At 49.2% G+C, this 537717-nt stretch overlaps 7 protein-coding genes, 1 long non-coding RNA gene and 1 pseudogene across 12 annotated transcripts; 3 read left to right on the top strand and 6 right to left on the bottom strand.

Moving 5' to 3' along the window:
- Positions 1–10939: 10939 nt before the first annotated feature.
- UPB1 (beta-ureidopropionase 1) lies at positions 10940–40538 on the bottom strand. The gene is made up of 10 exons (XM_045802476.2): positions 40364–40538; positions 33449–33620; positions 31371–31458; positions 24546–24640; positions 22070–22231; positions 20020–20189; positions 15781–15862; positions 14754–14796; positions 13430–13584; positions 10940–11904 (listed from the first exon to the last, which is right to left on the bottom strand). Exons 1-10 carry the CDS (start codon positions 40465–40467, stop codon positions 11821–11823), a joined length of 1155 nt encoding a protein of 384 aa, XP_045658432.1. The 5' UTR covers positions 40468–40538; the 3' UTR covers positions 10940–11820.
- LOC148107481 (uncharacterized) lies at positions 14792–17689 on the top strand. The gene is made up of 2 exons (XR_015722383.1): positions 14792–15455; positions 16604–17689. It is a non-coding gene; the product is annotated as an uncharacterized LOC148107481 (long non-coding RNA).
- A 41553-nt stretch (positions 40539–82091) lies between the features above and the next one.
- ADORA2A (adenosine A2a receptor) lies at positions 82092–91230 on the bottom strand. The gene is made up of 2 exons (XM_045802475.2): positions 90908–91230; positions 82092–83884 (listed from the first exon to the last, which is right to left on the bottom strand). The coding sequence occupies exons 1-2, from the start codon at positions 91228–91230 to the stop codon at positions 82978–82980; spliced, it is 1230 nt and encodes a 409-aa protein (XP_045658431.2). The 3' UTR covers positions 82092–82977.
- Positions 91231–106467: 15237 nt separating this feature from the next.
- On the bottom strand, positions 106468–228005 carry SPECC1L (sperm antigen with calponin homology and coiled-coil domains 1 like). Of its 3 annotated transcripts, none has more exons than XM_045802473.2 (16): positions 227875–228005; positions 200258–200447; positions 187821–187974; positions 182134–183767; positions 180635–180842; positions 169660–169733; positions 168150–168325; positions 163500–163663; positions 159110–159201; positions 154601–154691; positions 144588–144671; positions 142137–142293; positions 138616–138718; positions 111845–111961; positions 110969–111028; positions 106468–109156 (listed from the first exon to the last, which is right to left on the bottom strand). In XM_045802473.2, exons 2-16 carry the CDS (start codon positions 200408–200410, stop codon positions 109067–109069), a joined length of 3357 nt encoding a protein of 1118 aa, XP_045658429.1. In that variant the 5' UTR covers positions 200411–200447; positions 227875–228005; the 3' UTR covers positions 106468–109066. The 3 variants fall into 3 exon arrangements, with proteins under 3 accessions (XP_045658429.1, XP_087713681.1, XP_087713680.1); XM_087857555.1 differs by lacking the exon at positions 227875–228005 and adding an exon at positions 227647–227665; XM_087857554.1 differs by lacking the exon at positions 227875–228005 and adding an exon at positions 207104–210045.
- Positions 195878–196384, top strand: LOC123795610 (iron-sulfur cluster assembly enzyme ISCU pseudogene; annotated as a pseudogene).
- A 12405-nt stretch (positions 228006–240410) lies between the features above and the next one.
- Positions 240411–360021, bottom strand: BCR (BCR activator of RhoGEF and GTPase). The gene is made up of 23 exons (XM_045802470.2): positions 358247–360021; positions 300260–300441; positions 292460–292564; positions 291944–292129; positions 286672–286779; positions 282755–282815; positions 281438–281490; positions 279751–279891; positions 269963–270084; positions 268775–268943; positions 268076–268195; positions 267078–267153; positions 265651–265755; positions 264921–264995; positions 261621–261718; positions 259687–259818; positions 248372–248431; positions 247587–247696; positions 245894–246033; positions 244913–245047; positions 244107–244212; positions 243447–243609; positions 240411–243098 (listed from the first exon to the last, which is right to left on the bottom strand). Exons 1-23 carry the CDS (start codon positions 359556–359558, stop codon positions 243009–243011), a joined length of 3849 nt encoding a protein of 1282 aa, XP_045658426.2. The 5' UTR covers positions 359559–360021; the 3' UTR covers positions 240411–243008.
- An 8600-nt stretch (positions 360022–368621) lies between these two features.
- On the bottom strand, positions 368622–384814 carry RAB36 (RAB36, member RAS oncogene family). 3 transcript variants are annotated; one of them, XM_045802469.2, is made up of 11 exons: positions 384566–384814; positions 383710–383792; positions 380581–380672; positions 378737–378802; positions 378205–378306; positions 375938–376002; positions 374339–374390; positions 373403–373484; positions 373006–373096; positions 371331–371450; positions 368622–370828 (listed from the first exon to the last, which is right to left on the bottom strand). In XM_045802469.2, exons 1-11 carry the CDS (start codon positions 384633–384635, stop codon positions 370764–370766), a joined length of 888 nt encoding a protein of 295 aa, XP_045658425.1. In that variant the 5' UTR covers positions 384636–384814; the 3' UTR covers positions 368622–370763. The 3 variants fall into 3 exon arrangements, with proteins under 3 accessions (XP_045658425.1, XP_045658423.1, XP_045658424.1); XM_045802467.2 differs by having other exon boundaries at positions 370700–371450; XM_045802468.2 differs by lacking the exon at positions 378737–378802 and having other exon boundaries at positions 370700–371450.
- Positions 384815–389935: 5121 nt separating this feature from the next.
- Positions 389936–462977, top strand: RSPH14 (radial spoke head 14 homolog). Its single transcript, XM_045802466.2, has 6 exons — positions 389936–390178; positions 391213–391312; positions 394256–394374; positions 458702–458930; positions 460783–460919; positions 462713–462977. The coding sequence occupies exons 1-6, from the start codon at positions 389980–389982 to the stop codon at positions 462949–462951; spliced, it is 1023 nt and encodes a 340-aa protein (XP_045658422.1). The 5' UTR covers positions 389936–389979; the 3' UTR covers positions 462952–462977.
- On the bottom strand, positions 401853–452629 carry GNAZ (G protein subunit alpha z). Its single transcript, XM_045802464.2, has 3 exons — positions 452467–452629; positions 429443–430623; positions 401853–403741 (listed from the first exon to the last, which is right to left on the bottom strand). The coding sequence occupies exons 2-3, from the start codon at positions 430163–430165 to the stop codon at positions 403397–403399; spliced, it is 1068 nt and encodes a 355-aa protein (XP_045658420.1). The 5' UTR covers positions 430166–430623; positions 452467–452629; the 3' UTR covers positions 401853–403396.
- Positions 462978–537717: the final 74740 nt, after the last annotated feature.

The raw sequence follows: 537717 nt of genomic DNA on the forward strand, positions 1-537717 counted from the left end.
TCTGGCGGCGTCAGACCTGCCCCAGGACCCACAGGGAGCTGACAGCGCCGGAGCTGGCTTCTTGGGTAAGGTCCCAGACTCTGGCCTCTGCTCTCGTCCTGACTGACTGCTGCTCTGCCGCTCCCCAAGCCCCACATTGTGGGGATATATTAAGAATTGTTACAGAGATCTTGGACCCTTCTCCAAACTGGGGAGCAGCCCTGCAGACATACCTTCAATCAGGGCGTTGGCCAGCTGAGCCTGGGGCACCCTGCTAGAGTATGCCAGGCAGCATAGCAGGGGTTCTAGTTACATGCGTAACCAGTGACACCTGCCCCTCTCTGCACTTCAGCGGGGGTCTTCTGACCCTCCTAGGGAAAGGGGCCCCTATTCTGAATGGGCATATCATGGTTGGGACAGGCATGGGAAAGATTGGTTTGGGGCCCTGAGTGGCCGTTGAATACAATTACGGGAGAAAAATGATGATGAGGGAGGTGTTGACATAGGAGGGCCCAAAGTGGGTGAGGTAGCAAGTACTGGGTAGAGTTGGCTTCCCAGAGCATGCAGGGTGAGGACAGTAGGGGACAGGCTGAGGATTCCTGGGAGGGGCACCACTGGGAGACAAGGGGCCAGGCCAGAATGGGGAGCTGGGTGCAGCCGAACTGGTGCCTTTGGCCCAGGGTCTCTCAAGCTTTGGCCAGGGCTGTAGTCACTTGAGGTTTGACATACTGGATCTCCTACTTCTGAGCGCGCTGATAGGGCTGCTGGCCAGAGGCTGCCTGGGTGTCCTCATGATAGACCAGGTGGTGATGACATAAAGGAAAGAAGAAAGAAGGAGGGAAGGAGGGAGAAAGGGAGGGAGTTTAAGAGAGAGAGAGAACAAGCACCCAGTATGGAAGCCACAGCCTTTTAATAAGCTCGTCTCAGAAGTGACATCCTAGCATTTCTGCAATTCTCTATCTAGTTAGAAGTGCATCAGTAAGTCCAGGGTGCACTGGGGATTACACAGGGCAGGGATACACCATGGGGCAAGGAACACTGGACATCTGGTGGTTACGGTTTTTAAATCTCAGAGTTCTTTAAATCTCAGAACAGAGCTAGGAACACCCCTAGAGACATCTCATCTAGCACATCCCGAGGCATGCCCTTCAGAATACCAGTGGCGAGAATTTCTGTATGATGGGGTTCCCTGGTCAGGTCGGCTTGGCAAACACTGCATGCTACAGCCCCCTCCGAGGGATTTAGGATGTGCAGAAAGCGCTCCTGCAGCAAGGGAACTCCCTTCATTTAGGGTTTCCCCAAATTCCTTAGCCACAGCTGTTCTTGTATAACACTGTTACTCGTGAAATATGCTGACACTTGGGTAACCATTGGTCTAGTCCAAGGTGCAGCGCGCAGCCCAGAGAGGGGAGCAACTGGCCCAAGGTCATCACTCAATGAGCTATAGACCCCAACCCACCATTGCCGCTTTCCCAACCCTCAGCCCAGACAATAGTCAGAAGTAACCCTAATGACCCTGTAGGGGCAAGCTAATGCCAGAAGAGCCAGGAAGTGAACTCTGAGTTCTGGAGGAGAGATGGGCTGCCACAGGCCCCTGGGGTTCTGCCTCCGGGTAGAAAGCCTGGCGTGTGGCCCCAATATTCTGGAAGAGCACATATCCTGCTCTCCTTGCTGACTTGCCTCAAGCTACAGAATCCAAGAACACACATCCCGGACCTGCCCCCACCCTCCAGCGTCAGAATAGAATTGAGAAAACCAGGAAGATATTGAGACATCATCCTGCTGGGCTGCTGGTCCCAGGGGCCAAGTGATGCGACCAGCATGGACTTAAGGGTTCATGGGAAAACTTCAGCGCCAGGAAATGGAGGCTGAGACTCCCACAGGCCCAGTGTAGTGGCCTCGCCAGTGACTTCTCCATCCTCTCCACTCCCCTCCCCCGCCCGTCTCCCTCCTCTGTGTCTCTTCCTAGCTGCCTGCTCCGATGTGCTTCCTGAGGATCTGTCCCCAGCTCCCGGGTTTCCCCCAGCCCCAGGAGATCTGGTGAGCCAGTCTCCCCAAGCTGTTCGAAGCCCCTTGATTTACAAGGTTTTGATGTCCACAGCTCGCAACAGACCCATGAGGTGGCCAAGTTGGCCTCCTTTCTATACCTCTCACCTGCCAAAGTCCTTTCTTTCCTCAAGGCTCTGCTTGACGTCACCACTTTTAAAGGAGTACCGTTTTCTGCATCCCTCAGCCACATCATCCTGTCTACCCGTCTCCACTACCGTAGCCCCCAGCCCTGGACACCTAGTAGATGCTTGATAAAGTATGTGAATGAATGGTCAGTGGCAGATCTTGAATGGTACCTATTTTAGTGGCTTTCTTGTACTTTTCAGAATCAGAGGCCACCATTCAGGGGAAGGTTGCATTTGAACCTATGATGTTATGCAGAATTCAGCAGACACTCTCTCTTACGGGGATGAGTGGGAGGATAAGCCCCCCACTAGTGGCTACATTTCTGCATGTCTCATGGGCAGAGGCACTGGCTATTCATTCTGAACCAACTTTTCAGGAATGTTGGTGTAGCAAGTAACCTTGGAAGACACGAAGTGTCTCCCTTCAGAGCCAAAGACAGGCAGATATATTGCCCATTATAAAAGAATTAGGTTCTTTAAACTCAGGCTTCCTCTCCTGTAACACAACCCATTGCAAGTGCAAGGGTCCCTGGCTCTCTTGGGAACTGGGACTTGGAGAATCTGCAAGAAAATTCGATCCTCTGGCCACTGCTGTTGCTGTAATAAACTGTCCTTCGCTCTTATCCAGGAATGTTGTCTTTTTTTTTTTTTTTTAAGATTTTATTTATTTATGTGACAGAGAGACAGCCAGTGAGAGAGGGAACACAAGCAGGGGGAGTGGGAGAGGAAGAAGCAGGCTCCCAGCAGAGGAGCCCGATGTGGGACTCGATTCCGGAACGCCAGGATCACACCCTGAGCCGAAGGCAGACACTTAACGACTGCGCTACCCAGGCGCCCCCAGGAATGTTGTCTTCTACTAGCATCCATGAAACTGTGACAGGTCAACTTGAAAATAAGGCCCTTCATGGTTCTTCTTCTTTTTTTTTTTTTTAAGATTTTATTTATTTCTTTGTCAGAGAGAGAGCGCACAAGCAGGGGGAGCAGCAGGCAGAGGGAGAGGGAGAAGCAGGCTCAATCCCAGGACCCTCAGATCACGACCTGAGCCGAAGGCAGACAATCAATCAACTGAGCCACCCAGGCTCCCCAGCCCTTCATGGTTCTTGACAGTCCTGGCAAAAAGGGGATGCTCAAAGAGACATGGTTTTCTGGAAGAAGAATGAGGGCTTTGCAGGCCAAGTAATGGGAAATCCATGAGAATCAGCAGCAAATCTTATTACCCAACTTGTATGGTAACCAGATGATAAATAGTTCTTCACTCTGCTGCCTGTTGATGAAGAAGAATTGGGGAGGGGGCCGCAAACTTAGTCCCTGCAAGTAGGTCCAAAGACCTGGATGGTGCACTGGTTGCTGCTAACTCCCCGTGGGCAGGAGGCATCCTGCACTATCTGGTGGTCAGTTTCACGTCTGCCCCATTGTAACAACTAGTAGTAAGTCTCGTCCTGGATGGGCAGATGATTGTGACTCTTTTCAAACAACAATTACAGAGATGCACACCTACTTGGAGCCTGAAGGGTAGGAAATTCAAAACAGCTGTGGGAGGAAAGCAGGTGGATCATTGGAACCTTTGCCAGTTTGCTTGAGCAATGAGGGATTGGAGCATGTGGTGCTAGCCAAGAAGGAATGGCACAGCTTGGCCCTCTGCCAGCTCGGTGCTTCCTACATTCTCTCACATCAACCTTAATTCCACTAGGAGACAGTCGTAAGAGGTCCCAGAGGGTTTTTTTGTAGTGGGTCCAGGGTGCTGAAAAGAGCTTTGGTCCTCTTAGAGAGATTCTCATGAGACAAATTCCTATGGAAAGTCGTAGAAGAAGTACTGACCAGTATTTGGGCTCTTACTACCTCCAATTGGGTTTGCAATGCTGATGAAGGTAGCCGATAATGAGAATGGGCCCAACACTGGAATACTGCGTCCAGAAGCAACTTAAAAAAAAGTTTCTAAGTCTACCCGCTTCACTCCTTCCTGGTCCACACTCTCTCACACAGCGGTTTGGATTTGGGGATTCAGACTTGATGATTCCTGGGCACGTTCCTTCTTTCTTTTTCCTAAGAGCAATTCCAGGTCAGCCTGGTTGCCACATGTTCTGAAGTGACAGCCCAGGGGCGCCTGGGTGACTCAGTCCATTAAGCGTTCAACTCCTGATTTTGGCTCAGGTCATGATCTCAGGGCTGTGAGAGCCAGCCCCACTTTGGGCTCCCCGCTGGGCATAGCCTACTTAAGATTCTCTCTTCCCTCTCGCTCTGCTCCTCCCTCTGCCCACATGCTCACATGCGTTCTGTCTCTCAAATAAATAAATCAGTCTTAAAAAAATAAAGTGACAGCCCAGCTGAAAGGAGGCCCAGGGCTTCAAGCTTGATTTTGGACCAGCCACTTGGATTCTCTTGTTGGACCGACATAGCCACAGGTCATAAGGACAATGGCCACTTGGGTTAGTACATTGCTTGCCGAGACCCCCTACGGCAGCTCCTGTGGGATGAAGTTGGGAAAATAACAGGTTTGTGCATTTTATAAAAATGCCCTTGTCCCGGGAGTGCCTGGGTGGCTCAGTCAGTTAAGCGTCTGACTTTGGCTCGGGTTATGATCCCAGGGTCCTGGGTTCGAGCCCTACATCGGGCACTGTGCTCAGCGGGGAGCCTGCTTCTCCCTCCCCTCCCCCACTTGTGTTCTGTTTCTCTCTGTTTCTGTCTCTCTCTCTGTGTCAAATAAATAAATAAAATCTTCAAAAAAAAATGCCCTTGTTCCTCTTGCCCCTGGCCCTTTCAAAAGCTAAGGGCTTGAGAAACGGGTAACGTGGGGTGGGGAAAAGGTAATGTTTCAGCTATTGGAATTCACACTGACTTTGGAGGAGGAACAGCAACTTTGACACCTAGACAGGAAGGAACTTAGATTCTAGGAGCTCCATAGGGAGGAGCACTAATCATTAATGATCTTTGTCTTTCATAATTGCCTCTGGAGCCTTCATTATGAAAAATGCCCCAGTGTGGTACTCCCAAGCTGTTGTAAGCATGTTAAATATACCTGATTACAGGGGTTTGCCTTTGTCCTAACCAGATGGCTTTGACCACAGTTTGGTCACCATTCCTATTAACCTTACCAGAGGCTGTTGGAAACACCACACAGGGGATGTCCCTGGCTCTGGCATCTCCCAGGAAAAACAACCATAATACCGCCAGATGTCTTCCCAACCCCTATCCCCAAAGAACTCTTTCAGCCATTCTGTGAAGAAGACAAATGTCACCCAACTGGTGGCATGGGCAGAGAGGATAGATTGGCCTGACTACCCTCAGGCAGTCCTTCCGAAAACAAGGGTTAGAGTTAATTATTCAAACTAACTGGGAAACCAAAGGCCTACCAGCTGGTCAGAAGGTCACACTGGAGATGTTATCAACCTGTGCCCTGACTGATATAGGTCTTACTTAGGGGGGGCCCCAACGCTTTGGAAGAACACTTTCTAGGGGCATCATGTGTGTCTTGATGACTGTACTCGTATGGAAGCCAGGCGGTAACTTGCCAGCCTCCCCCAAAATAGTGTCTTGCATCTTCATGCTGGCCATGGGCCAGAATCCGTGGAACTACTGCCAAATCCAATGTCATGAAGATTTCTCTCTGTGTTTAGGAATTACATGGTGTTAGCTCGTACACTTAGGTCTTTGGTCCGTTCAATTGTTGAAGCACATACCACCAACAGATCAGGTCACCCACAGACAATCGTGGAGATCTCGCTAAAATGAAGCAAGCCTTACTTAGTCAGGGGAGCTTCCTGAACCAGTAACTGACTCGTTATTTGTGAGCACTCTGTGGGCAGATGTCCCCATGATGGTAGTCATCTGATAGAAAAGGTGATACAATGTTTGCCCCTGGTTTTAGCTGAAACAATCAGTGTTTCCACCTTGGCCCTGGAGGACATCAGGTCAGTGTTAGATCACTGGCTAAGTTGGTATAGATAGACTTGCCTAGACTTCCTCCCTGTGGGCCAAGGTGGAGATTGGGCAGTATCTAATATACCCTGTCATACCTGGATTAATGACCTAGGCCAAGTGGAAAGGTCAATATTTGAGACAGCCACTTGACTTTCTAAGGTAGACCTTGATGGTTCATGGGATTTGTCCATCCTGTTGAGTTGAGGACCCTGGAAAGTAGGACTGAGGTTAATTTGCAACTTGGGCTTGTTCTGCTCCTTGAAGTTCAATGGATATAATTGATGAAATCCTACAGGAAAAATGGAACTGATTTGGTCCAGCTTCTGTCAGTCAAATTAATCAGAGTATCTGATAGAGTAGTACACTCATGGGGAAATTGTCAGAAGTCAAGATGATGCAGAGATGAGAAATGGACATTGGTTGGAGGTTACTGCTACAGGTCTCTCACTTTTCTCCAATTTCTGCATGATGCACAAGCTAAAACCATGAATGCCTTTGTCCGGGACTGTCTTTTCCAAGGATGTTTTCAGAGCCGACAGCCTTAGAAGAAAGAGCTAAGTCTCCTTCTGGAGCAAAGTGCAGGTGTTCTTGCAACCTTGGTAGACAGAGATAGTGTCTGCCTTTAGAGCAAGGGGCAGGCATGCTTTACTTTCCAATATAAAAAATTCCGACTCTCTAAGCTCTTCTCCCTCTTTCCTTTTCTCTTTTTAATGCAACCCGCTGCGCATGCAGGAGTCGCTTGGCTCTCTTTTGTCTTGTCCTGGGGAAATTGGGGCTCAGGGAACTGCCAGACAGTGCTGGTACTCTGGCTGCTGCTACCGTTGCCCTAAAGTCCTTTGTCTCTGAGGAATGCTTGTGTCTTCTGCCAGCATCCATGAAACTGAGGTCAGCTAATTTGTCAGCTTCCAACCAGGGTAAGAGTTCAGATTCTTTCCAGTTCTTGACAAGATGTTTGTATTTCTTTAACACAATGAATTCTATTCCTTAGAACTTATCCTAAAGGAAACAATAGAAATAAGGCTAACTTAGCCATTAATCCTTTCAATATTCAGTTTACTAGTACAGTTGATCCTTGAACAACACAGGTTTGAACCACACAGGTCCACTTATATGTGGATTTTTGGGGGGGCGTGGATATAGTACGGTACTGTACATGTATCTTCCTGATGATTTTCTTAATATTTTCTTTTCTCCAGCTTACTTTATTGTAAGAATATAGTATATAATACATATAACATACAAAATCTGTATTGGTCGACTGTTTATATTGTTGGTAAGGCTTCTGATAACAGTAGGCTATTTGTAGTTAAGGTTTGGGGAGTCAACGGTTATATGTGGATTTTTAACCATGTAGGGAGTTGCCACCCCTACCTAACCCTTGCATTGTTCAAGGGTCAACTGTACTTTGTTGAGGATTTTTGCATCAATATTCATAAAGGATATTGCTCTGTAGTTTTGTTTTCTTGCAGTGTCTTTGTCTGTCTTTGATATTAACATAACACTGGCCTCAATGAGTTAAGAAGTGCTCCCTTATCTGCACTTTTTTGGAAGAATTTGAGAAGGATTGGTGTTCTTTCTTTCTTTTTATTTATTTTTTAACAGCTTATTTATTTATTTATTTATTTAGTAATCTCTACACCCGAAGTGGGGCTGGAATTTATGACCCTGAGATCAAAAGTTACGTGCTCTTCTGACAGAGCCATCTGGGTGCCCTAGTGTTAGTTCTTTTTTAAACGTTTGATAGACTTCACCAGTGAAGCCGCCAGGTCCAGTGCTTTCCTTCGTTAGGAGGGTTTTGATTATTCATTAAATCTCCTTACTAGTTACGGGTCTATTCGGATTTTCTATTTCTTCATGATTCAGTCTTGGTAGTTTCATGTTTCTATTTGTCCATTTCATCTAGGTTGTCCAATGTGTTGGCAGACGATTGTGTTGGTTTGCAAACGTGGGTGCTCCCTAGGTGAAATTTGAAACTGGGCCCCATACATGGAAGGCAAGGAGAGACTGAAGAAAGACGCAGACCTCTCCAGATTGGTAGATAGCAGTTTTAATATGCAAGGCCACTTACATATGAGGCTCGTCTCGAGTGGCCACAAGACAAGTAGATCTCTGCACATGCCCACCAGAATCTTAAGAGTTTATATAGAAATCTCAGTGGGGTTCAGTCTCATATATTGCCCAAATGGTCTTAATAATACATTACTCTCTCACGCTGTATCCTTGAAGTAGCTCCTAGTGTAGTAACAGTGGGCAGAATACATATTCCAAGGACGGGGGAGGAGCAATGGGGGAGGGAGGGAGCCTCTGATTCCCTGGGTCCAGCTCATGGGTCAACCGACAATCACATGCTCTTGGTGACCTCCTCTAACAAATTGTTCGTAATACTCTTATAATCCCTTTTATTTCTGTAGGATCAGTACTGATGTCCCCACTTTCATTTTGTATTTTAGTAATGAGTCTTCTCTTTTTTTTTTTCAATCAAGCTAAAGGTTTGTCAGTTTTGTTGGTCTTTCTGAAGAACCAACTTTCGGTTTCATTTCTCTTCTCTATTGTTTCTCTAGTCTCTATTTTATTTCTCTGTGCTCTAATCTTTATTATTTCCTCTCTACTGTTACCTTGGGTTTAGTTTGCTCTTTTTCTAGTTCCTTAAGATGTAAAAAAACGGTTGTTGATTTGAAATCCTTCTTCTTTTTTTTAATTTTTATTTTATCTTTTTAAGTAAACTCTCAGCCCAATGTGGAGCTGGATTTCATGACCCCGAGATCAAGAGTCGCCTGTTCTACAGACTGAGACAGCCAGGTGCCTGCTTTCTTTTTTAATGTAAGTGTTTACAGCTATACATTTCCCTCTCACACTGCTTTCATTACATCCTACAAGTTTGGGTATGTTTTGTTTTTGTTTTCATTTGTTCCAAGACATTTTCTAATTTCTTTTGTATTTTTTTTTAATCCAGTGGTTGTTCAAGAATGGTGGTTTAATTTTCACATAGTTTTGAATTTTCCTTTTGCTACTTATTTCTAGTTTCATTCCATTGTGATTGAAAAAAATACTTCATATGATTTCAATCTTTTAAAATTTATCACGACTTGTTTTGTGGCCTAACACGTGGTCTATCCTAGACTGTCTTTGCCTTTTTTCCTGTCGGGCACACTGTGGCTTGGCACCATTCTCCCCTGGTACCCCAGATTCTAGCAATAAAGCCATGGGCTGGCAGGAATGCTGTCTGCAGAGCTGGAGAGCCCCTGGAAAGCCTCAAACCCAGTCACCTCTCATCTTAGAGGTGAGAAAACTGAGGCTCAGGGGTTCAGAAGGCTTCACCCATGGGCCACAGGCCCCGTACACTGAACCACTGCAACTTCCCTTCTGTGATATCGGAAACAATCATGCAGAAACAAAAACTTCCACCCTAGGCTCAGTCAACAAATGTTTGCTGAGCATCTAAACATTCCAGGCATGAGTTAAACCCTCAAATGAGTCCATGTGTGCAGGGCCCTTCTACTCTAAGGCAGACCTGAACATTTTGATTTTAGGCAGTGAGAGGTGTGGATAATCAAATACTTTCTGGTGTATTAGTGCCTATTTCATAAATGCACCAACTTGTTATCTAAGCCGGCTTCTGTATTAGGTTGACGACACGCTCCTTTTAGAAACCACAGGCACAAAGGTTGTGGACCCTGAAGGCAAGACAGCGAAGCTCACTGTATCTGCAGGGTTGAAGTCTATGAGAAGTAAGTACAAAGTAGGCTTTTATGTGTAGTGAAAAGCCTGCAGCTCAGAGAGGTTAAGGGGGTTAACAGAGAGGTATGGCCAGGCAGTTCTGACCAGTTTTTTTACCCCACGTGGCTATCCAGGAGCACCCCCGCCCTGACATGGGATTGGGTCATGCAATTCAGCCGCTGCGCCAGGGAAGGAATGAGCTGGCTTCTCTGACAGGGCACAGTAAGGGTAGAGCCAGAGGACCCCACTCCCACTCCCACACCGTGGCTGACTGTGGGGGTTTCAGACTTCACAGCTGGGACTCTTTTTTAAAAAAATATTTATTTATTTTAGAGAAAGAGAGAGAAAGAGAGAGTAAGCAGGGGGAAGGACAGAGGGAGAGAGAGAATCTCAAGCAGACTCCCTGCTGAGCACGGAGCCCAGTGCGAGGCTGAGATCACGACCTGAGCTGAAACCAAGAGTCGGTCACTTAACCAGCTGAGTCACCCAGGTGCCCTCAGCACAGGTAGGACTTTTGTTGTGTGATGCAAGGAACAGAGACCACATAGGCTTCCTGGTCCATCTAGTCTGTCTCTCACCGCCATCCTGAAAAGACGACGATACGCTCTTTAAAGCAGAAAAGAGGTGATGTGGTCCCACTCTACAGATGTGGAAGCCAAGGTGCAGAGAGGTGAGCAACCTGCTAGGTCAGTCAGGCAGTGGGTGCTCGATCAGAGAAGCAGAATCAGCAGGCGATGCGGATATATTTATATGTATAGGAGATACGGACATGTGTATATATGTATACACACGCACACATACATATATAAAGATACCGAGATTTAGTGAGAAGAATTGCCTTATGATGGGGGCTGCTTAGCCAAGCCTAAAATCCACAGATGGGACAGGCCACCAGGAACGGCAGGCTGGGACTTGGGGGCACAGGCTGGTGGTCGGTTCTCTCTATAAATCTCTATTGCTCCATTATACCATGGACTACCATGGCCTCTTTAACACTGCAAATAGAGTCATGAGTGCCTTTAAATGAAACAAATTAGAGAAGAATTCCAGAAAACCTAGCACCGATGCAGAAAACTCATCCTGAAGATTCTGTTCTGGTACCAGAATCTGTAATCAGCAAGGGTACAACCAGAGAAGCAGAAACAGTAGGATATATATTAAAAGATTTATTGCAAGGCATTGATTTAAGTGATTGTGGGGACTGGAGGGCAGGTGATTGTCTGAAATCTGGAGGGCAGGTGGTCAGGAAAAGCAGACTGGATCTCTCAGGCATGTGGGGTGGGGGAGGGGGGAAGCTGCTGTCCACAGGCAGAATTTCTTGGTTTATCAGGGAAGCCTTACCTCTCCTCCTGAGGGCCTTTTGACTGATTGAATCAGGCCTACCTGGATTATCTAGAATAATCTTGCTTTAATCACATCTATAAAATACCTTCATTGCAACACCCAGATTAGCATCTGAGTGAATGGCTGGAGACGGCAGCCTAGCCATGTTGACACATCCAATGGCCGTCTCCCCTGCCCACAGCCACCTAGTAGCTCAATGACTCGGGAACAGCCTCAGCTTCCCCTACTTGCACATCTGCTCCCACCCTTCCCCTCAGGTTGCTGACAGTCTACACAGAGGAACAGAGGAAGCTCAGAACTGGGGCATCCCATGTCCAATTGCAAATCCACCTGTGCCATTCGTGATTGGGATTTTTCTTAAATGGAGGTAAAATTCACATGACATAGATTTAGCCATTTTAAAGTATACAATTCGGTGTACCCATTTTACATGGGTATATTCACAGTGTTGCATAACCATCACTTCTGTGGAGGCCCCAAACATTTCATCAGCCCGGAGGGAAATCTCATATCCACTGGCAGTCACTCTTCAATCTCCCCTCCCTGCCTGGAGCATTTTTAAACCAATGTGGACAGCAATGTTATCAGGACATCAGCAGGGAGACCTTGGACTTCTAAAGCTTGCTGTACTCGCTGATTCTGCTAGGGACAGAGGTGCCCTCCTTGGCAGGCAGGGTCTAAAACCCAGCTACTCTTTCACGATATTGGGGCTGTAGTTGGGTTTGACGGCTTCAGCAAGCTCCCGAGCATACATCTCATATCTGCCGGTCATCTGAAAGCAAAACACAGGCAGACAGATTCCGGTTTTACAAACGCCCCTCATTTACTCACCACCACCTCTTGCCACTAGAGGGCAGCCGTGGGACAGAAATTTGTCAGGAAGGCCGGCGGATGGACAGGACAATTTCAGACTACAACCCCTGTGTGACCACTGGGCACTGATTCCAGCGCTATAGCAAAGATTACAGATGCTGAGATGACTCACAGACGCTGGCCCCTCTTGCTGGAAGACCTCTGTGACCTGTCCATCCAGAAGGTGTGGCCTGCCCCGAGGTAGAAGGGAAGAGGGCTGTCCTGAGATCTTGCAGAACCCCAGAAGAACAGCCTACGGCCCAGAGAGGGGAGTGACCTGCTCCAGGTCCCCAGGCAGCAGTGGAGTTTGCTGGGATTTGCACCTTGGTCTCCTGGCTCTGGGTCTGGGAGAGAGTGGGCGCAGGGCTGGCAAACCTACCCAGGGTGCTCACACCCAGGCATTCCCTCCCTCCTTCCCCAAACCCGGACAGGAGCTCAGGCCCATCACCATAGTCTTGGGGGGGTGGGGGCTTTTGCATTCAAAAAGTTACCAGTGAGAAAACATGCTGTTTATTGAGTGGAATCCTGCATTAATCTGAGCTCCCCAGGAAGAGGAGAGACAGGCCAGGAGACATTCATGTGGACAATGCCTTATTTGTCTGATGAGGATCTGAGACTCAGGGAACATGCCCAAAGACCCATGCTCAGGTAAACGGGGGAGGTGGTTCCTCCCAGACACACTGGGCAAGGTCACGCAGTCAGGAGGACATTCATTTGCATAAAGTATAAGTGGGTTCTGAGTTGGTAGAAATACTGCTGGACACAAATGCAGCAAACTCCATCTGCATCCAGGATGAGAGGGTGTATTCCAGGGGGTCCAGGCCATGGCTGCCACCACCCTTCCAGGAGGGTGGGCACTTACGCTCCTCCCATGACCCCTGGTGTCACATGTGTTAGGTCTCAAAGGCCACTTAAGACATTCCAGTTTTATGCACGGGTATACTAGGGCTTGGGAGCAGAAAGGGCTTGCTTAGGGTGACTGAGAAAGGCTATGGCAGAGCCAGGCCAAGATGCCATTTCTCTGCATGACCCATTTTCCTCTACTGTCAAGGCCTAGACCGTGGGGCCAGGCCACAGGCAGAGCCAGACACCCACATTTATCTTGTGATAAGTGCAAATGCCTGGAAAGGAAAAAAAGGATTAGAGAAGCCAATCCACTCTATTCTCCGGACAAATGAAATTGAGATTAATTTGTTTGAAGGCGCCCAGAATCTAAATCAGACAAGAGGAGAATTTATTAAGGTCTGCTGCCTGGGCATCATTTGACCCAGTGGCTCCTCCCTCGCACACCAGTTCCTGGAGGAAGAGACCTGGCCCTCCGCTCGGCTTGGAGCCTCCTCTAGCTGTTTCTGGGAGCAAACCCAGCAGCTGTGGTTTCCAGCTCCGAGAGCAGGATGGGGGCCCAAACAGAGGAGCAGGCAACAGCTGGGGGCTCTGGGACCCACCTTGAAGTTCCAGATGTCATTCACCTGCCGGCAGAGGTTCAGGTCGAGCTCAGCAACCAGCAGCCCGTCCCGGTTGCGGGAGAGCCCGGGGGTGCGGCTGCCGTCCGGGGCTGCCACATAGCTCGAGCCATAAAAGTAGCCGAAGTCCCGGTGAGCTTTGAAGGAGCAAAAGAAAGCGCCTGTGAGCTTGTGCAGGCCGAGGGGTAGGCACATGGAGCGACACTCAGGACAAAGTATCTGTGCCACCCTCCCCACCCTCCCCACCTTCCCCAGCATCCCCGTGCCACCTCCCCAAAGGACCTGTCTCCCTCCTCAGGCCTGAGGCCGAGCAAGTTTCTACAAAAGTCACCCTCACAGCCCTCACCTCTGCCCCTGGGATTTCTGTGTGACCTGCTTCCTGTGGTGACCTGACATGGTGAGCTAGAGGCTCTGCCCTCACTTGCCTGCCCAGCTGTGTCTGCCGTACCCTCTTTCCACGCCTCGGCCCCCTCACAAGTCAGGTGGTGCTCACAGCTGCCCCGCAGGCCTGTAAGGAGCAGGGCCTAGCAGGGGCTTGGACACAGCAGGCACCCAGTGGACCTCATTTCCCTGCCGCTACGCCTCTGTCTGCAGGGAGCTAACTGGGATTGGGTCTCTGGATATCTGGGGCCTCAAGTGAGGGGATCTGGAACCCTTTTAGGAAGTGCTTTTCTGGGAAACAGATGTGCTCAGTCCTCTCTGCCTTTCCAGGGGACACCCTAAGCTAGTTCCAAGACCTCCTTGGTGGGCCCTTGCCTTCCACATTCCTAGCCAGAGAGGTGGGACCACTGAGTGGGAGATTCCTAGCAGAGGTGACGTGGTACCCGCCCTCAGATCAGAACACGCTGTGCAATCGAGGAACCCAAGGCAGTCCGTGCTGATGTTCTGGGACATTTACGCAGTTTGGGACGTGGTGTGGTGGCAGGTGAACAAGGACAAAGGAAGAGAGGGAAGGAGATGTGTAGGGTGGGTAAAGCACCCCCTCTTTCAAGGGAGCTCACAAAAGGCTAGTCCATGTCTTCTAGGCCCATCTTCTTACCAGTCCCGGGGGAGGGATGGACTCCAACCCAATGCCATTCGATCCCCAATTGGGGGATGATGTGGTTACATAAGCCTAGGACCCAGCCACAGTCAGGCTCCCAACTGTGGGCCATACAGATGGGAGGAGTGCACCCCTCTAACAACGGGCCACGTGTGCAGACAACGGTGGGGTAGACTCCCCCCCCCCCAGAGGCATCAGAGAGAGAACGGGACAGTGAGGCCCACGCCTCAGCCACAGCCAACCACGGAAAGTCCTGGAACATACCTTTCTTCCCATCTCCAGAGGTAAACTCGTTCGGGAAGCGCTCCTGTGAAACAAAACCCGAGGTAAGGGAAACCTATAGGTGGCACTACGAGCGCGTGGCCCGAGAAGCCAGGCTGAGGAGGGCTCGGAAGCAACCCATAGAGCGAGAGAAGGAATGGCCTGTACTCGCTGGGCAATCAACAAGTACTTATGAAATGTCCCTGCTGAGTCGCCAGCACTGGGCCAACACAGGCGGCCAGCAGGGAATTTGACAGGCAAGGTAAAAACCCCAACTTTGTCTCGGGGTGGGGTTATAATCTGCTGGGAGGGGAAAAACAAGATGTTGAGCAGAGCAGTTCTCAGGCCTCTGGAAGGCAGCTGAGGTTTGTCTGCCTGGGAAATAAAGCCCCAGCTTGGGGTCCCTGAGGGGACGAAGGGGGTGCTCACACAGTTGTATTTTCCCCAAAGCCTAACGGAAACGGCATCTCAAGCCGAGATGGGGTCACTGAGTTTCTTCATGTTGCCAGAAGTTGGACGGACTTACTACAGGAACCTTGATTATCTCAGCCTGAGCAGATGTTCTGATCAGAGTTTGACAACCGATTAATAAGAATGAGGAAGAGGATTATTACGTAATGAACGCATTGTGTTTCATTGTCAAGTTCACTCAGCGCACGGGGTCAATGGGGAAAAATACGGAACAGGAGACTTGGTGGTGACAAGGTGAGAGCCTTTCAAAAACGGTTTCAGTTACAAACCAAAATAGACAAAAACAGAAGAGAGACACAGTAATACCCTTCAAAGGAACAGACCAAGCCAGTCACCCCTCTTCCGGGGCCCTAGGATTTGTGGCACGCACACAGGGACAGGGAGAAGAGGTGTGATGTGTCCCCACCAGGGGCCAGCAGACAGTTGCTTCCCTCGTGGCCTTTGCTGTTCAAAGAGGCCAGGCCCCCCTCCGGGCAGGCAGCTTTCCTAGCAGCTCTGTCCCCTCCCAGCACTCCTAGTGGACCAAGCTCGGGAGCCCAGCCACACTGCGGGGACTTACCTCGCCCACGCGGTTGATGGCGCAGGTGAAGCAGTGATTCGCAATGGCTGCGTTTCTGGCCTCAACTGGCCACAGGGACTCACTGTGAGGGAGAAACGAGAGGAACCAGGTGGCTGACTTCCCAGCCAGACGGGGTGGGTGCTTGGTCCCCAGCTGTAGCCGGGCTGCCAGCCGTCTCAGGTCTGCGGTGAGGATGGCTAGGGAGACCGGTGTGGCTGTGGGTGTCCTTAAAGCCACAAGCAGTCCAGCTTGTCCCATGCTTAAGCCCACGCAGGCTTTTGGGGCAGGCCTGTTGTAGGCTAAAGCAGCCCTGAGCCTCAGTTTTCTTTTCTGAAACGTCCTTAGAGGGATATTGTAAGGACTGACCACACAGGTAAAGCTTCTAGAAGGGGCCGTGTGGCAGGAACTTCGTAACTGCTAATTCTCTCTCCTTCTCACCTCCTGGGTCAGGTGAGGAGCTCACCTTCTGGGCTGAGCAAATCTCAGAAGGGAGCTGGGGGCCTCGGGGCTCACACATGGCCCTCCGAGGGCTCCAACTGCTGCTCTAATCCCTCCCCTGCTCCGTTGCCTTGCAAAGCAGTCTCCAGAGGGAGAGATTTGAGGCCAAGCAAACAGAGTAAACCTGAAAGGAATTCAGGTATCTGGAAAGGGTAGGAGGTTCTGTAGCAGGTGTCACCTCCCTTGAGCCGGGCCCCATCTCCCTGTGCCTTCCCATTTTCCTCTTCTGAATCCCGAGACTCTAAGCAGAGGCTCCCTGGCCTTCTTCCTGGCCCAGAGAGGCTCCACGAGGCCACAGCTGAGCTGCGGGCTTTCCTCATTTCAGCGCCCACGGACGTAGGACACTGTGGGAAACGGTGCCCCAACTGGAGACCCTGTCCTTCTCCGGCCCACCAACTACAACGTGCCATGGAGTCCAGGGGCCTTCTTGTCACTGATTATCTCATCCGAGGAACAACATCATTGAGATTCTGGATTGACAGGCGTAATGCCCACTTAGAAACATTAAGTGACTGGAAGCAAAATGCCCTGGAATCTTTCTTCCTGTCAGTGTGCACCTGGTTTAAACCGGGAGTAGGTGGAGGGAGTGGGTGCTTGACAAGCCTAATTCTCAGGAGGATTCACGAGTCTGGAAAAAAAAAATCACAGGCTTGATTGAGGGGACTCATTTTGCTGCTTTTTTCCCCCCAGCTGCTAAGCCAAGCTGACAAAACTTTTAAGAAAGGATTTTTATAGAAACACACCCGTAAAATGACATTTTCAGGAATTAAATAGACAGTTGCAGGGTGAGTGCCATAAAACATCTCTCTTGCAATTCTCCTGGGAGGGTACGTTGCATAGGACTCAAACCCACAGCTGGCAATAAAACTTAGGCTCTCCAAACAAGCAAGGGAAAGGAAGCTGGAGATTCGTGAGAGCCCAGCGTGTGCGGGAATCACGAAGAGTCCTCTGGGGCCACGGGGACAGCTGCTTTATTCCTAGTGTGGCTACACTAGCCCCTAAAAATAATTACAGTGGGAAGGAGACAAGCGTCGAAGGGATGGAACCACAACTCTCCTATGTACGCACATACGTGGCCAAAATCTTCAATCACATGGGCTGCGTGGCACCGTTGGGATGACTCACTTCATCAAAACACACATCAAGTCTACTGTGTGCTAGATTTGTGGGACCCCAAAATGAGTGAGGACACCCCATGATCCCACACAGCATGTGGGAATCGGGGGGACAGGACATGCCAGAGAAGGGAGGGACGGTTCCAGAAGCCATTGCTTATGTGCAGCTGGTGGGGATTTGCCCGGCCTTGTGCTGAAAAACACTCACCATCAATTCCATAAATAATCATTTATCATTTTAAGAAAATCACCCAGCATCCCGCCATCCTAATAAACCATCTGTTGTCATTTTTCCACACTCCACATCCATCCTTGGCAAAAGATGTTTACAGAGCTCTGACCACAGTCTGGAAACATCTTTCTTTGCTCACAGGCTTTTGTCATGAGGCTGCATTATCTTCACAATGACTTTTGAGGGGCTGTGCACTAACACGGAAGAGATGGGCTGAAATTTACCTAACCCTGACATTTCTCCCGCCTTTAGCTCTTTTATTATTATAAATAAAGCTGCCAGAAATATCTTCATGCATACAGCCTTTTCCTCCTCTTTTGGATACTCTGTCAGGTAAACTTTTAGGAGTATAATTATCGGGCCAAAGGGTGTGAACATTTTGGGAGCTCATGAAACACACCGCTTTCCAAAGGACCTGTTCTCGTTCTAACTGCCGGCCTCACCACACCCTTGAAAGGCACGAGTTGTATGATTGTTGTTTGAGGAAGGAAAATCAATAATTTTTAATAAGCCTAATAGGCTGCTGAAGACGCAAGCAGTTATGTGCATATTACATTGGGGTGCTTCTATTTGCTTAATTGGGGCTAATGAAAGCCTGGCAGAATAAGGTCAGGAAGGCGGCCGTCTGAGTCTGAGTCCACAGCTTTGCCCGCCCTGGCGCAAGAGCCAGCTCAGCAGAGATGCTCAACGTACTGGCTTCAGGTTCCTTGAGGGACCCCTGCAGGTAGATGGCGCTTGCTGAATGTCTCACACATGGCCTGCAGGACGAGGCTGCTCCAGGGGGCTGGACGACCAGTAAGTACCCTACATCACAACTGCCTTTGGACTCCGTCATAGGAACCACACGGCCATGAGGATACAGGGAGAGTCTTCAGGGGATGTCGAAGATGAGATTTTCCCCCTTCTGCCCAGGAGTGTCCCTCCCGGACGCAGACAGAAACTTTGGGTGCACACAGGGGGCAGCTGACCTGAGGTAGCCCACTAGGTTTGCATTCTGGCTCATCGAGGGACCTGCTGTGCAAATCAGAATGCTGTGGGGATGGGGCGCCTGGGTGGCGTGGTCGTTAAGCGTCTGCCTTCAGCCCAGGGCGTGATCCTGGCGTTCTGGGATCGAGCCCCACGTCAGGCTCCTCCGCTGGGAGCCTGCTTCTTCTTCTCCCACTCCCCCTTCTTGTGTTCCCTCTCTCTCTGAATGTCTCTGTCTCTCTGTCAAATAAATAAATAAAATCTTAAAAAAAAAAAAGAATGCTGTGGGGATGTCGCTCTTGAGAAGGGGCACCACGCTTAGAAGAAAAGGTAAAGTAAATGTCACATTCTGACCTTCAGAAGAAATTAGCCTGAAATTTAGTCAAGAGAGAAGAGTGACAGGTGTAGGCTGGCAGGGAATTCAAAGCTGCTCACCGAACTGTCCCAGCAGCTCCCCACAGAGGGACCGGGGACCCTCCCCCCACACCAGTGTCCCACTGCTAGGGCACTGGCAACCAGGACAACGAGGGTGAAAGCCAGCACCTCCTCATCCAGGAATCCTGCCTTGGAGGAAGTGAGTTGGGGAGAAAGATATTTGCACATAAATTCCTAGAGCTCTGGTACTTGTTAATGATGCAAAACTGGAAACCACCCAAATACGCAGCCGTTGGGGAAGAGAGAAGCAGCGGAAGTGCAGTCATGCTGGGTCATCTTAGCTCACCCGCCATTATTAAATGAAGGGCCCCAGGGGTCTCATGCAGGAGCCCAGGGACTGCCAGGGCCCGCCCCCCACTGCCTTCATCAGAAGAGATTTATCTGTTCTGGGATGAGGCTAACATCTAAATGCATGTTAGGTGTTAGAAGAAACACTTTGCTGGTTAAAAACAAATTTCAGAGCCACTTGGCTGATCTTTTAAGGACCCTCTCGGCTTTGATTCTCTCATTGGCTCCTTCCCTCGTCCATGTGCTGCATGTCGCAGACAAGAGGCTTGGGAATCCACAGTCCTCTCCCCGCCCCTCCCCCCCACCTTCAGGGCCATGACAGGGAAGGGGGCTAATGGTAGCCAGGCACCTACTATGCTCTGGACACTTTAGAAGAGGACCTTTTTGGAATCCTGACAATTATGGCGTGAGTAGAGGGGGACTGTTATCATCTCAGTGTTCAGAATAATAGCAAAGGAACACTATTTTACAGCAAAGCAGCTCTTGGGGGGCGGATCTTAACTGATCTTGACTGTTGAGGTTTTGTTTTTTCACAGAAAAGTTGGTGAAATAGACAACATGCAATCCCATGGTTTGTTAGACAACCTGGTGGCCTCGCCTGCCTGCTACAGTTTACCAAACCCACCTCCGAACCCTGCTTGCTAGGCCATGAGCCGAAGATAGCGAGGTCCCAGGAACCCTCCCAGATCCTACTGGCTGAGAGACCTGAGTGCTCCGATGGTGGCTGAGGGGTTGAAGATGATCTCAGCCCCGTTGATGCTGTACATGAGCCAGTTGAGAGGATGGTGGCGCCCGTAGCAGATGTTCACCGCAATCCTCCCAAACTGAGTCTGGAACACGGGGTGTCCGAGGTTTCCCTCCATGTAGTAGGTTGACTGAAAAACAAAGGGCCATGTATGAAAGCCTCCGAGCTGTACAATTTCTCTTTCCTTAGACCTGACAGAAACAAGAAAATATTGCCAGGATGCCAAAAGTAACACTCTTGGCTGTGACTCTAAGTTCCAAAATTTCAGTATACTAAAAAAAAAAAAGAAAAGAAAAACCAAAGAAACCAGACACAACAACTACAAACCAACAATTGGGAAATCACCATGGCTTAAGATTTTTCCCACAATTTCTTTTGTGGCATGTCCAAAAAATCCCCAAAGCAACTTCCCACAGTTTTTTAAGGATAAACTTTGGTTAGGTTTCAGTCATGGTACAGCTAATGGTCAAGGTTTGGTCAGTGTTGTCTTCAGCAACCACATGCTCCTATGAAGAATGTCAGAGCTGAAAAGACTAGAAACTCATCCAGACCAATCCCCGCCTGTTGGGGGAGAACACCACAGCCTCGGTGGCCATGTGACTTGTCCAGCTGATGAAGGCCAATGAGACTAGAGCTCACACCCTGAAAGTGCTCTCTTCCACAGAGCTCTCTGCCCGGGACTAGGGACGTCCTGCCGTGTCTGCCTCTCTGCCTGCGCCCATGGGGTGCTGGCCCTGGGGCATTTTCACAGATGGCACGGTGGAGAGGCTAGAGGGCTCGTTGGTGTCCCAAACAGATATGCTCCCAGAACGTTTTGCCTCTTCCCATTAGTTTCAAAATGTGTTAGGGTCAGGCAGCAACCAGGATGTGTACATGTGGTGGACAAAGTAGATCCTGGTGTGTTCAGACAAGCCCTTCACTATCTGCTGGGAGCTAAAGATTAATCCCAGGGTAAACAGGTGATGAGCACATCTTCCCACCCCCACCTCCAGCTGTCACTGAGAGACACCAGGGGTTTTTTTCTCCCTAGGGAACGTCATCTAGCTCCGTAGATCCTTCCTTGTCCTTCTGACCAGCCTGAGAGTGTGGTTGGAACCCCCACAATCAGGGAGGGCAGCAAAGGACTGGGTCTATCACAGTCTGAACAACTGTATTTATTGCAGATCAAGTTCAGGTTGCATATCTTAGGTATCGGGTGGAGTCCACCCCTGTGCATCCAATCTACCCATGCACTGGCATTAACTAATCAGAATAGCTCTCCTCACTTACCCCTTGACCACGGGCACCAAGCTTTACCTAATACCATGTGCACACACATGCACATTTACCTCCTGCTGTCCAACACACCAACACGGCTAAGGCCTCATGTGACTTATGAACAAGGACTCCCACTTCCCAAACGAGGGCTGGACTGTGACAGGTGAGGAGCTCAGAGCCTGCAAGGGACTGCGGCAATCATTTCACGTTTGTGCACTATTTACTGTGGTTTTAATCTATATACCACTTACCTCAGAGATGAATTTCAGAAAGCCAAGTCAGGTTATATTAAAAAAAGAAATATCCAGGGGCGCCTGGGTGGCTCACCAGTTAAGCATCTGCCTTCAGCTTAAGTCATGATCCCAGGGTTCTGGGATGGAGCCCCACATCCGGCTCCCTGTTCTGCAGGGAGCCTGCTTTTCCCTCTGCCTCTTCCCCTCCCCCTGCTCATGCTCTCTCTCTTGCTCTCTCTTGCTCACTCTTTCTCTCAAATAAATAAATAAAATCTAAAAAAAAAAAAAAAAGAAAGAAATATCTCTCTGTGCTTGGTGTTTGGGACTCCCCTGGGAGTCCCACCCAAATCCCATCTGTCCATGTGATGGCAGGACGCCCTGGGGCCCTACAGCCACACTGTGTTCCAGTGTTGTGCGATGGGACACGATCCAACGCAGGATTCCCTTCATAGAAAGATCCTCAGGCAGGTGCGGACAGAAGGGCCAGTAAGCTGAGTGGGTTTTCTTAGGGCCAGCTCACCTCATTGAAGTCACCCACTCTGGGGATGTGGTTTTTCCTGGTCTTTCCCAGGACTGCCCCAGAATTGGAGATCACCACAGCTGTATTCCACAAAACATCCCCATGCTCTCTGTCTCGTTCCAGGATGGGAGATACCACCACCATGTCATGCTTCTTTGCCAGCTGGAAAGATGAGGAACGTAGCAGAGACATACTGTTAAATCGACTCTTGTAGTTTTTTGTTTTTTGTTTTTTTTTTGAAGAATTAAATGATCCCACTAAAGAATCAGCCTTGGTTCAGAGCTATCTATTTGTATTCGTTCTTTGGAAGACTGAAAGCCAAGAACTGTTGTTCTTGTGCCCTATTGGTGGAAATGTAAAATGGTACAGTGGCTGTGGAAAATAGTACGGCAGTTCTCAAAAAATTAAAAATAGAGCTACCATATGATCTAGAAGTCCCACTTCTGGATATATATCTGAAAGAATATCTTGAAGAGACATTTGCCCCCCAATGATCCTAGCGGTACTCTTCATAAGAGCCAAAAAGTAGAAGCAACCCAAAAATTCACTGATGGATAAATGGATAAATCAAACGTGGTATGTCTGGGGTGTCTGGCTGGCTCAGTTGGTACAGCATGTGACTCTTGATCTCAGGGTTGTGAGTTTGAGCCCCACGTTGGCTGCAGAGGTTACTTAAAAATAAAATCTTTAAAAAAAGGAAAAAGAAAATCTTTTAAAAATATGGTATATTCACACAATGGGATATTATTCAGCCTTAAAAAGGAAGGAAATCCTGTCATCACATGGATGACCTGTGATTAACGTGACACGATGAGCCCTGGAGACTTACGCTACATGAAGTAAGCCAGTCACAAAAAGACAAATACTGAATGAGTCCACTTACGTGAGGTATCTGGAGTAGTCAGATTCATAGAAACAGGAAGTAGGATATTGGCTGCCGGTAGCGGGGGGTAAATGGAGAGTTGTTTCACGGGTATAGAGTTTCAGATTTACGAGATGAAAAAGTTCTGGAGATCTGTTTCATAACAATGTGGACGTACTTAACACCCCTGAATGATACTCTTACAAATGGCTGAGATGGTAATTTTATGTGTTATTTACCACAATAAAAAAAATAAAAGGATATTTACCATACTTCTCATCATACCAACCAAGTCAAACCAAACTCTTTGCTGCCGAATTCCTTTTGTGTCAAATAAGAACATTAAGGACCTGGTGACCTTCAGGATGAGCAGCCCCAGATGGTCATCTGTCCTCACTCTAACTAGCCTGTCACCAACTCTGGCCTTACCGATGGAGAAAGGCACAACGGGCAGAAGGTGATGCTCCAAGCCAGGTAAGGGCACCCACGGGGCCTGGGCCCCTCTCGATGTAGACAGGTGTCCTCTGGCACCAGTTCTCATCCCCACTCCCCCCTCTGGCCCTGGTTCAAGTGTGTCGTCTATAGTCACCACTTAACCAGTCCCCTCTCTTTTATCCACAGCTCAGAATCAACAACCTGGTGGATGACAGATTTTTTTCTGATAGTGTGAGAGCACTGATGTTTGGAATTGCGATCCAGTTTTGATAGAATCACTGTCATTACAGTTCTGCTCCAAAAAATCCCCTAAAAATATGTATAAAATCTGAAACGGGACATGGAGAAGTGAGAAAAGCGCTTTGATAAGAATAAGTCATCATTTGTAACCTCTTTGTTGTTATGGGTTGGTTTTTGTGTGTGTGTGAGAACTGCTTTATTAGGATATAATTCACATGGTGTAAAATTTATCCTTTTAAAGTGTGCTGTTCAGGTCACTGCTGATGGGCAAGGGGAGAAAAAATAAAGTGTGCTGTTGGGTGGTTTTCAGTACATCCACGGAGTTGCGCAACCATCACCACGACCTAATTTTAGAACATTTTCATCACTCCCAAATGGAAACCCCATACCCATTAGCAGTCACTCCCCATCCCTCTCCCCGCCCAGCCCCTAGCAACCACATCTTTCTGCTTCTATTCATTTGCCTACTCTGGACATTTCATATCAGTGGGGTCATACAACATTATAAGGGTTTAACAAAGAAAAATGAAGACTGATCTCTGTACTGATGAGACAGGCCACACAGAGAAGCCTACATAACGTAGGCAAACAGCATGGACAGTAGCAGAGGTCTGGACAAGGAATCGACCCCATCCCGGGTCCCCGAGGGCCACCTCTGCCACTTACTGACTGCAGAACCTACCACAGGAGGTTACCCCTCTTGGGCTGCCCCTCACCCGAAAAAGCCATTAAGAGCCCCCTTGGCTCTGAAATTCTACAACTTTAAGTGAAAGTACACTAAAAAAGGGGCAGCAAATGGTCTTATCTAATCTTATCTGGCAAAACAAGCACCAGATGGGTACATTTTCCATGGGGAAGGGCCACACCCAGAGCTGTGGTCATGCTCTGTGACCTGCAAAGGTTTGGCAGCTGCCCTCAGAGGAGGAGTCAACGTCCTACCTTCTGACAGAACCTGGTGGTGGGTCCATCCTCTGCGGACTCAGCAAATTCTGTCCAGGGAAGCCTCTCTCTCGTACAGAAGGCAAAGGGCATAGCTGTGAAGAGCAGAAAGTGAGGATCACATCCAATGCTCGTGGCCTCTGAGGGGCACTCCTTGGCCCAACAGCTGAGGGTCTCCACAAGGTAACAAGGCTCCCGAGTGTCTCAGCTTGGTTTCCGAGTCCTGTGTCCCTGAATGTGGGTGCCGGGCAGACCCTAACCTTCTAGGCTTCCTAGCAAAACAAGGGGCTGGGCCAGATTTCTTTACTACAGTCTTAAAAACAATTGAATTTAGGGGCGCCTGGGTAGCGCAGTCGTTAAAGCGTCTGCCTTCGGCTCAGGGCGTGATCCTGGCGTTCCGGGATCGAGCCCGACATCAGGCTCCTCCACTGGGAGCCTGCTTCTTCCTCTCCCACTCCCCCTGCTTGTGTTCCCTCTCTCGCTGGCTGTCTCTCTGTCACATAAATAAATAAAATCTTTTAAACAAAAACAAACAAACAATTGAATTTAGGGAACAAACACTTCAGGGACTTGAATAGATATGTGCATAATCATTTCATAGCAGCATTATTCACAACAGCTGAAAGATGGAAGTAACCCAAGTGTCCATTGATGGATGAATGGATAAACCAAATGTGGTTTGTAGCCATACAATGGAATCTTATTCAGTCTTAAAAAGCAGGAACTTCTGACACATGCCATAATATGGGTGAGGCTCAAAGACATTATGCTAAGTGAAACATTGGTCATAAAAGGACAAATGCTATAGGATTCCACTTATATCGGGGTACTTAGGATAGCCAGATTCATAGAGTCAGAAATTAGAATGGTGGTAGCCAGGGGCTGGGTGGGGGAGAACAGAGTTTCAGTTGGGAAGAGGAAAAAATTCTGGAGATGGATGATGGTGATGGTTGCACAACAGTGTGAACGTACAAAAATGACTAAAATGGTAAAGTTGATCTTACGTATATTTTACTCTAGATCCCAAACTGCTGGCCAATCTGTGGGTTGGTGGAAGCACAGCCAAGACTCCCTGGGGAAGGTATCAGAGGGCCACTGAGGATGGCACTGGGGACCCTGGGAACGTCACCATAGAAATGTTCCTCCTCACGGGATAGAGAGGATTCTTCAGGAACAAGAAAAGCCACTCACTTAATGAACTCCCACAAGAAGTCTGGGAACCACTGGATGATGGACTGAATGCTCCCCACGGATAAATGCATTATTCCCATGTTCTCTGGCTAGATGCCATCGGGGGCTAATTAAATAAAAAATTTCATGAAATTCATAAACTGATTTCTGTTTGCTTTTTATTTTTCAAACAGCAGGTACCTACATACGTAGTAACAATTCACAGAACACTACACATACTGGGCTCAAAATGATGCTTGCCTTTGTGGGGGAGGGTGCAGGCTGCAATGGGGGTGAGTACAGGGATTTTGGGCTACGTGTGTTCCATTGCTCCCCAGCCTCAGCCATACTCTTTAGTGTCCGCCCGTCTGATGGTGTGAGCTGGCATAGCACCACGATTAAAAATGCATTTCCCCTATCACCTGTGGGTGGAGCACCTTGCCACATGGTCACTGGCCTTTCTGGGTTCATCCTCCAGGCAGTCTTGTTCCTACTCTTTGCCCATTTCCTAATGGGCTGTTTGCCTTTTTCTTCTTGCTTTGGAGTACTGAATTCTTTGTTTGGACCAATTCCATATACTCTTTAGACCTTCCTCCTTCCAATAACCCAAGTCCATTTCTTTCAGGGAGATTAGCCTAATGGAAGTTTCCAGATGTTTGCTATGGTTCACGTTGCTCTGAACTGACTAGCCTGCAGGGAGGGTATTCAGGAAGCAGTGTGATGTGAATGCCAAGTGCCTTAAGGGGTCACAGCACGGGCGGGGGGCCTATTTGGCGCTACTAATTGTAGTCAACCTTTCCCAAACGTGGGCCATGGGCCCAGTAATACGCAGCTGGTCCCCATATCCTTGTGAAGTAGGGGAGCCTCTCCTCATTTCACAGAGAAGGAAGAGAAAGAAGCATCAGTCTTCCAATTCCTTTCAGTCGTAGGATCACTGGTCCTAAGACAGTACCAGTGTGAAGAGGCTACCAAGGGCACCACCACCATCTTGGCCACCCAGGATCTGCCAGCAACAGCCCCAGGGGCCTTGGCATCAGGCTCAAGACTCCCCAGGCTTGCCTACAGGAAAGAGGGATAAACTATTTTAAGGAAGCCAACAAAAAAAGCCGTTAATGACAAAAAAGATCCTTAATGACCATTTATTCTCAGCTTTCAGCACATTAGGAGAGACTCAAATACCCCAAGAGAATAAAACCTCCCTTTCTGACTTCATTTCAGGTTGCTAAGCTCTCCAGATTTCTCCATTTCCATTTTAATGGCTTCTTTTCCTGTTTACACAACCTCTGTAAACAAATTTTCCGAAGAGGAATGTGGAATGGAGGTTGGGGGGAGGCTGGCTGCAAAGTCCAACTACAGCTTTCAGATTAGAGGAGAGGGTTCCTTATTTATTGAACCAACACTCCCATGAGTCAGGCTCTAAATTTAGACCTGGCCCTGCCCTCAGGAGCTGCCAGCCTAGACGGGGAATGGAATTATAACCTTGTGTGGCTGCACGATTTCACAGAGTGCTCAGTTCTATGCAGGTGAGTTCCCAGGGTCCCCCAAAGAAGGGGGTGTCTGTGCTAGGCCTTGATGGATGAGTGGGAGTTTTCCAGATCCAAGAAAAAGAAGAAGTTGGTTAAACCATCCAGGAAACATTTTGTCTGTCATGTAGCAGGGATTGTTCATTAAAGATAAAACATTTAAAGATAAAACTGAGTCTGGGTGCCTCAGTCAGTCAAGCATCTGGCTCTTGATTTTGGCTCACGTCATGATCTCAGGGTCATGGGATTGCACCCTATGTCGGGCTCCCTGCTCAGCAGGGAGTTTGCTTGAGATCTCTCTCTCCATTTCCCTCCACCCCTCCCCCACTGACTTGCACTCGCTCTCTCTGTCTAAAATAAATAAATAAATCTTTTTTTTTTTTTTAAAGATAAAACAGGGGTTGGGGAATGGATAAACAAACTGTGGTCTATCCATACAGTGGAATATTATGCAGCCATAAAAAGGAAGGGCATTCTGACATGTGCCACAACATGGACAGACCTCGAAAACATTATTCTAAAGTGAAATAAGCCAGTCACAAAAGGACAAATATTGTATGATTCCACTTACATGAGGTCCCTAGAGTAATCAAATTCACAGAGACAGAATGTAGAACAGAGGTTATCAGAGGTGCAGGAGGGAGGGGTATTGTTAAATTAGTACAGAGTTTTTGTTGGAGATGTTGAAAATGTTTTGGGTATAGACCGTGGTGACAGTTACACGACTTTGAATGGTTTAATGTCACTGAATTGTACACTTGCCAATGGTTAAAGTGATGAATATTATGTTATATATATTTTACCACGATTAAATATTTTTAACTTTAAAAAAATAGGAATGATAATTAGAACGGGAAAAATAAACTAACACCACGCAGACAATGACCTCATGGAGTTTATGGTCTAATGGAAGAGGCAGACAAATCAAAAGTGTTGCCCAAATGAGTGGAAGTATAAGTAACCAGGAACGTGGAAAACGAGATGAACTTCTGTGTACAGATGGCAGACTGGATGCACACCTTTGCTCTTTTCTGCGACTGCACCAAATGACAGCAAAGGGATTTTTATGCAAAGGGACAAACCCACGAGGATGAAACACTGAGAGAAGGGCAAGAGCAACAAAACACGGGAGGCTGGAGAGCCGAGGGATGAAGGTAGATATTGTAATAGACCCAGAAAATTCAGGCTCCCAGCAGTCAAGGAAGCCAGGAAACACTCTGCTCTCCACCATATACCCTTGGAAAGTTTAGGAGTCAGGGGCACCACCAGGCTCTGAAGGTAGGGAAGCAGGGAGGAGTGACAAACAAAAATTGGTCAAAAGTCTGCTTAAGAAGCAGGCGGAAGCCCAGATCCCTCCTACAGTGCACAAGGCTAGCATGAGTCCCTCCCACCCCAGCAGAAGGCTAGACACTCATTCTCTGGAGGTGCTTAAGCAGAAGGCCTCTGGCCTTGGGGAAGCCCAGGATAGATGAAGACGAGTAGAGTGTCAAAAATAGAGGGATTCAATAAACATTGGCACACTGGACCCCTATCCTCTTTCTTTTCTTGGCAGGAGGTAAGAAGAGTCTTCTCTGGGGACTATGACCAGCCTGAAGACACTACTATGAAGGATTAGCTAACAAACAGCTAAACCAAGTCGTCCTATCACGAAGCTCAGTGGGAAGGAGCTCTTCCCACAAACAGGGCTTGCAATCAGCTTTTTAACCCCCAATTCTTAAAATATAAGCAGTTGGGGGGAAAAGACCAATTTGGAGTAAGTAGGAAACATGCAAGGAGAAAAAAATGCTACCTAACGTCCTCAGAGACAAGAGAAAGTACTGCGATTATAAAATAAGAACAGGATGTCATAAAACAGGAAATTTCAGACCAAAAGAACTCTTGTAAATTCAAAATATGACAGCAGAAACAAAAGACTGAATAAAAGGCTGAATGGCAAATTAAGATACAATCTACCAGAAAGCTGAGCAAAAAGGCAAAGATGAAAAATAGGAGGAAATACTTCAGAAAATTAGAGATCTAGTTAACGGTTCTAACATCCTAATAGTAAGAGGATCAGGAAGAGAGGAAAGAAAAAAGAGGGCAGAAAATCACTAATGAACAGTAGATCTGAAGGACCGAGATTTCTAGCCTGGAGGAACCCATGAGTTCCTAGAATAATGGATTAAAATAGATACACACATACTTTGTACTGTCTCCCCATTCCCCACAAGAAGCACCCTAAGGGCAGAGGTGTCTGTCTTTTTGGCTTGCTGCTGTATCTCAAGTAACTATGGTGGCACCCAGCATATAGTAGGTGCTTAATAAATATTTGATGACTTAATGAAAAAAAAGTAAAATAGATACACACAATGGCATCTCACCATGAAACTTTAAAGCATTAGAGAAGAGAAAATTCTACAACCTTCTAGAGAAAAATAAACAGATCATATGCAATGGGTAATTAGTCAAAATGGCTTTCGACTAGTCAACAACACCCAAAGCCAGAAGACATTGGAGCACTGTGTTCAAACTGTCAAAGGAAAATTATTTCTAACCTAGAATTTGATACCCAACCAAACTATCAACCTGGTTGCAGGAGGAACATATTTTCAGATATGCAAGGTCTCAAAAAGGTTACCTCCTATGTGTTCTTTCTCAGAAAACTATTCAACCAAAAAGAGGGAAGAAAGCAAGAAAGAGGAAGATGTGGGATAGGAGAAACACAAGAGCAAGATAAAGGAACTCCCCAGCATGATGGTGAAGAGAAATCCCAGGATGACAGCTGTGCAGCCAGCAGAGAGGGCAACTAATTCAGACCAGAGCAGAGTCAGAAGGCTCCGGGGACAATTCCTTTAAGGAGATGGAACCAGGTAGGGGATATGGGGAAATAGGTGATGGGGATTAAGAAGTGCACTTGCTGTGATGGGCATCGGGTGATATACGGAACTGCTGAATCACTCACTATATTGTGCACCTGAGATGAACGTAACATTGCATGTTAACTAACTGGAATTAAAATGAAAACTTAAAATTAAAGAAAAAAAGGAGATGGAACCAACAAACAGCTTCACAAGTCTAAACCTCTCAAAAGGATTTAGGAAGCTGGAAGTAGTTTGGGGTCGAATTTGGGGTAGGTGTGCAGAAAACAAAGCAAATTCTGGGGAAAACAAAGTGATTCAGGAAAAGAAATCTAAATCTACAAAATGTCTTGGCAGAGAATGGATGGAAGATAGGAAGGGTATGTGTGAGTAGAGCGGACAGAGGAGGCAAGGGACTAATGCCGTCTTCTTCCGCAGTGGGAAGTTAGTAGTGCGAACCTGAAAAATCAGGAAGCAGCAACACAAAGGTAGATTTCCAAAGAACCAGCAAAGAGTAGAAAGTGGTTGCCTCCGGGGAGGACAGCTAGTTTTTGGTAACAGAACTTGCAGACCATGCCATTTGACTCCCAACCATGAGCATGTATAACTTTGATAAAAATAAAATAAAGGCATATGGTACCAGGGGTATATTACGGGGATGTAACTTTAGATAGGGAGGTGGGCTCTGAGCTTCTGGGCTCTGAAGGTTGGACAGGGTCTAAAAGGCAAGGAGAGGGGGAGGGGATGGCGAGGGGGATGAGGGCCAGGCAGGCGGAGGGAGCAGCTGCTGCAGTGGCCTGGGTGGAGGGAGAGGGGGCCGTAGGGGAGTGCAGGATCAGGGAGGTCAGGGCAGAGCCCAGCAGAGGTGAGGCCGCAGAGATGGGGGAAGGAACAGACTAAGCAGTACAGAGTTGAGTTTTGTCAAGATCTTTCCTACAAGGTGTGAACAGCCAGTTAGAAGGGGCCAAAGTGGAGAGCTCCGGGAGACCAGCTAGAAGCAATTACAGAAGCCAAGGTGTGAGCTGATGGCTCGTCGGGCCAGGGCAGTGGTGAGAAGGTGGAGAGGAACGACTGAATGGGTTCAGGACAACTTGGGAGGAAGAACTGGCAGGACCAGACAACAGACTGGGGTGCATGGAGGCCAGGATGCCTGGCTTTCTAGTGTTGACAGAAGAACCTTTCTATAGATGAGAGAAGAAGAGATTTTAAAAAAATTGAGTGGTCCTCTTGGTGACACGGAGATCACACACTTTTGTCTGAAGGCAGCAGAGAAAGCAACCCCAGCAGAGACTTACTCCACGCTTCCTGGAAACAGACGACGTTCACTCCGCACACTGCGGCCACCTCTACGATGGCTTCTATGCGTCTGTGAAGAGCGGTGACCTGGCGATTCAGAAAGCAAGGATTAGAACCTATGCTCTTCTGTCGGTTGAGACCATTTGCAGAGCTCATCCCCACGAACGCGGAACAACCCCCCGCCTAGGCAGCTGCAAGAGGATGAGGAGGGTGGGGAGGTTCTGATCTATCCTACTTGCATTAAGTCCAAAATCTGCAGTAAAAGGTGGGAGTGCATGGGGCGCCTGGGTAGCTCAGTCGATGGAGTGTCTGACTCTTGATTTTGGCTCTGGTCATGATTTCAGAGTTGTGGGATCCAGCCCCGTGTCAGGCTCCGCACTCAGTGGGGAGTTTGCTTGAGAGTTTCTCCCTCTGCCCTCTCACCCCCTTGCTCTAAATAAACAAATAAATAAATAAAAGGTGGAGGTGCAGAGGCTCTAGGGTCCCACACACTCAATGCTGCCTTTCAGAGCCTCAGTTTCTTCACCTGGAGAATGGGGAGAACCCCATCTGCCCTGAGGGCTTGTTCAGTGGAGTGCAAAGCTTATCTGCTATTTACTGCCAGAGGGTCCCACACACAGGGCACACCTTGGTCATCCCCTGGAATAACTGCTCCTTTCACCTCAGGACATAGTCCACTTTCTACCACCCTGCACTCAAGGCTCTGGCACGACTTGTCCTGCCACTTCCATTTTCCTGTGTGTATCTTATCATCGAATGAATGGATCCCATTTTCCAGGTGTATCCTCCTTCAGGAATGTACTTCCCCACTCCACCCAACCTTCCCTGGATGTGTTATTTATGTCATGCGTCACCCACAGAGGAGTGAACCTCCTAGCAAAGGGCTGAGCATCAGGGGTGCCACAGCACTCCCCGGCAGGTCCCTATGGTGGCACTGTTCCCATTGTGCTCTTGTGTTCCTCCACTGTCTGTCACTCCCATCACCCCACGAGCTCCTTAGGGGCAGGAGGAAAGTGTCTTCATCTTCTCAGTGTCCTCAGCACCATGCCTGGCTCCCAGGAGATGTCTGGAAGTGTTTGTTAGAGAAAGACCAGACGACAGGCTGAAAACCCAGAGAGCACCAACTCTTCACGATGCGGTCTCTCCCCTGTGACACTGCACAGCAAGGCTCCCTGGATATTTGCTAGGTGCTGACAGGGTGCAGAATGTGCTCCTAGGTGCCGTTGGGGGGGAGAACAGCGTCCCTGCCCTTGACAGTCTGAGATGGTTACGGAAACGTATTCACAATTAATCCAGAGACAAAAAGTGACCTGAGAACCAGAAATCTTTTAATCCAGCAAAAGCAGAAGGACCGAAGTGAAAGATGCTGCAGAACTTGACCTGGAGTCCAACTGACCTTTTCTCGAGAACCCCTAGGAGTTCTGAGGCACGCTGTATCCCCAGGAAACCTCTGCAGAGAAAGCCTTAGAAGTCTGAACAGCTGGAAGAACGCTGTGAAGAAGTGTAGACAACAGATCTCCTGTGTCTGTGACGACATATTTCTTTAGGGACATACAAGATGCTGTCACATTTTTATTAACCATAAGGTCATAAGGAAATGCGTATCATATTGCCGCCACCCCGAGGCACCATCAGCTGACAGACATCTGGGTTTGGTGAGTCCCCACCCTCGGGATCACGGATGGACAGACAGGTCCTGACTGGTGTGTGCTGGCAGGTACCCTTCTGGCGAAAGAATGAGAGGCAGAGTTCCGGAAAAAGCATGAGCCAGACAAAGGGCACCCTCCCAACTGATCAACGGAACTTCAGATATTCACAGGAGAGGACGTGGAAGGGAAGGTGGAAAACACAGCGAGGAGCGAGAGGCAGGCAAAGAGAGGGTAGGAGCCAGAAGAGAAAGACAAGCCAGAGATGCGGGCTACAGGGAAGAGGGGTGGCCAGGGCAGAAGCACCTAGGTGACCACTCATGGCATCTATGGCTCTGCAGTGAGCAGCCACCCAGGGACTGTGGACGTGTGGAAAACACAGAGCCGGCCAGCAGCTCCGTTTATATATTTATAGTCAAAAGAGGCAGCACCTGTTTGGCCACAGGGGCATCTGCAGGCAGGGGGGTTCTGTTCTGAACAAGTCCCACACGCATGGTCCGAGGTGCCCTCAGCTGCTCCTCCGCGGCCTCAAAGGCATATCCCTGCAGCTCGAAGTCCCCTTTGGAGGCAGCTTCAAAAGCCCTGCCGGGCAGCTCAAGCTTCCTAAATGGGCAGGAAAGATGGAAAACGGTTTGCATGAGGTCTGCTGGATTGCAAATTCCCCTCTAACCCCCCTGTAGTCCCCTATCAGGTAGAGAGGAGGCGGGGGCATCTGGCGAGGAGGCACATGTGGCAACCTAGTGCCAGGGCCCACTTGTGGGAAGCTGGAGCGGGGGCCAGGAGGAGGGAGGGCCCTGCCTGGTGGAGAATGGGCACTACACCAAGTGTGGACTTCACCAGGGAGGCGCCATGCAGGCCTGTCAAAGCCGGGGAGCAGGGCGGGGGGCTGCAGGGTGACTGGTCAAGAGCTTGATGTTTCAGAGCTGCTGACCTCAGGGTGGAGATTAAAGTCTCAGCAGTCAGCACAGAAGAGAAGCAATGGATTTCCACAAATGTTTGTGGACTAGAATCAGAGGGCTCTGCTGAGCCTGGGGGATGGGCACGCTGTGATAAGACAGAGTGACTGCTGAGAACGGGGCTTAGGAGATGGCTGGGTGGAAGGGCCGGGTCTGATAGCATGAAGGGCACCCTGTGACCACTCGCCACTAAGGGTTACAGGTCTCCGGTGAGTCCCTCCCCCCCACCCTGTTCTGCTGCTGCTCCTGCCAGGGGCAGTCCCATGCCCGGTGCGGGGGAGGGGGGACCTGGTGGGACCCAGGTGTCCAGACCAAAGGCGCAGGCACTCATTCTGGGTTGTGGTTCATTAATAAAAGCAAATGGATTATTTATAAAACCTTCCACCTAAGTGACCACCGGCCAAACGGCAAACACCTCCTGATGCTGGTTGGATGCCGTGTGCTGAGGCAAACCCTGCAGGTGCACGGGACATGGCCTCTGGCCAGGAAGGCCTTACCATCTAGGGGCGAGATGGTTATGAAATACTCAGAGAACACATCAAAAAATAACCTGACAGCCATTATCTAATAATAATATTTCTCTCCTACTTTAAATCACTTTCTTAAAGACGTTTCTTTCAAAATCACAGCCCTGTCAGCCCAAGCCCCCTGTTGCCGCCCCCTGCCAGGCGGTTTCCATGTGACGGCCCTGACAGCTCCAAGTTGGGTTCCACCCCTGACAATCAGCTTGCTTTTCAACTAGTCAGGGTTCCGTTCACTTTAGCAGGTTAGAAATAGCAGCAGTGCCCACACCGTGCCTCCCCTTGCCGTGATTGCCTCAGACACAGTCCTCCAGCCCTCAAGCAGAAGGCTCCCCCTGCTACAGACCTCAGCCCCAGGACAAGTCACCATGGAGGGCAGGAGAAAAAGGAGAACGGCTCTGTGTGTCCGTTTCCCCTCAGGTCCTTGGGCGGGGGAGCAGGACTGTCCTTTGGCAGACATCTTGGCAGTCTGTCCTCCATCTGGGTCTCATCCCAGGAAGAGACCAGATGGAAGAGATCTTGTCTCACCTTTGCAAGCACACCTGTAGCTGTCACCTGGATGACAGATGTCCCTCAGCCCCTGGCTGTCTTTCCTTTTCCAATGCCCACAGCTGTTGGCTCTCCCTATCTTTCCACCTCCATGAGCCCCGTTATTCTGTGACATGGGGCCTCCCTGCCTTGTCACTGTGTTGAGTCCTGCCTCCATCCCTCCCCCACCCAGCTCCCTGTGGACCCTCATTCTCCTAGGCCTGAGATGGCGCAGGCCAGGCCGCTCCATCCTCACACAGACAGAGCCACCCTCAGGTTCTCTAGTCACCTCCACCTTCCTGTTATCCAAATGGTCCATCACCATGTCCTGCCCCGCTTAGGTTTGGAGAACCCAACAACCCTCGAGCCCCAGTCCATAAACAAGTGCTGTGCCCACCAAAGGCTTGGCACAAGGATGAGGTGGGCCATAGACCGGCTATGGCCTGGCAGGGGGGTGAGGCAGAGACCACTAGATGAACCACAACCTCAGAAGGAAACCCTCCCTAGGTCCCTATAGTCGGCCTTGTGCCCTACTGTCCCTTACCCTGATTCCAAGGCCCCTCATGGCCTCACCTTTAATGTCAAGGAGGAAAGCCCATCACTTCCTGCTCTGGCCCCAACACACCCTCCTGGGCCCCTCCCCTGGTCCCCACCTCCCCCACCAGGGTCAAGGCAGACCTCGCCTGAGGGAGCCCAGCTCCTGCCTCCTCTGCAACCTCTAGCTTCTAGAACTTCATCTTTCCCCTCTAATAGCTCTTTACCATCAGCGTTTTAAATAATTAAACTAGAGCCTTGCTACAAAAGAAACACATGCTTGTGGGAGAAAAAAATCAAACAGTGGAAAGGACATCAAATGAAAACTGAGTTCCCCTCTCCATCCTGCCCCTCAGTTCCAGTCCCGAATCTCAGAGACAACCTCTCTTAATAATGTTGTAGGTATTTCTCCAATATTTTCCTATATGTGTGTAAACCACATTCGTGTCCTGTATATTCTGCTCTTCCACTTGCATACTTAACAATACGCATAGCTTGGACATTTCTCCCTGTCTCCTACAGACCTACCACATCCGCCATTAAAGCTATTTGAGGGGCACCTGGGTGGCTCAGTTGGTTAAGCTCCCGACTTCGGCTCAGGTCAGGATCTCAGGGTCCTGGGATGGAGCCCCACCTCAGGCTCTGTGCTCAGCAGGGAGTCTGCTTCTCCCTCTCCTTCTGCCCTGCCCCATGCTCTCTCTCTCTCAAAAAAAAAAAAAAAAGCTATTTGAATCTCTCCCATTAAAAAAATAAATAACAGAGAGAAAAAAACAAAGGAAATACTCTCTGCAGGTCCCTCTTGTTACCTCACTTGCTCTCCTCACCTTCACTTTATAGGGAGCATTCCCCAAAGCCCTCGCCTCCCACACCTTCCCCAGCCCCCTGTTCTCTGGGGCCCACTCCCCCACTCTGAATTGCCACCAGCCTTCTGGTTGGCTTTAGCAGTGGGAGAGACTCACACTCCTGTCTTCACCCTTCTAGACCTCCCTATGCCATCTGACACTCTGTCTCTATCCTGCTTGGTGTCCTTGATTCTGGCCCTACCTCCCCAATCCCTACTTCCTCACCTCTGGAGTACCATGCAAAGTCTCCACTTCCTCTGATTTTTTTTAACAGCAGGTTCTCCTGAATCCCTCCTTGGGCCTGTCGCACTCTGCACCTACTCTTCCGCCTGGAATGAGGACAATCCGAAGCCCAGCCTCCCCCAGTGAGGACCACCTCTGCACAGTCCCTGTAGTGGGTTGAACTGTGGCCCTCAAAAGATACATCCACAGCCTAATACCCAGAACCTGTGAATGAGACTTTATTTGGAAAAAGGACATTTGCAGATGTAATTAAAGATCTCAAGATACAATCATCCTGGATTATCCGGGCAAGCCCTAAATCCAGTGACCGGTATTCTTATAAGAGATGCCCAGAGGTGGGGCACCTAGGTGGCTCAGTCGTTAAGCGTCTGCCTTCGGCTCAGGGTGTGATCCTAGAGTCCTGGGATCGAGCCCCACATCAGGCTCCCTGCTCTGCTGGGAGCCTGCTTCTTCCTCTTCCACTCCTCCTGCTTGTGTTCCCTCTCTCACTGGCTGTCTCTCTCTCTGTCAAACAAATAAATAAATAAAATCTTGATAAAAAAGAGAGAGAGAGAGATGCCCAGAGGAGACACCAGGGGAAGAGGAGAAGGCCATGTGAAGACAGAGGCAGAGATTGGGGTGATGCTGCCACAAGCTAAGGGAGGCCACAAGCCACCAGAAACAGAGAAGGCATGGAAGGACTCTCCCCCAGAGCCTTTGGAGAAGTGTGGCCCTGCTGACATCTTGGTTTTGTACTTCTGGTCTTCAGGACTGTGAGAATAAATTTCTTTTAAATGTTTAAGCCACCAGTGTGTGGTAATTTGTTCCAGCAGCCTAGGAAAGTGGACAGCATCCCCAATTCAACTGCTCAGACTTCTCCAAAGCTGCTCCTCCTCAGATGAATGAACCAGCCACCTGAGGGTCCAAGCCAGAAAGCAGCATGATCTGCCTCCCCTGCTGCGTTGGCTATGCGCACCGCCTGCTGACCTCCCAAGACCTCTGGACCCGTCCTCCTCTTGGCCGCCAGGCACTCTGCTACTTTGGGCCTCCTCATCTCTCACCTGCTCTTTTCAAGTTCTTTACAGACTCCCACCACCATTAAGACAGGTCCCGCTGCCTCAGCATGGTGTGCAGAGCCCTGGGCCTACCATGGCTACTTTTGCCTCCTTCCCACAGCATTCTACACCTGCAGCCCCTGAATGAGCACGCTCCCTGGTGTCTGGGCCTTCACCTGGAGTACCTGAGCCCTTCCTGTCTCCAAACCAACTTCTCCACCTTCTTCAGAATACTGTCTAAGCACGGCGCCCCTGGGAAGCCTTTCTGAACCTCCCCCACCCTGTTCATGTATACTCTCTCCAGCTCTCCTTGCATCCTTCTCTTACCATGTAGGACAACCATCAAAAGGTGGAAAGCCCCTCCGGGGGGGGACCCATGGCTTACTTATCCTTGTACTCCTAGTGCCCAGGACAAAAAGAAACATGCAATAAATGTTTGTTGAATGAATAAATGCTTCTTGGTTCTGGTTGTCTTAAAATTGAGAGTCCATGCTCTTTGAGGATTTTATCTGCCTGGCCCAGGCAAAAGCCCATTTAGCTCATTCACTTAACAAACATTTACTAAAGATAGTCTTTGTGCTTGGCACAGCAATTAACTGGGAAAGAAGGTGATCTTGCGTGGAACGCAGTCAGGAGTCCTGAGGAAGGGCTGAAGACTCGGGCTCCACCAGGCCCTCACAGAAGTGGCCATGTCAGTCAGGCTGTAAGGAGTGAGCAGGGGGTTAAGAGGGAGAAGACTTTTTAAATGACTAATGATTTTCCATCTTCAGTTCACAATCCTGTGCATGTCCAAATCCCACCCAAAAGCAAGGACTGAGCAAGTACAAAGGATAATACCCCAGAGGTAAAGCCTGAAAGGCCTCAGTGCTGACTGGAAGAGAACTTTTCATGAACAGTTTATTGTAAGCCAAGCCCTTTGATGAGGCCCAGTCATCACCGGCCAATGGGTATTGGCTCTCATTTTACCACCCATTATAATTCCTCCCCACTCTGGCAAGATCCAAATGCCCACACAAGGTCTCTCTTGCAAGGCAGTCCTTATCCCAGTCTCTAGAATGTGTCCCAGCCAATCACCTATAGGAAAAACTTATTTCTCTCTTCCTCTCTCTGACACCACAGACTCTCTCCATCTCTGTTCCCAGAAGAACATACCCACCTCATCCTCAAAAAAACCCAAACAAAACCTATTCCCATCCTGAGACCCTTGCTTTAAGACACTTTCAACACCTTCAACTCTAAGAGGCTTCCTTCTTGACAGGTACAGTGGAAAGTAGTAGCCCAGCATGATTTCACTGGCGGGACCTTGAAGGTCATCCAGTCCCGGGTATCCCTCTTTGGGTATGAAGAGACGTTTTCGACAGAGTTCTGTACCACTCCTACCCCCAAAGGCAGTTGTTCTACCTTCACCGTCCACTAGCTCTGCTCACTAGCAGATGGTAAAGTTCACTTTATGTTCTCTCAGATCTGAAATCTGGCCTCCCTGCAGTAACTCCACTGCAGCCAGTGGTTGGGAACCACTGATCCAATCAATACCCTTGAGTTTCAGGTTGATCAGGTTCCTGCCTCCAGGTCACTGCCACAAGGTCAGGAAGTGCACAGTCTGGGTTGGTGGGGGAGGGGGGAGCCCACCAATGGGCAAGGAAGTGGAAGGAGATTAAGTCAGGAGCTGCATGGGGTCAGAGTTTGGATTTCATTCTAAGAACCATGGGAATCCTTCACAGAGTTTCTTGTTTTTTTTAAAGATTCCATCCATTATTTGAGAGAGAGAGAGCGTGCACACACACAAGTGGGGGGGGGAGCGGGGGGAGGGCTGGGGAGGACCAGAGGGAGAGGGAGAAGCAGGCTCCCCGCTGAGCAGGAAGCCCGACAAAGTGGAGCTGGAGCCCAGGAGCCCAGGAGCCCAGGATCATGACCTGAGCCAAAGGCAGATGCTTAGCTGACTGAGCCACCCAGGTGTTCCTCCTTCACAGAGTTTTAAGCAAAGGAGCTACAAGATATGATTTACATCTCCAGTTGCTTGGAGAAAAGTGGATTGAAGCGAAACAAGAGTGAAAGTGTCTTCCAGCTTTGTATATCCAGCGTCCAGCGGTGCACTAAACTCAGAAAGTCCTAGTGATGCACATGACTGGCTGGGAGTGGAAAAAGTTTGAATGACTGTGGTAACTAACTCCTGTGGCTTGCCAGTGGGAAAGGTTCCTACTCCAACCAGCTTCAGTCAGCCTCTACCTTCAACGATCTCCAGAGGCCCAGTAACTGCAGGAAGTAGGGGCTGGGCCTGGACAGTCAGGTGACTTGCTAGGGGCTCTGGCTGGAGGCACTGACCCAGACAGACACCCAGAACACAGGCCTGGCTCTAGGATCCTGCTGGTCACTAGAAGTAGGTAAAGCGTGCTGGGTGGCCACAGAGAAAGCCACAGAGTGTAAAAATCTGTCCTTCCCCCTCCAGGTTCTTTTCCCTTCCGAATTCTGGGCAACAAGGGGAGAACTGGCTTGTAAAGGTCACTCAGGGATTGTGCAACCCTTGAGGCCCAGAGCCATCACATCTAAATCTCCTAAGGCCTCTGCTCACCAACTCAGATTTTCATTGACCCCTCAGAACCCTTCAGATCCTGAAGCACTCTACTTGGTTCCCCAGACCCACACTCGCTGGCCCCAAGGTCTCCCCACCCCAGCCTCTGGGCCCCAGACCTGGTTTCCTTGCCATAGAGAATGCGTTTCACCTCCCGCAAGTCTGCGGGTGGCAGGTGCTTCTCCAAGCACTGCTCCAGTGACTCCCATTCAGGCCCCGCCATGGCTGGAGTCTGCAAGCGCGGATATGAGGCGCTGATGTCCAAACTAATACTGCCTACCCTTTGCCCCCAGAAAGAGGAGAGGGAGGAGCCGACAACCAGTTCCGCGCACGCGCTCTCCTCTCTACCCGAGCACTTTCGGCCCCTGGAGGGCTCACGTGAGGCACGCCCCCTCCTCGCGCCTCCACGGCGCTCAGCCAGTCAGCGTCCCAGGGCTTCGCGGGTGGGACCGCCCCTTACCCTTCGCACCTCCCTCCGCACGCGCCAGGACACGCCCCTTCCACGAGCGGGACCGCCCCGGGCCCTCGCGCCTTGGCCGCACGCCCGGGGCTGCCGCTGCTTTCTACTTGCGGCCTTTGGAGGCCTCGCACGGGTACCCAGGAGCGTTCTGTTGACCTCTCACTCTCCCTCGCCGTCCGGTTCCTGGCCAGAGGTGTCCGGCTGGACCGAGAACGCGGAGAGGCGGTGGGGGAGCCCTGGGCGCGGCCTCCGGGGGGCAGCGGAGCGGTCTGAGGTAAATGCCTGGCCCGCCCTGTCGGACCCTCGCCGCGCCCGTTCCCGCCGCAGCCGGTGGGCAGGGCCTGTCCCCGCCCCGACCTCCGTCTCCGGTCGGCGGAACCGGGGCTGCCAGCCAGGCCGGCCCGCCGCACGGGACTGCGGAGGAAGGAAGGTACGGGACGAGTTCCAGTGTCCCAAGGGCAGTAACTGCACCACCGTTTTCCAGTGCCCCGTATTTGTGAGAATTTATGGCTCCCCCCGGCGCACTCCCCCCCAGCCCCCCGCGGTCAGGCTGGGAAGCCCTGGCCGCACGCGCCCACCCGGGGCTTCGGGGTCCGAGCCTGGCCAGCGCTGGCATAGCTTGAGCGAAGGGTCAGGTGATCCCATGCGCTTTCGTGGAGTGACTATCGCAAAATGCTGGGTTCCTGGGCAGGGGCTCACCCTCAGCTCTTCAGTGGGTGTGCCCGCATGGGCACTTTCCTGGGAGGGGGGCGGTTTAGACTGTCGCTGAGATGATAGAGGTGAGACCCCTCTCGCAGTTCCCGCCGATCCAGAGAGTGCTACCCGCTCCCGAGCCAAAGAAGATAGACTTTTCAGCCCAACTGAGAATTAGAACAGAGTAGCTTAACTCTGGTGAAGAAACCAGTCGGCCCAAATCCTGATACAGCAACTTGCAAACCTTGTGACTCCAGGAAAGTTATTCAGACACTCTGACCTTCTGTAGTTTTATCTGTAAAATAGGAATACAACTACCTTGCAGGATTGTTTAAGGTAAGATAGGGGTGCTCCGATGGCTTAGTTGGTTGAGCATCCGACCCTTCCTCAGGTCTTGATCTTAGGGTTGTCAGTTCAAGCCCCGCGTCGGGCTCCCCGCTGGGGTAGAGCCTCCTTAAAAAATAAAAAAAAAAAAGTAGGGGCGCCTGGGTAGCGCAGTCGTTAAGCGTCTGCCTTCGGCTCAGGGTGTGATCCCGGTGTTCCGGTGTTCAGGGATCGAGTCCCGCATCAGCTCCTCTGCTGGGAGCCTGCTTCTTCCTCTTCCACTCCCCCGCTGTGTTCCCTCTCTCGCTGGCTGTCTGTCTGTCACATAAATAAATAAAATCTTTAAAAATAAATAAAAAATAAAAAAGTAAGATAAGGTAAGCACAAAAGGATCTACAAGTAGGTGCTGTAGACCAGATGCTTTAGATATTTTGTGTAAGTCAATAACCCACAAGTTTTGGCCATTGTTTTGATAAATGTTAACCGACAGTTTCTAGTATCTGATGGAGCTCCCTTTTCAAGAATGCAAACTTTGGCTGAAGGCTTTTTGTATATAAGGCTCTGAGATAAGGACAATACACAGAGAACAAGACCTAGTGCTTTTTCTTCATGGTTTAAGGTAGGGACAAACTTGTAAATACTTATAGATACAGCAGATTTAAATAGTCTGATGTGAAAAAGGTATGCATCATGCCATGGAATTCAGAGGAAGGGGTGACTTCTGGCCTAGAAAGGGAAATTGTTTAAGGCCTAAGGAAGAGGTGCCATTGCTGACTCAAAGTGCCTCAAAGGAAACTTGACTCCCTCCTCCCTCCCCAGGCCTGTTCTTATCTTCTGTATGGTATTTCCTATTTTAGTTAATGGTCTCACTGCCCACTCATTTTGCCAAGCCTTTGAGAGTCATCCCCAACTCCTCCATGTTCTTTCCTTCCCTCCAAGGAAGCATCAAATTCTGCTAAATTTATCTCCTAAATTTTGTTAAAATCCTTCCCCTTCCCACCTCATGCCTACAATCACGTCGTCTTTTGCTTGAATTGTTGTTAGTCTTCTAACTTATCCCTGTACCTCTGATGTCTATCCTTAGTTGTCTTTCTAAAACTGATATCTTACCATCCTTTGTACCCTCTCATTCAATGTCTCCCTACCTGGAATGACCTTTTATCTTCTGTTTTGTGAGCTCCTACTCGTCCTGCAATATGCAGCTCAAATATCGCCTCCTCCGTAATGTCTTCTCCAATTGCTCCAGGAAAAGTATAGATTTCACTAACCCTTTATGGATACCTCTGTTAGAGCATTTATCAAAAACTATTGTGTAATTATTCCTGAGCCCTGGGCAGGAACTGGGTCTGATCTACTTTTGTATCTACAGGGCTCTGGCACTCAATAAATGACTGTTGAAGGAGTTAATTCTGATGGGATCAAGGACAGATTCATTAAGGTGGTGACATTTGAGCTGGACCTTGAAGCAGAAGTAGAAACTGTTATTACTAGTTAAATTGCTTAATCCATCTTTCCCTATTGTTCAGTGACAGGTCATTCACACTAGGTCATTATAAGCCAGGGTTTCACAAATATGAAGTGCTAACCTGAGAAGGATTAAAAGAACAGTTTTTATTAAAATTTTTATATTTGCCTAATTTATTTTTCAGTCTAAATAGTAAGATTCATCACTAGATCCTTCTATGGTAATCATTTAAAAAGACTTTAAGCTCTGCCCTAGTTTCTTTTTTAAATACTCAGCCAAACCTTAAAGGTTTTAATTGCATGCAAGTGTACTAGAATGAGGGCCTCCTCCTTATTTTGGAGACCAACTCGTTTTGTGGCAACATGGTGTGGTTTATGGATATATAATCACTAGAGTGTATACAGACATGAACAGGAAGAATAGAATGTACCACAACCTTAATATGGTGGTTATTTCTGGAGAAGGAAGTAGGGGAATGGGATAGAGGAATGGGCATCATCTGCTGATATATAATAATTTAATTCTTTTTTTTTTTAAGATTCAAAGCATTAAAGTGCCATTTCTTGTCAAAAAAGATTTGAGCATATGATTTTTAACATTTTAAAAATCTAGGTATTTGTTATTATGCTTTTCTTTATATTTGAAATATTTTATTAAAAATTATTTTATAGCAAAGAGAGCCTTAGACCAGGAGTCAGGGAATCTACAGTTTAGTCTGGGTTCAACCTTTATCTCAGTTTTCCTGTTGTAAGAAAGGTTGGTGAGGGGAAGAGGCTGGGAAGACAGTTTATAGAGATGAACTAAGCCTTTCCTAATTCTAACAAAATAGGATTCTAATAATCTAGTCATGTATAAATTCCTCTGTTAACATGCTTATTTGTGACAAAAGACTTTCATTATAGAAGCTGATTTTATAGAAAGAGCTCATTTGTTAGAAATGTACTAGTGTCTGTTTTTAGGTGTTATTTTTAAATTCACAGTGTGTGTTAATCTTGATTCTTAAGGAAAGTGTTTAAAGTACTGTGGCCTCTGCTCGTCACATTTGAAGAACTAAAATTTTATGATAATCATTACTGAGCAGTCCTTACAAGGGCTATGACACGGAGATCCTACCTGTCCTCTTTTCTCCTTCGAGCAAGAGGGCTGCTTATACCGTCATTTAGCACTTTACAACACACACGAGCTTTTGCCTCTTTTTGTCCCATTTCATCCTCCCAGTAATTCTGTGAACTATGGGGCAGGTGTTCTTGGTGTTTGTCAGATTTTCAAGTTAAACATGACATGTACTGGAAATGAAAATACGGGAGCCCATATTTCACTGATAGTCATGGGGGAAAGATCTGAGGTGACCTGATTTCTAAGCAACTTTCTAAAGGCCCAATTCCTTTCTTAATTTGTCCTTACATGATGTTCCTTAGCTCAGAAATCACAGTTCTTCTTTATTTGCTAGGGTTCATTTTATTAATATTATTATTATTATCCTTATGTAGACTTCAGTGTCCCACATGAAAAACTTTTGCAGTAGCATACCCAAGCTGATTGAAAATGGATTTCGTAGCAGAGAAGAGCCAACCCAGCCAAAATGGTGACTTTGTCTGCCAATGGTGAAGTTTCTTTGTCTGCCTTTTAGTGGCCTGAATGTTTTGTCTTTTGTTTTGCTTTATCCCTTGTTTCGCTTGCTTCTCCTCTCATGACTAGGCATGTTCTTCCCTGCAAGGCCTTCTTTACTCATTAAACTTGCATAATACACCTTAATGTTAGTTGACCAACACTAACATACACTGATCAACTCCATTCTAGTAAGGTCCTCTTCAAACCCTGCAGAAGGAACCTCTGATAGTGTAGTGTCAGGCATAGGAAAGGCCCTAAAAGAGATATTTAGATCAGGAAACCCCACCCGTCGGATAACACTATTCAACAGCCTCATTTTTTTTTCTGGAATGTGGCCTATCTGATGCATTCCTATTGCTACTTATACATTCCTTGTACAGGCTCTCATCATTTCTTAAATTACTTAAACCAACTCATAATCAGTCTTTCTGCTTCCCAACTTCAAATTCCCCCTTGGTCTTGGTTCCCAGGGTGATCTCTTCTTCAATGGCACTCCATTAGTTTAGTCCAGAGTCCAAGAGTGCATGGAATAAGGCCCTCTGATTGAACCTCATTTCATGCTATCACTCTTCCCTGCCCTACACTTTGGGCTCCAGTATTGTCCAACTGCTTCCAGTTGTACAAACATTCCATGCCATTTCACACCTCTGTCTTTGCTCAGCTCCTTCTTCACTTAATTCTTACCCAAACCTTAAATTCAATATCTCTTCAGTAAAGCCTTTCCTGGCTCCTCCAGGCTTACCTAAATTCCCACTTCTGTGTTGCCATAATATTCAATCTGTGAAGTTTCTTGAGGATGGAGGTATGACATGCCTTTGAATCTACAGAGCTTTGCATATAACCGGAGCTCAATAAATGATTGTTGAACCAAATCGAACACCATATCAGTACTTAAAAATGTTTGTTGTCACTTGATGAGTCCTTTTTACATATATTAACTCAGTAGCTGCTTATTTAGCCTGCTTTTTAAAAAGACCACAATTGGCTGTGCCAGATGCATGCTCCTCTCCTTTCAGTAGCACTCTCAGCTGCCTTTGCTGCAACCCTGATCGTATAGGATACAAGTAGTCCAAATCCTTGAGTGACTCTCCACAACAATAGAATTGGGGGAGGGAGTCCATCCTTGGGGACTACTTCATATAGCACAGCTCTGTTTACTGGGAAGTTGTGGTTCGATATTTCATGGTTCGTATCTCTCTAATTAGCCTCCTGGTTCATATTTCCTTGGATTGAGAGTTTGGTGGGATCCTTGGCCATAACATTCTTGAGTTATAGATAATACGCTTCAGACCTCAGTTTTAGAAAGTCCTAGCTATAGGTCACAGATAGCTGTCTACTTGTATTTTGAGAAACAGTACATTGTAACAGAAAGAACATTGAATTGAGTATATAAACAGGTTCTAATCTGGGTTTTGCTATTAGGTAATTGCAGCTTTAGGTAAATTACTTGATACCACTTCCTAATCTCTTAATTTAAAGGTATTGGACTAATTCTCATAAATTCTATGATTTTATTATTGCTAGAGTTTGACAACTAAGTGTTGAAACAACTATTTTCAATGAGACCCCCCCCCCTTTTTTTTTATGTGGATGGCAAGGGCAAGTAGAGCACATGTGCCTAACACCTGCAGAAGAACTCCTTGGACATTAGTGCCTTAAGGCCAGGACTGTTCACACTTGTATTGGATTGCCATTCATATAGTGGGAGCTGCACTGGGCTAGAAATCTAAGGACTTGGGGTTCAACCCTGGTTCTGTACTTTTTGGTTATGTAACCATAGACAAGTCGTGACCTTTCTGAGCCTATAAATGAGGATAATAATACCCATTCCACTTTCTTTGATTTGAAAGAGTCAAATAAGCTAAGCTGAAATATCTTCGAAAATCTATAGTGTTATCTGTATAAGGTAATTATTTTTAATTGAGAAAAAGGTGTTTGGATATACTGTTCCCATGGGACCCTCCCCCCCACATACACACCCATCCTTAATGTACAGAATACTTATCTTTGAGGTATTTTTCCAGTAGTGATGATGCCTTTGCACTGAATCACTTATATGCTTTCCACATATAAATAGCATGCATTTTGATATTGAGTAATTTTTGAGGAAGGCTGCAGTCTGAGGCCATGAAATAAAGCAAAGTTGACTAGCCGAAGCTGAAATCTAGGCATGAACCATCGCTAGTTTGTTAATCATTTAGGCTAGCCAACTAAGCACAGGCTCACGTATCATTAGGAATGCAAAATCCCAAGCTGACTTTTTGGGACCCAAATTTCATGAAATATCAATGTGGTAAATAAAGCTTCTTCTCAAAGAAAAACAAAAACAAAACCACCTTCTTTTCTACCTCCTTCTCCTCCCAAAACAATTAGATAAATTTGCAATGGGCGTAGCAGCAAAACGTGTGGCATTTAGCGATAGTTGTCTATGAGCTCAGTGTGAGCCAACAGTGTGTTGTGGCTGCCAAAAAAGCTGTCACGGCCTTAGGTTGCATACTGAGAGGTGTAGTATCTAGAGCACACCTGAAATTTATCTAGCTCTGGGCTAGATACAAAGGCATATGAATCATCTTGAATACATCCAGAAAAGAAAGAGTCATGTTGGTGAGAACATTTAATGACGACAACAACAACAACAAATGGTCAAATGCCCTGGGAACATTTATCTAGCAAAACAAAGCAAACAATTCAGGAAGAATATTGTCACTTTATTCAGATATCTGAAGGCGGCCACATATAAGAGGTTTATAGTTGTTCTATTTGGCCTTAAGGAGAGGAGCTGGAGTCAATAGGTAGAGACTCAGGGAGGCATATTTCAACCCAACGCAGTTATTTTCAACAGGTGGTATAAAATGAAATAGGCTGGCTCTGCAGGCAATGAGTTCTCAGTCATTCTGGGTGTTGAAGGATGGTCCAGATGACCACTTGGTGGGAGTATTGTAGAAGAAAGTCAGTCATCAGATGGGTGGTTGAACCAGATAGTCCATGATTTGTGTATATTGCTTTAACATGAACCAAAAAACCCCCAAAAAACAAAAAAACAACAACTTAGGCATATTAAATGCAAAGAACCATACACAGACCATAGAATAATACAAGACAGTTTGGTATCTGAAAAAGTGAAAGTCAGCAAGTGCGATTTTACTGAAGAACCAGGTGATGAGAAGATTTTATTATTAATATTAGTAGTGGTATTGTATTTGGTTTGGTTGGTTTTAAAGGAAAGGGACCATTTTTTACTGCTAGTGTGAGTGGACCTAGATTCTAGGACCTAATGACGACTGGAGTTCCGGTTGCAGAATCAGAGGATGAAACAACCAATTTGTGGTTGTAAAAAGTAATTTCAACTTGGAAGTGGTTGGGGCTCAATTAGAGGGGAAAAAACCCTGTATGGGGATTAAGAGACCAAGCAGGTACACAGCTGTAAACAGTCTAAGGGTGAAACAAACATACAGAAAGAATTAGATAGTTGTGAAGTCAAGCCAAACAGATTTGTGTTCTGTACTTTACTTGCCACCTCAGATAACTGGCATCTTGAAATCTTCACTGAAGCAAAGTAGATTTTGTGCTCTGAGAGGCTGTAGTGTGTGCTAATGATCCATCGTGGAGCGCTTGCAGTATTGTAATAAGGTACCAGGTTCTTTGCCCCACCAACAACCTTACCACTGGCAAGTCTGCCCTTAGTCCCAGGATTTGAGTCCTACTTCATGTCTCAACCTTGCTGCTAGCCCTGCCTGAATAAATGCCCCAAGTTGGATAACTAGTCTACTATATTTGAAGCATTAAGACTTCTTGTACTCCAGCTCAGCCATTGGAGCTACATTTTGTTTCCTTAAACCCAGGTCTCTCTGGCTTCACAGTGCATTATCCCCTTTTAAACTTAGCACTGCCAAAGACTTGAATCTAGATTTTGAGTCTTACTCTGGTTGCTGGGCCCTGCTAGTTCTTTTTTATTTTTTTTAAAGATTTATTTATTCATTTGAGAGAGAGAGAGAATAGCAGGGGGAGGGGCAGAGGGAGAAGGAGAGGGAGAGAATCCCAAGTCAACTCCCTGCTGAGCACGGAGCCCAACACGGGGCTCAATCCCACGATCCTGAATCATGACCGGAGCTGAAACCAAGAGTCAGAGCTCAACTGACTGAGCCCCCCAGGCACCCCAGGGCCCTGCTAGTTCTTGCCAGACTCTAACACTGTTTCCTGGACTGCCAGCTGCTTAATCTCATGGCCCCAGAGCCTCACCTCTGGATCTCTGTGGGTGCTGCAGATAAAGGCTTCAATTCTTTATCAGGGCCCCCTTGATCATCATGAGCCTTTCTTACAGTCCCAGGTTTCTCCCCGATTAAGGGAGTTGGTCTGACCATGCCATCTACACTTGGAGAGCCAAACTGATATTGGCCTGTGCCAGAGCAATCCATAGAAGCCCATCTTCCATACTCAGCCTCTGCAGCAACTAGCCAACAAGAGCTTCCTGAACCTGGTATCATGTGTCCTGCTGGAATTCTGAGCTGTGCTTCTGGGCTCCCTACCCCATCTCTGTTAACTTAATAAGTGTGTACTTTTCCTGTCTGGACTCTAAAGAGTTAATTTTAGCAGTCCGTGGCAGGCTGTATAGCTTGTTTTACAGAGATCTTATAGGTGTTTAATATATGTGTTCTCTTCATTGGTTAGTTTTGTAAACATGTGTTGAATGTGCCAGACATTGTGCTAGGCACTGGGGTGAAAAGTGAGTAAGTCGTGGTGCTTGTTTTCATCATCATAATAATGGCTTCTATAGATATTTCTTGAGCACCCGCTATGTACCAGGTACTGTGCTAGGCCTAAATGAGACTTTATAGGGTACGGAAAGTGTGTTATGAAGGGGTAGGAGGAAAAGCTGGGTAGTTTGTATTATATACATAAGGCTCCAGACATAGCACATGGTTAGTGCTTGATAAACAATAGCTGTGTTTATAATATTAGGTGATAACATTACTGAAAGTGCCACACAGGTCCAGAGGTGGGAGAACAAACATCTGAGCCAGAGGATGTGTAGAGGTCACAGGAAGGTTAATCCAAAAAAAAAAAAAAGAAAAAGGAAAAGCAAGACTGCAAGCAGAAAAAGATGACCATTGCAGAGTAGCCAGTCTGTCTGGAACAGCAGAGTAGATAAAGGGTTGCACTGCACCAGTATATGGAAAGATGTCTAGAGAGTTCTAGATATATGTGTGCTACAGAGACTCTAGCCATGAAACCATTAACCATATTCACAGGAGAAAATGATTGCATGAAGTTTTAAAAACCGGAAGGAGAAGACAAGCCTGAAAATTATCCAATTAAAGGAAGGAAGATTGCAGACTGCTTAGTCACCTGAAGAGAGTAGCCCTTACAAAATGAGAGGAGATGATTACATCACTTAAGTGAGCATTGATCAACGTGTTTGGCAGGACAAGTGGAAATGTTTTTCTCTTAAATAATTCAAGCTGCAGGCTTCCAATTCAGTTTAAGATAGTTTAAGTGTCTGCTATATATAAATGTGTATGGCATACCAGTGGTGAATGAGGAGAATTTAAAAGAGGAATAAGTAAAACTTACTGTCTGTATTCAACTGAGTGTGCATGAATAAAACCCCTGATGGTAAATATACAATAGCCTTCAGTTGAACACATTATACAAACACAAGGACATTCTATTTGCTTTTTGATCCAGATTATAACATACCTACACCATATAGTAATATTGTAATCTGAGGGAGTCAGGCCTGTGAGTTAAAGACCTTACTATTTCTAATATTCTATATCTCTATAAGGTAGACTTAATTCAAGTTCTATGACAAATTTTCATGGCTGGTTGTTTATATTTTCCTGAGTTAATAGATTACAGAAAGTGGTGAGGAAACAAATGAAATTAAAATAATATTAAAGCTATGGCTATGTGAGATGCGATTATATAGTATTGATAGCCTTTATTTTTTTTAAGATTTTATTTATTTATTTATTTATTTATTTATTTGAGAGAGAGAGAGAGAGATAGCAAGAGAGAGCAGAGCGGGGAGGAGAGGGGGAAACAGGCTCCCCGCTAAGCAGGGAGCCTGACCAGGGCTCAGTCCCAGGACCCTGGGATCATGACCTGAGCCAAAGGCAGATGCTTAACGGACTGAGCCACCCAGGTGCCCCTAGTATTGATATCCGTTAACTACTAACTTTACCATCCATTGGGAAATAATGTTATTTTAATAGAAGCAGCACAGTATGGTAGCAAAATCATAAGTTTTTAAAGTCCTGGCAGAGCTATGTATTAGTTTTATAACTAATACGAGTTACTTAACTTTTCTGGACCTTCTTTTCTTTAGAATAAGATGATAGGACTTGCATGTATGGCTGCTCCAAAGGTTAAATGAAAAGCAGATCTATAAAATAATTAGCAGTACGGTGCCCCACTCTCAGTAGGGGCAACCCTTCCCCACAGTGATGTTGCCACTCTTCAGAATATTTGGAAAGCCTTTCCCTACATTGCCTACAGAGTCTGTGGCACAACCTCTGGCACATTAGTGCTGATGCTCAAGAAATCTAGTTTGTTTTTTAGGGGGGGAAGGTTGAAGGTAGATTTTATTTTTGAAAAAACAAAACCAAGAAAAGTTAACTCAGAACTAAGTTATGAGTGATCAGGTTTGCGATGTTAATAAGTGTGTCAGTGAAGTTTGGACTGTAGATTGACCTTGAAAGCAACTCCAGAGCAGAGAATTTCCAGAAAAGTGTTGAACAAAATCAGCATTTTGGGAATCGGTCTCAGACAGATAAGTTCTTGTATGTTTAAATGTCGGCTTTATTACATTATAATCATACCTCATTTCTGTGGAAAGGGTGATGCAAAACAGCATTGATAATAGAGACTAGCAGAATGTGAGCAGAAAATAAAACCATAGAAAGTACATAGAGGCCATCCTGCTGGCACAGAGTTAATTAAAATGTTTAAAAATTCTTTCTTTATATACAACTCAAGCCTGGATACTAACAATTTTAAAAGTCACACTTCTCAATCTTACTATATTAAGGCCTATTACATTCTCGCAGAGCACTTACTTTGTCTTCAACTCAGTATACCTTCAAATGAAGATATCTTTCTCTTACTAACATCCTTCTTTCAGCTTCCCAGACTTAAAAACTTCAGTCTGGGGTGCCTGGCTGGCTCAGTCAGTGGAGCATGCACCTCTTTTTTTTTTTTTTTTTTTTTAAGATTTTATTTATTTGACAGAGAGACAGCCAGCGAGAGAGGGAACACAAGCAGGGGGAGTGAGAGGGAGAAGCAGGCTTCCTGCTGAGCAGGGAGCCCGATGTGGGGCTGGATCCCAGGACCCTGAGATCATGACCTGAGCCTAAGGCAGACACTTAACCACTGAGCCACCCAGGCAGCCCTGGGGCATGCAACTCTTGATCTCGGGACTGTGAGTTCGAACCCCATGTTGCGTATAGAGATTACTTAAAAATAAAATCTTTAAAAAACAAAAAACTTCAGTCTGATTCTTTTTTCTTACATTAAACCTGTTACTGTCCTTTCTGCCTTTGAAATGTCTTGCATTCTGCCCCCTTTTCCAGTCTTACTGTACCCACCATCATTACCTTTCTCGCTGGAGCTGGCCTGGATCACTCTATTATCTAGGAAGCTCATTTCTCTGTTTTCTTTTGTCTCCTGATAGAGCTGTTTTAGATTAATTTTCCTAAATAACACTCCCATCTTGTGTATGTATTTGTTACAATGCCTAACACATTGATTTATAAATAATTATTTACGAGGTACTAATTTGAGTACCTGTCTGTGATTGGATTTTGAAATCTTCGAAAACACTAGCTATGTTCTTTATCCATGCCAGTAGTGCTTAGTACAGGGCCTTGCACACGGCTGTGTGGCCCCAAGTAAGTTATATAACTATTCTGTGCTTCAATTTCCTCATCTGTAAAATAGTGTTAATAGTACCTATCTCAAAGCTTTGCTGTGTTAAAAGAGTGTATGCATGTGTATCAAAAGGTAGCTTTTGGGGCGCCTGGGTGGCACAGCGGTTAAGCGTCTGTCTTCGGCTCAGGGCGTGATTCCGGCGTTCTGGGATCGAGCCCCACATCAGGCTCCTCTGCTATGAGCCTGCTTCTTCCTCTCCCACTCCCCCTGCTTGTGTTCCCTCTCTCACTGGCTGTCTCTCTCTGTCGAATAAATAAAATAAAATCTTTAAAAAAAAAAAGGTAGCTTTTATGTTATGATAGCTTTTGTACGTGATAGTTTTGCATTATTATAACACTCAAAAAAGTTACAGCTTTCTTATTCAAGGTAAACTCCTTTTTTCCTGACTCTTCAAGGGCCTCCATTTTCGGATCACCTTATCTCTCCAGGTTGGTCTCATTGTCCCCTAACATAGTCTCCCATCCCCATTAGAGGCCATGCTCCTTTTTGTCCAACCAGTGCTCTGTACTGTTTACTGGCCATTTCCATCCTGGAGCATCCTACCCCTTCCACCAATGCCCTCACAAGCCCTGCCCATCCTTTAAGGTCCTCAGGAAGTCTCTCCTCCTGTGGGAGGTCTTTATCAGCAATTCCACCTTACACTCACCTCTCTCTTCTGAGCTCCTCTGGTATTTGGAGTTTGTATCTCAGTTTAGGTACTTAATACCGTAGTCTCTCTGTTTCTTTTGTCTCTCCAAAAAGAGTATAAGCCTCTAGAGGCTAGGGACCATATTATATTTCTTTCATATTCTCTATTATCCATGGCATTGTTCTGGGCTTGTATTCATTCATTTCATGTGCTTTCTTGATGCATATTTAATGACTCTAGTAGGAAGTGGGATACAATAATAAGAGGTACTTCCATTCTAATGGGGAGCTAGAGATATAAATATTTAGGATTTTGTATGGTCACTGCTATGGGAGACTTCAGAGCAGGTGATTAATGCTCAGATCTGTTAATTAGATAAATCACAGATCTGAGCAGAGGGTGAACTGGGTGAGTGACTGGAAGTCAGGGCCTTCGGTCTGGAGCATTAGCTGTGGCATGACAAAGGCCTGAACCAAGGCACTGGAAATAGGGTGAATTCGGGTGATATTGTGGTAATTCAAAGGGATTTGTGACCATTCAAATACAGAATATGGAGTATAGACGATACACTCAAGATAACTCAGGCTTCTTCCTTGAGCATTGGTTTGATGGTGGAGCCATTTAGGAAACAGGAGCCATGAAGGAAAAAAAGCAAATTTGGAGATTTAGATACCTATGGAAGCTCCACAGAGAGATTTCTGTGACCAGTTGGAAATTCAGGTCTGGAGCCTAAGGATTGGAATTTGGACTAGAGAGAGCAAAATCTGAGAATCTTAGTAAATAGTGGTGGTTGAGTCTATGGGAAAGGAAGAGATCACCTGAACACGGGAGGCAGAAAGATGAGAGGTAGAAGGTGACTGAGACAGCAATGTTCAGAGAAGTTAGATAAGATGCAGAAATGAGCAGGCCACCCAAGGTCAGAGTGCCAGGCAGTAGTTAATGCTTGAGGGGTCAATTCACAAGTGTGTATTGAATTCAGAGTTTGGGAGAGCATTGAAATGGGCTAAGCTGTCCCTAGTAGTTCAATATATAGTGGCCAAAATGAATTGAATAAGGGAGAAGGAAGGGCCAACTATGAGGATAAGCTTTGAATAAGCTTGGAATGACAGGAAGGAGAAAGAACAGCTCATTGTTTGAGGATGAGATCTGCCTTTTTAAAAAATGAAACTCTTTTGAACATATTTGTGAAAAAAGGGGAAGGAGCCAGAAGAGGGAGAAGGCAGTGTCTGTTGCGTGCTAGGCTATCTCCTAACACTTTTATACATTCTTTCATTCCATTCTCATAATCACCTTGAAGTGGGGTGTCCTGTCCACTTGACACATGAGGCTCAGAAAGGCTAACTAACTTGCCCAGGGGGTGAGGATTTGTTGGACTACAAAGACCAAGTACTTGCCCACCCCATGTCGCTGTTTCCAGGCTCATTTCCACCCCTTTAAATTTTGTTGGTCCAGATTTAGAAGGAGATGGGAAAGAATGAGGCCAAGGTCACTGTATAGAGACTTCCAGGGGAGCAGTAAGGATAGTATCTCATGACAAGAGTCAGGACGTGAGGAAGAACCTGAACAGAGTAAGGCCTGGAGATGGACACAGGGAGCTGAGGGGACATACCGAGCCTTAGTTGGTCATCTCCTAAGAAGAGGGAGCAGAGGAGGGTAGTACAAGATTAAAAAATGGATGATTGACAGAAATTGTCACTGAATAGCAGTGTTGAAAATGCTTTGGTAGGGGCATGTGGGTGGCTCAATTGTTGAATGTCCGACTCTTAATTTTGGCTCAGGTCATGCTCCCAGGGTTGTGAGATCGAGCCCTGCATCGGGCTCTGTGCTGGGCAAGGAGCCTACTTAAGGTTCTCTCTCTCCCTCTGCCCCTCCCCACCTCAAAAAAACAAAGTAAAATAAAATGCTTTGGTAAAAGAAGGGAAAGTTGGTTAAAGATTTTTTTTTATCCTATCTGAAAATGCTTTCACTTTCTTGAGATTTAAAAAAAGAAGAAGGCAAAAAGGAGCCAAGTTGAAAAAAAAAAAGATTTCTAAAAAAGGGGTAGGAAGAATTGGAAGATCAGTATATGGTAGAAAAACTGAAAGTATTTTTATGTTTATATAAATTTAAGTTCCTATTTCCTAAAGAATAAGGGATGAAGTATCAAAGAACTCCAGATTCTTAAGATGATGTAGAGAATCCAAGGCCTTCTGATACAACAGAGAGCATTGAACCCTGGAGTGAAGAGACCTGCCTCAGATCCTGGCTCTGTCACTAGGCAATTCCCATCATCCCACTAGGTCTGTTTTCTCAGCTGCAAAATCTAGGGGTTGATCTATGATATCTGAAGTGCCATTGAGCTCGGAATATCTGTGCTGGTGTTTAGATACGGTATAACATAATGGTTAGGAGCATAGACTCTGGAGTCAGGATGCTACATTATCTCAGCATCTCCTACCCAAGTTATATGACCATGGGCAAGTTATTAGCCTCTCTCAGTCTCAGTTTCCTCATCCATCAACTAGGGATACTAACAGTAAATAACTCACTGAATGGTTATGAACATTCAATGAAAAAAATATATGAAAAGTGCCTGACAACAGTAAGGTTCCATTTACCTTCTGTTCCTTGCTCCCTTGGTAAATGGAATTAACCAATTGGAGTTTGCCAGGTTCCCCTTTTGGGAAAGTAATGAAAGGAATCTTCAAAGATCTGAGTGGTCAGGACCTCTGAGTTATGATTCAGCCACAGTCAACTGTCAAATTTTCCCACAGCTCAGTGGAAAGTCACTGAAGACTCCGTGAAAACAGTGCCACCCCTCCTTCAGTGTTTCTCTGCTGGGATGCACCGCCGACTCTGGAGGTCTGACCGTATCAGCGTTTCAGCAGGGAGAGGATCTAAGCAGGCTTGTAGATTTACCAGCCCAAGTACGAAGTGTCTGCAGGTGCTTCTGCTGTGCCAACATGTTGCAAGACTCAAGCCTGTGAGAGTTATTGTCAACCCAACTGTGGGGCACCAAAGAAGAAAAGCTGGGGGCTGTGGATCGTTTTTCCAGGCAGGAACAATGATGTAGTGACCATCAGGTTATTTCAGAATTTGTAATCTCAGGTCTTCATCCCCCACACCTTTCTCTGTGTGTAAACTATGATTATGGACACCACTTTGAGAGAGAGCACATATTAGTGATAGTCACTAAGATTTTTAAGTTTTCTCAAATTACCCCAGCAGAAGCTTCATCATTTAATGTAACCGGCCACAGTTTAAACAAAAGTGGAAACACCCACACATTTACTTATAGCTCCGATATCTTTTGAAATGTTCTTAGATCACTTTTCCAAATTTGAGCTCAAGATCCCTCCTATTGATTGAATGTTTCTCACGCTTCCAGTTTTTAGCCTTGCAGAAGAAACATGCAGTTAGTCCTACACCATGATGTTCAAGTAACTGTTGGTGATCTGGGCCAAAGCTCTTTTTACTTCTTATGTTTGGTCTTTCAAGAGTGACGTGGTATGGTGCAAAGCTGGTCTGGATTTCTCCCTGCATTGAGGCCTACTCAATACAAGAATAGACTTTAAAACCTAGGCCTCTTGTCTAGGGGGGAGCTCCCTTAGAGCTGACCCAGGACTAGATCCTAGATGCCACTCATCAGACACTGGTCATCATAACACAGCTTTTAATAACATTTTAGGGGTCCTTTGAAAATTTCTGCCCTCAACCCCACTATTTCTCTCTGTTCTTTTTCATCTTTAGGTAGCTTACTGGGATCTCTGCCCTTTGCAGAATAATCTACTCCATGGTACTTGAAATGCCATATGACATACAATATTTTTGTAGATAAAGATACCGAGGCCCAGAAAAGATAATTGAGTTGACCAAGTTCTTATAAACGTTCATTAACAGAGGTCAAGCCCAGGATGCTGATTTCTTTGAATCCTGCTCCCTACTGAGCATCTTCTTTTAAAGGAGGAGTTAGGATGAGTGAGGGAATAAGACCCTCAATGAAGAAAGGATAGAACCGAAGGTTAGAACCCAGGCAGAGAGAGGGCTCTGTGAATGCAGAAGGCCCAGGCAAGCAGTGGGTACCTGATTGTGGGCAGGGAGAGGCGGTGCCACAGGGTGAGAAAAAGGCACAGAGAGAGTTGAGCGACCACCACTGCATCCTCGGCCTACTTGAGAATCTCACCCAGCCAAACAGATACAAACGTTCCTCTAGAACTTACTATTTCTACAGCTGTGAAATAACTGCTGCTTATCTTTCCTCCAGGAGATTCCTTGGAATGAAACCAATGGGAGATCAGGGTTTGGGAGAGTCTCATCAGAGCAGATGGGCCAGCAGCAGCCAGAAAGCTTGTTGCCTTTGGCTGAGAACACCATCCTGGATCTGAACGTCTTATGAGTAAACCCCAGCAGGCTCAGCCTTAGGCCAGAGTGAAGTTGGCCTGCTTCTCCTTGAAGAGGAACCTAATGTACTCCCACATCTTCCCTCCCCTCTTGCGGATTTCAAAAATCACATTCTCAGAGAGCTCTTCAACTTAAAACTATGTTGCCCATTAGCAGCCGTGGGAGGATGGCTTCTTCGAGCTTTTGGTTCCTTAGTATATTTGGAAGTACACTGCATGAGTGCTCAGGAGGCCTGGGTTCTGGTTCTTACCCAACCACAATTTTCTTTGGGGCCATGGGCTAATTATTCTTCCCTAGGCCACAGTTTTTCCTAACTATAAGTCTGTTTATAGTAACAATAGCTTCCATTTAGGAAGTGTTCATTACTATGTACCAGATATAATCTCACTGCATTCTGTCAGTAGTGTCCAATGAGATAGGTACTGTTAGTGTCCCATCTTACAGATAAGGAAAATGAGGCTTAGAATTCTCATTCCCTAACCACCCTGTTTAAATCACCAGCCCCCACCCCTGGCCAACACTCCTTTCTCTGGTTTATTTTAGACAGAGCACTTCTTACCACCTGAAATACTACATATTTTACTTTTTTGTTTGCTCTTTCCCCAGACAAGACTTGTAAGCTCCATTAGGGAATGGATTTTGTCTTTATGTTCTTGTTGTTGTTCATTTGATGTGTTTCCAAGGCTTAGAATAGTGCCTGGCATATGGTAGGCACTCAGATGTTAGTTAAATGAATGAATTGTTGGTAGAAGTATAAATTGGTATAGACTGTAGAGAAATCAATTTAGCAATGTTAATATTTAATACACATATTTAATATGTTGACACCGTGACACCGGAACTAGGAATTTATCCTGCAGATGATATATCTTCAGGCATGTGCTTAAAGCCATTAGTGCAAGGATGTTTACTGTAATATTTTTTGCTGTATAAAAGCACTAAAAACAATCAACGTTCATCGATAAAGGAACTCATTAAATAAATTGTGGTAGGTCCCTACGGTGGAATTCTAGGCAGGAGCAGGAAAGGATAAAGTAGATTTGCATGTGCTGATATGCAACGCCCGAGATATTATCAAGTGAGATAAAGGAGAGTTCAGAACAGAATATGACTTCCTTCATTTGTATTAAGAGAAAAAGACATGACAGATTTTCTTATATTCTTGTTTATGCCTGGCCATTTCTAGAAGGAGAAACAAGAAACACATAGTTGCCTCTGGGGGTGGCCAGAGGTTCCAGGTTGGGATGGAGAACATACTCTTATGGTACACTCTTTTTTTTTAAGTTTTCTTTTTTAGCAGTTTTATTGAGATAAAATTCACCTATCATATAATTTACCCGCTTAAATTGTTTAATTCAATGGTTTTGCTATATCACATTATTAATTTTTTAAAATTGTCACGAAATATGTATAATATGAAATTTGCCATTTTAACCATTTTTAAGGATATATTCAGCAGCATTAATTACATTCACAAAGTTGTGCAACTATTACCACTATCTATCTCCAGAACTTTTTTATCCCCAAACAGAAACTCTGTAACAATTATAATAGTCTTTTGTAGAATTTGATTTTTTTTTTTTTCTTTAAGAGAGGGAGACAGGGGAGGGGAGGGCAGAGAGCCTGATGCAGGGCTTAATCGCACAACCCTGAGATCATGACCTGAGCCGAAATCCAGAGTTGGACGCTTAACTGACTGAGCCACCCAGGCGCCCCTGTAGTATTTGACTTTTAAAAATCATTGGCATGTGTTACTTTTTTATTTGAAAAATTAATTTCAAAAAGAAATGAAATCAGGTTTAGAAAATTTATTAACTTGTCTAAGATCCCATAACTCAGATTCCATGACAGCAACCAATGATGTAATTATAAAAGAATAGAAATCCTTACAAAGACTCAGGTTTTAGTCAGTAAGGGGTATTGGATATCATCTCATACCTTCATTTTACAAATGAGGGGACAGACTCACAGAGGTAAGGTAGCCACCCCAAGTCAGGATGTCCATCAGAAGCAGGCCTCCTGATCCAAGAGGCGGTGTTCAGAGTAGGTCACAGAAGAGGCCTCTTGTCCCTTGAGGAAGAATGAGCCTTGAATCCCTCCTGGGCAAAAGGGGATTTAGATTGTTCTTCTATGTCCCATATACCTACACTGCCTGCAAGTAGGGAATGGGGCCATTGCACCCTGATATCATTGTTTCCGTTTATCTGAAACCACATAGCAAAACTTCAGCACCTATCTCCATTTTTAATTCCAAGAAAATGTCTCTGATTGCCCTAGCACATCCAAATCCCTACTTGATTCTTAACTCTTATGAACATTATTATTTAAAGCACATAACTAGCAATCAGAGAGTGATATGAGACATTTTATAGCTATGTCAATTTATGATTCCGTTCTGCCCACTAGTGTAAGCTCCAGGAAGACAGGAATTGGGGGGTTGATTCCTTGTAGCAGGTGCACAATAGATGGTTGATTGGGTTAATTGAGTTGAAAAATAGCTATGGTATGAGATGTAAGTTGTTTGTTTGTTTTTGTTTTTTTGAGATGTAAGTTTTCCAAAGGGTTTCTCTTTGCCTCCCAGCAGAGATGCCTACTGGATCGCAGAACATTGAAATTGATGGAAGTTGTGACTATTCTATCCCCTAGGCCCCGAGTAGGATCCTTCTTTTGTCATACTTATCTTGACATTAATAACACCCTCATTTATGTGATTGCTTACTATTAATCTTTCCCTCCTCTCCTCTACCCCCAGTAGACCGGAAATTTCACAAGAACATAGACCATGTCTGTCTCGGCTCACCATCATATCTCTAACATCAAGCTGGTACTCAGTAATTCAAGAAATACTTGTGGAAAGAGTGGATGAAAGAATAGATCACCTTGTTTACAGACGAGGAAACAGAGGCACAAAGAGGTATGGTTCTTAATGACAAAGCTGGGTAAGAAGTCAGGTCTCCTAGTTCCCAGGCCAGCCAGCATTCTTTTTATTTTCCTTTGTGTTGTCTGAATATTGGAGTTGGAACATCTTGGAGTCTAGTCTAACCCTTTCATTTTACAAATGGGAAACTGAGGCATAGAAAGGGGAAGGACTCACCCAAGTTCACAGAAGGCAGCACTGGCAGAGCCAGGCCTAGAACCCAGGTCTCCTGACTCCCAAGCTAGTGCTCTTTCTTTGTAAAGGCATAGAAAAAACAAAGCTGGATTGGGCTTATTGCCAAGCCCCTGCAGGAGGTCACATAGCCAAGCAGCTCTCAGAGTTCCTTGTCTATTCTTAGCCTGAACTTTTAGTGACTCTGGTCTTCAGCAGCTTCCCCCCCCCTTTTCCTTTGCATTTGATTTTTTGTGTATATGTGCTGTGTGTTTTAAATAAATGGTACTACGTGTAGGAAATGGGCTTCAGCACAGTCCTGCTATGGAGGCCCTGAAAAGAATAAACGTGAGAGAGGGGCCCTGAGAAAACAATTGGCTTCCCTTCTCTGAAGTGACCCCAGTGCCCCAGAGCCACCCTCTGTTACCTCTCAAAACTGCCAACAGAAGGCTAAGCTCCTCACACAATAAGAAGGAAATCACTAGAAAGAATTACAAGGAGAACTGGCTGTTAGTATTGGCTGCTGATGTCTCACTTTGATGAAGACCAAAAATTAGTTCTTCCCAAGCTGTGGTTCCTCTTCTAACTTCTACTTCAGCTTCCCACCTACAAGATGTTTATTTGTCAGCCACCAAAAATGAACTAAAACTCCTTTCTCATACAAAATTCTAGCTTTTCAAAACCTTTCTCCACCTTGCCAAATACTTACTGTGAGAGAATAATTTAAGCAGCTACTGACTTTAGGTTATTTGGAAAGGACTAGAAACCGAGGATAGAAGGTAGCTAACGTTGCAAAAGTATAAACCGCCCAATGAGATAAACAGTTGTACATCAAGTTCAAAGAAGGCAGAAGCTTCTCTGGGCTAAGCTAAGTCAAAACCAGTTCAGGGGAGTAATTTGAACCAGGGCTTGGGTACGGTTGTCTACTCTGTATAACGAATTACCCCACTCCGCATATTAGTTGTCTATTGCTGAGTAACAAATTACCTTAAAACTTAGTGGCTTAAAATGATAACTATTTATTATCTCACAGTTTTCACGGGTTAAGAATCTAGGTACCGCTTAGCTGGGCACCTCTGGCTCAAGGTTTCTCACGAGGTTGCCGTTAAGTTCCAAGGCTGTAGAGGGAGGGTAGAGGAGAAAACAATGTCAAGCCCACTGAAGGGGTCCTTGGCAGGCCTCAGTCTCTCCTAACACGGGCCTCTCCACAGAGCTGCTCTAAGACTTGGTGCCGGCGTCCCCTGGGTGAGAGACGTAAGAGAAACCAAGATGGAAGCTTTGTTCTTTCTGTAACCTAATCTCAGAAGTGACATCCCATCACTGTGGCTGATCGTTTTCATTAGAAGCAAGTCACTAGGTTCAGCCCACATACAAGTGTGTGAATACCAAGAGGCAGAGATCGTTGGAGGTCATCTCAGGAGCTGACTACCACACTTTGCTGGAGGGACAGGATTAAAATAAGGTATGGAAAGCAATCTAGGTAGGGAATAAGAGTGAAAGTACAGAGTTTAGAAAGGTTTCACTGGGATGATTTGTTTGGAGGAAGGCATTTGAGTAGGAGTATAGAAGGTAACTGAAGAAGTGGACTGGGCCCAGACTGAACCGGATTTTTAAATGCCAGGTCATAGAGTTTTATTTTTATCCTCAAGCTCTTGTCTATATTTCCCCCACTCAACCATAAGCTCTATAAGAACAGAAGCTATGTCTATTTTATTCTTATTATATCTCTATGGTTTAGAATAGAAATTGGCATGTAGTAAGGGATCAAGGAAGTCTGTTGAATGAATAACCTATGAAGTTCATGTGTAAGGAGTAATGCGGAATTGCCAGAGTTGTCTTTTTAATTCTGACAGAATCCAACCTCAAAAGAAGCCCACATAAGTACTCTTGGCGCTCCCAACCAAGGTTTAAACTTTGTCTCCTGTTTCTAAGGTATCGTTATTCAAATTACCTAGCACATCGCAAAGAAGAAAGTTAACCTTTACTCACGGGCCTCCATCTTTCCCTTGTACTAAAAGCGCTTTAAACAGTTTATCATCCTGTTGAGCTTCAGAATCTTGGCATACAGGCAAAAGAAAACAAACTTCGTGTCGAAGAGCAGACAAGCTGATTTCCATTCACTCAGCAATTCAAGCATGACCCACAGCTAGACAGGACAAACTCCTAAAACCTGGTCCTGACCACCAGCCGCACTGCGTCCTCCCTTTGCTGGCTGGCCAGAGTGCCCCTAGGAACCACTTTTGTGCATTACCCTTCAGTATGAAGGGCACATTTGTTCTGGGGAAGGGAGTAAAGGAAGCAGAGCTGGTAGGTGCGCGTACTAGTTTGCTAGGGCTGCTGTAATAGATTACCACGGACCGGGGGCTTAAAAAGCAGAAACTTGGGGCGCCTGGGTGGCACAGCGGTTAAGCGTCTGCCTTCGGCTCAGGGTGTGATCCCGGCGTTACGGGATCGAGCCCCACATCAGGCTCCTCCACTATGAGCCTGCTTCTTCCTCTCCCACTCCCCCTGCTTGTGTTTCCTCTCTCGCTGGCTGTCTCTATCTGTCGAATAAATAAATAAAATCTTAAAAAAAAAAGCAGAAACTTATTTCTCACAGTTCTGGAGGCTGGAAGTCCAAGATCAAAGTGTCAGCAGGTTTGGTTTCTCCTATGTCCTCTCTCCTTGGCTTTGCAGATGGCTACCTTCTTGCCGTGTCCTCCCATGGCCGTTTCTCTGTGAGCACACATCCCTGGTGTCTCTTCCTCATGGTATAAGGACACAGTCCTATTAGACTAAGGCTTCACTCTGATGACCTCATTTAATCTTAATCACCTCTTTAAAGGCCCTGTCTCCAAACACAGTTCCACTGGGGGTTTAGGACTTCACTATAAGAATCTGGGGCGGGGGGCACAATTCAGTCCATGACAGTGGGTAAGGTTTATTATACATGTGCTTCCTATCACCTCATCCATGCTCTTCTAAAGGAATACGATAATCTCCCATTTGCAGAGATGGTGATCAATTATTCTTAAAAATTCTTCACATCCACTGTCTCAAGTGACATTACAATAGCCTCCAAGAAACTAGAGGTGGCGGTTACCTCTCCTCTACAGAGAACCACTCCCATGAGGGTTCACAGATTCTCCCAATCACAAAGTCTAGAATCTGGTTTCTGGCTCCTGGGCCAGTCTTCTGCTGGCGTTGGAGTTATCTGCTCTTGACCACTCAGGAGCAGCCCCTGAAGCTTCCCTACCTACGTTCTAACTGCCCACATCTTCTTCCTCCTGCCCTCCTCCATCAAAATTTACCCACCTTTCAAGGTCCTTCCACTTGATTTTCAAAGTGACAACTAGATGGCTGAAAAACAAACAAACAAACAAACAAACAAACAAACAATTGTGAATGATCCACATTGATTTGTCAGGGAGAGATTACTTAGGGGGGATCCTGGCCAAACAGATTAACAATCCATATTTTATAGCTTGCAAAACATTTTCTTCACATACCACATCTAACTTCCATTCTAACCAAAATTCTGTGACGTATATGCTATTATTATCCCTGCTTTTAAGAAAAATAAACAGTCTCGAAGATTAGGTAGCCAACCTAAAATCACACAAGGCAAGTAGCAGTGGTGGAGCTTGAACTAAACGCTATGTGCTCTTCTTACTTTGTCTTGCTCCACTGCCAAACTTCACCAGTTCGTTCAGAATAGTATCTTGTTACACCGATGTTTTCCTGTAAATATTCTGAGATGTGGCTCCTCCCCTTCCCTGTCTAATCTGTGCTAACCTACCACCTATTTACTAAGCTTCCACAGTGGTGGGACTTGAGTCCAGTTCCATTTCTATTTAGCTGGGGGGACCACAGAAACCTTTTTTTCTTTTCACTAGGCTTTTGTTTCTTCATCTGTAGTTAATTTCATTGACCGGGGTCATTTGCTGGTTTGAAGAGTCTAATGAACCGTCTTTATCTTCCAATTATCTCCTTCAACAAATAGGTATTGAATACCTGCTATGTACCAGGCACTGTGCTAGGTACTTTTTTTTTTTTCTTTTTTCGTTTCTTTTTAATACAAATTTGGATCTTTGGGTATGTCCTGCCAACAGAAAAAAAAACAACAGCAGAGAAAACACAAAAGAATGAAAAATAAGAAAGGAAAAAACCCCCTTTGAAAGGTTCTTCTCCTTCCCACCCCTTACACATTTGGGACCACAGCAGGTTTACGGAATGCAATATACTGTCCACAAAGAGCAAGACAGACACCTTCCCTGCCCTCAGAGAGTTTACTGTCTTACCTGCCAGGAATGGATCCTTGAGATCATGGAGTCAAGTCCTTTAACTGAAGAGAAAATGAGCCATGAGGGTGAGTAAGCTACCCAGGGTCACAAAGCAGTAAGTGTCAGAGGGGCATCTGGGAAGCTGGGTCTTTTCATTCCTAGTTTAGGGTGTTTTTCTTCCACACAATACCTTGTATTGAGACCTGGCTCCATGCTGTGCTGCCCCTCATGGTGGTAGCTGACAACAGGACTCAGTCTCAGAAATTACCCCCATGGAGTCTCCATTTCATCTTCCAGAAGCAGAAACTTTTCAGTTTTCACTGATTAAGACACAAGTGTGTAAGAATCAAAGTCTGATGCTCCGGGTGTGAACCAACCGTAAGCAGGACTCCCTTCTCGTTCTTTTCATGCTGCCGGCGCCAGAGTCCGTCTGTCACTAGCAGAGTGCATGTTTTTCTGTCCCGCTCACTACACTTCTATCCTTGCTCTTCTCCAGATTAGGACCTGAAGCAGCTGGCTGTAGACCTAAGCCCTGCCCTTGGTGTTCTGTAGACACATATTCACAGAGCATTCACAGGATTTCTCCAGGTGAGACGCTGAGAGCGAGGATGAGCAGCTAACTTACTGAGGCAGCAGTAAGCACGGGTGTGGGATTAGCCCCCATGCTACCTCCCTGATGGAAGCACCTTCACGCATGTGTTTTGCATGACCTGCCGCAGCTCAGAAAACCTGGCACCAGCAGGTCACCACATGTATGTGGAATGCCTGTTAGCACCGTAGGCCCTCACGAAGTGTTCATTTCACTACTCTTTCACCACACCAATTTTTAAATTATTTTTAAAATTTTATCAAAGGTATACCAGGTGCATAATTTAGAAAGTCAACCAGTTCTATACGGTTAATTACCACGAAGAGCAGTCCTCACCCTCTCTCCACCCACTCCCCTCCCCCCATTTCCCTTTCCCTAGAGGGACCGTTTTCAACTTGTCTAACTAATTCTTTTACCTATCTATAAATAACATGTTTGTATTGCTACTTCCTGATTTTTCAGTTCAGGCGTTATCTGTTGACTTCCCACAATGGGAGGTGAGGATTCAGCTCCCTTTTCTCCACTCCCCCACTTTTACGCATGTGCAGACTTCCCAGGCCCCCTTATTCTCTGTATTTTTGGTAGATCAATCATTAGTGCACTTGTCATTATGACCACGTAATGCCACTCGCAGCTAAGCCACATAGTCAACCATGATTGTTTTTCCTTTACAACATTATTTTTTGTTTGATGATTTTGTTTTTTCTTACACATAGGTTTCTAAGATCTTATCACTAATTAATCTTAAACTCTGCCAGTTACCCAGGTGTCTTCTCAGTTTGTTCTTGGGAAAGTCTCTTGGAGCCTTCTCTCCTGCTCAGAAGTGGGGGAGACTGCACAGCTGCCACCCAGGAACCTCCCTTTACTACCATCTGGGGAAGTCCCTTGCCTCTTTCCTGTGGTGGATCACCTGTTTCTGGAGCCTGTCTTCTCATTTCTTGCTTTCTTCCCTCTTTTTGATGGCATATATTTTCTAGAACTTCCTGAGAGGTTCATGAGAGGGAAATTTTTTGAAATCTTGTGTCTGACTGCCTCAGAACGCTGATAGCCTGGCTCCATTGTCTTCTAGCTTCCAGGGCTGCTATGGAGGCCAAAGCCCTCTTTGCATGTGACCTTGTAGAATTTCTTTGTCCCCCATGTTAAGAAATTTCACAGTGACATACCTATTGTGCTGGCCACTCAGTGGCCCTTTCAATCTGAAAACTCATGACCTTTGATTCTGGAGTGTTTTCTTGAATTAGTTTGTATCCTTTGTTGTGTTTCTAAAACTCCCGTGATTCAGCTATTCAGATGAATTTCTCATCTGTTCTTTCCTAGTTTCTATTCCTGTCTTTTTGCTCTACTTTCTGGGAAATTTCCTCCATCTTTCTTCTAATCCTTTCATTAAGTTTTTCATTTCTGATGTCATAGTTTTTCTTTCTAAGAGTTCCCATTGGAGACTTTGCCCTTGAGAAAGAAAAATCCCTCTTAATGGAGTTTTAGATATAGTGAAATTAGATGCACGTATTTAATCCACTATTTCTGCCCAGTATCTCTAGATATGCTGATTACTTAATAATTCCTGCCTTGTATTTCTATCAAATCCTTTAGGCTTTAATAATGGTTTTCTATTGGTTTACATATTTGACCCTTACAATCTAGACCATGATATCTGGATAGGACTTTAGGATTGTCTCTAATTCATCTTTATCAGTTTACAGAGAGAATACCTGATTCTCAGAGAGATGAGGTGTGCTCTCGGAAAACACTTGTTTCTGCCAGAATTTACCAGAGGTATCTGAGATGGATTATTTGGAAGGCATACAGTACTCGCATAGTTTTTTGGGGTTTTTTTACCACTCTTTTCCAAAAAATGTTATTGTGATATGACTGAAATACAATAGCAAACTGCACGTACTTAATATGTATGATTTGATAAGTTTTGGCCCATCTATACGCTCCTGAAACCATCATCATAGTCAAGATATTGATCACCTCCCAGTGTTCCCCTAAACCCCTTGTCATTTCTCCCTCTTGCCTACCCCCAACCCTTCCCAGGCAACCACAGATCGGCTTTCTGTCACTATAGATTAGTTTACATTTGCTAGATATAAACGTAATCATAGAATGTGATCTTTTGGTGGGGGCTGGGGTGGGGGTCTGGCTTTTTTTTTACATGTAGTTTTTCTGGGTACTTTGGAGGCCATACCTGACTGTCCAGGTAGAAAGTCTTTATCAACTCTACCTCCTTCTACATCCTTTCTCTTCTACACCTTCCCATCTTCCCTCTCCCAGCCGTAGGGGCTGCTGCCTGCAATGTTCTTGTCCTCTCCTTTCCATCCAAGCCTGTTCTCAGGAAAGGACCAATGTATTCCACTCACATTGAGGTGACTGATACGGTTTTATGTGTGTGATTTGGGCAATTGTACAGAAGACAAAACCTACATTTGGTTTATGCCAAACCTCTAATGATGGATTTTCAAGCCTGAGCAAATAAGTTTGGAAGAGATTTGTGGGCAAGGGCATCCCCTAAACCTCTGAAAGCACACCCTGTGTAACGGAGTCCTTGTGCAAGACTGAGTCTGCCTGTAGACAGGCAGGATGAATTGAAATCCCCTCTGATCTCATTCAGAATTTTGGTTTCCTGAAATGTCAGCCTTTAGGAGCTAAGAAAAGAACTAATGTCTTGCTGGCTTTCCTTCCTTTCAGTCTGTTTGGCAGAGTAAACAGTCCTGTGTAGATAAAAGGTCACTCAGAAGGGCAGGGCCTCCTGTGTTTGGTCCTCATGTCCCTGGTCCAGGTGAGAGGCCATCAGGGGTGGCCCTGAGCTACTGGACCAAAGTCCAAGCTGGCAGTGGCCCCAAGGATCATGGGCGGAGGAGCCTGGCAAACCAGCCTGGCTCTGAAGTTGTCATGCCTGTCTCGCTTTTCTTCTTACTGATTTTCACATTTAATCTTTAATTCTTCATTAATTAATTCACATTTAATTCTTAACAACATTGTGAAGCAAGAGAATAGGAAATATTTTTCTATTTTAAAAATGAGAAAAGAGAGAGAGGATAACCTGATCAACTTCAAAGCCTTTTTCAGCACGAGCCCTCTCCATGGGTAACCCCAGGCTACCCATGCTGGGGAACGTGGTGGTGTGAAACAGGGGAGTCGGGACAAGGAGCAGAGTCCCCCAGCGCATACATTCCCAGTCGTTGTTCCTTTCTCCACTCCCTTATGTGACCATCTCCCTGGGGTTTATCATCACTTCCCATGGCCTATTGGAAAAAGCCACTAGCCTAGGAGGGGAGGGCAAGGCAATGGTCCCCAACAGTCTGTGGGAAGGGACCTATCAGACATTTCCTTGTGGGCAGGAAGCTCAGCTCAGCACCAAGCTTCAGGTTAAGGAGGGAGACGGACCCGTAGTCCCTTTGCCTCAGTTTGACATTTGTTGAGTACAGACTCTGTGCCAAGATGGTGCCAGGCACAGTTCCTAACCTCATGGTCCTTACAGGTCCTAAACAGTGGGAGGCCTAACAGTGGTTGGGAGAGGAGGAGTTGTATAGAATCCCTCCTTCAGTAACTTAGGAAAGATGTAGCAAAGGCTAGACCACGAGAAAAGGCACAGGGAAGAAATGTAGAAGACCAACCTGGTTAACTTCAGTGTTTTGTCAAGGTTGGCCAGCCCTGCCTCAAGGGCCCCCAGACTGTCTGCTAGTGTTCCCGTGCCGGAGAACTCAGTGGCACAAAGGCTACAAGCAGGAGGAGGCAGGAGAAGGGAGCAGAGCTTCCAGAGTGCTGCTTCTGGTATGAGGCCCACACCCCCCATCCACCACCATGCTTCGTTTATCTTCAATGGCAAAACTCTCCACGTCAATTTTTTTTTTTTTTTTTTTTTTACAAATTGGACGTCCCAAGATCCTTTTAGCCAGAGGGCAGGCATTTTTGCATCCTGAGAATAATAAAAAGTTAATTTCTCATTTATTTCATACATTTGTGTTTTCTTATCTTTTATTTCACTTGATTCTATTAATGAGCTCATGGGATAGCCAGGCAGAGATTACTGGCATCAACCAGATGAAAATAACTGAGACATAGAGTTTGACTTACTGAGTCACATGGAGAGTTAGTGGTAAAGTCAGATCCAAACACTTCCCCAGTCAGAAGGGGTGGTAGAACCCGAGGCCGGAGCTAGGTAGGGTTGTGTGAGGAACGGAGTGCCCCACGCTGAGAGGTGGGATAAATTCTGTATTCACCATTCTCTAAGATTATCTGTAGACTTACATCATACGAGGAGTCAGAAGGCCAGGTTTCCCATTCTAATTCTGCCAGTCATCTGCCATGTGAACTTAGCATGACTCAACATTTTCGGGTCTTTGGTTTCTCATTTGTAACGTCAAAATTACAAGGACCCAGGAATGTTTAAGAGGAAGCTGCATGTAAATTATATGATTAAGATTTGTTGAGCTACAAGTGAGGGAAAGGACAACAGCCATGAGCACTGGCACGAAAGGTAGAAATTCAAAGCATGGTCTAGAAATAGCTAGAGAAACGTAACTTGGAGTACAGAGTAAGTGCGGATGTATCAAGTTCATTCATTTTGTCTTCCATATGATAGTTCCTTGAAGGGACAGACGGCAGTTTATATATCCATTCCACCTCTAAGAGCTGATTCAACTTTCTAGTATTACACTGACACGATGAACGTCCATGTGCGTGGTTTTATTTACATATGTGTGTGTCTTTATGATATTGTATGTCCTTATTGAAGATTGAGGCCTAGAAATGGAAGAGGCCAGGTCCTAGAGTATTCACATCTTCACCTATTACATATTTCTATCTCCTCATGTCCCCACCAATACTTTTTTTAATAAAACTTAAAATTTCAACTTTATTATGGCGAAAATAATACAAATCCTGAGCAGCCAAAAGAAGAGATGCATAGGGTGAGGTCTGGGAGGGCCCCAGACTTGAAACTTCTGTGTTGGCTCCCATGGAGTCAGGAGGAATCACCCTCCCAGCACATCAGTGGACAATACGCCCCGAGCATTATTAACCAGGGGTCGACCATGCCTTATCAAGTGCTCACTGTCATCCAAGCTTTGGTGTCCAGAGTTTTACTTTTTTTTTTTTAAGATTTTATTTATCTGAGAGAGAGAGAGAGAGCACGAGCAGGGTGAGGGGCAGGGAGAGAAGCAGACTCCCTGCAGAGAAGGAGTCTGTTGTGGGGCTCGATCCACGGACTCTGGGATCATGACCTGAGCCGAAGGCAGACACTTAACTGCTTAACCGACTGAGCCATCCAGGTGCCCCCAGAGTTTTACTTTTATTGGGATTTCATTACATAGGCTTGTTGAATTCAGTCCCCAGTCCTCTCCCCTTCCTGAAGGTCACACTTAAAGCCCCAACCTTCTAATTACATGATTGGACCCCACCAACACTCAATTTGTTGAGTAACTATGAATAGCTGCAAAATATATTTTAATTTGCTTCTCCCTAATTACTAGTGAGATCAAACTTCTTTTCTTTGTAGTTTTTAAAATTTTCTTTTATCGAATACATTTGACATGTAACATTATATAAGTTTAAGGAGTACAGTTAGTTACTTCAATACATTCATATATTGTAATATGACTGCCGATGTGGGGATATTTATCATATCACATAATTATAGTACAATTTTATTATCTATACTCATTATACTGTACCTTAGATCTCTATGGCTTATTTACTACTCATTACAAGTTTGTACCCTTAAACCCCATCAGTCTTATCCCCCCAACTCCTAGCCCCTGGTAACCACCACTTATTCTCTGTTTTTTTACAGGTTTAACTTTTTAAAATTTTAATCTTTTTGAAAAGATTTTATTTATTTATTTATTTATTTATTTATTTATTTAAGAGAGAGAGAGAAAGAGAGAGAGAGAGGGAGAGCACAAGCAGGGGGGAGGAGCAGAGGGAGAGGAAGAAGCAGATTACCCGCTGAGCTGGGAGCCCGATGTATGTCCTGGGATTGTGACCTGAGCTGAAGGCAGACGCTTAACCAGCTGAGCCACCCAGGTGTCCCAGTTTAACTTTTTTAGATTCCACATATAAGTGTTATCATATAGTACTTGTCTTCCTCTGCTTGACATAGCATAAGGTTCTCAAAATCCATCCGTGTCACAAATGGCAGGAATCCTTTCTCGTGGCTGCATCATATTCCACTATGTGTATGTACCACATCTTTTTTATATATTCATCTGTTGATGGGCATTTGGGTTGTTTTTGTATCTTGGCTATTGTGAATAATGCTGTGATAAACTTGGGGGTGAAGGTCTCTCATTGAAATCCTCTTTTCATTTCCCTTGGGTAGATACCCAGTAGTGGAATTGCTGAATCAAAGGGAGATCTATTTTTAATTTTTGAGGAAACCCCATATTGTTTTCCATTGTGGTTAGAACAATTGACATCCCCACAAATGGTGTATAAGGGGATTGAACTTACTTTCACATGCTTATTGGTCATTTAGGTTTCTCCCTCTAAATTACCTGATCATAACTTCACCCATTTATCTAATAGGTTTTTTATTTTCAGAAGAGTTATATATTATAGACACTAATCCTTTAGTGATTAGTGATTATATGCATTGCAGATACCTTCTTCTAATCTGTAGCTTTTCTTTGCCCTATCTTTATGTTGTTTTTGTTGGGGAAAAAAAGGTTTTTAAAATTTTCAGTTAGTCAATTTAGTAACATTTGGTTTTATGGCAATTGCTTTTTTGTGTTAAGAAATCCATCTTTGCAGGGCACCTGGGTGTCCTAGTTGGTTAAACATCCGACTCTTGATTTCAGCTCAGGTCATGATCTCAGGGGCGTGGAATTGAGGCCCATGTTGGGCTCCATGCTCAGCATGAAGTGTGCTTGAGGATTTCTCTCCCTCCCCCTCTCCCTCTGCCCCTCCCCCTGCTCATGCTGTCTTTCTAAAATAAATAAATAAATCTTTAAAAAAGAAATCCATCTTTGCCCAGAGATCATAAAGATATTTTCTGATATTTGCCTTTTTTTTCCCACTTGTATTTTGTTCTCAGTTTTGCTATTCCATATCGAAACTCCATTTTCTTAGAATCATTTAATGCACACTCCTTCCTTTTTCTGTGGCTTGTGATGTGACCTCTACCACATGACACATTTCCACACACAGACAAGTTTGCGTCTAACCTTTATATCCCATTCAGTCTCTTTGCCTGTTCCTGTACCACGCTACTTTAATTACTTGGCTTTATGCTTTCGGTATCTGTTAGGGCAAATTTTCACACTCTTCAATAGGAAGAAAATTATTGTGGGTCTTCTTGGCCCTTCTTTTTTCACACAATCTTTTGGATCCAAATTGTTAAATTTTATGAAAAATTCTATCAGGATTTTTAAGGGAACTGTGCTTGATCTCCAAATTGATTTGGAGATAATTGTGTTTTACAATACTGACTCACCCCATCCATGATCACGGCCCATCTTCATTGATTGGAGTCTTCTTTTGTGTGTATATTTGTCAGATTTATTCCAAGCTACCTTCTAGTTTTTGTTGCTGTTATAAATGATATATTTTTAAATTATTTCTTTTTTTATTTTTTTTTTAAAGATTTTTTATTTATTTACTCGACAGAGATAGAGACAGCCAGCGAGAGAGGGAACACAAGCAGGGGGAGTGGGAGAGGAAGAAGCAGGCTCATAGTGGAGGAGCCTGATGTGGGGCTCGATCCCATAACGCCGGGACCACGCCCTGAGCCGAAGGCAGACGCTTAACCGCTGTGCCACCCAGGCGCCCCTGAATTATTTCTTACAGTAGTTTTTGCTGGTAGATTGCAACACTATTGATTTTTTTTATATTGATCTTATATCCAAGAGCCTTGGCGAAGTCTCCTTAGTTCCATTAATACTCCAAAGAAGTTTTTTGTATATTTCTATATAGATAGCTAATTCATCTGCAAATAATATCACCTTTTTGCTTTTTCCAGTCTTACGTCTTTTCTTTTCATGTTCTATTGTGATCTCTAGGAACTTTAGTACAAAATTGCATAGAATAGTGGGTTTGGTCTTTACTAGAAAGGAAAGTAATCTAATATTCCACCATTGAGTATGGTGTTGTTATATAGTTTTGAAAAATCCCCTCTATTGAGTTAAGAAAATACTTTTATATTTCTGGTTTGCTAAGAGTTTTCACTATGAATAGATGTTGAATTTTTAAATCAAAATCATTTTCTCCATCTTTTGAGAAACTCCTGTAATGGTCTTTAATTTATCAAAATGAATAATATTGATTTGTTATCTACTGTTAAGCCATCCTTGCATTCCTGGGATGAACCCTAATGAGTCATGATTTATATTACTTTTATACATTGCTGGATATGGTTTGCTAATGTTGAGTATTTTATATCTATATTCATGAATAATATTGGCCTTAAATTATCCTTTCTCATGCCTTTCTTATAATATATACAGATGTAAATATACTTTTTTTTTTTGAGGATTAGAGTCATTAGAATTAGAAGGAAATTTAAAGAGCATCCAGTTTGATCTCATCACCTTATAGTGAAAAAAACTGGAACTTAGAGAAAAGAAGTAGCCTTTCTAAAATGATACAGAATTAGAAACAGAGTCAGGACTAAAGTACTTTTTTACAAATTTCAAGTTACTTCCCACTCATGATCTCATTTTATCTCCACAACAGCTCTGCAGGGAGGGTATTGCTTATTGCCGCCATTTATGGATGGGCTAACTGAGGTCCGGAGAGATCCCATCGTGAGTTATGTGACCCAGCAGGGCTGGGACTAAAAGCCAGGCTTCTGACTCTAGACCTGAACCCCCTCTCAAATTTCTTTTGTTTTATGTTCATCCCCACTGACAGATCCACTTACTTGTTATCCTGAAATGAAGGAAACCCTGAGACCTGCATCCAGAATTATTATTTTGCAAGATTCCAGCAATATTTTCACAGACATTTCAAACAGATGGCCCATCTGCAGATAACCCTCAATAGGCAGGGACGAGGGCTTCATGGTCCCTAAGGATCATCTTGGTGGAGGGACACCTTCGAGGCCAGAATAACTCCAAGGTCTCCAAGAATGTCCCCAAATGCAGAAATAGGTCCAAAGCCCCTAAATGGAATCTTTGTTACAGGATCAGACCACAAGGTTCCTAAGGGGGACCCACAGAATGTGGGCTCCCGTTTTCCTTCCACCTCCCTCCCCTACCGTCTGGCCCCCCACCGTCTGGCCACCATCACCCCTCCCCTGTATGTCTCAGCAAAGTTCTTCCTGCACCAGCGCTTTTGTTTTGCTTGTGCTATTTGTGTCTGCTTCTAACAGCTGGCCCCAGCCTGGCAGCCCCTAGCTCTGAGGATTATCCAATTATCCCATTAGCCCAGCATGTCCTTCCTTCCTCCAGAGCTATTAGCTCCCCATCTCCCTCTCCCCCTCTCCCTCCAAGGGCTGGTCCATAGCCTCCCTTGCTCCTTGCCTAGCCAGACCTAAGGCTGGGTCAGTCCCCAGTCATCTAGACTCAGAGAATACCAGAGCTGGAAAGACATTTGCATCCATCCATCTGCTTCATTGTTTTGCAGGGAAGGAAACTTGCCTGCCGTACCCTAAGTCACATGACCCATGATAACAGTGAAGGAGTAAAACCCAGGTCTCTTGACCTCACGGCTACACTGTTCCTCACCACATCTGGTCAGCAAGCCTTATCAAGTGCTCACTATGGTTAGCTCTGGGGTGGAGAAGATACCATTCCCATTCCACTCTCTGGGAACCTATGGTTGAGATTAGAATTTAAGGCCTAGGTAGGGAGACAGAAGATACACTGGTAAAACCCAGCACATTATCCAGGAGCTAAGTCATACCTTAGCAGAAGAAATGTTACCAACTTCTGGAGCATAGGACGGGCACTTACGGCTAAAAGGAAGTCAGAAGAGGGAGAAGAGGCTGTCAACAGAGGGTTCAGAAAGGCCCTGTGGAGGTTGGGCTCTTCAGATGGTGGCTGAGACATGAGAAGTGTTTAAAGTAGGGGATTCAGAGGGACAGCATTCCTGGCAGAGGCCTCCCTGAAAGGGGAAGGGTGGGAATGGGTTAAGAAGATGGTGGTAGCCTTTCAGTTGGGCTCAGTCAGGGCAAGTGGGGAGAGAAGGCTGGAGAGTAAAGCTGTGACCCCAAACGCCATACCAAAGAGGCTTGATCTGTATACATTTAGGGCCCACTAAATACCCTGGAGCAAGGAAGGGAGGTGACGGGAGGTGTACACGGGGCAGATTCATCTGACTTTGTGGGCTGAATCAATTATGACAAAAAGAGACAAATGCAGAGAAGTCAGTGTGGAGTTTATCCAGGTGGGTGAGAGATGATGAGGCCTCGTGACTTGGGGTGTGACTAGGGGTAGAATGGATGGAACAGATTCAGAAGACGTTTAGAAGAGGAATTAGCGGGATGCAATAGATTGGATTTGGGAAGATAAAGCAAGGACACCCCCCCCATTGATAGGATTAGGGAAATTAGAAGTGGCAAATGGGAAGGGGGGGTAGAAAGGAGGAGGTGAGTAAGGACTCTCCTGTCACTAACTGGGTGAGAACGTTTTGTAAGTTGGCAGAGTTTGCTTTATTCTGTGCTGGGTGAAACCTTATCTCCCCCATGTCCAAGTCCCTCTGGCTTCTTTACCGGATGTCCACAGGCTGACCCAATAGCTCATGCTCCCCCCGCCAGACAGCAGTGTGCTCCAGCTGGGGTAACAACACTGTCACCACAGATGGTGCTGGTGGGAGGAATTCAGGCCTTGGGTATATTCATTCCATTGATGCAACCAGGTAATTGCTTCCCGCCCGTGTAAACTTCATTCAGGCGATCACTTTACTTTTTTTTAAATACTTTGTCATTCCCTCCTTCCAATCACCTGTTGTATCCCCCATTCCTGCTTTCAGCTTTTAGGATCCTAAAACTGGTGGTTCTGACCAGGAAAGATTCTGGCCACCATCCTTCCCGGCCTTGTGCCCTTGAGGTTCAGGGGAGGCTCCTCAAGGGCCCGCAAGGGCGTCCAGGCCCCTTCCAGGCCAGCGAATGCCTGAGTGCTCTCGGAATACACTGGAGCCCCAGCCACGGGTCTCCAGCTGTTGCGGGCGGCCTCCACCGAAGCTTCTGTGAGCGGCAGAACTCCAGCCAGTTGTTCTAACCAAGCCTGCTTGTGCCCTTCAGAATAGCACACAAGCAGCTCATTCCCTGTTCGGGTCTGCTCACCTGCTGCCACGGCACTAAGTCCTCTCCTCCCATTTTCAGTTTCCGGTTTCCAGACCCTCCTGGTCTCGATCGCCGCCTTCAGCCATTTGTTAGTTCTGCTTCATGTAGCTCAGAGACTAACATCTCACAGCGGGCACGGTCACATATGGTATCTCAGTTGTCCGTGATCAGCTGTGGTGTTGAGAACGGCACGAGTCTGCTGCCGTGAACTGGGAGTGAGCTCCTTCAGCCTGGGGCCCCTAGAGACTGTGATGTGATGCCCCTTGAGGCCATGGTCCCCTGTTTCTCGGGCATTTCCCACGGGGCTAGCCCGTGCTGAACTTAGCAGTTGAAATGTCCATTGTTTTGACATGAAATGATTGGTCTTCTCCCTGCACATTTGCTTTCTCAAACTCAGTGGAAGACTTGACACTGATCTTTGCTCAGTATTTTCTCTCGGGCCCCCTGATGTAATTTTGCATCCTGATTCTGTCAGCCCAGACATTTACTATATCCCTTCTCTGTTCACCTCTTTGATAAGCCACAGTTCCTCTGGATTCAAGACTTTAATGGGACAGGATGGGGCTGAAGACAGCAGCTGAAATGATCCATAGTCAGTGCTCCTTGCCTAAGGAATCTGCCGATTCCCACCCCTACCTCCCGGGCCCCACAAACACCGGGTGCCTGGCTTAAATTCACACTCACCACATTTCTTTACCTGGCGATGGCTGGGCCATGTCAGTGACCAGAGTGTAGAAACCAGGTAAGCAGCCCTTTTCACCCTTCCATCTTTCTTCCCTTCTGGCTTCCCTTCTACTGTGGTACCAAGAACACTGAAGCTGTGATTGCTTGCCTTCTTGTGTTTTCTGAACGGAGAACGGCTTTGTTCTAGCACGAAGTGTAACCCTGGGCATCTATGTCACACTACCTTCCAAAGCACTTTCACATTTACTGTCATGTGATATCTGAAAGTGGGCATGGCCGCTCAGAGAATGACTTGCCCACAGTCAGAGAGGAAGTCGACAGCAAGGCCAGGGTAGAGCCTGGTGCTCAGTCCCTGGTAGGGTTCGGTGGAGCAGGGTGGTGGTTGGAAGGAGTGCGCAGAGGGATTATTTGGCATCTCTGAACGAGGCAGGAAAGAGAATCAAGCTGCAACAGCAAGAGATAGTCTGGGGATGACTGTGGAACTCCTGACCTGCTCTCTCTAATCCCCCTGAAGGCTCTGCAACCGACGGAACAGTTGTGATGTCGGGCTCTGGGCCTGAATTCTCCTAAGAGAAAACTCGATCATTTTAAAAAGTCCTGTTTAACTTTAACAATTCCAAAAATCTCTGAATCTAAACCAGGCTCTGTCCCCCTCACTCCCCTTTCCAACCCAACTAGAAACTGTGGGTGGATTGAGAAAGAACAGAAAGGAAAGATCAAAACTGTGACAACCTTCTGACAACACTTTAACTTGAAAATTGCCTCTGTGTAGGCAGGTGTAAATCAGGCACACGTTTACTCAGCTGCTGCCTGTTCTCATCTCCCACCTCGAAGATTCGCGCCCCGCCGTTGACCGCTGGCCTTAACAAGGCTAACTCAACTTCCGCCGCCTGATGGTCCCCGTTGGATGAAACTTATTTCTCCTCTGAACCTCCAGCACTTGTGTCCCGCTCGTGGCCCTCACCTCTGGCTGCCCTGACAGGCTGCATCCGGCTTAGTTTCCTTAGTTGGCTGTTGGTTCCCTGTGCACCCCTGCTCACCCACCTCCAGGCTCAGCATTCCTCAGTAGGCGCTTATTAAGTCGTTGAGAGTGGAACAGAGTCAGGAGATGGGGCTCAAGTTCTAGCCTGCTCTGTCCTATCCAAGCCCTTGCTGAGAAGTTAGCTGGTCATTAGGTGCTAGTCCGATGGCTAATTCTGCAAAATCACACAGACACACACACAGACACTTCCCTTGGGCAGGGCAAAGAACTGTGGACGGTTCCATGCAAAGACTTTGCCACTGGCAGGGAAAAATCCCTCTGTCGGGGAACACTGGGTGCGTCTCACCTGTCGCCTGCCCAGCCTCATGCTGATGATACGCTCAGCCTGGCCTCTCTCCGCATCCAGCCCTTCTCTAAGCCCGACTAGCGGGAGGGCAGGGGGGCTTGTGGGAAAGCTCTGCTGAGCTGCCCTTTCTCCTCTGGCCCAGGCAGGGGTCAGGGCAGAGCATCTAGAATGGTGCCTCCTCTCCCTAGGCTGTAGCTTCTATGTGTCCATCCCTGTCCTTCGAGGTTTGTCTGAGTCATCTGACATTCTCCTGCCCCCTCCTAGCTCTGCAGCCTGACAGGGGCTGTTCCAACAGTGACGGTCACTGCTGAGTGACAGCTGCAGTGAGGGCACCTAGGGACAGAGGAGGGGTTGGTGTGGGGAGGGGGCAGAGGTGATAATCTGACACTCTTATAGAGCACCGTCCACTTTTCAGAGCAAATACAGACCAGGGAGGGAGTGGCTTGTCTCACAGTAGACCTCAGTCCCCGCCAACACCTACCTAACCCCTCACCGAGGGGTGTTGCTGGGCTCAGGCAGCACTTGGGCCGAGCACAGGATCTCAGGGGGTTGCCCACTGGAACAGCCATGCCAGGCGTCATTTGGCACAACAGGATGGGAGCTACATTCTGGGCACAGAATGCCATCCTGCCACACCAGCCCCAAGCACAGGGGCAGGTTGCACAGAACCATTCCCTCTCCCCAGGCGCTTGGCTTCTGAGAGCTGCTGGTTCCTGTTTTCCCACCACAGTTGAAAAGAAGACCCTGGTCCCAGCTCTGGGATGCCGAGTCCCAGCCAGGCAGATCCAGGGGGCATCATCACTCATTTCCTCTTACTGTCCAGTCCGTTCCTCATCCCTGCTCTGCTGTGCTTTGTCACTAGATCTTGGCCCGTGTCACACATATGGAACTGAGGCTCTCCCTCACTTCCCAAGTGGTTCTCTGGAGCCCAGAGCATTTTGTGTGAGGTCTCCTGGAGGAAAGGATTTTAATACAAGTGGGGAGAGCCACAAAGGAAGGGTTTCAAGTGGAGGAAGGAAAGGGGAAGCTTCCAGAGGGCCTGTCTCTCATGAGGGCCCGTGATGACGAAACAGAACCCAGGCTGAACCAGGCTTCTGCCCGCAGGCCTCCCTGGGGGCCCTGGCCATTGCTGCCACGGAGAGGGGCTCGGGCCATCACCAGGATAGATTCTGTGGTAGGATCCTTGTGCTCAGGACAGGTCTGAATGAAGCATGCCGTCCACTCTTAGCCCTTTGGGCAGAGCACAGAGAAGGCAGAGGGGCCCTCGGACAGAGCTATAGGGCTCAGAGCAGCCCTGGTACTACCCTTGGCCACCTGTACTCCATAGGGCTGGGCCAGGCTTCACATCGACCTTCTGCTGTTACTATGGGCACCTGCGTCTGTTGAAGTAGGCTTTGCCCGTGTGTATGTCCATGTGTACACACGTGTGTTCTCCTCTGGTCAGGGAGTGACCTATGCATCTGTTTATTTCTATGTATGTGCTCTTATTCTCTAGGCATGACTCACAGTGGCAGCCTGCATGGGGTGTTTATGGAGGTAGGACACTGGGCCCCACGGGGACCTGAGGAGGTTGAATTGTCTGGGCTCTAGAGCCAGGCTATGGGATGTTCCTAAGAGCACTTGGGGATTGGTAGTACCTGGGAGGCTTTCCTGAGTCCCTCGTCCTGTCCCTCCCTAGCCCCAAAGCCTACACCCATGTACTCAGTTCCTAAGAGGCCTCAGTAAGACAGAAGAGACCATGTTCTTCCCCCTCTACCATTGTGCTGCTCTTTCTGGCCTCTTCCCACCAACTGGTCATGAGGACCAACAGCATCCATGCTCTTGGCCTCCTTAGGCACAACCCAGGCACTGCTCTACCCCCAGCCCAGGGTCAGCACAGACCAAAGTGTGTGGGAGAGAGGAGGAAGCTGGCGTGGCCAAGGATGGGCTTGTGCGTTTATTTTAGCGCCTCTCAGCCCTGGCTGTCCGTAAGAACCCCTGGGGACTCCTGCATGGAGCCACCCAGCATCTCTGGGGGACGGGGTTAGGCTTTGGTACTTTTCAAAGTACCTTAAGAATCTCTTCTGCGCAGCTGGTCTAGAGGACCTCCGACTGATGTAACTGTAAAACATAGCCTAAAGCAAATCTGTTGGCTTAGAAATGCATATGCATCTGGAATAGAGGTATAAAGACGTGCAGTGGAACCAAAGGAAATCCTAGGAAAGGGGGCGTTCGTAGGTGTAGGAAGCAGGGTAATAATATGGGAGGGGTCAGGTGCTTCCAATGTAGTTGTAATGTTTCATTGCGGACGCACAGTGTTGGGGACCTGGTATTATTTCATACTTTCTGGTTTGGTTGCAATAGTTCATCATGAGAGCGTGAATTTTATAGTCAGATCTGGGTTTTAAGTTTATTTCTGCCACTTACTAGCTATGTGACCTGGCGCAAGTACTTAACCTCTCTGTTCAAACAAGATTGTTCAGTCATCTGTGAAACGGGGCCCCCAGGGCTGTGTGAGGGTTACCTGTGAAGTTCTAACACCCCTTCCCCCTCCCCGCCTGAGTGTGCCTATGAGACTTGAGACCAGACTGGCCCTCGGCCCGCAGCAGGTTGCTAACCTCCCCCTGGGCCCCAAACTTGTCCAGCATGGAAGGATGACAGCACCAGAGACAGGTTTCAGAGCAGGAAACCTTCTAGTTTCTTTGTTGGGAGCAGGAGGTGGGGTGACTCCAGGGGAAGGGAAAGGCCCTTGAATCCTCGCCTCTCTCTCTTTCCAGATCCCTCTGTGGCCTCTCAGCTAAGGGGTGGAGGAGGGCAGGGGGAGAGTAGGGCAGACCTCTCAGAGGACTTGAGGAAGCAATGAGGGAGGGAGGAGCCACGCCTCACACTGAGGGAATGCCGAGGGCTGAGGGGTCATGGCCTCTGGAGGGAGAGCAGCTGGGAAGAGCCCCTCTTCCCACAGCCCCCCTCTCACAGGAACACAGGTCTGGGGCTGCTCACGGGCATTCAGATTCTGGTGCCTCCAGGGAGCCTTTTCCCTCAGGAGACGGGAGCCCATGAGGCACCCCTGGTCAGGCAGGCTGTCTTTCTGTCTGTCTGTACTTACAAATGCATACACTCTCTCACACATGCAGTACGCACCCATATACACGTGTGCCAGGCCTGGCTATGGAATGGGGAAAGGAACACAGACACCATTCTCATTGGACAAGCTTAAAACACAACATGGCTCATTTTTATTTTATCTCAGAAAAAAACATTCCCTTCAGAAGGAAAGGCAGTTAGATAGGGCCTCTGACTGGGTAGCTCTGAGCTACCCAGGCACACCGCACGGTGGGCCAGTCCTGACCTCCTCCCCGGAGCCCACAGTCTGGCAGCATTCCATTACAAGTTCCCGTCCTTGAGCCCAGCTTTGTGGCCCCAAAAGATGGCCCTGTGACTGATAGTGTAAGAAGTGCATGGCAGCTCATGGTCGCCAGAGAGGGCTGCCCGGGACTCCCTGGGCTGCCTCCCGGAGCCAGGTTAGCAGCAGGACTGACAACAGACCCAGCAACCAGGGAAGGAAGATTAAAAAAAAAAAAAAAGGTATTCTTCACGCTTAACATTTTCTCCCGGAAAAAAAAAAAAAAAAAAGAAAAACGCCACCTCTGGGCACAGCAGCTCCTGAACCCTTGAAGGTCTGGAGAGGGTGGTCTGTGTGTGGGAGGGGGCCTGTTGGAGCCACCCTCCCTGCCCACCCAGCCTCGGGGCTGGCCAGCCTGCGCTGCCACAGCTGTGCTGCCAAGTCAGGGTGGTACTGCTAGATGCTTCCAGAGTGGGCTACCAGGCCCTGCCTGGCCAAGATGCTCTGGTGCTGTGGCCCTGACCTGATGCAGGGCCTCCCAACACGAAATGTCCATTTCCTCGGACTCCAAACTCTTCCTACTGGGCCTCATGCTGCTCCAGCCAGGGCTCCCTCTCTCAGTCCAAAGTGGGAACTGGCCATGAAAAGGGTCTCCAGACACATTCACTCTTTTCCCAACGTGACTGGTTCCATCCACCAAAAAGACAGATTTCCTTCCTGTAGGAAGGGGCAAACTCGGTGGATCATCAGGATACGCCTGCTCCGTCCTGGGCCAGGGGACCCTCAAGGCCAGGGGACTCTGGGCATGCTCCCTCGAGCTCATGGCTGAGGAGCTCCACATCTGGGAGGCCCATGTCCCCAGGGGACTCGTGGGCACTCCCTCCACTCACCAGCCCCAGGGTATAGCCATTGGGCCGCCGCTCAGGATGGGGGGCACTGCCATTGGCCCACACCCCAGGAGGATGGCCATTGAGGCGGAGGCTGATCTGCTCCCCGTCACTGCCATGAGCTGCCAAGGCCCGGGCACTGGTGCCACCTGCCTTGAAGGGCTCCCGCCGCCTCAGGATGTGGCTGCGAATGATCTTGCGGAAGGTCTGGCGGAACTCACGGATGCGGTAGGCGTAGATGAAGGGATTCACGACAGAATTGGTGTGGGAGAGGATGATGGTCAGGTACATGAGCCAGGGTGGGGCATGGCTACACTCCGAGCAGAAGAAGGTAAAGCAGTTGATGATGTGCAGGGGCAGCCAGCAGAGGGCGAAGAGCCCCACGATGATGGCCAGCGACTTGGCGGCGTGGACCTCCTTCTGCAGCGTGGACCGCGCCCGCTCCCCCGGCAGAGGCTGGCTCTCCATCTGCTTCAGCTGTCGCCGAGCCGCCAGGAAGATCCGCACGTAGACACCCAGCATGAGCAGCAGGGGCACCACGACACAGGCAAAGAAGTTGTAGTACACCATGTAGTTCATGGGGACCACATCCTCAAAGAGACAGGCCACCTGGCCCTCCCCGCAGTCCTTTGACTGGTTTCGGCCCTGCTTCGGCTGACCGCAGTTGTTCCAGCCCAGCATGGGCGTCAAGCCAATGGCGAACGACAGCACCCAGCAGACTGCAATGATGCCCTTGGCCCTGGTGCCAGTCACCAAGCCATTGTACCTGGGGAAGGGAGATTGGCATCAGAGGTCTGAAAAACCAAGGTTAGGTGGGGCCAAGAGTCAGAAACCCAGAGAGGCACCCTATCGCCCATCCACTGGCTGGAAGATCTTGGACCAGTTACTTCCTGCCTCCTAGCCTCAGTATCCTCCTCTGTTCAGGGTAGGTCCAAGCCCTGCCTTCTCCCACAGGAGCTCACAGGAGAGCAGGCTCCCTAGAAAGGAAACCACTGCATAGATATTCAGATGATTCCAAAATCATTTTACAAGTATTCCCGGGACTCTGTTAGTTCGGTTTGAGGGAATTTATAAGTGAAAGAACTTATCACCTCCATGTTGGTCTTAGCTGATGCTAGAGTGAGTTTCCCCTTGGAGTGGGAATGGGTCAGGAGTGTAGACTCAATGCCTGGGGGCAGAACATGCCAGATCAGACTTGTCGACGATTCATGTCTCTTGCACTCCATGCTCTTCCGTCCCCACTTAACTTAAGGTCTCCAGAAGCCCCCAAGGAGAGGTGGAGGTCCTGGGCAAAATACCCTCTCTCCCTTCCAAATTCACCCACAGCCCTCTGGAGAGACACGACATCAGTATGTCTTAACATTTATATAGCAGTCTTAACATTCAAGAAGAAAGAACTGCATGAGGTATTGAGGCCCAGAGAGGAAAAATAATCTGCCTGAAATCACTCAGGACTCTAGAGAGCCGGACTCAGTCCCAGACTCAGGGTGTTGACCTGATCCACCAGCCAGGAAGTTGACCCCAGGCCCACAGAAAAGGTGGCATAGACTTTATTAAAAGAAGGGCAGTCTGGGGCACCTGGGAGGCTCAGTCAGTTGGGCACCTGACTCTTGATTTTGGTTCAGGTCATGACCTCAGGGTCGTGAGTTCAAGCCATGTCAGCCTCTGCATTGGGCGGGGAGCCTGCTTAAGATTCTCTCTCTCCTGGGGTGCCTGCGTGGCTCAGTCGTTAAGCATCTGCCTTCGGCTCAGGGCGTGGTCCTGGAGTCCTGGGATCGAGCCCCACATCAGGCTCCTCTGCTGGGAGGCTGCTTCTTCCTCTCCCACTCCCCCCTCGCTGGCTGTCTCTTTCTCTCTGTCAAATAAATAATAATAAAAAAAAAAGATTCTCTCTCCCTCTCCCTCTGCTCCCCTATCCCCCCATGCATGCCTGCACATGCACGCTCTCTCTCACTCTCTCTCAAAAAAAAAAAAAGAATAGGCAATCCAAAAACCATCTCCCTGATTGAAGAAGGTGACCTCAGTGATCTCCGAGGGAATGACCGTCTGTTTAATGGTTTGGATTCTGGTGACACCAGACTGCCCTCCCCTTTCTCTGGTAAACCTTACTCATTCTTCACATTCAGGCTAGATATTTTCCCCAAGAAGTTCCCTACCCAGGAGCAGCTAATCTCTACTCTCTGGGCTCCTGAGGCCAGGGGCGCCTAGGGGGCAGGGTTTTCCCGCACCCATCTCTGCGTCACCAGCATTGAGACAGGGACACGTGGTAGATGCCCGTTACTTAATTCCAGAATGGGAAGCATCCCCAGAAACTATCCAGTCCATGGAGGGCAACCGTGGGCCTACAGCTAAGAAGTGTGTAAGGCAGGCTGGCAGGACACTGACCGTGTGTACAAGAGACAGCTCACACTGCGCAGCCCCTGGCCGCCCTGGCAGGATATGCTGCCAGTGCTGCCAGATCTCAGAAGGGGCCAAGGAGCTGATTCTCTGGGTAAGATCGCCTGTGGTTTACATTTTGTCAGCAAATTCAAATTAAGGGGAAAAAATCTGGTGCCCTCTGACCTCCTATCTAATCCAACCACCTCATTTTATAGATAGGAAAACTGAAGCCTGAGGCGAGGAATGGACTTGCCGTGGATGTTTCAGGAGCCCAGAACACCCTGGGCCAAGGTAAGTGTGTCAACTCTGAATCACGTCAGTTTCGAATCCCAAACAGTAACTGGGCAGGGCCACTCTTGGGAGCCCTGGACCCCATTTAGCAGGGGCTTGGGTGCCTGCACAGGGCTTGGCAGGAAGAGGGTCATGGACTTGACCATTTCCACCAAGCCACAGAGAGCCTACGCTGCCCTGTTTCCTATTCTGGACTTTCACACACAAAGTCTCGGGCTTTCCCCCCGCCCCCCCACTTAATACTTATACAGCATTTTGCTGTGTGCCAGGCACTGTTTTTAGTACTCTACAAATTATAATTTCTGTAATCTCATTGAATAGGAGACTATTTTAATGTTGGTATTTTTCCTGAGAAAAGTGTACCCCTCCCTGAGTTCCAGCACTGGTGCATTCCTGGTTTGGCCATGTTCTGTCACCGTGCATCTCTGAGCCTTAGTTTCCTCATTTGTAAAATGGGACTAAGAATCCAGGGCCTGTGAGCACTGTCCCATGAGGGCAGAATGTAAGATCTGGGTGTGGAGATTACAGAGAGATGGGTTGTGAGTGAAGGTAAGTAAGAACTTCTCAGCTGAGCTGCGCACGCAAGAAAGGGGCTGCTTCAGGCAAAGTGAGCTTCCTGGCATTTGGCGCAACCAAGCAGAAGCAAGGAGTTACAGGGATGGTAGAGAGGACCCTGGAGACCACCTACTTTGGGGATTTCCAAATTGTCCCCCAGCAGCCGACCTTCTGGCTCACGCTCCCAGGCAATCACAGAAGTAGGCCGGTGAGGAAGGGAGGCGGCTTAATATTTACCGAATGAATGAGGTGGTGGGGACGCCAGGGCCCAGCCCACAGGCTTCCAGGACAGTTTGAAAATCGCTGGTCTGTCCAACTGTCTACTTTTACAGACAAGAGGACCCATGAGGGGAAGTCTGGTGCTGCATTTTAAAACGAAAGCCCCTTGTGGGGACAGAAACAAACACGTTAATAGCACTTGCCCGTGCATGCAAAGAGTATCTCTGAGAAGATTCCCAACACTGACTTCCAGGAAGAGAATGGAAGGTAGGGCAGGGGACAAAAGGGACAGTTTTTCACCATATACCTGTTGTTCCTTTTTGATGTTTTAGTATGTGCAGGTAATAATTTATTTAAACACACACACGTGCACATCCGCACACACATCAAACAGATTAATTTGTTATTCAGAAGAAAAGTCCTTAGGTTGAGAGCCCTGGACCCAGGCCCCCGGGGAACTGGAACAGCATTAGGGCCCAAATGGAATAACAGCCAAGCCACAGCCTGGCCCAGGGACATCCCCTGGGCTGCGTGCATGACTGATGGTAGGCACATCTTGGCCTCCTGGGCCGCAGGCAGAGACCGTCTAGTGTCAGTGGTGCCAAAGGCACCCAGCACAACACGCTGCCATCCGGGGGCCCACAGGCGTCACAGGGAGCGGGCACCAGAGCACTGCTCACCACGTTTGGAGGCACCTCTGCGTCCCTGCGTCTTCCAGCTCAAAGGCTGCCCCTTCCTGGGGACTCCCCATTACCCATATCGGGGGCTCACTCTATGATCCAAGAATTCCACCCACAACTCCAGGTGGGGCTTCGTGTGCATTTACCCTCCACTGAGAGAGGGTGGAGCTTGCCTAAACTGTCCGAAGGAGTCAGTGATCTAAGAGGTGAAGAGCCACTGACCCAAGGATGGAACCCAAACTGTTTGCTGGGCACAGACAGGCCTGAGCCAGCCTCACACCCTCCCTGCCCTCCTGTTCTGCCTGTCACCTCTCCCTGGCCCAGAGCCCACATATTCATTCCTTCCTTGGGGCCTTTGTCCAGGCTTCGCCCATTCCTGTTACACCTGTCCCCACACATACCCATCCTATAAGACCCATCTAGCATCACCTCCTACAGGGAGCCCTCTCTCCCAATCCTGCCCTCCTTAGAAGGCAGGTACTTGGTTTCTGTCCCCATGGGGTGATTCATCACATACACCCCGGGTCTTTGTACCAACTGCTTTCCCACATGTGGCCTGTTTCCCAAGGCGAGCGAGCGCTCACCAGAGGCTAATGTGAGAGGCAGGAGAGTCTCTCACCCTAGGCTTTCCGTCCTTTGGGGATACCGAGAGCTCCCATCTCTGCCTCTGGCCAGGCTGCTTCTCACTGGCTTCCTGATTCAACCCTGCCGTAGCCCACCAGGGTCCCTGCACTTGGGAAGGAGCACAGATTTTTCTGAAACTAAATTCTTTTAAGAAAGAAAGAGAGAGGGGCACCTGGGTGGCTCAGCTGGTTAAGCATCTGACTTCGGCTCAGGTCATGATCTTGGGGTCCTGGGATTGTGCCCCGCATCAGGCTCCCTGCTCAGTGGGGAGTCTGCTTCTGCCTCTGCCCCTCCCTTTGCCCGCCCCCATTGTGCTCTCTCTCTCTCTCTCAAATAAATAAAAAGTCTAAAAACAGAAAGAGGGGGGAGAAAGGAAAGAAAGAAGAGGACGGGAGGGGAGGGGAGAGGAAAGGAAAGGAAAGGAAAGGAAGGAAAGGGAAGAGGGAAAGAAGGGAGGGAAGGAAGGAAAGAAAGAAAGAAAGAGAGAGAGAGAGAGATGAAGGGTGAGTGACAAAGGTCTGGGGCTAGATGTGCAGGGCAGCAGTCAGGGGATGGACTCTTCCGAGCGCCAGCGCCAAATGCACCAACTGCGTGGCCCTGCAGAGGAGGGGACATACCCAGCTGGCAGGGGACGGGGGAGGCAGGAGTGGGCAGCCTGAGTCACACAGGGGCTCCAGCACTGCCAGGGGCTCCGGCTACTCGTGTGCCTTCACCTCGTTCCCCCGGCACCTCACGCCCCCCCTCCGTCCCCCTGCCCCCCCACTCAGGGCCCTTGCGGAATGAGAAAGTGGAGGGACCCAAGGGAGCCTGGAACTTCAAGAAGGGCCCTGGAGCCCCCCGAGTCAGCAGACACTTTTCCTTCTCCTGCTCTGGCCTCCCCGTGAGTAACGCAAGGGTCATAACATCCGCCCAGGCCACAGTGCAGGGCTGTGCAGATCAAAGGAGAAACTGCGGAGCTCTCTGCAGCTCTCTGCCTGAGGGGCGGGGGCTGAGCGGCAGCAGCACCCGTCATCCCTAACGACTCCCAGACCCAAGAGCTGCAGGCTGACCCTTCCGAAGCTTTATCAAGCATTGCTCACACAGCCAGGGTCTGGGCGGGACTAGGTCCTGCTCTGGAAGACCGTGGGAACTGGGGATCCGGATGGGGTGGGGCAGGCCCAGGCTCCACTCAGGGACCCAGCTCTGAAACTCCAGCTGCTCAAGAAAGAGCCGCATCTCCATCTGCTGCATCCCACCAACCCTCCCTCCTCCTGGCCCCATCACTCCCATCCGCTCACTGGACACTTACACCACCTTCGTGAGCTCAGGAAGACAGGCCTGTCCCCTTTTGCAGATGAGGAAATGGGCCCAGAGAGCGACAGCTGACTTTTTCTGGTCACACAGCATGTCCCATAGTCCCTATATCAGGAATCATTCTCTTGACTCTCAGAATACAGAGATAAGAAAAAGAAGCTGAGACACTTTCAGTTGAGCCCCAATCTCTCCCTAGAATACTGTCTCCCTTTGAATCAGGGAAGGAAGTGAAAGCGACGTCTCTGCTTCCCCACTGAACGTTCCCAGCTCATGCTCAGCCTGTCCCCTAAAGTCGACACCAATGCTCGGCTCTCTAGTCTGCCTGGGGTCCTGTGTTCTGAGCTGTCCCTCAGTGAGCCTGGACTCTGGTCTCTGCTCTGCACTATAAGGCCAGGCCTCTATTAAGGCTGGCCAGCGTCCCCTCTTCGACGAGAGTCCTAAGCCTTCCTGTGACTGGAGCACCCTACAGGGCCACACGGGCCCAGGCTCTTCCCTTCCTTTGAGCGGCACGAGGAGGGTCCCTGCTTCCCGCTTTGAGCCCATGGGACAGCAGTGGCCAGGTGCAGGTCTGGGAGCCTGGAGCCACCCTGTGACTCTGTTTCCCAAAGACTGGAGTTGCAGTGGGTGACAGGCCACATTTCTTCCCAGGCCTAGTCCCGACTGCGCTGCCAACTCGTTGTGTGGCCCTGAGGGCTTGCCCCCTTCTCTGAGCCTCATTTGTCCATCCAGAAGATGAGAGGAAATGACCTCCAAGGGCCCCCTTGGGTCTGAGACTCTAAATTCCCACTGCTCCTCTTGCCCGCTGGGGTGCGCTCTGCCGGCACGGGGCTGCTGCGGCCTGCTCCACAGGTAGGCGCTTCACCTGTGCGGGAGAATCCGCCACAGGGCCAGGCACCCTGGTCCTCCAAGACCTCCCTCAGGGTCTGCAGCCACCCAGGCTGTGGAACCCCGCTCCTCCGAGGCAGGTTCAAGGAGGTGGGGCAGGAGGTCCCCTCCCCGCTCCCCACTCCAGGGGTGGGAGGTACTTCTTAGCTTCCCTCAGGGCCAGGTAGGTGGTGGACACACACAATGAACTCAGCCTCAGGGAAAGTCTTCATTTACACAATCACTTCACAAAAGATTCACCCGAAAAACCCCCTCCACTAGCTGAGCACACAGGCGCTCCAAGACCGTGAGCACTCCCTGACCTGAGGAGCACAAAATTTGCATATTGGTCCAAGTGACTCACTGTGGCATTCAGCCAAGTCACTTCCCCTCTCTGGGTCATTTTCCTAATGTGCAAACTGCGCGGCGGGCCCAGAGGAGCCGTGGGCGGGCGGGCTTCTAGCGCTGAGGGCCTGTGGTTTCCCGCGGCGCTCCGCCCACCCCAGCACCACGCCATAGGAGCAAATGGCCCAGATGCTCCGCCCGGGCCACACACATCTGCCAACAGCCAAAGCAGCAGCCTCAACCACATAGCCTGGGGAAGACCGGGGAGGGCCAGAGGGCCCTGTGCCCACAGGGATCAGCTGGATTGGCGTGATTGCTGGCCATGGGCCGAGCCCTGGGCAGCCCCGGAGCGAGCCCCGTGGAGCTGTCCCCGGCGCAACACGCAGACATCAAAGACCAGATCCTGACCCCAGGTTCACCCTGACCCTGGCCGGCCACCGACCAGACCTTGGCACCAGTACCCTTTTCATGGATGTGAACCCCGGCAGGCGGCATGCCGAGGAAGAGGGGCAACCCGGCACCCCCAGCGCCCAGCTCACCGGAGTGGGATGCGGATGGCGATGTAGCGGTCAATGGCGATGGCCAGGAGGCTGAAGATGGAGCTCTGCGTGAGGACGAGGAGAAAGCAGGCGAAGAAGAGGCAGTTGTGGCAGGTGGCACAGAACCCTGTGCTGATGGTGATGGCGAAGGGGATAGCGAGGACTCCCACGGCAATGTCAGCTGCCGCCAGGGACACCACAAAGTAGTTGGTGACGTTCTGCAGGTTGCTGTTCAGCCACACAGCCCAGCACACCAGCACATTGCCCAGGATGGCCAGCACGGCGATGGCCAGCTCCACCACGATGTACGCCCAGGAGCCCATGGCGGGTACGGCTACAGACAGGCGGGGTCAGCAAGGGCGCAGGCCAGGCCAGCTCACGGTCCATAGCTGCAGTGCAGCTGGCCCTGCCCAGGCCCCCGAGCCCCTTCTTCACAGGAGCCAAGAGCGTCCCTGCCTATGAGGGGGGCTCCCCAAGGGCTTTTTCACAGCCAACTCTGTGTCTCCAGAAACTGGGCCCTTTTCAGGGGCTCTGGCAGCATCTTGGCTCAGCTCGGCTTCGTAGTCCCCGAGGCACCTGCCAAGGGAGAAGCCTTGTGAGGAGCTGGACCACACGCAGAGAGGGCCAAGCTGAAGATTCCCAGGGGCAGCCATCAGTCCCACTCACCAGTGCCCTCCCTGCAGGCCACGCATCAGCCTGAGAACAACCCGCTGTGCCCCTCCCCCCCCCCCCCCGGACACAGGGCTGGGAATCAGCCTAGGCCCTTGTGTTTTCTAAGGGAGACAGGAATCTTTGAAAGTTAAGTCACTTGTGTTGCCCCCCACGCTCAGCTTCCCAAGCCTTTTTGTGGCAGCCCTGAGCTCACTGCCACCCCCAGGACCCTTCCAGAAAGGCCCCCTCACTCCTCGGCTCTCCCAGGCCCACCTATCTTCTCTCTCCGCCACCCTCAGTCCTCTCCATCCCCCAAGAGCTCTCCCTGGGAACCACCAGTACCTACCTACGTTAAGGAGAGGCCCAGAGACACCTAGAGCTCTGATGTGGAAGGACCTGGGTGGCCCATCTGGTCCTGTCTCCCGCTGCCGGCAGGTGAGCCCCCACGCCCTTGCTGGTGACGCTGCTCAGTGTGGAGGAGCGGGCACAGAGGGAGCCCGCTCCTCGGCAGCCCCTGCCACCTGACTGCATGTCTGGGCGGGGGCGCAGCCTCACCTCCCCCTTCACCTCCCTCCTCCCACGCCCGCTCCCCAACCTGCTCCTCTGCCTGGCTGACACGGGGATAGACTGAGTTTAGTATGGTGCTGGGCAGAAAGCCGGGTGCTCAGCCAGGACTTGCTGGGGAACCGCAGGCAAGGATGGTTTTTTCTTTTCTAGGCCTCAGTTTCCTCATTGATACCATGAGGAGACTGGACCCCAGATAGACTCTGGGGACCACTGCAGCTCTCACTCATGATTCCATCCATGAGAAGGACATAAATAGATCTGAAAGGGCTCCCCTAGAGTCAAGACGTCACAGAAGTGTAAGGATGCACAAGCAGAAGTTGAGGTCTCCGTCTCCCCCAGTCCAAACCCTCGGGGCTCCCTTGAGCTTGTGAAATGGTCTCCATCTCCCCCTACCAGCGTGGGGGCCTCTCCCCACTGCCGCTGACCCGCCTGTCACACTCACAGGTGCTGCCTCGTGGTGTCCCCTCGTGCCAAATCCCCTCCTCGAGTCCTGGGCCTTCATGGGGCCCCACGTGCTGGTGGGCACAGCTGCTGCCCGCATGGGGACAAGAGGCCCAAAGCTGCCTTTCAGCTGCGCACACATGGGTTCAGGTAACCTTGGGAGAAGGTGACTCATGGTCCCTTGTCATGTTCCAAGGGCCGGGCTCCTCCCACCCCATCCAGGAGGTGACAGAGGGCTGCAACAGAGAGGAACACCAAATCTTCTCCTAAATCCAGTGTGCCTCAGGCACCTGGACCTACACCCAGGGGCTTTTCCCTGTGCCCACCGGAGGCTCGAACAGAGCACCCAACACTAGGAAACAGGACAGGAAAGAGGAGGCAAAGTCCCTGAAAAGTGGAGGGGTTCTTGCAGCCTGCGGCAGACCCAACGGGCTTCTCCCAGGCCTAGCAGGGGCTAAGACTGAGGGACCACAAAGGAATCCCAAGGCCCTGCTACGGCGCAGGGTACTTGCCAGCCAGCTGCTCACGAAGCCTGTCCCTGGCAGAGGAGGACTAGACCAAGTCTCCTGGTCCTATCCCTGGCCCCAGAGTGTTCCTGGGCTAGAGCCCAAAGCAGCACTCACCAGGGACCCCCCAACTGCAGAAGCTGTGTGTCCAGGGCCTAGTTTTTATTCAGCAGAAGGAAAGTGACAGGCCCAAGACTGCCTGTCCCCTAGGAGCCTCGCAGGCCTAGCAGTAGAGGCAGCAGGCCACTGTCCAGCGGGGTCTGGCCAGGCCCAGAAAGCCTCAGGGACCCTGCCTCCTGCTACCAGTGAGCTCTCTGCCCTCTAGCCTCTTCACCATCACCCGTCGCCCTTCCTACCCAGACTTCGGCCTCTCCAGAGGAATCTGCATGGAGACACGACACAGACTCTCCCAATCAGACCAGCCCAGGCCAGAAGCCTGACTTGGCCCCAGACCATTGTCCACATTCAGAGGGCCCCTCCTGGGGAAAGAGGAAGTAGGACCACCAGCGGACCACCTGAATATGTATCACACTTCTGTGGATCTGAGGCTGGGCTGCCCTATCTCACTGCCCAGAGCCCTGCTGATGGGGTCACACCACCAGCACCTGTCCTGGATGCCAGGCTGATTCCATGAGCCAGGATGCCTGCATTGGAAGGGCCTTCAAGGGGCATAACCCAGCCCTCTGTTTGGTGAGGCTCTCCTAGCCGCCCCAGGCACCTGCCTGCGTACCCCCAGTCCTCAGGGCCTCCCTACCACCTTCTGCACTATGGGATCCCATGGTGACCAGCACCTGGTACCAACACTCTTCCTGACTACGCTGAAGCCACCTTCCTGCCCAACGCCAGGCCTGCGGTGCCCTCCCAATCTCACTGGACACACGGATCCCCCTGCCCACATCAGTCCTGCAAGGAGCTAACGCCCCTGACCGCTGGGTCCTAAAAGGCTGCCTCTCTGCACATCTGGCTCCCCATCTGCCCTTCCTCCAGCATTCCTACGGGCTCACTCCATCCTGGGGTGAGGCTGGCCTGGCCCCACAGGCAGCCCAGGCATCTGTCAAATCAGAGCGCCAGCCCTAAATCAGAGAACGTCAGTGGAGCCCAAAGCACCAGGGGACAGACAGGGCAGGAAGAAGGCTGAACAGCCTCCTACTGGAGCCATTCTGCGGGAAGGTTGGGAGCTTCCCAGCCATAGGTGGGGAAATCAGCCCCAGCGGTGGGGGCGCCCTAACTTGTGACCTTTGTCAGACTTTCATGGTGTGAATGCTCCCAGGATAGCCCATTTCAAGCTACTGATGTGTCACTGACAAGAAATGTGAATTAGACACACAGCTCAAGGGAGCCTGTGTCACTGGGCTCTGGTCACCAGTGAGCCACCAAGCCCTGCGCTCTCCCTGGATGCCAGGGCTCTACTCCAGGCCCTCTTAGCTTGGGCAGCCTGCTTGGGAGCTCACAATATGAGAGCACGGTGACAGTGGGGTCATTCTCTTGGCCCTAAGAGCCCCGTTTTACAGATGAGGAAGCTAAGTCCCAAAGAGGTTAACAACCTCTCCCAGCCTTACCGAGAGCATGAGAGGGTGGGATAGAGCTGAGGGAAATGCCCATGGAAAACACAGCAGCAGGAAGATTTCCTGGGGCCTCCTTGCCCCTCTCTGGCTTCCCTCCCCTCAGAGGCCTCCTAGAGCAACAGGAAGGTCTGAGGCCCAAGAGGAGGGGGCCAGGGGCGGGGCCAGGATCTGGCAATTTCCTATCCCTCTCTGTTGGCTCTATCTAATTAATTCTTGAGTCATCTGTTGCTAGCCGGGAAAGGAAATTAAATGTTAATAATGTAATATTTCCCTCTGATTATCCCTTGTTGGGGACAGGGCAGAGGGCAGAAGCTGTCCCATAAAAACTAGAGACAGGTGCTAGGGAACGTGCATGATGAGCCTTGAAAGGACAACCCCGTAGGACTCCCAGCAGTCAGATTCAAAGCTGCTGCTGCTGCTCTGGCCTTCCTCCTCACCCCCACCGACCTGGCCACATTAATTAAAACTCCATTTAATCAAAACCCACATATTTCCTGACCCACTTCTGGCTCCTTATAAGTCCCACTAGCAAGGCTTTCTGTACACATGCCCAATGGCAGCTGTAACTCCCAGTCTGCGGGACGGACCTGCCTGCTAGCTTCCAGGTACGACCCTGTACCCCTGCTCCTGGGTGCTGCACGGGGCAACACACCAGGCCCAGTGTAGGGACTCAGACCTGGCATAAGCATGCTCGGTCCAGTCCTGGGCTCCAGAATCCTGCCCTGAGACTCTTGCATTGCTTCCTCATAGCCAATGTTACACTCTGCGTACCTACTCTGTGCCCAGCAGCGTCCCAACCGCTGGATCGCAGGGAGCTCTGTGCCACATGCTGCTGAGCCCAGCCCCAGAAGGGTCCTGAGCCTACAGTGGGGGGACCCTGAAGGAGGAATTGTCCCAGGAGACTGCTGAGAGTCAGCTGCTACCCTAGTGAGCAGGTCACTCCCCATCTCCAGGGCCTCGGTTCCCACTAAAGATGAGCCTGCAAACCACAATTCTGAAGCACAGGAGAACAACTCAAGCTAAGAAAGATATGGAACAGCACCCAAAATACCGAGATTCATTCATTCCGGAAGAGATGAAGGTACTAATCTAATAATGCTTGTCAAAGACATTTAGGATCTTTAAAGAGATGAAAAAAGGAAAAGCATTCACAAGAATGAGAACTTAGGACGCGACTGGCAGAAATGAAACAGGAACAGATGAACATGAACAAGAAATAATATAAAATCCCTGAGAGGAAAACTAAGGGGACGGAGGCAGAGGACACAATCCACACGACGCGCTTCAGGCCCGCACGCAGCTGGAGACACGGGACCGGCGGGCGCATCGGCACCGAGGAATCATCGCAGCAACCTCACGAAGACACGAAGCCCGCGAGGAGATACAGCTGAGACACGGAAGGCGGGCGGAGAAGTACCGGGCCCTGTCTCACGGGAGCTGTCAGTGTGGAGAGGCAACAGGCAAAGAACTAGCTGGACAGGCTGCCCGGCTCCAGCTCGCAACCACAAGCCCGCCGCTGGCTCTGCCGTGACCGGCCTTTGGAGTGGCCCGGGCCTGGGCGCAGGGGCCCTGGGACCTACGAAGCCCGTCTCCAAACCCACTAGCTGGAGTGGGGGGCCAGTGTCTTCCAGGGCTGCCTGGAGGTGAGCAACCATGGAGCACTGGTGCCTCTTCCCTCCCCCCTTCCCTCCCTGCAGGACGACTTCAGCACCCTGGTGCAGGCCGGGCTCAAAGAACCAGGCCTCCCCCCTCCCCCACTGCCTCACTGCCCCTCTGGAGGCTGCTGCTCAGCCCCAGGGGCAGGATGTGGGCAGGAACTGGCGGGGTGGAGAGCCAGCTCCCTGTGCTGAATCTGGCCCCTAGAGCAGCCCCCACATCACTGGCTCCTGGGGCCACAGGGCCTCACCCAGCTCCTTTCTCCCCCCACGGGGGCCCATAGTCCCTCTCCTGTCCCCACACAACCAGGCCAGATACCGGGAGGGTCTGCATCCTCCCAAACTGAGGTATCCATTCAGCCGCTCACTGGCCACCTCGCTGACAGCCCCCCTCCAAGAGGTCACCCCACACACAAGGTGCTGGGTGCCCATTCTGTGGTGGAAGGAGCTCAGGTGGGTTCCCACTCCTGCTCCATCCCACACTCCCTGAGGTCCTGAGCAAGTGTCTTCCCCTCTGTACCAAGGCTCCTGTGAGATGGCACCCTAGCACGTGCTTGGCACCCACACCTCCCTCAAATGAACCCTCTGATGGTGGGATGACAGGCATTATGATGCCTGAAGGTGTCATAGGGGGGCAGAGCGGTCCTAGATGGCCCGAGTGGGCCTGGGTGGGGCCCTGGCAGAAGGCTGGTCTGTGGGGGGGCAGGAGCTCCTTAGAGGGTGGCCCTACTGAGGATGGGAGGGAGGCAGACCAACTTCTGGGGTCCCTGGGACGAAGGTGTGATGATGCAGCCCTGGAAGCTGAAGGGAGAGGCTGAGAGCGTTAGCCAGCAAGGGCAGCAAGGCCTGTGGACTGCACCAGATGCCACGCGGCTCTGCCACTGCCCCTTGTTAAGTCAGTGGTCCCCTGTACCTGGTTCTCGGTTCGCAAAGGCCACTGAGGGGCCAGAGGTGAACACCTCTGTGATGGGAGACAGAGACCACCAGCCCACGCACCAGGAGAGGCACCAGAGTGCTGCTGCCTGCCCTTCCCTGGCGCACGAAGGCAGCCCCTCCTCCAGGGAATAGCTGGGCTGGGGGAGAGGTGGCAGCAGCAGAAGAGGGAGCCACAGAAAGACAGCGCCAGCCCCTGCCCAGCATCTTCCGAGACAGGCCTGTCCTGCGGAAGAGGGTCTGGGCCCGAAGCACTTTGGATGGTTTCCCAGAGGAGGGGCCATTCGGGCTAGACTTGGAGGACAGGGAAATGAGGGGACGGAGGGGAGAGATTCCAGGCAAAGACAACAGCCTATATGAGGCTCAGAGGCCTGTCAGAGAAGGCCTGAGGGGGTTCCTGGAAAGCTGGAGCACCCCGTCTTCCCTGTGTACCTCCCCTCATGCCCTCCTCCGTAGGCTGGAGTGAGAGGCGGCCGCTCTTCCCCTCCATCCAGACTTTCCCAACCCCGGCAGGATCCCGTGGACCCCACACTGCAGGGGCCCTTTCCATGATTCTGTAGGCAGGGGCTGGGGGACCTTTGCCACTAAACTGCCCCTTCATACCACCTAGAGCTCCCAGGCCCTGTCCAGAAGGTGAGTGGTCTCCTGGGGGCCTCCTCTCTGCATCCCACCTCCAAGCTCCTACCCGTTCCCCACTTCCCTTCCCACTCTGGGCCCAGCGCAGACCTCCAGGGTACCGCTCTCAGGCACCACACCCCAACCATTGCCTCCAACCTCCAGACGGTGAAGTCACCCCTCCCTTCTGTGACTGCTAATGCTTCTTGGGCCCAGACCCTTTCCCTAGGGGTTGGGATTTGTTCCTTTTGGTCAGCACCTGACTCCCTGTGTCTCCTCAGCAGCCCCAACACAAACCCCAAAACCCCTTCTCAGCATACTCCATGCCGAGGCCGTCCCTCTCGTCATCTTCCCCTTAGCTTCCCTTGTGCACATCTTTCAGGACCCAGTTTGAGTCGTGGCAGACAAGAAAAACGCCACAAGATGGTTGGGCTGGCAATCCCAGGTCACCGGGGTAAGGGAGCTCAGGAATGAAACAGGTTAAATGTGGCAGGGTGTGATGCCCTGAAGCCAACTCTGGTCCACATGTCCCTCCGCCCACGGTGATGCCCTGTGGTGTCCCCACCCCCCCACGCCACAAGGCCAACAGCCTCCCTTTGGGGTTCCCCAGCTCAAGCACAGACCCCAGTCTGTCCTCTGGTCTGACCTGCCCCTTTCATGACCATCTTTCATTTACTCTCCATCACAACACTGTACATTGAGCATTGCTCGTTGTATCTTGCTTGTTTGACAAATAAGACAGCGAGTGCGCCAAGGAGGCAAGACCAGAGCCCAGGTTTGGGCATTGAAATCTGCTGTCCGTTGGGATGCCCTTGAAGCCAGCCATTGCTCTCTTGCGCCGTGGGCTCCTAGAAGGCAGGACCACGGTGTGGTTGGGGGCCTGCAACTCACAGACCAACGTGAGGGAGGGCAACACGCAAGCCCCCAAAGCCTGGCCAGGACTGACGTGGCAGCCTCTCACCTGCTCTCCTTATCTGGGCTGTCCTCAACTTCTCTGAGGTTATGAACAGGGAAGCTGGCTTAACCCAGAACCTGGTCTATACTGAGGGAATTAGGATGGGGGGCGGTGGCCCCGGACACCAGAACCTGGGAGAGCCAGGGAGACCCTAAAGGGCAAGGACAGAGCCAGGAGGTGTTGACACCACTACCTGTGGACCAGCCTCAGCGAGGAGCTCCTGTCATGGACCTGCTGAGACCTGGGATGGGGAGCTGGCCTACAGGGCAGAGCCTTCCCAGCCCAGCCAAGGCCCCAGGACCCGCCACAGCAGGACTAAGGAGGGAGCCCCTGACCTCCAACATCCTCCGTGGCCCACTGCACTCCAAAGAGCTCCCCATCATGGTCCCCACGGTGGGGACAACCAGGGGCAACCACGGCGCGGCATGGAGGTAATGCAGAGAGTGTCCTCGAGGGTGCAGAGGCTGGCTGGACAAGAGGCCAAAGCGAGGGCAGCCTTAGTTCTGAGCAAGAGGCGAGCACAGGCCCTATGGGTGGAAACGGGCCTGGGTGCTCCCTGAAATGGTGAGGGGCAGCTGGACAAAGGGGCAGCCTAATCGCCCCCCAGGGGCCAACCACAACTCCAGCCCTAGGGAATGGGGGATGGGGGCGACCTGCCCTCCAGCTTCTCCTTCTCCCTCCACAGATCCCTCGGCCTCCGCCTTGGCCTCCACCGTCCTCCCACTGTACAGTCTGGAAAATTAAGGTCCAAAGCGGCATGTGGTGGTGCCCCGAACGCAGAGATCTCTGCTCCGCGGCCCCGCGGCCCCTCCTTGATCCTTTGGGCCGTCCTGCGCCAAATCCCTCGAGGGCCGCCACCATTCCCGCCATTCCTACCTCAGCTCAGGGCAGCCCGGCAGACCGCCAGGTCCACTCCGAGACGTGCACCCACCCTGCCCGACCTCCGGACACCCCTGGGTCCCCTAAGTCCGGGTCCCGCCACCATTGTCCCCGGAACGCTCCCGCCTCGGCCCTGGTTCCATACTCCCCTCCTCGCCGCGCCCCAGGCGTTCGGGATGCCGAGCGTCTGCCCTCGCCGTTCCTCCCCCCGGAACGCGGTCCCCGCCCCGGGCTGCTCCACCTGCGGAAGCCCTCTCTCGCCCCCGGGGGTCCGACCCGCCCTCCCTCGGGCAGCTCCTCTGTGCCCCAGGCCACCCCCCGCCGGGCGCGTCCGGAAGGTTCGCCGAGAGCCCTGGGGCCGGCCCGTGGCGCCTAGACGGACCGACGGACGTTCCCCGCACGTCACCTGCGGGTCCAGACGCCTGCCCCCCAACCTCCGCCGCCGGGGCAGTCGGGCTCTCGGGCCCCCTCCTCTCCCCTCCCCTCCCCGCCTATCCGTGCGCACCTTCCGGTCCAGTTTGGGGCGGCCCGGAGGGTCCGCACACCGTCCCGCGGCCGGGCTTAGGACGTGCACCCTCGCCTGAGCCGCCCCTGCACCCGCCGTTCCGGTCCCCGCCTCGGGGCAGAGCTCGGACCCCAGCCCCGTGAACTCGTTCTCGGGGTGGCGGGAAGAAAGGGACGGGGCGGCGGGGTGCCCTGAAGGGAGGGGTCCCTAGCCAACCCTCCCTGCCAGCCCCTCACCTCCGACGGCCCCACACCGCCCGGCCTCCCGCCGGGGACCCCGGGGGCCCCGCACCGGAGACCCCGGCTGACCTGCAGCTCGCGCGCCGGCTCCCGCTGTCTCCGCGGCGTCTCGGGCTTGGGCTCCGGCCGCGTCGCTCACGGGCGCCCCCTGCAGGCGGCTTCGAAATTCGCACTGTCCCCGCCCCGCCCCGCCGCGCGAGGAAACCGAGGCCCCAAGTGCGGGGCCGGGGATCGGAGGACCCGGCCTGCGAGCCTGGCCGATGCTCGCAGTAGGACGAGGCCACGACCGGCTGCACCGCGCCACATCCCTGACCGCGCGGTCCCCCAGCGTGTTCTTCCTGGCTCGCGTCGGTCTGGCCGCCTCCCGCGCCGCACCCCCTCCCCTTCGACGAGCGTCCCCGCCCGAGTTCTCCTCCCCGCCCGGCCCTTGGCCCGCGCTCCCTTTCCTCCAAGAAGACTCCAGGGCTGCCCCTGCTGCTCCGGTCCTCCCGGAACTCTGCTATATCCCTCATCATCGTAGCTGAGTTGGGTCGGTGCCTGTCTTTGTCATCCCTCCCAGTGTCCCCCTGTGATCTGGGAAGCGCCCAGTGCCAGCTCTTCAAGTCTTTCCATGGCTGCACTGCTCCTGAAGGATAAAGGCCAGCCTCCTTCCCTAGGCATTCAAGGCTTTCAGCCATGAGGCCCTGCCCGGTTTCCGGCTTGGCCCTCCCTTCCTGAGCCTTGGCCCAGGTTGGGGGGAGGAGGGCTGGAGTGCAGGTGGGTACCTCAGCTCAAAGGATGCCTCTAGGAAGCCAACCCCAGTTTCCAGTGGCCCCTCTGACTGTCCCAGCACAGACTCTGGGCCAGGGCCCCTCCTGTTCTTATAACCTCTGGGGCCCATTTGGGACCTGTCCCCCACCTCCACTTCTCTGAGCAAAGTGGAGTCGTCTTCTGCACCACACACTAACCTGGAATCCTAAACTCTTGGGCTGGGAATCCATCCTCCTCTCACCCCCAGGTCCATGTTTTAGAGACTTCAAATTGGGAATGACCTCACAATGGCCCCGGTCCAGCCATACAAGGGGACCCACCTTCTACCCTTGCATCGGGCAGGCCTCATGGCTGAAGGGCTTGAATGCCTACCCCAGTTCTGGGCACAGCAGGATGGACTATATCAGACGGCCAGAAGCCAGGGCACTGGTGGCCAAGGGCTCATGGGAACCCTTGCATTCTTGAACCTCCAGGGGCCCGCGGGGTCATGATGAGAAGCCCAGGGGAGTGGCTTGTGCAGGGCCAGACCGGACCCTAGAGCTAGGCCCCCAGCAGGAGCACGATGTCTCCCACAGGAGGAGAGCGCCAGTAGGAGGTGGGAGCCCAGGCGCAGCTGAGGAACTCGAGTCTGAGGCCATACCCATCACGCCTGGAATCAGCCAGCTTCCCTTGCCTGGCAGCCTCCTCCAACTCTTTCCTAAGCCTGAGCTCCTGTCGCCATTCAGCCACCTCATGTCCCCAGGCTCCTGTTTTCCCTAATATCCAGTGTTAGGATAGGCCATGGGGGTGGAGGAGGGTAGGCTGGGAGGGGTCAGCACCCCAACACAACTCCAGGTTTTGGTGAGGCACACATGAGATTTTTCAAATTGGGAACAGTCCCTGGATCCCTTTCCAGCCTCCAGCCTGGCCCTTCCCCACCTTGGCCCCCCATCCCCCAGTCTAGGCCTTTGTAGCCCCAGCCCTCTTCCCACATACCTCCTGGGAGGGGTAATGGGGGACCAAAGGAAGGAGCTCCCCCACCAGGCAGGGACACTGCCCCTGGGACTGCCCTCTGGGGCTGCACTGGTCCCGTGGCTTTCCCTCAGCCTTGAGGTTCCCATCGCCTCACCTGTAAAATAGAGCTGTTTTGTTTCTGCCCTGCCACCTCCTGAGCCAGAGTCAGACTGTGAGGTACCAGCTGGAGGCGCTGCCTGGCCAGGGGATACGCCCCCACGCCCTCGGCCTCCCACCCTTGTTTCTGTGCCATCTCATGGGACAAGCTACTCCTATAGTGGAAAAAAACCCTCCTGACCACACCTTTTGGGCCCATAGTCATTCAAGTCCTCACTCAACAAACGTGCAAGAACAGCTTGTCTTGAGGGTGACCTGGGGCCTAGAAGGGACTGTGGGGTTTCATGGGGCAGAGACCAACACTCAGCCAACCTCGGTGGTGGCGGGGGAGGGGGGGTGTCACTCTTGCCCCTCTAACCCCCAGCATGGGCCCCCAGTGAATCTCTCCCCTGCTTTTTCCATTCTGGGGCCCAGCACCTTTCCCACCCAGACCTCCCCACGTGTGACCTGGCCATGCACACGCCTGTCTCCACACCAGACGGGCCCCATGCCTGGGGACTGAAGGCTTCGTTTCTACACCTGGTCCTCGTGGCCAGAGCACCAAAGCCCTCAGAGTTCACCCCTGGGGCCCACTTGGCGGCCCCCAATTCCTTGGCATGGGTGCCCCGGGCCTGGGGTAGGTGTGTCCTCAGGCTAGAGGTGGTTAGGCAGGGCGTTGGTTCCACCCCAGAGCCAGCTCCTCGGGAACCCTGGGACCTGCCACGCTGGAAGCACCACCAGGTCCCCAGCCTTACCCTCTGGCAGTCTTTCCCCAGCCAGTTAGAGGCAGAGGGAGCTGCTCCAATGGTCCCGCGTCATCTGTCACATGTCTCTGTCCAGGTCTCCAGTGAAGCCATTGCCTAGACGGCACACACCGGGCCCGTCCAGTTCAGCAATGACAGGAAGCAGTTATGGGGGAGGGCTGCTCACGAACCCTGCTTCCCCTGCCGAGCGAACGTGCTCATGGTTGACCCACATCTCCTGGGCTTCCCACACTACAGGCCCTCCAAACCCATGCTCCTGGCACCACAGTGCTGGCCTTGCTGTCTCACCAGTGCGGTGCCCTCTTCAGCCTGGAGAACACTCCTCAGGTGTCTTGGCCATAGGGGATGCCCCTGTGCAGGCCCGAGGGAGCTCAGGGCCGGGGGGGGGGGGGTGGGCAGCATGGGCCTGCTGATCCTCGGGCATGGGGATGCCCCTGGCAGGCCCCACTTTCTACCTCTGGGCCTTGGTGTCCCTGCCCAGCTCCAGGTCAGGCTTTGAAGGCTACGGGTGCCCGCCCTTCCTTCCGTCCAAGCCCAGGCTCCTCAGAGGGGCCAGCTGGGCTTTCTCTTGCTCCAGATTTCTGGTCTCAGACCGCCCCACCCCCCACCCCCCGCAGCTTTGTTCCTGTCCAGGATGCACCTGGGTGGCCTCTGGACCCTGATTGTTTGCTCTGGGGCCAGCTGGGCCACATCAGGGGGAAAGCAATGCCAGACCCAGTACAAAGCACCTGGTGGGTGCTGGGGCCAGCCTCCCTGCGAACCAACCAGGCCACCCTGAGGTACTCACCAACTTCTCCTTCAAATGGGAGGGGCACTGCACACTTCCTGGGGCTCTGGAATTGAGGAAGTGGGGCACCTCGCAGGGCTCCAGTCTGTGCTTAGACTGAAGCAGGCCCCAAAAGACAGAATCATGCCAAAGGAAGCTCTCAGCAGCCACAAGAGAAGTGCCTTGTCCTCCAGCCCAGGCCCCAGAAAGATGCTCCAGCCCACACTGGCTTCTGGGTGTCAGACAGCAACCCCACTAGGAACTCTGTGCCTCTGAGCTGGGCCAGGCACATCTGTGTAGACGTGGGAACTGAGGTCCTGACAGGAGTGGGACCTCATCTTGGGCTACAAGGTGGACAGGGACCACATGCATGCCAGAGCTTGTCATCCACCACCCTAAGAATGGCTCTAAGCCAGAAGCGCAGGCACTGGCAAGCAGCAGCTCTCAGAACATCAAACCAGCTGCCTTCTCCCCACCGTCCCTGTGCCCCTAACCCCATGCCCTGCCAGGCACTTCCCTAGCCCACTTTGCAGAGAGCAGGCTGTCTAGTAGTAGGGACCAGGAGGGGCCTCTTTGGGGGGTCATCACATTGCAGAGGTGGGAAGAGCCCCAGCCTGTCACAAGTTGGTGCCAGACCTAGGAGTGGGGGGAACCCAGGTATCCCAACTCCCACGCAGTGCAACCTGCTTCCTGCCCAATGGGTCCTGGTGACATGCCTGTCCTGTGCTCTTCCTCAGCCCTCCTCCTAGGACTGTGACCCTCTTCTAAGAACCCTAGACTCACATACACTCAATAACGAAGACATCCTTCAGGGACTCCTGGGGCCTTTCCTTGCTCTGGGTCTGGTTCGGATCGAGTGGCAGAGATGGCAGGCTGTGCCTGGTTACTCTCCACCCCTCTGACCCGCCCCCCAGGCCCCCACCGTGCCTCCTGCACAGATGCACTAGCTGTGGCCAGCTAAGCCCTGACCTGGCAGGCTCAGAGCTCCTGCTTTCCCCACAGCCTGGGCCCTGACCAGAATCCTCTCCTCATCTACCTGGTGCAGAGCACAAGACCCTTCCATCTACCCTGCCTTCCGTTTAAAGGACAACCTAAAACAGAACTCAGGTCAAACCAAGGGTGTGGGAAGTGCAGCCCTGCAAGGATAGGGCCAAAGAGCTGGCGACCGTGTCACCAGGGCATGGCCGCCTAAGGCCTAGGACCCCAGCCCTGTGAGGCTGTGGATGGAGGGGTGCGAGATCCTTTTTGGATCTCTCCTCTTCTTGAGGAACTTGTTTTCTTGCTTCCACACATCAAAGCCACCCCCCTCAAAGAAGTTCTAGAACCTTCCCTAAGTCAAGGTGGTAACAGTTCCCTCCCCAGAGGTGCCGTCCTGGGACAGGAAGAGCAAGCACCAAGTCTAGGAAAGCAGAGTCCCTGGGCTGGCCCCACTGGGAGCCACCAGGCTATGAGCAGGTTAGGAAGTCAGGCTACAAAAGGACTCCCCCTGTGACTAGCCTCGGTCTGCTCCGGAGGCAGCTGGCATGACAGCCAGGCAGGAGGGACGTTTTGGGGAGGGGAGACTCCACACCTGAGGGGCAGCAGCTAAGACAACCTATTCTGTCCCTGCGCCCAGGGGTCCTGGGGGGGTCACTCCTCCTGCCGCTGTGACTGGTGCCCACTGCACACACAGCCCAACATGCTGGTCTCAGTGGCCTCTTGCTGTTCCCAGCAGAACCAGCTCTACATACTCCAGTGAGGGGCAGAAGCTCCATGTGTAAGCGAGCACCCCAGGCCCCACAGCTGGCGAGTGGGGAGAAGCTGGAGACACCCTCAGTCCCAGTGTAGTCTTTCCCCTGCCCAGCCCTGTACCCCAAGGACTTGGGTGCTGCACTCTGGAAGCTGGGCCACGGTGGATGCCCATGGTTGTCAGCACTCACAGGCCACACCTCAACTCAGGCCGTGGGCTCTGGGGCTCCCCAGGTGTAAGCTCAGTTACTGGACAGACACCGGCCGGGAGGGGGGGTCTCGGGCTCAGGAAAGGCCCCCTAGGTCACTTAGTGTGTAATGGGGTGACCCCATGGGCCCTTCTGCACAAGACACGCAGCATGTGCAATGTGACAAGCCCCAGTGTTGTCCTGGGCTGCGCTCTGCGGATTCATAATCATTCCACACAAGATGCACAGGAAAAAAAGGCTGGACTGGTTTGCTTGCTCCGAGTGGTATAATTACCGATTTTTTTCCTCTACAATTTTATATATTCTGAAAATGATCTCCAAGAAGATGCACTGCTAGAAAACAAAACAAAAAAAACAACGCTCAAGGCACCCTTCCCCTTCCCCACAACAGCACGTGTCTGGGCTACTGTTGGGGAATGCCAGGGTTTCCGTTCTTGTAGGGTAACTTGGGCAGGGCTTCTGGGGTCTCAGCACCCCCATCTCAGGCGTCTGGCCTATAGCTCTGCTTTGCAGCCCAGGGTGGGACCCGGCAGACACCAGCAGCCCCCCTCCCTCCCTCAGGTCCTTCCTCCACAACATTTCCTGGCCTGGGAGCCGAAGGGGAGGGGCAGCCAGAGGGGATGGAGCCTGAGCTCAGGTGCGGTCCCTCTTGCCACAGCCAGTCCCAGGGGGCGGCGAGGGTCCTGTCCGCACCATGTCAGAGGAGCAGCTGGAAGTGTCAAGCTAGAAAAGCCCAAGCCTGATGTGTTTCAGCAATTTTAATACATTCAAGAATATTTAATAGAACAAAATAAAAAAGTACTGTCAGTCAGCAGAAGCCCATGGTTGAGAGATACAGAAATGTAACTGGCCCTTTTGCAGTAAAGCTTGTGCTTGAAGGGAGAAGAGGCAAAGTGACTTCCTGAAGGCTTCACGTCACGTGCCACTGGACTAAAAGCACCTCACAGTAGCACTTTTAGATATATATGACCATCTAGAATTATCCCATAAAGCCAAGAGTGTTAGAAGGATCCTATTAGAAAAAGAAAAGTCATGCTTCCAGAATCTTCTTGCCTGCAGACCCATGTGCAAAACTGTAGGCAGCCTGGCCTGGCACCCCTGCACAGCCTCTTCTCAGGGAGGCAGAGACGGGCCCTGAAACAGGCTGGGCCCGCTCCTGGCACTTCCTGCGGCCACTCTCTCCCATCACTGACCCCAGTGGCAGCCTTGTGGGCACAGCCCCAGGCCCCCCAGCATGAGCTGCCAGGGCTGGCTCACTTGGCCAGGAAGGGACAGATGTGTGAACTGCAGACCCAGGAAAATCTCCTTCATAGGACAAAAAAAAAAGCACGCCCCAACAATAAATAAACAAAAACATGGCTGCAGATCAGACACACTGGGTCCGGACAGGAGCACAGACTTCCACAAGGGCAAATGAGAGCAAAAGTGGGACTCAGGAAGACCGAGTGGAGACATTTAAAAACCAGTAATTCTCACCTAACAGTCCCTCATCTGATAGCACAGGGCAACCATCAACAGAGCAACAGAAACCAGAACGGAACCCGGTCGGGGAGGACAGGGACAGGTATCCGCAAGGGTCTTCCGGTGCGCTCTGGGACTGGATTCCACTCACTGAAACTCTCCTTCCTTAGCTGAAAACAGGCATTTCACAAAAAGCCTCCGGTTGGGGCAGCAGCCAGAGCTGCCAGGTTAGGACATCTGGGCAGGGTGGATGGGCACATACCAGCCAGCTGGTGACTGTGGGCCAGCAGGCTGCGTGCGCACACACACACACACACACAGCCCATTTCACAATAACCACATTCTTTCCTAGGCTACAGACATGTCAAACTCCTGGTCTAGAACACCATGCTCGAACGCAGAACCCTCGGGCCCATGTGCCGGCTGGGCAGCCCTCTTCGCATCCTGTGGTTGGGGCAGCAGCCCTGCTTCCACGGCTGGCGACTCTTCCTCATGCCACTTCACAGGTGCCAATCACAGCTGTATTCTAGAAGCAGCAGGTCTCGACACTGTTCAAACCAACAGCTACTGTGTTAGGCGCACGTGAGACAGGGGATCCCTGTTCCCCAGAAGGGCTGAGTCCCAGCCGGAGAGTCAACTCCACAGAACCCCTCATAATAAGGCTTCGGTTCCACCGCACAGGGGGGTGCTGGTGCGGCTGCCTGTCACTTGGAATCTGGAGGGTGGCGTGGCAAGGGACCAACTCCATCACAGGGCTGCAGGGCACCAGCCCTGACGCCATCTGCCGTGGCTGTGGTCTCGGCGGCCTCCAAGACCCTCTATCCGGTGTACCTGTGCAAGGGGACTTAAGGCACTTCCTTAAATTCTTGCCCAGGAGGATTTCATCTGAGTGACTCAGTGACTTTAAATTACCCTGCTGGGCTCCCTCAAGCTGTTCGGCTTTTTCTCCTGCTATTTCTGACTTCATTTCTGACTTTCACCATGCTAACGTCCAGGTTTTGTTTTTTCTACTGTACTACAACAATTTAACTTTGGTACTAATAGAACAGGAGCTATTTTCCCCCAATATTGCTCATTAGAAAAAAAATTTTTTTTTCTTTAACTAGAACTCCTTTTGACCAATTCTTTTGTCCAGAAACCAAAAGTCGGAGCTGGGTTCCCAAGCGCCTTCCAGGCTGAAGGACAGGTTGGCAGCAGCGAGGCCAGGGGGCTGCCTCTGGTCAATAGAGGCCCAGCCGCAAAACCAACACTTCAGCAGCGGTGGGCGCTACCAGCTGGGAACTCGAGTCACGATCACCTGTGAGCTCAAATTGCAAACACCTAAACCACGTGGGCCAGGCCAGCCCTGTCACACGGAAGCAGTGGCTGCCCCAGTGCCATGGTGACACACTCCGTGGCCCTCCACGTCCAGGGCCACAGCTGCTCCCCAGGCACCTGTGCCAGGCACCGAGTCCCCTGCCTGGTTCTCACGGGTGACAGAAGCCACACTGGCGAGTAGTCAAGAAGAGCTGCGGCTGGAGCTTTCACTAACCCCCCGTGAGCTGCCCACAGTTCACCCCCCTTTCCCAAGTTTAGCTGTGCAGGAGCTGGTTTTTACACCCCATGGCACTAATGCAGTTCAGCATTCTCTTCAGAAAAAAACTCTGGCAGCAAACAGCGTGTGTGACATGCGTGGAGCCCACGCCGACCTCTGGCCGGACGGGTTGTGTGCAAGGAGCCGGCTGCGAGCCGTGGGCCACAGAGGCCCGAGTTCTCCTGACTTAGAGGCCCCGGCTGAAGGCTCACACACTGCGGGGCAGCCCAGAGAGTCGCTGAAAGCTTGACGGGGTGCGTAGCTAATGGCATCGTCGTCACTCGGGGACGGGGAGAGTCCTGGTGCGCTCAGGTTTCAAAGTACTTGTAGATAGCGGTCACGTACAGCATCACGCTCTGCCAGTCAGGCCGCTCGGTCCGCACCATCTCACCAATGTCCTGGCAGAGAAGGGAGAAACCTGTTAGAATCCTGTGTCACTTCTGGGCCCGTCCCGAGAGGCTCCCCGACAGCTACACGGGCCCTGGCACGGGGCAGGGCCTCTGACTTTGGGCCAAGCCTGATCACACCTCCAAAGGCCTGGCCAAGATGCTTGCTTCATCGCTGCCAAATGCGCCCAGAAGCACCAGCACGGTCCCTGAGCTGTCTGTCTGTGCCCGAGCCCTGCCCCAGAGCCCCACGCCAGGCCCCCCCACCTGCTCCCGGCCACAGCCCTCTGAGGATCTTCTGGGGCCTCAATCCCTATCTGCCTCTTTTCTTAAACTCCTCCGTGTGGTCACTTCTGAGAGCCTTCTCACCCCAGTCTCTGTCCTACGGGAGTCTCTATGTGCCCAGGGCTCCCAGAACTCAACCTCCCAACGCCCTTCACCATGGCAACCATCTGAAATCATCAAAGACACTGTTTTCTAATTGTATCCTGCAGAATCCCAGTCATCTGTGAGATGCCAGCTGATGAAAGTGAACATAGGAGACCCAGGACTTGGGTATAGGACTGGGAGCCCCCCAAAAGAAAGACCCCCCCACCGTGGCTGAAGAACATCCATGCCTTTGCAGCGGAGCCTTGCCCCAGAGCACTGCTCTGGGAGGTTCCATGGTTGAGGCCACAGCCAGCAGGATGGAATGGGCCACCCACTGGTGACTCGGTACAGAAAAAAGGAAACATGTTCGTTCAATGTAACATCTTGACTAAGGGGTTTTTGGCGGGGTGGGGGTGGTGGCCTACTTTTATATGTTGGAACTTTACATGTGATGTAAAATACCCAGATAACAGAGAACATGTCAATAATGGTAACGTCTCTTTGTCTCTGTACCACTGAATAGAGGCCGCCCTAAACAAGCCAATTTCTATCAAGTCAGAAGATATGCTTCTGGAACTCCACACGAACACGCCTGTGGGGTAAATATGAATGTAAACACTTCCTCAAAGCCATCCAGCTGTTACCAGTCAGGGTGAGGGGTGCCCTCGGGTCAGTGACCTGGCCTCGTGGGGCTCTCACTCTGCGAAGTCCCCGAGCTGCACGCTGGCCACCACGTGTCCCCGCACGACACCAACGTCGCGATGCTGAGTTTATAGAACGTAAGTGTCGCCGGGTGTGGACGGACTGGCTTTGCATCTGGACTCAGTATCTTCTACAGAAAGTCAGACGTGGTGACGAGGTGAGAACTCTGACAGAAGCATGTCTGTTGTGAGCTACCGTGGGCGCCGGGCAGAGGCCTGACGACCCTGAAACACGAGGGTTTTCTACAACTCATGTCTCGCCCGAGTGGCGTTTGCCACGGCCCCTGTGAAGCGCGGGAGCGTCTGCTCAGCCTCTAAGCCTCCTTCTTTGCCTTGCACTCGCCTCCCCTCTCCCTCTAGTTTGACAAAAGGCAGACAGACCTGCAGGAATGTGCCTCTGACAGGGACTTGCTATCAACTTGTTAGCATTTCTTCTTCTGAACCTAGGGATTCAACTAAAAAAGGTGACTCTAAGGAAGTCAAAGTTGCCGGGGCTGTGGTCAGGGGGACTCAGCCCACCTCAGGGCGCCTCGTCAGCACACTTCATGTGAGGCGTGAAGCACCCCTGGGATTGAAGTGAAACCCCTGCCTGCGCCCCTCCGATGGGCTGCTCGCTCAGCTGGCCAGGGCCTGGCTGGGCCCCCATCCCCACCCACTAGCCCCCTGATCATCAGGACACCACACCCCCCAGGATCCCCCTCAATGAAAAGGAAACTGTTCCTAACAAAACGGAGGGGCCCAGCCAGCGACTCACTAGTGTGGATTTGATGCCGACGCTCTCAGCCGCCTGGAAGGCCAGGGTGAAGTTGCTTCGCTGTAAAAGAAACTGTATGACTGGAGTGGACAAGCAAGGACAGGAGGACGGCGACCTGCACTACTCACGACGCTGGGGAAGACAGAGAGCCATCTCCATTTGGTACCAGAACAAACCTACACTGGAGCCCCTGGAGCCCCCACTGACCCTGACTGCCCCTCCACAGGGCCCACCAGCTCCTCTTGTGACCAGCTGCGGAGCAGTCTCCACATGCTCGTTCTTTCCTCACTGTGCCAAAGGGCCACTTTCGACACATCGGTCCTGAGCCGCCCGGACCTGGACCCCAAAAGCTCATCAGAAACACCTGTCAAGTGAGCTTCCTCCCCAGGAAGAATCTTCCAAGCGTTATCTGAGGGCAGGAGGGCACCAGAGGAGGGCTCAGGCCTGGGACCTCTCCCAGTGCCCATCTGGACTGGGGCTGTGCCCAACCCTTTCCCCGAGCAGCTCCCTGAGTGGGACTGCTGGACAACGTGGGGCTGGCAGGAGACTGGCGGCATGGGAAGCACTGCCCAGCCCACTCATGCCTTGAGCGGCTCTCCGTGGTCAGGTCTCGATCCTACACGTCATCATCCAGGAAGGCTGACCACTCTCACCAGGAATGTGGTAACTTGGGGAATGCTGAACCCGCCAAACGTCCCACACAAGGTAGGTCAGGGACTGGCTGGCTCGGCACAAATAACTCAATCCCAGAATAGGGCCAAGCTGGGATAGGGCCGTGGTGAGCTAGCACCATGGCAGGGGCCCTGCTGCTGGAAGGCTCTGCCTCTCCTGTGTGGTAAGGACTCCGGAAGCCCGGCTGTTTCACAGCCAGCCTACCTTATCTTGGCTGTTCAGCTCTTGATACGGAATGTGGGCCGGAAGGTATGTATGCAGGAGAGCACAGAAGGCCAGCCCGTCATTCCAGCTGCTGCTGAAGTTTGTAATGTCAATATTCTGTGGGAAAAGAAAAAAACATGTAAGTAACACACCTCGTGATCTCAGGAGCATGCTGAGGAGGGGGAAGGTGGCCTTAGATGCCACATGGCCTCCAAACCCCAGGCAGGGGAGACCGGTAGGTGTCAGTGACTGGCCTTTTCAGCAGGTGCCCATCCCATCCTGCCCAGTGCCTACAGGTCACTGCCCCCTTGGCCGCACACATCTGAGCCACCTCCCCCTCATGTGAAGAACTGTGGGCACAGGGAGCTGGTCTGGCAGCTCTGCGGCCTTGCAGGGCCCTGGGGAGCAAAAGTGCTATGTTAAGAAGTTATGATTCAGCCTGACCTCCCCTATTAGGGCTCAGGACAGATTTACAGTCCATCAAAACCTCTGTGTTGTGAGGACGTCAACAGCTGCCTTTCTGCATTAGGAGACATTGGGAGCCGATGCACGCTGGGGCTGTGCGCTTTCCCACAGAGCTTCTCCACGGTCCCCTCAACCTTCTTGGAAGAGGTGCCTCTTTCTACAGTCATAGTAAATTATTTGCAACCAAAAAAGTAACATATTCAGAATAGTTGACTATATGATAACACAGTTTGGCTAATATGTAAGCTTTACCCTTATTTGCAAGAATCCTTTGGAAGTTGAAACTCCACAGTGAAATTTTGGAAATTCACACACTTTATGTAAATGCCGCAGACTGTAAAAGAGAGCACTTCCAAACACCTCTTGTCTGTGGCCCCACTGTTTCTTTCATGCAGATTTCAACCGCATCAAGGGTTAGCTCCCTGGGGACTGAGAAGCCTCTAGTTTATTAGCGAAGGCAAACTCCCACTCCTGGACACAGGTTCTCACTCCTCCCAGGGACAAGTGCTCACAGCGATATGAATACTAGGCATATGTGTACAGGGTTTTACAAACTCTGCCATCCCTCACCCTGGGTTTACAAACTGTTAGGTCCTCACACCAAGCAGGGGCCCTGGGGCTCATGGACGAGCGGCAGGTGGGGAGGATAGGACCAGGCTGGGCAAGTGACCCTTCCAAGAAAACAGTCTTAATTCAGACTCACAGCTCTTGGTCAGTCCCCCACAAAAGCAGCGAGTAGTGTGGAAGAGCGTGGGACTGAACTGTTCATCGGCCTTGTCACTGAAATGATTTGTCTGGCCCCTGACTGCAGACACCCAGAATGCTGCCCTCTGGGGGGGCTTCCACTCAAGCATAAGCCTTCAAAAAGGCAGCAGCTCTGTGGGCAATCATTCCGGAGGCCATTTCCCCTCGGTAACCTGATTATAAGGGGTGGCCAGTCTCACCGATCTGGCCTGAAAGCACTGTTCATAAACTGTGGTGAGAAAAATTACCAGATTAAAGCACAAAAGGATGCAAACCCGCCAAGAGTCACAGGGAAGGTCTCAGTAAGCTTTCAGGGCCATCTGACTTGGCCTCTAAGAGTGCTCCCACCAACCCTTCCCCGGCCACCGGGGCCTGGCAGGTCCTCCCTGCCTCTGGGCCGCAGTCCTCACACTTCCTGGCCACAAACACACAGCCCAAACAAGCATTCCTGTCCTAATCCTGACAGGCCCCCGTTCCAGTGGACAACGACAGTTACTGCCGCCTGCAAGGGCGTCGTGCAACCAGCAGTGTCCGACAGCTACAGCTGATTGCTGCCACAACAAACTGGCCTCTTTCATCCCATCTGAATCTCAGGAAGCAGCCAGCCAGGGGAGTCAGTGCCATCTGGGAGGAAACTGGACCCAGGGCAGGGAAGTGACCTGTCCAAGGTGCTGGGCTGGCAGCGGGGAGGACAGGGTGTCATTTTAATTCCATCATCACCCAGGAGCAGTTTTAGATAAGGAGGCTGGGACTCAAGGAGACCCAAGTTCCAGAGCTGACCTGTGTAGTTAGTCAAACTCAGGCCCATCCAAAGCCCATCCATGCTCCTCCTAGGAACCTGACCAGATCCCATGACAGGTGCTCTGATCAAAGAGCCGAGGGCACCTCGTATCATTGCATGACAGCAGGGCAAGCAGCCTCTTACTGATGTGTCCAAGCCCTGTGCGAGGCCGGCAACATGTGGCTGCTGAGGACTCCCAACCCTTGCCCCCAGAGGCCACATTCATTTCTGGAGGAAAACAAATCTCCACTTCCTGCCGCTGCAGCCCCCTCTCCAGCTCCCTGAAAGGCAGGCGTCTGGCAGAGCCGCCTACGTGCCTGGCCTCCCCGCGCCGCCCGGCAAAGGCTCCTGTACCAGAGGAAACGGCTGCGCCCCAGCGCCCCAGCTCCCCAGCTGCGGGAACCCCAGCCTTCCCCAGCTTCCTCAACACAAACCCAAACTCAAGCCTGGAATCTCCAGGCAGAGCAGCGACTTCATTTACAAAACATGCTGAAGAAATTTAAACAATGAGGAAACAATGGCTTCTTGAGTTCCAGGGTAGGGGGAGTTAACTTTGAAGTACCTGAAAACCAAGCTTCCCAATCAAAACAAAATCCAAGCCCAGACTGGCTGGCAGGTGTCTCCGCCTCCGCCAGCTGGAGGCAGCCAGGCTGGACACTGTATCCGCTGAGGACAGCGAGCCCACTCTGCACCGAGTCCAAGCGAGACCTCTGAGTGCTCTGATGTCCTGGCCCTCCACCTCCTCAGCCCTGGGGGAAAATGAGGCCAGGGCTTCAAGGGAAGTGGAGAAGAGCCTAAAATCTGAGAAATCAGGACCCAGGCAAGGCTGCCACCACCCCATGCCACCACAGCAGCGCTGGGCCTGCGCCCTCTGCTCCCCATCTCAACCGCTTGTTTCACTGTTCTTGATGACAGGGCTGAAAAATCAAACTACTGGGAAATAATACAGATTGAACATAGAAAAGTCTATATAAACAACAAAGCCAGTCCTTTGAGGCTGAAAAGAGTGCTAGAAAATTCAGATGGGAAGACGGGAAAGGTCCCCTGGCTTCCTCTCTGGAGCTCTTGATTCCACGGCTATTAATTTCAGTTTAAGAAGCCACCTCATCGGGGCACCTGGGTGGCACAGCGGTTAAGCATCTGCCTTCGGCTCAGGGCGTGATCCCGGCGTTCTGGGATCGAGCCCCACATCAGGCTCCTCCGCTATGAGCCTGCTTCTTCCTCTCCCACTCCCCCTGCTTGTGTTCCCTCTCTCGCTGGCTGTTTCTGTCAAATAAATAAATAAAATCTTTAAAAAAAAAAAAAAAAAAGAAGCCACCTCATCGCAAAGTTCAATGATCCGTAATGGTCTTATGGCATTCACAGATAGGCTTTTTGACATGTTTATTTCACAAAGGTTGTCTAGAAATGGGCTATTTTTTTAAAAAGTGGCATTTTTCGGTACATAAGGAAAAACCCTTGACTGTAAAGCCTAAGTGCACTTCTCTCTGGGCAGAAGGGCCCACTGACATTTTGCAGATCAGCGCAGGGGCTGCGGCAGGGTTGAGGGTCTTCCACCACACAGGTCCTCACCCCTACATGGACGGCTGCTTCAGCAGGCCAGCCAACACCTTTAAAATAAACTATTCTTAAAGCTCAAAAACGATGTTTTGAGGGGAATACGCACATTAATGGAAGGACGTTCTATTGCTCACTATTCACAGGCAATGGCGCCAAGCTCTCTAAGAAGGGAACAATTTTCTTTTAAAAATAGGGACAATGGAATATACTAGTAATTATAATACAAGTTTCTAATTAATGAATTCAGATTTTGCGTTTGGTTTTCAGGTCAACTCAGGACTTTTCTACTCTTCCAGATAAGTCTATGTTTGGATTAGGCGGACAAAAATGAGAGGGTTGGGATATGTGTCAGAACAAAAGTTCAAGAAAGCATTCAACACAGACTAAAATGAGGTGCTCTGTTGCATTTTCTCTTACAGGCACATGTCCTCCAATCCAGGAAATGTCCACTAAGAGATCTGACAGGGCAGATGGCCATGGCCTGCTTCACAAGCCCATCTGCTGTCCTTTTCACTATCATAAAAACTCAGACCTAGGCTCGTAAAATCGCCCAACACCTCACACCCCTCCACAGGACCAGCTGGCCGTTTCCCACTCACTCCTTCCTGAGCTGGGCCAGAAGCCCTCACCTGCTCCTCTAAGATACGATGCCGTCCTCCGCCTGCGGCCTTCAGGTAGCCCCACTTTGGTGTGCCCTTGTATGCATTGAGAGTTGAGGGGTGGGGTAAGAGAGTGAAAAAATTACACAAATCTCCACAGAAAAATACTAAAAAAATGTCATAAAACATCTTAAAAATGTTTTAATTTGTCTGAAGTTTAATTAAGGGCCATAAAATACACCCCCAAATACCACATGTTCTTTAAATAGTTATTAAGGTTCTGATCTATTTAAGGAAATGCCACTTTTATGGGCATAGGGCAAGCAGCCAAACACCATGATTCATCTCTCTGCTCACACCGATTTCCTTCGGCCTGTCTCAACTGCTGACAGTGGTGTCACAGGCCCAAACACAGGCAGAGAGGCAGGGTCCTTCCCGTGACTGAAGATACAGGGAATGCCACCTGCTGGGGGTCACAGTCCAGCCTTCAGGAGGTACAAGTGAGTTACAAACAAAACCCCTACCCAACTGCCTCAGCCCCAGGCCAGAGGGCAAGGTCTGGAAGGAAATCTGAGAGAGGCAGATGGGGGTATCTTTTCCTGTGCGGTATGATAGGGGGGTGTGATGTCTAAAAGACAGTAAAGAAAAACATCAAGAGACAGTATTTACCACTGCTGGTAGTGTTAAACACAGAAGGCCCCAGAAGACCCTGGAAATTAACCAGCAAAAACCTGCTTGGTGCTCAGGGCTGCCACGGGGTAAAATGGTAGGCCCACTGTGGCTGCAGATCTAAGGGTGTTGCCCTGGGGACTTTAGCGCATCCTCCTTTATGAAGTTTTGCCAAGCTCTGCTCCAGGTCAGGGAAGAGGAGCGGAGGGGAGGAGACGCGAGGGCAGGCAGCACATGTCCATGAGGCTTGCTCATCATGAAGTCCAGGTGTTGGGACTACATGGTAAAGCGGGAGTAAGGAAGGAAGCCAGGGCAGACAGCCCAGGGTGAGCCAGGCATCCTGAAGACAGGGCCCTGCATCTTGTGCCCCTTGTCAGGGAGGGGGTTCCAACAAGACCTTCAATCTTCGCTGTGCATCAGAATCACCTGCAAGGCCTTTTCAAGGCAACATGCTCAGCTCTACCCCAGAGAGGCTAACCCAGTTGTCTAGACATTATTTTCTTTAAAAGTCCCCAGATGACCTGAGTCAGGACCACTGATAAAAAGATTGACGGCAGGTGGAAGTGCAGTGGATGGGGACCATTTTAAAGGTCAAATCCGGGAGTTCGTGATGATGCTTGCAGAAGGACACCCGGCCCAGCTTGGAAACCACTCATGATCAGAGTGCTGGGAAATCAAGGGAGAGGATCAAGCACCGGATGGAACTTTCCTGACCAAACTGGACAGCAAGGCAATGAAACAGCTGACAAAGGAGTCTGTCTGTGAAGAGGAATTCCAGTGGAGCAGCAGTGACTGACAGAAATGGAATGGCATCTCTTGGTAACGAGGCTGATGAGTGCCTGCCTAGTGCCACCTCAGAGAGAGCCAGTCCTGCTCTGCTCTACCTGAAGAGACGGACACAACCCCACAACTTAGGTGTTTCTGCCACAAACTGGAACCTCGATCTAACCCCTAGCTCTATCTTCTAGCTTATACCAGGGAGAGCACCACAGGGATGCAGTCAGAGAAACCTAAAATGTAGAAGTTCTGTAAGATACACAATCCAGTTCCTTCAAGAAGACAAACTGAGAGAGGGGAGAAAGAGGGGAAATTTAAGACTAAAACGGACTTAAAAGAAGTATATTATCCAAATGCAAAGTGTGAACCTTATCTGGATCTTAATTCTAGCAAACCAACTATAAAACCATGTTTTAATCGGGAAGTTCAAACTAATTGCGAGATGACATTAAAGGGCTGGGAGTTGTTCTGGAAACCTCCATGTGGGGGTGGAGAGCGCGAGGACCGTGTGCAATGACTTGTGCCTGGGGGACGTGTGCGCGGGGTCGCTTTACCACTCTCGTTACTTAATGGGTATCCGAACATTTCCATGAAAAACAAACCAAGCTACAACTCAACAACCCAACTGAAAGACAAACAACCCAACTGCCCAAATGCAAAACGGGCAAAGGATCTAAATAGACGTTTTTCCAAAGATGACAGACAGACGGCCGACAGCACACAAGGAGATACTAACTCCATCAGTCGGTAGGAAATGCGAATCAAAACCACCAAGAGCTACCACTTCATATCCAATAGGATACATATTATTTTACAAAACGGAGTACCAAGTGCTGGCGAGGACGTACAGAGATGAGAACGGTACACGCTGGTGGGGATGCAAAACTCTGCAGCCGCGGCGGCAGTCCCTTAGTCACACAGAACTGCCGGACAACCCAGCGCTTCCACTCCAGGCCAACACCTCAAAGAAGTGAACACCGGTGTTGAAAGTAATCCCTGCACAGGAATGTTCATGGCAGCGTTACTCACAATAGCCAAAACGTGGAAACAACCAAGCAACAAATGTCCACCAATGACGAAAACAGAGAAACACGATGTGGTACGTCCACACAATGGAATCTTTTTGAGTCCATAAAAAAAAAAAAAAAAAAAAAAAACGAAGTACGGACATACGTTACAACGTGGATAAATCTTAAAACATTCTGCTAGGTGAAAGCCAGACACACAGGCCACATATTGTCTGACTCCATTTATGTGCAGTATCCAAACTGATGAGATTCAGAGACAGAAAGTAGATTAGTGGGTGCCAGGGGCCGGGGGTACGGAGTGACTGCTAATGGGTATGGGGGTTTCCCTTTGGGGTGAAGAAAAGTTCTGGAACCAGACAGTGGTGATAGTTGGATAATACTGCAAAAGGACTTTAATGTCCCTGAACTGTGGACTTAAAAATGGCTGGAATGGTAAAATTTCAGGTCTGTTTTACCACAGTAAAAACAAACAAACAAACAAAACTGGCAGATGTTCTGAAGTAGCTGATACTCAATAAACCCTATGCGCTGAGTAGATCTCATAAGCAGTCAACTTATCCTAGAGTGTTCACGGCACGGTCACATTGCTTAAACGTCAGGACTCAAGAGTGGGTTTTATAGGAATTTTTATGGCCCTACTTAAAAATTTTTTTCTTAAAAACAAGTAGTTAACGTAGGAGGCAGGGTATCAAGCTGCTCCCTTCACCTCCAGGATAAACGGAGCAATTACGGTAACTAAGAAGGAACGTGATGTATCATTTTCTGAGCACCGTGCTCCGAAGTCAAGAGAGGGAAGCCGCCCTGTTCTCTGGGCGAGGCAGCCAGGTTTAACCACAATGATGTCGCCCAAAGCAGCAAGCACACTCTAGGATACAGCTCCAACTCTCCGGAAACCTCACAAAAACAAAATCTAAGGTGTAATAACAGTTTGGGTTTAATGTGCTATAAATTATTTCAGTCCAATGAATCTCTTTTGGGGGAACAATTCAGAATAAGTTAGCAAATGTCACCCTAAGAGGCGGGATTAATGTCCCCGTGTTTCCCATAAACCCCTCCAAAGGGAGACTTTCCACAGGAACCAGGATGCCTGCTTTTTGAAAATTGAGGAAAACTGCCACCGGGAAGGGATGGTAGGCAAGAGCTGCTGGCTAGGTCATAGCTGATTCATGAGCCCTGGGCATGTTGAGTAGTCTTATGAGCAGCTTAGGAATGAGTCCTGCCTTTTCTAGATTTAGTTTAGCTTTGGCAGGGGTTATTACTCACTAAAATGCAATTTGAACTAAAGGAGACACAGTAATCCTCAAGCAACATCTACCGTGGTGCGTGCTCTGGGGAACGGCTTGGCGGAGGAGGGGGACAGTAGCCATGTCTCCTCACCCTCATCCCCAACGGCTTCCCTGAGCATTTGCGTGTTTGGGGGCAAGAAAATTAGGCATTCCAAAACATCCTTGGGATGGCCTCCTTTATCCTTAAGACAAACGTCCCCAATTTTGCACTCAGGCTCTGAAACAGATGGACGCAGGGTAATCTGGGTGGTGTGGGCCTTAAAGGCTGCCCAACGTAGGAAACCATGCTCACACAGAGCCCCGTTCAAATGCCGGCTCTGAGAAAAGGCTCTTTACCTTGCAAGGCGGACTACGCTTCCATTTTAAGTCTTAGGAAATTCTTCTTACTGATGTGAAAGCCACCCTCTGGAAAAGCAGAACGGCATGACAGAGGTATCATGGGTTTTAGAGTCCTGCGAACCTGGGCTTTGAATGTTGGGGCTAGTCCCTACTAGCTCGAAGACTGTGGGGGCAGTTTACCTCGGAGCAGTCTCCATTCTCCCATATGCAAAATGGGAAAGATAACTCAATTATGAGGATTTACTAAGAGTCTGTGAGGTACCTGGAACAGCTCCTTCGGCTGGAGCTCGGCATATCCTGCCCTTCTCCTACCTCCCCCGAGATGGTACTGACCACACACAAGCCTGAGACAGGAGACTGCTGTCCCTACCCCAGGAGAGGCCCTGGAGTACCAGAAGACAGCCATTCTGGTTCCAAGTCCCTCCCCCCTAGTTCATACTCTGGAACTTCTGGATACCTGCTGTCTGGGCCAGAGACGAAGGTCTGATGGCTCTGTGACAGTCACACGGACTTCTGTCACATGTCTTCCCTGTGCCTACTGCAACGAACAGCACTTATATGACTTTGTTTCCCCCTCTCAGCGTGTTCTTGCTAAGCACTGACCCAACACCTAGCACACTCTTCGGGCACTTCACAAAGGTTTGCTGAATAATTGCTGAGTAACGAGCTCATTTAAGAAAACTGTGAGAGAATGTAGAGAAATTTAGGAATAAAGGTCCAGAAGATCTGAAAGCTTCAGAATGGAGGTAGGTCTTAAAAAAAAAAAATGCTTCAGCTTCCAAAAATGAGGGCCGCTAGAAGACAGTACTTATAAAGCATGAAGGATAGACAGAAAGCATACCTAGACTCATCCAAATACCTTAAATTTGAAAAACGTAATTTATACTACCGCACAGAGGCTACAAGACACTATCAATCCTACACAGAGCAAAGATTTAGACCAGTGGAGAGCCCCTAGCAGGGAAGGTGCCCATTTGGACACATCGTTATCTTCCTGGTACTCATGTTTCAGAGGAGAATCACCTGCCCCTGAGAACACCCTCTGATACATACCCAGACAGAACATGAGCCTAGAAAGACTACTGGTCTTCCCTGTCGCGGCATTCCCATTTCTGAAATCACAGGGAATATATCTGGTCCGACCCAGGACACCAAAGCACAAGGCGGCCTGGATATGAAGTGGCTGTGGTCTTTCAGTAGCTTGGGAAGGAAATGATCTCAGGAAAGAGATGCTCAAGAGAGTGCTCACCTTAAGATGAACTTGTCTTATTGCTTAGGGCATGAGATAAAGTGTTCTTTTAAATCTTTTAGGGTATTTGTTTCTACACCTACGAGGTACCATTCTGGCAGAGGAAAAATGGCAAAACATCCAAAAACAGGGATCACACCTGTGCAACCACCCACTCTCTTGTACACCCAAGCTCAGCGGTTTGCTTACCTTCCCATTAAGTGTCATAAATGGGAATGGTGAAACACTTTACTCTGGACCAAACGTAACCAGATACCACCAGTGGGAGAACAGGAACGCTGTCACAAGGGAGGGGAGGGGGCCTGTGTGCCGCTGGGGTCCTGTACGAGGTGCTTGACTCCCGACCCCACGCTCTTCTGGTTTTGTTTTGCATGCGAGTTGGTCACAGGCACTTTCTGTGGTTTCTTGGTAAAAAACACATTAGGATGCAGCCAGATAGAGAGGGTGGAGGGTCACAAGGAGGGATATGATGCAGCGGAAGTATAGAGGCCACTCAAAACTGGATTCTACACAGTACAGTCATGAATGCTTATGATTACAAATCTGAGTCATTAAAAAGGTTAAATTATACCCAGGAAAAAGCATTTTAAAAGGCCTGGAAATATTATTATGTTTCAGAAATAATTTTGAAAGTTCCTTGAGGGCAAAGGTCATGCTCTAGATGCATCATATCCGTCCTTCCTTGTATTTAATGACCATTCTGGTTGTGCACAGGCACTTCACTGAAGAAGATACATGGATGGCAAATCAGCACACGGAAAGATGCTCAACACCATTAGTTCCCAGGCGACTGGAAAATTAAAACCACGACGAGACAGCACCACACGGTTATTAGAATGGCTGGAGGCCGACCACACACAGTCTTGGTGAGGATGTAAAGGAACGGGAACCCCTCTGCACTGCTGGCGCAGCACTCTGGAAGACAGCCTGGCGGCTTTTTAAAAAGTGACACCTATACCTACCCCACGATCCAGCCAATTCACTTTTCAGATGTCTAGGCAAGCACCACCTGCACGTGAACGTTCACAGGAGCTTTACTTAGAAGCAATAACTGGAAACAACCCCATGTCTAGCAACAGCTGAATGGATAAACAAATGGTGATGTTTCCATAAAACGGACTTGCTCTTCAGGAAAAAAAAAAGGAAATGAATTATTGATATACACAATATGAATAAATCTCACAATCATTACGCTAAGTGACAGAAGACAGAACCCTCCCCAAATTACACACGCTATGATCCCATTTAGACAAAATTATAAAAAATGCAAACACCACGCAGTGACAGAGATCACGGCTGCCTGATGGCGGCGGTGGGAAAAGGCAGGACGAAGAGGACACAAAGAGGCTTAAGGAATCTTCCGTGGACGTCGATATATTCGCCATGTGTAGGAATGGTTTCACAGACATATGTATGTCAAAAGTCATCAGCTGTAAACTTCAAGTACGTGCAGTTTATTATATGTCAATTCTACCTCAATGCATCTGCTTTTTTTCAAACAAGGGATCCCAGGGCCACGAACACATTTAGGTGCCACCTAGGTTCTCTCCATTTTTAAGCTTTGTACTTCTTCCCAGTGTTTCAGAGTGCTGTAACGGAATGTAGCTCCGGGTTAAACCGCAGTGGAACTAGACAGGGCCAAATGACTCTGATGGAACCCACGCCCTCGGTGGGCTCTGAGAAGGCGGACAGTCATGTCCCTGAGCTCTCAGGGGGTGATTTGCTACACAGAACTGTACAGGCAAATGCATCTAGCTTTCATAAGGCAGACTTCTTTGCCAGACTGCCCCTACTCCATGCAGGTTCCCTTTCACCTGTGAGGTAATATTTTTTAAAAATATCATTATAAGTTTCTGCCAGGTTAGTGTCATGTTATTAGCTGCTCTACTTAAATAAAAGATAACAGTCTCTCTCTGTGGCAGACTGGATTTTTTTAAAAAGGTCACGGCAATATTTCTGGCCCTCTATCCTCTCCCGAACCTTGCTGTGTCCATCAGATGGACTCTAGCTCCCTCCCCGTTGCAACTGGACAGGCTTTTGTGACTGCCTCGACAAACAGAATGTGGCAGGAGAGATACTGCATGACCCCTAAGATTAGGTCATAAAAGATGAGGGGCTATGGTCTATCTCTCTCTTGGGACATTTGCCCTGGAACACAGCCAACACACCGTGAGGAAGCCCAGGCCACATGGAGAGTCTGCATGTAGGCTTCCGGTCCCGGCCTAGTGGAAATCTCCGCTACCATCAGCCACCAGACATGATGAGGGCAGGAGCCCAGATGAAGCTGAATGGAGTAGAGATGAGCTGTCCCCACCAAGCTCCACCCAAATGCAGATTTATGAGCTAAATAAATGTCATTATTATTTTAAGCCATTAACTTCTGGGGTGGTGTTTGTTATGCAGCAGTAGGTAACCAGGCCAGCCTCCTTCTCTTGGATCTAAGGAGCCCATTTGGAAAGGAAACTAGTTTGTCTTTCCTCCTCCCTCCAGTATCTAATAGTTAATTACCCTTTCCATAATTATATATCATGAGGCAGCAATAGAGCATCTTTACAAATTACCTGCTTCTACAAACAGAGAGGTCACCCTAAATTTCCTGAATGACCCCAGGCTAAACTCATTTGTGAAAAGCCAGAACATCATGTATATAATAAAATTAACCTGTCAAATTTCAACTCCTCTGTAGACTTCATATTGTTATGCTGGCATCACATCCAAAGTGAATGAAACACACACACACACACACACACACACACACACTCTCTCTCTCTCTCTCTCTCTCTTCTCATGATGTAAGGCAGTAAAGGACTGTGTGTGCTATCTGATATTATAAAGATTATTTGACCCGGATAATTTAATGATTCTGCTTTTAGCAAAATAATGAAGCAGCTCCTGAAAATGTTATTTATCTGATTTCTCCTCTATTTCTCAGCATTACTCATAATAAAAATACCCATTTACTGGAAGCTTAGTGAAGAGCCTGGGACCTGCTGGGGAGGCAGGATGGTTGGTGGCAAGAGCCCAGGCTGGGTTTCTGGAGGCCCAGGTGTACGATTTCGAGCAAGCCTGCCATTTCTCTGATTTGCAGTTCCATCACCTGAGAAGTGAAACCCCGTCTGCAGGATTCCTAGGGGTCATCTCAAATCTGATGTTCTCCAACTTCTGAGAGTGGAATTGTGGGTACTGATTCAGATTAAGTACCTCAAAATTTACCTGCAAACAAACTCCCGTGACAATTACCTTACCAAGAGCACGGGCAATCAAACCATGTTCCTACATTCAGCAGGTTTTCTCTATGGGTGGGAATTAAGTGGGGGAGAGAATGACGGGAAGAACTAAGGAGAATGACAGGCCTCTCTCGCTGTTTTCAAACTCCCCAGGTCCCTCTCACCTCTCACACTTCCACAGGCCCGTTCTGAAGATGAGGTCACGACAAGTACACGTGAGACTGCTATCACTGTGTGCAGCCCACCGTTCCTGGGTATCTTCCCACATTCACGGGCAATGACTGGAGCTCCGAAAGATGCTCGCAATGAGAAATGTAAACATCAGCACTTAAGAACCGGTGTCAGCTAGGGGAAATCTTGATTGGGTAGTGCCACCTACCGCACATGAGAGCATGGATCAAACTGATGTACTGTAATGCTATGAAGCAATTACTTGTAAAAAATTACAGCTTGACATTCCTGGAGACAGATGTTAACAGTGCCTGTCAGATTATGGTTAAACAGAACCCCAGAAGTACATTGTGATTCTGGGAGAACTCTGTTTCCCAGCTGCTATGTTTGGCATTGAAAGGAATCCCCTGAAAACAGGAAACCACTCTTTCACTCCACTGTGACCATGAGGCCATCTGCCTAACCTCCACTGTGTGCAGCAGAGAATACAGGCCCATGAGGAGCCCTGAGATGAGAGCTCTCCGTAGACATGTGAACTTCATGCTGGGCCGCCACCAGCTTCCCAGACAAGAGGGCACAGAATGACCAGGCTGTGGCAGCATGAGTGGCTGCATGCAGAGAGTGGGTGAGTATATGGAAGTCCACATAAAGACCGGGTGGGACCACAAACCTACCATTCCCTTTCCCTTTGTTCAAGTATTTTTAACCCCTGGAACACAGTGATATTTACAAACAATATGATCTTTCTGTATGGAAACTTAAGTTTCCAACCAAACTAACAATGTAAAATTTTTTTTAAAAAATTAGACTTTCAACCTAGATTCAATTCAGATCAAAACCCTTATCTATGGCCTGCACCTTTTTTATTTTTTAACTCTGGGAAGTCATTCCTGTGACCTAAGATTCCAGTTATAGAAGAGGAAATGAAACCATCTAAGCTTTGCGTTGACTATCAGGAATTCCGAATGTATTATTTTAACTGCACTCTATCTATTGGCAGAACTCCCAGCTTTCCTGACCTCTCTCATTCCACCCTCCACTGCCTCAGTCCTAACTGGAATCATGAAAAGAAGATGCTAGGAAAGTGGAAGGGGAAGACAGAGAAGGAAGGACTGGGGGGAAGAGGCACTCCATGATGTTTCTGGCATGAGAGACTGAAGACCTCCCCAAAGACCTCTCCGAAAAGGAAGGGGATTATCAATGGAAATACCATTTGGACAGCACTGGACAGACCAGGGGTTGGGGGTCACGCATGCAGGGGACGCTTCTCTAGTCCCTGTCTCAGCATGCAGTGAACAAGAGGAATCACAAGAAACCTGAGCTTTTCAGGTAAGGAAAACTACTTTATACAGAGAATTCACTCACCCCACAAGTTTCAGAATGCTGGAAATGCACAGTAGCCCAAGGGGAGTGTGGCAAATGCCAGGTGCCTGGGCTACCCAAGTAGGCACTAGCAGGTATCGTATGGACACTTCATACATGTATTTAGAGAACTTCCTTTCCCTACTTGTCTACAGACAGTCTAGTATTTCAAAAGAAACTGTGGGGGACTGAACTATTTTTATCTGTCCATTAATTCTTATTCTACTGACTCTTTAGTCCATGGGGACACACAATTCTGGGAGAAGAATGGCTAAGTGCTCCTTTGTTGTTGTTGCTTAGTGAAAGAGGGTCGGGGGAAAAGAAATCCAAAAAGGAAGCATGTGAGGAAACTTCCAGCTGTGGTGGAGCAGAGGGCAATAATTCCTCTCTCTAAAAAACAAATATAAAACTGGTGAAATTGTCAAAAAATAATAATTTCAGGGCTCTGGAAATGAATCAAAGGCAAAAAATTTCAGGTAAGAACAGTGGGAGTCTGTAGCCCTCGGGCCAAAATTGCTCTCATCGGTTTTCCTCTTTTATTTAAAAAAAAAGTGAATAAAGCAATAATTATAGTACTGGGTTTATAACACAAATAAATACAATACATATGACAATAACAGCACAGAGGAAGAGGGAAGAAAAAGACCTACATTAGAGCAAAAGTTGCTATATTTTACCATATTAAGTCAGAAAAACCTTAATCAACTGGGATAAGATGTGTATTGTAATCTCTGGAATAATCATTGAATAATCATTAGAAAAATACCTTTAAAAATAGAGTAATACTTGACTATGTGCTACCTGCAAGAAGTACACCCACTACAGATATATATATATACCACACTAAACATAATCAAGAGAAAGACAGAGTGCTATATTAATATAAAACAAGGATTTCACAGCACAGAATATTCTCACAGATAAAGAAGGTCGTCTCATACTGGCAGAGGTAAATTTCTCAAGAGGACATAACCCTTCATATTTATGTACTAGTAACAGTTTTAGAATACATTGTTAAAACTAGAAGGAGAACTAGATTTGTAGATTTCTTCTACAACTATAATCAAAAGATTGCAATATTCTTTGCTCAAAAATTGACAGAATAGGTAGCTAGAAAATAGAGATACAGAAGATATGATCAACAGTCCATGAATGGTATCTAATTAACATTTACAGAGCCTTTCTCCAACAGCAGCGGGCTAGCATTTTCCTAAACGATACACCACAGTCTATGCCACAAAATGAGTCTCAATAAATTTAAAAGGTTCCGAGTCATAGAAAAGTACATTCTCTGACCATGATCAAATTTAGTTAGAAATCCGTTACAGAAAGATCTCTGAAAAATCTGCAAGTGTTTGGAAACTAAATGAAATACTTCTAAATAATCCATGGATCAAAGAAGAAATCTAAACAGAAAAGTATTTTGAACTGAGTGAAAATGAATCAAAATCAAAATTTGTGGGATGCCGCTAAATGAGTACTTAGGGGAAAAATTTCTAGCAAGAAGTGTCTACAACAGAAAAGAAGAAAAGCTTCAAATGATGACAACTCTACCTTAAGAAACTAAAGAAAAAGAGCAAATAAAACCCAATTAGTAAGCAGAAGAAAGGAAATAATAAAGACCAGAGCAAAAAGTAATGAAATAGAAAAACAGAATAATTAAGAAAATACATTAAAAACTGGTTCATTGAGAAGATAGATTTTATAAACCTCCCACTAGATTAATACGGAAGAAAGAGAGAATACACAAGTTGCGTTATCAGGAGTGAGAGCAGAGACAACATTTCAGGTTCTACAGATACCTCTGAGATGAGAATATTATGAACAGCGTTGTGCCAATAAATTCTACAACTCAGATGAAATGAACTGATGCCTTGAAAGACACAACTAGCCAAACCTCACTCAAGAAGAAACAGGTAATCTGAATAGCCCTATGTCTCTATTAAAGAAACTGGATTTTGTAGTTAAAACTGTTCCTACAAAGACAACCAGACAAGATGACTTCACTGGGGAATTCTACCAAATATTTAAGAAGAAAGTAATACCAACTGTACATAAACTTTTCCAGAGAACTGAAGAAGAAAGAATTCTTACCAACTTATTCTATGGTCCACATTACTAACACCAAATCCTGGTAAACACATTATTAACAAAGAAACTGCGGACCAATATTCCTCATAGACATAGATGCAAAAATTCTAAACAAAATTTTAGCAAGTTGAATTTGCCTTGCTAATGAAAAGGATAATACATCATAACTAAGAAGAGTTTGTCCCAAGAATGCAAGGTTGGTTTACCACTCAAAATAAATTATCTTAAGCAAATAATGGATCAAAGAAGAATTCACAAGGGAAATTAGAAAATAATTAGAGAAAAAGGAAAAGTAAAACCCAACATACCAAAACCTCCAGGACACAGAGAAAGCAGTTTAGGGGAAGTTTATAGCAATAAACTCTTACACATTAAAAAATAAGAAAGATCTCAAATCAACAAACTAACTTTAAAACTTAAGGAACTAAAAAAATAAGAACAAACTAAACCCAAAGCTAGCAGAAGAAAGTAAATAATAAAGATCAGAGCAGAGGTAAACAAAAGAAAATAGACAAACAATTGAAAAAAATCAATGAAATCAAAAGTTGACTCATTAAAAAGTCAGCAAAATTGACAAACCTTTAGTTAGACTGACTCAGGCAAAAAGAGAGAAGAAGCCTCAAATTATTAAAATCAGAAATGAAACTGAGTGAGAATATTACTACCAAGTCTATGGAAAGGAAAAGGATTATAACAGAGTACTATAAACAACTGTCTGCCAACAAATTGGATTATTAGAAGAAATGGGGAAATTCCTAGAAACACAAAACCTATCAAGACTGAATTACAACAAACAGAAAATCTGAATAGATGTTTAACTAGTAAGATAATTCAATCAGTAACCAAAAAAACTCTCACTAAAGAAAAGCCCTTGACCTGATGGCTTCACCGATGAATTCTACCCAACATTTAAAGAACTAACCCCAATTCTTCTCAAATTTCTCCAAAAAGAGGAGGAAACACTTTCTATCTCATTCCATGAGGCCACCATTACCCTGATACCAAAGCCAGACAAAGACACTAACCGCAGAACAATGCTCCAGACCAGTATTTATGAACACTGATGCAAAAATCCTCAACAAAATACTAGCAAACCAAATTCAGCAGCACATTAAAAGGATTATATACCATAACCAAGTAGGACTTATTCCTGGAATGAAAGGATGGTTCACAGCATACAAAATTGATTACTGCGATATACTAACCACATTAACAGAATGAAGGGGAAAAACCGACATGATCATCTCAGTTGATATATAAAAAGCATCTGACAAAATTCAACAACCTTTCATGATAAAAATACTTGAAAAACGGAATAGAAGGAAACTACCTCCACACAATAAAAAGCTATCTATGAAAAACCCACAGCAAACATCACGCTGAATGGTGAAAAACTGAAAGCTCTTTTCTAAGCTGAGGAAGAACAAGCCAAGGATGTCTACTTTGGCCACTTCTACCCAATATAGTTCTAGAAGTTCTAGCCAGGGCAATCAGGGAAGAAAGAGAAATAAAAGGCAAGAAGATGCCATACCATAACATCTATATCTGTCTGTAGATGTTATGATCTTCTATGTAGAAAACCCTAAACATTCCATACACAAAAACCGTTAGATCTAATGAATTAAGCAAAGTAGCAGGATCGAGGTCAACACACAAAAATCAGCTGCATTTCTATACACTAACAATGAACAACCTAAAAAGGAAATGACAAAATAATTCCATTTACAACAGCACCAGAAAGAATAAAACAATTAGGAACCAACTTAATCCAGGAGATGGAAGACTTGTACGATAAAACCCACAAAACACTCCTGAAAGAAAGTAAAGACATCCCATGTTCGCGGGCTGGAAGACAATGCTATTATGATATATTATTACCCAAAGTGATCTACAGATTCAATGCAATTCCTACCGATGTCCCAATGACAATTTTTTTTTGGAGGAATAGCAAAACCCTCCTAAAAGCCATATAGAATCTTGAGGGTCCCTGAAGAGTCAAAACAGTCTTGAAAAGATAAGAACAAAGCTGGAAGACTCACAATTCCTGATTTCAAACTTACTGCATAGCTCCAGCGATGACAACTGTGCAGTACTGGCAGAGGCAGACCTATATACCAATGGAGCAGAATAAAGAACTATAGAAATGATCCCTGAGAGTATAGTCGTAGAGACCAGAGATAAACCATAAGGTTTTAAAAGGTCAAGGAAATAAGTAAGTAAACTGCGTATATAGTCAAATGAATTGACAAGGGTGCCAACACCATTCAATGGGGAGAGATTTTTCAATAAAATGGGGCTCAAGCAGTTATCCTCCTGGCAGCAGCTTCTGTGGAACCTAAGTGGGCCTCCGTACACCTTACTTAGGACCTGACAAACAGCCTCGAGGGCAAAAGCTAAGTCAAATGTTGAGTCCGCTACTCTGGCATTGTATTCCCCTGGGATTTAGGACCCTCAAATATTGACTGCCTTAGTAGCTCTGAATTTGCATTTTAGCATCCCTACTCAGAGATTCTGAAACAAGCTCTGGACCTCTGCTTTCTGTTTGCTCTCTGCCTCATGCCCCGAGCTGGCCAATACTTCAAGGGTTTAAAAAAGCAGAGGTAAGTATGGGGCTCAAGTCAATGTGTTTTCTTTCTGCAATTTTGGCTCCTGCCGCATTGATCCTAGCTGCCTAGGTTAGTCCCCAGTGCCTTCAAATACACACACACACACACACACACACACACACACACTATTATTTTAAACAAAATTCTCAGTAGAGTCTGGCCTGATATTCTACCTAAACAGAAGAAGTTCATATTTAGTTTTAATTACTGATGTATTCTTACAGACTAGTCCATAATCTTCCTGAGAAGAGAAACTGTCTTTTCATTTCCCTATTCCACTTTAACACCCAGAGCGCTATCTGGCGCACACCTTCATATGTATTTGACAAGTTAATTTTTGTATCAGGAAAAACTGCTAGAAAGCAAATAAAGCACAGCACATAAAACATTACTTCCAAATTATTCAAGTCTGTCAGTTCTTCTGCCTCCAATGATCGCCACTAAGACATGTACAATCTTCTCTAGCCCAAGCATTAATGAGCAAATCCCTCAATAAAACTGTGCATTCTTAGTGTTTGAGATTAAATTACCTCAGGCAGTTCTAAAAGCTTTTTTTTTTCATTTACTAAAACAATTTTGTACTAGATTAAGTGATTTCATTATCCTTTGGATTAACTAATCTGGCATTTTATCAGAAAACAAAGATTTTTCATCCAAAGTAAAGCTCTCTTAAATTAACCTTTAGAGGTCCCTTGACTATATTCAGTTAGGTTTTTCCAGAACAAAAAAATAACGGTAAGCCAGAGGCTGCTAAATTCAAATTTCAGAATTGAAGAAAATATACTGAAAGTATAAATTATTTTCTTGGTTATCTTATCAATCTGATATTGTCAGTCCCTACCCGAACAGCCAGAAGAACTGAAAGCAGTTGCCTCTGGGAAGCAGAAATTACAGAGGTTATGAAATAGGACAATGGATTAGCACTTTTTCCTATAAGCACTTAAGAATTATTAATGTTAATTGCATATTTAAATTAAATTTAAAAGTGTAACTGTAGAAAAATAAATAAAAACATAATGGGTACAAAATGAGGCACTAATTTAAAAAACAAGGAAGATTTAATCCTTAAAGCAATAGTGGTGAAGGTTGTTTATGTGATGCCATGGACTCATGAGACAGCCTTGAGGCCATCATTTATCCTGTGGGGCTTTTCAGTCTCACATTTGTAAACCTGACAGTAAATCAGAATGCCAAGCCCCTTTCAACAGTAATAACTCTAGTATTCTATAACTTCAGTAAACAATAAGCAGCAGGACACAATTTAAAAGAGAAAATGTACTTGTTAGATAAAAGGCAAACTCACAAGGGCTTGTTTTGTAATGGATAGTTAATGAAGTTACAGTGATTAGCACAATTATTTTAGGATGACTCTTAAGAGAGTTAAAGGAAGATGATATGGTATTAGGGAATCTATCTCCGTTGATGAGACAGCTCCTACGACATAAAGCATGCATGGTCCAAGCATTAATGCTACATCTGGGGCCCGAGAGAGCAGTATGCGCTGAGTGTCACGTAACAGCTCCTGGTCTCATGAGCTAGTCAAGTGTCACAACCTGCCCTTTCCTGCAGACTACAAGTAGTCAGACACCAAAAAAAATTGGTCCCAAACTGCTGGCTCCAAAGGATGGGTATGCTCATCCATATTTACAGATAGAGAAGGAAAGGGTTCTGGCAGTTCTTATATGGCTCTTGACAAATTAAGAGCTCTATCAGATACATCTTTCCATTTACAAAAAGATTATGCATTTCAGACGGTCCAATTTTAACTCACAGATTTTGAAATAAAGGAACCAGCATCCTATCTACTTTTAAACAGCAAGAATAGAGATCTGTCTTGAAGGAAACAAAAGCGAGCCAAACAAAAAAGCCATACATATACACCATTATCGAGGTGTCCATAGGAAGTAAAGAAAGGGGAAATTAAGTTTGTAGCATAAGACTGTCTAGTATCCAGAAAGGTTTTTCTTTTTGTATGTTAACTATTTTGCTTTGCATATTTCCTCTTGTACTGTAAGCACCCACTAAATGAAAAAAACCTTAAAATTATTAATTGAAGTTTTTAAGATTTTGAATTGATTTGTATGTTTTTGTTTTTTTAACAGTTGGAGTACCTCTTAATAAATGCTTCTTTATACCAGCAGCACTACGGGCAGGGTGTCTGTGTAATGTCTACTCAACACAGCAGAAAGATAAGAGGAAATCTTTTGGTATGCCCATTTCTAAAAGTCTTAATGGGGGAACCATATGGAACCAGCTGCACGACAAATCCCACGTTCACCTAAACCTCAAGGGTTTCCTCGTGGGTACAAACATGGACAGATGCCAACAGGGCGTGACCGTTTCCCACACTGCAAATGCCTAGGCACCACATGGAGTTTGGAAAACTCCACAGACCTCGAGGCCCCCCTGAGGCTTTCCTCAAAGCATCCCCGGATTAGCTTCTCTTCTCCCCCTCGCTCCCCCCAGAATTGTGTGTATTTTTTCTTTAACCAATACAATGTCCCTTAAAATCACAGAGCCAGAGAATCTGGGTGGGAAGGAACCAAGAGACTATTGTTAAATCACTGATTTAATGCTTGAATCATAGCTATCAACTTGATTATTGAACTTTTTCATCAACCTGATACATGGCAAAGTTCTATAACCAAGGGGAGGTAATCTATAATTACCTAAAATTACTCAACTGACATAGCAGTCTAAGAAAATGTAGAGTTTATGTTACCAGACAACACCCAATGCCATCAAAGAAAATAATAATTTAAAAATCTATTAAATACATAAGACATGCTAGAAAATGTGCATGGCTGCCTCAGTTACTCCTCCATTTTACGGAAGAGAAAAGTGAGGCTCAAAGAAGCTAAGTAATTTGCATGAGGTCACACAGTAGGGGAGAGCTGACACTCAAGTCCATGGCCTTAATTACTACTCTATGTGTGATTCTCAGTGTGATCTAGGCATCAGTACCTGTACAAATGCAGATCCCAGGGTCTCACTTTATACCTCTAGAATCACAAATCTTTAGGTATGGTTTTCAGGAATCTGCATTTTCCCCACAATCTTCACAGTTTTTTTTTACACACAGGGTTGAGAACCCCAGTTCTAAAAATGGACCTCTAATGTATTCCATTACATTCAATACATAGCTCAGTCAGCTTTGACATGTGCCGAGCCTTACACCAGACACTAGAATGGCAAAAACGAGCTCACAAGTCTAGAAAGGAAAACAGACATGCAAACTGACAACTTCAGTACCCCTGTGATACACCCTGTGGAGTTTGGGAACACATGGAAAATGAACTAGAGATGCAAAGACCCCCAAAGAATATGCCCTGAAATACAGCAAACACTGTCCTGAAGTCAAGGAAGAACTTGGCTCCGTCGTTTCTGTGAGGAGGGAGTGGAACGTGTAAAGGATAAACTCCTGCAGGGCTGAAGCAGGGGCACAAACTATTTTGCAAGGTTGCTGTTTTCTAAACTGAAGGAGCAGACAGTCCCCAGATGGAAGGAGTGGAGTGAGAGGATGGGGAGGCATTTGGGACCAAGGTGAGACTGGGGAGTTCACCAGAATGAAGAGTCAAAAAGGCTATCAAGGACCAGATTGATCACAAGGGGTCTTGTTCTCCATACTGAGGTTAGCACAGCAAAGAGGAAGTAGCTTCCAGATCACAATTTCAAACCAGTCTGGCAGCAGAGTAGAAGATGGACAGGAGGATGAGGAAAATTACTTATGTCCATGCAAAAACTTATACACAGTGTTCACTGCAGCATAAACGTAATAGCCAAAACAACCAAAATGTCCATCAACAGATGAATGGAAAACATGTGGTATAGCCAAACAATGGAATATTATTTGGTCATAAAAAGGAATAAAGTACTGACAACACAAGCTACAACATGGATGAACCCTGAAAACATGATTCTAAATGAAAGAAGCCAGTCACAAAGGTCCCCATACTGTGTAATTCCATTTATATGAAATGTCCAGGATAGACAAATACATGGCAATAGAAAGTATATTAGTGCTTGCCTAAAGAGCAAGTAAGGACTGACTGCTAATGGTTACAGGATTTTTCTGGATTGATGAGAATATTCTAAAATTGAAGGGGCACCTGGGTGGCTCAGTCGGTTAAGCCTCTGCCTTTGGCTCAGGTCCTGATCCTAGGGTCCTGGGATCCAGCCCCACATGCGGCTCCCTGCTCAGCTGGGAGCCTGCTTCTTTCTCCCTCTGCCCCCTGCTCACGCTCTATTTCTCTCCCAAATAAATAAATAAAATCTTAAAAAAAAAAAACAACTGACTGTGGTTAGTTTTACGAAACTCCGTGAATTTACCAAAAGCCACTAAAATGTATATCTTGGGTAAATTGTATCTTATGTGAATATTTCGATTAAAAAAACCATAATGAAAAAAAATCAAGTGGTTGTGCAATATTGATTCATGCTTGAGATTTCAGTCTTAGATCAAACTTGTAGCCATCAGCATTGATCCTCTTGACATTCATCAAAGCTGAGAGTATCTGTTTTATGCCTGCTTTTAGATCTGCAGTATTGAAATGTTTTATGCTGGAGCTTCCTGTCTGGCTTCTTTCACTTAGCATATTATTTTCAAAGTTCATTCATGTTGTAGCATGCATCAAACCTTCCAATCCATGAACTTGGTATGTCTTGCCATTTATTTAGATTTTCTTTAATTTCTTTCAGCAATGTTTTATAGTTTTCAGTGTACACGCCTTGTCCTCCACTTGGTTAAATTTATTTCTAAGTACTTTATTCTTTTTTTTAAGTACTTTATTCTTTTTGATGCTACTGTAAATAGAAGTATTGTCTTAACTTCATTTGCAGCTTTTATTACTAGTATATAGAAATACAAGTGATGGGGCACCTGGGCTCAGTTAGTTAAGTGTCCAACTCTTGATTTCAGCTCAGATCATGATTTCAGTTCAGGTCATGATCTCAGGGTTGTGAGATCTAGCCCCGCATTGGACTCTGTGCTGGGCATAGAGCCCGCTTAGGATTCTCTCTTTCTCGGAATGCCTAGGTGGCTTAGTTGGTTGAGCATCTGCCTTTGGCTTGGGTCATGGTCCCAGGATCCTGGGATCTAGCCCCGCATCAGGCTCCCTGCTCAGCGGGGAGTCTGCTTCTCCCTCTCCCTCTGCCCCTCCTCCTGCTTGCTCTCTCTCAAGTAAATAAAATCTGAAAAAAATAAATAAATAAAAAAGGATTCTCTCTGTCCCCCCCATGTCACTCTCTCTTTAAAAAAAAAAAAGAAAGAAAGAAATGCAAGTGATTTTAGTACACTGACCTTGCACCCTGCAATTTAGCTGAATGTTTATTAGCTCTAACAGTTTGCATGTTAACTCTTTAAGGTTTTCTAGATATAAATCACGTCATCTGCAAACAGAAATGATTTTACTTATTCCTTTTCAATAACTTTTCTTTCTTTCTCTTGCTCAACTGCTCTAGCTAGAACTTTCAGGAGAATACTGAATAGAAGTGGTAAGGGTGGACATCCCTTCTTGTTCCTGATCTTGAGGGAAAGCTTCCAAAGTCTTTCACCATGAAGTACGCTGTCAACTGCAGGTTTTTCACAGATGCCCTTCAACAGACTGAGAAAGTTCCCTTCTATTCCTAATTTGCTCATTTTTTTTAATCATAAATGGGTTTTTAATTTTGCCAAATATTCTTTCTGTGCCTACCGACAAGATTATCTTGGGGTTCCCCCCCCTTTATTCTATTGAGATGTATATTATACTGATCAATTATCATATATTGAACTAATCTTGTATTTCTGGTCATGGTGTATGATTCTTTTTATTTACTCCTGGATTGTTTGCCAGTATTTTGTCGAGAATTTTTGCATAAGGAATATTGACTCATAGTTTTCTTTTGACATTTTTTTTCTGGCTTGGTTATCAGGGTAATATTGGCCTTACAGAATGAGTCAGAAAGTGGTCTCTCTTTTATTTTTGGAATAGTCTGAGAAAGGCTGGCATTAATTCTTCTAAGCATTTGGTAGAATTCACCAATGAAGCTATCTGGTCCTAGGCTTTTCCTTATTAGAAGTGTTTTGATTATTAATTCAATCTCTTTTGTTGTTATAGATCTATTCAGATTTTCTTTCTTCTTGAGTCTTTTTTTTTTAAAGATTTTATTTATTTATTTGAGGGGGGGAGGAGCAGAGGGAGAAGGAGAAGGACAAGCAGACTCCGCACTGAGCATGGAGCCTGACACAGGGCTTGATCCCAGGACCCTGAGATCATGACCTGAGCTGAAACCAAGAGTCATGAAACCAAGACACTCAACCGACTGAGCCACCCAGGTGCCCCCTTCTAGAGCAATTTTTGATAGTGGATTTCCAAGAATTTGTCCTTTTACATCTACATTATCCAATATGTCAGTATACGGCTAGTCATAGTATTTCCTTTTAAGTATTCCTATTATTTATTATTATTATTACTATTTACTAAGTAAATAAGTATTCCTTATTTCTGTGAGGTCACTAGGAATGTCCCCTCTTTTATTCCTGATTTTCAGTCTGCTCTCTTTTTTCCTTTGTCCATCTAGCTAAAGGTTTGTCAATTTGTAGATCTTTTCAGAGAACCAGCTTTTGGTTTCATTAATCTTTTCTACTGTTTTGCACGCTCTAATCTTTATTTCTTTCCTTCTGATTGCTTTGGTTTAACTTTACTCTTCTTTTTCTACTTTCTTAAAGTGAAAGGTCAGGTTACTGATTTGAGATTTTTCTTTTTAAAGGTAGGTGTTTATGGCTATAAACTTCTCTCAGAGAGCTGCTCTCAACACCTATAAGTTTCAGTACGTTGTGTTTCACTTTCACTCTCCTTATTTTCTAATTCCCCTTGTGATTTATTCTTTGGCCCACTGGTTATTTAGAATTAAACTGTGTTTAATTTCCACTTAGTTGTGAATTTTTCCTTCTGTTATACATTTCTAATTTCATTCCAGAAAAGATACTCAATATAATCTCAATCTTTGTTCAAATTTACTGAGAAATTTTATGACCCAACATATACCCTATCTTGTAATGTTCTATGTGCACCTGAGAAGAATCTTTGATTCTGCTGTGGTTGGGTAGGTCCAGTTATATATATATATATATATATATGTTATGTATATGCGTATATATATATGTATACACACACACAAACACATATATACATACATACATATATACACACCTACATATAGTATCTAGTATCAAGTTCAAGTCTTATATGTCCTTGCTGATTTTCTATTTACTTATATCTCGATCATTTACTTTTATTTTTATTTATTTTTTAAAAATTTTTAAAAGATTTTATTTATTTGACAGAGAGACAGAGAACACAAGCAGGGGGAGTGGGAGAGGAAGAAGCAGGCTCCCAGTGGAGGAGCCTGATGCGGGGCTCTACTTTTATTTTTTTTGCTAAGTAATTTTTTATTGCAGTAAAATACACATAAAATATATAACATAAAATTTATAATTTTAACCATTAATGAAAATATTAATTTAAAGCAAAATAAATATATTTTTACTCTTAGTCCAGATGAGACCTCAATGAAGGCAGTTAACAGGACTTAATGAAGAAAGTGTTAGAACAGCTGAATAAAAGTGCTGCAAAAATCAGCCACTCTGGAAGGTAAAAACCGATGCTGTCCAAGTGACACCCAGCCGAGTTTGGGATAGACTTTGTGCTGAATGTGCTCTTAAAATTCAGCACGGGATTCCCCATCTTAATGTGAGATATGTAGCAAGCTCTGACACTCCAGCACCTGGTGTGGCCACTGCTCATGTGGGACAGAGGAATCACATCATTGATTACCTGGTAGCCTTCTGTTTTCTTCTGACACCACTTCAGCAAGGCATTCCTCTTTGAACCTCCATATTCTCTTGCCAATGCTGACAGAGGGTCCTTCCTTTCTTCCCTAAGTGAGAACAAGGAACCCAAAGTTAAAATATTTTTTATTTGAGCTCCATTATAAACCAGAAATCCCAGCAAGAAGAGAACAGTGTCCGCTGCGTTTTCGAATAGGATAATTGCACACACTAAGACATCTATTGGCAAGATGTATCGTTTCACTCATTTGATTTTACTTCTCAGTTTTTACAGGGCCCTCACAGACCCACCACTGTTGGGGGTTTCTGCTGTCTGAAGGGAGGAACTCTATTATCCACACGGAAACTGGCAAAGATTCAGTACAGTGTGCATTCACAATTAATGGAATGCACTCCAGAACACTCAGAAGGGGGAAAAAATAACTGGCAGCATCTGAAAGCTGTCACGGCTGCCTTTCACCCAATATCTTACCCTTCTGTAATCTTTATGCTTTAGTTTTATTTTACTCATTTTTGTTTCCAACCTTTTATGTCCTCAATCATTTCCTCTTTCTTAAAAACAAATCGCTTACTGTAAATACAAAGGGCAAGATTATGCAAGGTGAAGGATTATAAGGCATGGTTCCTACCTTCAAGGTGCTTACAACTGGGGGAAGCAGATAACACAACGGATGGCAACAAACATCCATAAAATATCTCAAATGTGTTTACGGCTACGTTATACTGCTCTTTATTGACTCTACCTAATTAGAATTTTATCTTGTGCAGAAAAATGGGATTTTTCTGTAAATTTACTCACTTGTTCAAAACCTCCTTATACACCACTTTGCCAGGTAGTGTGCAAGTGCTGGGCAATGAGTAGTGAACAACGCAGGGTCCCTGCTCCATCAAGGAACTTCAGAGTTTACTATAACATAGGTATGCCACAGAAGAAGAAAGAAAAGAAAAGAAAAGAAAAGAAAAGAAAAGAAAAGAAAAGAAAAGAAAAGAAAAGAAAAGAAAAGAAAAAAGAAAAAAGAAAAGAGAAGAGAAAAGGAAAGGAGGAAGGAAGGAAGGAAGGAAGGAAGGAAGGAAGGAAGGAAAAGAAAGAGAGAGAGAGGGAGGGAGGGAGACAGAGGAGAGGAGATGAGAGGAGAGGAAAGGAAACGAAACGAAAGGAAATGAAAGGAAAGGAAGAAAGAAAAAAATCCAACAATGGCTATTTATAACTCATTTCTTAAAAATATAGGTAGGGTAGTTTTGGGCACTGTCAATTTCCTTGGAGGCAGAACAAATATCCTGCTCTAGACGAGGCAATGAATCAAAAAAAGATTTTGGGATCACTCTGGTGTTGACACAAGGGAGGCATACAACCCTACTTATCCTGGACCAAATCTTTCCTTTTAGTAACTACTTTAGGACTCCCTGGAGTGAGAGTGCATCTAAAATAACCTGCTCCCTCACAAGTGGTATACCCTTGAAAGCCTGGTCTAGTTTTTAGTGATTACTTTATAAATAAAGCAGAGATTCTACCCCACACCCCGTAAACTTAGTCCAATAAGTGTCCTAAAGGTTATTATGTTACAAGTGGCTTAGTATTCTTCAGTGTATTGATTCTGTCTGTATTCACCCTTCAAGATATGTTAGGAAGTAAAAGAGTATACATTTTAGAATGGAAGCTTTTACAACTGAGAGGTGCACTGAAGCAGGACCGGTTTGATTTATCTTAGAACCGGAAGTAAAATACAAAACTTTCCAACAAGCTGTGAAATTTGCTGCCTTAAAGAAATATACATTTACGCTTGCATGCCAGCCCACCAGACCCCTGCTCTGGTTTAAAAAGTTCAAAGAAGTGTGTTATGATACTACCGAACACAGGAAAAGAGAATGAAGATAAAGTTAAGATATGTGAATGAACACAAAAAAGCCAAAAAATAAAAAAATAAATAAATTAACCTCCATCATGCTCAAAATAAAACAACTATAATCAACGTGAAAAGTTTATTCTGGTTCACACCAGGTCTGTTTGTTTCTAGAAACAGCTTAAAAAGTATCAAAGAAGAGCAATTCTATGGACTACAATGGGAAGCTGCAAAAAAAGATCCTTCCAGAGCTGGAGGGTCATCTCTCATAACTTGTTCATTGTAAGAGGAGGACACTTCCCAGGAGCGCCTTGTTGAAAATGACAGCTTCTGAGTAGGGAAGCCAGGAAGAGTGGGTGGGGTACCTTTCCCACAGGCACACTGCAGGTAGCCTACTACCCAGGATGGAGACAAGCATGGACAGTGCTCTCCCTGCATCAGCCTGGCCAGAGCGAGAGCTACCCTCACCACTGCACCCCTACTTGGTCTGATGGCACACTGTTTATGGGACCACTATTCTAAGAGGCAGGGCCCCTAACTAGAGGCAGGGCTTTAAATGCAAGGATATAATTTGAGTTTGAGAGGCCAACTATTCCATTTTATCCTCAAACCTATAAGTCAATATAAAGCTAAAGTTCTGTCCCTCCTTCAATTCTTCTCAATACACCTCGACACTTTTCCTCATCCCTATAGACAATGTATGCTTCACATTTCTGACATCTGTTTTTATTCTGTAAATGATAACTACTTCTTAGTCCCAAATGGCTTCTGACATAAGAGGAATATGAATAAAATACAGTACTCCATTTTCAGGTATTGCTTATCAGGTATCAACGTGGCATCATGTTCTCAGCTTCCATCTAAAATAATCAGAGTCCCCTTTGGTATCCCTCCTTCTTTCATTCCTTTTCTAGAAATCTGTTGCCAAGAATCAATCATCTTTTCCTTTGAAAAGCCTCCTGAGTCCAAACCTCCCTTCACCATTTCCACTGCTATCATTCTGATCCGGGCTTGGTATCTTTGTCCCGGAAACATCATAATGTCATTTTAGTTGTGTTCCCCCACTTTTGTCCACAACAGAAGAATCCTCAAATCACCTTCTTACATTGATTTACTTACCCCACTTTATAGCTACCAACCACAGCCAAGTGATTCAATTGGACTATAAAGAGGTTCCATGCCTAGCCACACCCTACTGTCAATCTTTTCTTCCACGGTCCCTGGATGTGGTAGGTCTACACCTTCCTCTGGCCTTCTGTACCCATCCTCTGTGCATGTGCAGTACCATCTACCCACAGCTCCCCCAACCCTCAGTTACTCACCCTTCCGTACACTGGCTCATGTCACTGACCTTGCCGACAATGCCAGTCTACTCTCCCCACCCAGACGCCAACCCTCTCAGAAGCCTTCCCTAACCCTCCACCCGTGCCCAGTATTCCAATTCCACAACGCTTACTTTTGGGAAAAGGAACCGTCTCTTTCACGTTGCCTTGCTTTTTATTATACCATCTTACCCAATTCTGGGCCCAGAAGAGATGAGAAAACACTTAATAAGACACAAAGAAAAACACCAGTGCTCGACTGCCATGCTTTTACAACCTGATCACCAATCTCCAAAGGCCAGGAGAGGCATGCATGAAATGCATCAGCGTTAACTGTTCTCTACCTTATCCGACTTCGGGTAGTGGGGGTGACGGATGCCGTGGGAGAGGAGGACAGGGAAAGCTGTGGAGACGTGGTTCCCATAGCCATAAGAGAGGCTGGCGATGCTCCCTCAGGTGCAGAGATGTCTCGTTTCATCTCTTCACTACTTCGTCGAGACACTGATTGTGAGAAATAGTCATTATGTGTTTCATATAAATGCAGAAAAACATTTATAAAACACTTTTAAGTTGAGTTATTTTTTTCAGCAGGTTCCAGAAAGAGCAAAAATTTCCATTTAGGAGGAAAAACTAACATTTTCTTTAGCTGGTAACTTGAAAGGATTTATTTCTTTCACTAAGAAAACTGTAAAAAAGGTACAGCAGATGAGATATGCACTGAACCCCATATTCCCTGAAGGTGGGAGTGTGTCTTATCCATCCCCACTAACACTCACAGAACCTACCTAGCACACAGTGAGTATTCCAGAAATGTTTGTTTAATCACAAATACAATGAAAACCAAAGGCTAATTAAAGCAATACCTGGCAACTACTCGTTCTTAACTAAAATAAACACAACCCTGCTCAACTTAGCCAAGATACCATTAAAAGGAAAGAAAGGAAAGATACTTCATTACAGGGCCACACTTAATTCTGGGTCAGGCCATGTTTCCTAAAACATAAACCAGTGAGACAAACAGAAAACCAAAAGGTATCAAGTCAACTACTGAGAGACAGAGCAATCAGGAAAGTTCTATTTTGAAAGGCTAGCACAGTAAGACATCACACCTTGTCAGAACTACAGAAACTTCTGAGAAACGCTAAGTGCTTCAGCCGTTGGTAACAAAGCCACAACAAAAGCCACTTTCTAGCAAGGAGGCACTGACTAGGCACAGATGCTCATGGCCCTGGACTGAGTGTGGGGAGAGGGGAGATATGGGCCAAAAGTCCTGGTCTCGGACACACACGCTCTCACATCAGAAGATGCTGGATGTGCAGGTGCCCCGAGCTGGCTGTAATCAATGCTGTACATCAGTAATTCTTCCCCGATGACTGAAATGGCCCCCCCACTTTTATTGACTAAAATGTTCTTGGAGATTTTAGGATAGCCACAAGCAGAACATAATTCTGCATTAGTAAAGTGATGTCTGTAAAGATCCAGAGGAGAGAGATGCTTTCTCCTATTACATTAGAATGATGTATTTATACATATTTCTGACATAATTTTATAATTATTCTTGTTTTTTCTTCCAATGTCAGATCTTCGTATACCTTAAATCAACAGTTTAAGTGATGTGCTACAAAGCTGGCTGAGAACACCTTTCATCATTTTATATAAAATAGAGGAAACTGAGAAAGAATCGGAAGGACTCTGTGAGAAGAAAAGGCTCTGAGATGGTAATTTTGGCTGGACTTCCCGCTACCATAAAGACCTGGCTATGACGTCTAAAAACTGTACTAACTTAAATCCCCGTACAAGTGTAAGGTTAACTGTATGCGGCAGTGTTATAGGAATTCTCCTTACCTGGTCTAATTTCTAGTTCAGTTATAAAGGGTAAATAAGGGCCACAAAGGGAAAAGAATGTGAGCAACTGATAAACTGGAGGGAGCCCTAGGAGACAAGGGAAGCCTGTCAAATTCATCATTGTAGGATGGCTTTATCATACTGGAAAAATCTGGCTTCCGGAGAATTTCTGGTGTGCTCTGAAATAACAGTCACAACATACCTTGCGATGGATATCCTAATCTTTCACAGCTATACTAACTTTGTATCAAGCTATATTTTTGGCACAACATCTAACCCACTCTAGGCCCTTCATAAATATTTATTAAATAAATGGAATGATCGATCTTTGAGAGTTTATTTTTTTTTCAAGATTTTGTTTATTTATTTGAGAGAGAGGGAGAAAGCACAAGCAGGGGGAGCTGCAGAGGGAGAGGGAGAAGCAATCTCTTCATGAGCAGGGAGCCCAACATGGGGCTTGATCCCAGGACCTTGGGATCATGACCTGAGCCAAAGGCAGATGTTTACCAACTAAGCCGCCCAGGTGCCCCTGTTTTATTTTAAAATCACAGTCATGAAATGTGATTTGTATAGAATCTGGAAGATACAACAGGAGAAATTCAGAGTGAAAAATAATCAACTCAAGGGGCACCTGGGTGGCTCAGTCGGTTAAGCGTCTGACTCTTGATTTCAGCTCAGCTCATGATCTCAGGGTACTGAGACTGAGCCCCACTTCAGGCTCCTCGCTCGGTGGGTAGTCTGCTTGAGTTTCTCTCTCTCTGACCCTCTCCACCCCCTGCTCATGCATTCTCTCTCTAAAATAAAAATAAATAAATCTTAAAAAAAAAAGAAAAATAATCAACTCAAGAGCCAAAGAGGCAAGAAAAGTTAAACAAGTCTAAAGAGAAAGCATTTAGTACCAATACTACAACTTCCTTTTCTAAAGGAAATTCCAGATAAAAAGTCATCACCTGAGATGGTCTTGGCACTTTCCATGGCAGGAACTCTGGGCAGAGAGGCGGGTCGGCTGGTTGAAGATGTTCTTAAAAGATGCTCTGCATAAAATGGGAAGGGTCAAAATAAAGACATCAGACACCAAACTTTGAAGTCACAAAGGTAGCAGGAAGGTGAGCTCGCCCCTTCTTCTCCCCCAACCCCCCGCACCCCGCCCCCAGGCTCATCCTTCTTTCTCAGCCCAGGGTACTCTAATAATTCCCCGAGGAGCCCACATCTACAAAAGAGCTTCTGTAGACAAGGAATGCGGGAAAACATTTCACTCAATGTTTGATTTCTAGGGATAAGATTTGACACAGATGAATGCTTCTAAATCACCCACTGCTACTTACCTCTTTGACGCAATTCAACCAAAATTCAAATATCCCCTATGTCGGTCTAGAAGTACACACTAAATCAAAGCCTCGTCCTTATGTTCCTACCAAATAGTGAGGAAGCCATACATGTACACAACCAGAGACAATGAGGATTGGACAATTACAATAAGAATGATGAAGTATCATCAAACCACAGAGTGAGAAGCCATTCACTTTCATTTCAGGCAGCAGGGAGGTCTTCAATGACATTAAGCTGGGCTTTACTAGTAGAGAAGAGAAGTGGGAACAGTATGTTGGCCAGAAACAATGAGAACAAAGGTATAAGGATATTCGAATTACAAAACAGTGTGGCCTCAACACAGGGCATATGGAAATCAGACCAGCAGGAAAAGAGGCTTTGAAGGGAAGATGAAGCTGATCGTGACCAACAAGTGCCTTCCTTACCTGGTATGTGGACTTGAGTCTGAGAGCAACAAGGAAGCACCAGACATTTCTAAGAGTGTGGGAAGGATGCAGACAGGTACTGCCTATACTGTCCAGCTTGCAGCCACGCTCTCTTCCACCCCTCCCTTGCTCTCTACACACGAGCTGCCTTGGCAGTTTCTGGAGTTCCTCAAACATTGGCACAAGCTGCTCCCCCACCTCCTGTTCTCCTCCTCCATTCCCGCTGCAGCCTGGCTACCTTCATCATCCTTCGGGTCCAGCTTCAACATCACTTCCTCAGGACCTGTTCTCCCCCACCCCCCTGCAATGGCAGCCCCAAACAGACCAGCACACTTCCTCCCTCAGGCTACAAGCCTGACAAGGCTGTCATCAGGCCAGGACGACAAGCACCAGGACAGACAGACTAGATGTGTTCTGCCTGGTTGCCATGTGCTAAAGATGTGTGATTAGCATGAGGGAAAACACCACCTCTTAAACTCACTGAAGACTATTGGCTTCACTGTCCAAGAATGGCCCCACAGCAAACATATTTTAACAGATCATTCACCACTTCCTTTTAAGAACTGCCAGTTAAAAAAATAGTTCCTCTCAGAATATCATGATGTCAAAAGTAATGGCATATGACACCTTTCAAGGATAGTGCACCTATTATTGCAAAATCTATTTTCTAAGTGTGTGAACATTTGGTTGTAACTGCACACAACTTTGGGAAGGATGAACTTACTTTCTTAACGAAGACAGGACTTACACAGACTAGAGTCACTACATCTTTCCAAACCTGAACAAACATCACCTCTATGTGAAGAGCCCACAAGCAAGCGCCCATCAGAATTCTGAACCCTGTCCGCAGTTGGCATTCATCCTGACAGGAAGAGCATATTATGCACAAAGTCTGACAGACAAAACAAAGTTAGTAGAACACGGAAATAGTAGGAAACAGAAATCAACATTTTAAATTTAATCAAAATTTCCATTTTACAATTATGCAACTAGTCGTTTCCCTAAAATCTTAATCTCCCAAAGAACACAGCAAATGAAGAAAGTGAAAACAAAGCTTGTACAGACAAATGAATCCAACCAAGGAGCGTGTAGGCTAAGTCAATAAGCCCTTGTCATTCCCTAACAGGGAAAGTGTTACTAAATTACCTTCCTTCTTTCTCTTTCACAGTGCACACTATAGGCACACGACTGAAACAAAGTTCATGAAATCTGCTGATTCCTTGGCTCAACCCCAGTTACGTCTTTCCTTACTGTATGTTTAAGGATCTGTCTCTATTCGGCAGGTGGTCCCTGACCACAAACCAATACTTGCTTTTTGAAAATGTACAAAATTGTACTGAGGGCCTCAATAAGATTATTCTTTTCAAAATTATTTGTGATCAGCTTCAACGGGCACAACACAGTCTGCTGCCATTCCATGAAGTGTTTTCACTGTGAGATTCGAGCTCACTCAGAGGCACTTGTCTCAGTGCGAGCACGTCCATTTACTACTGCTGTCAGCCGCTGGAGTCCGTCTGCATGTCAAACTGTCCGTTTATCGCTCTTCAGCAAATAAGATTAGTGTAGTACAGTCGAATGTGGCAGCACGAGAGATTATATTTTACAGTAATAGTCTATTCTATTGCTATATGGAGTTGGTCTTGTCTTTAATCCATTTGTTAAACAAAAATCATTTGGGTGTCTACTACTCCTAGGTACTGAGCTTGGTGAGAAGGTCAGAGACAGGAAGAAAGGAGGCAAGAAGTTTACTCTTACAGAACTCAGAATCTAGAGCAGAAGCCAGACATTAAAAAAAAAAAAAAATCATTACAAGTGAAGGATGCTAGGAAAGAACAAGTATGTGGAGGCTCTGGGAACACAACAGGGGATGTGACCTGCTCTTGAGGGGAGGTCCGGAAAAGCCTCCTCAGGAAATGACATCTCAGTTCAGATGAGAAGGGTAATTAATAGCTTTTACACAGGCAAAGGAGAGGTTGGAGGGGAGACAGTATTCCCAGCTGAGTGCTCGGCACACACCAGAACAACTCCAGGGCAGCGATGTTCAGAGGACGGGGGAAAAGAGGAGCAGATGAGGTGGCAAAGGCAGGCTGGGAGGGTCAGAACAGGCAAGAGAAAGCATGCAGGCAAAACAGGCCAAATTAGGGAGTTTGGACTGTACCTTGCTGGCAATGGGGAGCCAATGAAGGCACTTAACTGAATGAGCCACCCAGGCACCCCAAGATGTGAGCATTTTTAAATGACAGTGGAAGGGAGTCAAAAGACAGGGTAAAGCCGAAGATGTGGGAGAAGGGGCTAACAGCGTCTGTGACAGCCCAAGGGGATGAGATCCAGGGCTCAGGGGAAGGGAAAAACCTACACAGAGATGTTCTATTCACGTCCAATGACAGGCAGCGATAACAGGAGCATACTAGGTCTGCTACTTAATTCTCTTATTCTAGAAATCACAGAAATAAACAGGTACAGGCAGTTGTCCCTTTCTTGTTTCCCAAAACAAATTTACAGGCAAAACAGTGAGTTTTAAAATAGGAGCCTAAATAGCCAACTTTTGTTCAGAGAGTAGTTCCAAATGGATGATGCTCCTGCCAAAATGAGTATAAAATCTGAAAAAATATGAAACTCAACCACTTAAAGGCACTGAAGAGAATCCAAAAGCAGGCAGAAAATGAAAGGAGTAAACACGTGGAAAGAATGAAAGAGCATGGGGCAAGTTTCCCAGTTTACAGCTATAGGCATGAGTGCAGGCCCCAGGTGAGGCCATACAAGACAGCTCGTAGAAAACCCACAGCTTTACTGCCTTGAAGAAGCAGAAGACAGATCTCAGGACCACCAAAGCTGCTGAAAAGGGAGGAAGTAGGAGAAATAACGGAAAGAATCACAAATTCTGTATATAGACTCTGCCCAAATCTCTCACTGACCTCTGAAAACCACAAGCACAGATTCCAAGGAGCCGAAATTAAGGACAAAATAACTGAACAGGTTTTTCAACTGAAGGAAAAGAGGTTAGATGGAGTTTAAAGACAGAGCACCTTAAATAAATATTTCAATGCATGCTAGGATGTACCAACTGCAAGTTACCTTGGGAAGCATTTAAAAAATAAGATGGACTGAAGGAAGGGTAGAGGGATGGATAAACATGAAAACGCAAACACAGCAAAGTGCTGAAGAATCTAGACAGTGAGATGTGGCTATCCACCACACAATTTCTTTCAACTTTTCTGTATGTTTGAAATTTCCTGTAATAATATGTTGGGGGGAAAAATAGGAGCCTAGATACTCTGGTTTATCAAGACAAATACCAAGAACCACAGAGAAAAGAAGGAAAGGGTTGAGGGTGGGGAAAGGTTAGAAGTAAATAGCTATTCACCAGACTATAAATACAAGAAGGTAGGATTTCTATCTGAATTTCTCCTAGGAATTTCCCCACTAAGGTGGGATCTAGGGCTGAGCTGAAAGCTGACTGAGATCTACCCTCTGGAAAATAAAAATTGCTGTGAAACTTTTAAATAGAAAGCTCTTTTTCAGGGCGCCTGGGTGGCTCAGTCGGTTAAGCATCTGCCTTCGGCTCAGGTCATGATCTCAGGGTCCTGAGGTCAGGCTCCCTGCTCAGGCGGGGAGTCTGCTTCTCCCTCTGCCTCCCCCACCCCACTCGTGCTCTCTCGCTCAAGTAAATAAATTTTTTTTTTTAAAAGAAAGCTCTTTTTCTTTTATTTAACTTAAGAGACTATATAACTTTTAACAAAGATTGGGCTTTCTAGTAAAACTTCCTCTGTATACATTTACTATATGTACCCTTAACATAAATCAATGTCTTCAAAATACTGTGTTTTTAAAACTTTTTATATCTATAACCTCAAGTAACACAATTCAGACAGATGATAAGAGTATTAATTTCTCGGGGGGCGCCTGGGTGGCACGGTGGTTGGGCGTCTGCCTTCGGCTCAGGGCGTGATCCCAGCGTTCTGGGATCGAGCCCCACATCAGGCTCCTCCGCTGTGAGCCTGCTTCTTCCTCTCCCACTCCCCCTGCTTGTGTTCCCTCTCTCGCTGGCTGTCTCTATCTCTGTCGAATAAATAAAAAACAAAATCTTAAAAAAAAAAAGAGTATTAATTCCTTAAGATTTTATTATTTGAGAGAGAGAGAGAGAACGAGTTGGGGGGGTAGAGGAAGAAGGAGAAGTGGACTCCCCAGGGAGTCCAATGCACTGATGCGGGGCTCGATCCCAGGACCCTGAGATCATGACCTGAGCCGAAGGCACACGCTTAACCTGAGCCACCCAGGCACCCCAAGAGTATGAATTTCTTTACAGAACGTAAATACACTTGGATTAATCAACTTTCTCAGATACCAAATGTCTGAGCCATGACACAGATAGGGAACTTATGAGATCACCCTGATATGGGTCAAAAACACAGGCTCCCCAACGATCTGCAACATCCAGCTGAGGTCTTTGCTTAACACTCTGGACCTTGTAAAATCACACTGTGCAAGTGCGGTCAGTAAAGACCTTTTCAACCACCTGTCCATGTACCTAGTTAGCAGATCTATCCTTTCCTGCTTATTAGGCCATAAATGCTAATTCACATCCTAGCTACAAAGAGTCACTGAAGTGGCACAATCATGACCCTAAACCAACAATACCAACAAAAGAGCATTTGATTAGTCCATTTATAGTAAGATTTCTCTGCTCTATTTTCCTGCAACTGACATGTAAGCATGATGCTAAAATAGAATAAAAACCCCATGCCTATTATAATGTATCTAACTGGAAAAACATCAAATTCTCCAATGTAAGTGTGGAACAGGAAGGAGCATCTTTGAAAGTTTCAGTAATGAAGCCACTGAAACTTTCAAAATGAAAATTATAGACTATTCTTTGATTTATGCCACGATAAAAGAAACAATCAAGGAAGAAAAGCATTTCAAGAGAGAGCCTGGAAATCCTACTCTCTTATCACAGTTTAGATAACCATGGTGGCTTTTTATGACCAAGAATCACTTGGTTGTTTTTAGTTTTATAAGTTGTTTCTTTCTCTAATGACTGTTTAAAATAAAAGATCACACTGTCAACAAATTCTCAGATAAAAATTCACCTAAGTATGTTTCCTGCTCTCTCCTGTATTTGCCCTCTTCAGCTAAGCCCCATGAAGGCATTATAACGGACTGAAGCAGAGACGTAGACCATCATTAACACACACGGACCATACCCTCAATAGCCATATCCTTTGAAATATTACCAGATAATAAAATGAGGAAAGCCAGGGAAAGGTTTAATTCAGCAGAGCCCCAGAGACATTTAACACATTTATTCTGTGTCAATAACCTTGGCCCACAGATCTTCAACACCCCCGTTCTGTACCCACAAAAGCCAAGGTAATAGGAAAAATTAAATTCGTTGCCCAATTTCCTGAATTTGTCCTTTCCTAAGAATTACTTGGGGTGCCTGTGAAAATGAAGTTTCCAAGCTCCCTTTCCTAGAGAGTCCATGGCAGTAGACCTGAGGTAAGGCCCAGGATTCCCTATTTCATGAAATGACTCAGGTAAGTCTTATTAATAGGTAAATTCGAGAAACGCTATTGGTGCTGGCTTTCCCCAGTAAACCCTGTCCTGCTGTAAGCTGATGAAGAGTCTGGAAGGTAGTTGCTCAAAGGGGAGAAGGCTCCAAGGGTCAGCTTTAGCATGGCCTCAGGAGTTTTAGAAGGCCCTGAGTCATTTCTCACTGGAGCATGCGGCATCCCCACCTTCTTCCGAGGCCAACAGGGTCCTGGGGACTCAGTTTTCTCTGGTGTCCAAGGATGACCTCAAGGCTCTCCAGATGAGGTCACTCCCACAGGGCTGTCACAGCCCAGTGTTATACATATTCTCAAAGGCTGTGGCATCCTGGCTCCTGGTTCCAACTGTACTTGGATCAAAAGGTTGACTTTATTGACAGAACGGGGGCAGATGCAACAGGCAGCTGAATGGCAATGCTCCTGAACCCTTGGCTTCCATCTCTGCCCTTGGGGCCTGCACCCTTAACGTGCCCAAAATATAATGTGTAGTGATACTTTCTCACAACCACTTGTAGGCAGCTAAGAAAAATCCCGCAGACCCTGGCGGCCTTGTGACAAACTAAAATCTTGCACTCAGACAATAAAGAGCCATCCTTCTCAGCCACTTGTGCTACTAAGAAGTTCACACGCTAACCGTAACAAAATCTAACAGCATTTACTGTGGGCTAAGATCTGTGCTAAGCCCTTTTTACATGCTTTAACTTGCACTTCATTCACTCATCTCACATGTATTATCAAGAGCCCAGTATAACAGAGGCTGAGATACCACAGTGAACCAGACAGACACGAATCCCTGAATTCACGGACCTCTCGGTCTAGGGAGGCAGACAGTAAAAGTTATAGACAAGAACTATGCAGTATGTCTGAAGGGCTAAGTACTTAAAGTTTTTTAAAGGGGTTCGGGGTTCGGGAAAGGGGCGTGTGGAGGAGCGTGCGGTTTAAATTTTAAACATGGCACTCACCAGCTAAGGGGAGCCCAGAGCAAAGCCTCGAAGGAGGGCCCAAGGGAGCCGTGTGGACATGTGGCAGAGCGCTTGGCAGAGGAAGTGCCAGGGCAAGGCTCCACGGTTGGGAGTATGCCGGCGTGGCCCAGGGAGCACAAGGAAACCCGTGTAGCTGGGCAGAGTGACCAAAAGAGGAACATGGTTAGGCCAGAGAGGCAACAAGGCCACGCTGGGAGGGCCTGGAGGCCACTAAGAGAACTCTAGCTTTTATTCTGAGAGAAATGGGGAGCTGGGGGAAGGTTTTGAATAGAATGAAGTGTTTAAATTTATATTTTTCAGGATTAGGCTGGCTGTAGGGTTCAGAATAGATTGTGAGGTTGGGGCGCCTGGGTGGCTCAGTCGTTAAGTGTCTGCCTTGGGCTCAGGGCGTGATCCCGGCGTTCTGGGATCGAGCCCCGCATCAGGCTCCTCCACTGGGAGCCTGCTTCTTCCTCTCTCACTACCCCTGTTTGTGTTCCCTCTCTTGCTGGCTGTCTCTCTGTCAAATAAATTTTTAAAAATCTTAAAAAAAAAAAAAAAAAAAAAAAAAAGAACAGATTGTGAGGGAGGATTAGGAATCTTTTGTCAGAACCCAGGTGAGAGAGGATGGTGGCTTGACCAAGGAGGTGGTGACAGAGGGAAGAGCAATGCTCCAGCTCTGGATGTAGAGCCAATGGAGTTTCCTGAAGAATGAAACAGTTCTGTAACTTTGTATGGTGACAGATGGTAACTAGACTTGTGGTGATCATTTTGCAACATGTACAAAAACATGAATGCCTGAAACTAATATAAGGTTATATGTCATTTATACTTCAATTAAATATTGATTTGATTGGGGCGTCTGGGTGACTCAGTCGGTTAAGCATCAGACTCTTGATCTCAGCTCAAGTCCTGACCTCAGGGTCATGAGTTCAAGCCCTGTGTTGGGCTCCACGCTGGGCATGGAGACTACTTAAAAAAAAAAATTGATTTGATCATGGAAAAAAAAAAACCTAATAGTTCGCAGAAGTGGGGTCTAAGAAAAAGAAGGGAGTTAGGGATGACTCTGAGGTTTCTGGAGGATAAAACTGCCATTAATTGAAATGGAGAAGACAGATTACAGGTAGGACAAGTTTAGAAAATGCAGAAATCTTGTCCTGGATGCACTCCATCTGAGATTATTTGACATCCAAATGGAGCTATCGAGTAGGCAACTGGGTCTATAGCAGAGAAACAGGCTGGAGATACCAGTTTGACAAACAACAGTACAGCCATGAGAAAGAATACAGTAGCAGAGTGAGTACAGACAGAGAAGGGAGGCCCAGGAACTGAGCTGGGAGGTACCCCACCACTTATAGGTCAGGAAGGGGGATCAAGCACAGGAGATGGAGGAGCAGCAGGGAGGGAGGGAGAAGACACAAAAATGAGGGTTATGGAAATCAAAATGAACATCCCAGAAGAGAGACTGCTCATTGACAGCCTACACATACATAATCCTTAGTGGGTCCATCTGGGAGGCAAGGTTAGGAACACAGTCAAAATGTAAAGACAGACTTGAGACCTTCCGCTATTTTTTTCTTTAACAATCTGAGGGGAGAAAAGACCTCAAAGTCATGACTGACGAATGCACTAGAGCCAAGAAGGAGGGGTAGAAGGCCAGCCCTTGTGCAGGGAAGGTAACAGCAGCACCATCTTGTGCTCCATTATCCCTAAGTACATGCACAAGCAGCTCATCTCAATATGAGGTATACCTGCGACTCGCAGGGAAAGGGCCAGTCCCACCGCCAAACCGGACACCTCCTGCACAGGTGCCCCACGGAGCCCACAGAGCGTCCTCTGGGTGTCTGCAGCACTAATTCTCACAAGTCTGCTTATTCTTTAACCCACACCTGCTGAAACCCTGTAGTCACATGCATAAGAGCTAGCTGCCACAACCGAGAGAACGTACAGAGGAACACTTGGAGGCAATTGGCCTACACCAATTGAGAGGAGCATGGGGCTCCTGAAGGGCGTGCATCCCGGCTGGGCACGTCCACACCTACCCTAAATGAAGCCTGCACTTCACAGCACCATGCCCCAGTGCTGCAAACTGTTTTCCAGTGCACTTCAGCACTGTGCGGGAAGAGGCAGTAGAGGGTCAGAGAAGGAGCTCTGACCTCGAGAGTCAGGAGACGTGTGTTCTGGTGCTGGCTCTAACATAAAAGCTGTGTGAAAACAGCCAAGCCCCTTAAAGTGCACGGAGGAACAAGCCTCATCTCAACCTCGTGTTTCAGAGTCTCAGTTTCCTCTTATGGACAATAATACAGAGCATAGAGGTTAAAAGAATCAGCTTTGGAGTCAGGCTGCCCAGGTCTACTGTTCATTGTTAACCTGTGTTAAGTTATTTAACTTTCTGAAACCTCATTTTTAGTATCTATAAAATGTAGGTAACAGTACATACCCCATGAAGAACTATGTAAACAAAATGCCTAGTAATGGTGTGGGCTCTCCATAATGCTGAGAGAGCTGTCTTCTAAGATGCATTTGTTAACAATCTCCCTATCTGTAAAGATGACATATTATTAGTAAGCTTCTGATAAAGATGTATACCAGATCAGCTGAAATAATGTCAAGAACAAAGAAAATCACAATTTAGTTAGCCAAAAAAGTCAGAAGAATAAGAACAGCAAAGTGAAATACTGTGCCATATGAGATATACCTTGAACAGGGATCTCCCCATAGTTTGGTCTCTTATCTGACAGAGCCGTCAGGGGTTTGGATGTAGAGATTGGTCCACTTATGGAATGTCTCTGAAATCATAACATAAACAGCATCAAAGTTAGCATAAATCTAGAGCTGGAACTCAAAAAGTCAACACTGCAGAGAGGAATACTTAGTTATGAATCTCCATCATTCTTTCCATGTTGTTATAGTAAGACTAAAACACACACACACTTAATAGCATATAATGTGATCAATATACTATTTAAAAAATTCATACAGAAATATCCCCTGTGCCCCTTACTCAGTTTTCCCAAATGGTAACACTTACAGCATACTATCACAACCAGTACACGGACATTGTTTTGTTTAAAGAGAATTCTTAACTATTACACACCCGTCAGCGAAATGTGGACATGCTCCTACTACGAGAGCCCCAGTACAGCCTGTCATCTTAATTCAGCAGCACAACAATGGCTCTGCCACTGGCTTCCTCATCTCCGGATACACGCATCCCTCTGAGTGCAGCCACAAGTATGTGCCACAAATACTTCCTCTCAGTTCCTCAGCTTCATCTCCTGCCTTCTCTGTGTAATGCTCAAATACCACCAAACTATTCATTTCCAGACAGACCATGTGTTTACCGGCACTGTCCTTTCTGTCATGCTTATTTTCCCAGCTTTTCCTCCAGCCCTTTTTAATCTAGCGAACCTCTAACTACTCATTTCATATTCCTAGCAGAAGCGTGTGAGGTTCAGCCTCTTCACATCCTTACCAACACCTGAGACTGTCTTTCAGTTTTAGCCATCCTAAAGGGTACATAGCAGGATCTTACTGTGAATTTAATTTTTACTTCCCAGTGACTAATGATGTTGAAAATCTTTTCATGTGTTTACTGGCCATTTGTGTATCTTCTCTAAGGAAGGGGCTTTTAAAAAATCTTTTGTCACTATTTACTGGTTTGTCTTCAATCAAGAAGACAAAGATGTCTTCTTGGAATATAAGTGTTTTGACAGATAAATGTATTGTGATTATATTCTCCTGAGTCTGTAACTTATTTTTCATTTTCTTAATATCTCTCAGAAGTTTCAAATTTTGATGTCCAATTTATCAATTTTCTTTCATGGCTCCTTCTTTTTATGTCCTAAATGAGAAATCTTGGCCTTCCTGAAGATGAGGATGATTTTCTCTAATGTTTTCATCTACAAGTTTTGTAGTTTTAGCTTTCACATGTAGGTCCACAATCAATTTTAATTTTTATAAATGCCATGAGGTAACAGTTGTGGTTATTTTTCTCCCATATAAATTTTAGCTGTTCCAGGATCCTTTGTGGGAAAGGCTACCTCTCTCCCACTGAATTACCCTGGCACCTCTGCTGAAAATCAGCTGACCTATTTCTGGATTGTCTAATCCACTGATATAATGTCTACATTTAAACTTATGTCAGTAGGTGCAGCTGCTGGTACTCGGGCTATCTGTGGGATGGGGAGTTTATCAGCTTAATGAAGATTTCAAATAAACAAACAAACAAACTATGTCAGTACCACACTGTCTTGATTACTCTAAGTGCTGAAATCAGGTAGTATAAGTCCTCCAAATTTGTTTCCTTTTTTTTTAATCTCCCAGATGCTTTGGATATTCAGGGTCCTTTGAATTTCCACATAAATTTAAAATTATATTATCAATTTCTACAAAATAGCATGCAGGACTGTCACTGGGATCGCGCTGAATCTACAGAGCAACGAGAGGGACAGCTGTAAGACAATAACAATATTGAGTCTTCCGGTCCATGAATCTCTCTCTCCGTTTATTACTTCTTTAGTTTCTCTCAGCAATATTTTATACTTTCCATTATACAGATCTTGCACACTTTATTAAATGTATTGCTAAGTATTTCAATTTTCAATTGTTCAACTGGAGTGACTAGATCTAAGAGAGGGCAAGAGGAATCCTCAAGACAGAAGCTAATCTTTTATAACCTTACCTTGTGACATCTCACCCTCTTGCCATACTCTATTCATCGGAAGTGAGTCATGAAGTCCAGCCAACACTCAAGAGGAGCTGATTCCACAAGAGCGTGACTTCTGGGAGGTGAGAGTCACTAAGAAGCACTTCAGAGGCTGAGTACCCCAGTTACTTACGGATCTCCTTGGCTCTTTTGAGGGCAAGGCTAGCAGTGTTTACTCAAGAGCTGCAATGCAGTCCTACTTCAGGGTGTGGCCCTCAGGGGTCTCTAAGGAACGCTCCAAGTACTCCAAAATTTCTCCACAGTGGCCAGTGGGAACTCCAATGATTCCCTGCCCTGTGTGAACTATGGGAAGCGTTTACCTGACAGCTCCCCGGTGACTCTTCTTTCCTGGGAAACTGTTATAACTCAGCCTTGTGGGGATTCACCCTGTGCCAGCGCAAACTGGCATTGAGGCAAAAACTCACAGGGATGCCTTTGCAGAGGCCCTTCCTCTGTGTAGCTCCCTCCTCCCAGGTCCTCTGCCCTGCAAATTCCAGCACTCTCAATCTCCCTGAACACGGATCTGTGTCTCCTCAGACCCAGCTGGTTCCCTCTTCCTGCCTCCATCTGGCTTCATCCCCCCTGCACCACCATCTGGAACCCCCCCAACAGGAAAAGTGTGGGCCCGGCAGGACTTTTATTTAAGGACCACAGTCTCATACTGCCTGCTGTACATGTCTGAATATAATTGCTTCCTATAATTTGTACAGCTTTCGAGTTGCTTGGGGTGGCAGAGTAATCCAGCCTGTCACTCCCTCAGAGCCAGAAGTAGAATTCCCACTCAGGGAGTTTTGAAAAACTAACAATCCCAATCTTAGGCCCTATTCCCTAGAGATTCTCGTTCACTAGGATGAGGCCTGGGAATCTACGTGTTTAAAACCTCTCCACATGGTTTTTATGCACAATTAGATTTGAGAAGCACTGTGCCAACCAAATACTAAAAAGCTACTGAATGTGGCTTGTAATTATTAACTTTTATCAAGTTATAGAGATGAGATTTTTCACCTCCTATCTTTACAAAGATTTACAAAGTCATGCTTTGAATATTAAACTTCAATTAACAAATATTACTTAAAGAAATTTCTCTTTTGAAGTTTGTATTTTGCATCTTGAGGTCAACAGAAAACGTTTGATTAACAGAGAGCATATAAAAAGCATTAAATCTACAGTGGGATTAGAATTCCCTTGCCCCTTCCTTGTAAATTAAGGGCATTAACACCTTCTATACACATGCAAATGCAGAGCCACTAATCTGCAACATTACAAATGCAGAAGGAGTGCACTTTTACTCGAAATTTCATACAGGAAAAAGTTAAAAAGTAAAAACAAAACAAAACACCAACAGATTCACTTGTAAAATACATGGCCAATAGTTAACAAAGTACAAAAGTGTCCATTCAAAAATAAAATGCTCCCAAATCCTATTCTAGTTTTTAGGAAGAGGTATGGCCAAGGCTACCCTGTATCAAAGGGTACTAGGTACTAGGTCTATGGCTGTTTTTCCTTTGGCTACTCTCTCTTATGTAGAAAAACTCCACCACAGCCACTCTTTCCAAAAGTGGCTGACCAACAAAGGCACAGTGAGAAGCCTCAGGAGCACTACGAGCAACAATAATCTCCCTTGCTTCTGGGTCTGCATTTCCACAGTGGCCAGGAAGAGCAACTTCAGAGACCTGTTTATGATGGATCAGCCATGCCCTTGTGCTAGACTGCTAAAAAACGGCCCACAATGAACCTTCTGCAGAACCCCCCAACTCTGAGTCTGGGCTAGCCTTACAACTTGGTTGAAGCTTGAGACACCGCACCATGTAGGGACCTGAGAGGAAGGATCACATGGAGAGAGTGGCCCAGCCATCCTTGCTGAGCCCAGGCCCCAGTGGCTAAGGGCAGCTGTAGGAGCGAGCCCACACAAAGTCAACAAAGAACTGCCTAGTCAATACACAAATGTGAAAAATCATACAACTGCTCTTTTAAACCACTAAGCTTTGAAGAGATTTTTTAGGTAGCAGACGCTGACACACACCAACTACATATGCTACTTAGAGAGATGGTCCCTGAAGCCACAATGCCCAGGTTCAAATCCCAGCCCCACCACTTCTTCATTATATGACCCTCAGCAAGTTGCTTAACCTTTCTGGTTAAACTTTCAGTTTCCACATGTGAAAATAGAGGGCCTCAGTTTCCACAAGTGAAAATTAGTACCTGATAACAGGGTGCTGTGAGGATTAAATGAATTCACATTATAAAGCATTTGGAATGGTGTAGAACACGTAGCAAGCGCTCAATACTTGTTAGCTATCACTATTACTTTCAGAAGAGTAACACAATGGACATTTTCATAATTTATCTCAATTAAGGATATTTACATTATTTTACAACCCTAACTACATTCCTCACGAGGTAGCCGTTTGCCCCCCTAACATAAGCGTAAATGACTGTTAGAAGGACGGACTTTCAGATGCTGAGGCCCCCACAGCTTCTATGGTCACGGACACTTACCTGCATAGGCGAGACAGCTGCGGCAGGAGGGGTTTTCATAGGACTTGGACTCAAAGGCGTGCGAGGAATCGCAGCTGCAGTGGGGTTTGGTACTACAGAAACAAATAAACAAATACTGAATGCATCCCAGTAGAGTGGAAGCCTTCTTAACTGGTCTCCCTGAAGGATCCCCCAGACTACCCAGTGCTCGGGCTCCCCTAGAAGCTGTCCTGAGGCCTAAGCTCCATGGCGTGCTCACAGTCGTGCCTGGCAGGTGCTGCTTCTCCTGCCACCAGTGGATTGTCTGTTCCCCAGAGTAGTTGTGTTGATTCCCAACCTGGTTATGCCGGTCATTTCATTTTTGCCATTTCATTAACTTAGGTAGTTAAAGAGCTCCATGAGCCAATAAAATTCAAGTTCAAAAAACCCAAGAGGAGTATTTCTGTACCAGCATCAGGTGAGAAGCCTGGCCCAATGTGGATGTGCATTCAATGAAGGAACAATGGAAAACAAAAACAAACAAAAAACAAAGGAACACTGGGCTCCCATTCATCTTTTCTCATCTCCTCCTGTGGAATTATCACTTCACTTCACAAGTACTTTCTTTTTCATTTAATGCATGGATGTGTAATTATTCACTCACGTGAGTCTCCCTCTTAGACTGAACTATTCAAAAGTCAGATCCATAATTTACTCACTTCCAGACACTTCGGCTTGAGACAGGTGTTGGTAGAGGGTGCATAAAAAGTGGTTATTGGTTTGAAGCTAAATTAAAATCAAAATGGGACACAAAGATAAAATCAGGCACATCACCCAGTGGGAAAAGATGATTTTTATGCAACCAAGAACTTGTATTTAAATTGCTATTTTTAGATGTATTATTTTATTGAGATAAAATTCACATAATAGGGGCACCTGGCTGGCTCAGTCGGTAGAGCATGCTACTCTTGATCTCAGGGTTGTGAGTTCGAGCCCCGTGTTAGGTATGGAGCCTACTTAAAATTAAAAAAAAAAAATTTTTTTAATTCACATAATAGGGGCACCTAAGGTAGCTCAGTGGTTAAGCGGCTGCCTTGGCTCAGGTCACGATCCCAGGGTCCTGGGATCCAGCCCGCATCTTGCTCCCTGCTTGATAGGCAGCCTGCTTCTTCCTCTCCACCACTTGTGCTCTCTCACTTGTGCTCTCTCGCACGGGTGAACACGCGCTCTCTCTCTCAAATAAATATATAAAATCTTTGAAAAAAACCTCAAGTAATAGAAAGTAATTTTAAAACGTATAGTTTAATGGTATTTAATACATTCACAATATTGTGCAGCCATCATCACCTCTACCTAGTTCCAAAATATCCCGGTATCTATTAAGCAATCACTCCCCATCTTTCTCTTCCCCCGTCCCTGGCAGCCGCTAAACTCCTTTCTGTCTCTATGAACTTACCTATTCTCCATATTTCATATAAATGGAATCTTATAACCCTCAGCCTTTTGTGTCTGGCTGCTTTCACTTAGCATGTTTTCCACATGGTAATATATATTAGTACTTCTTTCATTCCTTCCTATGGCGGAATAATATTCCATCAGTTGGATAGACCACATTCTGTTTATCTATTCATCAGTTGATGGACAGCTGCGTTGTTTCCATGGTCTGGCTACTGTGAATAGTGCTACTATGAACACTGATGTACAACTATTTGAATACTTGTGTTAACTTCTTTTGCGTATATACTTAAGCAGTGTTAACTACAGAGTCATTTAGACATATCTCAATGTAAAATATTGTTTTTTTTTAAAAAGATCAGTATAGAAGCAGATTTATCTTTTTGCATTAGAATCCATTTCATTAAGATTTTTTTTTTTTGTTTAGGGGCGCCTGGGTGGCTCACTCATTAAGCGTCTGCCTTCGGCTCAGGGCGTGATCCCAGAGTCCTGGGATCGAGCCCCACATCAGGCTCCTCCACTGGGAGCCTGCTTCTTCCTCTCCCACTCCCCCTGCTTGTGTTCCCTCTCTCGCTGGCTGTCTCTATCTCAAATAAATAAATAAAATCTTAAAAAAAAAAAAAAGAGTGGGAGAGGAAGTGGGAGTGGGAGAGGGAGAGGAAGAAGCAGGCTCCCAGCGGAGGAGCCTGATGTGGTGCTCGATCCCAGGACTCTGGGATCACGCCCTGAGCCGAAGGCAGATGCTTAATGAGTGAGCCACCCAGGCGCCCCTATTTCATCAAGATTTTGAATAACTGCATGACTTTAATTTAGTATAGACAATTCATTATCATTTCATTTTAGAAGTACAGATTTTTATAAGTCTTTCCTTCATCTTAGCCCATCATATTACCCAGAGGTATACCTGGGTATAACCACTAACAATAGTTCCAAGTCCATCATTCTTGCACTTTTATTGCAAAAATCTATGTACTTAAAAAAACAAAATGAGATCACACTATATAATACTGGTCTGCAACTTACTATAAAGGATTGCAGGCATATTTTAACATCAGTACTTTGAGATTTACCTCATCCTTATTAAAAAATGCATAGTAGTCTACTGTACTAATGGGTCATAATTGACTTAATCCTTTTAATGGGCACTTAAGCAATTTCCAGGTTATCCATTTTTTTCAAACAATCCTACACTGAAAACTTTGTGTGTATATCTGTATCTATAGCTACATATATTTATAAGCTTATGCCAGTATTACGTATAAGAACTTCAGAGTTTATGAATGTGGCATTTTAAATTGGAAGGTACTGTCCTCTAAAATATCTGTACCAACAGTGTGAGTATGTAAGTGACTTTTGCTCTGATTTTAAGTCATAAAACTAATTTGCGTATAGTCATAGAAACTACTATTATTAGAGTGAATTAGAATAAAGTTTATCATGAAGTTTAAAGATTTTAGAAGAAAATATAAGTTTTAAGTCACATTACATTCAGTTATTTTTGTTGTTGTTTTTAAGATTTATTTATTTGAGAGAGAGAGAGAGAGTGGCTGAGTGGGTGGGGGAGCAGAGAGAGAGAGTCTTAAGCCAACTCTGCAATGAGGGCGAAGCCCAACCCAGGGCTTGATCTCACAACTCTGAGATGATGACATGAGCCAAAACCAAGAGCTGGATGCTTAATTGACTGCGTCACCCAGTGTTTTTTTAAGATTTTTAAAAAAGATTTTATTTATTTGAGAGAGAGATCACAGAGGGAGAGGGAGATGCAGACTTGCCGTTGAGTGGAGAGCCTGATGTGGGGCTTGATCCCAGGACCCTGGGATCATGACCAGAGCAGAAGATAGATGCTTAACTGACTGAGCCACCCAGGCTCCCCAAGATTTTATTTTTTTAAGTAATTTCTATACCCAATGTGGGGCTCAGACTCACAACCCCAGGATTAAGAGTCATATGCTCTACAAACTGAGCCAAACGGGCACCCCCATTTAGGTTTGTGGGTTTTTTTTTAACTACATCCCTTTCCCTTTCCCAGATTGAGGGGGTTAGAGATGAAAAGGAGCCAGTCATTTGAAGGTGGGAAGAGTGAGCTTCCAGGTACAGAAGAGCCTGTGTGATATGGAGCCTGGCCTGCTTTGGGACCTGCAGTCCAGTGTGGCAGCAGTATAGAGGGCCGAGGAAGAGTGATTCAACTGAGGTAAGAGGAAGGCAGGGTCAGACCATGTAGGCAATGGGATGTGAATATCACTGTAACTATAATAAAGCAATTAAAGGAGTTAAGCAAGAAAAGATCTTTCTGTCAAAATGAAATAGAGAAACTGATTAGGAGGTCACTGAAATTAGAAGCTGATGGTGGTTTGTACTAGCAGTTGATTGTATACCAGAGATGGAGAGAAGTAGACAGAGCAAAGATGCGCATACTGGAGGCTGGATCCACATGACTTGCTAATGGATTAGATGTGGAAGTGAGAAAGAAGAAGTATTTAAGGAAGAAGGAGGATTCCTGGATTTCTGGCTTAAGTAACTGGGTAGAATGGTGCTGCCACTTACACAGGGGAAAGCCTGAAGCTTAGGGGCAAGAATGCAGTTTTGGACATAGAATGTCTAGGAGATACCGGAGTGTCAATGTCAGGGAGGCCCTTGGATTTATGGACCTACAGGAGTTCAGAGGAAGGGAAAGGGCTGAATTCATACATCTGGAGGTTTTTAGGCATAGAGAAGACACTCAGAGGCCCAGGACTATGTGAAGACACATTTATGCCAGAGGCAAGGCACCAAGTCTGAGACCAAGATCTCTGAAGCTAAAGAAATCCCAAGTCTCCTGCTAAAATTCACCTGAAAGTTAAGACTAACTCATTAATATTACATGAAATTGGATGAGGCTCAGAGAGTAAGACGGTAAAAAGAATATCAAACCAGACCAGAGAACAAATGGTAAGTGAATGATGACTGCCTGCCCTTGGCACAGGATATAAGAAATTACCTTGTGATGCACTGTCGAAGGACTTGATGAGGGTTTTCACCGTAGGGGTTGGCTCAGAGGAAGTTGAAGACCTTCTACTCAGTCCCATCCCTTGCCTTAAGGCTGCCAGGTCTCTCTCAACAGCATTCATATAGTTGTACACCCGACCTCGCTCCTCCTCTTGCCTGAAAATTAAAGCGAAATCTGGCATTTTTATACACATACTAGCAAATACACCTTTTTGCCTCCCTACTGAAAAGCATTAAAAAGTATCAGTTTTAAAAAAGACAATATCATGGGGTGCCTGGGTGGCTCAGTCGTTAGGTATCTGCTTTCGGCTCAGGGCGTGATTCTGGGGTCCTGGGATTGAGCCCCGCATCGGGCTCCCTGCTCCGCTGGGAGCCTGCTTCTTCCTCTCCCACTCCCCCTTCTTGTGTTCCCTCTCTCACTGGCAGTCTCTCTCTCTCTCTGTCAAATGAATTAAAAAAATAAAATAAAAAAACCTAAAAAAAAAAAAAGAATAAGAACTTTCTTTAAAAAAAAATAAAAATAGGGGCGCCTGGGTGGCACAGCGGTTGGGCGTCTGCCTTCGGCTCAGGGCGTGATCCCGGCGTTATGGGATCGAGCCCCACATCAGGCTCTTCCGCTATGAGCCTGCTTCTTCCTCTCCCACTCCCCCTGCTTGTGTTCCCTCTCTCTCTGGCTGTCTCTATCCTGTCGAATAAATAAATAAAATCTTTAAAAAAATAAAAAAATAAAAAAAATAAAAATAAATAAAAATAAAAAAGACAATTATCAGTGGAGCTGAGTAAATTACCTAGTCTAATATTCTCATTTGTTTGGTAAATTCCAGGAAATGATATTAATGTTTTTATATCAGGTTGTACTAAATAAGTTTAAAAGTAACCATCAGAATCCATTTTCATCTGAGTAAGTATAAGGTGAGGACATCAGTAATCAATTAGCAGTAAAATGGAAAGTGGACTGGCCAAAAAGAACCTCACTCAGAACTGGGACCTTGAGGTTCTGTCCTGCTTTGAGGAGTCTGGGAATTCACCAGTACATATGGGTTATCTATACTGGCCCTATCTAATATGCCATGCGCAGACATGGAAATACAAAAGAAATGAAATCAAAGCTCATATTCTTTAAAACAAACCCTCTATAGTCTCCAAATAGAATTTCTACAAAGGAAAAACAAAAACCAAAACAAAACGTGGGCCCTATTTGTAACATGAGTCTCTGAGATGCTCAGTGTGATGGATCATGAGTCATCTAAAAAAAAAACCAATTACATTTTATTTCTGGCTAGCTCCAATTCACTGAGCTGACTAACACAGAAGTTTTCATCTGCAACGAGATTTGAGTTGCAGAGTTTGTACATGTCATATAACCATCAAATAAGTTTATAGGTGGACAAAAACTAAGTCAGTCCTTGGAAAAACTTGGTAGCTTTTTGGCTCTTCCGACAGTTTTTTCCCTCCAGATGTACCACAGTGTCTCATGCTCAGAAGTTTTTTGTGTTTTGTTTTGTTTTTAAGATTTTATTTATTTATTTGAGAGAGAGAGAGTACAAGCCGGGGAGAGAGGCAGAGGGAGAGGGAGCAGCAGACTCCCCGCTGAGCAGGGAGCCTGATGTGGGGCTCGATCCCAGGACCCTGAGATCATGACCCAAGCCAAAGGCAGATGCTTAACCAACTGAGCCACCCAGGCGCCCCATTCTGCTCAGAAGTTGTTTTTTTTTTTAAGATTTTATTTTATTTATTTATTTGACAGAGAGAGACCGCCAGCGAGAGAGGGAACACAAGCAGGAGGAGTGGGAAAGGAAGAAGCAGGCTCTCAGGGGAGAAGCCTGATGTGGGGCTCGATCCCAGAACGCTGGGATCACGCCCTGAGCTGAAGGCAGACGCTTAACGACTGTGCCACCCAGGCACCCCACGAAAGCCCCCATTTTAGCACCAGCAACCTCTGCTCAGAAGTTTTAACAAAGAATCTATAACAGTGATTATCAAACTTTTTGGTCTTGGAACCCCTTTCCACTCTTTTTTTTTTTTTTTTAAGACTTATTTATTTGAGAGAGAGCAAGCAAGAGATAGAGCATGAACAAGGGCAGAGGGAGAGGGAGAAGCAGAGACCCTGCTGAGCAGGGAGACCAAAGCGGGGCTCGATCCCAGGACCCTGGGACCATGACCGGAGCTGAAGGCAGACTTAACTGACTGAGCCACCCAGAATCCCCCCCTTTCCACATTTGTTAATATCACCAATGATCTCATCAGGAAACTGTTTAAATATGGGAAGCTGCCAAGCTTGTGATGGCAGATAGAAGTTTTCTAAAATCCTAACACTGACACGAAAGCCCCCATTTTTTTTTTAAAGATTTTATTTATTTATTCGACAGAGATAGAGACAGCCAGCGAGAAAGGGAACACAAGCAGGGGGAGTGGGAGAGGAAGAAGCAGGCTCATAGCGGAGGAGCCTGATGTGGGGCTCGATCCCATAATGCCGGGATCACGCTCTGAGCTGAAGGCAGACGCTTAACCGCTGTGCCACCCAGGCACCCCACGAAAGCCCCCACTTTAGCACCAGCAACAAATAGTCAGTTGTTCTCCTTGAAGTGACAGTGATAGTCTTTCTTAATTCATTTTCAAGGAATATCCACTAAATACCAAAGTCTGAATATCTATAGTTTGTTTTAGCTTGAGCTGTCTTCTGACTAACAATCACAGAGCACTTCCGTTGAGACAACCTCATACTTGGGTATACAGCAGATACAGAGGAAGTGCTCTATGTATACTTCCCATGCATCACACGGAATGTTAAGCAGAGTATATACTCAAGGACTGAGATTTAGTAAAATTAATACACTGCTTCATCGAGGACGTCTTTAGGACCTGACACAATGATTCCTCAAGAGCAGCATTTCAGTCACTCAGGTTAACTTTAGAATGAAACATTTCTGGGGCACCTGGGTGGTGCAGTCGGTTTAGCATCCAACTCAGGTTGTGATCTCGGGGTCCTGAGATCTAGCTCCCTGTTGGGCTCCCGTGCTCAGCACAGAGTCTACTTGAGATTCTTCCTCCCTCTCCTTTCGCCCCTCTCCATCGAGCGAGCACTGTCTCTCTTTCTCCCAAATAATTAAATAAGTCTTAAAAAAAAAAAAAAAAGAAAGAAACATTTCTGATACACCATTCCTTTAAGAGTACACAGAAAAATGGTAATATGAGTCTTACACCAAGTGGAGAAACAATAATCTTCACTTCATTCCACGTTCTGCTTAAGGAAGCCAAAAAAAAAAAAAAAGGTTTAGTAATACTTTTTTCTGGGCCATACACTAGAGCTAGGCAACAATAAAACAAGATAGCTTTTCAAGGACTTCCTGTTTTGTTTTGTTTTGGTTTTGGTTTATTTTGTTTTAAGTAGGCTCCACGACCAGCATGGAGCCCAACAAGAGGCTTGAACTCACAACCCTGAGATCAAGACCTGAGCTGAGATCAAGATTCGGAGGCCTAACCAACTGAGTTACCCAGGTACCCCATAAATATTTCTCTAAATTTTTTCCTATGTCTACCTAATAATTAGTTAAAGTACTGAATAATCAGATACTTTTTTAATAAAGTAAACTCTATGCCCAACTTGGGGCTCAAACTCATGACCCCAAGATCGAGTCATCTGCTCTACTGACTGAGCCAGCCAGGTACTCCTGGCTAATGAAATTCTTAATAATAACCTCAAACATAAAAACTACTCCCCTCTACTCATTAGATGGAATCTCATTGAGGAACTCAGAGTACATCACAAATGGCATCTCATCTAATACTTTGTATTGGTTTCCAATAATCTCTATGTTAATGGGAAAAAATACTACTATGGAGATTCAGGTGGTTATAAGTAAGTGAAAACTCGAGTGATGGAGAAAAACTCACTTCGCATTCCTTACTTGCATCTCTAATAATATTAGTTATTAAAGTAGGGGCACCTGGGTGGCTCAGTCAGTTAATAAGCATCTGCCTTCGGCTCAGGTCATGATTCCACGGTCCTGGGGTCAAGCCCCTCATTGGGCTCTCAGCTCAGCCAGGAGTCTGCCTCTCCCTCTCACTCTCCCTCTGTGCTTTCCCTCTCCTTCTCTCAAACAAATACGTAAAATCTTAAAAAAAATAAAGTATACTCATCACTGCCCTGGCCACTGTGCAGGCAGATCTCCTTTAAGCCTTACAGCAACACCATAAAGCAAGTAGTACTGACTCCATCTTAAAGACGAGCAAACTGAGGCTTGGGGAAGTTAAGGGCCCTGACCAAGATCACATAGCTAGTAAGAAGCAGAACTGGAGTCAAGCCTGTCTGCCTCCACGGTACACATCCTTAATCAGAGGCATTAATCCAAAGAAAAGTAATAGGGCTGAAGTGTGGAGATACAGGAAAGGAGAGAAGAAGAAGGTACCTTGTGCCAGGGACCATTCTGGCCCCTCCAGAGCTGTTAACTGCGGACACGGACAACAACTCTGAGAGATCATATAGACTGTGCTATTTTACAGGTGTCATAAAATGAGGCCAGAAAAGTTGAGTAACTTCCACTAGGGTCCACACTCATTCTTTCCATAATACCACATCACAAAAGTGGGATTTAAGTGCTCTCTTAAAACATAAGTGCACAACTGGTTTCTCAAAACATACTTGCGTGACTTTATTTCCTCCAATTCTTTTGTGAGTTTCTCATTTTTTTCTTGAGCCTCATGTAATCGGCGCTTCAGATCACCAATCTCCTCTTGGGCTTCAGATTTGATGTCATTCGCAATGACCACGGCAGTCTGGAGATCAGCTTGAAACTGCCGCCATTCCGCGGATTCTTCCTACGTGAAAAAACTACAGTTTTATTTCCAAAAGAGAGCAATAAAAACTTACTTAAGGGGCGCCTGGGTGGCGCAGTCATTAAGCGTCTGCCTTCGGCTCAGGGCGTGATCCCAGAGTTCTGGGATCGAGCCCCACATCAGGCTCCTCCGCTGGGAGCCTGCTTCTTCCTCTCCCCCTCCCCCTGCTTGTGTTCCCTCTCTCGCTGGCTGTCAAATAAATAATAAATAAAATCTTTGAAAAAATAAAAATAAAACCTTACTTAAAAATAATAAAATGTGTTTAGGACTGGACTGTAATGCACTGTCCCAAAGGATGATTAGTTTCTTTTAAGTCTCAGAGAATTGCTATTATCATTTCTAACAGGTAAAAGGTAACACAATTATTAGTAGTGAACTTGTTCTTAATGGGGAAAAGACTTTCTAGCTGTTCTGTCTGCTGAGGCAGCAAGTACCAGAGTGCTCGATCAATATTAATGACAATAATGTCAAGTTTCCCTTCCTTATGCAAGTTTATAAGTCTTATGAAAATAAACACATCGTTCGAAATTTATAGCACTTTACCTCTGTGAAGTAGATAATGGTGTGTGAACCATACTGAAAGATTTTACAGCGAAAAACTATAAATATCTTGACATCAAAAACTAACAGGAAAAAAAAAATCAAAAGTCAAGGAAAAGGAAGAGGAAGCCCAAAGAAAAACACTAAACTCAAACTAGTCAGACAAAATCATACAAAGACAGGAGCTAAGGAACTGTACCGTCCACTGCTTCCCACAGCCATGGAGGATGCGGGTGTGGCTGGGTGGGCAAGCCTCCCCAGGGCATCACCTCCACCATAGCCACAGCTGTCCAGTCCCGGGCCCAGCATCCACCACCCCAAAGCAATTTTCTGACACTATGAATACAGCCTGAATAACTGAGGCATGACTCAAACTATGAGATGAGCTCCCCCAGCTCTGCAGCAGAGTGGCACTCCTGCCAGCAAGCTGATCAAATCCCCAGAAGATAGAAAACCCAGATGAAAACAGCTTGGCTTGGGACACTTTCTAATCAAGAGCGAATAATTCTTCTTTCCAAAATCTAACACTTGCTTTTTCCTAAATCCATCTTTTTAAAATTACCGCTCACAAATTACTAGTAGACTCTTCTCTCCAGAATCTAACACTAATCCCAACTTGAAATCATGGCATTTGCTTTCTGCCCAAAGCCCAGTAGGATCAGTATTTTAACTGTATCTGAAGCTTAAAATGAATGCTAACACGGTCAAGACTACACTGTATTCAACTTCAGAAACCTAGGCATTCTAATGAGATAATAAATGAGGATTTATCCTACCCGAAGTCTCCTGTGGAGTGTCTTGATTTCTCTTTCCATGTCATGTTTTTGGTCCTGGAGTTTTTTAACCGTATCTGAAAAGAGCACAGAAGTTTAAATATTTATTCTTAAAGCTGTGTTCCAAGGAATAATATAAAGGCAGGTATTTAAATATGACATTCAAAAAAAAAGGTCATTCTGCCCAAAGACTTTTATTTTTAATACAAAACTTTGAAAAAAATGTTCAATCTAAGTATTAACCAATATTACTTTCTAAGGAAAATATCAAGTTTAAATCACAATTTCTGGATTGCTTCCTTGCTCAGTGTCTTAATTCTGAAACAAAAAGTTAAGTAAAATCAATTGTTAAAAACACACACATTGTTGGCTCATAACCAATCAAAATAACACTAAGTACTATTAAAGTGTGAACTTTTAAGCAAAAAGGTTATTAAACTAAATTCTCTATGAAAGCATAACTTATTTTACACACTGGAATAAATCCAGAAAAGTGGTGAATTAGCAAAATTTTCACAAACTTAATTACCCTGGGAAGTTGCTACTTACGTTAATTCTGTGAAAAGTCTTTTTATGAAATAAGTGATATATTCATAAAATAAATCAATACTCCTCAAATTATTTCTTACATAATATGAATTTTCCTCAAATAATTCCATTTCCACTGTAAACATTTCACGAGTACCACTAATATGCAAAGTACCATTATAGATAGCGTGGGGATGCAAGCATGAAGGCACAGTCAAGCCCAGTGCCCCGGAACCAGAAATGTACAGAAAGTCACATTCTATTTGGAAGTTCTGCTCAAAAGTCCATGCTTAAGGGGCGCCTGGGTGGTGCAGTCGTTAAGCGTCTGCCTTCGGCTCAGGGTGTGATCCCGGCATTACGGGATCGAGCCCCACATCGGGCTCCTCCGCTGAGAGCCTGCTTCTTCCTCTCCCACTCCCCTGCTTGTGTTCCCTCTCTCGCTGGCTGTCTCCGTCAAATAAATAAATAAAATCTTAAAAAAAAAAAAAAAAGTCCATGCTTAAGAGGAAAAGCCTTAGGAGGTGCCCAATGGTAACTGCCACCCAGTAAATCTATCACAGTTGGTTACTCTTGACAGTTCAGGGACTGAGCACTTTTTCATGGCTTAAGCACCAGAAAAGGCACTGACACCTGGTGACAAATTCTCTGACTTTACCTGCCACTCCCCACTCCAGGAGGGCCCTATCCTTTCTGTGTTCCAACTCTGTGACTGTTGCTGCCAACACTGTTACACTTCTTTACACATCTGTCTCTGCCACTAGACTGAAAACACTTGAAAGTCAGGAGCTATGGGCTGACTTCACAGCTCTAACACCTGGCACATGGTAGGGCTGTAAAACAGAATAAATGTATAAATATGCAGGCTAATGGAGGGAGCAAGAGAAAACAATACTAAAATTAGAACCTAGGATTTTTAAAAATATTCCATTGACAGAACTGAACTCTTTATTATCAGGGACATCATCACTATAGACATTGGTGTTTCTGAGTAAACATTCCCTCCTGTTCTTTACACTTACTTAGTAGTAGGAACCTAGGAATAGTGAACACCCGCGTGAGGTATCACATGTTACCAAAAATTGTCCTTAAGGGGCCCCTGGCTGGCTGTCAGTGGAGCGTGTGACTCTTGATCTTGGGGTTGAGGACTCAAGCCCTATGTTGGGTGTAGAGATCACTCAAAACAAATTCTTTAAAAATTATCCTGGGGCATTTGGCTGGCTCAGTTGGTAGAGCAAGCAACTCCTGATCTCAAGATTGTGGGTTCGAGCCCCATGTTGGGTTTAAGATTTCTTAAAAATAAAATCTTTTCCAAAAAAAATATTCCTGGGCCACCTGGGTGCCTCAGTCGGTTGAGCAACTTCAGCTCAGGTCGTGATCTCAGGGTCATGAGATGGAGCCCCAGTTGCTCCACACTCAGCAGTGAGTCTGCTTCTTTCCCTCTCCCTTTGCCCCTCCCCCAACTCACACCCTCTCTCACCCACCCTCTCAAATAAACAAAGCTTAAAAAAATCTTCCTTAAATTAACAAATTATTAGGTTTTAATCAACACCCTAAAGTAGGAGTGTGCTGTTGTCTTTTCTTAAACTACTCATCTTCCCCTCCCAGTTCCATCAGGAATCTGCTCTGCTGTAAACCTCTGTGACATGATACCTTTAATTCAACACTGACACACTTGTGTTGATATTTTTTTTTTAATTTTTTAAATTTTTCTTTCTTTTTTTTTATTTTAGAGAGAATGCATGAGCAAGGCGGGGAAGGACAGAGGGAGAGAGAATTTTTTTAAATTAAATATAATGTATTATTTGTTTCAGGGGTACAGGTCTGTGATTCATCAATCTTACACAATTCACAGTGCTCACCACAGCACCTACATCCTCCCCAATGTCCATCACCCAGCCACCCCATCCCTCCCACACCCCTCCACTCCAGCAACCCTCAGTTTGTTTCCTGAGATTAAGGGTCTCTTACAATTTGTCTCCCTCTCTGGTTTCGTCTTGTTTCATTTTTTCCTCTCTTCCCCTATGATCCTCTGCCTTGTTTCTCAAATTCCATATCAGTGAGATCATATGATAATTGTCTTTCTCTGATTATTTCACTTAGCATAATACCCTCCAATTCCATCCACATCACTGCAAATGGCAAGATTTCTTTTTTTCTTTTTTTTTTTTTTTTTGGATGGAGAGAGAGAGAATCTTAAGCAGGCTCCATGCTCAGCACAGGGCCCAACACAGGGCTCAGTCTCATGTCCCTGAGATCATGACTTGAGCTGAAACCAAGAATCGGATGCTTAACCAACTGAACCACTGAGGCGCTCCCCAGATATTATATATGTGTAACAATTATTATAAATATATAATGATGATACATTTTCTAAAGCTGAATAAAAAATAAATGAGATACTGGGGCGCCTGGGTGGCTCAGTCGTTAAGCGTCTGCCTTCAGCTCAGGGCGTGATCCCAGGGTCCTGGGATCGAGCCCCACATCAGGCTCCTCCGCTGTGAGCCTGCTTCTTCCTCTCCCAATCCCCCTGCTTGTGTTCCTTCTCTCGCTGGCTGTCTCTCTGTCAAATAAATAAATAAAATCTTAAAAAAAAAAAAAAAAAAAAAGATAAAACATGGGGGGGAAACCTGGCCAATTTTGGTAGCCAGTAGTTAACTTCCTCCCATTGTTCAACACAAAATTGTTCAACAAAGTTGGGGCCTCTGAAATAAAAACGATTCAAAATTTACATTAACTCAAAAATTACCTCATAAGTACCTCCTTTGTACCAGGCTTTTTTCTGGATGCTTAAGATATAAGGGAAAGGGGAGGGGCGCCTGGGTGGCACAGAGGTTAAGCGTCTGCCTTAGGCTCAGGGCGTGATCCCGGCGTTAGGGGATCGAGCCCCACATCAGGCTCTTCCGCTATGAGCCTGCTTCTTCCTCTCCCACTCCCCCTGCTTGTGTTCCCTCTCTCGCTGGCTGTCTCTATCTCTGTCAAATAAATAAATAAATAATCTTTAAAAAAAAAAAAAGATATAAAGGAAAGGGGAAAAAGATATAGTCCCTACCCTCTTAGGGACAGAAAAGAGGATGTTTTCATACAAAAAGGATCAGGCTTTAAAAGTCTGTCTCTGTACGAGCTGCTTTCGACCTCATTTAACCTGGAAACTGAGGGTCAAAAGGGCCATTCAATTTTGTTAAGAGCAAAGTGGACACGGTTGAGTCCAATGCCCTGATCCTTATCTCTGGAGGCAAGGATGACTCAAACCAGCATGGATCCTCGGCTCCCATATGACCTACATACAGATGAATTCAAGGTCTTGGTGATATTATCAGACATAGATAAAAAGGACAGTAGCTGAAATACTTCTACTCTTGAGAACACTAGGAGTTACACCTTTAATTTACACTATAGTTAAATGCAAAAATTTGGGGGTGCCTGGGTGGCTCAGTTTAGCACCTGCTTTTGGCTCAGGTCATGATCCCAAGGTCCTGGGATCGAGACCCACATTGGGCAGCCTGCTTCTCCCTCTCCCTCTGCTGCTCCCCCTGCTTGTGCTCTCTCGTGCACTCGCTCTCTGTCAAATGAATAAATAAAATCTTTAAAAAAATAATAAATAAATAAATAAATAATAAATGCAAAAACTTTTGTAATTAAAATAGGCAAGCAAAAAAAAATGTGAATTTCTCTTCCTCAGCTGAAAACTGCTTTCCTTTTTTTCTGGTCACAAAAGACCTATCTACGTATCTTTAGATAATTCACAAAAGACAAATGACAGCAAATCTAACTACTCCTCACTTTTCACATTTGGTGTGTCTTGATTCTCAGGTGACATTTTAAGCTACCTGGCCACCTTAGATTGGTCATAAAATCCCAGATTTCATTCATTTCTTTGGTTCTTATTCTTTTCTCTTTCCCAAACTCTACATTCATGGCCACATCATCACTACTCTTAAAAGGGCATTCTTCCCCACTCAGCACTATGTATTCATTATTGTCATGTCTTTTTTTTTTTTTTTTTAAAGATTTTATTTATTTATGTGACAGAGAGACAGCCAGCGAGAGAGGGAACACAGCAGGCGAGTGAGAGAGGAAGAAGCAGGCTCCTAGCGGAGGAGCCCGATGTGGGACTCGATCCCGGAACGCCGGGATCACGCCCTGAGCCGAAGGCAGACGCTTTAACGACTGCGCTACCCAGGCGCCCCCATTATTGTCATGTCTTATTAATCCTTGTAAATAGAAAGGAAAGGAAGCTGGCAGCCAGTGGACATATTTAGGCAGAATAACGTGCACTACAAGTGTCTCTAGGGAATCTGACTTAAACTTCATGAATCATAACCGTATTTTCACTTTGTAATGTAAAGTATTAAAAAGGACAACAGGATCTTCCTCCTCAGAACCCAAAGAAGTCTGTACTTATGCTCTTGTTTTGAAGACTAGATTAAACAAAACTGCCGTCTGGCCCAATTAATGGTCACACAAAAGGGCACTGTTAGTCCTCAAGCCTCGGCCGCTAAATGCGCTAAAACTTCCTCCTCCAAGTTTTCTAGTATGAGGGACACTGCCATCTACTGTCTTCAACTCAAAAGCCACATTACATTCTATCAAAGAGCAGGCTATAATATCATATTTATTTATAAATTATAACTCAATTTTACAATGTTAGTTTTATTCTAGAAATCAGGTAAATTGCTACTCTCATTGGTATTAGACCAACTTTGCTCTGAAAAATCCCGGGCACTGCCCTGACCATTTAATAATGGGGTTCATAATCTTTTCACCACTAAGACCGCTCATCCCTGACAAAGAAGGAACAATCAAACAGGCCTTCATTCTGGCCCAGTTGTATGCACATCACACATGCAGATGTTACTAGGCAGCGACCATGAGCACAGGCTCAACCTGTGACTCCTGGGGTATAAAACCAATGAAAGTTCACAAGCAACCTTTCCTGCCCTCCAAATCCAAAAAAACCCTCAAGGTACTGATACCTCAGTGCTGTCAGACCCTTACATCCTATCAAGTGCCTCCAACTAACACCAGGTGCAATTTCTAAAGGAAGGGAAAGGATGAGTGTAAACAATCAGTTAAAATACCACGCCTTAGGGGCACGTTGGGGGACATGGGCAGTATATTCAGCCACCAGGCCACAGCTTTAACCCCAAACCAGAATTCCTGATGCTGAAAGAGGACATAGATGAGTTTCAAATGAACCATTTACTACTTTTATTTTTCTTTATTTTTATTTTATTCGTTTTTATTCCTCTTCCCCCCCCCAAATAGGTAGAACTTTTCCCCTTTGATTCTAAAAGTAATGCATGCTCACAACAAAAAGTCTGGGAAACAGAAAAGGGTTGCAAAAATAAGATTACTCATGGGGTGCCTGGGTGGTTGAGTGTCTGACTCTTGGTTTCGGCTCATGTCATGATCTTAGGTTTTTGGGATCGTGCCCTGTGTCCAGGCTCCACACTCAGTGGGGAGTCTGCTTTTCTCCCTCTGCCCCTCCCCCACCACTCGCACGCTCGCTCTTTCTCTCTCTCTAAAATAAATAAACAAACCTTAAAAAAATAAAATAAGATTATTCATTATTTACATCTGGCATTTATCCTTCCAGACTTGATGTGTGTAAATTTTTTTCTTAAAATGGGATAATAGTTACATTTCTTCAAAAGCCTTTCCACTAAGCAGTAGCTAACGGACATCTATCAACAACTACAGGTCTGCAGCACTATCTGATGGCTGTGTTAGTGTTCCATCGACTGGATATATGATTTACTTTAGCAACCTCCTATTAACAAACAGAATGGTTCTACAGTGTTTGTTATAAACACAGTAAGTATCTTTATACAACTATTCAGATATTACTTGAAGACACATTTCTAGAAGTGGAAGAAGGAAGGAAGGACCATTCGAAACTATCAACATGATCCAAGTTAATCCGTTAGAAGGTTCCAGCTCAAGAATGCAGGTTTTTGAGAAGTCACCATGTTATAAAATTTATTGTATAGGATACACTGAAATCAGTATTTCTTAAGGAACATCATTATGCCTGGCCACCATTTCAGAATAATGGCGTACTTAAAACGTTTATGATTTTAATTACAGAAGTAATACACATGGCTCATACTCTACTGACCATTACCTGCTTTATTCCACCTACGGCACTTTGCTGTACACACAGAGCTGCCTAACTTGTCCTCACTGGTGAAATGGCAGCCAGAGTAGGGATGCACTGTGCAACGCAGGGTATTAACCAGATCTCAACTGTTCAAAGTATAGGTACTTTCCAAGTTTTTGTGGTAAAGCAGCAATTCTGCAACATACGTATCTAAGTTTACATTTGCAAACTTATGTTTCTAAAGAACAGATTTCTGGAAGTGGATTGCTAAAGTACTGTTGTACTTTAAATTTTGATCAATACCCCAAAAAGGCTGCAGTCATCTATACTCCTTCCAGCAGTACATGAGAGGGCCCTTTTCTTCTCTCATAGACTATCAATCTTTTTTACTTTCCACACCTGCTAGGTGAAAATTGGCATCTTGTTTTACTTTGAGTTTCTTTGCTTTTTTAGTGAAACTGAGCATCTTTTTTCACTTTTTCTGCTTACCTATTCATATGTTTTTTTTGGGCTAATGGATTGTCCTAATATTACTGATGTAAATAATCTCCTTAATATTTGATATGTGTTACCAATATTTTTCCCAATGTCCTTTATTTATGGCACTTTTGTTTTGCTGAACTGAAAATTTCAATTATACACAGTCAAATATGAGACTTTCCTTTATGGCTTCCCAGTATTCTTTAACTTTTTTTTATTTTTATTTTTTTAAAGATTTTATTTATTTATTCGACAGAGATAGAGACAGCCAGAGAGAGAGGGAACACAAGCAGGGGGAGTGGGAGAGAAAGAAGCAGGCTCATAGCGGAAGAGCCTGATGTGGGGCTCGATCCCCTAACGCCGGGATCACGCCCTGAGCCGAAGGCAGACGCTTAACCGCTGTCCCACCCAGGTGCCCCCAACATTTTTTTTTTTTAAGTAGGCTCCACACCTAGCGTGGAGCCCAACTCAGGGTTTGAACTCACGACCCTGAGATCAAGACCTGAGCTGAGACTAAGGTTGGATGCTTAACGGACTAAGCCACCCAGGAACCCCTTCCCTGTATTTTTTAAAAAGGCTTTTCCCGGGGCGCCTGGGTGGCTCAGTCGTTAAGCGTCTGCCTTCAGCTCAGGGCGTGATCCCAGGGTCCTGGGATCGAGCCCCGAGTCAGGCTCCCTGCTCAGCAGGAAGCCTGCTTCTCCCTCTCCCACTCCCCCTGCTTGTGTTCCCTCTCTCGCTGTGTCTCTCTCTGTCAAATAAATTTAAAAAATCTAAAAAAAAAAAAAGATTTATTTATTTGAGAGAGAGACAGCACGAGTGGAGGGGCAGAGGAAGAGAGAATTTCAAGTGGACTCTGTGCTGAGCACCAACCCCAAGGTGGGGCTCACTCCCAGGACCCTGAGATCATGACCTGAGCCGAAACCAAGAGTCAGACGTTTAACCAGCTACACCACCCAAGTGCCCCCTTAAAAATAAAATCTTTAAAAAAAAAAAAAAAGAAGAAAAAAAAGAAAGTTCAATTTCTCAGTTAACAACGAGTCCCCTATTCCAAGTGCTGACTTAGTATCAATCCAAAGTGCTAGAATTCGCTAAGAAATAAATTAACTCCTATCAGACTACAGAGATACAGCAACTAGTTTCATGTAATACACGAAACTTGCTTGGATCCTGGTTCCTATAGAAAACTATAAAAGACATTTTGGGGACATCTGAGAAAATGTGAATATGAGCTATTAGATGATACTAAGGAATTATACCAAATTTTACTAGATTTGATTATGAGGAGAATATTTAGGAGTCACATACTGGAATACTATATATCATGAGGTCTACAACTTACTGTCAGCTGGTTCAGTTAAACACACACACCCACACACGGAAGGTGAATACTGCAAAACATCACCAACATCTAGGCAGTGCATGCTAACTATACCATGCTGCCAATATTTCTGGATATTTGCTTTTCATTTCAAAAAATTGAGGGGAGAAGTTACATGGCTAAAAAGAAATTTTATTCAGGATTTTCAGCCATTTCCTAATTAAAATCCACATAATGTTAACAAAATTTTTATTTTGGCAATGATTTTTTCATCCCAGGAATCCTTATCAGCTAACATTTTTCTCCCTTTTACCCCAATTACCACAAGATGTCACTCTTTCTGTATTCAAATCAAAAGTACTGCAAGGGAAAAGGCTGTTATCAGTACTACACGGAAAATGCACTCAACTTCCAAGTTAATCTGAAAAACTTTAGAACCTTTTATATTTAGGAAATAAAGTTAAATAAATCCTCTCAGTTCAGAGACAATGAAATACAGACTAGATATAAATGTTAAACTGAAAGTTTTTTAAAATTTCAGATAAGAAAGTTTTATCTGCAGGACTATCACTACCTCCAAGAAAACAGTCCCACAGTCAGCTACTTCAGTATCCAAATGTCTCAGAATGTTCCAAATAACCCTGGCGTCAATCCAGAGAACCGGGGCCAACTAGCCAGAGCTCAGAACTGCCACAAGACATGTTTAGGACTCCTGCAGATGACCCACTCTCTCCTAGAACTAGTTTAAACATCCCCGGAGCGCCTGGTGGCTCAGTTAAGCGTCTGTCTTCGGCTCAGGCCATGATCCCAGGGTCCTGGGATCAAGCCCCATATTGGGCTCCCTGCTCAGTGGGGAGCCTGCTTCTCCTTCTCCCTCTGCCTGCAGCTCCCCCTGCTGTGTGCTCTTGTGCATTCTCTTTCTCTCTCTGTCAAATAAATAAAATCTTTAAAAACAAAACAAAACAAAAAACCTCCCCAACTCTGCACCCACAGCACATGGGATCTGGCCCAACACTGTGTTTGCCTATTAAACCTCTGTCAAGGAATAACACACTGTCAGAGCCCAATGGAGCAGTATCATGAACCATAAGCTTTAAAAGCTTTAATTAATGTATCCAAAAATGGTTATTCCCATTCTCCCTGTCTCCACCCCCACCTGGATATCATTAAAGTGTACTACAACTTAAATTTTGTTAACATTTGAGAATCTGGATGAAGAATACATAAGAATTTTTAAGATGCGTTATTTGGAAATAATTCCAAATTTACAAAGGTGCAAAAACTGGTACAAAAAGCACCCATACACCAATTTCCTCAGATTTGCCTATGTTAACAGTTTACCCATCCATTTTCATCATTTGCTATCTTGTATCCCTAATTATCTGTCTCTGTCTATCTATCCCTGATGTTTTTCCTGAACCCTTTAGGGATATACATCATGGTCCTTTACCCCTAGCTATTCAGTGTGTGGTTCCTAAGTATAGGGACATTTACTTATACTTACATAAACACAGTATAGTTATCAACTTCATCAGTTTATACATATGTTTACCCAGCATCTACTTATGACCAGGTCTGTCATAACATCCTTTATAGCATTTTCCCTAGAATACCAGACCCAGTCTAGGCAAAGGTATTACATTTAATTGTCATGTCTCCCTAGGCCTCTTTAATCTGGAACTTTTCCAAAGGCTTTTATGACATTGGCATTTTTGAGAAATACAGCATCTCTTGCGTTTTTAGTAAAACAGTCTTTATTTTTTTGTCTATTTAATGTTCTTTATGATTAACTGAAGTTATGCCTCAGCCAGAATACGGCCTAGCTAATGCTGAGTCTGATTCTGTGTGCCTGTCACTCACACGATCACCCAAAGTGTTGCCCAATTTTTGCACTGTATAATTTCTAGTTATTTCTTTTTCCTCACTTGCAACATAATAAATAGTCTGTGGGAAGCCATTTTAAGATCACCCGAATTTCTGCTCCTCAACAAATTGTCAACACAGAAATGCTTTGTACTATTTATGTAACTTTTTATAAGTCTGAAATAATTATAAAATAGTTTCAAAAAACTTAAAGGAACTTAAAATTAGAATTTCAATGCTACCAGATCATCAAATCTCCTTGGTAAGAAGGAAAATCAGACAACAAATAAATACGTGTGCCTCAGACATAAGATTATGAAGGATGAATTTCTTTTGTCTCAGTATACTTGAAATCGCTTAAACAGTAAATGGCTTTTCCTAAGACCTAGAAAAATATAATAACAATCAGCTTTCCCTTTAAATGATTTTCTATAACTAAGCACAGTTTTAGAGCAATGCTTCCACTTAACAGTTCTTCCTTAGGAACAAAACACAGCAGTCCAAAAACTATTGCCTAATGTGTGAAATACGCGTGGCCACATGCGTATTTCTGCTGGGCACTGTCCACTGCACCTGCCTCACCGCAGCAGTCAGAGCGACCAACTTTCATTCTGTTACTGAATGCAAACTATCCCCACTTGTTAAGATGGGTAGGACAAAAAGGAATGAAAAGTTCCCCCATCGCTTACTCTCTAAATCGGAAATAATGAGGTTGTCATGGAGTTTCACGGCTCGGTGTTGTTCTACTTCATCTTCAAGTTCAAAGATGGTTTCTTTCATGTCGCTCCTCTCTGTCTCTTTTTCTTCTAGCTCTGATCTTAGTTTCTCTAATGTCATATTCAATTCTTCTATTTGTTTCTTAGCTTCTTCTTGGAAGGCTCGGTAGTCATCTTCTACCTATGGAGAACCAATGGTGCAGATTAGAAAAGTAAGAGCTGCTCTAAGAAAAATTCTAGAATGGAGATATACACTGTTCCAAAGGAAGCTAAGCGTGAATTGCTAGGTATGAACTAAAACCACCTGTGCGATAACTATCTGAAAGTATGAAAAGGCACTCTACAGTAATATAGAATTTTATGTAATATGCTTAAACATAATTTGTTGCTACATCACTGACAAATTATACTGACATACCACTGAACTTTACTAGATTATTTATAAGGAAATTTTGGAAATTCTTCCTTCTCCAAAGTTTGGACCAAAGGCATGCATGTGATTAATAATTAACATCCTCTCCCACAAAATTTTTAAAAAATTAATTTTAAATAAAATAAAAATTTTTAAAAAGTCTGATGTGTGACAGTTTCATTACCGAAATAAAAATGGAAGCAAATTCTCAAATACTGTCATTGCAAAAGTATCAGCTGAAAGGGCCCCCTGACACATATGCTCCAACAAATAATACATCCCCTAAACTGTATCTCTAAACATCATCACTAAAAAAATTAAGATCTAAATTATTTAAATTTTGGCCAAAGATATACTAATGTATCTTACTTTAAAAATCACTGCACTAAAATAGGAAATAAAATGTAAGATAGAATAATTGGATAACTCATGCAAATAAACACTGCATCAGCAATCACATGGGGCACAGACCGTTGGCCGGAGTGCGAGCAACCCCGGGCTGTAGTTCTGCACAAGTCCTCATTATCGTGGTAGGTGTAAAACAAGGGGGCTGTACCCATGATCTCTAAGGTTCTCGCCAACAAGACCTAGCCCTCTAAGAAACAGGAGCCTCCATAGTCCAAAAATATTTTTTAACTCAAAAAAGAACTCTATTTGAAAAACTACAACCACGGGAAAAGGGATAGACATTGCTGATCCCACAGACAGGTCTCCCGGCTCTCATGTCGCCTGTGCCAAAACACATTAGCGATGAAGAGGTAAAACTGCATGAGATACGATGCCCTGGGCGCACCCAGACTAGAGACAAATTCTACTGTCATTCTAGTGCCTTCCTCTCACAGGCAAGACAACAGCAACAAAACGCGAGCGAAAGTGACATTATTTTAAGAATACTCTTGACTGTATCCCTGTAAAGAAAACCATTCTCAAGCTTTAAAACAAAATCAGCCTTAAAAAAGTGAATGACACATCACACAAGTGACACTGGCTTTCAGTAAGCACGGGCTGTCCTGCAGCTGCACAATGTTGCTCCAAAACATTTTATCTACTTGAACAGTACCTTTGCAATGGTGTCCTGCAATCGATTGGCATCATTTCGGGTGTGAGCTAGGTCTTCCTGCAGGCTACTAGCCAGAGTCTCTGCTTTTTCTTTGTCCAGCCTGACACTCTCCAGGAGATCTTGAATATCAGATTTGTCTCCAGAGTTATGGATGGAATACAGCTCCGCCACTTTCTGCTTTTCATTCTCCAGCTGAGCTTTCAGGCGGTTCATCTCTATCTGATCGCTGGCCACCGTGGATTTGTACTCCTCTAATGTGGCTGCCAAGGCTGCTTTCCCCTTCTGCTCAGACTCAATAATTCGCTCCATATGGTGATTACGTTCTTTCAGCGCCCCTATCATTTCTTGAGCTTCCTTGTTGTCTTGTTCTGCCATCTTCAGAGTATTGCTTAAATGCTGCTGGACACCAAGAAGTTGCTCTCGTTCAAAACGGGCATTCTCTGCTAGATCCATGTAACGTTGCTCCAATTCCATGTAGCGTCCGCTTTTCACATCCTCATCTATGACATAAGAAATGTGGTGCTCATCGAGAAGGGAGCGGAAATATTCAATTTGTCGGCTGAAGTGTTCTAACTTATCACTCTGCTGACATAAAGACTCCATAAGAATAACCTTCTCTTCTCCAAGCCTTTCATTTTCACTATTCAGTTCCTGGGTTATCTGCTGTAAATCAGCTAGCTCTTGCAGAGTTGCCTGAAGTTCCTCACTTGTGCTGTGTTGGTTCTCTTCCATCTGATGTATCCGTTCTGTCAAGCATGCGACGGACACTTCACTCGCGTTGCCACTGCTCCCCTTCCGGGAGCGCTCCATGCTCGGAATGCCTTCTGACTCTGAGGACGATGGTGCATCCAGGGCGTCATCGCTCGACGTGAGGGGCTGGTACACCTCACTGCACTCGCTGTCCAGGTTGTCCATGGAGTTACTGTGCTGATGGTCCATGAGGGTGTTTTCATCCTGACTCAAGAGATCCTCCACAGAGCCAGGGGCAGAGCCTTCCACCGAAGAGGTCAGGGTCCCTCCTCCATCGCTCTGGTTGCCAGGGGTGATTTCTGGGCTCAAGGACTGATAACCAAACAGTTTTTCGGAATTGTCTAACCTCTGCTCTAGGGAAAAGCCCAGCGCGTTCAACCTGTCCTTTAACATTCTGTTTTCGTTTTTTAGCTGGTTGAGTTCTTCCCGGATGGCAGTATTCTGTTCCTGCAACTGCAGTAAAGTGGATTCGACATCAGTTGGCTGGTGAGCAATGATGGCTTCCTTCTCCTCAGATTTTTCATCACCCTCGGAATGACCCTCATTAACGCCCAGCTGAGCACGCATGTCTCGGAGTTCGTTCCTCAAATGTAAGATTTCCACGTCTTTGGTTTTTGCCAGTGTGAGAAGATCTTTCACTTTGGCTTCCAAAGCAGCTTTGTCACTGATCTGATTGTCCGACTTAGACTTGCTCATGCGAACATCACATTCCGTTGCTGTGCGACTGCGGGAACGCTTGGCCAATGCCACGTCATTAGCTCCCTGACCAGCAGAAGGTAGTTTTTTGCTCTGGTTTAGTCGGGTACGCTCACGTAATCTTTCTCTAGTAGAACCAGATTCTTTATTACCTATGGAAGTGCTCCGCTTGGTTGAAGAACTTGTGCCTAAATGTTTAAAATGAAGAATGTAAGGCAAAAATATTGGCAAGAAAAGGCACATAGGTTATGCCTGAGGTCTAATCAGGTGAAATCTAGAGACCGACACTGATTCTGACCTACAGTAATCTTGCCTTAGATTCTGGTTACTTTAAAATTCTGTTTCCTCAAAACCGTATCGTTCATCTTTTAATTATTAATGAAAAAGAAGTTATACACTGAATTGTATACTTCAAAAGGGTGAAATTTACAAAATGTGAATTATATCTCAATAAATCTATTACATAAAGGAGTTCCACATTAATTTGTATCCTAAACCATGGCTTTAAACAAGTGGCCAGGGGCATAATATGAAGCGGACTCTAGGATTAAGCAGTCAGGTAGCAAACTAGCTATAGAAGCAGATGGTAAAGAAAGATCACAGATGAGCAAGAAGGGAGAGGCAGCTTCCGGACAAACCAAAAATCTATGCTACCTACCTACACACAAAAAGTATGATCAAAGTAAGTGCAAAAAGTTTTCACATCATAGAATGCCACATAAATAGTACCAATGACATTAATTACAATAGGGCTAACGTGTACTTAGCACTTACTTTACACACACACAGGTGAACACTTCACATACATTAATTTATACAAGCCTCATTATTATCTTCATGAAGAAACTCACACTCAGAGATGCTAAATAATTTACCAATACCCCACATGTAATAAGTAGATGAGCCAAGATTCAAATGAAGGCAAACAGTCTGGCTCCAGAATCTGAAACTTAAGTAGTATGTTATGCTGCCTCCCTAAATGTTAGAAGACAATAATGCACTAACGCTAACTAATGATGCACATTATCAACTATGCTACATAAATCACTATTACCTGACTGATAAAATTCTAAACCTATGAAAACTGACATGATCGTGTGCTTAATACAGAAAGAATAGGAATATGCTTACCTATAAACACTTAAGAAATAATTAGCTGCTTTTTACTTTGAAAAATAAGATTGAGAGCTAATCAGTAAGTATTTTGTAAGAACCTGCTTTTTATGTGGCAGGCACCAGGCTGCAGGGTAAGAGGGAGTGAAAGGTTAATGTGGTGTAGGAAGACAGTCACTAATTCTTCCAGGGATCAGGTGTAGAGCAGGGGAGGGAATTCTGGCTGGCCACAGGACAGGATGAGGAAGCAGAAGTGAACAGGATACACAGCAAGGAAAAGTAAGGTCACACAATTAATGGGAGCAGCAGGGGAAATTTTTATGGGGCCCTGAACACCAGGGTAAATTTAGTGAGTCCCACAGTAAATGTTCAATACATGTTCTGGAGCAGGCAAGACACACAGGGAACAGCATTTTTATGAAAATGAATCCAGAGGCTGCTAAGTGAAACACCTGAGGAAGAAGAGCAGTCAAGGAGGAAGGTGGGCAGGCAGAGCAGTAAGAGTAAAGGAGGGTCTACATTTGGGGAGTGACATCAGGATCTCTGCAAGAACAGAGCAGGGATGATACATCTATTAACAGATTTACAGGGTGGAAGTAACAAGATGAGGAGAAACAACTGCAAATGGAGGCCAAAAAAGGAAAAGGGTGGTATAACCAGAAGTATTCATTCTCGCCCCCATTTCTGTAGACAGTACCAATCATCCTTCTTTTCCAAACCAAAACCCGTCCTAAGAAGGAAAAGATCTGGGCATGCCTGAAAGACAAAAGGAAAGGAGCCAGGAATGAGGGGAGGGATTGATAATGCCCCCAAAGGAAAGGAGAGGTAAAGGAACAAGAAAGGAAGAGAGAACATGACAAAGAAAAACTCCCCTTCTGGGATTTTTGTGCCCAGTGAGTAGATGGAAGAATCCGAGTTACTGACAAGTGACCTGGTCTTAGAGAAGTCACGGGGAGTAAATAAAGGTAAAGCAGATCAACTGAAGAGTTAAGGATGTTGTCAGGGGCTGAACTGTGTCCTCCAAATTCATATGTTGAAGCCATAACCCCCAGTACCTCAGAATATGACTGTATTTGGGGAAAGAGTAATTAACTTAAAGAGGTACCTATATTAATGTGGGGTTTGTTACGGTGGGCCCTAATCCAATCTGACTGGTATCTTTATAAGAAGAGGAGACCGGGACACAGACACAGACAGAGGGATGACCACATGAGGAGAACTACAAACCAAGGAGAAAGGCCTCAGAAGAAGTCAAACTGGCCAACACCTTGATCTCAGACTTCCAGCCAGTTCTGGTGAGAAACTACATGTCTGTTATTTAAGCCACCCAGTCTGTGCATTTTGTTATGGGTGCCTAAACTAATAGAGATGTACAAAGCCGCCTCCAGAAGAGGCAATGGATCCAGGGAGGAAATAACTGAATCCAGCCTGTGAGGGCAGGTGGCACTGGTCAGTAGGGAACCAGGGTACAAATGTGAGGGAGCTCTCCCAGTAAACTCTAAAAGTTGGAAATAGGAAGAGATATAGATGGCATTAGAGTACTTAATTTCCTTACCACACAAGCTGCAGTGTTAAGTGTGGTGATGAGCTCGGGCTTGAGAGTAAAAGACCTAAGTTGCAGTCCTTGCTCCACCACCAGCTTTGCAGCTGGTACAACGTGGTATGGTACCCAACAAATATTTTCTGAGCAACTGAATGCAAGGCCTTAGGCAAGATACTTAAGCTTTAAGCACAGCTCTCACATCTCTAAAATGAGAATAATAGCCTCAACCTCATAGGGCTATAGTGAGGATAAAATAGAATGGTGCCTGGTATAATAGTGCCTTCCTCACGATCATACCACATGACTATTACAACTAACAGGGGGGCGTGATCTGGGATAGAAGGATGAGAGATAGAAGGATGGGTCCACAGAAGATCAAAGTAGGAGAGAGGACAGTAGGTAAACCTGGGCTAGGAAAAAGTCTAATACATACACAAAGGGCTAATGGCCTAAATAATGAATGATAAAGAAGGTCTACTATAATTTTTGCCAATGTGCTTTCAACAGCTGTATTACAAACACATGATCTTGGAGTGCCTAGCTGTCTCGGTCTGTGGAGCATGTGACTCTTGACGTCGGGGTTGTGAGGTCGAGCCCCACGTTGGGTGTACAGATTACTTAAAAATAAAATATTTAAATACATAATAAAAACTAAAATAAATAAATAAAAACACATGATCTTGTGTTTACTGGAAGTTTTTAAAGTTTTTTTCTATATGTGTAAGAAGTAAAATATGATAGCATTATTCCTTGGACTATAGGATGAGTTCATTTACAGACTCCATCAAATCTAAAGCTAACTGCTGCTAATGAATGAAGAATGGTAGAACAGGAGTGAATGTATCCAGCACTGATCATCAAAGGCCGCTAGCATCTTGGAAAGACAGACACCAGAAATGATGCGCCTACTGGTGGATGGACAACTACTATGTATGGAGTCTTGGAGAAAAAAAGGAACCTGAAACTGTCCCATCAAGGCTCTAGATCCAATGACATTAACAGTAAATGAACAAAGGGACACGGTCAAGGACACGAAGGAGACATAACATCAAAATCCAGATCATGGGAAAATATACGTCAAACCACCTATTTTTCTACAAAAATTAAACTATAAGAAAAAAACAGATTTAAGAAGAAGTAACAAGAATTATATATGGACTTTAAGTGAATCCTGATCCACAGACAGTAAATATACATATGCAGTATTTATGAAAACGTTAGAAATTTGAATAAGTATTTCTTTATATTTATGATTTAAGGAATGACTATTAATTATTTTAAGGGCTGATAATGGTATTGTGATTATATTTTTAGGGGAATTCTTATCTTTCAAAGATAATTACATATTTGTGGATGAAATTATAGGACACTTGGAATTTGCCTCAAAATAATGAGGGAAGGTAGACGTCAAGGAATTAAGACTGGCCATCGGTTGACTAAGGTGATGAGTATAGGTGGCTGAAATACAAATACTTTTGTACCTGTCTAACATTTTCTGTAATGAAGGGAACCCCTTAAATACCACAGCACTCTGCTATTCAAACAAAAGAAGCAATTTAACTCTTACTCTGAATGTCACCCATACCTGTGCTGATCTTGGATTTGTTCTCCACGGTGGTCATGGCAGGGGCCGATGCTGAAGACGCTGTGGAAGAGCAGGTGCTTTTCTTTCCTTTAACACCATTAGTCACAGTCACCCCTCCAGCCATTCCAGCTAAGAGGTCATCACTGCTCTTGGTCTAGAAGCAACAGAATATAAAAGCAAACTGATTAGATGAAGCAAGAGTAAATAATATTTTGAGACTAAACAAAGCTCTTGGCTTTTACATTGAATTCAAGATCTAGAGCTCTACAAAGATTTTCTGACAGTTACCAAGCAGCAGTACTTCATACTGCGCTACAGAAAGAGAACCTCTTTACCGGTTTATAAACAATCACACAATTCTTCTTAAAATATGAAAATCACATATGTAATCGAAGACTTTATGGAAGCCTACTGTGTGCCCACATGTGCCAGTCAGTGAGGGACAGGAAAAAGTGAAGACATCCTCTTTGTTACTCTTTCATCTAGGACATGAATTATGAACAGGGATCATCTGAGCGCTATCACATGGACGCTGAGGAAAGTTCTATAATGCCACAGAAAACACCACCCTGCAATTTCGAGAGGGAAATACCACTAAGAACCTGAATTAATCTTTATCGTTTTAAAGTAAATCAGTGATGGAACCATTATTTTGAAATTTATTTTTCTTACCTGACCTCATTTTTTAGTAGTCTAACTTAAGCCAAAATTGAAAGATTTTTTTCTTAAAGCTTAGGTAATATATAAATAAAATCCAGAGAGTTTAAGATTAGAGTGAGGGTTAGCCTAAATGATCACACTACTTGAGAAAGACCCTTTGTAATACTTACTTATATTTTACAAAGACTGAAAAAAATACAAGCTTTTTAAAAAGCAAACAAGCGTCAACTATACTTCAATTAAAAAAAAAAGAAAAGAAAACAAGCACTCTGGATAATGAGATCAGGTATAAAATTATTACTTAAAAAATAGTGAAGAAACCTGTTTTTACTTCTAGGAATGGAAGACCACAGAGGAGTCAAAAATCTCTGAAAAAAAGAAAAACTACTTTTTTAAAATTAATTAATTCATTTGAGAGAGAGAGAGCACAAGTGGGAGGGGCAGAAGGAGAGGAAGACAGAATCTCAAGCAGACTCCATACTGAGATACCAGGATCCCGACAGTAAGACCTGAGCCTAGGGACGCCTGGGTGGCTCAGTTGGTTAAGCATCTGCCTTCAGCTCAGGTCATGATCCCAGCGTCCTGGGATCCAGTCCCGCATCGGGCTCCTTGCTCGGTGGGGAGTCTGCTTCTCCCTCTGCTGGCTCTGCCTGCCACTCCCCCTGCTGTGCTCTCTCTCTCCCCCTCTCTAACAAATAAATAAATCAAATCTTTAAAAAAAGAAAAAAAGAGCTGAGCCAAAACCAAGAGTAGGATGCTCAACCAACTAAGCCACCCAGGCACCCCAAGAAAAACTAGTTTTTAATAAAAAACAACCAAAAAGTTTTGTCCCATTAAGGTGAAAGCGTAAGTTAGCCAACTGATTTACTACTGTTGTCTATCTGGAGCCACGCAACCATAATAAATTCTGAGGCAATCATAATAAATTCATCTCTACAGATTAAAATGCTTCATAAATTACTAATCTCTAAAGTCTCTTCCTGTTCTAAATGTCAGTAGACTAGATTCTGTTCTCATCATTCAATTATAAAAGTTACAATATAATACCATTAGCTAGGTCAATCTGTCTTACTAGAGGTAGAAAAGGATTAATGTTTTAAATGAATTAAACTAATTAAGCTTTGGTAATTTAGGATTGTCACATTATGAAAAATCTAGTTATACAAAGAGGAAGGAGGATACTGCATTAATCATTAAGGATTATTCATATTCTTTAAGACTAGTTCCTGTTTATGAAACTGGTCATCAACTATGATGCAAAAAATTTGTAAATCAAGTTCTACTTCCTTCCTGTCAATTTGTCCCTCAACAATTAATCAGTATATAAACTCAACATACCCATATATTTTCAAATAACCTTTTATATTCCATTAATAGAAGTTAGAATTATCTTTGAGGTAATTTTTCTTCCTCCATAAGTTAAATGATAGTAGTTTACTGGCACATGAATAAACAGTGGAATAGAAAAGAATCAAAAAAAAAAAAAAAAAAACCAAAAAACCCACAACAACTGCATTATATAGACACCTGATTTATGACCAAAGAAGTAGTATAGAAAAAAATGGGTTTTTCAGTAAATGATACTAGGTCAACCACATATTCACAAAAGAAAAAAAAATGAATGAGCCCTATTTCACACATTATCAAAAATAAATTCCAAGGCTTTCTAACTATGATTCAAAATCCTGAATGATGAAACAAAGGATTATTTTGACTACATAAAAATTAAAATCTTAAAAAATTTTAAAAGTCCTGAGCATGATACAAAAATGAGAAACTGGGAGAGTATATTGCAGTATCTTATAAATAAAGGGCCAATATCCTTAATACACAAAGAACTCTTAGAAATCAATGGGTAAGGGGCGCCTGGGTGGCACAGCGGTTAAGCGTCTGTCTTCGGCTCAGGGCGTGATCCCGGTGTTCTGGGATCGAGCCCCACATCAGGCTCCTCCACTATGAGCCTGCTTCTTCCTCTCCCACTCCCCCTGCTTGTGTTCCCTCTCTCGCTGGCCATCTCTATCTCTGTCAAATAAATAAATAAAATCTTAAAAAAAAAAAAAAGAAATCAATGGGTAAGAGACACATAGAAAAGTGAGCAAAATAAACAATCACCTACAATCAATCCACACACAATACAAAAAGTATAACCAGTCTAACTCACAATAGGAGAAATGCAAATTAAACAACACTGAGATACCACATCTCACCTATCAGACCGGTAAAAATGAAAAGTTATCACATGTTCCTTTGTGAAGGATGTGGGGAAACAGGTGCTCTCTTAAGTTGCTGGTGAGAACGCAGCTGGATGTGGCCTTATAAAAGGCATCTGGCAATGTCTAACAGAACTCCATATGCATTTACTTTGTACTCTGCAATCCACCTCTAGGAATTTCACCTGAAGACATACCTCCAATAATACAAAAATACATATGCTTAAGATTACTAAATGCAGCACTGCCTTTTAAAAAAGATTTTATTTATTTATTTATTTGAGAGAGAGAGAGAGAGAGTGTGCCTGTGCACACAAGCAGGGGAGGGGTGGTGGGAGAGGGAGACGCAGACTCCCCGCTGAGCAGGGAGCTTGACACGGGGCTCAGTCTCAGCACCCTGGGATCATGACCTGAGCCAAAGGCAGACACTTAACCGAGCCACCCAAGCACCCCTGCAGCATTGTCTTTAACTGCAAAATATTGGGAACACCTTGAATGCCCATACATAGAACAGTAGCTCAATAAACTATAGTACATCCATACAGAGACACATTAAACAGAATGAGAGGGCGCCTGGGCGGCTCAGTCAGTTAAATGCCTGCCTTCCGCTCAGGTCATGCATGACCCCAGGATCCTGGGATCAAGCCCCACATTGGGTTCCCTGCACAGCAGGAAGCCTGCTTCTCCTTCTCCTACTCCCCCTGCTTGTGTTCCCTCTCTCGCTGTCTCTCTCTCTCTCTGCCAAATAAATAAATAAAATCTTAAAAAAAAAACAGAACGAGAAAGACTGCTATAAATTGGTGTAAAGAAATTTCTAGACTACATTAAGTGAAAAAAAACAAAGTGTAGAAACAGATCTAATTATGACAACTTCTGTGTAACAAAGGGTAAATAACACAATAAATATACATGTATCTGATCATTTGTGCAAAAAGAAATACAGGAAGGGAAAAACAAAAACCTAACCACACTGTTTACCTCCAACAGATGGCTGGGGACAGAGTAAGGAGGAATGAGGGGGAAGGGAGGGGCACTTCTCCGAACACATCTTCTCCTAATTCTGACATGTGGAATTGAACTTTGGTAGTGTTTCACATGCTCGCAGTTAATTAATTAATTAAACAAGGGTAGGGGAAACCCTAAAATGAAACACAATAGGAACAAATGGACCCAGCTGCATTTCTAATAAATAACAAAGCCACACAGGGTGAAGGGTAGAGAAGAATCCAAGTATCCTCTGAAAATAGTATTTTGACCATAAATCCTCAAACTCTCAAGCTAAAGACCAAAAAAAGTATGCATTTTGAACTCTACCTGGTAGATTAGTTTTTAGCAGTGGTATGGCAATTCTGTAACTACTGCCTACATATTCTAGGACTGAGAAAATAAATAAATATATTAGAATGAAAGCCAGATTTCTCACTGTCAGGAGACTAGATTACAATTACAGAAAGTGAAAAGGGTACTCTAAACATTGTCAACTGGATTTGGAAGTAACAGTGTGAACTCACAGGTTTTAATATACATGGAAGAAACAGACACAGAAATTGATAAAGATATGAGTGTGCACATGTGTGTGCACACGTGTGTGTGTGTGTTTCCTCTCTGCTGAGCAGGCCTAAAACAACAATACACTCAAAAGCAATGAACACACCTAGCTTCCAAAGGCCTTATTTTTTTTTTAATTTAAATTCAATTAATTAATATATAATGTATTATTTGTTTCAGGGGTACAGGTCTGTGATTCATCAGTCTTACATAACGCCCAGTGCTCACCACAACACATTCCCTCCCCAGTGTCCAAAGGCTTTAAGTGCTATCCTCCACTAAAAGGAACAAGGCCTTCTTGAAGAAAAGGCTGACTGTGGGCTAGGGCTGGAGAAATAGAAAACTTCTCATGTCAGAAATTAAGGGGTTGCTCAAAAAAGAATAGGAACACTTTGAAAGGACACCAGAGTCAGCTTGAAGGGTCTCCCACTGACCAAATAGGGAACAATATGAGCACCAAAATAAACGATGCTAACCACTGACAGCCCACTGAATAAGAATCCATTGTTCCACACTAACATAACTGAATATACAGATGGAGCAAAAGTGAAAACTCCTTCTTGTAAGTAGAATGCCAGCTACTAAATGTAGAAAGATGATGGAATTCGAAAACTACCACTTGGCAAAAATCATACTGATAACTGATTCTGGAAAGAACAGTGAAGAATTGCTAAAACTAGGGTGTGAAAGTCTGATGCAAAAGAGAATATTTACGAAGTCTCAAAGTACTTTTGACAAGATACTTATGCGTTACAAAAGGAAACAGAGTAACCTGATAGCAAACCAGACACCACCTTAACCAAATTAAGTTAACATCACCAGGAATGGAACACATTGACACCATGTGCTTCTGGAAATGCTGCACCAACGACATGTGGCTTCTGTGGGACTTCAGCCAAAAACCCATAAACCCAACCTAATCTCAAGAAAAAACTGAGAAACCTAAATCTGGAAGATAGTCTACCAAATAAACTGGCCTACGTTCTTTAGTAATATCAATGTCACAAAAGACAAAGACAGAGGAACTATCCCAAATTTAAGAAGAAAAGAAGAGTGTGACAACTAAAAGTAATTCACTATCCTGGACTGAAAGCTGGACCAGAAAAAAATTTTCTTCTTTTTTGCTAAAATGGACATTAGCACAGTTGGTGAAATTTAATTAAAATCTAGAGATGAAAAACTAGCATTTTATCAATGTTCACTCCCAGATTTGGTAATTGTACTGTGGTTATAAAAGAGAATGGAGTGTCTCGGTAGCACAATCGGTTAAGCATCTGCCTTCCACTCAGATCATGAGCTCAGGGTCTGCTTCTCCTTCTCCCTCTGTGCACTCTCTCACTCTCGCTCTCACTCTCTCTCAAGTAAATAAGTAACAATCTTTTAAAAATTAATTCTAGATAGACTGAGGATCTATATTTAGATGTAAATTTATACATGTATATTTAGATGTATATTTAAATGTAAAATAATAACACTCTTGAAAAAATAGGAAACTATCTTCTTGACCTTGGGACAGGGAAAGATTTTATAAACGCACGTACACACACACACACACACACACACCCCTAACCATCAACAAAAGATTAACAAACTGGACTATATTAAAATTAAGAACTTCCATTTATCAAAAGATACGATTAAAGGAGAAAGAGAAGACACAGAGTGGGAGAACATATGTGCAACAGATATAAACAACAAAGGGCTCACATCTAGAATAGGCAAAGAACTGTAAGTCAGTACAAAAAAAACACACTACACCACCTCATACCCCTTTTGATGGCTACTATAAAAAAAAGTGCTGATGAAGATGTGGAAAAATTAAAACACTTGCTGGGAAGAGAATTCCTTGGTGGGAATGGAAATGGTGAAGCTGCTGTGGAAAACAGTTATGGAGGTTCCTCAAAGAATTAAAAATAGAATTACCATGCGACCCAGAAATTCCGTTTCTGATTATACACCCAAAAAACTGAAAGCAGGGCTTCTAAGAGATATTTATACATACATGTTCACAGCTATTATTTACAACAGCCAAAAGTCCACATGGAAACAACTCAAGTGTCCACTGATGGAAGAATGGATAAGCAAAATGTGGTATTTACATACGGTGGAATATTATTTAGCATTTAAAAAGGAAATTCTGGGGTGCCCGGCTGGCTTAGTCAGTGGAGCATGCGACTCTTGGTCTTAGGGTTGTGAGTTCGAGCCCCACATTGGGTGTAGAGATTACTTTAAAAAAATAAAATCTTAAAAAAAGGGGGGGGGTAATTCTGACACATGCTACAGTGTAGATGAACTCTGAGGACATTATGCTAAGTGAATTATGCCAGTGGCAAAAAGACAAATACCATGTGATTTAACTCATATGAGGTACCTATGTAGTCAGATTCACAGAGACAGAAAGTACAACAGTTGCCAGTGGCTGGGAGGGAGAATGGGGAGTTGTTGTTTAATGGGGACGGAGTTTCAGTTTTGCAAGGTGAAAGTTTTGGAGATGGATGGTGCTGATGGCTGCTCAATGTGAATGTATTTACTGCTACTAAACTGTATACTTAAAAATGGTTAAGATGATAAATGTGATGTGTATTTTACCACACACACAAAAAAAGCTGAAAAAGAAAGATAACACAGTAGCAAAATGGGCAAATGATTTGAACAGGCACTTCACAAAGAGGATATCTGACTAGCCGCTAAACATACAAAGTAAGATATGAAAAGGTGCTTAATTCCACTGATAATAATGCAAATGCAAATTAAAGCCACTTCAGACCATTCCTTGACCACCACAGCCACTCCTTGATCTGGGTTGGTGGCTGCAGAATATGTCACTTTGTGGTGATTCACTAAGCTGAACACAGAAACTGTGTGAACTGTTCTGGATGTATACTTCATCAAAAAAATTAAAAACAGGGGTGCCTGGATGGCTCAGTCAGAAGAGCGTGAAACTCTTGGGGCACCTGGGTGGCTTAGTCGTTAAGCATCTGCCTTCGGCTCAGGGCGTGATCCCAGAGTCCTGGGATCAATCCCCGAGTCGGGCTCCTCCCCTGGGAGCCTGCTTCTTCCTCTCCCACCCCCCTGCTTGTGTTCCGTCTCTCGCTGGCTGTCTTTCTGTCAAATAAATAAATAAAATCTTAAAAAAAAAAGAAGAAGAAGAAGAAGAGCATGAAACTCTTGATCTCAGTTGGGGTCATGAGTTTGAGCCCCATGTTCGGTATAGAGATTACCAAAAATAAATAAACTTGAAAAAAGTTTAAAACAAAACAAAAAAAACACAACTCTGTACTTTCCAACTCTTTTACACGAAGCTACTTGCAGGCTCATATCTTTCCATATTTCAATTTTTGTTACACAATTCTGCAAATACATGTGCACTTCCACACATAAACACCCCCATCAACAACAGTTCAAAAAAATTTCTGAAATTGACGAAGGGAAGAGATTTTAGCCTACTTCTTAATAACAAATGCAAAATGCAAATCATTTGGTAAAAACCTTCTAGATACAGGAATGCCTGGCTGGTTTAGTCAGTGGAGCATCCGACTCATGATCTCAGGGTTGTGAGTTCAAGCCCCACGTTGGGTCTACGTAGAGATTACTTAATAAAAAAATAATAAAATTGCTGCACAGGCACAAGCCCGGAAGATGGTGGCGGCTGGAGCTGGCCATCTGAAGCAGGCAGTGTCGGCCCTGCTGCTGCGGAGCCCACACCTGCCTGTCCGGGAACTATCACAAGAAGGTTGTTGATCATTATGAAAATCCTAGAAACTTGGGGTCCCTTGAAGACATCAAAAAATGTTGGAACTGGATTAGTGGGGGCTCCAGCATGTGGTGATGTAATGAAATTGCAGATGCAAGTGGATGAAAAGTGGAAGATTGTGGACTCCAGGTTTAAAACATTTGGCTGTGGGTCTGCTATTGCCTCCAGCTCGTTAGCCACTGAATGAGTAAAAGGCAAGACGGTAGAGGAAGCCTTGACCATCAAGAACACAGACATCGCCAAGGAGCTCTGCACCACCCCCACCCCCACCCCCACCCCCACCCCCCGTGAAACTGCACTGCTCCATGCTGGCTGAAGATGCAATCAAGGCTGCCCTAGCAGATTACAAACTGAAATATGAATCCAAAAAAGGAGAGGTGGAGAAGAAATGAGCCCTTAGCGAAGCTTCCAGCAGGTCATACCTGCTGTCTGTCTACCTGCTGTGCAATCACATAGATGTTTAGAAGCCCCCCAGACTACAGTAAAAGAGCTCTGAGACATGTATAGCACTTGCTGGTTGTGCGGTGGCTCCCATGCAAGCAAAATACAGTTTACTCATTCCAAGTCCTGTGCTTTCTTTCAGCCCACTCTTGTTGCCTTAACCAATTTGTGTATATTTTGAATTGTGTGCATGGCCTCAAAACTGAAATCAGTTACAAAGTCTCAAGTGTGGTAGTCCACGAAGTGCATAAATAATCTAATTTCACCTGAATCTATCCTGGAGAAGACTACCAGTAGAAGGTCATGGTATGATTATTTGATAGAACCACAATTATTGTACATAAAACAGATTTGCATATATATAAAAGAATATACGATCAAAACTAATAATAAAATTAAAATTAAAAAAAATTTTAGGGGGCGCCTGGGTGGCTCACTCTTTAAGCGTCTGCCTTCGGCTCAGGGCGTGATCCCGGCGTTCTGGGATCGAGCCCCACATCAGACTCCTACGCTGGAAGCCTGCTTCTCCCTCTCCCACTCCCCCTTGCTTGTGTTCCCTCTCTTGCTGGCTGTCTCTATCTCTGTCAAATGAATAAAAAATCTTTAAAAAAAAAATTTTTTTTTAAAGAATGTTTAAAAAAAAAAACTTCTAGATACAAATGATGAAATAATACAACCAACGTATCCATGCTTCTCATGGTAAAATCCAAGTTTCATGGTCTGCATCATCAACTCAAAATTTAAGGTTAGTTTTTAAATTCTGCCTTTCAAGTTTCAGAGATGGATTATTCATTCAATCATACGGTTAACTAATTTTCATACTGAAAAGGTATGATCACAAATAATCATTGACAGTCATCAATTACTCAGATAGATTCTAACTGAAGTAACTGATATTTAATAATTCTCATCTATTAACTTTTAGAAAAAACTATTCTTGGGACAATGAAAAAGTGTATTACTTCTACAAGGATTAACCAGGAACCCCTGAGCAGTGTATGAAACCTGCAAAGTGCAGGCCTATAGGAGACCATCCTTATGCGGCAACTAATCCTCTCTGCTCACTGTGACAAAGAATTAACCATACAAAGGTCCCAAACCAGACGTCACAGCTACTCACAAGAATGGGAACAATTTCCTCAAAACTCACTGAAAAACAGTAGTGCTATATTTTATATTTACAAAAACTCCAATAAGCACTGAGATGCTCTCATGAAAAAGGTCCTTTCTCCTACACCTCAACTAGATCTAGCCTCAAACAATATTTGAAATGAAAGAGGTAAAGAAATGTATATCCCCACACCCGCCACTATAAGAAAAGTGGTGAATACTGAGCAGTGACAGAGACACACATGTGGGTGTCCGCATGAATGGGTGAGTATGTGCACGTGGTGTCTATATGACTAAAAGCCAAAAGCTTCATTCATCTGGTTAGTCATCAACGCTCCATCACGGTTACAGAATTCAAGTTGTGGGAAGTGTCCAAATGCTAGAGAAGCACAGTGAAATATGAAAACTTAGGAAAACAAAATAACACTTAAGTTGGTGGGGTCTCCAAGCCCTTTTGATCTTTTCAATTTTTCTGTTCATTTTCACTATTTTCTTTCCTTCTTTGTCTTCTCACCTCAATTTCGAGTCAGTGCCTTTTTTCTTCTCCCTTCTTATGTAAAAGCAATTGCTTCAGTCTAGATAAAGTGTTCCCAAATAGTTTCACTTCTTCCGAGACCCTCCTCACTACACACATACACACATCATCCCTACTTAAATGAACCAACAAAGGACAGACAAAGCTATGGACAGAACACATGTGCTGGCCCACAGCAGACAAACAGCTGTTTTGCTTTACAACGAAAAATTACTCACTGTTCAAAACCAAACTACCATCAACTCCAGATACAGGCCTCAGAAGATCTGACATGCCTGTTCAGGGCACACGTCATGGTAAACCTTCAAAGATCCTGCCTGCCACTGATGAGGAGGCAACAGAAGAAAAGCAGTAGAACACATCCAATGCCAACAACCTGTTCTTCCAGTCACGTAAATAACAGGTCACCCAGTCATCACACAGGCACTCCGCTCTGAATTCACCCCCAGCAAGTGAGTAACCAGTTAGGTCAGAAAATGCCAGCGATCTTACACAAAAGAGTGGCAACATTGCCATCAAGGAAGTAATTCAGGGTGTTGATTCAGACTAACGGAAGTAGGGCGAAGGTCTTACTCCTGGTACCATTCTCTGGGCCATAGGATGACACCCAGCAGCTAATCAAAACTGTAGCAAGGAGAAAATCTGGGGGCACCTCCAAGCCCGTGGAATAAGTCTGGGTTTAGTTTTGACAACCCTGGAATAGAAAAACCAGCATTTCCAGCTAGATCTTTCAACACACATAAGGAAGTCCCTCCTCAGCTGTTCCTTGAGGCGCTTCTTAAAATAATTAAGCCACAATCTATCAAAGCCCTGACTGGACAAAAGGCTTTTGGATGGATCATGTTTCAAACACTGCTTAGTTTCTCCCTGTGAGACTAGCACTAACCCTCTCCAGGTTTTCTCCACAGAGTCAAAGTTGCTACTCAAAACACAAAATTCCCAGGACAAACAAGCAAAGAACAAATAAGTGGATTCTGCACTAAGAAAGACTAGAAGACTGCGGATCTCTGTGCAATGTATCTAAGATATGACCAGCAGAAAAATGGCCTGGAGTCATCTTGTCCCTTGGGTGGTCCAAATCAACACAGACACTGAGAGCACCCACAGAAAAAGACTATTCTTTTCAGAAATCGGTGGTGAGCCAGTAAAAGTTTCCAGAGATAATCAATAAAAATGCTACCAGGATACCTGGGTGGCTCAGTCAGTTAAAGTCTGCCTTCAGCTCAGGTCATGATCCCAGGGTCCTGGTATTGAGCCCTGAGTCAGACTCCCTGCTCCATGGGGAGCCTGCTTCTCCCTCTCCCTCTGCCCCTCCCTACTGCTCGTATGCTCAATCTCTTTCTCAAATAAATACATAAATAAATCTTTAAAAAAGAATACTACTGCCTGTCATTTACGAAGCCCTTGCTGTGTGCCAGACTCTGAGCTAACCACTTCCATACATTCCTCATTTCATCCTGATCATGGTGCTGTGAAGCATATGCATACAAAGCCAGGGGCTGTCTGCTTCTGAAGCCCACAGCCATCATCCCGTACTAACAAGAACTAAACCAGCCTCGAAAAGAGTGTAAAGAAAACTAGTTATGCTCTAAGTTAATATTGCCCAATTTTAACGGGTTTAATACGGGATCAGTTGTCAGAAAAAGAGTAACAGTTGATGGGGGTGCAAGGGGGTGGAGTGGGAATAAAAATCCCCCACCTGGGGGTTTCAGGAATGTTCTCACTGGTCATCCTTTAAGACCTACCACACATGCTCTTTTCGTAAAACCTTCCCAGGCTAACAACAATGTTTTCCTGAAATGCTTACACTGCCCTCCTGCTCCCCCAGGGAATCTGACTTTTTTGCATGTGTATTAGTTACGCACGTATGTGACAGCCTCCACCCGTTACACCACAAGCTCCCTGAAGAAGGACTCTAACTTCAGCTCACACCGGCACAAGAGCCTTGCACAAGGCAAGTGCTCAATGATGCATTTCATAAACAAGTCTACTATTTGGTTCCATTTGTAAAGCCAGACCAAACACGCCAAGTCTACCACACTGTGAACTCTTCAAAGGCTATGTGTTCCCAGCACCAGCAGAGGGCAAACCCTAAACAATGTTTATTTAATAAATCAAACATTATATTAAGATTCACTCCTAAAATCCATCACATATTCAAACATTGCCACGTTCATACCTTTGACAATGATGCTGTTGTTCCAGGTTTTACGAGTTTGCCTCCTATAGATGCTGAAGAGCTGTTCTCAGGTTTAGTTTTTTCTACTGTCTGCGTTTTGCTTATCCCAGACACCTTAGGCACTGAGCCAACACTCCTGCTTGCTTTCTTCATTCTGGGTTGCCTCTTCCTGATGCATTTACAAACAAATCTGTGGAAAGAAATGACATCATACTGAGAACACAACTGGAAGAAAGCTCTTCAGAAATCTCTTTCTGAAAAATTTTACCATGCAATAAATAAAAATATTTGGAAGCTAGATATTGATACAGAAAATAAAAAGTTGAAAAGCTCTTAGACTTGTTAATCAAAATGCACCCCACGTTTAAGGCTTCCTCCTTGAATATGACTAACTTCAAACTATTTTGTGCATTCTAGTTCACTCATTAAAAGGAGTATCTTAGGGAATCTGAGTGGCTTAGTCAGTTGAGGGTCTGACTCCTGATTTTGGCTCAGGTCATGATCTCGGTCCTGAGACTGAGCCCACATCCAGCTCAACACTGAGCCTAGAGCCTGCTTAAGATTCTCACTCTCCCTCTCCCTCTACCCCTCCTCCCCACCACTCACAGGAGCACATGCACTTGCTCTCTAAGGAAAAAAATAGGAATATTCTAGAAATCTAATGGAACTGGCTAAATACAACACAGCACACATTATCTTTAGCATTTAATAAAGAAATAACCATCCTGGCATTTGAGAATTGGCCACTCTGCAGGTATTTAAGGGTGATCATATTTTCCAAATTACCCAGCATAGTCCTAATTTCAAATATCTGCTGTGATAACCTCACATAAGCCAGGAGAACATCCCAGAAACTCCAACATTTAGGATCTAAATATATTTCCCAACATATCTCTTTTATCAAGAGGCAATATCAAAATTCCTTATCAGAACATAAACTTCAGGGGCACCTGGGTGGCCCAGTTAGCTGGGTGCCTGCCTTCGGCTCAGGTCATGACCCCAGAGTCCCTGGATGGAGCACAGCATCGGGCTCCCTGCTCAGCAGGGAGTCTGCTTCTCACTCTCCCTCTGCCCCTCACCCTGTTCCTGCTCTCTGTCATGCACTCTCTCTCTCTCAAATAGATAAATAAAATTTTTTAAAAAAGAACACAAACCTCAATTTTTTGGTTCAGAAAACAAGGCCATCTCTATGCCTGTAAGGAATGTGCAAGTCTACCACCTAAACAGCTCATGCTTGATTTCATAGCTTAGACGACTTGAAATACCACTGGCAGCACACAAAACTGCACCCAGATAAACCCTTAAATATATCTTTATTGACTAAGCTAGAAAAGCAATCCCTACAGTAAGTAATATCAGGGTTGGAAAGATGTCACAGACCGGGCTGGCTTTCACAAAAATGAAAGCCTATTTGAATGTAAGCAGTTTTGTGTATGGTGACTCTGAGAAACCACAATGAGCATAAAAAGAGACTGTTCTATTCTGTGAAGATTTCTAAACACTAATAAAAATAAACTTACAGAATAACCTTTTGGAAAAGAAAAGGCTCATCCCAATAGCCTTAATGAGTACTTTACCTACACTGAGCTCAAACGCTCCAGATTTATCTTGCCTTGACATTATACAAACTGCACCAACAGGTTTGGTGGCAGGAACAGTGAGACAGGGTGAAGGGGGCTCTGCTCCACCCCTCAACATGATAAAAAGAACGCTGTTATTAACAGCAACCAAAGCACAGTGAAACCTCAGCACCAAGTCTACGCTTTTCTCACCTACAGAATGAAGGAATGACACTGGGTCCATCGCTAACTCAAAGTACTGTGGAAAAATCTAGTTCCTAAGAACATTTCCTTCAACTTTTCACTTTCCCTTTTTATTTACCTGCTCTTTTCTAAGTCTCATATCTTGTAGATGGCTCCCTGAAGTTTCTTTCTTCTCTTCTCCAAATTCCACTCCCGCACTCCTTTCTACACCACTCATTCCCTCTACCATTCTCTGCCTACTCATCCAACTCCTGCCAGAGTAACTCTTCCTAAACAGGCACCATCCAATAGAATTCGCTGCAACGATAAAAATGTTTTATGTATATCTGTGCTGTCCAATACCACTTTTGGCTACTGAGCACTTAAAATGGGGCTGGTGTGACTGAGGAACTGCATTTTTAATTTTATTTAATTTTAACGAATTTAAACTTAAAGGTACATGGTAGCTACCATACGGGACAATATAACAGATTGTCCCTTTCCTGCTGCTACCATTTAAAACATAATGAATTACCACTTTTCACCCACTAGGATGGCTACAATCAAAAAGATAGGGGGGTGCCTGGCTGGCTCGGTTGGTGTTCAACTCTTGATCTTCGGATTGTAAATCCAAGCCCCACATTGAGTGTAGAGATTACTTAAAAAAAAAAAAAATTCTAAAAAAAAAAAAATAGATAGTAACAAATGTTGTAAAGCATGTGCAGTAATTAAAAACCTCACACACAGCTGGAAAGAATATAAAATAGTGCAGCCGCTTTGGAAAACAGTCCAACAGGTCCTCAAATGCTTAAACATAGTTACCATGTGATCCAGCAAGTCTACTCCTGGATTTATACCCAAGAGAAATAAAAAACATTTGTCCACAAATTTATATACAAATGTCCACAGACACATTATTCGTAATAGCCACAAACTGGAAACAACACAAACAACCTCAAAAAATTCTCCCAAATTAAACTATAACAGAATTCTTTGTGGATCCAGAATTCTTACTGGATACATATTACTATCACATAGTTCTGTTTACATGCCTTCTGCATACAAAATAATTGTTTCAATTCCAAATGTCTATCAACTGATAAATGGATAAAAAATGTGGTATATTCACCCAATGGAATATTATTTGGGCATGAAAAAGAAATGAACTACCAATACATAGTACAACCCTGAAAACGTTAAACCAGATAAAAGACACCAAACACAAAGAATCATGTATTCTATGATTCCATTTATACAAATTGTCCAGAATAGGCAAATTCATAGGGACAAAAGTAAATTAGAGGTTATCAGAGGTTAGGGTAGCAGAAATATATACTGACTGCTAATGGATACAGGGTTTCTTTTTTGGGATGAAACATTCAGAATTAGATTGTGATAATGGTTGTAAACCCTGTGAATATACTGAAAACCACTGAATTTTACACTTAAAAATGAGTGAATTGTGCGGCACATGAATTATACCTCAATAAAGTGGTTACAAAAACAAAAACAAAAAACACCTGGGGAGCCTAGCTGGCTCAGCTGGAAGAGCATGAGACTCTTCCTGTAGGGGTTTTGAGTTCGAGCCCCAAGTTGGATGTACAGATTACTTAAAAATAAAATCTTAGGGGCGGCTGGGTGGCTCATTCGTTAGGCATCTGCCTTTGGCTCAGGGCGTGATCCCAGAGTCCTGGGATCGAGCCCCACATCAGGCTCCTCCGCTGGGAGCCTGCTTCTTCCTCTCCCACTCCCCCTGCTTGTGTTCCCTCTCTCGCTAGCTGTCTCTCTCTCTATCAAATAGATAAATAAAATCTTTTAAAAAATAAAAATAATAAATAAAAATAAAATCTTAAAAAAAAACAAACCCAAATGAACACCAAACAAGGACTTCCAGAAAGCAGATCCAAACATTATAAAATACTCAATAAGATAAACAGAAGGACTACAGTTGTGCAAAGATCAGAGAGAAGGCAAGGAGCACAGCCAGAAGCTTTAAAAATGCTGAGATACACACTGGTCCAAGACACTGGCAGCTTGAGATCTAAGATCTTAGACCACCCATTCTCACCCATATTGGACCCAAAGCTCCCTTTCTCTAATAAATATGTAAATACACCTTTACTACTGAAGTGAAATCCAAAGCTAACCTATTTATTATATACACACAGGTACTTTCTAAAAATATCTACATAATGTGGCAACTAAAACATAAAAAAAGTAATTTGTAATAAAATAAATGTGAATTTCAATATGTGAATTTCCAAGCAAGACTATATGTGAAATAAAACAGTAAGAAATCCAAGTTAAATCACTGTGAATTTGACTACAAATACTCTTGACTTGGGCACTTGGTAGTACTGCAACTCAGACACCATGCCATCTACCATGCATGCTATCAACAATGTGATTTTCTAAAAGGATGAATCATTCTTGGTGTGATGGTTAATTTTATATGCCAACTTGACTGAGCCATGGAGTCACAGACATTTGGTTAAACTATTCTGGGTGTGAGGATGTTTCTTCTTTTTTCTTTTCTTTCTTTCCTTTTTTTTTTTTGAATAAGATTTGTTTTGTTTGGGTTTTTTTGTGAGGATGTTTCTGAATGAGATTAACATTTGAATTCAGAGATTCCTGACTCTTTGAGTTGGGATGTTGGTCTTTTCCCATCTTTAGACTCCACCTGAAAAATTGGCTCTTCTTGGGTCTCAATCCCACCAACTTTCAAACTTGAATTTACACCATGAGCTCTCCTGGTTCTCAGGCCTTCAGACTCGGACTGGAACTTACAATGTTGGCTCTCCTGGGGCTTGAGCTTGCTGACTGCAGATCCTGGTACTTCTCAGCCAACTCCTTTAATAAATTTCTTTGTGTGTGTGTGTGTGTGTGTGTGTGTGTCTGTGTGTGTGTGTGTCTGTGTGTGTAGATCCTACTGGTCTGTTTCTCTGGAAGAACCCTGACTAATACACTTGGTAAAGCTGAAAATAAAACAATTTCTCCTCAGTGTCTACAGTAACTGCATTCCTGGAAAATTTCATCTATACCAAAACTACACTTAAAAAATGCCTTCTTTGTGTAAAATGGAATTAGATTCTAGGCTCAGTCATAAACAGTTTTTTTCTATGTAAATTATTCAGCAAGATATTCCAAAGTTGCGGCAGGGCACAGGAAAAGTTTTGATCTTGCAGAACCGACACTTCATTGAGTCTAGAATTCCATGGCCTCTACTTAGAAATTTCAATAGCAACCACCAACCACTGAGACAACGAAAAAAGCTTCCATGATTTTCTAAAATGACTCCTATCTAAGGGCAAAGATCCTCAAAAACAGATTCTAATTCACCAGCAGATCTTGGCCCCTACCTGGTTAAGGAGGAATCGCTAAACCTGCCTAGAGAGCCTCTAGAGTCCCCTGAGCATGGGAGAGATTACAGAGTACAGGGAAAGGACCAGCACAGTTCACAGCACTTCAAGGGCCTAAAAGTTGAACAAAGGAATAACATTTTTTTAAAAATTACAAAAAAAAAAAAAAAAAAAAAGGGACGGCTGGGTGGCTCAGTTGGTTGGACATCTGCCTTCAGCTGAGGTCGATACCAGGATCCTGGGATCGAGTCCTGCATCAGGCTCCTTGCTCAGCGAGGAGCCTGCTTCTGCCTCTGCCTGCCGCTCCCCCTGCTTGTGCTCTCTCTGACAAATAAATAAATAAAGTGTAAAAAGAAAAAGAGGGGCGCCTGGGTGGCTCAGTCGTTAAGCGTCTGCCTTCCGCTCAGGGCGTGATCTCGGCGTTCTGGGATCGAGCACCGCATCAGGCTCCTCTGCTGGAAGCCTGCTTCTTCCTCTCCCACTCCCCTTGCTTGTGTTCCCTCTCTCACTGGCTGTCTCTCTCTCTCTGTGTCAAATAAATAAATAAAATCTTTAAAAAAAAAAAAGAAAGAAAAAAAGGAAGGAAGGAAGGAAGGAAGGAAGGAAGGAAGGAAGGAAGGAAGGAAGGAAGGGGAAAGTTAGCTGAAAAAAGAGGTGTGGTATAAGTTACTACTATCCCTTCCCCAGTCCTGCTCAGGGCTGTCATCAGCACCTGTCACTACCTCTAGTCCAGAGAAGTCAAGGTTTGGGAGGAATAAAACATAGCTCTCCTCACAATAACAGTATGGATCCTGCCTCTATAAATACTCAGAATAATCTCAAACTACAATAAATCCGTGAAGTATGTCAGATGTATTTCTCAAATAATATTTCTTAAAAACATCAAAACTGATGCACTGCTCCCCAAACAGGGAAAGGCACTGAAGGCCTTGAGCTCCTCCCATGGAGCAGGCATCCCATCCCAGCTGTGCCATACCTGATACAGTTCACTGAATCTTCACAGGAGCCCATACAGACATTGACAGAGGCTCAGAGAGTATATATAACTCACTTTCCCCGGATTACCATTCTTTAGTGACAGTCGTCCGAATCCAAACCCCATACGCTGCCCACTGCTCCATACGGTCCACAGTGCAACCATACACAAGAACTTTATCAGGAATGTGCAGTTTTCATCTCAACAAATATTTCACAAGGTATGAACAAAATGTAACAACACCAAAACTGTACTGCTCAATCTGCCCCTTCTAGATTTATCTACTTGTCCTTTGGATCAGTGCTGACATTCTTGACCAAATTTTTTTCATTTGAAGGTACCATCATGCTATTTAATATAAAATCTATCTTTTTTACAGCACAAAATTTATCGCCAGTTCTAAATCAGTAGGTATTAAGTTACAGCTGTGAAAATAAAATTCTTAGCTATAATCATATTAATTTATAGATACCTGCTACTTTTTCATTTAAAATAATTATTTGTTGGGCATGGGTGGGCAGAGACACAGCTGCCCTCATTTTACAGAAATAACCCTGCATTAAGAAGGCTGCAGTCTGGGTGGCCGGAACTCTCACCAGGATGTCCCTGTGCTTGGGCTTCCCAGGACAGGATTTACAGCTCCAGGAGCCCTGCCTAAAGCTAATTACACATCCACAGCCACACAGGAAGCTTGAGTTTCCTTTACATCTACAAGGAGATCACATAATTAAAACCTACTGAGGAAAACAAATAAAGGGCCATCTCTTACCTGCCAGATATGGTAGATAAAATACTACTTAAAAGTCAAACCACGGGGCGCCTGGCTGGCTCAGTTGGTAGAGCATTCAACTCTTGGTCTCAGGGTCGTGAGTTCAAGCCCCATGTTGGGTGTAGACAATACTCGAAAAAAAAAAAAAAATCAAACCACAGACTCTTAAAAATGGTAAATATTTTGGAGCCCATTTATAGGAAATCCTGTATGCAACATCACTGACAAAAAAAATCTTCTAGCCACTAACATCTACTGTTGGAGGAGACTGACTACTAAGAAGTTCTAAAGCAAGTCATTACTTACTCAACATTCACTGAATACTTACTTTGTGCCATGGGAAATGCCAGTTCTCTACGACACTCGTCAGACAAGGCATAAATAATACATGGACACATAAAGATAATTAGGACAAAAATACCTACTTCCAAGGAGTTCACAGTTTAGTGGAAGAAACAAGATACATAAACAAACAGTGAAGAGGACCCCACCCTTCATAAATTCTACTGATAATATAAGGTAAACAGATATACAAGGCACAATGGCAGTAGAAAGAACTAGTCCTCCATTCTGCCTCTGGGGAACTGGCTGAGAGGTACACCTCACAGAGTTGTGAGAAAGCATGGGCTCACTTGAAGGACTCTAAGAACTTGGGTCTGGCTAGAATACAGAAATGTCAAAATGAGGACTAGTGGGGAAGGGCCCAGTAGGCCAGTCAAGCCCTGGCCTCTGTCCGAAACAGGATGGCAAACTACAGACAGACTAAAGTCAGTGCAGCCCTAACTCGGATTTACAAATCCTAAAGACAGACCTGGGGCTGGTGTGGAGGATGGGCTGAAGGGGCGTAACATACTGGCGAGGCTCAGGCATGAGAAAGCCTGATTGGCATCTCCTTCCCTGTAACTCCCTTCCTCTGACTTGACTCCAAGCTCTCCATTCAAAAGTACCACTCTTGGGGCGCCTGGGCGACTCAGTTGGTTAAGCATCAGACTCTTGATTTCAGCTCAGGTCATGATCTCAGGGTTGTGAGATCGAGCCCAGGTTTGGGCTCCATGCTCACTGTAGAGTCTGCCTGTCCCTCTCCCTCTGCTCCTGCCCCCAGCACTCTCATAAATAAATAAAATCCTTTTTAAAAAAGTACCACTCTCATCCCACAGCTCTCCCAGGATCTGAAGATCACCACAGCACTACTCTATGCCCGCCCTTCTTCCACATCAGCCCCACGAATCTTCAGCCGTACCTCCAGATTCCACACCATCTGTGTTCATTGGCAACGTGGTGCACAGGCCCTTGGAACTGGGCACAGATGCTATACAGATCTGGTCTGGAAAGCAGAGCTCAGTATGACTATTACTTCTCTTGATCTAGACACTGAAGCTCCTCTTAACTTAATCTAAAGAAAGAAAAGCTGCTTTTCTAGGAGCTAACAGAAGCACAAACTGAGTTCATGGTTACCTAATACTTACATGTCTTTTTCACGCAAATGGCCATTAAGCTGCTTTTTCTCTTTTTTTCCCCTAACATTTTATTACGGAAATTTTCAAACACACGGAAATGTTGAAGAAACTGTAAACACCTCACTGTTCTTTTTTTTTTTTTTTTAAGATTTTATTCATTTATTTGATAAAGAGACAGCCAGAGAGGGAACACAAGCAGGGGGAGTGGGAGGAGAAGCAGGCTTCCCGCAGAGCAGGGAGCCCGATGTGGGGGTCCTGGGATCATGGTCCTGGGATCATGACCTGAGCCCAAAGCAAAGCTTAACCAATTGAGCCACCCAGGCACCCCCAGTCACACCAGGATCTTGACACTGTCACTACTTTTTCCTTTGAACGCCTCCTATTCACCTCCAAGTAGAACCTCTTTCCTTTTGTTATATAAATTGTATTGCTGTTTAAAACTATTTAAATTTAATTGTTATTTAATTGATATTTTTAAACCTACTGTGCTTCTTTAAAACAACAGTATCCCAGAGACTGCCCTACCTGGCACAAACAAATCTGTATCCCTGGACAAGTTATTCGACCTCTCTGAAATCTCAGTTTCCTCACAGGTAAAATGGGCGGCTAATGCTACCTCCCTCATAAGGATGTTGAGAGGATTAAATGAAGTAATGAACCTAAACTGCTTAGCAAGGTGACAGCTCACAGTAAAGATGGGATAAATGTGAGCTATCATAACGTAGAGAAGAACACACTGCATGCCCCAAGTATGACTAATGTCTTATTAAAATAAAGCAGCAATTCAAAAGGCACTTTGTAAGAGAAACCCTTTATAAAGAATGACTAAAGACTGTTTATACTCACTACTTACATTAAATTATATACTATTGCACACAGATGTCAACAAACAACACTTGCTTCTGGTTCTTTCCCACTGAAAATTATATATCAGGAAATACTGAAAATACATGGTAGGAAGTTCACTGGAATGATAATCAGGAGACCTGGATTATGGTCGCAAGCCTGACAAGTCTGCATGACCTTGGTAACTCATGCTAACTATGTGAGCCTTGTTTATAAGGTAAGGAGGATGGATTAGGATCCCAGAAATTCAAAAATCCTATTTCATAATTTATACCACTCAGAACCAGGAATCAAAACTACCTTTAAAAAAGAAACTGCTGATTAGGTATGATTTTTTTACGCCTATCAATAGCCCACTAAAAATCCAAAAAGGGTTTCAACCCAAACGACCTAGATACATTTCTCTCTTATTTCACAAACTCCATATTTGAAATGTAGGGATTATATTAAAATGTAAAATAAGAACGGACTTAAAACACTGAGGAGAAGGAATCACACAGTCAAGGGAAAATTGAAATTTAGGAAACTAGCCACACTGGAGTCAGTAACTACAGGTTACTAAATGAATCAAAACCAAAAACCAATCTGATAAAAGCATGTGGGCTACAAAACCAAACAGAACACCGAAGAAATTCAGTAAGAAATGTTTTAATTAGATAAATCCTAATGCAACAGACTGATCCGATAGTGAATTCCTCAACACATACACGTTTCTAACCCTTCTTTTGTAAATTATGACAATCAGAAAAGTGCATTTACATATATACATTTTACAGACTTGGAGCAAGGCTCCACTGAAAAAGTCAAGGCTTACTCAGAGGAAAAGCGTGAGCCCTGTCATGCCAAAACCCTGCACTTGTGCAAGTGGGCATGTATGCAAGATGCACAAAACAGGGAGAGGAAGGAGAGAAGCCGAGGTGAAATGCCTTTTGACATACAATGCTCTGCCTAGTCTGGATCCACATACAAAAGTCCATTACTGCCCAAAATACTTCAATGATTACTAAGCAGCTAACAATTATAATGCTTACTGACAATTTTCAAATGCTTATTTTTATTGTAATACAATACTTTCTCATTTTTAACACTGATTTTTTAAAGTTTATTTATTTATTTAAGTAATCTCTATATCCAACGTGGGGCTTGAACTCACAACCTCGAGATCAAGAGTCACATGGTCTTCTGACTGAGACATCCAGGTGCCCTGACACTGGTTTTATTTCATGCCTAAAATCAGGGTGTGATTATCAGCTAACGTGCACATTTAATATGGTAGTTTGTCTTGTTACGGTATTGTTTCCAGAAATCAATGATCCACATTATGACTTATTGAGGGGGGAAAGTGGCATTCAGCCACCTCTTCTCCACTTCCACCTCCAGCCGTGAGAAGGAAGGAACTTCGCCCCAGGGTCTTCTCCCTACCCTAGGGGTGTACCACTCTTAAACACCCCCACGGTCGCAGAAGAAGGAAAAAACAGCTACCTCTCTGATTTCTCCCCACTTTCCCTCCCAGCTTTTTCCTTTCCATCTGGCCACGCTCTGTGAAGGGAGTATCAACAGGAGAAAGGCCACACTGACCAGCCATGCCCAAGTGGATACTGAAGTTAGCAATAAGGAGCTGAAGGTGAGCAGGGCTAACAGCCCCAAAAGGAAGGTCAGGGGCCAAGTAAGACTGCAATAGAATGCGATTAAAAAAAACTGAGCAGGAGATGAAGGATAAAGACCTTTTCAAAACTTTGGCTTTGTTAAGGGGAGACAGTCATGAGGAGGTAGAGACACTTGTGGTGGTGTTTAAATTATGAGCAAGCTGCCTGGAGACCATCGGCCTGCCAGGGAGAAAGGCCAGTGCTGCACCAGCACACCTGATTCTCATCATCACCCTATGTGGCTGGAAAGGAGGAAGAAATTGGGGTTTAGTGATGTAAACAGCTTGCCCAGAGTCTGCGCTCTTTCCACTAAATCACAGCTACTGACTGACAGGATGCTAAGAAAAGGAGTTAATTATCAGCAACAAAAATTCAAAAGCACAACTCTATGCCCATTTGGTTTTGGCCAGAGAGAAGCCCACCAGTATTAATTTATGATTTCTATTACTCTACAAGATTTAACCCAAGGAAATCTTTAGAAACTAGAGGCTCCCTGGATTTTTCAAACTTAGAACCATAAGTCGTCTTCTTACTACTTTCCAAATAATAACAAAGTATTTTTTAGGTTTTTTTAAGTTTTATTTAAATTCCAGTTAGTTAACATACAGTGTAATATTGGCTTCAGGTGTACAATATAGTGATTCAACACTTCCATACATGACCCAATGCTCATCATAAGCGCACTCCTTAATCCCCATCACCTATTGAACCCACCCTCCCCACCTCCCTTCTGGTAACCATCAGTTTGTTCTCTATAGTTAAGCCTCTGTTCTTAGTTTGCCTTTCTCTCTCTTTTCAAAAAAAACCTAATCTTATACCAAGACCTCTTCAGATCCATTTCTGGAGATCTCTCTTTTTAACATAAGCTGCTGAAAGGCCGTTAAACTGACAATACTTAACATTCCAGACAAGTGACAAGGCTGGAAAAGGACAGCCTAAAAGAATTTCTGGCCACAGTACACAAATGATTTTTCCAGATTTAGTCCAAAACAAATTGGTTCCCAAAGTTCAAACTCCCAGAATGCAAGAAATTTTGAGTCTTTTCTGGCCATTCCCTCCTCAGCCAAGTTTTGTGAATATTTACAAAAAAGAAAACGTTTATTCAGGACCCCTTCAAACCACAGCTTTATGCTCGGAGTTTTGGCAGGCAGTTACATAACTGCACAATGCTATATTCATAAAATAAACCGTCGGCCATATTTTTAATTAAAAACACCAATTTGATATATTTTTATATTTATAACGAACTCTGATCCAAAATACAAAATGAAATATTTTCTTTGCATTTCATTAATCGTTCAAATGTAACAGTGTAAAAAATCCTTTAAAAATAAGCTTAAGGGGGGGCCCCGCCTGAGAGGCTCAGTCAGTTAAGCATCTGCCTCCGGCTGAGGACCCTGATGCCAGGGTCCTGGAATTGAGCCCCTGTGTTGGCCTCCCTGCTCAGTGTGGAGTCAGCTTGTCCCTCTCCCTCTGCACCCCCCCCCCACTCGTGTTCTAATTCTCAAATAAATAAATAAAATCTTTAAAAAAAAAAAAAGAAAAAGAAAAAGAAAAAGCTCAAAGGTCCACCTGGCTGGCTCAGTCGGAACATGCAACTCTTTATCTCAGAGTTGTGAGTTCAAGCCTCACTTTGGGTATAGAGCTTACTTAAAAATAAATAAGTAAATAAATTTTTGATTTAAATAAATAAAAAATAAGAAGCTTAAAATTTTAGATTTGAACCACTTCACTAGAAAAGCCAAAAGGAAAGAGACAAAGTGTCAGTGAGGACATGAACACCTGGAACTCTCACACACTGCTGCTAGAAGTATAAAACAGTACTGTTGTTTTGGAAAACATTTTGGCAGTTTCTCATAAATTTAAACACATACCATATTACCCAGTAATTCAGCCCCAGGTATTTATCCAAAAGAAATTAAAACATATATGCACACAAAGACATACACAAATGTTCATAGCAGCTTTTTAAAAATATATACAATACCCCCAAACCAGAAACAACCCAAATTCCCATCAACAAGGGAATGGATAAACAAACTGTAGTACAGCTATATAATGAAATAAAATCCAGCAAGAAAAAGGAAGCATCCACTGATAACATCGAACAGCATGGATGAATCTCAAAAGCAATATGATAAATGAAAGAAGCCTGAGGGGTGCCTGGGTGGCTCAGTCTGTTAAGCATTTGACTCTTGACTTCAGCTCAAGTTGAGATCTTAGGATCATGAGATCAAGACCCGAGCTGGGCTCCCTGCTCAGCAGGGAGTCTGCGAGAGATTCTGTCTCTTCCTCTCCCTTGCTTTCTTTCAAGTAATAAATAAATCTTAAAAAAGAAAAAAGAAAGAAGCCTGATACATTCCATTTACATGTTCTACAAAATGCAAACTTTTCTACAGTGGCCGAGACAGCGGATCGGTGGTTGCCTGGGGGTGGAAGAAGGGAAATTAATTGAACAACATATAAGGGAACTTTTGGGGGTTATGGAATCTGGACTCTGTATCTGGACTGAGGTGCTGTTTATATGGCCATATACATTTTCAAACCCCATCACACTGTACAATTAAAAGGAACCATTTTGTTGTATATAAATTATACTGAAAAACTCATTTTAAAAAAAGCAGTAAAAAGGTTCCTAAATGTTCAACTAAAAAAACCAAAAATTTAGATTAGAGAATTGTTTTGTCAATAGCATAAAGGAAGTCTTTCTAAACTAAACAAGTTAAAATAGATTAGACTGGGTGCCTGGGTGGCTCAGTTGGTTAAGCAGTCAACTCTTGATTTCAGCTCAGGTCATCATCTCAGGGTTGTGAGACTGAGCCCTGCATGCAGCTCCATGCTGCTCTATGCTGGGTATGGAGACTACTTAAGATTCTCTCTCTATCCCTCTGCCCCTTCCCCACACCCTCTTCTTAAAAAAAAAGATTCGAATTTGAATTTGGTTTAATAATAACGAAATCTTTTTCAATAAGCATTTCACTGGTTAGGAAAAATGAAAATTAATAAAAAATACTGAAGAGTCCTTTTTCCTTTTGTCTACTGAGTAAAAGGTTGTAGTCTCAACAGTGAAATTTTGCCCCCTTGGGGACATTGGCACTGATTGTAGACATTTCTGGTTATCATGATGGGGGTAGAGGCGCTACTGACATCGACTGTGTACAGGTCAGGGATGGTCTAAATATCCTACAATGCACGTAACAGCCCCTTTGAACCAAGAACTATATGACCCAAAATATCAATAGTGCCAAGACTTAGAAACTTTGGTGTACAGGGATTGGTTTTAAGCCTGGGAAGAAGGGAAGAGCTCCATCTTTCTGTACCTTACCGTACACAGGGCCATATCTGCACAGACATTCTGTTGAGCTGAAAAACCCAACTCAACAGAATTGGCTGACAGGCAGGTAATGTCTCTGCCACAGGCCTATTACTCCCCTGGGTTTCCGTCCACATTTCCTGGGAAAGGACAGACAGCTCAAAGAAGGGCTCTCTCTGATCTCCCTGAATGAAATGTGAGAAGGAGCCACAGGGCCTCACTGCTTACCTGTACCTTCTTCTGCAATCCCCTTGCTGCCTGGCAGAAACTGACAACATGATGGCCAACCTCCACCATTCTCCCATCCCTCTGAAACCTCGCTGGCAAAAAGGAAAGAAGGGAAACTATATGCCAAGCGCTATGCTGGAAATTTCACACACATCGTTTCATTCAATCCTCCTTCATCTAAGGAGATGGGTACGATTATCAAGTCCACCGTAAAAAGGGTAACCCGAGCCTTCAAAGCTGGCAAATATGACAGCAGGGATCTGAGTAGGTCTCACTCCAAAGCCCACCCCACTCCACCACACCTGGGTAACTCCCTGGGCTGTCTTTCTTTATCTCAAGGGGTGGTCTGTAGAGTGAGACTAGAGGGCCTCTGGTGTGCTCTATGTTCAGAGACATTTAACTATGGTGGGACATGTCTTGGCAACCAACAGTAGGTATGGCTTATAGCATTCCCTCCTCTCCAGCCCTGCCAGCCCTATTACAGCCTCTTCCTGTGTCAGGGAAAACATACAGCCTGACAACTACCACAGCCTCCTGCCGTTCTCCCTGCCTGCAATGCTCCTGTACCACAACTGTTTCTCTACACTGAAGCACAAAACCCACCCTGCCACTCCCCCACTAGGTAATGCCCCACTGCCTGTCTTAGACCAAACACCCCAGTGACCAATACACATCCCTCCAGACCCCAGCTCCCACCCACCTTCCCCACCTGGTTCCCCATTTTACACACAAATGTAGCAACACTCTTTCAAATACCCACACTTCTACTCCCACCACTCGCTATTCCTAAAAGCCCCTTACCATCTTCTTGCCCGAGAAATAACAGCTCACATGTCATGTCAAGATTCAGCTCAAATGACATCTGTTGTCATTTGACTTCCTGCTGTGGTGGTACCTCCACCACAGCACTCACCTCACACTGTTTTATCTAGGCAACATCTGGTACACAATTAGACTATTAAAAAAAAACTGCTGTTTATCTCAAATTCAAATGTAGTCGAGCATCTGTATTTTCTCTGGCAACCTCAGGCCTGGCACAGAGTCCCTCCAAATAGAGAGAAAAGGAAAGGCAGCAATAGGCAAGGGAGCAAAAGAACACAAGAAATAATATACAAAGTGAACCATGACAAGAAAGACAGTTAGAAGGCTTATGTTATACTCAACATGAATATTAAAAGTCCAAATCCCCTTGTTTAACACCAGTTCTCCACAAAACAGCCTGGCCGACAATTCCAAAACCACTCTCTGGGACTCTTCTCCAAACAGCCTAAGTTTAGAGCAGCAGGTCTGTTTCTCTTTCACGAAACCACACTGGTCACCTCTGCCTTACTCACGCAGCTCCCACCAACTGGTGTGTTCTTTCCCCAGTTCCAATGTCCATTCACTGAAAACGCCTCCTCCTTCAAAGCCAATCTCAAAGGCCAAGCACAGCTCAAGTCCCCTCGAGGTCTAGCTCAGAGAACTTAAGGCACCAATACCAACACTCACACATGGTCTCCCTCTCTTCGTGAGCACCCCCCCCCCAGCACTTATCAACACAACCTCAGCTGGCAGTTGTATACAGACTGCTCCCCAAGGCCCCACTGAGGATGCAAATGCCCATTTCTGAGGCAAGGCAGGGTAAGTACCTTAAAGATATCATTTAATAACTGTACAGAGGATGGAACCAAACACCCGATAAACAGACAAAAATCAAAGCTATGAGGTCAACAGCCTGAATCACTGCTGAAAATGACATGTGTGTCATAAGAAAATCTTAGTAAACTCTTTCTAGACAGGCCAGTTAACCACCTATTACACAGTTCACTGCTGTTATAAGACATCCTGTAACAGTGTAGAACTTCTGCTCACCGATTACTGGTAGGATAAGGATATAAGAGGGAAAAAGAGAAAAACAGCAGGAAAGCACTTCCTTCTGAGTTCACAATGTCACGGTCCACACTTCCTTGTTCAAACGCTGAGATACACCATATACCTCAATTACACTGATTTGGTTGTTGCCAATTTAGGATCATATTATTTCCCTTCACTGCATGAATAATGTATTGCAAGTTCAAGCAATAAAGCTCAGTCACATGTCAGAATTTCAATATAACATAACCAATTAAATATTAAGAAAACAGAGGGGCGCCTGGGTGGCTCAGTCAGTTAAGCATCTGCCTTTGGCTCAAGTCATGATCCCAGGGTCCTGGGATCAAGCCCCGTGTTGGGCTCCCTGCTCAGCAGGGAATCTGCTTCTCCCCCTCCCTCTTTGCCCCCCCATCTCGTGTGTGCTCTCTCTCTCTCAAATCTTAAAAAGGAAAAGAGAACATATAAAATATGTCTCTGTTTCATTCCAATTCTTTACAAAGTAAAATTTTGCAACACTACTACATGATGTGAGCAAACTCTGAATTTCAGTAAAAGGTCACTAGTAGCAGATATTAAGAATAATAGATCCCCATACAAACATCACAGCATTCTTACCCCCAACTTAGAAAATGGGAGTCTTCAAATTCTAACATAGGGCTCTGGAAACAAGTCAAAGAAGAGGGACTTTCAACTCAGTAGATTGTTTAAAAAATATGGCTGTTTTCAAATTTGAAAAGATACAGAAAGCAGGAATAGGACTAGTGAGTAAACGTTATCAAGAGGCAGATTCTGGGACAGCTAATAACCAGAGATGCCCCCACACCAAATGAACAGCCTTAAAAGTAGTTGGGTCCTCCTTCCTGCTCTTAAAAAGCCCTGCAGTGGGGGCTGGGAGGGCTGATTTATCATGAGACATCAGCGGAAATGGGAAGTTCCTACACTAACATCGGTTAGCTAGATATCAGATATTCACAATGGTTCATCTCTAAAGGGTCCAGACACCAGTGGGATAACTTCAGTTATTTTAAAAAGCATTGTATGGTACTTCAGGAAGAATTCTCCTGACTTTCTCATTTGCTTGTCTCCTGAAGCAACCTTTTTCAGTTCAGCTACCCTCACCATCTGAAAGCTGCCAAGCTTCTGACACAGCATGGCACAGAGACTTAGTCCCTGAACAAATACCTAAAGTCTGGACTTCTTTTTTTTTTTTTTTTAAGATTTTATTTATTTATTTGACAGAGAGAGACAGCAAGCGAGAGAGGGAACACAAGCAGGGGGAGTGGGAGAGGAAGAAGCAGGCTCATAGCGGAGGAGCCTGATGTGGGGCTCGATCCCATAACGCCGGGATCACGCCCTGAGCCGAAGGCAGACGCTTAACCGCTGTGCCACCCAGGTGCCCCTAAAGTCTGGACTTCTGACAAAATTTTTTTTTTAATTTTGTAAACAGAAGACAAACCGGTAACTGCTATGCAAAAATTCATCAGCTGTCTGAGAGGTAACAGGTCTTTTCCTTCTTGACTTCACTAATCTCTGAAACCACTTTTAAAGATGTGCGGTGACTGAGAATTCTAACGATCCTTTCGCAGAAGTCACTCACGTCAACACAGAACCTGCCACTCTTACACCCTCTCGGCCCGTTTGTAGTGTACAACTCCTTTGGCCAGGCAAACGCAGCATCTATATAGCTTTTTCTGTACAAAATTTTGCACAATCACATGCAACTGTGAACAAAATAGGGTGAGAACCTTGGGTGCTTATCTCCAAGGATATAAACCTTGGGTGAGAAAGTAAATACTGAATTAGGCTTTCATCAGAGAATCTCATACTTACATAATAAACCTCTCCTTAGCCTATCACCCCAGTATACAGTCTTCAATATTCATTTCCAGCTAAAAAAAAAAAAAAAAAAAAAAAAATCCCTCTAGGAATAGTATTAGAAAAAATTATAAATTCCAAATTCATACTTTACTGTCACTTTATTTAAAATAATACGGGGGGGGGGGGGTGGCGCCAGAGTGGCTCAGCCCGTTAAGCATCTACCAGGGTCCTGGGATCGAGCCCCGTGTTGGGTCCCTGCTCAGTGGGGAGTCTACTTCTTCCTCTGCCTCTCCCCCTGGCTTGTGCTCTCTCTCTCGCTCGCTCACTCTCTCTCTCAAATAAATAAATAAAATCTTTAAAATAAAAGAGAAGGAGGGGTGCCTGGCTGGCTTAGTCAGTGGAACATGTGACTCTTGATCTTGGGGTTGTGGATTGAAGCCCCATGTTGGGTGCAGAGATTATTTAAAAATAGAATCTTTTTTTTTAAGATTTAAATTTTTTTTTATTTGAAAGAGAGCACGTGTACACACGCAAGTTTGGGGAGATGGAGAGGGAAAGAAGCTGAGCAAGGAGCCTGATGGAGAACCTGATTTCACAGCCCTGAGATCATGACCTGAGCCCAAATCACGAGTGGGACGCTTAACCATCTGAGTCACCCAGGCACCCCCAAAATAAAATCTTTTAAAACAAATAAAATAAAGTAAAATAAAATAATACAGAGGTAATAAGGATATATTCCAAATGTGAGAAAAATGAGCCAAACAGAATTATCATTAAATTTTATCAAGAGACCATCTCACATTTAAAACTTGCCTCCGAGTGGCTTAAGGAAAAAGAGGCAAGAAAGAGAAGAGAGGAGGCCCAGCTAAGAGCTCAGGCAATAAAGGATGTAGAAAGAGGATGCAAAGAAGGGGAGCAAAAGGAGAGAGGACTTTGGTAAAACAGGTCAAGCATCAAGTTTAATCCCCTTACCCATCATCCCTTTACACCCCACAGCCTTTGTTACTAGGTAGTAACCTGAAAGGGGCAGCTCCTTCGATTCTTGGGCAGTTTATGCAGCCAAATGTCAGTGCAATTGGATCTGCCATTTACCAGAACACCTGCCAAAGCAACACAAAATAAATTCCTTCAACTATTTCAATTACAAGAGAAGCAATGCCCACCGAAGTCTTCCATTCTCCAGGCTAAACAGCACTGTAGTTCCTTCAGCCTTATGACAAATGCATTCTAGTTGAAAGGCAGCATATTATAGTGAAAAGAACATAAGACTTTTAGTCAGAAACCATGGCTCAAATCCAAGCTTGGCCACTGGTTAACTCTGAATTCTTAACCTCATTTCCTCATTTATAAAATTAAGGAAAATAATAGTTGTGCTAACTATCTCAAGATGTGTTGTGAAAGGACCGTATTTAATGAAAGGTACACATGAAATATACACTTTCCCAGCTCTGCTGCTATAGATGCTCATTAGATTCCACAGCACTATTAACACAGACTTCACAGAACTTATATATTCGCTTTAGAAATAAAATTTTGGGGGCGCCTGGGTGGCACAGCGGTTAAGCATCTGCCTTCGGCTCAGGGCGTGATCCCGGCATTCTGGGATCGAGCCCCACGTCAGGCTCCTCCGCTATGAGCCTGCTTCTTCCTCTCCCACTCCCCCTGCTTGTGTTCCCTCTCTCGCTGGCTGTCTCTATTTCTGTCGAATAAATAAATAAAATCTTTAAAAAAAAAAAAAAAAAGAAATAAAATTTTGAAACCCAACCCAACTAAGCACATGTGTGATGGCAGAGGGAGTCGGAGCAAAAGTCAGGAAAGGAAGTGATTAAAAATTCCAGTGCAGGGGCGCCTGGGTGGCTCAGTCGTTAAGCGTCTGCCTTTGGCTCAGGGCGTGATCCCAGAGTTCTGGGATCGAGCCCCACATCAGGCTCCTCCGCTGGGAGCCTGCCTCTTCCTCTCCCACTCCCCCTGCTTGTGTTCCCTCTCTCGCTGGCTGTCTCTGTCAAATAAATAAATAAAATCTTAAAAAAAAAAAAAAAAGAATCCCAGTGCAGCTAGACAGCATCCTGTCTGACATTTATACTCTACACTAGCCCTTCAGAAATACAACTTTAACATAAATGTCCAGGTCGCTTTTTTTTTTTTAATTTAAAAACAAGGAACGTTAGTAACTGAAATGCCAAAAAGCTTTCTTGCAAAACATTTTATTCATTACAATTCAGTAGAGCTTATGATTCTTTTGTTTGTTTTAAGATTTTATTTATTTATTTGACAGAGAGAGAGACAGCGAGAGAGGGAACACAAGCAGGAGGAGTGGGAGAGGAAGAAGCAGGCTTCCCATTGAGCAGGGAGCTGGCTAGATCCCAGGACCCTGGGATCAGGACCTGAGCTGAAGGCAGCCACTTAACCAACTGAGCCACCCAGGCGCCCCAGAGCTTGTGATTCTTGATCTTGGGGTTGTGAGTTTGAGCCTCACATTGGACACAGAGTTTACTTAAGAAAACTAAATAAAGGGGCGCCTGGGTGGCTCAGTCACTGTGTGTCTGCCTTCGGCTCAGGGCATCTGCTCACGGCGTGATTCCTGTGTTCTGGAATCTCCCCTGAGAGCCTGCTTCTTCCTCTCCCACTCCCCCTGCTTGTGTTCCCTCTCTCACTGGCTGTCTCTATCTCTGTCAAATAAATAAATAAAATCTTTAAACAAATAAATAAATAAATAAAACTAAATAAATAAATATCTGCTGAATTGAATGAGTAAATGGTGTATTTTTACTACGAAATACTACTATGAAGCCATTAATCACAATGAGTCAGAGTAATGCCAGCTGATTTAATGGAATTTCCAGAAGTACTAAGTGAAGAAAACAAGAAGTGTCAAAAAAAAAAAAAATCCCATTTTTTAAAAGAATACTCTGGAAACCTTACATCGACGAGGAGGTGGGGAATCTGAAACCCTCATACACTGCTAGCGGGAAGGTAAAATGATGCAGCTTTGGAAAACAGCTTGGTGGTTCCTCAGAGTTTAGCACAGCTACCATATGACCCGGTGATTCCACTCTGAGGTACACGCCCAAGAGAACTGAAAATATTCATCCACAAAGAAACCCGTACATGAATGTTCACAGTAGCATTGTTCGTAATCACCAAAAGTGGAAAACCAAATGTCCATCAACAAAGTATAAACTATTATGTGGCCATAAAAGGAATGAAGTACTAATAAATGCTACAACATGGACAATACTTAAAAAAATCACGCTAAACGAAAGAAGGCAGACAAATGTGCACAAATTCTATGACTCCATTTCTACGAAATACCCAGAACAGGCAAATCTAGAGAGATAGAAAGTAGATTGGGGATTCCAGGGGCTGGAGGGAGTGGAGAATTGGGAGTGACTATTAATCAGAACAAGGCTTCTTTCTGAGGTGATGAAAATGCTCTGGAATTAGACAGTGGTGATCAACGCACAACTCTATGGATATACTTAAAACCACTGAAGTATACACTTCAAAAAGGATGAACTTTATGGGATATGAATTATATCTCAATAATCCTATTATTTTTTAAAAACATACATGTTTGCAAATGAATACATGAATAATAAAGAATGATGAAGAAGAGTATGGGAGGGAGGAGGGGGCCAAGGCTTAAGGCAAGGAGGAGATAAAAAAACAAAGACTAAAAAAAATGCAAGGCTGGAGGCCCTGCATGGGGGGACTGGGCAAGGCTGAATAAGCCAGCAATGAGGTGAGCATGGAGAATAAAAAGGAGGGAGCTAGGGCAGGTAAATGGTAACAGGGGAGACAGAGGAGACCTGGATACCTGTAAGGATTCAATGGAGTCTGCAGAAAACTCGGACTGCCAGAGAGGGAGGACAAGAAAGAACATGGGAGAGAACATTTAAGGCTGGCTCAAACCCACTAAAGCTTAAAAAAGAAAAGTGTGCAAGAAGAAAATCCAATAGGTTCTGCTCAAGAATCGTTGAGCCTGGTAAGATAAAACCAAACTACAAGGAGAAGCTTCCAAGGAAAGAGGGAGTGGGACTCAGGACACTGGCTGTCTCCTACGTAGGAAAAAGGGGCATCTCTTGGGAGAAAGTGTCCAACTGTGACTGTTCCTGGGGAAAAAAAAAAAGCAGCTCCAACGGACTGCCTCGGGAATTCTCAGTAGAAGAGGTGCGACTGGAAAATGGCTGACTTGGGCTTTTTCCCAAGAATATGAGAAGGGAGAGGAAGAAACGGACTTTTTTAACCTTTTTTATTTAACAGTTTTAATTTAAAAACTGCCAGGTTTTCTGAATGCCTCTTTCTTAAGCTTAACCAGGGTCTTTTTTTTTTTTTTAAGATTTTATTTATTTATTTGAGAAAGAGAGAGAGAGCGCGCAAGAGCACAAGCAGGGGGAGTGGGAGAAGCACAGGGAGAAGCGGGCTCCGCGCCGAGCAGAGGGTGGGACTCAATACTTGTTCCAAAGACCCTGGGATCATGACCTAAGCCCAACACAGACGCTTAACCAACTTGAGTCGCCCAGGTGCCCTTAACCAGGGTCTTTTTATTTTTCTTTGTAAAACCTCAGTTCTTTTGAAAAGAAGTATAATATGGGGCCTTCTTGTAAGAGACAAGGTATCTTTCCCCGTTATCATTTTTTCTTAACATTTTATTTTTGGGGCACCTGGGTGACTGAGTGGGTTAAGCATCCAACTCTTGGTTTTGCTCAGGTCATGACGTCACAGGTCGTGGGATCAAGCCCCGACTGGAGAATACACGTTCAGTGGGTAGTCTGCTTGAGCATTCTCTCCCTCTGCCCCTCCTCCCGCTCACATGCATACACGTGCACACAAGAGCTCACTCTTGAAAATAAGTCTTTAGGGGCGCCTGGGTGGCGCAGTCGTTAAGCGTCTGCCTTTGGCTCAGGGCGTGATCCCGGTGTTCTGGGATCGAGCCCTGCATCAGGCTCCTCCGCTGGGAGCCTGCTTCTTCCTCTCCCACTCCCCCTGCTTGTGTTCCCTCTCCCGCTGGCTGTCTCTCTCTGTCAAATAAATAAATAAAATCTTTAAAAAAAAAAAAAGAAAAGAAGTCTTAAAAAAAAAGATTTTATTTTTAAATAATCTCTACACCTAACATGGGGCTCAAACTCACAACCCCGAGATCAAGAGTCAAACGCTCTCCCCACTGAGCCAGCCAGGTGCCCCTCACTTTATCCCTTCTGTTTTCCCTAGGCTATATGCACAACAGACAAACTCACAATTTAATATTTTTATTTCTTAAACCTTTACTGTCCAAACACATCAAATCAAAGCAAAAACGAAAAACCCAAGGTGGAAGGTATCCAAGGAGAATGGGGGAAGCAATATAGAGCAAATGCATATTCCTTCTAGAGCTACGAATAAAGATAATGCCCACCTGGTTTCTGGGTTATCAAACACATGAGAGTCCCCTCCTTCAAGAAATGATTTGAGTTAGACACTAAGATACAACTAAACAGACTTTGCAAATTGGTGTGTACAACTGGGAGATGTCTCACAGCTGGAGAGGTCAAGCGCACCTGGAGTGAAACTCCTAAGGGCAAGGACTTAGGTGATCTCTACTTCCTTGGTAGTGCTGACATGCCTAGCACATAACGAACGCACCCAGCAGATACAACCACCTCTGGTCAAGCCACACACTCTGCTATGCAGTGTGACGTCACTGGCTAGTGGAGGGAACAGACAAAACACAGGGCACCAAATCCTTACCAGACAGGGAGCTGGACAAGTATGCAGGAGATAGGTCAAGGGATGCCTTCAAGGCAAGGTAATATCTAAGCTGAGTATGAAGGTGATAACGGGATGAAGTGAGAGAAGAACATTCCAGCAGAGGGAGACATGGAGACTGGAGAGAGTTAAGGGACCAAGAGTGGTTCAGCAAAACTCAGTGAAGCACCAAAAAGGGTGCGTGGGAGGATGAGAATGGAGGCCAGAGTCCAGTGATGAAGCATCCTGGATACCAAGATAAGGATTAGTAAATCTGATTATGAAAATAGTGGGAGCCGTTGACGGACTTAAAATTGGTGGTGGGGATGTGGGGTGACTATGAACAGATGTATTTTAGAAAGACGGAGGCAGGAGCAAACCTCTGGATTTAACCAGAAAAGAACTACAATGACAATGTGGGAAAAACACTGTTAACAGATCTGCACTCTTTTCTAGTGGACAAATTTTCTTTTTGGAGTTACCCAATTGTTTTCTGAAAATAGAGAACTTAGAGGTGGCTGAGAGCAGTCAGTCCTCTAAGTACAGAAATTAGTATTACAAAGAATTAGACTGCATTATTCATTTTAACTCAAGACACTTTTAAAATGTGTTTGATACATTTAGATATCCTACAGTTTCATGAGTACCAAAAAAGAGTTACGATAACTTTAAATCTTATCTGTTATTAACAGCAGACCAGAATGAATTTTAAAGACTTCACAGACACAAAGATCATCTGCTACATTCACTTTGGAACAAACCATTGACACTTCTTCCCCTCAACACATCTGAAATACAGTCTGTAAGCCTAATTTCTCAATGGTCATGTTGTTTCACAGCAAAAGACTGAGGCCACAATACTAAAAGATTTTTGAGCTGAGAGAGAAACCCCATGGGGGTTCCTTACCTCAGCAGCTAGTCTATTCACCACTAACAATTCCAACCACCAGGAGGAATTTCCCTGCCTAGGCTTATTTTGTTGGCACAAGCACACACGAAAAAATATCCTGACATTTTATATCCAGAAGGAAAAAATAATCAGAATAGTAACATCTTTAATACCAAGCAAATTTAACCAATTTTCCCAGTTGCCTGTGGATTTGGACAGATGGCCAAAAGTAAACTCATATTTACTGTAAAAAATAATCTGTATTTTAATCTTCTTAGCACCAAAAGCCCAGCGAACTTTTTCCTAAACTCCCTAACAACAATAGCAAAACAAAAGATTTTAGGCTATCTTTATTTCTAAAAATATTTTATTGTGATAAGATAACCAACCTTGTATTTGCCATTTACAATCACCATATACCACCATTTACCATCATCATTTCATAAAAGATGCTTAATTTCAACACCAAGAAAATGACACATATATATGTATATATACACACACACATATTTTAGAAAGGGCAGTCCTTTCATTGAATAAATTTTGTTTAATAAAAAACTCCCTCACATTGTCCTTGTTTTTCTCTATACTCTAAGGCCCATTCAACACTCCCTTTCAGAGGTCTCATCAAGAGTCTCCAAAATTTGTTTTCACCAGTTTTATGATGGCCTCACTCGCTGTCTTTGGGGAGGGACCACAAACAATGCCATGGAACTGATGAGAAGACCCAGTTCTACTAAGAGTGGAAGAGGACTCAGTAGACAAGGGTCCATTAAGTGTTAAAAGTGGCAAGTGGAGCTCGTTTCCATCTCTTTCCTCCTCCCCCACCCCCCACACTTTACAGATAGGGAAAGGAAGGTCCAGAAAGGAAAACCAATTTGCCCAAAGCCATAAAACCAAGAGAGTATCTCTAGCCTGCTGATACCCTGGCACCAGTCCTCTACTGAACTGGACAGTTTGCATAATACTAAGTACAAGTTAGCCATGTCATTTAAATATGTATATGGTATGGGGCACCTGGGTGGCTCAGCCAGTTGGGCATCCCACTCTTGATTTCTGCTGGGGTCGTGATCTCAGGGTCCTGGGATGGAGGCCCAACTCCATGCTCAGCGCAGAGTCGGCTTGACATCTTCTCCCTCTGCCCCTCCCCCGACTCGTGGGCGCGCACACACAGCCATGCACGCTCTTTCAAAAAAATAAATCTTTAGGGGCGTCTGGGTGGCTCAGTCGTTAAGCGTCTGCCTTTGGCTCAGGGCATAATCCCAGAGTCCTGCGATCGAGCCCCACATCAGGCTCCTCCGCTGGGAGCCTGCTTCTTCCTCTCCCACTCCCCCTGCTTGTGTTCACTCTCTCGCTGGCTGTCTCTCTCTCTCGAATAAATAAATAAAATCTTTAAAAATAAATAAATAAATAAATCTTTAAAAAATAAAAATGAAAAAAATAAATATGTATATGGTTATATGGCAAGTCTTATGTATTATGAAAACCCAACCCTGGTAGTAATTTTGAACCGAAGCAATACTATCAGCTGAGTCATGTGAAATTAAGGATGTACTGTGTCAAACTGGTTATAAAGAGAACCTGTGCTTCACAGAAATCCCATCTCGAGACAACACAATGTAGATACACACCCTAAAAATTCAAGTTTAAAGCATTTCTATGCCACAATATTCACTCTCTTAATGAAAATGAATGTCAAGAAAACCCTACATACCTAGAGTATACACAGGCTATTAAGAAACATTTTCCAGCTACCTAAAGTTGCTGAGTCTTTAAAGACTCTCCTTGGTGTAGAAAAAATCAAAGGGGGAAAGGAGACATTTTTAAAGAGGAAAAAATTACTGGATCAGTTAGCTATTTCTTTACCAAAAAAGATTTTCCCCAAATCAATACTCGACTTCTCCTTACAGATATACCTGTCAGTATTGGTTTGACTATTTCATAACCTACATGTGTTATGCTGATGTCTGCTGATGTCTACAAAGCTCTGATTTCATCTCAAGATACATCCTCCTGGCTGACAGCAAACGCTGTTGGGCTCTGCAACATTTTTTAGTTTCCTGAATCTGTTGTAAACTTAGAAAACATTATCAATGGCTTGAGATGCTCTTTTTACAACACATTTTTCCCTGTAATCAATATAGGGCAGCGAATTTACGGGAATTTTTCCTGGACCCTCCCGTACTTGCCGGCAAATTACCAAGGGCATCAACAAATCAAAGCTCTCTATATTTGAATGATCACAGGAATTCCTACTTGGTCTTGTAAATAGGCTGAAACTGCGTGGAACTGATTTATTTTCTAGCCATCTCCAGGAGAGGTGCCAAACAATGAACTGTGATGTCTTATATATAACCACTTAAGCCACACAATTACCAGATTGAGGGAAATGCAAAATTCCCTCAACAAAACACCAGATTATCCATATCCAACCCGATGCAATTAACCAGGTCTCAGGAACAAAACGACATTCCACTCGCTTAAGGATGACCTCCCTTCTGCGCTGGGCGAGGGTGGGGGCGCGTGCCCCGGCGGAAGCAGAGCCCGCAGGAGACCCGGGGTCCGCCGCCCGCGGCCCTGCTACCCCAGCCGCGTCCTCGGGGCCCCGGACAGCGGTGTCTCCGCCTGGAGAAGGGAACCAAGGGATCAGGGCTATGGGGCGCCGGCCCCAGCCTCTTCTGGGGCGCGGGGAGAGCAAAGCGCGAGGGTCTCGCTCAGCCCCTTGGCTCAGAGGGACCAGCAGACGGGGGGGGCGGGGGGCGCAAAACCACCTGGGCCGCAACACCGGCCAGGAGCAGCCGGCGGACGCGGGGGTCGGCCCGGGAGGCCGGGAGGGGGACGGCGCAGGCGCGGGACGGGCCGGGGGCCCCGGCGGGGGACGGCGCAGGCGCGGGCCCGCTGGGGTCTGCGGGGCCGCCTGGGCCTGGCCGCGCGGGCGGCGCTGAGGAGATGGACAGGCCCGCCAGCGCACACTGAGGGGACCCGGTCCTGGCTCTTACCGCGCGGCGCCGCCTCGCTCGCTCGCTGGCTCCGGGTTGGGGCCGGGCGGCGAGCTCGCCCGGTGGCGCGGCCCGAATCCGTTGAGTCCGGCCTCAGGGCAGCAGCCAACCCGCAGCGCCGTTCGCCCGGCCCGCCCTGCCTCCTTCGCGGCCCCCGCCCTCGGCCCGCCCCTGTCCCGCCCCTGTCCCGCCCCACAGAGCCGCCACCGATGGCGCAGGCGCCGCAAGGCCCCGCCTACATCCTGCCGCCGCGCAGGCGCCTACGGCCCCGCCCACTCCGCTCGCGTCCCTCCCGTCTCTGGCTAGCGCAGGCGCCCTGTCACCCGGCCCGCCACAAAAAACGGCTCCAGCAGCGTGTACCGACGCGTCGGTGTTTGCGCTGGAGCAGCTGATGGCGGATGCTCCTGAATGCTGTGTACGACGGGGCGGGGTGATGCGTGTAAAGCTCCCTCGTCCCAAAACCTTACCTCAGCCAAAGGTCCCACCTTTCGTGCGGCACGGATTTACAGTGTGCCAAGGACGGTGCTAGGCGACGAACTAGACAGTGGTGATAAAAACACACAAGCCCTGCCCTCCTGGCGCTCCCCGTGCGGCTGGGAACACAGACGCTAAACGAGTGAGCCACCAAAAACATGAGGCTAAATATCCTTTATCAAGTAAAGGAAGTTCTGGTAGGTCACGGTTGTCATACAGGTTTTTTTCCTTATATAGTTCGAACTGCATTAATAATTTTTTATTACATTTTAATTTCCCAGAATAAAAGAAAAAATCGGACTTGATAAAATTTTAATATTGTTGGACTATTCGCTAATACTTTATTTAGCATTTTTACATATATGTCCGTAAGTGATTTTGGCCTTTCCTTTTACTTTCTTGTACTGTCGATGTCTGGTTTGGTATTAAATTTATAATCAAGTCACAATGAGTTGAGACTTCTGTTTTCTTGTTTATTTGGAAAATTACATATAAGAGGATTTTTCTTTTCAATGTTTGCTGAAGTTGCCTATAAAATTATCCAGGCCTGGTTTTTTTCTTTGATTTTGTGTATTTTGAGACTTTTGAGGGGATAGGATGCAGATTTTTTTTTCAAAGATTTTATTTATTTATTCAACAGAGATAGAGACAGCCAGTGAGAAAGGGAACACAAGCAGGGGAGTGGGAGAGGAAGAAGCAGGCTCATAGCGGAGGAGCCTGATGTGGGGCTCGATCCCATAACGCGGGGATTCACGCCCTGAGCCGAAGGCAGACGCTTAACCACTGTGCCACCCAGGCGCCCCAGGGATGCAGATTTTAAACTAAGCATTCCATTTCCATTTCTTGAATGGTTCTAGATTTAGACAGTTTTGTTTTTTGTTTTTTGTGTTTTGTGGTTTTTTTGAGTAGGCTCTATGCCCACTGTGGGGCTTGAACTCATTACCCTGAGATTGGGAGTCGCATGCTCTACCGGCTGAGCCAGCCAGATACCCTGAGACAGAATTTCTACTTCTCCCTGTATCATCTTTGCTAAACAATATTTTTGCAGGAAAGTGGCTGTATATTGATGTTTTCAAAATTGTTGGTATGAAGTTGTTCATATTCCCTTATAATTTTTTGTTTTATTTCAGAAGGCATCCATTCCTATAGTCCTCTTCCCAAATGCAACTAACTGTATTCAGTTTCTTGATATCCTTCTAGAGACACGTTATGAATATAAACAAATATGCAAAATAAACAGATCCGTTCTTTTGCTTCTTTTTTTTTTTTTTTTTTTTTTTAAGATTTTGTTTATTTATTTGACAGAGCGAGAGAGCACAAGCCAGGGGGAGCTGAAGGCAAACGCTTAACCGACTGAGCCACCCAGGCGCTGGGTTATCCCCTGCTTTTTGAAAGTTTGTGTTACGCCACTTCACATTTACGAAAGACATACATTGTTACCTGCTTTTGCTAACCTAAAGAAATGCAAAGAGGATTTTCGCTTTTATGAAAAAAGGTGAAAAGCAACAATAGTGTTGTGTGTTTTGCAGAGGAGGTGGACACTCTGAGCAGCAAGAGTGGCACCGCCAGACTCCCACCACGGGAAGTACTCTCAGCATCCCAGCATCAAGCTGCCATAGGCTTGAACTGTGTGAGCATTTCTGCTTTATCTCCGTTTATTTTGTACATCTGTTAGCAAGACGTGTCCTAAGGTATAAGAAAAGCCTCAGAGGTTATTCTTGGGGCCTGGGAGCACGCAGAAATGTTTTCCATATAAATAAATGGTATTCGCGTCTTTGCTTTGTGCCATTTCAGTGTATGAAAGATTTCATAGTAACATTCTACTTTTAGATCGCAGGGGAAACCCATATTCTTTCTGCCTTCTTTCAACGTTAGGTCAATGGGATTCATCTGTCTTGTTGCATCCATCTGTGGCATACAAAATTAATAATATTTTGGTTACGGTACAATGTCCTGTTGTATGAATTTACCATACCATACTTTACCCATTTTCCTACTGATGGGCCTTTGAGTTGTCTCCAGTTGTGAGCTGTTAGTGGAAGGAAAATTGCATGATGCAAAAAAGATTCCTAGATTCTCCAATGGAAAGCTATGCGTACTTGGAACATGCCCTTCTAGGTTATCTGGTTCTGATTTTGTGGGGCCCTGAGCATTTTATTGTCTTTGAGCTCTTTTACAACTCTGTAAATTGTGGAAAACTGATAGCAGTGCAAATGGTTCTTATCTAAGGACAGCCCTCCCCCACAGTGGAAAAGTCAGTTTTGCCTCCATTTGCAAATTTATTTCAATATTTCTGCTCTATAAATGTGTCTGACCTTTGGATTCTCCTTTGAACTGATAGTAACATCTTACTGGTTCCCTCGTTTAATTAACGAGTTAAGTAAACTCTTTGCTACAGGTTTATTTTGTATTTGCATAAGGGTCATGATTTTACTTTTTTTTAAAGATTTATTTACTTGAGAGCGGGAGAGAGAGAATGAGAGAGAGAGAGCGCTCAGGCAGGCACAGAGGGAGAGGAAGAAGCAGACTCCCTGCTGAGCAGGGAGCCCGAAGTGGGGCTGGATCCCAGGACCCTGGGATCGTGACCTGAGCCGAAGGCAGATGCTTAACCGAATGAACCACCCAGGTGCCCCAATTTTACTTTTTAAAAATCTTATCCTCAAACACTAGAAACAAAGTTCCTATAAACATTCCTGCACACAGCAAAGCACTTTTAATGAGCCAAAACTACTGACCTAAATGTTCTCACATTGAAATTGCAAAGCAAAAGAGCCATTTTTGACCAAGCAAGAGGCTGCTGACATTTCCTGAGCAGCCCCCAGGCCTGTGGAACTAGACCCTGTGCCTGGCGCAGGGGCTGGGGCAGAGATGGCTTTGACCAGGTCCCTAGCCTCTAAGAGCCCTCTCTAGCAGAGGCAGCAGTGTGAACTGGCTAAAGCAGGTGAGCTGTTGCTAAGGTGTCCTGGAGGAATCAGCAGCCTTGTTAGAGGACGTGGTATTTCAGCAGCGTTTCCATGAAGAGAGGGCACATCCGGGACAGTGGACGGCAGGAAAAAGAGCAAGGAACCTAAGGCAAACAGGGCATCCTCTAGAGCAAAGACTGAAGGAGCAGGGCAGCAGGGAGCATGGCTGTACCTACAGGGGTGGGGGTGGGGGTGGGGGTGGGGGCAGAGCAGGGAGAGTCTTCCCCACCAGGCCTTGGAACTTGGGTTTGGTAGTACAGACAGGGACTAGTCACTGCACCTTCGGGACCGGGAAGTGACATGCTGCAAGATTGCCTTTGGAGGGCTGGCCTCGTGTCATGCACAGGATAGGGAGGGTGACCCTCACAGTCAGGGGACCTGTTCGTGGTTCTGGGGGTTAGGGAGTGTGGGAGGTCTGAGCTAGTGACAGGGTCAGAGGGGAGGAGACAGATCTGAGGGTGGGGCACACAGAACCATCTGGACTTCATGCTGGTCTTTGGCTGGGCCTCAGTGCTGGCATCTGGGTGGTCCCATCAGCCTCATCCATATACTCCATTCTTTGTCCTTGCTCATCCTCCTTGGCTCCCCAGAACCAGAGGGCCAGAAAGAGTAGGCACTTGGAGCAGCTGCTGGCCTGAATCAAGAGAGGACCTGGGGAAGCAAGTGGCTGACTGCCTATGCAGGAGGTCATCTATCCGTGTGTGAGCTCTTGCCAGGGCCCAACCTCTAGCTGGCCATGGCCACCAAGTGGCAGGGTTTGGGACACTGTGATGATCGACTCGTGGGCTGAGGGTGCCCCTCTGGTCAGGCCCTGCTGACCCTGCCATGCTAGCATCTCATCACCATGAAGATGGGCTGAGCTGCACAGCCTGGAACCCCTTTGAGCTCAGTGTTGCTGGTTTCCCGCTAACCCGCTCAGCTCACCCCGATGCCTACCCCAATCACTGACTGCCCCACTCAAGCCCAGCTGCTTCATCAGCACCACAGCTGGAGGAGTCAAATGTCAGGGGCCGTAGGCCAAGTTTTGATCGGACAGTTCCAACAGTTAGCAACAGTTAGCAAACCATCAGCTTCAAGTGCCAGGATGTAGAGCTTAGGATTCTTGACATGCCTCCCTCGGAGCCAGGGAAGCTCTGGGTCCCAGGAAATACACAGCTGTCAGCTGAGCAATGATGTGTCTGCAAGCAGAGATGGGCTGTTGGCCTTCCATGGCCATGCTGCTCGCTCCAGGAGGGACCCATGTGCCAGCAAGCGCGGCCTGAAACCGCAGAAGCTCCTTGGGATGCCCAGCTGGCCTACAGGCGACCCAGAAGAGATACAGGAAGGGAACCTACTCTGGACAAGGCATCCACCTCCCTTATGGCCTACAGCGATCAGATGTAACCAGACCCTCTTCCGACATGGTCAGGGAAACTGAGGCCAGTGAGAAGGGAACGGAGCTGCTGCTTCTCATGTGTCAGCAGCTCTGTGGGTCCCCAGACTTGAGCTCAAACCCTGGCTCAGACAGCCACTAGCTATGTGACCTCAAGCCTATTCCCCAACCTCTCTGTGCCTCCAGCTCGTCTGTGAACAAGGGCAATACTCCCATACCATTTGGGGTGCTGGGGGACTAAGTAACAGGGTTCAACCCTATTCTGTGCTCCCCATACACCACACTTCTCTTCAAAGTCTTTGGTACACAGAAACCACATGGCTAATAAGCAGTAATGATGCACTTAGTGTCTGCCCATGGAGGCTGTAAACATCCCAAGGGCAGGGCCTGGCATATGGTAAGGGCTCGGGACATGGTTCCTCTTATCATCTCTCAGTGTCCAAGTCCCCATCCACAGAAAGCAATAACCCTGTCCGGCTTCCTGATTCAACCCCACCCAGCACTAGAGACCTCTGGAAAACAAATACGCATCTTGTTGGGGACATGGGGACAGCAGGGATAAGCTGGAGAGCCAGCAACACGAAGTGCCTGAGGTTTGAATAATGTTCACTGGCCTGTGTCTGGCACTTCCCAGTGTCAGTGTCTAACCCAGCCCTTATTTCCCAGGTAAGTGAGGTTCAGCGAGAGAAATTAGCCGTCCAAGAGGTACGACAAGTCTTGGCTTCTAGATCCTGGGTTTGCACCCCCAGCTGGTGTTACCACACCCCTAGCAAAGGAGCCTCTTGGGAATTCTGTGCACAACTCAAGACTGCAAACATGCCTGCATCTCTGAGAACCATGTTCAGGACTTGTAGCTCTTTTGGAATAATTCTCCCTTTGAGGGTAGATTTCACTGTGGGGAAATTTTAACCAAATGGGTAAAAAGAGAGGGGCATAGGGGCGCCTGGGTGGCTCGGTCAGTCAATCGTTGTCTCTTGGTTTCAGGTCAGGTCATGATTTCAGGGGCACGGGATCAAGCCCTGAGTGGGGCTCTGCGCTCAACATGGAGTCTGCTAGAGACCCTCTCCCTCTCCTTCCCCTCTTGCCCCCCCCACTCATGCATGCACATGTGTGCTCTTTCTCTCTCTGCCTCAAATAAATAAATTTTAAAAATCTTTTTTTTAAGACTTTATTTATTTGAGAGCGAGAGCGCGTGCACAAGCAGGGGAGGGGCAGAGGGAGAAGCAGACTCCCTGCTGAGCAGGGAGCCCAATGCAGGCCTCGATCCTAGGACCCCAGGACCATGACCCGAGCCAAAGGCAGACACTTCACTAACTGAACCACCTAGGTGCCCCATAAGTAAAAAAAAGAGGACATAACAGTACACTATTGTCCTGTTTTAAACTCAAAGCACACTGCTTTTGCAGGAAAACCAGAAGGTAATTCAGAGAAGTTCTAGGAAGATCTGGAGGAAAGAAAGACAGGCCCATTGAGAAAGCATAAAAACGGCCCTGGGGGATTAATTTCCAAACTGGTCAGTAGGCCACACCTGTCACAGAAGCCAGGGGAGGAAGGGACCAGCAGGAGGAACAGGTAGCCATGTCAGAGGTGGTCAGGGCAGTGAACAGCCTTTGGCTTCCAGCCAGAGCCAGGCTGACCTGGACACAAAGGAAGTGGGCACTGAGGGGCAAGATTGCAAGGGCGGGTGGCCCTTCCCAGGAGCTTGATGATAAAGGAGAAGGAAAGGGTGGGTGTAACTAGGGGGACGGAGGGGTCGAGAAAGGGCTGTTTCTTATTTCTCTCCTACTTTCTGGGAGCTAGAAGCTAGCTGAGTGTGTTTACGGGGCAGCGGTATTGGGATTTATGGGGTGTCCCCATGGGGTGGAGGCCGGTGGTACAGGTGGTAAAGGAATTCGGCCAAGACAGAACAAAAGAGATAGAAGTTTATTGAATACACTGCAAGGGAGCAGCAGGCAGGATGGCAAAGTAGAGACTGTGCTATGAGGTGGGGGGGGGGCTGCAGTTATAGGGTGGAGTGAGGAGGCATGGGAACGAATGGAATTTTCCCTTTTTTGGTCCCCGGGCCTGGCTGTAAGTAGCCCATTGGTCCGTCGGGGTCTGTGGCCCTTTTGAGGTGGGTCGCTCCATGAGCCTGTTTGTATTTAGCCTGGGGGTCACCGTGGGACTGTTTGCCTTGTACTCAGTTTCCCATTGCTCAAGCCTGTTGCCCAAAAGCAGCCTTTATAGGATTCTGGCTGAGGAGGGGCACATTTGCAGAGGTGGGACACAGGGGGTCTACAGGTCGAGCTGCCTGAGGGGACAGGCCCGGAAGGCGCTCTTGACTTCTTTGGGGTCTTTTGTGGGCAGGACTGGTGGTGGGAGAGGGGCCGGAGGACAGGAGCCAAAGCCCCCAGGCTGGGTTGTGTATGGTGTTTGGAGATGACCCCTGGGTCTGTCTCCAAGGCCCCCGCCCCAGGCTTTCGGCCTCTGGCCCCAGGACACAGGAGGGTAGTCCATGTCTGCCCTGAGCGGGAACACACTGGGAGGTGGGAGAACAGGAGAGGAAGCTGGAAAGCCAGAATCTGGCCACGGTGTTGGTCTGACTAGCAGGGTGACTGTATTGGTTTCCTAAGGCTGCCATAACAGATCACTAATGGGGAGGGGTGGAGAGCTCAAAACAACCAAAATGGGCTCTCTCATAGTTCTAGAGAAGTCCCAAATCCGGGTGTTAGCAGGGGCAGTTCTTTCCGGATTCTTGGAGGGAGAATCTGGTCCCTGCCTCTCTCCTGGCTTCTGGCTGCCAACAGTGCTCAGCTCACAGATGCATCATGCCAATCTTGGCCTTCATCTTCATATGGTGTTCCCCCTGCCTGTCTCAGTGTCTTCTCTTCTGTCTCTTATAAGGACACTTGTCATTGGTTTTAGGGCACACCCTAATCTGCGAGGATCTCATCTTGAGATCCTTACCTCAATGATATCTGCAATGACCCTTATACCAAATAATATATTACGAGGTTGCAGGTGGACATATCTTGAGGGGGAGCACAATTCACCCATTACAGGGACGTTGGAAGAGCCACTTCCTCTTTCAAAAGGCTGGTATTGTCTGAACACGGGAATGCTCTCGTTAGGAGAATCAGACAGAATGATGGCCATGAGCCAGCTCTAGGGACCACACGGTCCAGCTGAGACAGGCATGTGGCTTTAGTCCTAAGCACCTTGAGAGCAGAGGTCACACACTACCGAGGCCAAAAGCCACAGCACACGCCTCCTGGCAGTGCGCACCAGTCTGTCCGGCATCCAGCCTTGTCCGCCCGTTAGGTTTTATACTCCACCAGGGCTTAGGAAATTCTCAGTGTCCTGAGGCCTCCCCGCCTCTACCACATTTTGGCGTCAGCCTTGACCAACCTCTCAGGTGCTATAATTTCTCACCCACCCACCTGGCCCAGGAGGCACAGGACTTGACCCTGAGTTAGGAACTCAGGACTCTGGGGGAGGGGGTCCCGAGGCTCAGGAGCTGAGGGGGTGGGGAAGGGTTGCTTGGGGGCTTTGGGCCCATAAAGATCACCATTGTCTGGGGACCCTCACAGCGAGACCAGCAAGCATGTGGGCCTGAGCTTGGGATGACTCCATAAATGCCATATGCGGGCGGTGGCTATGGTTAGGTCACCCACTGGAGCCATGGAGTGACTCTGAATTAGAAGAGATTGGCATCGACTGTAAGGGGAAGAGGAGGCCACAAAATGTGTTTGTCTGTGAGGTTCACTGATGAGGCCTAGATGAGGGTGGTGACAATCCCTCCCCTCTGGGTGGTCACCCTGGACCCGCTGGAGCAGCATGGGTGGACTTGGATTCCAAGCTTGGTTCCACATTCGGGAGTTCAAAGGGCCAAAGGCCAGAGGCCATTGTATTAGTCAGCTTAGGCTGCATAACAAAACACCACGGGAGGGAGGGGCTTCTCCTGAGGCCTCTCTTCCTGGCTTGTAGAGGACCACCTTCTTACTGTGTCCTCACAGGGCCTTTCCTCTGCGTGCCCGTGTGTGGGGAGAGAGAGATCCATCGCTGGTGTGTCTTCCTCTTATAAGGACACCAGTGCTATCAGATGAGGAGCTCCATCTAACCTTAATCACCTCCCTAAAGGCTTCCATCTCTGAATATAGTCGCATTAGGGGTTCGGGCTTCAACATATGAATTGCAGGGGAACACAATTCGGTTTGTAACAGCCATGACATAGTGGAAAACTCCAAGTCAGCCATGAAGAGGGAGTGGAGGGTGTGGGTAACACCAGCTGGGCAGAAGAGGGATTTGCCTCATGTTGGCACGGCCCAGCAGGAGGTAGATTTGACACGAGGGGACGTGTGGGGGGGGGGCTGAAACTCAGAGGCCCGAGACCCGCGTGCCTGCCAGGGCGGTGAGGGCTCCCAAAGTCATCACTCTTTTTTTTTTTTTATTATTAAAATATTTTATTTATTTATTTGACAGAGATAGAGATAGCCAGCGAGAGAGGGGGAACACAGGCAGGGGGAGTGGGAGAGGAAGAAGCAGGCTCATAGCGGAAGAGCCTGATGTGGGGCTCGATCCCATAACACCGGGATCACGGCCTGAGCCGAAGGCAGACGCCCAACCGCTGTGCCACCCAGGCGCCCCACCAAAGTCATCGCTCTTGGACCAGGAGCCCTGGGAGTTGTTTCCTGGCCCTCACCAGGTGAAAGGGCCCCAGCTGGGAAGTGCAGCCCAGGAGTGTTTACCTACTGGAGAACACAAACAAAGGTCATAGATACCTTAGCTTGTTCCAAATAACTTCTGCTCACCACTCCCCAACATTGTCAATACTGTGTTCAGAAAAATAGAAGGCACTGCAGCTCCTCCCCTGTTTTTCTCTCCTTCTGACCCATTTCCCCCTGGAGTTGGGAGCAGGGGCTCACTGGGGCACAGGGCAGCCACAGATCAGAGCTGAGACAGCAAATCCTGAGGGGGGGTCCGTCAACACTAGCCTATCATGTAATTTAAATTGTGGCTATACTTAAATGAGCATGTGCAGCACCTGCTTCCCTCTGGGTGGGTCTGGATTGCCCCTGCTGGTCCCGGGGGGCCATGCCCCAGCTTTGGGAGGTCCACGTGTCCATGGGCACTCAAGCCCTTCGCCCCCAGGGAGTTCCTGGGTCTGGGGTGGCCACCATCCTGGCACCTCCACTTCTGTGGCTACTCAGTCGGCAGCTACTTGGGAACTGAACTTGTTTAGGCCCCATTCCCAAAGACCCCTCTTTGTCCAGAATCCCATTTGAACTTAACCCCAGCTGCCAGGCTTGGGTTTCAACAAAATGACTGAAAACCCTAAGGAAGAGTTTCTGGTCAGGCGCTGACCAGTTCCCCGCACAGGAGGGGAACGGAAAGGAGCTGGTTTGCGGACTGAGCCCTCACTGTTCTAGCTGAACGGGTCCAAGAGGCCCCAAGAAGGCCTTTCTCAGGATGCACAGCCGTGTGCTGTCCGGGCAGCTGCCTGGCCCGGGCGCTCAGTGCAACTCGTTCGGGAGTGCACAGACAAGCAGCTGGTTTCCTTTGCAATCTGGACCCGTCTGAGGGGCGCAATAGGGTTCTGTCTTCCCGGAAACCATTTACATGCGTGCCTGTTTGTCATGGTCCTGGCTGCCTTTTTGGGGCTGAAATATTCGTGTGACACAGGGCTCTGCCTGGCAGCTGCCCCGCTGCTCTCCTCCAACTCGTTACACCAGCTGAGTTCCAACACCCCCTCCCCTAGTCCCTCCTCATCCAGGCGTGACCCTCAGCCCTGCTGCTGCTGGCTGACCCATGGCAGCTGCTCCGAGGCCATTTGGACCTCTTCAAGAGCTGGGTCTGTTTGTCCGCCCCTCACTTTTTGTTTATCTTTCCAGAGCTATTTGTGACAGCCCATTGTTAGTCCATGGAAAGGCTTCTTTTTAAGGCAATTGAGGCATTTTGGGGGGGCAGGTATACACATTTTTCTGAGATTTCTATACACAGTTTTGCCCCTTTTATTTGCCCAGGGTGTGTGCATGCAAGACACCCGGAGGCCTCAGCCCATGTGGCCCACATGAGCACTGCTGTGTCTAAGCCAAAGCTGGTGGTCAAGGTCTAGCCCTGTCCAGTCCTGCAGAATGGGAGAGAGCTTGGGGGGGTCCAACAGAACACACACATCCTGGCCTCGCTCCTCAACCAGCTCTGGGACACTGGGGTGGGGGTGGGGGACTTTGTGTGCCTCCGTTTCCCCATCTAGCAAGTAAAGGGATTGGACTAAGAGGCTTCTGAAGGCCCTTTGAGGTGAAAGATCTCAGATTTGGGATCACTGGCCTGGACTCGGCTGGACATGGTGCCTGCTCTTGGCAATTTGGGTGCAGTCAACTTTTGCCCCCAAAATCAAATCCTAGTAAGAGATTCAGTAGGGCCTTAAAATTTTTTTCATTATTATTATTATTATTATATTTTTTATGGTTTCAAATAGGACCAGGACTGTAGGGACAGGGAGCTAACTGTAGCCTTTTAGGGGCCAAATACTCTGGAGGAGAAGGGCCAGTGGCAGCCTGTTCCTCAGTGGCAGATGTTCGAGCGGACAGATGGCATGGTGTACGTGAAGCTTTTCCAACGCAGGCAAGACCCAAGATCAACCCTTCCACCTGTGGGAGGGGGCGCTGTGGGGGATACACTGTGGGGAGGATGCTGTGGCGGGTGTTGTGAGAGGGGGTGTTTGGGGAGGGGATGCTGAGGGGCACTGGGGGGGTGCTGTGGGATGGATGCCTTGGGAGCTGGTGCTGGTAGATAATGCTGTGGGGGGTACACTGGAGGCAGATGCTATGGGAGGGCACACAAGGCGGGGCTGTGGGAGGGGTGTTGTGGGCAAGGGCTCCGAGGCTTTTGGAGATTCTGAGGGTAGAGCTTCATCCCTAGGGTATCCTATTGTACCCTTGGCGTGACCTCCTCCAGGTCACCACAGGCCAGTGAAGGGCTACACTGGGCTCAGGGCTGCCGCCATCTGGCCCTGTCTCTCCCCAGGACAGTTCCACACTCCACTCGGTGAAATGGCCTCAGTGACGCTCCACAGGCAGTAGTGTGGGAGGCCAGCCGGAGGGAGAATCAGTCCAAGCGGATGACCGCATACCCCACTGCCCCCACCCCTGGGGGCTGACCAGGGAGCCACAAGGAGACCCCCAGGGGGCCGAGGAAGACACCCACTGGCCATCTGCCATCTACCAGGTGAGCCACAGGCCCAGTTCCTCCCAAGCTGCACCCAGGTCCCACACTTGTCTCCACCCTGGGCACAACTCCCCTCTAAGCCAGACAGGCTCTTCTTGAGGGCAAGGCCGGTGGCAGCTAAGAGTGACCCGTGTACCACCAACCCTCGGGGCCAGTGGAAACCATGGAGACCAACGGGCTGGTGCAGGGCCTGGCTGTGTGTGGCTGGAGCCCTCCTGGCCCTGGGCTTGACCTGGCCGGTCCCTCCACCGCCCTAAGCCAGAGGGCTCTGGGATTATGCTCTGAGAGACTGTTGCTGCCACACGTCCAGCCTCTACCTGCCGTGCCTGCCTGGGGCATGTAGGCCTCACGTGGCCTGGCTTCTTCACACCAGTGTGCACTGCCCTCCTAGGAGGCCTCTGGGGCACCCGGGCCCTCTTCGTCCGCTGCTGCTGCGTCCAGCTCTGCTGCCCACCCCAGCCCTCTCCCAGAGGCTCCCATCATGGTTTTTCTTCCGAATGGAGCAATCACACTGATCCAAGTAGTCTCAGGTAACTTTAATGAAAGTGTCCTTTTCCCCACGGTGGTACATGGAGGGCTGAGCCCAAAGCAGAAATGCAGCTGCTGAGACCAGCCAAGCCAAGCCCCCCAGCTGAGGCTCCAGACTTGGGGGGGGGGGCAGGAAAGCATCACTTCTCATGGCAGAGTCCAGCAGCCGAGCCTCGGGGAAGGTCATGTCTGGGCTCTAGGCCTCAACGCGCCCTATGCTGGCTTTACCAACCCACAGGCCCACGTGTAAGATGGGACGACAGAGGCGGCCGGGGACCCAAAGCGACCACCGCCACTGTGACCCCGCGAAAGAGCGCTTTTACGGCTACACAAGAAAGAGTGGTCATTCCGTCATTAAAGAGCACACATTCTATATAAATAAAAAGTAAAAAGGGAGGAGATGGGGGAGGGAACGAAAATTGGCACAGACACTGATATATTGCTTCCAGTTTCAATGCGACAGATGCAAATCATGACGCCAGGAGAACAGAAACGAGGGCTGGGTTGAGATTTTCTAAGCCGGGTGCATTCCCCTTGCAGGGCTGGAGGGTGGTTAAGATGGATGGGGATGGGGAGCAGGCCAGAGGCGGCCCGGAGCTGGAGGCCTGAAAAACCCCATGAATCCAGAAGTGTGCAGAGGGCACAGGACCCTGCTCCCTGCCCTAACCCCCCAGGAGAGCAGCCCTACGCTAAAATGGTGGGTCTGCTCTCCTCCCAAGAAAAAAGTATAAAGAAATAAATATAGTATGCGGACGTAAGACCTTCAAGAGACTGTTTTCTGCTGTCTCCCCGCCCCCCTGCTTCAGCAGGTCCACAAGCAGAGGGGAGGCTGGGGGGCACAGGCCCTGCCCCCCCCCCCACCAGGTGCTGCAAGTTCAAGCAGGAGCTGCCTTGTCAGGTGAGCCCTCCCACCCCCACCCCTGCCACCTGGGACATGGGAAGGATCATGGGACATTGTCACCAGGTACTGGTGTAATCACGTGATAAGCAAACGTCTTTTCCTGAGTCACACCATCACCTCCCTCCTCTGGTTCACTACATCCTCTCTTCTCACATGGCTTCTCATGGTTTGTTTTCTCCTTGCCCTAACCCCTCTGTTTAAAAAAAAAAAGGGGGGGATGCAATTGTTTATAGATTTGTTTCTTCCAAATACTTAGCGGCCTCCCTCGTTCCCTTTTCTCTAAGCTGGGTGGTCAGGAGGGTTACCAGGAATGTCCTGGCTTCTGTACTGGTATTTGGAGAGCGGGAAAGGTGGGCAGCGGCGGCGGGAGAGGGGGGTCTGTCCTTCCTCCTGCTCCGGGACAGGAGCCCTGCACCCTGAGCCTGGCCAGTAAAACAGCTCCCCTCTGTTTCTCACCCTCCCTTGTTCCCGGTGCTCAGGAGACTTTAGAACCGGCCCGGGATGTGGAGGAAGACAAAATGCCGCCGGGACACGGATTGTCCATGGAGTACATTCTAATATCGTATTAGGTATCTGAGTCTGTTAGGAAAAAAATTAGAAAGTATGTAGAAAACTTAAAAATATTCAAGTATCAAAAGGCTATTCGGATCAAAGTTTAAAACAAGCTGTCAGCAAGCTGTCGCTGCCAAGAGTCAACTTTTACAAAAGTTTACTGAGTTTGTTCAGCAGAGAGCGAGAGAATTAAGTGATCTGTGTGGGGCGACGATCAGGAGAAGGGAGGGTGTGGCCAGAGGGGGCGACGGGCTGGAGGAAGCCAGAGAGACTGAGGCCTTTTTAAGCCGAAGAGGAGAGCCTGTGCCCAGTAGGCAGTGGACAGGGTCACTATCCCTGGAGAAGAAGCCATAAAGTGCGCAGCCCGGGCCTCCCTCCCCCTGGTGTCGGTCCTGGACAGACAGACAGACAGACAGACAGGCGTTACATGGCTCCATGGGGAGCTGCCTTCTGAGGGGCACGTGAACAGCAAAAACAAAGCAACAGGACAAAATAGGAAGACCCATTTCTGGACAGAGTTCCTTCTAGAAAGAAAGAGAAGGAAAGAGGTGAAAGGGGTCAAACGCTACACAGTGTTGACTTAGCTTTTCAAACCCTGTTACACAAACAGAGTCGAATTTCTAAGTCAGGGAAACTGAAAAGCCCCCATCCACACAGGGGACAGGACTGTGGCCCCCACAGTATGAAGCAGCATCGGTGTTTATTCAAGACACGATAGTGAGGGAATCTGGTCATGTTCCCTTCTCCCCGGAGAGGGTGCATCTTGACGAGTGATCCAGTAGAAATCTTTTAAACTCTGATAAGTTAAGTTCGCAGAAACCACTCCCTTCGCCTGGTCCCACGGCCAGGCCTGCGCGCCGAGGCATGCTGGCTTGGGGCGCTCTCTGGTGGCAGCATGGAAAACTGCAGTCTGAGGCCCGGCGGGAGCTCACAGACCCAAGGGCCCCGAGGCCCAGAACTGCCCAGGCCACTTAGCCTTTTGCCTTGGGTAGTTGTCTCTAGGCAGATGGTCCAGCCCTTGGGGACGAGGCGGCCCAATTACTCCTCAAGAAGATTCGGTTCCCGCTCTGTGGATAGCCCATTTTGCCAGGAAGTTTCCAGGCCGTCCTGCTGGCCTCTTAGAGATGGAACTGGGCCTTTAGACTTCAGTGGAGAATAGGGTGCTCTGTCTCTTGCTGTCTGGGGCAGGGATGGCCTCCAACTGCAGGAAGTACAGCAGCACCTGGACCTACCAGAGCACAGCAGGGAGGAGGAAAGAGGAAAGTGGCTCAGAGGGGTGCTCACAGCTGCAGAGTGTGCTGGTGACAACGAGCCCATCCTGGCAAGAGATCTGGGTGTCCCTGAAGGAGCAGCAGGCCAGCCCTGAGAAGCCCCAGGAAGGAACAGTAGGAAGAGCAGTGGCCTGGGTCCTCCCATCCCCTCCCAGCCACGTGGCCTCAGGCGAGTCCCGCTCTCTGCGTCTCGGGCCCCTCCCCTGTACAACTCGGTGGGAACGACTGGCAGGACCCTGCGTGGGCCAGGCAGAGGCCACCTCTGTGAAGTCAGGCGGCGTGCGCTGGAGCCTGTCTCCTCATACCTGGGACATGACTTCCAGGGACCAGCTGTCGGTCATGGATATGGGCTGGCTGGGGTTGGCAGGGACCTTGCTCTCCTTCTCTGATGGCCGGAGCAGCGTGGGGCCGAAGACTGTGGCAAGGTTGTGCAGGGACATCTTGTTCACTGTCTCCTTTTCCGCCACCCTACAGAGGGCCAAAGCAGAGGGTGCTACTGTGACATGGCCTACAGGGTGGGGGTGAGACAGAGGGGCCAGACCACCCTGCAGTGCTCAGGGAACTTGACAGTGGGAGCTACCCCTTTCTGCCTTGGGCTGGCTCCACAACACAGACACCTCACCCCTGGTTGTGCCGAAAGCAGACCCCACCCCGCTTCTTCTGGGTTGGAGGGGCCTAGGACGAAGAGCACCTGAGGCTGGCAGCTGGCTGGGCCAGCTCTGGGCCATGACCTGCTGGGGAAAGAAAGCCCAGCCACTGGCTGTAGCTGAAGCAGCTCACTCTTCCCTCAAGACTGTGGAGCCGAGGCGGGAGGGTGGCAAGGTCTCTAGTACCCAGAGCAGGTGAGTAACCACAGACAGGAGTGGGGAGAGAGGGCACTAGGAGCCATGGAGCATGACAAGAGCCAGTGGGCCACAAGAGAACCTGCCTTGTGGCCTGGGGGTCCTGGAAGAGTTGCGGGTTACCTTTTCAGGTGGTCCAGAAGGAAGAGGAAGGTCAGCAGGTTGGCCTCTGGGAGTGACAGCAGCAAGTTAAGCATGCAGCTCTCCTTTGCAACAGGGTCTGACAGAGCTGTGGGGGGTTGGGAGGGGTGTTATTCTCAGGGTCACAGCCAAGCTGGAGGCCCCTCCGGGGGCCCATGTCAGAGGGCACAGGACAGTCCAGGCCCATCATCGTCCTGACCCACACAGCACTCGACCCCGATGACGACCTCATGATGGGTGCCTTTTCTGTATCTCAAAGGGCTGAATAGCACCCCAGGGACCAGTGTTAGGAGATGCAGAGCATAGCTGCCTCCTGGTCGGCTTGGCCATTCCCACCTCCTGCTTGGAAGAGCCCAAGGCACGAGAAGCTGAGCACGGAATGAAGAGGGAGGGGCAGGAGTTTTTGGGGCCCGGGCAGCTCCCTCATCACCCTGTATCCCTTGTACCCCAGCATCCCCACTTGGGGACACCACCCTCCAAGTTGACTCAGGGTCAGGCGGGGCTTGAAGCCTCACTTGATGGGACTAGGACCCGGGGTTAGAGGAACAGGGTGGGCACTCCAGTGAGGAGGAAGGAGCCTCAAGGACCCCACACCCCAGTGTGTCCACAGTGGTACCGGCTGCTTCACCCTCTTGATATACTCAGGAGGGATGGGGACCCTGGGAGGCCCTGTGAGGATGGGCAGAGGCCTTCTAGGACCAGCTAGGTTCTCGGTCCCCCTGCCACCTGCAAAGTTTGGACTGAAACACGGACGGTGGTAGACGGGGGGGGGGGCCTCCAATGCTCACCGATGCCCTCGGCGAAGTTGGGGTAGAACTCGTCGGTGAAGAGGGGCTCCGGCAGCTCGCGGAAGTACAGCTTCAGCGTTCCGGCGATGGCGTTTACATCCATCTCGCTCATCATCACCGACACATCCTTGTTATCTGCAAGGAGTGCGGAGATGGGAGCATAGCCTACTCATGGATCCCAAACAGGGCTCCACTCGCCCTGCCTCAGCCCAGCACAGCCTACAGCAGGCCGATGGCTTCTGGGTTTCCTCCTTTCAACAGCCCGTCTTCTTCCAAGCATGCCAGTGGTTCTGATGGGGGGGCGTCCTCCCCACCCCTCTCTTGCTGGGCAAGGGGTGGCCTGGTAGCAGAGCCACCACAAGGGGCTGAGAAGCCGGCGGAAGCCAGACACTGTGCCTGGGCACAGGCTGGGCAGCTCTGCTCCATAGCGACCTGGCTGCAGGCACCTTCTGATAACATTAAGATACTGGGATTATTTGTTCCATTCTGGAGTTTCAAACCAGTGCCTTCCCTCCGGCCTCAGGTGGCCACTGGCCCTCGGCGTCATAGGCCAGGGAGGGAAGAGGATGCAGGCACGAAGTCCTGGTTCTGCCACCTTCCACTCTGAGAAGCCTCTGGGGTCTCAGTGTCCTCATCTGGGGACTGAGGGAGTTCCACCAACTTCTAATAGTCAGACCACACTGACTCCTAGGCTTTGGTCAGCACCTCTTTTCCACCCAGTGGAAGCAGACCAAACCCCAGTGCAAGGTGGGGCGGCCCCACAGAAGCCCCTGGTCCAACTCTAGGGGAGCCACACATGCATGGTTCAGACAGGAGAACGGGCTTCCGCAGAACCTCCTGCCACCGCTCCCTCTTCTTTTCATTTGAAAAATTAAACAAGTGAAGGAAAGGTACGGAGCCTAATCTAGCAGCATGAGCTGTGGGAAGCACACGGTCACCACGCCCACACCCCCAACCCGTGCTGCCCAGGCTGACACTCACTGACGTCAAAGGCCGCCTTCAGCGCCTGGATGTCCGTGGCCACTCCAGACACACGGTAGATGCCCACTTCCTCCATGCCCCGGCGCTCAATCTCCTCCACGCACTGGCGCACGATGTAGGGGACCTTGGATCTCTCCCTCCTGCGGAGGGGGGACAGTGCCTTCAGTGCCTGGCAGCCCTGGCTAAGGCCGCAGTGGGGCTGGACCCACCACCTGTCTGCACACTGGACACCTGGAGGTGGGGGTGATGAAGGCCCCCAGGGTCGGGCTCACATGGACCTGTCCGCACGCTTTCCTGTGCTGTGAGAGTTCATGATTACCATTGCTTGCTTACGTCTTATTAGGGACTTTTTCTTCCTTTTAAAAGATTTTATTTATTTGAGAGAGAGAGAGAGTGCATGAACAGGGGGAGGAGACAGAGGGAGAAGGACAAGCAAACTCCCTGTTGAGGGGGGAGCCCACCGTGGGGCTCGATCCCAGGACCCTGAGAACATGACCTGAGCCAAAGTCAGACGCCTAACTGACTGAGCCACCCAGGTGCCCCCATCGTTAGGGCCTTTCTAAGGTAGCTGGATGCTCTGTGAATTATACAGGATTTAGGAGAAGGTCAGGAGGCTTTTTCTAAGTGGAATCAGCCATAGGAAGTCAGTTAAAAGATCCCAGGCACTGGGCTAACAGGTGGCCGCACAGAGTCCTGGACCCAGTCTTGGCCCTGCCACCACTTGCTGTGTGAGAGGTGAATCCTGACCCCTCCAGGCCTCAGCAAGAGGTGAGCCCTGCACACAGCAGCACTCCACCAACATCTGCTGGATGAATGACTCCACAGGGCTGTCTAACATCAACACTTGGAATCCTGTGATTCTAAACACTTCCTGCTCACGTCTTAACAATGCACCATTCCAGGACCTCCACACAGGACCCTGGAGTAGGAATACTTCAAAAAGAGGAGACATGCTGTTAGGAAGGTTTGCTTTAGCCTCGTTGAGCAACGGGATTCAGGAGCCCAGCAAAGCACTCTCCCAAGCCACCCCCATCAGCAGCACTTATTTGGGGTAACCACTGACACAGTCCTCTCTGCTCAGGCCCAGACCCATCCAGAGAGCTGTGGGGACAGCTAGGGTGCAGCTGGGGGCAGGGAGTGGTGTTCGGACACAATTAGGTGTCCAGGAAACATCTGATGCGGGCCCCAGCCTGGACGACCAGCGAAGTTAGGGGCCCAGCCAGATTCCTAATGGGGAAAGTGAATGGATTCTGGGAGGAAGAGGCCTGTGTCCCTGAGAACTGCTCTCAAACCAACATACAGACTTCTCCTGGCAACTGACCTGACCAAGGGGCTGGGGTGGCCATCATTCCACAGGAACCCCGAGAGGGACAGATTCTGAGCAAGGGAAGAAAACCCTGACCTTGTACAGTTCCTGTAGTGTGGGAGCCCGCCCGCCAACCCCCCCCCCCCCCGCCCCGCATGGGAAGGGGCTGAGGACATTCCTAAGCTGACAGGGGCAAGTTTCGCAGTAAACATGGGAGGTAACCAAGCACACAGAGTGCTCCAGGGGCCTGGGAGGTGGCCTTGTACAGAGGACCACGTACAAAGAGGGGAGACCCTCACCTGTTCTTTCCTTCAGAAACACCTGGGGGGGGGGTGCCCACTCTGCCCGGGGATGAGAGACGCATGAGTCCTAGTCCCTCTCACTCACTTGGTGACCACAGCAATCTTGACTCCGAAGACGCCCGTCTGTTTTCGGGAAGGCATTCTCTTCAAGCTGAACTCCCTGCTGGTGAACTTGATGGAGAGTTTCACTTCAATCTGCAGGGGGAGGCAGGGGCACGGCCCTCTCACCCTTCTGGGACTCACAGTCCCAGTTCCCAGAGGCCTGGGGGCTTGGCAAATCACTCCCCCTCCCCGAGCAAGTGGGCTAAGATCCCAGTGCAGGGCAGGTCCCTGGCCCAACTCAGCAAGAACTAGGAACGGTCAGGGTGATTTAAGGATTAGTTCTTGCAGGACACTGCCCCCAACCCTAATCCCCACGGCTTCTCTTTCTTAATAGTTAACAAAACGAGAGGAAAAGTACAGAAAATAACATAACAAAAAGCCATGAATTATCTATCAAATGTTTAACATTTTGTCACATATGCCCGGACTTTTTCTGGTATGTAACGGTTTTGTTTCTTCTTATTATTTTTAAAGGTCTAAACCTTCTGGGACCCTGAAAACTAATCAGGGTCTCAGTTTCCACAGGCAGACCCCAGGGTCGAGGTCCTGCCTGTCTTGCTCAAGGAGGGACGCTCAGCGCCTGGCTGGTGACTGCACTCCAGCCACCAAATGGATTCTTTCCTGCCTGTCGTGAGTCTGCTTTGCAGCGCCTCTCTCTCCTCCAGCCACATCCCACCTCAACACTAGCTCAGGCTCAGCCTCCTTCTGACTGTTCTGGGAGAAATCGGGGCCACCCTAATCTTATGGGAAAGGTAGGCGCCAACATACCCCATTCATGGCGATGACAGTCCGCTGCCAGTCTCTGTCCTGCAGGGCCTGGGGGTCCAGCTGAAAGCAAGCAGTTATGATTATCAGGTGCCCAGGGGTCTGCATAGAGACCCTGCCAGGCAGCAGTCCAAGCCTGTGACTGCTCCACACCTAAGTCAGAATTAGAGCTGGACCTCTGCTGGCACCTCTATCTAGAGGCCAAGAGGGGTCCTGAAAGAGAACTTGCTAGAAAACCCCTGGAAACTGAGAGATCTCCTGCTCCCAGACCTGTGCTTCATGGGTTCCAGGCTCATGGCTGGGGGCCCCATTCCTCCCTCTGTCCCTTCCCACTGGGAGTTCAAGTCCATGCTGGCAGCCATCTTGCTCCCTCTCACCAACCATCGCTGGCGCTATGTGCAGCTCAGGGAGGCTGGGCAGTCGGCTTAAATATTTTGGGAAACCCAATTTCAATAGGAACTTTCAGAGGGCATGCCAATGAAGAGTTTGGGACAGTCGTCCCCCTGAGTGTGCTACATGGTTTGGTTGTAGGAGCCCATGAAGGAGGGGTCTCCAGTCCAGGCCAGTCCTGTGGCTCAGAAGGACCCAGAGCCCATCTCCAAATCACACAGCCAGTGACAGGGGCTGGAAGGGGCCTTCTGCAGCCCCTCTGACTTCTACCCCACAGAGCACTGTCTGAGCGCTGGCCCGCGGGACCATGCTGCTTAATCTCACCCAAGTCTATGCTGCTATGAGCCCCAGACCTCCGTGGTCAGGCCAAGGGCCCCCCATCTATGAGGGCTCCATCTCCCCTGTTTTGGGGAGCACACATTCCATACAAGTAGCTGGGCTGGACGAATGAGCACCTGGGAAGATCTTGTTTAAAAACACAGCTCCCCAGGTTCTACTCCCAGAGTTGCACCAGCAGCTGGGGGGGGGGGGATTCACCTAACTAGAAACCTCCCCAAGGGATCTGATCTAAAGCCAGGTTAGGGAGCCACTGTTTGACACCATGTAACCTGTTACTCCTCACGCAGGACCTTGTGACTTCATCACTTGCTTTGGGCGACGGTTCATGTCTGTGACTAGACAAACTACCTGAGAGCGGGGTCCACGCCTCACAATTTCTGCACATGCACACACACGCACACGCACAGGACAGTGCCAAGCACAGCACCAGGTCCAGAGGGGTGCTCAGGACAGGTATCCCATATCTGTCCCCTGCAAGAGACTCAATAGGTGAGAGCCACGTGGGCCTCGTGCAGGAGAGGAGAGAAGGTCCAGCGGCAGTTACCTCTCAGGTGTGTACAACCTGAGCCTCTCTCCCTGAGCATGGAGGCTCAGCACACAGACTCCTGGCGGGGGGTGGGGGGCATCGCCTCCCCTTCTAGGGCCTACTGGTTACCATCCCCAAGGATTTGAAATGTACAGACAGAATGACAGAAGAACAAAGGGTGGCACAGCGTCTCCCTCCTGAGGCTGCAGGGTCACAGGTTCTCATTCCTCATCTGTCCCAGGAGGTTCTTAGGGGCCATAGCCCTGGGCGACAGGGACCCCACCCTGAGGGGCAAGGCCTATGAGCAGGGACCAGGCAGTTACAAACCACTCAGAAAAGGAAACCTCCCAACTGGTGCTTCCCCGTGAGAGCGAATCCCAAGCATCCAGCGGGGGGAACAGCCTCCTCCAGGGGAGGCAGGAGGGGGATGATGCCGGGGCTCCACGCCCTCAACCAGACCAGGTGTGGTGCAAAGTGGTTAAGGGGGGTGCACTGCCAGCCTATCACCCCCAAATCCTGTGCCCTGGCTGTCCAGGAAGGAAGGGGACAGACACTGTTCCTCTTGCTCCTAGGGAAAGGGAGAGCTTCCCACCGCCACCGCTTCAGCAGGAGACCCCCCCACTTTCCCTCCCAGGAATGGTAATCACTGGGCCCTCCTCTCAATGCAGCCAACAAGCAGAGCGACGGAGCAGCACATCCAGGGGGCTGGGACCCTGCCCCGACGTGGCCCACCCGGGAAACCATGGCACACCCATCTGCCCACCTTGCCCTTGCACACGAGGTTTCGGATGTGGGTCCACAGGGCGGTGCCCCGAGCACACAAGTGCTTTTCGGCAAAGGCCAGTCGGCTCCGGCCCACTCGGCTGGGGTGGAAGTACCGTAGGAGGCCCTGCACAGCGGCGGGGGCAGATGGCGTCTCTCGCATCCTTGGCCCTGCTGCTCTGAGAGGCCGCTGTGGCCAGATAGGAGCGTGTTTGGACAGGAGCACAGAAGAACAGGAGTGTGACAAGCTCCTGGCCTCCACTGCCTTTTGACCACGCTTCTCGGGAAGCCCCACCCCTGCAGCCTGGCTCGCCAAGGTCAAAGTTTCCGATCACTCCTTGATTCTCCTTTTTTGTGTGTTGGGAAAATACAGCCCCGTCCCCCACCAGCAGACTATTGGTTACGGGAATTTCAACGAGTCAGTTTTCTTTAAAGCCCAGAAAAGCCAAGCTTCCTTCTCAAGTGGCTGGTTTCCTGTGGGCGCATTTGGAAACACTGAGTAACACGTGTCTGCCTGGCCAGCTTGCCTCATGGCTGGACGTGCTCTAGGGATACCCCCACCCCGAGCCTGTACCACCCCAGCCAGTGACACCAATAATAGCATGCACTGTCTTGAGCGGATTCAGAGCAGACATCCCATGGCCCCCCAGAGCACAGCCAGCCCAGTGGAGGGGGTTCAGTGCCATCATCCACTGTCAACACCAATGTCCGGCCCTGCCGCCACCTGACCCCAGAGGCTTTGGCATGACCTGGCCTCCAGAGTGCAGAGCTGGGCCATGGTGCTGCCAGGCGGTTCCTCACCCAGCCCCCAGGACTCGGGGCAGCTCTAGTGGGAAAGACCGGCGCCCCGCTGGCTTGGCTCCAAAGAACAGAGTGTGCCGAGCAGAGCGGAAGTAGCATGAAGAATAACACGATGATGAGACCCGAAGCTCAGTGCAGTCCAGCCCCGAACGACATTCAAGGCTGGCACGCGCTCTTGTGCGGCTATTTAAAGGACCAGAGAAATAAACAAGCCAGGACTGGGATTTGGAAAAATAGATGACTGAGCGGAGAGGACCAGGAAATGGTGCTCCAGACGCCCATGGGGGCCTCTCGGGGTCTCAAGGTCTCGGCAAGGAATGTGCCTGCTGCTGGGGGATGGGGGATGAGGACGGGACAGGGCGGGGGGGGGGGTGTCTGCTCACCCCCAGTGTTCTCTGGAGGAAGGGCTGGTTTCCAGCTTGTCTCCCTGGGGTTGGGCGAGGTGGGGGAACAATGGTGGGTGGTGGGCCTGGTGGATGGTGGCCCCCATAGGCCTGGGTGGCTTTGCTGAGGACCAGGCGCATCTTTAGCCTGAGAGGCAGGACTAAACTGTCCAAAGGAGGCAAGACCGTTCCCTCTGTGCCCACCAACACCGCCCAGGATGGCCCAGCAGGGCTTCACATGTGTGCACTCTAACCTCCACCCTGGAATGGGTCTTCTGAGAGACGCCTGGAGAAATCGCCCCAGGAGGGTAATCTGATGTCCTGCTTCTGCTCCTATTGCTATAATCTGTTCTCCTGAGCTCTAACGTCCACATCTGTAATTCTTTGCTGCCCTTCTCTGATCCCCACCAGCTCCAGCACCACTTAAATGGATAAAGGAACACCGCGCAGGACATCTAAGATCAAAAAGACAGATGATAACAAGTGCTGGTGAGGCTGCGGAGAAACAGGAGCCCTCAGACACTGCCGCTGGGGATATAAAATACAGCAGCCACTCTCAAAAAGTAGGGCAGCTCCTCATAGAGCTAAACTTGGCTGCCGGACACAGCAATTCCACCCCCAGGTCTCCACATGGGAAGAATGAAAACATCCATTCACACAAAGACTTGTGTGGACACGTTCCTAGCAGCGCTAACCGTAACAGCCCCGAGCTGGAAACCCAAGTGTCCATCAACTGGTGAGTGGATAAACAGAACGTGGTGAATGAATATATACGATGGAATATGATTCAGCCATGACCGACGCTTGCCGTGATGTGGGGGACCCTCACAAACGTGCTGTTAGAAGCCTGTCACAAAAGGCCACATAATATAGAATGATCCCATTTATATGAAATATGCAGAATGGGAAAATCTGTAAACAAAAAAGCAGATCAGCCTGGGTCTGGGGGTAAGAACAGTGGGCGATTATAAATGGGAATGATGAAACTGTTTTGGGGAATGGAAATATTCTAAAATTGGATTGTTGGTGAGAGTTATACAACTGTGTAAATTTACTACAAATGCCTGAATTGTATACTTCAGATGGAGGCACTGTATGGCATACCAGTTGAAGAAACAAAGATATAGGGTCCCAACTGGACCACACAGAGCAAGGAGGGCCCAGGCCACACGGCCACACTTTCTTCACGGTGACAGAGGTACACTTCTTCCGGGCAAATCCCGGGGAATCTGTACAAGAAGGATTTGCTCATGTATTTTTATATGTTCGTAACTTTCACAGCCTAAAATCGTCCTAATATGTTTATGAAACACAATCATCACTCATTTTATGTTACTCGTACAAGAGACCCTTCGGACCTCTCCAAGATAGTTTCAGAGATGACATGGGTTTCTCCCCTTGCTCGTCTACCCGCAACATGGGCTGCGTCTCATTCATCTCTGAGCGCCCCCGACCTCCCCCCACCCCGCCCAGGCACCCCGGAAGGCTTTTCTCCCCCCAACAGGACGCCCTGGCGCAGTGAGTGGCTGTGTGGATGGAACACGCATGGCCCTGAGATAATCCCCATGATGAAAGGACGGATCTCTCGGTACCTTTGTAACAGTACCTGCTGTCCCCAACTGCCTGACTGAAAACCACATCTTCCCCGAGCCCTGTCTCCTTCCGGTCTGACCACAGCCCTTATTCTTATTTTGGTTGATGTCTGCCTCCCGTACCAGCCCCAAGGACAGGGCTTTTGTCTCTTTCGTTCGCTGTGGTACCACCGTGCCCAGACGTGTATACATAGGACACACAACGTAAGCATCTTTAATACACATGCATTACAACGCCTACTGGCACAGAGCGAGCATTTGGTCACTGGGGATTACTGAGAGCCAGACACCTGCCCTCTTGCAGGTGAGGGTGCTGAGGCTCTGGGGGGTGGCTGCGAGAAGTTCCCGAAGGAGGCTTCCCCACCACGCCGCACGGCCGAGGGGCTGACTATCCCTCTGGTGGTGGGGGATTTCACAAAGGGGACTAATTGCTGAGTCTGGGCTCCCGTGTCCATCCCTGCACCCTGTGGACATGCTAACTCTTTAAAAATTGGTGGTAAAATATATACAACATAAAGTTAACCATTTTTAAGTGCACAGTTCGGTAGCATTAAGTACATCCCCAATGTTGTGCAATCACCACCACCAACTACCCCCAAAACTTCTTCATCCCAAACACGTCCCCGTGAAACAGTAACTCCCATTCCCAGCCCCCTCCCAGCCCCTGTGAACCTCTGTGCTACACTCAGTCCCTAGTTCACTGGTCCCAGGTACCCCCCTGTAACTGGAATCCTATGTCACTCATCCTTTTGTGTCTGGCTTATCTCAGTACAATGTCACAGTTCATCCACGTAGCGTGTATCTGAATGTCATTCCTCTGGTACAGCTGCATAATATTTCTCCATGTGGATATACCACACTTGGTTTATGGACCCACCAGCTGATGGACACTTAAGCTTCCTTCCAGTGCTATTGGGCACTTCGGTGGGCTTTTGGGACACAAGTACCACAGAACTGGTCATTGAATGAGCAGACTGCCCGCAAGTGGGTAGACATCACAGTGAGGTCTTGGTGAGGGCTGGAGCATGGGTGTCAGGGCACCCCTAGGAGGGGGGCACAATTGGACCTATCAGTCTGTATCCAACCAGGTTTCCACGCATAAGGCAAGCAATCCAGGCCGGCAGAGTCTGGGAAACCATGTATGGCCACCCCAAGCACCAGCTTCGAATAAAGAAGGGTCAAACCAGAAACCTGAAGCCCCAATCTCATCCGAAACCCACAAAAAATGTTAGAAAGAAAAAACAAACTCTGATGATCCCACTGGAATGACTTGTGAGCCCAGCTAGACATGCAAAGTATCAGAAGAAATGGAAGAAGACAAAATTCTAGGATTTGATATAAAGTTAATCACTGAGAAGAAACAGGGTGGAGGGGGTTTAGCAACACAGAAAATTCACAAATGGAGAAGACAGCAGGGAAAGATGGAAGGACGGACTTCCTAATAACCGCGAAGCTCCAATTTCCCTGGGCTTTGGTGAATCTGGTGATCATCCCTGGATGCTGGTCCCAGCCCCCGGCCTAGGATGTGCCGGAGCGCTCGGGCAGTGGTTGCAGGCCCCCTTCCCACCCCCGCAGCCCCACTCGGGCTACTTTGGCCAGCCCTCCACCTCCGCCACAACAGGTGCATCCCCATCAGCCCCTGCTCCGCTCAGAGCACAGGACGTTTGACACCTCCGCCTGCGAAAATCCTTCCCCTGTGACCCAGTGACCCCAACTCTGTGAAGATTTCTCTGTCCCGACTCCCCCAAAATAACTGTGTCATGGCCTGCTCTGGCTCTTGGCCCATCCGCAGCATCCTTCCTTCCTGGGACCCTCTGCTCTGTGAAACACGGGCAGATGTCTTCTTGTTCTCGGGGTCCTGGCGCCCGGCATGCAGGAAGCCCTTGATCACCAGGGTGGCACTGTGGGCTCCTGGTGTCTGGTGATGGGCAGGGATGGCTTTGCTTGCTCAGACTCAGAGATGAGACTCAGGGACGACTCTCAGTGGGGCCCTGGGCACCTGTCTGCACACGAGGGCTCAGGTTTGTGAGTCTGACTCTTTCTTGGACAGCTGGCGCCCCCAGGGCTGCATCCCTCTTATACGCTATGTCCTTCTGCCCTTCTGTCTGGTATGGCCTGACACTCTGAACAAACCAACTCACCCATCCTGGGTTTGGGAGGGGGAGCCCTCCATCCTCATCTCATGGAGATTCCACCATTTAGGAGGGGAAGTAGGGATCTGGCCAGTCATCTGAAGAGCAAGGGCCGAGACCTGAGACTTAGACCATGGTTCCTGCACCATCAGCTCATCAGCCCCAGGAAGTTGGGACCTAGCTCCCCAGATGACTCTGATACCTTCTGCCCAGACAGGTGTGTGAGCAGCTTTGCTGGGGACTTGATTTCCACCCCTGGCCCCTTGGAGGGGCCTGCCTGGCTTCTCCCTCCTGGCCAGCTGTGGACTTCTCCCTGGCCCCCCTCAGACACTCCTGGGGCGCTGCACCTTCCCCACCTCACAGGAAGGGTTTTACACTCAACTTATGAGTTAATGTACATATGGGGGGAAGCACTTGGGCCGGGGGAAGGCCATTCTATTCCCACCCACCCCCCGACCCCAGCAACAGGACAGGCAGGGCTCTACAGAGGCCTGATATTATTGGGAAAAGCCCCCACTCAGGAAGGCTGTACCCCCAGAGTCATGGACGCCCTCCCCTACGTGTGCCCCACACAGAAAACAGTGTCTGGGAGCATTGGGGGAGGCAGAAAGCGGCCTAGCTGGGGTCACAGGGGGCCATAACCTCCTCCTCTGACTTCCTGCCTTCTTGCTCCTGGGGATGCCAGCTCATAAACAAGCTCCACCGGGAATGGGGGTCTCCAGGGGCAGCCCAGCCACTGCTTACTCTGTGAGTCATAAACGGACCTTGTGTCATGCTGGGATTCCTTCCTGGCTAATGATGGCTCAGGAGCCAGGCTTCCCACTCACTCGGCTCTTCCACGGAAGCAGACACGGATGAGGGGGTGGAGCCAGAGCCCGCCTTCTCCACCAACAGTGACGACACCTGAGTAATAACAGCAGCAGTGGCCACTGAAGACCCCCACGCCCGGCTCCATGGCCCCTGGCCCCAGTTTACACGTGAGGGAAGATGTTTATCTGGGCAGTGATGACTTGCCCCAGCTCACAGGAGGCGCACTCAAAGGGTCTCCCTTTGGCCACACCAGTCAGGCTCCTCTGAGCTGTTTTCCAACTAGATCTTGTTCTTGGGAATGTCCCCAAGAGCCCAATTTTAGCAAGAACCACCCCGATATCTTTGATAGATGATTACCTTCAACATCTGACCCGACTCCTTGCCCCTCACCACTCCTTGTTGATGCATGATTGCCCTGGCCTGCTTTCCACAAGAAACCCGTTAGGTTGGTTTAGCCAGAATCCCCCCCTATCCCTAATGTTTCCCTTTAGTAACTTTCAACCGATGATCCCCCACACCAGCTCCTTGGCTATAAATTCCCTCTCTCCGTGTCATATTCAGAGTTGGGCTCCATCTTTCTCCCCTGCTGCAAAACCCCACTGCAGTGGTCCCTATACTTGTATCCTGCTAATATAGTCAACCTTGATGTTCTAACAAGGTCATGTACAACTTTTTTTTTTTAAACAGAGTCCATGTCCTCCATGCCTATCCTATCTTGTCCTACTAGAAGGATCAGGAAAGCAGAGTGTTTGCTGAGAAGCACCCCTCAGAGTGTGTGCACAGGGAAACGCAGACCGGGTCAGAGGGCAGAAAGGGGAAGAGAACAGCCAGAGCTTGGAGTGATGCCCCAAGCCGGCCCCCACAACCCCAATGCTCTCTTCTTCCCCAGGACAGGGCAGGGTGCTCACCTGGCACCCCCATGTGTCCGAGAGCACCGGCTGTGCTCTAAAAGGAATATTTTGTTTATATCCAGTAGTATCATAGCAAAGGGTTTTCACAGAGGGCTCAATACAATAAAGGAAGAGGATGAGTACCCTTTCTTTTCTCTTTGCCACTGAGACACCCGATTATCCAGGGGCAGTGCTCAGAGGCCCTGGTTCAAATCTTACCACCCGGGACTCTAGCACTGGAGAATATGACGATTCGCGTCAAAGGTCAATGGAATTGGAGCCTCCCTTAGTCTTGTGTGATGGACTGAAAAAAGGAGCTGGACATCAGTCCATGTGCACCCTTAGCTTGCCTTGGGGCTCTCTGCAAGGCGGGGGTCAGGGTGTGGGTGTGCGGGAGGAAAGCCGGGGCTGGGGGCAGACACAAACATGGAGAGGGAAGGGAGGGGGAGCAGGCGGGACACATTAGTTGTTGAGCAGCAGACCAGAGCCCAAAAACTCAAAGGGCCTGAGCTGTGACTGTTGCCCAGTAGGTGCCAAAACATGTCGGTCCTCCAAGATGTCCAGCACCAGCATGCTCACAGACAGCAAAATCTGGAAAACACCTTAGCGTCCCTTAAGAGCAGAAGAGCCCCTCGATGTGGTTGACTCAATCCATGGGGCTCTCTGTCAAGCCAAGGAGGTGAAGGGGATGGATGTGGAAATACAGGGTGGGATCTCAAGGCCACTGGGGAGTCAGCGCACATGAGCCGCAGAGTGGTGAGTGTCCGCACTGGGCATGCGAGCCACCCTCACAGCCACACCTATCACCCCAACTTTGTAGTGGGCACACGCATCTGTCAAGGTGGGACCCATGCCCAGCTCATGGGGGTGACTCTGGCTGGGGAAAGGACCTGGCTGTCAAAGATCCCTGGATAGGACCCCAAAAGTGGAAGAGCTGAAAAGCACTGGCTGGCATTTCTGCTTCCTCCACCCGGAAGCCCTTTGCTACCAAGACCCCTACAACTAACTGGCTCAGTGGTAAATCAGGCTGACGGGGAGCAAGGAGGAACCATCCCCTTCTCCCTCAGCATCTAAGCCACAGGTAGGACCCACGTCCAGGACATCTGCCGAGTGGCCCTGGACCAGTGGCTGGCCCTCAAAGACCATGCCCATTGACAGAGGATTTCAACCACCTCCACTTCGACCTCAGTCCGCACTTCCTCACTATGTTCTTCTTTCCAGCTTATCTCTTAACTCAGGGAAAAGACCCTGCGGGCAAAGCATCCCGTGAGAGAACCGAAGCTCCCCCTCAAGCAGTAAGGACTGTCCTGACTGCAGACCCCACGTGATGACCCCAAGACACTGCTCCACACGACCTTCACTGCCCACCTGCAGACCCCCATCTACCCCTGTCCCACACTTTCCTTCCGTAAACCTGCAAGTATTTTTGGCACTGGAGTAAATCCTTTTCTTGTCTCACCACCTCTCATCTCTCTGCCTCTGGATTTTATCAGCGGCGAGTAGCCGAACCTGGTCTGGTTGGAACCCCCTGTGCCCCAGTTACACCATCTGAGAGAGGGGTCAAGATTCCTGCTTTCCCTATGCCAGGCAAGGCTGCCCCACTGATCCCCAATGTGCATCCCAAACTTTAGTGGGCTCGCTGGAGTGTTGCCCCAGGCTGGTGCTACCCCTGACCTCAGTAGAGTCCAGCCCCAGGTCCTGTCTGTGGGGGCACCTAAGGCCCTGGGCCTGCTCTCCTGGGAAGGTATGGGGTATGGGGTGGTGTCTGCTGGCAGGTAGGTGGGGGGGGGGCAGGTATAAGGCAGTCAGAGGAGCATTTCTGCTTTTAGACCTGGTCTCAAGGTACAGGGTGGGAGGGGGTCCCTGGAGGCCCTGAACCACTGAATTCCCTAATAGGCTTCCAGGGTGGGAAAACAGACACATGAAAACCTGGGGAACCAGAACCTGAGAACCTGACTTTGAAACAGAGAGGGGGGCCTAGAGCCCCCGCTAACTGAGGACTTGCCCCTCTGAAGGATGAGCATGTGCCCTGCCCCAACCCTCCGCAAGAAGAGGAAATTACTCGGGGTGAGTCACCCTCCCTCTCCTTCATCCCTGCTGCTTAGTATTTCAGCACCAAAGGATTTTACTTCCTGCCCTCAGGGAAGGGAGGTGGGGCTTTGTGGAGAGCCCCCTTCTCCAACGGACTGGAAGGCCCAGCCCCCTCCTGCTGGAGGCTTTCCCCGAGGATCTGAGGGTTGGAGAGGAGCAGGAGCAGTCAGTGCCCACCCCAGGGGCAGGGCAGGGAGGAACCCGCCTGGCTGGGTCTGGTAAGAGGCCCATGAGGAACATGGGTATCAGGGCTCCCCCCACCACCCCCGTGGGGCGCAGAACTGCACAGGTGAGGCCACAGGAAACACAGTGCCATGGAGGAACTGAGGCCCCTGCTGTGAGAACAAGCTGAACTGAACTTCCTTTGAGGACAAGATGGGGATAACAGACACTCGGAGAGAGAGAGAGGGGCAGGAAAGGACCTGTGAAGGTCCCTTGCAAGTCCAGGGGCACCTGCCCCCAACCCCTGGAGCCAGGCCATCTCCATGTCCCAGAAGGTCAACTGGGGAAAGAACTGGGAGCATCCAGAGAAGGGTGTGTCAGACATGGGAGGGGGTGGCGCAGAGGGACTCTGCAGGGGGAGAGGAGAGTGGAGGCCTCACCTGGACCTGGCCCTTCCCCATGATCCTGTCTGTGCTCTCGCCATCCTCCTTGGTGATTTTCGTTTTGTTGTAACACTTTTCATAGCACAGTATCCTCAAGGTCTGGGAGCCTTCCAGCTCGATCTCGAATTCCTGAAGTCCCAAGAAAGAAGGAAAGTTCCTCATGAGCAGACAGGTCCAACGGCTTCCTTGCTGCCCCAGAAGGACCCATGCCTCAAGACCCTCTCCACTTCAGTCCTGCGATGAAGACCCTCAGAGGTCAGTTCCCTGTCAGCAGCCCTTTGTGGCCCAGTCTGGATGCTTCTGGAAGCTCTGAATGCCTCTAACATCTAATTCGAACTCCCTAAGCCATATGTCAAAGGGCAGTCCCCATGCCACATGCATCAGAAGCTCAAGGGTACTGGTTATAAATGCAGATATTCTATGGACTTTGGGTGATAATGATGTGTCAGTGTAGGGTCACCGATTAGTGGGGGGAGGCTGTGCATGTTTGGGGACAGCAGGTATATGGGAAATCTCTGTCTCTTTCTGCTCTGGACCTAAACCTGTGGACCTAAATCTGCTCTAAAAATATCAGTCTATTTGAAAAGAAAAGCTCCTGTGGGCTTTCGAGTTGTCTGCTGTGGGATGTGTGGTGTTAACCTTCTCCTCCATCACCCCAGGATATCTTCGGTAAATTCTGCATTTCACACCAGTGCTGTTGCAGGCACAGGTTTGTGGTGGGGAAATGGAAAGAGGGTGACGGAAAAGAGAAAAGGAGAGATTTCTGAGCCTGCATGGGGGTGGGGAGGGCGCATGTACCAGGAACATGTAACACCCCTGGACCATTCAGTGGCACACCCAGGCTGGCCACCAGGTGACCTACTGGTCTGGAACCCTCCGTGCCTTGGTTCCTTGAGCCTCCACCGCTGGCTCAACCTGAACCCTTTGTGCTGAGTCTAGCACCCCTCCCTCACTGCCCCTGTCAGTCCCAGCCCTCTTGCTCCCTGCAAAGCCTTTGGGGGCTCCATGTGGCTGTGCTGCTCCCTCGCCACAGCAGCCACCACCCTTTGTGCAGGGACACCCAGAGCTATCATGCCGGGGCAATCTTATAGGCTCGCCGTCCTACAAGGCATTGAGTCTGATGATCAGAGCAGTGGACACCAAGAAAGGAGAGCTGGGGGTGGCCCCATGAGCCACGTGAACTGAGGTGGACCAGGCAGCCAGGTGGGACTCAGCTGCTTCTTCTGCAGGGGGGTGAGTGGTGTGATCCCACCCATATCTTTAAGCATGAGGCCTTTGAGAGCCACAGCTGCTCCAGAAACTGGGAAATGGCATTCTCACGGATCTGGGGACTTCATCAATATTGGCCACTCTGTAATCATTCCTGTACTCCCAAGGCTCAAGGCAAGACAGCAAGCAAGTGAACACAACAGCTCTCCAAGGTGAAGGCCAAAATAGCACCAACTCTACAAACCCAACACCCGGGACAGGCAAACAGGGTGCCTACCCCCACCCCTGCTGGCAAAAAGAGCCTCAGGCTTCCAGAAACCAAGAGGGTCACAGGGCTCATTCCAACTTCCGAGGAAAAGCTATGGAAACTTACCAAGTAAACAGTAAGCATAACAAAGGCAGCACAAAAAGCCCTTTTAAGTTCGTTTTCCAAATGCTTCTCCAGCAAAATAGGCTGTTTCTTTGTGACCGGGGAGGGGGGGTTGGATTCTCAGGAACACAGAGATAAAATCTCTTGGACTAGTCCCCCCTCTCTCCTCCCAGGAGATTCCTGGCAAGCTGGTGGAATGCTGGCGGTGGCGCCTGTGGGGGGTGGGGGTGGGGGGGTGGAGCCATCAGGGAGCCTTGGGGCGGGGGCGGGGAGGCGTTCAGACTCTCCTCAAGGACAAGATCCTGGCAGGCCAGCGCCAGCACGCAAGCCGCCCCTGGAATCAGTACCTCACCTCGTTCCAGTTGGGCTCCGCTGTGTCTCTGTAAACGCGTGTCTTGGCTTTATTCACAAAATAACCAAAGGAGTCCACCTCCAGGGTACAGTACAGATCTGTGGAAGGGTGACACAGGGAAGCTGACCACACTTCTTCGTATTACCCACATTTTCTATGACAGCAGGGGTTATTTTTGTCGGGGGCCAACGGCAGGTTGCCCCAAGACGGGCCACTGTGACATGGAGATTATTCTGAGCTGAAGGCAATCAAGACTATGAGCTGAAGAGAAACTTCTATGCTTCCCTTAACTATACAGAAGAATCTAGATTGGGGGGGGGGGCTTTCTCAAAATAAGGGTTATGAGCAGAGATAGAGGTTATCTGAGTGACCCATCAGTACAGCCGGGCAAACAGCTGTTCCTTTTTTTTTTTTTAATATTGTATTTTATTTGTGAGAGAGTGAGCGAGCGAGCGCTCAAACAGGGGGAGCGGCAGGCAAAGGGAGAAGCAGGGACCCCGCTGAGCAAGGAGCCCGATGCGGGACTTGATCCCGGGATCCTGGCAAATGTTCAGCCAACTGAGCCACCGGGGCACCCCCAAACATTTGTTCTTATTGCCCTGTGATGTGCATTCCCCTCCTCTGAAGTCCCAGACCCCTGCCCCCTTCTCCTCAGTTCGGAATGACACATATGCCTCATTTTGCCTGACTGATCTGTGATTTCCATGTCCGTGTGGATTCCCCGTGGGCACGCTATTACACTGAATTTTCTCCTATTAGTTGGTCTCACGTCAATTTGATTCTTAGTCCAGCTGAAAGAACCCTTAAAGGGGACAGGAATTCTTGTTCCCCGACATTTTCAAAATCAGAAAAAAAATAAAAGATTTTATTTATTTATTTGAGAGAGAGAGAGAGTGAGAGGAAGAGAGCATGAGTGGGGGGAGAAGGAGAGGGAGAAGCAGACTCCCTGCTGCAGGGAGCCCGACATGGGGCTCGATCCTACGACTCCAGAATCATGACCTGAACTGAAGGCAGACGCCCAACCAACTGAGCCACCCAGGGTTCTTTTTAAAATAAAACAACACCCCAGCAGCCAGCACGAGCCGCGGCACCTCACGCAATGTTCCACCCATGGTGCAACTGAATCAGCACCTCTTAGAACATGTGTTCACCTGGTCCCTTGACAAAGCCCTAAAGCCTCTATGTGAGCAGAGAGCCCTATGGCTGGTGACCTGGGCAGAGGTGAATGTGCCATCACCACCAGGGGGGAGGACGCACACAGAGGGGTGGGGCCAGGGGAAGTGCCTACCACCTGCACAGTTTGAGTTTACCAACTAAATTGGTAGCAAAGGGTGCTGCAGGCCAGGGCAGGGCACTGAAAACAGCTCTGTGCTAGGAGAATTGTGGGGTGCAGCAGGAGCAGAGGTAAGGTCCAGGGAGGAGGCCACTGCCAAGGTCTGGATGAAGGGTGGGGCAGGTGGCCAGAGGTGACAAGGAAACTCCACTGATGGAGAATGTCATTTTACTGATATGGCCAGTAAACCAGACGGTGGTTTCTGGCCTGGCCACGGGTGGAGGGTGGCACTTCTCACTGGGGCAGGACATAAAAGAAGAGGAACAAGTTTGGGGTCCCAAGTGATGTGTTCAGTTTGGGGATGTGGAGTTTAGATCATGGGACACTGAGGACACAGATGGAAAGGTAACAGAGGGGGCCCAGGAGAACAAAGTGGGGATGGAGAGGCAGGTGCCAGGCATCATCTGCACTGCTGATGGAAAGGTCCCTGGGCGTAGGAAGGAGGGAGTATACGCAGTGAAGGCCCAGATGGAACCCTTGAAAAACCAGCATTTATGTGAGGGGGCATGGGGCAGGTGCACCCAGGGGAATCATTACGTCTGTGTGACGACTTTATGGGGGTATAATCGGCATACTGTATAATCCACCTGTTATAAGGTCGAGGATTTTTAATAAATTTAAACACTTGTCCAAACAGCACTACTACTGCCCTCCCCCCAAAAAGTCCCCTTGGGCTCAACTGCAGTCAAATCTCTTCCCACCCTGAGCCCCAGGAAACCCTCACCAGGCGTTCTGTCTGCAAACTGTACCTTTTCTATAAGTTTCAGACACATGGGATGATATGACATGGAGTCTTTTGAATCGGGTGTCTTTTGTTAGGAATGATTCTTTTTAGGTTCATCCCTGTGGCTGCCCGTAGCGGTACTCTGCGCCTCCCTGCTGCCGAGCCGCACTCCGTCAAGTGGATGACCATGGCGTGTTTTATGCGAACACGCCCTCATCTCTCTAAATACTTAAAAGCAGGGTTGCGGGATCACACGGTAGGGGGGTGTTTGACTTTTTAAGAAACCGTAAAACTGTCTTCCAGCATGGCTGAACCATTTCACGTCCCCACCAGCGGCGTGCCTGAGGGTTCCAATTTCTCCACATCCCCACCGACATTTGTCACTGTGCACCTTTTTGCTTATTGCCATCCTGGCGGGTATCAAGTGGGATCTCATTGCGGTTTTAATTTACATTTCCCTACAACCATGAGCATCTTTTCACATGTTAATTAGCTACCTGTATTTCTTTGGTGAAATGTATTCAAATCTTTTGCTCATTTTTAAAAACTGGGCTGTCTCCTTTGCACTGAGTTTCTGAAAGTTCTCTATATTCTCTGATTACAAGTCCCATATCATGTGTATACACACACACATATATACACACACACGCACATATATATGGTTTATAAATACTGTCTCCTAGGCTGTGGCTTGTCGGTGAGTTCTCGTTCAGCTTTGCGGCATCGGTGGGAAAGGTCAGCACAGTGCCCGTCCTGCGTCCTCCTACAAGGGGCCTGAGGGCTCGCGTGGAGGTGGCATGCTGAGGGGTGCAGCATGTGCTGCCCTGGACTGAAACGCAAGCAGCCCCCACTGCTCTGACAGCTTAAGCACCTGCAAGGTGCTCCCTGCCTCGGAGGGGTGGGAGGAAAAGGGTATCCATTTAGCTGTCAGCAGCCAAATCTACGCTGCTGTCGGGGTCAAGGTGCTGCTGCCCACAGCTTGGAACCCAGGCTGTATTTTCCTGTCTGTAGCAGACCCCAGTGCCTGTAATTATAAGACCTGCCTGCAGGGAGCAGCTCAGCAGCTCGCACATCTGGTCTAGAGACCAGAGACAGGCAACAGTCCGCTCCAGGTGTCACCCCGCACAGGACCTCACAGGGTTAAGAGTCCAAGGCATCCGATGATAATCTGAGTCACGACCCTGGTTCCTCACAGCCTCCAGCTTGGTGCCCTGACACCTTCCTCCCCAAACCAAGCACTTACTTGAACTCTGCTTAAAGCCAGTGGCGGAGTGGACGATGACGTTCAGGAATCCGTACAGCCCTGGAGATTCATCATCTGTGCAAGAGAGCGAAGGGGTGAACACCTGTTCTCCTGAGAGAGGTCGGCAAGTGACAGGCTCTGCTTCAAAATCAACCCTCCAGGGGAGCACCACGTAGCTGCCATCTGCTCGGCACAGGGCCAGGTGATGTCGCAAGCCAGAAAAACAATCCACTGCATCCTCTGTCTCAGAGACCTTAGGTTCTGAGGTGGTTTACAACATGGCAGGCCGGTGACTGAGGTGAAACGTGGTAAGGTTCCCAGGACAGGAAAGGGGAGGGTGGCATGTGACACAGATGTCGTGCGTGTGCATGCATGTGCACAAGCATACACCTGTGAGTGGGGATGAGTAGACACAAGTGTGTGCGCGAGTGAACGCAAAATGCAGCATGACCAAAGGTGTGGGCGGGAAGCAGAGAGTTGGGAGGCCAGGGGAGTGGGACCAGACCCGGAGCACAGAGAGGGTCTGAGATGTGTTGTGTGACCAGGAACAAAGTCATGGGTCTCCTCAGCCATCCAGCAGCTGGGGAAAGACCACCCCTGACCTGTCCCATCCACTCCTGGGAGAGGCCGACAGGCCCTAAGCAGCACACACATTCCTTCAAGAAACCCATGGTCCCAAAGACAGTGCTGACAGCAGAAAGGGACGGCAGCCCTTGGGAGGACAGCCCACCTTCTTTGTTGATGGTCAGTGGAATGCTGTGCACGGTCTGAAGTTTGACACACGAATTGGTCAGCATCTGCAGCTCCACGGATGTCAGGGAGAAGCTTTTGAAACCTGAGAGGGCAGAACCCAGGTGCATCAATCAGCCAGTCAGACCCCCAGGACACCCAGAGGGTGTTCTCTGACTTCCCTGCAAGGGACCTTCACCACACCCTGGTGATGAGCCGCGGTGGCCAGGAGGGGGCGATCTGCTCCCAAGAGAGGAGCTGGTAAATGGCCAAGTAAGGCGTGGCCTTGGCCAAGGCTGGGCTCAGCGGGGAGGTGGAATTAGCATAAGGCTTGCAAACACTAGAGCTGGCCTGCCACCTAAGCACAGCCACAAGCCAACTGTGAGAGGGTGACCGGGTGTATCTTCCCACACAGATACCCAGCATAGCCCTGCCCCGCGTTCTGCCACCGAGGGCCCCTGTCTCTCCACCAGGTGAGGAAAAGGGGCTTATTTCTGTTGCAGCACCGAGCAGGGAGCAGACACTGCCATGCTGCAAATGGTCGGGATCCCCTGGTTATAAAAGGAAACCCAGCAGTCAGAGCTGCCAGGAGTGCCTCATCCCCCAGGATGCAGGGCACTGTGGGGGGAAATGGCTCAGCACAGGCAAGGATGATAAGCCCAGAGGGATGGGAACTCAGGACAGGGCAGAGGCGTGTGGAGCTCCCAGTCCAGGTCTCTCTGCAGGTACTCTCAGAACAGTGCCACACGCAGCGCACCTGGGAACGTCTTACCAAGGACAGCTGCAACCCCAGGACTTGTGGCAGGGTCTGCCTTCCCACCCCTGCCAGATGGTCAGACAGGCCCAGCGGCAGCTCTGAGCTCAGGAGAAGGAGAGAACTGCCAAGAGACCGAAGCACCCAGGGAAGGGACCATCCCAGCGAGGAGTGAGCACCCTATCCTAAGAGTGATCAATCGCTGGCCCCTTGGACAGGGAGTGGGGCCAGCACAGTGTGGCTGCCTAGGCGGGTCCAGCCAAGGGCCCTTTTGGCATCAGCACCTGAGGGGGACGAGGGAGGCCTGGGGGCAGGGCAGGCAAGGGCGCAGGGGGCCACAGGGGCAGGTAGGCAACAGAGTAGGGAGGTTCAGGAGGCAGACGGGGAATTTAGGGAAGGCACTGAGGGAGAGGGAGAGTTCACAGGGAAGGTCAGAGAGCTGGTGGGGGGTGAGGTACAGGGGATGTGGGGGAGGCATAGGCAAGTGGGCACAGAGGGCAGGGCCCTAGCAGGAGTTCCTGTCCAATTTATTTTCAGAATCAGAGCTCCACAGAGCATCTCACTTGGGTAAGAGCGCCACTGTCCAGCCCCTTGGGAAGGAAGAAAAGGCCTGAAACCATCGGAGGGGATGAATATCCTGCGGTTCCAAGCCTCTCCTTGCAGATGCCACTTACACTTCTTCTGCTGCTCTCGGATGTTCTCCCTCCACTCAGCGCGCTCATAGTCAGAGGAGATCAGGAATGTGTAACTCTGGTGCGAGAGAAGGAGAATACACCCTGGTTACCTCCACTCCCACTCAGGTGCCGCTCCCCGTCCCTGTCCACATGGAGTCCGGCACTGCACCCCTCCAAGGCACACGTATGTGGGTGCCAGAGGCTGGCTGGGGCCTGGTGGCTGAGTGTGCTCGCAGCTTGGCTCGTGCTTCTGGCACGCTCCACCCTTCCTGCCAGCTGGGCTTCAGGCCACAGCTCCTGTGCCCCGTGCAGCTCTGCCTCTGGCACCAGCCCCCTGCCTAGACTGCCTGGGCCAGGGCATGGCATGTTGTAACTTAGGGCCACAGAGAAGGTGACCAGGTGGGATCTGCAGAGGTGAGGGCCGATGCCACCCACCACCTGTGGCCAACACACAAGCCCCGAGCTGTGACCTAGAGACGAGGCGCCTGCAGAGCCCACCAGCTGCCTCCCTAGGCTGTGCGCGGACAACCACATGTGATGCCCACAGAGGGAGTGGCCCGGGCTCCAGATGGCACTAGGAGCCAGACTCGGGAGAGAAGCTCCCCTCAGGCCCACCACGTCCCCGGACAGAATCCCTGTACTGAGGGCCGGGTCTGCACAAACCTGCGAACCCCCTGCCCTATTCAGACTGCCTGGAGACCCCACTACCCACCAGCTGTGGGGGCTGAGCCAGCTGCCAGTCAATCTGGAGGCTTCGGCCCAAAGCACCAGTCAGAGGGACACACGGGCCTGGGTGAGCCACACTGAACAAGGCTCTCCTGGTGGGAGAACGCCCTCCAGGGAAAAAGGGCTGCTGCTGTACAGGCCCCATGGGAGCTAGGGTCTCGGCCACAGCACAGCGAGGTTCAGGCTCAGTGGGAGCTGGGGGCCAGGAGGGTCTGCCAGGGCTAGCAGCGGGAGGCCCCGGCTGGCTGAGTGAGATCGTAGTGGGCACTCACCTTGCCGTTGCGGTTGTGCACCCTGAAGGCCATGCTGGGGGACATGAGCAGGAGCAGCGACTCCTGCTCTGACAGCTTCTTCTTTAGCCTCTCGATGGCTTTGCTGCCCTTGTTTGCCCTCTGTGGGGGGAAGCCACATAGTCACGTTTCCATCCCGGGGGCCCAGTGCTACCCGTTCCCACCTGTCCCATCCCCACTGCTCCCAGAGCCTTCCTTGGCCTACAGGGTTTGTGGTGCGGTAGGCCCGCGGGGTGGGGGGAGGGGGGGGAAGACCCCTGTCCTGCTGAGCTCACCTCAGCCAGGCAGCCCCGAACCGAAGCCCAACCTTCCGGGGACCCGCCTTTTCTATGGCCACTGCATGGGGCCTGCTCTGGCCGGGGCTAACCCTACATGCGAATGTCTCATCCTCACCGTTCCTCCAGTCTTATAATCTCTCCGGAAACAACCAGGGGCCTGCCTGGGGCAGTCCAGAACACCTGGAGGGGCTGATTCCCCTACCTGGGACTCTCTCCCCACCGGTGCAGCCGGGCACCTCTTCCATCCCACATGCTGGACGGCTCCAAGCCTGACAGTGGGCTCGCAGGGGTCCCAGGTCCCCAAGGCCGGTGAAGTGGGTCAGATACTCAGATACCCGTGTGCAAAGGGTTGCTGCCACTCCAGCTGCAGAGCCTAGCCTTGCTCCTTCCCAACTGGTCTCACCTTCTCTCTCTGGATATCATTCTTGATCTGGGATATCTTGATCTTCATGGCATCCAGCTCCTCGTCCAGCACCAGGGGGATGTTGGGAGCTGCCTCTGACTCATCTACCGTCTGGAAGCTGAGATCCGTGAGTGGGATGTACCACTTGCAGTCATACTGCTGGGTTTTGCTGGGTGAGGAAATAGCGCATTAATACACGGACTACTTTCCTTTGCTAACGTCACTGTTCTCAAGAGCCAGAAAAGCCTAAGTTTGAGGCTTGCGTAGTTTATGAGACCTGAAAACCTAGCTTGTGGTCCATGCAATAGACTGGCATAACGCCATCAGCCAACACTGGTGACCCAGCCCTGGTGACCCCTAGCAACAGGCACTCTGCATGCGTGAGTTAGGCCTGATCCACCTTATCCTGGGTTGATGGTGGCAGCTCACAGGCTCCCTGATGTGGGAGCACATCAGGGGCATCCAATGACAGGACAGGACTGCAGATGCCCCCAGAGCCATAGAGTTTGAGGGGTTACAGATCTACCAGGGGTAATCCCCTGCCGTGACAGAAGGGGAAACTGAGGCTATCTTCTGAGATGACTGATTTAAATCTGCTCAGTACGGTAATGGCAGAATGGGGGAAAGAACCCAGTTCTGATCTTTCTCAATATGACCTTCTCTCCATTCCAGCTGGTGCAACCTGGGTGGTCTGATCCCCAGGAGAAGGGATGTGTTGGGGGGTGGTTTGTAGCCTAGGCTGGGAATAATTTAGAAGCTCTCACCAGGTCTGGGGACACAAAGCACAGGAATGGTCTAGTGATGCCCCCCCCGTCCACCCACCCCGCTCCCACCTGCCAGCTTGCACCAGATCCCGCAGCTCCCTGACCTGTCACTTACTCTTTCTGGGTTATGACGTGACAGTCCCCCAGTAGTACTTCAACAGGTAAGTTCCCCTTCCACTGTAGGAGATAACAGGCCGGTCACTGATCCTGACCTAGACTGTCCCCAGGTTGTTAATGGTGACCTTTCACCCTGAGCCTGCCATCATGGCCAGTTGGAAACAATGTCACCTAAAGAAAGTGGCCTGGCCACATAGTTACTGAACTCTTCAGGTTCACTGCACATAGAAAAAGCCAGGTTTCTTTCATTTATGAAACCAGTCCTGCCCCCGCCCCCCAGTGGGATGGGCGCTGTGTGGTCACTCACCCTCCACTCTGCTTCTTGAGCTTGGTGCAGAGGAGCAGGTCGGTGAACAGGAAGACGTGGCGCAGCTTGCGGGCCCCCTCCACCAGCTCCACCATGAAGCTGTCCTTCAGCAGCTGCCGGTGCTGTGCGGTGGAGTGGGGGCTCGAGTTAGGGCAGTGGGCCAGCGGGGGGAAAGGGGGGGCTTCAGAGCCTCAGCCTCCCACTGTCAGACCCACTCTCCAGCGCTCCCCCTGTCTCAGCAAACATACGCACTACGCTTTCCTCTTTGTTCAGCAAAGTTTCTTGGGTGCTTGGCCTGCGGAGGAGGGTGAGTGCACAGAGCTTGAAGGCTGGGGAAGAGGGACATTACAGCTATGTCAATCGTCTGCAGGAAAAATGATGGCAGGAAACCCCTGCGAGCAGGGCAGTCCCTGCCTCTGTGGGGCAGCCACTGGAGACCCAGAATGGGCAAGAGGTCAGCCATGTAAGGACGTTCTCCCAGAAGGACCACCATAGGACAGGCCCACAGCAAGAAGAGCATGGATGGGGCAGTCTGGTGAGTTGGGAGGAGGTGAGCCCAGAGTGCTGTGAGCAGCGGGCAGACGGTAGTCATGGGAGAGGCTGGGCTTAGTTCTGAGGGCAGCAGGAGGCCAAGCAGCAGGCCCACAGTTGGGACCTCATGCTCTGGGCTTCCTAGGGTCAGTGCCCCCTGAAGGGCAGAAGCCCACACAAGGACACCTGGATACCTGCAGCTGAGTCTGTGGTGACCTGCCCAGGACCCACTGGACCTAGACTAGCAGGGGGACAGGAGGCACTAGCCTGCCAGCAAGCTACATGCCTCCGCACCTGGGTGCTTCACCTGAAAGACAAGAACACTCCCACTGGCTTACACAGCTCCAGGACTTGCCAAATGGCACACCAACGTAAGTCAGTAATTCACCCGAAAAAGAGTACCCAGCAGCCCATGAGAGTCAACGCTGTGCCATGCCAAGGACACAAAGACAGGAGGAGAGGCTGACACGGTGAGCCTTCCCCTTCCCCATGCACATTCCAGGGATGCTGTGCGAGCACGTGCCCTCATCATCAGATGTGATCCCCACAACACCCCGTGGGCAGGTCCTTGAGCCGATTTCACAGATGAGAAATGGAAGCCTTGGAGAGATTGGCCACCTATCCTAAGCAGCACAGTGAGTGAGCAAGCAGATACTCAGTGGTCTCTGTCCTTGGGAACTCAAAAACCCATGGGAGGGAGACCAGATGGTTAGCGGGAACCCAGGCACCCTGGCTTCTGGGAAGGCCCCCCAGAGAAGGTGACTCTCCACTCCTCACTGTGATGGCTAGGGAAAGGTCAGGTACATACATTGGAGTGGGCAAAGACCCACAGCATCTCCCCAGCCGGAGGTATCTCCACCGCCGCCCCCCCCCACCCCGCAATGCGCTTGGCAGGCCCTCACACCTGGCTCCCCGGCCGCCTCTCGGGGAGCCTGTGCCTCCCTAAACTCTCCCAGACCCTCCGCAAAAGCTAGCCAGCAGAGCCACCCAGAAGCAAGCGTAGCCTGGGCTGGGCCCCAACACTCCCAGGTGCAAGGGCCACATGTCACTGTCACATTCAGCTCGGCTCGCAATGGCCAGCTGGCCCCTGGCCTCAGACAGCGACTGATTTAAATGGGAGAACATTAAGTAGAAGGGCTGGAAGACCGCCTGCGTGCCAAGGCCATGACTCACCATCACTCATCCTCTCCCTGCCTGCCAGGGGCAGACAGCCCACCTGGCACTGGTGCCCACAGGGAGCAAGAAAGTGTGTACACCTGGAGAAATGTCCACACAGAGCTGGAGACCCTGGGGCAAAACCTAGGGCAAACCTGACGGCTGGATCCTCATCAGGGAGCAGGTCTGTGAAGGCTCCTGGGACCCTGAAGTCCCAGAGGAATGAATGGACAGATGCCTCCACAGTAGGGACATGGCAGACGGTCTTCCAGTTTAGGGGGCAGAGACCAAGGGACTCTCTGTGATGGCACACAGATCCTCTCTCCATATAAAGGGGGACTAACATAATAAAAAATTAAAAAATAAATAAAATAAAATAAAAAAATAAAGGGGGCTGAGCTTCTGGCCACCACCAGCAGAGGGCCCCCTACATCCAGCTCAGAAGTGGACTCACCCCCTCTGCCAGCAGGTCAGAAATGCTGAGTCCCAGCAGCAACCACCCTCCTCCATTCCTCAACTGAGCCCCCTGGGGGCTCAGACTGCAGCATTGGGAGGCTCTGATAGGCAGACTCTTTTGATCCTGTGACAGTCGCCAGGCCCCTCCCCGTGAACTCTTGCCTACGCAAACCCTCACCTTTCTAAGAGAAGCCCCAAAGCCAAGGGTGCCTTACACGTCCTAGCAGCCCAAAGCATCCCAGTCCGAGCCCTGCTCCATGCCACGCTCTGTCTCCGAGGGCCGTCCAGAGCATGTAGTCGTACACAGCCCCTGCCAGACCCTTGGAGTGCACGGCTGGTGGACAGCAGTGGCTATCTTCAGAGTAAGGCTCTTTCACTGCGAGTTTCCCTGTCATGTCACAGTTACCCTCCCCCCGGACGAGGCACTGGGCCTTGCTTCTGAACCCCAGGCCACTCTGAGGTCTTCCAGCATGCACGAACAGAAAATATCCAGCAAATGGGCAGGAGGGGTCTCCCAGCCCCAGGAAAACAGGGCCCCAACTATGACACTGGCAAATCCACAAAGGGAGCCTGGACCCCAGCAGAGGGGCCAGAGTCAAGGGAGCGGCAGGATAGCAGGCGAGGGAGTGGGAGGGAGGGGGAGCTGGGAATCACACTGTCTCTGTCCATATTTCCTCAGGCCCAGGGATAGTCCTGAGGCACAGACTCGTAAGGCTGGTGGTCCTGCCCTGATGCACAGCCGAGGGCCCTGACCCCTGGCTAGATGCCTCCTGTGCTCGGAGCCCAGCTCAAAGCCCCACGCTGAGGAGGAATCCTGCTGCTGAAACAGGCCTGTGAAGAAACGACAACAAATCCCTATCCGCACAGACACCACTTCAGGAAAGAGAAAGGCCAGGGTAGATGATCGGGGAGGACAGAAATGAAGGGAGGGATGGAAAAGCTGCACACCCAACGGCGAGTTGGTGAGGGGCTGCTCTGCCCCTTGACTGAGGCATCCGAGGGGCTGTTGGACCCTGTGGCCATCACCTGGGCCTCCTCTCAGATCCCCAGTTTCTGCAGAGATGCCCTGCCAGCCCACATGGAACCAGTGTAGAGCCAGGAGGCCCATGCCTGCCCCGGAGACATCCCGCTCGGAAATGCTCACGAGCCCTGTCCCCAGCACCAACGTCCGGTCCAGTCCACCTGTCAGGTCCTCCAGGGGACACAGGCAGGGCCACAGCTTGGCTGCAATAGGTCATAGCCCCTTGGCACTGTGGGCTGTGGTCTAAAGATGGCGTGAGGTTGGGTGGCTGCAAAGGACTGTCCCTTTGCCTCAGCATCTCACACAGAGCACACACACCCCCCCCCCCCCCCGGTAGAGCTGCAGGAGAGACCTGGAACCCACCGCACCCCGGGATAGGGTAGCACCACACTTCTCGAGGCCTATGGGACAGTGATTCAGAAAAGCCAGCCCCTTGGGCCCACAGGAGTGTGTCTGTGCGAAAGAGAATCCACATGTCTGTGTGTGTGGCCCCATGAGGCAGGCACGTCTGTGTGTGTGTGTGTTCCTGTCAGTGTGGGTCCTGATCTGTGTGTGTTCCCGTGTGCCCTATGTGTATGTATCTCTGCGTCTGTGTCTTCATGTGTGGGTCATGTTCCTGTGGTTCTGTGTGTCACCCGTTTCCATGTTGCTGTGTGTCCATGGGTATGTGTCCCCATGTCCCTCTGTATGTATGTCTGTATGTGTGTGTGTCCCCTTGTGCGCATGTCTTCGTGTGTGTTGTGGGGTGGAGTGGGGATGGTGGTGGGAAGGCACTCCCTCTAGGGAGTCCCCCTACCCCACATCCCAGGTGGGGAACACCTGCTTAGAAGGGACACTACCTGCCTCCTTGAAAAACTGATAACCTCACCCTGCCTGGGAGTGAGGTGTCTGGAGCCACTGTGCCCCCCACTGCCTGCGGCCCTCCTTCCTCTCTTCTCTCTGCAGTGATAATGCTGGTTCAACCACTTCATTTCTCTGAGCCTCAGTTGCCTTAAAGATAAGATGGGATGCAAACACCTGCCTGGTACCATTTTTAGAGGAGTAAATGCGCCCACAGGAGGCTATCGGCTACCATAAGCCAAGTCCTCTGTGGGTATAGGCCCTGTGTTGAGAGTTGCCCTGTCATTGGGTCTCTCCCACTTCATGATGACTGGGGGGGTACCATCACCCCCAGTTTTACAGACAAGGAAACTGAAGCCAGTGAGGTTACATTATGTGCCCACAGTCTTCTGAAGAGGGGCGTCTCCTTCCCCAGGGTCTTCCCTAGGCTGGGCAGCCTCCTCCAGCTGTCATTCTGGCAACACTGCACCCCATCCCCAGACAGAACCCATCCAGGGAAGATGCATCTGGAAGTGCACTGTTATGGACTGATGTTTGTGTCCACCCCAAAATTCATGTTGAAGCCCTAACCCCCAGTGTGACAGTGTCCAGAACGGGGCCTTTGCAGGTGATCAGGTTTAGGTAAGCCTGCAAAGAAGAGAAAGACAGAGCTGTCTCCATGTGCATGCTGTGAGGAAAAGCCAGTGGGGCCTGGCCAGGGAAGACCAAGAAGGGTTGCCAACGAGGGCCCAGGTGGGGGCGGAGAGGAGAAGGAGGAAGATGGCTAAAGCAAGGGCCGATGAGGCCATCAGTTGCCAGCTGAGGGTGCCTGGCTTGGCTCCAAGCATGCGCCAGATTCAGAGTGTCTGCCCCTGCAGGGGGCCGGCAGCCTGAGTACCCGTGCCCCCAGAGTGAGGTCTATAACTGGGGGTCGCTGGCTACATGCAAACAGCCCAGCTGACACCGCCCATCAGAGCAGCCCTGGCTGCGGGGTGACTCGTTGGGATCCAGAGTTTCAGCAGGTGGAACCAGTGTCCCCAGAACAACACACGCGCAGCCGAGCATGTGCTCAGGGTCTCACCCGGCCCTCCTGCCCTCACACCTATTCTAGGGCTCTCGGCACTGGGCTACCTGGCCTCCCTGCAGAGCACACCTCCACTCCCTGGTCCCCAAGAAAGCCTCCTGTTTCCCGGGCCCTGGAGAGATGCATCACTGCAAGACAACCAGCTGAGGGGATGAAGTCAGCTCATGACGTGGCTGGAAGGGATGGGAGCGTGCTGGGGGGAGGGCAGGCTGAGCCGGGAAGCACACTGCTGGTGCACAGCAGGAATGCCCACCAAGCACCTGCGGGCTGCTGGGCCCTGGGCGGAGGGTGCTTCATGAAACATTGTGCACTTGGCAGAACGCTCCCAGGCAGCAGGTTCCAGCACCACCACATCTTGGGGAAGGAAAGGCTCAGAGTTAGGTAATATGCCCAAGCTCCTGGAAGAATCAGAACCTGGGCCCAGACAGGTCAAGAATCCAAGCTCCATCTGCAAGTATGTATGAAGGATTGAGGAAAGGACTAGACGTGGAGCATCGGCCTTGCCCTTAAGGGGCCCCCATGTTGTAGCCAGCCTTTGCAACTGTGGACACACGGGGTCTGGGCTCAGTCCCGTCCCACAGCTGAGCAAGCTGGTGCTTGCAGATGAGTGGCACTGCTGAGGTCACACGCAGTGTCTAGTGGCGCTGAGAACCCCAACCCTTCTGCTGTCTTCACCCCCACCCCCTTTCCACAGCACCCCTTATAAACTGCCACAGGGTCTGGCATTTTCAATTCTTTAATGCTCAAGCCAGAGGCCTCCCTTCTCCTCTGACTGAGCCTCATCACCCCTCAGCCTCAGCCTGCACCGGCGACATTTCTCCAGTGGCTCTGCTCCTGTTCGGCCTGCCCACCTGCCTTCTTCTGCTAGGGGCACCTGGGAACCTGGGTGGAGAATGGCTCCAAGACAAAGCTGTCTCTTGGGAAACAAGACACCACACAAGATCATCCCATTTGCCTCCCAGCCTGAGCTGGGGATGCCAGGCAGCGGTGCTAAGAACAGACAGGCAGCCACATGGGGAAATCAGCTGGCAGCGTGAAGTTAATTCAGCTAAATGAAGGAGCACCCACCCACCAGCCCACAGGACCCAGGCCTGGGAAGAAAATGTGCCAGCAGGACCTCTTGGTCCTGACCAGCTCCCAGGAGGTTGAGAAGGGTGTCCTCCTGGGAAGTGCCTGCCTCTCACGGCCCCTGTGGAGCCAGGGCCAGGATACAAGCTGGTTTTGAGAGCATCTGCCAGCCACAGTTCAGTGTCAGGGAGGTACCTGTAATGCTGCCCAAAGTCCCTCTTCCTCAAAGAACACAGCCCTGGAGCTGTGGGGACTGGCTGAAAAGGGTGATGAGATTATAGGAGCCATAGTGGGGGGCGGGGGTGGGGGCTGTTGGCCCAGCTCAGGGCTCACACGGTGCCTCTCCACACTGCTCAGACTGACTCAGGCTGAGCAAGTAGAGACAGGCCACCACTCAGGGGGCCAGCAGTGACTGTGGGGCTATCTCCAAACACCCTTGCCACTGGAGGTACCTTTCCTCTCCCTAGAAAACTGCTAGGAGAGCTAGAAACAGAGACATGCCACCCCCTTTCCATGCTCCCAGCAGGAGGAGTAGGGGATGGGGCTCCGCTCAGTGCCTAAAGCTCTGGTAGCATGCCGAACCAAAGGGGCACATCTCCTTATGACCACCTACGTCCAGGCAGCTCTCTATACAGGGACCAGGGAAGGGTGGACAGTCCTGTTGGTTCAAAGGGGTGTGAGGGGAGTGCGGCAGGGGCTATCATAAATCACAACACACCTGCGGTGCACACAGGTGTCAAGGCATACGCGGCCTCAATCCTGGCTCAGCTACTTAGTGGCTGTGTGACTGTGGGCAAGTCACCTGACCTTCCTGAGCCAGTGTCCTTGCCTGGAAAATACCTCTAACCTCACAGAGTCACCAAGAGCAATGTCATACACCAAATTTAGAGATAAGAACACAGGGGGAAAAGGTACTGTACCCACCCCTCCTGGGACATGCAGATTCTCTCCTGACTGGTGATCTAGAGGGTGCTTTCCCACCACCTCCAACATGAATGGTGCCCATGTGGGCAAATCATCACCGCTGCTCTTATACAGCCCCTCAAAGGTCATGAGACCCTGTCTCACAATGAACCTGTGGTGGGGCCGCAGATCCTGAGTCACTATACTCAGATTATGGACACTTAGCAAAGAAGTAAGGGCTTCCCAAATCAAAACCACTGTCAAGTGGTGGGCAGGACTTAACCAGGTTGGGGGACCGCCCTTCTAGCATCCTTTCTACCACACTGGGGATTGTAAACTGGGTTGGGCAGGCCTGAGGATACACTGAGGAGGACGCTCAGGCTGCAATCAGCTCTGATTCTGAGCACCTGATTGATTAGTGATGTCTGCTCCTGGAATGGTGGGGGCAGAGAGCATGAGCATGGACACCTGTCTGTCATACTGGGTTGGCCACCACCCCCCTTAACCATGCATGGGATGGAGAGAAGGCACGTGCGGGTCAGACTCACCACCTCTCAGAAGGCATTAGCTTTCTCTCTCCTCTTACAGTTGCAGTACCCGAGTGATCCCTTTCACTGAGGCCAACAGGGCCAGATGCTGGTGGGGGAGAGACTGGGTGCAGATAAAAGCCCTTTTCTTCACGAAATGGCAGGCCCCCCTACACTTCCTGTTTGGTCGCCCCCTGAGATCCTGACTGTGGGTCAGCATGGAAGGAAGCCTATGATAACAGATGCGGGACAAGGGCTGGGCTGCCAACTCCCAGGTAACATCTGATTTTCCTCACTTCCCTAGGGTAGCCGCCTCCACCAATGTGAGGAGTGAGAAGATATTTCTCTCCAGGGATCCTGAATGGCAGGATGGGGGTGCTGAGGGCAGGCTGAGCACTGTATGAAAAGGGAAAGGACTCATATATTTGCTTCCCAGGAGGACAGAACTCTCATAAGAGAAGAGTCGGCAAAGGAGAAAGAGCAGGTGTCCTAGGAGGGAAGGGTGAGTTGGGCACAAACCCACTCAGTACAAGGACTCTAGGCAGAAGCAAATCCCACATCCAGTTAGGGAGGCCAAACAGAGTCCATAACGGGGCCCCTGAACGGGGCAGGGCGCTGCTGTTGCTCCAGGAAGATCTGAACCCTACCACCCCTAGGTTCCAGACATCGAACAACTGGGTGTAGAGGCCCTGGGAGGTGCTGGGGACCCACTGCTGCCTTCCATGAGCTCAGAGACTGCTTCTGTTTGCCCGCCGACAGGACTCTTGCCAAAAATTGTGTGCTTTGGGTGCCCAGGCCCGCAGCAAGGTAGGCTCTCGCTCCCACTCTGTTGTAAAAAGGGGGAACAAGTCCAGAGAGGAGGAGCAAGCATGGTTCAAGTTGTGCAGTGGGTGAGTTCACGCGGACACTGGCACTGGATTCTGTTTGCCTGGCTCCAGGGTCTGGACCAGCAGGAGAAATCTGACCAAGCCCCTCGCTCATCGTCAAGCCTGATGAGACTCTGGGCACATGGGAGCCTTCTGCTCAGCACTCAGGTACCACTTCCCAAAGTGGAGGAGGGAGGACAGATCTGAGGGGCCTGCCTGCGAGCCCAGGTGGAGGAAGAAAAGAAACGCTGATTGTGAGAAGGTGAGTCCTCAGTGCTCAACACCTGGCACATGAACCGGAGAAAGAGAAAGAGGTGGCTTTCAGGGGCAGCTACGGTCAGGCCCACTGCTGGCCGTGTCCTGCCTGGGCCATACAGCTCCTGTCCCTGCACAAGAGCCCAGCGGCAGCAGGTCAGCCTCCCTTGCCTTGGTGCTGCTCACACTGGTGTTGGACGCTGGCCTCCCTGATTTACACAGCTCTGCTCTCTCATTAAGTGCTGCCCGCCAGGGCGGCCCCTCCCAGCAGGGTCAGAGGCAGCAGAGGCCACGGGGGGCTGGGTCCTGCGTTCTTAGGCCTTCTGTTCTCTACTCTCTTATCAATGATTTGCAGGGAGATAAAGGCCAGGGGTGGCTGTCAGTGAGGGGGGGAGGACGAATGAGAATCCTGGCTGAAGACAAGCAAGCCCACACACTGCTTGTATCTCCCTTTCTTCTTCCTGTCTAAATCCTTAAATCTGGTTGTACACGTTTCCCACACTATCCGAAAGTTTGCTTTTACCAAAGACTTACGTTAGTACTTGTTTTCAGTAACCAAAATAGATCTGAAGAAGATTTTCGCTTTTACAAATGGTGACGGCTTCATTTTACACCATTTCAGCTTACAAATGATTTCATAGAATGTTCTGCCTTCGGATAGGGGGGAAACCTGGAACTGGTTTTTTTTTTTACGTGTTTTTTTTTTTTTTTTTTTAAGATTTTATTACCTGGAACTGTTTTTTAATGAAAGAACACTCAGGAGGAACTAGGTTGTTCCAGGCACACAAATGACATCCTCCTTCTCACCGGTCTCCTCAGCTGGGGACCCCGAGCCGACAAGGGTGTAGGGAAAAGAAGGGGTGCCCTGGACAACTGCCGCACCAGAAAAAGAGGTGGCCAAGTGAGGTGAACGGCCCTGCAACTCCACCCTGACACCCTGCACTGGGGATTGGGTTATAGGGTCAAAGATCCTAAAAGGTACCACATTTCCTGTGTTAGGCTGAATGGCAGGGCACAGTCTGCTGTTGACCAGAAAGGGGCTCCAACTTCCCCCTGCCTGGTGGGGCAGCTGGCACACCCAGACCATCCCCAGGCTCGCTCACCTCTCCCTTCTTCACGGTCATGGACTGCCGGCGGGGCGTGATCTCCTCGTTGATGCTGGACAGGAAGTTCTGTGAGATACGGAGGGCATCCTGCAGCAGAGGGTGGTCGGGGTGGCTGGAGGGTGTGTGCTTCAGCAAGTCCTGTGCCAGGTGAGAGGACTCAAGTCAGAGACAGCCCAGCCCGGGCGCCCACCACGGTGTGCCAACTGCAGATACACACCAGGCAAACTCAGGACCGCCAGCTCGCCAAGTGTCACCGTCCCCTCTCAGACAGGTCAGGGCTAGGCGGGCAGCACTTGCGCGAGCACCATCCCACAAGTAGGTCCTAAACCTAGACAATGCTACGAGTCCATGCTGTGTGCACGCTGCCAACAGGGGCTCCCACTCTCAGGGTCTAGGGCAGGGTTTGTCCACCTCAGCCCCAGTGACATTCTGGGCTAGATCATTCCTTGTGGTGGGGGCTGTCCTGTGCACCGTAGCCCTGGCCTCTACCCACTAGATACTGGCACCCCTCCTCCTTTGCAGCTGTGACAAGAAACAAAGTCTCTGACATTGCTGCATGTCCTGTAGGGGGCAGAATCGGTCTTGTCCAGGACCACTGGGCTGTGCAAGCTCAGGAGAAAGCACCTGCCTTCCCTGCTCCTACTGCTTCCAAGAAGAGACTAAACCTATTCAGAACACAGATGGAAACGTTGACTCCTTCTCCACTAGGAATGCATGTAATTGTGCTCAAGGTCAACAGCTCCTTGGTTCAGAAAAATGATCTCCTCTTCGCTTTCAAGTCTTCCCTGCAGAGAAGCCTGGGGGAGAGCTCTGGTGCCCGTGGTCCCAGAACGCCCATGCCACCCCTGGCCGGCTCTGGCTTCTCCCTGTCAGGAGCTTAGAGGGGACAGAATAAAGGTCTCCGAGACTCTGCCCGATGGGTCACCAGCCAGAGCCTTCTAAACCATGCCTCTCATCTCCCTCTTCATCAGAGGAAATGTGCACTCGACAGAATATGTCACAGCTTAAATACTACAGGGCAGAGCTGTTTGGGCGGAAGTGGGACAATCTCCACCACATCATATTAACGGGAAAGAAGGCAAAGTGTGGGATGATACATATAGCACGACGCCTTCTGCGTAATTAAAAAAGATGCTCACGTGTGTCGGCATGTGCATAAAGGGATCCTTGTGGTGGTCGTGGAGAGGAAGCAGGAAAGGAAATGGAAACCTCACACACTTCAGTGACTTGGTTGTAAATTTTTTAAAAAATGCATGTACAACTTGCTCTAAATATAAGTGAATAGGGTCACCTGGGCCGTAGCGTAGGACTAGGGGCCAGTTTCGTTTTCCCCACTGCCTTCAGGAGCAGCCCCACTGAGACGAGCCCTCCCCACGCTCCCTCTCTCCAGGCTGGGAGGCAGTGGTCATCCTCGCGGCCGTGGAAGTCACCTGCTCTCTATGCCCCCACCCCGCCTGCCTTGGAGGCCCTTCTTACATGGGACAGGACGGTCCCTCCCAGCACCTCCCCCTCCACCCAGGAAACCTTGAGAACCTGCTTGGTCCCCCCTCACCCCCGTGAACCTCTCATTTCTGCATCTTCAATAAAGGTGTGTGGCAGGAACAGGGGCAAGGGGTGGGCAACACTGACGAACATCAGAAGCCAAGAATGCCAGGATGAGAAGGGCCCAGGTAGGGTGACTCACATGCAGGACCAGTGTGCTGCGTGTCACCCGGTCCACAGGCTTGTAGAGCAGGGCTGCAGAGAGACGGGCAGGGTCAGAGGTGGCCACGCACGGAGAAAGCAGGCCCAGACCACCTGCCTGCCTGTCCTCACAGCAAGTACTCGGGCAGGGGGAGGAGCCCCACCGCCACGTCCCCTGGGAACTACTCCATACCCAGTGCCAAGGGCAAACTCCGAGCACCTAGAAGGCCGGGCACATGGCTTTGAGCTTTTGGTCCATGACACTAAATGCTGGGTGCAGAACTAATGGTCAGAACCCAAGCTGAAGCCCTTCCCCCTGGAGCTGGGCAGCCCACCAGCATCCTGGTGCAGATGGCTGGCAAGAGTCCCAACCTTGGCAGGAGACCTGCTCTCTGGCCCGGAGGGTCTCCCAGGAGCAGACCAGCATGTCACTCATAATGCCCATCCCTGAGCAGTTTGGAGGCCTGACTCTGAGGACAGCAGGAATTCATGTGCCCACATAGGTCTTGGCTTTCTAAGTGTTTTCAGATACCTGGCCTCCAGCAGCACAGGGGCCCTGGCCAGCCTTGGCAGCCCCCACTTCTCCATGAGGATGGCGAGCCCGGCCCACCACGGGCACAGACGCCTAGATGTGTCCTGACATACATCAGGTGGACTTCCTCACGTGACTCCCACAACTACTCTAGACACGCGTCGTTCTTCCCATCTTACAGATGAGAAACCACGACTCAAAGCACGGTGCAGCTCTGCTAGCAGGGCCAGGTCTGCCGTTCTCTGTAAGCGTAACTCTTCACGCTATCCTAACGACCGTAACCGAGAAGTGACCTATCAGTCCTGATCCTGCTTCCGCCCACAGCAAGGGGCTGGACACACAGGCCTGGGAGCCTGACAACTCTGGCTTGCCCGCTGCCTGGCCACGTAGGAAGGACCTGTGTTCCAGCTCAGTTACTTCTGTTCTAAATCTGTTGTGTCACGTGAAAAAAGGGAAAATAAAATCCTCCTTACAGGGCCATTGGGGACATGATGACATTTTAAATGCCCGGCAGTGCCTGGTTTGTGGATGTTTGCATATCCCTACCATCCTTCCTGGTTGCTACTGTTGGCGGCAGGCTGGTCCTGTCCATGTCCTTCCCCACCCCACCACACCCAGTGCTGCTTTTTCCCTGTCCCCGCTCTCGCTATTAGAAGAATGGAACAGCAAAGGCTCCAGAGGGTGACCCAACTGGGTGCCGTGTTTGCTTTCCCAGCAAATGCCCCATCGGCTCACAGCAGCCGCCCCCACAGGGAGCACAAAGAGGCCTTGGCACAGAGAACTCACTTTCCAAAGAGTTCTTGGTTGTCTGGTCCTTGGCATCCTTGTTGCTTCTGGCTCTCAGGTTCTGCAAAGAGAAAAGCATGTTTTCACATGGGACAACGGAGGCAGCGTTGATGTAGCAGAAAGTTCCGTGGCCAGACACCTTCTGCAGAAAACTCACCCTTCTCTCGCTGCACAAAACCTTAGATGAGGCAAGTCTTAGGGGGCATCCTGGACCAAAGCATGGAATACAGGGTGGGCGGAACGCAAGGCCTGCCCTGGGTGCTGTGGTTCACCTGGGACTGTTGACATTCAGGGCCAGAAATTCTCTTACAGTGGGTGCCCGTCCTGTACACCGTACGAGACCGAGTGGCACTCCTGGCCTTACCTATGGGTGCAGCAGCATGCCCTCCTCCTGTTGTGACAATCAAAAATCCGAAGGCACTACTAGCTGTCTGTTGGAGACAAAATCACCCCGAGTCAAGAGCCTCTGACATACAGAATGCTGTAAAAACAAGGCAAACCACAGTGTCCTTCCTAAATGCAAAGAACCGCTTTCTCAGAGAAGTTAAACAGTGTGCGAGGGGGCTGGTGGGTTGAAAGACAGTCATCTCTGGAAACGGCCAGGGCGGGCCCCCCACCACTGAGACCTATGCCGGATTCCACCTCCATCCCACCGTCTCCTGACTTTGCAAATGCACAGGCATACCCCAGAGATACTGTGGATTTGCTTCTGGACCACCGCGATGAGGCGAATATCGCAATAAAGCGTGACCAGTGAATTTTTTTTGGTTTCCTAGTGCCAATAAAAATTATGTTTACAGTATACTATAGTGTATCAAGTGTTCAACAGCACTATGTCTGAAAACAACGTGCCTACCTTAATTAAAAAATACTTTATTGCTAAAGAATGCTAACTATCATCTGAGCTTTCAGCAAGTCAATAATCACCACAGACCATCACCAGAAATATAACGACAATGGAAAGGTCTGAAATGTTGCAAGAATTACCAAAATGTGACATAGTGAGCAACTGCTTTTGGAAAAATAGCACCGACAGACTTGCTCAACACACGGTTGCCGCAAACCTTCAGTTTGTAAAAAATGCAGTATTTGCAAAGTGCAATAAAGCAAGGTAGGCCTACACTTCTAACGAACAGGCACTATGGTCCCCAGGAAGAGAGGAGAGCTTTTTGGTGGGCAGGTCATGTTTTCACACAACCACATCAAAGCCATCATCGACTGGACCCAAGGTACCAAAAGAAACCAGGATAGAAGATCCCTGTGTACCTGAAATCATCTCCAGGAAGAACCTATGGTTAATCCCATTACCAGGCTGCTGAACAACAACACAAAACAGCACTGGGACGGGAAGGGGCTCAGAGATGGCGTGCCCAACCTCGTGTGCTGCAGTAAACCTCTCACGACTACAAATGACGGTATTTAGAGCTCACTGGAGCCTAACTCCACCATGCCCTTTGGTACCTCTCTTGAGAGTTTAACGCTCCTCACAGTGATTATTCCTCCGTACGTCTGCTTCAGCAGTTCCCAAGGGGCGTGCGGAGTGTGAGGGGGCGTGAGCGCAACACGAGCCTCTGCAAAAACCAGGTTCCATGCTCCTGTGAGCCTGGGAGGCGGCCCTCACCCCACACGCCCCTTGGCAGTGCCCCGTACACAAGCGTGCAGCGGTAGGTCCACAAGTACTGCCTCAAGGAGACTTACGAATTTGGCTTAATCCCACAGTTCTCAAACAACGTGGCCCCAGAGGTCCTTTTCCCAGAACTCTCAGTATCTATCGTGTGGGAGCTGGTGTTCCATGGAACCCAGCTTGGGCATCTCTAGTCTATCTGGACGCTGCCCTGGCTCATTTTCAGGACTGGGAGCAGATGAAGGGCCACTGCTCCACTGTTCCCTGTCCTGGAGGTGACCATCCAGTCCCCACGCCTGAGCTCTGACCCCCGGAGTGCAGCCTCTCACAGCCTGCTGCTTCTGTTTCCTTTGGTTTTGTTCTGCTCTGTCTAGGTGGCTGCAGTCTCTCCAGGTCTCCTTTAAAAACACAGGTGGAGTGAGATGCTGGGTGGCTCAGTCGGTTAAGCGTCTGCCTTAATCAAAGGGCTCGGGCCATGATCCCAGGGTCCTGGGACTGAGACCCACATTGGGCTCCTTGCTCAGCAGGGAGCCTGTTTCTCCCTCTGCCTGCCACTCTCTCTGCTTGTGTGCTCTCTCTCTCACAAAAAATAAGTAAGATCTTGGGGCGCCTGGGTGGCTCAGTCGTTAAGCGTCTGCCTTCGGCTCAGGGCATGATCCCAGAGTCCTGGGATCGAGCCCTACATCGGGCTCCTCCGTTGGGAGCCCGCTTCTTCCTCTCCCACTCCCCCTGCCTGTGTTCTCCCTCTCGCTGGCTGTCTCTCTCTCTGTTAATAAATAAATAAAATCTTAAGGAAAAAAAAAGTAAGATCTTTAAAAAATAAATAAATAAAAATAAAATAAAATAAAATAAAATAAAATAAAATAAAATAACACAGGTGGAGAACCACAGTGGACGCTGCCTCCAAGGTATAAGCTTCATAGAGGGCCAGCTGAAAGCGGTCTCCCTCCCAGCATCCCTGCCTCAGCTCAGATGCCCACAGGACCACATGACCCCTGGGTGGTGTCCCACCATTGCTTCCTACCTCCTCTATAGAAACCTGTCTGGGTGGACTTGAACTTGGCCCCCTTTAACTGAAGCCTGCTGTTAAAGGATTTGTCAAGGTCACTCTGGATTCTGCACCAACATCCCAGCTAGTGGGGCGGGGGGGTTGCTAAGTGAAAGAGCTGAAGAAAGATATGGCCTAAATGCTCTAGGCAAACCAGAGCAGACAGGGAGAGACGTCTGGAGCCAGCCTAGAACCCTGCATGCATGTAGCCTGTTACCAGCAGCACTAGGCAGGGAGTGCCTGCCCCCACAGGCTCTGGAGGAGCAGCATGGCACCCATTACCACCATGAGAGACAATGAGCACCCACGACACCCCACCTCCCATGACAAATTACAAAATGGCACAAAGCCCCCAGAACAAAGCCAGGTATGACAATCGGGTTATGACTGTCTCTCAGCAAGAGAGACCCCACTCACTCCCTATTTCTAGTTTCCAATTATCTTTTTTATGCTAATTTCTCTCATGGAATCTTTCCACCCAGAATCCTTATTTGGTGGAACGCAGGCAAGTCAGAGCTCTGAGGAGCTGGAGGCATCACAAGTAATGACAGGCCCGGAAAGAGGAAAACGTCACCCAATTGCACAGGGCAGAAACAGGATGTGGAAGGCTGGGGAAAACCTCCACGGGGTGCCTGGAGAGGCGGGTGCTGTAGGCTCTGGTCCAGGGCTGGTCACTGGCCCTGACAGCCTGCTTGTCCTCTCTGTATCTGAGGTGCTCTTCAGAGGCCCCTCATGCTAGCACTCTGGGGCTCGAGGTTTCAGTCCGTGTGGAGGAGCTCCAGCCTGGTGCTTTCTTCAGGTCCACGTGCTAGCTGCTCAGTGTCCCCGGCAGGCTAGAGGAGGAACAGAGCACAAGACCCCTCCCCGGCTTCTCTCTAGCGACCACGTACCTCCTCGGCCCAGGACTCTCAGGTCCAGACCTCCGCTAACCAGACAGAACTATGGACACTCCTTTATACTGCACACAGATGGTGCAAGACAGCATCAGTCTGGGGCACTCGGCAGAGCCCCAGACTTGGGCCCCGGCCTTGGGGAGGCAAGGCACTTGTGGCGCTGCCCCTCCTGTGTCCCCTGCACAGGACTGACAAGGCCAACCCAGAAGCATCTGGAAACAGGGTGGAGATTTACAACCAGAACCCGGTTTGGTGCGCCTTGCTCTCCCGGGTCATGATGTACCAACGACCGGCCCACGTCCCACCTGGGGGAGGTGGAGGGGTGCACCTGTATGAACAGTGTCACGAGTACCTCAGAGATTTCTGCAAACTGAGTGTTGGCCTGACAGCACTTCTCAGCCGTTTCCATGGCAACTCCGTAGTTGTCTACAAAGGCCCGGTACACACCCAGCTGGCTGGCCTGCAGGGAGGAAGGAAAAGAGTGTGGGACAGGTGCAGGACAGGTGCCGTTGCTCCCCATCTTTCTGAGAAACAGGCTTCTGTGCACAGCTCTGGAGAAACCCCAGGTGCAGCGGACAGCACAGAGCTGCAGTCACCTCAGCTCTTCCTCACTGTCACCTCCCACCTGCTTCCCCTCCCCACGCACTGAGCATGCTTCCCTCTTCCAAGTGACAAGTTGAGAAGTGACTCACAGCCCCAGGCAGGTAACGACTCCCTTCCACAACTGCTGATTCCTCCCACCCTATTCATACACACAGTGCCACCAGCAGTGGCTAAAATTCAAGGCTGTCCATGAATGCAGACAAGAATATACACAGGTGGGATGGAGTGGCACCTTCTCATTCTGACTGCAGGAGACTATGGTGGACAGGGAGATCGGCCCCTGGCCTAGGGCGGCCACAGTGCCTCGCTCTTGTCTGATCCCTTCAGACACATAAGGTCATGCAATCCAGCTGCCCTTGGACAAGACGGGGTCCCACTATCTAGACATGAGCCCAGCCCAAACTTGACAAGGGGGTCTAGGTATCACACTCCACACTTGGTGTGTGGGATATGTGCTGGCTGCCAGCTTCAAGGCCAGAGGCATCTTGTCTTTTGTCAAACCAAAGGTATTAATAGAGGGTCTCTTCACATAACCTCCTGGTCAGACACCCAACTGAGTGACAGCTTCCATGGGTATGGGTGTGTGTGTGTGTGTGTGTGTGTGTGTGTGTGTGTGAGCACACAGCCGCCACCATCTCTGGGCCCCAGGTCACCTTCAGAGGTAGCCAAGGGGAAACCAGCCCTCATCCTGTACCAGCAGAGCCAGGTCTGGGGAGGATAATAGAGGACCCCAGTGACCCGCTAGCCAGGATTTTCCACTGCAGCAGACCAGGGGCTGGAAGCCTAAAGCTTTAGCTGATCCTGGTGTTTGTTCTGTGCTGAATCTGAATTTTATTTCTACATGCATTTGCATGTATATTGAATTTTATGTTTCTTCAGATGATAATCCCAGATGCTGGGTAAGCCAGGCGCCCTTGGCAACAGTCTGGTCTCTGGCTCTGCTCCCTGTGGAGGCTGCATGGGGGCCACGCCTGGCCCCTACTGCACCGATCACCCCGACAAGTCACTGTATCTCCAAATGCCAACTGGGACAATGGTCAGACCTAGAGCACTTCCTTTCCTCCCTCCTCTGCTGCTCACTGAACGCCTAGTCCCATAGGAAGACCACTTTAGGCACTGTCACCACAGCCGCAAGTCACTCAGACACAGTGGGGCCAGCAGCAGCAGAGTACACAATAAAGTCAACGAACACGTAATAGAGCAGATGTCTGAGAACAGAGCAGGGGCGAAAGCGGTGGTGCTGCTTCAGATAATGCGGCCAGGAGCCCTGAGGGGACATTACTGTTGACATGCGTCACCTCGAAATTCCTATGTTGAAACCCTAACTCCCAGCACCTTAGAATGCGACTCTATTTAGAGATAGGGCATAAGAGGTGATGAAGTTAAAATGAAGTTGTTAGGGCAGGTCCTAATCCAGTATGACTGGTGCTCTTGTAAGAGATAAGGGACACAGACCCACAGAGGGACCCACGTGAAGACACAGGGAGACTGCAGCCACCTGCGAGCCAAGGAGAGAGGCCTCAGGAGAGACCAACCCTGCTGGCACCTTGACCTTGGACTTGCAGCCGCCAGAACTGTCAGGAATTAGATTTCTGTTGTTCAAGCCGCCCAGACTAGCAGCCCTCGCAAACTGATATGAGGTCCAAGAGAGGAGAACCCCTTCCATTACTTCTTCTCCCTTTTCCCCAAGGAACTCGCATCTTCCACGTGGCTTCTGAGAAGTGCCAAGCAATCTAATCTCACATTTTTTGCTAATCCAAAACAGAGCCAGACCACTAATGGGATCGGTGATCACAAGCCTCCTGGTAAGAGGCACTGAGGACACAGCACCACTGTTATGGTTTATTTTGTTTCCGCCAGAAATGCAGAGCCTGAATCTATTGCCGAGGAAACATCAGACAAGCCCAAACTGGCCAGTACCCTCCAAAAAACTGTCAAGGCCGTGGAAGACAAGCGAAGGCCAAGGAACTGGTATAGACTGAAGAAAACTAAAGAGATGTGAAAACCGCGTCCATCTGGTGACCTCGGATTGGATCCGGAATCAGAGAATGAAGGCGGCTTACAAGGAACATGCTGGGGGCGCCTGGGTGGTGCAGTCTGTTAAGCGTCTGACTCTTGATTTTGGCTCAGGCCGCGATCTCAGGGTCGTGAGATCAAGGCCCGCATCGGGCTCTGAGCTCAGTGTGGAGTCTGCTTGAGATTCTCTCTCAGTTCTCTCTCTGCCCCTCCCACGTGTGCTCTCTCAAATAAATAAATCTAAAAAAAAAAAAAAAAAAGAACACGATGGCTAACGTGGGACAAGTTTGCATATGGACTGTGTATTCAGTAACAGTGCCTCACCACTGTGAAAGGCCCTAAATTTGATCATTGTACTATGCGGTTATGCAAGAGCTCGTCTTTGCTTTTTAGCAAATACACAATGAGGTATTTGGGGTAAAAGGGCAGATATATCTGCAAGCTATTTTTAAAATATTCAGCGTCTCTGTAGGTGCACACGTGTGCACACACGTATATATAAATGAGAGAGGAAAAGATAAAACAAATTTGGCAAAGTGTTACAACTGGTGGCTCTGGCACATGGGAGTTCTTGAACTATTGTTGCACCTCTCTGGAAGTCTGAAATGATTAGAAAAACCAAAGAGTAGCCTGACAAAATTAGAGCCAGGAACAGACCCCGAGCAGCGGCACTTAACCTGCACGTTCCCACAGGAAGGGGAGGCAAGGCTTCCCAAGCTACCAGATGCAGCTCACGAATCCTGGGGGAAGGGGAGGTGCCACGGCTGGGGCCAGGCATCATGGGCTCCTTTGGTCCTAAGACCTTCCCAGCTGGGGGGCCTGCTGGGGTGACACTGGGCTGACCTCGCTGTGCTGGTCAGAAAGGGACGGGGGAGCCCCAGCAGCCAGCTGGGCGGCACACATGAACACTCTCCACGTGGTCCCCGGGGCACGGCTTCCCACTATGGCCCCGCCTCCCTCACTAGTCCCCTGCGGCGTCTGACCCACAAAGGTAGCTCAAGGACACCGGGGAAACCAGAGGAAATTTCCCAAATTCTGGTGTTCATCAGACTATGGAAATTCGAAAGAGAAGTTTCTGAGAGATGTTGGCATGTTATTTGGGGAAAAGTGCTGGGTGCAGTATCTTCTCAACAACACAGCTCTCCAATTCTCCGGAGGGCTGCAGGCTGAGCCAAATCTATTAGGTTTAAACTTGCTGACACTTCACACAGGGAGAAATGGGGGACGGGCAGTTCAGAGATGGGGGGGCTGCACAAACACAGCCTCCTACTTTCTGGTCATAGAGGAAGGGTCTCACGCGGCAGGAATCTGAATTTAAAAAAGTGAAAAGTTCCACGTGTTTCTTGCATCTTCGCTCCGGCCTACAGTCCAAGGTGTCTGCAGCCCAGGGCAGTGGAGAGAGGGGACTGCCAACAGGAAGGCCACACCTTGGAGAGGAACGCTCAAGCCCAGGCACCAGCCAAGGCAAGGACTGGGTCTGGGCCAGCTGGGAGTCTGGGAAGCCCAGGGGGCCGTGCTCTGTGTACCTGGAAGGGGCCTGTGACCTTGGGCCACCTCTACCAGTGGAGGTCTAGTTTCCCTTGGGAAGGGGAAGACTCCAGGGCAAAAGCATGTGCCCAGGGGGCCTGGACCACCTGGACTCAGGACTCGGGTTAGGGATCCTCAGAGGTAAAACCTCCATCACAGCGGCCTGCCTGGCACTTGCCTTCAGTGACACTCCCAGGACAGCTGCCGGGCTCTCCCGCCCAGCCGCCCCCTCCCACAGTCTGCACCTGGAGAGACTGACTGGCTCCGCACTTCAGACCCGCAAAGGAGGCAGGGGCTCCTTTCCACACACGTTGGAACCTCACACGTTAGAAGACACACGTCGACCAGAAAACTCTCATCTGAGTTTTCTCCTTCCTCCTGCAGGTGCCTTAACTGTTTCCTCCTTTTGGACAAGTTTTACCTGATCCATGTCTCGGTTAAAGAGGCACTGTGAGCCAACCCCTGCCCCAGATGTCGCCTGGCCAGTGCCCAGGGGTCTACCAAACTCCTTCATCTGATTGCTTGGTTTTATTGGTCCCGCTGACTTTTTAAAAGCTGTTATCTTTGCCTCCTCTTGGGTCCTGTGGTCAGCAAAGGGCCACAGAGGCCCCTGACCTGCCTTCATGGTGGGCCCCTTCTGTCCTGAGAGGGTGCTTCCGCCTCTGGGACCTGAACCAGGACCCACAGCCACCTCTGCCGAAAAGATTCCTGGTCAGTATGGGCTCAACCAGCCCTTTCAGAAATTCTTACTCTGTCATCCAGTCAGCATCACCTGCGTCCTTCAGTTTTATGGCACCTGAAGGCAGCAGGAAAAGCACTCCTTTTGGAAATAAGCCAGTATTACAGTCCCAGCAAGTGACCCATAGTTCCTCAATCTTCTTACCCGCCCCCCCCCCCCCCAGTGGTGAGGACAGGACCTGCCCTATATGGCTGCCTCAGCTCAGGTGCGATGGGCCCCTGTACTTGGGAGCCAGACCACCTCTCATTGCGAGGCTGTGCCTGGGTCCACGCTCTGCAGTCATAAACCACCTGCCCACAAGAACCAGTCTTGATTCTTATCTATAAGGCATGAGGTGTCACTTGTCAAAGTCAGCATTAAATATGACTCCAGGTTCTGAAAATAGCTGCTGGCAGGAGCTAAAGGCCACATAATGGCTCGTCCCCTCTCCCCCGGACCCTCCTTCAGGCTCTAGGGGTACTTTTCCCACTACTCTGATTTTTACTATGTCTCTCCTCCTCACGCCACTTAAAAAAAAAATCACCAGGGGCGCCTGGCTGTCTCAGTCAGTACAGCATGTGACCCTTGATCTTGGGGTCATGAGTTCAAGCCCCACGCTGGGTGTGGAGCCTACTTAAAATAAGGGCTCTGTGTCCCAGAGCCCCTGGCAACACACACCAGCAGGTCAAGGGAGAAGCTTGACCCCTGCAGAGACGCAAAATCCTGGGAGGCTGCCAGGCACCTGTTCGGAGCCACTCACCAGCTTCTGGAAGAGATCACCCACTCGCTGCTGGTGGCTCCACTGCTGCACGCGGGGGAAGAGCCCGTCATAGAACTCCTTGTGGATCTCGTAGAGCTCAGGCACTTTGAAGAAGATGGTCTCGATCTGCTGGCTTGTCAGCACTGGCTGAGAGGTGGTGGCAGCAGCCTTCAAAGGCTTCATGGGCTGGAAGAGGGCACAGGTGAGGTAGCACAGGTGACGGGTGAGAGTGGCACAGATGAGAGGGCTCGCCATTTTTCAGGTGCATGGTACGACCACAGAAAATCACGGTTATGTGACATACATGCTTTTCTTTTTAAATTCCATTAAAAATAAAAATTTAAAGCCAGCTTGGTTTGGCACCTGTCTTACGCTAGTGTCCACCACCCCATGGGGAGGTCCAGCTTCTACAGAGGTAAAGTGACCCTCCAGGGAGGGTGGGCTGCCTTCTGACTGCTGCCCTGGGACCTGGGAGCAGAGTGCCCCTGCCCGGCTCAGCCCCTAGCCCCTCCTCACCAGCAGCAGTGCCTCCAGGTGGCTCAGGTAAGTCTCCTCGCTGGCCAGGATTCCAGACAGGACCCATTTCCTCATCTCCAAGCCCTTTTCCAAGTCCAGCTCACTCTGCAGGAGAAACAGACAAAGGTCAGACCCGGGGGATGACGCCTGAGGTGGGCCCTCTCAGAGAGGAAGGCCTGCTTATTATCAACCTGAGGCCAAGCCCCTGGGGAAGGCTCCATGTGGAAATCAAGGGAGGCACAGGAGCCTCGCCAAGTCAACCACTTGCTCATGGCCACTGTAAATTCTGGAGGGTCATCCACCAAAGTCGAGGGCCACCCTTGGTCTGACAATGGGAAATGGGCAGCGTGAAGCTGGGCAGTCAGGGCAAGCCCCCGCCCTCTGGTACTTTGTTACAGCTGCCCAGGAAACTAACACAAATGCTGATGCCAAAGGCGGTGAAATCTGCTGTGTGACTTGCTGGCCACTCCCCCCACCTGCCACCTGACCACCAGTGAGGGAATCGGTATCAGAGATTGGCCATGCCCACGGCCCGCCCATGTGCCAACGGGCCCCACTGTAGTCCATGGAAAGTGATGTAACACCCCTGCCCATTCTGCCACCTGGTTTCCCACCTGTGGGTGAACATGAGCAGCCACACTGTGACAGCCCTTGGGGGTAGAACCAGAGGGCTGTCCCTGCGGTCCACTTTCCCAAACCACTCAGGGGAGATCACTGACCTGGGGCAGGCTCCTGGCCCTCAGCACTGCTGACATCTAGGGCTAGAGGATTCTCGTTTGGATGCCTGGGGGGCCTTGTAGGGTGTTGAGCAGCATTTCTGGTCTCCACCCAACAGATGCCAGGAGCAACACCCCGTCCTACCCCTGGCTGGGACAGTCACATGTCTGAAGATGTTGCTACATGTCCTCTGGGGCCAAACTGCCCCTACGGGAGAACCACTGGGTTCCAGGAAGGACCTAAAGCCAGCTCAGGCCTCACGGTGTCTCCACAGAGCCTAGAATCAGGACACCCCAACATGGCCCCTCTATGTGCCCCCGACCCTGCTGCCCTTTCCACTTCCCTGGACTGGCAGAAGGGAGGTACTTTGTGGTAGAGATGGCTGGCTCAGCAGGAAGCAGCCATGGCCAGGAGTTGGGGGACAGGGCAACGGAGCCAGGCCTGCCCGGCGAGCACCACGGTCTTAGGCAACTGCCCTCCTGCCCTGAGCATCAGCTGCCTGGGTGTAAACTGGGGAAGGAAGGCCCGATCCTCGTGTCCCATCTGCTTCTGCTTTCTGGGTCCCTGGGGCTTGTACCACATCCTCACTGCCCACTGGGACCATCCAGAAAGTCTTCCCAAACCACCACTTCGCTCTGGAAATCTCTTAGTGAGCATGAGCTAGGTGCGTGCATATGCGTGTACACGTGTGCATGCCCACATGTGTATGTGTACTTGTGAACGTGCAGGGGAAAGCTACCATGATCATGGCTGAGCATCGCTCCAGGGAAAGAACACTCAGGTTCCACCCCACACGGAACACCCTCCCCCCAGAGCACACCATGCAATGGCTCCACAGGCAGAAAGCTCCAGGACATGCTGATCTTGAAACTCCCTGCGCTGGTACAGCGCCTGGAACACACAGGTGCTCCGTGAAGACAGAATGAACAAACCAGCCAATGAATGGATCTAGAACTCCTGGCCCTACTTTTGGCTGTATCTCTGCGAAGTTCTGAGTGCTCCTTCTGGAACCGCTGTCTGTTTGACAAGCCAGTGCCAGGATAAACACCTGTCAGCTTAGCCTGCTCCAGGGCCTGGAGTGCCACCATGGTCAGCAAGTCTGCGGCACACGGTGCACAGACATGCAGGGTATGAAACCCTGACACCTCCTCTCATCTCAGCCCACTGAGGTCATACCATGAGTGGTGGCAGTGTGTTGGAGAAGCAGCTCTCAGCTGCCCCTGAATGTGCTTCCCACCATGTCCAGGTGCCATTTGTGCCCCAAGCAAAGGAAGATGTAAAGGTGAAGGGCACAGCAGGCTCCTGGAGCAGCGGCCACCCACCCAGCCCTGCTGTGTCCTGAGGAACAATCCCGCCACTGTGAGCGCCAGGCGGGGGGGGGGGGGGGCGATGATGCGGTGGAGCCCCACCTAGCACGAGATGCCGGTGCTCATGTGGGAGGCAGTGCGTCTCATTCCCACCCACACAACCTGGAAAGCTGCGAGGAAAAAGAGCGCAGGCAGGATGGCGCCAACTCCAGCTCTCCCTGTTCTGAAGGGCGTGGCCAGCTCAGGGGACCATCTGGCCGGGGAATGTGCTGGGCTGGGGAGAAGACACGGGGGCGGACACCTCTCTGTGGACCAGGAATCGTCTCCTGAGCCCCAGAATGGGGCTGGGTGCTGGGGGCAGACATGGACGGCTCAGAAGCCAGCCAACTGCATCTTAAAGGAGAGGGCGGGAAAGAAACGCAGAAGATGAGGGAACAAAGGGCAGGGCCGGGGCCAGGGTTATTTATAACTCTGCTTTGCACACGTGCCAGTTCTGGAAAGGGCATGTGAATCCAGTCAGGACCATGATGGCAGGGAGATCTTGGTAAAGAGGAAGCCAGAGGAGAAGGGCAACTGGAAAAGGGAGGCAGCCAGCTGGAAGGCAGGCCTCCTGCTTCTGCTGGGGAGAGGGCGGGGGGCAGCGAAGGGAACAGACACAGACCTGAGGCCGAAAGAGCAGATAAAAACAAACTGGGCATGACAAGTGGGAAGAGGCTGACAGAGGGACCCAGGTGAACAGAACTGCCACCAGGCCCGCAAGGGCAGGAGCTAGAACGGAGCGGCAGGAATATGGATGGCAGGGCAGAAATTTGGGGAACACTCTTTACCCTCAGCCCCAACCAGGGGGAGCCAGGGTGATCAGGGTATAGAACCCCGACTGTGAAGGGGTGGGCTGCTCTCAGCTGGGAGCTGGCAGCCAGTCTGCTGGACAAAGGACGCTGTCTTCCTCTCTGGGCAGGGGCCATGCCTTCAATGGCAATAGGGCTGGCCATTGTCCTGGAGCCCAGCCAGCAGAGGGCCAGGGGCTGGCTTCTGCATAAGGACCCGAGCTTGGGGGCTCCTGGAGACCCAGAGTCCTCTGAAGAGAGAGTGCCAACATGCAGGGCAGGCAGTACGATTCTTAGTGCCTGCCCCATTGATAAACCACCCAGCGAGGGCTCTTAGGAGGAAGAGTACGGGTGGGGGTCGCACCAACCACCTGTTGTCCCCAACTCTGCAGGGAGGACAAGCACGAGCAAACATTATCCCTATATAAGTCATGCCCAAGCAAAGCTGGGCAATGTGGCCAAGATGAGCCATAGGGGTGCAGGTACCATTCATCCTGCTGCACCTGATACAGAGCCTCACCCGGACACCTACACAATCAAAGCGTCCCTAACCACTGAATCACACAGGTGAATGAATCTGTGGTTGCTCAGATGAAAGTTCAAGTCAGAGTTACAACTTCTGTTCCATGAGTGCAACTGCTGACCAGATATACTCCATGTGGTGATGGCCAATAGCAAAATTATAAAGCAGGTCTGTGTGTCTTCAAACACTTCTGAACTAGCATTTACTTCCCTTAAAAAAAAATGCAAAATTGACTTCTGAGTAGGAGTGACTGAACATGTGCATTTACTTTTGCTTCCTCCTAAAAAACAAACAAAAAAGGGTCCACGGGCACCCCTGCCAAGGCAGCATGTGGGCAAGGCCACTTCTGCAAAGCAACAGAACCCAAGTGTGCATCTGCTTTCTCGGCCCCTATACGCCCACGAGAGGCCCCTGGCTGGTGGGCCCGTCCAGCTCCACCACTCGCTGAAGGGCCCCTGAATATGAGAAGTGTGGGCTGAGGTCGTATCAACCTCTTCTTGCTGAGGTTCAGTGCTTCTGGGCCTACCCCTTGCTGGTACCCTGGGGACAGGGCTTGGCAGGTCACTGTGGGGAGCAAAGTTACACAGTGTTTTCCCGGAGCCCAGTGGGCAGGGGCTGCTCGACAATGTCAGCTCCCCTCTCTGTGCCTCAATGCTCCCCCTTATAAACAAATAGGAAGGATGATGTTGGGATTCTCGAGGACCCCAGGAAGGACTGACCGTGCTCACCTGGCAGATCACGGGCCCTGCCTCCCCTGGCCCCATGATCGCAGCTGGGGGTGATGACAGACCCTCACCCCTCTCCCTGACACTGCTGAAGGAAGGTTACTTGCTAGCCCACAGCTCTGCCCATAGCTTCCAGGAGTGTCCATGACACTGCCTTCCTTCCCTCAGGTCAGTAATGCCAGCTTTGCCCTCCCAGGTGAGAGAGGCACTGGTCATCAAAATGGTCTGCATAGAAACTGCTTTTCTTCCTAGCAACCCCAAGGGGCTTGCTAACACATATCCCCACCTGGCCATGAAGAGATAGAGGATGTGTGCCTGATGGCTCTTACATGGGGGGCAGCCTGCCCTCTCCTGCAACTTCTGTCCCCATCTGGGATCACACAGTCATCACTCAAGGGGGAAACGGCTTGGTCAAGACAGGCAGACACTTCAGAAAGTCCAGGGCTGGAGAATGTCATAGGTAACCCTGGTCGCCACGACCCACCCAGTATAGCCTGGGTCCTTTTCCACAGCACCCCAGGCAAGGGGGTTCCTGGCCTCTGCTGACTCCCTACCTTCCCTCGGGGGCAGGTGTTCATGCAGCATACCTGTAACCCAGGAGTTCACCAAAAACAGTCCCTAGAAGGGTCCTCCTGATTGCTCCACAGCCCTAAGAGCTCAAGCCCGGTAGAGGGACATGAGCATCCCCTGGGAGGGTAGAGAAAGATGGGCGCGGATTCCCTGAACCCAGCTGGTTGGGATCGGGCACCTCAGGCCTCCACCAGCATGCTGCCTGTGGGTGCTAGAAAGTGACAGCTATCTTCTTTGAACCAAAAATAAAAAATGAAAGAAGACAGTCTCACTGTCCGGGCACTGCACGGGCAGGGAAACCAGGAAGTCAAAGCTGTGTCCGTGTCCAGGGCAATGGAGGGCGCCCACCCCAGGGCTCCAAGTACCTAACCAGAGGGCTTCCAGAACGAGGCTACACAGCCCTTTCCCAATCAAATTCCCATCTTAACCACCTCACACCCTTTAGGATAACCACTACCAAAAAAACAGAAAGCAAGTTCTGGCAAGGACGTAGAGAAACCATGACTCTTGTGTGGTGTTGGTGGGACTATAAACCGGGGCAGCCATTGTGGAAAACAGTATGCAGGTTCCTCAAAAAATGAAAAACAGAGCTACCAGAGGATCCAGCAATCCCACTTCCGGGTATTCACACAAAAGAACTGAAAGCAGGGTCTCGAAGAGACACTTGTACACCTGTGTTCACAGCCATGTTATTCTTAACAGCCAGAATGTGGAGGCAATCCACGTATCTACCAACAGACGAATGGATTACCAAAACGTGGTCTGTATGTACAATGGAATATTATTCAGCCTTAAAAAGAGAATTGTTCTGTAATGGGTTACAATATGGATGACTCTTGAGCACATTACACTCGGTGAAATGAGCCTGTCGCAAAAAGACGCAGATTAATAGGGGCGCCTGGGTGGCACAGCGGTTAAGCGTCTGCCTTCGGCTCAGGGCGTGATCCCGGCGTTCTGGGATCGAGCCCCACATCAGGCTTCTCTGCTATGAGCCTGCTTCTTCCTCCCCCACTCCCCCTGCTTGTGTTCCCTCTCTCGCTGGCTGTCTCTATCTCTGTCGAATAAATAAATAAAATCTTAAAAAAAAAAAAAAAGACACAGATTAATAGAGACAGAAAGTAGAATGGTGGGGGGCGCCTGGGTGGCGCAGTCGTTAAGCGTCTGCCTTGGGCTCAGGGCGTGATCCCGGAGTTCTGGGATTGAGCCCCACATCAGGCTCCTCCTATGAGCCTGCTTCTTCCTTTCCCACTCCCCCTGCTTGTGTTCCCTCTCTCGCTGGCTGTCTCTCTCTGTCAAAATAAATAAATAAAATCTTAAAAAAAAAAAAGAAAAAAAGAAAGTAGAATGGTGGGTGCCAGGGACCGGGGGCGGGGGAGTGGGAGCTGTTAATAGGCGCAGACTTTCAGATTCACAAGATAAAGAGAGGGACGGACAGCGCTGATGGCCGCACAACAAGGATGAATGCCTTTCATACCACTGAACTGTACACTTCAAAATAGTTAAGATGGCAAATTTTACGTTATGAGTATTTGAGTGCCATAAAAAAGAAAAGAAAGGAAAAATTCCCATCTTATCCAGACACTCCCTGACACCTACTCTGGGCCAGGTGGCGTGCTTGGGACTGGAGACCCCATCTCTGGCAAGCAAGGATGTGTGAGACATGTCTATGGGCTCCCATGGGGGGCCCAAGAAGGGAGCAGGCCCTGGGATCTGCTCCACAGCAGATAAGCCCCTGAACTGTGGCTAAAAGGTGAGGGCAGAACTCCAAGTCAGTGTAGATGAGGTCTGAGAGCAGGAGCCTGGTGGGGGTGGGCAGCCAAGCTGCACGGGGTCTGGGGCACAGGGTGGGCGGATCAGCCTCCTGGAGCAGCCCTGTCCCAAGTTCAGGACTCAGCCTACTTATTCAGGACCGGAAAGATCCCCATGTGTACCATATCATGCTTGCGAAGCAGAAGCAAGGGAGTGCACCGAGAAAGGGTAGTTAAGAGTGTCATCTGAGGACTCAGGAAGGCTTCAAATCTGGTAGCTGTGTGGCTCTGAGCAAGCAACTTCACCTCTCTGAGCCTCAGTTTCCTCATCTGTAAAACAGCAAAACCAGATGTTGGATAAAAAGCAATACGAGGGGGGTGCCTGGGTGGCTCAGTCGGTTAAGCGTCTGCCTTGGGCTCAGGTCATGATCTCAGGGTCCCAGGACTGGGCTCCCTGCGCAGTGGGGAGTCCGCTTCTCTCTCTCCCTCTGCCCCTCCCACCATTTGTGCCCTTTGTCTCTCTCTAGCTGTCAAGTAAGTAAAATCTTAAAAAAAAAAAAAAAAAAGGCTGCACGAGTATGTGTGTATGTGTTACACACGGGCTTCCCCTCCCATCCTCACATTTCAGAATGAGAAGTCTGCCCAGTGCCAGGGTCTTTAGAAATCACAAAAGCATAAATAAGAAGCAGTCCCACAGCAAAGGCACCAGCCCAGCAGAGAAGCAACCGCAGCAAAAAGATACGCTTCTGACACTCCTACCAATGAATCGCTTCTGACACTCCTATCAACAAGGGAGAAAAGCAGATTTCTCTTGTTTTTAAACCTGGAGGGACCATCACCAGAAAAAAGCAAAAGAGGGAAGGTATTTGTCATGCTCCAAAGTGGAGGTGACAGCAGGATTGTTAATGACAATGAGACCTCAAGGGAAAGACCCTGGTCAAATGCATGGAGTCATCAGCAGCACCCCTTTCGGTAAAAAGGAGCAAGTGCATTGAGTGCAGTGCAGGGACAGAAGCCCAGACACTGCCCCCCTCCTCCGGCCCTCAGCACCACTGCTGGGACCACCACCATGTCATGCTGGTAGGACGGCGGGGGCATGCTCAGCCTCAGCACGTGCTGCCTGCCTCCTCCACGCTCAGCTGACAGTTCCATCAGCTCCCTGCCCAAAGCACCAAGGAGGCTGTCTCCAGACCAGCAGGTGTGCCAGATGGGTAATGAAGGTGTGTTTAGTGACTTCAACCATTGGTTGCTGCTGGTATCACCTACTTGCTACTTACCCCTCAGAGAGTGGATGTGCTTCAGGGCGCCTTCAGGAAGTGGACAGCAGGCCAGAGCCAAGCCCAAGCCCTATTTCACACCTGGCCCTACCACCCTGGGACTCACCGCTTTGGTGGAATCCAGGGCTCCCGAGGCCGGTGTGTCCCGGCTACCCCTGCCCTTGCTGCCAAGGTGGGGCGAGGAGGAGGGCGAGTCATCGATGTAGGGCAGCCCGTCCTGGTGCCGGCGCTGTTCTTCAGCCCGGTCTGCAGCACAGCCGTACCCAGGTGGTGTTCCAAACGACGCATCTGTGTGTGTAGAGAAGCAGCTGTGTTAGAGACAGGGAGAGAGGGATGCAGGGCCACCTGCCTGGGACAGTCCACACCCCTCCCGTCCCAGCAGGCACTTGGATGATGATGGCTGTCACCCAAAGGTGTTGAACAAGGACCTCAGGTAGGCTGACCTCACCTTTACAACCAGCTGAGCAAAGACCACAGGACGAGGTAGGGGCCAAAAGAGTGGCACACTCCCCTGACGGGATGAGACTGGGCTTTCAAGGACACTGGGGCACATCCTAGGAGTGGGCCTGAGCCACTACAGAAAGATGGACCCCAAATGCTAGCATCTTGCTATCAGGGATGGTCCTTGTGCACCTGCCCATGGGGATGATGCTGATCCAAGCGCAAGCCCAGGGCACCGTGAGCAGTGCCCCAGGCCTGCCAGACCCAATCCAGGGAAAGGGCACTGTAGTCCCTTCCCCTCACTCCACCCTGGTCCCTCGGCTGACTCTCAGCCCACTTCCCATCTGGTCTGGCAAAATCCCAGACCACCTTTATCCTAATCTGAGTATCCCTGTTAGGACAGAATGGCCTACCACAGCCGCTCCCTGCTGTTCAGGGCTATCTAGTTACAGAGAACACCTCCATCCTAAAGGCACCTGAAGACTGTTGCCCCTTCCTCCCCAACTAAATCACAAAGCCCATATCCCTTCGCCTGCCTTTCTTTTCCTTTTCTTTTCTCTTCTTTCATTCAGATTTTTATTTATGTATTTGAGACAGAGAGTGAGAGAGCATGAGCAGCAGAGGGAGAGGGAGAACAGACTCCCCACTGAGCAGGGAGCCCGACGCAGGGCTCGATCCCAGGACCCTGGGATCACGACCCGAGCCTAAGGCAGACGCTTAACCAACTGAGCCGTCCGGGCGTCCCTCACCTGCCTTTCTGTAGCTCTGTTTTCAGAACTGTTCTAATTCAGTGGATCCTCACAAGACATTAACCCACAAGGGCTCAGCCCTCTCCAAGCCTCGCGTGAGGGTCACTTCTTAACTCCTTCCAAAGGGCGCCTTCACAGCTCATGGGATTTCCGAGAGGTCATCTTGATTGGGTTACGTCACCTTCACCATGACTCACCAGCAACCAGCTCTGTCCAAACGTCACCACCACAAATGGCCTCTGCAGTGTTCATTTACGAGTTCCCAACAACTTCTGCCACCAAGCATACCCAGTCTAGGGCTCAAGCTCCAGGTATTGGTGGCACCCCTACCACCTAGGCCGGGCAGGCACAGTCTTCCAGAGTCGACCCAGCAATTCTAGAAGGGGACTGTTTCCAGTTCTTTCCATTCAGCAGCCAAGAGGTGCCGTGGCTGGAGTGACCAGGTGCTCACACACCTGGCTCTGAGGGCTGCCAGTGCCCGGTGCAACTCATCCCCCAAATCCCAGCTTCCTCACACCTCTACCTCTCCCACCTCCTCCACGTCTGGGGGCCTGCAGGTCACATGTCCTCTCACAGGTGTCCTTAGCCCTGGCAACATGTTAGTGCCACCTGGGGAGCTTCAAAAATAAGAGAGACCCACGCAATCAGACACTCAGGGAGGTCTGGGTCCTGGTGGCTGCAAAGGCTTCCTGGGGGTTCTAGCAGGAAGCAGGGCTGACACTACTGCACTAGGGGAGCTGGCATCCAGCAACGTGCTGTCCTGCTGACCCACACACTGTGTTCCTACTGTCTGCAGACAGGCGCGGACTGCAAAGGCCAGGCCGAGCTCTGTTGCTGTGTGTGTTCAGAGGAGGGCCCCAGTAGAGGTTAACATGTCTCCTAACAAGCTGTACTGCGGTCCCCTGGTCTCCCTAATCCATGGGCTACCTCGGGGGCTCCTGATACCATCACCATGCGGGTTATCAATGCTCAGCCCTGCTGGGGTTTGTACTGTCCAGAGGCCAAGGCCAAGTTCTGTTTCCTTCTCCTAAACATCTGCTCAGGCATTCAACTAGCTCTTGCCCAGCATCCCTAAGGACAGACAGGGAGGCTTTCAATGTATTAAAAAGAACAAACCCTGTTCATACAGAACCCTAGCCCCATCCCCCACCCCCAAAACAGGTCTGACCAGCTTCCACTTCCTTTTGGGGGAATCACAGTTGTTTTTTTTTTTTTTAACCAAAATGAACACAGAGGACTTCCTGTCCACTCAACATCCATGATATGAACCTTGTATCATAGCAGCCCCTACTGAAAACTTGCCCTTCATGGGAGCTGCTTCCAAAGGCAGTCCGGGCCCTGAACAGAAGACTGGCTGCCAGACCACTTCTTCACAGGGAGCCTGAACGATCCCCCTGGGCCACGGGGGTCTTTACTCTTATTTCTACAACCCAGGGCCTGTCTTCCGAGGGGGCAGGTGTCAATTTCCACGGGCTGTGGTCTCAGTTTCCCAGAAGTGAGGCTCTGGTCCTGTCCAGGTTGCTCCCAACCTGTCGGAATTAGTGCAGGTCACTTACGCTGTCGTGTCTCCATTCTCCTGACTTTATAATCAGGCATGTGCACTAGACTAAGTGGATGGAGGCCGGCTCTGTTCCAAAGCATTATATCGCTGTGCAGGTCAGCCAGCCATGCCCTGCCTACCGCCTGACCTCACCTCCTTCAACAGCTTCCTTCCTCTGCTCCCCACTCCTCCTCTGCACCCAGCTTTTACATTAGCTCAGAATTTTCACTGTCCACACAGCTTCTCTACGAAACTTTGAACTATTCTTTTTTTTTTTTTTAAATAACAATGTTTTAAGAAGCCAACATATTCATCACCTGGAAGAGCACCTTAATCTGAGCTCCACCACCTGACGTCCTGGCCTGTGACTACACTGAGCTCACGTCCCAGGGCAAATTAATACCAAGTGATGCCCCAAGTAAGAACTTTAGGGTCAGACTCGGGGGCCCAGGGCTCACTCCAAATACTTCAAGAGTTCACATTCGCGAAACAAAGTGCTAGCTTAGCAACATCCCTATTAAAACTCCATGCAAAACCAAGTGCCTGGCAAAGGTTTGCCGGCCACGGTTGTGTGAGACCATTGTCTCTGATGTGGACACCTCACCTCCACCAGGTGAGACTGAGGAACCAGGTTCCACAGACTCAACAGGGTAATTATGAGGATCAGAGCAACTCAAAACCCAGCTGCTTCCCACTCGGACACATCTCCCCAAACTGTTGTCCAAGGAATAACGCTTTTAAGTCTGGGTTCTGGATGGCTGGTCACTGCTGGGCTACATTCCACCAGAGGCTTCAGCCCATTGTCCCAGCTAATCCAGAACCCCCAGCCTACTCCAATGCAAATGTGACAGGGTGAGGAGGAAAGCCCTCCTTTCCTCGTCCCCCATCCAAGCGGCACACAGGCACCCGTCTTCCTCTCACATGGCAGTCTTTCACTCCTAGGGTCCCCACACCTCCTGGAGCATAAAGTATATTCCTGGGGGGTTTTGGGAGCTGCCATTTCCCAAGAACCAGAGCAAAGTGGGAGAGGGGCCTTGCTCTCCCCTCTTCTACCAGGACTACCCAGTGGAAAAACCTCTCTGGGTCTCATTACCTCGAAGAACTGGGCACTTGGTGGCCAAGTTAAGCCTGGTGCTTCCTGCAAAGTTCTACCCAAAGCTGAAACCAAATAGTTTTCGGAGGGGGTGGGCCTGCGATCCCACAGCTACAAGAGGCTCAGGGAAATGAGGGCTGATCTACGGAGCAGCTAATCTGCTGGGGTGTGGGGGGGGGAGCGAGGCCCATTCAGAGCTGGCAGACAGCGGCTGGCTTAGCGTGGAAAAGGGACGTGCACAGTGAAATCGAAAACCTCCTCCTCCCCAGGCAAGGCGGTTTAGCAGCCACAATCCCAGCACTCTGCAAATCTAAAATCAAGTCTCTGATGCAAGGAAAAAAGGCAGCCACACCCACCCCTGCCAAGTGGGAGGAGCCCCAGGCAGCCCAGATACATCTCCTTCTCACACCTCAAGGACAACATCGGTTTAAAAAAAAAAAAAAATTCCTCGGGTGCCTGGGTGGCTCAGTTGGTTGGGCATCTGCCTTCAGATCGGGTCATGGTCCCAGGGTCCTGGGATCGAGTCCCGCATCGGGCTCCCAGCTCGGTGGGGAGCCTGCTTCTCCCTCTCTCTCTCTCTGCCTCTCCCGCAGCTCATGCTCACTCACTTGCACTCTCTCTCTCCCTTTCTCAATAAATAAAATCTTAAAAAAAAAATCCCTTAAAAAATTCAATGTAGAATTACTGTATGATCAAGTAATTCCATGTCTGAGTACACACTTAAAAGAACTGAAAGCGGGGACTCAAACAGATATTTGCAAACGCACGTTCCCAGCAACATCATTCACAATAGCCAAACTGTGGAAGCAACTCAAGTATCCATTGACAGATGAACGGATAAGCAAAATGTGGTATGGATATGCAATGGAATATTAGTTATCCTTAAAAAGCAAGGCAGTTCTGACACATGCCACGACACAGATGAGCCTTGAGGACATTATGCTAAGGGAAATAAGCCCGTCACAAAATGACAAATTTACTGTGAGTCCACTTACAGGAGGGACCTGGAATAGTCGACTCATGGAGACAGTAGAATGGTGGCTGCCAGGGGCTGGGGGGGGAGGGAATGGAGAGCTGTTGTTTTGTGGGTACAGAGTCTCAGTCTGGGAAAGTGAAAAAGTTCTGGAGAGGGACAGCGCTAACAGCTGCACAACAGTGTGAATGTGCTTAAAGCCACTGAACAGGATGCTTACGAGTGATTAAAATGTTCCATTTTATGTTATGTACTAAGTACAAACCACACGCACACATCCCTAAGGTCCCTCCCAGACGGGGGCAATGCTTAGGTAGCTGAGCTGCGAGGGCCCGGGGGAGCTTCCCTTCATCCCCTTCGTCGCCAACAGCACCCTGCCGCCCCAACGAAAATATGCATAGAATCAAAACTTCCAAGCAGTGTGCCCCCCCGAGCCGATAACAGCGGGCTGGGTGGTGGGTACCCAGGCTTCATTATATTCTCCGTGTGTGTGTTTAATAACCAAGGATAAGAAAGGAAGGCCCTACTCATCCTCTCTAAGTGCAGCCTTCAGAGGAGCCCGGCTGTCTGTCACACTGCCAGACCAGTCGAACTGGCACAGCCACTGCTCCCAGCAGCTATCCCTCTACTCTCAGAGTTTACACATCACCGTTTCCAGGCCACTTCCCTGTCCACCCACATCTTCCTGACCCAGACTGGGTGAGATTCCTGCCAGCCCAGAAGAATTTGGTAATCACAGGTTACACCCAGGGCTGGCAGGACCCCTCAGGAGAACAGCACCACACGTGCCCACAGCCCTGCAGTGGCGGTCCTCCCTGCCCTCACAGGGCCACAGCGTATCTGCCTTCAAAGTACCAAATGCCTTTAGCCCAGCCTCAGTCCTATCAGCCACTCACGGGCCTCTAGCCGCTCCCCACAGCCTGTCTCTCCCTAAGCCCAGCCTTGGTTCAGACAGCTCCAGTAACTTCGACACTCCTTCCCCATCTTTGTGTCTGTGAGCCAAGAAGCACGCATCCCATGACAAGGCCTCTGCAAGGCCCTGCTGGGGTCTCTGCTGCAAGAGCTCCCAGGAAATGGGTGTAGAACCAAGCTCAGACCGCCAGCCGCAGGTCTCCTGGCTGCAGCCAAGCAGAGGAGGCCCTGCTGGACCCAATGTACCTGGATGGTCCTCCGATCTTGCTTCTGTGGTCTTGCTGCTGCCAGAGGTGCGGGGCTCAGAACCCAGCTCCTGTCCCACCCTCTGACCAATGCACCCCAAGATGAGCGCCTGGAGCAAATCCTCAGGAGGAACAAAGGTTATGTTCCCAGCTCCCCCCTCCCAGAATAGACACAGAAACAGCTGGAAAGGGCCAGGGGAGGGATTCTGATAAACACATACAAAGGACCAGGGTTGAGAGAAAAGAAGAAGGGACCCCGGGAACTTGGGTGGGGGTGGGAGGAACTCAATCACATATTAAGACCGAGGCAGGGTGGTCTCCTATCCCTGTCTACACTGTCAGCAAAGGGCTGGGTCGTATTTATTTACCGGGTTAAAAGAGGCTCAAACACCATCTTCTTTCCGGTGGCTCGCCAGCTGCAGTGGGCAGGTTTCTGCAAAAGCAGGCACTGAGCCCCTCACCTCATCCTATCTGCAGAAGTCCTGCTTTCCCTGCTCCCGCCCCCCCTCTCTGGGCCCTGCACCTCTCCTGGGTCAGCACAGTGCTAATGGTGCCACAGGGCTGGTGACTTCCAGATGGCAGCTCACGTCCTTAGGGGTGTCCGGCCAGCTAGGCATCGTGCCACCGGGAGAGGCTCAGAAAACCCTGGCTGGGACAGAAAGAGCCAGGTCTCCCTGCAGGGCACACAGGTTCCACAGGTCCAGGCTGGCTCTGGACGCCACGCTCATGCTGGGCCTCGAGCTCTCCTCCCACCACCCTGGGCACTGGGAGCAGATTCTATCTGCAGGATTAGCTGCAGGTCCTGGGTTCCGCTGGCTTCTTATGTGGTAGAACCCCGGGCGCAGTCAGAGAATATCTGTAGTACTTCAGGGAAGTGAGTTTCCCGAACAGTAGAAAAGTCTCAAATGTGCCAGAGCAAGCCGGTATTTTTGCAAAATACCTGCTACCCTTTTGCTGGGCACTTCCTCCGGGCAAGGCACAGCGCTGATCTCCTTGAATTCACCTTGACCCCTTAATGGACAGGAACTTCCAGATGCTCATTTTTCAGACAAGAAAAGGAGTCTCCAAGAGAGGAACGGGTGGAGCCTGACTAGTACGCCTGGGTCCAGCTGTGTGACCTGCCTAGCTGGTCACTTTCTGAGGACATTTCTAAAAGGCCAAGCCTGATGACCATATGATGTAGTGATTCCTCTCCGAGACATATAACCCAGAGGAGTGAGAACAGATGTTCAACGCAAAACTGGAACCGGGAAAATTCAAGCTATGTTCAAGCAGCATTATTCACAATAGCCAAAAGGTAAAACAACCCAAATGTCCATCAGCTGATGAATGGATAAATAAATTGTGGCTTTTCTATACAGTGGGATATCATTGAGTCTCCAAAAGGAATGAAGTACTGATACAGGCTATCACGTGCACAAACCTCGAAGCCACGCTGCTGAGTGAAGAAGGCAATCATAACGACCACAGATGGTCGATTCCATTCATAGGAACTGTCCAGAACAGACAACTCCATAGAGACAGAAAGTAGACACTTCATGAGGATGGGGTTTCCTTCTGGGGTGATGAAGGTGTTTAGGAACTAAACAGAGGTTGCACAACACTGAATACACTAAATGAGGAGCTGTTCACTTTGAAATGTTTTATGTTATGTCACTTCACCTCAAAAAAAAAAGATCTGTTTTCCTCTGTTAAAACAGGGGACCCAGACCATTATCCAGCTGTTTCCTGAAGACCAAGAACATCATTCTGGAAAGACGTCAGTACTGCCTGGCACCATAACCCCGGGCCACCCGCAGGCAGAGAGAGGCTGCTCTACTTTCTAAGATATCTGGTTAGTTTGGGTGGTTTTTCTGCTTTCTCCTGTACCCTCAGCTGGCAGCTATCCCTTCTTGCATGTACACCAAGGGGGGTCGAAATTCTTTACAAACAAGATGTCCCCCATCTAGCTGGCCACTGCACCCTGGCAAGAGGCCTGCTGTCAGAGCCTCTGGGTTCTGTGGGAGAAGGAGGGGCACAGAGAGCACCCTAGGGTCCTGCCACCCCAACAATGACATCACCAGGCTGGCGTGGAAGTGGGAGGTCATGGTCCAGTCCAGCTTGTGGCACAAAGAAGGGCCCGGGGCTAATCAAGTCTCCCCGACAGGCCACAAAATGCTAGTTGGGAAGGGCCAACCAAACCCCGGGTGGAAGAGTCATAAGAGCTATTGTATTAGTTGGCCCGTCTCCTCCAAGAGAGCTCAGCCTTGTTCAGAGCTCTAGAGCTGCCTGGAGCTGAGGCTCAGGCCATGAGCTGAGCAGGCTCAGGCCCTTCCCAATGAGCATTCTCTCCAACTGGCTGGAGACTGAATCACCACAAGGTCAACGCTGCGGGTGACTTTCAGCAATAGACTGAATACCCCCAGTGTGCACGGACAAGGACTCCCCAGTCAGCATGAGAGGGCTGTTAAAAAGATTTTCTTCTGTCTTCAAGGACCCACCTGTGCCTAAAGCTCCTCGATCCTCAGGATGGAAAGATCACTTCTGTTCTGGGGCTGGGGCTGGAACCAGATGGCGCCAGGGCGGGGCAGGCAGAGGCTGCAACACCAGCCGCGAAGCTGCGGCCCTCAGCCACTGATGATGGGATTATTACTCCTTAGCACCACCTTGTTTCTCCAACAAGGTTCAAAAAGATTTCTCGGAGGCGGTTTGGTCTCAGACAATCAAGCTCATGTATTCAGTGAGTACTCAACATTCAGCCAAGACGTATGACACTAATATTTCATGCTGGGCCCTGTGCTGGGTATAGGACGGCAGGCACCACAGACCCAATCCCGCCCCCGCGAGCCAGCAGAATCCCTGGAGTCACATGACATGTGCACCATGGCAAAGCCACCCACGGGGGGCAGTCAGACCCTCAGGCAGGGCAGCAGAGACCATCTCCCCAAGGAAGTGACCTCTCCAAGACCTTATGAGGTAAGAGAGGCAGACACTGGCTCTCCCCTCCCCCAGAACATGACGGCGGGAAGGACACTACAGTGGGTTGAATGGTGGCCCCCAAAAGATACGTCCACATCCTAATACCTGGAATGCACGAAAGCAGCTTATTTTGGTAAAAGAGTCCTTACAGATGTAATTAAGTTCAGGACTCTGAGATAAGATCACCCAGGATTATCCAAGGGACCCTAAATCTAAGAACCCTTATGAGAGATAGAAGAGGAGAAGGCTGTGTGAAGCTGGAGGCAGAGATTAAAATGACAGGGTCACAAGCCAAGGAATGCACGGGGCCACCAGGAACTGGAAATGGAAATGGCAATGAAGGATTCTCCCCTAGAGCCTCCAGAGAGTATAGCCCTGCTATACACCTTGATTTAGACTTCTGCCTCCAGAACTGTGGAAGAACACGTATTTGTTGCTTTAAGCCGCTGAGTCTATGGCCATTTGTTACGCAGCCCCAGGAGACTAATACAGGTGCAGCCCGTGGCCGGAAAGTGATGCCATGGGGTCAGAGAAGAGGTGGCCAGCTACGGGAGAGAGCCTGAAGGGCTTCACAGAGGTAAGGTCTGTGTGGGATGGAAGAAACCACTCGGCCTTCAGCCAGCAGAGGGGCTGCAGAGGTGCCCCACGCAGGGGGCTGGGTCAACCCAGCTGTGGGGCTTCTGGGAGCTCATGAACAAGGAAAGGCTGGGAAAGGTGTTAAGCTGGGAATGAGGCGAGAAGTGGCAGGAAGGCGTAATTCTGGGAAGAGCCTTGGGCTTTGGGCCAAGGACCCAAGGCATGATTTAGGAGGTATCAAGGGTCACAGAGGCCTGGACCAAGAGGGGGCCCCTGGGAACATGGGCAGGTGATAGTCTGGCAGTACATCTGGGTGTGGCACTGTAGGTGGGACGCGGCTGGAGGGACCCAGCTGGAGGCTTCTGTGATGGTTCCTCCAGGTGAATGGGTTGAGGGCCTGGTTTCAGTGGGAATGGTCACCACGACATCAAATGCCACGAACAGGCCCAGACTGAGCTGATTCACATGGAGAGAGCAAAGGGGACTGAGTTTCTAGCACCCAAGGCCAAGACTTGGCTGTAGGCAACTGGCCAGAGGAGTCATGGAGGGTGGGAGGGGACAAGGCAGGAGAGGTGAGCAGAGCTCTTCAAGAGCTCATGGCACCAAGGCAGAATCGTGGTCTGGGAGCAATGTGGGAAGTGAGGCATGTGGTCACTGCATGACTGTGAGCACACCACCCCCCCCCCATTCTATTCCCACTTCGAGGAGGAAACGTGGAGAGCAAGAGAGAAAAGACGGTGAGAAAAAAGGGCTTCCCCGCTCCAGTGGTCAGCATATGGAGCCCAGACCAGGGCTGGGCCACAGGCAGGCGCCCACCAGAGGTGAGCTTAGGAGGGCAGGAGGAACACCCACTTTCCCCACCTCCACCTCAGCACTGCCCCTTCTGAAGGAAGCCTGGGGGGACTTAGGAAAGGAGGTACACGTACACCCACGTTCATAGCAGCATCATTCCCAATGGTGGAGAGGCAGAAGCAACCCAAGTGTCCGCTGGCAGACGGCTGGATAACAAACAGCGGCGTACGTGGACAACGGCGTATTACTCAGCCTTGAAAAAAGGAAGTCCTGCAACATGCTACCACACCGGTGAACCCTGAAGAGATTATGCCAAGTGAAGTAAGACAGTCACGAAAAGACAAACACCTCATGATTCCACCGATACGAATGTATCAGTTGGCTAGGGCTGCCTCAACGAAACACCATAGACTGAGTCTATGAAAACAACAGAAATTTATTTTCTCACAGTTCTGGAAGCTGGAAGTCAACAACCAAGGTGCCAGCATGGCTGGGTTCTGGTAAAAGTTCTCTTCCTGGCTTGCAGACAGATGCATTCTTGCTGTCTGCTCATACGGCCTTGTCTTGGTGGGTGCAAAGAAAGAGGGTGCTGCCTCTCTCTCGGTCTCTTCTTACAAGGGCACTAATCCCATCAGGAGGGCTGCCCTCACGATCTGTCTCCCAAAGGCCCCACCTACAAATATCATGCTGCAAGTTAGGGAATCAACATATGAATTTGGGGGGGAACACAAATATTCAGTCCATGACATAGGTGGTACCTAGAATAGGCACATTCATAGAGACAGAAAATAGATTGAGAGCTGTCAGCAGATGGGAGGGAAGGGCAGGGGGTACTCACTGCTTAGGGTGTAGAGTTTCTGTTTGGGATGAAGAAAAAGTTCTGGAGATAAGTGGTAGTGATGGCTGCACGACAATGTGAACATAGCTAAGAGTACTGAATTATACTCTTAAAAATAGTTAAAATGGTAAATTTTATGTTAATCCCCCCCCAAAACAAACCCTAAAAACTAAAGATCAGCCAGGTTTAAAAAGAAGAAAGTAGTACAGGGTTATGGGCTGAACTATGTCTCGCCCAAATTTACATATTGAAGTCCTAACCCCCAATACATCTAAATATGACCTTATTTGGAGACCTGGTCTTTGCCAAGTTCGCCCCAATCCAATACAATTGTGTCTTTATAGAAAAGGGAAATTTATTTTTTTTCAAGATTTTATTTATTTATTTATTTAGAGAGAGCACAAGCAGGGGGAGGGCAGAGGGAGAGAAAGAATCTCGAGCAGACTCTGCTAATAAGCACAGAGCCCAGTGTAGGGCTCAATCTCACAACCCCAAGATCATGACCTGAGCCAAAACCAAGAGTCAGACGCTTAACGAACTGAGCCACCCAGGTGCCCTAGAAAAGGGAAATTTAGAGACAGACCAGCAGATAGAATGTCACATGAACATGAAAACCACAAACTACACCTACAAACTAAAAAAACAAGCAACAACAACAACAAAACCCCCCAAAACAAAATAAAAACCAGAAGCCTGGGACAGATTCTCCCTTACGGCCCGCAGAAGGAACCGACCTTGCCAACAACACCTCAACCTCAGACTTCCAGCCTCTATAACCGTGAGACAATCAATGTGTCTTGTGTGAGCCACCCAGGGTCTGGTTCTTTGTCACGCAGCCCTAGGAAACTAACACATACAGTAATTGTGGAGATCAGGTACCAGCTCTGAGAAGCCGCTTCCCACCCAGTGTCTCCATGGTCAGTGATTCACCCACTCATGGAAATGAGACTTGCCCAGCCAGCCAGCTGCAGTCACCCGCGGGCTGTCCACGCTCAGCAGCGCACCCACAGCACCTCCACATTCTAGACTCAGCAGAGAGAGAGAAAAGAGCAGCCACTGTGCCTCACGCAGTCAGAGGGCAACAGGCCAGCCCTGAGCCTCACACCCTGCACATTCACACCCTCCTGGGCTCTTAACCAGTGCCGCTGTCCTTCAGAAGCTAAGCTAGTGCAGATTGGCCCCAGACTGTGCTACTCAAGAACAGACCAGAACGACCAGGGTATCTTGCAACTGTGCAAGTCAGAAATAATAGAAACCAAGCATTCTGGATCCCCCCCCACACAATAGTCTGCCAACTGCCCCTCCCTCAAGGGCAGAACAGGAAGGTAGGAGACCTGAGCGAAACCCCAGCACCTTCTTCCTTCCTGACCTCAGGACCTGACAGGTGGGGCTCACTTCGTTCCCTTCATCCTGCTCTGACAGGGGGCTTTGTGTGCACGTAAGGAAACTGAAGTACTACAACGGCAAGCTCACAGCACCCACAGGCCAGATACCAACACTGGGGACAGACTGACGACATGCCTGTGAGCCCGTTATGGGCTGAAGGTCTGTGCCCCCCCCCCCCGAATTCACATGTTGAAGCCTTAACCTCCAATGTGATGGTATTTGGAGGTGGGGCCTTTGGGAGGTAATTAGGTTCAGATGAAAATCTAACCTCATGAGAGGTTATGAGCCATGAGAGTGGGGCCCCCATGATGGGATTAGTGTCCTTCTAAGAAGAGGAAGAGACACCAGAGCTCTTTCTCTCTCTCTGATATGTGAGGACCAGCAAGAAAGCGGAGTCTTCAAGTCAGGAAGAAGGTCTCCACCAGGAACCGAATTGGCCCGCACACAAATCTGGGACTTCCCAGCCTCCAGAACTATGACAAATCAATGTCTGTTGTTTAAGCCCCCTGGTCCGTGGGGTTTTGTTACTGCAGCCCTGCTCCGTCCTCAGTGGATTTCCAAGGCCCAGGTCCTTTCCACTGGGAGTCACAGACTCCCCATCAGACAAGGGAACCGCCTGCTCACTCCCATTCCTGCCCTGGAGAGGCATAGCTCTGGATCAGCCCTGGGGGGTAGTCTGCAAATCTCCGCTCTGCTCTAGTCCTAGCTCACCCCAATCTACGGCACTCCTGAGAGGTTCACTGGCTTCTAGATGCAAAGAGGGGAAGGCACCTGGGACGCTGGCCTGAGTCAGGGGCTTTGAGACCTCTGTGGGGGCAACACGTAGTCACGGCAACAGGCACTGTCAAGTCCTCACACCTCTGCAAGGGAGCTGATACCTTGTCTTACAGACGAAAGCTGAACGTTTAGAAGTGGAAGCAATATTCCCTGAACCCCACAGCTAATGAGGTGAGTTGAAAGGCAGGGATCCAGCCAGGCAGGTGTGCCCTGCCAAGGCCACCTCCTGGAGGTTCAGAGGGTTTAGCCCCACCCTGAGCTCAATCCCTGACTTCAGGCATCCTGGGGATGAACCGGAGGTGAGCTGGGGTGGCAGGGGTGGGGGGGCATGTTTTATATTCTGCACTGGAACTTGAGATGTACCCAATGCAAAAGCAAGGAACAGACCAGGAGGCAATAGGGTCTCAAAGTCTAGGACTGAATGGATTTTCCCTTGGAAAACCTTCTGTGCACTTGAATCAAGTGGCCAGGAACAACTCTACCATCCTTAACTTACATATTTGGAAAAGGAAATATAATCCTCTGTCCCCAGACTCCCCCGCCCCGCAACCTCCAGGGCCTTCTTCCATCACGCCTGGGGGTGGGGGGGCAACAAACAAACTGGGATTACCGCGGCCACTCGGAGGCTCGTTTCATCTCTTGATGTTCCCACCAGTGAAATGGGGTAATGACACTCCACCCTCACACCCTGAGGGAGTAACGAGCAGGCCACCTTTCTCCTGCCAGAGAGAGGAGGCATCCAGAAGCATAAGCATCATTTATCATAATTATCAGCAGCCTCAGGTATTCATGTGGTCCAACCTGTGGCAGTTACTGGAGCTCCTTTCCAGAAAACGGCATGATTGCCTCTTGCCTGACTTCTCCTAGGGTACTCAGCATTACCTTCTACTTCCTTGTGAGGCTGAAGGCTCCACTTTGGGAAAGGTCGTGGGGTGGGGGCGGGGGCAGGGGGTGGTGGTTGGAGAGCGGAAGCTCACGTGCTTGGGGCTACTGGGAAATTCTTCTCTGGGCCACAAACCATGTGTCAGCAGAACCCGTGGCACCCACCAGGTCTCAGGCTGCCGTGGGTCAGACAGTGACCCTGGCAGGGTGATCCCATCTATCTGGCCCGCTGCAAAGCTCACCAGGGCTCCAAATGGCAGCCCCACTCTGCCCTTCTCAGCAGCCCATAGCTGGTCTACCACAGAGGCTGTGGCCCTCCTCCATCCCGCAGGTCTCTTCTGCAGCCGGATCAGTGGGAGCAGAACTTTCTCCACTCCCCTGGGGCCCAGAGTCTACAGGCCACAGGGTCTCTGTGGAGCACAAGGCCTTGAGAACAGCTGAGGAATGAGCCAGCAAGGATCTCTGTCCAGATGAAAGAGGAGACAGAGGACCAGCTTCGGCTCTTGACCTGAAACTTGAAACTGTCATGTGGGAATTACCACCTACGGTGATAATCCCAGTTGTCATCGCAGGGTAACAGCCTGGTCTAGGCTCCATGCTCACTCCCGTCAGTCAGGCTTGGGAACCAGGCCCAGCTCCCCTCTTGCTTCCCCGTGGCGGAGACAGGATTCACACACCCAAGACACCCTCCACGCAGAGCTGCCAGTTGCCCTCTCAGGCCTCTCTCTCTGTCACCGGCCAGCCGAGCCAGCAGACCCGGCAGGTCCCGATGAGGGTCAGCAGCATGCTTGGTTCTGAAAGCACCTTTTAGGAAAAGCAAGCCCTCCCGAGAGGGACTCAAGTCACAGATGGGGCAGAGCGGACCACTGCACCACAGAAGGCCCTGGGCCCATCAGGTGTACACGTTCCAGGAGGAGGCCCTTTCCTCAGGCATCATGGGATCCCAGGGGAACAAGGCATCTGGAAAGGCTCCCAGAGGTACCCGACACCAGCCGTGAGCCTGGCGCTTCTCCCAGAAACACCGCACGTGGTAGAATAACAGCTTGGTTCAACTGGGTCACTCTGCCCAGCAATCGCACTGTCAGGCTGGCACCTCACTCAGATACTGCAGAAGGCACAGAATTTGAGCTCAGACCTCCCAGACAGACCTGAAGAGAATGAGGCTGATTCCTGCTCTTCACGACCTGGACTCTGGCCCACTGCCTGAGGTGGCTGTTCTGGCAGCTCTTCACCTCCAGAGTGGGCACGGCCACCCCCCTGCCGCGCCCCATAGAGGTGAGCAGTGGAGACCCAGTCAGATCACACATTCACAACAGCATCTGGCACACAGCAGGCATCTGATATGTGTGTGTCCCCTCTCAGCCCTTCTGAAAGGACCTCCAACAGCTTATGCCGAGGGCTCTCTGCTATGCCACACAGATCTTCCCGGTATGAGGTGTGTTCTGCCTTCTTAAAGCCAATCTCAGCTGTACAGGTGTATGTTGCCCTGCCTTGCCTTCACCCAGCCTGAGCCATGCTCTGCTCTTGGCCGGAGGGTGGGGAATGCCGCTAAAAGAGCCAGGGACAATCAGAAGGTTGGGCTGGTCTGTTTGGACAGCGGGACACCGACCACCTCATAGGCACCAGCTTTCTCCCAGCCTTCCGAAGAGGCTCCAGGAGTCAGCACCCAGCAGCAGCGCAGACAAACATCCCCTAGCTCCCGAACCCACTCAGCCAGGGTGTACCCTGTTACTGCAAGGTGGAGATTAGGGGGAGGAGGCAGCCACAGGGTGCTCAGAGCCCACAGGACAGCAGGAGCCCAAGGAACCTGTCTGGAGAGACCCGCTTTTCTCTAGGGGATGTCAGAACCCGGACCTGGACAGTAGTGCCCAGAATGGCGACATGCGGAAGGTCTCAGAGCTGGGGTAACAAGGCAAGACACCCTGATAAACACACGCACATGTCATATTTCAAGTTTGCAGAAAGACCCACAACGCAACGGTGACCTAACACAACCCTTCCTTTCGGCAGCCCCCCCTGGAATGCCTTCGAAGACGTGGGCCTGGACATTTATGTCCTCTCTACCCTGTGCGGAGGGTTCCCTTAATAGGAGAAACACGTACCTAGTCTATACCCACTAATCAAACGCAGAAGGCAAGCTGGTGGCAGAGCTGCTTTCAGGGAATTCAGAGCCGAAGACCCATGAAGTGAAACAGGAACTGAGCTTCTGTCCTCAAGCCCGCTCTGGTCTCCAGCCTTTCCGCGGCTGAGAGGTGCACCAGGTGCAACATGCTGCGGAGCCAGGAAGGCCCCTGCTGACCTTCGCCAGCCCGCCTCCCCACCCTCAACGCTCCATTCTGGGCCTCGGCTCACACCCTCTCCATCCAGATGGTCTCCCTGGGCCTGTGAATTCTACTGGTTCTTCAAGACCTGCTGCTCCAACAAACCCTTCCCAAATGTGACTGAACCTGACAGTCACCTCCCCCGCCCCCGTCAGGGGGACGCTCTCCTGGGTTCTTTTCCCAGTCACTGTGTGTAAGAGCCTACCTGGCTTCTCACCTACTTTACTATCCAAATCTAGTCCCTCCTCGATGACTCAGAAGCTCCTTAGGACAGCCTGAGTCCCAAGGCCCCTGAACACCCAGGGACCATTTGAAAAGGCACTGTCCCCCATTTGACTCATTTCAGCTCCCGGTTCCCCCCGCCTCCCAGGACCCAGATCAGAATAAATAGACAACCACCATACACATAGCCACCAACATGCGGGGTGCCGGGAAACATGAAATTAAAGGCGACCCCCCTCCTTTTTAAGCTGGTAAGATACCTAGTAAAATTTCCATTCACTATCTCCAAGAGTCCAGCTGTGCATGGGTCTCTATAAAAATGCTCACTTAGACAATCCCACAGCTGACATTCATCCGGACGACTCGGCCCTGAGTTTCAGAACATCTAAAGGGTGTGTGGGTTGAGCTCATTTCTGAGTCACAAAAACCGAAAGTGATTTTTTGGGTCACTGACAACCAGGAAAGCCTCCAATGTCTGCCCACTGACCCCACGTGCCCATGGCCAACGACTGATTTTCCACGGGCCCCTGGCTGGCCCAGAACCTACAGCAGGCAGGGCCGCTCTGCTCTGCTGAGGACCAGGAGGAAAAAGGCTGACAGAGAGGGGACCAGGGCACCAAGGGCCCAGGTGCCCATGACGTGCACACACAGAGCCAGCACTTCACGGGCATCATTGAACTTGAGCCTCATGTTTTGGGAAAGGGGAGGAGAAAAAGCAGCAATGGTGTCTTCCGTTTCCAAACAAGAACAGCCTGTCACCACCGGGAGGAGAACTGCTACCGGCTGCCTCTGCCAGGAGAAGGGCCAGTGGGAGCAGCGTGGAGATGCTGCCAGAGCCCAGAGCCTACACAGGCTGCTGGGAAGCACATTTCAAGAACTGAGCATCCAAGTGGGGAGACACTGACTCAGGCAGGCGCGCGGGCCCTCTGGAGGCTCTAACGCAGATACTGTGCTCTGGTTGGGGCCCTGCCTGCAGACTTCAAGGAGTCCCAGAAGATGAAAGCAGGAGCACAGGAGCCCCAGAGGGGATATTTTCCACCAGATCCCAAAAGTCTGGAAAGATTCTTCTCTCCGAGGCTCTGGACCCAAGTCCAGGCTGGTGTCATCTGAGCTGATTTCTGTCCCTCAACATTTTCCTCCGCTGTGTCTCTGTGTGAAGCATGTGTGTGCACATCTGCGTATGTGTGGCATGAGTGTGTGCACGCAGCATGTATGTGTAGGCGTGTGCACAGGCAGGAGGCGTGTGCATCCACTGAAGGGAGCCTAACCCAGCTCTCAGGCTGGCAGCTCCTGCCTGTCTTGGCCAAGCTGCCACAGGACAGCGGCTCCTCAGCCAGACCCCACAGCACGGGCCTCGTTAATAAGCCCTCCGTCCATCCGGTGACACGGCAGCACATACGGTCCCTCTCATTGGCCATCTCACCTGGAGGATGGGGCAGGACAGGGCCACGACTGCGCACAGGTGCACCACATGGGCTTGCTGCTGACCAGCTACAGGGACACAGAGCTGGTGAGTGGCGGAGCTGGGCTGGAACCTCAAACCCGATTAGGCCCCATCTGCCCCCAGGCTCCTGCCTCTCCAGGTAACAAGGGCTGCCGCCCACCCCCTCCTTGCCAGGCTGGTTGCACTTGAGCTGCTGACCTGACACAGAACTCATGTGCTGGGCAGCATAGATCTTGACTCAAACCCAGCCCTAGCACTGCCCAGCTGGGTGACCTTGGCAAGTTACTGCATCTCTTGGTGACCAAGGCTTCTCATCAATAAAAAGAGGATTCAGCTGGCCGGCAAACCCTGAGGGGAAGGTGCTAGGCACGGTGCTTGGCACAGTGCAGCTGCCAGGATGGTGCCTGCCCAGGGGCACTGGGGGTCCTGGGTTCTATCACCCAAGCTGGGCCTGAGGCTTTGAAATCAGCAGGCCCTGTCCTCGGCCAAACACTGGGTCTCAAAGAGGCTTTCAACTGCTGGGGAGCCGAAAAGGCAACATAAAATAAGGAAACAGAGCTAAGGTCAGAGTTACTAAGTTGACAGCACGTCCTGGGACAAGGTGGTTCAGCAACTAAAGGATGGTGGCCTTCAGACAGGCCAAGGGTACCCTGGGGAGCAGGCAGGCATGGCAGGGCCGCAGAGGGAAGCAGGAAGGGCCGAGAAAGAAGACAGGAAGACCCTCAAAGACTTACTAACTCGCCTGGGACTTCCTTCCCCCACTTGCAGCTCTAGCCAGGGGTCAGATTATCCCTCCGAAAATGGGGCATAAATGTGGAGCAGGCGTGGGTGGGGACATAACTTACAAGCCCCATGTGCTCCATGAGCCCAGCCAGATGGTGCAGGTGGCCCAAGTATCCAGGGAAGAACGCAACGTGCATTCCTGCTGGATTCCACTCCCGCCGCGCGAAGGGCGTGGGGAGAACACGGCCAGCACAGCCTCCACATGAGGCAGCCTGAGTCCACGGCACCCCTCAACACCACAGCTTCACCCAGCATGTGCTGTTGGTTCCTATATGGAAGTGGAGCAGGGAAATCATCTCAGAAACGGAACCTCTCCTTCCCCATTCCCGGGCACCTACAGCATGCCAGGCTGTTACGGAACTTACTGCTAATCCCAACACAGCCCTGTAAGTTCCTAGGGTCACTCCCATTTGACAAATGGGAAAACAATAGCTCGCCTGATGCCATCTGTCCTGTCAGATGGTTCTGGATGCTGTGCTCCCCACTCCACCTGTGGCCCTTGCTACAGAGAAGCCGGAACCCACACCATGACAGAGTCCACTCCATGAAGGAATGCTATGTGTCCATGACAACTGCACAGGGTGGGTGCTCTAGGGAATGACAGCTGGCTGGTGGGAAGGCAGGTCTTGGCATGCGGGACAGGCGGGAGCGGGGACACAATTTCTGGGATCCTCTGGCCAGGAATTCCTGATCTTGCCAAAGATCTCCATGCATTCATAGCCGGAAGCCTTTCTCTTTCTAGAAATGTGGGCAGCTATACCTACCCTGTAAGAACCTCTGAGTGGGGCCACAGAAATCAACAGGAGGGCCTGAAGCAGAGCAGGGACTAAGCAAACCAGGGTATGATACTGCTGAGTAAACTGCAAGAAGCAAAGAGAGGCTTCTGAGGCATCACAAGTTGGCAGCTGCTAGGGCTGGTGGGGGACAACGCCAGGAGGTCCGGGCCTGAATCCACAGCACAAGTGTCAGTGGGACCGGGCTTGGCGGCACGTTACTGGGGAAGGCAGAGGTGACCAGCACAGGTGGCACCCCTCTAAATGATGTCTATGGATAGGGGCCAATCCCAGAGAACACCACCACACGCAGAAAGAAGCAAATTCAAAGGCAGAAGCTTGAACTTCCAGTTCCAGGCGAGGCGGAGCAAGTGCACTCCATGTTTTTCCACTCTGCACAACTACAAATTCTGGACCAAACATAGGAAATAGCTACCACGGGACTCTGAAAGGCAGCTAAGAGCAGAAGCACCGGGTAGGCATCCAGGACTAGACGGACGCCCCAGAAGGGCCTTCTCGGGCTTTCTGTTTGTTTTAACCTTTATTTCTTTTAGAGCAGTTTTGGGTTCATAGCAAAACTGAAAGGAAGCTACAGATTTTCCACATGCCTCCTGACCTAGTCACGCCCAGCTTTGCCCTTTATGAACATTCCCCACCAGAGGGGTGCATCGGTCGCCAATGATGAAGCTGCACTGAGAGGCCATCATCACCCAGGGCCTGTAGTTTGTGTTGGCTTTGCTCTCGTGTTGTAGACTGCATGGGTTCGGACAAAGCCCTGTGGTATCACACAGAAGAGTTGGGAGTTTTTCACACCCATCTATCCCAGCTTGGGTCCTAGAGCAGCCCAAAAGTGTCAACAGGCACAGACAGAAAGAAAAAAAAACCCCAAACAACAGAAAAGCCTGTTTTCTCTACACAAAGGACCCCGAAAGGAGGGATACAGTGAATTAAACTCTTTTAATCTCACCTACTGTCCTCCAGGCAAACACCAGCATAAGCGAGGCACTCCTTCCCCTTCCCACAGACACAGCAGCAGCAGCCCCGTGGGGTGGAGTCCTGTGCCCTCTCCACTCTATACTAGGAGAGTGTCATCAAAGAAACAGAGTCCCTGTTGCCACAAGTACAGTGGCAGTAGACCTTCGGGCGTCAGCATGGGGCGGGTGGAACCCAGCTTTCTAGTCGGGACCTGGGGAAGCAGAGTGCAGGACAGATCAGGGAGAGGAAGGAGCTGCAGAAAGGATCCTTCAAGTCTGCGTGTGAAGCCCTTGGCTGACCCCCAAGCTGCCTGTGTGTGAAACCACCTTCATTCAGCTCTGCACGTATTTGGGGACTGAACTACAAAGGGTGAGAACTGATACTACTGCCCAGCTTACAGACTGACCCCCCGCTGGTACACAGCATGGTGGGCGGTAGAACCAGAGGCCACAGAAAGTGGGCTAGGATGTGCGGTCTTGAACCTAACGGGGTTGACTGGCTGTTTAAATAACTCCATCAACATCTCCAGAATATTTAAACAATCCAGAGTCTCATAACGTAACATTCAAAGTGTCCAGGATACAATTCAAAATTACTCAACAAAGAACCTAGAAACCTAAGTTGTTAAAGGAAAAGGCAACCAACAAACATCAACCCCCAGATGACCCAAATGTTGGAATAATCAGAGTAACATTTTAAAGCAGCTATTAGAATCACCTCCAAAAAGTAAGGGCAAAGACTCTTGAAGCAAACGGAAAGAACAGAAGTCCTCAGCAATGAAACAGAAGCTTTAACAAAAGAACCAAACAGAAATTTTAGAACCAAAAAATAACACCTATAAGAAATTTCTTAGAGAGGAACTCAGTTTCAGAATGGAGATGAGAGCAGAGTCAGTGAACTTAAACACAGATCAATAGAAATTATCCATCTAAACAACAGGAAGAAAACAGAGTAAAAAAAAAATTGGAGCAGAAACTCAAGGATCTGTGCGACATCAAAACATCTTATGTTCATGTCACAAGAGTCCCAAAAGAGAGACTGGAGCAGAAAAAATATTTGAAGAAATCATAGCTGACTAATTCCCAAATTAGGTGAAGGCCATAAATGTACAAATTCAAGAAATACAGTGAACCCCAAACAGGATAAACAACGAAAACCACTACGAGACACATCAAAATCAAAGTGCTAAAAACTAAAGATAAAAAATCTTGAAAGAAGCCAGAAAAAAACCAACATTACATATTACATATTCCCTATATTACATATAGGGAAACGAAGATGGAAATGATTGTAGATGTCTCACCTGCCATTATAGAGGTCAGAGGAGGGTGTTGTTATAATAATAATAATAATAATAATAATAATAATAAAGTGTTGGATAAAAAGAACCGTCAGGGGCACCTGAGTGGCTCAGTTGGTTAAGTGTCTGCCTTCAGCTCAGGTCATGATCCCAGAGTCCTGAGATGGAGCCCCATGTCGGGCTCCCTGCTCAGTGGGGAGTCTGCTTCTCCCTCTGCCCCTTTTCCTGCTCGTGCGCTCGCTCTCAAATAAAAAAAAAATTTTAAAAAGGAAAATGAATTTTTAAAAACCCTGCCAACTCAGAATGCTATACCCAGTGGAAATATCCTTCAAGAATGAAGGTAAAATAGAAACCACCTCAGATGAAAGAAAACTAAGACTTAAGCCTATAGGACACATTTTGAATTTGTGCCCTCCAGAACTGTAAAATAATAAATCTGCATTGTGGAGCACCTGGTGGCTCAGTCGGTTAAGCATCTGCCTTCAGCTCAGGTCACAATCCCAGGGTCCTAGGATCAAGCCCCACATCAGGTTCCACTTAGACCAACACACACAATTCAAGGGGAGGGCTCCTGGTTGTGACGTCAGGAGACTGGTGAAGTCTGCTCTCACCAAAGCCAACTCTACAAACTCACCCTACTACCTTCCCACTGGCTTCTGTTGGGGTTCCAAGTATGCCTCCAAAAGGTGCCTTGGACAGGGGTGCCTGGGTGGTTCAGTCGTTAAGCGTCTGCCTTCAGCTCAGGGCATGATCCCAGGGTCCTGGGATCGAGCCCCACATCGGGCTCCATGCTCTGCTGGAAGCCTGCTTCTTCCTCTCCCACTCCCCCTGCTTGTGTTCCCTCTCTCGCTGGCTCTCTCTCTCTCTGTCAAATAAATAAATAAAATCTTAAAAAAAAAAAAAAAAAAAGTGCCTCAGAAAAACCCAGGTGGATGTTCCTCAATCCACCAGGACAGTAAATAGCACCTGCCCTGGAGAAAAAGAAAGCCCCAATCCATTCACTCACTCTCTCCTGGAAACCTCCTACAATTTCTCAGTCTGATTTTCTCTCACTGGAACCTGAGGGAATGACCCACCCTGAACCCCATGCTCCCAACCATTTGCGTGACAAGGCTGACAAAAGTTGTGGATAAAGGAGCCCTGAGGCTGATGGTAACCTGAGACAGACAGAGTCTCTGAGACAGACAGAGTCTCAACACATAGACATGAGGACCTCATAAGGTGGTCCAGCCTTCTAGAAGATTTCTTTGGTGCAAGAACCACTCCAGAAACCAAGTCTCCAGTAACTCAGGGCCTTGGAAGTCTTTCCGAAGGGGCTTGGTGCTGTTGTGATCTGAGCAGCAAAGGGTTTGCTCTGAGGCAGGGCAGTGGGGGTGGGCGGGTGGTGGTGACCTGCTGAATCAGAAAGGTCAAAAGGTTGTCTTCCAGGACCATTGAGGCCAATGCCCCGTCACCAAGCAGCTGAAAACCCAGGCATTGAAAATACACTTAAAAATGGTTTATCCTTTCCAAAGTTCTCCTCAGACGGGAATTTCTCACACTTCCCTGACAGCTTACCCCAGTGTTTAACCATGCTTACAGTCAAGATGTTCTTCCTTCTGTCCCACAGGGCAGCTCAGATGCCGACTAATTCCCTGTTCTCTCTCTGAGGGCTGGACCACAGGACGGCATGCACCTGACGGCTCCCTCCCTGCTTTTGGGCTGAGTGATACCATGCAGGAGACACACCCCTTGAACCTCTCCTGGCAAGGGGATAATGGAAGTAACCTGGCAGGGCTGTTTTGAGATTTTGTCCTCCAAGAACCCAAATTCCAGGACCCTGCTCCTCTGGCCCCCCTCAGGTGGTATTGAGGAGACTAACCATATTAAATCTAATGAAAAAGACAAAACTGCTAGAGAGAAAAAGACTCTCTCTTATGTAGGAATGCTATTCTGGGGCCTTCCACCTCTGTGTTCTATCTTAAACCAGGGGTCAGCAAGCTTTTCCTGAAAACAGCCAGCTAGTAAATATTTTCAGCTTTGCAAGCCATGTGGTATCTATCACTACTACTCAACCTTGCCATTACAGCGTGAAAGCAGCCGTACATCATGCATGGACAAATGAGTGTACCGTGTTCCAATAAAACTTTATCCATAAAAGCAAATAGTGGCCAGACTGAGCTATTCCTTGGCCTAAATGACAAGGAGAGCCCCAACCACCTTCCTCTCCTTAGTTTCAGAACTTGGCTGTTTCCTGCCATCTCTGTGGACCTAGAAATTTGTTATGATGATTAGGGACTTTTCTCCTCATCTTTGCCCAGGCATTTAAATGCTGACAAGAACCCACTAGCACAGGCAACACGCCATGAGACAAAAGCATGTCTTCCCTAGCTCGCTTCACGTGCAGCACCTGACAATAACGTGCACACACACGTGCACAAACATTCACTCACTCTCAGTACCAACGAGTATAAAAGAAGGACTTTGCGCCCTGTACGAAGAATATTTCTAAAGGGAAAGATCACATCAGTCATGGCAGAAAATAGGAGCCAGGATCTTGATTCACACATAATGGAGATTCTACTGGAAAACAGCATAGGACATTTGAAGGAAATGAATCATTTGGGAGCCCAAGGAGGAGGTCTGCATAGTTTCTAAGGCGACACCACACCCCGCCCTGCCCCAACCAAGGAGGGGCCCCCACTTCAGCAGGCCTCCAGGTCCCAGGGAAGGAGAGCAGGATGTGGGCAAGGGAGCATGCCAGGCTGGGTGGGGAGCTTATTTGTGTAGGTTTCTACCCGTCTATTTCCAAAAGGATCTGAAGCAGCCTTAAGAAATTAAACAGTGTGAAAATAAGACCACTGGGAAGAAAACAAAAAGGCCCAAAGAATGTTTTAGGTCTCTGGGATGTGTTAACTACATCAAATGAGCTGAATTTGGCCCCTAAACTTCCAGATAGCAAAGGCCAGAAAAGGGGACAAGTCTTAGAAAAGTGCTGCCAATGGATGGAAAAGCTAGGATACAGGAAGACACAAAAGTATCTGGAATTCCTTACTGTAGACTCCCAGAACTGCCATTCTACCTAACCCCCAAGCTGCTAGCCATACTGCAAATAGACAACGGTGTCAGTGGGATACAAACAAGAGGTTAAGGGTGAGGAACAAGCCCTGGGTCATCTCAGCCTCCTCCAGATCCACAGGGATTTCCTCCAAAACAAAGTCCTGAACAGCTGCCAGCACAGACTGGGCAGGAGGGAGCTCAGGCCATGCCTTCCAGGTCTCAGGTATGAGAGCCTGGAGCACGGGCCCTACAGTTTGGTCTCTGGCTGGCAGCCCTGGCTTTGTCAGAGCCCACGCCCTCCACCTGACCAGGCCAGCCTGCCATGGGCAGGGTCTGAGAAGCAGGGTGGGGTCCACCAAGTGAGTGAGCCCAGAGGTGCATGGAGAGGAAGTCCCAAAATAATCACAATGCATGCTACTCTGGGCTCGAATGACGTCTTTGGTCCAGACGGGTCCAGGGTCAGGGTCAGGTGTCCTCCTCTGTATTTAAATGGGAGAGGGGAATCCAGGCACAGAAAAAGCACGACACCAAACTGTTTTTTTCATTAAGCAGGACACACATGTTTCAAAGGGGAGCTGATCTCAGCATGGCTCCAGGCAGGCTTGGCCCTCTCCTGCTTTGGCACTCCCTTCCTGGGGCAGCCCAGCCAACTGCCCCTGATGCCCAGACTGCCTCCAAGGTCTCTGAGGCTGCCCCCATACCTTGTGGCCAAGAGGGTCAGAGAAATGGATGAGAACGCTTGGCTCCAGCCCCCAGCAGCTCTGGGCTCGTCAAAGGCTGCTCTGTCCAGGTTTGGGAGGGAGTCTCTCCTCTTCTGGGCAGACTGATGGCATCACGGTGGATGGGAAGGTGGGAAGTGGGCTCTCCTCCTATCCTCTGCCCTCCCATGGGAGAACGAGGCTCATTCTCTCACTCATTCACAAGGCAGCTCAGAGTGAGGAGATATCTGGTCTTCCTGGAGGTGGGAAATGAGCCTTAGAAGAAAAATGTCCACCCTGTGCCCTGCCCAGGCTGCCAGGGAGGGAGGGGGTAGCAGCTACTTCCACCAGGACCATGGTGCCATGTGCAGGTCACCCCAACATCCCATTGCACAGTCTACAAAGAGCTTTGAGAAAATGCAACCAAGTCAAAAGTATAAATGCCAGTCTGAAAAACCACCGAGGCAGCCACAGGACAAAGGGCCCTGGGGACCAGCAGGAGTAACTGCTGTGTGGCAGCCATGGTCGATGCCGGGGGACCCGCGCCCACACCCGTCTTCCTGTTGTGGAGTCAGGCCAGCATTTGCCGTTTCAGCACCAGCTTCCTTTAGACTGTGTGGACAGGAGAGATAAACTGGCCCTCCAGGCTGGCGGCCGAGATAAGGGCGAGAGTGCTCCTGTCACTGCCCTTAAGCGGCAGTGGGTCCCAGGCACCAGGGCCTCTGCCTGCGGGAAAGGCAGGAAGAGGCAGGGCCTGGTTCAGGGCTCACTGGGGAAGAGGGAATGAGGAGGAGGTGAGCACAGTGCCCGGCGGCAGGGAAGAAGGGGATCAGAGCTGCTGGTCACCGCTGTGTGGGCAGCTAGGCGAAAACGCCTATAATTGGGGCCTACGAACAAACCTGAAATCTCCAGGCTAATGACACAGCCCCACTGTGCCCTGGAAGGATGGAGAACTTGCCAGGCCCCTTGCCAACTGGAGTCCGGGGGTGTGAAGACCCTGTTCACCTAGGCTCTCCTTGAGCCAAGTGAGGCCCAGCTAGTCAGGAAGCTGATGGTCTGGAGCGGGGTGGGAAGGGAGCTAGTACTATACCTGTATTGAGGGCCTGTCTGTGACGCATCACCGTATATGGAACGTTGCAAGGCTCTCACTTCATCTTCTCAGAGGTACACAAGAAGGTCAGCATCCTCATCTGAGAAGCAAGGCTCAGAGACACTAAAAAATGGGGGACAGCCCAACGCCCAGCCTGGAACCACTGCTCCTCTCCCCATGTGTGGGCAGCACAGGTGCACGTATGCACACACACATGCTTACTCGTGTCCACACGCAGAGGTGTATGCACACATACACACACATGCTCACACTCACACCAACTCCCTTGGTTGAGCCAAGTTTTCCAATGGCCTGGGAAGGAAAGCACTCCTCAGGATGCCACAGGCCTCCCAGGCAGCTCGCGGCCTCAGGCTCAGAGATCCCCAGGTTCTCAGCACTCCAGGCCTGGAAGCAAATGCCGCCTCAAAGACAGCTGAGCCACGGAGCCAAAATCACCCACGTAGAGTGGGTGTCCAGGGTTGGCAGACACCAAAGCCACGCCCCCACCACCCAGTGTTGTCTGCACCCCACTTCTCCAAGGGTGTTACACCCCCAGCACAGCCCACCTGAACCTGACACACAGCGCTCACTTCACCATAGACAAACACTCAAGGTAACCCTCCTCCTTTTCAGAAGCACATTGGGCACAGGGAGGGAGGGACCCCATGGTTCCCACTTGAGGGATGGAAGTGTTTCAAGGACTCAGAAGGGTGGGGACAGCAGAGCCCCTGTGTGCTCTGCTGGACTTGGAGCCCACAAGCGAGCCTGTGCCCAGTCTCAAAGAGTGGGTGGCAGGTGAGCTCACCCCTCTGTGCAGTGGCCACACACACACACAGACACACACACAGACACAGACACACACAGACACACACACACACAGAGCAGCGGCCAGCCCAGGGGGCTGAGTCCTCCCAGGGAGAGGAGATATCCCAGGATAGCTCTTTGCTGCAAAAGACCAGGCAGTGCACACACAAGTACCAAACGAGCCTGGACAGCACATGAAGGAGGCATGGATGAAGGGCCACTTGGAGAGGTCAGAAGAGGGAGACAAGTCAAGGGCGATAGAAGGATACAGGGTGGGACAAAGGGAGCCCATGAGGAAGGTGGCATGGGAGCCGGGCCCTGCAGGACACATGGATCTGGGCAGGTGGAGACACGTGGAGGGGCATTCCAGGTGAAGAATGCCGTGCAGAAAGCACAAGGGAGGAAGAACTTGGAACTAGCGGGGAGCAGGGAGCTGTTCTGCTGCTGAGCAGAACCTAAGAAGGGTGGGAAGGCACAGTGCGGGTGGGCCCGCAGGCCCGATTTCCTGGAAAGCGTGGCCTGGGACCCCAAGCCCAGGGCGGACTGGGCCCTGTGAACACACATCTGGTGCATCCACTGGCTGACCCGAGGAGCGGGGCCAGGGGCCATGCCCAAGGGCAGGGCAAAGTCACAATCAAGGTAAGGGACGCATAGTCAAGGCAACAGGGGATGGTTTTAATAGGCACAGTGAGAGGCTGGGGTAGGAGGCTTCCTGCTAACACACCATCTAACGTCAGGGACAGACCTGGAAAGATGAGAGCACCCTCAACTTTTCGCTGACTCACTGCAATTTCCAACCCTGAGAAGCCCCAGCCGCTGGAAGACACCTCCCCCGCAGGGGCCATCTGTCAGTTTATGCTCTTCGCTTCTTCACTTTCTCCCCTCCCCCTGGATTATTTTGAAAAGATTAGGTTTCCTGTTTTCACTGCCTGGCTGGCCCAGCCTTCTGTCCACCCAGCCATTGTCACGGCCATTAGGGTAGTAGCAAGGCAGGAACGGGCTGGCATGTTGCAGGCCCTCCTGGCTCCCTAATGTGGGATTAGCCACTTCCTCACCCTGCACCAGCTGGCCGCTCTGTAAACACCACTTCGTCCCCGCAAAGGGTGGGCAAGGCTGCGACCTCTCCCACGGGCAAGGAGCCTCTTAATGAAACAAGTAAATAGGCAATTCATCCTAGCTGTTGACAGCCACTCACCCTCGGAGCTGGCTCATTCCAGGACAGAAAAATCAGCCCTTTATGGGGGGCCTCCCCCATCTCTTCTCCTTCCTCCTCCCCCAGCAGTGGGACCTGGACCCTGGCCCCACTGCCCGGAGCTGGGAGTGAAGGGTCTTCAGGAGGAGGACCAAAGTCCTTCACACCAGGTCAGTCACTTTTGGCCTGAGGGGCAAGTGAAAGCCCGCACGCCCGTCAGGCTGGTTTCTAGCCACCACTGCCCCCACTGAAGCCAGCCCCAGGCTAGGCTGCCAGGCTGTCACTAGTCACCTGGGCCCACCCAGGACCAGGCCTCACCCTCCTCCCCGTTACCCCTGAGACCAAGGCCTGAAGCAGCACTTTCCCAGCTCTCAGACCCACAGCAGCAGAGACGGAGGCTGAGCTGGGACAAGGTCGGGGAGAAGTAAGCATCAACCAGCTTCATCTGCCTTAGATACTGGAGGTCCCACAAATTCTGGCTAATCAGAGTTCTGCAGCTGTTAAAGAAAAGGCTGAACTCAGGGAGGGGAACTCAGTTTCTTAGCGATTCATGCTCGCTGGGCACGAGGCCCTGTCCTGGTCACCTCATGGAATCCTTACATGGCCTGGGGGGATGTGAGGGGGATGAGAGGACAGGAGCTCTGGGGCCGACAAGCAGCAGGAGCAGACATGGATGCTCACCCAGCTCCCAGTGCTTCTGACCCGCCTGGGGAGCCGAAGATCAGGTCAGGCACAAAGCCCAGGCAGAGGGGGCCAAAGGGATCAGCCAACAGTGTTCTAAAGGCTTGGGAGTTCAGGAGGAATAGCAGAATGAGAGTAGGAACGCAGAGAGGAGGCAGGTCCCCATGCACTAGGAAAGGAATTACTCTCATCAGAGGAGGGTTATTCCACAGCCCACGTTTCCCCTGGAACAAGGTCCATTTATTCGCTCGGGGCAGGTTCAAACCCCTTCCTTGATATCCTGGCCACAGTCATGCAAGACCCAAATTTTTTTCACGAGGCAGGATTCAATAACCTGGGCCACAGCTCTCCCTCCAGCAGGTTGTATGGGTGTTGAGGCCTCTCCTGTCCCAGCAACTGGCCCGGCTCATGGCCGGGCAGGCAGCTGTAACTTAAGCCCAGCAGCCACTGGCACAGACCAGAGCCCCAGCCTGCACGGGAACGCCCTTTCTCCAGTGCTGCCATCCCATGCATAGACAGAGCATAAGTTCCCCGGGTATTTATTTACATTTTTATTCTGAAGCACTTTCAAACTCACAAAATCCTTCAAGGAGATTACAAAGAACCATTGGTTAAGGGGAACAGCAATAACCTGCAAAAAGGAACGTGGGGGGACAGAAAAATACACCTGTGACCCCAACTCAAAACAACCAGATTATCAGTGTCCTTGGACAAGAGGATTCCCATGATGTCCTCTCTTCCTATATCGGGATGGTCAGCTGGTGCTGGCTGGGCCGCACTTGCCTTATGGAGATGGGTGACCAACACCTCCAATGGCATGGGTCCATTTGTGCTGCCATCAAGACCCATCCACCCTCTGTCCAGGTGAGAGGAAGAGAGACCATGGAGCTAAAACATGTCCCACAGTGCCAGTCACTATCTCCAGAAGTCTTCTTCCCGAAGTGCAGGATGCAGAGGTCTCACACTGGCCAAGCTTGCAAGTCTAGGAGACCTAACAGTCACCCTCACCTCACCGCCAACCCCATCATCCTCTGTCTAGGCACCCAATGACTATCATGTGCAGAATTTCCATTTTAAACCTATTACAAGACATGGTAGTAGCCAGAATTGAAAGGAAGAAACCCCGTACAACTTCATCTCCTTGATGATTTGTTAGACAGCAAGAGATGACAAACACAAATCCTGACACACACGTCACAATCAGTATGAACAAGTCCCATGCTGCTACACAATTTTCATCCTTACCATTTGATGATGACATCATAGTCGACCAAGTTATTGTAACCCCTTTTCTATTGCAGGACGTTTATTTTGTTTCCAATTTTCCACTGTTACGAACACAATGAATACCTTCATATAATAATACCAAAAAGGAAAAAAGAGGGGGGGAAAAGTCGTATTTCCTTAGGAAAATACCCTAGGGTGGGATGACTGGGTCTGAGCTTATAAACATGTTAATGACTTTTCAACAATGTAGACACTAGAATTCAAAGAGAAAGATGCCCTTGAAGCATAATGGAAAAGGGGCTAGGAGTAACCTCAGGCTTTGCTTTCTGCAGAAAGCCTCATGCAGATCAGAAGTGGGGCTGTGGGGGCGGGGGGTGTGCCTGGGTGGCTCAGTTAAGCGTCCACCTTCGACTCAGGTCATGATCCCACGGTCCTCAGATTGAGCCCTGAGTTGGGCTCCCTGCTCAGTGGAGAATCTGCTTCTCCCTCTTCCTCCGCCCCCCCCCCCCCCCCGGTCTCATGCTTTCTCTTGCGCTCTCTCTCTCAAATAAATAAAATCTTAAAAAAAAAAAAGAAAGAAAGAAAGAAAAGAAAAAGAAAGTGGGGCTGTTGACATTTATCAAGGCCCCCAGTCCCAACCAAAGAGGAAAGAGCTTGGAACACCTACCCATAAAATGCACCCACAGCTTCCTCCCAAATACTCAAGGGAAACAGAAGGTTATGTGTAAGATGTTTCTCAGTTAGACTTTGTAATTACCAGCTCTGCCAGATTTCCTGAACATGGCAAAATCCATGGGAATCTGGTTATTCTATTTTTTTAAAGATTTATTTATTTATTTGAAAGAGAGCAGGAGCGGGTGGAGGGGGAGAGGGAAAGAGAGAATCTTAAGTAGACTCCCTGCTCAGTGTGGAGCCCAGTGTAGGGTTCAATTGCAGGACCCTGAGATCATGACCTGAGCCAAAATCAAGAGTCGGCCACTTAAGTGACTGAGCCACCTAGGCGCTCCGGGAATCTGGTTATTCTAGAAAATGACCCAGGTTTACAGGAATGGTGTAATTCCTGGAGTCTCAGTCACCATCTGACTCCTTCCTTGACTGACTGATCCCATAACCCTCTTACATGTCCCAGTCTCCTGAAGGCAGGCTCCAATCCTAATTCCTGCACTGTGGACCGGGGTGCAGAACCATAGTCCCACCCCAGGGCTGGGCCCAACACCGCCTGGAGGAAGGCCCCAAATGTCAAATGGAAGCAAAATGTCCAATCAAGCAGATCCCTGTCCCACTCCACTCTGATTTTGTCACTGACTTGCTCAGGGGCAGCTGGAATCATACAGAAACACTCCCCCATCTCCCCTCACCTCGTCAGAGCCTCACCACTTCCCAGGAGCGGCTGACTCAAATTCCCTTGGCAGAGAAGGTGGCTGGAAATGGAATTAGGACTTGCAGCCAGGAACGCCCCTTTCCAAGAACTCCAGCCCTTTTTATCAGCAACCTGCTACATTCCAGAGGGCTGAGGGCGCTCCTGGCAGTCACTGCAAGAGAACCATTCCCTTCTCCCATCTCCCACTAACGGTGTCTGAGTAGGGCCCTGGGTGCTCATGCAGGAGGGACTGTTTGCAAAGGGTCAGGAGTAAAAGTGTGTATACCCATGCTCACAGCAGCAGCATTCACAATAGCTAAAAGGGAGACATAAATCACATGTCCATAGATAGAAGGGACAAACGAAACGTGGCCTATCTATATAAAGGATTATTCTTTAGTGTTAAAAAGGAAGGAAATTCTGACACACGCTACAACATGGATGAACCTCCCATTATGCTCAGTGAAATAAGCCAGCCACCGAAGGACAAATACTGCATGATTTCACATATGGGAGGTCCCTAGAGTCCTCAGGCTCATAGAGACGAAAGGACAATGATGGCTGCCAGGGGCTAGGCGAAGAAGGATGGAGAGTTTAATGAGGACGGAGTTTCAGCTGGGGAAGATGAAAAAGTTCTGGAGATGGAAAATGGTGATGGTTATACAACAGTGTGAATGGTGCTTAATGCCGCTGAACTTCATGCTTGAAAATTTTGTCACAATTTAAAAAGAAAAAGAGTAAAAGTGAATTTCTGTGACTGGCAGAAAGCCCCGCCTATAACCCTTTGCAAATGCAAGGCTGGACAGCACACACTCACACACACAGGCTCACAGCTGCAAAACCCCCTCACCTCACCCCACATCACTGCCAAAAAGAGCAGGTCGTTCTAGGGACCAACTCTGTTTCTCTACTCTGGGAGGGAAGTTGAGCCAGGCTCCCTGGCCAGCCAACACCACTTGGAAAAGACCCAGGACACAGATCTCCAGGAAGAGTCTCCCCACAGATCTCCAGCTGCTGCCCAGGAGAGCACACACAGAATGAAAGAGTCAGCCACAAGCTAGGGTCCTGGGAGCCACGTGGAGGCGGGGGTGCGGTAGAGCCTGGAGAGGAGGCTGAGCTGGGCCAGGCTCGGCTACTGTGGCTCTTTCCTCGTCTGTTCCCTGTACTGAGGTCTAAAATGCCATTTCAAAAGAAGGGCTCTGTTCCTAAAACAAAACCAAACCATTTGAAAAATCATTGCTTGGAAATGCACACTCTGGGCTTTTCCAACTCAGAGGAAAAAAGGCAGCATCTCATCTTCCACTTTGGTCCCTTAAAAACAACAAGGACAACAACAACAACAACAACAACCAAGCCCAAACCTCCAGCCAGCTGATGAAGCAGCCAACATCCTCTCCTGCTATCTGTCATACAGCAACAGTGATCACAACAATACAGTGAGAATAACCAGTGTCATTAAGCCCTTACGGCGCGCCAGGGGCTGGGCTAAGTGCTTTTCCTGCACGCATCACCTCACCGAATCTTCATGGCAAGTCCCTGAGCAGAAGACTACTCTGATTCCTATTTTACAGATGAAGAAACGTAACCATCCCTCATCAATTCTCAGACATGCATTTTCCAGAAGCTTCAAAGTGGGATCATACAATCATCTCTGCCTCTAACAATGACTGGAAGTGCTGCCTTCCTTCTCAGCGGCCCATCAGCTAACGGTGCACCCCACCAAGGCAGTGTCCGAGTGAATGAAATGCCCCACCCTTCCAGCAATGGACACAGACGGCCATTCCTCACACTGCCAAGTCTTTTGCAGACAAGACCCTGATTTATGACCAAGTAACTCATGCCTCGGTCCGGATAACACTCGGAACTGGGCGTGCGGTTTGCACCTGCCACGTCTCTTGGCCAGAGAGCAGGTGCATCTGTTTTCCTCTTCAAATGAGGAAACACACCAAAGTGCGAAGCTGTAAACACCCTGTCCATCAGGGTCAGAGTGTGCGGCCCACGGAGGTTATCACGTGTGGTGGGAGGTGCAGAGCAATGCTCACAGTTGGGTGCACTCCGTGGACGCAAGTCTCCACTTGCCTTCCAGCTCCAGAAGCTCCCTGTGTTCCCAGAACGAGAACTGGGCCCCTGCGGATAGCCCCGCCCCCACCGAGCTCCACCGAGCTCCACAGGGCCTATTTCAGGCCCTTGCAGCCCTGTGGGTTTTGTGTACCAATGCAGCAACAACTCTGCGAAGTTCCAGTGTAAGGCCCTGGGGTCCTGGGCAATGGGTGTCCCTGCAGACTCCAAATATCACAGAGGTTCCCAGGGACATGTGTCAGAAGTTCCAGGTCCAAGGACTACGGGTGGTGAAGGGATCCGACTGTGGTCACAGCCCGCCCCGCACAGAACCAGCGCATCTGCCCATACTAACCCAAGCCAGTCCTCAGTCCATAGCTTGGATTCCAGGCTATGGGTGCCCATCATGGCCATATGCCATGGCAACTGTTCTCCCGCCCCCACCCCCCTTCCTGGGGCCTGGCCAACCTGGCAGCAAACATGACAAAAGGGAACTCAGCAGCTGGACTCACAGAGAGGGGAGAGGCATACCCGAAAGCTGCAGGCCCTTCTTGGAGGCTGAAGGTTCCGACCTCCGATCCACACATCACCTCTGGGATCTGAGCCCTTCGGGGAGGCTGAAGGCAAGACAGGTGGAACCCTGGGTTATAGAAAGGGGAGCTAGAAGCCTAGATAGGGGTTTGTTCCCTGGTACCCTGATGGGAGCAGCCCCAAACCCGGAGAGAAAGGCCACACTGGGGGAGGAGCCAGGAACACAGGGAGGGGAGCAGCTCCTCACCTCCCCCCACCCCCCAGGATACAACATGACCTGGAGAATGAGCCTTCCAAAGAAACCATTAAAAAAAGGACAATGTCCACCAAAAGGCACATGCTATATAACCTCATTTGCACGAAATGTCCAGAAAAGGCAAATCCACAGAGACAGCAAGCAGATTGGACTAAGGAGGGAAGGATGCGGAGAGGCGCCTGCGTACGAGGTTTCTTTTGGGGGGGATGAAAACATTCTGGGACCAGACAGAGATGGTGGTGCGTCACTCAACCCCGTGAACGTGCTAAAAACCAGTGAATGCTACACTTGAAACGGGTAAACTATATGGTATGTAAGCTCTATCTCGAAAATGCTGTTCGAATAGAACAGAAAGGAAAAGGCCTGTGTTGACCTGCCCAGGTGACAAAATACTCCTCATTAATAAAAAGGAATGCACGATCAATACACGCAACTTGGATAAATCTCAACTGCACTAAGTGAAGGAAGCCAGACCCAAACGGCTACACTCTGTAGGGTTCCATTTATATGACATTGGGGCACAGGCAAAGCTGCAGGGAAGGAAAGCACACTGATGGTTGCCGGGGGCTGCGGGTGGAAGAGATGCCTCCAAGGGACATGGGTGATGAACGTTCCAGGGTAACGGCCCTCTCTGGGGTGACAGCACTTTGTGGGATGACAGCACTTTCTGGAGCAATGGATTTGCGTATCCTAACTGTAGTGGTGGTTACACAACTCTGTCATCATTCACAGAAGAGCACACCAAAAAGAACGACATTCACCATCTATAAGCCGCATTTCAGTGCACACACGCACACGAACCACAACTGGCATCACAGCACTTTTTGAACCTTTGGTATTTAAAAAAAAGAACCAATAATTTACAAGGTATGTATTTTATTTCTTACCCTCGACTCAAAATTTCGTTTTCCTAACGTGGACAAAAATTCCTGTAATTAGAAATCTGTTAAAAGAGGAAAGGGAATTGACTGAAAGACAATTAGCTGAAGAGAAAAATTCCTAACTCTGGTGATGGATGGTAACTTACTGCCATAATCATTTCGCAATGTATACATACATCAAATCATTAGGCTACCCACCTCAAACTAATACAATGGTACATGCCAATTCCATCTCAGTAACAATACATACATAAATAAACCAAATAGCTAAAAGGGAGGCAAATAAGTGCAAAAATCTGATGCTAAAAAAAGACCCACCAAATTTGCAGACCCAGGTTCACGGCAGCATTATTTGTAATAGCCCATGGTGAAGGCGATGCAAGTGTTCCCCATAGACGAACGCATAAATCAATGTTGTACATCCCTACGATGGAATACTATTCAGCCTTCAAAAGGAAGGAAATTCCGACACATGCCACGATGTGAATGCACCCTGAAAACATTTTGCTAAGTGCAATAAGGCAGTCACGGCGGGACAAGTGCTGCATGACTCCGCTAACATGCAGGACCTCAGTGGTCAGGTTCATAGAGACAGGAAGTAGAACACGGTGGAGGCCAGGCGCTGGGAGGAGGAGTGGGGACTTAGTGTTTAACAGGGACAGAGCTTCGGCTTGGGAAGATGAAAACAGGTGTAGAAGTGGAGGGTGGTGGTGGCTATGTAACAATGTGAACGACTTAATGCCACTGTCCTGGACATTTGAACATGGTTAAGGTGACACCTGAAACTAATGGAACTTTGGGTGTCTACTACACTTCAATACAAAAAAGGTTAAGATGGTAAGTTTTATGTTATTGGTCGTTTACCACCAATTAAGCAAACAGACAAACAAATTGCAAGGACTCTTTTCTACGTTGTACGTTGTAAGTAAGCATGCTCACTCTGGGCCTGGCGAGGCCCTAACGTTGCAGCCCTGGCCACGGCCTTCAATCAGCCACAGGCACAGGCCTGGGAGGAAGGGTGCTGAAGGAGCAAGTGCTGCTTCTCTCTGCTTTTCCAGCCAGGGGGTTCCAGCCTGAGGTTCTTACAACTGCCAAGAGGGCCTCATGGAGGTTTCTGGACAGCGGCCCCACACCGTCCTTGTGAGGAGCCAACTGAAGCATAGAATTCCACAAACACTGAAGCTCGAGCATGTCTGTTTTGCACACAGACACAAAATACCACACTGCCTGGACTGGTGCTCCTCAACAGGAGACTGAGAGCCAAGAAGCCACGACAAAGGAAAGTGCAGGCAGGTGCACCTGCCTCGGCCAGAGCAGGGCTGCCGGCTGCCCATCTTGGGGAGGAGTTCTGTCCACAAAGTACCCAGAAGCTCACAGCAGCCTGAGCACAGAGACTGGAAACCGAACAAGGCCTGTGGCTGCCAGGATGGCTCTTACACCTCATACTCACCCCTTCTCCAGGTAAGGCCACCAGGCGCTCTCTCTGGCCTGAGGCAGCACACTGCACTGCCCTACCTCATGGCCAGTCGGTCCCTTGTCCCAGTGCCATGCTCCAGCTGTCCTAAGCCTCACGGAACCCTGTGGCAAGCCGTGCTGTCCCACTCCTCCCTGCCTCTGTGCACAGGTCTGCCTCTGCCTGGAATGCCTTCCCTGTCCCCCACCTCCACAATAGCCTAACACACTCCTTTCCATTCGGGTCCATTCAAGACCCAACTAATGGGCCACCCTCTCCGAGATGCCTTCCTTGAGCTAATCCAGCAGAATTAGTCTCTTCTTGGTGCCCAGTTGGTACTGACCTCCATCACATCACCCATCTATGGGTTTCTTGGAGTCAAGGACTATGTCAAGACCTAAGCACAGGGCTTGGACCCCAGCAGGTGCTACATAAACTTCAGATGAACCCATGGACAGAGGGATGGTTGGATGATGGATAGACAGGTGACGGGTGGATGGACAGATGATGGATAGATGGATGTTTGGATGGGCAGATGATAAATGGATGATGGATGGTGAATGTCTGTGTCCTCCTAAAATCCATATGTTGAAACCTAATCCCCAATGTGATGGTATCATGGGGTGGGGCCTTCGGAAGGTGATGAGGGCTGAATGTTCCAATGAACACTAATGAAGGGGATTAGTACCCTTATAAGAAAGACCCCAGGGAGCTCCCTCATCCCTTACACCATGTGAGGACACAGCGAGAAAGCAGCCATCTATGAGCCAGGACGAGGGCCCTCACAAGACACCAAATCTGGGGATGCCGAGATCTTCGATTTTCAGCCTCCAGAATTGTGAAAACCAGATCTCTGTTGTTTATAAACCACCCAGTCTATGGCACTCTGGTCTAGAAGCCCAAATGGACAAAGGCAGATGGCTGGATGGATCGATGATGGATTGATGCAGGGACGATGGATGGAGTGGCTCAGGCACAGCTACTGCTTTCTCTGGAACATCTGCTACTAGGAAACAGATGAGCAAGGGTCTACTCACACATATTTGGGGCTTGAGGAAAATTCAGGGTTCCAACACCCTGCTCTCTCAAGGTAGAGGGTTTTGTTTACAGCTTTGATCAATAAATGACTGTTTTTTGAAAACTTTCTGTCATGGAAATTTTCAAACACATACAAAAATGGAGAGCATGGGACCATGAAGGTCATGCCCCGCTGCCCAGCTTCAGCCTTGTTTCAGGGGATGAACACCCAACGCTGGGAAGCACCCGAACATTGTTAACCAGGCAACCATCTCCCATCCCAGCTCTGCCCCCTCTGGCAACTTCCTGGAGGAAAGACCCTTGCGCGGCTAACAGAGCGACCCCACCTGCCCCCCAGTTTCCATGAGGAATGTTAACGAGGGCTCCTGAACACATGAGACACCGACACAGGGCTCTGTCATCTTATTTCACAACTACCAGGAATGAGGAGGCAGCTCACTGTAGGACAGGGTCAGCAAACTCCAGCCCATGGGCCAAACCCAGCTCGTCACTGCCTGTTTTTCTGTGACTTTGGGATCTGAGAATGATTTTCATATTTTTAAAGGATGACACTTGAAATGGTTCTCTAAGTACCTACATAATAGCTTCAATTTCTCCTCAGCCACAAAGCCTAAATTAGTTACTACCTGACTCTTTAAGAAAAAGTCTGCCAACCCCAATACTGCAGAACAAAGAGCAAAGGCTCAAAGCCAGGCTCTGCCTGGGCAGAATCTTCTTACCCGCCTAAGCTCCTGCTGTCTGAGCATCAATATGGCAGGCGCCACCTAGCTCCCTGCAGGGTGGAGTAAGGCTCAGATCCTGGAAGGCACATGCGATCCCATTACGAAGAGCAAAACCAAACCCAAATGCAAAGTTCCAGTAACGCAAGGGGTCCTCTCTCTCCTGCAAGACTGCGGAAGAGGGAACACTAGCACACTTTGGGGGTCCCCAGCAGTCAAAGTGCAGAGAGAGCTGAGCCTGCCAAATGCAAAGTTCTTCAGAAAAGTACAGACATCCATTGAGGCATCCACGCCCCACTGGAGTGCAGACAGTCAACAGAGTCTCCTTCCTGTCCTTGAGCCCTCTAGACTGACCGACCCAACCCCAGAGCTGGCTAGCTCCGACACAACAGTCCCTGCTCCACTGGCAATGAGAATGCTCAGCATGGTAGCCACACACTCGAGCCCTGCTCATCTCAGTGTGGCTTTAGCACAAGCGTTCCTGACTATGCAGGGCTGTGCTCCGGCTGGCAAGACACCAGCTGGCATGACCAGGCCTCCCCCTGCCAACAACCTGCCTGGATACCAACACCCCCACCCAGGCAGACACCCTCCACACTGCCCTCACCCCCTCCCACCTCGATCTGGCCTTGCTCTGCATTTCAGCACGTTGCCCAGGTGATACCTGCACAGCCTCCGAGCACCTGCTCCCAGCCCAAGGGCTGGCCAATGGGTGACGAGAAAAAATGATACATCAACCAGCAAAAAAGCATCATGGTTCCCACTGAAACTTGCACGCAGAGCCAAATCCACCCCCTGGCTCGCCACAGGCTCCCTGGACCCCAGTCACTGCAGGCAGCCAGACCCAATGGGGTCTTACAGAACGACTGCTTTGGGACCCCTGCCAAAAAGGTTTCCCAAGTCATGTGCTGAGAAACTCAGAGCAACATAACTTAATTTTATTTGGAACCACAGAACTAAAGGGATCTTAGAGATGCTGTGTGGCTTCCTCACTTACAGGTAGGAATTCAGAGGCCAACGGAATTTAAAGTGATTTACCAAGTAGCAGAGCAGCAGCCAATGGCACCACCAAAACGAGCAACACAGAGCAGAAGGAGTGAGTGTGAGCCTCAGCGCTGTAGTCCAGGAGCCAGGATGGCTGGCTGGCTGGCTGGCTCTCAGGGGTACTAAAGCCATAGGTGGACGCCCATCGCAGCGTGCTGAGACAACTCACCAGTATCAGAGCAACGTCTATCCCCTTTCCTCCCCAAGCCCGTAATACCATGCCGCCCTCCCTCCAGACATGGCCTTGCTGCTGCCGACACAGCTTCTGCCGGCCAAGTGTGGCCATGTAAGCTTCTCTCCCTTCCATAAAATCCCTTTTCTACCACAGCTTTCAGCTTCTTTGGAGCTTCCATTAAAGGTAGGCAGGAACTCCATGGGCCAGAATTAACTGGACAATGCTATCTAACAGGCCTAATCCAGGGCCAGGATACATGGAAGAGAAGCTGAAATGCTTTTCCAGTTCAGTTACAAGCAGCCCAGGGCAGCAATAAACTAGCAAGTTTCATGATAAACAAGGGGACAGGGAGTTCTTTCCCTACCAAGAACCACGCAGCCGACAAAGAACTAAGTGTCACACAGCCTGTGGCCTCGGGAAGCTTCCCAAATGAGAGACTGGACGGGTGTGGCCCCTGCTCAGGGCCTCTCCTGACTCAGGGCCCGTGGGACCTGTTATTTCTGGGGAACATCAAGGAACTGGGAGTTTTGATGGGACCCAGCTGAGGACAGATGCCTCCTAAAGCAAACTTTAACCTCAGATCCGCTTCTCTAGACAAAAACCCCAGATCACAATTTTCGATTTTGGGGAGGCAAGTCTCTACCAAGCCTCCCCCTGCCCCACGCTCTCCCTTTCCCCCCTCCCCCCCTTCCCATCCCCTTGCCTCAGGGGAAGGCTGCCCTTTTATCTCCCATGGAACCACTTCAGTAAAGTCCTGCAGAAGGAACAGGGCAAGAAAGAGGTCCAGGGGCACCTGGATGGCTCAGTTGTTTAGCGTCTGCCTTCAGTTCAGGTCATGACTCCAGGGTCCTGGGATCGAGCCCTGCATTAGGCTCCCTGCTCAGCAGGAAGCCTGCTTTTCCCTCTGCCTCTCCCCCTGCTGGTGTTGCCTCTCTTGCCATGTCTCTCTCTGTCAAATAAATAAAATCTTAAAAAAAAAAGAGAGAAAGAAAGAGAGAGGGAGGGAGGAAGAAAGGGGTCCAAAGAGAGCAAAAGATTAACTATAAAACCAAGGGTAAACTGAAACAGTTCTGGAAGGTAACTGGGCAGAAGACATCAAGGGTCTTCAAACCATCCACACCTCTGACTTGGTAAATCCCCTGACAGAGCAGAGGCCCACCCTCAAGGAAGGAGGCAGAAATGCAAACGGAAACCCACGTAAGATGTTCACCCACTGTAATGAATGCCATCCATGATGATACAACATGGGTGAGCCTCTATGCTCAAAGAAATAAGCAGTGATACTGTATGAGTCCACTTACAGGAGGTCCTGCCACTCACAGAGATGGGAAGTAGGATGGGGGCTGCGAGGGGCTGGGGGTTACTGCTTCATGGGACAGAGTTTCAGGTTTGCAGGATGAAAGGAGTTCTGGAGATGGATGGTGCTGGTGGCTGCACAATAATGTGAACATACTTAATGCCACTGACCTGGACACTAAAAAATGCTTAAAATGGTAAATTTTATGTTACATATATTTTACCACAATTTTAAAAAGTTAATGCAATATGCCAAAAACCATTGAACTGTACACTTAATTTTTTTAAGATACTTATTTATTTATGTAATCTCTACCCCCAACGTGGGGCTTGAACTCATGACCTCAAGATCAAGAGTTGCATACTCTTCTGACTGAGCCAGCCAGGCACCCCAAACAGTACACTTTAAATGGGTGAACTGTATGGCATGTGAACTATATCTCAATAAACCTTCTCTTTAAAAAAAAAAAAAAAAAAGATGCTCACTGGGGCCCCTGGCTGACCCAGTCAGTGGAACATACAGCTCTTGATCTCAGGGTCGTGGGTTCAAGCCCCACGCTGGGTGTGGAAAGTACTTAAAAAAATTTTTTTAAAGATGCTCACTGAAATATTGCAGTTACCAGCTACATTCAGTAAATCATACTTTTTTGTTTTGTTTTGTTGAGAGAGAGTGCGTGTGAGGACCGGTGGGAGTGGGGGCAGAGAGAGAAAGAGAGGATCTTAAGCAGGCTCCCCGCCCACGAAACCAGGCTCAATCTCACAACCCTGAGATCATGACCTGAGCCAAAACCAAGAGTCAGATGCTTAACCGACTGAGCCACCCAGGCGCCTCTCGGTAAATATTTAAATGTCCAACAATATTAATTAAAATTAGACCACTTAAACTGTAACTCTATCACAAAGTAACAATATGGTCCCTAAAAATGTTTATAAAATATTTAGTGAAACAAGGAAAGGCTCTGTGAACTGACAAAGGGAAGGCACCCAAGTAATGCAGCAGGATCTCAGCCACATGAAATTGTAGATACGATTTTATAATAAAGTCAGGAAGAGAAGAAAATCTCCACAAACACTGAGCAGAAACTTGTCTCCTTGAACAGGTCAGCCTTCCAGCTATGACCTGAAAGAACTCCGTTCCTCTCCACCTGTCAGCCATTCAAAACACAGAGCTGGCACTCACGGATTCCCAGAGGATGGTTCTCAACTCTGCCTCTGGATGGAATCATCCACAGAGCTTTTCCAGAAACCCAAGCTGGTTTAGAGAAGAACTCAAACAGCCATATGTGAAGTGCTTATGAAGGGGGGTGGCCTCCGGGAGCTGAGAACAGCTGACAGCCAGCAAGAAAATGGGACCTCAGTCCTGCAACCACCAGGACCTGGATTTTTGCCAGCAACCTGAAACGGAAGAGACACGGAGTGCCCAGATGGGAATGACGGGAGCCTGGGCCCTGGGCAACACTCTGATTGCAACCTTGGGAGACCCTGAGAGAGGACTCAGCTAAGCCATGCCCTGACTGCTGACCCATAGACACTGAGAGTTTTCAAAATAAAACTAAGAAGAACCTCCGGGGGGTGACCCACCATGGAGATGTGTGTGTGACTGTTTTAACTATAGCAGAGGCAGTCTATGTGGGCAGCTAGGGTGGAGACCTACTTCTTTCATTCTCTGCCAGGCCAAACACCCCCATTTCCCGTAAGCGCTCTGCTGACAGCCTTCAGGCTTAGCGGCAGCTAGCAGCGTACAGCTACGGCGTTCCAAGGTCTGCACGCTTCCACGAATACCGGGCAAAACTTGGACCCCTAAACCTCATGTGCTATCCTGCTGACTCGTAAAAGGGCCCAATCAAATGAAAACCCCCAGACCCTTTCCAAGTAAACCACAGCCCAGACCAGCCTTTCAAAAACCCCTCTGAACCTTCAAAACAAAACAGCTCTGAAAGGGAACAGCCAAGGACAGTGCACGAGCCTGACCTACTGCTCCTGCCTGGTCTGTGTACCCCGGAGCCTGCAAGTCAGGCCAGCCAGGGTGTCTGAGCGCACACCGCGATGCCTGCAGGTCCCGCCGCGGCCTTTGATGTCCAAGGTCGTATTTACGCTCCTGTCTAGTCATGCCCAACACAGAATTCAAGAAACATAAAGTGACCGTCCTCTCCTCAGGAAGGGCTCCGATTCATTCACGTGCTTGAGGGAGCTCAGTGCTTTGGGGCCAGGGAGAAAGGAGAAAGAAATGAGAAGGAAACATCCATGTTCTGTTCTCTCAGATGTACCCTTCCACACTCCCGGGCCACATCCCTGCTTGTCGCTCCCCAGTAGCCAACTGTGCCAATTGTGCACCTGCCGAATTAGGAAGCAGGCCCCTTGCTGGCATTCTGGGGGCCCAGCTGTCCAGCCCAACGCAGCAGACATTTCCTGAGCGGTTGGAACAAAGCACCCCCCCAGACAGCCAGCAGGCCGGGCCGCAGCCCATTAACCTTCCCGGACTTCCTTGCCAGAGTTTCTGGAACCTAAGACTGCAGACTAAGCAGGGATAAATAAGCAACCACAGAGCTCATGGGGCCGGAGAAGCCGGGAGATGACAAAGAATGTTTGGGACCAAGTCTCTGACGCTTCCTCACCACCCCTTTCTGGAGCTGAGGGCATTCTTTTCCAGAGGCACACGGGTCTACTTCTGGAGACTCACACCCCTTTCTAGAGCACCGCCCCCCCCCTTCCTCAAACAGCCCTTCTGGAGCCTTGCCTGCTCTTCCACAGAGAAGAATCCTGCTGCAGCAACTCAGACCATCTGGCCACTGAAGAAATACCACAGGAGAGGAAACCAGACTTATGTTAATAATCACAACCCAGATTTCTTAGGGCCAAATGCTAACAGTGGCTCACCAGCTGCTCTGGGGGGCGAGGGTGGGCCCATCTGACGGCTCCACGACAAGACACTGTTCCACAAGGGCCTCCCTACTGGGCACTCACGCACATGCGGGTCTCAGATCCCAGACCGTGACCATGACTCACCGGGGCCCCTAAGCCACAGGCATCACATCTGGCATCTGACACTCCATCAGCACAGGGCTCATCGCTGCATTCCTCTCCAACCACGCTGGGCCACCAGCCACAGAGACATGACCCATGTGGCCACTGCTCCATTCCCCTCTGTGCCAGCCACCTGGCAGACCTCCCTGTCCCCTTTCAGACCTGCTAAAGGGCCTCAAAGCCCGCTCCCCCAAACCAGCTTTCTGGCCTCACAGCCACCTTCATCTCTCTCCCCTCCAGATCTTCGCATCCCTCACTCGCCTCCCTACCCTACTGGGTCCCTGGGTGAGCCAGGCCAATGTCTTTGAAGCACAGCCACATGCACACGAGTCACTCCTGGTCACCGTTCAGCAGTAACTTGATCACTCCTCTGCTGGGACCACTAACCTCCCCACTGACTCCACACACACACCTTCATCACCTCCTTGGAGCTCCACTCGGACCTGGGGACCAAACAAGCCCATGGGTACACACTCAGGGAGCTCTCAGAAACTCCGATCCTAAACCCCTGACCCCTTTGCCTTTCTGCAACATAAACTCCCCCACCACACTTCCCCTCTCGTCTGACTCCTCTCTCTCTCGTGGGGCCCCCAAATATGCAAAGCCCAGGCCTGCTCCAGCCCTCCTCTCTCTCCACACACCTGCCCTGCTGCCAGCCTTCCTGGTCTTGCCTTGCCTGGCCCTTCCTCCTAAAGGTCTGCAGCCTGCTGCCCCCACACCCCGCTCTGAGGCCTCCAGCACAGCTCTCCCAATCCCCAGACTCCACCAGGCTCGCCTCCTTCCTCTTCTGTCACCCCTCCCACTGTCTGCTTGCTCTTGTCCTCTCCATCCCCAGCCCCACTCACTCCCAAGACAACAACTCCAGGGGCCCCAACTCCCACCAGATCATCTTGCACACTCCTGCCAAAGGCCTTTCCTAAGGCAAAGCTCCAAGGCATCCTTTCCCCTCTCAACAACCTTCCACCTGCTCCATCACCCTTCTAGAAAGCACGACATCCTAAGCCTGGCTTTCCAGTCCTGCACAGCATGACCCCAACCCTCCTATATCCACCCTCACCTCCCCTGTTGCCCACATTTTACACTAATTCTCCAACCAAACGGGCTCTGCTATTTCCTAGCAGGGTGACTCCGAGCTCTTGCCATTCTACTCTCCATCTACAACAGTCCCCCCAGCCCTCTTCCCCAAGGACATGGGACAAAGGACACGGGACAGACTCGAGGCCTCCCCACCAAGCGCTCCACAGCACCATTCGCTCCACAGAACCCTGAGACCTTTCTCACATCACAGTATTTCAAGTGCCTGCTTGTCCCCACTCCTACCCTGGTCCGCAGGCTCCTCGCACGCCAGTTAAGGGTTGAGTCTGACCATCTTCATATTTCCTAGGATGAGGGAGGGACAAACCCTCCTGAAGAACAGTGTTTTCCCATCACCTTTGCCCCTTAAAAAACTGAATACTTACCATTATTGAACTCTGCAAGTAGTGGTCAAGACAGTATATTTTTCCACATTTTCCCACAATTAAAAAAATAACACCACTGAATATGAGGGAGAGAGAAGGGATCGGTGAGACAGGCCCAGCCGGAATCTGGTGCTGCTGAACGTGGCTGAATAGCAGGGGGGTTCAGCGTCCTCTTCCTTCATTCATGGGGGTTTGAAAATGGCAATATTTTCTAAATTAAGAAAGCAACTATAATAATAATACCTTTTTAAAAAGTACCTATAAAATGCATTTCCAGTAACAATCCCATGCCTCCAAATAACAATGTGGACACATTCACACATGTTCCTACAGGAAAATGGAAAGCTTTCAGAAAGTAACATTCATATATGAATCACATTTTCTGGTCTAGGGTCTAAGATTTGGGCAAAAACAAATACCATTTTCGCACACGCCGGCTTGCACACACCCCCAGAGAGTGAACGTGCCGTGCTGAGCGTCCATCTAAGATAATCCACAAGTCAGGCCCCTGGGACTTCCAGCCAACTGGGGGATGGCCGAGCCCACCGTGGAGACCCCTGTGCCTTGAAGAGGACAGGAGAGGTGGGGGTCTGCATCGCTGGTCCAGCCTGTGCATCCCCAGCCTCACATCACGGCCGCTCCGATCACTCTATCTATTCAAGTATGGAAGATGTCCAAACAAGCAGATAGCCTTGAGTATTTCACCTAAAACCTCAGATAACTCAGCAATGGGGGTCCGCGCTGCTCGTTCATGGGGGCCCCTAGGACAGAAAAATGCAAAACTCTGCAAATGCAGCATGCTGCCCAAAGCACCGGCTGCTCTTCCCCCTTGAGCGGAGGCCTCGGTCAGCTCGGCCTCTGGGGGGCCTGCTGTCTGTCCAGCCACCACCTAGGCCCGCCACCGAAAGACTTAAGGAAGACACTGCAAACATAGTGCTAAGTAAAACAAGCCAGACACAAAGAAGACAAGTGCTCTGTGAGTCCACATATATGAGGTCTCTAGAGCAGAAAGTAGAATGGCGGGTGCCAGGGGCTGGGGGAGGGGGGGATGGGAAGTTGTTCTTACATGGGGACAGAGTTTCAGTCTGGGATGATGAAAAAGTTCTGGAGATGGATGGTGGTGATTGCTGCCCAACAGTGTGAAAGTGCTCAACGCCAATGAACTGGACACTTAATGGTGTAAATGATACATACACTATATGTTTTAGTATTTCAGCACAATCAAAGCCGGGGGGGCACCGAGGGCAAGGCCACAGCCCTTGAGGTCTGTGGATGGAAAAGGCCGCCTCTGAACAAGCAGGTTCCTGACAAACTTGTGAGGTGGAGCCTCAGGCTGGAGGCTGAATCAAGTCCCAGTGAGGTCACCAAACTCTCAGCCACCGCTTGGCTTCTGGCATCCCATTCCCCTGGGGCCCTTCCCCAAGGAAAAGGAGGCTCCACTGGTCCCTCCAGAACCTCCACACACAGGCCTCTGAGGCCTCGAGGTCTGACCAGGACCCCCATGAGCCAGCAGAGTGTGCCCAGGCAGTAGCCAGGGCCCGGCCACCCGTGGACTGAAACACACTCTGGAACATTACTCGGCTGCCAAAAGGAATGCAGTGTTGACGCATGCTACAATGGGGGTGAGCCCTGATACCCTGTTCTAAGTGAAAGAAGCCAGGCCCAAAAGGCCACATGTTATGCAATTCCATTCACGTGAAACGTCCAGAAAGAGCAAATCTAGGGACGCCTGGGTGGCTCAGTTGGTTAAGTGTCCAACTCATGGTTTCGGCTCAGGTCATGATCTCAGGGTCGTGAGATCGATCCCCAAGTCTGGCTCTGTGCTCAGTGAGGAGTCTGCTTGAGATTCTCTCTCTTCCTCTCGGTAGGTAGATAGATAGATAGATAGATAGATAGATAGATAGATAGATAGATAAATAAAATATTTTTTTTTAAAAAGCCAATCTACAGAAAGTAGAGTGGTGGATGCCAGGGGCTGTGGGAGAGAGGGGGTCATGGCAGCTAAAGGGAGCAGTTTCCTTTTGAGGTGATGAAAATTTTTTCTAAAATTAGATAGTGGTGATGCTTGCATAACTCTGTGAATATACTAAAAAACACTAATTTGTACACTTCAAATGAGTGAATTTTGTGGTGTGAATGCTACCTCAGCCATTTTTTTTAAAGATTTACTTATTTATTTGAGAGAGAGAGAGAGAGTGTGTGTGTGTGTGTGTGTGTGTGTGTGTTATGTGAGCGTGCATGAGTGTGGGGAGGGACAGAGGCAGAGGGAGAGAATCTCAAGCAGACTCCATGCTGAATGAAGAGCCCCACGCAGGGCTTGATCTCACGACCCTGAGACCATGACTGGAGCCAAAATCACGAGTTGGATGCTTAACCAACTGAGCCACCCAGGCGCCCCTCTACCTCAGCCATTTAAAAACCACCACCCCCAGGCAGGAATATAGCTCCTCATTTACAGAGTGTAGTGAGAGAAACCAATCACGTGCCCACCATCATCCCAGGCACCGGATGGGACGGAAACTGCATTTGCCCCCAGGTGTCCAAGCAAAAGACTTTCTGGAGCTCTCAAAAAGAGTATGTGCCCCAGCTGTGCTGCAGGTCCAGCTGCCCCAGCCTCTCAGGGAGGGCGTGGCATGTGGCTGGGGGACAGCAGATGGCAGTGGTCATCGTGGGCCACACTGAGTCCCCTGACGCTCTGGGGAAACATCACCCAGCTCTTCCCCACACCCCACCGCTCACAATGGGGGCCAGCTGCCCCAGTGGCTGCCCCACACACCTCAGGGGCACTCCGCTACGGCTGTGCCCAGTTCTCCAGTATCCTCCCCAATTGTACACAAGGCAACGCCCTCTAGTCTGTAAAGCCTTAGGCAATCTGCAGTCAGAGCCTGTATATGCCATAGCATTAGTAATTTTCAGAGCTTCCCATCTTCCTCCTTTTTTTCCTATTAAAATAAGAAAGTCTGTGGTTTTTATTTCCTCCTTTGAGGACTTATAATCACTAAAAGTGAGAACAAAGTGGTTCTAAGCCTTCCCTCCACAAACTTGAGGGGGAGGGGGCTCAGTGAGAAAAATCGAGAGGTCTCTCTCTTCCTCCAGCCTCTAGCTTTGAGGCCCCCAAAAGTCACAAGGACACGCAATGGGGAACACTGCAAGAGGACCTCATTCTACCCACCACAGGGGTGGATACAGCCCAGGATGGAGGGCTCAGCCACATCGGTGCGTAGCCCCAGGTTCTCTCGGCTGGTGGAACTCACATTTGGGGCCACGAGGCAGAAAAACAGATGCTGCACATTTAAGATGCAAGAACTCCACTCAACCCCAGAGGACACACTGTGAGAGGAAAGAGAGGGGGCCCATGGCCATGGCAGACCCCTGGATCCCCCTGGAGCTCATACTGGGCACTCTTGCTGAGCCAAGAGGGTAAAATGGCCCGCACCTCCTGAATTATGCATTTCTCCTTTAAAATGTCTTGTTAAGTGGTGTAAAATCAACCGGCATTAGATGCCCGAAGGGGTGACTCCATGAGACCAGACAGGGGGCCAGACCCCCAGGGACCACCCACTCTGTGCACTCATGTCCCCTCAAAGCCTCCCAAGGACGGAGTCATGGTCTTCGGTCCGCAGAATCAACACCCTGCCCAGGACCACACCCCGGATCTACCTTTACCGTCTGCATTCCTTCCCCGAACTAGGTTGACATATGTTGCCTCTCCATTGCCTGTAGAATATCCACCTTGTTGCTTGCAAGGCTGCGCGCATAATATCCTTCCTGCTCCACCAGCATTCCAACTGACCCCAGCAGCATACGTTAAAGGGAACATGTCAGGCCTTTAAACTGAAGTGGATCTTCAAAGGCTCTTCTTAAACCCATAGAGGCACTTGAGTGAAGGATCCCCTCCGGCTGCTCCATCCCTGGCTTGGCAGTGGCTGGAGCAGCAAGTCTTTCTCCCTCTCCTTCCAGTGTCCCCTTGAGTCTCCTGGCCAGCCAGAGACGGTTCCTTCCTAGTGCTCCCTGGGCCACGTGCTGACCCTCAGTGCATGTGGCCAGCCATCTCTGTCACATCCTCCCAGCCAGGCCTTGTCCCTCTGTACTTCCTGGAACCTGCTCATAGCAGAGCATGGTCAGCACCAACCCCCACCTTCAGCTCTTGACCATTGGGTGGAAAAGGCAGACAGATGAGCAGTGTCCTCCAACATATTTGTCCTCTGGGTCCCCTTGCCACATAATTTGCTGGAGGAATCTTTAGCAAAGTGGCCCAGAAAGACATAGGGAGAGTGAGGGAATTTTCTGAGAGCTGTGCAAAATAAAGGAAAGAAACAAATTCTTGGGTGGCTGATACCTTCATGGAGCTGCCCAAAGGCTGGGACCACAGGATGCCTATCACAGCACTTAAGTTTATGTGGCTGTCTCCCCAGCAGACCGAAAATGACCTGCTGGGAAGCCTGTCTCCTGACACTCAGCACCATTCCTGTCTGAAACGTGTTGGCTGAACATCCCCTCCGCCTACTGGGGGAGGGAGAGGAGGTCACTCTGTGCCCACACTGCTGTGATTGGCATCACTCCATGGTCTGAGGAGAGAGGCCAGCACCAGCCCCTCCACCAACTGCCTGACCCTGGGCAGGTGTGCTTGTCTCACACCCCCTCGGACCCAGTCCACTGAGGGCATATAATTAAGTTAATAATCTTGTTCTAGCCATGTCACAAGAATGTTTCGAGGGCACATGAAACAGCCTCCACCAAAGCTGTGGTTACTACACAAGTGGGGCCTCACGGTCTTCCCGCACCAGACCTCGGCAGGCGCATCTTGGAACCTGCCAGTCGTGTCTCCCTCGGGCACCAGCCGCCATCCCTATCCACAGTCATTTTGCAAGGTTGCCATAGCAAGTGCTAGAAGCTAAGATAGCTAATTAGCAGGCCCCCATGTGAGGACTCGGGAAGCTCTCTAAGGTTGAGCAGGGGAAGGCCAAGGCTCAGCAAAGAAGGAAAAATAATCTCCAGATAATTTCCAAAGCTAATAAGTTTCCTTCCTGGGGCACCTGTATCACTGGGCCCCCGAAAATCCGGTGTTGCTTATCTGACGGGAGGAAAGAGGATTAAAAAGAATAGGGAAGGGTCTGAGGAAACAGATACCCCAGAAATGGGATGTCATTCTGTCTCTGACCCACAAACATCCACAACAGCCAAGACACAGACAGATCCACGTGGGCTCAGGACACCACTCCTCAAACATGGTTAAGAACCCAGACTGAGGCACATCCTAGACACCGAAGTAGGGAGGACCTTGTCTTAAGGCTCTCACACCCCTGGAGAAGGAAGCCAGCCAGACACAGGATTAACAGGAAATGGATGCAAACATACAGTGAAAAGAACTGTATATGCAAATATACAAAGGTTTTATTTTTGTGGGTTAGTTTTTATTTTACTTTTTTTTTAATTAAAAAAAATTTTTTTTTTGGTGCGTGTGTGTTAGTTTTTAAAGGCAAGGCCCTTGGGGCGCCTGGGAGGCTCAGTCGTTGAGTGTCTGCCTTCAGCCCAGGGCGTGATCCCGGGGTCCTGGGATCGAGCCCCACATTGGGCTCCTCTGCTGGGAGCCTGCTTCTCCCTCTTACAGTCCCCCTGCTTGTGTTCCCTCTCTCACTGGCTGTCTTTCTCTCTGTCAAATAAATGAGTAAAATCTTAAAAAAAAAAAAAAAAGGCAAAGCCTTGGAGATTAGCCTCTCCACAAATCCATAGTTGAATAAAGGCAAGAGAATTTCCATGGAGACCATGCCTGGCACACAGTAGACACTCAATAAATACTTCTGACTGACTGAATGGGGAGAGGTGGTTGCCTTGCTAACAGAAAGGTAGGTAAAGAAGAAAGATATGGGAAGCGTTGTGTTCCTACCCTAGAATTTTAAAGGAAAAAAAATATCAAAGAATCGCTAATTAGCAATGACGGGGTCCAGCCACTAACTTCTTAGGCAAGAAGCGAGGTATGGTAACCCGTGAAGCAGGAGGACACAGCCCTCCTGATGCCAGGCTGTGTTTTCTTGGCTCCATGAAGCTGCCGTAGCCCCAAAAACGCATCACTCAAATTCTTCCCAAAACATGGCTGGTGAGGCCAGCACAAGCACCACCTCTCTCTGTCATGGCAGCCTCTCCTCTGCTGCCCAGTTAGGGACTCACTGAGTGTTGTGGGCTGAACTGTAACCTCCCCAAATTCATATGCTGAAGCCCTAACCGCCAGTACCTCAAAACATGACTGTACTTGGAGATGGGGGTCTTTAAAGAGGTGATTAAGCTAAAATGAGGTCATTAGGGTAGGCCCTAATTCAATATGCCTTGTGTCCTTATTAACTGAGGACGTGTTGGACACACAGAGAGACACCAGGGGTGCAGGGGTACAGAGGGACAATCGCGGAAAGAGGCAGTGAGGACGGGAGGCAAGCAGGAAGGCATGTACACGTCGAGCCAAGGAGAGAGGCCTCTAAGGAAACCTTGCCAACACCTTGATCTTGGACTACTAGCCTCTAGAAATAAAGAGAAAATAAATTCCTGTTATTTAAGCCACCCAGTCTGTTGTGTTTTGTCATTGCAGCCCCAGCAAACTAATACCCTGGGCCACTTCAAAACGTGGGTGTGAAAGCCAAAGAACTATCACCATGACTAATAAGCGTTTTCCTAAACATACCTATTAAGGACCAGAAATGGGAATTAAGGATGAGAATACTGCTCCCGGCAACTTCAAAACCCTACTTGAGTGAAATAAGCCAGACACAGAAGGACAGCTATTATGTGACTCCACTGACATGAGGGACCTAGGATAAGCCGACTCACAGGGACAGAGAGGAGAGTGGTGGTTGCCAGGGGCTGAGGTGGAGGGAAGATGAGTTAGTGCTGAGTGGGGGACAGAGTTTCAGTTTTGGAAGATGAAAAGTTCTGAACATGGATGGTGGTGATGGTTGCATAACAACGTGAGTGTCCTTAATGACCCTGAATTACAAACTTACCAGTGGCTAAAATGACACATTTGGTCGTGTATACTGTACCACAATAAAAAACACAAACCTATCACGTTACATAAATAACATCTTAACTTAATTTACTCCATTGTTTTCAAAGCAAAAAAAAACCCCAAAACAAAACCCTACATGACTATATTCTAGTCAGGGTGAGGGACCCTAGTGGGATTCATAATTAATTAAACCCACCACCACTACCTCCTGAACCTTGATCTAAAAGACAGCTGTGGAGGCGCCTGGGTGGCTCAGTCAGTTAAGCATCAGACTCTTGGTTTTAGCTCGGGTCATGATCTCAGGGTCGTGGGATCAAGCCCTGTGTCAGGATCTGTGCTCAGCGGGGAGTCTGCTTGAGGTTCTCTCTCTGCCTCTCCCTGTGCCCCCCTCCCCACTCGTGCACCTGCACTCTCCCCAAAACAAATAAATAAATCTAAAAAAAAAAAAAAGGCAACCACAGTCAAAACTCAGGCCTATTGTTTGACAACCTGAGTGCACTTGAAAATGCCTATCCGTTCATCGTGAATGAGGAAGCCCCTCGAACCACAGCGGTGAGCGGCAGCCTGGGCCTCAAGCATGGCCATGTCTTCTCCCGACTGGGCCAAGAATATGGTTCACCTGGACGCTTTGTCCTAGTGAGGGCCGCAGTCACACACAGGGCCACAGGGCCACAGGACTCGCAGCCAAGGAGGGGAGGTGGATACCGAAGCCAGAAGCAACAAATGAGGCAAAAAGGAGGAACAGGGAAGGCACACTGCCCTGGACCCACAATAATCAACAGCACTCCCAGCTAGCGCCTTCCTTAGTGAAAGGTTCCAGAATATTTCTTTTTTTTTTAAAGATTTTATTTATTTATTTGACAGAGAGAGAGAGACAGCCAGCGAGAGAGGGAACACAAGCAGGGGGATTGGGAGAGGAAGAAGCAGGCTCCCAGCGGAGGAGCCTGACGCGGGGCTCGATCCCAGGACTCTGGGATCACGCCCTGAGCCGAAGGCAGATGCGTAACGACTGAGCCACCCAGGCGCCCTGGTTCCAGAATATTTCATTCTGTTCCTGAAACAAGGAAGCCATCCATTCCGGAGTCAGAAAATCCTTGTAAAATTTGAACTAGACTCCATTTCCACCCTGTTGATGGCTTAATGGTCTCAGACTCCACATGGTTGGTTCTGTCTACCCTGCCCCTGTTCTTGGAGAGGAGACTGTACTCAGTTCAAAGGTGACCACAGGGTCTGATTTAAAGAGATGATGATCAAGCCAATGCAAGGCCTGAGTGACCTTTTCCTGGCCTGGAATTACTCAGTCTAACTGGTGGCTGGTCCATTCAATCACCCAAGGGAAAAACAAAGCGCTGATCATTCTGGTGACAACACACTGCCGGAATCCAAAGAGCAAACTAAACCTCTTTAATAGAGATGTGAAAACATAGGGCAGCAACTCCATGAGGGCCCATAAAGAAACAACATCTGGGGTCAGGGCTCATGACTGACTGATACTTGGAAAGGGGCCGAGGGACACCCAGGACTGAGCGTTCAGATCAAGAATTCCTCAGACCTGTGGGGCACCCGGCTGGCTCAGTCCGTGGAGCGTGCGACTCTTGATCTCAGGGCTTTAAGTTCAAGCCCCACCTTGGGTGCAGAGATCACTTTAAAACAAAAACAAACAAAACAAAAACCTTAAAAAAAAAAAAAAAAAAAAAAAGGAAATCCTCAGACCTAAAAGAGTAAAGGATCTTGGGTTGTCTGGTCTCTATCCTAAAAGGGTTCGCCCAAGCTCTTGGAAAGGGAAGTACAAGGACAGGGATGGAGTTAGAGACAGGTACAGCAGGTAAGATGCTTCCCAATGACTGCCATACCTTCCCAGCTTCTCAATTCCCCAACCCAAGTCCACAGCTATGAAAAGGAGGAAGGGATCTTCCAGTACACGCTAGGTATACAGCTCTGAGCCAGGCTCCCTGGGAGACCCAGAAATAAACCAGGGATCCCTGCCTTCAAAACATACACAGCCTGTGCTACCACGTGGATAAACCTTGGGGAGACAATGCTAAGTGAAATAAGCCAGACACAGAGCGACAGATCCTGTGTGATTCTGTTTATATGTGGTACTATGAGTAGTCAAATCATAGAAAAAGAAAGCACAGTGGTGGTTTTCAGGAGCTCCAGGAGAGGAAATGGGGAGCTGTTGTTTGGTGGGAACAGTTTCAGTAGGGGAAGAAGAAAAGAGTTCTGGAGATCGATGGTGGTGATGGGTGCACAATGCCCCTGAACTGGACACTTAAAAATGGCTCAAATGAGTTAAGATGGTAAATTCTGTTACATATATTTTATTACAGTAAGAAAAAAAAAAAAAAAAAGGCAGTTCAGAGTCATGGGGCTGACACGGATGCCCCCTGAGCCTTTGCTCCCACTGTTCCTCAGGGCAGCCAGCTTCCCCCGCCCTCTGCCACTAGACATGTGCTGACAGGCGAGGCCTCTCTCCAGCGCTGCTGCCTCCGGAAGCTCCCTGATCTCACTCCCTCTGCACACATAAATGGTGTGTGTGTTCCTGTCTTCCATGAACATGTAAGCTCCCAGATGGCAAGGACTATACTCTACTTCTCTGTAGCCCATAAGGTAGAAACGGAAGGGCTTGCACACAGCAGGGCTCACAACTGATGGGCCCTGAGTGCATGCAAGGAAGGACCCCTGGACCAACCCAGTCAAGATTTTCAGGTCCAGGGCAGGGCAATTCAAAGAATACCCGAAGGTGGCCATACTCGGGAAGGAATAGATCTGCATTTCCACAGGGACCCAGAACCCCTGGAATCCCAGCTCTGCTACTTCCTGGTTTTGTCCTTACCTAGGGTTGGGCAAACTCACCATGGGGTGATGGAAGAGCCTGTGGGGGCCCTGCATGAAGGCACACTGTCACCATGCCTGGCATACAGTGGTCATTTCAGCTTCTTACCTCCAACACCAGGGGCCCTCGACTCAAAAATACGAGAGCACACTCATCCAAAGGGATTCTGAAGCCATGAGAGCCAGGCCTCCGCGTCTGCTGCTGCTGCTGCTGCTGTGAAAAATCAGGGCGCTTCCACTCCCTCCCACACTGATTTTCCTCACTGTCCCTCTGCAGGGCACAGCTCTGGCCAGCAGGCCCCAAAGAACAGCAGGAAACAGTCCAGAAAGAGACAGATGGCTTTGCCAGCACAGGCTCCCTCCTTCCCCTCCAGCCACAATGCTCAGAAGAGTGCTGAGTACAGAGCTGAAGGCACCCAGAGCTAAAAACCAGTTTTAAAACCTAACAGGACAGAGAATGTGGGGCCTTGAGGACATTCAGAAAAAGATCCAGAAAATCCTAAGAGTGGGGTCCAATATGTAAAATTAACCCCTCGACCATTTCCTGAGAGCCTGCCCTGGGTTACACACAGAGCCAGGGTCCTGCACCTGCAGCAGCTGTATGAGAGGCTGGACGGAGCTGCTGATGAGAAGGGAAGAGGGACCAAAGGGCGACCTATTGAAAGACATTCGGTCTGACCAGCTCCCCACTTTCTGCAAACTCAGAATTCACCATCAGCAAGAGAATACCATTTCAGATTCTAGGTCTCCATGAAAACCTCTCATTTTCTTTATTTTAATAATGTTCTCCCGCATCCCAGCACAGCGGGCCAGTTCAAGCTGGCTCACTCAGTCGACAGCTGGCCAGACAAGGCTGGTGCCCAGTGACCACAGGGCAATCCTCCAGACCCCAGGGGAGCTGATGTGCCTGCAAAGCAGGCTTCTAAATACTACAGCCTTCCACCCCCTCAGCGAGGGACCTAAGGGATGCAGCTGGGTCAGGCCACAGGTCTGAGTGTCAAGCCACAGCCACCCCCAGCTGCAAAAGGAAGATCGGCCACTAGATGTATCTAAAACAAACAGGACAGAGCACTGATCACAAAAAGGCCACTTGACAGAGCCAAAAATAGCCTTACTTGTTTCAAGAGGATTCTGACGATGGAAGCACATACAAGTCCACCAGCAGAAAAAGAAAAATCAGTGAAGCGGCAAACCGGAGCAGCCCGACATGGACCAGGGCTCCAAGACATTCATTCCCCACAACCCCACATCCCCCACAACCCCACATCCCCCAGCCCACCCGAGCCCCCACACCCACCCACCCTCTTCTTCCTCCAATCTTACAAACTGTGCCTGGATCTCAAAACCCATCACCCCAGAAGTTATATACACAATCCCACAGGTTTAATCTTCGGGCCAAGGGTCAGCCCATGGATTAGGAGGCCAAAATGAGCACCAGTGGACACTCATCCCTGGGAAGACAAGGAGGCAAGAGTGCATGGAAGGATCAGAAAATGGAGCTGGGGTAAGACGCACACGGGAGCCTGTGGGTGAGTAATGATGGGTGATGTCTCCCATCAAAGCCAGGCAAATCAGAACAGGTGTGGCTCTGCTTCAGCCCTGGATAAAACCTTCACCCCCGTTGATTTTCAGCGGCCCACTGAGTCAGAACTGCCTGTCACCTCACTTCCTCCTGATTCCTATTTTCCCCGCTCTGACTTGTCAGCAAGCGAACCTGACACTTCTATGGCTTGGGAACAGCTAGCACACCTTGGGTTTCCCATTAGTGTCTTGTAACTCTTCCAGGACAGGAACAGCTGGGGTGGCAGGGAATTCCCGAGACACAGATCAATCTCCAGTGAAAGTACCTGATCTAGAAGGCCGGTATGCCCCCTCTTAATACCACACCCCCACTGCCTAGAGCGGAGTGATCAAAGGGCAAGGAGATCACCGTCTAGGGCACCCTGATCTCAACCCACATAGACTCACAAGAAGCACACCACTCTAGAACCAAAGGAACAGCCACCTACTATCCCCACACATTGCCCCTCCCAACCCAATCCCAGTCCAAACACTGCGAATCTGCATTCAGGAGGAAATGGGGGATGGCGTTTGTTCAGGTGCAGGGATCAGCACGAATCCTTCCCATCCACAACAGCATGTGGATAGTCCAAAAAAGTATCTACCTATCACTCCCCGGCCAACGACCCCTTTTCTTTTCAATGGTTTCCAGCCAGGGTGCAGGTGTACCCACCCAAGGTGGTGGAGGTACCCACCTGCATCTCCATGGAAGGTGCCATCCTGAGGCAACCTGCTGGACAAGCTGTCTCCATCGCTGGGCCAGATCTGCCCCGTCTTTCGGACGCCCACGATGGTGGCCTCCGACACGATGACCTGGCCCTGCCGGTGCCGCTTCTGGCACTGCGGCGTCGGGGGGCTGCTGCTGTCAAAGGACTGCTGTGAGTTCTGCGAGGGTGAGCGGCTCTTGTCTCGAAACATGCGGTAGGTGGTGGGGCTGGGGGACACGCGGCTGGACTGGCCCGAGGAGAAGTCCTCCTCGCTGGAGGTGAGGTTCTCATTGGAGCTGCAGTCCGGGGTGTAGCCGCCTCCGCTGTCCTCAAAGCTCCGAGGGGAGTAGGACCTGCGGGGCCAGGTAAGGCGCTTCTCCTGCTCTGAAGTGCTCTGGCTGCGCAGGAGCGGGCCCTTGCCCTCCCCTTCCATCATCATGCCCCCGACATAGATGCTCTGGTAGGGCTGGTACTCCAGGGGCGGCCAAGGGGGCCTGCTGCCGCCATTGGCGTTGATCAGGTTGTCCTTCAGGAATCGGGGGTTCAGCTCCGCGTCCTCGTAGTCGCCGTCGAGGCCGCAGATGCTCTCCGAGGAGCGGCCCCGGTAAGAGGGCCTGGGCGCGTCCCCCAGGCCCTGTCCGCTGCTGTGCTGGGACTTCTTACGCTCCATCTGCATCGCCTGGCTACCCAGGGAGCTGATCCGGTCCGACACCTCTTTGTCGTTGACCTTCACCAGGCCGCGCTCGTGGTGAAACTCGACGTTCACGTAGAAGGGCTTCTCGGTGTCCGCCGCCCCGGGCTGGCCGTGGCCCTTGCGGATCCTCTCAAAGTTGGACCTGAGCGCCGCCACGCTGGTGGGGGGGCCCCGGTCTTCACGGTCCGCGGCCGCGGAGGCCCCTGGCCTGCGGGCGGCCGCGGGCCTGGCCTTGCTTGGGGAGCCCTCTCCGTCCGGCCGGGCCTCGGACTCCTCGGCGGGCGGCGGGTCGGCGCCGTCGGCGGGCGCGGGCGGCGGGCGCTGCGCGGACGCGCGGGGCTCGGCGGCGCCGTCGGGGGGCTGCGCGGCGCGTCGGAAGCCCCAGCGTTGCCGGTCGTAGCTCTTCTTCTCCTTGGCCAGCAGCGTCTGCAGGTAGATCATGCGGAAGCGCTCTTGGTTCACCTCCTGCTCCAGGCGCCGAATGGAGGCCTTGCAGCGCTCCAGTTCCTGCTCGATGTCGCCCACCGAGCGCAGTTCCATGCGCGGCGGCTCGGAGTCTGGGAACTGCGCCTTCCACGCCTCGGCGAAGCCCACCGGGTCCACCATGGCGCGGCCGGCCTCACCTGCGCCTCCCGGCTGTGCGCGGGGTCCGCCTCAGCGGCGGAGCGGCGACCTCTCCAGGCCCGGCCCGGGGCGCCGGGCGGCCCCCATGGCCCCGCGCGGCTGTGGTGGCGGCGGCAGCGGTAGCGGGCGAACAATGCCCGCCCCCTCCCGGGCGGCAGGTGAGGCGTAGGGCTCGGCTCCCCCGGGCGGCGCTGGGCGCGGGGGAGGGCGCGCGCGAGGGGGGCGGGCGCGCGCGAAGGCGGGGGAAGGGCGCGGGGCTGCGCGCGGCGCTATTGTGTGCGGGGTTTCTCCGCGCTGCGCGGCGCGGGCGCTGCCCTCCGCTGGGCCCGGCGCCGCTAGCCCATGGCCGCCGCCCGCGCGCTCCTCGGCTCTCGCTCCCGCGCCGCCCCTCGTCCCGGCCGCCGCCGCCTCCCAGGCGCTGCGCTTGGCCCTGCCCGCTCTCGCCGCACTCCCGCCCGGCCCGCACTCGGCGCCGCAGGAAGGGGAGGGCCGGGGGGCGGTGGCCGCGGCGCGACTGACGGAGCCGGGCGGGCCTCTTAAAGGGGCCGTGCAGAGGGCTCGGGGCGGGGGGGGAAGGGGGAGAGATGTGGGGGAGGGGCCGCAGGGAGGCAGCGCCCCCACCCGGCCGCTGCCCTCCCTCAGACTCCGCGCCTCGGGAACCTCAGTTCCTGGCGGTGGTGAACCCGTACGTCCGACGCGGAGGCCCTGGCGAGTTCTGCACTCCTGGAACAGGAACACCTGGATCCTCACTTCTCCACGGCCCGACAGCCACTCTCCAGAGTCAGGACTGAGAGCTCTAGGGGCCACCCACCGGGCCCCTCCGCACACGGGAGCCCGGAGGGGCGAGTCATCCAGGGCGGCAGGGAGGGCCAGGGTGGGCCACCAAAGCCAGTAGCGCCTGTGTGCCAACGGCCCCCCGGCGCTGTGGTCTTGGAGTGGGTGATGCAACAGCTGCCACAGGGCATTGTCGCGAAGATAATTCACAGGAATTTCTCCCCCAGGTTACTCAACACCCACATCGCCCTCCCTGTGGTCCTGAGCTGTCCGCTGGCCTCTCCTGAGCTTTAGAGGCTGGCCTAGTTTTTCCCGGATTGCCTGACTCAGAATTTAGGTGTTTAGTCTCCCCCTAAGGGGGTCGCCAGTCTCCACCGTAAACCTCAGGACTGGGTGGAAGACCGGACAGCCCAGGGCCGTCAGTGAAACAACCGGACAGCCCAGGGCCGTCAGTGAAACAAAATCATCCGTCCTAACCCCAGGGAAGCCCAGAGAGCTTAGACACACGGCAGAGAGCACACTTCAGGGAGTCTGATGGGCGCCAAATGAAAATACCCAAAACCGCCTGCTGGGTCAGGGAACAGGAAGCAGGATTTGTCAACCAAAGACCTGGGCCTGAGTCCTGATCACGTCTGCCTCTCTGCTTCAGTTTCCTTTGGCATTGAAATGAGAGCAAGGGTACCTGTCTCCAAGCGCTGTTGTCCCTGCATGGATGTGAGGGGTTATCTTGACCCCCTCCCCGGGTCCAGTGCCACCCGGAACAGATGCCCAGGGCTATCAGCCAGTCCAGCCTGGCTCCAGTTCAGGTCTTCCCCACTCCAGATTTTGTGACTTGGACAGTTCCCTTCCCTTCTCTGAGCGTCAGTTTTACCCTCGTGTGTAAAATTTGAGCACCGCCTGTAAAGCACCCAGTTGGGGCAGATGCAAACACATTGTGACAAACGGCATGTGGTGTTCCTCCCTTGACTGCTTGTTAAGGTTGGTACTCTGGGAGGTGCCCTGGGAGGGCCACAGGAGAACTCTTGGGCCCCCGAGTCCAGACACTTTCAGGAACAGCTCACTGCCGCCCTCTTCAGACCTCTCCACCCTCCTGCTCGATCCCCTCCTGAGACCCGGTTGCCTCTTCCCCAGCTCCTTTATGTTGCAGACACCCCCTTCAAAGGCATGCAAGGAGCACCCCACCCCCACCCCGTGAAGCCTGTTTGGCAGGCAAAGAGACAGAATGAGTTGATGCCCTGACTTTAGGGCTGGACAGGTGAGGCTGGAATCCCAGCAGTTTGCACGTCCTCAGTGACCTTTTCTTTAAAATGTGTGTAAGTCTTGACCTCACGGGGTGTGGCACATAGCGGCTTGCAATCAATATTAGCTGCCTTCCTCAGATGATCTGCGCAGGTCACCCAGTGGGTCGGGCCAGGCAGGCTTCCAGAATCCTATTGTCTGGTTGTCTCCAGAGAGAATTCCAAAAGCACACACTGCTTTTTTCCCTTGCTGATGGAACCCCTCCACTTCCAGGGCAGGAAATTATGGGCTCATCCGGGACACTATCTTTAATCACCTGGGAAAGAAAAGGATACTTTGGGAGGGGGGCTTCATCTGTCAGAGAGGTGACACTTTCTCTGGTTTGCCAGCCCCAGTTTAGCTCCACCTCAAATATTGTACATAAATTAATTCAGAACTTAATTCAGAAACCAGAAGATAGTGGCCATCTCCCATGTGAGATAGCTTCTTCGGGCCCCAAAGACACTCCTCTCATCCTCCGTGCTTTCCTAAAAACACTCCCACCCTGGGTCTCTGGTCTTTTGCCGCAGAGCTTCCTTACCATCCATCCCTCCCCCAGGGAGGAAGGAATGAGGAGGAACATGGGGCCCAGATACATAACAGTCTGAATCCCCCATCAGCTGTCTGTCCCCAGCTAGATCTAAATGCCCAAGGATGGAGATGTCTGTCTCGTTCCCCACTGACTCCCCAGTGCTCAGCACATAGTAGATGTCAGCCGGCGCCGGCCAAAAGAAGAATCTGACACGTGTGTGGCTCAGAGGAGCTCACAACGCAGAGAGAAAGATGGACATGAGTGGGGGAGGAGAGGATAAGGCAGGCAGAGCCAGGCCATGGCAGGGGTGTGTGTGCCGTGCAGGGATCCAGGAGGGGGCAGAGGTCTGGGGAAGGCCTGCCAAGAGAGGTGACATCTGAGCTGGTCCTAAGGATGAGGAACAGAAAGGCAAAGACAGGGAGACGTCAAAGTTCTAGGTGTGTTTCAGGCACAGTTGGGGTAGGAGACGAGGCTGGTGTGGGTGGCAGGAGGTGACATCAGAGGCGAGGCAGCGCCTTGTAAGAAGGCTTGTAAGAAGTTTAGCTTTTACTCTAAATGCAAGGCCTCTGGAAGGTTCTGAGCTTGCACGGTCTGGTAGAACTCTCCGCCATGATGGACATGTTCTGCACTCTGCACTGAACAATACAGCAGCCACTGGCTTCCTCGTGCAACTCCTGGGCACTGAAAATGTGGCCGCTGCAACTGAAGAGCTGGAAAAATCCAGTTTGATTTAAAATTTGGTTTGGGGGCGCCTGGCTGACTCAGTCAGTGGAGCATGCGACTTTTGGTCTTGGGTGTGTGGGCTCGAGCCCCATGTTGGGTGTAGAGATTACTTAAAAATAAAGTCTTTTAAAAATAAATAAATAAATAAATAAGCAAATAAATAAATAAATTCTAGTTTGCTTTAACTTTAATGAATTTAAATTCAAATAGCCATGGTATCTGCCATAAGCAGTGGGGTGACTTGCTCAGCTTTGTTTTGTGGACAGGTGAGAGGTAGGGCGTGGGAGCAGGGTAAGTGGACAGGGGCTGTGCCACTGGTCCAGATGAGGGGCACTGGTGACCCAGAACCAGACTAGGGTGGAAGCAGGGCAATAGAGAGAGGGGGTCGAGTTCCAGGTTTGTTCTGGACTCATAGATAGATCTGATGTGGAGGGAGGAAGGACCAGCTATGACGTGGACAGTGGGTCGGTGAGTGTGATGGAGACACTGGGCTGCTCAGGTGAGGAGGCTTCAGGTGCCTGTAGCCCACCCACAGAGAGGAGTCGGGTAGAGAGAGAGTGGGTTTGGGCGTACCAAGGAGCCGCCAAGAGCGGAGACAGAAATGGGAGCGTTATTGGTGAATAGCTAGTGTTTATGGCCATAGGGCTGGAGATTCTCCCTGGCTCCCCAGGGGGACTGGAAGAGGAAGGGTTAGGGGCTGGACTAGCAGGGAAGTAGAGGCAGAGAGACTGAGAGGCACTGGTCAAAGAAATGACAGAGACCCAAGAGTCCCAAGCAATGCAGACTGAATGAGGAGGGCAGGGCCCCTATGAATGACAGCCGAGTCAGGTGCAAGGACACCGGGTCTGGCATCATGAGGCCACCAGAGCCAAGGTGGGCCCCAGAGCCTGGCCAGACAAGCTGGAAGTCCCACAGAGCCTTCTAAGGGGTTCAGCAGGTGGAGAGCACTTCACCAGGGGCTCCACAAGCCCCAAGGAACAAGTGACATCCATTTTGTTCGTCATTAGACTTTCCTGAATTCTTCATAATGAAAATGCTTATCTTTTGTAATTAAAAAAATGTTATTTTTTTACATTTTTACAACTTTATGGAGGTGTAATAGATGTGCAGTAAACTGCACATCTTTGAAGTGGGCAATTTGATGAGTTTTGACATCTGTAACATACCTGTGAAACCATAACCACAATCAGGTAACAGACATTTCCATCACTCCCGAGAGATGGCTTTTTTTTTTTCATCGAAGAACTAAAATGGGACAGAGAAATAAGATTATTGGTGATGTCTCCCGTCAATTTCTTTCATTTTCTGGGGTGTGGTTATGTAAGTCTGCAGTTTGTTTAGAAATCAAACATACATAAAACAGTTACCATGTTAAAAAAAAAATCAAACACACACACTCTCAGGCACCCTCAGCCATCTGCGAACCCTGAGAGAGATGCTGGCAAACCCCTCCCCAAGGCTGCTCCTTCCCTTTGCTGGAAGAAGAGGCTGGGACCCAACAGCTGCCTCTGCTGGACAGAATGCACAACTTCCAGTCTGTTCAAACCGGCAGTGGAAACAACCCAATGTCCATCAACAAATGAATGGTGACTCAGAAAGCCGTACATCCATACAATGGAATATTATTTGGCCACAAAAAAGAACACAGTACTGATACTACAACATGGATGAACCTTGAAAAACTTCTGCTAAGTGAAAGAAACCAGTCATAAAAGGCCACATACTGTATGATTCCATTTATATGAAACGTCCAGAATGGACTTATCTATAGAAATAGAAAGTAGGTTGGTGGTTGCCGGGGATAAGAGGGTGGGAGGAATGGGGAATGACTGTTAAAGGTCGTTGAATTTCTTTTTAGAAATGTCCTAGAACTAGATAGTGGTTCTAGGTTTTGCACAACTTTGTGAATATACTAAAAACTGTTCCATTATATGCTCGAAATAGGTGAATTGTATGGTATGTAAATTATATCTTATTAAAGCTGTTCTATTAAATAGCAAAAATCGTAGAGGATAAATTGCGCCAGCCCTTGGGTCCCCAGCCTGGGGGGAAGGAGCCCCCAGTCCTGCTCACTGAGGGGTGAGCATTTTTCTAGCATCTCTTTGAATGCTCACATGAGCCCGGGGATTCACCCCCACTCCACAGATGAAGACATGTTTGCATGTCACCCAGCCTTTCAGCTACGGGCAGGCTTGAGACCATCTTCCAGCTTCATAGCCTATGTTCTTTGTGTCATTCTGAAGTCAGAAGACGCTGCTAGTCTGAAACCAGGAAATTTCCATTTGTTCATTGTAAAATGGACTGGCCAGCCCTTCCCTTGGGGACTTCCTGAGCAGGTCTACCAGCTACGGTTAGACAGGATGTGCACTGCACAAGGGCACACATCAAAGGGATCATGGTTCCCAACTTAGACCTGGTAGATATGAATATTGGTAGTGATAGAAATTGTAAAAAGGTGTCTTTTCTCACAAAATCCGTTCATAACAGCAGTTTTCTAACATATGAATATCAAATGCCATGAGCAAGAAGTGCTATTTTTAAATTGAGGTGAAATTCACATAACAAAATTAACCATTTTAAAGTGAACAGTTCGGGGGTGCCTGGGTGGCACAGCGGTTAAGCGTCTGCCTTCGGCTCAGGGCGTGATCCCGGCGTTGTGGGATCGAGCCCCACATCAGGCTCCTCCGCTGGGAGCCTGCTTCTCCCTCTCCCACTCCCCCTGCTTGTGTTCCCTCTCTCGCTGGCTGTCTCTCTCTCTGTCAAATAAATAAAATCTTAAAAAAAAATAAAGTGAACAGTTCAGAGAGATTTAGTCTACTCACAGTGTTGTGCAACCATACAGCTTGTATCTAGTTCAAAAATATTTTCATAACTGGATGCCTGGGTGGCTCAGTTGGTTAAGCATCTGACTCTTGATTTCAGCTCAGGTCTTGATCTCAAGGTTGTGGGATCAAGCCCCATGTCAGTCTTTGCCATGGACCCTGGTTGGGATTCTCTCTCTCCCTCTCCCTCTGCCCCTCACCAATATATATATATTTTTTCATCACTACAAAACCCAAAAGGAAACGCCACACCCATTAAGCAGTGGCTCCCCATTTCTCCCTCCTTCCAGCCCCTGACAACCACTAATTTCCTTTCTGTCCATACAGATTTACCTATTCTGGACATTTCATATTAATGGATTCAAATAATATGTGGCCTTTTGTGTTTGGCTTCTTTGATCTAGCATAGGGTTTTCAAGGTTCAACCACATTGTAGCATATGTCAGTACTTCGTTCCTTTTTAAGACTGAATGATATTCCATTGTATGGATAGGCCACATTCTGTTTACCCATTCATCTGTTGGTGGACATTTGGCTCGTATGAATAATGCTGCTCTGAACATGTGTGTACATGTATTTGCTTGAGTCCTTGTTTTCAATTCTTTGGCGAATATTCTTAGGAACGGCAATTCTAAGTTTAACTCTTTAAGGAAGTGCATGGGTACCTTTTTCTAATTAACGCAAAGGCACTGTGTAGGTGGGGGCAGTGGCATGGCTCATGGGAGTTGCACGGTCTTCCATCCACCCAGCCCTTGCCAGCTACCCAGCCTGGGGCTAGGGGCTCCACTGATGTGACTTGCTTCCCCCCTCATAGCTATCATCCTGGCAGGAGGCAGAGAAAAAAGCTGAGAGAGGGAGTGACCCCTTAGTCACACAGCAGTAAGGGGGAGAGGTGCAGACTTGAGCCCAGCCTGCCCAAGTCCCAAATTGGTATTCCTGACCACTGTGGGATTATCAGATATGGCATTATAAAGTCAGCATGGCTTTTTGCCTGAAGATGTACCTAAGACCAACTTGAATATCTGGGCCTTTTCTTGCTCTTTCCTTCCCCTGTCTGTACCCTCATCCCTACCCACTTTGGGGCCTGGAGGCCAGAGGGCTCCCTTCAAGCAGGATGTGGCCATGTGACCCCCATCTGTCATCTGTCATCATCTGTCAGCCCCAGGGAGCTACAGGCAAGATCAGAAAACTAGGGCGATCAATACAGCTTTCTTCAGTCTGCTTGCTTGTGCCGTGCTGGACAGTGCCGTGCTGGGCACCTTCTCCAGGGGGCCAGCTCCAGGCCCGGAGTGGGGAGCAGGGATTTCCATGGGACGGCCTCTGCCAAGGGTTCTGAATGAGTGAGTATGTGGGCCTTTCCTTCCAGGCCCCCCTCAGCTCTAACTCCACCTGCCTTCTGCAGAATCAATTATTGATGAGGCCCCTACAGCCAGGGAATCCCTGCAGGGGGGGCCTGGCTGCCATTTCCAGCCTTCACAGAGAGGGAAGGGGCAGGGGCAAGATGAGCTTGTTCCTGAAGGATAGGCATGTGAGATGGTCCAGGCTGTGGCTTCCAGTGGTCAGAGGCCCAGAGCACCCTCAGGCCAGGGGGTACCACCCACGTATGGGGCACAAGAGAGCCCTGGGGCTGCTTTGCTTCCCAGAACACCCACCATGTGTCCCTGAAGACAGGGTGGGGAGCAAGCAGAGCAAAGGGCCTGTAGACAGCAGGCTGGGGGGCAGGCTCAGACAGGTGGCTGGTGGTCCTGAATGCTAGGTAGGCGTCTGGATGTGGGGGTGGAGGCTGGGAAGGATCTGGGCTGCCTGGAAAGAGGCAGAGGCGGTATGACAGCCACATTTCCCGTCTGCCGATCAACTTCCCTCAGGGGAAGGCCTGACATATGGGAGATGACATGGGGAGGCCACAGCAGATGGTAGAGGAGCCCAGGAGCTGCTGGGAGGGGGTCTCATCTCGGGGCAGCACCGAAGTCATGGGCTTCTTGGATGACAGTGGACCCAGGCCCCCCCAGTCTTCAGGAGCCCCTTCTCCCTCAGAAGAGGAGGGCCCTCCCTGAGCTGTGTGCTGCTTCTTCTGAAGGCTCCCCCTCACCCCTTGCCTTCTCTCGGTCACCACTCTGGGCCTCTGTGGTCACCATGTCCCCCCCGCAGGCTTGGAACTCCTTGTGAACCAGACCTTCCCGGGTACACTAATTCTCATCTGTGTGAATGTAAGTGACCCTCTGTCCGTTTCTCTGCTCCAGTTACCCAGATCTCGGGTAGCCTTGGGTCTCGCTGCTCAAGACACCCTGGGTCTCTCTGGTTCATCTGGGGGCGGCTCCCATCTCAACCTCCTGCTGAAATCAGAGTCGAATAGATCCTTGGCCTCTCCTACAATCTAGGGGCCCAAAGAGAGGCTAGGGGCAGGGGGAGGCAAGTTGGTGCCCAGGGCACAAGAGGAAGGAGGCTAGGAGCAAGTGCCCCGCTCTGGCTCTGGGTCACTGGGGAGTCTTCATCACAGGTCACATGACTGCAGAGCTGGGGACCACTAAAACTGTGGGGGCTCAGGGAGGAAGGGGTGACAGAGGAGGGGATTGATAAACTCATTTCCTGGCTCTGCTGAGGACCCTGAGGAGGGCTGGGTGTGGTTGGGGCCACGTGAATAAACCTCTTTTTGGGGTCACAACCCTGAGTGACAAGGCACTGGGATCACCTGACTGGGGGATAGACACATAAGGGACAGTGTCCCATGGACGAGGCTGCTTGGCAGGGACATATGGCTGAGGGACAAGCCTCTTCTGAACCATTTGCATCTGGTCCTGGGTGTCTGCCCCAGAAGTGACAGCTAAATTTTGAGGTGTTTGAAGAGAATGTCTTTGTTGACTCATGGATTCTGACAGAAGAGACTCCGTATCAGCTGGTGGGAAAAAGCTAAGCATGCACGGTGGGCAACATGGGGCGACTTTAATAAAGGGCTATTTACAGAGAGTGGGTGCACAGAGACACTGGTTCTAGCAGAGGAGCTATTACCAAGACATCATTATCACCCCCCCAAACCAGGGCCTGAGGGGTGAGGGCAGGGAGCCGTTGGGAGAGTGCCAGCCCACCCACCGTGGCCGGGCTCCTCTATCCCATGACACTTTCTGCTGTGTGCCACAAACGTGGTCCTAACGCAGCCTGCCCCCCCCCGCCCCCCGCCAAGATTGTGTCTAGTAGACCAAGCTGGGCCACCAGTCCTCAGAAAGCCAGCAAGTTCTCTTCGGGAAACTATAACTACAAGGATGGTCGCTGCAGTACCTTTGGTAAAAGCTAGAAGCTGGACACAAACCTCACGTCCCACTCAGGGGGCAGGGCACTTGGACTCTGGTCCATCACCTGAAGGAAACCTGGCAGTTGCTAAAGGAACATGTCGGCTCTGTGTGGACAGAGGGCTCCTGCAGGTCAACCAGAAGACAGGCTGCCGGGCAGCATGAGTGGTGAGAGGTCATTCTGGTCTAGCAGCAAACGAGAAAACACACATGGCTGTGCTGCAGAGGAATAGTCTGGAAGGACTCCTACAGCTGTTAACAACACTTACTTCTAAGCACAGGAGGGGGGCTTTCACTCTGTATACAAAACCTTGTAGTTTCTTGTTTTGGTTTACAATAAGCACGCGCATAATTCCTGTAAGAGTGATTTATATGAAGTGTTTTATATCTGTAAAAAATTAGAGCTCAAATGTGGTGAAGGGAGACTGAACAGAAAAAGAGGCCGGTGTTCCTCCCCAACCAGCATCCGGCAGTTGCTGTCAGCCAACCAGCATGCACTGGGCGCGCAGTGTGCCAGGCACTGTGTGGGGCACTGACCGAACAGCTGTTTGCAACATGCTCACCATCTGAGAGGAGCAGGTAGGATATGCCCAGATGTGCCCACCTGCTCGTGGAACGGGGTGGGCGGGGAGGAGTAGGGGTGTGGGGCAGGTGGGGGTAGTTCATAGCCCCCGCAGAGGAGCAACACGAGGGCACAGAGAGAGCGGGCACTCTGGGTGGGAGCCGGGCAGGGGATGCCCGGCCTGTTCTGCCTGTTCTGGGTGTGCACGATGGGGTGGTATAGAGGAGGAGCTTGCTTGCTAGTCTCTGGAGGGCCTCTGATGTCCTCCAAGGAGCCATGGATGCCACCACAAAGGTCCTGAGAGGCACGCACCTAGCATTTTCTTGTTCTCCAGGCCCTTCCTGTGCAGGCCAGAGGGAGAGAGGGGCGGCGGGGGCAAGCACAGGCATCAGCCCAGCAGCGTCTGGGGTGACTACTGCTGGTAACCGCAGGGCAGTGCCGTGCACAAGGGATGGAGCAGTAATTCACCCCCGGGACAGCTGGGCAACCTTCTTCCCATAGCACAGCTTGGAAAATTCATTGTCCAGCCAGGCCAGAGGGCATGAATGGCCTGTTCTGCCCGTCTTCAGCCACTGACCAACAGGATAGAATCCCAGGGATCAAGGAGGAGGCAAAGATGACCCTCGGCCAGAAGGGGCCTGAGAGACACTCTTGTCTGGAGGAGGAGCAAGGCTGCTCAGGAGCCCACAAGTCTGTGGCAGAGGGACAGTGGACAGTGAGCTGCGAGTCCTGTTGATTACAGAAGAGTCCCAAGCAGGGATGACAGGTGGGTTTTCCCTCACATGCTGGCTTTGACAAGTCCCGCTTGCCTGGACCACTGAGAAGAGAAGGGTCCTGAGGCTGACCCAGGAAAGCTGGCAGAGTGCCTACGTGATCAGCTAACATGTGCCGAGGGCGAGAGAGGAGGGCCATGGGGCACCAGCGTCTTGTGTCTGCAGTTCTGAGGCCTCTCAAGGCCAGGGGGGATGTCTGGTGACTCTGTAGGTGGCTTCTGGATGATCACCACAGTGCACCCACCTGTGGGACAGTGGGGGGTTCCGGCAGCCAGAGCGGGCCTTTCCTGGCTCCCACTTGCTAAAGAGAAGGGGCTGAGCTCTGGGGCTCAGCATGGTGGGTGGGCAGACACGGATGGCTTCATGTCACCCCTCCATGGTCATAGAAGGCACTGGCCATGCGTGTGCAGGGAGTAGAGGCTTCCGGTGCAGGCCCCAGCTAGCAGCAACCTAGGCTGGAGGATGTCGTGCTCTCCTGGGTCTCGGGGGGACTCCCCTCCATGCCTGTAAGGATGGGAGTAGGCACGTGGCATCAACTAAGCACCTACAGCTGACACAGGGCAGCCTCCCTCCCCTGCCACTGGCACCCTCTGGTGTCTCTGCTGGTCAGAGCTGAGCTTGGCCTTCCAGGCTTCTCAGTCAAGGCCTTGGTGACCTGGCACAGGCCAAGAGGCCTAGGATATATTCCAGATGGTGGAACAGCGTGGGGAAAGACACAGACTAGGACAGGCAAAGCCAGGACACATCCCCACAGCTGGGGATGTCCAGCCAGGCTCACGAGGAAGCTGCCGGGAGGGCAAAGAGAGCCAGGGAGCGAGTCGAAGCTGGCAGGCAGGGTCAGGGAGGCTGAGGGCCTGACATCAGAGTAATGACAAAAAGGGTACCCCAGAGAGGCCAGCACAGGAGGACAAGTTAAGGGAGTGGCCTCTTGGGACGGGAGGCTGGTGGACGCGGGTTTTCGGCTGCAGGCCTGCTCCCCAGCCCCGGCCCTGCTGTCTGTACGCACGGATGAGGTCTCCATCGCCGACTTGGAGCCGGGCACTGCTCCTCCTCTCCAGGTCCTGTAGAACTGACTGCTCGAATGCCAGGGCAGCGACGCGGCTGAAGAACGCCTTCACATTCTCCCCTGTGGGCCCAAGACACAGCCCTGACCCTGTCGCCTCGGGCCTTACCCGCAGACGAATTTGGGAGCCAGCGGGTGTGGGAGCCTGGGAAGCCCACCTATGGGGCTGACTGGGGTGGCACAGTGTAAGGGATGGGGTTAGCTGGCCTGGCTTCCCACCTCTGGGGGCTCTGGGGACCCCCCGTCCTGGCAGCTCCCTCAAATCTCTGAGCCTTGGTTTCCCAGCATCTACTCTTCCAATCAATCACCACTGAGCATCTCCTGTGGGCCTGGCACCAGGATGTGTGGAGATCAGAAGGGTGTCTGCTTTCCTGTCACTTCTGAGCACCTGTCCAGTGGGCAGCTGTGAGGATTAATGTGCCGTCAACTCCCACACAGACCCTTTGTGCATCCTCCTTCAGGTGGAGAAGGCCAGCCAACTGGGCACAGGGCTAGGTTCCAGCCGCCGACATGTGCACTGCCCTTGTGCAGCTCACAACCCATACAACTGCACAAGGGAATCCTGCTTGGCCCATAGGGAATTCTCAGTGACTCTTCTGTTACTCTAAGGGGGGGGGCATAGGGCACGGTGGATGTTGTCAGGAAGAAGCAGAGGGAACTGGGTATGGGCACTGCCATGCTTTTATCTGTGTTGGAGTCGAGGTTGTGTTCCCCCCTGTGGTGCCTACCCTTGGTACTCCCATCCTTGCCTCCCCTAGTCCCTGGCCAGATGTTTACTGTGGCCCCTTACTCGAGGCAAGGACCACAAGGCATAATTCCAGAGTCTCCAGAGCCGCTGGGGCCTTCTATGAGCCAAGCACTGATGGTATTTCGTGTCACACCCCCCAACAACCTGTGTTTTTTAAGTATGTCCTTTGCTTCTCTTTATTTTCTAATTTTCCCTCAGTGAATACACAAGGCTTTTGTATTTTAAAACATTTTCACAGTAAAAATGAAATGAGATGGACAGCATCATCCCATTTCCCAGATGAGGATACTGAGGCTGAGACGTCAGGCATCTTGCCAGGGAGTAGCCCACGGGTGAGGGCAGCTCAGGGGCTGGGGGCTCAGTGTGGCCAGGGGCCCCATGTGGATGGAGGACAGACTGGTGGGATATGGATGAGGGCCAGGGGCCACAGCAATGGTGCAGTGTCTTCCATGGTAACACCCAGGGAAGGGATGGGAGCCCCCACTTACTGGACCCTTCTATGTGCCAGCCAAGAGGTGCCTCTTACCCACCTACCTTGGGATGGGGGGGCAGGATGGTACAGTGCTTACAGGTGAGGCTGTGTTCCAACCCCAGCCCTGCTGCTTCCTCCCTGTGACCCTGGAAGTGGCCTCACAGGGATAAAATGGATCTGCCTCAAGGAGGGAGGGAGATGCTTTAGAGAACGCACCCACAAATCTGTTTACCATGGGGGAGGGCTCCCGGTCTCCCTCTGGAGCTGAGGAGACTCCTCGCAGGCAGTGGAAGGCCCTGCATGGTCACCAGCTCAGCTGGCTATGATTCAAGCATGCCATAGAGCCACCAAAGGAAACTTCCCGCACCCACTGGGGCAATAGCCCCGCACCCACTCACCTGTCTTAGCTGACACCGACCAGTACTCGGCCTGCATCTCGTTGGCCAGACGCACAGCCTCCACTTCTGCCTGTGCACACGCAGCCCCTGACTGGGAGAAGCAGCCCTCCTGACCCAGCTTTCTGGGCGCTCCTGCGCTTCCCCCGTGCCTCCTCCCTCCCCATCTCACCCTGGGATGGGCATCCTCAGTGCACGGGCGGGGTACACCTTCCCCAGGGGTGAGATCCCAGTGGTCTCTCTCTGACAAGACAAGTATAGGTGCCCCTAACTTTCAGCTCTTGGGTCTTCCAGTCCCTATCTAAGCACATCAGCACCACCCTTCATTCTCCAAGCTTGGGCTGAAAGTGGCTGCATTTTCCCGAGGGCCATCCCAAGCCTCTAGCTCTGGTATGCTCACCAGAAGGTCTTTCTTGGTTCCCACGAGGAACACGAAGCAGGAGCCAGGCTCATTCTCCCTTAGTGCATCCTCCAGCCACTGTCTGGAATGCACAGAGGGGAGACAGGCTGAGAGATAGCATCCATTCACCTAGAGAGGTCCGAGGAAGACCAGGGGATGGGGTACAGACCCAGGTCTGCCCCAGGGCTGGGAGCACTGAGCCTCGAGTTGCAGGGAGGGTACCTAGACCCCAGCTGGCTGAGTGGGCCGCTGGTCCTGCCACCAGCTGGGCCCTGGCTGGACTGCAGGTGGGTGGGGACACAAAAGCACTGGTCAGGGCGGGTAAGGACCCTGCCCTGGCTCTGCCCTCACCCTGTGTCACCTTGGGGGAGTCCTGCCCTATCATCAACTTGAACAATCACCGCCCCCCCACTGGACTTGGGAGATGCGGGATGTGAATGCCCTAAACCAAAGAGAGGTGAAGAGGACTTTGGTCCATTAACTGGATGATTCCCAGCAGAAGCAGATAACCTCCCAGAATTGGTCATGTTACCAGCTCTCTTGATCAGGTCTCTGCCCAAGATAGCAAGTGCTGTCCCTTCAGACAGGACTGGATACACATAATTTGTAGGACCCAGGGCAAAGTGAAAATGTGAGGTCCCTCATGCAGTAATGATTAAAACTTTCAAGATGGTGACAGCAGAGCTTTAAAGCAAATGCAGGCCCTCCTGAGTGCCAGCCCCTGTATGACGGGGCTGGCTGTGTACCCTGAGCCGGTCCCACCTTCAGCAGATGGGTGCAAATCTTAAGGGATAATATGGCAATTGGACAGTAAGTGGCCTGTGGCAGTCAGTTCTGACGAGCAAGTTTGGTCCCTTGCACCTCCCACAGGGGGCCCAGCTCATGGGCGATCCCTAATCCAAGGGGACCACAGGGGCCACAGAGTCCCAGACTTGCCTGGTGTGCTCCAGAGTCTGCACATCAGTGAGGTCAAAGGCTGTGATGATCACTGGACACAAAAAGGGAGAAGCCGAGAGTCAGCAGCAGGTGAGACAAACATGCTGTACAAGGAGGGGCTCCCCTCAGGCATCTCCCTGCTCCCCAAGAGAACCAGAGAGGAGCCTGGCTCCCACAGAACTGCTGCGGTGGCCCCCCAGGCAATCAGTCCTGGTCCCCACTATGGAGGCTGGGAAGGAGACACCCCATGGCTGCCGCTTGGGACCTACCCACCCACCACCCTCTCCGACCCATACCCAGAGGCCCAGACCCAGGGGATATCCAGGGAAGCAAGATGAGCTCACGGGCTTCTGTCTTCAAATCTCCCCTCTGCCACTTACAGCCAAGGGAGCTCAGGTGAGGGCCTTAACTGCTGAGAGCCTGTGCCCCCGTCTGTGAAAGGTGAGAACGATACCTCAGGCTCTCAGGGGTGCTGTGAGGTTTCAGCAAGAACAGCTATTTTTACAAGCTCTGGTCTAGGGCCTGACACAGGAATTTCGACCAATGGCAGCCATGGCTATGAGGACAATTAGCAACGACCAGCTTTAGGGCAATACTTTCTGAGGAGCAGGAAGGTTCTCATCACTGGCCCTGCCCAGGTTCTGTGGTATCCACGGTGTCCAGGGCCCCATGGAGTTCTGAGGGGAGTCCTATGTGGAGGATATTCCCGAAAGGCCTGCTCTCTACTGGGCCTGGGGGTGTGAGCAGGGCCATGCAGAACCTTCCCCTGCAGCTTGGCTGAAGGCTGCAGGAGGCCCCCTGAAGCAGAGGGGAATGAAGCAAAGGAGGATACTGAGAATGGCAATGGTGGCGGGCTGGGCTGCAGTTCCCAGTGTTGTGCCAGGTGCCTAACACCTCATTCTCACCCCCCTGAGAAGATGGGCCAGAGCTGGAACTCCAACCCAAACCAAGGTGCTCATGGTTTATTTCCTGGTTTTGCTTTTTATCAAATCTCAGATGTCAATGTTATGATTTCTTTTTATCAGTATCGAGTAGACATAACTGGGCCTCATCTTGAGCCTGGTTTTGGATACTGTGAACGGTTCTCGTGTCTGCCATTGAAACCCCTGGGAAGCTGGGGTTGGAGTGGGGAGCTTGTGCTGCCGCCTGCTGACCGGGAGGCCTGCCCAGTGCCTGGACCACTCCCACTGCGCCCCCACTGGCAGGTACAGTCCTCCTGTGGCCCTTCCACTCTTCCCCTCCAGCCTCACCTCCTCGCACCTCCTCCAGGAGTCGACTCTGCTCTATTTTCCTGGGGTTTCTGGACATGCACCTCCCCCTCTGCGCACCCTTCAGAGCCGAAACTGTGGCTGAGACTCCCAGGGAGCAGCCACCAGCACAGGGCCCCTGAAGGGTGTGACCACTGAGGCCAACCCCAGGCCCGGCTGGCTGGAAGGCAGTCTCCTCATCCCCGAGGACTGGCCAGACGTTTTCTCAGTGGTTCTTGGAGGGCAGAGCTGGTGCTTGTGCAGAGGACCTGGCTTCCTGTTAGGAGCCCAGTGGGAGCCTCCTGTTGTACGTGGCTGAGGGCCCCGCCATTGCTATCACCCGGATGCTCACCCTGGGCACCCCGGTAGTAGGCAGATGCAATGCACTTGAACTTCTCCTGCCCTGCTGTGTCCCAGCTGTGTGGTGGCAGAGACAGAAAGGGAAAAAGAGAGGTGGCAGATTAAGCAATTGCAGTGGTCTGAGCCAGAAGGCTGGGGCTGTGGGCAGGCAGGCCTGAGGGCCTGTGCCAACTACCGGCCACTGGTCCCTGCCCCGCAATTCCTCATGATTCCTTCCTAAGGTGCCCCATGGGGGAATTCCCTGGCTGGAGTCACCATGCCTGTGGGGGAGGGGCATGCCCTAGTTCCACTGCCTAGATGAATGGAGTTGCAGCTCAGTCCCTTTGGACAGTGCCATTAAAAAAGAGGATATGCTCCCTGATGTGCTCGCTCTGAAGATGGTGGAAGTCCGCCTGTAGACGAGGCCCCGTGAAAGGGACTGGCGCTCCAGGCTGGGAGCCGGAGGCTCTGCCACTTGCTCGCGTGTGGCTGGGCCCTGGCTCCACGTTCTGACTGCAGCAGAAGGGACACTCAGTCCCTGGGTGGGGGGTGGGAGTGTCTAACAGGGACGTGGTTTGTATCTCGTGGGTGATTCTGATCAGTTAGCTCTGGCTCTCTGGAGAAGTGGAGCCCTGGCTCTAAGGAAAAGAATGCAACAATCAATTAATGATGTCTGCCATCGGCAAAGTATAGGACAGGGGGACACACATACTGAGATCTACTTGCTCTGGTTTAGAACCGGGTGGTCAATGTGAAGGGCTGAGTCTGAAAATCCATTCCTTTTTAAAATTAACAGATCAAAATTTAACTTTTTTCTGTAAATGGAAAAGTTGACAAGCTGTGAATAACATCTCAACGGTTTGAAATTTTTTAAAGTGATTCAGCATGATGCAGAACTTTTTGGCTCTATTCTGTCATTCAATCATTCATATTGTCTTTCGCTTCTGAAGATGACGCTGGGTGGGAAGCTGGGAGGGTGGAGGTGGGGCCAGCTGGGTAGCCAGCAGTGGCCTCAATGTAGGGACAATGAGAAGGCAAGCCAGGACAGCATCTCTGTTCTAGTTAGATAAGGCCGATGGCCTGTTCTCTGCCTGGCTCCACCTAGGCTGTCCCATCAGCTCTGTGCTCCTCAGCTCTCCTGGCTCCAGAGCCCCTTGGTCCTACAGCCCTGAATTTTCACAGCCTCTTCTGCTCTGGTCTGGCCCTGTACTCTCCCTCAGGCAAGATTTGGCAGTGCCATCTGGCTCTAAGACTACACTAGGGCTGTCCTCAGAGAAGTGGGCATTATCATGATGGAGTTAGGAGCTGAGGTCCACGAGAGGGTGAGTCCATCCTGATGACCACGGATCCCAAGGCTAAGCCCAAGCAGAGCTTAGAGGATTGAGGAATGAAACGAGAGGAGCAGGTGTGACCCCAGGGAGAAAGAAAGGAGAAGGGGACCAGGACAGAGGCAGCAAGCAAGAGGGGTGTAGGGGCAGCTGGGCAGAGAGCCTAGGAAAGGGAGGGGGCCACACAGGAGAGCCTGGAAGGGTGACAAGTCACACAAGAGAGGGTAGGGCTGGTGACACAGATAGACCTGCAGTATCCTCCAGGTGCCAGAGAAGAGGGATGGCAATGTCCAGAGCTCTGGTGGGAAAGTATGAGCCTGGGGGAGAGACTCTGGGCTGTTCTGAGGGAAATTAGAGGGGAGGGGCTGAAGCCAGTGGGCCATCAAGAGGCAGAGACATGAGGTCTGGCAGGGTAGCAGACAGAGGGAGAGAGACAGGGAGAGTGAGTGAGGGCAGAGGGGTGAGGATGAGTGGGGTGCATCAAGCCTGAGGAAGGTGGCCTCCACCAGACCCTGGCATGCAGGGATCACTTTGGGCTCCACTTTCCAGATGAGACAGATGCTCAGAGGTCTGAAATGACTTGCCAGAGACCACCTGCTGGCCTGGTGAGAGGGGTCACCGAGGGCCAGGCAGGCTGGGGCGGACCCGGAGCCAGAAAGCGAGGGGTGGGCATCAGGGGAGGATGAGGGTGGGTGGGCACATCGGGCCGTGGGGACTTTCCCAGGTCTGATGACCAACGTGAGATGCTCATGGGGACTGGGGGAGTACAGGGCTTTGGGGAACTGGAAAAGCCCAGTCTCATTCAACCATTCCTGTTTGTCCAGACAGGTCCTCACTGAATACTACAGGGCACAGTCCAGAAGGGGCTCACCAAGGCTTTCCCCGTGGGTCTCCCTCTGCAAAGCCCACCCGTGAGCCACATGGGAAACGGTGTGACACAATGGTGACTTACATCTGCAGGCTGTAGGGAATCCCACCGATCTCAAAGCGCTCAATTTCAAAGTCCACCCCGATGGTGGCCTTGTAGTCACGGTCAAAGACATTCTTGCAAAACCTGTGGGAATCGAGGAAATCATCAGAGAGGCTGTGTGTGCAAGCTTTGCTCACGACAGTCAACGTCTGCAGGCAACAAAAAGTCCACCCACAGGGAATATAAGGACATGATGGTCCCCGAAGATAGATAACAGACAGACGGAGCTGCCGACAAGAACTGTGTTGGGGAAGAAGGGCTGTAGCAGCCCAGAAGGCAATGCTGCAGGTCAGAACCAGTGAGGTGTGAGCCCATGGTCCTGGGGGATGGTGACATGAATGTCAGGGTCCTAGGACGCTGCACCCCTCCGCCCGACCTGCTACTCCCCAATGCCTTGTACCCCTCTGAGGTGTGGTTCCCAGCAGCCACACAGTTTTGACCAGGACAATGTGAACTGGGCCTCCCAGGTGAAGGTGTGACAACCAGTGCTGGGAGGTGTGGCCAGCAGGCGCACCTGTGGATGAGGCTGGTCTTGCCCACGTAGAGATCGCCAACGACAACCACCTTGGAAAGTCGCAGCCTGGGAGGGATACGGTTGTGTTGCTTGCAAGCATGGTCACGGAGCATCTTCACACACACAGCCCCTTCCTTCCCTGAGCTCCCCACTCATAAGCCATGGATCAATCCTTGACGGGGGACAGGGTACCTGCTGAGACACTCTGGGATGTCTGTCCCCATCCCTGGCACTCAGAGGGGAGGGCAGGAGGGCCTGCATTTCTTCTGGGGACTCTGCTGTCTCTGGAGCTATATACTCTTGACCCCACTGGGCCCAAGCCCTGTTGTGAGGATTAGAACTGGGCATGATGGGAGGCTGTCTTGGGCTGACGGAGTAGAGGGAGGAGACTCAGGTGGGGCTACGTCCAAGCTGGGGGCGCACGCAGTAAGGAACCTGGAGCTGAGGGTGCAGACACAGCGTCAACGTGCAGGGGATACAGGCACGGGGTCAGAGCCACTGCCCCCTCCTACCCACGCCTGGGGCTGCACGGGCTCCTGCTTTTTGCAAGCAGGTACTCCCTGACCGGGACACCACTGTCACCAACTGCCTTGGAGGTGTCTGCAAGGGACACACAGGCCCCAAGAGGTGAGCCGTGGACAGGACTCAGGCCAGCACTCAGCTCTGGGCTATGGCTTGAGGTAAACTGGCTGTGAGGTTCTTGGGTTCTCCAGGGGACCTTGCTCACTGAGAGCAGCCATGACCCCACCCTGAGTGTATCCTGCACTTCCTGCAGAGCATGCCTGGGACTGGGTGGAAGTTTCTGCAGCTCATGCTAAAGGAGCTCAATGGGCAAACATCTGACCAGGTACTTCCTTTGCCTGCAGACAGCACGGAGGCACCCCTGTCACCTGGTGACCTGGTACACCTCCCCTGGCCATGTCTGGGGACACAGAGGCTGTGTATCCTCTGTTCCCAGGTGGCCTTTGGTCCCGGAGCAGGATGGACCTGACTCCATTTCCCAGATGAAGGAGTAAAGGTACTGCCAAGGTATTATGGGAGCACCTACTGTGCCTCAGTTTCTCACCTCCCAGAGCAGTTGTGAAGGGTCAGAGAGGTAATCCGTGAAGCACTTTGCACGGAACCGGCCCTCCCTAACTGGTGGCCGTTGCTCTCATTCCATGGCCATTCTGACCTGAGTCTGGCCTCACTCTGACCACCTGGGGAACGTTGGAGCCAGGCTTCCACTGCAAGCTCATCACACCTGTGTGACACCTGGGAGCTCCTCAGGAGGAGAGGCAAAGAGGCCCCGGTACCTGTGCGTTAAGAGGAGTAACTGCTTGCAAGCTCCCTGTGCCGGCAGGGCTAGGTGGCGCCAGGTGCCGGGTGCTGCCGAGGTGGGAACAGGACAGACACAGCCCTTGCCCTCACAGGTTAGGTCTAGTGGGGAATCCAGAGAGGCAAACTCGTAATTCTGTGAGATAAGTGCTTGGGACTCAGGTGGGGCACCCGGGCCAGCCCAGGCTGGGTAGCGGGGGTAGTGCAGGACTCCCCTGACACTATACTGTGAGCTGAAGGATAGGAAAGACATTCCAGACACGGGAAGCAGACATATGCCGAGACCTCGGGCTGATAAGTCATGTGCGTGACTTACTGAGAAAAGGGAAAGTCATTCTCTACAGCAGACGTTCTCTATGACAGCAAAGCCAGATAAAAGTCCTGATCAGCTCCAGGCCCGTACTGGGCTGTACGGGTGTCGTCTGTGTGAAGCGTTTCATTTGTTCGTTCGTACATTCATCCATGCATTCACTCCATCCCACTGCCTCCCCCAACATCCTGTGCCCCTGGGTCGTGGGGTCACTCACCCCACAGTCCCTGTGTTCCTGCGCTGGCAGGTGGTGCTGACCTGCCCATGGAAGTGTTCCTTGAGCTGCAGGCAGGCTTCAGGGGTATACCACTGGAAAAAGACAGACAGAAGGGCACTTCATCCTGCGAAGCGGCAGCTTCAACACCAAGCATGGGAGCGAGGTGGTCACTTGCCTCCCAGCATTCCCTCCCTCCTGAGCCTTGAAGCTCCAGCCTCGTTAGCTTTCCCTGACCCCTTTGTCACATCCGTCCTCTAACCCCTCAGTGGCCCTAGACTCCAAGGTCTTGAGTCCTGAGCAGCAGCAGCGGCCGGGCTAGACCAAAGGGCCCAGGTGGAAACTCAGAGAGGGGTCTCACCTGGGGCAGCTGCGTCCTTGCTGTGGGTGTGTGGCAGGTCTCTGTCCTCTCTGGACCTCTTCAGGTGAGAAGAGGGGTGGGCTGTAAGGGACTTTTTAACTCCAAGATCCTTCCATGCCTTCTGTGGATCTTTGATGCCATTTTTGCTTTAAACGTATGTATCTATGTATATGGAAAATGTCCTGGAGCGCTCTTTGGGTCTTCCATAGTTCTTAGAAGGCAGATCTGGGCTATGGTTGAAGAGCATGACCTCAGGGTCAGGAAGACCTGTGTCTCCACTTAGCTGCTGTGTGATCCCAGGCAGCTGTCTAGTATCTCTGCACTTTAATTTCCCCATCTATAAGACCTCGTAAGCCTGGGGGCATAAAATGAAATGATGCTTGTAAAGCCATCAGTGCAGACCCAGCCTGGCATATACTAAGTGCTCAACAAATGTTCACAGCTATTAAGATGTCACAACACATGTTGAACACACATTTGTTTTATAATTGGAAAAGATGACCTTGAAGAAACTGAAGGTGACTGCTAGGTTTTGCTCTCAGATTGGTGGAGGCTGAGGGTGGAGCATGGTAAGGATGTGGGGAGAAGGGCATCGTTAGAAGCTGTTGGTGTGCTCTGCCGTGATATGGCAGGGGTCCCCCAGGCCACCCGCTCTGTCCTTCGGGGCACTGCTTGGACCCAAAGCTCCCCTGTGACAAGGGCTCCACCCCCTCCCCTAGCCGTAGTGTTTCTTCTGAGTTCCCAGGCACTGAGATGGGCTCTGCCCTGGCCCATCCGCCCCTTCAGCTCCAGGCATGTTGGAGGCAGCAGGGACAGTGGAAGGAGCTTTACAAAAGGGCAAGTCACAACACCTCAGTGAGCCCGTTTCCTCATCTGTAAAGTGCGGACACTCATAACAGCAGCTCTTCATGTGGTCGTTGGAGGATCAAATGGGTGACATAGGTGAACAGCTTAGCCTCACAGCCCACGCTCGTGTGGAACAGTGTCAGCTGCCTCGTGAGAAAGCTGGCTGCTTTTTCCTGTCGACTTTCATGTCAGCCTCAAACTGGGGGTCAGCCTGGTCATGGTGGTCATTAAAGGAATCCCACCATTTTGGATGCACTGAAGAAATGTAGTAAGGAAGACTGGGCAGGGGGTGTGAGCTGATTTTAGAAACAGGGAAACTGAGGCACAGGGTAATGGGAGGGGCTTGCCCCACCTGACCATGAATTTTTCAGGTCTGAAGTGTGTGGCCCTGATACAGGATCAACTGCCGCAGACAGGAGCGGGGAGAATCTCACCCTCTATGAAAATATGACGGATGCCCCAGGCTGCCTCTCAGGGTAGGGGAAAGTTGGAGCCCTAGAGTCAGATTCAGGTCAAGCCCTGGCTCTGCCATGCCCAGCTGTGTGATGCCAGGCAGCCCCCCCCACCTCTCTGAGCCTTGCCGATCTGTTCTGTAAATGGAATCCTCTGTCCCGCGAGACCTGAACTGTTTTGTGCCGATGACACTTCCCTTCCTTTTGGCCCACTAAACTTCAGTGTCCGTCATCCCTGGTGACCACGGTCAAGCTCTCTAGGGAAGCAATTGCCTGGGTCTCTGTTGAGATGGAAAATTCTGGGGGAACTGTCCACAGGTCCGAGGCACCACAGCTTTCTCTGTGGGTGTGCAGAGGCAGAAAAGGTAAGAAGGTATGACGGCAGGCCCAAATTACCCAAAGTCTGCAGTCACCTCCTTCCTCCTTACCAGCCTGGGCATAGAATTCAAAAGACAGAGTGGTCACTCCATGGAGAGGATTTTTCCCTCCATGCCTGTCCCAAGTCACATGGAGGCAACCACTGAGAGCAGGATCTTCTGTGTCTTTCCAGAGATATTTTTGGCATGTATAAACAAGCACATACATTGGTTTTCTCCCCTCTCCTTCTTGCACCCGTGGAAGTAGGCTAGACACACTGCTCCATTCCTCACATTTTTACTTAATTGACTTTGGCCCTCACTGCATATCCACTCCTGAAGGGAAGCCTCATTCTTCCTCCTGTCAGGAAGTAGCATTTTGCTGTTGAAGCAGCGTCCCCTGGAGGACATTTATATTGTGTCTGACCGGCTTCACAAACCGCTCCAATGCCTGGCCTTGAAAGGCTGGATCAGAAGGCAGGGGCATTGCAATGGTGGGAAATATTGTCCCACTGCACCCTCTAGGGGTGGGACGGATTTGCATCGCCTGATGCAATACAGGATTTTAATACACATGGAAGAGAGTGGTGTTTTCAACAGGAACCAAAGGCAGAACGGTAAGGAGAGAGGACCCTGGATTTGGTGTCAGGAAACTAGAGTGCTATTTTGATAATAATAATGATAACAACGAGCACAACAGTGACCAGGACTCAGGTAAGGGAGCTCCCGTTCACCATAGGCCAGGCACCCAATGTGAGGAATTATCCTTGTGTATCAGCAGCTCTGAGAGGCTGAGTAACTTGCCCACAGTCACATAGTTTCATGACAGTCAGAATTCACACCCAGGACTGCCTGATTGCAGTCTGTGCCTTTAATCTCCATGCCACATTGTCTCCTGCTGTCACCCTTAACTTGCTGGTCCACCTGGGACAAGTCAGTGCCAAGTCTCCCTGTTTCTGAAGAAGTCTAGTAAGTTCCCGGGGTCTGTTAGAGAGGGACTGACCTCCCCAAGTCTCCTGCTTTGTTTCCAGTGGTGAATGCAGGTGGGGAAATGTGGGCATGGACAAGGTGTTGGGAGAGCAGTGTACACAGAAAGGGCTGGCTAATGATTCTCTACCTTAGGGAATCTGGTGATGACACGATCCCGGCTCACGGGCGGTCCCAAAGGCGTCAGGGAGGACCTCATCCTTCTACAGTGTCCTGTGGACCCAACCAGGGGAAAGAGAGTTAGGGCGCTGTGCAAATCCTGGGGGACTCATCCTCAAGTTTATGCTTAACCTCTCAGTAGCTTTAAACATTAATCCACACCTCTTTCTCTGTCAGGGAAACTGGCCAGAGGTCATCTCTTTCCATCTGCAGGCAGTCTGGCTGGGGTGGGGGTGGAGGGACCAGGCTTTCCCCGCCCTGCCTGGGAGTCAGGAAGACCTGGGTCTCCTCCTGCTAGATGTCTAACCAGGAGTGGTCGCTCTCTGAACTTATCACTGGGGTGTGAGTGAGGCATGGCGCAAAAGCCAAGCTGTGTGTCGTCCCAGCCCAGGTGGTGGAGCAGAATTGGGGTGGTCCTCTGCTCCTGGTCTCTGAGGGATGAAGGCTCTGGGTGGGTCAGGGGCCTCAGGTTTCAGCCCACCGGCGTTTCCCGGTATCCCTTCACCGTGCCCAGCGCCAGGCCTTTAGCATCTATTCAGTACCCCTGCGTCTCCTGTCCTCCTCCTCTCCCCACTAGGGTGGCCTTGGCCAAGTCCTTAACCAGGCCTATGGTCCTCCCAGATCGGACCCGGCTCTCCTTCAGGACCAACACGGGCCTGGCCCAGGGCAGGCGCTCAGGAAACGAAGAGGCCCCGGGGCTGCAGGCCGCGGCGTTCCGGTTAGGGCTATGGGAGGTGGGCGGGCACGCGGCGCCCTCCGAACCAGAGCCTCCGGACGTGCCTGCACCGGAGCGGACTAGGGTGGGATCGAGGGGACGGCGGACTCACCCGCGGAGGTTGCAAAGGCTCCAGAAGCTGCGCGGCCTGGTCTGGCCCGGCCCGTGGCCGCGATCACCATAGCAACCAGCGCCACGCGGGACCCGCCGGCGTCTGACGAATCCCGACCGGCAGGGACGGGGTCTGGGCGGGGCTCACAGCGGAATGAGTCCCACACGCGGTTCGTCAAGGGCGGTTACCGTAGCAACCGGAGCCTCTTGGGGGAGCATTGAAGCTTCCAAGACACTGCGCTAGCGCTGGCGATCACCATGGTAACGAGGGCGGGATCCGGCAGGCGGGCGGTGGGCAGGGACGGGGCGGCCCGGGGCGGCCCGGAGGTGGGGCCGGTGCCCCAGGGGCGGGGCCGGGACCCCGGGGGCGGGGGGCAGGGAGCCCAGGAGGCGGGGCCAGGGGCGGGGCGGGGTGGAAAGACTGGAGCACCCAGCTTCTATGGGATGGGTGGTAGCTTAAACAAACGGGTAGGGATTATGTGAGGTGTTTAAATATTTATTTTCATAATATTAAATACGATTTTTTCTGGTTACCTAAATATTTCGTGTTTTTCTTTATATATTGGTATGGAGGGATCTCCAAGATCCCTTGACTCCTTTTTCTCACAACCCGTATCTGATTTATCAGTAAATTCAGTAGATTCTATCCTGAGATTTTGTCCAGTATCCTCTTATCGCCCCCTCTTCCACTGGTTTTGCCCTTGTCCAAGCCATCATCTTCTCTCCCTCCAACCCTTTCCTCTATCCTACTCCCATTTCTGCAGCCCCAGGGATCCTCCTGTTAAAACAGGTCAGATCGTGGCAATCTTTGGCTCCAAACCGTCCAATGTCTCCTCATCTCTCTCAGATTAATAAAATCTTTACAACGGTCCAAGAGGCTTCATGTAATTTGCTCTGGCCTTGTTTCCTCTCATCTTCTACCGCTTACTCCCCATTCCCCCATCCCACACAGGCTCGCCTGGCCTCCTTGCCCTTCCTGCAACCCACCAGGTACTGGAGTGTTTGCACTAGCTGTTCCCTAAGCCTGGAATGCTTTTTCCCCAGATATTCACATTGCTCCCCTCCTTCCCCTTCAAGTTTGCTCAAATAACACCTCTAGATGAGGCCTCCCCAAAGCAACCTATTTACAATTGTAGCATCCTCCCAACCCCTTATTCTGCTCTGTTTCTCCCAGGCACCTACTATTTTCTAACATATTATGTAACTTATTGTTTATGTTGATTGTCTATCTCCCCCCACTGGCTGCTGGGAGAGCAGGGGTGTTTGTGTTTATTTCATCCATGTATTGCATGGGCTAAACAGTGCCTGGGTATAGTAGACATTTAGTGAATGTTAAGTGAGTGAATGAATATTCAATTTTAAAAAAGGAGGTAGAGAACACTGTTTGAAGTATGCTGCCAGAATAAAAAGTAAATGGATCATATTTACTTGTGTTAGTTTAGCTTGACTCTGAAAAGATACCAGCCGTTGCTACAGGTAAGGACAACGTGTTGGCTGGGGACTGAGGTGGGAGGGAGACATTTTACTTTCATACTTTCTAGATTTTCCTCTATGTGCCTATATTGCCTGTTCAATAAATAACTCAAATAAGAATAAATGATTTGGAACACAGATTATAAATAACATCCCCCTATCTCTGGCCTTGCCAGGTCAGCCTTCATATATTTTGGTGTGCTTCGCTCCTTCGAGTCTTTCCTGCAGACACCTCCTCCTCTTGGCAATCACGGCATAAGAACTTCTGCTGTAGCATTGGCCTTTGATTGGAGTCCAGCCCCCTGCAGTGGCCTACCATTCGTTGATCTTAATCTGCATAGTTCTGAATCTAATGGTGCCTGAATATCATATACCTGGCTTCTAGAGCTCATTTTATAAAATTAATTTCTGTAATTAATGGCTGTTTAAAAGCTGGCCTGAGTCATTAAGCTCCTATAAGCTAGTTTGAAGAGTGAGGCAGGTGGGCTAGATGGCCTCCAGAGGCACTTGTAAGGCTGTGTAATCACAAAATGAAAGAGTAGTTAGTTTTGGAGAGGAAGATGGGGTATGGGATAGGGGAAGAGGACGCAGGCATTGATAATGTTCTGGTGGTGAATTCACACGTAGTTATTATATTTTTATGTTTCATAATTAACATATATACTAATATAATGCTATGTATATCTTTAAAAAGATAACAAAAAGAGATTGAAAAATAATAAAACTGAAAGATAATTAAAAGAAGGAAAAAAAGAAAGAAAGAAGGAAAGAAAGAAAGAAAGAAAGAAAGAAAGAAAGAAAGAAAGAAAGAAAGATTGTAACCAGATTCTGAGAGGCCCGGGGTTCCCAGCTTTGAGAATCTACTTGATTCAGCTCCCTGATTTCACAGACAAGGCACCTAAAGCTCACAAAATCAAAAGAATTTGCCTAGTTGAGTTAAAACTAGAATAGAACCCAGATTTCCTGACTCCTAGTCCTGCTCTCCACACCACCTTCCTAAAAAAAGCTAGGAGGCTCTGGGCTAGAGATCCTTTATGACTAGGTCCTTTGAGGAACCACGGAGGGGGTGGATCTCCGCATCAGATTATGGGTTCCTGGGCACACACATCTGAGTTAGTTATCTTCATTTCAAAGCTAATTGTGCTGGAGGCTAATGCTTGGTGCCTTTGTTAGTTAAATTTCAGTGCTAAGAGCTCAGGCTTAGGGGGTGGACTTATGTGAGTTGCTCTACCTCTTCCTGTGCCTCAGTTTACTCAGCTATAAAATGGACACGACTATCAACTTCAAGGGTTTGCTGTGAGGATCACACAAGGTGGTGAAAGTGCTTTGTAGATTATAAATCTTGATTCAAGTCCATTAACCATTCATTTATTCTACATTGGCTAAAAGCCTTTTAGTATATTCCTGGAACTGGAAAGGCAAGTAAACAGGACTGACATGACCTCCACCCTCAGGGAAGTTGGAATCTGCTGGGGAAAACAGAAATAAATAGAGAATTAGGGGAGGAAGTGTGCCAGTGGGATAATTAATCTATGGGATCATTTACTAATTTGGCATTGGGGAGAGGATAGGATTCGTGGAAGAAGCGTACACCAAGCCGTGTCTTGAAGGACAAGACAGTGGTTAGTATTACAAGCAGCTCAGGCTGCAGGAAATAGTTGACCATCTGGGAAATTAAAAGAATCCAGCATGGCTGAAGGAGGCCATGACCCAGGGACTTGAGTGGAAGGCTAGGAGTTTGGACTCTGTCCTGAGACCAGTGGGAAGCCATGGGAGGGTTTTATGCGGGTGATGGCTGGGTCTGGCTTGCTTTCAAGAACAATTGCTCCAGCCAGCAGTGTGTTTGCTCCACTGCAGGGGCTGATCTATGTCATTAGCAGGTAATCAGATTGCAGATCAAGGAGCATGGGCCAGGGCTAGACAGTCCAGGGATCAGGCCTGTGTAATTTGGGGGAAGCTACTGAACCTCTCTGAAGTTTCTGTCTGTAAACTGCATGTTATCACTTCCCGAGTTTACTCTGAGGATTAAAGGCATGCAGTGTTCAATTCAGAGAAAGAGTACAGTCACTTCGCTTCCCTTTTGTACCATGAACAAAGTGAGCCGCCTTTGTTCTTCACAGTAACCCTGTAAAGCATCATTGTCCCCACTTTACAGCTGGTCTCGGCCCCGGGGCCGTTTGCGCCTGCGCGGCGGGCGCTGCTGACGCCGAGGGGTAGCCTGGCAACCCGGTCTCCCGGCAACTGGCGTGCGCTTCCGGGACCTTTGGCTGAGGCAGGTGAGCCAGCGGCCGCCAGAGGGAACAGGGGGTCCCCAGATCCACCCAGCCCGGTTCACACTGGGCTCAGGTCCTCTCTTACCTCCCTAACCCATGCTCCTTAGAAGAGGGCAGGCCCCTGTCCCCAGCACCCACTGTTCCTTGCCCGGGGAGCCGAGAAATGGCCACGTCCCTCCCAGCTAGGCCCCCACTCCTCTCGCCCCCGTCACGTAGTGCCCAGAATCAGAGTCTGGCTCACCTCCCTTACTGAAGCTGATCTTTCCTACAGGGCGGGGACTGTCCCTGGGGCTAATCGCAGTAATCACTACCACCATAACAGTAGCCGCAGAGGACATATCCAGAGCCTGGTGTGCCAGACTCATGAGCAGCAGTTCCTCTGGCAAGGAGGGAAGGAGGTGCTATTATGAACCTCCCTTTTGCAGCTGTAGAAAGACACAGATAGAAGTAACTTGTCAAGGGCCACCCATGGCCTGGGTCTGGATCCTGTTTTTAACTACATTCGACCCTTGCACAACATAAGGGTAGGAGTGCCAATACTACCCTTCCCCCACAGTCGAAAATCCACTTAAAACTTTTGACTCCCTCCTTAACTATTAGTAAGCCTACTGTTGACCAGAGGCCTTACCGATAACATCAACAGTCGATTAACATATATGTTATTGTTATATTTATTATATACTATAGTTTCACAATAAAGGAAGCTAGAGGAAAGAAAATGTTATTAAGGAAAGTATAAGGGAGAGAATACATTCAGTGTTTATGTAAAAAAATATTGATGCAAAAAGTGTATTACGTAAAAAAAGTACTGTATTATAAAAAATCCATGTGTAAGTGGACCCGTGCATTTCACACCCGTGTTGTTCACGGGTCAGCTATCCTGAGCCACACTGCCTGTAGTTGCTCCAAGTATAAATGTGTGTAATAAAAATAAATCACACTTTAACCTTAATTCCTCTTTTTGTGGATGTGTCTGAAGCATCTGAATATGGGTCCCTGATGGGTGAATGAACTAGACCTGGATTTGAACATTGGCTCCTGGCCTTACCAGTTCCATGACCTGAAGCCAACTCCTACCCTTAGACCTCAACTACTTCCTTTGTAAAATTGGGATAACACAAGTGCCCTCCTTCTGGGGTAGTTGAGTTCGATAGTAGGCGTTGCTGGTGTAAGATAGGGACTACTCGTGGTGACCATATTCCTCTTTGCTCGTTTGGTTTGTTTTGTCTTTTTGGTGCCTTTGACCCTGAGAGTCTGGGGTAGGCCCAGCATGTAAAGTATTCAGTAGGCCCAGCATGTAAAGTATTGATGGTTTCCTCTGTCGTTAAGCACGGGAGAACTCTGGAGTTTGCAATTTGGGCTGCTATTTACCTTTATCATGACCTTCATTGCGCTCAGCCTCAGTTTGCTCATCCACAAAACGGAAGTAAAGATACCCACCTGACTGCCCTTATGGTTTGAGGATCAAATGAGAAGTAGCTTCTAATTCCTGGTGGTAATAATGACAACTTTTTGGGTTCTCTTAATCAGTGGTTTCTGCCCTTATGGTTTGAGGATCAAATGAGAAGTAGCTTCTAATTCCTGGTGGTAATAATGACAACTTTTTGGGTTCTCTTAATCAGTGGTTTCTTTGTTTTGAGAGAGAGTTGCCCTCTGCAGTCGTGGAACGATGGCCCATGCCCGGAGCTCCATGTACCTGCCCCCCGACATCAACCCTGCCCAGGCCGCCATTGCCTATGGCTGTCGGGCCCTGCCCAAGCTGAACGAGGAGCTGCAGTCGGAGGACCTGCTGACGAGGCAGAAAGCCCTCATGGCTCTGTGCGACCTCATGCACGACCCTGAGCATGTCTACGTGGCCATTGACATAGGTGAGTGTCACAGCCCAGGTGACCATGACTGGGATCTGGATGGATAGACACAGTGGCTTGAAGTGGGAGGGGCTGAGGTGACATGGCCCCTTCACCGTGTCCCTCCCTTGGTCAGACACCACCAGTGTCCCACCCAGAGCCACAAATCAGCCCCTTCTGCTATACCAGGTGGCCACAAATCCATCTAACAGCCCTGTCTATCTATGTCATCCATGAGGCCGTCACAAAAGATAAACACATGCCTTATTAAAACCACACACGTATCCGGGAGCTATGTCCCTGGTGTCCCACTCTTCTGATGATCAAAATAAGGCTTGAGGTGATTTTCATACATGGTCACACGTTTCCCAGATCAGGCACCTGATGGATGAACTGCTGCTTCTCCCTCCAGCCCTAGCCGAAGGGCAGGTTAATTCCAGATTTGGCTGTGGTTCCTAGAAACAGGGCCTAGGACACCGGGTGGAGCTTCAGTAGTAAGAGTTGCTGTTTAATAAGCCTGACTGTGGGCCAGCACCACCCCAGTGCTCTGCCTATGTTATCTTAATTCTCATAGCACCTGCCCTGGGAGGGAAGATAAGAAAACTGACAGATAAGAAAACCGGACGTTCAGAGGAGGGGTGCAAGCGTAGGGTTGCCAGATAAATAAAGCAGGATTTTTGTTTGCCCAATGTGGCATCCCTAGGTGTAACCTATTCAAGGACACATGACTACTTTGGGACAGGGGTGAGAATTTGACTCCTCAGTATCTCCAAATGCAAAGGCCACTTTCTTAATCCTTCAGTGGACCGAGAGACCAGCCACTGGTTGGAAGTGTGCAGGGGGTTAGATAACACAGCCCCCTGTGTGAGCCTTTCTATCTCACAGAGACCATTCGGTGAATCAGAACTCCTTTGCATTTGGCATGAGTCCCCCAGGCCCCAAAGCAGCAGAACTTCTGGTAGTCTCTTGTTGTCCGACATTGGCTCACCTGTCGGCTTCTAGGTAAGTTGATTTCTTGAGACTAGTAAATGCTCAAAGGTGTTTGTGCCTTGCAGGCTGCCTGGAGAGCCTGAAAGCCTTGCTGAAGGATAACAATGACATGGTGCGGATAAAGACCACGGAGGTGCTCTACATCATGGCCACCCATAACGGCAGGTGGGCAGCTGTCTCTGGAAACCAGTGTCATGCTCTGAGCCACACCCCCTCCCCTGGGTGGCAGGCCCTTGGATGACCTTGAATACTCTCAATTTTTGTCTATCAGTTTGTGTGTGTGTCAAAGGGAGGGTGGGGGTGCTTTCCCACATCCCTTCAGTTCTTGCTCTTGACCTGGGATCACTGGTTTTACTTGGTATTGAAAACAGAACCGAGAATCACAAAGCCCTGCCCAGGGACTGCTGCCCAGTGTGCATGTGCCCAGAAAGAAGGAATCGAGGGGCAGGGTGCTCACTGTCTTCCAGCTTGTTTGATGTAAACAACAGATGCCCCTTACAGAAGCTTGAGATCCTTTCAGGGATGTCAGGGCATCTCATGAAATGAACGTAAGGTTGCTCAGTCCCGCCTCTCCTCAAGCTCTCTGTGCCTCAGTGTCCTAGTCTCCACCTGCTTGTGGGGGCAGGGAGTTAAATGGGTTGGCACACGTGAAGCGCTCAACCCCAAAACATCTGCCTAACGTTGGCCTGGGTGGCCACCGGGTGTTCCTCTCTCTGGGGACTGATGCCTCCTTCTCCCTGCAGATAGTCTCTGTGAACTCACACTCCCGCTTGCTCAGGGCCATCTCCAGATGGTGGTCTTGGTCCCTCAGTCCCCCTGAACTCCCTGCTCCCTGACTCCTCTCTGGGTTCTAATTTCAGGTCCCCAGAAGGGGACGTGGTTAGCCCGAACGACATGCAGCCCTGGCCCATTGGGTCGCTATGAATGAATGGGGTGCGTATGGGGAGGTGGTGCTGCAGTGAGAGCCCCAATTCACGTGCTTTGCACCAAGAAGGGCAGAAGGGTATGGGGGACAGAGGAGTGAGGGGGGCAGGAGCCCTGGTGTTCCTTGGTGGAGTCTCGCTGTGCTTATCTGAGCCACACCCAGGCCAAGTGCTTTAATACTTAGGAGCATAGAGGACTGTAGGGACTCTCATTCTTCCTGCTCCTTTTTTCTCTCTCTGGACCTGATGTGGACATTAAGTGGTAACCCCCAACAAGGGCTGATAGACACTGTGGGGAGAGGTGCTTGGAGCTTGGGCAAGTACAAGGAAATTTGTCGGTTTGTTTAGTGGCAGTAGGAGGTTGTGGGGGGGTGGATTCGTGGATATGGCCACGGTAGCAGGGGCTGATGGGGGACGCGCAGTGAAGCAAATATCACTGACCAAGGACCTGCTACGGCCTGGCCCGCACACTCCTTCAGTGTCTGCCATCCCTCGCTCTGCCACCTCCAGGTGTGGGGAAGGGAACCAAGATACCAGGGCCCAGGATTCCCAAATCCTGGCTCTTTCCACCACATCACAGTAGACGAAGACTGCAAAGTGCTAAAAGTAACAGAGGCTGATTTCTGAAGTTTGCCCGAGTTCGGTGGTGATCTTATAACTTAAAGCCAGTAGCTTGTGGAGCCTGTCAAGCTCTAAGTAACTGCTCGTGTGGAAACTTTTGTACCTCTTGTACCCACACAGGTAGCAACAGGAAGAGGGGATGAGGGTAGCAGGCTGCAGCTTGACATCTTGTTACCTTGAGAAGTCAGTGGGTATGACAGCCCACAAACGGGAGAGGCTTCCAGGAGGCCTAGCTCCCCTGGCCTACCTGTTGTTCACCTGCTGGCGAGGGGGGCAGATGCCCTCAGGGCAAACATGGCAGCCTTACAAAGCAGGAGTGACCGGGTGTGGGCAACCAGGGACTGACTGAAGAGGCCCGGACACCTCATGATGGGCAGTCAGGGACGTCCTCTGCAACCTGGGTGCCCTGCTAGGATTTTCTTGTCCCGGAACAACTCCGAACTCATCGTAGGTTAAATCCTGGCCAACACAGCACGAGCACAATTGGTTGGGCACTTCCTGTGTGTCAGGCCCTGGGCAAGGGCATCACACTGAGTTCTCACTGACCCCAGCCCTGAGAGATGTGCCCTCCGGAGCCCTCACACCAGATGTGCTCGGGCCCAGCAGTTAATCAAAAGAAAGAGTTACAAAGCCAGCAATTGCAGAAGTTGCACATTCCCTTTAAACTGTTCCTTTTAACCCCAGACACGAATAACGAGGCGCTCACCAATCCCTCTGTGCCACCCAGGCCTCTTCTTGGGTGTGGGCCCACTGGTTGGTGTTTCCCATCATCTTTTTTGCTTAAAGCACACCTATAACATCATCTAATTTGCAGCTTTGGTTTCTTTCAAATAGAGCGAGAACTCAAAGACATTAATGGAGTAATCTGCATGTAAAAACCTTCTAGAAGCTTTTACAGTCATCTCACTTTTTTTTTTTGAGATTCACTTTTGAGTCTTCCCAAAGCAATCAACTTTGTTTTCATAAGGAAATTAAAAAAAAACAACACACCTCTTCTCACATCTAATTGGCTTCCCTAATAGTTAATTAACTTATATAATTATAACAAGCAGCATAACGGGCATGCATAGGTTTGGAGGCAAGCATCTGGCTGTTGGCAGGCTCCCCATTCAGCTGGGGAAGAGGCAGGGGCTTTGAGGGGCAGGGATTGCAGAGCCTGGAGCGTCAGTGGGTGTGTGCCCCGGTGGGTGGATCCCTGAAGTTCAGGGTCAGTCAGTCGTGAATTCTGTTGCCTCATCCTCATTGTACAGATAATAGGATTGACGCTCACAAGAGTGAAAGGAAGCATCCAGGGCTACAAAGAGCAGTCAGAGTCCTAGCTGAGGAAGGGCCAGAGCTGTGTGATTCCAACGTGTGGTTCCTCGCACCGCCACACAAGCCACACTGCTTCCATGGCCTCTAGAGATGCTGTAATTGATTGCCCACCTCTGGCCTTTTGCTTCTCCCCAGGAGCCGGAGGAATGTGGTCTGTGCCAGTGGCGGGTGGGCACCTTCCTCCTTGCTCTTACGGTATCCTCTCTGGGCATGGTCTTAATTGTGCCTAAATCTGAATTCTTTTCCTCAGAGAGGGCTTTTTAGAGCATGATGTCATCCTTGCCTTGTCCTACCTGCTGAACGACCCTCAGCCAGCCTGTCGAAAGAACCTGCACCTGGCCTTGAAGCATCTGGCCCAGCTCCCCTCAGGTAGGCTCTTTGTGGGCATCAGGTGGCCCCTCGGTCTCCACCGCAGGTCACTCACGTGTCATGCTGCAGGTCGCCGTCTATAGCACATTTTTAAAAAAAAGTTACGCTTTTACTAAGGTACAGCATACATATCAAAAAGGTACAAATCATATATAAACGTTTTATCAAATTGTACTAAGTAAACATGCCGTGGAACCACTACCCAGACTGAGAACTTTCTAGAGTATCGTCACCACTCTAAAAACTTCCCACGTGCCCCAGACCAGTTACTACTCCTTACCCTAAGGGAAACGGTATCTTCTATTTATGAGACTGTAGATTGTTTTATGCCTTTTCTTAAATTCTACATAAGTGGAAACGTACAGTCTGTAATATCTTGTTTCTACCTTTGTTTTTGCTCAACGTTTTGTCTCTGAGATCCATGTATGGTTTTTGCTGATTTGCACTGGAGTATGGTATTCACATTACATGAGCATGCGACAGTCTCTTTATCCACTTTGTTGCCAACGGACGTTTGAATTGTTTCTCGTGTGTGGCTCCCAAGAATAGAGTGTCTATAAACGTTCTTGGTCTTTTGATGGATGTACAGATGCATTTCTTTTGAGACATACCTGGGAGGGGATTGCTGGGGATAGGACAAGTTTGTGTTCAGCCGTAGAAGGTACCGCCAATGGTTTTCTAAAATAGTCATACCAATTTACACTCCCAGCAGCAGTGCCGTCGAGTTCCACACGCTCCCCATCCTCACGGACACTTGATCTTTCCTGGCTCTTTATTTTAGCTATTTTGGTGGGTGGGTGTGTGGTAGTGTCTCATTTTGGTTTTAATTTGTGTTTCCCTGATGATTCTAGCCCTGTAAATGTCCTCATTTGTGAAGTGTGCCATCGCACGTTTAAAGAGTAAAGGAAGCCTGCCCCCCCCAGACTTGAGGTCGCCCTCAGTTGAGTGCCCCTGCTGGTTAGATGCAGAGTCCAGGGTGACGGCCACCCACCCCCCGCAGCTAGAGGCTTGAGGTTTGTGTCAGATTCACGGCCGCCCTGTCACGTGGTGCAATGAACATTTTAAACAGGGGGCTCATTCCAAGAGGCGTGATACAAGGCCTTAAAGGGGGTGCCTCAAGTTAAAGGTGTGCAAAAAGGCGTCGCAGCCCAGGAGTGAGACAGCCCTGGGTTCCCTCTGCCCTTTCCCCTGGTTCTTTGCATGCCCCCGGATAGGTTACTTTCTCAAGTGAGAAGGTGCTCGCCAAGCGTGTAGCGCATCGCCCTGCGTGAAATGCTCCATAAACCCTCAACTCTGTGTGTGAGCACTCCCTGAGTTGAGGGCCCAGAGAGAAATGACTAATGGGATCAGGTGCAGAGAGGCAGGCCTAACAGACCAGGGCCCTTGGGGGCCTGGGATTGCTGCCATCCGGGAAGCGCACCTTTTTCCAGCTGGGCCGGGCCGGGCGCTGGGGAGCATGCTAGGCCAGACAACAGACCCCCGGTGGTCTTTTAAAAGGACGCGCTTATCCCTGGCCCTATCCCACGCCAACAGAATCTGTCTCTGGGAGCAGGCGCACATATCTTTCTCAAACGCACCTTGGCCGATTCTCCCTTGAGGCCATGATTGGGGGCCGCTGGGACAGTGGGGTGTCTGTGAAGCACCGATGCTCAGGCCTGAGCTAAATGAATGCCCTGTGCTTACCACACAGGAATGCTTCTTCTTGGGGTGTGGAGCTCCCAGCCAGCTCTCTTATATTATTGCGACCTGTTTAAGCATTCAGAGAAATTCAGAGACGATAGTCAACATCAAGTACCCTCACAGCTTTGCTAAGTCTTAACATTCTACCGCATTTCCCATTTGCTTGAGATTTTTGTTTAAAAAAAAAGTAATAACTGTCCAAGTACCCTGTGAACCTCCCCACCCGGCACCCTTTCTCCTGCCTTCCCTGGAGCCCCCAGTAATTTCTGACTGTATCCCTAACGCACGTCTTTATATGTTACCATGGATGCAGTTATCCAGAGACCTTGCCTGGCATGTTTTAGAACTCTGTGCCAATGGATTTTGCTGCATGTATCCCCTTGCCACTTAACCTAATGTTATAATTTTGAGATTTATCCATGTTGTGTCATGGGCTCCATTTGACTATTTTAACCGTGGCATACCTTTCTGGTGTTTGAATGTAATGCTGACATTCAATATACACTTACCCGTGCTTGGCTCATGGGGCGGGCTGGTTGTTTCTGATCCTGAACATTCCCGCTCAGATTTTCCTGGAGTCCCTCCAAGGCCTCTGCTGGAGGAGAGCATCCTTGTGGAGGCGGGAGAATGCACGGCCTTCAGTTTGGCCAGAGGCTTCAATTGCTTCCCGGCCTGCCCTCCTCCAGCCAGGAGAGAGCCCGTCGCACATCCTCGCCAGCACCCTGATGGTGTGCGGTGTTGTTGCACTCTTGTGTGGCTTTGCCGTCCCCTGTGGCTGGGAGAAGAGGCATCTTTTCTCTGCCTGGCGCAGCCCGCATCTCCTCTCCTGCCCAGTGTCTCCCTGGAGCCAGAGCACACTGCTGAGTTGTTTTTCCATTTCTTATTGATCTGAGGGAGTGTTTCATTCATCCTGGATTCCAACCCTTCGTTGGCTACACGCATTGCAAATACCATTTCCTGGGTTATTGCACGGCTCTTCACTGTTTATTTGTTTATCCATTAGCCCAGCAGTTTTTCATTTGAATGTAGTCAGTTTCATCTGTTTTTCCCCTCGGTGTGTGTGTGTGTGTGTGTGTGTGTGTGTGTGTGTGTGTGTTTTGTGCTGCTTAAGAGCTCATGAAGATATTCTGCCCTATTTTGTTCTAACAGTGTAAGAGTTCTGTAGAGTTACAGAAGCTCTACGGTAATCTGTGTTCTGGCGGGGAGGGCCCCGCTTCTCTCTCCTTCCTGCAAAATTGTTCTGGAATGCACAAGCACTGGGGTAGGGGGCTGTGGTTCTGACAAGCCTCTCTGGGGGCCCCAGGAGCGAGCCACCCCCTCTAACACGGGTTTTCTTGGGTGCTGCTTGTTGTGACGTGCCTGGAAGGGAGGCCTGGGACACTCTGTGAGGGATGTGCAGCAGTGGTGGGGGGGTAGCTGGAGGGAGAGAGGGAGACATAGGGTATGGCAGACGCCCCAAGAAGTCTGCCTGGGGGAACTCTGAGCACTGTGGCTTCTGGGGTGGCCAGTGTGGCCGTGTCCCAGGTGGTGTCCTCGCTGGGCCTCGGGGTGGGGTGGGTGCATCTCCTTCAGTGGCTGCACTTTTAACCAGCGCGTGACCTTGAGCCGTAGCGTAGCCTGTCGGAGCCTCGGCTTTGTCACGGAGCGTGGGAGTCTGTGTGCCTGGCAGTCTGACTCAGCTGGCTCTCCTACTGGCGGTCATTCGCATGGGTTTTCTATCCACTGCCGCACTAGAAGGCACCCTCTGCACCTGGCCGAGTGCCTGGCACTCAACAAATACCCGTATTAGCAGGCTTTATGCCACATTTTAAAGGATCATTTGTTAGTTATTTGCGGCAATTCACTCCCCCCCTCCTTCATTAATTCAACACCTGTGTTGCACCCTTGATCTCTTCCAGCCACGGTGCCTCAATTGCTTCGTCCGCAATACGAGGTATCTGCAGGGAAACAGGTCTTCCCTCTGAGTCCTTGGGCCTGGTGGGATCGGGACAGCTGTGTGGCTTCCCAGAGTAACCAGCAGGGGGTGCCACAGGACCGATGACTGCCTGACGGGTCCTGGCTCTCCTCTCAGGCCCCCGGGTGCGGCACGTCAGGCGAAGAGAAACCAGGATTGTAGAGGCAAAGGCTGCGCAGAAGCCTCCAGTCCAGGTTTCCTGTCAGCGGGGCCCTGAGTGACCGCTGGGAATTCTGGGGGAATCTCTGTCTGCTCCCTCGTTTCTGCTAACCCCACACAGAAACAGGTCTTATTTTGTGGCCAGGCGTGACAGGAGAGAACTCTGACGCCAAAAATGAGGATTCTTCTGTAAATGGATTTTAGGGGGCATCTGAATAGCACTGGGGCCCTGGAAGCGTCTCCCTACTAGCCCCACTGGCCATGGCCCAGGCCCCTTGGGCCCTCCGAGGGTGGCCTGGAACCAGCGTGACTGGGTGCACCTGTGAGTCTGGACTGAGCTCTGAGCTGCTGGCCCAGCTGTGGCAGCAGCACGGTGCAGGGACTGCTCTGTCTCTGACATACCAACAAACCAGGTGCAGCCTGGCTGGGGTGGGGCTCTGGGGGGTCAAAACAGGTGCCCCTCCCTGCCCAGAGGCGAGCTCCAGCCAGGGAGCGGGGAGGGAGGCAGAGAGGCTGTGCTCAGTCCTCTTCTGTGGAGGGACAGGGCTTACTCGGCTTGATGTCAGATGCAATTCTGATCTTGGGAATTTTGAGGTGTGGGGGCACATCAGAGCTGAAGGGGTGGGAGTAGCAGAAGCCTAGGGAGAGGGGCTCCTGGGGAAGCAAAATGGTTTTCTCCCTCTTCTGCAGTGTGCCTCAGCCAGGCAGTTTTGGGCAGGCAAGCTGCTGTACCCCTTTCCCTCCTCGGGGGCTGCCTGGGGAGGTGGCCTGGAGCAGCCCTGGCTCCTCCTGGCTCTGACAGCACAGAGTGCAGGGATGGGGCTGGCTGCCTCAGAGGGGTGGGAATTTCCTTTCTCACCTGCCTTCAGGACTGGGTGCCGCAGGCCCCAGGCATGTCCTCAGCCTGACAGTCTGTGGTGGGCAGTTGCCTCCTTCTCAGACAAAGGACGATTGCCACCAACGGTGACACTGCCCACCTGGTTCCCAGCCTGGTGCACCCACTTGAAGCCTCCTCTCCTCTCATCCTCCCCATCCACTGGTCTTCTCCAGCCGGGAGAGCCTTTCCCTGCGTGGCCCAGTCAAGGCAGGTCACCATCTCAGCAGCTACCCTCACCTCTCTTGGAGCGGGCAGTCTTTCTCAGCCCTCTCTACAAGGTTCTCATAATATTCCCAGGCAGTTTGGGAGAGCTCGTTACACAAAGCGGGTCAAGTCCTTCTGGCGCATGTGCTGGGCAGAAGCAGCTGGTCCCTGGCCTCGGACCTACCTCAGCACTGAAGCCCCTCACCCGGCTCATCTCTTAGTGAGGTGAGTGCCCAGGAAGCCGTCCAGCCTTGGTGGGGCCCCCTTGTCCTCATGGGGACTGCGGCCCTCCCCAGCACTTGCCCCTGAGGCAGCAGACCTGCACCCCATCTCCATTTGTCCTAGATGGCCAGGGCCTTGCGTGGGCTCCAGGGAGGGTGGACAGATGGAGCACTGGCCCTGGGGACCCAGGCCTGGTCGGGTCACTTGTTACACTGTGTGGTGCCAGGAAGTCATCCCCCCCTGCGGGTCTCTGTTTTCCCCTCTATAAAACAGAACCAGTGATCTTGGCTTCCCAGGTGTCGGGGAGGATGGAATCAGATGAGGGTGTACCAGGTTCAGCCCAGGGCCATGTAGTGAGCAGTCACCGAGGGGAGCTGGGACCCATGGCTCCATCTCAGGTGGCCACGAGAGCTATAGGGGCGGATGGCAATACCCTAGAGCCCACATGGTGGTGTGCCCTATGAGAGGGAGTCTTTGGCCACATCGTGGGACCTGGGCTGTGGTTAGTCACCTGCAGAGGGCGAGGCTGGACCAGCTCCCCCTGGACAGGGTAGAGTCTCTCCCCTTAGGATCGCCCTCCTGCCAACTCTGGCTTCCTCTCACCAGTACCTCTGCTGCTGGTCCCACAGCTCATTTCCCTCTGGCTAATGCCACCATTGATGAACCCTTCCTGGACCTTTAGCTTAGCAGGTGCCTTCTCCATGCTGGGTACTGCTCGGGCACAGTGGAGGAAGAAGGTGGGTCAGACTGGGCCAGATCCCCTTCCCACCTCGCCCTGGCATGGGTGCTTTATGCAGTGGGGTGTGGGAGGGAGGGGAGTGGGTTGGGCCTCGAGAGATAGGCTGTCTTGGACTGTGAGCATGGGGAAAGGCTTGTCAGCATAATGAGCAGAGCAAAAGGGGGATGTAGCAGGCCCACAAGAGGAAGAGCCGGCACAGACGGAGGGTGACTAGACTTAACATGGGGATCATTTCATAACGTATAGGAAAGTACTGAATCACTAGGAGGAATACCTGAACCTAACAGGATGGAATGTCAATTATACTCAATAAAAATAGGCAACATAAGAAATGAAAAATAAAATGCATTGAATGCATGGTCTCTGAAATGTCACGGAAGGGAGTATAGGGAACATACTCGTCAGAGGTGTCAGTGATATGAGGCAGGGAGGGGCAGTTCGTGTAGCAGATCACAGGGGAGGTTTAAGAGGAAAAAAGGTGCAGACGGATCACGGTGGAGAGGGGGGCCCTGGGAGAGTTGGCCGACTGGGCTCCGGGAACCAGGAGCGCTGGCCCAGGGAAGCCACCTCCCATCGTTGAGTACATCAGGAGGGAAGGCAGAATCCTCCTATTTTCCTTCTAGCTGTGTATTTTTAGGTGAAGGATGCGCACGGTGAAATTACTGCTCTTTTCACAGTTGGCATTGAAAGCGTAAAATAAGTCTCAAAGATTTTAAGTCACATGCTATTTCTTCTTATACAAAAGTCCCCTTGGGTTTTTGCTGTTTGGTGGTGTGGGAAGGCGTGAAGGGAATCCCCATGAGGGCTCGGGGTGGGGGAGGGAGAGAGCCCGATCTGTATGTGTGTCTCTGTAATGTGTATCCGCGTGCGCGCATGTGTGTGTCTCCAACTGCTGGTCCTCACTCCGAGCTCTGTGTAGGTCCTGGATTTGAGGAGGAGGTGCAGAGTGGCTCTGTGCTCCCTGTGGGATCCTGTCTGGGTGCAAAGTGATCAGGAGGGGAGTCAGGCAAGAATCCTGGGCTTGGGGAAACACTTGCCTCTCTGCTCCACCAGTCCCCGGCCTTGAGCACCTTTCCTCATCTGTAAAACGGGTCCCAGCTGACAATCTGCTGTGGTAGAGGCGTTAAAGTCCTCTGTAAGGTGCCTGGTGCAGCATGCACTCACTCGCTGGACTCCTCATTAGTGCCTTCCACCACAGGGAGATGCCTCTAACCACACAAGCCAAGAGGCAGCAGACAGTGGGACGGTGGGGGACCCCTCCTCCCCACACCCGGCAGGACCCCACCCTCCCTGTTAGGCATTGTGGGAACCCTCCAGGCCGTCCACCTCTTGCACTTTGGGAGAGGTGTCTTTAGGCCGTGAGGGGTCTGGGTGATGGTGTAGCCTGGACCAGTGCTGGGCGGGGGTCTCGGAGCCAATCACCCCCAAACCTCAGCCCCTCCAGAAACATGGGCCTGGCAGGGCTCCTCTCTCTTGCAGTTTCTTTCCTTGCTCGAGGTCGTTTATTCTTGATGTTCATTGCAAAGTGATTGTGCCTGAATGTGTGGATTAGGGGAGAGAAGAAGCCAGCTGGGCATGGATGATGTCTCTGGGTACCCTCCCGTGGGTCAGCCGCACATACTCACAGCACGGCAGGACAAGGCTCAGCTCATTCAGGTTATTTTATTTTCTTAAAGTAGACAATCTTTAACTTTCATACAATCACCAGCTCCTCTTTCCCTCTGTACATCTCTTCAAGTCCTTGGCTGTGATTCCACACACTGACCTTGGACATACAGGTACCGAACGGAGGCTGAGAGAAAAGGAGATTTGGCAAGGGCTTTGGCGGCGCCTTCCCTCTTGACGGCGGGGATTCATATTTACACGTGGCCCTGGGCCAAGGTCCTTCCGTGGTGGCGGGTGCCACAGGCCCTGGGACAGGCAGGGCCAGAGTGCGAGGTCCCAGCAGGGCCTCCCTCAGGCTACAATGCCGGCTGAGCCTTCACAGGAGTTGTAGTGGCTCTCAGCCCATCTCAGGTGTGGAACACGCCGGGGCTAGGGCCCCATCTCTCGCTTCCCCTTCCTCCACTTGCAAAGCCACGAATAATTTACTCTTTAAATACCAAGACATTTAGCTATTGTTCATTCGCTCCTAGGTGAAGAACCTTCTTTAAATACATCACATTTATTTTCTGAAATAAAAACAAAGCAGAAACCGCACCGGTAACAGGAGGACGCTGCAGGGGCTTATGTACAACGTGGCCCCGCGACGCTGCCGTAGGGCGGCCGTCCACCCCAGTGTTGCTCGGGAGCAGAGGGACAGACTGATCCAGATAACAACTTTTACACTCAGCAAGCCAGACACAAAAAGGACCACCTGAAAAAAAAATATGTTTTGAAAATCTGCATTTTAAAAAAGAATACTCAACTGCATTTGAAATTTTCCATTTTTCTGCGAAACACCACGAGATTTGGCCAAAAAAAAGGATGTCAGAGAAGAAAAACCAGGGTTTGATTTATAAAACATCAGACTAGTAGAAGAAAAGCTGGAACCCAGCTGGCCTAGTTTGAAACAAATCGTGCCACTCATGTTATTGTGTGGATTTTTGCTGCATATTTTGAAGCTGTTTAAAAAGAGCTGTGAGTGGCTAGAGGTCTGGTTAGTGCTGTCATCTGGCCTCACACCCAGGTTCCAGAACAAACGTGGTACAGAGTAGGCCAGCAGTAGGTGTGGCCAGCAGGGAAGGTGCACGGACCCTGCTCTGGTCCTCTCTCCTGGTCAGCAGCAGGGTCCCCGGTCCAAAGCCTGGGCAGAGCTGGCTTCCTCCAGATGACCCAGCTGCCTCTCCTCATAGTCCCATGGGGACCCCCATGCAGAGTGGGGCCGACTCGGGAAGGCAAGGTGAAGGGGCAGGAAGGGCTTGTAGTGAACTTGGTGACAGCTGCTTAAGTCTTCAAGAGGCTCCGACGCTTTGGGGAACTTGGCCATCTCCAGACTGTGTATGTGCGCGTGTGTGTGTCTACCTACCTAGCAATCTATCCATATATATTTATGTTTGCGGAAACGTGGGGGCCAAGGAGGTGGAGGGGCGGGGGGGGACATTCATCAGGCCCCCCGTTTTCTGCCCCTGGGCTGGGTCTCCCTAGCACGAGTGGGGGTGTGACACCCCAGGGGTTTCGCCACAGGCAAACTGGCCAGCCTGGCTCCTCAGCAAAGGCCTATGTACTTGAGATTGTTCTGTATGATGACGTCTGTCACCGCATCAAAAACAAACTGGATGTTACTGGTGTCGGTGGCACAGGTGAAGTGGGAGTAGATCTCCTTGGTCTCCTTGTTGCGGTTCAGGTCCTCGAACTGCCGCTGGATGTAGACAGCGGCCTCCTCATAGGTGTTCTGGCCCTTGTACTCGGGGAAGCAGATGGTGAGCGGGATGCGCCGGATCTTCTCCGCCAGCAGGTCCTTCTTGTTCAGGAAGAGGATGAGTGAGGTGTTGATGAACCAGTTGTTGTTACAGATGGAGTCGAAAAGGCGCAGGCTCTCTGCCATTCGACTCTGCGGGCAGGAAAATGCTGGTGTTAATCAGGGGATGCCGCGTGGACGGGCTCTAGGCCCACAGCCCTTCTGGGAGTTAGCTCCCCATCCCGCCCCGGGCAGGGTCTCCCAGCCCTGCACTGGCCCCGGAAATATCACCCTTCTATCGGGAAGGCCTTCCTCTGCTAGGCCAAGTCTGTCTTCACCTGCCTCCCGCCCACTCTGGAGCCCCTGAAGTGGCTGGCCCTGCCCTCGGCACCCCGGCACTTATTCGTAAGGGGCTGTCCTGCTTCCTTGGACTCTCCTCTGTGGCTTGGGGCTGCTGCACAGCCTCCTTGGCCGCAGGGACCCAGCCAACTCCGTACTCACAGCCGAGGGCCTGGTCTCCTGCTGTCCTGTGCTAGCTCAGGGCCCCCGAGCTGCCCTCACATCTCCCTCAGTGTGAGTGTGGCCAGCGTCCTGCCCAGCCAGCAGCTCTGGCTCACCCTCCAGGCCTTGGTCTGTCACATGGTACCGTCAGTCCTCAGCCAGATCTGTGAGCGGAGAGCCTACGCTAAAACCAAAGACTCCGGTCTAGAGAGTTGGGGAAGGCTCAGGCCCCTCTGCCCCTGCCAGGACATTGGGCTCATGCGAGGACAGCGTTCCAGGAGGCTCAGTGACCCCAGTGGCACTGGCCCTTACTTACCCCTTCTTTCTGAGGACTTTCAATGGGTTGTAGTGACTGAGTTTTTAAGGAACATAATGCGTCCTTCTGACTCCCAGACCCGCCGTTTCCACACAGAACTGCCAATTCCAGCTTCTAAAGGACTGCTGGTGAGTTACTATGGCGAAAGCTGCTCCCCGTTTTAAAACAAAATGAACGAGCCAAATGTCCGAACAAAGCCCAGAACTAGTTTAGTTTAGATCTGAGGCGTCGGATTTCAGGACTTTCTGACCAGATTATATCACCAGTGATGTAGTAATGACGAAGGAAGCCACAGCTGGTGCTGATAGTGTGGCCATGGCATGCCAGCTTGTTCAAACCTTGCACCTTCCTATTCCCATTTTACAGATGAAGAAACTGAGGCTTGGGGAGGCAGGAAATGTGCTCCATGTTCCACGGCCAGGGGCTCAGGCTCACTGCAGCATGAATGGGCAGCACTGTTGGCCTAAGCGAGGTCACCCCAGATGGGGGTGTCCACGCCCCAGTGAAACCCTGCTCCTCCAGAGATCCTGGACTGTCCGAGGTACACATCCTAACAGCATCAGTGCTAAGAAGGAACCAGGTTGAGTGGGGAGAGAATGCTCAGAGGTACTTGTCATTACTCTCCCACCTCAGAAAAGCTGCCCTGAGATTCCATATACCACCCTGCAGATCATGTTTTCCAAAACCAATCTTGCGCCTTGTTTAGAATGAGCTCAGGAATACCAGAAACTCTGGAAAGTGAGTGGTTTCAGGTCTTGGGAAAAGGAGGGGGTGACCTTTCTGTGGAAACAAGATGCAGGATCCCAAGCCCCAGTAGTGCCTGGAGGAGCCACACAATGTTCCCAAATGTGAGATAAGTGGTGGTCTAGGAATGTCACATTCTACTGGGGAGTAATTAGCTCTAATGGATTCCTGGAAGCCACATTGTAAAGCTTAACAGAGCTATCAATTCTCTTAGGAATGATGTCATAATCAGGGGCTGTGCTTCTAACCCCAAATTTCACATCAGATAAATAACAGATGTGGTCCTTAGCACGCACGCGTTAATTCATTGAGCAAACACTTGCTGAGCATGCCCTAAGGGCCAGTGACAGGTCCCAGCTCTCACGCCAGGTGATAGAACCAAGACAGAGACCCGGAGCTCAGAGGGGGATGGGTTGGCCACCAGCAGGTCAGACCTAGCAGGCCACTGCCCATGGCTGGGCCCTGTGTATGGAGCTGGGGCTCATGGAGCGGGAGCCAGGCAGAAGAGCCAGGACATGGCCAGGGTCCTAGAATGGTATCTGCTGGGTCACCTGGGGTGAAAGCCAGGGTAACTCTCAAACCCGGTCCAAGCCCAGCAGCTCTGCGCAGGCTGTGGAGTCCAGGAAGCAGAGGGGCAGGAGGGCATCCCCAACATGCCGAAACAGTGCACGTGTGCTGGCCAGCGCTCACACTGAGGCCTCCACTGGTCAGTCCCTTGAGGGCAGGCCCTGTGTGGCACTGGAGCAGTCACTGGCCACATGTCCCCTCCCACCCCACGGCCAGCTCAGCTGTTCTTCCTGCTCAGCACACACCCCAGGTTCCTGACTTCAGCCCCAACTGACCAGTCCTTCCTGTCCCATGTGAACCTCCGCCCCACAGACAGCTCTTGGCAGGCTTTTTGGACCCCAGACATCTCTCTGAGCCTCACGTTCCTTACTTGGAAATCTGGGAACTCAGGCACTTTCCTTACAGGGCAGCCATGCCCTTGGCAGTGCCTTGCAAATACTCAAGAGGATCGCTACTGCCCAGGAGCACAGAATAGGAGTCTCCCTCATCGTGGGGCCCTTGCCTGCTCCTGGGCTCCTCTTGCTTTCCTGGTTTTGGGGGGCTCAGGTTTCCTGCTTCTCTCTTCCTTGGGAGAAACCATGGGTAACCACACTGGCCATTATTTGCAGACCTGGGAGATGATGGGCATCAAAGAATAACCACAAAACCTCTATCTGTGTAGACGCCCTGCCTGCGTGGGCCCTGCCAGGCAGAATTCAGCACAGCCTGTGGGACTCACTGACTGGGTACCAGCTTGTAGACACACAAGCTTCAGAGCTCGAGAAGCACCGGACTAGATGCTGGGTGGTCATGGCCCACATGGGATGCCACCATGCCAGGCCCCTCTGCTGAGGAGGGGCCAAACCCAGGAGGTGATGCGTGGGCAGGGTGGGGCCCTGGTGCTGCAGGGGGGACTCGACGCCCATGGTGCTACTGTCACTGTGGCATGTGCGCGTCTGCATCCCAAGCACTCCCAAGTGGGCAGAGCAGTGTCCTGACACCTCAGAGCACAGATCATTGAAAAAGAAACGTGCTATTTTGGGCAGTCAACTCTGGAAACTGCCTGGGTGTGAGTGTGGGAGGAATGAGTGCCATGGGTGCACCTCCCCGTCCAGCCTGCAGGGCTTCCCTCCTCCTCTCTCCATGTTCTGCTCACCCTCTGTGGCCCTGCTGAAGGCCCCTTCTTCCCGGAAGCTCCCCTGACTTCTCCTATCCCCATACCCCTGTTCACCTTCCTGCAGCACATGTCTGGCTATGCACCCTGCACCAGGATAAAGTCCCAGCCCCTCAGTCTGGCCTTTAGGGCCTCCCCTGCACCCCCCACCCTGCTGGCCCTTGGTGGGTATGCACAGCCTGGACACCAGCTATGGCCCCATTCTTCTCCTCCCTGGCCTGGGTGGGGTTCCCCCCTGCCACCCAGTTCCCTTGTGACTCTGTCCACTTGGTGTCACAGGTCAGAGCTGGTGCTGAGGGCCCCAAAGGTGGTAAGCCAGAGTTGGGCACCATCCTTGTGCAGTCCAACTGGCTGCTGGGCCGCTAGGGCAAATGAAGCCTGGGGCAGCTTTGGAATCATTGACAACACATCACCACGTTGTCCTGCGAAAGCTCCATTAGCCCAATACAAACATCCTCTTGGACCCAGAAACCAGGAAGCCTGCAAGGCATGTCTGTGTTACAAGCAGGGCTGCTACCCATTTCACACACAGGGAGATGGAGGCTTGAATAGGCCAACTCCCAGGGCTTGGCTAAGAGCCCTGTGTCTCCACCAACCACATGTTCTCTTCCACCAAGAAGCCCTCCTTGCCTTTACCGCTCTAGCTGCCAAGGGAGCGGTGGTCATGGGTGCTTCACCCAGGAGGAAGCACACCCACCAGTAGCCCCTAACAGTGCCAGCCTGGGGCTCTGATGCCCAGCAAGCTCTCTGCAGGGCCTGCTCACCAGCAAGGTGGCCCTTCCTAGGAGTCTGGGGTTTGTCTGCACATTCATTTATATAAATAACGTGGAACAGACAATTCCCATCAGAAGCTTGGGCGGTGGTGGGAATCTTATTGCCCAATGGTGAGAAATCAGTGATTTGTAACAAAGCATGTCAGACAGCGGGTCGCAGCTGGGCGGCTGGATGTAGTCCCTGGGGTGGTAAAGAAGTCATTTCTTGGCCATTTGCGGGGGTGGGGTGGAAACTCCTACTAAGACAGGTCCAAATATACTCAATGCCACTGAATAGACTTCCCCCAGGGGGCCTGTGGATGTCACCAGGCTGGACCTAATGACCTGATCCTTTCCTTTCTTTTTTTTTTTTTTAAGGTTTTATTTATTTGAGAGAGAGAGAGAACAGCCTGGGGGAGGGGCAGAGGGAGGAGAAACAGACTTCCTGCTTAGCAGGGATCCTGACATGGGGCTTGATCCCAGGACCCCAGGATCACGACCTGAGCCAAAGGCAGACGCTCAACTGACTGAGCCACCCAGGCACCCCTAATGACCTGTTCCTAAGGAGCTTGCTGGCCAGTGAGTCCGGAATCTGCTCAGTGCTGAACTTGGCAGCAGAGGCCCTCACCTGGCACACGGGTACCACACGTTAGTACCCACGGTGGCCTGGACTGGACCAGCTTTATTTTGAGGCCCACGGCCAGGGTGAGCTGGGGTGCGAAGGGAAGCCTGCATATGGTGAGGGGAATGGTGCCCCTCAGTTCTGATTCTCTACAAAGGCTCTCCTGGTGTTGCAAAAGGGCTGTCCCTGTGCCTGGTTACAAGCAGAGGGTCTGCGGCCAGAGGCCTGGCGTTCGCTGTCACCATCAGTTTCTGATGTGTCTTGGACAAGTCATTTCTCCTCTCTGGGCCTCAGTTTCCTCATCTGTAAAATGGGATGGTCACGGCATTCAAAGCCAGGTCCACTGTGAGGAGAAATGGTGCTGGTGTGAGAACCTGGGTCTGTTGGGCCTGGTCCTGTGGCTGCTGCTGCCCAGTGGGCACTCTCCCATGCCATTCATCGCCCCTTGCCCTGGCACAGGGGTGTCCGTCATCTCCCCTCGCCTCTCAGTGGAAGGCCACCCTCCCTGCACCCCCAGCACAAAACCGCTCTGGGACGCCACGGCCCCACTGCGGGAGCAGCTCCGGGGGCTGGAGGGAGAGAGGCCTGACTGCAGAGCTGGGCTCAGCCAGCCAGCACCTGACAAGTTCCTGGGGCCGGCAGCACCTCTGCGCTGACCACAGGTTCCGGGGCCACCTGGTTCCTCAGGGTGCCTCCTGGGACTGCTCAGCCTGGAGATGTGATGGCCACCCGGCCCGGCCCTCACCAGTGTCAGGCTTTCCTCCTCGCAGGAGGTTCCCTTAGCTTTTTAGTGGTGCACAGGACAGCCCCAAGTGCCAGGTGGAGCACCTCCAGTTACCACTGTTTCCCCGCTTTGATAGGTCAAGCCCAAGAGCTATGGCACAGCAGGGGTGCCTTTGGTTTCCTTGCGTGCTGGCTGGGTGGGAGAGGGCGGGTTCCCAGTGACCCAGCCTTGAACCCAAGCACGGACACTCAAAAGACAGCCCCTGCACTTTGCAAATGAGCAGAATGGGTCCCGCAGCAGGCAAAGGGGTCTGTCCAAACGTTTTCTGCGTGGCCTCTTGTAGCACGTCTGACTCCTGCTGATTTGAGAGTTCACTGGCCTGCCTGAAGGAGAAGGGCCAGTAGGTGTCCACCGGGCTGTGCTTCTTGGGCCCGTCTCTAAGTGAATTCTAGCGCCCTCCACGACTGGAGGGGGCACTGCTCAGTTCTCCTAAGGCACTGTAGTTTCTAGAGAGAGGTAGGGGAAGCTGGCTAATGACTCCCAGGCTGCCAGCCTGCTTTGGGTCTTTCGAACCTGTCCCTCTTGGGGGCTCATTTCGGTCTCCAGCCCTCCTTGTGAGCCACTCTACCTCTCCCCCAAAGCCTGCACCAGCTTCTCGAGTGTCACGCAGCTTGCTTCCACAACCTGAGTGTGGGGTCCGGTGTGCAGCAGACCTACAACTTAACGGGCCTTTGAGGCAGACTAGGGGTGGTGGCCTGTTTTTGGAGCTGGGGACCCTTCAGCATCTCTTTACCGTAGCCTCACTAACCCGCACAGTAAAGTACACGTCACTTTCCAGCAGTACCGAATTGTGCGCAGGTGGGCGAAAGACCTCCACCCATTGCACCCCTCCTGATGGACGCCTGTAGCTCAGGGTGCCCAGAGGGCAGGGTCCTTTCTGTTCTCTCCTCACAGGCCACCCCAGGTGTTCTGTTAGGACCCAGGTCCTGTTTGTGGTGACTCACTGACCACCCCTGGACTGAGAACCAAGCTATGGGGAAGGGGCACGGGCACGCTCTGAAACCCTCTCCATCCCCAGATTTCTTGACTTAGCTTCTGGGGCAAAGTCTGGATCCCCTCAGAGGGGCACACTGGCCCTTCATGATCTGGGTGTTCTCATCCTTCTCCCCAGCCCCCATCTCCATGTGACTGCCTGTTCCTGGCCCTCACCTGCTCCGAGGTGCCTTGCACAGACTGCCTCTAGCCTGTGTCACTCTGGGCAAGATGCTTGCTTCCCGGTGCCCTGGTCCCTTATCTGTGAGGAGAAGGCAGGGATACCAGCCTCACAAAGGGGGGTGGCTTTTAATAGAGAAAACACACACAAAGACTCACACTCACTGTTTTCGTCATTTCGCCCTGGGTCCCCTACCTACCTCTCGGGCCTTGAGTCCCCATCTGGCTGTAGGGTGGGTGGAGCCACAGGCATGCTGCGTGGCACCTGTCCAGGTGTGCCTGGTACAATGCAGGTGCTCAGCCAACCTTGCTGCCCTGTTACCATCACACAGGTTTCCCACTGTCCTGTTCTAGGAAGGGGCAGGCTGTGTGGACACTGCTCCTTGCTCCCCTTGGGGCCTCCAGGAGGCCTGGGCACACTCCAGGTTGCCTTGGTTTCCATACCAGCTCCCAGCTCTGTAGTCCTTCTAGGACACTGGTCCAGTCCATCCTATTCCCAACACCCTCTTCTCTTGTGAGGACACATTCTAGGGGTGATGGGACCAGTACCTGCCTACCCTCCAAGCTCACACTGGTTTTGGGCAGCCATATGCAAATGTCAACTCATGCTGAACACGCCATCAACCAGACCCTTGGAACACAGGGAAGGCTGACTGGGGGCCTGCCCTGTACCGATGGGTAAATTTCACTGAGTGGGGGACATGCCAGGAGGCGGCAGCATGTGACATGTTGCATGGCTGGGGAAGGCTCTGTACTGACCCATCCTGTCTCCCTGTCTGCTCCCTCTCCACCAGCTTCCTACATCCCAGGGTCTAGTGCAGGGCTCACTGTGGTCACAGCAAAGGGCAAGGCCAGCTGGCCCAACCAGGAGTCCACAGGGGTCTCCAGTCTTAGACCTCATATAAAATGCAGGTGACATCAAGGTTTCAACTCTTCTCAGCACCAGCTTGAATCCTGGGGTCCAGGTGACTTGGAACTCCAGCCTGCCAGCACTTCAACACCCCTTCCTTGCTGAGCCCCTGCATGCCTCACTCCTTCCTTATCTCCCTGGTAGACCCTCTCCAGGGGCCCTTCGGTGTGAGATGCTGTTCGAAGCATAAGGGAGATGGAGAGGTGAGCCAACAGCCCTGTTCTCAGTGAGCCAGTCCTGGGTAGGATGAAATGAACGAGGTGTGCTGGCTGTGGAGTGGCTGAGGGTCACTTGATCTGCCAGCCACCAGCTCTTAGCTGTCCTGAGCCTCAGTTTCCCCACCTGTAAAATGAAGTCTGTTAATGTGCCTCCTCACAGGGCGGCTGAGGACTAAAGTGTGACATTCAGGGAAAGCTCAGTCCCCATGCCCAGGTACCGTAGCTGCAAGTGGCCATCATGGGTATGACTGAGATAAAAGGGGAGGCTTCCTGGAGAAGGGGCATCTCTACTGGGCCTTATGGGGGTGCGTAGGGCAGGGAAAGGCACTGGAGTAAGATCAGCAAAGGCATGGAGCTGCAGTGTGGGCAAGCTGGTAGGGGCAGTGGAGGGGATGAGGTGGGGGGCCAGGGCCTTGGCACTGGCTCAGCTGGGGCTCCAGAGCCTGGGGAGGCTCTGTCCTGTCCTGGGGCTCAGTTCCCTCTTCTCTAGGACGAGGTCTCAGTTTTGTTATAACCTGGAAAGCTCAAGTCTGGCCACCGTGGAAAAGCCTGGAGTGTTTGTTCATGGGAACTGTGAATTCAGCTTTTCACATTGGAAGTAGGGCTGGGAGGCTGGGCTATGCACATGAATGAGTTCCATTCACCATGGATGGAGCCAGCCCCATGGCTGCCCACCCCATAGCTGAGCCACTGGGCCTGGCCCCGGGGCAACAGAGTGCCAGCTTCCAAGGGCGCTGAGGGCGGGACCAGGGCACGGAGGTAGCCTGGCAGCACCATGGCTGGATGGGCCAAAGGGGAGGTTTTGTTTGGGGCCGGAGATCAAAACTGGCACCCTTCACAATGTAACAGCCAAGCCTCTGGCCCCTCTGGGCTCCCTCTGTGGTGGAAGCTTGGGGGCACCAAGGTTGGGGGCTGCCTGTCAGTTGGCAGGGTGTGGTCTGGGGAGTGGGGGAGTGCTGACCCAATGAATGGCATGTCCCAGTGGGCAGTGTGGTGCCCACCCTCAGTGCAGTGCCAACTGCCCCTCCCCCCTGCATCACTAGCAGAGGCAGGTGAGGCCCAGGATCCTGTGCTGTGGCCCTGGTGGGTGGGAGCAGCCTCCAAGACTTCCCTGGCCCATCCTGAGCCCTTCTAAGGCAAAGTTGGCTTTGGTGTCCCCAGACTTCTCCAGCGGGAAGAAGGTGAGTGGGCCCCACCCTCAGACCTATGCCCTGAGTTCTGGCAGGAAGGAGCGTGGGGTGGGCGGGACTTGTATTAGATGCATTTGCAGCGGTGAACCGGTATGAAGACAGACAGGGTCATGCCTTTAAGTAAAATCACTCCAACGATGGTGTCGGTCACTCAGGGAAACAGCTTATTCTTTGTCTCCAAAGAAGTGGGGGACGGGGGGCAGGCCTTTGGGGGTGAGAAAGGAGTATGTGTGTGTTTCTCTTCATGCAAAGCTGCAGAGAAGTCTAGGACAGCCAGGGGGTGCTCAGGTGGCTCTGCTGGGTGGCCGTGGGAAGCAGGTGGAGGCTGATTGTGGGGTGCCCAAGCCCAAGGCTCTGGGAGCAAGAGGCCAGGCCAGGCCCAGACTGCAGGCTGCCAGTGGCTCAAAGCCCTTTGCTTCCCCAGCCAGTCCACTGAGGATCTTCATCCTTCCAGGATTCAATTCTCTTTTGGGCTCCAGCTTGTCCAAGGGGAGCTCCAAGGTACAAGACCCTGGCCTGTATCTACCCCCCGGTGGAGGAGTGCAGGCAGGAGGGCTCCCCTGGGCACAGGGTGGTGGTGGCAAGAAGCAGAGCAGGAGTCCCAGACTGGGCTGGAGGCCTGCTCGCACTGCCTCAGGGGCTATCCCTAAGGGAAGCCGTGGAGGAGGGAGAGGTACTGTGAGGGGCAGCAGACAGGGTGGGATCCGGGGGCAAGAAGGATGCTAGGACGAGCAGAGCCTCATCTGGGCACAGGCCTTGTGCTGTTGTCACAAAGACGCTGTTGGGTCCACGTTAGGATACTGCTCTCCTTTCAGAGCAGCTATGGCCAACAGTGGGGAACTGTGGTCAAGCAGCCTTCTTGGGCTCCAGGACACCCACCCTTCGCCATTCACCTCTGCTGAGAAGCATCTCCTGCCAGCCTGCTGCCTGTCCCCAGGCCCCACACACCCCATGCAGACGGCAGGCAGTGCCTGAGACTTCCTGGGGTCTCCCTTGGCTGCTAGGCTGAGCTCGCCTCGCCTTGCCTGGCCGGAGCCTGGAGATTTGTGACTGTGCCCCTGACCCGTGGACAGATGGCTGTGCCGGACAGACTGAGCTGGAGGGGGAGGCCACTGCACACACTCTCCTGAACACGAGGAGCTTGGGACGCATTTGGGAGGCGACGGTAGAAGGGATGGGCAGACAGACAAAAACCACACAGGGAGGCAGCACGGCTGCTCCTCGGCAGAGGCCCAGTTCAGGAGCAGGCGGAGGAGGCCTGAGTCATGTCGGCTCACACCTGCAGGGATGGGGACAGGACGCTCGGAGCTCCCCAGGCAGCCCCAGCTTGAGGCTGTCGCCTGCTGGAATTCGTGTTTCTCCACCCCCTTCCCCGGCCCCACGGTAGGTGTCCCCTCATTGGAAGTGTCTCCTGGAGGGCAGGGCTGTGTGCTCAGCTCACCCAGGCCTGGATGGAAATCACCATAATCCCGTGCGGACAAGAGGGCCGATGCGGTTATGGCCCAGCTGCCCACAGGGAGACAGCGGGCAAGGAGGTCTCTGAGTTGCCCTCTGTGCTCACCAGGCTGAGAAGCACGCAGCCCCTCGGGTCATTCCAAATGCTGAGCTGCTGAGAGTCTGTCATAGCAGCTGCCACCCAGGGTGGCTGCTCCCCTCCCTCTGTTTAGCTGAGTACTCAGATGCTCAGCAGACTCACTGCTATTTCCATGACAACTGAGGAGAAAGCCTCCACCCTCAGAGCCTCACGCAGCAACACAGACCGATGGCAGGAGAAGGCTGCTGATCTTGAGTTGGGCCAGGCGTCCCTTCACGGGGGCACACAGGCCCAGCCCTGGCTGGCTGGCCTGAGAAATCCTGAGGGGGGTAGGGGAGGGTCTCTGGGAGTTGAGGGGACCCCATTCTTCCTGAGGGACAGGGTAGTAGGCAGGAAGAGGGGAGGTCCTTCCACTGACCTGCTCCTGGCTGAAGCAGCCCTGGGTGGAGGGGGCCTCCCGATGGGAGAGGCGGTTAGATGCCAGCAGTGTTAGCCTGTGGCTGTGTTGGCCTCCACAGCTAGCTTCCTCCTTTGTGTGGAGCCTACCATGATGCCTGGATGTCCAGCTCTGTTTGTCTCAGAAAAGAGGCTGTAAGGGGATCTTCCCGATATTCCCATTTTACAGATGTAGATACTGGGGCTCAGAGGGTTTGCCTGGCCTGCCTAGGCCCGGCTGCCAGGCCTACCATCCCCACCCAAGGAAAGCCCCAGACAACCACAACCACCCAGACCTGGTCACCCCCCCCCCCACACTGCTACTGGCCTCAGGAAAGGGGGACATGTCTGGGGACAGAGCTGGATAACTGGGGTCACTTCCAGACCAATCTGGTTAGCATTCCCCACTTCTTCCTCCCGCAAACCTAAACGCTGTCTTGCCGGACTGGAGAACTGGATTAATGAGGCTGATGAATCCATGAGCCCCTGACTGTTCCTGGAGCCAATCTGCAGGGACAGCACGGAGAGGAGAGCCACCAGGGCAATGTGGGTGAGCCAGGAAGCACTGTCGCTCACCCTCCCCTGCTCCCGCGCATTCAGGGCCTCTGGGGCGAGCAGCATTCTCCCTCAGGACAGCCCCTGCTTCCCACTGCTGCCCAGGCCCGGTCAGCTGCCCACCCCCTAAACCTAGGCCCTCAAGGCCATGGAGCTGCGCTGGCCCTGTAGCTGTGCGTAAGCCCCCAGGATGCCCAGGCCGAGACAGACAGACACAGCCCTGTCCACACACAGGGACAGCAGCTCAGGCCCCTCCCTCCCCTCCATCTGTCACAACCACCGGGGCCTTCCTCTCCTTAGCACCCCTCACCCTCCCACTCCATGCTTTCCTATCCCACTCTGTTCTCATGGCCCCAGGCCTCCCCAGTGTAGGCCCTGGCTGCCCTTGCTCTCTGACCTTTGGTCAGATGTCCACTCACATCAGCATCTACCTCTCTTTCCATCTGACCCCCTTTTTTTCTCTGGCTTATTTCAGCTTTAGGGTTCCCTGGGTGGCATGTGTGGAACAGTCTGGAAGGGTCATTGGCTGATCCCTTAGCTGGGCAGGAAGCAACCCTATAGGGTGGGGGCCTGGGTGAGGAGCTCTCAGACTCCATCTGTTCCAACAGGGCTGCCCACCCGCTGTGCGGCCAGGCCCATGGAGGGCTGCCTTGGTTCTCCTTGAACTTTACTGGGCAGCCTCGGGTCCTGCTAGCCAGGAGACAGCAGTTATTTTCGGCTATCAGGCAATGAGTCACAATAGAAATGTGGTCAATAGGCAATAATGTGAGGAAGCTGGAGGCCCAGCATCCCACTCACTGAGCACCACTCGGAGCAGTACTGAGATGCAGGCCCAACCTCCCGGCCGCTGCTTTGGCTGCCCTTCTAGTCCCTTTCCTCTGGACCCCAGTCGGTCACTTGGCTACACCTTAAGCTCCTACTGAGTATAGTGCGCACTCCGGCCTCGAGGGACAAGGAAGAGCAGGGAGAACGGAGCCCCCCAGGCGAAGGACACATATGCCACTAACGGTCCGGCGCCCACACTGTGCAAGCTGGAGGGCAGGCAGCACGGAGGGAGGAGCCACATCTGGGCTGGGCGCTGACATATGAGCTGACTTCTGCCACCAAAGGAAGAGGCACCCCAGGCTGTGGGCACTACCCTAGCTGAGGCTGGGGGGCCGGGGCGGCTATGGCGTGGAGAGGGCCCCGTGTCAGGCTGTGGGCTCTGCCTGCATCCCGTCCCATTGATGGTACCTCCAGACACGCCTGGCATCTGTCTACCCCTCTCTTTCCCAGCGCTCCCCCTTTATCTCTTGCCAGACCATCTCCCAGCTTTCTGCTCTGTGGCTCTCCCTGTGACCCTACCACAACAAAGCCTAACCCTTCTAGTTGCTTCCATCACAGAGGATGACACTGTGCTTTCCACCATCTCCCTGACTCATCCTTCCCATCCCTGCCTGAGGGCCTCTGCCACCGCTGTGCTGTTCCTTCCCCAGGGTTCCCACAGAGAACCTGACCTTGACCTTCCCTGACCCCCACCTGAAGCACCCCCTGCTCACGACCGTCACCGTCTGTTCCTTTGTGACACAGCTTCCAGCACCACTGGGCCCCGTTCTTGTTACTGCTGCTCCCCTGCCATGAGCACAGTGCCCCGTCTGTCAGGGGCACTGGTCTCTGCAGCACCCAGCCAGGGTGGTCTGCCGAACGCAGGGTGATGGCAGCAGGGCCAGATGGTGCACGCTGTCAGCGTCCATTCGGTGTGGCAGCCGTGTGTGCGGGGCTAGGGTGGGGTGGGAGGAGCCACGGCCACGAGGGCCCCTGCCCCGCCCTCCCGCACAGGTGCACTACCCTGGGCCTGGCCCACAGATGGCCTGCGGGCCTCACGCTGCTCCCAGCCTCCTCCCCAGCCCAGAATGCCGATGGCAGGGGCCATCGAGGATGGCAGGGCCGGGCCTCCCTCCCCCAAGACAGGCCTTGCGCTGCCCTGGTCTTTCACTGACAGTTGGCCCATGTTCTTTCTCACGTCAGCTCCGTCGCTCAGTGGATCAATCTGGCAAAATGAGCTGAAAAGGTGTTTGATACGTAGGAGCTCTTCCGGCTTTAAAACGATCAGGAACTACCTGATCCTGTGTCTTGGTGGATGCAGTCTCGGGTTTTATTTTCCTGTTTCCGTCCCCCGTTGTCAGCCCCCCGTGCTTTTGTGTAGTGGCCCCAGGCCCCAACTCCACGGGTGTGTTCCTCTCCATGCCATGGGGGGTGGGCCTGCCTGGCTCCTGCTCCCGCCACCCCCAGCCTCTGCTGCCACCTGAAGACGAACAGCCCTGAGGCCACAGGACTCCCTGGCTAGAGAGGAGATTACATTGTGGCACAGAAAGATTAGCAACTCAGGGCGGCACACCTCATGCCCTTGGACAGTCCCAGGTTTTCATGGGGCCCTTGACCTTCCCACTACTTCCTCCTCTCCTTTTCTTTCCCAGGTCCCTCCTGCCCCAGGGTCCTGCTTGCTGCACACCCAGGGAGGGAAGGGGACAGGAGGGTCAGGAGTGGCCCATTTTAAAGTGCTCAGCCCTGCAGGCCTCGCCAGGAACAGATGGGGCTTCTCTGGGGTGGGGGTGTGTTCCAACCAGTGCAGGAGTCAGAGTCACTGCTTGCCTGTCCCCTTGCCCCCCAATCCAGGGACAATTGCAACGCTCGTAGTAACAGCACCGGCCAGGCCTGCCACTTCAAACAGCAAAGGCTGTTTAAACAAGATAACAGGCTGTTGGTAAAGCTGAAACTCGGGTCCTAATAGCCTAAACCCCTCCAAACCTGCCAGAAACGGGAGAGCTACTTCCTGCCTCACCCAGCAGTTCAGCTTTGGACCACCTGCCTCTGATGCCTCCCACTCACCTTGGCACCCACCCTCTGTGGGCCATTCTGTTTGCTAGTCCCTGGCTTCCCCATGTGTACATGGAGGGGGACTAGGGGGACCCGAAGTAACAGCAAGGGTGGCAGCATCTCAACCCCCCTTCCCCCTCCATGGCAGGGGAGAGCCAAGTATCCTCCTCAGAAGGTGACAGAAGGATGAGCTGGGCTGCCTGGGGAACTTGTTCTTAGAACCTGAGTTCCCTTGTCTGTGTGGTGGACGCCACAGTCTGCGAGGGTGGGGGTCTTAGAGGTTTGCATGCAGGGCCCCACGGCTGCATCTGGGGGTCTATGTCCTCTGCTCTGCCCTTGTCTTCCCACCTGGATGTCAACCCCTGGAGAGGAAGGGCTGAGGCCTGTGTACTACCGACTCTCCCACGGTACCTGGCACAGGGCTGAGAACCAGCGCGCCTCCTTCCATTTCTTCTGTGGCCAACCACAGCCCACACAGCCATCCGAGCTCTGAGCCCATGCTGTGCCCCAGCCCTGTGCACTGCCTGGACTCCTCAGGAGCGGCGCAAGGGACCAGGGGCCTGGACCTGGGCAGCCCAGGCCACACAACACCCGTGAGGCCCCAGCCGACTGAGCTGTCCCCCTGGGAGTCTGAGTGGGCCAACCAGGACACCAGCACCCCAAATACACCCACCGCTTGGTTTTGCTTTCTGCTCTCACTGAACCTCAGGATCAGTGACGTATAGGATCTTATACAGACGGAAAGGACCATCCCACTCCCACAAGTATCAGCACAGCCCGGGGGAGATAGAGCCCTGGGATTAGGGAGGGGAGCATCTTGTCACTTGAGGAGGTAGCTTAGGTATGAGAAACGACTCCTAGTTTGGGGCAGCAAATTCTCAGGACAACGTGGGAAAGCATCTGCTCTGAAAGGGCCTGGAGCTCCCGTGTTCTGCTCCCCCACTTCATGCCCAGGCCCAGAGAGGGCAGGGGCCTCAGGGGCTCCCCAGCAGGCCACTGGCAGTGTTGCATGGAGTCTAGGCTGTGCCACCCCCCCCCCCCCCCGCTGCCTCAGGGAGGGAGGAATGCTTCTTTCAGAGCCCAGATCCATTTTTGCTTCGGCTGAAATGAGAACTGTTTCCTATTTGTTTTTGTGTTAAATCTTGCCAGCTTGATCCAAGTCCCCCTGCTGTCAGTCACTGACGGGAAATTAGCAAACAGCAGGACGCAGGTGCGTGCGGACTGGAAGCTGGCAACACAGATCATAGGCCTGGCCCGGCCGGGGCTTGCAGACCATCACTGTCACCAAGGGAGGAAGCTGCAGTGCAAAATCTCTGGGTATTTTCAGCTCCAGGGAACCTCCTGGAACCCACTAGCCTAACCCCCTTGCCTGACCCTGTTCAGCAAGGAGCGTGCTCCTGTACTCCTGGGCATAGCCCCGGGCCACACCTCCAGGAGCAAAGGCTGCTGAAGCACTTGGCAGCCAGTTCCTGCAGGGACATGGGAAGCTGGGGACAGGGTGGGGGCAGGGGTGCGGCAGAGATATCTTAATGGGGAACCTCTGCCTGTGGGGTATTACTGCCCTGACCTTGGCTTCTCCATCTGCAGGGGGTGAAGGGGGCTAGATCTTCTGGGGTGTCAGCTCCGGTGAGAATCTGATCAGAGGCAGAGCCTCTCCCAAGGAAGGGCTGCCCACGTGTGTGCTGGTACAGCCACACAATGGGGACGTGATTTAGAGGATTCTGCAGGCCGTGGGACCCTCCATGGATCCCAGGCACTGCCATGACAGGGGCCTCCAGCCTGGGAATGGCTGTTGCTGGCCCAGTGCCCGTCACTGCATTTGCCCAAGGCGGTGGCTGCTGGCTTTACCCTGCCCAAGATGCTGTTACTGTCATTGACACACCCCATACCTTGCTAGGTTCCCAGCAGCAGACAGAGCTCTCCTGGTGCTCGCTCTGGCCAGCTCTGTCCAAGCCTCTCAGCCTGTTCATAAGGCAAGGAGGTGAGACAAAGTGGGAAGGGCCCCATTTCTGGCCTCAAGCCCTCGTCTTCACTGGGGAGACAGCCTTGGTCTTTAGGACGTGTAGCTCAGGAGTTACCCCCAAACCCCTTGACCACCTCTTCCTGTCCCCACCTGCTTCACTGGGGCTGTGCCAGCACATCGTTCCAGACAGGCAGTGTTGGGGGAGAGCATGGGGTGGCTCAGGGGCTGCCCAGGCCAGGCCACAGGAGGGCAGGGCAGTCTGGGGTGTGGCGCTACAGAGCCCCAGCAACTATGCCTGCAGACAAAGTGCTGGGTGGGAGCAGGGACAAGATTTGGGGGAAGGGTGTGCCAGAGGCCGGCTCATCACTGGCATGGCCACAGCCTCACTGCCCGCAGGCTGGACTCACACACTGCAACTGCCCTGGGGGTCATCAGGCCTCCAACCTCCACAGGTTCCCTGCTGACCAGAAGAGACCTCCTGCCCTCCTCGCACTGCTGTAGCTGCGGGACTGGGATGCCCCCGGGGGAAGCATGTCCTGGCACAGGTCTGGCAGTGCCCCAGGGCCTTTGCTCTGAGAGCCCTCTGCCAGGTCTCCTGGTCAGCTGGACTACAAAAAGCCAGAGTGTCTGAGGGTCAAAGCAGACCGTGACAGGCCTGTCCAGCACTGTCCTCACCCCTGTGATGTCATGTCATATCCTGCGGGGCCCTTGCAGCCTGGCCCTGGGAGGCATGTGTACGACTGAGGGGGGAGGTGGGCAGGATGGCTATCAACAGGCTCCCCGGGGAGCAGACCACCCTGGGGAATCGGTCTCAGCTCAGGCCACGTAGAGCCCCAGGCTGCTCTGCGGTGGGCTGACCTTGGCCTTGGGGGACCTCAGCTGTGTGCAGGCTCAGCCCACGTGCTAGTGCAGGGGGAGCTCATGGCTGTCCTTGTGAGAGGAAAATGAAATGGCAAGAGGGTACCGTGTTCCTCACAGGCCTGTGCCAAGTCACATTCCACCTTCCCTGTCACCCACACCAGGCAGGGTCACAGGTGAGGCCATGGGGGCTGGGAGAGGCTCACTGTCCTGCTGAGCTGCCCCGGGTCTAAGCTCCAACACCTGTACTTGCTTCCATCAGAGCACGAGCCCCACAGTTCCAGGCTCTGCGGGCACCAGGCACGACAACAGGTAAAGGCAGGGAGCATCCAAACTATGTCTTGTCCTTGAGCTGCGGGACTGTTCCACTTTACAGATGAGGAAGTCAAGACTGGATCCGATCATCCAAGCGGAGGCTGTGCAGGACCGGGGGCCACGTGTGGCCAGGTACTTCTCCCACTCATCTCTTGGGGTCCCGTCCTTGGGCAGACAAGACTAAAAGAGGAGCCACAGGGGGTATGCCTGGGAGCCCGACGGATACTGAATAAAGAGCCACAGAGTAGAAGTCTCCCCTTAGTGCCTTTCTTGCTGGCCCAGGGGTGGGAAGCCATCCAAGAACTAAAGTTTGCCTCAGTCAGCCCCAGACCTTTGGCTGACTGTGGTTTTATTAATGAAATTAGAGAAAGTGCACGAGCCCGGGAGATGCCAGCTGGGGGTGAGGAAGGCAGGATGAGGGTGAGCCGCAGCCTGGGCTCCCAGGCCAGCCAGAGCTTGCCCTCTGGGTCTGAGGACATGTGTCCCGTCGGGAGCCAGGCACAGGGAGTAGGGGTGCCTTTCGCTCCATCCTCAGTGTCCCCCTCAGATACCCACGGCCCCGTCTTTCCCCCCAGCCGACTGTTCCTCTAATCTCCCCAGAACCTCTAGACCATCAGAGCCAGTGGGGCCTCGGGGGCCCTACAGATGGACAAAGAGGGGTCCCACCCGCAACCTGTTAGCACAGGAGCATTTCTGGTGTTGTTCAGGGCAGTTGTGGGACTCCCCTGGATGGCAGACCTCCAATGTCCCCATCTATGCCAGTTACTGAGGGTCCCCAAGTCAGCTTGGCCCCCACTGCTCTTAGTTTCCTCCCTCCAGTCTGTTCTTGGTAAGTGGACAAGTTGTTTTTCAGTTCTCGGATTCTAGAAATCTCTTAAAACAATAATAATCTGTGTCTTAAAACCCAGAGCTGTTCTGATGTGTGCGTAAGGACCAGAACACATGTGCTGGGGAAATTAATTATCCCACTGGCTGGGTGGCCGAGTGGGATGCAGGCTGGCAAGTTCTGCCGTGAAGCTCCTGGTAAGCACAGGATGGAGAAGTTCTGCGTCGGTGGAAGGGGCATCCTCTAGAGCAATCAGGTGGCAGAGGGGGAAGTGCACAGATGGTACGAGACGCAGCTGCCCCAGCAAACCCCGGTTCCACCATCCCAGGGTGTGCGGGCACTGATGTCCACCCCAGACTGCTGAGGATGGGATACAGCACCCGGAACCTTGCCCCTTCTCTAGGGCAGCCAGGGTGCTAGCTCTCCACCCCCCCCCCCCCCCGCCGCCGAGCCTACAGCCAGGCTGGATTCTGCAAGGTCCATGTTGAGTACAGATCAATACTCCCACCTTCATCCTAATGCACACGGGTCCCTGATGCCTGGGCCCCCCTTCTCTCCGGCAAGCTGGTCTCTGGGGCAGAGCATGCCCTCCTGGCTTCTCTAAACTCAGCTGCTTCACAGGGGTGCCTTGAAGCCGGCCACAGTGAGCACAGGGCCAATGGAAATGGGTGCTAGCAGAGCCACCCCAGCCCTTCAGGGGCTGCGTGATGCCAATCTCATCTGACCTCACGGGAGGAAGGGACAGAATCATTTCTGTGCCTAGACGGGGAGCGTGCTACACACAGGAGGTGTGTAAGAAATGCTTCCTGATGAGTATCCCAAGGGCTTGTCCTCTCGGATAGAGAAGAACACAGGATGGGCTTGAGCTTGAGCAGATGGGCTCATGTGAGTCTGCTAACGTGCTGACAGAGGGAAAGCAAAGCTACCCAGCTCCGAGTCTGCTTCTCTGCACAGAAAGGCTTCTCGTAAATCTGCCTGGGGAGAGTGGGAGGGGGTTAGAGCGTGTCTCTGGCAAATTACTGTTCTCAGATGGGATGAATGTGAACAGAAATAACACCTGTGGTCACAGGGCCAGGCAGGGACTGCTGAGTCTGAGAAAGAGGGACACTGCCCAGCTCTCCAGAAAGATGTAGACGGCGAACGCTGTAGTTCACCTCTCAGTGAGCCTGCCCTGGCGCAGGTCCTCCCGGCCAGGGTTCGGGGTCACTGGCTGCAGCAGGTTGCTGAATGTTTAACAACCGGCCCAGAAAGGGCTCATTGTAGCATCTGCCAATTTCTGTGGTGATTCCTGGATGATTTTAAGCCCCCAACATGATGTCAAACAGCTCGCAAAGTTCCTAAAAATGGACAAACTGGCACTTGTGAGCTGGTACCGGCCAGCTCTAGCTCTCTGGCGGGCTGGCATGCGGAGAGGGAGGCTCTGCCGCCGCTAACCTGGCTTCAGATGCCCCCTTCGGCGGGTGGGGGGCCGGCTCTGCCAGCACAGGGCAGAGAGCGCCTGCTTGCTCCCCTCCCTCAAGGCTCGTCAGCACTAGGGCAAGAGGCTGAGCCCAGCTTGTCTCTGAGGGAGGCCCACACGAGAGCCCAAGCTGCTTGACTTCCTGTTTGGGGAGGGCCACCAGGCTCAGAGATCCAAGGAACACCGTGGATGTCCCTGTGCAGATTCTGCCAAAGTCCGTGGCAAAGTCTGTCAAGGTGGAAGAGGCGAGCGATAGGGATGGCGTCCCAGCTGTGCTTAGTGACACCCTGTGCCTGGGGGGGATCTAGTGACATAGTAGGAGGTGACCGCCCGGAAGGGTGGCTGAGATGCTCAGAGCAGCACTGGGTCCACAAGGATGAGGAGGCAGGGATAAACGAAAAGGCAGTGTTAGCATCTCGAAGCTCCACTGTGCAGTGTGGAGCAGGGACGGCGGGGCTGGTCATACTGAGCGGCAGGTGGGCCCAAGCCCAGGCCCAGCCTTGTCCTTCTGTTTGGCAGACATCTGACAGAGCTCTTACTTAGGGCAAGAAGTCAAGCACAGAGGTAGACAGGAAATGGGAGCCCTTGGAAGCTTCCAGTGCAACAGGGAAGGCGGAACGGAGGAAACTGCTACTGACAATGGCCTCACTGGCTGCACGTCTCCCTGGGAACAGAGGGAAGGAGCTGAAAAATCACTTGGCAAGTGCTAGGGGCCACATCTAGGCATCAGGCTGTGCTGTGGGGGAGTGATGGCTGATGGCTGCTGCCTTCTCTACCCTCCCTCCACTCTGCCCTTGCCCATCACAGGCTGGATCCGACACCCCGTGGGGACTCACATGAAGCCCAGGGCCCTGGGGGAGTGAATACCCATCGCCACTGGCCATTCACTGAATGGGGGCCATGGGCTCACAGCCAGGGTCTGCTGAAGTGAGAACCGGGTGGCCCTCACTCTGTTAGGGCTAGGATAAGGGCTGGGCCACAGAGCAAGGGACCCTGGATGGGCCCAGGGCCTGAGGAGCCCATAGGGAGGCGCGGGGGGGGGGGGGCACTGTTCACAAGTACCGACAGCAGTCCAGTTGTGCATGCATGTGTGCCCGTCCCCCTTGCAACCAACCGCAGAGAGAAAGAGTTGGTCTAAGCTGTAAAGGGGATGCCGCCGGGCAGAGTGTATGGCGAGCTGAGCCCCGTGCCCGCCTGTACCTGCCGCAGGAGGCACCGTCTTGGCCTGGCCCTCTTAGTGCCTTTGCCTCTACAGAGCAGCTCAGATCTGTGCCTGGGACTGTCCACTCCAAGGAACCCAGGCCCCTCTGCCAGCCAGGCCCTGCTTCCTGGCTCTGGTCTAGGAGGTCTCTGATGTCCCAGGGTCATCCATGATTTGCGGAGGCTGAAACAAATTAGATGTGGCCCTCATCACATCGTGAGATCAGAAGGACAGTTTCAGGGAGACCTGTGCTGGGGGTGGGGGTGCGAGGTGGGGAAGGCCGGTGGCCTCCATGCAGGTCGATGGCACGCCTTCCTGGCACGGTCCCAAGTCCCCATGGCACAATTCCTGGATCTATGTCCTCGACTGGGTCAGGGCAGGAGGCAGAGTGGGATGTACTCTGCTCAGGCTGCCTGTGGTCCTGTCACTGATGGGGTGGGCGGAGTGCCAACCCTGAGAGCCACTCAGGTCTCCTGAGCCCAAGGGAGAAAGCAGTCCACGCCCCAAGGCTCTCCCTGGAGCACCCCTGTACCTACAGGATGTGGGGATTCCAGAGTCCCCTGGAGTCCCTGAGGGAGCAGTGCCAACTCCCCATCTCCTAAGAGCCAGACTCAGCCCTGGGACACATGATACATGATCTCTAGACCCCAGTCTCCCCATTTGCAAAGGTGGCTGGTCAGGACACTAAAGGACATGTGAGAGCCCTTCCAAATCTAAGCTGGGGTATCACCCACATCTGGCTGTTGCCCGTTCTAATTACCTCCTTTGGCCCAGCTCTGTGATCACCAGCTCTACTAACCATCGGTGAAAGCCTGTCTTACTGCAATCCAATGCATCACCTTCAACATGCCATTTCATGACACCACGTGATTTTTAAAGCACTAAAACAAGTTCCCTTTAGGGCTGAATGACAAAGCAGTGCTAGGGAGTGGGTACTCAGTTTGTAGGACAGCCTTGAGTGGCCCCCTCCTCTGGGGCACACTGCACATGCGCTCCCCACCTTAGGGCCCAGAACTTTCGGGGGCTCCCCAGAAGGGCTGAGTGTCCCAGCAGCTGCGCACCCAGAAGGCAGGGCCCTAACCTCTGGCTCTTCCCCAGCCTGCATGCTTCCCGCCCAGTCCGGTCCACTAAGCACCACTGTGTGCCAGCCCTGTGCCCACAGCACATGCCATAGAGACTGGGTGGATGACGGGGCTTTGCGCCTGGCCTCATGCTGTGGTGGGGCTGGGACCTGTCTGGAGTTCAGCTCCCCTGGGAGCTGAGGGTCCCAGGATGAGGGGGGCCATTGACCAGGGCTGGGCAGAGGTGACAACGACAGTCTGCAGTCTGGTTACGTAGCACCTGCCACCTGCAGAACTTGACCCCCCAAAGGGCATGTCCTTGTGTCCTACCCATTACCCCAGGGACCCTCCTCAACACATGTCAGCCAGGTATCTGTTGGATAAGCAGTGGGGACCAGGCCTCCCCCACTGAGCCTTGCTGTGGCCCAGACCACACCTCGCTGTGGCCACAGTTGATCCTGCATGAAAGCAAAGCAGGGGACACCCCTGGGAACTGCTCCCTGCCAGGTTCTGAAGGAGGGGGCAGGTGTCCCCAGACAGCATGAGGTTTGTAGAAATGACACCACAACCGTGCTAGGTATGTGCCCCCCCGCCCCGGCAATGGCTCCCTGTGCCGTCGGGAAACTTGGGTTCACCTCAGCATCTGGCCTCTGGTCCAGGCTTTGCCTCTGCAGAGCGGGTACACAGCAGGTGCACAACAGGTGCACAACAGGCCCTCTACAGGGCCGGAAACACCAACAGCTCCACTGGAAAATGGGCAACTAGTAAGCTCCAGAGTCCACTAGCAGATCTGCAGGGGCAGAGGTTGGGGGGCAAGTGCCCATCCCCCATGCCTTCCCAAGGTTCCCAGCAGGGTGTTGGGGCCCCACCTGGTGGGACACTAAAGGGGAGGGGCCCGAGCCCCTGCCATGGCAGCCGAGTGAGGCGCCTGAGGCGGGGCCTTGGGCACACAGCCTGTCGGGGCTGTCACAGCGGGATGGGTGGCTAGCCAGCACGCCTCTGTGCCCGAGTGGGGCTGTGGTTGAGTCTCTGAGTTTAAAGCCCTATCTTTCTTTACTCTTGGAAGAGGCCACGGGACAGGCCCAGAAGGAAGGCAGAGCTGCCAGGAAGTGTTGTTCTCACAAAAGGCGGGCCAGAGGCAGGGAGCCCCGGCTTGGCCCCAGGCAGTAGGTGTGGCTCAGGGAGGGACCATGACTTGTCTTAAGCCTGGGCACCCCCACCTGTCCCCCCACCCGTGACTGGGACAATAGGCACAGCTGCCGCCACCCCACAGGATCAGTCAGGTGACACATCCCTGGGCTGTGGTCTGGCCTCCTGTGCTCTCCGAGGGGGCCCTGTGTGGGGATGGTAGAGGCCCACCAGACTCTGGAGCCCCCAGGCGCCTGCCAGGGCTGTATAGGGGGACAGGGCCCCAGGCAGGGGGCCCGTTAAATCCTTCCAGGATCAGGGCGGGGAATCTTATGAAGGCTGGGCGTGGCTCCTTGCCTCTACTCGTTGCCATGGTCTACGGACACCCTGGAATCTGCCTCCCCCTGCCCAGGTGCTGCCCTGAGCTCGCTGCAGCCCTCTGCAGCCCTCCGCAGCCCTCCACGCCCAGGAGCCTAGAGATCCTGACGTTACCCTTGGCAACGTGCTGACGCAGATGCCAGCAGGCGGGGGGTGGAGGGAGGTAGTGGTGGTGGCTGTGGCTCGTTTGCCAGGCATGGGGGCGGGGGGCTCTGCCAGCCCGCTGTCAGAGAGAAGACAAGGCCTCAAGAGCCGAGCTGGAGAGAAGAGCTCTGAGGAGCCATGTCCAGAGCCTGGCACTGGGCCCCCAGGTTCCCTTGGCTTCTACAAAAATCAAGCATGGCTGGTTCTTGGCTGCCTTGCCTTTGCTGGGGCCCAGGGACAGTTGAGGGCCCTTGAAAATAAGGCACAGGGGGGCAGCCCTGTCCCGTCCCCAATGGATGCATTAGCCTTGGGCGGGGCGGAGGAGGGCAGGGGTGCAGAAGAGACAGGCTAGCGGTGGTGACGGGAGCTGCCTGCAGGCACCGGCAGAGGCAGGCTCTGCTCTCCGCCTGGCCCGGCTCTCCCCTGGGCGGCCAGCCCACCACGGCGGCCAGCCGGCTGGAGGAACCACGGGGGCTATTGTCTTTCCTCGGCAGCCTGTTTGTTTTCCATCCTGAGATATTGCTGGTAGAGCATGAAAGGTCACAACTATTTGGAATCCAGTGAATTTCCAGCCTCGCTTGAGTTTCTCATGAAGAATTTCCTTTTCTGGGGAACAACCACCTCCCCAGGCCTGCTGAGACCAGGGTGGCAGCCACGGTGGGGTGCAGGCCTGGCTGCCAGCCCCTCCCTTTAGAAAATGTCCTGAGCAGCTCCAGAGCCTGGCTGCCTCCAGGGGGCAAATACAGGACTTCCAGAAACCACCCCTACCCCCCTAGCCAGGCCAGGGGTTGCCATCCCTGCCCAGGGCTGCCAGCTGCGTGCCCCCCAGGGACAGGGCCGGGAGTAGGCTAGAGATGTGAGGGCCTGCCTGGGGCTGCCTGTCCAGCAGTATGTCCACCCAGCCCAAGTGGGCAGCTATTCACTAGCACACAAGTGGGGACCCATCTGTAATGACAGGCTGCAATAGAGGGGTATGCTGGCGCTGGGTCAGGGAAGGCCTTTCAAGGAGGAGACACCTGAGGGGAGACCTGAAGGATGGGGACAGGCAAAGACAGGGGGTCATGCACTTAAGGCTGGAGACAGCAGAGTGTGTGAGTGAAACAAGCCCATGAAGGCCAGAGCAGAGAAGAGGCAGTGAGGAGGTGGGGGATGGGCGAGGCGGAGCCGGTGGGACCGTGGGCAGGAGAAAGCCTGGCCTTGGGCCCATCTTTGAGGACACTTGGGCCACCTCCGAGTTGACAGGCTCAGAGAGCAGAGATGATAGCCAAATCCCTCCATGAGACACGGGACCAACTCAGGACCCAGGCATCCTGCCTCCCAAGTCCTGCTATACCTGTGAGCACAGGCTTGGCTGACAGAGCCTGCCAAAAGACGGTCTGGGAGCCCGGCCCGGCACTGAAGAACTTGCCATGCTTGACCTGGAGATGACAGACGAAGCAGCCCCAAGATCTAGGCCCCGGGAAGGCCTCAGAGCACAGGCTATCACCAGCCTCAGGACACAGCAGAGACAGAAGCCCGGAGAGCTGACCAAGGGAGCGCTTTGTGGCTGGCGGACCTGTTCTGGGACTGTCCTGGGGCCTCACCTGGGCACCTGACCCTGGCCCTGCATCATGGCCTGGTCAGCCCCAAGCCCTCTGCTCACAGCAATGCCTCATCAAAGAGCCTGACCTTGCCCATCGGCTGGGATGTTCCCTCTGCCTAGAACCACACATGGCACTGGAGTGGGTACAGGCAGAAGAAGAGGAGCTAGAACCCCTAGAAACCGCACAGTGTGGGGAGCCAAGCAGACCCTGCCCCATGGATGCGGTGTCCTCAGCCCAGGCCCCTTACACCATCACTGCCTGGCACAGCTCTGGAGAGACACCTGGATGCACACAGGGCAGATGAGGGGAGCCCTGCTTGCTGTCTCCATGACCACCCTCCTCCAAGAGGCTGGACTTCCTTGAAAACCTAATGAAAGCCACAGGCCCCCTGAGGGCCTGTCAGGGCACTGAGGTCAGAGTGGGACCTGTCCATGCTAGAGTGGCCACCAAGAGAGCTAACAGCAGGTGCTAGAGTGCCCACAATAGCCACCACGCTCCACACCATGCTCCCAGGACAGCACCTCACTGGAGCCCCCACGGCTCCCCTTTGACTGCAGCCTCTCTTACCTGGCCCATACCCTCAAGCCCACCCACTTCCCAGGAGCCAGTGGTGGCGGAAACAAGCAGAGCAAAAGCCCGGCACACTCACCGTCTGGTTGTCCTCGTAGAGTTTCAGGTCGTAGCCACTAAGCTCCACACAGAAGATGATGGCTGTGACACCCTCGAAACAGTGGATCCATTTTTTGCGCTCCGACCTCTGCCCGCCCACATCCACCATCTTGAACGTGAGCTCCTTGAAGGTGAACTTGTTCTCCACTATGCCCGTGGTCATGTCCCGGGAGCGCAGAATGTCCTCGACAGTGGGGATGTAGTCGGGCGCGGCAATGCGCTCCAGGTCATTCAGGTAATAGGCCGCGTTGTCCTCCAGGTGGTACTCACTGGAGCGGCCGAAGCAGGCCTGCGCCCCGGGGTCGGCCCACAGCCGCCGCATGACGCCCAGCAGCTCGGGGGTGATCTCGCCCTTGCTCTCGGCAGGGCCCGTCAGCGCAAAGAGCTGGACAGCGTCGTAGGCGCGGTCCGGGTTGTGGAAGTCGATCTTGAGGGCGGCCAGGGCGCGGATGATGCGGGTCAGCGAGTCAATGGCGTTGTAGATGATGAGGGGCTTGTACTCCTTGCAGGCCTCCAGGTTGAAGCCCCCGCTGTGGATGATCTTCATCTGCTTCACGATGGTGCTCTTGCCCGAGTTGCTGGTGCCCAGCAGGAGCAGCTTGATCTCGCGGCGCTGCCGCTGGCTCTCTGAGCGCAGATGGCGGTCAATTCTCCGGGACCGCCGCGCTGCCTCTTTCTCCTCTGAGCTTTGCCGACATCCCATGGTCCGGCAGCGGCGGGCCCAGATGCAGAGCACGAGACGGGGCGCTTCTTCCTGTGGCCACGAGCAGGGGACGCTCAGACGCAGGCCAGGGGTGCCCGGCAGACGGAGCCCCGCTGCCCTCGAAGTGCTCAGCGCGGGTGGGGGGGTGAGGCCATGCCACGCTGCAGCCCCTGCCCCAACACCTCTTCTCCAGCTGGCATGGTGATCGCCTGTCACGAGGAGGTGGCTGAGCCCTCCCTCTAGTGACACTCCACCTGCCCAGGCCACTGTGGGGCCCGATATGCCGCCGTCATTCCCTGTCCTCCCGACGGTGGGAAGCTGTACTCTAGCGTCTGCCTAGGCTGCTGCCGTCTGGCTGCCGGTTGCCGTGGTGGTGCTGCTAAGTGCGGCTGGAAGGCCAACCCCCGGTGCCGTGGGCGCTCCGTGCAGCCCCCCTGCCTTGGGCGTCTGCCCTTCACCTGCCAACACAGAGAAGAGGATGAGCCCCCTCCCACTGTAGGCCGGGTAGGAAAGGGATGCCTCAGATCCCATCGGGAAGCAGCCTGGGGAACAGTGAATCAAAGCCCCTCCCTTCCTCAGAACTCTGCTGAATTGTGCCCAAATCCACGGCAAAACAAACGTGCCTGGGAGCTCCGCCCCGCACCCCTCCTGCAAGCCAGTGTGCTTGAAGCCTGGTGCTTGAGGAAAGCGTGCCCAGAGCCATACTAGGACTTTAGCCTTAGGGTTTTTGGAGTGAGGGAGTGAGTCCGGGGCCCTGCCGCCCCTCCCTGCCCACTGGACCCAGCCAACCTCACCCTCCCAGAGCCTGAGTCTCTGGGTCTGGTGGTCATTAGGATTCAATACGGTGGTCTTGTTGTGATGTCCTCTTCCCACCTCCCTCACTATCTCCTGTACCTGCCGGGGCTTTACCCACCTGTGCCACAGCATCAACGGGGCTTGGCTCCTCCTTAGTTTATGGTGGGGTCCCATGCCAGGGTAAATGGGTGATCCCCCCTCACCAACTCTCATGGGAGCTGGGTCACTCCTGCTCTCTCTCAGGGCAGGACATTCACCAGGAGGAGGCTGGCCAGGCCTGGCATTAAGCAGACAGATAGGGAGCAGAGCTAGGCAGAGAGAGGCCCCAGGCTGGGAGCACCACGGGATGGACAGCAGCCTGGCTCCTGGTGGGTGAGGCGGGGGAGGGGGCGGGAAATGGGCTGGGTGGGCTGGGGGATGCAGGGCAGGAACCAGGTGTGGGAGGCAAGCCAGGCCAGAGTATATCTGAGGGCACTGGGAGTTGCTGAGTCCAACACAAGGCAAGGGAGCTGTCCACACGCTCCATGGTCCCAGGCCGTGTCTTTCATGTCCCTACTCCCACCCTGATGGTTGGTAAGGAACAGCTACGCTCACACCCTGGGCAGGGCGTCAGCACCTCAGTGCCCAGCTCTCAGCCAGCCACCCGCTGACCCAGGATGCCTACAAGCTCTTCCCATGCCTCCCCCAATGACCTATGAGCAGCTGAGCCAGGACCCTCCCCACCAGGGCAGACCCAGAGCTCAGGCTCTGCCCCCACCTGGCAGCCTGCCCTACACAACTCTTGCCTCCTTCCTCCAACCTCTGTCCTGGCCTGGGTGTCCCCGGCAGCCTCCTCATTCTGCCACGGCCAGCGTTCACTCCTCTAATGCCCCCACCCCCCTCGTGGCAGGCCCTGGATGGGAAGGACCCAAGGCCAACAGACCCCGAGAGCCAAGGGCCTCATCTTGTCTCCCCACCCGTCCATGTTCCCAGCTGGCCTCTGTGCCTGCTAGGCCCAGGAATTCTGCTCTGAAGCAGGCCCTGAGGCCTGTTCTCTCCCTGGACCCACCTGCCTCCACAGCCAGGGGCCCTGCAAGCACCTCTCATGCCACCTCTCCCCCTTTGGTCAAAACTTCATGTGCCCCCAGTGCTTCCAGGATGATGAGTCTCATCCCAGCTGTGTGGCCTGGGCACTGGACTCCACGTCACAGAGCCTGTCCCTCACTGGTCACAAGCATCTGTTCGAGGCAGAGTGTTCAGTGCAGGGCCTGGAACCCAGCCAGGGGCAGCCAGTACCCCACTGTCCTCATCACCTGTGAGTGTCCCTTAGAACCAAGCACAGCCCGTGTGCTAAGTCCCCATCCCCTGGGGGCCTGGGAGCCATGCAGTACCCTGCACACCATGGGCACTCAATGAGCACTGGTGGCAGAGAGGAAGGGAAAGACTCAGGCGTGAGGAGGCTGAGGAACTTCGCCGTTTCCCCATAGTCCCATTGGATTGCGGGTGGGGGACACGCAGGCCGTGTACCCACTGTGCGAGCAGAGGTCAGGGAAGGAATTCAAGCAGCAGTGAGTTCTGGGCTGTGGGATTATAAGGGTTTTTCTTCTTCTTCTTTGCATTTTACCGTATTTCCTGTATCTTCTTGAATGGACTTTTGTTATAAGAGAGGTTTGTAAACGAGTGTCAGGGCACTAACAACACCCTGTCTCTCATGCCCCCCCAGGCTTGCCTCTTTCCACCCTGGACTGTGAGAGTGTGGAACAGGGACCCCGTGGCTGCTTCCTTGGCCCTGCTGATGACCCGGCGGCCCTTCAGGTGTAGAAAGGAGTCCAAAGTCCCCAGCAGCCACCCAGGGCACCTGGGGCCCTCCCTGCCAGTGCCCTCCCTCCTGAAGGAGCAACCAGGCACCAAGTCTCCATGTCTCGAGCACCCTGCAGTGACCCCACTCTTGGGACATGGTCTAGCCCAGCCAGGTGACACGGCTTGGGGTCGTGCAGGCCAGTCCCCTGCCTCCATGCAGAGCTGCACCCAAACGGACCAAGCATCGGCCGCGTCCTCCCAGTGCCACACATGATGGCCCTGCGGCCAGATTCTTCCCAAACCCAAATCCCTCCCAAACCCAATCCCTCCCCTTGCAGCTTGGGCCTGGGGAGCCTGCCAGCCTCAGCACATGCTGTCCTCTGGAGGCTAGCTCGGTCACCCGGGGCTGCTGCTCGTCGGTGGCCCCTCGCTTCGCTCCTGTACCAGAATTCCACCTGTTCTTCACAGGCCAGCTCACACACGGCTGCCACCTGCCAGTGGGGTGCCCTGTCCCCACCTGTGGCTTGCGCCTCTCTCCACTGTGTCCTTCCTTTCTCTGGTCCCTCCTGCCAGGCTGGGGTTTTCTTAGAAAAATAGTGATGCCCTTACCAAACATCAAAAAAAAAAAAAATTCACTTAAAATGGGTCAAAGACGTAAAACTATAGCACTCTTAGGAGAAAGCATAGGTCAAGAGCTACGTGACACTGGATTTGACAATGATCTCTTGGAAATGACACCAAAGGCTACAGGCAACAAAAGAGACTGCATAAAAATTACAAAATTTTGTGCATAAAAAGGCACTATCAACAGGTAAAAAGGCAACCTACAGGTTGGAAGCAAATACCTGTAAATCACATGTTGGATAAGGGGTTAATATCTGGAATACACGGAGCAGTAAACCTCAGCAGCAAAACAAACCACCTGACTGGAAATTGGGGGAAGGACTTGAACGCACATTTCTCCGAAGAAGATAAACACATGGCCAATAAGTGCATGGCAAGCTGCTCAGCATCACTGACGGGGCGATGCAGACCGAAACCACGGTACGGTACCTCCTCGCTCCTAGAAGCACGAGCGCGACACTTTAAAACAACAACAACAACAACAAGAAAAGAACAAACAGAAATTGGCTCCTTTGTGCACTGTTGGTAGAAATATAAAATAATACAGCTGCTATGGAAAACTGTAGGGTGGTTCTTCCTCAAAAAATTAAAAATAGAATGACCAGAAATTCCACTTCGGGTATCCGCCCAAAAGAATGGAAATCAGGGTCTTGGAGAGATTTCTGTGCCCCTGTGTTCCTAACAGCAGCATCCACAATAGCTAAGAGGTGGAAGCAACCCCAGCGTCGGCTGGCGATGAGTGGACAGGTAAAAGGCACACGCAAAGGAATATCATTCGGCCGTAAAAAGGAAGGACACCTGCTACAACCGGGACGAACCTTGAGGACTTCCCACTCAGTGAAAGACGCCAGTCACAGAAGGACAAACACTACGTGACTCTATGTATATGAGGTCCTCAGGGTCGTCAAATTTCATAGAAACAGATGCACAGCATTAGTAATGTGTTTAAAACCACTGAACTATAAACTTAAAAATGGTTAAAATAGTAAGTTTTATATTATGTCTATTTTAACACCAAAAAAAGGTCTTGTGGGTAAGCTACCTCAAAAATAAAAACAGTGAGGAGGCCACGTGGTACAAGAGACAGAGGCAGGCCCCCTGCCTGGTCCTGGCTTTCCCCACTGGTGGAGGGGCACTCGGGGCCCACATCATCCATTCTGTGGACTGGAATCCTGACTGATGGCCCCCAGCTGGTACCCAGATTCGCCCACCAACCTTCAGTCCAAAGCCGCCCAGTCCAAGGAGGTGTGACTTGTGTTTGGCCATGTGGTCCTCGACCAGTGCGGCTGCAAGGCAATGTGGGAGTAAAGGGGAAGGAAACACAGCCAGGAGGCGATCGTGCGCATCGGGCCAAGTCTAGGAGCTTCTGCCATCCGTATGGGGCAGCCACCAACAGTCATATCCGAGGTGGGCCCCTCTCTTAGAGGCACCCTCTTCTTTCAGATCACCAGAACCAAACAAGCAGAAGGCCCACTCAGAATTCTCCCTGCAGCTCTGCAGGGCTCAGCCACGTCCCAGGGCGTATCAGTGCTCAGTGCCTTGGAACTGGTGGTGGGGACTGGGCTGTGCACCGATACAGGAAGGGAGGCCTGAGAACAAGAGTATTTGCCAAGGTCCAAATGGGACCTCAGCACAGTCCCATTCTGAGGCTCAGCTTCTTTGCCTTTATGTGAGGTTCCTGCCAGTCCTACCTCCTACCTCCTAGGACTCCCCCAGTCAGCCCAGAGACAAAGGGCCAAGGGCTGGACGACCACATTGTTCCCTCGTTCAGTAACTGCTCACCGGTCCCCAGGGCCTGATACCCACAGTCCCCCCACCACAGCGCTGCCGGGTCTGGCTGGAAATTACTGAGGAATGGGTGAGGGAAAGAGTGTATCAGGCAGAGGAAGGGCATGTGCAAAGGCCCTGTGGGTGAGGGGAGAGACGAACCATGGTGTGAATGGGGAGGTGAAGGAAGGTCAGAGTGGCTGGACAGAGAGGAGAGTCCCAGGTGAGAGGAGGAGGCAGGGTCGATCAGAGGCGCCAATTGTGAGGGTGCGTAGTTGTGACCCTGTGGTTGAGTGTGTGTGTGTCTGGGGTTGCACACATGCAGAAGTGTATGTGTTGCTTACAGGACGGCATAGGTGTGTATGCACCGGTCTAGGTATGCACCCGTGTGCAGGTCCACGGACCTGTACGGGAACGTGCAAGAGCGTGCACAAGCCTGTGTGCAGCTGCATGTGGGGGCAGAGGAGGTATGCGCCACAGTGTGGAGCCGGGCTGAGGTGCGTGAGAGTCAGGGGTTCCTTACCACCTAGCGGAGCTGGGGCTTTGAGCCTGGCACCTGGGCTGGGGGGGGGCAGGCCCTGCTAGATGAAGCAAAGACCCATGGCTGAGTTTACACAGGTGGAGGGAGATGAGAATCAGAGCAAAGGCAGCAAATGAACTGTGATGGAGAAGGTGCCAAGCTGCCCACGAGTAGGGTCAGGGGTGCTCCGGTGAAGGGTGCAGGTCTATGAAGTGGCAGGGCCTGCTTCCTGACAGGTGACAGAGCAGGTGGTGAGGGGAGTGGAACTGCTGGTTCAAAGGCCCTGAGGTGAGAATGTGCTTGGCCCGTCTGAGGGACAGGAAGGAAGGTGGGTAGATGGCGTCGAACGTGAGGGGCTGGCAGTAGGACGCCCCTGTAAGAGCTCCGGCTTTTGCTCTGAGTGAGCTGGAAGCCAGCCAGGGTTTGAGCGAGGAGTGCCCTATGTATGAATAGAACGGGGCGGGCTCCTGCATGCAGCTATCCGGGCGACAGCAGCAGCGTGGGCAAGGGCTAGGGGTGGGGGACACACATGCTGTATGATGGACAGTGCCTGGTGACAGAGCGGCGGTAGGGTTCAGGGCACCCCAGGGTCTGACCAGCAGACTAGGAGTGGGGCCATTCTTGGAGAGGGGACGCTGGGAGGAAGTGGCAGGTGTGCCACGGCTCTTGATAAGCTCCGTCATGGCCCCTCATGGGTTTCCCTCACTCACCTACCCACTTGCCTGTGTACCTCAAGGCTGCAGGATGCGATCCCCAAACCCAGAGCCTATTCAGGGACCCCTTGACTAAAAGCTGCTCCACTGCCTGCAGCCTCAAGGCCAGAGACTTGAGCACACACTCCTCCTATTCCCTTTAAGACCTTCCCTGCCCTGCCCCCACACCCCCGACCCTGGTCCCTGCTCACCGCCTGACAGGCCCAGCCCGTCCTCATGTCTCACTGCCCCCTTCCCCCAGACATGACCCTCTCAAGTCTCCATTCATGTCACAGATGCCAGGTAACAGCCCTGAGCCAGGGGGTGGGGAGTACGGGGCTGCCACCCCTCTGGGGCCTTTCGACTCTCTGGTGCTCTGTACCCTGGATGCCCTCCATGCCAGGCCATGTCTCTCCCCAGGCATGCCCCAAACGGCCTGGCACAGAGCTTCGGCCATGTACACTCGTGTCCACTACTGTCCCCGCTCATGGCTGAGTCAAGGACCAGGGCGGAGCAGGGCAGAGCCAGGCTGTGTGACACCAGCCCCTTCTGGGCCCTCCCCCCAGAGAAAGAGAGCCCGGAGCCAAGGTCACCAAGGTGTTGCTGCCCAAGCCGGGCTAAGCCAGAGGGTCTCCAGGGAGAGCAGACGGCTTATCAGCTTACAGGGCTGGAGAAGGCCCGGCCTTGGCGGGCGGGGCTTGCTTGTCACCAGGCACCCACTTCCTTAGAGGGAGGTGGAGACAAGAAGCCAAGCCCCTCACTCTGTGGACTCCTCCCTACCCAAGGAAAGCCTTCTCCACGCTGAGTCCCCGACCATCAGAAAGGGGTGAGGCAGGGAGGGGAGTCTGGCTCCACTGAGGAGGCAGGCCCACAGCTAGATTGAACGGAGAGAGAGGCACGGTCATGTCTGGCGCCCAAGCAGAGGCCACTCAGATGGCCAGCTGTGGGGTGGGGGTCGGGGGAGCAGGGGTAGAACCCCAGAGGCAGAGGGCAGCCCGGGTTTCAGGGTCAGCAGGCAGGGTGAGACCACATACCCAGGGCGCCAGCGGGCCCCGAGTCTCCCGCACACACGCCCCAGCCTGATGCGCCCTGGAGTGCTCAGCCCCCGTCAGTGTGAGGGTCATCAGTCCGAGGTCCTGGCCTCTCCGCTCCCCACAGCTGCCTGGCCATCGCCCCCCACCCCGGAGGCCAAGCATCAGCCTGCCTGGGCAGGGCTGTGACTCAGCACTACTGGCCCCTGGCCCCACATCCCGCCCCAGCTTGCTCAGACACCTTCCGCTCTGGCAGCGGCCGCTCTCCCACCTGCCAGCTCCACCTTGGCACCCAGCAGCTGCTCTGTGGTGACCTGGAGCGGAAGGAGGTTGGAGGCCCAGCCCGGGTGTCCGTGACCTCAGGCCCTGCCTCACATAAGGGACTCTGGGCAGAGCAGGGAAGGTCCTGCCCCAAGTCCCAGTAGGCCCATGTCTCGGGGTCTGCAGGCACGGGCAGGAGGAGAGGCATGTTGGGGTCCACACACCTCTGCTGCTGGCCTTGGGTTGGCCTCGGCTGGCAGGTCAGAAGGGGTTCCCATGGCCTCCTGGGGCCAAACCCACCCATGTCATTTCCATCTTCTTTTAGAGAGTGGGCCCCCCCCCCACCCCGCCCTCCGGAACCGCTGTCCCTGCGTCAGCTCCCACTGTGGCTCTATTTTAGAAACATAAGGTCCGGAAAAGCCTCTGCCTGCACGGTCACTGATTATCGGTTTTCCTCCCCTCTTAGTAAGGAAGCGTTTCCCACTGCCCTTTCATGCCTGGCGTCCTGGAATCTGGTGTTCTATTTTCCAGTCGACATTTGTGCTCCCTCTTTCCTGCCTGAGTGTCGTGCGTCAGGTTCCTTGTCTGCACCTCTCTTTAGGTCTTCCCAGAGCCCAACCTGGACCTACAGGGGTCTTCTTGGTGGCTCCTGTGTGATCTTGGATAAGCCGATGTCCTTCCCCGACCGGTTCTTCTGCTGGTTCAGACTTCCCTTCCTTTTCAGCTCCTCGCCTCTTCCCAGTCTGAACACAGCAAGGCCCCAGCTAGTCCATCTGCCTTTCCAGCACCGCTGGACCCACCCGCCAGCACCCTACAGTGTCACTGGCCCCGTCCATACACGTCACCCTAATGGTCTGGTTGGCAGCGCCCCACAGAATCTTCCTGGCGCCGTTTCTTTGTGTCCTTGGACCACCAGGGACAGCTGCGGGCCGGGCCTGGGGAGGGTCTGTCCCAGGGAAGCTGGGTGTAGTGGAGTCAGGGCCAGAGCTTGGCTTCACTTTCCAAGTCCACACTGTGCTTCCTCGGGCTGTTGGGGCCACCAGGAGGAGAAGGTGCCCCACAGCCAAGGTGGGGGACACAGTCGGCACCTCTGTCACGCATGGGTCAGCCCGCCCGGGTGCCTGCCTGTCCTCACACACACGTGTCCTGTTGAGCTGGCCTCACCACGTAGCCGGGAGATGGGCATGACCATCTGAGGGAGGAGCTAGGGTCTGAGGAGCAGGGGAACTGAGCCTGCAGAGCTCAGCTTGCACGGGACCCTCTGACTCCTGTCCCCGCAGCAGCCTGCCCACCCGCTGTGACTTCCTCAACATTTCCGTTTAAATTGACTTGCACTTTATTATTTTTTTAATGTTTTTTTATTACATTATGTTAGTCACCATACAGTACAAAATGGATGTACTTTAAAAAGAACTTCATATTCCTACTTAAACGGAAAACTGGAGTCACCATAGGCAGAAGTAACCTAAGCTATGAGCTGGTGTCGCTGCTGCTCTTGGGGACGCACCTGCGGAAGGGCCGGAGGAGGGCTCGCTGTTTGTTAACCGGGATTAGCGCACTGGACGGTGTGAGAGTCACACTGGCACCAAACGGAGATTTTCTCCTTGAAGGAAAGGGATTGAGAGAGAAATGAAAAAGGATTACCCTCCTCACGGGGAGGCTGGGTGTTGCTTACAGCTGTGGCCTCAGGCCACCTTGTATGATCTGAGGATAAGGAAACCCGAGCCCAGGGTCCTCTAGCTGGGACCCTTGGGGCGGAGGCAGTGGGGCTGGAGTGTTAGCCCTGCATCCCTGTCCTGACTCAGAGGCTGTCTGTCATCTCAGAAAAAGGCACCATCCCAACCTGTCGCCTCCTCTTCTGCTCAGTTGCATTTGTCTGTTCATCAGGGCACCCTCTGTCGATTCTCCTGTCACTAAATGACCTAGAACGAGGCTCAGTGGGCATCTGCACCCAGGCCTGAGGCTCTCTACCCTCAGATCCAAATGGTCAATCAATCAACCACTGGGCCCCAAAGGAGCATCACTGTGCCCTCTGGAAATCAAGCCTGGGGTGTGGAGGCTCTGCTCTGGACTTGGGGATGGGGTGGGGGAGGGGTGGAATAAGCCGAGTCTGCATTGGGGAGCTCGGGTTCTGGATGGGGAGGCTGTGAGCATGTAAGTCTGTGAGGCCATTTCTGAGAAAAGGACAGCACTGTGGAGGAGAGGGTGCAGAGGCATGTGGCAGGAAGGTCCAGGGAGGTGACACTGGATAAGACACAATTATAAGAAGCTGCTGTCATGCGAGGGTGGGAGGGGGTCAGAGCAGGAGGCAGGCAGGGTGGGGACATCTGAGGGGACACTGCCCCAAGTGCTTGGTTGGGCAGCAGAAGACCCTGCCCAGCGTAGGCCCAGCCAAGCCACATCCTTCCCATGACTCCCTGGCGAGTGGCTGCCATGGCGGGGACCAACCCCCCAGGGGCCCGAAGACCCTATTTCTCCCACGGAAGTGCCTTTGGTGGGGAGTGCATCAACCCACACCCAGGTTCTATGGGCAGTCTGCTGCCGCCCCCTATGTGGGATGCTGGACGTGTGAGTTCACCCGAAAGGCTGGCAAAGCAAGGCCAGGGAGTGAGGCTGAATGCACCATGTCTCCCTCACACGTTAGAGCTCGTGGGCCTGACCGACATCACGTATGGCAGAATCTGGGTCGGCCCATTCCAAATGCTTGGGTGGTTTCTGACACAACAACACATACTTCTGGACTAAAAAGCCGTATCTTCTTGAGGAGATAAAAGCCCCTGCTTGCCTTGATGCCAGTAACACCGGATGGGGGCAGGGACAGCCACCCTCTTAGGAGCTGCCCTTTGGGGAAAGCCGGCTTCCACATCCCACCTCTTTCTTCCTGTGACCCCTGCCACAAGCCAGGTCCTTGCCTCCCTGGCTGTGTCTCCTGTTCCCCACGCCACAGTGTCCTGCCCCAGCCCACCCCACTGAAAACATCCCCCTGCGAGGCGAGGCAAGAGCCTCCCTCCCTGTGACGACTCCCTGACCTCTGCAGCCCCCGGCAGCCCCCTCAGAGCCTGAAGGACTCAGTGGTGACTCGCCCCCTGGCCCTGTGTGATCTGCAGCTAAGTGTCGTGTGCCACTAGCTCAACACTGGACTGGACTGGACTTCACCCGGGGAGAGTCCGGCAGGGATGCCCAGCACTGGCCCTTCCTCACTTGGCCTCTGGGTCGCTGGCTGCCCAGCAGGTGCCTGCCCTGAGCACACCCACCATGCCCTCGGGTTGGTCTGGCCTCCTGCTCGAGGCCCACCTTACCCACCCTCTCCCTCTCCATTGCCAGCTCTGTAAAGATGTGCAGAACAGATGGATGGGTAGATGGACGAACACCAAAAATTACTGGTTCACAGCTCTAAAGCTTCCCAGAGCTCCCTTCTGAGTGTGTTACCTCACATGACCTTGCCTGGGGGCCTGCGTGGAGGGACTACTGCTGTCCACTCTGGGCCCCTAGGATCCCTCTGCCTGTGCCCACCCTCCCCCAAATGCCCCAGGGCATCTTACACCCCACCCCAAGCTGAAGGCAAGATCCTCCTGCGCCCTCCTGCCTCCCCCTCCTGCCACCCCGGGGCAATTCAGCCTGCCCCTTCCTGCCTCAGCCAGCTTGGGCCCCACCCCAAACCCTATCCCAATAGTTTCTCATCCTGCCAAAAATAAGACAGGAGCTGGGGGAGGGTGTGGGGGGAGACAGTGTATCTCTGCACCCTGACCCTCCTGCCCTGTGTACTGGCATCTCCTGGGCCCCCTCAGGCTGAGAAACCCCACGCGTCCCTGTAAATTGCTCCTGGCCTCTCCCCTGGAGTCGTCCTGAGGAAGGGGCTTCCAGGTTGGCTTTTCCAGGAGGGAGCTCTCCAGTGTGGTCAAGCATCCCCTTCCCCAGCCCTTATCTATCACAGACCCATGCTTTACAACCTTTCCAAGTAGAGGGACCTACCCCTCCCTGTTCTAATGTTAAAACAACAACAACAAACCAACCTTGTTGATTCTACCATTATTACAGGTATATTTTTAAGATCTGTTAATGACCAAAAGTTGCCACCAAAGTTGGGACTGCTGGCTGGCTGGCATACTGAAACATGCCTTAAAGCAGGGAGTCATAAGAAATGATAATATGAACTTTCAACATTTTAACTTAAAACAGATAATCATACACTCCTTCACCAGTCTTGGGGGCGGGCCATCTTTTCTCAGAGCACAGGCTCACTTACTGGAGCTGCTGTCACTGTTCCTTCCCAACCATAGCACACTGCGTGTGACATCCAGTTGACTTTCTCCATGCAGCGTGCGGTGGCAAAGTAACCGGGACCCGAATCCTAGCTTGTCATGGCTCTGTCCCCAGGCTTACCATTGTCTTGCCCACACCAAACCCAACCACAGATTTACTGAGGCTTTCCAAAGCATCCACTGAGTTTCCGCAGAAGTCCTCCTTACATTCATATTTCATCAGTTTATACGGTAGTCAAGGGCGCAGTCACAGTGACAAGCAGGGCTGGCACACACAGGTTTGGGCCAGACACCACTGACTCCAAGGCGTGGGAGCCAAAGTGCAGGGCACACTCCCCTGTGAGAACAGAGCACGCCCATTCATCCAGTGAGTGTTGGTGACAGGGGTGAGAGGGTTTCTGAGCACCAAGCTTTCTATAAGGTTTGTAAATGACTCTGCATTTCATTTATCACAATGGTTTCTTTGAAAAAATGGGAGCATGTGCACACGCGAGACACTTCAGAGCTGGGGAAACACGGTTCTCTGCAGCCACCCCACAGCCACCAGGGCCCCGGCCACTGGGTTAGCTTATCCATGTCCCCCCAGCCGGCCCGACTCGCCTGGCACCGGCAGACCCACAGCAGGGCTCTCCTTAAAAGCAGCCCCTCTTTCTTGGCCCTTCCTAGCTCCCTGCTTATTTCAGAGCCAGAGTCCGGGGGGATGGGTGAAGGACCGAGGTTGGGTGCGCAGTGTCCCCAGCTGCAGAGAGGCCCTGACAAGTGGCTCTGCCCCAGCTGGGCAGCCTCTTGGCCTCAGGGTACTGCTGAAGATGAGCAGGGAGGCCCCTCCCTGCGGCCCCATACTGTCCTGTGGCTCTGGACGCCCGCAGCCGCGGGTCCAGCCTTCTGGCCCACAGCGTGAAGGCTGACCCGACGAGATGTGATAGCATGGCCTGAGGAGCACTGACTCAGGAGGAAATCAGGCCAGAGGTTTCTCTGAGCCAGGAGTAAATAAATAAATAAAAACGGAAAGGTTCCACAGACAAGGGGCACGGAGGCCCAGACGCGCAGGGAAGACATGTGGCCTTTACTTAAAGCCGACTGGAAGGGGTTGCTGCCTGGGGTGGAGCCTGGCTCCCTGTTTCTGTAGCGAAGCTAACTGCTGACTTTTAGTCAGGCCCAGAAGTACCTGGGTGGAGACTCTGATTTAACCTCACTGGGTCTCTTGCCCTGCAATTTCTGGCCTCTGAGTGTGGTGGCCCAAGATCCCATCCCCTACCCTGGCCAGACCCTCTTTGCTGATGACTCTCAGGGCCAGGCAAGTGCTCGGCTCCTTCCTGAGCCCTTGCTTCCTCCCTGCAGCGCCTTTCTTGTCTTTCCCACCCGGAAGGTGAGCACCACCTCCCCTCTGTTCCCTTTTTCACCTTGCCCTTCCCCACCCTCCTGAACTCTGCGTGCCGTGAATCTGAGGCCCCTGCCCTCCTGTCTGTGCCGGGCCACCCTTAGGAGTCTCCAAGCTGGCAGCAGCGTCTGACCTGTTGATGGGGTTCTCGAGAAGCAGAGCCTGAGATGGGGATTCTTGGGCACGTGACTGGTAGAGGGAGCAAGTTCAGGAGAGAGGGAGGCAGGACGGGGTTGGGGAGGGAACCGGGCAGAGATGTGGTTTCAGATGCCTTTTTGCTGTGGCCTGATCCACGGGCGCTGTGGAGCCTGAATGAAATCAAGGCTGTCCCACCTCGAGGGATAGGACAGGGCCTCCCAGGGCCCAAGGCAGTTCTCCAGCAAGCAGTGCAGCTGGGAGCAGGTAACACTGACATGGTGGGGGACAGTGTGCCAGCAGGAAAGAGGATCTGGAGGCACCTGCGGCGTCTACTGCATGTTCGCCTTCCCTCTGCCCACCCCCCTTCCTTTCTGACAGAACCCAGGGCCTCAGGTCAGGGCTGGGTCTAGCTGGCCTCAGGGGAGCCCTGTGTCTGCAGTCCAGCGACCAGCCCCCAGCCTCTCAATGGGACGGCTACAGTGACCTCTCAGGCAACCTTCTTCTCTCCCAGCCCCCGTACTCTGCTCCCCCAGCAGCCAGGGGATCCTTGTCAAATTATAAGGCAGAGCACCTTTCCTATGCTCAGAACCTTCCCCCGGCCGGCCACCTCAGTTCTGAGCCAGAGTCTGGGGCCCCAGGGGGCTGTGCCCCTCCCCTCCTCTGCTGTGCTCCCTCCACTCTCCACCCCTGCTGCATTGCCTCCTGCGGTCTCTCAAGTGTCATCCCACTCTCAACTCAGGGCCTCTGCACAGCCTGTTCCCTCCACCCGGAATACTCTTTGTCCAGCAAGCCAATCCATCCTTTCCCCAAATGGCTCAGAGGTCCCCTCCTCGAGAGGCCACCCTGCCCATCCTATTTATGACTCGCCAAATGTCTCACAACACTGTGTTTTCTAACATGGTGGGTGCGTAACTCCCTTATCACGTTTACTGCCCCCCACCGTGCTTACAGAACACCAGCTTCACAGGGCAGGGGCTGTTGGTGTGTCACCAATGTGTCCCACAGGCCCAGAAGTACCTGACAGGAAGCAGGTGCTGCTAAACCCGCCTCAGCCCTTTGTACTGAATGAGGGAGGGGCCAGCTCCTCACAGGGAGGGGACAGCCCGCTTCGGGGAAAACTTCTGGGAAGTCTTCTAGAAAGGCCCTTGGCCTTCCCCCAGATGGACACCGTAGATGTGTGGCCTTGGCCAACTCTGATATTGCTCTGCCTCTGAGCCCTCGGCCCAGGATGTCCCTTCATCTGATAAGTCCATCGGCACCGGGCTTCTGTTGCTGCCGCTGAAAGCGTGCCCCCATCCCAACTCTAGCCCAGCCTCAAGGCCCTGACGTTCCCTCACAAGCCCTGGGCCTCACCCTCGGCCTCCCCCACCCAGCCCCAGCCTCGCTGTGCCAGTGACAAGATAGAGCCCGGGGCTGCAGCTCACCCTCTGCCCTAGTCCTCGGCAGCCACAGCGGCCATACCCTCCGCACTCCCTCCACACCGGTCCTGCAGTCCTCGCCTGCCCCAGGAGAGCCCCAGAACAGCCGGCAAGACAGGACTAACGCACCCAAGGACCCAGGCCACACAGGCGCTGAGCCCTGTTGAGGAGCTCAAGGAGCTGGGGCAGGGATGATGGGTGCAGTGCGGCTCTGGGGCTTCCCAGAGGAGGCGGGTAGTGTTGGGACACCAGACAGCGCTGTCTGTGCTTCCGCGCCCTCCTCCCTGCCGTGAGGTGGGGCAGGGCTGGGGATGTGCATGCGTACGTGCGTGCTGTTATCACAGAGGAAATCGATGCCTGGCACTGGCCCAGTGTTGAAGGGAAATGAATAGATTTTGGCCGAGGACAAAGACAGTTTGATTAATCAAAAATTGGATAATGGAAGCAACACTCTAATTATTTTTCTTCCCAGCATTTTATCGTGAAATATGTTTGCACAGCATATCAGAGGTAACGGAGTGGGTGAGGGAGGGTGACCACGCTGGAGGAAAGCCCAGCTTGGAGACAGGGCCACTGCACCTCACGTGCTGATGGGGGCAGGCTGGCGGACTGGCCGGCTGGGGTCCTGCTGGTTACTCCACGGTGCCACAGGAAGCGAGAGGGGACACGCGGTGCAGGCCAGAGGCCGCACACAGCTGGGGGAGCTTGGGTCACAGAAGATGGGGTGGGTAGGGAGGCTTGCTGCCATGGAGGCCAGGGAGGTGTGGAGGTGGGGCACCGCTACTCAGGTCATCAGGACCTGATGGAGCCAGGGTGAAGGGTATGGGTGTCAAGTTCTCCAACCCTTGGTCAAGAAGGGTCTTCAGAAGTCCCTCTGGGCAGTTTGGAGCAATTTCCCATGTTCGCCCTCGCAAAGCCTGGTGAGCCGCCCCATGGCCGAGGTGAGACAGGCCACTGGGCCCCACGGGGTGGTCCCATAGTCCTCCCTTGTCACTCTCTCCCTCTCACTGCCACAACACCATTTCTGTGGCCACCTGGGGTCCTAATTCCAGGCAGCCTTCTGGGAGTGCAGCACGAGGCTCATTCAATTGCTCATTCATTGACTCGGGGAGCAGAAAGAAGCTGCCATGGGAAGAGGGGCACAGCGACCTGAGCTGCCGGTTAGACTCAGAATGCTGGCTGAGGGAGCACTGAAGAGGAGGCCAGTCCTCACCTAATCGGTGGGCCAGAGTCGGTGTCTGGAAGGGGCACATAAGAAGAGACGAAGATTGAGCTGCAGCTTCTAGGCGAGAGTGAGGGCGTGGCGGATGGGGTCGGCCAGTCCCCAGCGAACATATCTAAGCCCACCCCCGGTAACCATGGTAGGCGGCACTCATCAACCCTGACCACTTTCCCTCTGAGCCATAACGACAGCCTCGGGATCCTTCTCAACGCCGTGTGCTTTGGGCAGCCGCTCACTGGTATAAGAAATGAGAACTACCTGTACCCCTGACCAAGGCCAATTTAAAAGTGAGGACACCGAGGCCCAGTGAGGGCAGAGAATTTACCAGCATCAGCATTATGAGCAGAGCCGGGACTAGAACCCAGGCCTCCCGATTTCCCATCCAGTACTTTTCCCTCTGCACCCAGCTGCTCTGCTGGGCTAATCTTGGGGGCACAGGGGTTATCTGGAAAGGCCACTCAGCCACCACATGGTCATTGCAGACACCATGTTCCTTTCCTACCGCCAGGATCTCATCTTGCTCTCTTAGTACAGTTTTCCATGGACAGGCCTCGTGTCATGACCATGTGAAACCCTCATGTCTGACCAAGGCCCACCCATCGCTGCAGGGCCAGGTGTCAGCCTGAGGCCTCCGGCTTCCAGTGGCAGGGACCTGTGCCTGCGATGGCAGTGTGAGAAGCTAGGCAGCCACCTGCCTTGGCTTGGGAGTGAGCCACCCCTGGGCCTCCCTGGCGCCCAGCCAGCGGTGTCCACCTGTAGGTGGTTTGTGTTTGTCCGCCAAACCTAAAGCCCAAAGACACACCTTTGGGAACCCAAAAGCACAGCCTCTCGGGAGCAGAGGGTTGAGCTAGAGCAGTGGTTCTGCAGTGTGAGGGCTACAGCCACTAGGAAGCCCAGCCCTCTGCATGAAAGTGGCTCAGAAGGTCGTGTTATTCATTGCCCCCTCCAACAGTGATTTGCGGAGACCCTACTGTGGCCAGGCCAGGCTCTGGGGACTGGACTGACGGTCGCAAACGGCAGACAAAGGTCTTGACCTTACAGAGCTTACATTCAGATCCAGGAGAGATGGTAAACAAACACAAATAACTAGAACAGGTGGTAAGTTACACCGAGATGAGCGCTAAGGGGAAAACTAGAGGCAATCGCCCACTTGGGACGGCCACACCGTCTCCCCACGTCTCTGTCTCCTCAACTGTGAAGACCAAACTGAGGTAAAATTCAGCCCCTCCTTGGAGGAAGCGGTAGTGGAGGGATAAAGTGAGCCTCTGCCCCCAGAAGGCACCTGGCTGCTATAATCCAGAGCAGATCCTGCCGCCGCCCCAGTGAGTGCCTGTGTCTGGCTCTGGGGGAAGTGTGCACACCCGAGCCTCCTGTCCTCTGCTCCAACATGGCAACATTTACCTCCATGACTCACAGGGGCACAGGGCCTTGCTGAGGGTGTCAGGGCTCAGGTCCCGGAACCCTGTCCGCAACAGCCTCGATCCCAGGAGTTGGGAGGGCTGTTCAGTGGGGGCAGGGTCTCTTTCTGAAAGCTTTGTTCTGACCACTGCCCGCACAGCCTGGAGAGGCACAGCCAGTTTCTGGGTAGAGGCTGCTGGAAGGAACGCGGGGCTTGACACTGTAAGGCCTCTCCCTGCACCGTGGTTTTTAAGTCTCGCTTCTTAGCACTTTTTGATGGATTCTCCAGGGATGTCTCTAAGAGAGAGTTATACCTTAATTTAGAAGCAAATAACTCAAAACTCTGTGATGTAGCAGGTTCCTTTGGAAAAGAGATGAACTCAAGGAAGCCGTTGTTGTGTGAAGCCACCTGCCACGCTCACCTGGGGCATGCCAATGACTGCCCAGCCCTCGGCCCTCAAGTTGTGCCTCCTGCCCAAGGCCACTGGGGGTCAAGGGACAGAGGGGGAGGAAGTGACACAGGGGGCCAGGGTGAGGCTCACAGGCTGGCTCTGACTGACCCCAGTGGCCCCAAGTGCCAAACACAGCCCACCTGCCCAAGGAATGGAAGTGAAGGGGAGCCTTGGTGGCGGGCCCATGGCACTGCCCTCCCAGCGCCACAAGCAGGCTTCATGGGCAGTCCAACAGGGCCCCAGGCCTGGTTTAACGCTCTGCTGTCTTGAAAGGTTTAAAAACTTAACAAGGGCCCCACAAATTATGTAGCTGGACCTACCCATTTGCTTAGTCTGTGCACCCATGCGTACCTCGATGTTTGCCTCTGGAGACCCGGCCTCTCGGGAACACCCTCTTCTGCAGTGCCACCCCCACCCCCGGTCCCCCGCCATGTTAGCATCGTGATTGTGGTCCCACCTCACTTGCTCATCCATCCTTCTCAATCTCTCCTTTCTGGAAGCTCCTCCTCAGCTCTGGAAGCTCTGAGGGTTGAGGGTCCCGAGGCCTGACCCAGCCCCTCTGGACCCACCTACCCCTGATCCCCAAGTGACCTTGGCCAGTCCCTGGCTTCCCACACACCTGGTGCCAAGGACTCCAGGTTTCTACCTCCAGCCTCACTCTCCCCTCTGACCGCCACATAAGGGCCATGTCTACCAGGGTCTAAGCAACTCCCGCCTCTCATGAAGGAGTCCGCGTCTTCCTTCTCTGCCAATGCCACCACTGTCCCTCCAGAGCTGTCCTTGCCTCTTCTCCATCAGCAGGTCCTCTTTAAAATAAATCCCCAACCAACCACTCCTCATGACCCCTACTGTTCCCACTGCCCTGGGTCAGCAGCCTCCTCCCCCCAGTTGCTGTAATGGTCCCTCACGGCCCTCTGGTCTTGCCCCCATGCCCATCAGCCACACGGGTCTTTTAATAGTGGAATTAGTTCGAGTCTCCCCTCTGCTCCAAATCTTCCCAGGGCTTCGTGCCTCACCAGGGCCTGCAGAGTCCTACCTTACCCACTCCGTAAACCACCCTACCCTTTGGGGCTCTGGCTATCTGGCATTCTGGTGAGGACCCCAGCAGCTTCAGTGCCTTTGCACCTGCCACCCTCCCCCAGGTGCTCTTCCTCATCGCTCACAACTCACCCATCGCTCTCCGTGGCACTGTGCCGATGGCCCCTCCACACAGAGCGGCCCCTCACCCTCCCTCTCTGCACTCTCTTCTTTAGTTCTCTTCACAGCACCTACCTTACCTGGCAGTCAGTCACACAGGTGTTGTGCCAGCCCCCCTGGGTCTGCTGGGAGCACCGTGAAGGCAGACACTGCGTCTGTCCTGCTCCTTGCTGCACCCCTGTGCCTGACACAGCACCTAGCACCGCAGGTTCCGGTAAATATTAGTCAAAGGAATGAATGAACGTGCGAACCATTTCTGTCTCCTCGGGCTCTGTGCGGACGGCTGACATCCCCTGTGTGTTCCAGGAGCCATCAGACAGTCCCTGTGGTTAGTACCTGTCAGTTCACTCCTGTGAAGCGTCTCTCCTGCCAGTGTGGACATGTGTAAAGGGGCCAAACGCATAGGGAGGACCCATGCAGGGATGGGGCAGGGAACTCTTGGCTCTGTTTTATGAATGAAGACAAAGACACTCAGTCAGGACGGAGCTGGGCTGGGGGTGACCCGGGTCTTTGGAGGCCTCGACTGGAGCCCCCCCACCCCCACCCCCACCCCGCCGCCTGGGAGAGTCTGGGCCTTCCCATGTCATTCCCTGGTCTGCCTAAGCTGTGTCAGGCCACACGCTGGGGCTGACCCCCAGCATCTGCCCTGATGCCTCTATCCATTTCCTTTTGCCGTCTTCCCTGCCAACCACAGTGCCGGCTGGCCTGCTCCTGGAGGCTGTTACCCCAAGTTTCCTTCCTGGGGTTGTGGGAGAGCAGTGTGCTAATCTACCTCTTCCAGAGCTCCTGCAAGCCCAGCCATGGTCAGCAGCAGCGAGAACGCCCTAGAGCCACACGGCATTTTAGGTCTTCTGAGGGCTAGCAAAGGGCAGGCTGCCTCATCCTCACGTCCAGGGAAGGAAGGCATGCACACACTGTCATCACATGTGTGTACACATGAGAAAAACCACACAGCTAGGCTGAGGCTGCTGAGGCCACACCCTGAGTGTCAGGCCAGCCTTCCTACCATGCGGTTCTCCATCCCACTAGCCTCCTACAGGGGCTCTGGGCAGCCTTGCCAAGCCTACCTGGTAACCCAGAAGTTCCTGGAATCACCCTAGAAGCTCCTGAGATCTGGACCAAGGAGTTCCTGAGACTCAGGAAACAGAAGAGCTGAGAAGTTGGGGGCAGAGGGAGGGATTCACTCCGTGTCCCAAATCTAGAGTCCCACAGCAGGCCCCCAGAATGTGGCCTGGTGAAAGGCACAAGAGTGAGGCAGCTCCATCCCTCTGGGCATAGTCTGTGCCCCCACGTGGGCAGACAGGCCCTGGTCTCACTGCAGCAACATGGGCCTTGGCCAAAAGCAGCAAGTGCGTGTTTGGCGGTTGGGGGGGGGGGTGAAGAGTGAAAACATCCCTGGGAGTGAGCAAGCAAGCAGATCTAGGGCAGAAAGTGACACCGGCCTTCCGAGGGGGAGGGACTACGTCTTATTCACCTCCTGTCACAAAAAAATCAACGTCTGTTAGAGGAACACAGAAGAGTTTTAAATCAAATGCCAGGGTCTTGTCCTTGGAGCACGAGGAATGCTGAAGGCACACCACTTCATCTGAGCACCCATGAGATCAGCCCCTAAATGGAGGCTCCCAAACCTCCTTGATTACTGTTCACAAACGTCCGCACCCCAAAGGGGCAGAGTCACCAGCTAAGTATCATTCTCCATCCCGGCTAGGAAGGGGGCCAGGCTGTTGGTTACCCAGTACCCTGGCCTTGCCCATGAGACAAGGTGCTTGGAAGGGGAGTCCTAGGCCACAAGGAGCCCCCTGGAATCTTTCAAGCTCTTCCCCAGACCCACCCCAGCTCCTAGGTCACAGAGCTGCTCCCTTCTACAGATGAAGAACCTGTGGTCTCCCTCGAATAGTCACAGCTAACAAGCAATGGGGAGCTCTGTGTCCCCGGCTCCTTCAGCCCATGCGTCCCCCACCCACCCTTCCCGCCACACCACCCATGCTTTCCCAAGCACATCCTATGCTCCTGCCAGACCCAACTGCCTGAGTGCCCTCTCTGCACTTCGGTCCATTTTCTCCTCTCTGCCCGCAATGCCCACCCCAGTTGTGCTCACATCCTTCAAGCTCTAGTTCAAATGTCACTTTGCCCACAAGCCCATCTCACCCGGCCCAAGTCATCTCTGAGGTCCCTCCAGAGGCCCTGGCACCCACACTCAGGGTTGGGTTATCTGAGCAGAGACGTTTCTCCCCTGTGGGGTGGTGAGTCAGTCCCAGGAGGGCAGGCCCAGTCCACTCCCACCTCAGCGCCAGGCTCTGGGGGAGCAAATGCTCAGTAAATATTTGTTTAATTGAATTTGGCCAAGGAGCCTCCTCCAGACAGAACCCAAGGCAGCAGGACTCAGTCCCCAGGGCAGGGAAATCACTTGGGCAGAAGGGAGCCCATCAGGGGCTGGGCTGCCTCACCAAAACAGGCAGACCTCGCCTACCAGGCGGGTCCTTCCATCCTGAGACAGTGACTCCAGGGAACCCTGGTCTCGGCACTGCCTTCCCATCCTCTTCTCTCTTGTGACAGAGAACCCCAATTCTCCGGCCTAGGTGGATTCCTGCCATCATCACCCAGACAGGCTCAGCACTGCCCTGCAGGCAAAGCCCACTTGGATCTCCCGCAGGATACGGAGCCCCAGCCCCTGGGGCCCCGAGGCCCTTACACCCCTCCCCCCCAATACCCCCCCCTAACACCCCCACCGCCTTTTAAGGGAAAAAAATATTGAGCCAGGAACATATCACAATCGCAGCAGTCGATACTCATCTCTTGCTCTAAATGCCTCCAAGGAACCTGTTCTCTGCAAGACCGATGACGGAAAACTGCGAGCCACTCGGCCCCGGGGCCCAGGCCTCCGGGGCCCTCTCCTCCGTTTCAGCCAAGGCCACGCGTCGGCGCTCCAGCCGCCCGGGGTCGCCTCCTACCCGCTCCCCTGGGAGGGAGACCCCGCCTCAGCGCCTCTCCGGCAGGTCGTCTGGCCCCGGCGCCGCACCGGCGGCTGTTCGGGGGCCCCCGACGCTGCAACCCCGGCAGCCCCTGCCCACCTCCCGGGCCCGCAGCCGCCCCCTCCCGCCGGCTCCTCGGCCGAGTGGCGCCCCTTCCCAGCACCTGCCGGGCCCGCGGTCGCCCCCTGCCCACCTCGCGGGCATCTCCGCCCCGGTCGCCCCCACCTCGGCCGGGCATCCCTTTCGCTGCTCGCCGGCGCCCCCCGCCCGGGCGGATCCCTAGCACAAAGGCCCGGGCGGGGCCCCGGGTGGGGGTGGGGTGGACGCCCCAGCCGCTCCCCCAGCCCCCCGAGGTTGTGCCGCGCGCCCCGGCCGCGGGTCCGCTCACTCACCTCCGGGCCGCCGCACGGTGCATCGGCCGAGCTGCTCCGGGTGGGGCGGGGCCGGGCGGCGAGCGCGGGCCGCGGCGCCCTTGTTCCGCACTACGCGGGCGGCGGCACCCGCGAGGGGACGTGACCGGACCGCGGGCGGCGCACACCCTCCGGCCGGCTTGGCTCCCTCCGCCCGCTCTCCCGCGCCGCCCGCTGCCCGCCCGCGGGTCCGCCCGCCCCGCGCCGCTCTGCCGCCGGCAGGGGGCGGAGCCGCGAGCGCAGCGCGTTGCCAGGCCAACCACGGGCGGGGGTGCCGCGCGCCCGCCGGTGACCACGCGCTGGGCGCCACCGCCCCGCCACGGGCGCCGGCTCTCTTCTCATTGGGCAGAAGCGGCTGACGGATGCATGTGCGGTCCAATGGCAACGGGTAGGGGTGGGGCCGCAGCTCCGCGCTCGCCGCAGTCCCGCTCGCGCTGCCCGCACCGGCGTCTCTGGGACCCGGCTGCGCTGAAGCCGCGGAGCCGACCCACCGGGACCGCTTTTCGCAGAGCCAGAGACTGAGCCCAAGCGTGGCGGATGACCCAGCCCCCCCCCCCCCCCCCGCTCGTGTCCCTCGGTTTGAATTCGAACCCATCTCGGCGCTTTCTGAGCTCCGCGACCTTGGGCAACCAACTGACCTCTCTGAGCCTGTTTTGCAAAGTGGGGCTAGTGGCACCTGCTTCCTTGAATTGTTCGACAATCCGCCAGAACGTGTGAAAGTCTGTGCAAACCTCAAAGGTATTACACCGGTGAGGTTGGTGCAGCGATGGGAGGGGCATTAGTCATCTTTGCTGCACGCTCCCCCAGTGTGTAGGGGCTCTTCAGGGTCCCTGGCAATCCTGGCCACAGAACGGTGCCTTGAAAAGGAGAAGAGGGAGAAGGGCCCAGGATCTGTACCCCAGATCAGAGAGGCGGGAGGCAGCCAGCTCAGGTAAGGGCAGGATACCCCATCGCCGCCTTGGAGAAGCTGGTAGAAGGTAGAAGGTATCCGCAAAATGCACCTGAGCCGGTCAGCCAAATCTGCTTTCAATTTCAGGGGGAGCCCACCTGTGGGCCTCAGAGCCAGGAGAGCTCCTCACTCCTGTGCTTAAAAGACTTCAGCCAGACAGCCAAGACATTAATGCCTCTGTCTTTCCCATCCTTGTAACTCTTCGTGTATTCTAGAGCATCCCTGGTAAAAATGCAGCCTTTCCCAGTTAACACCTTCCTTGCCACTTTATACGCTCATGGGCACATTATAAGGATCACTCCACGCTGGGCAGAAGTACTGGAATTGGCCACTGACAGAGGCGGATTGGGTGGTCATCCCAGTCCAGGTTTGTGGTCAGAAGGCAGGGGTTGGGGTCTGGTTCTGCAAGACTGGACACTGTGGCATTGCAACATTGTTCCATACCCTCTCTGGGAACGTTTCCTCTGCTGCGAGACGGAGACTGTTGCACTACATTCCCTGTGATGTGACGTGCCCAACTCTGAAAAAGTTAGCTAAGCTGTCAGGGACAGGACAGATGCTGATGATGGGTATCCTGAGGCGAACCTAGACCTGGCACGGCGCTCGCTGGAGGTGGCCAGTGAGAACCAAAGGGAGGTGGCCAACAATGGAGGGGCTCCTCTGGGTGCATGCCTTCAAACCCGCAGGCTGGGTCAGGCTGGGCCTCTGCCCACAGGACCACTCAAAAGGCCAATGGCTGTGATACCAGGAAGATGATGGGCACAGGCTCTGCCCTGGTGTGGATCAGAGGTGAGAGGGTGTGGGAGGGAAGCACAGACCCGGCTCTGTTGCTAGTACACCCTTGGGGGGGATTATTTCACCTGGATCAGCTTCAGTTTCCTTCTCCGTCAAGGGGGACACTAATAGACTGTCCTTGGAGGGTGACTCTGAGGGGAAATGCGCCTGGGTACATGTTTAGAGATGGGCAAGGGCAGTTTCTGTTGTAGGATCGGGGTCACAATGGAGCTGTTTGCGGGGGCAAACCTAGATGTCAGTGTAGGGTGACCCTCTACCGCAGTCCAGGGTGAGATCAGTGGCTAGCCCATGAAGCAGCCCCACGGGGCTGGCTGCTGCCTCCCTCACTTCACCCTGGTGGCCACCAATGATGTAATTCTTCATACAACAATCATTTACTGCTGACCTCCTCTGCACGGGCACAGTTCTGGGATTTAGACAGGCCTGCCCCTGCCTGGTAGACCTTCCTGTCTGTGGGGCAATAATCCACCATTACAGTTGTGTGAGGCCTCACGGAGGAGACCCACCAGGGCCCTGGGGACATGTGACAGGGGGAGAACTGGGCATTGGGAGACAGCAGGATGGAGGTGGCCTGTGACCTGGGGCAGGAGAGAAGAGTGTTCCAAGGTGGGGAACGTGTTGGGCATGAAGGAGCACTGAGGCCTGCAGGAACCCATGGAAGACGGGTGTGGCTGGAGCCGGGAAGCAGGTGTGGGTGCCAGAAAACAAGGCTGGAGTGGGGACACTAGCACCGGGCTAGTGGTCCTTCTGTGAGACTGGGGATGTCAACCTAAGAACCACTGGAGAGTTTTAGGATTTGCTTTTTAAATTTGGGAAGGAGGATAACAAGTTTTTGTTTCATATTCGTTTGTAGTTCGTGTGGTCCCGTTAATGTATATTGTCCTAATACGCAGAATCAAAGAACAAAAATGTCAACTAGCCGTCAGAAAATAAGAAAGCAGAGATTATCCATGAAGCCGAGCTCAGCGCAGGGCTGCAGGATCATTGAGCCACAGAGTGTCAGGAGAGGGCCATGTGGTGGCTGCAGCCAAGACAGAAGGACAGAGTGGGGGGCAGAGTGGGGAGGGGGGCCAAGGAGGAGGCCCACATGATAGGAGATGCTGGAGGAAGGACGGTGCTTGCCAAGCAGATGGAGGACCAGTGGGAGAGGTGTCCGGGAAACCAGCGAGTGAAGGGTCCTGGCTCCTCGGGAAGAGAGTGTCTCAAGAGGTAAGACAGGGTCAGCCACATTATGTGCTATTGAGAGGCCACTCAAGCTAAGGACAGAGATGTGTCTCCGTGAGCAAAGGCAGGCACAGGTAGGGGTGTAGGCGTGCCAGCAGTTCAGGGCATGGGGGCTGCACAAGGCTAACACTGGATGGGTGGGTCCCAATGAGGTGTGGATGCCCCCGGCTGGGGCTGGCGCTCTGTCCTCAGTCCTCACTAGCCAGGAAAACAGGACCGGGAGACAACAGCTGGGGCCCTGTGATGGAAAGAGGAAGGCCCTGGTGATTGAGCCTCGTACGTCACCAATCCAGCAGGGACGGATGGCTGAGGAGTGGCCTCTCTAGGTGGTATCCAGCCATCCTCCAGGAAATGACCAGACCTCAACCACAGGGCATTCCGTGTTAAGGGCATCATGTCCCTTCAGTTCCAGAGGGATTGGTGGAGATTTCTGGCTCATCAGCCACTGAATCCATCCTGGCACACCAGCCATGCCAGACCTGGGGCCCTCCCCAAGTACCCCCATGCCTCGTGCCTTTGCCCTTCTGCCCCATGAGGCCCAGCTCCCTTGGGCTTCCCTTCCTACATGTTCAGAGTTCCTAGGACCCTGGGATTCCTCATCTACTTGAGTATGAACCTGTATTGTCATGACAGGTCCTGGCTGACTGCCATTGGTCCCCCCACTACCCAGGATGGGGGTGGTGGCTTCTTGCTAGTCTCTGGATGCTAGCCTTATCACCATCCTGTCTGGCTCTTCTCCAGCCTTGACCTGCTCTCCCAAGCCCCGCTGGCTGATTTGCAGGCTGTGGCAGGGCTGAGTGGGTTTCTCCAGTTTGTTTCCTTGGGGTCTGTGCAACCCCCCAACCCCAACTTGAGCAAGCCATTACATATCTGGGTTAGTTATAAATAGCCAGGCCTGCAACTCTCCTTTTAGCTGAAAAGCAAAGTGAACGAGCAGAGAGGCACACCCGGCACGCGTTTTATTTTTAATCTTCTCCCTCTGTCTCAGAATGAACCCGGGTCCTGGTTCTCAGCATTTCTAGGAGTAGAGGCCCAAGACAAATGCCTGAGACACAAAACCCAAGTAGCCCAGGGCCCTGGCTTTGCCCCCATCTGCTGTGTGACCTCAGGCATTTGAATTGCCTCTCTGGGCTTTGGTTTCCTCACCTAGGGAGGGAGCAGTGGAGGTGATCACCTCCAGCAGTTTGACTTCAACTCTCATCCTCTGCCCTTCCCCCACCCCCAGCCTGTGCCCAGCAGCACCTTTGGGAGGAGGGGTTCCCTGGGAAGCCCAGACCCAGGTGCACGTGAGGCCGCGCTCAAGCTCCAATCTGCTGACGCACAAGGCCTTTGCTCATCCCCAGGCCTTTGCTCAGGTGTCCCCCAGCTAGGAAGCTTCTCCCTCTACGCAAAATCTTTCCAGTCAGCAAAATCCTTGGAAAGTCCAACTGTCACCTCCCCACGGTGAGCTGGGGAGGGGCTGTCTGGGTCAGGCTGTGGCTGAGTTGGACCCATAGCTGGGGCAGGTAGGGAGCCTGTGGGCAGGTGCCTGAGTGGGCAGTGTAGCTAGAGCAGAAGGCCAGGTGTGTGGTCAGGCCGTGCGTGGCCGGATGGGGAAGCTGAAGGGGAGAGAGGGGCTGTGTTCCTACAGGGCAGGGACTGCAGCTTTTGTCTTTGTATCCCATCCTCGCCTCTCACCCCCACCCCACAGGCCTTTGCTTGTAGCTGGGTCTCAGTGTTGGTGGAATTCCTTATGATGCTAGGTCCAGACATTCTGGGCCTGTATGATAGTCCCTTCCAGAGAGCATGCTCCCATCCACTCACTCCCCATTGGCATCGCAGAACTCCCTGCCAGCAAGGCTGGTTTCCATAATGAGGAAACCAGGCTCAGAGAGGTTAGGTAACTTGTCTAAGACCACACAGCTGGATACATTTAGGAATCCAAGCTAGGCATTTTTTGAAATCTATGAGTATTAAATTTTAGAAAGTAGAGTACTCTTAAAGCAACGGGCAACTGCTCTTGCTGTGTCGCAAGGGCCCTGACAAAAAATGGGGCAGAGCTAGTGGCTCCTCCATGACATCCCAGTGAGAAGCTGGCCAGGGCATAGGAAGCCACTGGACATGCATCTGTGCCTCTCCACCTCCCTCACCCTGGGGCACCTGCCATTTGATGTCCTCAGGAAGTGCAAGAGGAAGGCTGGGGTGATATCTTCAAAGAGGAAATCCCTGGTGCTAATTGGCACTTAGAGACCTTTAGGCTAATTAACCTGTTTATTCGTCTCTCTAGAGTAAATTAGAGGGTTTAGCTGGGGAGGCAGAAGAGAGAGGTGTTGCTGGTGGCCACCTCCATGGGGGCTATATATATGGCTTCTTGGTGGGTGGCGTGGGCCACTGGGGAGGCCAGGAAGAGGGCTGGGAGGAGGGCTGGGAAGAGGGGGGCTGACCTCCCCAGCATTGCCCTGCTCACTCCCCAGTGATGGCTGCTTCCAGAGCAGTTCTGAACACAGGGGAGCTGGGCTCCTCAGGAGTGCTGCCTGGGCTGGTTCTGGGTCCCCCTCCAGACATCCCTCAGGAGGGAGGAGGGGCTGGAAGGAGGGAAGTGGAACCCATTCTTGGGGAGGCTCACCTCCTCACCTTTCCCCAGCCCCGGTGCCCCAGCCGCGCTGCCATGTGGAGCCCCCCCGCCCCGCGGGTTTTTTAGACCCCCTTGGCCAGAGTCTATGGATTTCCTGTCACCTTTGGTTGGAGGCACAGATCTTTTTTGTGTATAAGATGCTGCCCTGTTCACTTCTGCCTCAGACTTGATTCCAAGCTTTTTCCTTTCCCCAAGGGCTGGCCAGACTGGTCTGGGGTTTCTAGGTCTTAGAGATGTTGTGGGTGGGAAGGAGGAGGTTGGCTGGTCCCCCCACCTTCCTTCTGCTGCAGGGTGGGGAAGTGAGGGAAGTTCCTCCTGTGCTTGGGCCCTGCAGGGTGGCCTTGTGCTCTCCAAGGGGTGGCTGCTGCTTCTCAGGCTCCTGAGCACCTGTTGAAGGCTGATGCCCCCCCACAGGTGACCAAAGGCCGGCAGCTTTGGGGGTCCTCCAGGCTGTGTGGTTCCCACCCTAGCTTGTCATCCACAGCCTCCTGCTAGCTGCTCAGGGGTCTGGCAGCCAGGGGCATTTGCAAAACTCCCCTCCCCCACCACCTCTGCGGGACTCCCCTCGTCCCACTTGCCGCCTAGAATGGGTAGGACTGACTGGCCCACCCTCTGTGCCCTTTCCTGTCCCGCAGGAGCCCAGGGCATTGTCAAGAGTGGCCTCATCCCCTTGCTGGTGTCGAAGCTGCAGAGGGAGGAGGAGGAGGAGATCCAAGGGCTGCTCCTGGACACGCTGGCGGCCTGCCTGATGGTGGATGCCACAGAGGCACTGAGTAGCGGCATGGTGCCCTTCCTGAAGCAGAAGCTCCTCAGTGCCAATGGTGACATTCGCAGCAAAGCTGCCCGCACGCTCATTGCGGTCAGGTGAGCCTGGCCTGTGTGGACAGAGCCGGGAGGGCAGGCGCCGCCAGCCCGGAGGCTTCCACTGAGGCTCAGAGAAGGCACCCAAGCCGCCCCCCGCCCCGCAGCAAGCCAGCCTGCCCCAGAGCTCCAGGCAGTCCACCTCAGTGCCTGCTTTTCCCCACTCCGGCCTGCTCGTGCCCAGGGGGAGGAGGACCCCGTCCTCGGGGCAGGTGGGGCACTGTCCTATTGGCCTGAGAGCTCAGCACTCACAGTCCTGTATCCCAGGAAGCCCCCAGTCCTGGGCAAAACGAGAAGGCTGGTGCCCCCTCCCTGCGAGGAAGGAAGCACAGAAGTGTGGTGGCGCTAGCAGTCACCAAGGGCTCCGTAGGGGCCGGGCATTATCTACAAACAGCACTCCTCCCAGCAAGCTGATTACCTTTATAGGTAAGGAAACGAAGGGCAAATGTGTCCAGTCGCTGGTGCCCCAGGGTCACATGGGATCACAGTCTAAAGCGTGGCCTGGAACCTGAGGAAGCACAACGCCTAAGAGCAGGGATCGGGGAGGGAGGTGGTGCGTGATACCAGACAGAGACGTTTCCCAAGGACGGGTGGTCCCTCATCCCCCCAAGTCCATGCCTCAGATATGGCCATCTGCCTACATCCTGGCACCTCTTGCCTCCCCTACCCCTGGCTGTCCCTCCAGTTGGATTCTCTCTAGAGACCTGGGCCAGCATTTCTGCGAGTGTGGCCCCCGATCCAGACCCCGGGGAGCTTGTGAACATGGAGATTCCCAGGCCCTACCCCAGACCGAACACCATCTGGTATTTGCTCAGAGGTCCCCTTCCAGTGAAGCTTCTGAGGACCCCACCCACTCTGGAAAATGTCAGCCTCCACCAGGCCTGTCTGTGCCTTTCACCATGCCCTCCTATTTTGTGTGTCTCCCCCCAAGGGGAGTTCCTGAGGACAGGGCTTCGCTCTGCTTGCTGCTTGAGAGCAGGGCTTTGAAACAGAAGGAAATTTGGTCCCCTGGGAGACAGGCAGCACTGTCTGGAGACATTTCTGGTTGTTCTGACTTGAGGGAGAAGGGCGCTCCTGGCATCGAGCCGGGGGAAGCCGGGGATGCTGGTCAGCATCTCACAATGCATGGGACAGCCACCACCACAAAGAGTCGTCCAGCCCCATAGTGAGTCGTGCCGAGCTGGAGCAACCCTGCTCTTGCCTCAGCGTCTGGACCAGGGCCCGTCAAAGTGCTCGGTCAGCCCTGGCTGTGGGAATGAACGAACACACGGAATCCCGGAGGGCAGGGCCCAAGACTCTGCATCTTTCATCAAGTTCCCAGTGGGAGCTCGTGGGGAGTCCATCACATTCATTTTCACAGCTTCATACAGTGCCAGGATTAGAAGTGACTTACAGCGTCCTCTCCCCTGCGGGTTGCTCTGCACGGGTGTCTCCCTGGCAGCTCTCCACTGCCGCGGCTTAGCCCATCTCTGGCAGCTCTGGCTCCTTCATGGAGTCCAAATATGTGTCCCCGTGGTTCGCACCCCTGGGTCCTGCTACTCCCCATTTTGGGGTCAGGGGATCATGTCTGGTTTCTTCTTCATGTGATACCTTAGGGCAAGTCTACATCACCCTCTGGCTCTTCTGTGGGGTTGCCTTCAGTGGTCCCAGGCTGTGCTCCCAGGTTGTCCCAGTTTGGGGGTGAGACCCAAACCTCACACCAGCGCTCCCTTGCACCCTGGTACCTCCTGGCCAGGCCTGGACCACAGGGATGGTCCCAACACAAGTCCTTCTGGTGTCCTATGAGGTGGTCCTAGGCCCCGCCCCCCTCCTCTTTGCCAAGTGAAGCCACACAGCTGTCCCCTCTCTGGCCCAGCATCCCTCTGGAGGGCAAGAAGCAGGTGTGGCAGCATGACGTCATCCCCATCCTGGTGCACCTGCTGAAGGACAAGGTGGAGGAGGTGCAGGCCAATGCTGCGGGGGTCCTCATGTATGCTGCGGTCACCACCCAAGGTGAGGCGGCCTGCTGGCTCTAGTTTACTGCAGGTGGTAGTTTACTGAGCAATGGGGGGGGGGTCACTGCAGCCTCCAGCATGCTGGCTGCCCCTGCGAGTTTTCCAGAACTCTCGTTTTGTGCTCAGCATCCCAGTACTGCCCCCTCCCTGCCCTACCAAAATACTTTCCCTGGCCTGTTCAAGTCCTTTCAAGTTTGGGCCAAGGCTCCACCCTCCCTCTTCTTGCTGACCACAGTGGGTCACCTACCTGTGGCCTTCCCTGGTCGCTCCCATTAGGACCTCTGTCCCCTCCTGCCAGGCTATTCCCTGGGCCTGGAGTTCCTGCCTCCACCCGGGCCCCTTGTAAGCCTTGGTTCTAGGATGAATTACACAGTTTGCCCTCCTTGATTTGGTTATCCTAAGGCCTAAACAAACACTGGAGCCCTTGCTTCCATGGTGTTTTTTGATCAAAATGACTTTTTTTCAGTGGGTGGGGGTGGGGAGCAAATAAGAGTATGAGATTACCTCTCCTACCTGGGGAGGCCCCTCCAGTCAGGCTTCCATGCTAAGTCATCTGGTCCTGGCCACAGGAGCTACTGGGGTTGGTTTCCCCACCTGGAGGCCTGGGTGGGCCATCCCACGTGACCTTGGAAAGCTCTGTCTTTCCCCATGCCTACAATTGCCCGCCCCGGCCCCGTGCCCTGTGCTTTCTTGGTGTTCCACGGAGGACTGACTGGGTCTCTGATTCTCAGCATGCTGCAAAGCGCCCCCAGAACTGGGGCTCTCAGCCATTCCCCACTTGACACTAATGGTGGGATTTGAGACATACCGGAGGAAGAAAGGAAGGCCTTCCCAGAGCCACAGTCCCCTTTTCGACTGTGCAGTGAAGATGCCATGGCAGGGGCTCCCCTGTGTGTATATGCTTGGGCGGGGCGTCCTCAGTGCAGTGTCTTGCTTGGGCTTCCTGTGGGCTTCCTTGCTTGGAGGACCAGAGGGCTCACCATGGGCCCAGGCAACAATTGGAACTTGGGGATGTGAGGCTGCTTTTTGCAGAGCTGGCACTCCAGCCAAGGGTCCTCAACCCCCTGCCATTTGCCAGGCCCTGTGCTGGGTAGTGGGGACCTGGACACCAGGTCTCAGACTCCGGTAAACAGTTTGGTGGGAGTGGCGGAGGGTTGGTGACCTAAAGGAGAAGCATGGCATGCAGTGGGCACAGGATAGGGGCCAAGCCTCCTCTGGGATGGGTGTGGGTATTGACCCAAGGACAGTGGGAGTCAGCAGGGCTGAGGGTGGCTGCAGAGGTTCCAGCACAGAGAAGAGTGCATCGAGCAGGGCAGGAAGCTGGGGGCAGGGGGCAACTGCCTGGCCTTTTAGCAGCAGGCCAGGACAGCAGGAAGGTGGTGAAGGTTAAGGAGGGGCGTCTCCTTTACAGATTAACGTCTGTAGTGTCCCCCACTAAACTGTAAGTGCCAGGAGGGAAAGAACTCTGTGAGTTTTTATGCCTGGCACAGAGTAGGTGCTCAAGAAATACTTGCCACATAAATGAACAATTGGATTTTGATTTTGGTGTTGCCTTGAGAGAGCTGGATTGCAGGACTGGCATCAGGGTGGGTGGGGAGAAGCCAGTTGAGGGGCTGGAGGAGCAGGAATACGGAGGCCAAGGCTGGAAGCAGAGCAAGGTGCCAGGGCCTGGACGGGAGTGAGGGAAGGCGCCTCCCCTGAGGCTGGCAGGCCAGAGGCCAGGGTTGGGCTGGGCTGAGGAGGTGGAAGAGGACAGCCGCCTGAGGAACGCCTGGTGTTGGTGGCCCACAGGGAAGTATGCTGCCCTGGACGCAGAAGCCATCCACCCGCTCCTGAACCTGCTAGGCTCATCCTTGAGCAGCGCACGCTTGAACGCCACCAAGGCCCTCACCATGCTGGCTGAGGCCCCTGAGGGCCGCAAGTTTCTGCAGTCTCATGTGCCCATCTTCCGCACCCTCGAGGAGGACCCCAGTGAGGCGGTGCGGCGGGCAGCCCAGATCGCCATCAAAGTCATTGAGTGGAAACCCTGAGCCGCTTGCTGGGCCAGACCTGCTTGCCTGAATAAATGGGATGAATCTCTTTATCTTGGGTCTGAATGGCACTTTATGTTCCTGGAGTGTGATCACATCTCCCCTCTCTCCTGCAAAGGGGAAACACCCGGCCCAGAAGGACTGGGTTGTGGTGGCCAGGCAAGGAGGCATGGGCTAAGTCCAAGGCCCAGGGATGGAAGGGTCACAATCCAGCTCTCTGCTGGGGCCAAGGTGGAGAGCAGGGCTGGGCCCTCTAGGTACAAGGAGGGGCCAGAAGTCATATGGGGGGAAGGAACACAGCTGGATCCGGCACCACCCAAGCTTTAGACACGTGAGTGACCAGGCCCTTGGGTGTGGCTGGGCACTGCCCTGCTTAGCCAGTTCTGTCCCCCTCTCACAGGAGGGAAGGTCAAAGTGCTAGCCCATGTGGGCTCTTTCAGGAGGAGTATGTTATATGAGGCCCCTTAGGGATGTGTGCCCAGGACAGGGATCTTCCCGCCAGAATCAAGAAGTCACAAGAGTAAGCTCCCAGATGGCCTGAGGCCAACCACACCCTAGCTCCAGGGCAGCCCTCTGGCCAGACTTACACCTGGGCCTCCACCTGCTTCTCTTGTCCCCCAAATGCAACTAGCAAAGGAGGCTGGAGAGCTTGAAGGTGTTGGAGAAGCCAGACTGCAGAAGGTAGGAGGCTTGGGGACCCTTTAACCACCCCCAGCCTTCCCTGCCTGGTCTGGCAGGATGATGGTTCTTCAACCAGTTCTGACTTGTGTTGGAGAAGCTGCAGGAGGGGAGCTCAGCTTCAAGGGAGCTTTTTGAGGCTCCCTGCCTCAAACAAGGTTTTTCTCATTATAGCACCAACCAGCAGCCATATTTCCTATGGGACAGAACCTCCCAGGCTTATGGGATGCCCAGTCCTTCCAGAATAAACATCAGCAGAACCAGAATCCCCAAGTGAGCACTTTCTTATAGTTCTTTCAGTGACTGTGGGCTTCAGTTTACTAGAAGAAACAGAGAAGTCTGCATCCCTAATTAGAGGATTAGCCCTAGGGGACTGGCTGCTGAGCCCAGCTGGGATTTCAGGTAAATCTCATTCTCAAAACAGGCCCCCAAGGAGGAAATCTTTTCTCCTTCAGTAAAACAGGTGCGTGAAGACTTCTACTTCCTCATGTCCCCATCTCACCTCAACCCACAGCACCCTGGTTCCACCTCTACTGCCTCACCAAAGGGCTCTGGCCAAGGTCACTGGCCAAGGTTACTGACCATCTTGCTGCCAAGACCCTGTGCTCTGTGCGCTTGACCCATGCTGTGGCGCAGGTATGGATGGTCTCTTCCCATAGCAGCTGTCTTGGGCCTCCTCCCAAGGCTCTAGCTGTGCTCTCTTTGGTCTCCGTTGTAAAACCCTCTTGCTCTACATGACCAGTAGTGTTCGTATTTCTCACAGCTCTGTCTAGGCCCTCTCTCCTCCTGTTCTCCAACACAATTTCACCTGCCTGGCTATGGGCCCCCTCTACCAGGTTGCCTTCTTAGCTAGGCCTGCCCACTGCTTTGTCTCCTCCAAATCTGGGTCTGTAGCCCCAGCCTCTCTCCTGAGTTATGGACCATTCTACCCAACTTAACATCTACCCTTAAATGTCTCCAGGGAATAATTAATACCAATCCTTCACAAACTCTGCCAAAAAATAGAAGGGGATGGGACACTTTCCAACTCATTCTGAGGCTAATTTTACCCAAAATTAGCTAATACCCGAGCCAGACAAAGACATCATAAGAAAACTATGACCAATATCCTTTATGAATAGAGACAAAAAATCTCAACCAAGTATCATCAAACCAAATCCAGCCACATAAAAAAAAGCATTATACACCATGACCAACTGGAATTTATCCCAGGAATGCAATGTTGGTTTAACATCTGAAAATGAATCAATGTAACATATATATACAATAAAGGATGGAAATCACATGATCATCTTAATAGATGCAGAAAAAGCATTTGATGAAATCCAATACCCATTTCTTAAAAAAAAAAAAATCCAAAAATTCCAAACTGGGAATAGAGGGGAACATCTGCAAAAAGTCATAGCTAACATCATTCTCAATGATGCATTCCCCTGAAGATCAGGAACAAGACAAGAATGTCTGCTCTCACTACTTCTATTCAACATTGCACTGAAGGTTCTAGCCAAAGTAATTAGGCAAGAAAATGAAATAAAAGGCATCCAGATTGGAAAGAAAAAAGTAAACTCTGTTTGCAGACAATGTGACCTTACATTGGAAAATCCCAAGGTATATACTTAAAAACTACTAGAACTAGTCAACAAGTTTAGCAAAGTTGACAAAGAAAACTCCATTTATAATAGCATTGAAAAGAATAAAATACCTAGGAATAAATTTAACAAAAGAAGTGCAAAATTTGAGCACTGAAAACCAAACATTGTTGAAAGAAAGAAGATCTAAATAAATGAAAAGACATACCATGTTCATGAATCAGAAGATGTACAATTGTCAAGATGGCAGTAAGTATATTTATGCAACTCAAACTCGACATGTCCCAAGTGGTGCTCAACTTTTCTCCCACATCTGCTCCTTTTCCAGTGTGCCCTATCTTTAGAATTGGTGCACCCTTTGCCCACAGGCTTAACCTAGAGAGTCACCCTGACCTCTCCCTCCACAAGTCTAATCAGTCAAGTTTTGTTACTTCTAATTTCTGGCTTCTCTTGAGGTCATTCCCTTCTCTTTTCCTCTCTGCCACTAACTTGTGTGGATTGCTCTAAACAGTCTCTTGGTGGGTGTTCCTGCCTCCCTTTCATCATTCCAGCAGCAGCCAGCAAATCTGATCCTGTCACTTCCCCGCTGAAGCTCCCAGGGACTTAGGATCCCAAAGTATATAAGGCAAGTCAGGCTCCTGCCCACCTTGCCCTCCCCATGTCCCACTGTTCTCCTATGCATAAGCCATGTCTTGGCATCCTCAAACATGCTTTGCACTCTTGCCTCATGTCTTTCTGCATGTTATCCCTTCTGTTGTCCAGTTAACTGACCTCCTTCTTTGGTCATAGGAAGCCTTCGCTGACTCAGACTAGGTGGGCCTCCTTGCTGTATACACAACATGTGGTGGACCAGTGTGTGGCCTTGGTGTCAGGCAGGGCTGTTCCAGGCCCTATGCCCATTCCCAGTGTATTCAGTTTCCTTGCTGAGTCTGTCTCCTTCCCTGTAAAATGTGGTTAATTCTAGTACTTCCATAAAGGGTGGTTCTGTGGCTTGAATATGATCATGCACTTACCCAGGCAGCAAAACAGCAGGCTGCACTACATGCTGTCCATCATGGCTAGTGTTTCACTGTCTGCAGCCTATGCTGTCTTAGCAGCTATTTCCTTGCAGTGGCTGGCACATAGTAGGACTCAAAAATGACAGCTGAAGGAATAAACTAGGGAGGAGAGACTGCATGTGAGTGTGCCTTCAGTGTGTGATTTTTGTGATGCTGGATGGGCCTCTGCCAAATCACTTCAAGGCACCTGGAACTTTTTCTAAAGACACAAATAATTTATTTTTGAAAAGAAGGAAGAGGAAGGAGCAGGTTAGGGAGTCCTTGCAGAAACACAGCCCAGGAGTGACCTATACTTGACAGCTAAGGGAGTCTATCTCTTGGTCCCAATGCCCAATAGCATGCCAATTGCAGGTAGACTGGGAGGGACTGGGAAGAGCTCAGCAGGGAGGAAGGTTCCTCTCCACCTGCCCTTCGAGGGTATAGTGTGACTGTAGCCAGACAGTGCTGAATTGTTGGGAGGACTGTTCCACTGAGCAGAGACTGCCTCAGCTCTACCACTGGTCCAGGCAGGAGCCAAAGTCCCACCCATGGGCAGGCTTGCCTCCAGCTGGCCTGTGAGGTCTTTGGCAGTGGGCACAGCACCTGTGGGTTGGAACCCCATGTGGGGATAGGGCTTACACTACATGGGATCTTTGCCAGCAGGGCATACCTTTAAAAAGGAGGAGAGAACAAAGCAAATGGAGGTTGGGTATAGGAAGGAAATGGTTACAGTGAAGTAAACACAAGCAAAAATCCCAAATATATCTAGAAATAAAAAGCCAAAATTAAATTTAAAGTGAAAGTCAGTGTTTATGCAGTAGAGCCATTTGGAGAAAATGACTCATTTTGTAAAGGAACAGATGTTCTCATTTGCATAGTCTCTGGAGTCGCAAATGGACTTCACCCTGTCCCCTCAGCACGCATGCCCTGCAGCTGGTGGCACTTGATTTGTGACACTGAGGGAGTGTTTACATTAGTGTAATCCTTGGTCCCATATTCATGGGTCTCTTGGTAGGAAAGACTTTCTCCCCTGGATGATGAGGGAGTCTGAAAGAGGTTGTGGTTTGCCTGCTCTTCCCAGACGCCCCTGGGCCCCAGCTGCCTTAGTAGTAGATGTACAACAGGACTATGGTCGATATCAAGAGGAACCCGCTGGCACTGGCAATTTCTCTCCAGAAGGGTATCTCTGACATGTCAGCATACTTTGTCCCTTCCCACATGTCACTGCGCTCTGTCCCTTTGACATGTCACTGCGCTCTGTCCCTTTAGATGTGTCATGGCACTCTGTCTCTTCCAACATGCGCTCTATCCTTTCAGATATGGCAGCACACCCCATACTCTCCTTGGCTACCTCTTCTGGGGCCAGTTTGGGGCCCGGCTGTGGCTCCAGTCCACAGAACATGCCCCAGGCCTTCCAGAGGCAGCTTTGGGGCTCCTCGAATACATCTGGAACAGAGGGAACAGGGAAACATCAGAAGACACAAGAAGGAGGACTTTCTATGGTGTCGCATCTCAGTGGTCAGTCCCACAGAAAGACCAAAAGACTCTCCAATATGAAGATCAGTCCTCAGCCCCTGCTATGGAACACCTACCACCATCCTCAGAGACATGGGAGAGTGGGATAAGGGGCTCAGGGAATGCAGTGGGGGGCAGGTAGGAACTACCTGGGTCATGCTTGCCTTCCGCTGGCAGAGCCTTGAACCGGGCCCTGATCCTGGAGTGACCACCCTTCTCTGTCTTAGGCCCGTGGCCGGACACAGCCAGATGGGTCTAGAGAAAGTGACTGCTCCTCTGAATCTGCCTCCCCAGTCACTACTCTCCAGAGAATGCCCCTGATCTCTGGAATCAGACACTTCTCTCCTTGGGAAGCTCTCAGGGAATGTCTTCCTCAAGCAGGTATCAGTCTCACAGCCTGGCCCAAAATAAGGCACTCTGGGCACAGGTATGGGAAATCACTGATGTTTTCCAGGAGGCAAAGAAGGGCAGTCTAGGAATTATAGAAAAGTTTCCATTCAGATTAGCGAAAATGCCTTCTGGGGCTTAAACATTGCTCTGAGTCTGTCTGTACAGCTCCTGCAGGCCGCTCCTTGGGCCTGCTCAGGCGCAGGTCAGCACCACGGCTAGCTCCAGCACGTCAAAGTAGTCCTGTGGCCGCCTGTAAACAGTTCCCTCCTTGATGGCCAGGCGAGCACATCTCTGTCCGACAGCGGGCACCAAGCAGTGTTTGCTGTGACCTGTTCTCTGTCTCATTCTATTGGGCAGCCTCCGTGCCAGCTGTGTCCCGAGACTGAGGCAGCACCAGGGATGATGGAACCCATCAACTGGGGACAGAGGAGCCTCTGTTAACAAGGGGAGGGTGGCTGCAGCCAGAGGACCCCAAAGCCAGGGACACAGATCTCTGCTGCCAGTGCTGAGAAGTCCTGACTGTCACACTCTGAACACCCATGTTATACTGTCATGCAGCTGCCAAACCCAAAGAGGCTGCTGTATGTAAAAGGCAACTGAGCATTTGATGACAGCCCACAGGCTGTATGATGGGGAGTGGGATGGCCTTTGGCCAAGAGCACACATTTTGCAGTCAGACTTCCCTGTATTCAAGTCCCAGCTCCACCACCGCCTGGTTATCTGTGGAGGCTAGGGCAAGTTAGTTAACTGTTCAGTGCCTCAGTTTCCCCATCTCTAAATGGGGATAATAATTGTACCTATCACAATGGGGCAGTAAATATTAGCCACTGTCATTATCATCATCATCATCATCCCCCCACGACTGTGGAGGGAGAAAAGGAACTGGGAGGTGCACCAAGAACAAGCACCTGGCACACTGTGGGCCCCCCAATGGGTTTGTTTCCCCCACTCAGAGAAGAGAAATTTCAGGGAGCCCTGCATCTGCCAGGTGTGTGGTGCAGCGATGCTCAGGAGAGGCCACGCCCCTGCTCTGCACCCGCCCAAGGCCTCCTCTGCAGATGTCAGGAGGGAACCCAGGGCCTCTTTGGGCTCTAAACTTCCCTAGCAAGGGTCGAGGGGGGCCCCAGATTGTTGCCTCCTCCCCTGAACTCACAGCCTCCCCAGGCATTCTCTGCCTGAGACTCAGGACTAATCTCATTAGGCCTTTATCCCTGTTTGCGTCAGGGCTGCAAGAAGCTCAGGTCACCCCCCCTCCCCGGCCCCTCGTGGCCCCAACACTCCTTTTCTGACCCCATCGGCCAAAACCCTTCCTCTGGGCCTTCTGGAGCCCCTCCCTGGAATATTCTTCCTCTGCTTGCTGGGACTGAAATCTAACTGTCCTCAGACTTCTTTCCCTGGAGCTCCCCCTCCCTCTCCTACCCTGGATTGCTCCTGTGGAGGTTACAGTATCATCTCTGTGTGGCTAAACCAGTGGCCAGTCCTAAGACCTCATCTTTCTTTGCCCATCAGTGTCTGTCTTCCCTCTGCGGGCTCCTTCTCATCTCCTGGAGTGCCTTTTGCTTTGTGCCAGTGCCCAGCCCCAAGCCAGACCCCTTGTCTCCTCCCTCAACCCTGCCCCTCTAAGGGTGGCTCACTGCATCTGGTGCTTGTCCCCAGCCCAGAAGGCTCCACACAGATGTCCAGAGACATTTCAACCTCAACAAAACCCCCAGAAGGGGCCTCTGCCTGGAAGGGCATTTCTGGGAGGGGAGACCGTGGGGCAGGGGTGCCAGGGTGGCAGTGCAGGCCACACCCACCTAGAACACTCTAAATAGGACCCCCTGCAGGGTTTGGCTCTTCCTTCTCACCTGGCTGTGCTTGGGGCGTGGGTTTCTTCACTTGTATTTCTTCATCCAGATCTACCCTTACCTCTTGGCTGTCTCGTAAACTCCAACAAAGCCGGTGGAGCTGGGGGGAGAGTGGGGGCACGTCACCACCCAGGGCCCTGTCACACAGACCGGACCCAGGCGTGGCCAGCATCTGGGCACCAGGGTCTCCAAGAACTGAGACAAGACCTGGTGGTTCAACTTCAATAAGAGACGAAAGGAACGTGGAGTGGGGAAAAGTGTGGCACTTGGGAACCCTGGATTTCAGTTTTGGCTCTGGTACCATGTGCTTATGTGGCTTTGGCACAGGGTGACACAACCTGCCTGGGCCTCAGTGTCCTTCAGCTGTATAGTAAGGGGTGGGAGGCAGTGTGCTCAGGGCTCCTTCCAGTCCTGAGTGTCTAGGAACCGTGCCCTTCGGGGTGGGAGTGGCTGCCCATCCCCCCTGCTCTGCTTCTTCTGGTGGAGGAGGAGGCCTTCTGACCAGATGAGTGGACAGGGCAGACCAGGAAGCTGCTTTCCTTCCAGAATCCCCTCCTAGTTGTCAGAGTTGAGCACTAACTCAGTCCAGAAGAGTCTTTACCTGGTTTACCTGGCCCCCCACTGAGCTGAATTGCTCAAACTCAACAAGGCATTTGCAGATGCAGTAGGGAGCTCCCTTCCCTTCTGCTCTGTGATTTTGTTCCCATTCTGAAAACACACATGGAAACTTTGGGAAGTCACAAAGTCCAGCCAATTGCCGTTGCTTGTTTCTTAAGGGTCAACAAGTGAACATTTCCACCAAACCTATCCTGGAATAGATTTTGATCCATTATACTAGCCTCATTATATTTGAATCCCAGCACCTCCACCCCCAACATATGGCAAGGATGTGAATGGGCTGGGCTGGCCCCTCCCCAGCCAGCCCACTTCAAGACCTGCTGGAGCCTCACCTCCTACACTAAAATGTCAGAACTAAAATTCTGTTGTGCTAATGATAGAGACTGGATATAGCCTTTAATTGCTTCCTGATGATGCCATATGTATTCATTTGCCTTCCCAACGACACTATCAGTCCCTGTGGAAGAGGTTGCTGGGTGCACTGGAAGATCCTGACTTCATGTGCTGTCCCTGCTGTCCTGCCTCCTCTGGTAGGTGGTGGGCAGAGGGCCTGGCCCACTGACAGTGATCCAGAAGCTCCAATTTTCTTTTTCATCTCTCCCTCCCCTACTGGCAGCTGCAGAGCACCTGGCATACTGGGAGACAGGTGGGAAACACTCAAGAAGTACTTGGCTGCCTGAGAAGTGGGCACAACCAAAAAGTTGAGAGGAAGAGAACAGCAGAAAAAAATGCAGACAATCTAAACAATTAAGACCCCAAGCAATAGGAAATCAAGTTCACCACCCACCACCAGTTTCTCAAGGTGCTGGGAGCAGGGAAGTCTCCCTGCTGTCACTGATGCAGTGGGCGTGCACATTCCAGACAATCCCGGTTGATCTCCCCGTGTGTTCCATCCCCTTTCCAAATGGGCTCTGTGCACAGGAGAGGAATGAATCAAACAGAAACTACGGAGCAGGAAGTGTCCCCAGAGGGAAAGCCCAAGGTTGAGGGGGGACCTGGAGGCAGTCTTCCAAGTTTATGGCTTTTACTCAGACCCCAGGAAAAGCTGCAAGACAGGCATGTAGGTCTCACAGACCCATCTCCCTTCTGAGCTCCCCCCTAAACTTCGGACACTATGGGGCTTTCTGGATTGGCCAAGTCCCTGTAGTGCAAAGCCTGCTGGCTATGCTGATGGAAGTGGTGTAGTGGAGCCAGGTTGGGGCCCAGCCCTGCCACTTACCTAGTTTTGGTACCTTGGACAAGTGACTTAATTTCTCTGAGCCCAGACTTCCTATATTCCAACTGGGATGACTAATCCCTGCCTCCTGGGAGGTGGGAATGGCAGCACAGGAGAAGGCTGAGAGGCACCCAGCCCTGGGCCGGCCACAGGCGGCTGCCAGTATTCCTGTCCTCTCTCCCTTCCTGCTGGTTTAATTCCCTGAGGGTAGGTGGCAGCTGGGACTGCCCTGATTACATTAATTTATACTGCCGTTAGGGAACTTAACACTTCTAAGGAAAATTTGCATTTTAAAAGCCACACGTCTCATTCTAAGTGAATACCTAAATGGTGAATTGTTGAAAAGCTTTTCAGTTTACTTTTGTTTTTAAGACAGGGCCCTTTCTCTGTTATTTGCCTATTTCTAACCCATCTCCCACTCCCAGCCCCCAGCCCTCCCACTTTCAAAAAGAATGCAGGAATTCAATCACTCCCTCCAAAACTAGCGGAGCCAAGTGACTGCTCCCTGGGATGCTGGGACTGAAGGTTGACCCCAGAACGCCCTCAGGGCAGCACTTACATGTTTATCCAGAATCGGGCCTGTGAATAAGGAGATCCCCAGAATGGTGAAAAGACTGGCTATGAAGAGAATTACAGCAAAGTAGAGGTAGTGCATGCCACAGATGATCAGAGGGCACTTGCTGTTTGCCTCACGGCTCCAGGGTCAGTAGGCAAATTCGGACGACATTCGATAGAAGCCAATCAGAAGTCCTCCAGTCAGCTCCCAGAAGGCACCCTGCCAAAGGAGGATCCCCAAGGGAGTGACCTGGAGGGAGATGGGTGGTGAGACAAACCTTCAGCCTCACCTCACCACTAGCTGAGTTCTGAAGTTAAACTCATTAAAACAAAGGCTTTAAATACCATGTGGAAGGAAGCAGAATGTAAGCACCAGTGGGAAGGCCATACAAAGACCCGAGACACCTGCCTTCTCTCTTAGGTCAATCAGAGAACTTGAGAAACATTAGAAACACTTTTATGTAAGATAATGAATAGGTATCTCAAACATCATTTGTCCAAAAGGCTTCCCCATGGCTTCCTCATGGCTGTGGGTGACACCTCTATTTCCCTGGTTGCTCAGGTTGAAAGTCCAGGAGTCATTCCTGCCCCCTCCTTTCCACCCTGCCTTTCCACCAAACCATCAGCAAATCCTGTTGGCTCTGCCTCCAAAGTGTGTCAGCATCCCACTACCCTATGGCTACCATCCTAATCTTGAACCGCCATCTTCTCTCACAGAGGTGGCCTTCCTACCTGGCCTCCTGCTTGCCCACAGTCCCCACAGAAGCCAGAGTGAGCGCTTCAAAGCATGCATTAGAGGATGCCATGCCCGTGCTTAAACTCTCCAATAGTTTCTCATGGCCCTCCATCAGAGTCAAATCTCAATCCTACCCCCCAGTTGACCTCACCTGGGTCTGCCACTCTCCCCTTGGTTATTCCACTTCAGCCACTGTGTGCAATCTTCCTCCTGCATGTTGAATCTGCCCATTTTGCTCTTGGCTCAGGCCTTTGTGCTTGCCCTTCTCTCTGCTTGGGTCTCTGCCTAGATCTTGGTATTTCTGACTCATCCTTCAGGGTTCAGATTCAAGGTCATTTTCTTAGAAGTCTTCTCCTACCTCCTTGGCTAAGGTCCTTGTACACCCCTTGCCCCCAGAGCCTGCCTCGATACCCTCCACAACCCTTTTTAACCTTTTAAACAATATTGCATCACTATCAGAAATCTTTATCTGCTTATTGGGTATATCAACTGTCTCCTCCAAACAGACTGTCCACTCTTTAAGAGTAAGGACTTCACCTTGGCTCTGGAGCTGTATCTGGAGACTGACTTAGATGGGGATGGATGTCAGAGGAGACAGAAGATACGGTATATGGGCAAGCATCTTGGAGAAAGACCTGAAACCAAAAGCCAGGTGGACAATCCACAGGAACCATTTATTGAAGGAGATATGCAGAATGGGAAGATCTAGAAACAGATGGGCAGCAGAAGCCAGGTGAGCATGCCATCTGAAGAAGAGTGGGAGAGAAGACCTAGAGAAACTCTCTAGGTCAAAGAGGGTACCTACAATGTCTTTGTAACCTTGGACCAGGGTAGCAGGGAATCACTGACCAGACTCCCAGTTCTCCTTGGCAGTAGGCTCCAATACCTCAATGTTGGTGTCACTGATGGGAGGCAGATTCTCATGACAGCCAGCCTCTCTTGCCCTTGCCCTTCCCAGCAGAGCAAAGAGAAGCAGCTTTGGCATCTGCAGAGCCCAGCCACCCTCCCCCCACATTCTTGGTGCTAAACTGGGTCTTGGTGAACTGAGCAGAGCAGGGAGCATTAGCAGGTTGGTCTAGAGGACTGGATACCTGAGATGCGCCTATAGGAAGCACCAGCCAGGTGGAAGAGGAAAAAGATATTCTTGGCAAAGTGAACCATCTATGCAAGTGAGGGAGGCCAGAGAAGGCACAGGGCAGTTAGGCAATCAGCACTGCAAATGGTTAGGAATGGCTGGGGCCCAGGAGCTGTTCATGGAGAGGGCAAGGGCCAAGAGTTAGGCAGGGTGCAAATCACACAGCACCTCATACCCTGTGCTCAGAAACTTGTACAAGGCCCAGTTACTCAGTGCTGTTAGGGGAAAGCAGTTAAGATATGATTCAAATAACAAATGAAAATATTCTGGCAAATTATGCTTTCAAAGTCTTGGGGGTGCCTTGGGTGGCTCAGTTGGTTAAGTGTCTGACTCTTTTTTCTTTTTTAAAGATTTTATTTATTTATTTGACAGAGAGAGAGGCAGTGAGGGAGGGAACACAAGCGGGGGCGGGGGTGGGAGAGGGAGAAGCAGGCTTCTCGCTGAGCAGGGAGCCCGATGCGGGGCTCGATCCCAGAATACTGGGATCATGACCTGAGCTGAAGGCAGATGCTTAACGACTGAGCCACCCAGGTGCCCTGAATGTCTGACTCTTGAATTTGGCTCAGGTCATGATCTCAGGGTTGTGAAATTGAACTCCGTGTAGGGCTGTGCACTGGGTATAGAGCCTGCTTAAGATTTTCTCTCACTGCGCCCCCTCCCCAGACCCTTCCCTCTCTCTAAAGAAAGAAGTCTTATGGATAAAATGATTGAATCATTAGTTGGAATCTTTAGTTTGTGCTTTAAAAAATATGTGTTTATTTATTTTAGAGACAGAGAGAAGAAAGCATGAGTTGGGGGGAGGGGCAGAGGGAGAGAGAGAATCTCAAGCAGATTCCCTGCTGATCAGGGAACCCAACACGGCGCTCCATCCCAGGAACCCAAGATCATGACCCAAGCCAAAGGCAGACGCTTAACCGACTGAGCCACCCAGGCACCCTGGGATCTTTAGTTTTAAGTGTGCTTGGAAGAGATGATCTTCACTGCAGGAAAGGCAAAAGGAGTTCATGACTGTACATCTCCCTGTGAGTATGAAATCTCTGAGTATGATACATTCATGTACAGAGGCAATAGAATAATACTTTCTTACTACCCAGATACGCATGAGGGAGGAGCGTGCACACTGTATCATCTACGGCATAACTGAGTGGATTACACTGCAAGGGGAGGAAAACAAATTAGAGCTTGCTGTTTCCCTGCATGCATGAAGGAGCTCAGACCAAACCTGCCCAGGAGGAAATAATCTCTTGGATAGCAAACGGTACAATGGTGTGAACTCCTGAAGCACAAGAGACCTTTCTAGGGCAGCTCTTGCAAAGACAACTATGATGTGAAGGCAAGCCCTCACACTGTGTCATGCGGTGGCCATGTCAACACCTACTTACCTGTTCCGTGACTCTCTTGCAAAATACAGCAAGCAGGAAGATGGCAGCAATGGGTGGGGTCAGGTAACTCATAACTGCATGCATGTATTCAAACAGTCGCTCAAAGTATTCTGTTTGTACAACAGGGACCCAGATGATGGTGACAGCAAGTAATATTATAACAAAAAACCTGTAAATTATAAACCAAGAGTCAATAGCAATTTGATGAGCTTTTTCCTCCCTGCCAATAAAATATCTCCAAGACATGCTATTCGCTGAATTATTCCTTAGGTTAAATTCAGATGCCCATTCATAAGTGTGGGACAGAGGAGACAGCCACATAAGGCTGCAGATAAAAATCCTTTGACTTCTGAACAAATAAAAAAACTGTCCATTTGCGTGTTACTGGATCATGGATAGATTTTCACATGTGGAGGGTGGGTTTGGGCAGTCATGCTTAAAATTACATGGAAAAATATTAATTTCTTGAGGGTAACACATTTTAAGAAATTTTAGACAGATTAGTACAGCACATGATTTTGAAGATTTCAACAAGTTCAGAAACGTATTTAAATTTTGCTGAAACTTTTACGAAACTGAGTAGAGGCTCCAAATGTTCATCGCTTTTTCTAAGTAAAAGATTTAAAAATATGTGTTCATGTATAAAATTACACTAGATCAAATGTCATCCCAAAGACGAATAAATCTTAGTTCTGTGTCAACAAGGGCTTAAAAATTATTATTTAAAGTGAGTGACTCTAAGCTATAAAGGACTAATTCCTTGATAGTCAAAGAAGATGCAGAATGTAAATTCCCACCCAAGTAATGATGGGATAGTTTGCCTGGGACTAACCCTCCCACAGATAACAACGATAAATTGTGGGCCAAATATAAAACAACAACACCGAAGGGAGCCAAAAGCAGGCAGAAGATTTAATCCTTGAAAAGAACACAGTCATACTGGGTGCTACTTACATTACCCAGCTTTTCTTCTGAGGGCCCTCCCTAGTCTGGAGGTGTGGGTGTAGGTGTGGGTGGCTAGAAGTTAAACAGAGAGCCCCACTCTTACTAGGCTGAGGTGTCAGAAGATGGAGGTTGGGGATTCAGAGTGGTTGAAAATGTTAGGTGGAAAATTCTAAAAAGGAGGGAGCCACAGAGCAAGGAGATCCAATCTGTATATAAACTTCCCTTATGCCCTTGGCTGATCCCTAAACTATGCATGTGTGGGAAAATCTCCAAATAATCTACCAACAAGCAACAGTTGGAAGGTAGAAAAAGTTGAGCAAAGACTTCAGTGGCTGCCTACAGTGGGAGAGACAAATTGGGAGTTTGAATCTCATTGAGTTAGAGGGCCTATATAACTACCTTAAGCTTTTCACTGAAACCCCTAAAGGGCCAGGCCTTAAAAGTAGAGACTAAATCCCAAGACTAAGAATTTGCCATAAGACTAAGTGAAACAGAAACTGACCAACCCTAATAAAGTATAAAACCAGGCCTCCACAAGTTTAAGGCGATCAGCTAATAATTTACCTGCATGCTTATACACTTCAGAAGACCATGATCAGAGTCTCTACAATGTATTATTCACAATACTTAGTATACAATAAAATTTACTAGGCACAGGAAGAAAAAAGAAAATGTGACCCTTAGTCAAGAAAAAAGCAATCATGGGATAGGCTGGTGATGGGTAGTAAGGAGGGCACGTATTGCATGGTGCACTGGGTGTTATACGCAACTAATGAATCATCGAACTTTACATTGGAAACTGGGGATGTACTGTATGGTGACTAACATAATATAATAAAAAAAAATTAAAAAAAAAGCAATCAATAGAAATGGACCCCAAGATGTATCAGACATTAAAATAAGCAGACAAGGACTTCGAAGCAGCTATTATAGCTACATTAAAGGACTTAAGGAAATGAAGGTTATGAATGAATAGATGAAAAACATGACAGAAAACTGGAAACTATAAAAACTTTAAAAAGGAACCAAAATAAAAATTTTAGAACTGAAATTCCAGTTCAATATATGACATGAAAAATTCACTGGTTGGCCTTAACAAATTGGAAATGGTGCAAGAAAGGGCCAATAAAACCAAACGCAGGCTGACAGAAATCTAAACTGAAGAACACAGAAAAAAATTTTTAAAAAGATTTAAAATAGACTTCTCTTTTATTTTATTTTAAAAATTTTTGTTTATTTATTTGAGAGAGAGAGAGAGAATGTGCATGAGTGGGGGGAGGGGCAGAGGGAGAGAATCTCAAGCAAACTCCACTCTGAGCGTGGAGCCTGACATGGGGTTCCATTCCATGACCCTGAGATCTTGACCTGAGCTGAAACCAGGAGTTGGATGCTTAATCAACTGAGCCACTCAGGTGCCCCCAAATTTTAAAAATTTAAAATAAATACATCTCAGTGATCTGTGAGACAATATAGAAAGGACCAATATGTGTCACAAAGAGGGGAGATGGAGTGGAAAAATATACAAAGAAACAATGATCAAAAATTTCCCCAATTTGGTGAAAAACATTAATTTACAGATTCAGAAGCTTAGCAAAACCAAATTACGATAAACATAAACACATGCACACACACACACTTAAACACATCATAAAAGAGCTGCTAAAAACCAAAAATGAGAAGAAAATCTTGAAAGCCATAGGAAAGCTCTACCTTATGTACAGAGAACAGCACTAGGAGTTATGGCTGACTTCTTATCAGAAATAAGAAGACAGAAGAGAGATTGAAAGAGCATCCTTAAAGTGGTAGAAAAAAATACCATCAACCTAGAATTCTATACCCACCAAAAATATCCTTCAAAAAATAAAGACAAAATAAAAATATTTTCCAATAACCAAAAACTGAGAGAATCTGTCACCAGCAGACCTGCATTATAAGACATGCTGAAGAAAATTCTTCAGAGTGAAGGGAAACGACACACATTGGAAACTCAAACCTAAAAGTTGGAATGATGAGCACCAAAAAGATAAAATATATGGGTAATAAAAATGCTACACATATATGTATTCATATTATGGGGTTTATATGCACAAAGGTATAAAATATATGACAGCCATAACACAAAAGATGGAAGGGGGAAATATACTGTTCTGAGGTATTTATGTTTTACATAAAATGATACAGTATTAACTCTAAGTAGACAAAGATAGGTTAATAATGTCTATTATAATGCCTAAAGCAACCAAAAGAAATTAAAATGAAATATTAAAAACTATTTCCAATCATATTGATGATATTAAATGCAGATGGACTTAACTCTCAAATTAACAGGCAGAGATTGTCAGATTAGATTAAAAAAAATCAAAATTCAACTATATGTGCTCTATGAGAGACTCCCTTTAAATATAGTTAAAGGTTAAAAGTAAAAGATATTACAAACACTAAGCATAAGAAAGCCAGGGTGGGCTATCTTAATAACAAAGTAAGCCTCAAGACAAGGAATATTATTAGAGACAAAAAGGGATATTTCATGGATAAAGATGATATGGTCTATATATACAATATATAGCCATCAAAAAAATGAAATCAACCATTTGCAATGAAGTGGATAGAACTAGGGGGTATTATGCTAAGTGAAATAAGTCAATCAGAGAAAGATAATTATCATGTGATCTCACCGATATGTGGAATTTAAGAAACAAAAGAAGAGGATCACAGGGGAAGAGAGGAAAAAATAAAACAAGATGAAATCAGAGAGGGAGACAAACCATAAGAGACTTAATCTTAGGAAACAAACTGAGGGTTGCTGGAGGGAAGGGAGGTGGGGGGATGGGGTAACCGGATGATGGACATTAAGGAGGTCATGGGATGTAATGGGCACTGGGTGTTATATATAAGACTGATGAATCATTGACCTCTACCTCTGAAACCAATACTATATTATATGTTAATTAGTTGAATTTAAATTAAAAAATAATTTTAAAAAGGGACATTTCATAACGATGAAAGCATTAATTCCTCAGGAAACTGTAACAAGCATTAGGTGTAAGCACCTAATGCCAGAACCTCAATATGTAGCAATCAAAAATACTGAAACAATTGCAGCAAGCGAGAAATAGACAACTACACAATCATAACTGAAGAGTTTAATATCCTTTTCTCATTATAGAGTATACTGAGTGTATATATGTATATATATAACATATACACACCACATATACAAAGCTATATATATATATATACATATATATATACACACAATATATAACAGAAAGACTAGACACAAATTAAGATATGTCAACAAATTTCAAAAGATTAAAATGTCATATAGTGTATATTCTTGGATCACTGTGGAAGTAACTTAGAAATCAATAACAATAAGATAGGAAAGTGCCAAATACTTGAAAACCCAACAGCACAATTCTAAATAACCCACAAACAGAGAAAAACTCACAAGGATATTAGAAAATATTTTGAACTGTATGAAAATGAAAACACAACATATCAAAATTTGTGGGATGCAGCTAAGGCAGGACTTTGAGGGAAATTTATAACTTTAAATGGTAATCACAAAAAATAAGGCTTTAAGGCAATGATCTGAATTTCCACTTTAAGAAGCTGGAAAAAAGAAGAGCAGAGTAAATTCGGAGTAAATTTAAAAAAAGAGAGAGAAGAGAAGAGAAAAAAACAGAAATTGATGGGGGAAAAACAGACAAAATCCAAAAGAATCAACAATTCTAAAAGTTGGTCCTTTGGAAAGATTATTGAAACTGATAGCCCCCTAGGCAAGTTTGATCAAAAGAAAGAAAGGACCCCCTGCACACAAATTACCAATACCAAGAATGAGAGATGGTTCATTATTACAGATCTACAGATATTGAAAGGATAATGAAATTGTGGGAGGTGCGCAGAGCCATCACAGTGAAGATGCTTCTGAACATCTTGTTCACCAGTGTACCAGGGGATGCAGAAACCACGCACCAAGATCAGGACTGCAATACACTAATTGGGTGATTTAGCTTGACAAGTCTGATTACCAGGTACGCAGTCTGGCAAGATTGCTTCTCCCAAGAGCCCGCCAAAAGATGCACAGTTGATGGCACAAATCTTGAAGGGTACTGGGCTTACAGAATATGAGTCAAAAGCTATAAATCAGATTTTGGAGTTTGTATTCTGATATGTGACCACAAATTCTGGTGAGGCAAAAATTTATTTAAGCCATGTTAAGAAAGGTACAGTTGATGCAAATGATGTGTGATTGGCAATCCAGTGTCATGCTGACCAGTTTTATTTCTTATAAAAGCTCTATTGTTTGGGGCATCTGGGTGGTTCCATAGATTAAGTGGCTGACTCTTGATTTTGGCTCAGGTCATGATCTCAGGGTCATGGGATTGAGCCCTGCATCTGGCTCCCTGTTTGGCAGGGAGTCTGCTTGAGATTCTTTCCCTCTGCCCCTCTCCCACTCACATGTGTTCTCTTTTAAACAAACAAACAAACAAACAAACAAACAAACAAACAAACAAACAAACATATTTTTAAAAAAAGCTTTATTGTTATCTTTCACAATCCTATATACAACAGAAATAGATTTTGTGTGTGCTGTGAGGTAAGAGTCAACATTTTTTTTTCCCATGAATAGCCCAAATCACCCAGGACCATTTATTGAAAATCCTTCTCCCCATCACTTTCCCTACTACATTACAGTGAAATCTTTGCCATAAATCAGGTGACTGTATACCTGTGGGCCTTCTGTATTCTGTACTTTGTCCCATTGATTTGTCTATATTTGTACCAAAACCACACTATCTCATTAGTATCACTTCACAGTAGATATTGGTACCCCTTAACAAATTCTCCAGCTTTGTGCATCTTGAAGAATTGTTTTGGCTTTTCTTTTCTTTTCTTTCCTTTTTTTTTTTTTGACTTTGTCTATTTTTTGCTCTTTGCATTTCTCTCTTAATTTTAGAACTGGTTTGTCATTTTTACACACACACAAAGAGCTACTGCAATTCTGACAGGGATTACTCTGAATACATAGAATGACACGGAGACGACGGACATATTGTCAATATGAATCTCCCAACTCCTCAATATGGCGTATTCCTTTATATACTTAGGTCTCATTAATTTCTCTCAACAATGTTTTGTAATTTTCAGCAATTTTCTCACTTTTGTGAGATTTATTCCTAGGTATCTGATATAGTTCAATGACATTATAAATGATAATATGTAAAATATGATTAATTCTTGTATTTTTACCTTGTATCAGTCCTGTTAAATTCACTTTTAAATTTTAAGTGTGTCTATAAAGTCTTTTATGATAATTTTACTTCTATCCTCATGCCATTTGTTACCTTTTCATACCTTTTTGTGCAGAATAGCACCTCCAGCACAATGTTGATGTTATAGTGGACATATGTGTTTTGTTCCCAATCTCAGGGGAAAATGTAAACATTAAGTATGACACATGCTATAATTATTTATATATATATCTATATAGAGATATATACATATATAAAAGCCAGTGTAAAGAAATTCTTTTAGGGGCGCCTGAGTGGTGCAGTCATTAAGCGTCTGCCTTCAGCTCAGGGAGTGATCCCGGCGTTATGAGATCAAGCCCCACATCAGGCTCCTCTGCTATGAGCCTGCTTCTTCCTCTCCCACTCCCCCTGCTTGTGTTCCCTCTCTTGCTGGCTGTCTCTGTCAAATAAATAAATAAAATCTTTAAAAAAAAAGAAATTCTTTTAAATTTTCTAAGGTTTAAAAAATAAATAGGTATTAAACATTCTAAATTCTAAATTCATCTATTGTGATGACTAATTGATTTTCTCCTGTTTTCAGTTAATGTGGTTAAGTACATTGACTGATTTTTGAATTAAAAAAAATCTATTCTTGTATTCCTGGAATAAGCCCCAGAAGGTCAAAGTGTATTTTTTTTTCTATGTTGCCAGACCTGCTAATATTTTGTTTAAATTTTCTGCATCTATGTTTCCTATTGTCATGGTATGTATTTTACCATGTTTTCTTTAAGCTTCCCTCAATCTTATTTTAAAGATGTCTCTCTTCAATGAAGTTTCAGGATACAAAATCAACATACAGTAGTGTACAAAATCAGTAGTGTTTCTATGCACTAACAACGAGTTACCTGAAAAAGAAATAAAGAAAATAATCCCATTTACAATAGCATCAAAAACAATGAAATACTTAGGAATAAATTTAAGGAAGGAGGTGAAAGATTTCTACACTGAAAACTGTAAGACACTGAAGAAAGAAATTGAAAAAGACACGAATAAACTGAAGGATATCTTGTGTTCATGGACTAGACAAATCAATATTGCGAAAATGTCTATACTACCCAAAGCCATTTATGGATTCAATGCACTCCTTATCAAGATTCCAATGGCATTTTTTACAGACTTAGAAAAAATAACTTTTTAAAAAGATTTTATTTATTTGACAGAGATAGAGACAGCCAGCGAGAGAGGGAACACAAGCAGGGGGAGTGGGAGAGGAAGAAGCAGGCTCCCAGCAGAGGAGCCTGATGTGGGGCTTCATCTCATAAGGCCAGGATCACGCCCTGAGCCGAAGGCAGACGCTCAATCGCTGTGCCACCCAGGCGCCCCAGAAAAAATAATTTAACATTTGTTTGGAATGACAAAAGACCGAGCAGCCAAAGCAACCCTGAGAAAGAAGAACAAAGCTGGAGGTATCACACGTCTTGATTTCAAACTATATCGCAAAGCTATAGTAATCAAAACAGTATGGCACCAGCATAAAAACAGATACATAAACCAAAAGAACAGAACTGAAAGCCCAGAAATAAACCTATGCATATTTGGTCAACTAATACCAGACAAGGGAGCCAAGAATACTCTGTGAAGAAAAGACAGTCTCTTCAATAAAAGGTCCTGAGAAAATAGAATATTCACATGCAAAGGAATGAACTAGCCTCCTATCTTACATCACTCACAAAATTTAACTCAAAATAGATTAAAGACTTAAATATGAGACCTCAAACTATAAAACTGTTAGAAGAAAACATAGGGAATAAGCTCTTTGATGTGGGTCTTGGCAATGGGTTTTTGGATATGACTCCAAAATCTCAAGCAACAAAAGCAGAAATAAACAAGTGGGACTACATCGAACTAAAAAGCTTCTGTGCAACAAAAGAAACTACAAAATGAAAAGGCAACCACAGAATGGGAGAAAATATTTGCAAACCATGTATCTGATAAGGGGTTAATATCCAAAATATATAAGGAACTCATATGCAACTTAAGAGCAAAACAAAACAAAACAAAATACCAAATAATCCAATTGAAAACTGGGCAAAGATCTGAATAGACATTTTTCCAAAGAAGTTATTCAAATGGCCCATAGATACATGAAATAGTGCTCAACATCATTAAGCATCAGGGAAATGCAAATCAAAACCACAGTGGGCTATCATCTCATACCTGAGAGCTATTACCAAAAAGGCAAGAGATAACACATATTGAGTACTGAGGATGTAGAAGAACGGGATGTACTGTTGGTGGGAACGTAAATTGTTGCAGTCATTATGCAAAACAGTATGACGGTTCCTCAAAAAATTAAAAATAGAATTACCATATAATACAGCAATACTACCTTTGGGTATATAAGCAAAGGAAACGAAATCACTGTTATGAAAGGATATTTGTACCCCCAGGTTCACTGTGGCATTATTTACAATAGCCGAAGCCATGGAAACAATCTGAGTGTCCACTGACGGATGGCTCGATCAATAAACTGTGATATGCATATACAGTGGACTCTTATTCACCCGCAAAAAAGAAAGAAATCCTGCCATTTGTGACAACATGGATGGACTGTGCGGGCATTATGCTAAGTGAAATCGATTAGACAGCGGAAGACAAATACTGTATGATCTCACTTACGTGTGGAATCTAAAAAAAAAACCAAACTCCTAGAAACAGCAGATTGGAGGTTGCCAGAGGTGCAGAGGGTACGGATGAAATGGGGAAAGGAGGTTAAAATGTACAAGCTTCCAATTTTAAGAAAAATAACTTCCGGAAATGTAATGTACAGCATGGTGACTATAGTTAGCAACACTGTACTATATATTTGAAAGTTGCTAAGACAGTGATTTTAAAAATTCTCATCACCAGAAAAAAATTTGTAACTATGTGTGGTGATGCACATTATCTAAAGGTATTGTGGTGATCATTTCATAATATATATATTATATTATATGTATATATATAATATATATATACCAAAGTATTATGTTATATACCTTAAACTTAATAAATATTATGTCAATTATATCTCAATAAAACTGGAGAAAAGGGGTTTCTCCTAAGCAAGATATAGTTGTTTATTTTTTTTAATAGTCTGATAATCTCAACACTTTAACTCAGGTGTTTAGTCTGCTTACTTTTCATGAAATTACTGATATACTCAGGTTTATATGTGCCGTCCTATTATTTGTTTTTTATTTGATCTATCTTTTATGTTCTTTTATCCTTTTTATCCTTTTGATTTCTTGGGGGTCAATCAAATATTTTATGAGTTATTCCATATTTTCCTTTAAACAAGTTGTCAGTTAAACATTCTTGAACTATTCTTTCATTGCTCAGTCTAGAAATTAGATTACATGTACCCTTGAGATATCATGTCTGCTACAAGTTTTATCTTTTACCACAACCCAAATAATTCTAGAACCTAAGAATATTTAAATTCCATTTAGTTTCTCCTCATTTTCTCTCCTATTCTTGTTACTATATTTTGCTTCCATATGTTATAAATCCCATAGACATTTTTTTCTTGTTGACGTTTTTAACAGCTAATATGCATTTATTTTTCCCACATATTTACTCTTTCTGGTGCTCTTCATTCTTCTCTGAAGTTCAATTCTTTTATCTGGATTATTTTCCTTCAGCTGGAAGACTCTGGTATTTCTTATACTGAAAATCTAATGTAATAAATTCTCACAACTTGTGTTTATATGAAAATATATTACTTCACCTTCATTTTGGAGGATATTTTTGGTGGGTATTGGATTCTATGTTGGCAGCGTTTTTTTCCCTCAAGCACTTGAAGATGTGATTCCATTGTCTTCTGGCTTTTATAGTTTCTGTTGGAAATTCTGCTATCAGTGTCTTTGGTGCTCTCTTGAAGGTAATGTGATTTATTTTCCTCTGGAGGCTCTACAGATTTTCTCTCTATCTTCAATTGTCAGCAGTTTCACTATAATGTAGTCCAGTATGGTTTCCTTTGTATTTATTCTACTTACAATTTGTGGAATTTCTTGAATCTCTGAGTAACTATCCATCACTTTTGGAAAATTCTTGGCCATTATCTTTTCAAAAGTGCTTCTACCAAAACTGTTCCTCTCTTTCTGTGATTCCAATGACATATATATTATTCTTCTGATTGCATTCCGCATGTATCTTCTCTCTGTGTGTGTGTTTAGGTTTTGATATTGTCACTTGATCCAGTGCCAATCCATTAATCATGTCATCTGGTATATCCAATCAGTTGTTAACCCATCCATTGAGTTCTTAATTTCAGATTATTTACTTTTCAATTCTAGAAAAACCTTTTCATTTTTATAAATTGTAATTATCTGACAAAATTCTCAAGTTTTTCATCTGTTTTGTACACTTTCCCCTCTATTTTCTTGTATATGTTAGTAATATACAAGAATCTTCTTACATATATTAATATGTTGATCTTCTTACATATATTAATAATATAAACATAGTGGTAAGGGAGGGCATTCTTGCCTCTTCCTTTCTAGCTCCTTCATTAGGCGTGATGTTGACTTTTAGGGTGATCTAGACATGTTTTATCATGTTGAAAGTTACCTATTTAACAAATCCTTTTTCATCATCTGGGAATAAATACATATGCTTTTACTCTTTTGATCTATTAATATGGTGAGTTATATTACTACATTTCCTAATATTGAACAATCTTATATTTCTGGAAGAAAGTCCTGGTTGGTAATGAGATATCATTCTTTTAACATTCTTCTAATATATTGTTGGATCGGTGTCTAATATCTTATTTACAATTTTTGAATTGGTATATAAAGGTGAGATTAGTCTTTAGTTGTAGTTTTTGGTGCTTATCTTTGTTAGGTCTGGCTGCGTAAATTTCTTGAGTTTCATAAAATGAACTTAAGTCTTCGCTTTTTTCCACCAGTTGCAACAATTTAAATAAAACCGGTATCTGTTTCTTAAAACTTCTCAGAAAAGTGAGTTTAAGCTATGGAGTGCTAATCACATGTAAAAACAAACTCAAATGCAGGGGTTAGACAGATTAAATAAATGAACAATATGCACCTTGGTGTGAGATAAAAGAAGTATTTCAGACATAATGTGGGCCAAGTTAAATGTGTGTGTGCCAGGTGTGGTCTGTGGGCAGCCCGTGTAAAACACTATGGAATAAAGACACGGCCCTGGCACGGGCATGTTCTCCTACTTATACTACGTGATCTCAGGTAGACCAGTTTCCTTCTCTGAGCCACTTCCCCCACATTGGTACAATGAGAATAAGAACAGTGAAACTTACCTCTAAAGGTTGTCAGGAGGACGAGATGAGACAATGAGATAATTATGTAAATTTCCCTGCAAGGACTATTTTGGGGGGTACGTTAAACTATGCTAGCATTTTTGAAATCATTGTGATTATTACTTATTTTTTTTCCCAAATGGAAACACGTTTCTTTGTGATTATAAAAACAATACATCTTCATTGCAGAACTGCAGGGAAAAAAAGTATAACCATACTGTATTTAAACAAGATAATTCTATATACAGTATGATAGCCTGAATGTTTCACATAATCCCTTCTGGTAGGCATTGTTTTCATCGACGGCAGTAACCAGTGCGGTTAGAGGAGTCTTTCACCTTCCTGTTACCATGAGCTCCTTTTCAGTGGCATAGGCCGAATCTGGTTATAGATGTCCATTGTGAAGAGGGCGCTGGCACAGTTGAAAATAGAAGTCAGGGAAGACATGAGAGAGGCCCATAGTGCGGACAGCATCAAGCCTCATATGTCTGGAAGAGAAGGGACATTTCCTGGACCTCCAGCTCTCTGGCCATGCCAGGAGAAGCCTTAGGCCTCCTAAGGCACTTTTCTACATACTACAAAACATTCAAATTTTATTTGGAGTGGCACTCTAATATAGTTTAAAGCATTACATTCGTCCTTGCTTTGTGCTGAGACTTAGTAGTTTCCTGCTGTGTCTTTACGTAATATGGAGAGCTGATATCTCGAGTGGTTACTTTGTGCCGTACTATTTCCTTGGGCATTAGCCTGTAGGGTCCTCCCTACAGCCGCGTGAGATGGACACGACTGCTGCCCCACTTGTACAGACAAGAAGTCAGAGGCTCAGAGGAGGTTTGGAACGGTGGCAAGGGGTGTGACTCCTTGTGCCTCAGTGTCCTCATCTGTCAAGTGGTCATAAAGGTACCCTACCACACAGGGCTGTTATTAAGATCAAGATAAATTAAGCAGACGGGGTAACATAATGCCTAAGAGAGAGCAAGCACTCATGAAGTGTGAATTATAAACCTAACAATCTAGTATTTTCACCTGAAAGGCTGCCATACTGCAGGGCCTTTGCCCCACAGACAGATTTCTATATATTGATGGGAGAGCCTGCGGGAAACTGGGGCCTGAGCTGGAGGCCTACTGTAGCAAGGCCCCCACTGTATTCAGTGGGCGACTTGGCCGGGCAAAGGCTGGTGTCTTTGCATCTACTTCCTTTCAAGTGCCCTGCAGCCTACCCTCGTTCCAAGCCCTGGGTGCTCTAGGACAGGCTTAGCTGCAGAACGTAGACGACTTCCCTTCCGAACTGTGGGGATAGTCAGTACTTCCCTCGCTCAGACTCCCATCTCTATTGGATTTTATGGAAATGTCTTAACTTTGATCTTTAGCGCTCCTATTGATCTTCAGAGCTAATACGGGATTTAAAAAATGATCCTATTTGGCCTTTTCTCTGGGATTTGGGGAAACAGCTGAGATGAATGCATGGGCTAACTGTTGATCTGTAGCGAAAGCCATCTCCCTGGTGGTGAACTGCCCATCTCTCTAGCCTCCAACTAGACGTAAGGTCTTCGAGAGCAGGACTAGGTCTTGCTCACCTCTGCATTCTCATGGCTTAGGACGATGTCCAGCACAGAGTGGAGCCCTCCTGTGGAATGAATGAGGGAAGGCACGAGCTAAGCCAGAGAAGTGAACAACACAAATCGTGGGCACAGGGTGTATCTCTGAGAGGGTGTGTACCTTGTGTGAGTGTGTAAGAAATGAAGAGGGAGGAGGCCCGGCTCCTTCCCGCAGGGCAAGCAAGACTCCCTTTACATCACTAATATCCCCCTACTTCACAGCCAACATTTCTACCCAGAAAGATGGGCTACCTGGTAGATAAGCCACCCTCAACTCCTTTGCTCCTAACCATCCACGTAAAGACCGAGGGCACAGGCCCCAACGGGGACACAGATTGTGGGGGGGTCCATCTCTTACCTTCGGGCAGCAGCTCTACCACCAGCACCGGGTAGGTGATGGAGCTGCACCCAGTCCTGATGCCACAGTACTTCTCACATACAGAAGGTACAACACATGCCACTTTATCTGTCAGAGAGATCACAGTCATACCATGTGCCGGCCTACGAGCTCTACAATCTGAGTGGAGGGAAAGGGAAGCAAATGAGGTAATCCTATGTGGATGTCAGATTCTTGATCTACTGGTGACTGCACTCCTCAGGAGCTTGGGTCTGGGAACTAGGTGCCTAGGGGCCAGATGAATCAATGCTTCTACCAATTCACTGCTTGACCCCAAGCATGTCAATGGGACCTAGAACGAGCCTTTCAGGGACGGCCGCTAGGTGTCAGGAAAGCAGACGGTTTATTTGTCCACCTATTAATGAGTGAGCACCCCATAACTTTACTTGCTTAGCCCTCAGAGGGGCGTTATTTCAGAGTATTTGGGGAGAAATTCTGGACAAAAGGGATGAAAAGGGAGTGAACGTGCTATGTCCTTTAGGAGCTTAAATTAGGGATATAAATTTACCATCTGAGAAAAAAACCCCAAAATGCCAAATCAACTTAGATGACAAAGCAGCAGGATATTGCCCTGGTTTACGGGTAGAGCAAGCTGCTTGATTGAGGACAGCTCTCCGGCTTAAGCACTGGTGACCAAACATCTTGAGGAAGACTAAAAACTCAGGGGCCCTGCATCCATTTACATATGCCCACTCTCTTTGCCTCCTGCTTTGGGTACCAGAACCTCTGTGACACTCGGGGTAGTATAAGAAGGGCCCAGGAGCCAGGCCTGGCCATTCTGGAAAGTCCTTCTCCTTGGCCACAATGACTGGTCCCTATCACTCAAGTGAGTTCACTAAGGCTCATCTGGGGTTTGTGCTGGAACAATTAGGGGAAGGAAACACTTGGTGGGAGTTGTTGAGCTGGTGGGATAGAGGTCTGGTACTGCTGGCAACCACCCTGCCACCAGATGGCCTGAGGGTAACACTAGCCCTGAAGGAAGAGGAGCTAAAAAGGTACACATCACGTTCAAGCAAGAGCCCCAAATAATACAGTGGCCTATACGGAAAACCAGATTTTGAGAATCATACCTTGGCAGTTCGCAATGTCTGGCCCCCAGCTCTGGCCAGGGGAGAGACCAAGAATCTAGGGCCAAGAGCATTTGGGCTATTGGAAAAGCATACTCTTCCAGGAACACGGACAGATGCCAAGCTTCCATGGTAAATGGCTGTCTGGCTTTATACACCTGGCTTGTGCAAATGGATATGTGAGTCTGGCCATTTCTGAGGGCTAGAGACAAGTGGTTCCAGGTTCTTCTCACCCTAAGGGCTCCCCACCAGTGCATTCCATCAACTCTGTTCACCCCTTGATCAGAAGGGTGGGAGGCAGTCTGGGTTCTTGAAGCCCACTCCAGCTAGAGAGAGAGGCCATTCCCCACTCCCCCCCCCCCAACACCTTCCTCCCTAGAGTCCAAGATACATGTGATTCTGTTGGGTCTTCCTCCTCAGTGAGTACAGTGATCTGTGCTCTGGAGTGGGGTGGGGTGGGGAGGCACGTCTGCAAAGTCCAGGGCACTCTGGGGGTCCTAGAGAGCACAGCAGCATATTTCCTAATCTACGAGGAGGCACCACTTATGAGACCCAAAAATGCCACCTGGCAGACAAGACCAAATCTGGGAATGTTGAAACAAAGCCTTTCTCTCTGTTAAAGCTGGAAGGGAATTAGGATGAAAAAAAAAAAAAAAGAGGTACGTTTTAGGGCAGCCTGAAGGATGAATTAATCTTAGAGATATCTCCTACACATGTTACTTAGCAATAAATAGTTTTTTACATTCTGTTTGGCCTTGTCAAAGCTAAGCAGCAGAAGACTCCCATGGAACCCACCTGCTTTGTCCCCATGGCTGCACCTATCAGAAAAAGTGCTCCATGTAGGTTTCATGAATAAACAAACCTGGTACCCTGAGAGACAGTACAGCTAGTAAAACTAGGTTGAAATGGAAATAAGATACATCCACAGAGTTATGATAAGTCATTAAGGGAAAGAGATGTTTTGATAGCATTTAATGGAAAGAACATGGGCCTGACTCAGACCCACTTTGGGGGTTTATACGGAGCTCCCCCTATGACATTCCTCATCTGTTCACTGAGGCTACAAAAACCTACCTCAAGGTCTGAGTGAGCAATGACAGCATTTGTCAAGGCCCCAGCACAGTGCCTGGCATACAGGCATGTGTGCCATGATGATGCACACAATTCAAGGGGAGCAGGTAAGCTTTCCTGCAGACTGTGCTTCCAAGCCCCGGCAGAGACTGGGCTCTGGCTGCACGGAGCACTGGTTGGCTCTTCCCTATCTGAACTTCTTTCATGGAATTTCTCTCTTGCCACCTACATCCATGGTCTCTGCCAGACTTCTGTTCGGCTGCACTCCTAATCTGAACCCTTTCGCTCCCTAGAAAGCAATCTGGGGCATCTCAATCCCCACACTGTGGGAGGCCTGATGACTCCCAAATACTCTCTAGGTCTCTTAAGAAAAGCGAAGTTGATCAGTGTGGACACATCAGAATTAAGGATTTACCTGGGAGCAAGACACGGCTGATCATTCCCGGCATCACTATGCTGAACACGGGCAGCAGCTTCAGGCACCCACAAAGGACGCAGCCAGCTTTCACGTGAGACATGTTCTTCCCTGCCAGGCATCGCTGGACAAAAATGTGCCAAGGAAACACAGATGGGTGAGGGAGGGGGTGATGGCCACCTCAGCACAGCAGACTGGACAATTGTGACCTGCCACAGCAGCAGGATGTGCCCTCCGGTGGGTTTTTGCTGAGCTGCTTACCCCAATCATCCAGGCATCTCCAGGGCATCCAGGGCCAGAGGAAGCACATGTGACCAATGAACATGTTTTGCTCAGTGCACAGTTGCCTGAGGGGACAGGAATGGTGTGCGTGACCTTGGCCTCATTGTTAGCATTGCACACCAATTACGGAGGCACAGTGCTTACAAGCTGTCCCCTGGCAAGGACGAGACTCTCTCCTAGAGGCCACAGACTGCCCCTGCCAGGCAGAAGGAAGAGGGAGCTTGAGACATCAGTCAAAGCAAAGGTGGGTCCCCCACACCAGAAGAGTTTTCGGAACTGGGACCGACTTCATTCATCTAAATTGAAATGAACTAGTATAAACCTTTCAAATGCAAAATCTCCTAGGAGATGTTTCACGACCCATTTCATGGTCCTCCTGCCATAAGAAGGAGTGTGCACTCAGGCCGAACAGAACGGTCCAGCTGGCAGGTGGAGAAGCATTTAAGAAAGAGCATAAAGACATGCTCCAGTGCATCACAACAATGTAGTATTATGGATGTACTAAAAGTATGTTTCTGAAGAACATTTAGATAATGGGAAAAATGCTCACAGTGTGATGGTAATTAGGAGGCATACAGGATACAACAGCAGCATATACACTGTGACTCTACAGCGAGAAAAAAGTGCACAGGAATACACCGACATGGTAATAGTGATTCATGCTGGCATGGTGAAATTAACAGGCAGGACAGTCATTTTCCTCTTTAGGTTTTCTTTATTTTCCAAATGCATCATTTTAATACCAGGAGGAAGAACCCCAAAGTGGTCCTCCTCAAGCAATAGGTACTGCTTCTCGGGATGTCCACCGGCATCCTGTTGCTAATGTCTCAGTGTACATGGGCTTCTGCGGAGCAGGTGGGGGTGGGCAGCCAGGCTGCACTTCCTGGTCTTTGCTTAGTCCTGTGCACATAAGAGATGGTCTCTCAAGGGAGGGGATGAAGGAGTGGGTCAAGGGCAGAAATTTGACTCTCATTGGGAGGGAAGGGTGATTATAAAGGCAATGTAGAAAGCCCTAAGCACTTTTGTATATTGTCATATATTACAAAGTGGGGCAAGGAGAGGATTATTGTTTAAAAATGATAGTGGGCTAAAATTAATAATTTTCCTTCTGTCAGTTTGTTTGCCCCAATTAACAATTTTTCTTAAGTCATTTTCTTTACTAACTATGTTATATATTCCACTTGTTTTTTTTTTTTTTTTTTTTTTAAGATTTACCCACTGTCAGATGTGGAAGGCCAGGGGAAACTTTTAAAGTTGTAGAAGAAAATTGTGGAAGGAACCGAGATGCCCTTCAACAGATGACTGGATTAAGAAGATGTGGTCCATATATACAATGGAATATTACTCAGCCATCAAAAAGAACGATTACCCAACATTTGCAGCAACATGGACGGGACTGGAGGAGATTATGCTAAGTGAAATAAGTCAAGCAGAGAAAGACAATTATCGTATGGTTTCACTCATTTATGGAGCATAAGAAATAGGAAGATCGGTAGGAGAAGGAAGGGAAGAATGAAGGGGGGCTAAACAGAAGGGGGAATGAACCATGAGAGACTATGGACTCTGGGAAACAGACTGAGGGCTTCAGAGGGGAGGCGGGTGGGGGATTGGGATAGGCTGGTGATGGGTAGTAAGGAGGGCACGTATTGCATGGTGCACTGGGTGTTATATGCAAGTAATGAATCATGGAACTTTACATCAAAAACTAGGGATGTACTGTATGGTGACTAACATAATAGAATAAAAAATTATTATAAAAATAATAAAAAATAAAGCTGTTAAAAAAAGAGATTTATTTAGTTGAGGTGGGGGAGAGGCAGAGGGGGAGGGAGAGAGAGAATCTCAAGCAGACTGTGCCGCGCTGAGTGTGGAGTTCAACACGGGGCTCCATCTCATGACACTGAGATCCTGACCTGAGCCGAAATCAAGAGTTGGATGCTGAACCAACTGAGCCACCGAGGCGCCCAACTACTTCTGTGTTTTGAATAATGACCCTTAAAATTTTCACATAGACACAACTTCAAGTCTAAAGTAAATCAACACCATCACCCTTCTGAACAATTTAGAGTCCATGGACAGATTTAACTCCAAATAGTGGTACAGTATTTTAGTTTTGTCCTGTTTTTCACTTCTTGTGTTTGTAATTCTTTTTCAGCCCATTTGTTCACGTACCTATTAATATCTTTGCTAACTATTCCTTCTTGCTCATGAGTATTTCCTCTTTCTTTATGTACATTTTCAGTCCTTCTTTAGGGAAGGTTATGTCTTGATTTTGCCCTTGGTCATGAATAATACCTTAGCTGGGCATGTACTCTAGAGGTGACATTTTCCTCAATGACTGAAAATTTTACTCCTCTACCTTTGGGTTACATTGTTGAAGCTGAGAAGTTTGTTGTTGGTATAACTGTCTTCTTTTCATCAGTAATCTTTCCTCCAATGTCTTCTCCTTGTCTTTGCTGTTCTGAACTTTCATTATGGTTTCATTCCATTTCTTTGTGTGGATTTGTAAATTATTTCTGCTTGATTCACTGTGATTCTGGAAGCTGATATTTCCTGCTCTTTCAGCAATTGTAAAAATTCTCAGCCACTCTCTCTAAAAATATTGCTTCTCTCTCCTTTTCCTCTGGAACTCCAAAGAGATATATTTTAATCCTGATTCTCTCTTCCACATCACTTTGTTTCTCTTTCACACATTCCAGTTTCCTGCTTTCAATTTCTTCAGTTCTTGCTTTCAGATGACTATTTTTTCCCCTTCAGCTGTGTTTAACCTGTTATTTTTTTAAAGTTTATTTATTTATTTATTTATTTATTTATTTATTTATTTATTTATTTAAGTAATCTTTACACACACAATGTGGGGTTCAAACTTACGATGCAGATCAAGAGTCGTGTATTCCTCCCACTGAGCCAGCCAGGCGTCCCTTTAATCTGCTATTTTAATAGTTACTAAGTTTCGCCTCTCAATAAGCATATTTTTCATTTTTAGAAGTTTGAGTTTTCGTATCTGACTGTTTTTGATAGAATGATGTTAAGGTTGTCAATTCTATTTTTATTTCTTAAAAGATTTTATTTATTTTTCAGAGACATAGACAGAAAGAGAGAGAGAGAACAGCAGGCAGAGGGAGAAGGAGGCTCCCTGCTGAGCAAGGAGCCCAATGTGGGACTTGATCCGACCTGAGCCGAAGGCAGACACTTAACCAACTGAGCCACCCAGGCATCCCTTTTATTTCTTTAAACATTTTTTTTTTTTGGTATTTGGTATCTAATACCTCGATTTTCTGAAATTTAGGGGTACTAATTCTGCTGTTTCTTGCTCAAGGTGGTTTGATTCTTCTATATTTTCTAATTCTGGTTTAGGGGCTCATGTTGAATAGGCATTTATTTATGGGAATCCTGCAAGACCTCTGTTGAGGGTGCATCCCTCCAGGGAAAATCTGCCATTACTCCTGCCAGGTTGGTATGTAACAAATTTTGGATGAGTTTATGTTCATTTCTTCCCATGGGGTTTCCCTGACCATACAGGGAATTAAGTTAAAGTTTTCAATTCAAACCCCAAATGTATAGGAAGGCCAGCCTGCCCTTGTGAATCCTCAGGGGAGACTTCTTTCCTCTTCCTAGGACTCAAGTTGGGGCATTTTGTTTCTCCTTGCTGGTGGGCAGATATTTTCCTGGTCTATCTTTTCACTGAAGTTACAGACTTCACTCTTTACTACTCATGAACTCAAGGCCTTTCGCCTGTTCTCACCTGGCCAGTTAAATCTAAGCCTTGGAAATCCCGGCTTGGTAAATGCTGTCAGGGCACCATCAGTGTTCCTTCAGTTTAACTCTCTTGAGTTCAGTTCTCTTTGTTTTTTCAGTCTCCAGAGATTTTCTTCCTTTTTTTTATGAGCTTTGCTATGACTATAAAAAGATGTTTGTTACATTTTACCCAGTATAACTAGAAAATTTTGTTCTGGGAGGTAGTTCAGGAAATCTAGTTTACCCACTGTCAGATGTGGAAGGCCAGGGGAAACTTTTAAAGTTGTAGAAGAAAATCGTGGAAGGAGCTGAGATGCCCTTCAACAGATGACTGGATTAAGAAGATGTGGTCCATATATACAATGGAATATTACTCAGCCATCAGAAAGAACGATTACCCAACATTTGCAGCAACATGGACGGGACTGGAGGAGATTATGCTAAGTGAAATAAGCCAAGCAGAGAAAGACAATTATCGTATGGTTTCACTCATTTATGGAGCATAAGAAATAGGAAGATCAGTAGGAGAAGGAAGGGAAGAATGAAGGGGGGCTAAACAGAAGGGGGAATGAACCATGAGAGACTATGGACTCTGGGAAACAAACTGAGTGCTTCAGAGGGGAGGGGTTGGGGGACTGGGATAGGCCGGTGATGGGTATTAAGGAAGGCACATATTACATGGAGCACTGGGTGTTATACGCAAGTAATGAATCATGGAACATTACATCAAAAACTAAGGATATACTGTATGGTGACTAACATAATAAAAAATTATTAAAAAAAAAGAAAGTCCTGGGGCGCCTGGGTGGCGCAGTCGTTAAGCGTCTGCCTTCAGCTCAGGGCGTGATCCCTGCGTTGTGGGATCGAGCCTCACATCAGGCTCCTCCGCTGTGAGCCTGCTTCTTCCTCTCCCACTCCCTGTTTGTGTTCCCTTTCTCGCTGGCTGTCTCTATCTCTGTCAAATAAATAAATAAAATATTAAAAAAAAAAGAAAAAAAAAGAAAAAAAAAGAAAGTCCAACATTAATGACAGTATTTCTGAGTGACAGAATTATGGGTGATTTTTTTCCCTACAATTTTCTTTTTTCCCAAATTTTCAACAATGAAAAACTTTTATATAATAAAAAGTAGAGGCTGTTAAGAATTAAAAAAAAGTTATATTAAACATATAATAAATGGATGGGGAAGAAAACAAATTAAAAAAACCCAGAGCTACATTATAGAGAATGTCCATGTATTGTGCTCTGGATCTCATCTTGTTTCTTGTCCATCCACTCACTACATTTTAAAGACCTATCAGTGTTGCTATGTATCATCTAGTCCTTTGCTCCTACAACTACATAGAATTCCACAGTATTACTGCCCCCTTGCCATTTTATCTACCTGCTTTGGAGTAACCGGCACAATCAACACTGTGAACTTGCATGAGGATATTTTAGGTAGCTTCTGAGGAACACCACTGCTAGCTCAGAGTACAGTATACTTACTTTTTATCAAATACTGCTGGATTACCTTCCAGAATAGATTGCACCAATCTATACTTCCACCAGGAGTACATGAGGGTCCTTAAACATCCACAATCTCTCCAACACTTGGCATTATCAATCTTTCTAATTTTTGCCAGTATCCTTGTGTGTGTGTTTTTTAAGATTTTATTTATTTGACAGAGAGAGACAGCCAGCGAGAGAGGGAACACAAGCGGGGGGAGTGGGAGAGGAAGAAGCAGGCTCCTAGCGCAGAAGCCTGATGTGGGGCTTGATCCCAGAACGCTGGGATCACACCCTGAGCCGAAGGCAGATGCTTAACGACTGCTCCACCTAGGCGCCCCCTTTTGTGTTTTTTTTTTTTTTAAAGATTTTTTATTTATTTACTCGACAGAGATAGAGACAGCCAGCGAGAGAGGGAACACAAGCAGGGGGAGTGGGAGAGGAAGAAGCAGGCTCATAGAGGAGGAGCCTGATGTGGGGCTCGATCCCATAACGCCCGGATCATGCCCTGAGCCGAAGGCAGACGCTTAACCGCTGTGCCACCCAGGCGCTCCCCCTTGTGGTTTTAAGATGCACTTCCCTGGGTTATATGCTTGTTTTATGCTTGTTTGAATTTCCTTTTTTATAAATTGCCTGTCATTATCTTTTGTCCACATATCTCGTGGAGCTCCTTCTTCTTGTGGATTTGCTATTAGTCTCTTGTTCATAATAAACATTTCTAATAATCTCTAATCTGTCATCTGTCAACTTTGTCTATGGGACTTTGTTAAAAAGTACTTATATGTAATGTGATTAAATCAATATGATTTGTACTCCCCCTGCTCTGTCTCAAAAATATTCTGTTATCCTCCCTTAAATGCCTAGCTTTACTTTCCACATTTAAGTCTTTAACCCACCCAAAGTCCACCTTTGTACTAAGTGTTAGGTGGGAGTGAAGTGTTGTTACTCCAAATAGTCAGTTGGTTTTCTAACAACATCAAAGAGTATGTATCTCCCCCATTGATTTCTGAAGCCTCCTTGGATACATATTAAATTCCTATAAGTACAAGAATCTGCCTGACCTCTGCAATCTGTTCCACTAGTCTGTGTGTCTATTCTTGGATGTTTCAAACTGTTTTTATTGCAGCTACTTTGTACATGTTTAAAATCTGGTTTGGCCAGTTCTCCCCTTTTGTTCTTCAGTTTCAAACTTGGGCTAGCAATTTGTGGCATTTTCTTCTTCCGTAAAATGTTTAAATCTTTTTTTTTAAGTCATTATATAACACATGAAAGCACACTGCAGCACATTAAGAGCATATACTGTAACAACCATCCAAATTCAGATGGAACATTGCAGGTAATGCAGAAGCCTTTCTGTGGTTCTTTTTTTTTAATTGAGGTGAAATTCATGTAATATATAATTAATCATTTTAAACGATTCAGTAGCCTTCAGTGCATTCCCTATCTTATACAATCACCACTTCTCTCTAGTTTCAAAAATTTTTCATCACCTCGGAAGAACACCCATATCCATTAAGCTGTCCCCCTCCATTTCTCCTCTTCCAGCCCCTGGCAAGCACTAATTGAATTTCTGTCTCTATGGATTTGCCTACTCTGAACATTTTGTATAAAAGGAATCATACATTAGATGATCATTTGTGTCTGGCTTCTCCCACTTAGGATAATGTTTTCGAGATCCAGCCAAGTTATAACACGTGTCAGTACTTCATTCCTTTTTATGGCTGAATAATATTCCAATGCATGGGTACACATTCTGTTCATTCATTCATTCATTCATGAATGAACATCTGGGTTGTTTCCACCTTGTGGTAATTATAAACAATGCTGCCACATGTGACTTTTTTTTTTCATCTCAACCCCTTCCCTTGCTCCAGAAATGACTGCTTTCATGACTTTATTTCTTCCTTGCTTTTCTTTATAGTTTTTTGCCACTTACTGTGTATTCCTAAATGATATAAGTTAGCACTCCATGCGGTAAACTTTATAAACATGTAATCATGGAGTGCCTAGGCGTCTGGGTCTAGCTTCTTTTATTTGGCATCAAGCTTGAAGATCATCCATATTATTGTGTGTAGCTGTACTTCCTTTTTATTTCTTTATTGCCTTTGCACCAAATGTATATTTCCCAATATATTTAATTATCTACCATTGATAGTGAGCCATACAATTTTTAGAATAAGTTTGAGTCCTTAAAAAATCCAACTGAAATACTGATTGGTTGCATTTAATTTATGGACGCAGTTGGGGAGAACTGACATATTTTTCATGTCTAAAAAGACTGTGCTTTTTAGACAATGATAGTGAAGAAGAAAAAAAATGAAAATAGTTGATGTGTTATAGATGGGGCTGTGAAATTCCTTTTAAACAGAACTTATTAAGTTCTTTAGGCAATAAATAAAGACTGGAAAGGACCCCTGATCACTGAGTGCAGACAGGCCAACTGTTGCCTGTGGCTGTAGAGACTGGGAAAGCCTGGAATGCACTGAAGACCACCAGAGTCCAATGCAGTCACTTCAGCTGCACCATGTCTAGTTACCTAATCAGTGCACCAGTAGTATAAGGAGAGGGTAGAGACACCAAAGACGATTCCAGGCCATGGGAGGTCTCCAGTGACGGGATCTTGGAAGATATGGAAAAAATCCAGGCGAGGAATAAAACATTCCGGTTTGGCAGTCCAATATCCTTCATGGATTAGGTTTGGCTTACTGTCTGGGTATTTATGAAATAGCTCCTGGTATCCTCCCACTTCCTGAAAGGCTTAAAACACCATAAAATTTATCAATACCTTAAATTATACAGTAACACATGTTTGAAGACCCAAGATTACAAAGTGAGACCCAGTTTCATTGACTGTACCTAGTATAAAAAGCACAATGGACTGAAAAATAGTCAAGACTATATGTGCCTAAGAAAAGACATCACCTCTTCGAAAGATAAATGAGTATAGTGGACAATCATGGTTGTGCACCCACACCCTACCTCCTGCTTCTGGTAGCAGAAGCCCTCTGCCCAGTTGCATTCCATCCTGTGTGGCTTAGGTGGGCCTCATCAAACTGTCCACCATTCCAATCTGGCACGTGCCCCAGGCCTGGCCAATGCTCTCTGCCCCATGGGCAACAACTGATGTGTCAGGAATGGGTATGAGACCCAAACTGGGCTACCTGGAATCTGTCCCAGCAGTCTTCTGCTTAAGGAACCAAAAATGCCTGCTTCTGTTATTTGAGGTTCTAAGCTAGTTTAACAGTTTGAAGCTCTCTTGTCTACCTGGTTCATTTAGAACCCTGGATCTAGCCATCACTGAAGGTAGTATGCCCCTTGGAATTCTTACTTACATGAGCCAGGAAGGTACTTATTTGCTTATACTAGTTCTGAACTAAAGTTCTATCACAAGCTCTCTTAAGAATCTTGATGAAAACAAATTAATATTCACTTTCCTGCAATGCTAACAAAATATTTATAAAACATCATACTTGAACATTTCTTCATGGTCTATGGCATTTATCTCTCAATATCCTAAGTGTTATACAATCTTAACATTAAAGAAAAAATATTTTTAAAAAGATTTACTTGTTTTAGAGGGAGAGAGAGAGCATGAGTGGGGGAGTCAGAAGGAGAGAGAGAATCCTCAAGGAGACTTCCTGTTGAGTGCTGGAGCCTGCTGCAGGGCTCGATCCCAGAACCCTGAGATCATGACCTCAGCTGAAATCAAGAGTCAGCCGCTCAACCAACTTAGCCACCCAGGTGCCCCTAAAGAAAAATATTTTTAAAAAGGCACGAAAACACCCATAATTCCACTTACTTAACTAAAAAAATGCTTTTATTTTGGCATATTAAACCATGTTCCTTTGATACAGACTTGAGTTTTGAAATGCATTCAGAATTATTTGGAGTCAAAACTAGTCAGTGAAAGAATATTGACTGACTATAAAATCACTAAGACATCTCATGGCACTTCTACAAATGAATTCCATGTGGATTAAAAAGAGATGAAAAAAGTTATTAGGGAAAAAACAGAATATCTTTATGAACTTGAGTTAGGGAGTATATTCTTAGACAAGATACAAAAAAAGAAAAGGAAGGTTGATAAATTTGACCTCAAACTTTAAAATTTATATGACTGAAATCAGGTTAAAAAATTGTCAGACTAAAAGAAGAGATTTGTGTCATGTATAAAGAACTCCTATACACTGACAGCCAAGGGAAACTACTCAGAAGAAATACGGTAGAGAATAAGAATGGGTAATTCACAAAAGAGGAACTACAAATGGCCACTAAGTATATGAAGTGATGTTCAACCTCACCAGGATCTGGGAACTTCTAATTAAAACAAGAATGATATACTTTTTCCTCTTCACCTATTTGGCAATTTTAAAAATGTCCTAAAACATCAATTATTGGCTAAAAGTTTAGGGAACACATATTCTCACATATATTGCTGAGAATATAAGTTAATACAGCCACTTTGGAGAGGAATTTGGGGTATGTCTCAATAAGCTGGGTTTATTCCAGGAATGCAAGATTGAGTTAATATTCAAAACAATTCACTGGGTTAACAGAATAAAGGAGAAAAATAATATAATCTCAGTAGAAGTGGAAAAAACACTTGCTACAATTCAAAACCTGTTCATGATAAACAATCGTCACAAACTAGGAATAGAAGAGAACTTGTTAGGTTGGCCAAGAGTACCCACAAAAAATTGACAGCAAATAATTTACTTAATAGTAAAATATTCAAAGCTTTCCCTCTAAATTGGGAATGAGTTAAGGATGCCTGTTGTATCCACTTCTATTCAACACTGTCCTAATGGCCCTGGCCAGTGTGATAAGGCAAGAAAAAGAAATAAGCACTAAGTCTGGAAAGCAAGGAAACAAAAAGATAACTTCTTGACCTGGATGCTGGTTACCAGAGTGTGTTCACTTTTTGATATTTCATCTAGCTACATATTTTGACTTGTGCACTTTTCAATAAAGTTTATTACAAATACAAAACCAAAAAGATGTAGATTTTTATTCATAGACATAGAAATCTGCCCCAGATATAGTATCAGTGGTAGAAAAACAGGCCGCAAAATTTGTTTTGATTCTATCTATGTATCCATCTCATAGATAAAAAAATGATTATATATATAAAGAATATCTCTGGAAGGATATACACAAAACTATAATACTGGTTGTCTCTAGGGAGTAGAACTGAGAAACTGAGGGCAATGAGTATTTCACTGTGTACCCTTTTTGTTTTGTTTACCTGTGTGTGTATTACCTAAAAATTAAAAATAAAGAATTGCAATTGTATATACAGGGGGTCTCATGGTGACTAGTTTGAACAAAACTCATTTGGATGTATAAATTCTTGCATATTTTTAAATGAAAACAATTATTCCATTATTTTAAAATAGTTTACTTACCAAAAGAACTAACATGAATGCCCCAATTTTAAAAATCCCATTACATTTCTCAGAAAATGACAGTCTGTTGGGCTGCTATAAGAAAATACCATAGATTGGGTGACTTATAAACTACAAATATTTACTTCCCACAGTTCTGGAGGCTAGGAAGTCTGAGATCAAATGCTGGCCGACTGGGTGTCTAGTGAGGACCTCCTTCTTGGCTCACAGATGGCCATCTTCTCAATGTGTCCTCAAATGGTGGAAAAAGTGAGGAGGTCTCTTTTATAAGAGTACTAATGAGTGTTCTGCCCTCAAGACCTAATCACTTCCCAAAGGTCCCACCTCCCATCACAACTGGGAGTTAGGATTTCAACATATGAATTTTTGGTGGGGAGACATTCAGTTTATAACAGTAAAGAATATAAAATTATTTACAGATATAATTGCTAACATTAAATGGAATATTCCACCTGCTCTTAAAGTTTATATTGGATGTCATTTTCAACTATTGGGGTGAACTTGGCAAGGTTTAAAAAATGTTGATATTTAATATTAGTACACAATTAAACACAATGGCTTAGTGTGTTTTATAGTTTAGAGAGTTTTGTCACTCAAATTAGTCGTTGCTTCCCAGCTCATTAAAAAATTCCTTGGCTCATGCCTGACATGTATTTTGTGTTCCAGCAATAAAGCACTGAATACCCTTAATGGCACACTAATGCTCACTAAATGGTAAGACTGAGGATTACGTGACTCTGATTCTATAATTTCTCATTCAATGGGGCTCAGTAATATGCTCTATGGAGCCATAGTCCTTCAACTGTATTCACATTACCATTTCAGTAATTTTTCAATACCCGAGCCAAGGGTTTTTCCTTCTAGATTTATGTAAGACCAATCTCTGACCCATGGAGCAGTGTATAACACCAACCTCACTAAGGTCATTATCTTAGTTAGTGGAAGGAAACCTCCATTTTAAGGTAAGTGTACCTGCCATTACAGATACTGTAATATATCAGTCCACATATTGGGCTTTGGTGTTTAGAGACCCAGCTATGAGTTCTGCTCTTGACCCAGCTATGAGTTCTGCTCTTGATGTGTCTCATGAGCAAGTTACTTAACAGAATAACTCAGTTTCCTCATCTGTAAAATGGGGATAATGATAGCAGTTATGCATCATGGTGGCTGTGGTGATTAAATGAGGCAATGTGGATAAATGGCTACCTAGTAGTACTGATACTTGAGTCATACTAGCTATCACTTTCATTCTTACTACTTAATAAGCACCTATCGTGTGCCTCAGACTGTACATTATGCACAGAATACATTGGTTTTGGTTCTTAAGAAGTTTTGGAGCTGGGAGGTCTGAATTCTTATGTGACATAATCAATGAACAATCAAGGTATGTATCACAAAAATATTAAGTGGTGTGTGGTAGTGATGTGAGTCCACAGAAGAAAAGACAGGTAGATGGAATAATCATAGAATCACACCTTTGGGGGGGTGGATCTTCTGTTGACCTTGATGGGTGGATTTAACTGCATGGATGAAACAAGGAGAGGGGCTTCTAACTAGACAGGAAGAACATGGACAGAGGCATAGAGGTGGGGATGAGAGTGGCAGGCCATTTGACACTGTTCCAAAGCACTGGAGTTTGTTATTGCCACTCCTATTTCTTGACTTTTCTGTTTTCTGAAGTGAGTGGAAGTTCCCCCCACTGCCCGCCCCCAACTTTTTGGGTGATCTGAGACAATGCTCTTGGGTTCTGAGGGCTTCAGTCTCCTCATCTGTGAGATGAAGGTGCTGAAGTGGCTGTTGGGGACAATCAGATTCAAAGATTCCACTCATGGTGCCCAGTCTTCCAAGACTGACTTACCAAAGCCCATTAACAAGATTGATCCCAGAACCATAACGACAGCGTGTAAGGTATCAGTATAAACCACAGCTGCAAAACCACCTGAAGAGGTAGGAGAAAGAGAAACAAAAGCCACATTTGAGACTCTGCTGCAAGTCACTTCTGTGTCCCTATACAACATGCTTGCTTCCTCCCAGATTGCTCCATTCACATCTTTTGTACTTTTAAGTCAGTAGGTCTTACAATACAAGGTTTAGTCTTTGTACATCTTGTTTTCTCTCTTTAATACCCTCATGATCTTTTGTTGGATTCTTATCTTGCCCTTGTTATGTCCCAATTTCCCTTTACCACCCCCCCTTTTTTGGGTGAATGAAAAGCTGGTAGGCTTCCTAAACAAAAAAGTACATCTTTAATCACAAAATCTCAGTTTGGAAGCAAGGGTTAGCAGCATCCCTGGCTTCTACCTGCTAGATGCCAGTAGAACCCCCCAGTTATGAAAACTAAAAATGTCTCCAGACATTACCAACTGTCCCCTGGGAAGAAACCCCCAACCTCCACTCCCTTGTGCATTGACAGCCATTGACTGAGTACATTTCATTCCCCACCCTGTTTCTCCCCACCCAGACAGTGATGAACTTCCAGGGACACTTGCCAGCACCCAAGATTTGCACTGTGGCTGGAAAAAATTAGTGGTGAGAGCCCCCACTCTCAAAACTGAGGCAGAGACTCTGGGACAGAACCACCTGCATAAAAGATCCCATCTGATGGCCTGACCAGGTTACCAGGTGACCAGGACAGGATGCCTGTAGCTGCTGCCTCTCCCTCATTCCTTTTCTGCTTCTACTCCATTTCCTGGCAGCCTGCAGTGTCAGGCCGTGGCCCACCCCAATCATGATCACTGTCATCCTTGCCAGTGCCCTTGCAAAACCCCGACCAGCCTGACCTGATTTCTAGAGGTAGGATGACACTTAGGCACCCTGCCACAATTATTTTCACTGTTCCACCCCCTTGGGCCTAACAATGTGATCTACAGACTTAGCGAAAATGCAAAAGCTGGAGACTCTCTGCCTCAATGTCTACTAGCACTCCATTATAAGAAGGAGAGGTTTTGTGTCCATGTAAATATGTGTGTGGTTACAGTAACCTCACCTGTGATGGTATAAATGCCACTAATTGTCAGCAAGACTCTGGTGGCCAGGTAGATATCTAACCCCAAAACCAGTCTCATGAACATGGCACCAGTACAGATCTCCACCTGAAATGAGTACAAAGGCAACAGGCTGCATTTTCATTTCCAGCTCATTCAACAGCAATATCATAAAGACTCTAGGAGCCATCTGCAGGAAGTGGTCTAGGTTAGCACATCCGTTCCATCACTAATGGACATGGGCTGAGGTCTACCCAAGTTCTGTTGCGCAGAAAGCTTTGGGCCCCTGAGTTCAGCAAGGTCAGCACCTTTAGGGCTTGGGTTAATCCAATTAATTCAGTTCAGACAAAACTTAGCCTTTTCCTCCCTGGAGCCTTGGAGCAAGGAGTGCGCTCAGAGAGTCATTCCTACAGTTCTGCCATTGGGAAAAGGCAAAGGGACAGCTCATCCATTAGGGGTTGGCAAGCTTTTTCTCTAAAAGACCAGGTGGTAAATACTGCAGGCTTTGCAGGCCACATACTGTCTCTGTTTTTCACAACCATTTAAAACTGTAAAAAACCATTCTTCGCTCAAGGACTTCACAATGGAGAACACTAGGCTGCCTGGCCTGCAGGCCAGATTTGTTGATTCCTGGCTTAGCTGGCACTGATTTTATAGCATGTACACATCATTTAACTGGCTCATCTCTTACTTTGTTATTGTGGTCTCCAAAGTAGGGATACAATGGGCAGAGATCCTCCCAACATTCATCTATCCAGTTATTCACCAAATGTTTACTGAGCGCCGACGGAGTAGATACTCAACAGGGTTCAGAAGACACAAGAGTTACTAAGACTCAGCTGCTGTCCTCAGGGACTTTACATTTAGTGACAGAGACTAAATAGGCAATTTCTATGCAGTGCGGTAAGTGATACTTACCCGGTCACTAAAACAAACAAAACAAAACAAAACAACACCAAAAAACCCAAAACATGTATCAAGTACCTTAAGTGCTAATCATTTTCTCAGCACAGTGGGTAATGTAGTGAACAAGCCAGGCAAGGCCCTGGGCCTCAAGAAGCTTGCACTGAAGTGAAGGAGAGAGATAATAAGCAAGGAAATGGATAAATTACTCTCACATGGTAACAAGTTTTACAAAGAAAATAAAAACCCAGTAATGGAGTAGAGACTGACTGGGCACACCCATGGAAGGGCTCTCCAAGGAGGTGATATTTGAAAAATCTGGGGGAAGAACATTCCAGACACAGTGTAGGGCAAGCGGCGAGGGTTTCAAGTGGCAATAAGCTTGCTGGGTTTGAGAAACCATAAGGCACGCAGTGTGGCCAGAGCCTGGTGAGAACAAGGGAGGAGACTGGGAGATAAGACTGAGAGGCAGGGACAAGAACAGGACATCCTTACAGAACATAACAAGGGGCTTAGATTTTCTTGTAAGGGTGGGGGAAAACTCCTGGATTATTTTAAGCAGGGAAGGACATCACCTAATGACATGACACAGGTAAGCCTGAGGTTCTCTAGAAATACAAAGGAGGGACCTAAAACTTAGGCTTGGGACACAAATAAGATGCCTCTGCCTTTTTTTTTTTTTGCAAGTATTATTAAGCTATTTTTCCTCTCCTCTCGCTTAGACAGCAGAAGCCATAAGTAACTTTGGGGGCCCCAGAGTGAACTTCTGAGACCAATCTAGCACTGTCCTGCCTACTGAATTTTTCTTTACTTTTGTTTCTTTTCTTTTCTTTTTTTTTTTTTTAAAGATTTTATTTATTTATTTGACAGAGATAGAGACAGCCAGCGAGAGAGGGAACACAAGCAGGGGGAGTGGGAGAGGAAGAAGCAGGCTCATAGCGGAAGAGCCTGATGTGGGGCTCGATCCCATAACACCGGGATCACGGCCTGAGCCGAAGGCAGACGCTTAACCGCTGTGCCACCCAGGCGCCCCATACTTTTGTTTTGTTTCTTGGGCTGGCTTTTACACAACTCACCAAGATCTTATTGAAGAGTTAGAGGAATAAGTACAGAACAGCAAGGAGGAGCTGGATCCGAAAGCCACCAGACCTCTTCCTCAAATATTCTGGCATCGTCATCACCTGTACAAGCAACAAGAGAGGTCACCACCAGACGGAGTACCAGAAGAGGCGAACCCACAAGGATGCGCCTTGCTCACAATATGCCGGCTGTCACCGAGACACAGCTGATGGTAGGAGTGGCCCAGCAATATAAGGTACAGCAGGGTCACCCACTCTGGCTTCACATTCCATGGCACTTGTTAGGATGGGGGAAATAAGAAAGGAGAAGCAATAGTATTGTCTTCAAGAAGCCTCCAACCGAGCTTTCTGTGTAATCTCCTGAACGCAGAAGGAAACCCGGCTAACTGAACAGGTCAAATGATGACAAATCACTTTCCTGAAATAATCTGCAGAGCAGAATCAAATGCCTTATCACATACTGCATATATAACAAGTGCTCAGGAGAGACAGAACTTGACTCAACAGCTCTTGGACCTAGTCCTCTGTGCCCATGCTCTCATGCACGTGCTGGCTGTCCCCAACAATCCCGTTCATTTTGACTTCCATTGTTTCAGGCTGTGGGTACCCCATGGTGGGGAGTGTGTCTCTTTGTTCATTAGATTCCTGGACCAAGGCACAGTGCTTGGCTTGTTGTATTGAATAAATAATAGTTAAATGTATACCGTCCCACCTTCTGTCCTGAGTGTCATCATGTCCACCTGCTCACATGTCTATTTTAAGTTCTACCTCAAATTCCATCTGCTTTATGAAAACTTACCTGCGGGCTTCACAGGGACCACGTGTCCTCTTCTAAACACCTATGACTTTAATATTTTCACCTTGTGTTTGGTTCTTAATCATATACTGCCATATATGGATCTTTCTCAGTGGCATTCTAAGCTGTTTTACACTTGCTGCTTGAATTCATTTGCTAGGGCTGCAGTCCCAGAGTGTGACAGACCAAGGCACTTAAACAGTAAAAATGTTACTGTCTCACAGTTCTGGAGGCTGGAGGTTCAAGGTGTCAGCAGGCCTGGTTCCTTCTGGGGCCCATGAGGGAAGGGTCTATTTCAGGCCTCTGTCCTTGGCTTGTTGATGGCTGTCATCTCCTTGTGTCCTCCTACTCTCTTTCCTCTGTATATGCCTCTGTCCAAATTTTCTCTGCTTATAAGGTCCTACTGGATTAGGGCCCACTCTAATGACCTCATTTTAACTTAATTACTTCTTTAAAGACCTTATCCTAAAATACAGTCACAATCTGAGGTAATTTTCCTGGGCTTAAGGCTTCACCATTGCAGATGTTAGGCTGCATGGCAAGTAAGCCTTTCACATTTTTAATGCCTCTCTACAAATATTTAAAAAATTTAACTTTTTTAAAACTTATTTTATTTAAATTCAATTAGGTAACTTTTACTGTATCTTTAGCTTCAGATGTAGGGTTCAGTAATTCATCAGTTGCATATAACACCCAGTGTTCATGACATCACGTGCCCTCCTTAATGCCCATCGCCAAATTATCCCCATCCTTCCCCCCTCCCCTCCAGCAACCCTCAGTTTGTTTCCTATCATTAAGAGTCTCTCATGTTTTGTCTCCCTCTCTGATTTTATCTTAATTTTTTCATCCCTTCCCCTACGATCCTCTGCTTTGTTCCTTAAATTCCACATATAAATGAAACCACATGATGATCGTCTTTCTCTGATTGCCTTATTTCACTCAGCATAATACCCTCCAGTTCCATTCACATTGTTATAAATGGTAAGATTTCATCCTTTTTGATGGCTGAGTAATATTCCATTTATACCACATCTTCTTTATCCATTCATCTGTCGATGGACATCCGGGCTCTTTGCACAGTCTGGCTATTGAGGACATTGCTGTTATAAACATAAGGGTGCAGGTGCCCCTTCAGATCATGTTTGTAACCTTTGGGTGAATATCTCATAGTGTAATTGCTGGGTCATAGTGTAGCTCTGCTCAGTGAAATTCTCCCTTTTTAAGCATAAAGTTTGAGGAGTTTGGGAAAAAGTACACAGTTATGTAATTACCACCATAGTTGAAATATTAAGCATTCTTAACACCCCCCAACGGAGCCCCCTAGGATTTGCAATCAAGGCCTCCACCCCACCCTTGGTCCTAGACAACCAGTATGTGCTGTCCCCACAGATTTGCTTTTTCTAGAATTTTAAATAAACGAAATCATATACTATGTACTTTTTGATGTCCTGCTTCTTTCACCGGCCCAATGTTCTTGAGACTCAGTCACATCGTTGCAGGATGCCTTTTTAGTGCTGCTTGGTATACCACGTTGTGTGCTGTTTGTCCACTCTCCTGCTGCAATTTAGATTATTTATAGATTTGGCTAGTCAGAACATGACCGCTATGAAGCCTCACGTACAAATTTGTGTGCGGACATGTGTTCTCATTTCTCTGGGGTACGTAAAGATCTGTATCCAGGGACATACTGGCTGGGTGGTCAGGTTTAATTTGTGAGGAAACTGCCCAACTGTCCTCCCAGATGTGGCCGTGCCATTCTGCATTCCCTCGAGAAATGTATGAGTCCCAGTTGCCCCATACTCTCTCCAGCTCTTGCCAGCGTCAGTCTTTCTCCTCTTAGCCATTCTGGTACAGTGGTATCTTACCTTGTGTAGTGTTCTCCTAATGATCAGTTGTAGGGAGCATCTTTTCATGTGATTATTTGCCATTTGTCTATTTTCTTTGGTGAAACAGCTATTCAAAACCTCTTTTTACTGATTTTTAAGAGTTATTTTTTAAACAACATACACATTGTGGATAGAAGTCTTTTATTGTAAATATGTTCTAGAAATATTTCCCCCCAATGTCTAGGTTGACTTTTCATTTTCTTAAAAATATCTTTCAAAGAGTTAAAGTTTAAAATTTTATTTTGAAGGCCTACACTTCAATTTCTTCCTCTGTGGTTTATGCTTTTTGTGTCCTAGTTGAGAAATCTTTCCCTACTTAGTCGCCCTCTTTTTTTTTTTTTTGCACTAAGTTTTTAAAAATTAAGGTGAAATTGACATATAACATTATATTAGTTTTAGGTGTACAAATAACAATTTGATATTTATATACATTTCATCTACATTTTTGAAGAGTACTTTTGCTGGATATGGAATTCTTGGTTGACATATTTTTCTTTCAGCATTTGAATATGTTATTCAAATGTTTCCTGACTTCCATTATACCTGATATCTGCTATATCTTCCATCTATATCTCATCCATTAACTGTACCACATCTCCCTTGCATGTAATGTGTTCTTTTTCTTATACTTCTTTCAAAATTTCTTATCTTTGCTTTTAGCAGTTTGACTATGATGTAAACCTAAGTGTAGCTTTTTGTGTGTTTATTGTGTTCGCTAAGCTTTTTACATCAGCAAATTAACATTTTCCACCAAACTTGGGATATTTTCAGTTAATATTTCTTCGAAAAATTTTTTCCTGCCTCTTTCTCTCTTCTTTCTGGGGTACCAAGTACACGCATGTTGGACTGTTTGATATTGTATCATAGGTCTTTGAGGTCTTCTTCCTTTTTCTTCAATTTTTTTTCTCTTCTGTTCTTTCTCCTGGGTAATTCCTATTATCCTCAAGCACACTGATTCTCTTGTTTGCCACCTCGTTTGTGCTGTTGAGCTCCTCTTGTGAATTTTTCATTTCAGCTACTGTGATTTTCAATTCTAGAATTTCCATTTGGTTCTTTTCTATAGTTTTAGTTTCTCTGTTGAGAGGCCCTATTTGCTTATTCATTGGTGTCACACTTTACTTTTTTGAATGTATTTATAATTGTGGGTTTGAAATCTTTTGTTTGTTAAATCAACATCTGGGACTGGTCAGAGTCAGTTTCCATTTATTGCTTTTTTTTTTTCTCTTGGAGTCTGGGCCACATTTATAATTCCATTTCTTTATATGTCTAATAATTCTTGGTTGCAGACTGGCCATCATGATACATCATGATCACAGGATACTGCATTCTAGAATCTGTTTTGTTCTGAGGATTACTGTTTCTTATTTTTGTAGGCAATTAACCTGCCTGGACTCAAACAGCAACATCTTTCATGCCACCTCACCTCCCACCCCCACCCTGCGGTGTATAGCAGCTGATGTCTCTGCTTGTTTTTTTAGCTTTTAGCTGCTGCTAATTTAGCCTGGTCTAGAGGTTTTCCCTGCACTTGAGTAGTCTGGCAGTCAGTCAGGGTTTCGTGCAGAATTTCTATGCAGATGTGGTGGTTAATCCTCTCTTTGGTACCTTTGTTTTTGGAGCCCCCACATAAGTTTCCTGTTGTTTTGTCAGTCCTCTGATATGAGTAAGACTTCTGCTATCCATTGCCTACATTGTGTGGGCTGGGGAATGTACGCAGTCCTAGGCACTACAAAGTCACAGATCTCACAGGTGCAGCTCTGTCTCTGCAGGGTAGATCTGCCTCTAGTTTCTGTCTTTTTTTGGTTCCCTGGGTTCTTATGCATGCATGTGTACATTGGTGGTCAGCCAGGAATTTGAGCTTTTTCCATCTCACTTTAAAATCTTTCTCTATCTCAAGGACATAAAAACATTCTATATTTCCTTATGAAGTTTAAAATCTTTTTTTTTTTAAAGATTTTATTTGTTTATTTGACAGAGATAGAGACAGCCAGCGAGAGAGGGAACACAAGCAGGGGGAGTGGGAGAGGAAGAAGCAGGCTCATAGCGGAAGAGCCTGATGTGGGGCTCGATCCCATAACACCGGGATCACGCCCTGAGCCGAAGGCAGACGCTTAACCGCTGTGCCACCCAGGCGCCCAGAAGTTTAAAATCTTTTACCTTTCCTATTTAAATCTTTAATCAATCTAAAACTATTTTTGTGTAGAACAGGCATCCAATTTGATTTTTTTCATATGACAATCAATCGACCCTCCCATCCTCAGTGATCTGCAGTACCACTCAGGTCATAAATCAAATGTCCATATGTATGAGTGTTCCTGGGTTATTTTCCTCTTCCACTTGTTAATGTTTTTATCTTTGTATCAATATCATACTATCTCAATTACTATAGCTTTATAGTAAGTCTTGATATTTGGTAAGGTGAATCCTTCTTAGTTTTCTTTGATAGGAGTATCTTTGCTATTCTTATGCTTTTGCTTTTTTACATACATTTTATTTCTTTTTTCCAGCTTATGGAAATATAATGACATATAACACTGTGTAAGTTTAAGGGGTACAACACAATTTGATATACATATACTCATGAAATCCAACACCTCATGTCATTACCTTTTTTTTTATACTGAGAACTTTCAAGATTTACTCTCTTAGCAACTTTTAAGTATATAATACAGTATTGTAAATGATAGTCACCATGCTAATTTTAAAATCCATTTAGCCACGATATGCCTTTTGATTGAAGAATTTAATTCATTTATAGTTAACGTAATTATTGACACACAAGGGCTTACTAATGCCATCTTATTGTTTTCTGGTAGTTTTGTAATTCCCTTGTTATTTTCTTTCTCTCTTGCTGTCTTCCTTTGTGAACTGATGATTTTCCTGAGCAGTATGCTTTCATTTCCTCCTATTTATCTTTTGTATATCTACTGTAACTTTTTGCTTTTTGGTTACCATAGGGTTTACATAAAACTTCTCATAGATATAGCAGTCTATTTTAAGGTAATAACTTTGATCACATATGAAAACAGTACCGTTTTACTTCCTACCCCAACATTTTATGTTTTTGATGTCACAATTTACTTCTTTTTATATTATGTATCTATTAACAAATAATTGTAGCTATAGTTATTTTTAATACTTTTGTCTTTTAACCTTTAAACTGGAGTTAAGTAATTAACATACCACCATTTTACAATATTAGACTACTCTGAATTTGTATCAGGCTATTGCTTATTTTCATATGTTTTCATGTTACTAATTAGCAACCTTCCATTTCAGCTTGAAGAACTCCTTTCAGCATTTTTTGTAAGACAGCTTTAGTGGTGATGAACTCCGTCAGCTATTGTTTGGGAAAGTCTTTATCTCTTCTTTATTTCTGAAGGACAACTTTATCACATAAGGTCTACTTGGTTGGTAGCTTTTTTTTTCTTTTATCACTTTGAATATATCATCCCACTCTCTCCTGGCCTGCAAGGCTTCTGCTAAGAAATCTGCTAATAGCATTATGGGGGTTCCCTTGTATGTGAGGATTTTTTTCCTGTTGTTTTTAATTTTTTCTCTTTGATTTTAGACAATTTTAATTTTTTAAATGTGTCTTGGGGAATATAGTTTTGGGTTGAAATTGGGGGGACCTATGATCTTCATGATCTTGGATATCCAAATCTCTCCCCCGATTTTGGAAGTTCTCAGCCTTTATTTCTTTAAATAAGCTTTCGGTCCCTTTCTCCCTCTCTTCTCCAGTGGACTTCTGGACTTCTACAGAGGCCCTCTTATCTATGGGTGATTGTCTAAATTGGTGTTCTTTGAGGGAAGACAGTAGAAAGCTCTTATTCCACCATCTTGATGATGTCAGCCCACATGTCTTCGCAGACGTGCAGCCTAGATGGTCTCTGCCTCTCTCATCTGGGCACTGACATGTCTTTATCCCCTTATCTCCTACATACATTTTAGAATCATGTTAAGTTCCTAAAAAAAACTGTTTGGATTTTGTTTGGAATTTCATTCCATGTACAGACCAATTTGGAAAGAACTAACATTTTTAGGATATTGTCTTTCAGTCATGAACATGTTTGTTCTCTTCATTTATTTGGATCTTATTTTTAGATAAAGTTTTAAAACGTTTTCTATAAAAGCCCTAAAAAGTGGACCCTTAAATAAGGCCTGGAGTGAAACAGCAGGCAGTTACTGGTATCTGTATACCTGAGGCAGAATGATGTTATTTCAGGCATTTCTCAGGATTTAGGGAAGTCAGTACAAGGATCAAAAGACTGAGAAATTTAACTTGTCTTCCAGGATGTTTTTATGTACACGTGCAGTATTCATAAGAAAAAATATTATAGAGAACAGATTAACTGATAATGGACACTCACCCCAGCTTTAATGTAAATAGGAGAAAATACCCAGCTTTAATGTAAATAGGAGAAAATACCCAACCGAGAACACAGAGTAGGAACGAAGCTTGAAACCAAGAAGAATTACATCAGGGTCTCATCTAGGCCAAGCTCTTAAATGAGATTCAATCTCAGTGACTACCTGTTTTGAGACTAACAAACGTATCTGTATTGGGGAAACTTACAAACAACAGCTGGAAGGCACAACTTCCAGTGTAACAAACTACTTACAGGCACTTGATCTTTGCCTAGGAAAGAGTGTATTCTTAATTTTGGGGGTTTCATTGAGCCAGTTTTCAGGGGATTTATTTTTAATTTTAATTTTTATTGTTTGCCTACTTCCAGATTGGAGTAAAGGTGGTTTATATATAAAAGATAGTTTAAAAAAAAAGCAGAAATCATTCAGAGAAATGGGGGAGAAGCGCTGCCAAAATTTCATACAAGTTACTGAAATTAAGTAATAAATTTGGCTCTGGCTTTCTTACAAAGAAGGGGTAAGGTAAGCTGAATATATAAAGCAGATGCTAGTAAATTCTGAGAGGTAAACTGTGGTAAAAATCAGGGCTTCTTGGTAGGTTTGAAACTGACTCTGCTAGAAGTATCCTTTATTTTTGTAGAAAGACGAGATTCAGAAAGTAGGGAGCTTTCTGATTTATCCAGAAAGGTCAGATGATTTATATAGAGATAAATTAATAAGCCCAAGACTTATAAATTCACTTATATTGAACTTATATAGTGAACAAATTCTTTTTTTTTAAAGATTTTATTTATTTATTTGACAGAGATACAGACAGCCAGCGAGAGAGGGAACACAAGCAGGGGGAGTGGGAGAGGAAGAAGCAGACTCATAGCGGAGGAGCCTGATGTGGCGCTCGATCCCACAACGCTGGGATCACGCCCTGAGCTGAAGGCAGACGCTTAACCGCTGTGCCACCCAGGCGCCCCTGTAGTGAACAAATTCTATATTCTATAACAAATATATCCCAGAGATTAAATAAATAATCCATTTCATAAGTTTTATAGTTGAAACCTGGTAGTTTTGTCATAATTAGTTGACTTTCTTGAAGAGCTCAGTTGAGCCCATTCTCAATACATACTCTGAATATATACATACATATATATACACATGTATATACATACACACATACATGTACATATATCTGTGTGTCTATATGTACACACATATACACATATATATCTGTATATATATCTAAGCACAAATGTATATGTACACATATACTTAAATGTTAATAAGATCTTTTCTCTTTTCCCTACCTGATTAGTCTCTTAATAGTTCTTTCTTCACTGTGTTGCTATGACCCTTGGAATGTAAATATTCTTTGTCTCTTCATTAACTTTATTAACTAAGAAGAACAAAAACTGACACAATCTTTTTGAGAAATCAAAGACTTGGTTCCTTTCTTCCATGTCTTCTCCAGAAGTCTTCAATATTTGCCAGAAGTCTAAAGCAAATTTTTCTGTGAGTTTTACTTGGACAACGGTAAAGAGGGAGGTTAGCGGCTATACAAGGTATTACTCACGTTCCACTCAAAGGCCCCAATAGCAATCCCTGAACTTGCTCCTTTTCCAGCCAGGCCCATAAAGTGGCCACTGCCAATATTTGAGGCAAAAAGAGAAGCACCTATCTGAAAATCAAAAGGCAATCACCTATCAGAACTCTCAGTCCAGGGGCGCCTGGGTGGCTCAGTCGTTAAGCGTCTGCCTTCAGCTCAGGGCGTGATCCCGGCGTTCTGGGATCGAGCCCCACATCAGGCTCCTCTGCTGTGAGCCTGCTTCTTCCTCTCCCACTCCCCCTGCTTGTGTTCCCTCTCTCACTAGCTGTCTCTATCTCTGTCAAATAAATAAATAAAATCTTTAAAAAAAAAAAAAGAACTCTCAGTCCAACTCCAAGAAATCATTTTCACAAATGTAAACTCAAACTGAATTTTCCATTTTCTCAAAACGGATTATTCCCCAGGCAGAATTCCCATTTGTGTTTCTTCTACCCAAACCCTAACCGTAAATTAGAAGCCCAGTGAGGAGGGAGAAAGTGAAAGAGAAGGATGGCCATTCTTATGGAGCCACCCTTCACCTGCCCCGGCGGCTTCCTTACAGTTCCCTACTGCAGAAATATTAGCAGAGTGTGATTTCATCACTGTTTCAAATAATTTAAAAATGTCAACAGTTTAACTGATTAGCTGTAAGAGACTAGTTAAAATCCTAAGGTACATGAATATGATGAAATACAGTGTAGCATTCAGAAAGAATAAAGTTTGGAGCTTTTCACAAAACAATAAGGTAAGCAGTATGTATAATATAATCTCATTAAAATTTTATGTGTGCATCTTACGCTTGTGCCAAATATGCATGGGAGTGATTCTGGCAGTATACATATACATATATCACAAAATATTTCTGGAATTATGGTTATAGAGATGGAATGAGGAGAAAATTTCAAGTTCTATACTTAGACCGCGACTTTTGGGTTTTTTACAATCAACATCTGTTACTTTCAAAAGTAAAAATCCTAGAGGTATTTAAATGAGCAAAATCCCTCCTAAACCAATAACAGCTTTTTAGTTGAGTAGAGAGAGCCACTCCATTCAAAACCAAAATCCAACTATTATGTTGTTGACATGAGGTAGATTTAGAACCAAATTATCAAGAGAGGCTGCAAGCAACAAAACCTTTTAGGTAAAAACAGACACCCCAGCATTGACAATATTGACATAAGAAAAAGTAGCATTCAAGCCCAAAAGCATTAAACAAAGGGGGTTTTAAAAAATAAGTATAAAAAGTAAAATGCACTAGTAAGACATAGTTGAGAACATGCAGACACCAAATACCTTAACAGTGACAATTATAAGGCAAAAAAAAAAAAAAAGTCTTAGAAGTGGCACATACTAAGTACTCCAGCAATACTAGTTATTTTTATTATTAAGAATGTTCACTCCAGGTGCACCTGGGTGGTTCAGTTGGTTAAGCATCTGCCTTTGGCTCAGGTCATGATCCCAGGGTCCTGGAATCGAGCCCCACATCAGGCTCCCTGCTCAGCAGGGTGCCTGCTTTTCCCTCTCCCCGCTGCTTGTGCTCTCTCTTGCTACCTCTCTCTCTCTCTCAAATAAATAAATAAAATCTAAAAAAAAAAAAAAAGAATGTTCACTACATTTACCATAACAGTGAAAAGTTATATACAATCTAAGTTGCCCAACAATATGGTGCATAAATGGTGGAATGTCCATATGTTACAACACTATGCAACGGCATATAAATATAAAATAAATCCACCTATCTATGTTTTATAGATGTCCAAAGATATTAGCACATTATTAAATTAAATGTAGGTTTAAAAGGCACCATTCATTAATTCACTAACTACTAATAAAAATGTCCATCGCCAACTATGTCCAGGCACTGTTCTAGATATTAGGCATACATTGGTGAGCAAAATAGACAAAAATCTCTGCTCTCATGAAGCTAACATTCGGTTGGGAAAAAGAATAAACAAAATAAATTAGAGGATTATTTTAAAGCTATTTATTTATTTATTTATTTGAGAGAGAGTATGTGTGTGCTCCCGAGGCGGTGGGGGGGTGGTGAAGCAGAGGGGGAGGAAGAGGGAGGAGGGAGGGAGAGAGAGGAGGGAAAAGAATCTCAAGTAGACTCCCCACTGAGTGCAGAGCCCAGAGCAGGGCTCAATCCCAGGACTCTGAGATCATGACCTAAGCTGAAGCCAAGAATTCGACATTTAACTGACCGAACCACCCCAGTGCTCCAAGGATTATTTTATAGCATGATAGACAGTGATAAATTAACTACAGAGTTAAAAAAAAGGTGGGGAAGTGGATAGAAAGTACTGGGAAATTGGGTGGTCAGGGTAGATTGTCTGAGAGAAGAGCTGAGGAAGACCAGAAGAGGTGGGGGAGCAAGCCATGGGGATTCTGGGGAGAGCGCTCTGGTTGGATAGAGCAGCAGGCGCAAAGGCCCTGAGGCAGAAGCACGGCTGGGTTGTTAAAGGACATTGCATAGAGCCGGGGACAGGCATTCAGAGAGGCAAGGTCAGAAAGGTAATGAGGTGCAGATCATCTGTGCCCTAACATACGCCACTGTAAGCAGTGGGGCTTTCATTCTGGGTGACATGGGAACCCCAAGAGGGTTTTAAGTAGAAAAGTGACATGGTTTGGCTTGTTTTAATAGGTTCCCTTTTGCTGCTCTGCTGAGATTGGCTATAGAAGAGCCAAGGTAGAAAGATGGAACTCAATTATAATTAATCCAGGTGAGAGACAACAGCAGCAACTCTGCAGGCAGAGTTGATGGGAAGTGGTCAGATTTGAAAGAGATCTTTTAGATCGAGTCACAGGATTTCTTGATGGATGGGATGTTGGGTAGAAGAGAGACTAAACTGTCTAACATGACTCCATATTTGTCAACTGGAGCAACCAGAAGGATGGACTTGCTATTCAGGAGACAGGGAAGATGGTGGGAGGAGCCGATTTGTGGAGGAAGGTCCGAAGCTCCTTTTGGGGCTTGCTCCTTTTGGGATACCTGGTAGACCTCTCAAGCACAGGTGTTGAATAGTGCAGGCATCACAAGCGAGTCTGGAGTTCACTGGAAAGACCTGGGATTTGTTAGCATGTAACTGGCATTCAATGCCATGAGCTACATGAGTTGCCAGGTGTGTGAGTGTAACCGAGGAGAAGTGGTCAGGTGTGAGCCCTGGGGACCTCCAGCTTTAAGAAGCAAGGAAGATGGAGGACAGCCAGCCAGGGAGACTGACCATGAGCAGCTGAAGAGGCAGCTGGAAAAGAGGAGAGAAAGGCAACAAAATAGGGAGGGAGGGAGGACAGAGAGTCTCAGAGTTTCAACACTGCCAAGCCAGCTGAGATGAGGACTGGGAACTGGGTACAAGAATAAGTCATGTACAACTAAAAAAAAAAAAAAAAAAAAAGGAAAGAAAGAGAAGAGAAGAGTAAGTCATGTGGTGGGCCTTGACAAGAGAATTTATACCCATCAGGTATCTGCTAATTGAAGAATATAAAACAAAAAAGAAAGCCAGAGTGGCAAAAATCATTCTTCTAATTCAATTTCCTTTAATAATGCCAAATTTTTCCTTTAATAATGCCATATTTTGCTCATTAAGCAATAATCCTAATAATGAAAAGAGAGGGCATAGCAAAGAAATTAATAAACCATAACATACACGAACATTGGGAGGCCAAAGCATGTTAGCGTCTCCTGAAAACGATTACAAGTGTCAGTTACACAAGATAATGTGGGAAGCAGACTGCCCGTTTCTCTGGGTACAGAAAACATGACTTCAGGTCTAAGAAAGGCTCAGGCAAAAGACTGGGGTCCGCATAGCCCAGGAAAAGACTGTGTTGCTAGAATCCTCCGCAGAAAAATAAACTAAGGGAGGAGGCCCGTTGTAAATATTTCTTTGCTGCATTCGATCTCTTTCTAAACCAGGTATGTATACATATATACACATATACATATGTATATATGTACACATATGTATGTATATACAAAAAGAAAATTCAAGTATAATTCAGAGTTAACACCAGGAAACCGCTTTTCCCCAAATCTCCCAGCTAAGAGGCAAAGCCATTTCTGCTAGGTTGTTGGATCCATCAGAGTTAGTAAGTGTACTTTCCTCATCCCTTTGAATAAAGGCACCTTCTCCTCCTCAGACAAGACTTCTCTCTTTGAAGCGTTACCCCAGTGTGAAAAACCAGGTCTTTGCTATAAGACTGGTTAACATTTGAGGGCAAAGACTATTAGTGAGTAAGGGCCTGCTTCTTACACAATGCTCTAAGTCTACCTTACACTCCTGTGCAGGAAACACAAGCACAGTTTTACATAATAAGCTATAAAGCAGCCCTGGCTCAGGCTTGGCTTGGGTCCTCTGACCCTGGGCCCTGTTAGTTACCCACATCCTCCTCCTCCCTAGGGCACTCCTGCCCACTCCGTCATGGGCACAGGGTCATGGACTGGCAGCTGCCTCTGCCGCTGTGGGAGTTTTGAAGCACTCCTCTTGGATGGAATCACTCTGAATAATGAATAAATTATTTAATACATAAAAGACAAAAAATGTGTCTACTCCACCTCCCTCCATCTGGCATCATGCTGTTCCATACCTCCAAGCTTCGGCATATGCTATTCCCTCTGCCTGGAATACCCTCACACTCTACCTGCCAGACACCCCCTCCACCTCCAAATCCTGCTCAAACAAGCCTACCTCTGTAAGGCCTTTCCTGTCCTGTACCACCTGCACCCAGCAAGCCTGAGTTTCACCTTCCATCCATACCTGCCCTGCGCACTTCCCACCAGACTCACTGTACTGCACTGTAACGTGCTGTGATTTGCTGGATACACATCTAATTCCTGTTCTAGACTGTTTGCTTCCAGAGGGCCAGACTGTCTATTTCTGACCTGTATCCTGGAACCTAGAACAACGCTTTGCATGTACGAGGCACCTAATAAGTGGTTAGTGAATTAAACTGAGTTGAATGGAAACATGTTGGTGAGAAACTTCTTCAGAGTTACACAAACTCTACTGGAATGACTTTCCCGATTTAGCAACTTCAAATTATTTTGGGCATAAGACATCTACATTAAAGTAATAGACAAACTAACGTGCGGCCCGCCACGTGGATTGCCACATGTGAGGGTTACTCACCGGCCACCATGCTAGATTGCGGCCAGCCAGGAAGAAGTCTTCTACTGTCCCTCGACTGCTTGACAGGATAGCCTTAAAAACAAACAAACAAAGGGATATAAGAAACAAACTGCTGCAAAGACACAGATCTCTCAAACAATTACCTTCCCTTATGGGTAAATTTCTTCAGCAGAGATCCCCCAAATCCATTCTCCCTTTTTTTCTTTTTAGGAATAGAAGCCTCCACCCACTGAGTCACAATGAAAGTTCATGGCTGCCTAGCTGGAGGCTACTATACAGTCTCTTTCAGGTCTGATTGCATGGACATTTCCATTTCTCTACACTCTCGGGAAAATAGCATTGCCCCGATGTAGTCAAAGGAGAAGCCTGTGGATTTCCTGGATTGCGCAGAACCAGCACAACCTAAGGATGACAGCTAGGTGACAGAAATGTGTTTCTGGGGGAAGAGTGAACTTAGAAGCTGCATCTGAGGTATTTGTGTTATAACGGGGTCCCCTCACATCATAAAGCCTTACGCCAAAGACACAACTCTCCAAATCAGACGCATTAAGTTAGTCTCACTTCATCTACACTAAATATTTATCAAGGGCTTGCTATGTGCAGAGTTGAACTTTTCTAAGGAAAGTATCAGCAGTAAAACTTTTAAAAGGAATTTATAAAATCTTCTCAGATGAATAAAAGTGTCTTCTCTTTATGGAAAAAGAGGACCAGAGAGTAAGAAGAGGAGATCCTGGGAAGAAGGTAGCTTAAGCCCCTGTCCCTGCCTCTTCCTTCCTCCGTGCTCTCTTCCTGGAATAATAATACAACCACGGGGGTGCCTGGGTGGCTCAGTCAGCTAAGCCGCTGCCTTTGGCTCAGGTCGCGAACCCAGGGTCCTGGGATGGAGCCCCGCATTGGGCTCCCTGTTCAGCGGAGAGCCTGCTTCTCCCTCTCCCTCCGCCTGCCGCTCTGCCTACTTGAGCTCTCTCTCTCTCTGTCAAATAAATAAATAAAAATCTTAAAAATATATATAACACAACCACAGCAGCCAGGTTGGTGGGGAAGAAGAAGCCAACACTTTCTCAAAGATCTCTGAGTTGACACTGATAAAAGAGAAAACAAACCGAAAGAAGTATAACTTTTTCCCCCTTTACCATCTTGTAAGAGCCAAGGCACCAGTAGCAAAGACTAAGATTTCCCAGTTCCCTGGGGGGCTCGGCAGACAGGAATTGATGAATGCTTCCAGAAAGGAGTCCCATCTGTGCGATCGTGGGCAATCAGTTCAGTGAGAAAAGGATGGTTTAGTAAATGGAAGAAAATAAAGCTAGACTCATCCATCACATCATATATAAAAATAAATTTTGGATGTTCTAGAGATTTAAATACAAAAAAACTATAAAATATTAGAGAAGATTTAGGATAATACTTGTATGACCTTGGAATGGGAGAAAACTTTCCTACGCAAGGTGGGAAACCTACAAAGATACAAAGGAAAAGAGAGACAGTTGACTTCCTCAAAGTTAACAAAAACTCAAATGATAGAAAGTCACCATTAACAGTTTAGACCAGTGGTTCTCAATCAGAGGTGATTTTTGTCCCATCCATCAGGGCAGGGGATGGTTGGCAATGTCTGGAGACATTTTTGGTTGTGAATGAGTAGGGGTCAAGGATACTTCCAAGCATCCTATAACACATAGGACAGACGGCCACAATGAATTACCTGGTTCCAAATAACAGTAGTAGACACTGGTCTGGACAAATGATAGCTTGGGGAAAACATATGAGCAAGTCAAATGACAGAGAAATTGATAAAAGCAAAGTCAAACAACCCAAACATAAAATGGCACATAAATTGGCTACGCACAGGAGAAGAAAATCCACGCACAATAACCTCATAAAAAGATGCTCAACCTCATTGGGAGTCTAGGAAGTGCAAATCAAACTACAACAGACCGCTATTCACCCATCAGGCTGGCAACACACACACACGTACACACAGGCAGTAACAAGCAGATCCCGGGGAAAAGAGCATGATCATATCCTGCTTGGGAGAAAAGTAAAGTAAATCTCACCAAGCTTTGGGGGTTGGCATTTAGTAATAACTACTAAAATTTCAAGTAAACGGATACTTCTGACCCAGCAGGTCTAATTTCAGCAATCCATGTCACACAGATTAAAAGCACCAATACATCAAAAACAACACCCGCCAACAATCTAAAGGTCAGTAGGGAAGAGTTGAAGAGTACACATGTTTGTAGGCCTACTAGGCAGCTAATAAAAACATAAGCTGAATCTCTATCTATTGACCTAGAGGACTGTGTCCATATGTAGTAAGTGGGGAAAAAAGTGAGCTGCAGTGTAATGTGTACAATATGATCACATCTTCTGTAAAGACAAAAACTCTACGCATGTATCCACATGCTTGCATAAGCACTGAGAAAGGGGAGGAAGGATACACGACCCATGGTGACCTCAGAGGGATGGGAATGGATGGGGGAAGAATGGTAACATTCCTTATTTATGCATCTTTTTACTTCTTACAATGAACATGTAATACTTTCCTAATTAAAAACAATATATGATTTTCCAAAAAGAACAAATGGAAAGATACTAATATAATGAGGGAAAAAGACTGAAGCATTCTGGATAACTGTGCATGTTTTATGGCTCCCAGAAGAATAGAAGGAACAGCAGGTTTCTTTTGGAAATGACCAGATGGCTTACTAGTCGTCTGCCCTTGGTCAGACTTAGGCCCCAACCAGGCCTGGAAGACAGCTGGGTGGGGGCTTCCTAATTCAATAAGAGCACTGGGGAAAGGATCCCAAAACAAGTACTCATGACTCAGAGCCCCTGTGTCCAGAGGCCACTTAGAAGGATGTTTCTCATAATTGAGGCCAATTTAAAAAAAATCTTTTGTTTGAATGATCCGGATAAATACCCCGGATTTCTTCTTTATGTTTGGAATAAAGGGTCTATATTTTCTCTTCTGGTATAAAATTCTCTTAATAGGATGGAGACCATGTCTTCATTACTCTATCTGCTTACTAGCAGCATAATGACTTACTGTAAGCCCTCAAAAAGAGGTCCACTGCTTGCACTTAGAAAGGCCAGACTCTGCACAGTAAGATCCTGTTCATGATCTGGTGAAATGTCTCAAAGTAAAGGTCACACGGGCATGAAAAGCTTCAGCTGGGTGGGGGCACCCAGAATGAGCACTTTCCTGCTGGTTAGTGAGTGGTGACAGTCACCAGACACTTCTGCTTGGTGAAGCAGGCCAGGCAGAAGCTTCTGACCATTAACAGCTTACCCAAGGATGACACCATGACTCTAGCCAAAGCTTTCATATCCATCTGATCTTTCACTGGAACACAGGCAGGCTCCTCCTAGGCAGGGCCTGTCTCTGGGTACTATGGTTAAAAGACATGACTGACTGCTTACGCGCTAAGCTTTAGTGGGCAGATGGTAAAGAAGACAATGGTCTCGGGGCACCTCGGTGGCGCAGTCATTAAGCGTCTGCCTTTGGCTCAGGGCGTGATCCTGGTGTTCTGGGATCCAGCCCCACATTAGGCTCCTCTGCTGGAAGCCTGCTTCTTCCTCTCCCACTTCCCCTGCTTGTGTACCCTCTCTAGCTGGCTGTCTCTCTGTCAAATAAATAAATAAAATCTTAAAAAAAAAAAAAAGAAGACAATGGCCTCTGCCTTCTTAAGAGAACCCTGTAGGAAGAACAAACAAACAACAAACAAAAAATAACTTTTCATTCAAATTCAGAGGGAATGCTTAGAGCCCTAAGTTACATGTGACCTTTGAGATTTTGCTAGCAAGGCAAAGGGGTTAGGCTCAGGAGTCAGATCAGGCAGCTCTAGGTTTGAATCTGAACCCAATCATTCCCTGGTAGTTACCGAATCTCTTTGAACTCCAGAGTCTTCAAGTGTGAAACTGGAGGGAATGACAGCATATTATTCACAGCACGGTTGTGAGGATGTGATGAACTTAAAAGCACTCAGGACAGACCTGGCACTTACGGGCCTAATCAGCATTAGCGGTCATTATTATCACCATCATCATGATGATCGTTAACAACGACTGCTTGCCAAAAACCGCTTAGGCTCCAAGCAGCGGGCACAGGGCGATTTGGGCCTGCCTGTTTATTTGGGGGGGGTGGTGGTGAGGAAACGTGGGGTTAGTCAAGGGTGGCTCCGTTACTAAGGATCTGCATTTATTTACTCTTGGCTGGAAGGGTGGGGAGTAGCTGGGCTGAGGGAGCATGGAGAGGTCTCCGCGGAGGGCTGTGCATAGGCCGGGACAGGGATGCCAGGGTACTGGGGTGGGGCGGGATGCCAGGTGGGGTCCAGGTGACTGACACGGAACCGGTCAAAACCAGCCTGGTATCCAGGGCCCCGCCCTCCCCTCCGGGCCCCGACGTACCCCCAGCCCCATGCCCAGGACCAAGAGGAAGTACAAAACCATCACCAGGATGTCTAGGGCGCTATTGACACCGGAGCTCATAGTGCTTCATCTTGAGAGGCCGTCACCCCACGAAAAGCCCATGGCGTTGCTTCTGCCGGGTAAGCAGTCCCGGCTGTCAGAGAAGGCGGCAACGGCTTTGCCTTTGGCTTGGCTTTGGCTGTTGCTCCGCCGCCGCAGGGCATCCCGGGAAGAGCCGCAGGGCAGCCTGGGAGTTCCCGGCATGCCCCGAGAGCCAGCACCGCCCAGATCCCCCCCCCCCCCCGCCCCCGGGCTACGGATGCTTCCTTCCTTCGGGGTTGGTCTATTTAGTGAGAAAACGAAAAGCCCTTCGTCGCTGCTGTTCCAGGCACAACACCCCCGCTGTGTGGACTGCACTCCCTTTATGGGGGAGACTGTGAGTTGGGCTGGGGTGAGGCCAAGTGTGAGGCTACAGAGGCAGGATCAGTTCACAGTGATCTTTCTGAGCCACCTTGGAGCCTGGGGTAAAGTGAGAAGCCATTGATCCTGCCTGTCTTTATTTACGATTTTCATATTTGGTTCATTGTGGATTGGTGTTAATTTGGATTTAGTAAAACAAGTACATTGGAATTCAATTTCTCCTGAGTCGTGAGGTTTTCAGTGCTCCCTTAAATTTTGCACCAAGGAAAATGCATCTCTCTCCTCACCCTAGTCAGAGTCCTGCTTGGACCAACTGATTACACAGGGGCCCCTGTTTTTTGCAATTTGATTTTTCGCTGGTGCTGTGAGCATTTTTAAATCTGGGCCAAGCATTACTCTCCTTGATGTCTCTTCGAAAGGTGTTTTTCTACTCAACTGTCTTTTTAGAAATTTTGGTTAATAGTAATAACACGAAAAAATGCTTATAACAACACTAGCTAACATAATAGTTCTTGCTAGGTACCAGAACTCCTATACACTTTGCACATGTTAACCCATTTGATTCTCGAAATAAGCAAATTGAATTTCTGACTACAAGGAGGGGGAGGCTTGTACCAACTGGTAGCCAGTCAGAGGTCTATGATCACAGCCTCCTGAGGAGAACTGTGTAGTTCTAGTTTAAGTTCAGTGCTATCCAAAAGAAATGTACTATGACTCACAGATGTTATTTTATTCCAGCTTTATTGAGGTACGATTGACAAAAATTGTACATATTTAAGATGTAAGTGATATTTAAGATATAGGTGATTTTGTAAATGTATATATTTGAAATAATTACCATGATCTAATTAACATATTAATCACCATTACCACTTTGTGTGTGTATGTTAAGAACACTTGAGATCTACTCTGTTAGCAAATTTCAAGTATGCAGTACATTATAATGAACTATAGTCACCATGTTGTATGCTAGGTCTCTAGAATTTATTCATCTTATAACTGAAAGTTTGTACCCTTTGATCAATATCTCTCCTTCCCCGCCCAGGCCTGCCGTAGCTTCCGGTAATCACCATTCTGTTGTACTTTCTGTTACCATGAGTTTGACTTTTTTTTTTTTTTAATTTCACATATAAGTGAGATCAGGTAATGTCTTTCTGTGCCTGGTTTATTTCACTTAGCATAATGTCCTTCAGGTTTATCCATGTTGTTGTAAATGGCAGGGTTTCCTTCTGTTGTAAGGCTGAATAATATTCTATTGTGTACATATATACCACATTTTCTTTATCCATGCATCTGTCCATGGACACTGAGCTTGCTTCCAAATCTTGGCTACTGTAAAATGCTGCACTGAATATGGGAGTGCAGATTTCTCTTTGAGATAGTGACTTTATTTCCTTTGGATATATACCGAGAAGTGGAATTCCTGGATCATGTAATCGTTCTATTTTTAATGTTTTGAAAAACCTCTATGCTGCTTTCCACAAGGGCTGTGCCAATTTACACTCTCACCAGTAGCGTTTTCCCTTTTCTCTACATCCTAGCCAATACTTGTTATCTCTTTTTTGATAATAGCCATCCTACCAAATTTGAACTAATATCTCATTGTGGTTTTGATTTATATTTCCTTTTTTAAAGACATTTATTTTTAATTTTTTTCACTTTTATTCTATATTTTTTCATTAATTTTCTTATATTTTCCAATTCCTTTTTATCTTTATTATTTTTTAATTTTTATTTTTACATATATACTTCTGTATTTTTATTTACATTAATTTAATTTAATTTTTTTATTTTGGGATCTATATATTTTTAAGCTTCTAACATTTTATTTATTTATTTTTTTATTATTGTTATTTTTTATTACGTTCAGTTAGCCACCATATCATTAGTTTTTGATGTAGTGTTCAATGATTCATTGGTTGTGTGTAACAGCCAGTGCTCATTGCAACATGTGCCCTCCTTAACACCCATCACCTGGCTACTCCATCCTCCCACCCATTCCCCTCTGAAACCCTCAGTTTGTTTCCCAGAGTCCATAGTCTCTCATGGTTTGTCTCCCTCACTGATCTCCCCCCCTTCAGTTTTCCCTCCCGTTCCCTGTGGTCTTCTGTGCTATTCCTTATGTTCCACATAAGAATGAAACAATATGACAATTGTCTTTCTCTGATTGACTTGTTTCACTTGGCATGATCCCCTCCAGTTCCATCCATGTTGATGCGAATGGTGGGTATTCATCCTTTCTGATGACTGAGTAATGTTCTTCTTTTTCCATTCATCTGTTAAAGGTCATCTCAGCTCCTTCCACAGTTTGGGTACTGTGGACATTGCTGCTATGAACATTGGAGTGCATGTGCCCCTTCTTTTCACTACATCTGTATTTTTGGGGTAGATACCTAGTAGTGCAATTGCTGGGTGGTAGGGTAGCTCTATTTTTAACTTTTTGAGGAACCTCCATACTGTTTTCCAAAGTGGCTGAACCTGCTTGCATTCCCACCAACAGTATAAGAGTGTTTCCCCTTTTCCACATCCTCGCCAACATTTGTTGTTTCCTGCCTTGTTAATTTTTGCCATTCTAACTGATGTAAGGTGGTATTTCATTGTGCTTTTGATTTGAATTTTCCTGATGGCTAGTGGTGTTGAACATTATTTCATGTGTCTGTTAGTCATTTGTATGTCTTCTTTGGAGAAGTGTCTGTTTATGTCTTCTGCCCATTTTGTGACTGGATTTTTTGTTTCTTGGGTGTTGAGTTTGAGAAGTTATTTATAGATTTTGAATACCAGCCCTTTATCTATAATGTCATTTGCAAATATCTTCTCCCATTCTGTGGGTTACGTCTTAGTTTTGTTGACTGTTTCCTTTGCTGTGCAGAAGCTTTTTATCTTGATGAAGTCCCAAAAGTTCATTTTTACCTATGATTCCTTGCCGTTGGAGATGTGTCATGAAAGAAGTTGCTGTGGCTGATGTCGAAGATGTTACTGCTTATGTTCTCCTCTAGGATTTTGATGGATTCCTGTCTCAAATTGAAGTCTTTCATCCATTTTGAGTTTATCTTGGTCCAGTTTCATTCTTCTGTATGCAGCTGTCCAATTTTCCCAGCACCATTTATTGAAGAGAATGTCTTTTTTCCATTGGATATTTTTTCCTGATTTGTCAAAGGTTAGTTGACCATAGAGTTGAGGGTCCATTTCTGAGCTTTCTGTTCTGTTCCATTGATCTATGTGTCTGTTTTTGTGCCAATACCATGCTGTCTTGATGATCACAGCTTTGTAATGTAACATGAACTCAGGCAACGTGATGCCCTCAGCTTTGTACGGAACCAGAAAAGACCCCAAATTGGCAAGGGAATGTTGAAAAAGATTTATATTTCCTTGATGATTAGTGATGTTGAGGATCTTTTCATGTGCCTGTTGGCCATTTGTAGGTCTTCTATGGAAAAATCTCTATTCAGGGCTTTTTCTCAATATTTAATTATTTGTTTTTGTGATAATGAGTTGGGTGAATTCCTTTTATATTTTGGATATTAATCCCTTATCAGATATAGGCATACCTTTGGAGGTATTGAGGGTCTAGTCCCAGACCACTGCAATAAAGCAAAAATTGCAATGAAGCAAATCAAATGAATTGTTTGGTTTTCCAGTGCATATGAATGTTATGTTTGCGACATACCATAGTCTATTGTACAATGCTATGTACAATAGCATTATATCTAAAAAATGCAAATAACCTAATCAAAAAATACTTTATTGCTAAATAATGCTAACCATCATCTGAGTTTTCAGATTCAAAAACATAATTGCTAATCACACATCACCATAACAAATATAATAATAATGAAAAATTTGAAGTATTGCAAGAATTACCAAAATGTGACAGAGAGACATGAAGTGAGCAAATACTGTTGGAAAAATGGTATTGATAGACTTGTTTCAACTCAGGATTGCCACAAACCTTCAATCTGCAAAAAATGCAGTGTCTATAACGTGCAATAAAGTAGAGTGCAATAAAATGAAGTCTGCCTGTAAAGATTGGCAAATATTTTCTGGCATTCTGTAGGTTGCTTTTTCATCTTGTTTCCTTTGCTGTGTATCCCAGATATAATTTAAAGTTTTCCAGTTACCACATTAAAAAAATAAAGGAAACCGGTGAAATTAACTTAAGTATATATTTTACTTAACCCATTATGTCTAAAATGTTACCATTTCAATATGTAATCAATGTCAAAATTGTTGAGATATTATACATTCTTTTTTCCACATTAAGTCTTCAACATCTGGTATATATTTTACACTTATAGCACATCTCAGTTCACATGTTAACTTTTCACCAGAAGTACTTGATCTGTATTTAGATTTAATAAAATTTACAGTTGAAAAAGTAGATTCACATACCAAGTTGTTCTAAACCCACTTAAAAGTTTTGCAGTAACTGAATTAAGTACCAAAATTTCATTTTTAATGACAAAACTGGTTCATCTTTTTAGAAGAATTTATTTGACTTGGAAGCAAGAGCGTTATCATTTTCAAAATTATATCTGTCCAAGTTAAGTAAATCACTCTGTTGTCAACTCAGTATTATTAACATTGAATTCAAAGAGGCTTACATAGTTTGAAAAATATTTCTTTTTTTTATAATAATTTTTTATTATGTTATGTTAGTCACCCTACAGTACATCCCTAGTTTTTGATGTAAAGTTCCATGATTCATTACTTGCGTATAACACCCAGTGCTCCATGCAATACGTGCCCTCCTTAATACCCATCACCAGCCTATCCCAATCCCCCACCCCTCTCCCCTCTGAAGCCCTCGGTTTGTTTCCCAGAGTCCATAGTCTCTCATGGTTCATTCCCCCTTCTGTTTAACCCCCCCTTCCTTCTTCCCTTCCTTCTCCTACCGATCTTCCTACTTCTTATGTTCCATAAATGAGTGAAACCATATGATAATGTCTTTCTCTGCTTGACTTATTTCGCTTAGCATTATCTCCTCAGTCCCGTCCATGTTGCTGTAAATGTTGGGAAATCGTTCTTTTTGATGGCTGAGTAATATTCCATTGTATATATGGACCACATCTCCTTAATCCAGTCATCAGACATGTGAAAAATATTTCTAAACTGATGAATAGCACAAAGCATTCTTCAAATTTTTTTTGTAGTTTTTGCTGCCAATTACATAACATCACCAATTTACAATTAAAATCTTTGACATATTGACTCTTGTTAGGAGAATGTGTAAGATCATCATTATTATTATTTTTAAAGATTTAGTTATTTATTTTAGGGGGGCCAGAGAGAAAGGGAGAGAGAGAGAATCTCAAGCAGACTCCCTGCTGAACATGGAGGCTGCTACGGGGTCAGTCTCACAACCCCAAGATTATGACCTGAGCCAAAACTAAGAGTCGGATGCTCAACTGACTGAGCCACTCAGGTGCCCCAAGATCACTATTATTGATTTGTATCATGAAGTTCCAATTTCAACATAAATTCTAATACTTGGCTAGCTAGGTTACAAATAAGCTTTTCCTTCCTTTGGGTATTCAAATTTGGCTAATTCATGCATAGTACATATTACTAAAAAGTATAAGTACAGATTGCCATTTTTTGGTCTTTGATTACTTAATATTGACTATAAACATTCCTTTTATTTCAAGAAAATCTTGAATTACAGTTGACATTACAGTAATTCTTATAAAATTTCCAAGACTCAACCAATGAGCATTGGCAAAAGCACATTCATTGCTTTCACTTTCTTCCAACAGTTCAATAAAATGATTATTCATATTATTTGCACATATAAATGGAATGATTTTAACAACTGTACCCAACCACAATACTTTCCACAGAGTCTGCTATAAAAATTAAGCACAAGTATTTTTAATATGTATCAGAGTGAAATAAAGCAATAAGGGAAACATCAATCTCTTGTTTAAAAATCCCACTAAATCTGGAGTTTTGACCTAACTAACATAAATGGAGCACTGTCTCTTACAATAACAACTTTTTCCCCCCCTATTTAGCTGAAATTCTTCTTTGGTAAATGTAAAAAGTTAAAAATATCTATGTCTCAGGTTTGATCTTTTGGGTCATGAATTAGCAACATTTCTTATAGTTTTGGGTATCCTTTGAGACAAAATGTATTCAAAATATTAATTGAGGGGAGCCTTGGTGGCTCAGTTGGTTAAGCGTCTGACTCTTGAATTCAGCTTAGGTGTTGATCTTGGAGTCATGAATTCAAGATCTGCACTGGTTAAAAACAAAACAAAACAAAACAAACGCCCCAAAACATAAAGTATTAATTGAACAGTATCTCATATCACATGGGTCAACTAAACTTAAGGAAAGGTACTTGCAAATTCTCAGAATTTGAATCTATTCATTTTTGGCATTGTTAGAAAGGCCTTCTATGGGCAGTTGTTTCAGGGCTTAATCGAAAAATCTTTCACTTTTTGTAAAATATATTTTTAAAACATTTTTTCAGAATTTTCTAGCAAGTTACCATAACTAAAGTAATAATTCCTTTTGTCATATTTCCATCTAAAATGTTTCTCTTTCTAGGGCAAGAATCTCAGCTTTTCAGAGTTGGCAAAAATTGCAAACTCAAATTTTGTTAAAAACCATTACATTGTTTTTGGACATGTATTTCTGATTTCAGATAACTAATTTTGTACTTTTTTTTAACCATTGAAAGCAAACTTTAAAAAAAATAAAATTCACTGTGTAGTTATTGAAAATTCCTGTTAATATTGTTTACTCTATTTAAAATTTTTTACATACCTAACAAATAGCTCTGCCATAGCATGATGCATAAACATATGTCCTTGAGGTGAATTGACCCTTTTGTTGTTATGAAATGACCCCTTTTGTGCCAGGTAGTATTATTTGCCCTGAAATAGATTTTATATTAATATAACCACTTCAAGTTTCTTTTGATTAGTGTTAGCATGGTATGTATATCTTTCTCTATCATTTTTACTTTTAGTATATTTGTGTCTATATTTAAAGTGGATTTCTGTAGCCAGTATATATTGGGTCCTGCTTTTTAATTTAATCAGATAATCTCTACTTTTAATTAGCATGTTTAGGCCTCTTACATTTAATGTGAGCATTGATGTGGTTGTGTTTAAATATATCATCATGCTATTTGTTCTCTATTTATCTCATGTGTTCTTTTTTTTTATTTGAGAGAGATTGAGAGAATGAGTGGGGGGAGAGGCAGAGGGAGAAGCAGATTCCCTGCAGAGCAGGGAGCCCAATGTGGGACTTGATCCAAGGACTCTGGGATCATGACCTGAGCTGACGGCGGATGCTTAACCGACTGAGCCACCTACGCACCTGTATCACATACGTTCTTTTTTCTCTTCTTCTTTTGGATTAATTGGTTTGTGTGTGTGTGTGTGTGTGCACATGCACATGTACTTTCAGCTTATCTCCTTTGTTGGTTTATTGGCTATAACTCCTAGTTGTGTTATTTCAGTGGTTGCTTCAGAGCTTATAATATACATTTTTAACTCAACCCAGTTTACCTTCAGGTGTTATTATTTCACTTCATATATGATACAAGAACTTTACAATTGTATGCTTCTATTTCTTCTCCCCAGTCTTTGTGATATTGTCATATGTTGTACTTTATATTTGTTATAAATTTTAAATTTTAATTTATACATCTTATTTCTTTCAAAAAGTGTATTATCCTTGAAAGAGATTTAAATAATAATTTAAACATCTTTTTATTCACTCTCATAGTTACCATTTCTGGCACTCTTCATTCCTTTGTGTAGATCTAGACTTCCAGCTTGTGTCTTTTTTCTTCTTGAGTGACTTCCTGTAGCATTTCTTGTATGCAGTCTGCTGGTGATACATTCTTTCAGCTTTCATATATCTGAAAAATCTTTACTTAGCCTTCTTTTTGAAAGACATCTTTACTAGGTGAATTCCAGGAAGACACTTTTTTTCTTTCAATATGTTTAAGATCTTGCTCCACTGTTTTCTAGATTCATTAATTCTGATGAGAAATTGGCTGTCATCCTTATCTTCTTGTCTCTGTACATAATATGTATTTTTTCCTCTGGCTACTTTTAAGATTTTCTCTTAAATGAATTGGTTTAAGAAATGTGATGATTATGAAGTGCCTTGGTAAGGTTTTCTTCATGTTTTTGTGATTATGTTTGTTGAATTTCTTACATGTGTTAGTATATAGTTTTCATCAAATTAAGAAAATGTTCTGCCTTTAAAAAAAAATGCCTTCCCTCCCCTCTTTCAGAGATGCCAAATACATGCATATTAGATCACTTGACATTATCCCCAGGTTACTGATGTTTTTCAATCCAAATTCAATTCAATTACAAATTTCAGTTCTTTTCTTCTGCAATTTCTAATCTGTCATTAATCTCATCTAGTATATTTTTTATCACAGATGTTGTAATTCTTGAAGTTTGATTAAAAAAATACTTCCATGTAATTACCTAATATATTTGATCTTTCCTCAAGCTTCTTGCACATATGAAATGGCATTATAACAACTGCTGTAATGTCCTTGTCTATTCATTTATTTTCAAAGTCAATTCTGGGTCAGTTTTGATTAGTTGGTTTTCTCCTTATTACAGATCATGTTTTCCTACTTCTTTGCATGACTGGTCATTTGCTGTTGAATGCCAGACATTGTGAATTTTATCTTGTTGGGTGCTAGGTATTTTTGTATTCCTACAAACATTCTTGAGTTTTGTTCTGGTATGTGGTTAAATTACTTGGAAATAGCTTAATCAATTCCAGACTTGCTCTTGAGAATTTTTTTTAGGTGAGACTACGGGAGCATTAAGGTTAAGATTAATTTCCCCTACTACTCAGGCAAACTCTTCTGAGTACTCCACCCAAGTTTTATAATTGTGAGGTTTTTCATGCTCACTGGTGAGAACAGGCATTATTTTCAGCCCTGCATTTTTGGGGGGGGGATGGTATTGGTCTCTATAATAGTTTTGGGTAGGTTTTCCTTGGCCTCAGGTAATTTCCTCATAATGCTTGCACTGACCACTATTTAGTTGAATACTTGAGGGTGACTCTCTGAAGATTTGCCAAATTTTCTTTCTGTTTAGCTCTCTCTTTTCCGACATTATGCCCTATGAACTCCAGCTGTTTTGGATCCCTGAGCACCTTTATCTCTTTAACTCAGAAGACCACTGGTCTCTGCCTGTGTTCTCCTCACTCGGAGCCTCAGCCTGGAAACTCTCTCCACAGAGTAATCTGGGGCAATTGTACGGCTCACCTTGTTTGTTTCTCATTCCTCATGGACTATCTTCTTTCATTGCCTGATGTCCAGTGACTCCACAACCATTTTTTTTTGTATATTTTGTGTTAGTTTTTCATTGTTTCATGCAGGAGAATAAATCTGGTTCCTACTACTGTATATTGGCCAGAATGTCCTTTTCTTTAGGAAAAAAACTAGCTTTATTGAGATATAATTCACATATCATACATTCCAAATATTTAAAGTGTGCAATTCAGTGGTTTTTAGTACATTCACAAAGTTGTGCAAATGTTACCACAATCAATTTTAGAACATTTTCATCACCCCCAAAAGAAACCCCATACCCTTTAACAGTTACCCCACCTCCCCTAATCCACTCATCCCATCCCGCACCTAGGTTTGTATATTCTGGTCATTTCATATAAATAGAACCATACAATATGTAGCCTTTTGTGTCTGGCTTTTTTCACTTAGTATAATGTTTTCAAGTTTGTGAAAATGTTCTAAAAATGATAAAATGTTCTAAAATTCACAACTTCGGGCTATTATAACTAATACTGTTTTGAATATTCATGTATACATTTCTGTGTGGACACATTGTTTCCTCTCTTCGGTATATACCTGTGAGTGGGATTGCTGGATCATCTGGTAACTCTATGTTTTCCTTTTTGAGGGACTTCCAGACTCTTTTCCAGTGTTGCTGTACCAGGGTTGTTCCCACCAGTGATGAATGAGAGTTCTGATTACTCCATATCCTTACCAACACTTTTTATTGTTTGTCTTTTTGATTGTAATCATCCTAATGTGTTTGAAGTAGTATCTCATTGTAGTTTCAATCGACTATAAATTAAATGACTAATCATGTCGAACATATTTTCATTTGCTTATTGGCTATTTGTATATCTTTCATGGAGAGATGTCTATTTGGGTCCATTGTACTTTTTTTAGTTGGGATGTCTTTTTATTATTGAGTTGTAAGAGTTCTCTATATATTCTGGACCCAAGTTTCTTGTCAAATATATGATCTGTGAATATTTCCCCCATACTGTGAGTTGTCTTTTCATTTTCTTGATTGTATCGTTGAAGCACAAAAGTTTTTAATTTTGATGAAGTCTAATTTATGTATCGTTTTCATTTGTTGTTCATGCTTTTGGTGTTATATCTAAGAAATCATTGCCTAATCCAAGATCATAAAGATTTCCCCATGTGTTTTCTTTTGAGAGTGTTACAGTTTTAGCTCTTACATCTAGACTTTTGACCTATTTTGAATTAATTTTTGTATGTGAGTGAGGTAGGGGTCCAGTGTAATTGTTTTACATGTGGATATAGTTTTTCCACCACCATTTGTTGAGAAGACTATTCTTTCCCCATTGAATGCTCTTGGCAACCTTATCAAATATCAACTGACCATAGAAATACAGGTTTATTTCTAGACTCTTAATTCTGTTACACTGATCTATATATCTGTCCTTCTGTCACTACCACATTGTCTTGATTACTGGTTGCTTTGTAGTAAGTTTTAAAATAGGGAATTGTGAGTTCTTCGTCCTTGTTTTTTTTCAAGATTGTTTGGCTATTTTGCGTCCTTTGAGTTTCCACATTATATTTAGGATTAGCTTTCTAATTTCTACAAAGAAACCAGATGGGGTTCTTATAAGAATCTGAAGACTCTGGAGAGCATTTCATCTTACCAATATTAAGTCTGCTGATCCATGCACATAGGATATATCTCCATTTATTTGGGTCATCTTTAATTTTTTTCCACAATGTTTAGTGCTTTTCAGAGTATACATTTTCCACTGCATTTGTTAAACATATTCCTAAGTATATGCTCTTTTTTGATCTTACTGTAAATAGAATTATTTTCTTACTTTCATTTTTGGGTTGTTCATTACTAGTGAATAGAAATACAATTGAGTTTTCCCAGCTTTATTGTGATAATTGACAAATAAAAATTGTATATAATTGGGGCATCTGGGTGGGTCAGTTGTCAAGTGTCGACTCTTGGTTTTGGTTCAGGTCATGATCTCAGGGTTGTGAGATCAAACCCTGAGTCTGGTTGGGATTCTTTCCCTCTTCCTCTCCCTCCCCCTTTGCACCTCCCCCCTACTAGTGCTTTCTATCTAAAATAAATAAATAAATAAATAAAATCTTTAAAAATTGTATATATTTATGGTGTATAATGTGATGTTTTGATACATGTATACATTGTGAAATGATAACCACAATCAAGCCAATTAACATATCCGTCACCTCACATGGCTGTAATTTTTTTGTATGTAGTGAGAACATTTAAGATGTTTCCTTAGCAAATTTTAAGTATATTGTATAGT

This window comes from Ursus americanus, chromosome 30 (assembly GCF_024610735.1).
Source record: "Ursus americanus isolate L20-20 chromosome 30, mUrsAme1.1.p, whole genome shotgun sequence".
Taxonomy (NCBI): Eukaryota; Metazoa; Chordata; class Mammalia; order Carnivora; family Ursidae; genus Ursus; species Ursus americanus.

Bases quoted from the DNA above. Each gene is read 5' to 3' on its own strand.
- UPB1 (XM_045802476.2), bottom strand. From the start codon at position 40,467: ATGGCGGGGCCTGAATGGGAGTCACTGGAGCAGTGCTTGGAGAAGCAC. The intron at 20,190-22,069 runs GTGAGCTGGCCC...TTTGTTTTTCAG, and splicing joins GAGTGGGTGACTTCAATGAG to TCAACCTACTACATGGAGGG. The intron at 11,905-13,429 runs GTGGGTCCCAGA...TTTTGCTTTCAG, and splicing joins ATGACATCTGGAACTTCAAG to ATGACCGGCAGATATGAGAT.
- ADORA2A (XM_045802475.2), bottom strand. From the start codon at position 91,230: ATGGGCTCCTGGGCGTACATCGTGGTGGAGCTGGCCATCGCCGTGCTG. The intron at 83,885-90,907 runs GTGAGCTGGGCG...TCCCTTCCCCAG, and splicing joins GCCATCCGCATCCCACTCCG to GTACAATGGCTTGGTGACTG.
- SPECC1L (XM_045802473.2), bottom strand. From the start codon at position 200,410: ATGAAGAAAGCAAGCAGGAGTGTTGGCTCAGTGCCTAAGGTGTCTGGG. The intron at 169,734-180,634 runs GTAAGCGATGGG...TGCTCTTTTCAG, and splicing joins CATTATTTCCGATTTAGAGA to ATACGGTTAAAAAACTCCAG. The intron at 154,692-159,109 runs GTAAGTGTCCGT...TTATGATTTCAG, and splicing joins CAGCTGTCTCGCCTATGCAG to AGACATTCCATAAGTGGACC.
- BCR (XM_045802470.2), bottom strand. From the start codon at position 359,558: ATGGTGGACCCGGTGGGCTTCGCCGAGGCGTGGAAGGCGCAGTTCCCA. The intron at 265,756-267,077 runs GTAAGTGGCATC...CTGCCCTCTCAG, and splicing joins CCGAGAGCAGCAGAAGAAGT to GTTTCAAAAGCTTCTCCCTG. The intron at 243,099-243,446 runs GTATGAGGAGAC...GTGCTCTGGTAG, and splicing joins CCCTGGAAGTCATGTCCCAG to GTCCAGGTGCTGCTGTACTT.
- RAB36 (XM_045802467.2), bottom strand. From the start codon at position 384,635: ATGGTGATCGCGGCCACGGGCCGGGCCAGACCAGGCCGCGCAGCTTCT. The intron at 378,307-378,736 runs GTGCGCCTGCTG...CGATTCCCACAG, and splicing joins AAGACCAGCCTCATCCACAG to GTTTTGCAAGAATGTCTTTG. The intron at 373,097-373,402 runs GTGAGCATACCA...TGCTTCTCCCAG, and splicing joins GAACCAAGAAAGACCTTCTG to TCAGGGGCTGCGTGTGCACA.
- RSPH14 (XM_045802466.2), top strand. From the start codon at position 389,980: ATGGCCCATGCCCGGAGCTCCATGTACCTGCCCCCCGACATCAACCCT. The intron at 391,313-394,255 runs GTGGGCAGCTGT...TCTTTTCCTCAG, and splicing joins ATGGCCACCCATAACGGCAG to AGAGGGCTTTTTAGAGCATG. The intron at 458,931-460,782 runs GTGAGCCTGGCC...TCTCTGGCCCAG, and splicing joins CGCACGCTCATTGCGGTCAG to CATCCCTCTGGAGGGCAAGA.
- GNAZ (XM_045802464.2), bottom strand. From the start codon at position 430,165: ATGGGATGTCGGCAAAGCTCAGAGGAGAAAGAGGCAGCGCGGCGGTCC. The intron at 403,742-429,442 runs GTGAGTGTGCCG...TCCTGCCCGCAG, and splicing joins TCTACGAGGACAACCAGACG to AGTCGAATGGCAGAGAGCCT.